Here is a 576,716-nt window from a genome sequence, read left to right as displayed (position 1 = left end):
CGATGACCTCTGGCGAGCCCGGGATAGGGGTCATTCCTCTATCTTGGTGCTTCTTGACCTCTCAGCGGCTTTCGATACCATCGACCATGGTATCCTTCTGCGTTGTCTCAGAGAGGTGGGGGTGGGTGGCACCATATTGCAGTGGTTCTCCTCCTACCTCTCTGACAGGTCGCAGTCGGTGTTGGCGGGCAGACAGAGATCGACCCCTAGGCACCTCGATTATGGGGTGCCTCAGGGCTTGGTCCTGTCCCCCCTCCTTTTTAACATCTACATGAAACCTCTGGGTGAGATTTGGCGACACGGGGTGAGGTATCATCAGTATGCGGATGATACCCAATTGTATATCTCCACCCCGTGTCCTTTCAGTGAAGCAGTCGGTGTGATGTGCCAGTACCTGGAAGATGTGAGGGTCTGGATGGGGGTGAACAGGCTTAGACTCAACCCTGACAAGACCGAGTGGCTCTGGGTCTTGCCCCCCCAAGGGTCATCCTGATGGTCCATCATTGGTCCTGGGGGGGGTAAACCTACCTCCCTCAGTGCAGGCACACAACTTGGGTGTCCTCCTGGACTCACAGCTAAATTTAGAACAACATCTATGGGCTGTGGCCAGGGAGACCTTTGCCCAGGTTTGCCTGGTGCACCAGTTGCGGCCTTATTTGGACTGGGAGGCTCTACTCATGGTTACTCATACCCTTGTCACCTCAAGACTGGATTACTGTAATGCGCTCTACATGAGGCTACCCTTGAAGAGCGTTCGGAGGCTGCAGTTGGTTCAGAATGCAGCCGCGAGAGCGATTGTGGGTGCACCAAGGTACACCCACGTGTCACCTATCCTCCGCGAGCTGCACTGGCTTCCTGTGGGTCTCTGGACGCAATTCAAGGTGTTGGTTATCACCTTTAAAGCCCTTCATGGCTTAGGACCAAGTTACTTACAGGACTGCATACTGCCGCATAGTTCCCAGAGACCGGTGAGGTCCCACAGATTGGGCCTCCTTCAGGTTCCATTGGCCAGACAATGTCAGCTGGCGGGCCCTCGGGGAAGGGCCTTTTCTGTGGTGGCTCCGACGTGGTGGAATCAACTTCCCCCCGAGATTTGAACTACTCCCACCTTGCCGGCCTTCAAGAAAGCCATTAAAACTTTCCTGTTCCGGCAGGCCTGGGGTTGATGTCCCCAGGGGGGGGGCGGGACACAATTGGGACATGTTGTATGAATGCACTCATTTTTATTGTTATATTTATTGTTTTAATTTTGTACGCTGCCCTGAGTCCCTAGGGATTGGGCGGCATATAAATTTTATTAATAAATAAATAAATAATAAACTTAATAGGAATAGAATAGAGCTGGAAGAGACGTTGGAGGCCTTCTAGTCCAGCCTCCTATTTCCTAGATAAGTTATGAACATTATAACAGTGTTCTCTTTGTGTCAGAATAACATAGATAATATTTTAGATAATGACTCCAATGTTTTTTAACTTAATTCTTACAACTGAAAGTTGCAACCATAGCATCTTCTATAAACAATAATTTTTTTCTGTTTAAGGAATTTAATTATTTTGATACTATATTTTTATTTTACAGAGTGAAACAAGCAGAAGGGAAATCTCCAAAGGGAGAGCTAAAGTATTTTAATGTTCGGTTATTTATATCAATGGCACTTGTCCATAATTTAAATTGGATTGTTCATGAGGTGATGAGTTTGTATTACTATAGATAATAAACAATTAATAAGAATTTGCAAATAATATATCTTATTTTTTGAATCTTAAATCTATTATCTAAGCATATAGCTGCTAAAAGAAATCTTATTAAGTGCCTCATTTGTATAACTGAAAATACAAAAAACTTAAGTCCTGCACTTTGTTATATATCACACTTTTGTACGCTGCCCTGAGTCCCTAGGGATTGGGCGGCATATACATTTTATTAATAATAATAATAATAATAATAATAATAATAATAATCCTGGGGGATGAGAGTTACAAGAGAAATCTGCACCCATTTGTTTTAGAATAGAATAGAATAGAATAGAATAGAATAGAATAGAATAGAATAGAATAGAATAGAATAGGACCTTGGAGGTCTTCTAGTCCATCCCCCTGCTCAAGCAGGAGAATCTATACTATTTCAGACAACTGACTGACTAGTCCCTTCTTAAAAACCTCCAGTGATGGACTTCTGGTTTCAGTACGTGGCGACGCTGGTCATGTCTGGGGACTCATCTCTAGTCCGGCCGGGTTTTCTTCGTTGGTAGACCCCTTAGTGGGTTGAAAGTCGCCTTGGAGGGGCAACCACCGTGGAGGAGGGTTGCTGGGGACTGCGGGAGAGCAGCAGCTTCTCCCGTGGCTCCAGCTATTTCCTTAGGACCAACGGAGCAACGATCATCCTGCAAGATGGCCGATTACTCTGCTGCACCAGCCGAAGTCACAATTACAACTAAGCATAATAGACCCACCGCGGAGGATCTGGGTGAGACCTTCTTTGCCCCTCTCTTTGCCCTAATTGGTTTTTTTTTAATTATATATTTATTAATTTTTTACATAAGCATAAGTCATTCAATAGTTGGTAAACAGTGTGATGTCTGGGTTACATTTGTTAAAAACAGTCCTTAACAATTAGTTTCTGTAGTCTGTATTCCATATATTAATTTTGTTTACTTTCCTCTTTCCCTGAAACATCCTTTTTTGCAAATATTGCGTTAATACAATTCTTGTTGTTTTAATAAATGACAATTTAGTATATATTTTTTCCGATATTCCTAAAAAATAGTCATCATATTAATACATTTCTTTTCTTTCCCTTCATTTGCATTACCTTATCATCAATCCTGTTACAGTCCTTATTTTAGTTTATTTCTCCCACCAAATTCTAAGTATTTTTACTGGTAAAAGTTTTCTCAGCGATTAGTTACATTTACATTGACAGACTTGACTCTATTTTTTCCATATAAGCCATCTCACATTTTTACGTTTCTTAAGTATTAAATATAAGAGTAAAAAGAAAGGGGGGAAAAAGAATGAAAGAAAAAAAATAAATAAAAAATAAAAAAGAATGAAAGAAAGCTGTAATAATGGAACATAGAAAATAACATAGTACTTAAAATATATATCCTTCCTAGATTAATAGTATTTATTTTCTCAAATTTCTTATTCTTTTTAATCATAGCTAAGAATATATTTAATCCCTAAACATTCCATTCCACAAATCCACTCATTCAATCCCTTAACTCTAATTCAAAGCATTATACACACACACACACACACACACACACACACTTGAGTTCAGTCACCTTTAAACATCCAAAACATTTCACCTTTCTTAAAGTGTTCCAATATTCCTAAACAATAATCATCATATTAATACATTTCTTTTCTTTTCAGTCATTTGTGTCTTATCATCAATCCTGTTACAATCCTTATTTTACTTTATTTCTCCCGCCAACTTCTGAATATTCTTACTAGTAAAGGTTTTCTCAGCGATTAGTTGCATGTATATAAGCCATCTCACATTTTTACATTTCTTAAGTAACAGAACATAGGAAATAATATAGTACTTACAATATATATCCCTCCTAGATAAATAGTATTTATTTTCTCAAATTTCTTATTCTTTTTAATCATAGTTAAGAATATATTTAATCTTTAGACATTCTATTCAATAAATCTAGTCATCTAATCCCTTAACTCTAATTCATATATATATATATATATATATATATATATATATATATATATATAGGTAGGTCTTTGGTTGTTCGGGTTTTCTCCCGCGTAAAATTGGAAGTGTCTTGGCGACGTTTCGACGAAGTCCCATTCGTCATCTTCAGGCTGGTGTTTTCAGCTTCGTGCTTCGAGCAGCAATTGCTGCTCGAAGCACAAAGCTGAAAACACCAGCCTGAAGATGACGAATGGGACTTCGTCGAAACGTCGCCAAGACACTTCCAATTTTACGCGGGAGAAAACCCGAACAACCAAAGACCTACATATAAACACCCGCGAAAACCTCAGAAAACATATATATATATATATATATATATATATACTTTTCTTGAATTCAGTCACGTTTAACTATCTAAAATATTTCATCCCTCTTAGAATGGTGTGTTTCAAATTTTTTCTATTTCTTTAACCATATTCAAACACATGTTTCTTTTTTAAATATTCTCTCTTGTATGTCCCATCATCTTTTTTCTTAATATCTTTTCTTTGCCCAGAATCTTTTTTGATCAATATACTTATCTGCATCCAAAGGTTTCCCATATGATCGTAAGTATTCCTGTAGATGTAGAGAGTAAATCAATATCTCTGTCCTGAGCACTTGCCCTCTTCTTTCCATTAAAATCCCTTCTCTTGCCTTCCAATTTGTTTTGTGATGTTAAAGTGTAAGTTATCTTTCCTTCCACTTGAATTAAATCATACTCTTCTATTTTGTGAAAGTCCATCTTTAAATCTTTTCCCTCTGATTTATATTCAATCATCTCTGTTGTGTTCTCCTGAGGATTTTTTTGAAGTGAACTTAAATTGGAGATAAGTTGACTTATACTTTCAAAGTTGTTTTGTATTTCTTTGTGGTTTAAAATCATTGTCCTTTGAATGGATTGCAGCGTATCGTATATTTCCTCTTGTAAAACATCCATTGTTTCTGTAAATATTACTTTCTCTGAGCAGCTGTGTTTACTAAGATTTTGAAGGTCACAAACAAAAGCTTTATAGCTCCTCATCCACCAGTAGGTGTCAGTGTTGGATCATTTTTCAGTTCTCTAATCTTTTTTTTCTTCTTAAAGAGTTAGGTTTGCCACTTCCAATAGCCGGGGGGGGGAGAATCCCTCCCTTTTTTCACTCTCGGAGGTATTTTTGCTTCTTGGGAGTTCTTTTTTTTTCAGGAAAATAAGTAGGATAGAGAAAAATAGTTCTTACCCAGCTTCAAACACACTGTTTACAATCAGTTTAGGTAGAGCTTCTTTGACTTCCGTTTGCTTGCAGCTAGGGCTAGACAATGGAGTTAGCTAGCCTTTCTTCTGTTGGTTTCTGGGAGGCTTCTCTTGGAACAATCGGAGAGACCGCTGTCTCTCCTAGGTCCCTGGAAGTACCTTTCTTCATTGCCACCTCTCCAGGGCAGCTTCTGGCCCACTTAGGGTCTCCAAACAAGAAGAAACTCATCTGAAGAGATCAGCATCCCGAGTCTCTCAGCCTATGACACTGCTGGCTGAAACAGGAAGTCCCTAATTGGTTTTTTTTATTGCCTGTAAAAGCTTGTTTGGAATTACTTCCCTGTCTGGAAAAGCAGCTTCTGTATGTGTGGGAACAAAGGCGCTGAGAACAAAAATTTTAAAGACTACATTATATTTGCATTCAGTTTGGGATACAGAAAAAAACATTTTTTCGAATTGTATTATTATTTTACTTTGGAAGACTATTCCTTTTTCCACGTTTTCCTTTAAAAGATAGAAAAAATGAAAAAAATGGTGTCTGGAAAAGTTTTTTTATTTATTGAGGACATCTAGTGGTGAAAAGTTAATATTGCAACTGTGATCATTCTTTGGAGAAAAGGATCTGACCTTCAAACTATTCCTGGAAAAGATAAGCTGATGCAGTGTGGGAACTGAGGGGGTGGACACTGCTTAACTACAGTTTTGACTAAAAAGAATAAAGAAAGGATTTTCTTTAATTACTTTCAAAATGGAGAAATTTCACTCTCATTTAAATTGCAAGCTTATACCGGAAAAGATTTATGAGGCTACTGAAGAAATATGTGCCATAAGGAAAAGGATTACTACAGAAAGAGGAGCCAACTCTACCCCAAACTCTCAAATTGACTTTCAGATCACATCTGATTATTCTACAAACCAAAACATGCCAGAAGAGGAACTAAGGGAGATTAAAGAGGAAATTGCTACAATGAAAGAGATTTCCACAGATCTAAGAGCCAGAAACTCTCTTTAAATCTTAAAATTGACTCTCAGACTACATTTGACTATTCTACAAACCAAAATATATTAAAAAATTACCTCATTGAGAATACAGAGGAACTTATTTTACTTTATAAGCATCTTATCTATATTCCTGAGGATCAGAAAAAGGAAAGACTGAGATTTGAACCTTTAAAGCAGCGAGGCTTCAAGGATAAGAGAAATAGAGGTCCAATGCAGAGGACAGGAGGCCTCTTACTGTCTCAAATGGTATTACAAGTAACAAAGAGAGACCTATCAGTTGAAAGGGAAGCTTTGTTGTGGAAACCTTCTTGGCATAAAAAGAAGCCTAGAATAAGACTGAAAAGAAAAACTTAAAACTATATATACTGGATTTAAAGCATTTTAGAACTATGGATTGATTTAAGGACTAACCTTTTGAGTTACAAGTAAGAAAAATGGGTGACTATTAGAATATATACATTAAATAGAGTAAGAATGTATTTTTTGGAATAATAGGTTTATTTGTATGAAAATTACCATGTAATGGAATGAAAAAAACTGAAGAGATGTTTTAGATTGGAATTGAACTAATAATTAATTGATGTTATTTTAATAAGATGACGTGTTTGTTTGATAATATGAAGGTTATTAGGTTTGATAATTAATTGGATGAAATCAGTACCTTGTCTAATGAACTTAAAGGATTTAAGGTTGATATTACTTTGTTAGTTTAAAGAAATTGATTGATTGATGGATTAGATATGTATAGGATAGATCAAGATTTTATTTTAAGTGGGAGATATTAGTGGAAGATGAAAAAAATAAGATTTATGATAAAATTAAGGAATTAGGATATATTTGGAAGGGATACCTGAACTGGAAATGTGGTTATTTAAAATTAAATTTGATTATGGTATTGTAATTGCATAAAGCTCTAAAACAGGTTTAGGGTTAATAGAAATTTAAGTTAAAAATAGATTATTTTTTAATATATTAAGCTATTTGATGGAAATAGAGAAGGAATACTTAATGTACTGATTGAGTTATTTATATATGTTTTGTTTTTGGATTTTTGATTACCCCAGTACCATGGTGTGTCTCGAGCACTTTGTCTTAAGAATTAAAAAACCAATAAAATTTGGTTTTTTTTAAAAAAAACTCCAGTGATGGAGCATCCACAATTTCTGAAGGCAAGCTGTTCCACTGGTTAATTGTCCTCACTGTTAGGAAGTTTCTCCTTAATTCCAGGTTGCTTCTCTCTTTGGTCAGTTTCCAACCCATTTTTTCTTGTCCTACCCTCTGCTGCTTTGGAGAATAGATTGATGCCCTCATCTTTGTGGCAGCCCCTCAAATACTGGAATACTGCTATCGTGTCACCCCTATTTCTTCTTTTCTTTAGACTATCCAAACCCAAGTCCTGCAGCCCTTCTTCATATGTTTTAGTCTCCAGGCCTTGGATCATTTTAGTTGCTCTTCTCTGAACTTTTTCCAAAGCTTCAACATCTTTTTTGTAGTATGGTGACCAAAATTGGTTGCAGTATTCCAGGTGTGGTCTTACTAGGGTTTTATAAAGCGGTACTAATACTTCGTGTGTCTTGATTTTATGCCTCTGTCTATACATCCCAGAATTGCATTAGCTTTTTTGATGGCTGCTGCACACTGCTAGCTCATAGTCAAGTGATCGTCCACTAGGACTCCAAGGTCCCTCTCACAGTTACTGTTTTTGAGCCAGGTCTCACCTAATCTGTATTTATGCCTTTGATTTTTCCTGCCTAAATGTGGTTTTTTCCTCATTAAAATTTATTTTGTTAGATAGGACCCATTGTTCAAGTTTGTCAAAATCTTTTTGAATCCTAAGCTTGTCTTCTGGGATGTTGGCTATTCCTGCCAGTTTAGTATCATCTACAAATTTTATGAGTTCCTCTTCTATTCCCTCATCTAAGTTATTTATGAAAATATTAAAGAGTACTGAGCCTAAGATGGAACCTTGTGATACCCCACTGCTTACTTCTCTCCATGTGGATGTAGTACCATTGTGGACTCCTTGCTAAGTACGGTTTTTCAGCCAGCTATAGATCCATCTGGTGGTAATGTTGTCTATCCCATCTTTTTCTAGCTTACTAAGCAGCAGGTTGTGGTCTACTTTGTCAAATGCCTTACTGAAATACTATGTCCACAGCATTTTGCTGGTCTACTAATTTAGTCACTTTATCAAAGAATGAAATAAGATTGATTTGGCATGATCTATTTTTAACAAACCCATTCTGGCTACCAGTTATAACTTTATTTGCTTCTAGTTGTTTGCAGATCTGTTTTTTGATTATCTTTTCCAGGATCTTCCCAGGTATTGATGTTAGACTGATTGGTCTGTAGTTTCCTGGGTCTATTTCTTTTTCTTTCTTGAAGATAGAAACTACATCAGCCCTTTTCCAATCATCAGGTACTTCCCCAGCACTCTAGGGTTTTTGAAAGATATGGTGCAATGGTTCTGAGATAACATCTTCTAGTTCAATGTTTCTCAACCTTGACAATTTTAAGGCATTGCTGACTGTGGAATTCTGAGAGTTGAAGTCCACATGCCTTAAAATTGTCAAGGTTGAGAAACACTGTTCTAGTTGCTTCAGAACTCTGGGATGTAATCTGTCAGGTCCTGGTGATATGAAAGCTTTTGTAAGGTCCTGCCTCAGCTAGTGCTCCCAAGAAAGCAGAACTCTTGAAACAGGCATTGTTTCAAACAGGAACTTTTATTGAGAGTCTATGAAAGTATAATAGCAAGGCAAGATCTAAAGAATTCTCACACAAAGCACTACATTAAAACATCCCTTTTCAAACCCCTCCCTAGAGCCCAACTGACTGCTCATTTCCAGCCAGTCCACAGGTGCGAAATTGTTATGGGAACCTGAGTGATAAGGGATGGTTCCCAGGTATAGCCTCATCTTTACAATGGAGAGAAGATAAGGCAGATGGCCCCTGGCACATTCCTCCCCCTTCTTCACACTAAAAGGATACATTAAAGATGGAGAGAACAAAATAAAGGAAATCCACTACTAGCCGCCTCCCAAATGAGTGAAACCTCCGCCTTCCCACTAAAGTGGCAGAGTCCCGAAAAGGTGAAATAGAGGGGATCTGACAGCTTTATACATAATCCATACAGGATTATGACAGGATTATGTAACCTGATTTTCTTGATATGTTCACTAAATTGCAGACTTCCCAAACATTCCTACCTATATTTGGGGCTGCCTTTATCTATAGTATTCAAACACTTTTCAAGTGGTGGCATCAATCATCAAAAGTCACATCCAAGACTCATCTGGACTGTTCAATTTTTAAATATAAAATAAAGATTTGAATATTCTCCTTGTTCCTGTAGATATTAGCATAGTACCAAGGAACCCCCATGATGAAAGGAAAAATATCAATTCTCTTTTGAGGTAAGCAATCATTGCTTTTTAAAGCTTTTGTGGTGGCATAATTTATCCCCATGAATCCAGGGTTGCTAAGAGTGCATTATGGACAACTGCCATAAGAGAATTAGAGATAGAAGAGTTTCATTTGAATCCCTAGACTAAATCTCCAATCTGTTAACAAGCTGTGGAATAGAATATCTGGACTCTAAATTCTCCTTCTGAGTTTCTTGGCATAGTTCCATGCCATTACTAATTTCACTCCTTTAAAATTCTAGCTTGCAGCACAGGATGTGCAGTCAGTCAAAAAAGATACCATCCCTCAAGAGTTGTCTGGCATTTTTAGGGAAATTGTTACATGATTTTCAAGGTTCTGCCCCTGATGTGCTTTTCTTCCTGCAATTTCCAGGGAAGCCAGACCTGTAAGGCAAACTCTTTTCTGTATTAACCACCAGGCCACTGGCTCTCCTCCCCTCTTTGTCAGCCGAGTCAAGGGAGATGATAATATTATTCTAAAATTGGCCTATCTGAACTACGGACACAAATACTGACTTTCAAAACTATTTTCCTGTAGAAGAAACACACAATACTGCCTAACATGATGAAACACTTTGGATTATAAATCTTGACTGTTAAACAACTTTTAATTGTTCTTTTTACTCCCTGGACAGAAAGGATATTTTTCTCATTGGACAGAAAAAATGAACTTTACTTATATCTGTTTAGGGGAGGTTTAAGAATGGCTAGTTGGTTGAATAAATTTATAAAGACTACTAAAAAAAAAATAAAGTGGATGTTTCATACTTAGCTCTAAATAGTAAAAAACCATCCTCAACATCTGTCTCCAGAAGTTTCAGTGTGCCATATTACCAAGAAAATACTGATGAACCTGAGAAAGAAATTCTCTCCATGTTGAAATTAATACAAGAAACAATCGCTTTAGTTCATGATGAGATTAAAAATAACACAAAGGATTTAAATCTACAAACTCAGAAAATAGCTACAGAGAAGGAACCAGCAACCCAGAAAACAGAAGGAAAACCAGACAACGCTGACACAAATATTGAGGATCTAAAGGAAAAAACCAGTGACTAGACTCAGATAAATGAAGACTTAGAACACACAATAACATTAGAAATGGAAAAGATATTTTACAAACCAAGGTTTCAGAACATACTGGAGGATAAGGAAGGAGAGCTGATAGAATGGAAGATAAAGCTGTTAATGGAACTGTGGGGAACTGGAGAAGGAGGGAGGCTGTTTAATGAATATCAACAGGCTGGTTCTTCCAAAAATACTTTAACTAAATTGTTTCTCTTAACCAAGGGTTAAATTTAAGATATTACAGGATGCTCGAGAAAGAGGGGGACTTAAGGCACCCAATTTGAAATTATATTATGATGCAGCCGCCCTAACTTGGTTAAGTGATTGGCTTAATTTAACAAATATGGATATTCTTTTTTTGGAAGGTTGGGATTTAATATATGGTTGGCATGCATATTTAATTTTTAATAAGAAAGTTGATCGGACTTTTAAATCACATATTTTGAGGAATGCCTTACTTCGTGTTTGGAAGAAGTATTATTATAGATTAAATTATAAAATACCTATCTGGGGGATTCCCAGACATGCAATTGAGGGAACCTCTAAGGGGACAAATTTTGATAAAATTTCATATAAAGAATTGTTAATTTGTTCTGGTTCGAATTGGCATTTGAAATCTCTAGATGTATTAAGGCAGCAAAATATTCTACAGTCATGGTTTCAATATTTACAAATAATGGATAGATGGACTGTAGACAAGAAAGAGGGAATAACACTAGAAGATAGACAATTGGTTATTCAGATTAAAAACCAAGGTCCGGCTCATATAAAAAGAATATATAATGTTTTATTAGAGTTAGATTCGGAAACAGAATTGGTTAAAGATTGTATGATTAAATGGGCTCAGAATATACAGGAGCCGATCTCATTGGATTTATGGGAGATAATTTGGATAAGAAATGTTAAATTTACACAAGCTCAAAATTTGAGAGAAAATTTTTATAAAATGTTTTATAGATGGCATTTAGATCCTAAAAAATTATCTTGTATGTATTCCAACATACAGCCCAAATGTTGGAGATGTGGCAATAATGATGCGACATACTTTCATATTTGGTGGAATTGTAAAAAAGTAAAGGCTTTTTGGATTATGATTTGGTGGAACATTCAAAAGATTTTTAGAAAGAAGATAAAGTTTACTCCTCAACTATTTTTACTTGGTATTTTTGTTGACTTAAATGAAAAAGAAACTACTTTGATGTTGAATTTATTAACTGCAGCAAGGTTACTAGTAGGTCTATATTGGAAGAAAGATTCTTTGCCTACTTTAGAAGAATGGATATTTAAAGTATCTAGTTTTGCAGAAATGGCAAAAATTTCTGCTTATTTAAAGGATCATACACAAGAAAGATATATTACTGTATGGGGAAGGTGGATAGATTATATTCAGAAAAAATATGGAATTAAAAAGTTTTATTTATTTTATGAATGAATATCAAATATTATAGAGAATTGTTTTATAAGTTATGGAGTTAAAGGTTAATTATGATATTTTTTTTTCTTTCTCTTTTTTTTTCTTTTTTCTTAATTATTATAATTTTCTTTTTCTTTTTTTTTCTTAACCCTGTATTCTGCTCTGGGAAGTGAAGGGAGGGGGGGTGGGGGTGGGAGGGAGGGTAAGGGGGGGTTCTCTATTTTAAAATTTTATTGTATTTTTATAAATGATTGTATGTTTTAAAAAAATAAAAATTTTCAATAAAAAAAAAGAAAAGCAAAAAAAAATTGTTTCTCTTGTCTCAAATAATATACACAAAAATAGAGGAAGAAAGAGGCATTATTTCATCCATTTAAACAAATAGTTCTTTGTTTATTTGTCCATGTAAAGCCTTTTTATCCTACCTCTCAGCCAAAAAGGCTGATAGAGCATTTGAACACAATCAGTGAAGGAAAAAGTATCAAAATAGCAGGATACAGAAGAGAAAGATATGGGGAAGGAAGAGACTGAATGTAAATGTCTTCTTCTGGCAGATTTCTAATCAAACAATTTCCTAGGTGATTGATATTTGGCAACTGCTTTTACTAGGACTCTTGCTCTCTTAGTGAAAATATTTTTTATTAATACTTTTTGCTAATGTAATTGCTAATGCTATTAATACTGGATGAGTGAGATGAAGGGACACAAAAGCAGAGGTAGCGGCACATTAATTAATTTTTTAAATTTATATTATCCTTGTTTTATCTGGCTCTTTTAATTTATAATATTTCATATGGTTTTTATGTTTTTAATTGTACACTCAGAGTCACTCTGCAAGTGAGATGGAGCCTCTAAATGTAATAAATAAATAAAATTAAGAGTATTAAATTTCACAATTCTGTTGTAAGTATTGTGAACTTTATGGTCCTCATTCCCAATGCTGTTATTATTCTATGACCCTTTTAATGTTAAAAAAAGAAAAAGTAGTCCAAATGCCTTTGCTTGATAACAGCCATTCAAAATGTTGTTGTCACTTTTACAACCCAAGATAACTGTTGGGTGTAAATGACTGTTGTTCCTATGTGTTCCGGAACAGTGATCCTCAGAAAAATTGTCAGACTACTCTGCAAAACAGATGATCATTATAAGGTGTGGAGGAACATGGCATATTCTGAAGTTTTCCAGAAGATTTCATCTCCAAAGATGGAACTTTTTGCTCATTCCTAGTATAATTGTGTTTTTTTTAACTGTGGATTTAAATGTTTGTTGTATTAATAATTGTATCTAATCTCGTTGTTAGCTTGAGTGCCTTTTAATAAGAAATGTTAAATAATGAAGTGAAAGCTGGCCTACAGCAAAGTGCCAACTTTTAGTGTCATTTTTGTTTTAAAAAGTATACATCACACAGCCATCTTCTTAAAACTGAAACTACTGGACAGTTGCTGCCCAGAGCTTTACTGGAAGCATGCACAGCAAGCTTCAGGTAGCAAAAAATATCCTCAGGGGATAAAGATGGTGGCAAGATACACCTCACTGGCTGCCTTTCATTAAATTTTACAACTACATGAGCATCCATTACAGCCATTTGGTAAGAACATCCAATGTTCTCAAAGAATTGGAAAAAAAATCTTGTTGATTCCTGGGATAGTCATATATTTGGGATGCATTCTTAAACTGTTTTTTTTTTTTTTTTTTGGAAGATCTGGATATAGCATGAGTATGATTAGTATGTACTAATACTAATCGTACCCACATTAATCTTATCTCATTGTAATAGATATTACAACCTTTAGTCTACAGAGGTAAATGTCCCTAAGTTTCCTAGACTTGAGCTAATGAGAATGGAATGAAATATATTATTGAAATCTGAATTTCTGTTTTCACTAATAGGTTTTCCTACAGAAGTTTCATTTTTCCAGCTATGCCCTTTTGCATGACACAAGAGGCATATGTTTCTTATAGGAAACAACTGTTAGAGGCCATATGAAATTATGAAGCTTGTTGGCTCACCAGTGTTACTAATCAACTGCATCTAGAAAGTAGACCATCTATATCTTTCTAATCCTCTAATCTTGAGAGCATGTGCTTCTGTTTATTGTGTTGGTCTCAGCCTTTGATTTGACATCTTAACTATAGATTTGCTTGAAAATTCCAGTCCTGCCTTCCCTAGAATCTTCAAAATGCATGCTATTTGGGGAATTTGGGGAGAACAAGCCCGCATATAATGAGTGTGGTATTGTGAAAAGTTGTTCTATTTACAACTTTTTTTTCTGGATCCTTGAACTATTCAGATGTGCTCTTTCTTAGGCTTTCCATTTGTTTCCAGCCCAGATATAGGTCACTTTCTAGCATTCCATATACAATATGAAGCAAATTTCAGTGGTACTTTTACTTTTTAAGAACTCTGAACTTTTTACAAACCACACATGAAGGTGTTTTTTTTAGGGTATAAGGGTACTGTATTATTAATTCTCACAACTTCAGAGAAAAAGATCTGATTATTATTATTATTATTATTATTATTATTATTTCACAACAAGCTGTCAAGTAGCTTTTAAATTCCTTCTGGATGCAGGTTGCAAAAAATAGAATTGATTGAGAATTCTTTTTTCATATTTCCCCTCCTCCTTTAGAAAACATGATCACATTTAATAGCACATTAACCATGGGTATTCTCATCCAAATACTAAGTGGACCTAAGCTGAAGAACGGCACTGAATTTCCAGCAGGACTTTAACATCCAGTCTGAAATAAATTTTCTTGGCAGAAGCAGAGGGAGAAGCAAAGGTGTTTTTGTTTTAGATTTTACACAGGGAGCTCCTGACTGTTGAATTGTTACCTTGGGAAATGTGAGTCTATTTGCCACTCTTAGAATATACCATCAGGGGGTCCAAAAGGTATTGTTCCCTCATACTACACCCTAGTAAGGGTGATGTATGAGGGAAGAAAACCACTAAAACTGAGCATGCCGTATCAAATGTGCTTGTAGTTATCTCTTTCTTGCGAATAGAAGAGACAGAGATAGAATGCTGACTTTTGCAAAGCTCATTTGTCTCCAAGTAACATACTTCATTTCTTTCCTTCTATTATTCATTGCTAAGACACAAATCTTCTAATGAATAAAGGTGTAAGGACCCACTTCAATCCACATTTTAAGAAAGCAGAACTCTTGGAAACAATTTCTTCCAACAGGAACTTTTATTAAGAGTAGTTGATAGCAGGCATAATAGACAGGATCTGAGGGATTCCCTTACAGATCAATATTTTAAAGTGTCCCTAAGCAAACCCCACCCCACAGTTCATCTGGGCGGTTCAGACCAGCAAATCCCCAGGTGTTAAATCCATCGATGGGAAAGGAAAGATAACATCAGTCCAGCTCCATGTGCACGATCATTCCACAGCTCTTCACACCTCATTTTGAAGATGGAGAAATAAACCAGGTCCCAGAGGTTTGTACCTCTCTCCCCCTTTTCCTAGCTGCCTAGTAAGGGGGAGAAGAGGGATGAATAGTATAGGAGGCAATTTGTTATATTGTGATGGGTAGCAGACATGAAGGCAAATAAACAAAATGTTACATTGTAGTGAATGGAGGAAGTGAAAGTAATAAACCTGCATGTATATCCCCCCTCCCCCTTGGGAGTATGGCAGAATCCAGGGAAAGGGTTTAGATCAGTGGAGATAGATAGAAAGAAAATATAACTGGATTCTGACAAAAGGTCTTAGTCTTCTAAGTCCACTATACCCATTAAAGACTTTGTCAGGAGTCTACTTTAATTGACCTTAAAAGACAAATTCAGTATGATTGTATTGCTTTCACCAATCTCTGGTGAAAGACTGAGGCTGATGAAGCTTATAAATTAGAATCTAATCTCTTATGGAGTGATGCTAATTTTCTTGTCCTCTGTGTTTGTTTTTGGTCTTCTATTTGCATTTTATTTTAGGAAAAATGTTGCTAACTATGCCTGCATTTACAGCAAAACATGGATACACTTTGCAAAATGCTGCTATGATTAAACAAATCAAAAGAGAACATTATTTTATGAAAAGTTCCTGTGGTGTTATTTGTTTTTTTATATATTTAAACTATTTGATTTTTATTGCTGTAATAATATATTTAGTGTCACACGGCAACACTATAGCTCCTTCTTAGAATCTAATAAAAAACTGAAAATTACAAATGGTCTATAATTTACAAGGTAGCATGAAATATATGAGGTAGCCAAAACTCTATTGTACTATATATATGCAAAGTCTCAGAACATCCCGGCATTCGGAACGGGTGAAAAAGCCACCAATGTATTTAAGGGAAGATGTTCAATATTTGTCCTTACTAACTATCTTGGGGGAAAGGGTGTAATGTATTCATGTGAATTGCTTGGAACTGTTCAAAAAACAGTCATAAGACTAAGTCAGTTAAGGGCCAGACTTTCTGTCTATATGCTCATTAACTTGTGTTAAAAGTGGGAACTAATACTTGAATCCTATTGGCTGCCGCCTAGTTGCTGAGTGTATAAATAGGGGTGGAGCAGCAGTTATCCAGGCTTCTGTTTTAAACCTTAATAAAGAGTTGTTGTTGCACTTGTTGCCTCATCGATGCCTCACCGATCACCAAACATAACAGTGGCGATGAAGGTAGGATCTGCTGCCAACCTCGAAGAGCTGAATCGTTAAGGGGGTAAGCCAAGCAACAACACCTTGGTTGGACCACGTTCCCCCCCTATTCCTGACAGTACGAAAATGTTGGAGAAAGAGTGCTCCCAAGAAATTGTTCCTGGGAGATTAAAAGAAGCCTAGGCAGCCTTGCGAGGCCAAAAACACCGAAAACAATTCACCATGGCCAAACTCGGAAAACTCTCAGAATTCGACGTTGCACATCCAGAGAGGTGGAGCTCATACATCGTAAAGATGGCTTGAAGGCCGCAAAGCTGCAGTGCGTTTATGGCCAGGTGATGTTCGAAATCGCCGAAAACGTAGTCGCTCCAGCTCCGCTTGAGTCTGTTGCTTATTCTGAACTTTAAAAAATGCTCAAAGAAGCTATCGGTCATCGCCTGGAGGCACGCCTTCGAACAAAGAGACCAACGACCAGGCAAGTTGGCTGCTGAGTTCATAGCCACCCTTCATCAAGCGGCTTGACCCTGCGAATTCAAAGACCTCGAAGAAAGACTGTGAGACTGCTTAGTGTGCAGGTTGAGAAGCAGGGAACTCCGACAGAAATTGTTCGTGAAAGAGACTATTTCATTCCAAGACGGCCTAAGGGAGATCACAGCCAAAGAAGCTGCCGGGGGAGCCATCAAGGCCTTATGGCTCTCCAGGAGCACTCTCTGTGTAGAGGCCATCCACCAGGAGGGCGCTGAGAGGGTCGAAGACTCCAAATTGGATCAAGAGGTCAATCGATTACAGCAGCTACCAGAAAGAAGGCCACAACAACCAGTTGACAAGGCAGTTTTCTTCTCTCGATGTGCGGGGTGTGGAGGCCGACACAAATGTGCAGAATGTAGGTTCCGCACAGCAACGTGCCAGGCATGTGGCAAACAAGGTCACATTGCCACTGTCTGTCAGGGTTGTTGGAGAGAAAACACACCAGAAGAGTTTCCTAGAAAGGTACCAGAGCCCTGGGGCAACAGAAGATTGGCTGTTGCACCAGTAGAAGGAGCATGCATAGAACAGGTGCCCATCGCCTACTTAGGGAGAAGTTGCAGCTCAAAGTCAAGCTGCACGGAGTTCCATGCAACATGGAACTAGATATGGGGTCAGCATTATCGATAATTTTACAGGGAACCTTCAAACACATTTGTAGTCACAGCGGCAAAAGAGTTAAGCTCAAGCCATCAGACCTCATGTTAACAGATTTCCAAAACTCTCGAGTAACAGAGGGGAAGCTACACTCAGGGTACAATTCAAGGGATTTGAGGGCTCCCTGGAAGTCGTAGTAGTTGAGGGCAACCGCACAAGCCTCATTGGGCTTGATTGTTTTGATGCATTGGGAATCAATGTGACTGGAATAAACAGCACACATGCAGTGGACTTATCGGCAGTTTGCCAAGAGTTTGCTGATGCTTTTAGCCCCAACTTAGGGAAATATAAGGGACCTCCCATAGCCTTTCGGCTTGATCCTGCCATAACTCCAATAAGGATCAAGCTGCGCAGAGTGCCTTTCGCCCTCAAGCAGAAGATCGATGCAGAGCTGGATAAGCTAGTGAAGCAAGGCATCCTGCAGCCGGTTGATAGCAGTCAGTGGGAAACCCCCATAGTTACGCCACTTAAGACCAACGGAGAGGTGTGCATATGTGCGGATTACAAGTGCACTATTAATAGAGCACTCCAACAACATGCATATTGGTGCCTGTAGTCAGCCACATTTTGGCGTCACTACAGGGAGGTTGCATCTTTGCCAAGTTAGATTTAGCTCAAGCCTACCAGCAACTGCTGGTGGACAAGGCCACATCGGAAGCTCAGATCATAGTTACCCACAGGGGAGCTTTCAAGTTTAAGTGCCTACAATTTGGGATCAGTGTCGCCCCAGGGCTTTTCCAGGGAATGATGGAGTGCACGCTCAAGGGTATTCCAGGAGTGTGCCCATATTTCGATGATGCCCTCATAGCTGGGAAATCAGTCGAGAAATTGGCAGAATGGCTCAAGGCCATTCTTCAGCGTTTCTGAGAAGCGGGGCTGAAGCTGAAATGGGAAAAATGCAGAATTGGGGTAGCTTCAACTGAGTTCCTTGGATTCCGCAGTGATGCCGAAGGCATTCATCCTGCTGAATCCAAGCTCAAAGCAATTCAGCAGGCCCAAAGTCCTAAATCTAAAGGGGGGCTTCAAGCTTTTTTAGGATTGCTCAATTTTTATCATGGCTTTCTACCAAACAAGGCCGCAGTGGCAGAGCCGTTACACTGGCTCTTGGACAAACATTCACAGTGGAAATGGACCAGCATCCACGAGAGGAGCTTTTCAGCAGTCAAATAACTGCTGTCTTCAAACTCAGTTTTGATGCATTTTAATGAAAAGCTGTCTGTCTGCATCGCTTGTGATGCATCACCATATGGGGGTTGGGGCTGTGCTGAGTCATTTAATGGCTGATGGAAGGCAAATTCCAATAGCCTATTACTCAAGGACCTTGTCCTCTGCAGAGCATAACTTTGCCCAAATAGATAAAGAGGCCTTAGCCATAGTGGCAGGGATCAAGAAGTTTCATGACTATTTGTATGGTAGGCTCTTCACGGTCTTCACAGATCACAAGCCACTCCTGGGTTTGTTCACAACGAACAAACAAACACCCCAGATGATATCTCCTAAGATGTTGAGGTGGTCAATATTCCTGTCAGCATATAATTACAGTCTGATTCATAAACCAGGAAGGGAAATGGGCCACACAGATGGCCTTAGCAGATTGCCCCTGCCACAGTTAGAGCCTGACCCCGCTCCAGCCACTCACATCTGGCTACCCAGGATCTGCCTGAGTCTCCCTTTAATGCAGGGGATGTGGCTGCCGAGATAGCTTCAGACACAACGCTGTCTGTGTGTTGAACTGGGTGCTCACAGGATGGCCGGAAACTAGTCCCGGGCCTAACTTTCAGAGTTTCAGTAGGAGGAAGAAGGAGTTGTCAGCTCACAGGGGGTGTGTCTTGTGGGGTAGTCGGGTTGTAGTTCTGAACTCACTGAGGGCTAGAGTCTTAAAGCCTCTGCATGAGGAACATCCGGGAATAGTCTGGATGAAGGCACTTGCACGAAGCTACCTTTGGTGGCCTGGGCTAGATAAAGATATTGAGGCTCAGGTACACAGTTGCCACATTTGCCAGCAATCTAGACCAAAGATGCCCCACGCATCGATGGGAAACCACACAAGCCCCGTGGCCAGAATCCACATCAATTTCACAGGCCCTTTTCAGGGACAACTCTTCCTCATAGTAGTGGACAGTCACTCCAAGTGGTTAGAGGTTGCACCTATCCCTACTATGACTACTGCCAGGACCATCCAGGAGCTGTGCAGAATCTTTGTCATGCACAGGTTACCCAACGTGATTGACTCAATGGGGCTCAATTTACTGCTTCAGAATTCCAGTTCTTTTTGAGGGCTAATATGATCAGGCACACCACATCAGCCCCTTTTCACCCGGCCTCAAGGGGCCAAGCGGAGCGCATGGTCCGAACAACTAAAGAATCCTTGAAGAGAATAGTAACCGGCAACTGGCAACATAGACTGGCAGATTTTCTACTCTGCTAATGCACAACCCCATGCACTTCCATGGGCAGAAGCCCAGCAGAATTAAGATGGGGCCAGCATTTGATCACAAAGCTGGATCGCCTACATCCAGATAGAGTTGCCTCACAACCAATGCAGCCAAAGGCACCACGGCAATTGCAAGTTGGCGACCTGGTTTGGGCACAGAACTATGGACAAGGGACACTGTGGGTGGTAGTTGTGATTTGTAAGGTGACTGGGCCACTTTCTTACGAAGTGGTCCTGGAAGACGGTCGCATGCTACACAGGCACATCGACCAAATGCGACAGAGGTTAGCAAACCAGCCAATAGCTCATGACTCTTGTGACAGTCAAACTCAGGAACAGTATGATTGCACTCATGCATTAGAATCTGTCAGCGACAGTGGAACTCTCCGACTAAGGGACGAGACTCTAGCATCTGGTGAGTCAGTCCCAAATGCTGATACTTCAACCAATGGGCAATGCCAGCAGACAGCTCCATTTTCTGGACTGGTGGACTCTGTTCCACCTGTGGACACTGACTCAGGTCTACCAGGACAAACCAGCCACAGAGATTCGATTCTACCCATAACGGACGGGCCTCACAGCCCCAGTCTACCATGCCTAGCAGGCGAGCTGACAGACTGGGGGCCTCCAGCAGTTCTGAGGCATTCAGAATGGGTGAAAAAGCCACCAATGTATTTAAGGGAAGATGTTCAATATTTGTCCTTATAAACTATCTTGGGGGAAGAGGTGTAATGTATTCATGTGAATTGCTTGGAACTGTTCAAAAAATGGTCATAAGACTAAGTCAGTTAAATGCCAGACTTTCTGTCTACATTAACTTGTGTTAAAAGTGGGAGCTAATATTTGAATCCTATTGGTCGTCGCCTAGTTGCTGAGTGTGTAAATAGTGGTGGAGCGGCAGTTATCCAGGCATCTGTTTAAAACCTTAATAAAGAGTTGTTGTTGCACCTGCTGCCTCATCAATGCCTCACTGATCACCAAACATAACAATATGTATGTACAGTTATATCACATCAAATTTTTATTATGGTCAAAGATCAGCATAAGGGGAAAGGGATACAATCAAAAAGAATAGAAAGTACATCAAACATTAAAAATAGTAAAAATAAAAATATATAAAACAAAATTATATATAAAAACCAACTCCAAAGTGTTCTAATAAAATGGGGGTGGGAGCATTAGATTAATGTAGCAGAGCATAAAGTTATTATATGGCAGACTAAATCTATCATAACAGAATGACGTACTAGATGCTCATAAGACTACTTCATGAAACAGGTCTCATCTGATGGATTTTAAATGCTTCTGTGCAGAACCAGGCAACATTATATTTTGGAGCAAGGTTAGTATTTGAGAGCAGCAGGGAAGTGTAGAATTGTCCTGTGCATCCTAAGTATTTATGCAACAACAGTGAGATGAGGCCTTAGAATGTGTCTATAATACAGGCCCTGGAGCAGCACATGCTTTGTTTTTTTCTGTGTGTCCAGAGTAATGGGCATTGTCTCTCTGAGTAAGAAATCTTCTTGGCCCTTCAAGAACAGCTGAGAGGAAGGTATGACATTGTGCCAGAGGAAAGACTCTCAAATGGTTACTGATTTCAATGTTACCATGTTTCCCGAAAATAAGAGTAGGTCTTATTTTTTGCCTCCAAACAGGCACCAGGTCTTATTTTTGAGGAATATCTTAGTCACCGACAGCACCAACAGCACCGCCCAACAGGTCCACTTCTTCTGGGGCCAAAGGAGCAGCTGCATTGTGCAGCTGCATTCCAGCCTGCATTTTGCAGTCAGGCTGCATAGGACTTGCAGAACTGAGCTATGGATTGAATCCATAACTTGGTTCTCAGCTGCACAGGCCTTCTGGAAAGGCCTGTGACTGAGAAATGCAGCCTGACTGCAGAAGACGCCACAGAAGTGGGCCGGCAAGGAGAGGCCTGGCTGCAAGGTAAGTAGGTGCGAGGTGCATGGGGCAGATCCACACCCTCACCCCCACCCTAGTTTGATTTTTAAGTATGTGCCTTGCCCCAAAAATAGGGCTTATATTTGGGGTAGGGCTTATATTAGACCCACCCCCAAAAATCAAGCTAGAGCTTATTTTCGGGGTACGCCTTACTTTTGGGAAAACATGATAGTTACACCTGCCATACAGGAGGCAGAATGTCTATTAGATTCATGTTAGATTCAATAAGCGTTGGAGACCTGGCTATATCTAACTGGCACCCTGAGTCTGCTACAAAATATTTAATGAGTGTTCTGGCCTAATCAGATCCCATGCTGAGTAGAAGACATGGAGAGAAGCCCAAGGATGAGATTTTAGTTACCACTGCCTTTTTCCATATGAACCAAAAGCTATTACCTTCTCTAATAGCTACTTCAGAGAAATCCATTTTAGCTTCCTTCAATTTTCAAGCTGTCTCCATTTTCAAGCTTCTTTTTTTCCAGAAACTTCCCAGACTTCCTCTTTTGATATTTCTACCATTTAACTGACAAGTCTCCTTCTTCTATGATAACTATTTTGTATTTGAATCTAAACCAATACTTACTCATATCCTTTATATGCAAAATGAGCACAAGCTGTTCTGTTTGTGTATTTGCTTGGATAACTAAACTGCAGTTGAAAGCCAGACAATACCAGGACTATGAATTAGACTGGGAAGTCAAACAATAAGAAAAAAGCAGTAGAAAACTATTTATCTATTGCAGCTAAGAAAACCACAAGGATATTTTAAGAAATAATTCAGTTCAAGGTAAAGAAGATTTTATGATATAGGGACAAATAATAATTATTTGGGATTTTCTGCACTACAGCCTTAAGTAGTTTCCATGGATAAACCAACCTGGATAAAATGGGCTTAAGAATACCCATTCCAACTTCAGCCACTGGAATCACATACATGGTTTTGAGAAAATACTTTCTTCAATGTAAAAATAAAGTATAGAAGAAATATATTAGCAAACTACAATAGCCCATTATTGTTACTTGCCAAAAAATAGTAATCAAGATAGGCTTTACATGGCTGGCAGAAGTGGAATAGGAGACCCAAGAGTATCAGATAGAAACAATGGCATGGTTATGATCAAATGAAGCTTGGGAAAAGAATGCCAATCCTTCCCTCCTTCACAGCACAAATTACCAGCTTGCTTCAACTTAGAAGTTTTTAGCAGGAGTACTAATTGGTAGGGTGTCTAGTGGTTTTCCCCACCTTCACAAAAGTGTTAAATTTCTTTACACCAAAAAGTACAATTAATAGAACCGCACTCTTACTTTAATACCTCCAAAGTAGAAGATTTTAAAATCTGAGCTGTAACTTTTTTTCCCCTCAGTTAAAGGAACTAAAGAAAACATTTTTTATAATACAATAGACTTGTTTTGTTACATCATATGCAGTCTCTCAAAAAGAACATACCTCTGTTTTTCAAAATCAGCAAAACCAAAATTAAATACTGAGGTTTCCCTGGAGTCCCTGGAGTTTCCTGGGACTTAAAAGCTTTTTAGAGCCCTGCATCTAGCCATTGGATATTATGATCTCTACACATTCTTTTTTCTTCACTGCTTTCACCTAACACAGGATTAGAGACATGCATGTTTGTACATCAGTATTTACAAATATCAAGCTCACTGTGAGCATGAACATTAGACTAGTAGGATTACTCATGAGAAAAAAAACAACTTTCGACATCTCAGATGAATAGTCTTCTATCACGTGTATGCAGTTATCCTAGATAATACATCAAATAGGACTATCCTCTCAACCATCTGTAATTTTCAACATTTCATTTTCTTTACTGTATTGCAAATGTTTATACCAGCAATTGATTTCAGTTTTCAGCACTTGTTGCTAGGATACAGAAGCTTTATTCACTTCTGAGGAAAATATTTCTCAATACACTCTCAAGATTGTGTTACAATTTTATTTACCCAGAAATCAGGATACAGCAAGTAAATAATTTCGTCATTGTTATCTATCACTAGCATCAATAAAGAACTAAAATGTAAATTGATATTACTGGATTCACATAAATAATTATTGGGTATGTAATATAGTTAAAATTATCCTTTTAATTTTTATTTGTAAACCATATTGTAGTATGAATAGTGATAATATGTTAAAGAGTAGTGAACTTCAGTAACCCTATGGTATCTGAGCTGTAAAAATTCAGAAAATCAATAGATGCTGCCATCTAGTGGTCTAGATTTTTGCAGTCCAGATATGGTAGGCCTAGTTTATAGTCCAAACACTGAAAATTGTAATTGTTACTTCTGCAAGAACATAGTAGACCAAGGGCAGGCTTCAGTTATACAATGTTGTCCTTTATAATGGTTTAGTTTTAATATATGAATAAAATATTTAGCTTCTGGGATCTTCATATTCTATTCTGCCTTATATAGATTTGAGACCACTGAAATTTTCTTGAGATTGGTTTCCAGAATACCAATTGTCAAGATGGAATATAAGGCCATGCTCCTGGCCTCACCCACATATTTCCTCTTTCTGAAACTCATTCCTCTGCATCTTATTTGAAATACCTCTTTCTGAATTGCTGATTATGCCAAATAAATCCATGATACAGTTCCTTCTGCCTTTATCCATCAAATATTTGTTCCACTGTGGAGGATTATATTAATCTGCAAAGGATTAGACAACTTTTTTGAGATTATATTCACCTTCAGTCCTGTTAGGAGTGTCAAGAACTGTGTTAAAAAATTGGGAGAAGTTCAAAAAGGGAAACTCAAACAGGTGGTAAAATAAAAATAAAACATTGTCTATGTAAATTAGTATTTCATTGATAAATTAAATCAGTTATATTACATTTCAGGTGGTTGTTGTTAATTGTGAAGTCGTGTCCAACCCATCGTGAGCCCTTGGACAACGTTCCTCCAGGTCTTCCTGTCTTCTACCATCTTCTGGAGTCCATTTAAACTCATGCCTACTGCTTCAGTGACTCCATCTAGCCACCTCATTCTCTGTCGTCCCCTTCTTCTATTGCCCTCAATCTTTCCCAGCATTAGGCCCTTCTCCAGTGAGTCCTTCCTTCTCATTAGGTGGCCAAAGTATTTGAGTTTCAACTTCAGGATCTAGCCTTCTAAAGAGCAGTCGGGGTTGATCTCTTCTAGGACTGACCGGTTTGAACGCCTTGCAGTCCAAGGGACTCGCAGAGTCTTTTCCAGCACCATAGTTCAAAGGCCTCAATTTTTTGTCGCTCAACCTTTCTTATGGTCCAACTTTTACATCCATACATTGCAACTGGGAAAACCATGGCCTTGACTATACGCACTTTTGTTGGCAGGGTGATGTCTCTGCTTTTTAGTATGCTGTCTAGATTTACCATAGCTTTCCTCCCCAAGAGCAAGCGTCTTTTAATTTCTTGGCTGCGGTCCCCATCTGAGGTGATGTTGGAGCCCAGGAAAATAAAATCTGTCACTACCTCCATTTCTTCCCCATCTGTTTGCCAGGAATTGAGAGGGCTGGATGCCATGATTTTGGTTTTCTTAATGTTGAGTTTCAAGCCAACTTTTGCACTCTCCTTCTTCACCCGCATCAAGAGGCTCTTTAGTTCCTCTTCACTTTCTGCCATTAGAGTGGTATCATCTGCATATCTTAGGTTGTTGATATACATTTCAGGTAATGTCTACTAAACACTTCCAAATCTATAAAAGGGAGTAAGATAGCACAGACTCATGTATATTTGGTTGTTTTTGTTTGTTATGTAGTTACAGTGCACTCAGAAAGTATTCAGTTTTGTTATGCTGCAACCTGATTCTACAGCTGTTGAAATTCATTTTTTTCTCATTTATCCACACTTAGTACCCCATAATGACAAAGTGAAAAAAGAATTTTATAAATTTTAGAAATGTCTAAATACTTTCTATATATTATTTAAAATACAGTTAAATGTGTTATTTAAAGTCAATATTTCTGGAATTAATTTTGGTTTAAATTTATCTATAAATCTTAAATGTAGAACATTCTGTGTATTCTGTGTAATAAGATCCAATTATTATAGAGGCTATTGAAAGGCTTTCTTCTCTTCAAGACTTTTTTTTTAAACAGGGATGAGTATTTTCTTCAAAGCTAGTTAATTGAAAGGTTTTTCTTAAGTGATTTGCTTTTGTGGAAGGCTCCACAATTCAAAAACATTCCTCTCTTTCTCTTTCCCTCTTTGGCCCATCTCTGAATGTTTGTGAGTTTATTACCTATCCCTATTTGCCCTCTCTTTCCAATCTAACACTCTCCCATGTATTAATTACCCTTTTGCTAAGTTCATATTCATCTGTTTTGGTCTTAAACTTTCAAGTAGCAGATAAACACATGTTCCTTTTGTCTCTGTGTTGGTCTGTATCTATGTGTGTGTCCTTATTTTTCTGCCTGGGTCTGGGTGTGCATGGGTGAGTAAGTGTGTATATTTTCTCTATTTCCATACCTTCCTAAATCTCTTTCTGCTAGCTCCCTTTTTCCTACTTATTTGTTTCTTTGTATTTTCCCCTTTAAGAGAAAGAAGGGCAGAGATTGTTTCTTTATAATTGTTCTTTAAATTCTATTGCTTTTTCTCTATGGCTACATCCATGTCCCTTGCCCCATGATAAACATACTGCACCATCCATGCAGCTTCCATGTCTGAACTATATCAAGGGCAATTTTTAGCTGGGGTACCTTTGGTGTTCTACTCGGAAGTGGTGTTTTCTCCCTTAACCAAGTTCAAGTTGATCCATGTAGACAATGTTGAGCATGTTGATGATATTTATTCTATCTGGTGGCTACTTCTGGTTTTGCCTGTGTGACACAGACCTGCCCTTTTGGGTCCATCCCTTTAGTTCTTCTTCCCTTAATCCCTCTCTGGGTGCAATGGAGATGCAAACACCTGCTCCTGTGGTCTTGTATTCTCTGCCAACTGGCCGCATCTTGGTCAATTGCACTGTTAAAAATGGATCCCATAGCCACCAACAAAATTTGGAAAATCATCACTTCATTCCTTCAACCCTTTATTTTCATAACTCTTTAAATTGTTTTTATTTGTACCAAGGGATCATTATCCAATATTACTGCTTTCCCATTTGATATGGCATAGAGCTTTAATAAGAAAAACAAAGAGCTACCACCATCATTTCTGCCAGTGACTGATAAATCTTTTTTTCCCCTTTGGCACCAGAAAAAAAGAGGAGGGGTGAGAAATTCTAAATAACATCAGCAGCCACTTCTTCTGCTACTATGACACAATGGAGCTGTGGGAAGTCAGCCCCCCCCCCCAGGGAAGGAAATATTAAAAGGGCAGAATATTATATTTCCTCAAAAAGATCTTAAAGAGGCAGAAAAGCATGCCCAGTTTTTCTTAATAGCCCCAAGTCTCCCTCCCCCAAGCAGAAACCAGCTCTGTTGAAATGCAGATGTAAATAATCCATTCAGGAAGGTTGTAGCCCTCCAGCTAGAAACTTAGGAAGACAAAGAACTTTAAAATCTACATACCCCACCCAAACTCTAGGACAGGACATAATAGGATTAACCCACAGATGCCAAATGGGCACACTCAGACTCAGGTCAAAGTACATGACACAGGAAATACAAAGCCTCAAACAGGAACAGGAAACAACTCCAAACAAAAGCCCAAGAGGGTATAAAACCCACTCCCTATTACATGTGGTCTGTTTTTTATTCCAGAGACATCTTTCTGTCTAGCTCTCTCTTCAATAAACTACAACCTTCTTTCTAAAGCAGTCACCATGTTGTTTATTCCCAGCTTGGACTGGACCCTGATGAAGACTTATCTTTCAACAGAGCCATAACTGAGGAGAGGACCAGTAGAGAAATTATGGAGGAAGCCTCTGAATGAAACTTGTTTGCACAGATATTCTTAAATTTTGTGGTGTCCCTAAATTGCTGCAAAGCCAAAGGCCAGATTCCAACATAATCTTTATTTCAAAAATTAATTTTAAGACTTCTTAAAGCTTTTTAAAGTAAACATTAAAAAATGGTAGGTGTTAAACATTCCATTCGCTTGCGAATGATGAATAAACATGGCAAAGTTCAACAGTTCTTTATTCCTCTGTAATCAACTCCGAACTAACAGCAACAGGCTCACAGGCCTCTTTATGTGTCTGGAGACCCAGACAATGGCAAACAAAGTATCAGGGCGTTTTCATGCCTTGCGCATGCACACAAGGCCAGTGCCACACAGTCTGGTCCCAGGCAGCTTTTGGAATGCCAGGGACCAATGCAACGTCCCGAGCCTGCTTTTGCAGGCTCAGGACATAGCAGTAGTGCCTTATTTGAAAGTAGCTCAGTGCCTTATTTGAAAGTAGAACCAGGTACTAGTGACAGGATACAAGCAAGGATAATAGAAAGTATCTGGCAACAGGTAATCTTATGGTGCTTTATTTAGTTATGTTCCCATATCATCCATTTATAAATATGCAAGGTCACAATACCCACCATATGTTTTCAAAATTCCAATATGTCCATCAATGGAAAAAGTAAGTAGAGACTTACTTGGGTAAGGAAACAGCCATATGGTGCCATCCTTACTCTGGAAATGCTAGCTTTCAAAGAACATAATGAAGTGTGTTGTTAGGGCAGTATGTTGTATCTGAAGAGTCCAATACCTAAGCTGTTTCTCCCTTGCATACTAAATATTTGGATAAATTTTGTTGTTTACAGTAATGCTGTCTCAAAATACTGATGTCATTATTTAATGATGTTGACCTGCTAGTATTCCAAACATTTCTTCTATCACCCTCCCTTTCTCTCTTACAACACACAATATTAGAAGGCTTATTTCCATATATTTCTACATCCAGCCAAATTAACCTGTGTAAATGTAGAAAGTTGGCTTTCATTTCATTGTTATTATCCCACTAAGAGTCTTTTTTATTTTTGATTTAGTGTAAATGGAAAAACAGTCTCTCTTTGTAGGGTGATAAAACTGGATGACTCATTTCCTTTGGTGTCAAGGAAATGACATTGCCCCCCCCCCCTTCACCACACTTCAAATGAATAATAGACATTTTTGGAAGTGTTCAATTTCATCAGCTTTCAGTTCTTTCCTCTTCTGCACAGGAGTAGATTCCAATGTTGTTCTGTCAATTCCATTTTAAAAAATGCTTTTGTGGCTTTTACAAAAATGTTGTGTCTCCAGTGCAGAGGGGAAGAGGAATCGAATTTCATTACAGCTAAGTGCTTACCTTCTGTGAAAGCCAACAGGGTGTATTATGGAATGTTAATAAAATAGGAAGAATGGAGGTAGAAGCACATTTCAGGAAGCCAAATTACTTTGGGCCACTACTGACTTCTTATTTCATACTTACCGCTGCCTTTCCTACAGCTTAATTGCAATATTTCTGTGGACTTCTGGTTGGCTTGGACTTTGTGACCCAGAATAGCAGGAGCTTTGCACTTCTTCCCTGATGCGCCATAATAGATTCTGACAGTTGTATTAATCCCTAGAGGCTTCAGCCTAAATTAAATATTAGTATTTATATTTTAGTCACCAATCTTCCTGCCCATCCCCAGCTGAACTGGTGTGACCAAGTGGGAAAGGAGTGACCCAATTGCATGCCCGATCAAAGGAACAATATTCACCTGCTCTCTGCTGCACGGCAGATCACAGGCTATATCATTAATGGTATGTCTCATCCACTTAGCAAAGTGTTAGGCCCTTGTCAGCTTGAATCAATGTCAGTATGTACAGGTTGAGGGGGGCCTGCAAATTCTGGCTCACTAAGAATATGGGCCATGCAACCAATTCAATCCTCTCATGGAGGAAAAGAAAAAAAAAATCAACTTTTTGTGTATTGTAATCAGATGCATCTAGGAGAAAGAAAGAATAAAATATGTTTCTGACTGAAGACTGTTTTATTAGTTATGGCTACTCTCCTCTAACTCTTTGCTGAAAAGAAAAAAATTGAAATAAATTCAAACAGAAATCAGAAATATTTTCTAAGATACTAGTTACAATCAACAGCCAAGTTATGATGGGAAGGAAATATAGAATTTGTAAGCAAGTAGATGGAAATAATATTCTAGTGATTTTAACTCTTATATTTTTAATGCATTTTTCTCTTTTTCTCTTCTATATTAATAGTAATTTGTTTTCCTTTTTAAAAAATTATTACAATTTTTAATTTCATAATTTTAATAAATGATCCCCTGTATGGATTACTGCCTTGTCGTGGCAAAGGGGCTTGTGTAACTCAATGAAGCTATAAGCTATGCCGTGCAGGGCCACCCAAGACAGACAGGTCATAGCAGAGAGTTCTGACAAAATGTGATCCACTGGAGAAGGAAATGGCAAACCACTCCAGTATCTTTGCCATGAAAACCCCATGGACAGTACTAAAAGGAAAAAAGATATGACGCTGGAAGATGAGCCCCTCAGGTCGGAAGGTGTCCAATATGCTACTGGGGAAGAGCAGAGGGCTAGTACTAGTAGCGCCAGAAAGAATGAAGCGACTGGGCCAAAGCCGAAAGGACGCTCAGCTGTGGATATATCTGGTGGTGAAAGGAAAGTCCGATGCTGTAAAGATTTTTTCTCCATAGGAACCTGGAATGTAAGATCCATGAATCAAGGCAAGCTAGACGTAGTCAAAAAAGAGATGACAAGACTGAACATCGACATCTTAGGAATCAGCGAACTAAAATGGACAGGAATGGGTGAATTTAACTCAGATGATCATCAGGTATACTACTGTGGGCAAGAATCCCTCAGAAGAAATGGAATAGCCTTCATAGTCAATAAAAGAATAGGAAAAGCAATACTGGGATACAATCCCCAAAATGACAGAATGATCTCAATTCGAATCCAAGGCAAACCATTCAATATCACAATAGTCCAAATCTATGCCCCAACCACTGGTGCTGAAGAGGATGAAATTGACCGGTTCTATGAAGCCCTACAGCACCTTATAGAATTAACACCAAAAAATGATGTCCTTATCATCATGGGGGATTGGAATGCTAAGGTAGGAAGCCAAAAGATAACCGGAATAACAGGCAAGTTTGGCCTTGGAGTACAAAATGAAGCAGGGCACAGGCTAATAGAATTTTGTCAAGAGAATACGATGGTCATAACAAACACTCTTTTCCAACAACCCAAGAGACGGCTCTACACATGGACATCACCAGACGGTCAACATAGAAATCAGATTGACTATGTGCTCTGCAGCCAAAGATGGAGAAGCTCTATACAGTCAGTAAAAACAAGACCAGGAGCTGACTGTGGCTCAGATCATGAGCTTCTCGTTGCAAAATTTAGGCTTAAATTGAAAAAAGTAGGGAAAAGCACTAGGCCACTCAGGTATGAACTAAATCATATTCCTGATGAATATACAGTAGAGGTGACAAATAGATTTAAGGAATTAGATCTGATAGACAGAGTGCCTGAAGAACTATGGATGGAAGTTCGCAACATTGTACAAGAGGTAGCAACTAAAACCATCCCAAAGAAAAAGAAATGCAAGAAAGCAAAATGGCTGTCTGAGGAAGCTTTGCAAATAGCTGAGGAAAGAAGGGAAGCGAAAGGCAAAGGAGAAAGAGAAAGATACACCCAATTGAATGCAGAATTCCAGAGAATAGCTAGAAGAGATAAGAATGCCTTCTTAAATGAACAGTGCAAAGAAATAGAAGAAAACAACAGAATAGGGAGGACCAGAGATCTCTTCAAGAAAATTGGAGATATGAAGGGAACGTTTCATGCAAAGATGGGCATGATAAAGGACCAAAATGGCAGAGACCTAACAGAGGCAGAAGAGATTAAGAAGAGATGGCAAAACTACACAGAAGAACTATACAAGAATGAGCTTAACGTCCCAGATAACCACAATGAGATGGTCACTGACCTCGAACCAGACATCCTAGAATGTGAAGTGAAATGGGCCTTAGAAAATCTGAGCAACAACAAAGCTAGTGGAGGTGACAGTATTCCAGCTGAGCTATTCAAAATCTTAAAAGACGATGCAGTAAAAGTGCTACACTCAATTTGCCAGCAAATTTGGAAAACTCAACAGTGGCCACAGGATTGGAAAAGGTCAGTTTACATTCCAATTCCAAAGAAAGGCAATGCCAAAGAATGTTCAAACTATCGCACCATTGCACTCATTTCACATGCTAGTAAAGTTATGCTTAAAATCCTACAAGCTAGACTCCAGCAGTATGTGGATTGAGAACTACCAGAAGTACAGGCAGGATTTCGAAGAGGCAGAGGAACTAGAGATCAAATTGCCAACATACGCTGGATCATGGAGAAAGCTAGGGAGTTCCAGAAAAACATTTACTTCTGCTTCATTGACTATGCTAAAGCCTTTGATTGTGTGGATCACAACAAATTGTGGCAAGTTCTTAAAGAGATGGGAGTACCAGACCATCTTATTTGTCTCTTGAGAAACCTATATGCGGGTCAAGAAGCAACAGTGAGAACTGGACACGGAACCACTGATTGGTTCAAAATTGGAAAAGGAGTCCGGCAAGGCTGTATACTGTCGCCCTGCCTATTTAACTTATATGCAGAGCACATCATGAGAAAGGCAGGGCTAGATGAATCAAAAGTTGGAATTAAGATTGCCGGGAGAAATATCAACAACCTAAGATATGCAGATGATACCACTCTAATGGCAGAAAGTGAAGAGGAACTAAAGAGCCTCTTGATGCGGGTGAAGAAGGAGAGTGCAAAAGTTGGCTTGAAACTCAACATTAAGAAAACCAAAATCATGGCATCCGGCCCTCTCAATTCCTGGCAAATAGATGGGGAAGAAATGGAGGTAGTGACAGATTTTATTTTTCTGGGCTCCAAGATCACCTCAGATGGGGACTGCAGCCAAGAAATTAAAAGACGCTTGCTCCTGGGGAGGAAAGCTATGGCAAATCTAGACAGCATACTAAAAAGCAGAGACATCACCCTGCCAACAAAAGTGCGTATAGTCCAGGCCATGGTTTTCCCAGTTGCAATGTATGGCTGTGAAAGTTGGACCATAAGAAAGGCTGAGCGCCAAAGAATTGAGGCCTTTGAACTATGGTGCTGGAGAAGACTCCTGCGAGTCCCTTGGACTGCAAGGCGTTCAAACCGGTCAGTCCTAGAAGAGATCAACCCCGACTGCTCTTTAGAAGGCCAGATCCTGAAGTTGAAACTCAAATACTTTGGCCACCTAATGAGAAGGAAGGACTCACTGGAGAAGGGCCTAATGCTGGGAAAGATTGAGGGCAATAGAAGAAGGGGACGACAGAGAATGAGATGGCTGGATGGAGTCACTGAAGCAGTAGGTGTGAACTTAAATGGACTCCAGAAGATGGTAGAGGACAGGAAGACCTGGAGGAACATTGTCCATGGGGTCGCGATGGGTAGGACACGACTTCACAATTAACAACAACAACAACAACAATAAATGATCTATATTATATTACTTGTTATTCCTGATTTTTGTACTCTGTGTAGAGTTTAAAAGTGATTTGGGGATCTAAGATAGTCATTTTCTAACATACACACATATATAGTACACTGCACAGAGGCACATATATATTGGAGAGGGGAGAGAGAAAAAGAAGCTTTTTTCCTCTTCTGAATTCTTTCGTTAAGAAAGGGATACATTTTTAACTTGTGATTAATTCAGTATGACTTCCTTTTTATGACAGATAGAAGGTTCAATACCCTTGGTTAAGTTTGATGTGTGGGTCTATAGAAGAATGGACCTTTAAGGTTTCAAATTTAGCAGAAATGGCAAAAATCTTGGCTTATTTGAAGGATCATTCACAAGAGAGATATATTTTGGTTTGGAGAAGAAGGATAGACTATATTCAGAATAAATATGGGACTAAAAAGTTCCATTTATTTTATGAACAAATTTTAGAATTATTAGTTATTATTATTATTGTTTATTATAGTGAAATTTTTATTATATTGTATTGTTTATGAATTAGGATTTTAATTTGTTCATATGATTAAGTTTATTTGTAAATTGTTTACTCTGTGTTAAAGAGGAGTTAAAGCGCATTATAGTTGTTTATCTATATAGTTGGTTAATGTTAGTTAGATTATGATTATTATATTTGTTACCCTGTATTCAGCTCTGGGAAGTGGGGGAGGGGGAGGGTAGGGAGGGTAGGGTGGGTGGGTTTGGGGGTATATTTTGTAATTCTTGTAAAAGTTTTAATAATAATAAAAAAGGTTTGATGTGTGGGTGAGTGTCTATATCTAAAACTGAAGGTTTACTTCCATTGCCTTTAAAAAGAATTCCATTTGAGTGGAAAAGATACCTGTATATTGATGTACAGTACTTTCAGCAAAGCATGCTCAGCAGAGGCTTTGGCATGCTGAAGCATTGCTCATAAAATTCTAATCAACCACTTGTAATCCTAAACAAAACGTAACAAAACCTCTGGGCCAGCCAGATAGGCATTTGAAATATTCACTTCCTGTCTTCAGTGAGAGATAATATTGTTCTAATTGGATATTAATCCTTCTGAAATGCAGACTTTCTATTCTAATTTCATTGTCTTAAAATGGGATTTGCTGTGTTATCATCTTTTTTAGGATTGCAAGTTAAGAGGTGGAGTTGTTATTTTGCTCTAGTTCATGGGTGTCAAACTTGCAATGTCATGTGACATGTCGCAACGTATCGTGACTTTTTTTCCATTGCTGGCAATGGGGTGGGTGCAGTTTCGGCATGATGCTTCCGGCCCCTGGGCCGGCAGTTTGACACCCCTGCTCTAGTTAAAATAGATTATCTGGTTGGAAAATAGTTGGCCCTGCTTTTATTTGTGTGAGTAGGACTTGTACTGGTGTGATGGAAACAAAGTGACTTATAGGCTTGCTTATTAGCTTAAATATCTTGTTTGTTCCTTTATAAAACTCAGATTCACAGAGCATTACACTTCCAATGCTATGGTATAATTCTTGCCTACTTTTTCAGTTTGCTCAAAAGCAGTAGAATTGAAGATCTGACCTTCCCCATGTTCTAACTGGATTTTTAGTACAGAAGATAAGTAAGGCTGTGCTTTTGAAAGCCTATAACTCAGTGTGTTTGTAAAGTTGCAATTTATTTCATCATCTTTCTGAGGATCTGGATGTGACTTATATAATTATCCCATTTCTCCTGCTGTTTTATCTTCACAGGGACTATTCTGCAAGGTATATTAGACTTAGAGATATTGATTGACCCAAGATCACCCAGCAAACTCAGTGGCTGAATGAGAATTTGAAACTAAATTTCACCAGTCCTAGTTTAATATGCTTTGCATAGACATAAGCATTTGTGGAATATATTCTGCTAATATTTGTGAGTTATATTTCCAATAGATTCCATGAAGCTCAGTTAACTTCAAAGAACATTTTATGAAGTATTGCATGACTTATCCAAAAGAGTATGAGAAGAGTTCAGGGCCATGTATTCTCTGAAAGTCACCATGGAATATGAATCTAAAACTTTATACCAATTCAGATGATTTATTCATCTTAGGTAAAGGTTGAGCAGTGCACTTTATCTAAGCATTAAACTCAGCTTGGGAAAGTTGGTATGTTTGACTAGGCTTTCTGCTTTAAAAATCATCCTCATCACCTCTACTCAATCTATCATCCAACAAGTTCTGTGGGTATTTAGGTAATTTATTGTAAAACAAATATCTTCACTTAGCTTAAAGTATCAGTTTTAATTCTAATTTGATGCCATTCATTTTATGCATTAATAAAATAGAACATGCCAGAATAACAAATTCTGTAAATGTGATAAATATTACAAATAATTTTTAAAATTCCATGTTTTGGATGGCTACATACATATCTTTCCTCTCTCTGCATTTAAAAATTATGGTAACATAACACACAAAAAAGCAGAATAGCATGAAAATAGCACATAATGATTTATATTGCAAAAACGCTACATTAGAAATAACTAATAAAATGTCTTGAAGCATAAAGTTTATCATCCTTCCAAACAAGATGGTGTTCTTTGGCTATTATCTAAAGGTAGAGGTTTCCCCTGTCCAAAGGTGTCCAATTCTAGAGGGCAGTGCTCATCGCTGTTTCTTAGCTAGGTGAACCAGCATTGTCCAAAGACACTTTGTATGGTCATATAGCCAGCATGAGTATACACTAAAGCACACAGAATACTATTACCTTCCCTGAAGTAGTACTTATTTATCTACTTGCATTTGCATGCTTTTGAACTGCTAGGTGGATAGGAATTGAGGTAAGCAATGGGAGCTTATCCCGTTGGGTGGCACTTGGGTCTCAACTGGGCTGTCTGCTTTCCAGATGACAAGCTCAGCATCTTTAACTGCTGAGCCATTATGTCCCCTGGCTTTAATGTGGCAGAATGAATATTGAAATAAAGTCTTTAGCTTCTTCCATTATTCTTTTCTGGCTTACTGAGTTTAAATTTTAGATCACTTATATGTATTTACTGTGCACTTATAAATTATTTGGAATGAACAGAAGAAAGTCTGACCAGTACTATTCTGATATATACATATATGTACATGTCAAATGCTATTTTATACCTTTATAGATATGCCTGTTGCGGTTTTCTGTACCAAGAATCTCTGAAATCATGAACGGGGGCATGGAACCTTGCCTCTTAATATTGTGAAAACTGAAATACACATTGAGCTTATGTATTATGTGCCATTGCTTGCAATGAAATGAACTTCTTTTAGCAGAAAGAAATACCATTTACACTTTGGTCTGTTGCCAGCCAATATTTGGCTAGGTTTTTATTTGTTTAACATATATGCTGGGTGTCAACAACTTTTTTGTTCATGGGAGGGGGGGATGTTTCAAACTATTCCTTTCATTTCATCATTTTCTCCAAGATACATTTACCAGCAACTGATTCAGCTCCTTAACTGGTAAGATGAAGATAAGCACTAGTATCTGGTGTACTGAAACTATGCAAAGATACTTTTAGACACCATGGTGACTAAAGTGAAATGCAAACATAGAAGCTATTTTGTGATAGCTCAGTTTGAAAATAAAATTGCTGTCTTTTTTGTATATTTTTTTTATCAAACCTTCCTGAAATGTACAAGTGTTATACCATGTTGGAAGCAAAAGCATACATAAAAAATAAAATGAAATGACAGTTCTGAAATAGGAAAAATGTGATAAATCATATTATTTATTCTTTGATTCTGTTACGTCAAAGTCTAAATCTAGTTGATGTTAATATGTCATATCTTCAACTATTTAACTCAATTCTCTATATTTTAATGAATCCCCCAAACTGAATCTGTTATTGCATATGTAATATAAATGAAATAGGAAGGGCAGTCACTGAAAACCAAGATCAATTATTCCATATTCTATGGAACTGTATCAAATCTGTATATTTGTTGGCATGCAAATATTGTTTTCCAGTACTTTGATTGAATGAAACTTCTTATAATTTATATATTTACATATATATTTATTTCAATATATTTTCAGTGAATCCTAATTTTGAATTATGTAGTCATAGACCAATGGTGTCAATTTTAGCAAACATGTCTTTGCTGTAGCAATATTTATTTATGCCTCTAGTTGATAGTTAGATAGTTAGGTAATTAGTTTTATGTCCCATCTTTCCTTCAGAAATTCAAGGGTAGCATAAGTAGCAGTGTTTTTGTGAATTTTTCTTTGCAAACACAAACCTGTGAGATATATTGTCTAATAGATAGTGAACTGGTCATATTATACTGCAAAGTTAAACTTATAACTCTTATAACTTATAACTCTTATAATTCTATAATGTTCTTAAATTTTCCGAACTAAGAAATCTTAAAATAAAATGCTTCATAGGCTCATTTTATTCTAAAATATTTGTCTATACAAAGGTTGAATAGATATGAATATTGCTGTAGAGAAGTAAACGCTATGGGTGTTTTAAATATAGCATTTAGATATAGCATTTACTGTATTTTGATGAGCTGAAAATTACAAGATGTAGCTATTCCAGTTTTTGTAGTTAAATACATTCACTAAAATATTCTATCAAAAATTTTCTTGTCTCAGCATGTGGAAAGGGAGACTACAAAATAAAGAAAAGGTGTACTAATGTACACACTGTATGCATAATGGTGTCCACATTAGAGAAAGCATAGCTCCGTGTTAAGATTACTACCATGAATAGTTTAGTTTCATATCCTGGATTTTCTTCTAGGAGTTCAAGGTGGCATACCCAACATTCCTTCCTATGACTTTTATCAGAACAAATCTGTGAAGTAGGTTGAGTCTTCCCAATTCTCTCCATCATCCAAACCACTATATGAAACTAGCTCTCATTTACAATGTAGTTCAATCATCCTTTCTTAGAAATTATTGGGATTAGGAGGGACCAGACATTGCTGTCTTTCATTTATTTATCTCCTTATTTTTCCACCCCTATCCTTTGCTAGAACTTGTTGTAATTTTTTCTTTATTGCAGGAGATCTATGCAGAACAGAAAAATGAAACAACTTTGCAATATCCTCAGTATACTGAAAACTGTACCTAGCATTTGAACTACCCATATCTGACTGTAATACTATAATGCTTACAGAAGCTAAACTGTGTAACTCTCTTACAGATAGTGCAATCTTCATAATCATGTGTATGTATGGCATCCTTGCTCAACCTAAACCATAATCTCAACTGTCGTGAGATTTCGAGGTGGCAACTGAGCAACTATCTATATATCTTATCACTTAGTAGCAAAAATGTTGATATTAAAGTAGGGAATTATTTTATGGAAAAGATTCTAAGAATACTGTATATATAGCCTGCAATAGGTTTCTCCCAGTCTGATACCTTCCAGATATGTTGAAACTGTAATTCTCAGGATTCCTAGCTAGTAGCTGACTGGGAATTATGCAAGATGAAATCTAACCCATATGGTGGATAAAAACCTCCATATATGTGTGTGATATTGTAAAAATGGCAAGTATCAGCATCTGTGATGGATTAATAGGTTTTCTATCATGCCATGATAAAATGCATCACTCATGTTTTTTTTTTTTTTTAGATCTCCTGTTATGGCTGGAGGCCTCTTTGCTGTTAATAGAAAGTGGTTTTGGGATCTTGGTGGCTATGACCCTGGATTAGAAATCTGGGGAGGAGAACAGTATGAAATATCATTCAAAGTAAGCATTTATGGTACACACTTCTTTTCTATTATAATGACATATGTGCTGAAGAGCAAATTAAAAATGCAGCATAATAAATTTTGCTATACATTCTTTCTTCTCTTTTTTAAAAAATTAAAATGGTCACAGGAAGTTAGAGTGCAGTACTGCAGGCCACTTTAGCTGACTGTGTTCAGCAGGTCAGCAGTTCAAATCTCACCGGCTCAAGGTTGACTCAGCCTTCCATCCTTTCGAGGTAGGTAAAATGAGGACCCAGATTGTTGGGGGCAATGTAAATATATATATATATATTGCTTACTGGTGTACACCGCTTAGAGAGTGCTTGCACTTAAAGCGGTATATAAGTCTCATAAATAAATAAATAAATAAAAACCTCTTTGTCCCTTTTCCTTCTCACAATTTTTTTTCTGCTTTGTGTTCTCCCTATAATGATCTAGTCGGTTGGATAAAAGACTAAATAGATTTTTGGTATGATTCAACAGGTTCAGATGTTCCTTATGCATGTCTAGACATATTCTTATCTCACTTTCTTCTGAGCAAAGTAATCTATAACATCTCATAACAGTCATAAACATCAGTGCTTTAAATATCACACAAGATGTTGTACACCACAGAGTTAGTTTCTTCTTGTTACAGAATTCTTGCACTGATTCAGGAAAAAATAGAAGGCAATAAGGTCTGGAAACTGAAAACAAGATTGCACACACCCAAATATTAACGGCAAAAGTAGCATTCTGTGTGCGTGTTGAAGGGTGTCTCAAATTCTGCAACATTGTCAATTGCATTTGACTTCTCTCCCTCTGGTATGTGCCACCAAACGTACAAACAAAAGGGGTAGAATTTCTATACTGATACTTCATCCACCAACTTGTAGATTTTAGCCCCTATGAGCCAGTGTCACATGCCAGGCCAGATTCTTATTTGATAATCTACAATTTGATAGTATATAATTTCATAAAGTATATATTTTTTAAAAATGTAAAGAAAATAGTTCCCGTTTGTGGGGTTTTTTTCATATGACAGATTTGGACTACAATACTTATCTTAAACAAAAGTTTGTATTTAGCTTCAATATGTTCCCAGTCCAATTTAATCTACCATAATGCTTATCTTGTGTTTTAATGCAAATTTAGAATATCCAGTGTTAACAATTGTGCAATTCTTGTTGCTTCTCTAAACATCATTGGAACATGAAACAAAGCCATCTGTATTAGTTATGTATTCAAGATGGTCAGTGATTAATATTTATATGTTAATTATATATAGGGGTGTAGGGCTATATATATGTTGTTTATAGTATGTTTAAATGTGTTATGTATGTGTACACTTTGAAAGCAAGCAACTAATTTCATTTTTAATATGTGCCATTGTGCCCACAGTAAAAAAAATGATAATAGTTATCTATCTATCTATCTATCTATCTATCTATCTATCTATCTATCTATCTATCTATCTATCTATCTATCTATCTATCTAGTAATTCACTATAGAAGATTCACAGAATGGACTCACAAATGATGGCATGGGATGTCTGAACTCCAAACTATATAGCGAGGGAGATTTCAGCAGAATCAAAATGAGCTGGGTGAATTGAGTTCATGACATGTAATTTTCAATTGAGTCTTTTCCAAACAAAACAAACCCAAAGACATAAAAGTCCATAAGCCAAATCGATGACAGTTGTTTTAGAGTACATCATGTAACACTCTCTATAGTTAAGGTATTTCATACTGTAGCTAAGTGCACATTGGTCTTGCATCTCACAATTCTGGCAGAAGACAAAACTTATTATTCTACTTCCTATGTTCCTATGTTTCTTTTATTTGTCATTGAAAGAAAAATAATTGCAAGGCAGCCCATTTCTCACTACACAGAAACCATGGTAACCATACTAGAAGTTTGGATACTAAACTGTCTCTGCCCTGTTTTGTTCTTTGATATATCCTTTGGAGAAGAATAAGTTACACCAACGCTCATTTTATATATACCTGCTCATTCATTTTATTACTGTGAGTTGACCCTAAGGGTACATGCCTTTCCCCATGGATATAATTTTAAATGACTTTCAATAGCATTTTGTACTATTCATATAAAAGCTATTCTCTGCCTCTCTCAGACCTCAGTTGGAAATAAGAAGAAACCATATATAGAATGCATTGGATTTTTTGGGTAGAGTATTGGGGGCCAGGAAATAAGTAGTCAAAAAAGCTTTCTGCTAAGGTAAAGGTAGTAATTTAAGTTGCAATTTAGTTCAAAAGCCCATGGTGCCAGGTAATTAGAAATTCAGTATCTGTTTCTGGAATTTAGTTAGTGCTACAACAGGTCATCTCCAGCATTAAAGCCTGGCTTATACCTCCTAAATCAGGATGCTTAACTTTAATGCTCCTCAGCCCCATTGTTCACCCCCTCTAAAACCCCAAATGTCATATCACTAAGAACCAATATAATGCTAAATTCATTGAATCAAAGAAACCTATACTGAAAATATACATCCAGGCTCAGAGCTCAGTAAGTGACTTGGAGCTATTTTGGCAGTCTATCCCATGGATCTGTTTTGAAGACAAGCCACCTTCCCTATCCCACCAAAAACCCCTAGGGCCAGGGCAGACATTGTCATCTGCTGACCAGTACTATCATTTTATCATTCATGTGTGTGGATGGATGGATGGATGGATGGATGGATGGATGGATGGATGGATGGATGGATAGTATAATGTATTGGCCATAACTGTTTTAAATCATTTGCTTAATGTCTGACCTACATTGCTGTATTGTTTAACAGTTGCTGTTACTGAAAGCCAGACTGGCTGTCTCCAAGCTGATAATGAGGTTTGGGGCAGGAAACTGTTACTTTAAACCTATTGGTTGCCACCTAGAAGCTAACTGTATAAATAGCTGTTCAGCAGCCTTTAGGGTGCTTCTGTTCTGAGTTAATAAACGTGTTGCTGTTTGAACACTCTGCCTCATTCAATGTCTAAAGAACCGAAGATATAACAGTGGCGATGAGGACGGGATGTGCTGCTTCATTAAGAGAGCTTGAAGTCACTAGAGGGTGAGGTCAGCACAGAGCCTGACAGGAACTACGTTCCCCCCCTCCATCTCCCAGCAAGCCATGCTGGAGACCACCATGTCCTAAGGATCTAGCCTACACAGAAGCCATCAGCACAAGGCATTGAACGAAGAAACAAACCACCATGGTGAAGGTCAGGAAGCTTGAAGAATTTGAAGTAACTCATCTGGAGAGATGGGTGTCCTACATCTCCCACATTGAAAATTACCTCCGCGCCAACCAGGTTGCCAAAAATGGATTGAAGTCCACGACACTCCTGCATGTGCGGCCCCGCCAACTTCGACACTGCAGAGAACCTGGTCGCCCCAGCGCAGCTCAAGTCGGTCACCTACGTGGACTTGAAAAAAAAGCTCTGAGACCACTTCGAACCCAAATTATCTGTTATAGCGTGGAGGCATGCTTTTGAGCAGCAGGAGCAACAATCTGGCGAGTCTGCAACAGAATTCATTGCGACTCTTTGTCAAGTGTCCCAACTCTGCAATTTCGTGGATTTGGAGGAGAGACTACAAGACTTCTTAGTCTGCAGGCTCCAGAATTGAGAGCTCCAACAAAAACTGTTCGCTAAGGAGACTCTCTCCTTACAAGAGGCCTTGAAGGAGGTCATGGTGGATGAAGCTGCTGGAGGGGCCATTAAAGCACTGCAGCCCTCCAAAAGTGCGCCAAGCACCAAAGCCGTCCACCACGAGGACGCCAAGCAGATGGAAGACACCGACTCAGACTACGAAGTCGACCACCTACAAAAGCACCCAGAGAAGGGACCACAGCCAACTGGGAAGGCAGTTCTGTTCCTTAGATGCATGGGCTGCAGAGGCCGGCATCAACGTGTGGATTGCCGATTCCAAACTGCAACGTGCAGGGCCTGTGGCAAACCCGGCCACATAGCCACCATCTACCGAGGTTGTCAGAGAGACCGCCTGAAAGAAGACTCATTCAGGAGAGGTACCGGGGGCCCGGGTCAACACCAAGTAGAATTTTGCTCCAGCCGAAGGAGCATATTCCGCACTGGTGCCCATCACCCCTTAAAGCAGAAGCTTAGACTAGAGGTCAAGCTACAGGGAGTTCCATGCAAGATGGAACTGGACATGGGCTCAGCCATGTCCATCATTTCACAAGGAACATTCAGGCATCTATGCCATTGTAACAACAGAAGGGCCAAGCTCTGGCTGTCTAATCTACTACTCACAGACTTCCAAAACTCCCGAGTGGCGGTCAAAGGTGAAGCCACACTTCTGGTGGAATTCAAGGTGTTCAAGGGACCACTAGATGTCATAGTGCATGAGCCTCATAGAGCTCGATTAGTTTGATGCATTTGGGCATTCAAGTAACCGACATTCACCAAACACAAGCGGCAGATCTGTCTGCAGTCTGCCAAGAGTTCACAGATGTTTTCAGTTCTAGTCTAGGGGACTACAAGGGTCCTCCGATCGCCCTCAAGCTTGATCCTATGGTAACTCCAATATGGATCAAGCCTTGTAGAGTGCCTTTCACGTTAAAACCCAAAATCGATGCAGAGCTGGATAAGCTAGTGGAACAAGGGATATTGAAGCCCATAGACAGTGGGGTGTGGGAGACCCCCATAGTAATGCCATTAAAGGCCAATGGGGAAGTACGAATATGCGCTGACTATAAGTGCACCCTCAACAGGGCACTTCAACAGCACGTTACCCTGTGCCATTTGTCAGCCATATTTTGGTGTCATTGCAAGGAGGCTGCATGTTTGCCAAATTAGATTTGGCACAGGCCTATCAACTGCCCATGGACGAGGCCACAGTGGTAGCCCAGACCATTGTCACCCATAGGGGGGCTTTTAAGGTTAAGTGCCCACAGTTGAGTGTAGCCCCAGGGCTGTTCCAGGGAGTTATGGAGTGCACACTCAAGGGAATTCCAGGGGTTTGCCCCTACTTCAATGATTGCTGGGGAATCGGTTGAGAATCGGTTGAGAATCGGTTGAGATTCTGGCTGAATGGCTTAAGGCTGTCCTTCAGCGGTTCCGCGACCCGGGACTTAAACTAAAAAAAGAAAAGTGCAAGATTGGGATAGAGTCAACCAAGTTCCTTGGTTTCTGCATCGATGCCGAAGGCATTCATCCAGCGGAATCCAAATTAAAAGCAATCCAGCAAGCCCCAAGGCTGGAGTCAAAGGGAGAGTTCAGGCTTTCCTAAGCCTTTTGAATTTTTACCATGCCTTCCTCTCAAACAAAGCCGCAGTGGCAGAGCCATTACACTGGCTCTTGGATAGACAAACTCAATGGCAGTGGATCAGTGTCCATGAGTAGCTTCCAAGCATCAAATCACTGCTGTCGTTGAACTCAGTTCTCACTCATTTCAACAAGCAGCTGCCTGTCTGCATTGCGTGTGATGCATCCCCATATGGGTTTGGGGCTGTGTTAAGCCACTTAATGGCTGATGGGAGGCAGAAGCCCATCGCATATTACTCTAGGACCCTATCATCCGCAGAGCGCAACTGTGTGCAAAGTAACATGTAGTAACACGAGGCTCTGGCCATTGTGGCCAGAGTTAAAAAATTCCATGACTATTTATATGGCCGCCAGTTCACGGTCTTCATGGACCACAAGCTACTCCTAGGGTTGTTCACCACAAACAAACAGACACCTCCAATTCTGTCTCCTCGAATGCTGAGGTGGTCTATCTTCCTGTCAGCCTACAGCTATAGGATGATTCACAAACTGAGCAAGGAAATGGGCCATGCAGACAGCCTGAGCAGGTTGCCCCTGCTACATGTGGAGCCAGATCCAGCTCTGGCTGCACAATTGGATTTTGGTTTGGGCCAACCGGCACTGGCCAGCCAAAGGGACCCGAGTCAACCTGACTTCACTGGACCTCAGAGTCCTGGTCTACCCAGCCAGGCAGGCGAGCAGGTAGACCAGGAGACCCCTGCAACCCCTAGACATTCAGAACAGTCAAGAAGGCCACCTAAATATCTGCAGGACTGTGTCCAGCAATTGAGATTTTGAGCCATCTAGGGGGAAGGGGTGTAATATATTGGACATAACTGTTTTAAATCACTTGCTTAATGTCTGACTTACATTGCTGTATGTTTAACAGTTGCTGTTACTGAAAGCCAGACTGGCTGTCTCCAAGCTGATAGTGAGGTTTGGGGTGGGAAACTGTTACTTTAAACCTATTGGTTGCCACCTAGAGGCTAACTGTATAAATAGCTGTTCAGCAGGCTTTAGGGTGCTTCTGTTCTGAGTTAATAAACTTGTTGCTGTTTGAACACTCTGCCTCATTCAATGCCTAAAGAACTGAAGATATAACAAATGGATAGATGGATAGATGGACAGACAAATAGCTATGACTTCCAATCTTCAATCTTTAATGCATTCCAATCAGATACTGTGGTTTAGAGATAATGGGTTGAGCTTTCATGGTCACCAATGCTGTTGCTATGCAGTCTTTGCTCTTGAATGTTCAGATAATAGCCTGAATAAGACTGAAATGAAATAAGTATTTATGTATTATGCCTCATATTTATATAGCTACCCATTTTACAAAAATATGATTCTGGGCAGTATACAATAATGAATTAAGAAGAAAAATAATTAACTATATAAAAACAATTGCCATTAAAACTATTTTAAAAACTATAAAAACCACATAAGCAGAGAGGATGATGTTAGCTGTAGAAAGGGTTGCATTGCTTAATTTAATTAGTCTAATTGTTAAATAAAAACAAAGTGATTAAAAAGAGTAGTATACTAAAATACCATGTTAAATATGTTCAAAATGGAACTAACATAGAAAAATTCACGTTCATTGCTTTGGGTTTGTTTTGAGTTTTTAAAGCAGGATTGTTTCAGAATTGTGTCTTTGGCTTAAAATGTGCTTTACAATTGTGTCATTACTTTACAAATAATATTTTTTTCAGAATATAAATAATGTATTAAAATTTAGTATAATTAATTTATGTTATTACATTTCTGGGGATTTCATCTCCAGCTAATATTAAACACTGTCACAATTTAAAAGCAACTTTTGACGTAATTAAAAATTAACAGAATTCTTAGTTTCTGACCATTTATTTCCTTATAAATTTTGCACCTAATTTAAGGACGTCTGGATCAAAGAAGAACTAGGCTATTAACTTGGGTGGAAAGGCTTAGTATGGAGCATTCTTGAATAGAAAAGAATTCCAAATAGGAATGCAAGAATCTATCACATTTTTCATTTTGGTTTTTTAAATGATTGTTTTAAAAATCCAGCATTACACAGTTATATTTAAAAAGTATAGCAGGCAGATTTTATTATATATATTAGTAATAAAATGAAAGAGAGAAAGAGATGATGATGATGAAGAAGAAGAAGAAGAAGAAGAAGAAGAAGAAGAAGAAGAAGAAGAAGAAGAAGAAGAAGAAGAAGAAGAAGAAGAAGAAGAAGAAGAAGAAGAAGAAGAAGAAGAAGAAGATTGGAACCTGTATTTACTCTGGAAATTCAAGAGTGAGAAGAAGAAGAAGAAGAAGAAGAAGAAGATTGGAACCTGTATTTACTCTGGAAATTCAAGAGTGAGTCTGAAACTCAATCTTACACAATTGTGGGGGGGTTTTTTCCAGTACAAATCTCATTGGTTTGAATCACATTAGACAGTTAATGACTCTGTGTCTTTGTCTTTGTGTCTTTAGCGATATGCATGTTTTTGTTGCTTTGCCAAATCATATAATAAAGTAAGTTAGTTGAATAGTAAAAAAAAGATTATTGGGGGGACGGAGAGATGGGAAGAAATCAGCCAAATTCCTAGTGTCCTAACATTCACAACTGAAGAATTAAATCTAAGAATACACTTAAGATATTTAACCATTTCTTTCAGACTTTACAAAATTCCTTCAGGTATTACTGCTCTGTTTTCTCCATATTAGCAAATATATACAAACCATTCTAAATATATATATATAGAGAGAGAGAGAAAAGGAGAGTACAGATTTATTAAATATAGATTAGATACTGCATAAATGTTGATGGAAAAAATGTCCATATAACTTTGTAATCCTGCAAAATATCTAATAGTAATATAATTGAAAATTGAACTAAAAATTAATTTTATTGTTTACAGTGAAGGTAGCATCAAAAGGTGACTTATGTGCATGGCTAAGATAGCATTATTCAGGCATGATTTTACTATCTTCTGACATAATCTCAGAGTTATATTTGTTTTAATGAAGTCATTGAAAGCTATTAAATTATGAAAATTCAAGTAGTGACAATCAAATTACACAGATGCATCCTGATCACCAGGGACCTATACTTTATTCTGTTCTAATACTGGTTTCAGTAGATTTCAAAGATCTTTCAAAATGCAAAGATTTTCAACTTTCTGAATATATTCACCTTCACTGAAGCCCATGTTTTAGGTCCATGGTACAACATATTGTGGAATAAAGATCCAGTAGAATATTGATTGGCCATTTTCTGTTATTTTAGAAAATATCAGGTAAATGTTCTTCAGTCTCTTTATTTTGCACACACACACTCAAACACAAACACAGACATTTTTACTTTAACTTTGTTTTGTTTCTGTATTTCTTTTTTTTTCTGTTAGTTAACCTGGATCTTTTATAATTAATAACAACAATAATAATGGTGATGTGTAGAAATAATTTTCCATCAGCATTCTCCACTAAGATTTACAGTTTAGCTTCTCTTCAAAATGAGCTCATAAACTTCAAGGAAGAGTGTAAGTTTTCCTCCATTACACTTTGGAGAGACAAAAAAGCAGCACATATTTTGATAATTATGCACTGTCAAATGAAAGCCTAGATCAGCTAGTAGAAGGTTGCTACATGTTTCTTACGTGTGCACTGAAGTGTTCTATATCTTTTTATTAAACAGAGGAACTTACACAGTATGATTGTGCAAATCTAAACAGTGGTACTTCAGAATACATGAGAGCATATAACTAAGTAATTTTTCAGATTATTTTAGTGGCCACATCTTTTTCCAATCAATCCAGTAAATGCACCTGGTTTGAAAGATGTTCAAGTGGCTATATATGTGGACACAGTAAGAAGCTGCTTCTGAAGAATGGCTGGAAAAGATGCTGCTACTTTTACAATCTGAAATAAAGTGCTTTATATCCACTCCTGTGTATTCTAAAAAAATCAGTATGAAGATTTGCATAACTACTGTATATAGCAAATGATATTTCTTGTGTTTCAATAATCAATATCCTTTTAAAAGGTCTATAGCACATATGGAAAATGTTTTATTCAATTTAATTGTGGGATTAAGAAAATAATTTTGTTGTTTATGTTAACTGGAGATTCACTGCTATAAACAAAAATCATTTGGATTTTACATCTTTATCTGGATTTTACAGATTTATCTAAATCTGTTTTGCAGTTTGAATCTGAAACTTCACACAATGTAATTCTCTTTACATTGTGATTATTTATGTGAGGGAAGAGAAAATGTGCTTGTTTTTACATTTTAGTATTATTGTTTAATACTAAATCAGAAAATATTATAATATTGTTAGGATAGTTGATCTTTGAAAAAAACAGTTTGTAGTCATTTAGAAAGTAACAAACAGGAATAGCTATAAAAATGTATTTTAAACGGGCTCATAGTGCATTTAAGTTACCTACCAAAACTCCCTAAATTATGTATTATTCTGTTTTCCCTTTTATATTTAGTAATTATGTTCCAAATTGTTTTTATTTTTATTGTTTTTAGCATTTTTAGTTTTTCTATGCTTACTTCTGGTTATTCATTAATAAGAATAGTAAAATCAAGATGTAAATGTAGATAGCTCTAGATATGCTGGGGAGTTGAGATACATATATACACTTATATACTGATATACTATATTCACAACTTTATAAAATAAGTTCTTTGCAACATTTCTTTTATCTGCCATTACAGAGTTTGGACTCTTCTTATGTTATGGAATTCTGACTAAAATTCACCAAATGGATCACTATCCTTTCTGTTTGAAAGGAATGTGTCACATTTCTCTTGAGTAGTTAAGCAAGAAACTATGTAGAATATATAGTACAAGGACACTAAAGATAAGGAGATTTATTGTGGAAAAGATAAGGAAATCATTAATGAAAGATTTCAGTGACTGTTATTCATCAGATGCAAGAAATATTTACAGTAAAAAAATTACAGATTTAAATTCTTGTATCTCTCCTGGCTGTAGCAAGAGGCTTGAGGCTATTTTCTTATTAGTTTAAAAAGATAGTTTTGTTTTAATATTTGCTTAGAACCATGTCAGTATTGGCTTTTTCAGAATTTATAACTGGCACAGGTTTCATTAGGGCTGATACAATTAAATACACATATGTTTTGTCTTAAATATATTTATTATGTTTATTCACAAAGTGTTATGTGAAAACCTCAGCTGATGTTAACTTATATGAGGTTATCTGATAAGAACCTGGCATAGGGAAGATTGTGACATGGAATATCAATGATAAAAAGCATTCTTTCATTAATTCAAGAAAAGGAAAATATGTTAATAAGTTGGCTGCATATGGTCTAACTCTAAGAGAAGTGAGATGTAAATGAAGATAGTCTGAATGGAATTGATTAATATATGGACAGACACACAAGGGTAAGTTTAATTATAAATGAAAGAGCTAAGATATTTGAAAGGATGATTTGATGACATCTAGTTTGTTATAGGTATATATAAAAAAAGGAATCCATATTTTGGTAATAAATGCATGTTATGCTCTAATAAGTGGTAATAATGGAAGTCTCAGCTATGAGTTTATGGAAAAATGAAAAAATGTGCAACATTCTGAATGTGATTTTAGAATGGGAGAAAATATGTTTTTAGATGACATAAATCAATGCTAACAAGAAAATGTAGAACAGTTATTGGACCATTTGTAAATTCAAGTCTGAACTGATTACTGTTTGCTTAGTAAAAGGACTGTTAGCTTTGTTTTTGCCATGAATATATTCATATGTATATTTAGCAAAGGAATGAAAATATCCCTGAATGTGTTGGGTGTATACGTAGGTGTGTGTGTGTGTGTGTGTGTGTATGTGTGAATGATAGATCACATTTTTCATAGTTTCAAAGATACATCTTGAGGAAAATAGAGAGGGAAGAAAAGAAGTGTAAAATAAGTCTAAGAAAATAGATTAATCTTCCAATATAATGGAAAATAGAAATTAGATGGTTAGAGCATTTTTGCAGATCAGATATTCCTTTTGCCTCTGGCCATGTTAGCAGTTGGATGTTCCTTCAACTTTAATTCAATTATATCATAAGCAACAGTACTACTTGTATTCACCCCAGATCTTCTGAATGGCTCATTTTACCATAGCAGATTATCATTATCTTAATTATGAATATCAGTTTGACTTTCTTGGCATAAACCTGGTATAGGTTGCCATTTCCTTCTCTGAGAATAGCAATAGTGCTAGCACTTAGACTTAGATACCACTTCATAGTGCTTTACAGCCCTCTCTAAGTGGCTCAGCATATTGCCCCAATAATCTGGGTCCTCGTTTTACCAATCCAGAAGGATGGAAGGCTGAGTCAACATTGAGTCAGTGAGAATTGAACTGTTGTCAGTAGACATAATTAGTCTGCAATACTGCATTCTAAGTACTGTGCCATCATGGCTCTTTCATGTATGCCCCAGTATAACTCAAAAATAACTAATGAAAAAGTACAAACCCCTTAACCCTATATGGTAAGGATCTATGCAGGGATGTTTATTTTTAAAAAAGTGAGTGGATAGATATTCCATCAAATGATAGCACCAGGCTGATGTTTTTGGATCTAGAAGGTAGACAAATTCAGACCTGGTTAGCATTTAGATGGTAAGCCAGGAAGTAAAGGATCAATAGTTAAACAGGGAATATGCAAAAAACCCAAAATAAGGACATTGGCAAACCATTTCTGAATAGTTTCCAAAAATACTTCATGGCTATATGCAACAAGTTATTAAAAGTGAATTTCAGCTCCATAAAGACATTATTATATACATATAGATCCTAGTTCAATTTTTGCTACACATAATACTTTTTTTCTATTTCCAGAGAAACAAATGATTATAACCAGAATAAATCTCAAAGATTTTAAATATTGTATCTGCTTTTATTCTTAGTGGCTGTTTAATTGTTATGATCGCATTTTAACCTCTGTTTCTCTCACAGGTCTGGATGTGTGGAGGTGGCATGTTTGACGTTCCATGTTCTAGAGTTGGGCACATCTATAGGAAATATGTTCCCTATAAAGTCCCATCTGGCACCAGTTTAGCAAGGGTAAGTTCCTGGACTTTAATAACCCCTGACTGTTAAATCTACATTACTTTTTTGCTTTATGTTAAGTTATAGTCAAATATCACATTCCCAACTTCCAATATTATCTTGAAGAATTAGGAATAAGAAATCACTTTTAAGGAGTATTTTAGAAATACAAACACAGGCACAGCTTAATAGGAGTGACCAGTCACAAAAAAACACATTTATTAGAAGGAAAGCTGGTAATTGCTATCTTTTCACCCATTATATCAGTTTGCCTTTTTTATTTTCTGGGCAAGTGGAAGCAATTCTGTGACCAGGAGTGCCTGTTGTCAGCTTTAATCTGAATATCAGCTATATGCCCTTTAATGGATCAGGCTAGTCTAATACATCATATACTAATACATCATGTTTACATTTAATTTTTATTTAAAAGCTTTCACAGAAATAAAAGAGAAATGTGAAATAATATATCATAAGTGTAAGGAAAAGAAAAAAGAAATGTAAAGTAAGAAAATAAAATATAGACTTCCAGTTCCAGATTGCAGTGTGTGCAGTCATGCAAAGAGCTCCGTCTCTTCTCCAGCTGCTTTCCCTCCACTGGTAGACCCTTAATCGGGTCGAAAAGTCGCCCTGAAGGGGCAACCACTGTCGAGAAGGCCCTCGTTGACTGCGGAAGGGTGGCAGCTCCTTCCACGGTCCAAGCTAGCTCCTTAGGGCCGTCGTAGAAAAGATTGGCCAGTAAAATGGCTGATTACCCAGCTGCAGCAGCCGAAAGTCAGAAGAACAGCTAAGCGTGAAGAACCACCATGGAGAAATCCGGGTGAGACCTTTCCTTCCCTCTCTTAGCCCCAACTATTTTCCTGTTAAAAGCCTCTGAACGACTTCCCTGCCTTAAGAGAGCGGCATTTGTCTACTTGGGAAAAAAAGCTTTGAACAAAACTATAAAACAGTAAATTTTTATTGGATATTTAATTTTGGGGATATTTTGGGGCCCTGAAACAATCCTTATCATAGAACATTATTATTATTTTATCTACTATGCTGGAGATATTTGCTTTTTTTTCCTCTATTTTCCTAATGAGATAAAAAAAATTAATTCGGAAAAAAAGATTTTACATACTACTGAGGACATCTTGTGGTGAAAAGCATTACTGCAATTGTACTTTCTCTTGGTATTTGAAGATGGATTTGACCTTCAAATGATAATAAAAGGGAAAAGATAAAGGCCTTGAAACAGCTGTGGGCTGAATTTGCTTATTAGAAATTGTGGAGGTGGATATTTGTTGACTTCTAATAAATATAGCTTCTACTAAAAGACTAAAAGACTATTTTATCATGGAAATGGAGTAATCTTACCCACAGCTTGATTATAAGCTTATATTGGAAAAAATCCTGGAAGCTACAGAGTACATGAAATCTTGGAGAAAAATTAAAGATCACTTTGCAGAACCACAAACTGAAATTCAAATCTTAATGGACCAACCTATAGGCCAAGGAACAATAAAGGAGGAACAGACTAGCTTTAAAGAGGTCGATATGCAACAGTGTACACAACTTAAAGAGATGAAGGAAGAAGCTACTGATCAATTGAGCGTTAGAAAAACTCTTAACTTAAAATCTCAAACTGAGATTCTAATTGAACATTCCACAAGTCAACTAAACACTACAGAAGAGGATATTTCACAAGCCTACGTACAAATTATGGAGAACCCTGATGATCAAAGAATGACTTCAACTGAAATACTTGCATTCTTAAAAGCAACAGGAACTGACTTTCAGATGCGATCTATTGAAAGCTGTGATAACCTGGATAATCAACTAATAACTACAACATGGAACAAAATTGACTATACTATCCAGATGATACTGGAAGAAAGGGAAGAGAACTTAGACCAGATTGATGTGTCGATAAATACCCATACTCAAATACTGAGATGCGGTATTATGGAAACTGACCTGGCACAGAAAGAAAGCCAGAGTTAGATTTAAAAATGTGATTTAAAATTTTACTTAATGGGTTAAAAAGGCTTTAGAGATCTGGACTGATTTAACAATTAACTGAGTATGTGAAGTTAGCAAGATGATATTTTGCATAACAATATACTTGTTTTAAACATGATAATTATTTGGACGAGAATTAAATCTTACCTAATGGGCTGAAATGATTTTTTCTATAGAAATAGATTGACTGATAGATTATATAGCTAAAATAGAGTGGAGTAATATTTTTATTTTAAGTAGGATAACTATTTTGTTGTGGAAGAAGAAATAATTTGAGGCGTAGATATTTAGTTAACAGATAGACCTTTTCCCCAACTTGGAATGTTCTTTGGGGAGCCCTCTTTTTATCAGCCTGCTTTTTATAGCTCTCAAAAGTCTTTTTAAAGCAGTTTTTGTGTTTTTCCAAACTTCTTCCCACCCCCTCACCCACTGATCAAGTGTCTGGGAAGTGGAGGGCAATTGAGGATATTCAGATATTGGGTTGAACTCTTTTCCTGTGGCCACTCTGAAAGGTGTGTAGCCGGTGCTGCTGTGCACAGAATTATTGTATGCCACCTCCGCAAAAGGGAGGAGATCAGTCTAGTTTGTCTGTTGGTAGGAAACGTAGCATCTAAGATATTGCTCCACCATTTTGTTAGCGGCTTCTGTGGCCCCATTGGTGGCCGGATGGAAAGCAGATGTTAAACCTTGAGATGATCCAATTAATTTAAGAAAACTTCTCCAAAACTTTGCTGTGAACTGCACCCCCCTGTCCGAGATTATTCGCTTAGGGGCACCATGCAGCTGGTAGATATGTTTCTGGAACAATTTGGTCAGTTGTTGGGCAGATGGGAGTCCTTTGCAGGTGATAAAATGAGCCTGCTTCGAGAACAGGTCTATTACAATCCAGATGACAGTATTTCCACTACTTTCAGGTAGGTCTACTATAAAGTCCATAGCTATTTCTTCCCATGGTTGAGAAGGGTTTGTCACGGGTTGCAGTAATCCAGGGGTTTTCCCCAGGATTCTTTTCATTGTGGCACATACAGTACAACTTTTTACATAGTTTTCCACATCCTTTTTCAGCCCCGGCTACCAGAATTGCCGACGGGTGAGGTGTAGGGTTTTCAAATATTCAAACTGTCCAGCCTGTTTTACATCGTGGCTGTGTTTGAGAGCATTAAGATGGAGTGCTTCTGGCAAATATAACTTCCCCCCCTTTGTAAGCCAAGCCATCCCTGCATGTTAGGGAAGCTTGATTATCTTTGAACCATTGGTCGGTGAGGAGCTCTTGTTTTATTTTCTTTACTCCAGGGTCATCAGGATTGGGGACCCTGCGAGGTGTAAGTTGTGCGGCAGTTTGTGGATTGGGAATAATTGCCTTGTTACCCTCCTCTCGTTCACTTTTGTATTGGGGTAACTGGGATAGCGCATCAGCTAGGAAGTTCTTTCCTCCTGGTATGTACTTTAGAGGGAAGTTGAAGCGGTTAAAGTACTGTGTCCATTGCACTTGCTTTGGGGACAATTTGTGGGGAGTTTTCAGTGCTTCTAGATTTTTGTGATCTGTCCATACCTCAAATGGCACCTTGCTCCCTTCTAGATAGTGACGCCAGTTTAATAGTGCCCATCTAATCACGAAGGCCTCTTTCTCCCAGATTGCCCATCTCCGCTTGCTCTCAGTAAATTTCTTAGAGGTGTAGGCGCAGGGTTGCAGGACCCCATTTTTGTTCTTTTGCAGTAACACAGCTCCAACTGCCACATCGCTGGCATCAGCTTGAATCACAAAGAGTTCCCCTGGGCAGGGGTGCTTTAGAGCCGGTTCAGCGGCAAATAGTCTCTTTAAATTCTCAAAAGCTGTTTGACAGCTCATTGTCCATGCTAGTGGTTGGCCCGGTCGTGGCTTCCCTCCTCCTGTGCCGGTTTTGAGTAGTTCTGTAAGAGGTAGGGCAATCTCGGCAAAGGAGGGGATGAATTGACAATAAAAGTTGGCAAAACCCAGAAAGCTCTGGAGCTGTTTGCGAGTCCTTGGGGGCTGCCATTCGATTATAGTTTTCACCTTGGCTGGATCGATTTCAATACCCTCATTGGAAATTCATTAGCCAAGATAGTCTAATCAGGTTTGGTGAAATTCACATTTCGACAATTTGACATAAAGCTTGACATTCAATAGTTTCTTTAACACTTCTCTCACTAGCTTTATGTGATCAGTCATATTCGTGCAGTATATCAGGATATCATCAAGATACACCAAAACCCCTTTGTACAAGTGATCATGTAGAACCTCATTAATCAACTGCGTAAATACAGCTGGGGCCCCCTGTAGTCCAAATGGCATGACTTTGAACTGATAGCTCCCCATAGGACAGTTGAAGGCAGTTTTCCACTCATCTCCCTCTTTTATTCTCACCCGGTAGTATGCCTCTCTCAGGTCTAACTTAGTGAAGACACTCCCCTTAGCCAGATAATAAATCCTTTAGGAGAGGGAGGGGATATTTATTTTCCACACTCACAGCGTTGAGTCCCTTATAGTCTACGCAGAGACAAAGAGACCCATCTTTTTTCTCTTTGAACAGCACAGGGGCTCCCATGGAAGATTTGGCCCATTCAATAACACCCCTCGCTAGGTTTTTGTTCATGTATTGCTGCATCTCCTCCATTTTGAGGGGGGACATAGCATACATCCTCGATCGTGGGAGTTTGGCTCCGGACACCAGTTCAATGGAGCAATCATTGGGTCAGTGAGGGGATAGGGTATCACATTCTTTTTCACTGAACGCCTCCACCAGGTCCCGGTATTCCTTGGGGATTACTGGTTTGCCTGGAGGCAGTGAGGCGGCCATGTGCGCTCACTCATTGGGTGGCCTAAGATGCCCAGTAACATCTGTTGAATTAATGGGGGAATCAGGCCCTATAGGTAGTCTCACAGTTCTCGTTCCTTTCTCCCACCAGATAAACGGCTTCCATTTGTCTAACCAGGCTAGTCCTAGGATCATCGCCATTTTTGGAGCCACCAGAAAGCGAATAAACTCCCAGTGTACACCTATTTCTAGGCGTAAAGGCTGGGTTAATTGTGTGATAAGAGTCTCTCCTATCAGGGAGACATCGGCTTGCTCAAACCTCACCGGTTTGGAAAGCTGTTTTAACCGTATGCCCATTTTCATGGCAAATGCCAGACTAATAATGCAGTGGGTGCATCCCGAATCAATTAGTATGTTCAAATCCATTTGTGCCCCAGACTTAAGGATTATAAGTTTGGCGGCCAGTGAAAAAGGTGGGATTTGTCGATTCACCATTGGGTCGTTTTCTCCTTCATTGTCGCTCTCAAAGAAGGGTAGAGCAGGGGTGGGTCCATCTGGAGTCCCAGTGTCCCTCTGTATGGGGGGTATAACCTGGGTGACAGGTTCCTACATGAGTCAGTTAGATTTTTCTCTCGTTAACCGCTGAGCAGGTTTCTTTCGCATTGCTGGTTCTGGTCTGCTCTGCAGTCGGGGGTAGGGGACTGGACAGGTGGCCACTCGATGTCCTCCTTGTTCACGCCGGAAACACTTGAAAGAAGGGCGTGTAGGTGGCCTGGGTCTCTCAGCTCTTGCAGTAGTTGAAGGCTTTCGTGGGGGTGATTGTTGTCCGGGTAGCTCTGGTTGCTGCTCTGGTTAATGTGGGGGAGGCTTCTTATAGTGAGAGAGCTTAACATCTAGCTTCACGGCTGTCTGGTACCAGTCCTGTAGCCGATCAGATACTTCTCGATAGATGCAGGCCTGAGAGAGGTGATCGTCTAATCCCTCGATGAAGTAATGGATGAGGGACTGCTCAGGCCACCCCTCTATTCGACCTGCTATCTTGAAGAATTCTCGCACATACTCCAGGGCAGGCCTCCCGGCTTGTTTTATTTTGTGAATTTGTCCTGCTGCTTTGAGGCCAATGGATGGGTCCTCAAATCGTTCTCTCAGACTTAAGAGAAAGAGGTGGGGGCTTGCTCGCTATATAAATTGTTCAGCCATTCAGATGCTTCTCCCTCTAGGTTGGACGCAATGACATCGACCAAGGCCCCTGGTTCCGGGTACAGATAGGCCCAGCATTTCAAGTGAGAACGCACTTGGTTGGAGAAAAAAAATCAGCTTCTCTGGGTCCCCATCGAAGGTTGCATTGAAAGATGGTGTGAACACAGACTGCTGTGGCCCCCACTGGGGCTGGTTCCACGGCTGCTGGGCTCTCTGCTGCTGGCCAGTGGGGTCTGATGGTGCCCCCTGCTGCTGTAGGCCTCCCAATAGTGGCTGAACAAGTGGGGGTTGTAGTGGTCTTCTCTGCTGTTGGATTGCAGGGGGTGGTGATGCCCTCTGCTGCTGATCATTCATCTGCTGGGGAAACCCATCTACCCATTGCTGCAGATGCTTCAGACTGGAACTCCCCCTCTCTTCAGGGTTGGGGTCCCTGGACGGTGAAGGCAGGATCTGACAGGCTTCCTGCTGGGCTCCCCACTGCTCTTGTGGCCCCCCCAGTTGCTGTAGGCCCCAACCTGGCTGCAGATTTATGCCCAGGGGTTGCACGTTTGGGGGCTGTGGCCAACCTCCTTGCTGTGGCTGTTCTCCCAACAGCTACTGATCGCCTGGCTTCTATACTACCCCAAGGCATTACCTCTATTAGCTGTGGTAAGTTCAGAGGACATGGATCAGCCACCTGCTGGGAAACCCAATCTCCCTATTGTTGCAGAGGATTCAGACTGGGATTCTCTCTCTCTTTAGGGCTGGAGTCCCTGGCAGGAACATATGCAATGGAAGGGCTGTAGGTATCACTTTGTAGGAACTGATTTCTGATTTTCATTTCTGAGTTTTGAAATCTTTCCAATGACTCACCCATAACTGTGTTATCTGTCCATTCTGCTTTTGAAGTCTTCGCTCTCAGCTGGGAAATCTGCCAAATTCCTCTCTCCCCCGGCTTGCTGGCTGTCGCTTCCCCCCCCCCCCCAGGGAAACTGTTGCAGCCACGGGGCTGGCCTCAGGCAATCTTTCTTTCTCCATAATGAGATCTTCTCTGAATCTTTACCAGCTCCTCTCAAGCATAGAGACAGTGGATGGAGTTCGGGACCCCAGGTCATTTGAAAAGAATGTTGGATCCTAACATGTTGTTATGGTTCCAGCTAATGAAACATTTCAAAGGACTTCCAGGCATTATTTTCCTAAAAGTCTTTTATTGTTACAAAATGTCGGCACAGGCACAATGGAGGGATGCCAGGATCTAAGTTCTTTTCCTCTGAGCAGTTAAATTATCAGCATGTTCCCTCCCTAAATCACCGTCATATCTCACATTATCCAATTAGTGTGAAGGTCAAATGTTTTCTTCCTTGTACTTTCCTGGGCTTTTCCCCCAACCCCCCTTCTGCTCTGTATTAACTCCATAATTACCAGACAATTCTGCATATTTTCAAAAGAAAGAATATACAATATTTGCATCATTGACATTGGGTCTGGTGTCATTCTTTCTGTTAGGGACTTGTTTGTCAATAAGGGCGGGTTTCCAAATGGCTGGAAAGCGGGAGGTATCATCTCGTTTATTCATGCTATGTGGGCGTTTTTCTATCTCGATGGCTTCTCTGATTATTCTGTTATTAAAGTGTTCAGTTTTGGCAATAGTTCTGGCCTTTTTAAAGTTAATTTCATGTCCTGTGGCTTTAAGGTGTTGGACCAGGGAAGAAGTTGGTGTTGACTGAGTTCTTGTGTTCTTCGGTGCGTGCACTTATTCTTTTGTTGGTTTGTCTGATGTATGTGGTGGGACAAGCGGTGCATGGGATTTCATAAACTCCTTGATTTTCTAATTCAATTTTGTCTTTGGGGTTTCTTAGGATGGTGGATATCCCACTTAGACCCATAGTCAGCTCCATAGGCTCACCTCTACAAAACCTAGCCAAATTTCTTGCCAAACAACTACAGCCCTATGCAGAATCCATCACCTCACACGTAAAAAACTCATTCCAGTTCATAGAGATCATAAAGAAACAAAACTTACAGCCCAGTGACCTACTTGTGAGCTTCAATGTCATATACCTCTTCACCCAAGTGCCAATCAAAGAAGCCTTGACAGCTATCCAAAACAAATATAACCCCCCCCAACACATCCTAGATCTGACCAACCACTGCCTATCCAACACATACTTCATCTATAATGGACAAAAATACAAACAAATAGAAGGAGCACCCATGGGATCACCCCTCTCACCTGTCATTGCAAACCTCTACATGGAATACTTTGAAATCCAAGCTCTAGCAAAATCTGATCACAAACCCAAACTCTGGCTCAGATACGTAGACAACACCTTCATAATCTGGCCACGTGGGAAAGAAAAACTGGACAACTTCCTCACACACCTCAGCAGCCTACACCACAAAATACAGTTCACCATGGAAACAGAAGCTAATAACCAACTTCCCTTCCTGGATGTCTTAGTCTACAAGAAATCCAGTGGCTCCCTAGGACATACCATCTATCAGAAGAAAACACACACAAACTGCTATCTGCACACTCTCTCACACCACCACTCAGCACAGATCAACTCCATAGCCAAGACACTCATCTCTAGAACAAAACGCTTAGCTGATGAATAACACCTAAAAACCAAACTACACACTCTCACTAATGTACTAACATCCAATGGATTCCAAAGAAATAAGATTACCAAACTAATCCAAAAAGAAACCCCCACTAAAATCCAAGACAGAGAAGAAGAAAACGGCAAAGCCCTCCTCCCATACATAAAAGGCACCACAGACAGAATCAGCAAGATCCTCAACAAACACAACATCAAGACAGCATTCTGCACAAACAGAAAAATATCCACCATCCTAAGAAACCCCAAAGACAAAATTGAGTTAGAAAATCAAGGAGTATATGAAATCCCATGCACCGCTTGTCCCAACACATACATCGGACAAACCAACAGAAGAATAAATGCACGCATTGAAGAACATAAGAACTCAGTCAAAAAAGAGGAACCAACATCTTCCCTGGTCCAACACCTTAAAGCCACAGGACATGAAATTGACTTTAAAAAGACCAGAACTATCGCCAAAACTGAACACTTTAATAACAGAATAATCAGAGAAGCCATCAAGATAGAAAAACGCCCACGCAGCATGAATAAACCTCCCACCTACCAGCCATTTGGAAACCTGCCTTTATTGACAAACGAGTCCCTAACACAAAGAATGACACCAGACCCACACTCACAAAAACCACACAGGATGTCACCACCACACATCCATGCAAAAAGCAAACCCAAACCCACACCGATGATGAAGCACGACCACAAACCAGAAGCCAGACAACAGCTGCATCATTAGCCACTTTAAACCACTCCAATCCATACATGAAGCAAACTGACACCCACCATGAAGATGAGGCACGACCATGAACGCAAAGCTAAACAACAGCAATGCAGCTCACCATCTGAAAACCCCCTGCAACTCAGACTAACCTGAGCACAACAAATCCCCCACCCAAACAGAACACTCCCCCATCCAATCAGAGCACAGCCAACCCCCCATCCAATCAGAGCACAGCCAAGCTCCTAACCAATCAGAACACACCTCCACCCAATCAGAACACAGCCAAGCTCTCACCCAATCAGTTCATACCCCCACTGGCAGTTAAAAGGAAGAAACAGCTACGATCACACATTGCTCTTAGAAGCACGAAGCCAAAGACACCAGCCTGAAGATGATGAATGAGACTTCGTCGAAACGTCGCCAAGACACTTCCAATTTGACGCGGGAGAAAACCCGAATAACCAAAGACCTACATACAAACACCCGCGAAAACCTCAGAAGACACACACACACACACACACACATACACGCACATGCACACACACACACACACACACACACACACACACACACACACATATATATATATATATATAAATCAATATGGGGAAAATATAAACAGTTTCCAGTCTTCTTTACAGCAGGTACAAACAATCTTATCCTCATTTTTCCCCTCAATAAAATTACATCCTATTTCTCTTGTTTTGCATATTCAATCTTTTCCAACCAGCAAATCCATAAATCACCAGTTCAGTACTCATTGTCGTATGAGACCAAATAAGTCAATTTTCCCATTTCAGCCAATTCTGTAATCTTTACAATTCAATCTTCTGTTGTGGATATTTTCATTTTTTTTCACTTTTGTGCTTATAATAAACTTACCATATGTTTAGATTCTATAATACACTCCACATGAGGTTGCCCATGTACATAGCCTAGAATTGCCCTAGTACAGAATAACCCAGTATAATAAATAGGATACTGTACCTAGTACTTGTTGAAAAAACTACACCAAGTTGCTATTGATTAACAAGCCATGTCCAAGATTTTGATTTTGGCATCTAAGGCAGGTTGTTCCACTGGTTAATTGTTCTAACTGTCAGGAAGTTTCTCCTTAGTTCTAGGTTGCTTCTCTCCTTGATTAGTTTCCATCCGTTGCTTCTTGTCCTGCCTTCTGGCACTTTGGAGAATAGCTTGACTCCCTCTTCTTTGTGGCAGCCCCTGAGATATTGGAACACTGCTATCATATCCCCCCTCGTCCTTCTCTTCATTAAACTAGACATACCCAATTCCAGCAACTGTTCCTTATATGCTTTAGCCTCCAGACCTCTAATCATCTTTGTTGCTTTTCTCTGTACTCTTTCTAGAGTATCAACATCTTTTTTATATCGTAGTGACCAAAACTGGATGCAGTATTCCAAGTGTGGCCTTACCAAGGCATTGTAAAGTGGTATTAATACTTCATGTGATCTTGATTCTATCTTTCTGTTAATGCAGCCTAACACTGTGTTGGCTTTTTTGGCAGCTGCAGCACACTGCTGGCTCATATCTAAGTGATTGTCTGACAGATTATGTCCTGGAATTCTGTTATATTATGCTTGTTTCCTTGTTTATTCTTCCTCTTTTAGAAATTTGTGAACTGCTTATAATTACAGCTGCTAGATCTGGATGACCTCTAGATGGGAGCAATGAATTCATTGCATTGAATTGATATCATCTAGTGATCAGCCAGAATTCCGAAGATCAGATCTGGTAGCCCTACTTGGAGGCATCCATTGAAAATATACATATAAATTTCACCCAGAACCTCTCAACATAAAATATAATAAAATGAAATAAAACAAAACAATAAAAAGACAGGTAGATACAAAGAGGTTGAAATGAAATAAAGCCAAGGCTACAATTAAGATCTTAAATATTTATTTTTAGTTTAAATAATAACAAAGAAAAAGTAGCAACCTGATTATTTACATTTGAAAACATGTGGAAGAAGATAATTCAATTGCTCAGTTTCTGAACCCCTAAATTTACCTACCATAAACAGTTTGGCCCTGATTTCTTCATAAATGGGGCAGTGAGAGACATGATGAATGATGTCGTCCACTTGACCAATACTGCAGACTAAAGATGCTTTTGAATATGCTATAACATTATAAAGATACTTATAAAATCTCTCTTAAAGACAAACTAACAGAAGTAATAAACGTTCTTAGGGGGAACTTGTAATATTAACTAGAAACTGAAAGAGCATTATTTTCTTATTATGATGAGATGTTTTTTATAATGATGAAATCAAGATGAAAATGTGGATGACTGTACCACAACAGTACTTTTATTGGCATTCCTTTCAAAACTCCTGTACAAAATATTTTCTCCAGTTCAAGAACTAAGTTCTGTAAATGTAGTATGGAATACCTTTGGAATACACACACAAACAAAGATTAGTCCATTGATTCCCAACTATGCAATGTAAAAAAACAAACTTTGGCAAGATGAGATTTTGGAAGGCTTTCTGGTTTCTTATAATGGCCCAACAATGCAAGATTTACCTCACTGGCAATGGAAGGTAGGCCAGTCTCCATTCTTAGATAAGAAACACCCTGGCAACTCCCCAAAATCTTCTTTATGGATTTATTTTGATGACTTCCAATTGGGCAAGAACCTTTTCATCCCATATCCAGATTGCAGCCTGATCCCACATATAGGTTATAACCTTGTCTTGGAATATTTTAAGTGTATGATCTACTAGCTGCCCCTTAATAACCTGTGACCTAAGGAAATGAGGAAGGCTTCTATTATGTCACATGCAAAAGAAGATGTTGTTTAGTCCACATATTGAGACAATTCCTTCCTTCCTTCCTTCCTTCCTTCCTTCCTTCCTTCCTTCCTTCCTTCCTTCCTTCCTTCCTTCCTTCCTTTTCTTATTGATGGTTGCAGTCCAGCAGCAGGAAGGGAAATGTTAAAATAATGAAATTGAAGGCTTTAGGTTTTAATGAAAATAGAAGGAAATACTTTTAAAGTACAAAAAATATCACATTTTTAAAATTTCAGCTAGGCAAAGGAGGTACGAATACAATTAATGGGCTATAGCATAATTATCTTTGCTTTAAGAGATTTTTGAATAAAGATTTAGATAAGAAAAGAGCCTCCAAATTCTGAATATTCAATATTTTAACAGAGGGTTTGTAAAAGATAGAAATGCCTGATTGTCATTGTCATCTAGTACAAGTTAAAAGGATATCACATGCTCATATCATCAAACAAATGAGGCAAATTTTGCAATTAAATTCAATTTACCTAATTGGAGACTTTTTGAATGATAATATCATGATTCAAATAATGTCACATTGCCCTCCTGTCCATACAGTATGATCTCTATTTAAAAGATTAAACCTGCCATAAATGTTTAATAGAATATATCAAAGTTGCTTTTTCAAAAGGCAATTGGACTTTGTTTTTCCTTGAAGATGTTTTGCTTCTCATCCAAGAAACATCTTCAGTTCTGACTGAATGGTGAAGGATGGAAGGATGTATATTCTTTGCAGTCATCTGGTTGCTAACACTCTTTGGGAGTCATTGATGCCACTTGGAAGTTTATCTGTGCCCTCTAGGTCACCTGAATAGTGCAAATGTGTATGGAACCTTCTTGAACTGCTGAAAGGACTGTGTTGTAAACAAGAGATAGGTGATGTCATATGCCCCCCTTCTGTTGAGAGAGGGCTATACAGTCTTAATGTAGATGGCCTTTTTGACCCCTCTTTCAAATCAGCAGTTGTCTGTCCAGAATGTAGACTTTGCTGTCTTCAAAAGAGTGACCTTTGTCTTTCAAATGCAGATGGGTGATGGATAAGAAGCAAAACATCTTCAAGGAAAAACAAAGTCCAGTTGCCTTTTGAAAAAGCACATTTGGGACAACCATGACTTGGATGACTGAGAATCTCCATAGATGTTTAACAGGATAGGACAGGGCTTTTCAACCAGTGGTACATTGGCACCTGGCAGATGGTACGCGACTCTCCTAAAAAAAGTGGTAGCGGGGGAGGGGAATGAGCTGAACTGGTGGGAGTGAGAGATGGCTGGAGCTGCAGGGCTGTCAGGGCTCAGCAGAAGTGCCAGGATCAGTGCCGCTTTCCAGTTGATCGGGGTTGTCAGGGCTCAGCGGAAGTGCCAGGATCAGCGCCAGGCTCCAGCTGGAGCTCGGCGCTGATCCTGGCGCTTCTGTTGAGCCCTGAAGAAGCACCAATCAGCTGGAAAGCAGCACTGATCCTGGCGCTTCTGCTGAAGCCAGAAGAAGCGCCAATCAGCTGGGATGTTACAGCATCTCCAGGGTCTTGTGATTTACATTCAGATGCTTGGCAACTGATTCATATTTATGATGGTCACAGTGTTCCAGGGTCATGTGAAGTGACCAAAACCTGTTGCAACTACCCAGCAGACAGGGGAATAAAAACCAAATACCCGCCACCCCACCCCCACTGCCAATCCTCAACAGAAATGCTCACAACAATGAAAACCTCGGACAGGAGGAAGAGCGCCACCGGGCGGGCCGTCAGGTGTCTTGCTCGGCTGTGGCTTGGGGGGCACTTTTTTCAATGCTATTGTAACTTCAAACAGTCACTAAGCAAGCTGTTGTAAGTCGAGGACTACCTGTACTTTATCACTTTTGGGGGGGGTCATTAAGTTTTTGATACCTTGCTGGGCGACTGGTGGTACTCAGATATTGCCATATCCTAAAAGTGGTACAATTGGTGAAAAGGTTGAAAAGCCCTGGGATAGAAAATGTATTTATTTATGCATCTATTTATTTACAGCATTTTGCTGACTTTTCTTATAGCAGCTCCATACATTTGTTGCCTAAAAGCTATCAGTGTAATTAATAATTTGTTTTACTTTAAGCTTTAAAGCCACAAAATGAGTCTATCAAAGTGCTATTAGGAGAAAAGTTACAGCAAATATGCTCTTTGAAATGGACCAGTGTTTTGACATTAAAGAGTAAAAGAAGCATTCATGAAATTCTATTGTACATTAAGAGTTGTTTCCAACAGTACAATGATCAGTGATGGAAATGAATTGGCAGGTCAATCCCTGGTTGAAAATAAGCTTAACAGATTGTTTCAATTTGTGCAAAGTATGATAAATCAACAAGACTGGTAGCCTTTTGCCATAATTCAGTTGTCCTGTTTCAATTCAAACACCTAAAATTTCACCTACTGTCCAATCAGTTTCTACATGCCCCATTTCCTGACTATTTTTCAGTTGCTGAACAGAAGCTCACTAACATTAAGTAATCTCATAAAGTTGCTTTATCAAATCAATAATTATAAGCTGACCAATCAATATGCTTTTGAATCATTCATGTCCAAAAGGAAAGATGCAATTTTACACTAAGTTTTCAAAAAACATGTTCCCTTGTTATTATTTGAAATTTAATGCTGTAGTTGATATCAGGAATATCCACAACAGAATGTGATGGCATGAAAATGACATCTTGAAACTGCTACAATTATGTATGAGGGTGAAAGTTCATTCTCTGAGCTTGTGGGTTGGTTTCTGAACATTTCATTACCAGGCTAGGTAATATCTTCAGCAGAGTATAGGGGATATCAGTGTCAATGTTCTTCTATTTATAAGGGCTTCATGTGGTCAGTAGGTCTTGTGATGGGTCAGGTGTGAATCATCAGTAAGAATCTTGTGATGGGTCTTGTGATCAGGTGAGGGTCATTGGGAGGTGAAGTGCTGGTTGGGAGGCTTGGGTTGGTTGACAGTCAGTGCTGTCTCTGTTGGCTATGCGGTAGATCATCCATATCAGGCCTACAGTAATAGCAGAAGCAGTTATACAATGACTCAATCCATAGCTCTACATCCAAACACAGTACCAACCCTCAACCAAACCACACAAGCCCCGCCCCCCCAACCAGCACTTCACCTTCCAATGACTCTCACCTGATGTAACCTCCCCATATCAAGACCTATCATAAGACTCTCACTAATGACTCACACCTGACCCATCACAAGACCCATTACAAGACCCTCACTTGACACAAGACCTATTGATCACAGAAAGCCCTTATAAACAGAAGAACATTCACACTGACATCACTTAAAGTTTAAATTCCATTGAACATGTTACCTAGCCTGATAACGAAACCAACCCATGAGCTTGAAGAATGAACCTTCACCCTCATCCTACACCTGAGCTACATATAATGCCACTATTGCAAACAAGTATGTATTTCCATCCTAGGTCTCACACAATTATATAAGTTGTAGCAGTTGTATGTGATGTATGTTATCATTCCTCTCCTGGAGTCATTGCAAAGCCACCACCATTTGACAGCTAATAAACATCATTGCAGGTTCTCTATTATATAATATTTGTATGTACATTTCCACCAAAGGCTTTGCTGAGTTTTGAAATAAATTAATGACTATTTCAACCTAGTGATTAAGTAAGTTTTTCATTGCAACTTGTGCAGCACATAATTTTACACACTTATAAATATTCTGCACTTCACAATTTCCATTATGAGATTGACTGCAGAACTCATGGCTTAAAATCCTGGCCTAATTTTTGAACTTCTTGCTTTTTGCCCATCATTCCTTGCTTGGGAAAGAACTGTTGAAAACACTAAAACCTGAAAACTTGTGCTTTTTTGGCTGTTCCTTATAAAAGTCTTAGATTTGGATTATATGTTTTAAAATGCCCTTGACTTGAATAATCATATTGTGAAGTATAGGAAAAGTAACTGGGGCAATTCGATCTGTATTAAAATATAAGGTACTTTACCTCCTTAACTTTGCATTTTGAACCAGGAAGCACTTAGGAGTTAGTTCATTGGATTTGTTGTTCTTCCTGCCAAGAACTGTTTTCATTCAATTCTCCAAAGCATATATTAGAATCCCCAGTACAAAAATTAGATATTATATAATGCTCTTAATAATACTGATCTTTGGTTGAGTCAAACACTTTTCTTTTCATGTTCCACTTTCTGAGAACAATGACTTTTCAAATTAAACCCTTTCCCTCTTTTTGCTGTTGGTGTCCAACCTGTCCTTTGCTCTCTCTTTTCTGATCTACCATAGCCTCTTTAGGCAGCAACAGTTTGACTCCTAGAGTCATCTGCACAGCATCACTCCTATGGCAAACTGTTATGACCCAGGTTGCCTAGGCAGAGGCAGGCATTGATAGAGTCTTTTATTGCTCTGATTAAATGCCACAACAACCAGACCTATAATGACAGTAAAGCTACACCCCACACTACTGAGAAAGCAGCCACCTTCAGTACCCCAAACAAAAGTCAGTAAACAACAAAGAAAATCCAACAGTCAGATGGTCCTTGTCAGATGGTCCCAGTTTCAACTCTTTCTTCTCCTCCTCCAAACTGGGCTCCGATGGGACCAAGACACAAACACTATAAAGCATGTCCTAGTTTGTCTTTCTAAATCAGTGGTTCTCAACCTTTTTAATGCTGCGACCCCCAACCGGTCATAAGTCGAGGACTACCCAACTTTCCCTGCCCGGGAGCGGCGCGCATGTGTGGTGCCGCCCCCTGCACTGGCCGAGGCGTAGCTGGCAAGGGGCAGCGACGGCGCAGGGTGACCACCGGCTGGGCACCCGCTGGCCCAGCCCAAGGGAGGTAAGGCACCAGCCAGGCCCCATGCACACCAGCAACCCTCCCTGCACCCGCCGGCCTCCCATCTCCCACCCCTGGCCCCCTTTTACTTACATTTTTAGTAGTTGCTCAGCAGGGAGGGGTGGAAACTTCCAGACAGCTCACCTTCGCTGCAGACAACTCGCAGCACCGTTTGCAGAATGGGACTTTTGGAGGGCTCAGCAGGGCAGAGACAGCCTGGACAATTCTTATTGGCCTTTGAAAGCCAATAGAATAAAAGGGAGTAGCACAGCTAAGGAAAAGGGGGGAAAATGGCTGACTGCGTTGTTTGGCGACCCCGTGAAATGGGGTCGTGACCCACAGGTTGAGAACCGCTGTTCTAAATGGTCTCAAAAGTCCAGCTATTGTAAACCTACTACTTCAAACAGGGCCCAGTAGAATTGTTGTATGGTTTCAATAGTTCTGCATTACAATAATGTAGAAGAGGTGGGGGAGGTGGATGTCATGTGCATTTCTTATCTTTTGTCCCCCTAGCCTTCTGTGGACCCAATATTTAAGTCTACTAGCATAGAAATGTATTTTGTTTGTGTAAAATAGTTAGGAAAGGCAGTCTAATGTGAAGCATCAAGTCATTTAGGAAAAGGCATTTACAGAAGATGGATTCTTAAGCTGCTTTATGTGCCCTTGTGCAATTCCAGTTGTTTTTTCTATTATTGAGACAAAGCAACTGAAAGAACTGAAATGTTCTTTGTTCTGTCTCTCCCTCTTTTTCTATCAAATCAGTCTTATTGTTTGGAGATTTCTAGCTTGATTTATATATTTGAAACAGAGCAGATTACTAAAATCCAGGGAATTTGCTTTGAAACAAACCCAGAAACCAACCCTAGTACAGTTAGAAGAACTATTCTAACCAGAAGTGTTATCTAAGCCACATTTTTTAAAAATTGTCTATTCGGAACTTATTTCACTGACTTCTCCATTGAAGAGCTAACAGAACAAATATTGCAAATAGTAGTTTTGAAGTGGAGCTGGATAATTCATTTACTTTCAAAATGTCCTCAGGAAAAAAATCCTTTAATCTAAGTCTAGTGAAGCAACAGCTGCAGTAACTTTGAAAGTGAAACTTATTTAATGGGAAGTAAGACAAGGAAAGGGAAAAATCCCCAGTAGCTATTACATTTAGATTCTGTTTTTAGAATTGGTTCCTTCAGTTTACTATTGAAGTCTACATTAGATAAATTATTTAACCATGGCCAATTCCTTCATTTGACAGAATGAGGTAATGATCTCAGATGTTAGGTGAAAGAATCCCAATATATGAACTGTTTCTTGTAGCAACAGAAGCTTAATTCAACTATGTAGGGTGGGCCGCTTACTATGAAACAGAAAGCCTAGCATTCATCTGAGCACATTTGAGACACAATCCATACAACTTAGCTTCTCACTCTCTTCATCTCCCCTGTGCTGGAAGGGAATTCTGAGAGGTGCAAAAGTTTTGAGGATGCCATAGAAGTAAGGCTGCACAAACAAAGTGTCAGAGCATGCACAGTCTTATTGTGCGAGATAACCCAGGAGTAAACACAGTAAACAGTGGGCTATAGTAAATGGTGGTTTATCCTACACTATCTACAATATCATACACCAGGAACAATATACATACACAAGCTAATACAGCAGGATCCAACAAACCATAGTTACAGCAGGAAACGGAAGAAGAAAGATAAGAAGACACATCAGCAGAGCCTTTCCTTTATACTTTATGGCCATATCTTTGCGCTACAGTTCACCCATTGCTTGAAGTGTTGTAGAACTCCTCTTTTGCTCTTTAATAAATAGCAAAACCTATATCTGGTGGATAAGACTAGTATGTACCTAGCCCCTCCTAGAGAGGGCACCATAGGACCAATTAAATCAGCCTGCACTAACTGCAAAACTCTGTTTGCCTTGCCTTGCCTTGGCCTTTTCTTACTTACAGGATACACTCTGGACCTTGACTCCTTACAAATAGTGCAATCTAAATATGTGTTGCATTGCTTAATGTGTAGTCCTTCAGCTAGGTCTGGCATCCTTTGCAGCACTCTAAAACGTGCATGACCTAACCTCCTGTGTAATAAATGCACACAATTATCATGCATGGGAGTGTTTGTAAGTGTTCGTGCACAACCATCCTGCTCTTTCCTAACACGTATAAATTATCCAGCTTAACATCTTGTGTACAAATTCTCCCACCTTTCCTGATGGTGTATTGACCATTTGCAAACAATACTTCATACCTCATATTATCTAAGCTCGAAATACTGAGTAAATTATGGTCTACCTCTGGTACATATAATACATTATCCAATGTTTCTCCAATACCAGGTACCGTATTTTCCGGCGTATAAGACGACTTTCTAAGCCACAAAAACCTTCTTAAAAGTTGGGGGTCGTCTTATACGCCGAGTCGTCTTATATGCCGGAAAATACGGGTATTCTATTTTATTCCTTTACACATGTGGTTTGGTATATTACTCATCAAGTTTTCTCTCCCCCCTCACTCAAAAAGAGTCCTTGATTGGTAGAGTGGCAGTGGGAAGAGCAATTAAACTCTAAGCTGTTTGTTTCAGCAATCCGTCCCCGCGGCTCACCTCTAGCAGGCGTGTGGTTTGCAGCTGCTTTTTGCTAACTTGAAGTCACAGGCTGGTAAATGCCTGGGGGTCTCAATCTGTCTCCTCGCTGCTTCGCACTTTCTGAGCTGGAGATCAGGGTGGGAGGGAAGGATTGGAGGGAGAGGGAGGAGGGAAAGGAGGTGTGTGTGTGTGTGTGTGTGTGTGTGTTTGTGTGTGTGTGCGCGCGCGCGCTTCTCCTCGCTGCTTTCTGAGCTGGGAAGGATTGGAGGGAGAGGGAAGAGGGAAAGGAGGCCATGCCCAGGCACACACACACACACACGCTTTGCATTTTCCGAGCTGGAAATCGGGGTGGGAAGGAAGGATTGGAGGGAGAAAAGAGGTGTGCGTGCGTGCGTGCTTACTGGAAATCAATAGCCATTTTTACAGTACTGCACAAAAATTACTTGTTCCTTATCTCACTCCTTAATTTTCATTAATGTGCCATGAATAGCCAATGCAGATATGCATGCTTCAGCAGGTGAATCATTTTGTACAGAAATCAGCAAGGTTTAAATAAGTTAAAAATTACAACAAGCAACTACTGAAATATCTGTCAGCGCGTCCTCTTCGGTGCCCAGAAAAGAGCCGACAAACAGGAACGAATGACAAGCGAATGGCCTTTAATCAATACAGCAACAAAGTTAGCACTGGGAGTGAGTTGCTCCCAGTGCTTTACATAGGCTCCCGCTTGCTGTTCCCACCCCCCCGCCCGGCAAACCAGCATCCGGCCTGTGGTGAATAAAAGCAATTAGCAGAGGTGTCACCCCCCCCCGCTCCACTTGACGTGCCATTCTCTCCATGGCGTTCCAGGAAACAGAGTAAGGCAAGTTCCTCTTTCCCTTGCTGTCTCTCATTGTGCTCCCTGTCCCTAAGTGTCTCTGGCAGTCTGGTTGCTTGGACTGGCAAGGCGCTAGTCCATAGGCTGACCCTGCTGTGAACCCAGTAGCCCGAGAAACCAAAGGCATCAGTCACGATAGCCAGCCAGCAGCCTGCAAAGTCCCCCCGGCGCCAGTAAGTGCGTCACAGCAACCTCCGGCATCCGTTGGCCACGTGTCTTTCTGGCTTGCGCCTACCAGCTGGGAGAAGGTTTGACGGGACAGGCCCCTGCCAGTATGTGTCGACCCCACGGGGTATCAGGAGCCAGTCAGCCGGGTGGCAGCTGGGCGACGGGTCCAGTTTGCCAAGTGGCAGCTGGGCGGCGGCAATACCACAGCCGGCCTCGCATCTGCCCATACAGGTTAGCCCCGCGGGGCTCGACAATATCATTAAACTATGCCTAGCTGCTTTCTGCTGAAAGTGAATAGTGTTATATATACTCAATGTTTTTACAAGCTACATATCTAAAGGCATACAGACACATTTAAAAATACTCCTAGAGAAGTCTATTGAAGGATAATCAAAATTATTGCATTCTTGTCCAAGGATCAGAATAAAGTGATACAACTAAAAATATTTTTGGCAGCTAAGGAACTTTCCCTTTTATATGGATATAACTATGAAGTAAAAAAGAGATATTGGTCTAGTTTTAGAGAAAAATCATACTTAAAATGTCAAATTTCAGGCAATATTACACAATAAAATAGTACAGCACATCTGAAGTTCTAACATGGTTGGCCTAATTTAATAGCAGATTGAAGAAAAAGCATTTTCCAGGGCATTCATAAACAATATCTGTTCTAAGTCTGTCAACATCCTACAACAGTGATGGCGAACCATTCAGAGACCGAGTGCCCAAACTGCAACCCACTTATTTATTACCGGGTGCCAGGTGGGCATGGCCCACTGGATGCGCATGGCTGTGGTGGTCATGGCAGATTGGGTGGTCATGATCACCAAGGTGGGTGTGATCACCTCAATGTTGCTCATGGGGAGGGATGCAGAAACAGTAATCAAGTCTTTCAAGAAGTGTGGCATATCAAATTCATTAGATGGTATGGAGGATGACTACTTGTGGCAAGATGAAGAGGAAGCTGAAGCTGAGACCACACCATCTGATACGGAATTCAATCCATATGATGACTGCCTTACAAATGTACCACAAGATGTCATTGATATTTTTATGATATCAGATGATGAACAGGATGATTTTGAAGGCTTTTAAAGGGAAACTGTCACGCAAGCAAAACCTGTAAAAATAGCTTGCAGTTATGATGGGCGTTGCTGACTCGCCAGGGACTTGCCCGGCACTTGCTCTTTCTATTGTTTTTTATCTTCCTCCTATCATCATCAGTTTAGTTTGGTTGACAGCTTAGAAAACAAACAGCATGGCAGCTCCCATGGGTTTATTGTCTTATCCTTCCTTTCAGATTTAGAGTGAATTAGGAAAAGTTTAATCCACTTGCACTGTTTTATGTTTATATGTTTGATGACAGCCTTATGTTTATAAATGACAGTTTTTCTGCTAAGTACTGCATGTCATAAGCATTTGAATTAAAATTACCATATTGAAATCAAATCTGATGTTTTTTAATTTTTATTTGGTGTGCGTTGGAAGAGGGGTAGTCTTATACGGTGAGTATAGCCCAAACTCTATATTTTAACTGGAAAAGTTGGGGGTCGTCTTATACGCCCAGTCGTCTTATACGCCGGAAAATACGGTACATAAACTTTACCTTCTCCTTTAACAGCAGACTGTTGTCCATTAGCCAAGCTAACAAATGTTTGTTTAGCTGGTCTTAGGTTTGAAAACATTTGTAGGTCATTTGCAATATGCTGACTCACCCCACTGTTCAACAGCCAAATGTTTTTTTCAGTTAATGTTGCTGTCAGGGAGAATGACAGTTGTGTAGCTCTATGACCCTGTTTCGCTGCTACTCTCTTTCTCCTCTCAGGGAGCGCCTCTGGAGATGCTCTGTAAAACCACAAGTGAAGCAGCATTTCACCATGCAAACGTTCTCAGCTACTGGCATCTTTGGATGTTACAGTTTTAGGCCTGGTCTGTGTGTTGTCTCCCCCTCTCTGCTGCATTTCTAGCCGTTTCTGTTCCTCCTCCAGCAACCGGTCAGTCAAATAACTTATGGTTAAGTCCCTCTCTTGCATGGACTCTAAACTGGTCACTAGTACATCCCATGAAATGTCCAATGAACTGAGCACCACATACACCTTGTGTGCCTCAGTAAAAGTCATTCCTCTTTCTTCTAACTATAGGAATGTCCTTCTCATGGACTGCAAATGAGTAGACATGCTCTCTCCCGGTTTCAGCTGGGCCTTATATAGCTTTCTTGTGAGCATTACTCTCTCATGCACACACTGCGCAAAGCTTCCCAGCACTCTTTAGCAGACTGGAGATCCCTCACATGTATAAGCTGGCTATCCTCCAAACTCAGGATTATGCTGGCCAATGCTTTCTCATTCTTTCTCCAATCCCCATCATCCAGGGCTGCAGGTAGTTCATCAACTATCATCCACAACTCCTCCCTTTGCAGGTAAATATCCATTTTCAAACTCCAGGAGAGGTAGTTTGTCTCATTCAGATGAGATACTGTGAAACCTCCTCCCATTATGCTGACAGAATTCATGTTGTCTGCTACCCCACAAACCACCACAAACCACAAGCCCTAACTCCTCTGGCTCTGGGTCAAACTCTCACTGGGTTTCTCCTCTCTCTGGGCCCATAACCTGTCAGAGAGTGCAGTCTTATTGCACAAGATAACCCAGGAGTAAACACAGTAAACAGTGGTCTATAGTAAATGGTGGTTTATCTTACACTATCTATAATATCATACACCAGGAACAATATACATATATGAGCTAATACAGCAGGATCCAACAAACCACAGTTACAGCAGGAAACGGAAGAAGAAGACACATCAGCAGAACCTTCCCTTTATACAAAGGCTCTTAAAGAGACACAGACCATGTTGAGTCATTCCCATCATTACATATAGCACATTACATAAGCTGGTTAGCTGTTAAAGCAATACCTTGACACAAAGAATGGGAAATCCATATGTATATGTGTTTCTAGAGTATAACTAAAGCTAAAATGAAATTGCAATGTCTAACCCTTCACAGTTGTATGTCTAACAATTTTTTCCATGTACAAATATCTTTATATACATAGGTTAAGTATATTATTCTTTTATTCAAAATATGTTAGGGGCATATATGTCATCCATGTAAAAGAGGTGGTTGATGGTAATTCCAAACTTGTACTGACAGGATGAAGATATGAGACATATAACACAGGCATTACCTGCATTGCTTAAAAAATAAGCTTACTCAGATAAGTGGCTGCGGAGCTGTTGGTGGGGGTGGTGAAATGCTGCAGCACAGTAGACCAGGTGCTACGGACAGCAGTAGACCGGGGCCTACAGATGGCAGCAGACCAGGTGCTATGGACAGGAGTAGACCAGGGCCTATAGATGGCAGCAGACAAGGTGCTATGGACAGCAGTAGACCAGGACCTACAAACAGCACCAGACCATTCTAAATTCTAAATTGGATTAAATGGAATAGAATAGAGCTGGAGATTTCCGGTTTTGGTAGCCAGCAGGATGGGTGGAAGAAGCTGGGGCTCCAGCTTCCCAGGCCAATTTTGCTTTGCCCAGTGACCTAAACAGGGTTGGAAAGTTACCCTGCAGGGGCAATAAAGAAGGAGTGACACTTCAGGAGCCCAGATCAGATGGCAGTCGATCGGAGCAGACTGAAGAAACCATCTGAAAGGATGGAGGAAAGGCTGCCGGGAGAGCCAAGGCAGCCTAAGTCGTCGCCAGCCAGAAGGAAAGTGAGGAGCTGCAGCGCTCCACCAAACAGCTGACTGTCAATAGCATGCTGAGACTGGGTGAGCCAGTGCCTTTTTCCTTCTCCTTGTGGATTATAAATTTTTGAACCCCTGATGGGGAAGAGCTAAAGCAAAGACCCCCAGAAGGATTAATTTAAAAGCGGCAAGCAACTACAAAAGGGAAAAACTCTTAAAAAATATCAGACATTGATAAATGAGTGTATGAGGACATCTAGTAGTGAAGAAAGAAACGACAGTACAAACAAACACTAGAAAAACTCTTTTGGAAATATACGATCTTGAACAATAACACCTGTAGAAAACAAAGTGCCTTGGTGAGAGATTACAAGGGAAAAGACTTCTCATAGTTACATTTGTTGACTTTGGCTATAACTAAACAGAAATTATTTGGAGAAAGTGAACGCTTTGTATTGGAGACTTGACTGGAGGAGGTGGATTTGGCTGAAAACAGCTGGCTTCCTTTTACATTCTGGACTTTATTCTAAGATTGTTGGCTGTAAAAATGAGTACATGTAACATTACTAGACTTATGAAGAAGACCTCTTCTGCACTCTCTGTTGGACAAGCTAGTCCAACAACTCAGGAATCTATTGAAACAATGTTGCAGCATGAGAAAATAAGCACTGCCCAAAATGAAATGCAGGCTTCATTAAAATTGATTCAAGAGATGATGCAAAAACACAATGAAGAGACACAAAGTAATTTTGAGAAATTAAATGAAGAAATCCTGGATATAAAGACACAATTTGAAGCTCAACATCAAATTATTATTAAAAACGAACAAAGAATTCAGAAACTGGAAAATAAATCAGAGGATATTGATAAAAATGGAAAGGTTATTACAAGAAAATGAAAAATTAGAACAAGCCAATCAAAATTTAGAGGGAGTAGTTTCAATGCTGGAAATAGAAAAGGCGGAACACTATTTGAGATTTCAAAATATCCCTGAAGACAGAGAAGAAAACATAGCAGTTGTGATCATTGAGCTTTTGGAAGAAGCTTTGAAAGCAAATAGAGCAGAGATGCAAATGGAGATAGATGAAATATTTTGAATGAACTCAAACTATGCAAGGAAAAAAAACTACCAAGAGAAGTACATGTAAGATTTATAAAGAAAGCAAGAGATGAAGTACTGAGAAAAGTGAGAAATGAGCCATTACAATATAAAAACAACGAAATCGTGTTTTTAAAACAGGTACCTAAAAGAGTAAGAGATACTCAAAGACACTACCATTTTTTAACTACAAAGCTGATTGCAAAAGGCATGAACTTTAGATGGTTAATGCTGGAAGGCATCTTAATAAACTGGAATAACACAAGACATCGACTGGATTCAATCTGGAAAGCCGAGGACTTCGAAGCAAGAAATCGAGCAATGCTAGATGAAGGAGTGCAACAGTGACAAGAGGAGAACAAGAAGCAGGAGCAAACAGAAGAGACAGTCCAAGGAGCAACTATACAAATAGGAGAACAGAAAGAGAGAGATGAACAAGAAGGTGAACTTGAAGGAACTGTCAGAGAACAGAGAATTACGAGAGCGACTAGATCTAAATATAAATAAATGGAAATAGGAATGGAGAAGCAAAATGGAATTTTTTCAGTGAATGTAAATGGACTAGACTCCTCATCAAAAAGAAGCAAAATTTTTAAGAAACTACAGAAATTGAATATAGATATAATCTGTTTGCAGGTGACACATATAAAAAAGAACATCATAAATTATTGGAATATTCAAAAATTGGGAAACTTTATTATGCATCAGCACATCAGGAAAAGAGATGTGTTGCTGTTTATATCAAAGAGAAATAGATTCCAAAATGGTGTACTCAGATGAAGAAGGAAGAATTGTAATGGTAGAAATATATTTATACCAAAAAGAAATATTATTAGCAATTTATGCACCAAACAATAACCAAGAAGAAGTCTATCAAAATGTACACAGAAAAATAATAGAAATGGAATATCAAAATATTTGTCTAGTAGGAGACTTTAATGCAATAGTAGATGGAACAATTGATTATAAAAGCAGTAAAATAGGAAAAACCAGAAGAAGAAGATTACCTAGGACATTTTTTGAGATGACAGATGAAATTGAAATACAAGATGTCTGGAGGGAAATTAATCCAGAAAAAATACAATACACCTTTTATTCAAACAGCCAAAAATCTTGGTCAAGAATTGATATGATTTGGATGACGCCTGAATTGAGGATGAATGTACAGGAAATTGAGATAGAAATAGATACATGGACAGATCGTGATCTGTTAAAAGTGACATGGAGAGGAATACAAAAAAGACCAAGATGGACTTTAAACCAATCTATTTTAAAAGGAAAAGAATTTATAGAATTAGCAAAAAAAGAAATGGAGCTCTTCTTTAAAGAAAATAAAGAAGATACATTACAAAATGTATGGGATATAGCTAAAGCATACTTTCTTTGCTGTAACATATACAGCAAAGAAAAATAAACAGAGAAGACAGCAATACGTACCATATATGCCAGCGTACAAGGCGACCCGGCGTATAAGACGATCCCCGTCTTTGGCGCCGAGTCGCATTCCTAGAACGTCGTCTTATACACGGGAAACTACCAGTATTTCCGGCGTATAAGACGACTCGGCGTATAAGACGACCCCATCTTTGGCGCCGATTTTAACGCTTGCGGAAGTCACCATATACGCTGGCATATACGGTACTATTAAAAGAAAAATTCGGAAAATTAGAATCAGAATTACAGAAAAACCCGCAGAAAAAGACTTTGAAAAGAGAAATGGAAATAATAAAACATAAACAAACTTGTTGGACTCAGAAAAAGTGGCAGAGCAGATAAAGAGAACAAAACAGAATTTTTTTTGAAAATGCAAACAAACCAGGAAGATGGTTAACTTATAAACTTAAAAAACAGAAAAAGAAGAAAATGATACACAACTTGATAAACGGAAAAGGCTGTCTACAATTTAAAAATGAAGAAATAAAAAAGATAATCAAGGAATATTACATGAGTTGTATGATAAAGAGGAAACTTCAAGAGAGAGAACCATTCATTATTTAGAAGGAAATAATCTTCCAAAAATCCCAGAGACATTTAAAATCATGTTAGAGGAAAGAATTACAATGATGGAAATATCAGAGGCCATAAAAAGACAAAAAAATGGAAAAACACCGGGTCCAAATGGGCTACCAACGGAGCTATATAAAAATTTACAAGATATACTAAGTGAATTGTTGAAAGATGTTTGTAATAGACTTTTGTTAAAGGCTAAGCTTCCAACTACATGGATGGAAGCAAATATTACTTTAATACCAAAAGAAGATTCAGATTTGACACAGATTAAAAATTATAAACCGATTTCGCTGCTTAATGTGGATTATAAAATTTTCACTTCAATAATGGCAGAAAGACTAAAAAAATACATAGTTGAAATCATACATCCAGACCAAAATGGTTTTTTACCAAAGAGACAAATCAAAAATAACTTCAGAGTGATAATGAATGTATTAGAATATTATGAATTACATGTGAAACTCGAAAAATTAGAATATTGTGCAAAAGTTCATTTATTTCAGTAATGCAACTTAAAAGGTGAACCTAATATATGAGATAGACTCATTACATGCAAAGTAAGATAGTTCAAGCCGTGATGTGTCATAAGTGAGATGATTATGGCTTACAGCTCATGAAAACCCCAAATCCACAATCTCAGAAAATTAGAATATTACATGCAATCAATAAAACAAGGATTGTACATAAAACAATATCGGACCTCTGAAAAATATAAGCATGCATATGTACTCAGTACTTGGTTTGGGCCCCTTTTGCAGCAATTACTGCCTAAATGCGGCGTAGCATGGAAGCTATTAGCCTGTGGCACTGCTGAGGTGTTATGGAAGACCAGGATGCTTCAATAGCAGCCTTCAGCTCTTCTGCATTGTTCGGTCTGATGTCTCTCGTCTTTCTCTTGGCAATGCCCCATAGATTCTCTATGGGGTTCAGGTCAGGCAAGTTTGATGGCCAAACAAGCACAGTAATCCCACGGTCATTGAACCAGGTTTTGGTGCTTTTGGCAGTGTGTGCCTCTCCATTCTTCCTCCAGACTCTGGGTCCTTGGTTCCCAAATGAGATGCAAAAGTGGCTCTCATCAGAAAAGAGGACTTTGGACCACTGAGCAACAGATCAGTTCTGTTTTTCTTTAGCCCAGGTAAGACACTTCTAATGTTGTTTGTTGTTCAGGAGTGGTCTGACAAGAGGAATACGACATTTGAAGCCCATGTCTAGGATCATCTCTGTGTGGTGGCTCTTGATGCACTGACTCCAGCCTCAGTCCACTCCTTGTGAAAGTCCCCAACACTTCTGAATGGCCTTTTCCTGACAATCGTCTCCAGGCTGCGGTCATCCCTGCTGCTTGTGCACCTTTTTCTTCCACACTTTTCCCTTCCACATAACTTTCTATTAATGTGCTTTGATACAGCACTTTGGGAACATCCAAAACCTCTTTTGCAATTACCTTTTGAGGCTTTCCCTCCTTATGGAGGGTGTCAATGATGGTTTTCTGCACAACTGTCAGGTCAGCAGTCTTTCCCATGATTGTGATTCCTACTGAACCAGACTGAGAGACCATTTAAAGGCTCAGGAACCCTTTGCAAGTGTTAGCTGATTAAAGTGGGACACTTTGAGCCTAGAATATTGAACCTTTTCATAATATTCTAATTTTCTGAGATTGTGGATTTGGGGTTTTCATGAGCTATAAGCCATAATCATCTCACTTATGACCCATCACGGCTTGAACTATCTTGCTTTGCATGTAATGAGTCTATCTCAGTGGTTCTCAACCTGTGGGTCGGGACCCCATTTGGGATCCAACGACCATTTCACGGGGGTCGCCAAACAACGCAGTCCGCCATTTTTTTCCCCTTTTCCTTAGCTGTGCTACTCCCTTTTATTCTATTGGCTTTTGAAAGCCAATAGAATAGACTCTCTTGAATAGAGTCTAATTCTATTGGCTTTCAAAAGCCAATAGGAATTGTCCAGGCTATCTCTGCCCTGCTGAGCCCGCCAAAAGTCCCATTCTGCAAACGGTGCTGCACCAGTTGAGTAGTCCTAGACTTACGACCGGTTGAGTAGTCCTCGACTTACAACCGGTTGGGGGTCGCGGCATTAAAAAGGTTGAGAACCACTGGTCTATCTCATATATTAGGCTCACATTTTAAGTTGCATTACTGAAATAAATGAACTTTTGCACGATATTCTAATTTTTCGAGTTTCACCTATACATCCAGGGAAATAATTTGCACTAATATTTCTAGATGCCGAAAAGGCATTTGATAACGTTTCCTGGCAATTTATGATTCAGCAATTACAAATAATGGACTTTGGACAGGACTTTATGAATATGATAAAAACAATGTATAACAAACAGACAGCCAAAGTGATCGTGAATGGAGATTGTACTAAGAGTTTTGAGATAAGAAAAGGCACAAAGCAAGCATGTCCATTATCCCCATTGTTATTCGTTTTCACTCTGGAAGGTTTAAACAGAAATATCAGACAAGATACAGAAATTAAAGGACTGGAGATAAAAGGCGAAAAATATAAACTATAAGCATTTGCTGATGATTTAGTATTTATCTTAGAAGAACCTTTGGAGATGATTCCTAAACTACTGGGAAAGATAGAACAGTATGGAGAAATGGCAGGATTAAAAATAAATAAAGAAAAAACTAAAGTAATAGTCAAGAATCTCACAGATAAACAAAAAAAAGCAAATGTCAGAAAAAACAGAGTTACAGATAGTGAAAAAGGTCACACATCTATTGGCAAGATGTTCAACAATAAAAGAAGATAACTATATAAACTTATTGAATCAAATAAAATTGGACTTGGAAAGTTGGAAAAATTTGCAACTGTCAATACTAGGAAGAATTGCTACAGTGAAAATGAATGTATTGCTGAAAATTCTATTTTTATTTCAAACAATTCCAATAAAACTTGAGATAAAATTCTTTCAAAATTTAAATTCATTAATTTTGAAATTTATTTTGTAAGGTTTTCCACTTTGCCTCACAATTGCCCCAGCATTACTCAGGAATTTAAAAGAGCCAAAGAAACTCCTGAGCTGAGGTTTCAGCAAGCAAACACCTTTTATTTTTATCAAAATCGAGTTGGGTGACCCTATCTCTCTTCGTGGCTGGTAGAGAGATGAAGGCAACAATCAGAAAAGATGTCTTCTACCTTTTTTACCTTTTCAGAACAAAAAGATCAGGTCTTGGTACCAGGCATAAGATGGCACAAAAAAATAATTCTTAGATGATGACTCATATACAGCAACCCAGGCTCCATCCGTAACTCCTTTCCTCCCTCCCCTTACTGTGCTCTTTTCATATAAGCAATCACTTGTACCTAAAGCATGAAGCCCTTACTTTTCCAATATATATATAAAGCATCTGATCAAGCAATTAACTACAAAATAATGATTACAAAATAACAAAACAATGATTATATGATAACACTATAAATATCAATATAAAATGGTTACTATATATAAAATAAATGCTAATGTCAAACTTAAACATACTAAAATCATAAACACAATAAAATCCCTTCAATTTGGCAAGGAAAAAAAGCTAGAATTAATATGAAAACATTACAAGATGCTAAGGAAAATGGAAGGCTTGGGCTACCGGAGTGGGCTGTGTATTTTTTTTTTTTTTATTAAAAGTTTTATAAATTTTACAAAAAAACAAAAACAATACAAAACAAAAAGCAACATATACAAAAAAGAAACTAAACATTACATATATATAAACCCCCCCCATCCCCCACCCCTCACAAAAACCCTCCCTACATGGGCTGTGTATTATCAAGCATCTGTTTTAACATGGGTGAAAGAATGGATAACTCTTAGAAACAAAAGGTTCTTATATTTGGGGGCGCATGATTTACAATTTGGGTGGCACGCTTTCTTATGGTATGGGAAAAACAAAGTTCGTAAGTATTTCCAAAATCACTATATAAGGAATGCATAGTTAATAGTATGAGAAAAAATTAAAAATAAAATATACCTGAAAATTCCAGGGTGTTGTCAACTATGGAAGCATTTGTATATCCAAACTTGGTAGACTTTGAAAAAATTTGGACATATATAATCTAAATTCTGAAGGGAATTTAAAAACTAAACAAGAATTGGAAAATCAGGGTAGCAACTTGTCATGGTGGGCACATTTACAAATGCAAAATAGATATGAAAAAGACATTAAACTATATGGTTTTTATAAAGAACAAACTGTATTTGATAAGATTTTGTTAACTTCAGATGAGAAACTAATCAAGAAATGTATAATTTTTTGTTAATTATGGAAATGGAAAGTGAACAAGTTAAAGAAACAAAGATAAGATGGGCAAAAAAATTAATTTACAATGTCAACTTCATATAAAGAAAATTTATATAAAATGTTTTATAGATGGCACTTGCCACCAGCAAGATTAGCAAAAATATTTAAAAACGTGTCAGATAGATGCTGGAAATGTAAACATAATTCAGGCACGTATTATCATGTTTGGTGGACATGTGACAAAGCAAAGGGCTATTGGAGAAAGATACATACTTGGTTAGAAAAGATATTGGGAGAACATCTAGACTTTAAACCTGAATTTTTCTTACTAGGTATAATGCCAGAAAAGATTAACAAACAAGGTCTATATTTGATTTTACATGTCACAACAGCTGCAAAAATAATATTTGCACAATATTGGAAAAATGAAGGAACACCACCAGAGGAAGAAATAATTAAAAAATACTGGAATGCACAGAGATGGACAGATTGACTATGAGATTGAAAGAAAAAGAAGAAACAGAATATTACCAAACTTGGGACTTATTCTGTCAATGGCTAGAGGAAAGAATGAAGGATTAGGAATTAAATATGTATTAGCATTTTCAAACCCAGAGAGCACGTTGGTTGGAAAATTATTATATGTATGTAAGAAAAAAATCAATAAAATCTTATTTAGAAAAAGAATAGATCTGGAAGAGACCTTGGAGGTCTAATCCTGCTGAAGCAGGAGAACCTATACTATTTCAGATAAATGACTGTCTAGTCCAGTGGTTCTCAACCTGTGGGTCGGGACCCCATTTGGGGTCAAACAACCATTTCACGGGGTCGCCAAACAACACAGTCCGCCATTTTTTCCCCTTTTCCTTAGCTGTGCTACTCCCTTTTAGTTTATTGGCTTTTGAAAGCCAATAGAATAGACTCTCTTGAATAGAATCTAATTCTATTGGCTTTCAAAAGCCAATAGGAATTGTCCAGGCTGTTTCTGCCCTGCTGAGCCTGCCAAAAGTCCCATTCTGCAAACGGTGCTGCACCAGTTGAGTAGTCCTTGACTTACGACTGGTTGAATAGTCCTCTACTTACGACCGGTTGGGGGTCGTGGCAGTAAAAAGGTTGAGAACCACTGGTCTAGTCTCTTCTTAAAAACCTCCAGTGATGGAGTGCCCATGATTTCTGAAGGCAAGCTGTTCTAGCTGTACTTTATTTTAAACAATTTCCATCTGGCCAAATGTTCAAACTGAAGAAATAAAATCTCATTGCTTATAAATCAGCGGTTCTCAACCTATGGGTCGCGACCCCATTTGGGGTCGATCGACCATTTCACAGGGGTCGCCAAACCACGCTGTCCGCCATTTTTTTCCCTTTTCCCTAGCTGTTCTACTCCCTCTTATTGGCTTTCAAAAGTGCCGTTCCTGCCTCCCTCCTCTTTGCACATGCGCAGCTTTTTTCTATATAAAGTTAGGAAGTTTCAGTTTCAGAGCACGTGGCGGAAAGCGAGAGAGAAACAACCAAAAGCGGTAAGTTTCCTCTCTGGGGGAAAGGGGTTAGCAAAAGGGTGCCACGAGCTTAAAAGAAATTGCAATAAAGAGGACGGCGAGCATGCATACCGTCCACCCAAACACACACCAAGTCTTGTTGCAGCAACGTTAAGCCACGACTTACACGCCTTCCTTTAGTCTGCTTGTTCAAATGCTTTCGCGATAAGCCAGCAGAATCAAAACTCCCTCTCTCTCTGGCGGCATTGAACCCACAGCAATGGTGTGTGTGTGTGTGTGTGTGTGTGTGTTTGTTTGTTTAAACAGCAGCAACAAACAATAAAAAGTATGTGTGTGTGGGGAGAGGAGAGATAATGATAAAGGTGACAGACCGGGTTTTCAAGCCGATCTCTTTCGCGGTGTATCCAGCCTGACCCCATTCAGAAGAAAGGCAGGCTGCACCTTTTGTTACACTCCCCGAACGCCCCCTCCCATTTCTGAGTGGCCTCTCGCGATCTGGTCAGGGAGCCACACAATTCCGGGAGGCGAAAAGGTGCAGGGATATTTCCAGAAACGAGCAAATCCAGTACACACAGCGACGCCCATATTCTCCCCGGCAGATTCTACCTCTCGCTGCAAGAAAACGCATTTATAGTTTCTCTGCCCCTTTAAACCCAAGACCTGCCTCGTTTGCATACTAGAGCGCTTCCTTGATTAGCCCAGCTTAAAACCTTAAAGCTCCGGCATCCCTCAAAAGCCGCTTCTCCTGACGCCAGGATCAAAGAGAAAGCTGTTTAAACTTCACCTATTATTTTCCCCCACCTCGGAAGGTAACTTAGGTTCCTCCATATTGCGTTCACCCAAGCCAAGCCACCATCTGAAAATGGGCCTCGGGTTGGGCATTGATTGCGCCTGCAGTGAGGGGGGGGAAGCAGGGACCGCCTTTCCTAAAAAGCCCTGCGCGCCCCCACTTTCTTTGCCGGTTTTTTTCTCCCCCCCCCAATCCACCAGCTCGAGTACGTTCGCATTCCCTGAACCAAAAAAGCCGCACTCAATATATTCAGCCGAGCGGGAGGTCTGGGATCAGCGACGGGGCTGCGAGGCTGGCCATTCCCTTCTTTTCCATGCTTCCCTTTTGGTGATTTGCACAGCAGGAAATATTATCTTTCTAATTTTATTTAGGGTAAGTTTCCAGAATCTGGCATCTGCTTTTCTGATTTAATTGCATAGTGGCTCTTTCTGTGCACGTTGTTGACTGAGTCCTAGGCCCACTCCACTTGGGGCTTTATAAATAAGAGCCCTTGATCCTTTTTACCCGTCACTAATGTTTGGATCTCATCTTCAAAATGTCTTTCCCTGCAGCGAATGAAATTGATTAGCATGATGTCCTTGCTGTGATTATAGCATGGATATATGAATTTTCAGAGGTAACCAATCAACTGTGTGTAAACTTCCTCTTCATGGTCTGGATCAGGGAAAAATGGAGTTTTCCTTTGGGGAACATTATGGTGGCTAAATGAATGAAAACGGAGAAATATCTTCTACTCAACTTTGCATAAAAAGTTAAATAATCTTATGCTTGTAATATTGATGTCCTAAATGGCAATTACACTGATAGAATGATTTATTTTCAACACTTTTTTAAAAATGTTAACAATTTTAATCATATTGTTAAACATTACTTCACTGAAATCTGCATTGAAATAATATATTGTATCAATAATTATGATAAAAGGGGGAGGAGCAAAAAATTACCATCCCATACATTCAGTGAGAAGAAGTGTTCCCCTGCAGTGGCTAAAGAGCCTGGGGTATTATGATTTGATTCACCCAGCATCCAAAGCAAACCAACAAATCTTATCTTGGTTTTGTGGTTGTTAAACCATGATTTACTGTGGAAGCTGCTGTTATGGTTTATTCAGCTAATAGAGTTCATCAGGTGCCTGGTTCGGCATAAAGGGGAGCCCTTTGCAAGCAGCAGTGATATAGTATTACTAATGGATTTTTGTTTTTTAAGCATAGTGATAAAATCCTTTCTGGTCTGAAGGCTTGTTTTAAAGGGCTTTCTTTTTTTTTTTTTGACTTTGTTCTCTTCCAAAAGAAGCTTGTGGTGCATGGTTTACACTTGGCAACTTTTTCATCTTGGCTTAGGTTGAAACTCTTTTGACTATTTTGAAAGTAATTCCAGTCACCTTTGTAGTTTTCCTAGAAACATCCAGAGAAATGGGTTTTTTTTTAATTACAACCTGTGTCATTTGGGGGTGGCCATGTCCACCAGATACAGAGCTGCAGATGCCCAGAATTGGTCCTGCAACCGTCCATTGTCTCCCACTGACTCAGATCCACTTAAAAAATATTCCTCTACTCTGCTTTTTTCCAAGTACAAACAAATGCTCAAAGAAATTAGCTTGGACTTTGGAAGGAGGTAGCATCAGTATGTTGATGGCATTTTGCTTGCCTTGTGTTTGGCCCAGAATCGGTGTCTGAGATTAGTAAGGGGTTGGGAGGGAGCTAGTCAACTACTGAGCTGATTGTGCAGTCAAATGGTGTCAGTCTGCTTTCCTTTCCTCCTGAATGAATCTTCTTCACCTGGATGCCCTCTTGATGTGTGGATTAGAATTTGCCTCAACTGATGCTATCAACTGGTGATCTGGAGATACAGATCTTTGATACAGTTTTGGTAACTTCTGCAATGTATTGCCTATGACTTCTGGTTTGTGATTTGGTGATCTCTGTGTTTTCTTGCAGATGTTTCATTACCAAACTAGGTAACATCAAACTAGGAAATACCGTATTTTCCGGCCTATAAGACGACCTCCAACTTTTGAGAAGATTTTCAGGGTTTAGAATCCTAAACCCTGAAAATCTTCTCAAAAGTTGGGGGTCATCTTATATGCCGGAAAATACGGTATTCCATTTCTAGTTTAAGTTTCTGTTACTACTAAACCTGTTTTAAGACTTTATCAATTTACAATTTCCATAATCAAATATTGTTTTACTTCAACAGATTATCACTTCAATTATCTCTTCCAGATATGTTCAAGTTCTTAATCTCTCTCATCCCTCTTTTAATCATCAGTCTCATTTATATCTTCTTCCAATAATAACTAACTTAGTTAAAAAAAAGGAAACAAGGTTAAACCTTACTTCATTTCAATTCATTACACAAACTTCAAATCACATCCAAATAATTATTTACATTGCCATTCAGAACAGTAGCAAAATTACAGTTATGAAATAGAAACTAAAATAATTTTATGGTTGGGGGTCACCACAATATGGTGGCCACGCCCACTTGGTGGCCACACCCACTTGGCCACGCCCCTGGGGGTCACCACAACATGGGGAACTGTATTATGGGGTCACGGCATTAGAAAGGTTGAGAACCACTGTTATAAATTATACCCTTTGTCTGCCTTCACATCTATAAAAAATATTGGTTTATTGCATTAAGAATGAGCTAGAGTAAACTCTGAGTTTTAACATGCTTTCCCTCTTTCATGTGTCCAAAGAACAAAATAAATGTTTCCATTTTAGTTTAAACTAACCAGGATTATCCATGTATCTGCACTCAAATTTGATCAATAAGAAAAACCATAGTAAAACAATAGTACCAAATCTTTGCTTGTTCTCAAGACATGTTTTAACAACCTATAATTCTCCAAATTTAAATAGCTTAAGGAATAACTTCCCATTGCAAGTAAATAATACATAAGACCACCACATACTTAGGATTCTTACTAGCATAGTTCTTTAATATATACCTTAATGAATGGTTTAACTCTATCTGCCTAAGTAGATAAAAGAATTCCCATTATCCCTAAATTCTTATATGCATGTTTAGTAAAGAAGATTGAAAAATGTGTGCTTGATTCTTCAAAAAGTTGTGAGGTATTCCTACTCTGCTAAATACATTAACTGAAACTGTAACAATTATTTCTATAATTATATTCCTTTAAAGCAGACATACGTGATGTCGTGCAACGTATCAGGAGAGTTTTGCCATTGCCGGCAATGAGGTGGGCGCGGCTTCTGCATGATGCGTCCAACCCACGGGCCGACAGTTTGACACCCCTGCTTTAAAGGCACTGTTTCTACATAATGTGTTTCATAATCACAGATGATTACAATATTGCCCCTTGTAGTTTTAGGTAATCGACCTATAATACCATCAGCAATATTTGAAAATAGAATTGGATTCTTTTCCATTGGAACCCTCATTCCCTTTTGTCTTACTACTTTCACTTTAGATGTCATGAACGGTATTCTTTTACTTATGCTGTCATCTTAGGCTAACGGTTGACCTGACATTCAATCACAACCATATTTATTGCCCAAAGTTTTCTTCAGTATATTTCCAGTATTAGCATTCTATTCTGCAAACCAAAGCCTCTTGTATGTAAATTCTGTCAATTTCAGATTGAAATTGACCAGAAAACCCGTCAACTTTCTTCTATTCTCATTTGTCGGACCATGAACTTGAATAACTATCATATCCAAAGGTTGTCCATGAAATCTAAGATCAGATATTATTTGGATATGGACTTCACTGTATGTGAATACTATCTTTGCTATTTCTACTCTAATTATGAAAGCAGCTCTGTTTCTTCTTTGTTTTTCATATCCATAGTAGTAAACAATATACTTTTCTGACTAAATATGTTCAATTCTAGTCCATTTCAATTTTATTGATGCTTTAGATCAATTTATAGTTGATTTATTTCATCTTCACTCTGCTGAATTGTTTCATGTTTATTCTTATGTTCCATGTTTTCACTGGAACCTCACTGTTTTTGCAGAAGAAACTTATGTACGTTTTATTTGTCAGCATCACAGATGTCAAGTAGCCTGTCATAAACCCCATTAGTACTCTTAAAGTTCCATAACTTTTGCACAGTAGCATGTTGAGTACCATCTGAACCCAGCGTACCATCATACTACGTTGTCAGTCATTTTCTTTGCTCTATCTACATGGTTTTCTTGGTGGAATGCAGAAGTGATTTATCATCACCTTCTCCCTCACAATGTGAAATTATGTATTTCTGATTGTCATTAAAGTGATCATCCACCTCCAGCACCTTCCTGAGTCACTGCCTGCTTGCCTTTTCTGGTCAGCTGGGTTGCCTTGTGTTGCGTCCTTGGCGGGAAAGCAGACACGAGAAGCAGCTGGAGTTCTCAGTTTCTTTTATTCAGCGTTCAGCTTACAGGAAGATGGCTTCAGCCTCGCCCAAACGCCTCGCAGCCTCTTATATAGGCAACTCCCGGGTAAAAGGGTTACTTTTCCCGCGCCAGCACCCGCGCATGCGCACGGCGCTGGCGACAGCCTGTCTGGTCCCGGGCAGCTTTGCACCTGCCCGGGACTGCCTGCAAACGCCCGAGCCGTTTGCAAAGGCTCGGGACATAACACCCCTTTCCCCCGGGCTAAAACTACTACCAACATACAACATTTATTTTATATGACATTTTGCTCCCCAGTGCTCCCACTGTTTACTGGCTTTTGCCTTGCCAGCAATGTTATGTAGTCTTCTAGGTACTTGGGAGATTTCTTTGCTCTCTGTGACCTTCTTAGCTCTGGATTACTGGCATAAGTCCCCTGACTGGAGGGAGGCGTGAGCCTTTTCTCTCTATTGTGCCCTGGTGTCTTCCAAGGACTGTGCCCCAATGCCTGGCCTGCTCGCTTGCCCACCGGGCTCGTCAGGCCAGGGCTTCTGTTGCTTTGTGACCTGGTTGACCTGCCTAGCTGTAGACCCTCGGGCCCCTTGAAGTGATAGCCGCTGCTGGGCGTCTCTGTAGGACCTCCTAGGTCAGTCCAAGACCTGTCAGGAGGCTGTCCATTCCCTGAACCCCATTCTGTGTTCGGGCTCGTGTGGGTTTCTGTACTTTCCCAAAACTCAGGTGTTCCCTGATTTGTGCTAGGGTTGTTGTAGTCGGGACTTGGTTCCTCGACTAACTCTGTGTATGTTTGACCCCCTGTAGGATTTGGGGTAAGGTCAGGCCAACCTTGGGAATTGTGTGCCAGCTCTCTTGCGGGGAATGATTTGTTGGGATGCCCCCGGGTATCCTCCGTTGCTGGAGTGCTGTGTGATGTGTGTGGAAAGTGAGTATGCCCCCGGGGTGACTCCCTGGCTGGAGTAGGCGTGAGTGCCTGTTGTGTGGGTAAGCTCCATGACTTCCTTTTCGGAGCAATTGCGGAATCTTGGGACGGGCCGTCTGTGGCTCCCTCAGTGGAGATGGGCAGTAACTCTTGCCCTTCCCTTTGCTCCAAAGGGTCCCCCTCCCCCCCTGGAAAAGACCCAGGAGTCTCAGCAGAAAAGTCCCGCCTAGAGCGAAGTTGGTCGATGTGCCGACGCAGGACACGACCGTTGTCCAGGGCAACCTCGTAGGAGAGAGGACCTGTGATCCTGGACACAGAAGCGGGGACCCATGTATGACCAGGCCCGTAATTGCGAGCCCAAACCGGGGCACCCACAAGTAGTTGTCTAGGTGCCCTAGGATGTGAGGTAGATGAAGGCAGTCTGTCCGGATGCAACCGGTCAAGTCTAGTAGTAAGTTGGCGCCCCCAACGAAGTTCAGGGGTTGTGCCTTTCGTCGGCTCAGACACACAGCTGCAATGTGCCCTTGTTTGCCGCATGTCCGGCAGGTAGCGGAGCGGAACTTGCAGTCGGTTCTTCTGTGGCGACCTCCACAGCCGATGCACTTGAGCGGAGCCGAAGAGCTTCCCTTCTGGTTCTCTTCCTTCGCGGGGTGTAGACGGTCGACTTCCTCGTCCGGATCCTCCTCGGAGTTTCGTCGGACGTCTTCCTGGTGCACGGACGCACCCTCTGCACTGTTTCTGATCGGCCGCATGTTTTTGATGGCGCCGCCTACTGCTTCTTCTGCGGTGACTTCCCTTAAGGCGTCTTGGAAGGATAATTCTTCCTTTGCGAAAAGTCTCTGTTGTAGCTCGCGATGCCTTAACCCGCACACGAATCGGTCCCTCAGTCGTTCCTCGAGGTCCTTGAACTCGCAGGGCTTGGCGGCCTTCCGTAGCGCGGCGATGTATTCCTTGGCTGTTTCACCGGACCGTTGATCCCTCTGCTCGAAGGTGTGGCGCCATGAGATAACGGACACCTTGGGGTGGAAGTGCTCTTTCAGCAGCTTCTTCAGGTCTGCGTAGCTTACAGACTCTACTGGAACAGGTGCTACAAGATTTTCTGCGATTTCGAAGGCGTCTTGGCCGCAAACGCAAAGCAGGGTGGCGGCCTTCAAGCTATCTTCCCTCACTTGGTTTGCCTTGAAGTAGTTCTCCATTCTGGATACGTAGGACTCCCACCGCTCTGGATGTGAGACGTCGAATTCCGAAAGCCTTCCGATTTTCGCCATCTTCGGATCTTCAGGAGACGGGTCTATCAGCCAGCCTACCCCCGAATGCGCACCGGATTGGCGGGCAGCTGCCGAGTCGACGCCGTTCCTCTTTCGCCGCTCAGGACTCCTTGGGTAAGCTTACACTTCTTCCTTTCCAGGTAGTGCAAGGCATCCCATCCTCGTCGCCAGTGTTGCGTCCTTGGCGGGAAAGCAGACACGAGAAGCAGCTGGAGTTCTCAGTTTCTTTTATTCAGCGTTCAGCTTACAGGAAGATGGCTTCAGCCTCGCCCAAACGCCTCGCAGCCTCTTATATAGGCAACTCCCGGGTAAAAGGGTTACTTTTCCCGCGCCAGCACCCGCGCATGCGCACGGCGCTGGCGACAGCCTGTCTGGTCCCGGGCAGCTTTGCACCTGCCCGGGACTGCCTGCAAACGCCCGAGCCGTTTGCAAAGGCTCGGGACATAACACCTTGGATAATCTTACTAGAAATATGTTACAATACACTCTTGGTATTCTTTGCTCGTTCCTTCCTGGAATCCACCATGATGAGGTAGCCTAGCAGAACTTACAGGTGTCTCTGTGCTTGGAATGTTTAAAACTAAAAGTAACATTAGCAGAAAACAATGCCTTGTCTCTGAAAACAGGAGCTTGGGTTATTGAAAGCAGTGATCAAACTACTGTCTCTTTGTACACAGACTTTTCATCTGCTTCCTTTTTCAAATATATCTTTGAAGCTCTTCATTCAATTGTAGTTGGCAATTTTAAAAGCACTATACTTATTAAAAACCTGTCATCTCTGCTGGCTTCTCTGCCACTGCAGACATCAACAACATGCTTCATGTTGAATGGCCTCTGTTGTTCCTTTGTTTCTGCTTCCTCATCAGGTCCTCTGGTCTTAGTCAGAGGCATTTTCCCCTCTCTTGATTTTGCTAGTTGCTCTCCTCCTTATCCCATTTGATAGTCTTAGTCCCTTGTGATCTTCGGTACAGTTCTTCCCTCTCTTTGAACTATGAGGAGAATTCTGCTGAGCAAGAAGAATACCTCTGTTTCTATTCTTTTATTCTTTGCTTGTTCTTGAAACAGCCATCAATACTGCCGCTGTATTTCTATTGTTTCATTTAAGTTCTTTTTTACTCTTTATTTTTTCCTAAGCTTCCTTTTCTCGGTTTCTTCTTTGTCATGGTACTATTAGCATGGCTAACTAATTCTAACTAATCACAATCCTCCACTTTCTCTTCCTCATGCACACACCATTCATCCCCTTTGTTCTTGCATTTGTATCTTGAAAGAAAAGCTCCTTCCTTGAGAGATCTCTAAGTCTAATGTCATCCTAAGCCATAAGAAGAAGGCAATGGTAAAATTTCAAAATCTTTTGTCAGGGGACTAATTGCAGGGACTAATTCTGGCAGCTGTCAAGAGTCAATTGACTTAAATACATGCATGTGGTGTATAAATAAACAAATAAATCCTTACGTCTCCTGTCTCTTCCCTTAATGTCTACCACTTGTTTGCTTTGGCCCATCCCTGGAGGTCCTATTCAGTTTCTTTAATAAATGCATCTATCTGGCAAGCTCTTGTTACATACCCTTTGCCTCAATGATTTTAATTATTTCAAAACTCTAACCGCAGCCCAAGTTTGCAGGAACAGGAATATTCAAATATCAGCTTGTTTAATGAAACTCATTTGGCATAATATAAGCCACCAAGGTATCCTTATGGATACCACACAATGCACAATACCCATTGGTCAAAACTAAAACCAGAAAAAGAAAGATGGAAGTGAGGGTTTAATTAATTGGGTCTCTGGAAAGGCAAAAAAAAAAAAAATAGATTTGATTCAGAAGATTTGTATTAAATGCCAGGTAAATGAGGCTTTAAAGAAAAAATATTGAGGATCAGTTTGAATTCTAAATAATCTAAAGTTTAATAATTTTTCTGCCTGCAAATAATACATAAAATCAACTACATTTTTCTTTTATTAAGTAACAAGTGAAGGTAGAATTGGTAGCAGCATTCTATTGAAACCATTAATTGAGATTTTGCTGTTATTCAGTTCATTAAGCCCCTTTCAGTACTAGCAGTAAGGGGAAGAGTGTTGTTACTGATGTTGTTTAAGAAGCTATCATTCTTTGCTTAAAAGCTATTTCTAATGCATAACCATCTGTATCTGGTTAAGAGAATAATAACGATCGGTTGAAAGAAAGATTTTTCTGCCTGCAAATAATGCAGAAAATCAACTAGGCCTCTTGCTTTTCATTGTTCAGAACCTGAAACGTGTGGCAGAAACTTGGATGGATGAGTTTGCTGAATATGTTTATCAGCGGCGTCCTGAATATAGGCATCTTTCCACTGGCGATATTTCAGCCCAGAAGGAGCTTCGCAAGCATCTCAAGTGCAAGGATTTCAAGTGGTTCATGGCTGCAGTGGCTTGGGATGTCCCCAAGTATTTTCCACCAGTGGAGCCACAACCTGCTTCTTGGGGAGAGGTGAGAAACATACTTAAATCCAGGATTCAACCTAATCCTATCTTTATTCAAAATAGTCAAATACAGCTATTTATTTTTAGCAAACCTATTATTACCATGATACAGATTTCACAAAATCAGCTTTAAAGTTCACGGTGAGTGACTAGGCCACTAGAACTACCTAAGAATCAATTGCTGACTGGTAAAACTGTTTCATTTGATCCATCTTCATTTATCTGTACATACACAAAAATGTGCTGCCATCATTATTATTTTTTTGCCCTCTTTGACATTTTAAGAAAAACATCTTTACAAAATACAAGCATAATATTCATCTTTAAAATGAATAAATTGTACCCAACTCTTCTTTAGAATATAGTGCAGTGGAAATAGTGATATGTCAGTCTACTTTTCTCTTCTGAAGATTAAGCATAATCTTAAATTCAGATTTGCCTTCTTTTTGGGTAAATATACTTGTGTGTGCATAGTAACTTGATACAGCAGTTTCCTGTTACTGCTTTTGTTCACATTGAGACAAAATTACAATTGCTTGGGTCAAGTAATGTTTTGAAATATTCGATCTTCCTGGTCTACTTGCTGTTATGCTTTGTTGCTAATTTGCTGTTAGGTTTCATTCAATAACTGGAATAATTCCAATTAGATTGTCAACAGGAGGTCTATTTGTGAGTGTTGCTATAACTTTTCTTTTCATGCTTTCTCCCAAACATGCCTAGATAAACCTATGGCCAAAATTAAGCCCAATACTTTCTAAGCACAATCCAACTGAACAGAATTTATGACTTTAAAAAGTGAATATAAAAGATGCACCGCTTTCAGTATTGACTAACCTGTGCATTGTACCAACATAGCACATACTGTATATAAGGGATAATACAGCAGGTAAATTGTCTCAATTGCCTTATCCCAGCATAGCCAGAGGCCCTCCAGATATCATATTGCTGTATTTTCTCTCTAGCACTTCTGAAAGTGGAATATTAAATGTAAGTATTATGGACATTTTCCTTTGTCAAACATAAAAAATATTTTAAAAATAATTAGGATTTTAAAAAAAGGACTGTTCCATAGATCTGCATTATATTTCTCCATTTTTCTGCAATTTTGAAACAATGACACTTCATTGGATCTTTCCTGAAGCTTTTTTTGTTTGCTTGTTTTGAGGGCCATTGTCACTGATTGGACTGGGCGACAACAATAAGCTAAATCCATAATTACACCTTTTTTCCCATGAGGAGAAATACTTATCAACAGAGAGAGATTGGGGTAGAGTTGTACCCAAAATAGTTTTGGCCAGTATTTTACACTATTTTTGTAAGAAAAGTACAATATATCTAAAAGGTTCCAGAGGTTTTTGAACAAATTCTGCTCTATTGCTGTTCACTTTTACCCAATATCACTGTTAAGTCATGATAGTATATCATAACATAATAGCATAAAGTCAAGAGTTTGGTGTAGTAATTAAGGTGCTAGACTAGAAACCAGGAAACTCTAAATTCCAGTCTTCCCTTAGGCTTGAAATCCAGTTGGGTGACTTGGAACCAGTCACTTGCTCTCAGCCTATCTCCCCAACAGCATTATTGTGAAGAAAATACGAGGTGGAAGCATTATGCACGTTGCCTTGAGTCATTGTTGAGTTGAATAAAATAAAGGATATAAATATAGCAATAATAAAGTGTAGAAGTTTCAATGAAGTTTCAAGTATTGTACAGATGTACAAGTAAGTCTAATTTTGATGTGAATATGGTCTTTAACCTTTTCTATTGTAAATCTCTCGATGTGCAGTTCTTTATTTGTTCCATCTGGACATATTATAGAGAAATAACAGTTCAATATTATCTTTCCTGTACATACTATGTATGTCACTTCTATAATAATTACAAATGCCAAAGCATTCAAGCTGCTTTATATAAACCCTACTTCAATTCACAGGACCACAGAATTAATTTGAAACTCCTCAGTTTTGACTCAGATTAAAACTAATTTCAAGCACCTCTTTAAAGAGCTATCATTGGGATTTCATCTTCCCTGAAAATGTGTGATGTAGTTTGTGGCTAAGAAAAGTATTGACATAATTTTAAATGTTTAATTTGAAATAAAATATATAGAGGTATGTACACTTAAGTCTAAATCATACTTATCAACATTAGATACTTAACTACATAATTATGAATTTATGAACAATGAATACACTAATTAATGGAAAGATAAAAGATGGACAGAGTGACATTCATCTCTTGTGAGAATTTTATAGAATTCTTTGGCTATACTGCAGGATGGTAATTGTTGTGCAGACACCTTTCTTTCAATTGCTCCTTCAATCTCCCCCTTCTTGGAGAGAAGCATGGGAAAGTGGTTTTTTTTGCCATATGAATAGAGATGGTCATTCATCCTTCAAGGATCCTAATAGTTGTTTCTGGGAGGGAGAATAGAACATATCTCCAACTAGAGCTATTCACTGCATGGAATGTAGGTAGACTTGTGCTGGAATCTTTTCAACAATTTCTGCTCTCCAATATCAGGATATATTAGGGGAAAAATTGTATTCCAGTGTGTCAGGAAAAGAGCAATCTCAATGAAAAGAAGTTCAAACACATAAACCAAATCTTTTCAGGGGACTTAACAATTTTAAGTGTGTGGGGTAAGTACATGTGTGCATGCGCACACATATGTATATGTGTTTCTGGAAAAAAATCTATGTGGTCACTGAGAATCAACAAAAACAAGGAGTTGCTCACTGTTAGCTGGACAACTGGGACATTATCCAGCCTGCGATGAGCAAATCCTTGTTCTCCTAGCAACCTCTGGTGTTATATAAATGCAACCAGTGGCACAAATTCTAAAGAGTAACAAAGTCATGAAGAAAGAGGCTAGCACTGTAACAACAACAACAACAATAATAATAACCCCCAGTGAGGCACTACCTTGACGTGGTTGTGGGGCTTGTGTACTCTGAGGAAGATGAGAGCTATGCCAGAGGTTCAGCCATACTGGACAGGTCTCATCAGAGGAGTCAGACAAAGAGTGTCTCTCCCATAAAAAATATGGTGAGACGTAAATTTCAGAATGCCATACCGGCTCGGATGTTACCCAGGTTAACAAGGTCCACGCTAGATATTGGAGTTCCTGGATATCTGGTGAAAAATGGGTTACAGGACTCAGGACTGTTAGCTGAGCAACCAGGGCCAGCAGCTGCAGAACTACTGGAAGAAAAGGTGTCTACCCATCGCAGATACACAGTGATTGAAAACAAAGAAATATGATCTGTTACTACAGATCAAGTCCAACAAGAAGAGGATATCTAAAATGAATGCACCAGTTCTGGAAAGAACAACATCCAGAATCAGAAATAACAGAACAGACACTAGCAGATCAATGCCGATTTATAATACGAAATAAAGTATTCACAGAAACAGAATTGGACGAACTGCAAAGGTTTACCCAGGGCAAAGAAATCAAAGCCTTACCAGAAGTAATTCAGAATGTAGAGGCAAACCAGGGGGAGTTGGCAGTGAAGGAATCCAGCAGAGATATACAACTGTTCTCATTTGGAAACCAGGCACGTCTTCCTCAGGAAGAACAAAACCCTCTAACTAAAGAAATAAAAGAATTGAAACAAAGAATAACTGAGCATCTAGAACAGCACAAAAACAACAGAATAAGGCTACCTGCATTGAAGCTTGTTCCAAAGAAACAGCTAGCACAAGCATTAAAAGATGCAAATACTGCAATATCAAGTATAAGCACCAATTCACTGCAAGAAACAAACCAACTAATGTACAGCATAGCTGCAGTTATAACTGAATACCTGGGATGCAAAATCAACAAAGAAGAAAAACAAACAAACAGTGCACCACAAAAATGGAAGGTTAGACTAGAAAATAAGATCAGCAAGTTAAGATCACATGCAAGCAAGCTAGAACAGATGAAAGAAAAGAAGCTGAAGAACAAGAAGACCAAAGAATACCTAATCAAGAAATACCACTTAGAAACAAGGAAGATCAAGGAAGCACTGGAAATAATAAAGCAACAAATAACAGCTATAGCCAGGAAAATCAGTGGCTCGAATTGCAAACTATAGGCAGAACCTCCAATTTCAATCCAATCAGAAACGTTGTGATCTACAGAAGGACCCACAAAATAAAAAGATAAAAGAAAAATGGAATATTATAAAACACAAGATTAACCTGACAACACAAAAAGAATGGCACAGAAAATCAGGATGGCAAAACAAAATTACTTTGAAAATGCGAATAAAACTGGTCGATGGTTGGCTTATAAATTAAAAAAAGAAAAAGGCAAAAGAACAATACACCAATTACAAGATGAAAGTGGAACAGTACAATATAGACGGGGAAAAAAAAGAAAATAATACAAAATTTCTTTTCAAAGCTATACCATCAGGAAGATATATCAGATGATAAAGTCAAACAATATATTGAGGCAGCAAAAATGGGTAAAATTACTGAAGAACAAAAGAAAATGTTGAATAGACCAATAACTGCAATAGAATTAGAAATAGCATTGAAAAAAACAAAAAAAAACAACAAATCACCAGGCCCAGATGGAATTCCGGTCGAGTTTTATAAAAATACACAAGAGTGACTACAATGGATAATGTTGGAGATTTACAATGAGGTGTTGGAAGAGGCGAAGATACCGACAACTTGGACTGAAGCAATCATCACCCTCATTCCTAAGGAAGACTCAGACTTACAACAAATTCAAATTATAGACCGATTTCTTTACTGAATACAGATTATAAGACATTTACAACAATAATAGCAGAAAGGATAAAGAAAATTTTAAATAATTATATTCACCCAGATCAAAATGGATTTTTACCAGGACGACAAATAAAAATAACATGAGGATAATACTGAATACTTTAGAATTTTACGAAGTTCATCCTGAAAGACAAGCTACTCTGGTTTTTCTTGATGCCCAGAAGGCATTTGATAATTTGAATTGGAATTTTATTATAACACAATTGTACTATATGGATTTTGGACAAAATTTGGAAAGATGGTTGAGAAAATATATACTAAACAAACAGCTAGGGTAATTATAAATGAGGAAATGACAGAAAAAATTGATATAACCAAAGGAGTAAGACAAGGATGCCCACTTTCTCCTCTTCTATTTATTTTATCATTAGAAATACTTCTTACAAAAATCAGAGAGGACCAAGAAATAAAGGGTTTAAAAATTAAAAAGGAAGAATATAAGGTCCAGGCCTTTGCTGATGACTTGGTATTTATTTTGGAAGATCCATTAGAAACCGGCTTTAAATTGATTCAAAAAATAGAAGAATTTGGTGAGGTAGCCGGACTTAAGATTAATAGGAATAAATCCAAATTAATAACAAAAAAATCTTACAAAGGCACAAGAAAGGGAATTGGAAGATAAAACAAAGATAAGTATAACCAAGAAAATAAAATATTTAGGGATCTGGCTTACAGCGAAATGCTCCTCGATTAAGGAAGACAATTATGATAAAATACTACACCAGGTTTTTTTTTTTTTTTTTTTTTTTTTTTTGCTTGTGTGGAGAGGGAAAGTAAAATGGTGATTTGAAAGTGTTTTTTTTCCGGGGAAAAAAAAGTGAGTCAAACGGAATGTTATGGACTATATAGCTTTTTCTTTTTAAACCTTTTAAACTTTCCCTCTTTTTCTGAAGGTGGTTTTGTGTTTTTGAAATATCTTTTAAACTCTCCTTTGTTTTTTATTCTTTGAGGATTTTTTTATTGTTTTTTTTAAGAAGGAAGAAAGAGGAAATAAGAATTCTTTTTTAAAAATGGCTTCAAAGAGGCAAGCAGCTTCTACAGTTCCTAAGGTGGCTTCTTCTCCTGCGATTTTACCGGTACAACAACCTAAAGCTACACCACCATCTTCTCCTCCTCTGCCAGTAATATCTGTACAAGATATGAAAGATATAATGGGAAATGCTGTAACTCAAATCAGAGGGGAAATGAAGGAGCTTCTAGATCAGAATAAAACTGAAATTAGAGGGGAAGTGAAGAACCTGTTAGAGCAGAATAATATTATTTTGAGGCAAGATATAGTTATGGCTCTATCAGGACTTGCTTCTGTGGTTGAGAAGCTTGACTCTAGGGTCGAAGAGGTTGAAGATAAGGTTGACATCCTGGAAGATAAGTTTGAAGGCATGGAAAAAAAGATGGAAATTTCACAAGATGACATTGTTATGTCTCAGTATAGGGAAATGGAATATGCTTTAAGAATCAGAGGTCTGAAAGAGGATATGCATCAAGATTTGACAGAGATTGTGGTGAATGATTTTGCTCTCATTTTGAAGAGGGAGAAAGAGGGAATACTTAGAGAAGTGGAAAAAGAATACAGAGTTAACTCTTGGATCGCAAAACAGAAAAACTTACCAAGAGATGTGGTGATTTATTTTGCAAAGAGATCTCTGCGTAATGAAATTATACAAGCTTTCTATAACAAGAGGTTTCAGATTGCTGCTCAAGATGTCATTATTTTAAAGGAGATCCCATCTAAAATTCTAAGAAAGAGAAAAGATTTTGCTTTTTTAGCTAATGAACTTAAAAAAAGAATGATGCCATTCAGATGGGAGATTCCGATGGGTATTGTTTTGAGCCATGGGGGGACGCGTTATAGACTTAATACAGTCACTAAAGCAAAGGAGTTTTACAGTTTGGTCCTCATCATCATCTATGATGCAGAAAGTTCTGGATGGTAAAGAGGTGGAACAGCAGTCTGAAGGACCAGGCGTGATGGTGTTTGAAGAGTTACAGTCAGAGTGGTCGCGACAAGCAGAGATTAAAGAGCAAAGAATGACCCGTGCAGTGCATAGACGCAAGGAAAAGGAACAACAGAGGAAAGAAGTCAAAGAATCTCTTCAAGAAAGTGCTTCGTTGCCGGTGGGAGGAGCAAGACCCAAGAGTTCTGCAGCACATTCTTCAATGGCAGATCTTCAAGCAGTCTTCTCCAGGCTTCTGGTTAAGGGAGATGGTAAAGCTCCTGACTTGGAATGCTAATGGCCTTAATTCCCCTCAGAAGAGAAAGAAAATCTTTCATTATTTAAAGCAACATAATAATGATATTATTTGTTTGCAGGAAACACATATTATAGCTAAAGATCAAAAATATTTAGTCAATGCTCGTTTGGGATCTCATTTTGTATCTTTTGCTCCTGGGAAAAAAGGGGGCGTAGTTATTTATGTTAAGCAAAACTTATCAGCCTGTTTGGTAGAATCTGATCTTCAAGGGAGATATGTTATGATTGAAGTTGGCTTATATGGTAAGAAAATACTTATAGTGGGACTCTACGCACCAAACCAACAACAGGAACAATTTTACAGATTGTTACATCAGAAATTAACTTTGTTGGATTATAGATCCGTGATATTAATGGGCGACTGGAATGGTGTGTTAGATACACAAAGAGACAAAAAAGGATCTTCTATTTCTTTTAAACAGGCTAAATTACCCAAAGCTTTTTTTGATTTGAAAGAGGACTGGGAGCTACGAGACTACTGGCGTGAATGCAATCAGGAGGAGAGAGACTTTACTTTCTTTTCAGATAGACACCAATCCTTCTCAAGAATTTTTTTTTATTACAACTGACTTATATTTTAGGGTAAAGAATGTTAAAATTTTTCCTAGGACATTGACGGATCATAGTCCAGTTTGGATGCAGTTGGTTGATGAAAGAGAGGAGAGGAGATCGTGGAGGATGAATGAAAATCTATTTAGACAAGAAAAGAATGTTCAAAAATTAAAGGAGCACTTAAAGGATTATTTTGTTTTAAATATGCATAAGGGAACTTCAATGTCAATGGTATGGGATGCAGGTAAAGCCTTTATGCGTGGGATTTTGATACAAATGAATAATGCTCATAGACAAAAGTAGATTCAGAAACGTAAGGAATTGGAAGATGAGATTAAATCAAAAGAAAAAATTTTGATTTCAAATCCTACAGATGAAAAGATTAAAGAATCTATAAAATTGCTTAAAACACAATTTAATATGTTGATGGCTGATCAAACTGCAACTAACTTACTGTATATGAAACAAAATACATTTTGTAATGCTAATAAACCAGGGAGATGGTTGGCTTATCAATTAAGAAAGAAACAGAGACAGAGAATTATAGATAAAATAAATTATAATGGTAAATTGGTATACCATAAGGATTTGATTAAGAAATCTTTTTTAGATTATTATCAAAAATTATACAAGAGTACTAAAATACAGGTTTTAGATATAGATAATTATTTAAATGAAGCCAACTTCCCTAAATTAACAGAAGATCAGAAACAAGAAATTAATGGTTTAATTACTAGTGAGGAAATTGAGATAGTGATTAAAGAATTAAAATTAGGTAAAGCACCGGGTACGGATGGTCTGACATCTATTTATTATAAAACTTTGGTACAAGAGATGATTCGACCTTTAAGAGAGCTTTTTAACAATATACTACAGGGTTTAGAGATTCCCCCGTCATGGGGCAGAGCTTTTATATCTTTAATCCCAAAAGAAGATCAAGATCTTACTTTACCAAAGAATTATAGACCTATATCTCTTTTAAATGTAGATTATAAGATTTTTGCAAATCAGGTTATACATAAGGATCAAACGGGTTTCATAACTGGAAGGTACATGAAGAATAATGTCAGACAAATTATTAATTTATTAGAATATTTAGCTAAAAATAATCAAGTTTCTGCAGGATTGATATTTCTAGATGCTGAAAAAGCTTTTGACCAACTGAACTGGCAATTTATGTTAAGATTAATTGAGAAAATGAATTTTGGAGAAAAAATTTTACAAGCTCTTGGTGTTATTTATCAAAAACAAACGGCACAACTTATTGTTAATGGGGGTTTATCAGAGATTTTTACAATAGAAAAGGGGACTAGACAGGGATGTCCATTGTCACCATTGCTGTTTGTTTTAATTTTGGAAATATTGCTGATTAAAATTCGAGAATCACAGGAAATAAAAGGAATAGAAGTTAATAAAAAAGAATATAATTTAAGAGCTTTCGCAGATGACTTGGTGGTTACCCTGTCCCAACCTACTTATTCTGTAGTAGAGTTATTACAATTGATATACCAATATGGACGGGTTTCGGGTTTTAAAATTAATAACAACAAGACTAAAATATTACCCAAAAATATGACCAATTTGGACAAGCAGACTTTGGTTAAGTTGACAGATTTTGAGGTTGTTGATAAGGTAAAATATTTGGGGGTTACTTTATCTGTTTCTAATGTAAAATTGTATAAAAATAATTATGAAAGGTTGTGGGTCAGGATACAAAGAGACTTGAAAAATTGGGAGAAATTGCAGTTATCTCTTTTGGGAAGAATTGCGGTGATCAAAATGAATGTTCTGCCAAAGTTCCTTTTTTTATTTCAAATGATACCTATCTTAAAGAATGAGATTAATTTAAATGAATGGCAGAAAGATATCAATAAATTTATTTGGGTGGGGAAAAAACCAAGAGTAAAGCTTAAAATAATACAAGATATTCGTGAAAGAGGCGGACTCAAGGTACCGAATTTGAAATTGTACTATGATGCGGTGGTTTTAACATTAATTAGTGATTGGGTTAATTTAACAAATGTAGAAATACTCCTCTTGGAGGGTTGGGATTTACTTTTTGGATGGCATGCCTATTTAATTTTTAATAAAAAAGTAGATAGGGTTTTTAAATCTCATATTATAAGGATTTCTTTATTTCGGGTTTGGAGGAAATATTATAGAAGTGATTTTAAAATCCCATTATGGGCTATACCTTGGCATGCGATAGAGGGGATAAGGAGAGGAGTCAAGATGGATGGTGTTTCTTACGCACAATTACTTAGATGGGTTGGTAAAAATTGGCAGTTAAAATCTTTGGAAGATCTAGCTCAAGAAAATATTATATACTCATGGTTTCAGTATAGACAAATAGTGGATAGATGGAAGTTAGATCGTAATGTGGGTTTACTTAGAGAAGATGAAAATTTTCTTAAACAAGTAAAAGATCAAACAAGTAAAAGACGAACTCATATTAAGAGAATTTATGGGGTGCTAGTAGAATTGGACTCAGAGGCAGAATTAATTAAAGAATGCATGATTAAATGGGCACAAAATTTTGGTGAACCAGTTCTACTAGATACCTGGGAAATTATTTGGGTGAGGAATGTCAAATTTCCACAAGCCCAGAACTTAAGGGAGAATTTTTATAAAATGTTTTATAGATGGCACCTTGATCCACAAAAAATGTCTCGTATGTATCCTGACTTACAGCCCAAATGTTGGAGATGTGGTTGTTTGGATGCTACTTACTATCATATTTGGTGGTCGTGTAAAACTATGAAAGCCTTTTGGATTAAGATATGGTGGAATATTCAAAGAATTTTTAGAAGGAGGGTAAAATTTACCCCACAATTGTTTTTGTTAGGTATTGTTACTGATTGTGATACTAAAGAGACTACATTGATGTTAAATTTAATTACAGCTGCTATGTTGTTAGTAGGGCAATGTTGGAAGAAGGAATCTTTGCCTACTTTGCAAGAATGGTTTTTTAAAGTCTCTTATTTGGTGGAAATGGCAAAGATTTCGGCTTTCTTGAAGGATCAATCGCAAGAGAAGTATTTTGCGGTATGGAAAAAATGGATAGATTTTATACAATGTAAGTTGGATATTAAAATATATTATTTAGTTTTTCAATAACTTATATTTAAAATTTAAAACATCTTATAGATTTTACTCCTTTTTATTTTTATTTTTTATTTTTATTATAATTTCTTTTATCTTTTTCTTTTTTCCTTTTCTTTATTCTTTTTCCTCTCAAGTATTATTCTTTTGGTATTTATGTTTTTATATATATATATCATTGTTAATTATCTTATAATTTGTTTAATTAATGTATTTAATATTTAGATTTATTCATGGTTTATATCTTTCTTTAAGACTTTTTGAGAAATTTCAATTAAGCCTATGTTCAGCTCTGGGAAGGTTGGGGGAGGGAATGGGAGGGTTGGGGAGGTTTGGGGATGGGTTGTTTTGTTTTTGTAAAATTTTAAAAATTCAATATAATAATAATAATAAAAAATACTACACCAGATAAAAAAAGATTTAGAAAATTGGGAAAATTTGCAAATTTCATATTTAGGGAGGACCGCTACGGTCAAAATGAATGTATTGCCAAAAATATTATTTCTGTTCCAGGTTATTTCAATAAAATTAGGGAAAACATTCTTTCAAGAATTAAATAAATTGATCACTAAATTTATATGGCAAAGGAAAAAACCCAGGATTAAATTAAAACTCTTGCAAGATATGAAAGATAAAGGGGGATTGGCGTTACCAGAGTGGGAAATATACTATCAAGCATCAAGCTTAACTTGGCTAAAAGGTTGGATGGATTTGAAAAATACTAGAGTTTTAACAATAGAAGGACATGATTTGCAAGCAGGGTGGCATGCATTCCTATGGGACGAAAAACATAAAATACACAGATATTTTCAAAGACACATAATTAGGAATGCATTGCTACAGACTTGGGAAAAAATAAAACAAAAACATTATACAAGAATTCCAATGTGGTTATCCCCAACAGAAGCTCTGAAATACCCAAACCTATTGGATATAAATAAGATAATTAGATACAAGGAATTAGTAAATGAACAGGGAAATTTGAAAACAAAACAAGAATTGGAACAAGACATTGGCAGAGAGATTGATTGATGGACATTTACACAAATTCAATCTAAATATACAGAGGACAAAAAATTATATGAAATCCAAAAAGAGCCGCAAGAATTGGATAAAATTATACATGGAACAGAAATAAAATTAATTAGCAATTTATACAAATACCTATTGAGATATAAAATGGAAGACGAGGTTGTCAAAGACACAATGATTAGATGGGCAAAAAAATTCGGATATAATATAGAATTGGAGAAATGGGAAAAAATATGGGAAATAAATATAAAATTGACTATGTCGGCAGCATTCAAGAAAAACCAGTTGAAAATGTTTTACAGATGGCATCTTCCACCTGCAAAGCTTGCCAAGATGTTCCAGAATAATTCGCCAACATGTTGTAAATGTAAAAAAGTACATGGAACATATTATCATCTATGGTGGACATGCCCAGTTGCAAAAAAATACTGGTCTACAATAAGAAAATGGATCCAAGAAATAATAGACCAACCTGTAGACTGGAAACCAGAGATCTTTTTGTTGGGTATTTTAAATAGAAAATATAGTAAAGAAATATGGTACTTAATTTTACATATAATAACGGCGGCAAGAATAGCATATGCACAGTGCTGGAAAAATGAGAATATACCATCAGAGGAAGAAGTAATAAGAAAAATCCTGGACTGTGCTAAGATGGACAAATTAACAAAAGAGATAAAAGAAAAGGAAGACACAGAGTATTATATAGTATGGAACAAGGTGTATGTCTGGTTGGAGACTAGAAATAATAGAGGAGAATAAATATGGAAAGGTCAAAAGTGAAAATATGTGTATAATAATGTATAATAATAATAATATGAATTATTCTTAGTAAGAAGTAGAACATGAAGGAAGAAAAATGTAAATAAGAAATAATGGGGCTATAAGAACAAATATTTAAAGAAAAATAAGGGGGAAATGTAAATATTAGATTACTGTTATGTAATTGCTGTAAAAAAAGGAGTATATATTGTGCGTGTATGTGTGTTATGTTTTGCTTTGTTCTGTTTTGTCTTGTTGGTTAAAAATAAAAAAAAAATTAAAAAAAGAAAAGAAACATTTCTAGCAATCCATCAATGGAGAAACTGCAATGAATCAGTCAGTACCTGACAAGAAAGAAACAGTGTAGTTCTGGAAGCAGATATGGGATAACCCAAAGAAATACAACAAGGATGTGGCTTGGTTAAAAGAGGTGGATGCAAATAAAACAGAAGTTGAAATGAAAGAACTACTAATAACAACAAAAATGGTAGAAAAAAGAGCAAGGAAAATCAAAAATTGGTCAGCACCAGGTGAAGATGAACTGCATGGGTTTTGGTTGAAACATCTAACTGTTATACACCCACTCATTGCCAAGCAGTTCAACAATATACTACAAGGAGGAGAAATTGAAAAGTGGCTAACAACTGGGAAAACCTACCTAATAATGAAAAATCCAGCAAAAGGGGCAACACCAGGTAACTACAGGCCAATTACCTGCTTACCAACAACTTTCAAATTACTAACTGGTGTGGTAGCTGATGCAGTACAACAGCATCTAGTTGAAAACAATCTCTTTCCACCTGAGCAGAAAGGAAACCGCCCCAATAGCAGAGGAACAAAAGATCAACTCCTAATAGACAAAATGATCTTGGAAAACTGCAAGAGAAGGAAGACCAACCTGAATGTGGCATGGATTGACTACAAAAAGGCATTTGACTCTCTGCCACATGATTGGATAATCAAGTGCCTAGAAATAACAGGAGTCAGTAGAAACATCAGAAAATTTGTGCAAAGATCGATGGCACAATGGAAGACACAGTTGCAGATCAATGGTGAGAGGCTGGGAGAGGTTAATATCAAGAGAGGAATATTTCAAGGAGATTCATTATCACCATTACTATTTGTTATTGCACTGTTTCCTCTGTCAACAATACTGAATAACTCAGGACATGGCTATCAAACATCAAAAACATCTACCAGACTATCCCATCTCCTTTACATGGATGATCTGAAGCTGTATGGAAAAACATCATCTGAAATAGAATCGCTGCTCAACACTGTCCTGTATATATAGCCAAGATATTGTTATGGAGTTTGGCTTGGACAAATGTGCCACACTTACTATCAAACAAGGAAAATAGTGAAAACTGAAGGAATCAAGATGCCCCACGAAAATAACATTAAGAGTCTGGATGAGGAAGATTACTACAAATACTTGGGTATCCTTCAAGCTGACAACATCAAGCACACTGAAGTCAAGAAAAAGATTAGAGGTGAATACATCAAGAGAGTGAAGAAGATCTTAAAGTCCAAACTCAATGGAGGAAATACCATAAAGGCAATCAACACCTGGGCAATCCCAGTCATTAGGTACACAGCTGGAATAGTGGACTGGACTCAAGCAGAACTAAAAGCAATGGATAGGCAGACCAGAAAAATAATGACAATGAATCATGCCCTTCATCCACGCAGTGACATTGACAGACTTTATCTACCAAGGCAAATAGGTGGGCATGGAATGCTACAAGTACATCAGATGGTTGAAGAAGAAAAAATGGCTTTGGAAGAATATCTGAAGAACAATGATGAAGATGCACTGAAATTAGTATATCAGGAAGGCTTACTGACTACTGGAGAGACCAAACTGGCCTACAAGAAAGACCAAATGAAGAACAGAATAGAGGCATGGGAAGACAAAGCACTACATGGCCAATACATTAAAAAAATAGCTGGGAAAGCAGATAATAACAAGACCTGGCAATGGCTAAGAGCAGGAAAATTGAAGAAAGAGACCGAGGGACTAATTCTGGCTGCACAAGACCAAGCCTTAAGGACAAATGCATATAAAGTCAAAATTGAGAAGACAGCAACAGACAGTAAGTGCCGCCTATGCAAAGAAGCTGAAGAAACAGTGGACCACCTGATAAGCTGTTGCAAGAAGATTGCACAGACTGACTACAAGCAGCGGCATGACAAAGTAGCAATAATGGTGCATTGGAAGATCTGCAAAAAGTATCATTTGCCTGTAAGCAAAAACTGGTGGGATCATAAAATAGAGAAAGTCATAGAAAATGATAAAATTAAACTGCTCTGGGACTTCAGAATTCAAACAGACAAGCACCTGCAACATAACACCCCAGACTTAACAATTGTCGATAAGAAAGACAAAAAAGTCTGGATAGTGGACGTGGCAGTGCCTGGAGACAGCAGAATAGAAGAGAAAGAACTGGAGAAGATAACAAAATACAAAGACCTACAAATAGAAATAGAAAGACTGTGGCAAAAGCAAGCAAGGGTAGTACCAATAGTGATAGGCTCCTTGGGTGCAATCCCAAAACAACTGGAGCACCACTTGAACACCATTGGCATTGACAAATTGCTATTAGTCAATTGCAAAAGGCGGCCTTACTAGGAACTGCTTCCATCCTGCGACGATACCTGTAATACAATCAAACATCCACATCTGCCTATCCCAGGTCCTGGGTAAGGACTCGATAGGTAGACAAAATGCCAAATCTGGCTGACTGTGCGATGATCCATAATAATAATAATAATAATAATACAAAAAAGTGTGGATAGTGGATGTGGCAGTGTCTGGAGACAGCAGAATAGAAGAGAAAGAACTGGAGAAAATAACAAAATACAAAGACTTACAAATAGAAATAGAATAACTGTGGCAAAGGCAAGCAAAGGTAGTACTAATAGTAATAGGCACCTTGGGTGCAATCCCAAAACAACTGGAGCACCACTTGGACACCATTGGCATTGATAAATTCATCATCTGTCAATTGCAAAAGCAGCCTTACTAGAACAGCTTCCATTCTGTGACGATATCTGTAATACCATCAGTTCAAACATCCACATCTGCCTATCCCAGGTCCTTGGTAAGGACTCGATAGGTAGATAAAAATGCCAAATCCAGTCTGAACATATGCCTGACTGTGCGATGATCAATAATAACAACAACAACAACAACAACAACAACAACAATAATAATAATAATAATAATAATAATAAAGTTGGAAGCGACCTTGGAGGTCATCTAGTCCAATCCCCTGCTCAGGCAGGAAACCTTATACCATTTCAGACAAATGGCTGTCCAGTCTCTTCTTAAAAACTTCAAGTGTTGTAGCATTCACAACTTCTGGAGGCAGGTTGTTCCACTGATTAATTGTTCTAACTGTCAGGAAATTTATCCTTAATTCTAGGCTTCTTCTCTCTTTGATTATTTTCCATTGCTTCTTGTCCTGCCTTTAGGTGCTTTGGAGAATAGCTTGACTCCCTCTTCTTTGTGGCAGCCCCTGAGATATTGGAACACTGCTATGATGTAACCCCTAGTCTTCTCTTCATTAAACTAGACATATCCAGTTCCAGCAACCGTTCCTTATATGTTTTAGCCTCCAGCCCCTAATCATCTTTGTTGCTCTTCTCTGTACTCTTTCTAGAGTCTCAACAGCTTTTTTACATTGTGATGACCAAAACTGGATGCAGTATTCCAAGTGGGCCTTAACAAGGCATTGTAAAGTGGTATTAACACTTCATGTGATCTTGTTCTATCCCTCTGTTAATGCAGCCTAGCACTGTGTTAGCTTTTTTGGCAGCTGAAGCACACTGCTGGCTCATATTTAAGTGATTGTTCACTAGACTCCAAGTTCCCTCTCACAGTTACTACTATTGAGCACCTATACTGTGCCTGTGCATTTGGTTTTTCTTGCCTAAATGTAGAACCTTACTTTTTCACTACTGAATTTCATTTTGTTAGATAGCACCCAATGTTCAAGTTTGTCAAGATCCTTCTGCATCTTAAGCCTGTCTTCTGGAGTGTTGGTATTCTGACTCAAATCTAAAGTGCTTTCTTTTAAATCCAGTCAGACAGTTAACTCAAAAGAAACGATCTTGTAATAAACAAAATATATTTTAATGAGAAAGATTACTTGCATTCACGCTGTGGTTGACACTCCGGAAAATACATCTTTGTCCACCTTTTAGATCATCCCTTTAGGTAAGAAGATATTACTCTCCATACCATCTTTATAACGACTCAGGCTCATTGTGTGACCTTCCATGGCCCATGCTTCTTACAGACAAAGAGATTCCCATGTGGCTTGTGTCCAGGAAGTCTCCCAATGACCTTTGGAACTCCTCCCACTGACCCATCCACATACCTAGCATTTAACCCAATAAGTGCCAGACACTCTGACACACTGATACCTGCTCTCTAGTTGGGATTACACAGATCTATACGTTCCAGAATACTCCCTGCTTGGAAATTTATATTTCCACTACTAAAATAGTAAAAACATAGCATCAAGGCATGCAATACTCACAGTTAACTAACTTGTGACTAAATAGGTAAAACTTGGTATCAAACATGCATAACTATAAGGTAAATATAAAACATGCACAATTATGAAAAAAGGCAAGTGTTACATCAAACAATGCATAAGACAATACATAACTTGAGGTCTGATCTTCTGGTTCAGCCTTCATCAGCAACGGGACCAAATCGGTGATCAGCCTGGTACAAGTGTCTTTGAGTCACAACCTGACTCACGTGGCTTCACAATCTGGACCTCAGCTGAGCAAACTAGTTCATCAAGTGGGTGGGCCCAGTGCGCAAGTCCCATGGGCCAATAGTTCTGGTATGCAGTCTTGTCTCCCAGTGAGACAAGGTCTTCTTCCTGCGAAGGAAACTGGAACCAAATCTGGAATAGAAAACCTTGAACTGAAAGTTTCTCAGGAACAAAGGGAACTGGATTCACAGGATACTCAGGAACTGAAGAATCTGGAAAACATAAACAGCTGGATCTGGAAACACAGGAACAGCTGGAGCTGAAGAATCAGGATCAGGAATATCTGGAAACTCAGGAACAGCTGGAGCTGAAAAATCAGGAACAACAGCTGGAACTGAAGAGGTTCAATTTTCTAAGTTGGTCTTCTTTAGCAACAGAACTAGGTCTGTGATTAGTCTGGTGTAGAGCTAGTTGCTTGTCGTGACTCCTTAGACAGTGTCTTAGGTTCTAGGTGTAAGGCTGCTGGGTGCCTGTTGCTGTTGCACAGGTGGCATTTCACCTTAACTGTGCAGTCCTTGGCCGTGTGATCCATAGAGTCACAGCATTTGAAACATATCCTATTCTCTTTGAGTAGGGTGTTTCGGTCATCTAGGGATTTTTTCCTAAATTCTCTGCAATCATTTGGAGAGTGAGAAGACTTGTGCATTGGGCAAGTCAGGCCTTTTGTAGTTGGATGCGGATTCGAAGGAACGCTTCTCGGTATTCATTCGTCTGGAGCCTTCTTTGGGGGAGGCGTGATGTCTGCTTTATATACTGAAGGGGTGGTTCTGTCCGTAGCTTGGCCAGATCCCTTGGTTACATCAGGGCTGTGACTGTTTCGCCCAGTCGTCGCATAGTGTGCTTCTCTGACGGGAAGGTACCAGGGGTCATTGTGGAGTTTAACCTTCTTGCTGATAAATTTAGCGAGAACCGCGAAGGGGGGAATTTTGTTTTGATTGTCTTCCCCGTAAGTTTGAGAAAACTCGATCCATTGTTCACATATCAACTGTGGTAGTTTTGGGATGATAGAAGTTTGTATTCTAAGCAGGTCGAGGCAAGCTAATCCCGGCAAGGTAGGGTCCTGTTGTGCTGACCATAGTTGAGTAATGAGTGACAAGAAAGTCTTCAGCTATTGGTGGTCGTTGATTCTTATGTCGGGGAAATTGAGAACGGGGTCCAGAAGCAAGGACTCCGTCACTGAGGGATCACCATAGTCCTCATCAAGTGCGGCCCAAGCCTCTGTAAGGCCGATGTTGGGGTCGCCCAAATGGGATGCAAAGATGTCGTTCACAGTGTTTACAGATTCTGGGCCTAACCATGCTGTCAGCTGAACAAGTTCCTCATCTGGCCCAGCCTTTTCTTTGTTGATGGCGGGCTTGAAGATATGTTTCCACAACAAGTAGTCTCTTCCAGCTTTGTCAGAGAATTTCCGTACCACTCTGGCTGCCAAGTCCAACCTTCTTCCAATATACATTAGGGGATACATCAATCCCGTGTGTGGGCTGTAGCTTGGTGGAGTTGGTGGATCCCTTCCGTGAGTGGGGGCGTACACCATGGCTGGCTGGTAACTTCCTTCGGCGTATTGTTGGCTGAGGGTATTTTGCCATGTCACGTGCGAGGGACCTTGTTGGCTTGATCTGAACTCCTCTGCTGTGGCGTTGAGGGAGGGAGGAGGCTCCTGCTTGCTTACATGTTGGAGGGTCTGTGTTTCTGGTAGAGTGTAGTTAGCTCCCTGATAGGCTGGCAGAGCTGATGCTCGAGGCTGTCCTCTGTAGTCAGGACTGGTGGCAGTTCCTTGGGACGCTGCCTCCTGTTGGTGCAGCAGGGGCTCTAGTGACTCTAGTTTGGCTCTAACTCTTTCAATCTCGTCCCTGAGCAACGGCTGGTTCTGCTGTAGGGCCGTTGGTGCTACAGGTGGATCCATTCGATTGCCATTAGTGGTATGGTTTGGTGTGACCTGTGGGGTAATTATGATGGAAAGATCTTGTGGCACTCCCCGCTGTGCAGTCATTGCCATTGCTGGGGTAATAATGGTGGAAAGATCTTGTGGCACTCCCCGCTGTGCAGTCATTGCCGTTGCTGGTAATCCCATCAGGTTGTCATCAAGGGTGTGAATCGGTGGGTTCGATGGGGCAGCAACAACGGGAGGATCTCGTGACCTAGGTGTCGTGACATCAGCTCTGTGGTTGACCGGCGAATCAGGTCATTGAGATTCCTCTGTTCGTCTACTCGGTCTTGGGGGACTTGTGACTGGCTGTGGCGCTCTCACCTGCGCATTCTGGAATGCACTTTGGTTGTCCACGTAGGTCTGTACACGGCTGCAACGCTCTTCGTTTTACAGTTGTTGCCTGTCTGGCAAGAAAGTGGTGTGCTGGAGTATTTTCTGAAGGCCTTCTGCTCTAGCCATTTTGTCTTCCATAACTCTTTGGCTTTGAGTAAGTTCAAGTTCTTCTTGGGCGCCTTTTCTTTTGGCTTTCATTTTAGCTGCTATAGCCTTTTGTTTGGCTTCCATTTGAGCTGCTTCATTTTCTTGATCAGCCTTCAACCTGGCAGCTTCAGCTTCTCGATCGGCCTTCACTCTGGCAGCTTCAGCTTCTCGATCGGCCTTCACTCTGGCAGCTTCAGCTTCTCGATCAGCCTTCACTCTGGCAGCTTCAGCTTCTCAATCGTTCTTCATTTTGATTGCTTCAGCTTCCAGCTTGGCCTCTATTTCAGCTTCCTCAAGTTCTATAGCTGCCAATTTCTTCTTTTTCTGCCGCTCCTCCTGTATTACGCAGAAGACAGCTTCAGCAGCTTTAGCATCTATGATTATTTGCTCTTCCTATGAAATTCTGGATGCTCAGCTATGATGGGAGGATGCCTTCGAAAGGCGGGAGGTGCCTGTGACATGCGATTGTTGGGACACGCTGGAATATGCCCTGGATGTGTGGCGAGAGGATGAGGCTGTTCCAGACGCATGGGATGGAGCCGCATGCAACCGTTGGGAGGGTGCATGTGAGGAGCGGGAAACTTCGGACTCGGCCCTGTCGACCAGTCTACCTCTCTGGCGAGGCTCGGGCTGTGGGGAACCCTGTGAGCTCTCTAGAAACTTCTTACGTTCCTTGTTTAGTAGCTTGAGGCTTTGCATCTCGCTATCAACAGTTGAGTCTCTTAATTGTTCTTGAATGTCCTCAAGTTGCCGTTCAGACCTCCTCCATTGTTCAAGGGCATCTTCTTTATCTTCTTCCAATTCACTCGCCTGTACAGGGAAAAGCTCCTCCTGAGGCTCTTGGTAGAGTTGGAGTAGTTTCCTCCAGTGTCTTTCATGGTGCTTGTAGTTTGACTCCCATCTTTCCATCAGATGTGAGTGCATGGCTGCTATGGGCTTTCTTTGTTGTCTTAGATCATATTGACCCTGAGACGTTTTTGGCTTTGTTGAGGCTTGAGCTTCAACCTCTGCATACTGGTCAAGGTTGGCTGTTTGCAGCATCTCTCCTTGACTGGCTGGTTGGGGTGTTTCAACTAGGCTGGTTAATTGAACCCCTTTGCCCAATCAATAAGATACTCCTCCATGGTTAGGGTAGGTTCAGTGTTCTTCTCAGAGATTTTTGAAGAAAATTTGAAGAACTTCTCCCTTTGACCACTAGGGGTCGCTACTTGTAGATCAGCTTCTGAGGTGCTATCTGTGGGTGGAGATGCCACTGGGTGCGTTCTCCTGTGTTTGTGGGTACTTCAGTGCAGTTCGCCCCTTCATCACTAAGGGTCACTTGCTGTGGGTCAGCTACCAGGGTGCTCTGGCTTCGAGGTTCACCCTTTCTCCACTAGAGGGCCTTCTCTGGGCATGGTTAAAGGCTTGCGTGTAGTGCCTCCTTTAACCACTAGGGGGCATCTGAAGAAAGGCTAGCCAAATTCTTCTTATTACCATGTTATTGCTAGTGGCCACTGAGAGAATGTAGAGGTACAAACTCCCACCTGGCACTGTTGAGCTTGTGGTAATAGCCAAAGAGACTTGGCTTTGATTTCTTCTGCCTAAGTTCCCTCAAGCTGGAACAGCTTGGTGCTCAGCTTGAGTGAGTGAGTGAATGCTTCTGGTAAGTTCACTCTGTGCCCTCTAGGGGGTGTTGGTAGCTTGGGATAACTTTAAGTAGGTTGCACTTTAACTAACAGATTTGCTCTGCGTAGTGCAGTGAAGTACTTTGTTTCCCTCTGTTGTGTGCTGAATTAATTGTGGCTGTTGTAACTCAGCTAAAAAAAAAATTGCATGACCACCAGGGGGTGCTTCTGCGATGCTATGTGGGGTTGGTTCTGCCTCTGTAACTAGATTCCTCCTTATCCCATAACATTGGCTGGAATTCCAAGCATTCCTAGGGGCTGTGTCACTATAGCAACAAATGAGTTTATTGAAGGGTAATCAGCCTTCCTTGGCTAGCAAACTCGTGGAGAAGAAACAAATTTGTTGTCAGTTCTTTGTTTCAGGCTGTGTACTTCACTGGCAAAGAGAGGAGGGGGATAAAGCCCAAGCTCTTTTGGTGTTAAAATTCAAACTTTTCATGCAAGGAACAAAAGTGTAGATTTTTCTTTTCTCTTTGCTATAAACATTACCTTGTGAACAGATCCAAAGGTAATTTTAAATCAGATACAAGGCACTTTTTACTTTGAAGCGTTGGCTAGCAAGCGGAGTTACTAGCGAATTAGCAAGACAATGCCTCTGAATCACTCCTTGAAAGCTGTCTTTTACACAGACACGCTGGCTTTGCTTTGCAGGCTTTTAAAGGCATCAAGAGAATCTTTACTTTACTTCCTTGAGGGTTAATGTAGAGAAATAGGCTAACAAATTTGATTCTCTTTCTTTAAACTGTTGCAGCTTTGAGAGGAAAATTAATCTTTAACAATTTACTATTTGCTTTCAAAAGATGGCATGAATTATGAGTATCTTCTTACTATTCTGACTCAAATCTAAAGTGCTTTCTTTTAAATCCAGTCAGACAGTTAACTCAAAAGAAACGATCTTATAATAAACAAAATATATTTTAATGAGAAAGATTACTTGCATTCACGCTGTGGTTGACACCCCGGAAAATACATCTTTGTCCACCTTTTAGATCTCCCTTTAGGTAAGAAGATATTACTCTCCATACCATCTTTATAACGACTCAGGCTCATTGTGTGACCTTCCATGGCCCATGCTTCTTACAGATAAAGAGATTCCCATGTGGCTTGTGTCCAGGAAGTCTCCCAATGACCTTTGGAACTCCTCCCACTGACCCATCCACATACCTAGCATTTAACCCAAAAACTGCCAGACACTCTGACACACTGATACCTGCTCTCTAGTTGGGATTACATAGATCTATACGTTCCAGAATAGTTGGCTATTCCTGCCAGCTTGGTGTCATCTGCAAATTTTATGAGTTCCCCATCTATCTCCTTATCCAAATCATTGATCAAGTGACCTGCAAGATGTGTGCTATGTTTGTATTCCTGCCTGTGGAAGACTCAAATTATACCTGCAACAAGTGAAAACTGATCAGATTGCTAGAAAATAAAGTGGGAGATCTAAAGGCATGTCTAGCCACTCTGAGTCTCATCCATGAAAATGAGAAATACCTCAGAAAGGCTAAAAGTACAAGGAAGAAACAACTTCTAGGAAATACGAAGCCTTAGAACAGGGGTCCCCAAGCCCTGGAATGCGAACTGGCACTGAGCTGCAGTGTGCCAGAAACAAGGCTGCCCAAGCAAGCAAAGCCCCATCTGCACCCGCGTGGGATGCAAGCAGCATGTGAAACCATACTCTCACCCATCCACGGAAAAACCTCTCTCCACAGAACCGGTCCTTGATGCCCAAAAAAGTTGGGAGCTGCTAAAGGAAAATCAATGGCAACGTATCAATCAGAAGACAAAAAAAAAACCAAGAAAAGTGTCCCTGCCATTGGAGTTGAATAATTGATTTCATGTCCTCCCCCTAAAAGAAAACACACAAGCTTCTGAAGTAAGGAGAAAGCATGAAAAGAAAAGTTATAGCAACACTCACAAATAGACCTCCAGTGACAGGAAGAAAAGTAGTTCAGATGATCAAAAAGAGAAAAGGGTGTGTAGTGGTAATTGTGACAACTTTATCTCCCAAAAGGTGGAGGAAGGAACTAGAGGGTTAATTATACTAGATTAATTCTTATTAATAGAGATGAAATGGTTGAGGAAATGTTAGTTATAGGAACTTTGGAGCATAGTGATCATATCATACTAGAATTCACCATAATACAGACACAGGTGGCTAAACAAAGTCAGAGTAGCATTTTAGACTTTAAGAAAGCTGATTTCAACAAACTAAGGGAAAGAATAGGAAGGATTTCATGGGTATATTAGAAGTAAAAACAGTATAGGGTGGTTGAGATACTCTAAAAATGAGATAACAAAGATAAAAATAACATTTTTAATATGAGATTTATTCTGTAAATCTGTGGGATTTGAAAGCTTTTATCTTATAAATGGCATGGCAGTGACCCTGACAAGAATGTGAAGGCACTAACTTTGATAGTCAAGGACAATACACTATCTGAACAGTTTATTCAATTGAGCAGCTTTTCTGACTTCATTTGCCATATATTCCAGACTCTGCAGATTGCTTTATTTAAAACTCTTCTTTGCCACCTCCAGCGTTTGTCCTGTTGCTGAAGTGGCACTTGTTATTTTTCTAATCCATGCAAGCCTAGTTTTCAACAGGCAGATGAAACTTGTAGAGTCATTCTCCAAGCTTGTGGATTGATTTCCGAATATTTCATTATCATCTTCAGCAGAATTTAGGGGATGTCGGTGTCAGTGTTTTTCTGTATATAAGGGCTTTATGTGGTCAGTAGGTCTTGTGATGGGTCAGGTGTGGATGTGTCAAGTGAGGGTCTTGTGATGAGTCTTGTGATGGGTCAGGTGTGAGTCATCAGTGAGAGTCTTGTGATGGGGAGGTTACATCAAGTGAGAGTCATTGGGAGGTTTGCTGATGGGGGGGCTTGCATGGGTTGGTTGAAGGTTGTCCTGTCTGTGGTTGATTTGGATTCTGAGGGGTTCATAGGTTGGTTGTAGGTCAATGTGTCTGTTGATGGAATTGATTATAGAATGCCAGGCTTTGATGAACTCACAAGTGTGGTGGGCAGTAACATGGCCAATGATTTTTGTGTTGTTCCAATTGAATTGGTGCTGTTTGGTGACAGTGTGGGTAGGGATTAAGGATTTGAGATTGTGGCATTTGACTGCCAGCCGACGTTCGTCCTAGTTTTTAATTGACATGATGTTTGTCCCACATAGAATTGATTGCAATTGTTACAATTGATTTTGTAGATTACATTGTTTCTTTCATCCTTCTGTATCTTGTCTTTGGTTCTGGATAACTCCTGGCAGAGTGTGGCTGTGGTTTGTGGGCTATTGCTATTCCTACAGGTTGGAAAACTCTGGCTGTCATTTCTGACACTCCTTTTGTGTATGGTAGGGTTAGTTTTTGCATGTAGTTGACTATGTGGTGTGTTGTGGTTTGGGTACTGTGTGTTAGAATACAAAGTTTTTTGGATAGCCATTATGGAGAAAGAAGTCAAACAGCCGTTTCTCTTCCACTTTTCTTAGTGCAGTGTGTCCTGGCTCTTCTGAAGAAGGTCTGGACACAGCTTCTTTTGTGTGTATTGGGTGGTTGCTAGTGAAGCATTGCTAGCCTGTGCACGTGGGTTCATGGTAGATGTGGGTTTCCAGTTCTCTATTGTCTAGTCTCCTTACGTCAATGTTGAGGAATGGGAGTCTGTTGTCTGTTTCCTTTTTGTGTGTGAATTTGATCCCAGGGAAAATGTTATTCAGATGGTGTGTTTCTTCAGTTTGGGAGCATTTGATGATGACAGAGGTGTCATCAACATAACTTGTCCAGAATTTTGGTTGGATGCTGGATAGAGCAATGGATTTGAATTGTTGCATGACTGCTTCTGCTATTAGGCCTGAAATGGGTGACCCTCATTGGGGTACCTTGTACTTGCTTATAGATTTTCCCATTGAACTTGAACTATGTGTTGTGGCATAGATCCAGGAGTTTCATGATGGTTTCTGTGGACATGGAGTGTTCTGTAGTGGCATCATCTTTGTGGGTATGGTGTTTAGTGAGTGGGTGATGTATGGTTTGTTTAGCCAGGTTGATGTCAATCAAGGTGAAGAGAGCAATGACATCGAAGAAAACCATGGTTTCTTCTTTGTTGACCTAGGTATGTTTGATGCATTGGAAAAATTGTTCTGGGGAATTTATTGAGTGAGTTGAGTTGTTGACAAGGTGTCTGAGTTTTCTCTGCAGGGTTTTTGTTAGTTTGTACATCAGTGTTCCAGGAAGAGACACAATTGGGCGTAAGGGGATCCCATTCTTGTGTATTTTGGGGAGTCCGTAGAACCTGGGTATGGAGGAGTCTTGTGGTTGCATGAGCTTTCTCTTAGTGGTGTTAGCTGTTTTTGTTTTTGTTTTTTCATTTTTCTTAGGGTGTCTTTTATTTTGTTCTCTAGCTGTTAGATTGGATCATTGTGGATTATTTGGTAGGTGTTGATGTTGTTTAGAATGTTTTCGGCTTTGCTGATGTAGTCAGTTTTGTCCATTACTATTGTCAATCTGCCTTTGTCTGCTGGTTGGATCATGATGCTTTCCTCTTGTTTCAATGTCTTTAGTGCTGTCTTTTCCTTTTGGCTCAGTGTTTCATTTGGCTCAGTGTTTCATTTTATCTGTTGCACTGCACGTTGGGGATGATTCTTTGTCTGATGTATTCTTGTGTCTCTTGTCCAAGTGGTGCATTTTAGAATTCAACAAACATCCACAGCTTGACCCATCACAAGACTTACTGATCACACGAAGCTCTTATAAACACTGACACGACATCCCCTAAACTCCACTAAAGATGTTACCTAGGCTGGTAATGAAACATTTGGAAACCAACCTTCACCTTCATCCTACACCCAAGCTACAGATATTCAACACTATTGCAAACATATAAATTGCCCAGCTAATTGCTTACTTTGGATTTGTGTGGGAGCTGAATAACTTCTCTTGATCCCTTTTCTCTTGGTATTCTTTGCTAATTTCAGGACTTGCTTCAGCCCTAAACATCTATATGTATATCACTCTATTTTGCCTGAAATATCTTTGATTCCATCAATACCTCCTACTGTACTAAAGCTTTAAATTATAATTTATCTTTCTTTTCAACAACAGGAGCTGGACCTTCTCCTTTACTAGTCTGATATATAATTTGTTCACCCCATCCCTCATCATGAGGAAAACAAATCCTAGGTTTTTGTGTATTATTGCTTAACCCTAATCCTAACCTTTATAGCCAAACTGTTCAAAAATACCCTCTCTTTTGAGTCACAAAATCCCATTAAGATGCATATATTCCTTTATATTTCTGTGACAAAACAACCAACATTAAGTGCAACATGCTACTCCTTAAATTGTTGCAGCTCATGGATGGTTCAGAAGGATACTATAGTTGAAAGCTCCTGAGAGATCAAGGAGATCAGAGAGATTGCACTACTCTTATTACAGTTTCACCACAGATCATCAAACATGATCAATGCCTTTTCAGTACTATTCCTGATCTGAAATCTCACTGTAAAGAATCCAGAACATCAAATTCTGAAGCTGTAACCTTCCCACCTTCTTAATAACCTTCTCTAAAAATAGAAGGTCAGAGAATGGACGATAGATATCACACAACTATTGAGTACAGTAATTGTGTGCAATTTGGAGTGTCCTTTTAGACTCCCAACTCCTGTTCAAAAGTAAGTGGTAGCCAAGGCTCAGAGACCTTTGCTTAGATTCATCTTATGCTTCTGTTGCTCCTAGACCAAGAGAGTCTGCACCCAATCGCTCATGCTTTAATCACTTTATCTCTTGATAACTGCAATACACACCTCTACAGAAATGCATAAAACCAAGGGTGAAAGGCTTTTTGAATTCATATGGGTTAAAATTAAAGGAAAAAAGAATGATATCGCCATAGGTGTATACTACTGGCCACCCAACCAGCAGAAGAAATAGATGAACATTTTGCTAATCAGTTAATTAATATATATAGCAAACACCACAGAAGTAATGGGGAACTTTAACTACCCTGACATCAACTGGGGGACAAACTCTGCATTAAGTTGGAGATCAAACAGGTTCCTTACAAATCTAGCTGACAACTTTGTTATCCAAAAGGTATAGGAGGGAACTAGAGGATCAGTTATACTGAAACTTAATTCTTACTAACAGAGATGAAATGATAGAGGGGATTGAAGTTGCAGGAACTTTGGCAGAGAGTGACCATGTCATATTGGAATTCAATATAATGCAAAAGAACAATAGAATGTAATCAAACCTGTGTCATAGAGTTTAAAAGAACTGCTTTCAACGAACTTAGAGAGAGCTTGAGAAGAAGTTTAAATCTTAATCTTAAATCTTAAAATGGGGAAACAACTCAAAAAGCTTGGGAAACTCTGAAAAATATGATTATAAAAGCCCAGTTCACCACTATACCACTTAAAAAGAAAAATAAATCCAAGAAGAAACCTGCATGTTTGCAAAAAGAACTCTGTGATAAACTGAAAGACAAAAAGGATAAGAATAAAAAATGGAAAGAGAGACACACAACCAAGGCAGAATACCAGCATATAGCCTGAATTTGCAAGATAAAGTCAGGAAGCTAAGGCTCAGAATGTACTAAGACTTGCAACAAATGTAAAATGTAATAAAAATGTTTCTTTCAACATATAAAAAACAAGAAAAAAAGTCAAGGAAACAATCGGTCCACTAATGGAAAAAGATAGCAAGAAAGTGATGGGCTGCAGGGAGAAAGCAGAGTTGCTTAATTCTTTCTTTGCATCTGTCCTGGATAGGACTGGACAGCCACTTGTCTGAAATGGTATAGGGTCTCCTGCTTGAACAGGGGGTTGAACTAGAAGATCTCCAAGAGTCCTGCCAACTCTATTATTCTGTCCTTGGGGCTTTCCATAAAAAGCGTGTGGAAGCTTCAGCTGTTTCAGAATAGAATAACACATGTGGCATTGAGTGCACTGAGGTTTGTCAGCTTAACTGGCTCCCATTATGCTTGCAAGGGCAATTACAGATGCTGGTTATGATCTTTAAAGCTTGACATGGCACAGGAGCAAGTTACTTGCAGGACTACCTGTCTTCAATTCTGTCTGAAAACCTGGCAGGGTGAGCATGTTCTGGGTCCTCTCAGTGAAATAGTGCAATCTTGCATAGTCCAGGTGTGCCTTCTTTATTGAGGCATCTGCCCTGTGGAGCAACGTCACTCTGAGAATCCAGACAGCATGTTGACTTTCCAGAAGACTGTTAAAAATTGATATTTCTTACAAGCATTGCTCAAATGTTGATATTGTGAAGTTGTGATTGAGGATAAGATAATTAAAGTGTCTTAATTTTTGTATTTTTCATTTTAGTATGTTGCTTTTATTGTTTTATAAGTTGCTCAGAATTATTTATGTAAATGGCTGATCATATAAATTTCATAAATGAATTTAAAAAGTCCCCTTGATAGGACTTGCCAACTCAGAAACTAACTCTACATGAATACAAGTGTCTTTATACCTCATAGTGGCCCTAAAGATGGTCCTGTAAAGAATGAATCACTTTGAAAAGGGTCTCTGTGTAGTTAACTGTGGATGTATTAAAAGTGGAAAAATAGTTATGTGTTGCTGCTCATATTGCCATGATGTAATCACTAGTAAGGGCTGTTTCTTGTGCTTCATCAGCTCTATTTCTCATTTTTCCCAACAGTATTCAAAGTGTCTTTTCTAGCATTTTACCTCAATTTGCTGAAAAAAATCAAGAAGCACCTCAATTTGATGCCCAGCAGGCGGCTACAATCCATTCAAAGATCTTTGCCACAAGCCTAATTCAGACTCTGTGCAGGGTCCTGGAGAAAAACTTCAAGATCCCCCTGGAACCCAACATCTGGAATAAATTGATAATAGGTTCTACCTGGAATAGGTAGAACCTATTATCTCTGAATCCATGTTGAATGCAGACAACCTTTGTGCTATGTTGAGGTGAGAATAGGAAATAATTAGGTTCTCACCATAATGCTCAAAGGGGAAGGGAGACACAATAGATAGAGGTTTGGCAGAAGGGGTGAATTTACATTATCTGGGATGACACATTTCCAAGTTCTTGGAAATGAAGGAAAGTCTGAATATTAAAATGGCTGTTGAATATAGACTGCTTCTCAACTGTGTGAAATCTATTAAGCTTTTGAGCATGAGATATGAAGGAAAACTTACCAAAGAAGAAAAGCATTACCTTCTGTACTAGTAAGTTAGACCAGTACAGGTGATATGATGTGTTAAAATAAAGATGGAAAATATATGGAAGAAAATTTAAATATTACTGGTCAACAGGTCAGCAGCTAGATCCACACCAACTGATAATTTGAATGAATAATCTTTGTGAATCATTTCTTTAAATTTCTATGGAGGTAATTCTAGTATTTTGTAACAAAGAGAGGTACACACATATTAAGTACATATATATGTAAAGCATATATCATAATTGACTAAGATATGCTTCAAGTTATTATGAGTCTGAAAGTGAGAGCTTAAAATGCTTGGTTGGTACTTCTGCATCAGACTGGGTTAGGCTGTTAGCAGGGAGAACTGTTCTCAAAAGAATCCAAAATAATTCAGTGAAGTTTAAAGCCTGGGAAGTAAAACTGTTCTGATGAAGCATGGTTGAAATTGTATTTACTGCCTTTTTAAATTAATAAAAACGGGGATGGGGACTGGAAATCTGTACAGTTCTGATTTATCCCTCGAACTCATAAACCTTCTTAATAAAGTGATGACTTGCAAGATCCCACTTAATGCAATTGTATGCCTTCTTAGCTTGCAGTGAGTTTTACCACCTACAACAGGAGGAGAAACCCCATACTTATCACTTTATTAGCCTGGACCAATGAAATTTCAGAAGTAAAAAATACTGAGTTAACTTTATTCTCACAGGAAGGAGAAGTTGCCATTAAAGCAAAAACCATATCATATTCCAGAAAGAGTTAAAAATGTAGAAAGAAAGTAAGTCCCTTAGGAAAGAAAGACCCTCAACTCCATTTGGTTGAAGTGATAGGTTTTTTTACTAAAGGTTATTGGTTGCAGCAAAGTTAGGCTTCTGAACTAAGTTTCCCACATGAAAAAGATATGAAATGTTTCCCCTTATCCCAGCCCTCTCCCCATGACCAGTCAGTCTGTCTTCAGCCAATGAAGATTCACCTACGTGTTTTGAGAACACTGAGATGTTTGGGGTAATCCACATTCTTTTTCAGCATGCATGACCTTGTGTGCTGGTGCAAACTGGTTCTGAGTGTCTCTGTTCTTTATCAACCTGTCATTCCCCCCTCCCCATTTCCCATCACTACCCATACAGGTTTATTGCCCATTTGTTTCTCCCTTGCCCATTCCTGTCAGGAAGTTTCTCCTTAGTTCTAGGTTGCTTCTCTCTTTGGTTAGTTTCCACCCGTTGCTTCTTGTCCTTCCTTCAGGCGCTTTGGAGAATAGCTTGACTCCCTCTTCTTTGTGGCAGCCCCTGAGATATTGGAACACAGATATCATGTCCCCTCTCGTCCTTCTCTTCGTTAAACTAGACATACCCAATTCCAGCAACAGTTCCTTATATGTTTTAGCCTCCAGTCCCCTAATCATCTTTGTTGCTCTTCTCTGTACTCTTTCTAGAGTCTCAACATCTTTTTTACATCGTGGTGACCAAAACTGGATGCAGTATTCCAAGTGTGGCCTTACCAAGACATTGTAAAGTGGTATTAATACTTCACGTGATCTTGATTCTATCCCTCTGTTAATGCAGACTAGCACTGTGTTGGCTTTTTTGGCAGCTGCAGCACACTGCTGGCTCATATTTAAATGATTGTCCACTAGGACTCCGAGATCCCTCTCACAGTTACTACTATTGAGCAAGGTACCCCCTATAATATACCTGTACATTTGTTTTTTCTTGCCTAAATGTAGAACCTTACTTTTTTCACCATTGAATTTCCTTTTGTTAGATAGCGCCCAGTGTTCAAGTCTGTCCAGATCCTCCTGTATCCTAAGCCTGTCTTCTGGAGTGTTGGCTATGGTTTCCTGTCGTCTGCAAATTTGATGAGTTCCCCATCTATCACCTCATCCAGATCATTGATGAAGATGTTGAAGAGCACTGGGCCCAGAACAGAGCCCTGGGGCACCCCACTATACACTTCCCTCCATGTAGATGCGGTTCCATTGAGGACCACACGCTGAGTATGGCCGGTCAGCCAGCTATGGATCCATCTGGTGGTGATGCTGTCTAACCCGCATTTTTCTATCTTATCAAGTAGTAGGTTGTGGTCAAATGCCTTACTGAAGTCTAAGTAAATTATATCCACAGCATTCCTCTAATTTTGTCACTTGATCAAAGAATGCAATAAGATTTGTCTGGCATGATCTGATTTTGACAAACCCATATTGGCTTTTAGTAATGACTTCCTTTGCCTGTAAGTATTCGCTGATTCATTGTTTGATTATCTTTTCCAGAATCTTCCCAGGTATTGAGGTCAGGCTGATAGGTCTGTAATTTCCTGGGTCCTTTTTTGAAGATGGGAACTACATCAGCTCTTTTCCAGTCCTCTGGTAGTTCCCCAGTGCTCCAGGATCTTTGAAAAATATAGTTCAGTGGTTCTGAGATCAAATCTGCCGGTTCCTTAAGAACCTTGGAGTGTAATCCATCTGGTCCTGGTGCTTTGAACTTGTCTAGGCTGGACAGGTGTTCACTTACCATTTTCTTGCCTATTTCTATTTTGTTTTTTATGGCACTATTTTTGATAGGTTGGTCTATTTTTTTCCCTTTGTGTAAAGAGAGATGCAAAAAAGGAATTAAATAGTTCTGCTTTCTCCCTGTTGCTTGTCACCTTCTTGCTACTTTCACCCACTAATGGACCAATCGTTTCCTTCACTTTTTTCTTATTCTTTACATGTTGAAAGAAGCTTTTTTTTGTTATTTTTGACTTTGGTTGCAAGCCTTAGTTCATTTTGAGCCTTAGCTTTCCTCACCTCGTCTTTGCAGGCTCGGGCTATTTGCTGATATTCTGACTTAGTTAAGTGTCCCTCTTTCCACTTTCTATACTTGTCCTTTTTATCTTTCAATTGATCAGAGAGTTCTTTATGCAGCCATGCTGGTTTCTTTTGAGAACTATTATTTTTCCTCTTTGTTGGTATTGTGCTAGACTGGGCCTTTATTATCTCACTTTTCAAAATTTCCCAAGCCTCTTGAGTTGTTTTCCCCTGGAGGATTCTCATCCATGGAATCCTTCCCAAACCCTCTCTAAGTTTATTGAAATTAGCTCTCTTGAAGTCCAAGACTCTAGTTTGACTGTGTTCTATTGCTTGTGCTTCCATAATCAACTAGTTCAATTGAAAAGAGTAAAATACTTAAGCCAGACTTAGAAAGATCTATAGGCAAATTTGTCTCCAGGCAACCTCCAGAGAAATCAGTTTTGATTACAATTCAGAGGCCATTCTAATTTCAAATATGCCTTTTGGTTGTAAGAGACCTCCTGTTGGGGAGATACTATGAAGCATATCTGGAAAATGTCATTATTTACAACTCTGTTTGGAAGAATACTTGCAGCAGTTGAAGAATTTATTTCCAGTCTTGAAGCAGCAGGCTTAACTATCTATCTAGCCAAAGGTTACCTGGGGTTTTCTGAACTGCATAACTAAGGTTACATAGTGGATTAGCAAGGAATTAACCCAACAGTAAAGAAGGAAGAACTACCAGGAGTAGCCAACACCCCAGAAGACAAACTCAGGATCCAAAAAGATGTTGACAAACCTGAACAATAGGCCCTATCCAACAAAATGAGTTTCAATGTGGAGAAAAGCAAAGTTTTACATTTAGGTAGGAAAAATCAAAGGTACAAGTACAGATTGGGCAAGACCTAGCTTAAAAACAGTAACTGTGAGAGGGACCTTGGAATCCTAGTGGACAATCACTTGACTATCAGCCAGCAGTGTGCAGCAGCAGCCAAAAAGGCTAATACAATCCTGGGTTGTATAAACAGAGGCATAGAATCAAGATCATGTGAGGTATTAGTACCATTTTATAAAACCCTAGTAAGACCACACCTGGAATACTGCAGCCAATTTTGGTCACCATATCACAAAAAAGATGTTGAGAGTTAGGAAAAAATTCAGAGAAGAGCAACAAAGATGATCAAAGGCCTAGAGACTAAAATATACAAAGAATGGCTGCACGACTTGGGATTGGCTCGCTTAAAGAAAAGAAGAAATATGGGAGATAAACTAAAATGATCAAAGGCCTGGAGACTAAAAGAAGAAACGGGTGACATGATAGCAGTATTCCAGTATTTGAGGGGCTGCCACAAAGAAGAGGGAGTCACATTATTCCCCAAAGCACCAGAGGGCAGGAAAAGAAACAATGGTTGGAAACTGATCAAATAGAGAAGCAACCTGGAATTTAGAAGAAACTTGCTGACAGTGAGGATAATTAATCAGTGGAATAGCTGGCCCCGAGAAATCGTGGGTGCTCCATCACTGGAGTTTTTTAAAAAGAGGCTAAACAGTCACTTGTCTGAGATGGTATAGGTTCTTCTGCTTGAGCAGGAGGCTGGACTAGAAAACCTCCAAGGTCCCTTCCAGCTCTATTCTATTCTATTCTATTCTATTCTATTCTATTCTATTCTATTCTATTCTATTCTATTCTATTCTATTCTATTCCATTCCATTCCATTCCATTCCATTCCATTCTATTCTATTCTATTCTATTCTATTCTATTCTATTCTATTCTATTCTATTCTGGAATTAGTGTAATACTGTGGATGGCTTGTTCCTTGCTTTTCTACCAAGGCAGAAGTTCTCATAGATTTAAGTAGAAAGAAGTAAACGGATAAAGTTGCCTGTTCTCCTTTGTTATTAAAACATATTAAGATTGCAAATGCTCACAGATTTTAAGGTTATGGAGAATCAATAATATTTGTTTTTTCACAAAATTAATATGTGCAGTTTCTTGAAATTTTCTTCAGAAAATAGGTTTCTCCTATCCTACCTTCTGTCCTTTTTTTTTTTTTTTGCTTTATTTAGCATGCAATATTTGTTTTATTTGTGGATGGATGTACTTACATATACACAGGGCTTTTTTTTCTCACAGAACACCCAGAACGGAGTTCCGGCACCTTTTTTGGATGGAACCTTGTAGGGTAGGCAAGGCAAGGGTTGTATGACGTGTGAGTTCCGGCACCTTTTTTTTTTTTTTTTTAGAAAAAAAGCACTGCATATACACATTTTTAATGCTAGCTGATAACAGGTTATGAATACATAGTTTTTCACTCAAAAGTACTGTATGATACTATAATCCTTTATTTGCTTTTCTGGTGAAAAAGTATATCATAGGATGTTGGAGTGTGTGTTTTCTATGCATGTTCTTGAAAGATTATGTTGTTGTGTTGTCTTGACTTAGAGCTGATCTGAAAAGTTGACAAATTGCATTTCATGAGCCTGATAACTTGTTTTCCAAAAAATAATTACATAAATTACAGCAATTTCTAAACTTTGAATTATAAAATAAATACTGCTCTTCTTGACATTGGCACTCTATATATGGGTACTTTTGAACAATTCCTCCTTTAAGAACAGTTCTGCTAACTTTAACAGCTCATACGAAACCAAGCAGCCTGTTTAGTTAGCTATGTCAATTTATAATTTCAGGGGTGTCAAACTGCCAGCCCATGGGCAGAATGCATCACGCCAAAACTGCACCCACCCCTTTGCCAGCAATAGGAAAAAAGTCACAATACGTAATGACACATCACATGACATTGCGAGTTTGACACTCATGATTTATATGGTTACCTACTTACAAGATACTCTAGATATTTAACATTAATATCAGCAAAAAATACAAATAAAGAACATTCAAGAAAAGAAATAACTTTATAAACATTAAAAAACACACACACATTTTAGCTAGGATACTTTAGCTACGTTTTGCTCTGTTCCAGTGATATCTCCTTGGAGGCCTGATCTAGGTTCACAGTTGTCCTTTTTATTTAGCAGTAGTGCATACCAAAGGAGATATTTCCATTTTAAATGCTGTTCTGTGAACCTTATGGGGAAGGCCATTCTCCCTGCATCTCATATTTTAGCTAGCAAAGGACATGCTAAGACAAAGTTGTGAACTTCTTGGTGCATCCTGAACTTGGTTGTTCACTTGCAGACATTTCATTATCCAACTGGGTAACATTATCAGTGTAAATGAGTGTGGGCTTTGCTATCTTTTTATATGCTAGTTTTGATGGAGGTGTAGCTTTCTCCTTAGTTTTTTGATTAGAGTATTGATTACAAATATTCCCTTCTATTGAGACAGTATTATTTTAATGGGTGTTCTAAATGCAGATGAGGGAAATTGGCTCAAAATTGCACACAAAATGAATTTTAAATTTGGATAACAAAGGCACAGTAACTTTATTTACACTCCTTTAATTATCAGGTCAGTTGAAGAGTGCACTTAACTACAAGGCCAGCAACAGAGAAGATTTTCACTGATCACCAACCAGCTGCTTTTGAGAGATTGGCCAATAGAAACATTAGTCCAGAATATTCATACACTAGTATGAATGTGTTAAAGAGTTGTGTAAACCTCAGTGTTTCTCTGTAACATCCAGTTCCTGAGCAACATACAATTGATATCAATACAAGTTAATAATCAGTTGAGCTCAAGTGCCAACATTTCAAGTGCCAAGAAATTTTGATGTTTTGATTCAACTCATATAAATACAATAGGAATGAATGTAAATTAAATGCATTCACTGGGATACACAAAATGCAAGGCTTCGCTGTGTATCTCTTGTACAAAACTGTTGAAAACTAAGCAGATACAATACAAATGTAAGGCAAAACATATTACTTCCTTCTTGAGCAGACTTCCTCCCCACCTCAGAATGGCTTGTCACCTTGATTTGGCAAGTCTTTTTTTGAAGTTATGATAAAACTCTTTCTTTTTTATTTAATTAGCTTCTGTCCATTTACAGTGACAAAAGATAAAAACTTACTCAAATCCAATGGCAGTATTGAACTGGAAGATACTGTAATATTAAAAGAATAGGTATTGCATCCTATCATACAGATAAATCTTTACAAATAAGAAATTACAAATAAATTTGCATAAAAGTTCTTTATAGTTATTTTAAAGTCTAATAGGCAATATGGACTTTGATTCTCCAGATACTCCTCCTTTACTCTTCCATGTTCAGTTAACAGATATCTTCCTCATAAATCGCCTTATATTCAATGACAAATCTTATAGACTAAAACTAAGCAAAATGCAGCTGATTTTTAACTCTTTAGCCAAAAGTAAAACTTCTTGTCAATATTGTACTGAATTGAATTGGCAAAAAACAAAAGTTTCTTCTCTTCTTTTTCAGACAAATCAGCATTATCCAAATTCTGTTGTGATGCTTAAAATAGATTTGTTAATTTTACAGATTCGGAATGTGGCATCTAATCTCTGTATGGACAGTAAGCATGGTGGAACAGGCACTGAACTTAGACTAGATATATGTGTGAAGGATGGTTCTGAACGGACATGGTCACATGAGCAGGTATGTTGAGACAGCAAGTATATTTTAGGGTTGTTTTACTTTTTTCATGCATTGATCACACTAGATGCTCATAGAATTATAGGGCTTGGAAGGAACCTTGGAGATATTCTAGTCTAAGCCCCTGCCCAAATCAGGAGGCCTTATGCTATCCTTGATAAATGGCTGTCCAATCTTTTCTCGAAAAATTCCAGCAATGGAGCAACCACAACCCTAGGAGGCAAGCTGTTCCATTGTTCCCACTGTCAGGAAAATTCTCCTTAGTTCCAGATAGGATCACTCTTTAATGAGCTTACACTAATCGCTTTTTGTCCTGCCCTCAGATGTTTTGGAGAATAACTCTCTCTTCTGTAAGTCAAAGCAGTCCTAGGCTGCATTAACAGAGGGATAGAATTAAGATCACATGAAATGTTAATGCACTTTACAATGCCTTGGTAAGGCCACATTTGGAATATTGCATCCAGTTTTGGTCACCACGATGTAAAAAAGATGTTGAGACTCTAGAAAAACTACAGAGAAGAGCAACAAAGATGATTAGCTGACTGGAGGCTAAAACATATAAGGAACGGTTGTTGGAATTGGGTATGCCTAGTTTAGAATAGAATAACTTTATTGTCACTTTGAATGTACACTAATCGGCATACATTAAAATGAAATTTTATTGAATTCAGCTCTCAAAAGGATCATCACTTCTGATATACACTGCATAAATATGACAAAAATAAATAAATAAATAAATACAGAATTATGCATACATTTAATATATTATATGACACTGAGAAACAACAGTCTAGTTCGGTTATGTATACATGTGCATGGCAAGAAAAATGAATCTTGCGGGTTTACCAGACGGATGGCATAGGGAACAAAGCTATTACAGAATTGGGTAGTCCTGCTAGAAATACTTTGAAACCTCCTCCCAGAGGGGAGCAACAGAAATAGACCATAAAGTGGCTGTGTGAGGTCTCTAACAATGCTTTGAGCTCTGGCACTTATAAACAGCATCCTGAATACCAGGGAGTGAGCTTCCTATGATCTTCTCGGCTGTCCTTACCATTCTCTGTATGGACTTTCTATCTGAAGCACTTCTGCCACCAAACCAAACAGTGATGCAATTTGTTAAAATGCTTTCAATTGTGCCTCTGTAAAAAGTGGCCAGGACAGAAGGAGAAAGATGTGCTCTCCTCATCCGACGCAGGAAATGTAGACGCTGGTTTGCATGCTTCACTAAGGATGACATGTGGAGAGACCAATTCAGATTATCTGCACCTCCAGATACTTAATACTGTTGACCATCTGTACAGCTGCATCCTTGATACTGAGTAAAGTATGCTAAGCCAGCTCTTTCTGAAATCTACAATGATCTCCTTGTTTCATCAACATTTAGAACCAGGTTACTTTTATTGCACCAGTCCACCAAAACCTTCACCTCTTCCCTGTAAGCATCTTCATTGTCATCTGGATAAGACCCACCACTGCTGTGTTGTCTGCATACTTCACTATAGGATTCATAGCAGATTTGGCACAGCAGTCATGGGTCATCAAGGTAAATAATAGTGGACTCAGGACACAGCCCTGTGGAGAACCTGTACTCAAGGAGGTGGAATTGGAAAGTTTCTTTCCAACTCGCACAACCTGGGGCCTATCAATAAGGAAATCAAGTATCCAAATGCATAAAGGAGTATTAAAACCTAATAGGCCCAGTTTGTTCACCAGATGCTGAGGGATGATTGTGTTGAATGCTGAACTAAAACCCACAAACAGCATTCACACATGAATATTCTTCCCCTCCAGGTGCACCAAGCTAAGATGAAGCACGCAGGAAACTGCATCTTCTACAGAGTAGTTCTTCCGATAGGCAAACTGTAATGAGTCAAATGTAGGGGGAAGGCATGAAATCATGTAGTCTTTTATTAATCTTTCAAAACACTTCATCATAATGGAAGTGAGTGCAACTGAACTGTAATCATTAAGGCATGTGATTTTAGTTTTTTGGGGCACTGGTACAATGATTGCAGTCTTAAAACATGATGGAATCACGGAGATTAAAGATGTCTGTTAGAACAGTGGCCAGTGGTCAGCACACTTCTTAAATACTCACCCAGGGATATTATCAGGACCCGCAGCTTTCCAAGTGTTGACTTTCCTTCTGAACAATAGTTGTATCAAATCTGAGTACCTGCTCATCAGGAAGGGGAACAGCCTTTCTTGTTGGAACATTGTTTGTGGTCTCAAACCATCCAAAAAACATATTTAAGTTGTTTAGAGAGTCTGTGTCGCCCTCACATGTCAGTGAAGCTGCCTTATAATCAGTAATTACCTAAGTACCTTACCACTTACGTCTCGGGTCCATAGAATCTTGAAAGAAATTCTGCACTTTCTGACTATAGGCCCACTTTGCTGATTTTATAGCACGCCTCAACTCAGTTCCTGCTATTCTAAATCAGTGGTTCTCAACCTGTGGGTCGGGACCCCATTTGGGGTCAAACGACCATTTCACGGGGGTTGCCAAACAACGCAGTCCGCCATTTTTTCCCCTTTTCCTTAGCTGTGCTTTTGAAAGCCAATAGAATAGACTCTCTTGAATAAAGTCTAATTCTATTGGCTTTCAAAAGCCAATAGGAATTGTCCAGGCTGTCTCTGCCCTGCTGAGCCCGCCAAAAGTCCCATTCTGCAAATGGTGCTGCACCAGTTGAGTAGTCCTCGACTTACGACCAGTTGGGGGTTGCGGCATTAAAAAGGTTGAGAACCACTGTTCTAAATGCTGCCGCATCACCTGATTTGAAAGCTGTGTTTCTCACCTTCAACAGTGTGCAGACCTTCTGTGACATCCAGGGTTTCTCATTTGCTTGCATTATAATAAACTTAAGAACACTGACATCCTCCATACACTTTTGAATATAAGCAGACACAGTAGAAGCATACTTGTTCACATCAGTATGTTGTCCATTCATTGCAGCCTCTTTAAATATGTTCCAGTTTGTGTACCCAAAACAGTCTTGTAGAGCTTCCATAGCTCCTGCAGGCCACACTCTCACTTGTTTTCTAATTGGTATCTTTCTAATTAACAAAGGCTTATGTGCTGGCATAAGCATCACAGAGAGATGATCTGAGGAGCCAAAATGAGGGTGAGGAGCAGCCTTAAATGCTTTCTCAATGTTAGAGTAAGCTAAATCCAGAGAATTCGCACCTCTGGTAGGAAAATCCAGGTAATGATGGAAATTAGGGAAGGCTGCTTTCAAGTCAATCTGATTGAAATCCCCTACCACAATGAAAACCCGCTCTTGGTGGATAGTTTGCAAATCACTGATAGTGCAATAAAGAGCATTCTTGTTGACACTGGGGAGAATATATACAGCTATGATTAAGATGACAATAAAATCTCTTGGCAAATAAAAGGGTCTGCATTTCACAGCCAAACACTCAACATCAGGAGAGCACTGGCTGGAGACTACCTTAGCATTGGTGCACCACCTCTCATGAATACAAATACATACCTCCCCCACCACAGGATTTTCCACTCAAATCACTACTCCTGTCCAGCCGAAATGTTGAAAAGCTCATCATACTGATAGCATTGTCTGGAATAGACGACTTTAACCATGTCTCTGTCAGGAATATAGAACAGCAGTCTCTCACCTCCTTGTTCGCGGCCAGCTCAAGTTTCAGATCGTCCATTTTAGTCTCTGGGGAACAAATGTTGGCAAACAGGACAGACGGAAATGGAGCTCCATGTTGGATTAGCCTTCAATTTAGCTTCGATTCCTGCACGACAACCTCGCCTCCTTTGCTTTTTCTGATCCTGTCTCTTCCACCTTTTTCTTAAAGGGGCCTTGCTCCTTTTTGCCCCTGGGGCTTGCTGCTGCTGCCACTGCCTCCAATTCCTTCAAAAGCCTCTCTTCCTTCCTCTGGGCCTGCCGACATCTCATCCAGCTCCTTCACTCCATAAGCCCCAGGTCCTCTTTTCCTCTGTCTCCTTTAGAAACAGCCCTGATTTGCAATAGAATCTGTTGCTGTGTCGGCAGTCGGATCTTGCTGCCAGCAGAACAATTTCAAACAGCGCAAATAACATTTAACGGTCTCACCAACAATTCCAAAACAGCTAAAAACTTGTCATGCCAGCAAAGATTATCAATCTTATATTAGCTTAGTCCAGTGCTTCTCAAATAGTGGGGCGCGCCCCCCAGGGGGGGCGCGAGGCTCCGTAAAGGGGGGCTCGTTTGACCTCGGCAAATGCTGTCATATTGGATTTCTAGATCGGATCATCCGACTCACTCGCAAGCGGCAGCCCGACGCGGAGGACAACATGACCGCCAACGCACGTGACACATGCAAAGGACCCGATTGGATAGACATGATGCTCTATCCTGATTGGCCAAACCCGCCCGTGTGACTTTTAGACCCGGAAATCGGTCCTCTGTACAGAAAAAAAAATTTTACAGTCGCGCGGAGGGGCGCAAAATGTTTTCTTCTTCCTAGGGGGGCATGACAGAAAATAATTGAGAAGCACTGGCTTAGTCCCACTACATTGCTCAAACACATTAAAACCTTCCCGATCATGTGGCCTACATCCCTCCAAAAACTTTTCACCTTTGAGAACCAATGCAGCTGCAGCCAATCCAGGCACCGCCATCTTGAAAGTTGAAAGTTTAATGAAGAGGAGGACTAGGGCTGATATGAAAACAGTGTTCCAATATCTAAGGGTCTGCCATAAAGAAGAGGGGGTCAACCTATTCTCCAAAGCACCAGGCAAGACAGGAAACAATGGATGGAAACTAATCAAGGAGAGAAGCAACTATTGAACTGCATCTTATTGGATAGGGCCCAATACTCAAGTTTGTCAAGACCTTTCTGAATCTTGAGTCTATCTTCCAAAGTATTGGCAATTCTCCCCAATGTCATCTGCAAATTTGACAAGTTTCCCCTTATATCCCCTGATTTAGATCATTTATGAAGATGTTGAAGAGTATTGGGCCTAAGACACAACATTGAGGTACCCCACTGCATGATTCCTCCCATATAGATGTAGTTTTATTGAGGACTACATGCTGAATGCAGTTGGTCAGACTATTTCTGAGCATTGGTTTAACATACTTTAGAAATAGTACAGGACCTCTTTGTTTAACTGCATATCTAGTGCTCTTTAGAAGAGAATCCATATCTAGAAAGTAGTCCAATATGTAGATATTAAGTACAGGAGAAGGGTTGAGAGGAGCCTTGGGAAAAACTGATTTCATTTCAGTCAGTGCTCCATGTGATCCATCAGTCAAGCATAGACTTGAAATTGAAGGGAACTATCAGCAAGTGTTGCAAGGGACTAACAGTGAATGAATGTAGCCAGAATTATCCAATATATTATACATCCCTGTGATACTTTTTTGTCCTTTAGGCTTACAAGATAAATAAGCAAAACTCCTATGAGTTTAGTTTCCATATCAATGCTGTGGAAGAATGGCAGTGCTGGACAGTTTATTGTCATAGCTGGCAATACCTATAAACAGATATGGGCTTTATAAAACAATGTTAGAATAGACAAATGAAATAAGAAATAAAGTCAATAGAAAATATGCCGAGGTAAAAACTTTTGGGGGGTTTTGCAAGAGTAGCAAAAAAAAAAAGCCTGTAATGCACTTATTTGGAATTGCCAACAAACAGCTAACAGAATATGACTCTTTCCCAGTTTAAATTTGCTGAAATACCTTTTAAGGTCATTATATACCTCTTTTAAAAGCCCATTAAACACATGTTTAAAAACAGTCATAACTCTGTGCTAATCTGTGTTCATAGGATGTCTGGCAGATGCATCTGTGGAATTTGGGTATTTGAACTTGATGGAAACTCAAGCCAAAATGGAAATGGAGGGCAGTCCTCAATGACCAACAGGGTTGGGGTATGTCTGCAATAGCGTCAAGAGGCCAAGACAAACTGAATGGCTCTCTGGCCTTGATTATATTGTTGCTATCACTGATATTCACATACCAAGTCTTTTGTCAAAAGGAGGAGGAAAATACTACTTTAAAATTGGAGCAGCTAAAGACAAATTTAAACTGCCTCTGTAGTGAATTTGAAAAGAAACAAAGACAGCATCATGAGGATAGGTCTTCTAAAAAGTATTAATGAGACTTCTTTGTGAAGGTATATAAAGATTAGCCATCGCTAAAACATGTATATCCTATCCATAGAATTATATATTGAAGAGTTGTGTTTTGTTATGAAAATGGTCTACAGCAATGGTGGGATTCAAATATGTGAACAACCAGTTCTCTGTGTGGATGCCATTTCCGGAAGTCCATTCTGGATCTGGGCAACAAAAAATTAGCTACCGGTTCTGCCGAACTGGTACAAACTGGCTGAATCCCACCAGTGCTCTAGAGAAACAAAATGTATACAGTAATTCTATAGTTAAGGTGCCATTTGCGAACTGATACTATAAAATGTGTGTACCATATTAAGTTCTCAGGAGGAGACATTAATGAAAAGAGATAAATATGAAACTGAACGAAAAGATTTGTGTCTTTTTAACTATAGACAAACATTTGGTAAACATTGGACAAACTCTTCCCTTTTTTATTTCATGAACATGAAATATTAGTCTTACTAATTGCAAGTATTTTTTCTTTTTTATTTATCATATTTAGAAACCATCCCTCTCCATCACAGAAATATTTTATATTACTATAATTTTTCTATTGTATTGCATTATTGCAACACTGATGCAGGTTGCATCTGATAACTGTTTAGAAGACTATATCTTCACTAGTGATTTATACCATTTTATAGAATTAGACAGCCATTCTGTTTGCCAATGTAATAATAACCCAATTTAATATTATCACAAAAATTATTGGGTGATTATGTAAAACACTTTAAATTTCTTCTAAGGAAATGGCATACAGCAACATTAGTGTAAAATGTTTTGGTTAACAAGACGTACTAAAATATCAGAATTGTGAGCAAATTTTTAATTCTGTAAGGAACATATTATGCTATTTAAGCTATTCCTGTATGCTGTAGTTAGGGTATTGAATAGAACTGGGAAGATCCAGGTTCCAGTTGATGTTGAACCATGGAAATTCATATAATGACTTTCATATTGAGACTGGAAAAAGTTCAGAAAAGAGCAATTAACATAATTAAGGGCCTGGAGATTAAAACATATGAAGAATGATTGCAGGAATTGGATATGGCTAGTTTAGAGAAAAGACAGACTAGGAATAACATGACAGTAGTATTTCAGTATTTGAGGTGCTACCACAAAGAAGAGAGGATCAATCTATGTTCCAAAGAACCAGAAGGCAAGACAAGCAACAATGGATGGAAACAAATCAAGGAGAGAAGCAACCTGGAATTAAGGAGAAACTTCCTAACAGCAAGGACAATTAACCAGTGGAACAGCTTGTCTTCAGACGTTGTAGGTGCTTCATCACTAGAGATCTTTAAGAAGAGACTGGACAGCCATTTGTCTGAAATGGTATAGAGTCTTCTGCTTGAGCAGAGGGCTGGACTAGAAAACCTCCAAGGTCCCTTCCACCTCTATTTTGATTGATTGATTGAACAATCACTATCTTTCAGCCAATAAGTGTCATAGGCTATTGATTGGGAGATAGATTAAGACTGTGGTGTATATTAGCCAATTCCTGATTTTATTTTATTTTTTACTTTTCCTGCACATTGATTTTGATTTGCTCAATATATAGATTAAGGCCCAATAGATATCCCATACCAGTAACTTTTTTTTCTAATAGGCCTACCTTTTTAATTCAAAATCTGTAATTCCCCAAAACATCAGCAGAGAGCAGTGCTAGACAAGTGAACCAAGTAGGAAACAAACAAACAAAAAAGATTTTGAGAGTCCAAAAGCATTAAGATAGAGAGCTTATTAAAAATTAAAGTAAATTGAGAAAGAATGATGATGTGAATAAAATCATTTTTCAATTTTACAATGCAGTTTACATTTAAATTCATATCAAATTATTATTCAAGTATATGGAATTCTTTATTTTTCAGCAAAGAGATTCTGCAACTATATGCAGAACTATATTTATTATTCCTGATTTAAAGTAATGCATAATAAATATAACAATTTTCTCATTGTTCAAAAGATCAAAGAGATATAGATTAAATATATAACTTCGTTTATAAAGTGTATTAACTACCTGAATCCAAAGAGCTCTTTTGGAGCTGAGCTGCTGGTTGCATCTGCATTGCATTTGAATTTCCCAAAGGCTGCTGTGAAGAGCTGCTAGCTGTTCATATAACTGAAAATCTAAAACAGCAGTAGTACATCCTTGGTAAGTGTGTCTGTGATTGCAATTTTATTTTAGAATGTCTGGCTTAGCTCAGTGCAATACTTATTTTGCAGCTTTCTTTCATGGTACTCTTTTCAAATTTGGATACTGTCCTATTTCCAAGTTACTAATCTATGAGGACAGATTGCTTATCTAGAGTATCTACTCTGTGCTCTTCAGGCAGAAATTAGGTGTCAGCTTGCCATTCTGTTCTATTGAGCTGCCCCGCTATCAGCCCCCTCTACCACAAAGATCCTGCAGGAGAATGGAAGTATGGACAACTGTGGGATCTGGCAGGGTGAGAGCCATGAACCTGTAAGAGGTCTTCCGAAAGTCAATGCTCCTTCCTGCTGCATCAATGTCTCCAGTGGGATCTCCCGGGCTTTTGTTCTTGCTCTGGCTGCAGGGGCTGTACTTTCCATCTGGGCTGTAGCCTACCAAAATCCACCACCTCTGCGCCGAGGCTAGTGGCCAATTCCCCATTTTTTTCCATCTCGGTGTCTTCTCTGAGTCTTTGTCATCCTCTCAAAGGTTTAGGTAGGTGACTGGGGCTCAGGACCCCATGTTTTAAAATAAATTGGAGCCTTGGTTTAATGTCATGGTTCCGATTGATGAGACAAGTAAAAACAACTCTAAGGCAAGAAGTTTCCTTAAAGAACATATTTATTGGCTACAAAGTATCAGCATGATCATAAGTGAAACCAAGACTGAAGTTCCCTCCCAAAGGTTACAATGTTACAAAGTTGAATTTCCCACCCCAGTAACATGTCATAAATCACATTTCCCAATAAACTATTTTGGCGGTCTTTCTAATGTAAGCTTCCGCCCATCAAAATTCAGGCAGCAATGAACAGGACAATTTATTGTTTACTCTAAAGTTAAAAGCACACATCCCCCCTCCCACCACTGTGGCAACTGAAAACGAAGTGAAAATATCTTCAGCTAATTTCATTACAACGTTGACAATTGGATCCCCTAAAGAAAGGAAGAACCCTGTAGATGAAGAAGAGTTAGAGTTAATAATCTACCCGAGGTTTGTTAGGGTGCTTATCAGAAAATCTATGTATCAGTTTTTACATAAGTACTTTTAACCTCAGTGGTCTCTGATAATGGATATCCCTTCCACTATACTAAATACTGCAATTTTCCTTTGTACAACCTAGAATCAAGAATTTGTTTTATTTCATAATGAGTCTCCCCCTCTACTATGAGGGGAGCAGGTGCTTGTTTTGGAGGAGGTCTTAAAGAGGACTCTCTGAAAGGTTTTAATAGACTTCAGTGGAAAACAGGATGGATTTTTCCCAAAACGTGAGGGAGTTTTAATTCCATTGTGACTGGGTTTATAATTTGAACTATGGGGAAAGGTCCAAGAAATTTTGGTCCCAATTTTTCACTAGGCAATTTGAGTCTCAAATACTTTGTAGAGAGATAGACTTTTCCCCCCACACGAAACAGCTTCTGAGGAGTCCTTTTCTTGCTCTTTGTAAATTTTTGAAGCTTTTGCTAAGGCCTTTTTTGTATTGTCCAAAACAGTTTTCCAGGAAGTCACCCACTGATCTAAGGTTTGAGAAGCAGGAGGGTCCTACTGGTATTCAGGCATAGGAATGAATTCTCTACCAGTAGCTATCTTAAAAGGAGTGAGTCCAGTGCTGCTATGTACTGTGTTATTATAAGCCACCTCAGCAAAAGGGAGGAGGTCAGCCCAGGTTGTCTGCTGATAATCAACATAATATCTGATGTATTGTTCTACCATTGCATTCGCTTTTTCAGCCACTCCATTCATAGATGGATGAAAAGCCAATGATAATCCTTGCATGGATCCGATCAGTTTAAGGAAGTCCCCCCAAAATCTAGCAGTAAATTGGACTCCCCTATCAGAAATAATCTATTTTGGTGCTCCATGGAGCTGGTAGATATGTTTGACAATCATTTTGGCTAACTTTTTTGCGGCGGGGAAACTGGAACAGGCTATGAAATGAGTCTGCTTTGAAAAAAGGTCAATAACAGTCCATATTGTCATATTTCTCCTACTTTCTAGTAATTCCACAATAAAGTCGATAGCAATCTCTTCCCAGGGTTGGGAAGGGTCTGCAACTTGTTGCAATAATCCAGGGGGCTTACCAAGATGTTTTTTCATTGTTGCACATGCTGCACAGCTTTTTACATAGTTTTCAACATCTTTTTTTAAACCCAGCCACCAAAATTGCCTCCGGACTAAATGTAAAATCTTTAGGTATGGGATGGCCAGCTTGCTTGGCATTGTGACTGTGCTGAAGTGCTTGAACTCTAAGTGTTTCTGGCAAATACAGTTTTGACCCCTTCCAGGCTAACCCATCTTGATAAGTCAGTAGGGCTTTGTTTTCCTGGAACCAGGAATCAGCTTTCAACTCCTCCTTTAGCTTTTTCATTAATGGGCTATCTGGTTCAGGTGGGTTTACTTGCAATTGCTTCCCTGGGGTTATCTGAGATATTGACTGTGGTTGCGGAATGATGGAGTTTACAATCTCCTCACGGCAACTTTTATACTAGGGCATTCTGGATAGGGCGTCAGCCAAGACGTTTTTTCCCCCCTGGGATGTACTTTAGGGTAAAATTGAAACAGTTAAAATACTGCTCCCATCGAACTTATTTGGGAGATAACCTATGGGGGGGTTTCAGCACCTCTAAACTTTATGATCAGTCCATACTTCAAAAGACACCTTGCTCCCTTCAAGGAAATGACGCCAAGTTAGTAGGGCCCACCTTACTACAAAAGCTTCCTTATCCCAAACAGCCCACCTCCACTCAGTGTCTGTTAATTTTTTGAAGGTGTAGGTGCAGGGTTGCAAATCTCCCTTTTTGTTCCTTTGTAAAAGGACTGCCCCCATAGTTACATTTCTAGTGTCGGCTTGGATGGTAATTTGTTCCTCAGGTTTGGGATGTTTGAGAACAGGCTCAGCTGCAAACAGTCTCTTTAAGTTCTCAAAAGCAGTTTGGCATTCGATAGACCATAGCAAGGGCTAATAGGGTCATGGCTTACCTCCATTTTTCCCAGTTTTCAACTGTTCGGTAATTGGCAAAGCAATCTCAACAAAAGAGAAGATAAATTGCCAGTAGAAATTTGCAAATCCCAAAAAACTTTGGGTTGTTTACAGGTCTGTAGGGGCTGCCATTCTATAATAGCTTTAACCTTGGCTGGGTCTATTTCAATGCCTTCACTGGAAATTCTATATCCTAGATGGTCCAGGCATGTTTGATGGAATTCACATTTTGAGAGCTTTGCGTAAAGTTTAGCGTTCAGTAGTTTTTGAATACTTCACCTACTAATTTTATATGTTCTGCCATGATCTCTGTGTAAATGATGATGTCATCAAGGTAGACTAAAACCCTCTTGTACAGGTGATCACACAGCAATTGATTGATCAATTGCATGAATACAGCAGGGACCCCCTGCAGACCAAACGGCATAACATTGAACTAAAATTTCTGAGGGGCCTGTTAAAAACCATCTTCCACTCGTCTCCTCTTTTGACTCTCACTCAATGGTATGCTTCCCTTAAGTCCAACTTGGTAAAAAAACTTTCCTTTTGCCAAATGGCTAACATGTCTTTCATTAAAGGGAGGTGGTACATATTCTCCATGCTGACCACATTTAATCCTTTAAAATCCATGCACAGCCTCAGCAACCCATCTTTCTTCTCTTTAAAAAGAACAGGGGCAGCTACTCAGGATTTTGCTGGCTGAATGAACCCTCTAGTCAAATTCTTATCAATGTACTCCCTCAGCTCTCTCAATTCACGGGGGGGGGGATTGAGTACATTTTTGGCTTGGGCAATTTGGCTCCCCGCAAAATCTCAATAGCACAGTCAGTCATTCTGTGGGGGAGGTAGGCTGTCACACTCCATCTCACTGAATGCCTCAGCTAAGTCTTGATATTCACTTGGGATGAGTGGCATTCCAGGAGGGGAGTTTACAACAGATTTCAGTGTCTCAAGGGATTGGCTTTCACTTGTGCTGCTGGCAGGGGTGGGAGGTGAAGGTCCCATTGCTAACCTTAAAGTCCTCACTCTGTTTTCCCACCAGATCATGGGCTGCCACTTATCAAGCCAGGTCATTCCAAGATTACTGCCTCAGTCTTTTTTGGGATCACCACGAACCAGATAAGTTCCCAAAGCTCCCCCACCTCTAGGCATACTGGTTTGGTCAAGTGTGTGGCCAGAGCCCCTCCTATAAGGGATCCATCTGCCTGCTCGAACCTCATAGATATGGGCAATAATTTGGCACGAATACCTGATTTAAGCACCGTGGGGAGGCTGATCAAGCATCGGGTGCAGCCTGAGTCAATTAAAATGTGTAAATCCATTTGGGGTCCCATCTTAGGGACCAAGAGCTTTGCAGAGAAGGCAAAAGGTGGGACAGGCTGACTCATCATCAGGTCGTCTTCTCCTTCATCATCACTATCACAAGGGGCAGGAATAGGCAACCGTTTGGCCAGAGCCTCAAGTTCCCCTTGGGGAGGAGAGCTAACTTGTGCTGCTTGCTCCTGGCTGGCCCAATCTGATTTCTCTTGCACTGGCCAAGGTCTTCTCTTTGGGTTTGTAGAAGCAGTGGGTGCACTCTTAGTTGGAGGGAAAGGGCCTGGACAGTCGGCTGCCTGGTACCCTAGTTAACCACATTTGAAGCACTTGATCGGGGTCCAGCAGGTAGTCTAGGGGACACAGCGGCCATGGCAGGTGGGATCACTGAGGTATCTGACATCTCACTTGGTCTTGCCTTGGTCTAGATCCTGATGCTGCAGGTTTTTTATTAGGAATTCCCCTATAAGTGCGCATTTGGAACAAATCATGGTCCAAACTGGCCTTGAAGTAGTGAATCAGTGATCGCTCAGGCCACTGCATGATCCATCCAACCACTCATCAAAACTCCCTTACATATTCTTTTGCTGATCGACCCCTCTGCTTCAAATCATGGATGTCTTTTTCAGCATGTATTGCTTTGGGATTCATCTTCAAATCTGGCTTTCAGCCCGTCCATAAACAGATTGAAATCCCATAGCTCGTTGTGCAGGCCAGTCATCCACTCTGCTGCTTACCCTTCTAAATTTGCTATCACAGCATCAACATTCCAGCCTGATTTAGGTAAACACAGGCATAATGATTCATGTGAGCCCACACCTGATTCAGGAAGAAGGAAAGCTTCTCAGGATCTCTGTCAAAAGTGGACTTGATTGGAGGTGGGTCCACAGGTCACTAATCTCAGAGAGCTTGCAGTATGCCAGGCACCTGGCGTTGGGATCGCTGAAAGCCCGTCCTTGGAAAACCCTTGGCTGGGTTCCTGGACTGGCATGGCGTCGATAGTGGTCAAGGCTGATATGATGTTGGTAACGGTCAGGACTAACATGGTGTTGGTGATGGTCAGGGCTTGCATGGTGTCAGTAATGGTCAGGGCTGGCAGGACATTGATAGCGGTCAGGGCTGGCATAGTGTCAGTGATGGTCAGGGTTGGCAGGACATCAGTGACAGTCAGGGCTGGCATGGCGCCAATAACGGTCTAGACTGGCAAGGCATCGATAACAGTCAGGACTCCGCCAGCACACTGGGCTTGATGTTAAAGCTGGTCTAAGTAGCAGGGAGGTGGCACAAACCATCACTATGGGACTGGGGCTTCGCCAAGGTGGTCACGGGGATGCCTGTCCTCTTGCCCACTGGAGATCACCTGGCAGGTGATTCGGTCCCCTTCTCCCATCTCAAGTCAATCAAACTTCTCTCTCAAGCATTCAACAGAATGACTGTGGATGGCGGTCAGGTACCTCCATTCCCCTGATTCGTCCCAAGCAACTGGCCGCTTCGCCTTTCTCAGCACTGGCAAATGAGATCCGTGGGATGGGATCAATGGGAATTCAGCTTCCGCAGCTTCACAGTGCTTTTCCATGACAGAGCAGTATCTTACCGCCAGGTCTCTCTGAGAGTCAATGCTTCTTCCTGCTGCATCAATGTCTCCAGTGGGATTTCCCGGGCTTTTGTCATCCTCCCAAAGGTTTAGGTAGGTGACCGGGGCTCAGGACCCCATGTTTTAAAATAAATTGGAGTCTTGGTTTAATGTCATGATTCCAGTTGATGAGACCAGTAAAAGCAGAACTCCAAGGCAAGAGGTTTCCTTAAAGAACATATTTATTGGCTACAAAGTATCAGCATGATCATAAGTGAAACCAAGAATGAAGTTCCCTTCCAAAAGTTACAATGTTACAAAGTTGAATTTCCTACCCCAGTAACATGTCATAAATCACATTCCCCAATAAACTACTTTGACGGGCTTTCTAATGGAAGCCTCAGCCACCAAAATTCAGGTAGCAATGACCTTGGATCCCACCGGACAATTTATTGTTTAGCCTAAACTTAAAAGCACACATTCCCTCTTCCACCACTGTGGCAACTGAAAACGAAGTGAAAATAGCTTCAGCTAATTTTGTTGCAGCTAATTTTGTTGACATAGAGAAGGGAACTAGGGGATTAGCTATATTGGACTTCTCACTGACAGAGATTAAATGATAGAAGGTATTAAAGCTACAAGAACCTGGGGTGAAGTAATCATGCAATATTGGAATTCAACATTATGCAAGCACAAGCAAAAAAACAAAGTTAAACTAGCGTCTTGGACTTTAAGAAAGCTAATTTCCTGCCTGAGCAGGGAGTTGGACTAGAAAACCTCCAAAGTCCCTTTCAATTCTGTTATTCTGTTCTATTCTGTTCTGTTCTATTCTTGGCAGTATATAGAAATAAAACAAAATAAATATCTTAATTATATAATAATATCAACACAAAAAAGCAAAATTATTCTGGTTTTGACAATGCTACACAATCAGTTTTGAAAGATCTTCCAAAAGAGCCAATTTCTCATGAAAGACCACTAGTGGAGAAGCCACCTTGCCTCCTACTTTTTCCATAAGATTGGAAATACAAAAACACAAATAATGGCCATTGTCAAACATCCTTCCATTATATCTCATAACAGGTGTGGATATTCAGCAGCTGTCCTTTGAACTAAGTGGAAAAATTACAACTATGTAGGGCTTTATAGATATTTATTAACATCATGAATTACACTCAAAGCCCAATAGCAACCAGAGCATGTGTGTAACATGGCAGTACTAACTCTGTTTTGTATTACATAGGCCATTATATTTTTTGAATCAACTGAATTTTCCAGATGACTTTCAAGGGAGCCCTATGTAGAGCTAATAGTAATAATCCAGTTGTAAGATAATAAGGGTGTAAGTGATTGTCCTTAGTGCATCCAATTCCAAGCATTGGTGCAATTAGTGTAATGAACTAAAATCAGACAGATGCTCTTGACCTCCTACTCTTGCAGCAAGAACTGTGAGCCCAGAATTCAAGTTGCAGTCTATTTTCCCTGGAGAAAAACAGCACAATAATCAAAGTGGATTTATCCTGGAAGCATTGCTTCTGTATTAAATGCATTCCATCTTGTCTGAGTTAATTCTAGTCTATTTTTTCCATCCATGCCCTGAGAACTTCCAGGCACTAAATCGGGACTTTTGAATCCACCATTTGACTCAGGTAGACATATAAATTCAATATCAAGACCCATGGTGGTGCAGTGATTAGAATGCAGTATTGCAAGCTAACTCTGCTGACTGCCAGAAGTTTGATTCTCACAAATGGCTCAAGATCGACTTAGCCTTCTATTCTTCCAAGGTCAGTAAAATGAGGACCCTGGTTGTTGGGGGCAATATTCTGACTCTGTAAACCATTTAGAGAGGGCTGTAAAGCACTATGAAGTGGTATATACTGTAAGTCTAAATGCTATTGCTATCACCTGCATGTTGATACCTCGCTCCAAACCAATGGATGATCTTTTCCAATGACAAGGTAGCTGTTAAAAAAGCAGAGAAGGACTGAACTCTATAGCACTCTTTAATGGCGATTCTTAGTTCTGACGTATTTCACCCTATGTCTACCAGCTGGATCTACCTACTCAGGAGCAAAACCACTATAAAACAGTGTCTCCCATGCCCAAATTCCATAGACATTTCAAAAGGATAGCATGGTTAATAATATCAAAGGCTGTTGGACAAGAATGGTTATATTCCCTATCCAAATCCTACTACCAATCACCTATTAAAGCAACCAATACAATTTCCACCCCATGCTCAGGTTTGAATCAAGATTGCCATAGGTCCAAATTGTCCTCCAGAGTTCTTTGTAATTGCCATACCACTATTTTCTCAACAACTTTCTTCAAAACAAAGGGCTGATTTATGAAGATGAATGATATATGTCCATTAAAAGTGGATCCAATACTGGTTTCTTAAGCAGAAGAAAGACCAGTGTTCCAAAGCAGCTGGAACCTTCCAAACTCTCTAAAACAGTGGTTCTCAACCTTTTTAATGCCGCGACCCCCAACCGATCGTAATTCGAGGACTACTCAACCGGTCGTAAGTCAAGGACTACTCAACTGGTGCAGCACCGTTTGCAGAATGGGACTTTTGGCGGGCTCAACAGGGCAGAGACAGCCTGGACAATTCCTATTGGCTTTTGAAAGCCAATAGAATTAGACTCTATTCAAGAGAGTCTATTCTATTGGCTTTCAAACACCAATAGAATAAAAGGGAGTAGCACAGCTAAGGAAAAGGGAGAAAAAATGGCAGACTGCGTTGTTTGGCGACTCCCGTGAAATGGACGTTCAACCCCAAATGGGGTCCCGACCCACAGGTTGAGAACCACTGCTCTAAAAGGTGTTGAAAATCTCCTTAATCATTTTAATCAGTCAGTTGAATAATGGGACCAATCCATTAATGCAGGCCTGACTTCATTAAAAAATCTGTGTTATTTGCTGAAATCTACAGTATAAAGTAAAAAAACCTTTAACAATATTGGCAAGCCATCATTTCTTCAGTTTTCATCCACTCTAGCTTCCAAGCCAGTATTTATACAAGTGAATTTATCCATGAAGTGTTTAATCTTCCAGCCTGTCCTTCCTTAAAAATACTTAGAATACTCAAAATGGTACTATTGTTTGAGTAAAAATGTTGGAAAGTAATCCTCCATTGTTACCCTTGTTGTCATAGAGTGGACATAACTTTGAACCTATATGCATGTGTGAATGTATTCGCTTCTCATTTTCTGCTAGCATTGTTCCACGTATGAGATTTAGTATGAAGCTGACCTTGGTCTTATTTGTTGCTGTCCTGTGATAGACCTGGATTGGGGGTGCAACATCAGTCTCAGCAGTTTCCAATATCTTTGACCACAGTATCCTTTTGGATCAATTTTGGGGGTTTGTGATAAAAGGCATGGTAGCTAGTTTCAATCCATGATGATACACAGGGGGAGTGGGGCCATGGCCCCTTACTTATTGGATGCCACAATGGTCATAGCTCTCTCCTCTCATATTTATATTCAAATGAAACTACTGGGTGAGCTTATCTGCTGTTCGAGCCATCAATATACTGATTATACCCAGTTATATATCTATAACTATGAATAGTTAAGTGCTGCTATCAAAGTCCTAATCCAATGCCTAGGTACTATGTAAATTTGGAAAAGTAGAATCCCATCCTGATGAACCAAGGGTTGTGTTTATTTGGGTTCCCAGATGGTGGAGGTGATTCATTGTTGACTCTCAGTGAGTTGCACTTGGACTCTCAGTTCCTGCTTGAAGTTCAGGTGGAAGTGGGGGCCAAGAAACCTTTCAAAAGTACATCAGTGCACCAGTTGTATCCTTTCCTGGATGAGGAGGTCCTTTAAATAGTAGCTCATGCCATAATCATATCATGCTGTGATTACTATATGCATTGTACATAGAGTTGTCCTTGAAGCCATTTGGAAATTGTATCCAGTCCAGAATGCAGCAGTATGGTTAATGATGGGGGTACCATAATAAGTACATGTGACTCTACAGTTTTAATGAGCTCATCTATCTGACAATTGGCACAATTCAAGATCCTGGTTATGAATTTAAAATCCTTCATGGCATAAAGCTTCGCTACCTGAAGAACTATCTTAAGCCATCTTTTCCCAACTGGTCCCACCCAGCACTTCTGGTTTTCTTGATTAAACTGCCTAAACTATTGCAGTTGTTGCCATCCAGAATATTTTCCCCCTAGAGATTTTTATGGTTCCCAACTTTATGTTGTATAGGAAATCATTAAATATTTATTGTTCACCCAGTCTGTCACAGTGTTCATTTATATGTTGGGTTTTTAATTTTAAGCTACATAGAGTCATCTAAGATTCAGGTGTACTTGAAATTTAACAAATTTAATTTTTCTATGCCATTTTCAATGACTTTATCTATAATTTTATGTATCTATTATTGACTGTGAATCTGATTTATTTACATAAATAATAGAACAATATCTTTCCAGTTGTCTCTGTGATTTTGTTGCATCCAGGTATTATATGATCAAGTACTTCAGTTTTAACCACATTTAGTAGCCAAGATGGTCTTTTCTATTTTTTGCCTTCATGCCATTTGCTTGTTCTCACAGAGCAAAAAGCATTATGTGTATTTTGTGATTTCCCTTCAGTATCCTTCTCAAAAATGCCCATGGAATGTTTTGATTTTCTAATCTCACTTTAAGCTGTTGCCTTTTATAGTTATGTTTAGACTCCATTTATGCAAAGAACCCTTCTGAGTTTCTTTTAATACAGTTTTTTTTATTGAACTTTATCATAAAGCCCTTCTTTATATCTAGTTTGTTTTTACTGAAAAAGTCCTTGGAAAATACAATCTGTTGACATCATTACAAGGATGCAGGAGATTATTTAGAATCATTCATTTCTGGTTTGCTAGTCAAAATTTTCAGTGTACACCTGAGTTCATTTGACTATTATTGTAGTGTACTAAATTATCAGCATGGTCCATAAGTTGATGGTTGTGACTGTATTTTCACTGCGTAGACTAGATTTTAGGGTTTTTTAAAAAAAATTGTTTGCAATATTTTTCTTTCTTTTTTGGTTGTGCAAAATATCTAAAGTTTCCAAGATTACCAAATGTTATGCTATACCTTTGATGGCTTTGTTTATTTATTGAATATCTTCTTGGAAGTTTGTTAATTTCCCTTTTGCATATTTAGCAAGTACAAATTACACAAAATATGCTTGCCTCCTTTCCTTCCTCCTCATTCCAGTCCAAGGCAGATCTGAAGCCTACTCAAAGCATCTTCTCTCCTGGACAGTACTGTATATGGTGGCCAGGGCTTGGGTAACATTTTTGCAAGACTGATAGCTACATCAAGGCAGAATAATGATACTTATCAGAATTGATCACATTGCCTATGTCCTATTCAAGTGGGAGTTAGAAGTGTTTCTAATGGCAATATTGTGTTATAACACAGGCTTCAGATTTGTGATTTATTTGTCTTTTCATAAAGGAAAACTGCTGCCAATTTTTGATCATCATCATAAAAAAAGATGTGGGTGGCTCTGGGTTACAATCCTGTTTTAGCTGCAGGAAGCTAGCCATTTAGATACATGTTGCATCCTGACACATAAGCCTGTTTTGTGTCAGCACCAGAATTTCCTTTGATGGCAGTCATCATTGTTTTAGTCTTGCATTGTCAATGAAACCTGCTTTGGCTTTTGTTCTTCCCAGGGAGGAAAGGTGACAACTCATACCAGCTTTATCTTTAGTGCTAAATAAATCATGCAGGAACTGAACAGGAACTGAAAAAGACTGGTAGCTTTATACAGGATTACACATTGTTGTTTTCCTTGCTATAGACATGACAAACTATCCCAGCAAGATGTGGTGAGCTAACTTCTTAAATGCCAGTGTGAGAAGAAGAGAAAATAGCCACAGCATTTGCAAAAATTAAAGAATCAGTTCAACTTATTTTTCACATTTACTATAGAGCAATACATTGCCAGAAGGAAAAATAGTCATCTTTTTAATGTATCTATTTTAGTGACATAGTGAAGATGGGAGGGAATTAAAATAAATTACCATACCACAAACATTGCTTCTGTTGATAGCTGTTAATTCTTACAGGTCAGTAAGAATTGCATTTTGCAACCCTTCAACTGCAACAACGTGATATCCCATCAACAGAAATACTATTCAAAACATTGCAGTGGCCAAGTACTATCTGTGGATTATAAATGATAGCCTAAAAAAATCCATAATTGTTAAAGTTGACAATCATAACGATTATTAGAATAGAATAGAGCTGGAAGGGACCTTGGAGGTCTTCTAGTCCAGCCCCCCCCCCTCCTCAAGCAGGAGAACCTATACTATTTCAGACAATTGACTATCTAACCTCTTCTTAAAAACCCCCAGTGATGGAGCATCCACAATTTCTGAAGGCAAGCTGTTCCACTGGTTAATTACATTCGCTGTTAGGAAGTTTCTCCTTAATTCCAGGTTGCTTCTCTCTTTGGTCAGTTTCCAACCATTGTTTCTTGTCCTTCCCTCTGGTGTTTTGGAGAATAGATTGATGCCCTCATCTTTGTGGCAGCCTCTCAAATACTGGAATATGCTATCATTTCACCCCTATTTCTTCTTTTAGTCTCAGGCCCTTGATCATTTTAGTTGCTTTTCTCTGAACTTTTTCCAAAGTCTCATCTTTTTTGTAGTATGGTGACCAAAATTGGTTGCGGTATTCCAGGTATTACTAGGGTTTTATAAAGTGGTACTAATACTTCATGTGATCTTGATTATATGCCTCTGTTTATACAACCCAGGATTGTATTAGTTTTTTTGGCTACAGTTGCACACTGCTGGCTCATAGTCAAGTGATTGTCCACTAGAATTCCAAGGTCCCTCTTACAGTTAGTGTTTTTGAGCCAGGTCTCACCTAATCTGTGCTTAAACCTTTGATTTCTCCTGTTTAAATGTAAAACTTTGCTTTTCTCCACATTAAAACTCATTTTGTTAGATAGGGCCTATTGTTCAAGTTTGTCCAGATATTTTTATATCCTGAGCTTGTCTTCTGGGTGTTGGCTATTCCTGCCAGTTTAGTGTCATCTACAAATTTGATAAATTCCCCTTCTATTCCCTCATTTAAGTCATTTATGAAAATATTAAAGAGTACTGGGCCTAAGACAGAGCCTTGTGATACCCCACTGCTTACCTCTCTCCATGTGGATGTAGTACCATTGAGGACTACTCGCTGAGTACATTTTGTCAGCCAGCTACAGAGCCATCTGGTGGTAATGTTGTCTATCACACCTTTTTCTAGCTTACTAAGCAGCAGGTTGTGATCTATTTTGTCAAATGCCTTAGTGAAATCTAAGTATACTATGTCCACTGCATTTCTCTGATCTACTTATTTAGTCACTTTATCAAAGAATGAAATAAAATTGGTTTGGCATGATTTGTTTTTAACAATCCCATTCTGGCTACCAGTTATAACTTTGTTTGCTTCTAGTTGTTCACAGATCTGTTTTTTGATTATCTTTTCCAGGATCTTCCCACGTATTGATGTTAGGCTGATTGGTCTATAGTTTCCTGGGTCTGGTTTTTTTTTTCCCCTTTCTTGTAGATGGGAACCACAACAGCCCTTTTCCAATCCTCAGGTACTTTCCTGGTGCTCCAGGATTTTTGAAAGATATGGTGCAATGGTTCTGAGATAACATCTGCCAGGTCCTTCAGAACTCTGGGATGTAATCTGTTGGGTCCCGATGATTTATATTTGTCAAGATTGGATAGGTCAGACATGTCAAACACAAGGTCGCGGGCTGGATGCAGCCCAATATGTGGTTCCGTCCGGCCCGGGGACCTGCTCTGGAAACAGTGAAGGACCGGCCTGATGCACCTTGACCCAGCCCAGGCCGACTGGGCATTGATCTACAACCTGGTTGCATCTATCAAAGCCAGAATGCGCTCAGCATTAAATCCATGGGACAGCTCCACCCGGCCCCTAGGTGCATGCACAAGCGGAGTCCGATGTCCCTGTGGGCTGTCATGTCCTGCAAGCTGACTTCACCAGGATGCCAGCATTGACCATCTCCTGTGCACACACCTGGGGGGCAGAACATAGGCAGCAGGGCAGCTCCTTGTTGGTTCCAGTGGATCTTAGGCTGAGCACATTCTGTCTTTGATGGATGCAACCAGGTTGTATATCAGTACCCCCACCAGCACCTCCAGCCTCACAGCCATGAGGCATCCCTTTCAATGGGACTGCCCCCACCTGCCCACATGGTATAGGAATGGCCAGCAGCAGTATATTAGTGCTGGCAATCTCTCCCCTTCCCATCGCCCCTTCCTGAGCACAGGGGAAGGAAAAGATGAGAAGGCAAAGGAAGGAATGAGGGAGGAAGGAAGGGAGGGTGGAAAGAAGGGAGGGAGGGAGGGAGGGAGGGAGGGAAAGAAAAAGAGAGGGAGGAAGGGAGGGAAAGAAAAAGGGAGGGAGGAAGGAAGGAACAGAGGAAGGAACAGGGGGAAAGGAATGGAGAGTGAGAGGAAGGAAGGAAGAAATGGAGGGAGAAAGGAAGGGAGAGTGGGAGAGAGGGATAGAAAAAGGGAGGAAGGAAGGAAGGAACAGAGGAAGGAAGGGAGGGTGGGAGGAACCATGTCCCAGCGCTCACCCCAGTCCCATGCTCCTCTGCCAGAGACCCTCAGATCTGCCCCAGTCCTGCCCAAGCACCCCTGAAGCGAGTGATGTTGAGCTGGCCATGCCCACCCCGTAGACCATGCCCATCCCAGCCACACCCACCCACATCCACCCTGGCCACACCCACCCAGCCCCCCAAGGGCAACCACAGTGCTCAATGAAATTGAGTTTGACACCCCTGGGATAGGTGTTCTCTTACCATTTTCTTGCTTATTTTAATTTTTGTTTCTAGTTTGTCTTTTGCAGTAGTTTTTTTTGGTATGTTGGGCTATAATTTCTTTTTGTGTGAAGACTGATGCAAAGAATGAGTTATGCAGCTCTGCTTTCTATCTGTTACTTCCTTGCCATCTTGTCTCTTTAGTGGACCTACAGTTTCCTTGAATTTTTTCTTGTTATTAATATTTTGAAAGAAACTTTTTTTATTATCTTTGACTTTTGTTGCAAGTCTTTGTTCATTCTGAGCCTTTGCTTTCCTGACTTCATCTTTGCATGTTCTAGCTGTCTACTGATAATCAGCCTTAATTTCCATTTTTTGTACTCGTCCTTTTTGTCTTTCAGTTTGTCAGAGAGATCTTTGTGCAGCCATACTGGTTTCTTCTTGAATTCCTTGTTTTTTTCTTTTTCAGTGGTATTGTGTTGGACTGGGCTTTTATGATCACATTTTTCAAAGTTTCCAATGCTTCCTGAGTTGTTTTCCCCTTTAGGATTTTCCTCCATGGAATCTTTCCTAGGTTCTTTCAGAGTTTGTTAAAATCAGTTCTTTTGAAGTTTAAGACACTGGTTGGATTGTTTTCTATTGTTTGTATTTGCATTATATTGAATTCCAGTATGATGTGGTCACTTTTATCCAAGGTTCCCACAACTTCAACTTCCTCTATTATTTCTTCTCTATTAGTAAGAATTAGGTCCAGTATAGGGTTACTTCTAGTTCCCTCCTCCACCTTTTGGATGACAAAATTGTCGGCTAGGTTGGTTAAGAATCTGTTTGATCTCCCGCTCACTGCAGTTTGTCTCCCAACTGATATCTGGGTAGTTGAAATCTCCCATTACTATTGTGTATGTTTCATACATATATTTGTTAACTGGTTGGCAAAGATTCATCTATTTCTTCTGATTGGTTGGGTGGTCTGTAATATCCAACTATGGCAATACTTTTTTTTTCCTTTTATATTGACCCATATACATTCTGGAGGGATTTTGTCTTTGATCATGTGTATTTCTGTAGATATGTAGTATTCTTTTACATATAGTGCAACTCCCCCTCCTCTTTTTGTAGATCTGTTTCTTGTAAACAACTTGTATCCATCCATCAGTACATTCCAGTCATGGGTTTCATCCCATGAGGTTTCTGTAATGACAACTATGTCATACCTACCCTCATGTACTATTGCTTCTAGTTCACCCTGTTTATTCCCCAAGCTTTGAGCATTTGTATATAAATATTTAAAACTTTTATGTCTGTTTATGAGTATGTTTCCTGGATCTCCTAATTGTTGTTTGAGTTTTTCTTTTTTCTCATGACTTCCTACCTCATTGTTTGATTTATTTTCTTGGGATTTGTGATTGTTTTTGTATTCTAGAGATTCTAAAGATTGGTCACCCTTCCTCCTCAATTTTAGTTTAAAGCCCTTTTAATGAGTTGGGCCAGTCTTTTTCTGAGTACATGAGGTGCAGCCCATCCCTTGCCAAGAGTCCTTCATATAGGAAATGCAGTCTATGGTCCAAGAAATTAAAGTTTTCTTGGTGATATCAACTCTTTAGCCAGGATTTATTTCTAGAATTCTTTTTTCCCTCAATGGGTGTTGGCCTTTTGTTGGGAGTACTGATGAGAATACTACTTGTGCTCCTAGATCCTTAACTTTATTGCCTAGTTCCTTATATTCTCTCGGTATTGTGCTCAGGTTCTTTGTTGTGTCATTTGTCCCAATGTGAAAGAGTGGGAAAGGGTACTAATCTGTGGGCCTAATTATTTTGTTTAAGTTCTCAGCCACATCCTTGATTTTTTCTCCAGGGAGACCACATACCTCCCTGGATTGTATGTCCAGTCTACAGATGGTTGATTCTGTTTCTTTGAGGATATAATCTCCTATTACCAACACTCGCTTTCCTTTTTTAGGGGGTGCAGTCTGGGTGCTTTTCTGTTTATCTCAGGTGTGTTTGTTGATGTGAGTCTTTTAGGGATGTTTGGTATTGTTTCTTTGCTACCTGTCTGCATGTTTTCTTTGTGTGGGAGATTGTGGGTCTGCATATTTCCATCTGGGGGAAAAATCAATTGCTCACTTTTAATGGAGCTGTTCTGGTTGGGTTAGATTGGGCAGTAGGATTTGTTAGATGTCTGCTGCTTCTTTCTTTAATTATTGTGTTTCTTTCTATGTGAGACATACCTCCATTTGTCTTCTTTAAGGATTTGTCAGTAGGGTCAAATCCTCTGGGAGTTATTTATTCATTGTTTGGTTTGGTTTGGGTGTAGCTTTCTTGCGTAGGTTGGGTTTGGCTAGAGTTGCCTCTAAGTCCCTTACTTTTTCCTCTAGTAGTTCACATAGTTTACATTTAATGCATTTATAATTTGGGTGTTCTTTGGGCATAAGCACATACATGGAACATTTATTGCATACCACAATAGTATCAGTCACTTGTTCCACGAGTTTGTTGCTTGAAAATCCCTCTTTTTTGGTTGGTGGATGTGCTTTGCTGTTAGCGTTGTTTCTACCTTCTCTTTTCTAGGTAAGTATGCCTATTTTTTTTCTATCCTTTTTTATGCCTGTTTGTGCTCATTTTCTACCTTGTTATTTATTTAGCTTTCTTATTCTTATGTTAGTTTTATTTATCCTTTTCTTTCCTCTATTTTTTTTTTAAGTTTTTGAGCTCCAATTCCTCCCTACCTTATTATTTAAGATTTGCCTTATTGAGATTTGCCTCTTTATTAATCCCATTCTTCCTTGATTTCTAATGTTCCACTCTTGTTCTTATTATTTGCCTGTTTATTTGTTTTTTATTTTCTATCCTATTTTTATTTTTATTCTCTACTGGGGTCTTCCCTCCCTTCCTATTGGGACCTCAAACTTAATTGTTGCCTTCACTTCTGTTATTCGCTGCTCTGGCCCATTAGTCTAAACATAATACATATAAATGAAAAGAAAGGGGTCTAGTTTGATGAGGGCTTTTTTAAAGCATCTAGGCTTTTGCCTCATTTTTTAAAAAAATCCTGTGAGGTTTGTGAAGCATCGGACCAAACTGTCTGATACAATAGTTTACACTTTCCCCAATAAAATTCTGTGGATCACTCAGACTATCACATGAAAAGTTCTAATCACCTGTAATGGGCTCAATAGCTATGGAAGAGGGTATACCAAGTGAGTTTTATAGCCATGGTTTTCAAAAGAAGTGACAAAAGAGAAAATTAAACTGGCAATTCATAGCTTTGTTTAATTGAAAGAAAAAGGTTGAGTGCAGCACCTTCTGAATCAAGATAATTGTAGCTTACATAATGAAACCCATCTCTTTAATGGAAATGGAAGACAGTGGAGAAGGGGGAAGAAATTAACATACCACTTGAAGGGACTAATTAGTTCATAAAACCCATTCCTTTGCAGACACCTATTCCATGCACCATTAGAGACAGTTGAATCCAAAGAAAGTTTAGATGGCTTTTCAAAAAACACATTTCTAAACATTAGTTAAAATCAGATTTTTTCCCCCCCTATAGTCCTCCATATGTGTTGGAAACACTCATATAGCCTTGTGTCTGAACATTATGAGAACCAAAATTCTAACTATTTGTAAGATACCAAGTTGAAGAAGAACAAAAAATACACTACTTGGGGCATTACTAAATGTCCCCATGGACACTCAAGCCTTGGTTACTTCTTGAATGGACTACTGCAATGCACTGCATGTGAAGCTGCATTTGAAATACATCTAATAAATAGTGTTGTTTCCTTTAGAGTTCCTCAATTTCAGCCAGGAGACAAGGAGATGGAGAAGGGGGGGGGGAAATGTCAGCAGCCTTTTTAACAAATGTCATTAAATTTTACCATTATTTTATGAACATAAGTCTTAATGTAATATCCAGTAATTATAGGTATCAATTGGGGTAATCAGTTGGGGTAATCAGTGCCCTGGGATGAAGCACATATAAAACATGCAGGTCCAAGGTTTGTTTGCAACAATTAAATAATATTTTTAAGACTATATTCAAGAAGTGTTTTCAGGAAAAGTCAAACAAATTAAACAAACAAACAAATTAAAATGGCAGCCATGACAATGCAATCCAAGCCCCATTCTGTTTGAACATGTATTGATGTCACATAAAGGCTAAGTTATTCTGGAATCAAACTTGGCATCCAATCCTGCCAAGTGAGAATTAATTAGCAGCAGAAGATGACAAGTAGGCCTGGATATTGTTTAATTAAAGGTAGTATCCATCCTCATTACCTTTGCTGATCATTCTAATAAATTCATGTGATGGTGGTGGAGGTACAGAATGGAGCTATATGCCCTGCAGTATAAAAGGCAAAGTGGAACAGAAATTTCCCAATACAATCCTTTATCTATTCTCAAGGTAGTGTTTTGCTCCAGCTGCAATTTACTCAGCTAGTGCAAAAATACAATGATTAGTGTGAATAGAATGATATTCGGGAACACTAATTAATCATCATACAGTAGTTAGGGGTTTTTAATCTTTTTCTGAATCTAATAGTTATCTGAATTTATCCATTACCCATTTGATATTACTTGTACATTTCTGTCTTTTCTGAAACATGCCTATTTATTTAACATTTCTTTCTTCTTCTTTACTGTTTTTTCTTACCAATATTCAAAACGAAATTTGCTTGTATGTAAGAAATTACTGCAGTGGTCTGATAATTTACATATTCTCTTGAGTTTTCATTAGTATCCTATAACTAAATTTTTACACTTTCTAGCCCACAGGTTTTGTTCCATATTTGCTGTTGTACAGCTAATAGCATTTTAACAGGCATTTCTACCGTACTTTAAAGAAGCCTAATGGGTAGTCTAATGGGTGTTTCATCTGCATAAGGAGCTTTCCTGTCTGACCATTTATTGCCTGTCATAGCTCCTTTTTAGCGGAGGTTTCAAATAGCTGCTTGATATAAAACTCAAATAGGAACCTTATATTACCTTGCAAAAGAGCTAAGCAATATTGAATTGAAATTAGTAATGTAATTCAAAAAAATCCTGAAAATTAATCTAGAATTTAAACCAGAAACTTTTTTGTTAGGGTTTATGGATAAAACATTGGGGGGAAATCATATCTTTTTTAAAAAAAAAAATGTTCACCTTTCTTTTGAGAAGGGAATGGGAATGGATATTATATTACAGTTGTAAACTATAAGTTGAGTGTAAGCATTCTTTATATCCTTGGAAGTTATTCTTCGTATATATTTTGTTTTCCTTTCTTTTTCTTTATGCCTCATTGCACCTCTATTCCTATTCTCTGTTTATATATTTTTTTTCTTGATTGTTATTTATGTAATTTTTATGGGTACATTTTGTAAAATTTAATACAATAGTGACTCAGATAAAAGCACAGTATAAAACAATTTAGAAACAGTAAAAATGTTAAGCATTTTCAGACCTTTCAGAAGGCCAAGGGGATGGAGGCAGATCTCACCTCAAGGGACATGTGTTATGGTTCCGGCTAATGAAACACTTCAAAGAACTTCCAGGCATTGATTTCCCTAAAAGTCTTTTATTGATTCAAAATGTCGGCACAGGCATAATGAATTCTATGCTAAGATCTAAGTTCTCTTCCTCTGAGCAGTTAAATTATCAGCAAGTTCCCTCCCTAAATTAGCTATCATATATCACATTATCCAATTAGTGTGAAGGTCAAAGGTTTCCTTCCTCTTTCTTTCCCAGGCTTTACCCCCACCCTCTTCTGCTCTGTATTAACCCCAAAAATACCAGACAGTTCTGCATATTGTCAAAGCAAGAATATACAGTATTTGCAGTGTTGACAACATGATATCCAAAAAGTAAGAGACATGGCAGAAAAGGTTCTTCTCCTGAACCCACCAGTCAAAATTCCTTGGCCAATAGGATCCATAGCATGCCCCTTCTGCCAGCGCAAGTGGGACAAGCTAATTCTCAGGTGGCCTGGATCATGCCATAACAGTCTTTAAAAGCAATAACCAAACCTTGAATTAAACCCAGAAGCAAACCAGCAATGAGTACAATTTATGCAATTGTGCTGTTACATGGCCCACCTGAAAATTATCTAGAATTGTCCAGACTGCTGATTCTGTGCCAGTTGTAGCTTTTGAATATTCTTCAAGTGTAAACACATGTAGAGTGCATTGCAGTAGTCCAAATGTGAGATCACCAGGTTATGAGTAATTGAGTGCAGAGCCTCGCGATACAGGAAAGGATGCAGTTGGCTCACAACACAAAGTCTCTCCTAACCATTACTGTCCCCTGTTCTTCAAGCAGAAGTTGTGAGTCTAGGAGACACCCCACCCCCAGGTTGCTCATGTCTGGGTAGTGCAACTAATTAATTGACAGGCCTTCCTACTTCATTTATGAAAAGAAAAGCAAGTACATTTTTACCATTAGACACACATAGCCCATTAATTTGTTCACATATATTTGGGTAAATCTTCTTGATGGTTTGAAATCTTGTTAGGACACTATGGGACCAGTTGCAAGAAGTTATTTTTGAAACTATTAATAAATTCAGTCAGAAACTTCAAAAGCCTTATGTTCACCATGGTGTCAAATCAGCTTTACAGAGTAAACACAAACTGTCCCAGAAAATTCTGAAGTAAAGTCAACTTTGTCAGTAGTACCCCAATAAAATTGTATTCAAGGACTTTTGCCTTAGATTGATTGAATTAAATAGTAAGAACTGGAAAGGTGCAGACAAAGTAAGCTGCCTTTCCAATGGGCAAAATTATACCCCTATCTTATACCTATAAGATAAAGTTTTTGGAATGTAAACTCCACACTTATCTTAAATGAGGAAAATAATATGTACATTTCCTAACAGTGGTGATATGTTGAAAGTTTTGGAAATTTGTATTGCATTTGAACTATTTTGCAAAGTGATATCACGTGTTGTTTGCAACTCAAAAAGTAGAGAAAATTAATGTTTGAAGTGCTTATCTGTGAAAACTTTTAGAAAATATTGACTTGTTCAGATTCTTAAACTGATTCCTAATGCTTGCTGAATTTTGCATACATCTTAACTTCAAATAGTAATCTAATGTGATGCTTCAGTGTAACACTTCAAGTGGAAATACTGTAAGACAATTTAAACCAAAATCTGTCTTCTTGACTGCTATTTTTTTTCATTGAAAGCTACTCAGTATAGCCTAGACATACATTTTCTACCTTATTCTTAATGAACTTTCAATTATTCTTGTCAATGAATATCTCATAGCTTTGATATTCTGTGGCTTCCTCATACCATCCATTTTCCTGTAAATATTAATATTAGTTCCATAGAAATGTGGTCAAGTTTTAATTTCTTAGCTCATGGAGTATGAATTTTGTTTGGGTGCATTGTGAATTTTTTTATATTTAAAGTATTTTTTTCTTTTAAACTAATCTGATCCTTTAAATAAATCTAACCTTAATTTTTAGCAGTTTATAGACCTATTATTACACTAATGCTAAACTACTTCAACTTAATGATTAGTTCAGGTGCACCAAAATAGATTCAGATCTGACTGGAAGGACATCCTACTGCCATGTGTTTCTTTCAAAGGTCATATTCTATCATTGTTTTCCTTCACTGTTTTTTTAGCTGTTCACCTTTGGTTGGAGAGAAGACATCCGTCCAGGAGAACCTCTTCACAGCCGAAAATTCTGCTTCGATGCAATTTCACACAGTAGTCCTGTCACACTTTATGACTGTCATGGTATGAAAGGCAACCAGCATTGGAACTATAGGAAGGTTGGTCTTGCTTTGTGATACTTTAAAGGCATGTGGTGATCCAGATGACTATGAAGAAATTCCAACATTCATGTTAGTAGAATCAATAGTGAAATACTTTATTTTTAACAGTTTATTTAAAAAATGCTATTTGGTATACAAAGAGCAATAGTGACAAGCCAGTGTGGACAATAAGCAGACAAAATACATTAGATCCAACCATGTGAAATCAAATCCCAATTACACACTTACACAATTACCCAGATACATGAATAAATTTACTGTGTGGGTTACATATTTTGTAACATTTCCAATAATACCAATAACACTAAGACTTGAATATGACTTCATAGTGCTTTACAGCCTTCTCTAAGCAATTTACAATCTGGGTCTTCATTTTACCAACCTCAGAAAGATAGAAGGCTGAGTCCACCTTGAGCTGGTCAGGAATGAACTCCTGGCAGTAGACAGAGTTAACTACAATACTGCATTCTAACCACTTTGCCTCACAACTCGTGTAAACATTTCTTACTATGATCAGGATGAAGTTAGAATAACGTTTATATATGGGATAAAGATGGGGTTAGAGTTAGATCACCCTGGGGTTCACAGAAAATGTAGTATGTTAATTTAAATATGATTTTGTATCATTAGTAAAAGTGTTAGGTTTATAGTATAGTGGCAATTGTCTTTTCTTATAACATTGTGGCAGTGAGGATGAAGTGGTACATAATCTTAAATTTCTTTCAAATCTGTTGTTCAATTGAGTTTAGTAGTAGCTTTACTGTGAATGTTTATGACCAGGTGCAGGTTAACAATTTCATTAAATTGTGGACTATTTCAAGTAAAAAGTTATATTGGCTAGAGGGTGAACTTGGGCTTACGCTTCTTTGAATGTTAATCTAGGATGCATTTTACAGTAGATGCTTGCTTGCTTGCTTACTTGCTTACTTGCTTGCTTGCTTGCTTGCTTGCAGGACTAGAAATTATGGTCTCCTGCTTTCTAACCTGGTGCCTTGACCACTAGACCAGGGCTTTTCAACTAGTGGTACGCATACCACTGGTGGTACTTCAGCACCGGGCAGGTGATAACGTGTACAATGGGTTGAAAAGCACTGTAAAAAAAGTGTAAAAAAATGTGTAAAAGTGGATGAAGTGAAGCGGCAGCAATGCCGAACAGGCCTATGGGAGAGTCAGCTGGAGCTGCATGAGGTATCACCAGGACTGTGCTGAGAGCCCAGGATTGGTGTGTGCTGCTCCAACTGATCGGTAGCAGCCTTGGGAGTGGCAGGCAGCTGCATGCAGTCTTAGGACTGCAGCTACAGCTGATCGGCAGCAGGTCTAGGATCTTTTGCCTCCTACCCTTAGCCACACCTCCTTCTTCTTGAGCCTCCCACCTCCTCCCATTTGCCTCCAGCGTTCTTCCTCAGAGCAGCATGCGATTGCCAATAGGTGATTGCAGCGGCTTGGGGGGGATGCGGCTTCTGCTGTTGAACTGGGGGCATGGGGGACATTTTGGGGTGCTAGTTGGTTATTCCCCCAAAGATTCCCTAACCTTAAAACAGTTCTTGGATGGCAACAATTACCCAGCATGGGGAGCCCCGGAGAAAGAGATGCCATCAGTACTAACTCCCAAGAATGAGGGGCTCAGAGGCAGCTACAAGCAGGGGAGGCAGGGAGGGAGGGGGGACATGGAAAGGAAATCAAACCTGATTGACAGGGAGCATAGTAGCCCTGCCGTACTCTGCAGAGGACAGATCCCCATCATCCCCAGCCCTGCAGGAGTCTTCTTGTCCCACTGTTGCAGACAAAAGGGGGCTCTGGTTAGTAGTAGTAGTAGGAGGAGGAGGAGGAGGGTTTAAGCAAGCTTAGCAACCAGAGTGGGGACCCCCCAAAAAACAAACATTCTTCATGGGTAACCTCCCAGCATGAAAGAAGTGACCAAAACCTGCTGCATCCATCCCACAGATGGGGGTGGGGGAATAAAAACCAAACAGCCCCCCCCCCCGCTGTCAATCCTCAACAGAAATGCTTATGACAATGAAAACCTTGGATAAGAGGAAGTGCGTGGCCGGGCAGACAGGTGGGTGTCTTGCTCGGCTATGGGTTGGGGGAGCAAAGGGGGCAGCTTCACCCCCCAAACACTGTCTTCTCATGAAAGCAGGATAAAAACTCTTAAAAATGACAAGGAAAAAAAAGTTAAAACAGAAAAGTGTCTTGCAATGGTTTTCTTCCCCACTTCCTTCTATCAGTTTAAATAAATAAAGATCACAAACTGGCTTTCTTTCATTTTAATTCAGAAGGGAGGATTGGAAAGATTCGTAGGGAGGGTTGTTTGTTTCAAAGCAAGGGAAAGAAGGTATTTGGGTCTGTGGGGGCCCCATCAGGTGAATGGTGAGGGCGTGCAGCTTCTGGGGAAGGCAGTCTTTTTAAAAGAGCAAAACAAGGCAAAAAATAAAAATCCCCCAGTCCACCCCCAAGACCTGGATGCAGATGTGATCTTTTTTTTTCTTGTTCAGAAGAGATACTCTTCTATTTTAACTTTTTTTCTTTGTCATTTTTTGGAGTTTTCATCCTGCTTTCATGAGAGCACAGCATTTGGAGATGGTGAAGCTGCTCCTCCCCCCCCCCAAGCCACAGCCAAGCAAGACACCTACCTGCCCAGGTTTACTATGCTCCCTGTCAATCAGTTTGATTTCTTTTCTTTGCCCCCTCCCCCCTGCCTCCCCTGCTTGTAGCTGCCTCTCAGCCTGTGATGACCCAGGGCACAGCACAGAGGCAATGCAGTCAGCTGGCAATTCAAACCGCCCTTTATTTGCTCCAAATTTTCCCCAAATGTTCCCATGTTTCTGGCAAGCCTCCAAGCAAAGGAATACACACACACCTTTGGCTGCAAGTAGTTTCACATACAATCTGAGTAGGAGAGGATTTTACTCAAGGCCACGGAGATCAGAAAGAATGACACATACATCATAAACCTAACGAGTCTGTGTGAATACATGCTTGCCTCAGCAGTCTCAGAAGGAAAGCCAAAATACAGTCTGAGTTCTTTAAACATCCAAGCAACGTTATCAGTCAGTCCAATGTCAGCGCTTCCGGGTTTCCAAGCAGAAGTCACAGAATAAGAGATCAGCAACACCACACACAAAACTCTAAGGAATCAGCGTTTGTTCCCAACAAATACCTCTCCCCACAGTGTCTCCTTAAATCTAATTCTCCAGGTGTGCCTTGTGGAGAGGGGTGGGATGCTCTCCTCCCAAATAGTTGAACCTGCCTGTGTTGTTCCCTCCTTCTCTCCACTCTCCGGCTCTAGGATCAGGTGGAAGTGGCCCTTGCTCATCGCCTGAACTCTGTCTCTCCTGTTCCTTCTGTCCCACTCCTGAAAGGCTCTAGCCTGCCTCTCCTGCTCTTCCCCACATTCCTCTGAAGCCACAGACACCTCTCCCTCGACCTCCATAGGGTCCCGTTCCAGCTCATTTTCCTCCATAGATTCAGGCTCCTCATTCTTCAGCATTGCCGGCATCTCTTTCTCCTGAGCCCCTGTTGGGTAACTGTTGCCACCCAAGAGCTGTTTTAAAGTTAGGGAATCTTTGGGAGATAGCCAGCTGGCACCCTGACATGCCTCCCATACCTCCACTTCAACGGTAGAAATTGCACACACACCCAAGCTCCAGCAATCACCTATCGGCTTCTTTGAGTCAACCAGAAGGAGAGAAGGGGATAGAATAGTGCAAAGATTAATGTCAGAGAAACAGGCACAAGATTCCCATTAAAAGTGTGGTAAGTGGGTGTACAGACAGTCATCAACCTACAACCACAACTGAGCCCAAAATTTATGTTGCTAAGTGAGAAATGTGTTAAATGAGTTTTGTCCCATTTTATGACTTTTCTTGCCACATTTGTTAAGTGAATAACTGCAGTTGTTAAATTAGTAACGCAGTTCTTAAATGAATCTGGTTCCCCCATTGACTTTGCTTGTCAGAAGGTTGCAAAAGGGGATAACTTGACTCTGGGACACTGTGACCATCATAAATATGAATCAGTTGCCAAGCATCTGAATGTAAATCACAGGACTCTGGGAATGCTGCAACGGTCTTAACTCACTTTTTTCAATGCCATTGTAACTTCGAACAGTCACTAAGCAAACTGTTGTAAGTCAGGGACTACCTGTATTTTATCAGTTTTTTTCTTCTTTTTTTTTTTGGTCATCAAGTTTTTAACACCTTGCTAGGTGACTTGTGGTACTCGAATATTGCTATATCCTAAAAGTGGCACATTCTGTGAAAAGGTTGAAAAGCCTTGCACTAGACCAAACTGGCTTGAATGCTTAGGAAAATTCTGGATAAAAAAATTATTTTGTAATTACAGTAAAGTTAGGGTTAGGTTTCATTAGTTAATGGTTAATTTTATCATAATGGTTAAAAGAAATTTCATATTTTGCAATAATTGGGATTACAACTACAACATTGAGCTACATGGTATCAGGATTAGTTTTGGGGAGAGTAACAATAAGGATTATTGTTACTTTTAGGTTTCTGTTATAATAAACATTTTATCCTTTGAATTAAAAAATCCTATTGGCATTTAGTAGGCAAACTCTTCCTCCAGATATTCAATGTAATAATTTTAAATTTAGTTATAGTCTTACAGTTTATCCATATAAATACGAAAATATTTCTATGGCCATCAGGTTGAAGCCTGGATTAGCATTTGACTTCCTCTAGGCCTATCAATAATTTGATTTTAAGAATTACTGTTAAGGTAGCTTTTTTGTTTAATGGTAGATTGTGATTCCTTTGAATTGGGATTACCTATGTTGGTGACACTCAATAGAGTAACTCTACTAATCAAGGCAAAATTTTCTCACAGAATATGCATATAGTACTTTTCATCTTCCTTGAGATCTGCCATAAATTAATATTTCAGATTTCATATTTCCATAATTAACAGTTGATTGTGGTTTTGCATTCATTGTGCATGAGGAATGCATTTGTTTGTATGTTTATTTGATTTTTATCCCTTTATTTCTTTATTGAAGTTGCAATTTCAATTCTATGTTTCAGTAACATATAAGATAAAAATTACAATTCTCTTTAAGTTGAAGCAAGGCAGCTCTGAAAATATTCTAAGTTACAGACATGAGAAGTATCTATGAATTTACTATAGATCAACTTTTCATGATTTAGGATTATAATTACCATATATCTAAATTGCTGCAACACTTATCCTTATATCTAATAAAACAATATATTTTATAATTCAGAAGTCCTAGATACCATCTGCATTTATAAAACATTTTTATAAATCCCTACAAATAGATGGGTTTGTGACTGAAATTGTGTATGATCTTTTAATATTAACATGTACTATTTAACCATATCAAAGATTTGGAAAACTATATTTATTTCATTGGAAATGGGCATCTAGCAAGTGATCTTGATTACATTTTTAGTGAATGACAGTGGATGGACATAATCTGTTAAATTATAATGCTCCATTCTCACTTTTCACCATTACATTACACTTTTTAACATCCATCTCTTCAAATTATTAAAACTATAAACCTATTCACACTTACAAAACCTGGTAGAATGAAACTCATGACTGGAATGTACTGATCAAAGGATATAAAAGAAAGATCTAACAAAAGAAGAGATGAAATTGCATTATATATAATAGATCACTACATCTCTACAGAAATGCATAAAACCAAAGTCGAAAGTCTCCTAGAATACATATGGGCTAATATAAAAGGAAAAAAGAATGACTTTGCCTTAGGTGTATATCACAGGCCACTCAAGCAGAAGAAATAGATGAAGATTTTGCTAATCAGTTAACATATGTATATAAGAAACACCACCACAGTTAACTTTAACTATTCTGACATCAACTGGGAGACAAATTCTCGTCAAGTGGGAGATTGAACAAGTTCCTGATCAACCTAGCTGACAACTTTGTCATCCAAAAGGTAGAGCAGGGAACTTGAGGGCCAACTATACCAGACCTAATTCTTACTAACAAAGAAAAAATAATAGAGGGGATTAAAGTTGCAGGAAATTTGGGGGAGAGTGATCATATTATATTAGAATTCAACTGAATATAGACACAAGCAATAGAACATAATTAAACTAGTGTGTTAGACTTTAAAAGAGCTGTTTTCAACAAACTTAGAGAGAGTTTGGGAATAAGCTTAAATTTTAAATCTTAAAAGAGGAAAACAATTCAAGAAGCTTGGGAAACTCTGAAAAATATGATTATAAAAGCCCAGTTCAGCACTATACCACTGAAAAAGAAAAATAAGAAATCCAAAAAGAAACCAGCATTGTTGCATAAAGAACTCTCTGATAAACTGAAAGACAAAAAAGATTAGTATAAAAAATGAAAAGAGGGACATTTAACTAAAGCAGAATTCCAGCACATAGCACAAACCTGCAAAGATGAAGTCAAGAAAGCTAAGTTTCAGAATGAACTAAGACTTGAAACAAATGTCAAAAATAAAATGGATAATGCAGAACTGCTTAATTCTTTTTTTGTATCTGCATTCACACAAAAAGAAAAAATAGCCCAACCAAAAACAGAACAGACCAGGAATTCAAATTAAAATAGGCAAGAAAATGGTAAAAGAACATCTGTCCACTCAAGATGAGTTCAAATCACTATGATTTTATGGATTACCACAGAGTTCTGAAGGGGCTGGCAAATGTGATCTCAGAACCATTGAACCATATCTTTCAAAGATCCTGGAGCACTGTGGAACTACCAGAAGATTGGAAAAGACCTGATGTGGTTCCCATCTTCAAAAAAGGGGAAATAAACAGATCTAGTAAACTGCAGACCAATCAGCCTGACTTCAATACCTGAAAAAATCCTGGAAAAGATAATCGAGTAACAGATCTGCAAACACCTAGAATCAAGCAAAGTTATAACAGAAGCCACATACCGACAGATCATGCCAAACAAATTTTATTTCATTCCTTGACAAAGTGACTAAATTAGTGGACTGACAAAATGCGGTGGATATAGTATACTTGTAAGAGCCGAGGTGGCGCAGCAGTTAGAGTGCAGTACTGCAGGCCACTTTAGCTGACTATGTTCAGCAGGTCAGCAGTTCAAATCTCACTGGCTCAAGGTTGACTCAGCCTTCCATCCTTCCGGGGTAGGTAAAATGAGGACCCAGATTGTTGGGGGCAATGTAAATATATATATATATATACATTGCTTACTGGTGTACACGGCTTAGAGAGTGCTTGCACTTAAAGCGGTATATAAGTCTCATAAATAAATAAATAAATAAATTTCAGGAATTTGATAAATTAGATCACAACCTATGTCTTGGCAAGCTAGAAAAATGTGGTAAAGACAGCACTGCCACCAGATAAGTTTATAACTGTCTGAAAAATGGTACTCTATGTGTAGTCCTCAATGGAACTACATCCGTATGGAGGGAAGTAAGCAGTCAGGTACCCCAAGGTTCCATTTTAGGTCCAGTACTCTTTAATATCTTCATAAACAATCTAAACAAGGGAATAGAAAGGGAAGTCATTGAATTTGCAAGTGACACTAAGCTGGCAGGAATAGCCAACACCCCAGAAGACAAGCTCAAGATCCCAAAAGATCTTGACAGATTTGAACACTGGGTCCTGTCAAACAAAATGAAATTCAGAGTGAGAAAAGAAAGGTTTTACACTTAGGCAACAAAAACCAAATGTACAGGTACAGATTAGATGAAACTTGGCTCAATTGCAGTAACTGAGAGGGATTTTGGGGACCTAGTGGACCATTGCTTAAATATGAGCCAGCAATGTGCTGCAGCCATCAAAAAGTCACTGCAATCTTAGGCTGCATTAATAGAGGAATAATATTCAAGATCACATGAAGTGTTAGTACCACTTTATAAAGACCACACTTGGAATACTGCATCCAGTTTTGGTTACCACAATATAAAAAAGATGTTGAGACTCTGAAAAGTGTGCAGAAAAGAGCAACAAAGATTATTAAGGAGGGCTGCACTAGTTCTAGTGAAAAGAATGACTAGGGGCAACATGATAGCAGTGTTCCAAATTTGAGGGGTGGCCACAAAGAAGAGAGGGTCAACCAATTTTCCAAAGCACAAAAAGGCAGGACAAGAAGCAATGGATGGAAACTAATCAAGGAGAGAAGTAACCTAGAACTAGGGAGAAATTTACTAACAGTACGAACAATAATGGCTTGACTTCAGAAGTTGTGGATTTTCCATCAATGGAGGTTTTTAAAAAGAGACTTGGCAGTATTGAATTTACACTTTTAAGCAATCATTCATGGGATTACACAATATAGGTGTTGTTTAGCCCTAGTCCTAAATGTGAAGGATTGTCAAACTTAATAGATTCCTTAGGCACCATATAATTTTAATTTTTCTCCATACTTCTTGTATATGAATGAGGCACAAATGCATTCATTCCCTTGTGTTGTTACACAGGACATAATCTTGGTCATATCTTCAGTATGATTTATTATAATCTTGTGATAGATTTTTTGAATAGAATGCTCAACAATTCATCGTCTTAGAAATTACAAGATTCTTCTAAGCCATCGCAATGTGATAAAAAACATCTATTATTCTGTTGGATGGAGAAAGCAGAATAAGTAATTTGAGAGTATGGATCGAGTCACTGGAGGAAAGACATATGGAATTTATAATTAGTAAAGGGAGGAGATATAGCTCAGGAAGGAAAGAAACAGCAGATGGCAGATTTTCCCAAATTTATATTCTCTGAAATTTTGATTTGAGGTTTTTATCTGAAAATATAACATTGTTAAAATTTTGTGATGGGAAGTCTATTGACATTCATGGGTGCTCAGTTATTCAGCCTGTTTACTGTTTATGCTGTAGTAAAAGAAGATCAGTTTTCATAGGTGAATTGATTTCTCATCCAAACTGTGTAATCCCATGAGTGCTGGGCTCAAATTATGCAAGCTGGCATCATTTCTTTGAAGTCAGGGGCAAAAGTTCCATTTACATCAGAGAGGAATCTACTTTATACTGTAATTGAAGTTTTTTATTCAGAAACACAGCCAATTTCTTTCTTGCTTTCTCACGCTGGGGGAAAAAACTTGATGACATGGAAGTCTTCATTAATATCTAATGCTCCAGGTGTGACTGTGAAAGAGAACACATATCAAAGTGTTTTCCTTTGATTTGAGCCATTGTATTTTAATTTGAAGCCCAGTGGATACCAATGAAATGAGTATTTTGAAGCATATGTCATAAAAAACAGTCATGATTTACTTTTATTATGTGGGGTTGTGACAGAGCACAACATTTCTTCTTTCAAGCTAAAAATCTGTGTTTCTGAGTAAGGAATTCCTTAAAACTGATATAAATGCAGTGTTTAGAGATACATACTGCTAATCCAATAGCAGTAAATTTTGACAGTTCACACAAATAGATGAACACTTATAAGTAGCTATAAATGATCTTGGTAAGGTGCCACAACCATTGAAAACAATAATGCTGAATCAATTACAGTGTTTGATCAATTGTCTCAGCACATCTCATATTATTATTAAAACTTTCCCCTGATTTTTCTTACTGCTAATATTTATTTGTTTCTAGTAGGGATTATTTTTTTTCTGGAAGTTAAAAATATTATTTCTGGAAGATAATAATATTTCTTTTAGAACCTTTTGAATATCTATAGAATTTTTGGTAATTCACACAGCATCCCTTTAAGGTAGGCCATTATTGTTCCATGTTACAAGCAGGATGCTGAGATTGGCTAGATAGTAAGTCTTTGATTGGACTGAAATATGAGCTGGTGAAGTTTGAGCTTAGACAGTTACAGATTACATATACATGCCAAACCCAGCAGTATGCAATTAGTAGAAAGGGATATATAGGTTCTATTCCATATAAGCAGGTTCCAATGTGCAGAAAACTGAAGATACTGTGACTAAGAAGTCAAATGTCATTAATTTGTGCATTACATATACTTATGTTTATGGATCTTTATTCATCCATTCATTTATTTCATTTTTTGTCCTCCAAAGAACTGAGAATATTATTTGCCTCAGGAATAGTTTCAATTTATACATCTAATTAAGCACATATATTCCAACTGTATAGTCTGTCATGGTTCCAAGAAATGAAACTCTTCAAAGTACTTCAAGGTATTGTTTACCTTAAAGAATCTTTATTTGAGTAGCATAGCTTTGGCACATACATGGTCAAAGCCAAAATCTGAATTCCCCTCCCCTAAACACATAGTATCAAAGCACAATTCCCTCCTCTGATTAATAGTCATAAATCACTTCTCCAATTAGTTTGAAATGCAAGCTTTCCCTCCTGTTTTCCAACCCGCCATTTCTTTATCATCTGTTTTTTCAAAAGCCCCTGAATTGTTATGTCTAACTAACTCCCATTACATTTCTCCTCCTACCCCCAGTATCATCTAATTCTTAGAATAAAGCATAGGGGAGAAAAAGGCTGCATCTCCCTATGTTATCAAAGCAAGAACATCCGATGTTAGCAGCATTGACATAGTCATTCATTTATTTATCGGAACCCATAGAATCATAGGTGTGAATTTTGGAAAAGATTTAGAGAACATCTAGCCCAATGCACTGCCCAATGAAATATCTCCAACTGTAGCTATCTGGCCTTCCTCAAACATCTCTGACAATGAGAATCTGCCATTTTCCAAGGCCCTCTGTTCCAGCTTTGAACAAGTCTTATTGTCAGAAAATTTTTCCTGCTATTCAATCAGATATAAACCCATTCCTTTTTGTCCTGTCCTTTGGAACACCTCAGCCCCATTTCTAACTGGACAATCACCTGTCTGAGATGGTATAGGTCCTCCTGCTTGAGCAGGGGGCTGAACTAGAAGACCTCCAAGGTCCCTTCCAACTGTATTCTGTTCTATTCTGTTCTGTTCTAAACAGTTCTCAACAGTGTTTTTTTCTCCAGTTTAAACATATCCAACACATCTCCAAATGTTCTTTCTAAGTTTTTCTTTCCAGGCATTTTATCATTTGATTGCTTAGGAATACATTATAGTTGCATTTTGATCCTCAGAAATAGAGATCACACATGTAAATTTGCAAGATGCTTTCTCTTATATCCAATACACTTCTTTAAAAAATAGGGAATAAAAAAAACTTGATCACAACTATCTGCCATCAAGAGAAAGAAGCCACTGCTGGTAGCTTCATTATGTGATTTAAAGCATTTTTTGGAATGTGCCAGTCTTCTGTACTAAATATTTATTTTTAAGTTTAAGAGATCAATAGACTAGAGTGGAATATTTTTTTTAATAAAGATTGTCTGTTTTTCATGGACCTTATCTTACAATTTCTTTTTCTGGCAGCAACTTCATTGTCCTTTTTCAAGTGACTTTATATAACAAAAATATTATCAGAACTGAGCTGTATTGAGGCATTTGATAGCGTTTGTTGAACCTGGACTGATAGTTTCTTTAGTCTCTCTATCTCATATATTTTTATAGATATTTTATTAATTTTTTATAGTTACAAATCTTTAGTGCTTAATAAACAATGTGCTGTCTGGGTCCACATATTTGATATTAATAATAATACAATTTCCATTCCTACTCTCTACTCCATTTTTCTAGCCATTTGTAAAAGTTATCCCATGTTCAAAAATATTCTGTGTCTTCTTTCCCTTTTATTTTCAATGTAAACCTATCCATTTCTGCATAGTCCAAAATTTTCCTAATTATGTCTTCTTCCGTTGGTGTTTCTTCATTTTTCCAAAACTGTGCAAATGTAATTCTCACTGCTGTTAGTACATGCAATATTAAATATATACATTTTTGTCATTGTTTTCTGTAATTATACATGAAAGAAATAGTTCTGGCTTGAAACAATATGTTTTCTTAGCATTTTCTCTAACCACATACGTATTTTTGACCAGAATTTTTTTGCTTTAGGGATGTCCACCAGAGGTGATAGTACGTTCCTGGCTTTTGTCTACATTTCCAACAGTTACTAAACATTGTTTTAAAACATTTTTGCTAATCTTGCAGTGGTAAATGCCATCTATAAAACATTTTATATAAATTTTCTTTATAAGTAGCTGTCCTTGTTATTTTATAATTTCTTTCCCACAAGTTTTGCCATTTTTCTAATTCTACATTGTGCCCAAAGTTTTTTGTCCAAGTTATCATTGTTTCTTTAACTTGTTCATCTTCCATCTTCAAGTTTAACAAAAATTTATAGAGTTTCTTAATCTGTTTTTCATCTGATGACAATAGTATTGGGTCAAACACTATTTGGTCTTTATAAAAGCCATATTCTTTGGCATCTTTTTCGTATCTCATTTGTGTTTGTAAGTGTAGCCACCATGATAGCTCAATACCCTGTTCTTCCAATTCTTCTTTAGTTTGCAATTTCCCTTCAGTATTCAAAATGTCTCTATAGGTCACAAATTTGTCATAGCTGATTAAATTTGGGTGCGCAAACACTTCCATTGTCGAGATCCATCCTGGTATTTTCATATAAATTTTCATTTTTATCTTTTCCCATGTTAAAAGCAAGGCATTTCTTACATAGTGATTTTGAAAGTATTTATGGATATTTGATTTGCCCATCATAGATTCTTTCCACTGTACCATGAGGTAGGTCTTAGGGTCTTCACCAGTCCCCTCAATTCCAAATCCATATACCTTCAATGATGGGTGAGTTCTTCTGATTTCCAGTTTTACCCAATTACTATTTAGAACCTGTTGAGTCCTTGGCGGGAAGCAGACACGAGAAGCAGTTGAAGTTCTCAGTTTCCTTTATTCTGCGTTCAGCTTACAAGTAGATGGCTTCAGCAGCTCCCAAAACCTCCCAGCTTCTTATATAGACATTTCCCGGGTAAATGCGATACTTTTCCCGCGCCAGCACCCGTGCATGCGCACGGCGCTGGCGACAGCCTGTCTGGTCCCGGGCAGCTTTGCACCTGCCCGGGACTGCCTGCAAACGCCCGAGCCATTTGCAAGGCTCGGGACATAACACCCCTTTCCCCCGGGCTAAAACTACTACCAACATATAATCATTTATTTTATGCAGTGTTCTGCTTCTCAGTGCTCCTATCGTTACCTGGCTTTTGTTTAGCCAGCAATGTTATGTAATCCTCTAAGTATTTAGGAGACTTCTTTGCTCTCTGTGACCTTCTCAGCTCTGGGTTACTAGCATGAGTTCCCTGACTGGAGGGAGATGTGAGCCTGTTCTCCTTATTTTGCCTTGGTGCCTTCCAAGGACTGTGCCCCGCTGCCTGGCCTGCTTGCTCGCCCACCGGGCTCGTCAGGCCAGGGCTTCTGTCACTTTGTGACCTGGTTGACCTGCCTAGCTGTAGACCCTCGGGCCCCTTGAAGTGATAGCCACTGCTGGGCGTCTCTGTTGAACCTCCTAGGTCCATCCAAGACCTGTCAGGAGGCTGTCCATTCCCTGAACCCCGTTCTGTGTCCGGGCTTGTGTGGGTTTCTGTACTTTCCCAAAACTCAGTTACTCCCTGATTTGGGCTAGAGGTGTTGTAGTTGGGACTTGGTTCCTCGACCACCTCCCTGTATGTTTGACCCCCTGTAGGATTTGGGGTAAGGTCAGGCCAACCTTGGGGATTGTGTGCCAGCTCTCTTGCGGGGAATGATTTGTTGGGATGCCCCCGGGTATCCTCCGTGACTGGAGTGCTGTGTGATGTGTGTGGAAAGTGAGTATGCCCCCGGGGTGACTCCCTGGCTGGAGTAGGCGTGGATGCCTGGTAATTAGGTAGGCTCATAGAATTCTTGTTCGGAGCTCTCGCGGAACCCTGGGATGGGCCGTTTGTAGCTCCATCAGTGGAGATGGGCAGCAGCTCGTGCCCTTCCCTTTGCTCCAAAGGGTCCCCCTCCCCCCCTGGAAAAGACCCAGGAGTCTCATCTGAAAAGTCCCGCTGAGGGCGGAGTTAGTCGATGTGCCGACGCAGGACACGACTGTTGTCCAGGGCTACCTCATAGGAGAGAGGACCTGTGACCCTGGAAATAGAAGCGGGGACCCATGTATGACCAGGCCCGTAATTGCGAGCCCAAACCGGGGCACCCACAAGTAGTTGTCTAGGTGCCCTAGGATGTGAGGTAGATGAAGGCAGTCTGTCCGGATGCAACCGGTCAAGTTTAGTAGTAAGTTGACGCCCCCAACGAAGTTCAGCTGGGCTTCTCCCTGTAGAAGTGGATGGTGTGGTGCGATAAGAAAGGAGAAAGTCAGCCAACCTGTGATGCCAGTCCCCGTAGGTGAGTCTTTTCAATGCGTCCTTTGTGATGCACACCATACGTTCAGCCATACCGTTGGTGGACGGGTGGAAGGGTACAGACGTGGCATGACGAATCATGTTTGCCTGTAAGAAAGCTTGGAATTCGGAGGAAGTGAATTGAGGGCCGTTGTCGGACACAATGACATCTGGCAGCTCGTGTGCAGCAAAAATCCCCCTCAGTACCTGAATAGTCTTTGCAGTGGTGGTGGATGAGACAGGTACAACCTCAAGCCATTTCGAATGGCTGTCAACAAGGACCAAGAAGAACTGGCCCTGAAAGGGTCCAGCGTAGTCAATGTGCACCTAGACCATGGGGACTGTGTTTCCTCCCATCTATGCACGGGAGCTTGGGGCATCTCTGGGCAAGATCGTTGGCACAGGTGGCATGCATGCACCTTAGCCTCAATATCTTTATCTAAACCAGGCCACCACAAGTGGCTGCGCGCAAGAGCCTTCATACGAACAATGCCAGGATGACCCTCGTGGAGGGATTCTAAGACCCTAGTCCTCATGGAGGTGGGAATGACAACTCTGTTTCCCCAAAGCAGACAACCCTGAGAAAGGGACAGTTCGTTCCTTTTGGACCAGAAACTCTGAAACTCAGGACTAAGGCAGTGCTCAGGCCACCCGGACAGGACCCAGGAGCGGACACGTGAAAGTGTGTGATCTGTACCTGTTTCAGCGGTAACATCCCTGGCACTAAGAGGGAGCTCGGGCAAGGCTTGGAGTGATAGAATGTTGACAGCTGGCGCGGGGTCAGCTTCTACTACTGGCAGAGGCAATCTACTGAGGCCATCAGCATGGCCCATTTCTTTTCCAGGCTTGTGGAGTAAAGAAAAATCATATGCAGACAAAAAAAATAGACCACCTAAGCATTCTAGGGGAAATGATTTGGGGAGTCTGCTTATGTGTGGTAAACAGTCCCAGCAGAGGCTTATGGTCAGTGAAGACCGTGAAATGCCTGCCATACAAGAAATCATGGAATTTTTTAATTCCAGCAACAACAGCCAGAGCCTCCCTGTCTATCTGAGGGTAGTTGCGCTCAGCAGAAGACAGTGTTCTGGAGTAATATGCAACAGGAACCTGAGTTCCATCAGACCTGAGGTGGCTCAGGACAGCTCCAACCCCGTAAGGGGACACATCACAAGCGATGCACACAGGAAGGGACTCGTTGAAATGTGCAAGTACACTGTTAGAAGTGAGCAAAGCCTTGATTTTGTTAAAACAACCCTCATGCGTTTGTGACCACTGCCACACTGCTTGCTTGTCTAGTAGCCTGTGAAGAGGCTCAGCTACACTAGCTTTTTGTGGAAGAAAAGAATTGTAGAAATTCAGGAGGCCCAGGAAGGCCTGAAGTTCAGCCTTGGACTTTGGCCTAGGTGCTTCTAAAATAGCAGTCAGTTTGGATTCAGCAGGGTGAATCCCAGCAGCATCAATTTTGAACCCCAGAAATTCAGTAGAAGGCACCGCAATCTTGCATTTGTCTTTTTTGAGCTTGAGGCCTGATTTCCTGAATCTTAACAGAACAGCTCTTAGCCTTTCAGCTAGAATGTGTGTGGAGTCTCCTGCAATTAAGACATCATCAAAGTAGGGGCAAACCCCCGGTATGCCCCGCAGTGTGTTTTCCATTACGCTTTGGAAAATCCCAGGAGCGACATTCACTCCAAACTGCAGCCTTTTTACCTTAAAGGCTCCCCTGTGGGTCACAATAGTCTGAGCTATAGCAGCATCATCATCAACAGGCAGCTGTTGATACGCTTGAGCTAGGTCAAGCTTTGCAAAAACGCGCCCCCCTTGAGGGAGGCCAGAATATGACTGACCACAGGAACAGGATAGGCATGTTGCTGCAATGCCTTATTAAGAGTGCATTTGTAGTCAGCACAAATGCGAATGTCCCCATTTGCCTTTAGAGGCGTGACAATGGGGGTCTCCCAAGGACTGGAATCAACAGGTTCTAGGATTCCCTGTTGAATCAGTTTGTCTAACTCAGTGTCAATTTTACTCTTTAAAGCAAAAGGGACCCTTCTTGCTTTAATTCTAATGGGAGTGACAGTACGGTCTAGCTTTAAGGACACAGGGGGTCCTTTGAATGTGCCCAGCTGGGGGCTGAAAACATCTGCAAATTCTTTGCAGACTTCCTGTAGGTCGAGTGTTTGTAAACTGTTGAGTCCTGTGACATGTATCCCCAGGGCCTCAAACCAATCGAGTCCTATGAGACTCGTTCAATCACCCCCTACTACTAATAAGTTTAGTGGACCTTCAAAACTCTTGTATTGCACGTTAAGGGTGGCCTCCTCCTTAACACACACTCTTGAATTTTGAAAATCTGTTAACACAATGTCAGAAGGCCTTAACTTGGCCTGAGTTCCACTACCGGAACAAATCTTCCTAAATGTATGCAAGGAGATAATTGAAAAGGCAGACCCTGTGTCTAGTTCCATAGATAATGGAACCCCTTGTAGCTTCACCTTGAGTGACAGCTTTTTCTTAATGGGCTTGTGTGTGCCTGTCCTAAGGATGCTTCTTCGCGAAGCGCAAAACCCTACCCTATTCTGGCTGGGGAATCTGGTACCTTTCAGGCGCAGTTCTTCCTGAGGTTGTACCTTTCGTCGGCCCAGACACACAGCTGCAATGTGTCCTTGTTTGCCGCATGCCCGGCAGGTAGCGGAGCGGAACTTGCAGTCGGTTCTCCTGTGGCGACCTCCACAGCCGATGCACTTGAGCGGAGCTGAAGAGCTTCCCTTCTGTTTTTCTTCCTTCGTGGGGTGGAGACGGTCGACTTCCTCGTCCGGATCCTCCTCGGAGTTTCTTTGGACGTCTTCCTGGTGCACGGATGCAACCTCTGGACTGTTTCTGATCGGCCGCATGTTCTTGACAGCGCCGCCTGCTGCTTCTTCTGCGGTGACTTCCCTTAAGGCATCTTGGTAGGACAATTCTTCTTTAGCGAAAAGTCTCTGTTGTAGATCTCGATGCCTTAACCCGCACACGAATCGGTCCCTCAGTCGTTCTTCGAGGTCTTTGAACTCGCAATGCTTGGCGGCCTTCCGTAATGCGGCGATGAATTCTTTGGCCGACTCACCGGGCCGTTGATCCCTCTGCTCGAAGGTGTGGCGCCATGCGATGACGGACATCTTGGGGTGGAAGTGCTCCTTCAGTAGCTTCTTCAGATCTGCGTAGCTTACAGACTCTACTGGAACAGGTGCTGCAAGGTTTTCTGCGATGTCGAAGGCATCTTGGCCGCAAACACAAAGCAGGGTGGCAGCCTTCAAGCTCTCTTCCCTCACTTGGTTTGCCTTGAAGTAGTTCTCCACCCTGGCTACGTATGTCTCCCACCGCTCTGGATGTGAGACGTCGAATTCCGAAAGCCTTCCGATTTTCGCCATCTTCAGGAGACGGGTCTATCAGCCAGCCTACCCCCGAATGCGCACTGGATTGGCAGGTAGCTGCCGAGTCGACGCCGTTCCGCCGCTCAGGACTCACTTGGGTAAGCTTACACATCTTCCTTTCCAGGCGGTGTAAGGCGATCCCACCTTTGTCGCCAGTGTTGAGTCCTTGGTGGGAAGCAGACACGAGAAGCAGTTGAAGTTCTCAGTTTCCTTTATTCTGCGTTCAGCTTACAAGTAGATGGCTTCAGCAGCTCCCAAAACCTCCCAGCTTCTTATATAGACATTTCCCGGGTAAATGCGATACTTTTCCCGCGTCAGCACCCACGCATGCGCACGGCGCTGGCGACAGCCTGTCTGGTCCCGGGCAGCTTTGCACCTGCCCGGGACTGCCTGCAAACGCCCGAGCCGTTTGCAAGGCTCGGGACATAACAGAACCCGTGTGAGATCACCCAATCCTGAACAACCCTTATATCCACCTCCTGTATAAGCGCACACACATTCTCACCCTGAGTATTTTACTGAGCCAGCACACGGCAGCCAATTATGGGCAGCGGTGATCCAGGTAGTGTCTGTAGTGCACAAATACTTATGGTTACTTTTATAGGAATGTTTCCAGGCCTCAGATCCACATCCCACTGTCCCATATTTTCCTGACTTATCTATTGCATTGCAGGCATCAAATTCCAGAAACACCTTCTCCTGCCCTTTTTTAAGGATGGTGGTGTGATTAACATAGGCATATAGGCCAATCACCCTTCCATTATGCCATTGTCCAAACCCTGTATACAAGGTAATATTTAACTTTTCTGGGGTTTGGGGGCGATAACAGACATCTTTTTCTCCCAAAGTGCACAAGATATACATTGTGCCATTATTCAGACAAGTTTTTCCTGTCTGTTTACATCCTACTGGTATTTGGGTGTGATAGACTAAGGTAGTTATGGTGGCTGCACCTTGAGTTGCCTTTGTTATGCATTGGTGACAGTTATCTGATTCCTCTGGGGCCCTTTGGATGTGATGGGTAGAGAGAGGTGGGTTCTCTCGGTAGCAAAGAACCTCCTCTGTTCCATTGCATCTTTTATAAGTGGTTACCCATCGCCGGCCATGAACACAGGAAGGCAGATCAAACTGGTGACAAGTTTCAGGCCTACCAATCCTCCTTCACACCGCCCTATAGTGTTTGAGACATTGAGTACAGGGCTCCTTCCCTGGTCTCACCTGGTGATTGTCCCTTACTGAGCGGCGGGGTATATGGTGGGGCATGTGGATTTGTACAGGAGGGATCCATGGAACACATAGGCTATGGCACCTGATAGTGCAATTAAGAACACAACGCCAATATCGGTGCCCTTCATTTTCACAGGGCAGGTGATTGAAAACAGAACAGTTAGGAGGTTGTGTGATGGAATAAACAAAGTGTCTCCCTGTAGGAAGGTCTACAAAACATTCATCACAAGGAGGGACGTGGTCTGAAGGGTAAGGGTGTGGGTCCCCCAAGAGATATTCATCACCACTTACTCCCTTATGATCTCCCTCCCTTGTGGAAAGACCCTGTCCCACAGAGGTTGATACAGGTTCTGGAGATTTTAAAGTGGGGGATGGGGTGACAGCCTTACTGATATTCAGATCATCGGGTTCAATTAGCCAGTCCTCAGGCACACCCTCAACCCCCTTTTCTTTGACTGTGATCCCTCTATACAGAAACAGAGAATTAATTATAACAGTGATTAACAACAACATTACCACCACCCAAATTGTTGGGATGAGCCCTTTCCTAATACAGGCAGTTTCCCTCATTCTCTGGGTGGAATCCATAACCAATTAAAAAAACTTTTAAGACTAATGATGTGAACGCAGTTTCCAAGGTAGGGACCTTGTGTTGCTAGTGCGATGGGTGTTAGCTTCCGGAGTAACACCTGCAGGGGTTTGCTTCACCTCTCCTGTTCGCAGGGGTGCAGCTTCCGGGGTGTCACCAGAAGGAGAGAGGCTCCTTCTCCTACGATGCAGGGTGAGTTTAAGGGGTTGATTTGGATCACTCTGTACTTTCCACTGGGTGGGGGCGGCCAATTTAACCCTGGACCAATGGATCCACGACTTGATCTCAGCCACCTTAACAGCAAGGGGAGAACACATAACAACAGTATACGGCCCTTTCCACTTTGGGCTTAAGACTTCCCTCTTCCAGTCCTTTACCCAAACCTCCTGTCCAGGCTGTATATTATGTGTCGGCGTAACCAGGACATTGGGGTCTTTGGGTTAGAACATATTGTTGTAGCCGCTGGACTATAGTGTTAAGAGCCTGCAGCTGTTTTAGCTTGACAGTGTCTGCCACCTGCCCAGTGTTCTGAACATCTGGTCTGAGCAGGTTGGGCACTCTGCCAAACAGCAATTCAAAGGGAGATACAAGCAACCCCCTTTGTGGAGCACACCTTACTGCCATCAGAGCCATATTCAAAGCATCTGGCCATTTAAGCTGAGTTTCCTGACATATTTTTGCCAATTTATCCTTAATGGTCCTATTCATCCTTTCCACCCGCCCCCCAGATTGAGCATGGAAACTACAGTGAAGCTTCCAAGTTATCCCTAACATAGCTGCTATCTTTTGGGTGGCTTTATGGATGAATTCAGGGCCATTATCTGAAGAGATTCTAGATGGCAACCCATACCGAGGAATAATAATGTGAAGCAAGGCTTTCGCAACCTCAGTCGCCTTCTTTGTCCTTGTTGGGATGCATTCTGGCCATCCAGTATATGTGCAGACTATAACTAACATTGCTCTATATGGACCTGAACAGGGCATGTCAGTGAAATCAATCATCAAGGAATCAAAGGGATAATTTCCTCTGGGCTGATGTCCTTGAGGCAGTTGGGGTCCTTGCCTTGGGTTGTTGGCAGCACAGGTCTCACACCTAGCACAGACATTTGCTGCAATACTGTGCACTTTATCAATATAAACCTCTCTCTTCAAGGCATTTGCCAGTGCCCCTTTTCCCAGGTGCAATTGCTTATGAACCTGTTGCACTGAATCCCATGCCATATATCCTGGGATAAAGACTCGCTGGTCTGGCAAAATCCACCAACCATCTTCCTGCCTTGCTTCCAACACCTCAATTTGTTTCAAGTCTTCCTGAGAGTAATTGGGTTTCACCCGCTCTTGTTCTTTAGGGGTCCATAAAGCTAGACAATTTGTATGTTCAGTAGGTGCCTTTAGAGCAGCAATGCGAGCTTCCCTGTCTGCTTTATTATTTCCTATTTGAATCTCTGATGCTCCCTTCTGATGGCCTCTGCAATGCATTACAGCTACTTCCTTAGGCTCCCACACACTATTCAGCAGACGCAATATCTGGGGTCCATATTTAATGTCTTTCCCCCCTGAGGTTATGAGTCCTCTTTCTTTGTACAAGGCTCCATGGACTTGCACTGTTAGAAATGCATATTTAGAGTCTGTGTAAATATTAATACGCTTCCCTTTTGCCAACTCCAGAGCTCTAGTTAATGCATGCAGTTCAGCTAGTTGAGCACTCGTACCGGGTGGAAGAGGCTCGGCTTCCCATATTTCCTCCAAAGTCACCACAGCATATCCTGCCTTTCGAATTCCTTCCTGCATAAAACTAGTTCCATCGGTGTATAGGGTAGAGTCTGGATCCAGCAGGGGAACATCTTTCATGTCTGGGTGACTAGCGTAAGTTTCTTCAATTACTTGTATGCAGCTGTGTGTGGTTTCCAAGTCTGGTTCAGGCAGCAGCGTGGCTGGATTCAGTGAGTTATATTGAATTAATGTGACTGTTGGGTTATGGGTTATTAAGGCTTGATATTTTAACATGCGTGGGTTGGTCAGCCACAAGCGTCCTTTTGCTTCTAAAACAGCTTTAAGAGCATGGGGTGTGTAGATATCTAACTTCTGCCCAAAAGTCAATTTGTTGGCTTCCTGTGTTAGTAACGCCACTCCTGCAATTGCTTTGAGGCAAGCCGGCCACCCTCTGGCTACATTATCATGCTGTTTAGACAGATAAGCAACAGGGCGATGCCAGGCCCCCATTTTCTGAGTGAGAACTCCTACAGCCACATTTTGTTTTGTATCTACAAACAACTGAAAGGGTTTTTCCAAATTCGGTAGCCCTAGACTCGGAGCACACATTAAAGCTTCTTTGAGAGCTGTAAAGCTGTTATCTTCCTGCTTCTCCCATTGCAAAGGTTCTTTATCACCTCCCTTGGTTGCATCATACAGGGGTTTTGCTATCAGGCTAAAGTTGGGGATCCATATTCTGCAAAAGCCAGCAGCCCCTAGAAAACCTCTTAACTCTTTTCTGTTTTTTGGGACAGGCAGCTGACAGATGGCTCCTTTTCTTTCATGTCCGAGTGTTCTCTTTCCCTCCTCTATGTCATATCCCAGATATCTAACTCTTGTGGCTACCAATTGGGCTTTCTTTCTGGATGCCTTGTAGCCTCGGTCTTGCAGGAGCTGAAGCAATTCATAAGTATTCTGCCAACAGTCCTCTTCTGTCTGACCAGTGACTAATAGGTCATCAACATATTGCAGCACCACGTCTGGGTGGGGGATGTCTAAGTCCTCTAAGTCCTTTCCTAATGCAGCTCCAAAGAGAGTGGGGGAGTTCTTAAAACCTTGAGGTAGCCTTGTCCAAGCATATTGGTGTTTTCTTCCAGATATGGGGTTCTCCCACTCTTGTGTATAGGTATTGTGAAAAAGGCATCCTTTAGGTCAATTACTGAGAACCACTTGGCCGTGGGGGGAATTAGCCCTAAAATGACATAAGGATTTGGGACCACTGGGTGGATAGTGACTGTAGCCTCATTGACAACACGCAAATCTTGGGCTGGCCGAAACTTCCCTTCCCCCTTAGGTATTGGCAGAATTGGGGTGTTCCATTTTGATTCTATAGGGACTAGAATGTGATGAGCTAGATAGAGGTTTATTACCTCCTGGATAGCTTGGGCTACCACCCTGGGATATGAACGGATTTAGGTTACATTATTACATTATTATTTAGGTTACATTACACAGCCAAGCTTAATATTATCTATTAACTATTATCAGCATCCAGCATTCCTATTAAGATATAGATATATTTTGATGAACCTTTCCTGCCCACCTCATTATGGTAATAAATATGAACCAGCGAGGCAGTCTTTATACTATGCCTAGAAACATACTATAGAAAAACAGATTGATAAATATGTGACAGATGTCTTAGTTGGCATTTTATGAAAAGTTAATCATACTTAAGTCCAATTGAAATTAATGCTCTATATTTAGAGGTTTCTTGAGTTCTATCCATACTGGCATCTGCTATGTTTTTATGTAATAAATAATACTGTCTCTCCAATAAAAAAACTATTACTGACTACATTTCTTCGCTTGGGAGATATCCCACCATATGCATGTATCATTGTGAAGGGAAAAAGAAAAGAAAAAGAAACTTCTGACTTCCACTGTTGCAGTAGAATGAAGCATTAACATCGAACCTCACATTTTTACTTTTATAATACCGTATTTCCCTGAAAGTAAGATCTACCCCCAAAATAAGCCCTAGCTTGATTTTGGGGGGTGGTGAGCCTAATATAAGCCCTACCCCAAAAATAAGCCCTAGTTTTTGGGGTGAGGCACACACCTAAAAATCAAGCTAGGTGGGGGTGGGGGGTGGAACTGCTCCATGCACCCCACACCCACTTACCTTGCAGCCAGGCTTCTCCTTGCCAGCCCACTTCTTCTGTGGTGTCTTCTGCAGCCAGGCCTGCATTTCTCAATCACAGGCCTTTGCAGAAGGCCTATGCAGCCGAGAACCGAGCTGTGGATTGAATCCATAGATCTCTGCAGCTGAAGACCAAGCTATGGATTAAATCCATTGCTTGATACTTGGCTGCAGGAAATGCAGGCTGGACTGCAGCTGCAGAATAAAGTTGTTCCTTCGGCCCCAGAAGAAGAGGATCTGCTGGGCGGGCTGTTGGTGCCAGAGGTGAGTAAGATATCCCCCGAAAATAAGATCTGGTGCCTCTTTTGGAGGCAAAAAAAAAAAAGACTCAATCTTATTTTCAGGGAAACATGGTAGCATAAACTATCCCTATCTGTAACAACAAATCAATCTAATCAGTAAAACCCAAAATCCCCCCCCCCTCTTTTTTATATCATCAAGTTTTTGACACCTTACTAAGCACTGGTGGTGCTCGAATATTGTCATGTCCTAAAAGTGGTACAATCTGGGAAAAGGTTGAAAAGCCCTGTCTAGGCAATAGATTTCCTAAATATAGGCCATCTTGCCTCTAAAGATGCTAATAACAGTTGCTGGTGAAACATCAGGATATCTGTTGTCTAGGGCCTCTAGGCCATGATCACCTGAAGCCCAATGCTGTATAACAGGTACAATCTGTAAAAGCCTACACCACTATATTATCCTCATAGAAGGATTTTCAGCTACTTCTCAAATGCCATTAGAGAGAGGCTCTTTCTCACATCAGATTGTTAAACTGTGATGGCTCAGTGGTTAAGATGCTAGCTTTAAGAAAGCACGACCTAGCATTGCAAAATGAGGTGAGCTCTCACTGCTTGCCCCAGCTCCTGCCCACCTAGGAATTCAAAAGCATGAAGTAGATAAATAGGTGCCACTCAGTGGGAAGGTAATAGGGTTCTGTGCACCTTGGCGTATAGTTATGCTGGGCACATGACCATAGAAATGTCTTTGGACAATGCTGGCTCCCTCAGCTAAGAAACAGAGATGAGGACTGTCTGCTAGAGTCAGATACAACTGGATAGGGGAAACCTTTACTTTTACCTTTCTCTGGAGAACAAATCATAAAAACTAAGGACTTGAGCCATATTCAATTTTATAGGAAATAATCAACTTTGATATGTACCAGAAATCTAGTGGTGACTATGTGGGTACTGTGATGGTCATAAATGTGAGTTCTGGCCCTAAGTTACTTTTTTTTTCAGTGCCAGTGTAACTTTTAATGATTGATAAACAAGTGGTTGTAAGTCAAGGACTAATACAGTAAATTCTTTTTTATTTATTTTTCTTCCTTTCAATTAATAACAGAAAAGAAAAAAAAGAAATGCATCAAATAATAGCAATGCATGCATTGTCGAAGAAAATAAAAACTGCTATAACGAAAAACAGTGCTATACAGAAACAGTCAAATCAAAGTTAGATTTGGCTTTCCAAAATGAAGCTGCCTTACCATTTTGGCAATCAGCAGTTAGGACTAGAAAATCTTGAGTTGGCTTTGGAGGAATATGGATGCTTAAAACAAGGAACTGGACTGACTGTGATTATATTGTAGGGTGTGAAAATGAATATCTGTCTCTGAGAGCTGCTCCATGTCACTACAATACGCATAATTTCCTTTTTGAGTACAATGTCTTTAAGGCTATATCTCATTAAAATATTTACTCATCATATCAGTTACCAATTTGGCTCCAATTTTACAATTTAGCAGTTGGATCTCATATGGAATTGGGAATGGCATTAACAAAAGCCAAACTCTGTTTGTTTGTTTGTTCATTTACTTATTACATATTTTCCACATTGATTGGCAGCCGTTCTCCATGACATCAGTCAGATTAGTAACAGCATGCAACAAAAGGAAAGTTATCTACAGCATTACTTTGCCAATCCCATGAGATTTCAGGATTGTCACCTAAATACAGTCTGTGAGTTTCCTAGTTTGATTTAACATTGTAGACAGGGTTTATGCTATAGCAATCCCTGCAATCTTATAGTGAATGCAGAATTCAGTCACTATGTTCATCAATAACTGGACATGAGGCCTTTGTCATGTAAATGCAGTGCTTCACTACTAAGCTATTGATGTGCCATGGTGTTTTTGGCAAGCCATTTCCCACAAGATAGGACTAAAAAAAAATGGCAGAATGGTTCAGTGTGTTGGCTTGATATTAAAATCCTTGAAAGCAAGGAGATTGTCTCTATAAATATTGGACAGTCTTTCTTATTTTATTCATTGCTTGTGTTTAGATCACTGCATGCAGAGATAGAGATAGATAGATAGATAGATAGATAGATAGATAGATAGATAGATAGATAGATAGATAGATAGATAGATAGATAGACAGACAGACAGACAGACAGACAGACAGACAGACAGACAGACAGACAGACAAGGGATGGGGAGAAGCATTTATCTTGGCATTAGAGAGAAAAGTAGTTTGTCATTTACCTTCTTCTGGGACGTGTTTCTTCCCAATCTACTGTACAGCCCTAAATTTCCCAGACATTAACTAAGCTGGATCCTTTTACCTTTCTGCATCTGCTAAGATCAGCTAAGGTCTGCCATCTGCTGAAAGTCATATGTAAAAACAAAATTATTCTATTCTGTTCTATTATCATATTCTATTCTTTCCACTCCATTCTAGATCAATGTTTCTTAAACTTGGCAACCTTTAAGATGTGTGAACTTCAACTCTCAGAATACCATTCTGTGAGTTGAGGTTCATACATTTTAAGAGTTGTAAAGTTTGAGAAACTCTGCTATAAATAACAACATATAATTCATTGAAAATAATTTCAGAGAATATTTTCCAATATTAAATTACATTGTAGAATTGCTACATAAATTTCAAAGAAACCAGACTTGGATGTTTCAAAGTATGTTCTGGAAAATATGTCCATTTTTAATCATCTGGCACTTGGTTCTTCATTAATTTTTTTATTATTATTTTCATCCCGCAGGACAAAACTTTATTCCATGCTGTGAGCGGCAGCTGCATTGATTGCAATCCAGCAGAGAAGAAGATTTTCATGAATAGATGTGATCCTTTATCTGAAACTCAACAGTGGATTTTTGAGCATATTAATATGACTGTTATAGAAAAAATTATCAGCAAAGAAACCAGCTCTTAGCAAGGAACAGAAAACAAACTGCTCTGTATAGATTGAAAACAACATTTTGGCCAGCATCTGAATTAGAGGAATCAGAAATTAAGTTTTCCTAGAGCAAGGAAATCTGTCCTGAAGATTAAGCAAATGCCAGGGCAGAAGCCAGCCACATATCACTGCAGATGGACAATATCTCAAGAACTTGGCTAAGAACATTACCAGCTGCTGCTGAGGTTTAAACTCTGCTGACAATTCCCTTGCTGGTCAAGGGAGAACTTTATTTAAAATAATGAAATGATTCAAATGCTTAGTGTTAATAAAGTTAAGCAAAAGTTTTAGAGTTTCTCAGGTTAAACCCTGCTATAGTGAGTAGGTACAATTAGTTGTTGTCATTTATGGATAACTAATGGAGTGCATGACTGCTAGGGGGGATGTTTGAATTGGCATTGAACTAGCAACATGTATGAAATGTTGCCAAAATTGTGAAGGAGATATGTTCTAATGCCATTTCATTCCCTCAGCAAATGTTTGAGTCGCGAGGTTATCTAAATAAAGGGTCACAGCAGAGAATATTGACAGCCTCCTTGTTATGTTCTTTTCAGTGTTGAATAGGAAATGGATTTTTTAAAAAGTAATTTTAGAGTTGCATTTTTGAATGAAGCATGAAAATGATTCTTAAAGTTTTGAGGTTCCATTTTTTTGCAGTTCAACAAATAATAAATTCCATCAAAGAATTAAATAAAATTTCCATCATTTTAAACAGTATTACCAAACAATTACCTGAAGTCATTTTTATCTAAGCCATCATTTATAAGATAAATAAAAAAGGATACAGAGGACTCATTTTTCATCATCATTAGCAGCAGAATCTTATATCAGCAGCATGTTGCAAATTTTTCAGAAAGAATTTATTTTTGGAAATCTTAATTCTGTGTCTGTCATCTACAGTATTAAGCAAATTCTTATAACTATTTTTAAATTTATAGAAAATGCATCATGAGTCTGTCAAGGAAAGCTATATATCACCTAAAACTAAGAGATGCTGCTTCACCAATATTAACCGAGTTAATAGAGTTGTAGAAATAACTATTATCCAAAGTGATACTTGCAGTCCTTTGTAAGAATTGAGATTCCTAGAGCCACATGTGTTAGATGGGTGATTATATAAATTTGATAAATAAAATAAATAAGTCCATTGAAGTACACTATTGCAGGAATCATATGGTGTATCTCTTGCTTAAATCCATCAATATAGAACAAACACATCAGACAGAAGATTTGACCAATTTCACGATGTTACCATGAGCAGGAACAGTTGTGTTTGCAATCCTAGTTGATACTGAATTTATAAAACATTGATTTTGCTGGATGAGTAGTCTAGCTGTTGCCTGCAACTGTGAGTGAGCATTGAAATCTGCCATCTAAAATGTTAGTAAACACTTATATGTGGCTTTATTCTTAAGCATGATTATAAAGGCATTGCCTTTGAATGTGTACTTAACTATGGGGACAAAAATGTTAGGGCAGAACTGTCATAGCAGAATAAAAATACTGTCAAGGTTCCAATGATGAACAAACCAAGCAAGCACCTTTGAGACATTCCAATCTCTTTATGTAAAACTGTACACGTATGAAAACAAAACCAGCTCTGACAAAACCCCACCCGAGCCCTACATAGTGAAAGAATAGAATTTTCTCTCCTCCCTCTGGATCAAGTCACGATGGCCAATTAAATACAGAAATATTATGAGAATGTATCTCTGGGTCTGTCCAGAAACCTGGTAAATGTCCTTGGTTCCCATAGTCTGCTTCCTTAATCTTTGAAGTCTGTATTGGCAAGCTGAGAATGATAACTGTTGCAGTAGAAAAAATATCCATGCTTTGAAACTTGACAGGCAGACCCTCCTAAAAATTGGAAGGACCCTGGAAATCAGCAAACACATATTAATATATATATTAATTACATTTTATTAAATTATAGAGTAAAATACAAAATTCAAAGCAAATAGTAGGACACAAAGTGGAGGGAAAAGGAAAAGAAAAGTGAGGGAAAGAAGGGAAAAAGAAAAAGAAAAAAAGGCATTAACTTCCAGCATCCTCTGTTGCAGTAGAATAAAGCATTAACACTGAACCTCAACTTTTACTTTTTCATAATAGTATAAAGTAGCCATTTCTGTAACAACAAATCAATCTTATAGTAAAACCCAAAATCAAAGTTTCATTTTAGCAAACACATATTAAAGCATTTCTTTTTTCTCAATTTCTCACTTAAGAAGCCCCTGGCTTTTGGGGATACTTTGAATGGAAGTATGAATGTTCTAATTTTATGAGATTTGATCCAACTCGCCTCCTCTATTGGATAACCTCTCCACTGTACTAGATACTGTAGTTTCCCCTTATAGATTCTAGAGTCTAAGATTCACTTAACCATGTAATGTCTTTCCCCTGCCCCACCACCACCACCATTATTGGACCAGGTGCTTCTTTTCCAATTGGTCTCAGTTTAGATTCCTGAGCTGGCCTCAGCAGGCTGCAGTGAAATACTGGGTGCACTTTACCCAGTATTCTGGGCAGTTTCAGTTCTATAGTCACTGGTTAATAACTTTCATGATCGGGAAAGGCCCTATATACTTAGACCTAGTTTTTTACAGAGAATCCTCAACTTTAGGTACTTGGTGGATAGGTACATTTTATTTCCTACATGGAACATTCCCTGGAGAGCTCACCTCTTATCTGCTTGTTTCTTTTGATTCTCTGTTGCTTTGGTAATGCTTTCCTCACATTTCCCCATGTGACTTTTAGGGAGTCTTCCCAATCAATGTCACTGATGAGGGAGTTTCTCTTGGGCATTCTGGTATCAGCACAAACTCCACTCCTATAGTTATCTTAAAGGGGGTAAGCCCTGTGCTACTATGCACCACATTGTTGTATGCCACTTCAGCAATTGGCAGGAGTTCTGCCCAATTAGATTGTTGATAGTTGACATAACAGCACAGATATTGTTCATCATTGCATTGGCTCATTCTGCAGCCCCCTTTGTACTTGGATGAAAAGCTGAACTAGGAGCTTGGGAGGACCTTATCAGCTTTACAAATTCATGCCAAAATTTGGCAGTAAATTGGACCCATCAGTCTGAAATTATGCATTTAAGCACTCTGTGCAGCTGTTAAATATTTTGCAGGAACATCCTAGTCAGTCTCTGGGCTGATGGGAGACTGCAGCATACTATGAACTGGGCCTGCTTTGAAAATACATCCTTCACTGTCCATATCACTTATTTCCTCCACTCTCTGGAAGCTCGATTATAAAGTTAATGGCTATCTCTTCCCAAAGCTGAGTCAGGTCTGCCACTTGCTGCAGTAATCCCGGACTCTTCCTGGTCTGCACTTCATGGCCATACACACAGCACAGCTTTTCACATAACTTTCTATGTCCTTCTTCATCCTGGGCCCCAGAATTGCCATTTAGTCAAATGCAAAGTTTTTAAGAATCCAAAGTGGCCAGCTTGCTTAGCATCGTGGCTTCTCTGTAGAACTTGTAGTTGTGGGCTGTCAGGGACATATAGTTTGCTCCCCTTACAGGCCAGCTCTTCCCTCAGTGTTAGCTCTCCTTAGTGGGTTCTGAACCATGCATTAGTTTGCAGTTCTTGCTTCATCTGTTGCGTGAAAATGTCACTAGGTGGTCACTTGCACTGCCAACTGCCACATGAGGATAATAGAGTTCACTATTTCTTCTCAGGTACTTTGGGACAGGTGGGACAGTGCATCAGCTAGGAAATTCCACCCCCTCCTGGATGTATTTTAAAACAAACCTATTTTAAGTCAAACCTATTGAATTGAGCCCACCGAACTTGCTTAGGGGAGAGTTTTCAGGAAGTCCTCAATGCCTCTAGATTTTTGTGATCAGTCCAGACTTCAAAGGGGATTTTACTTGCCTCTAGGAATTATTTCCATGTCAGTAGTGCCCATCGTATGGCAAAGGCTTCTTTTTACCATACTGTGCATTGTCTCTCAGTTTCGTTTAGCTTCAGGAAGTGTAAATGCATAGCTGCAGATGTCCCTCTCTGTTCTTTTGAAGCAGCATCCCACCACTACAATGACATCACTGGCATATTCTTGAATCATGAACAGCTCCTTGGAGTTAGGGGGCTTTAGGACAAGCTTCACCGCAAACAGTCTTTTAAGCTTTTCAAATGCTGTTTGACATTCCATTGTCCAATTCAATGGCTAGCTGGGTTGGGGTTTCCCTCCCCCTGGACCCATTTTTAAAACTCCATGATTGGCAAGCAATTTTGCCAAGTATGGGATAAACTACTGGTAGAAATTTGCAAACCCTAGAAAACTTTGCAACTGTTTGCAGGTCTAGGGAGCTTGCCATTCCAAAATGGACTTCACTTTTCACAGGTCCATCTCCATTCACAAGACACCCTATAGCACCATAGATAGTCCAAGTTGGTCTTATGAAATTAGCATTTTGACAACTTGGTGTATAGCTTAGTCCAGGGTTTTTTCAACACCTGCTGCACTAACTTCATGTGCTTTTCCATCATCTCAGAATAGATAAGGATGTCTTCTAAATACACTAGGATCCCTTTTTATAGGTCTTCAGCTGCATAAACATAGCATGGGCATCACTTTAAACTGGTAGCAACCTAGTGGACAGTTAAAGGTTGTCTTCCACTCATCACCTTTCTTGATCCTTGCTAGTAATATGCCTCCCTCAAGTCCAACTTAGTAAACACCTTTCCCTTTGCTAGATGGCCCAGCATGTCTTTAATGAGGAGGAGGGGATGCATATTTTCCACACATATGCCATTTATCCCACAGAAATCAATGCACAATCTCAGTGAGCCATCTTTCTTTTCTTTAAACAGCATTGGAGCAGCTACTCTGGATTTAGCGACCTGGATGAACCCCCTAGCTAGGTTCTTGTCAATATAGTCTCTTAGCTCATCCATCTCTTTTGGAGTCATCAAATACATTTTTGGCTTGGGGAGTTTCACTCTAGGCAAGATCTCAGTTGTGCAGTCCATAGGATGATGGGGGGGAGGCATTGCATTCCTTTTTACTGAACACCTCCACTAAGTCCTAGTATTCTTTGGGAATGACTGGACTCTCTTATGTTCATTCTGATGCCCCTTTTGTGTTCTCAGGCATCTTTTGTTACCTCTTCTTGACATTTAGCTTTGTGGTGCTATTCTCCCAAGGGAGTGGGACTAACCTTTGCCATCACTACACCTCTCTTGTACCTCCCCAATGCAAAGTATGGTGCCACTTTGCTAGCCAGGCTAGCCCCAATATTATGGCCTCAGCCATCTTCGGTGCCACCACGAATTGAATGGTTTCTTCATGGTCATCTAACTTCAGGATTACCAACTCAGTTAGATAGGAGGCAAGCAATCCCCCTACATGCCATCGACTTGCTCGAACTTCAAAGGCTGGCAGAGCTTCCACACCCACTACCCCAGGTTGCATACTGGCTGCAAGCTGACCAAGCATCTGGTGCAGCCGGAGTCTACCAAGGGCTTCACCGTGCTCCTGAGCTAGGCACTACAATTTCCACCTGGGCTGATAAGTTTCACTTCCCATCCTCTCCCTTGCTTTCACTCTCATAAAGGTTCAGCTGTAGTTCATCTCCAGGCAGAGTTGTCTACCCTTCACTGTTCAGGGTTCAGACCTCAATGACCTGGCGTACCACTCAAATTTCTCCTTCCCCTTTTGGGTGGATGCTTCATATTTTGGGAAGTTAGGATTCTTGGAGTCTCCCTAGGAGCTGGCACTGGGCAATCCGCTGCTTGGTGGCACTTCTGGCTGCATTGAAAACAGGGGCCAGGTGGGTGCCTCAGAGGCTCAGTGGGGTCAGGGCCAAGTGTGGCAGGGGGCTTCTCAGAAGTAGTGGACCAAAAGCTGCTCCAGCCATTGCCTCAACCTCCCCAGCAATTTCTGGAATTCTCAAATATATTCCGTCACTGATTTGTTTTTTCGTCTGATGGCACAAATTTGTCTCCAAAGTGGGCCCTGAGTTCTCCCAGGAGACCGTCGGGGTCCCCTAACTTGGGGGCTCCCATATCATGAAGCACTGTCACCCCCTCTGCCGCTTCTCCCTCCACGTTGGCCACAATGGCTTCCACACAAGCCATGTCATCGATGTACATCAGCCCATAGCAATCCAGGTGTGCCCACACCTGGTTCAGGAAAAAGGTCAGCTTTTCCAGGCTGCTATCAAATGTGACTTTGATCCAGGGTCAGCCCAGTATGGCAACAACTAACCCCCTAGGGGAAAAAGGCCAAGGCTGGATACCAGCAACTGTTGCTGGGTGGTTGCTGGCAGAGGTCTGGTGGCTCCTTGCACCAGAACCAAGTCAGACTGAGGGATGGTGGTTCTCCATAGGCTGGCTGCTCCTACCACTGCCATGGTCTCATCCTCTGTCAAGGTCGAGGCAACATCCCTGAAATGGCCACTGCAGGTTAGCTGGATCCTACTCTGGGAAGCAGCTTTAGTCTCCATGCTGGCTCTCCCCCTCACAGTTCCAGGCTGATGAACCTCTCCCTCAGCTGTTCAACTGATGGGCTGCCATCAGATACCTCCATTGCACCAACTCTTCCCACTCAGTGGCTCACTTCTCTTTTCATCTCAGGACCTGGGCAAGCTCCATCCCAGGGGTAATTAATGGAAACTTGGCTTTGCCCACCTTTGGCATCATGACCTTTCATATCTTTTCTTCCCCTGGCATTGGCTCCACATCATTGAGACCCTGTCTCATGTAGCCAGTGGCTCCTCTGGGTGGGTCACCATCATGTGAGCTCCGAAGTCCATTTGGCCCGTGGCTTGGCGTTCTTCGCCGGACCCATTCTAACCATCTTCCCCCGAGTCTTTGTATCTCTTCTGGAAGCTACCGGGACCCCATGAAAAAATTCTTCTTAAAGGAAAGCTGGTTTAATGTCAAAGTTCTGACTGACAAACCCAAGCAAACACCTTTGAGACATTCCTATCTCTTTATGTAAAACTTTATTGAGTATATCATTTTGGCATAGTGAAAGCATAGAATTCTCTCTCCTTCCTCTGGATCAGGTCACAATGGCCAATTAAATGCAGCAATATTGTTATGAGAATGTATCTCTGGGTCTGGCCAAATACCTGGTAAATGTCCTTGGTTCCCATGGTCTGCTTCCGTAATCTTTGAAGTCTGCATTCCAATCCGATTCCTTCCCCTCTGAGTTCGTTGGCAAGCTGAGAAGCAATAACTGTTACAGTAGGGAAAAAAACATACTTTGAAACTTGACAGATACTACTGAATCTACCTCACAGTTCTAAGGAAAATGAAAAACTAAAGGAACTAAAAAACAATACTGTATTTAAAATGTATTGTATTGTTATACAGTATTGTAAAATACTGTAAAAGCAATACTATCACTTAAAAGTACTTTTAGCTTTTGCCACTTCAAAAACGAACGTTATTATTTTAATAGCCCTTTGATTTGAAGGTTATTTTGTGGAAACCTCATATAGATCAAGTGAGAAAAATAGTTTAAAAAGCTTCTTCCTTGGAAGGATAGTAAAATATACACTTCATTTCACTGTAACTGAAAACAGAAATTTAAAGAAACCAAGAATGTGGATAATACTTTTAAGAGATCATAGATAAAATAGGAAGTATATCAGGTTAACTGAAAATATTTAATTCCCTTGGTTTTGTGATGTACTTAACTTCTGCTGCTTAGTATTGGAATTTTATTTGTGTGTGTGTGTGAATGGCTATGCATATACACATAGGTATTTTCAAATTGAAGAGATTGATTTATATAAATTGCAGATCTGGGCATCCCAAAAAGTAGTTGTGGGTGCCTCTTCAATCCTACGCTGTGGGTTGCCCAACTTGATATTATTCTAACAAAAATGGGACATGCAAATAGTAGGGACATAAGAGACATTTCATGGAATTCAGTGAAATTAAGCACATCCCTGTCCATATGACTGGTATGTGCTTCATAAACCTTGGAAGATAGGTATGAAATTGTGTTTTTGTGCAGATCCTTAAGAGAATGGCAGTTTTAAAAGCATGATAAATGTTGTCAAGCTTTCCAGCAGTGGACTGAGATGTATTTTAGAGAGATGTTTATTCAGTAGCATTTATAATAGGAGTTACACAGATAATATCAAATAAATATTGATACCTGCCTTACCAGTAGAGGTTTTTTGGCAAAACCCGTCTAATGTTTTACCTATCTATTTCACATATGAAAGTAATATGAATAAGAAAACATGCTGGCTTGGATGTTGCCTGGATTAGTACGGACCGCCCTAGATATTTGGGAACCAGGGCAATCTACCAGTAAGTGACCTACCACAATAAACCATACACAGATGAGACAAGAAAACCTGGAATCAATGAAATACTACTACAATAGTAAACCTAATGAGAGAGGATATATGAAATATAAGAAGGAACTATGGATGTACATAAGACCTATATCCACAGTAACTGAGCAACAGTTAGGCTAAATCCAAGGATGAAGAGACTAAATCCTTATTGATCTGACCCTAATGGATATAAACAGTAAGATTCTATGGAGCAATTGTCCTTACTCTCTTCCTCTGTTTTCTATCTTTCTCTAGGCTCTTGTCTGTCCCTCTTTCTGTCTTCTTTTCATCCTGGGAAACTGCTGGTTCACTGAAGTCCATCATACCAGCTTCCTGTCTATGGGCACCATCTCTCACAAAAACAGCCAGTCACATAGTATTTGAACTTAATGAAGAGGAAGCTGTTCTCACAATCTGAAATACACAAATTACACATTGTATTCCAGACTGAAGAAGATGTGGAAAAACAACTAGGTGTGCAGTAAACACCTGAAGTTGGAACATCATTGCCATTCTGTCCATTACAGAACACAGCAGCTGATTAAGGTATAAAACTAGGTACAGTCAACCTTTAAGCTCATTTACATAGGCTTGGTGGAGAATTACTATCAGTATGCTAGAAAATGCTAGTAGAGTTCTCATGACAATCTCTAAAACCACCATAACTCAAATGAATGAACTGATACACCCTACAACTTTGGTAATAATGGAGATGCTTGGGTACACATCAAGAAGAGAAACAGTACATGCCACCAACACCAGACCTTAGAAAATGAGGTTGGAGGCTAAGATTAAAGCAACTAGGACAGAAGTTAGTCAGCAGGTAAAACTATAAAAGGGGTGGGGATTAAGAATAAGATTGGCTACTGAAAAAAATACAGGGGCTTGATTCCATATGAAGCTTGATAAACAGCAAACAAAGGCTCACAGCACTGGTTACCAGACAAAAGAGATACACTAAGGAAGCAAAGGACAAGAAGATAAATGCTCTGTTCTCTAAAGAATCATCCAAGGTGTAATCCCAGTTGCAGTGCAATAACAAAGTAACAGCAGAGCCACCAACAGTTTTTACTGAATAGTACTGAAAGAACATATAGGAGAAAGAGAAGGCACATCACCAGTGCAAAGAAACTGCAGAACCTGAGATCAAATCACAGCTTCCTCGCAGAACAAGTATCAGGTATTATCATAGTAATAGTAATCCAACAGAGAATTAAAAACATGAAAAGTTAGACTAATCTCATACAAAACTGGCTTTTTAATGTTAGAAAGTTAGATGATATTTTAAGACAATCTTTTCAGCTTGGATGCTTGAATAGTAAATAATAATTCATGTGCATCAGTGTGTGCATAAAATTATTTTAAAATACGTTGTTCTTAGTTGTGAAGTCGTGTCTGACCCATCATGACCCCATAGACCAGACATGTCAAACACAAGGCCCGGGGGCTGGATGCGGCCTGCGAAGCAGTTTCATGTGGCCCGTGAAGCCATCCTGGAAACAGTGAGGGAACAGCCCCCACTGCCTTGGCCCTGTCCCAGGCCAGCCAAGAGCCAATGTACAATTTTATGGTGGCCATCTTGGCACTTGCCCTGATGGACCATGCCTTGGCACTTGCCCCGGTCCCACCCCCTTCTGCCAGAGACCCTCAGATCTGTCCCACTCCTGCCCTGGCCCCCACAGGCACCATTGATGCGAACAATGTAGAACTGGCCACGCCCATCCAGTAGGCCACACCCACTCCATCCATGCCCACCCAGTAGGCTTTACCCACTCTGGCCACACCCACTTGCCCCCCCAGGGCAACCGCAATGCTGATGCGGCCCTCAGTGAAATTGAGTTTGACACCCCTGCCATAGACAATATTCCTCCAGGTCTTCCTGTCCTCTACCATCTTCTGGAGTCCATTTAAGCTCACGCCTACTGCTTCAGTGACTCCATCCAGCCACCTCATTCTCTGTCATCCCCTTCTTCTATTGCCCTCAATCTTTCCTAGCATTAGGCCCTTCTCCAGTAAGTCCTACTGCTTCAGTGACTCCATCCAGCCACCTCATTCTCTGTCATCCCCTTCTTCTATTGCCCTCAATCTTTCCTAGCATTAGGCCCTTCTCCAGTAAGTCCTTCTTCTCATTAGGTGTCCAAAGTATTTGAGTTTCAATTTCAGGATCTGGCCTTCTAAGAGCAGTTGGGGTTGATCTCTTCTAGGACTGACCGGTTTGAACACCTTGCAGTCCAAGGGACTTGCAGAGTCTTCTCCAGCACCATAATTCAAAGGCCTCAATTCTTTGTTGCTCAGCCTTTTTTATGGTCCAACATTCACAGCCATACATTGCAATTGGGAAAACCATGGCCTTGACTATATGCAGTTTTGTTGGCAGGGTGATGTCTCTACTTTTTAGAATGCTGTCTAGATTTGCCATAGCTTTCCTTGCCAGGAGCAAGCATCTTCTAATTTCTTGGCTGCAGTCCCCATCTGCAGTGATCTTGGAGCCCAGAAAAATAAAATCTGTCACTACCTCCATTTCTTCCCCATCTATTTGCCAGGAATTGAGAGGGCCAGATGCCATGATCTTGGTTTTCTTAATGTTGAGTTTCAAGCCACCTTTTGCACTCTCCTTCTTCACCCGCATCAAGAGGCTCTTTAGTTCCTCTTCACTTTCTACAATTAGGTTGTTGATATTTCTCCCGGCAATCTTAATTCCAACTTTTGATTCATCTAGCCCTGCCTTTCTCATGATGTGCTCTGCATAAAAGTTAAATAGGCAGGGTGACAGAATACAGCCTTGCTGGACTCCTTTCCCAATTTTGAACCAATTAGTGGTTCTGTGTCCAGTTCTAACTGTTGCTTCTTGACCCACATATAGGTTTCTCAAGAGACAAATAAGATGGTCTGGTACTCCCATCTTTTTAAGAACTTGCCACAATTTGTTGTGATCCACACAATCAAAGGCTTTAGCATAGTCAATGAAGCAGAAGTAGATGTTTTTCTGGAACTCGCTACCTTTCTCCATGATCCAGCGTATATTGGCAATTTGATCTCTAGTTCCTCTGCCTCTTTGAAATCCTGCTTGTACTTCTGGAGTCTAGCTTGTAGGATTTTAAACATAACTTTACTAGCATGTGAAATGAGTGCAATGGTGCAATAGTTTGAACATTCTTTGGCATTGCCTTTCTTCGGAATTGGAATGTAAACTGACCTTTTCCAATCCTGTGGCCACTGTTGAGTTTTCCAAATTTGCTGGCAGATTGAATGTAGCACTTTTACTGCATCGTCTTTTAAGATTTTGAATAGCTCAGCTGGAATACTGTCACCTCCACTAACTACCACATGTTTTCCCAGCAAATTCCTCAACCCATAGCATCTCCTTAAATCCTAATCCCCAGGTGTGGCTTGTGGAGTGGGGCGGGACACTCTCTTGCTGAGCAATTGAGCCTGCCTCCGTTGTTCTCTCCTCCTCTCTGCTCTCCTTGCTCTAGGATCAGGTGGGACAGGGCTTGCTCCTTGCCTGAACTCTGCCTTCCCTGTTCCAAACCTGAAGGGCCCTGGCCTGCCTCAGCCTGCTTCTCCCTACAGTCCTCCGAAGCCACAGACACCCCCTCTTGGGCCTCAACAGAAAATTCCATATCTTCCTTGGATTCAGGCTCTGACAGATGCATGACAGCATGTCTATGCATTTGCAGTCCATGAGAAAGATATTCCTAGAATTAGAAGAAAGAGGGATGACTTTTACTGAGTCACATAAGGTGCATGTGGTGCTCAGTTCATTGGACAATTCATGGGATGTTCTAGTGACCAGTTTAGACCATGCAGGAGAAGGACTTAACCATGAGTTATTTGACTGGCAGGTTGCTGGAGGAGAAACAGAAATGTCTGGAAAAGTAGCAGAGAGGGGGTGACAACAACGCACAGCCCAAGCCTAGAACTGCTATGTTCCAGGGTGCTGGAAAAGCAACTGAGAAAGTTTGTACAATGAAACACTGCTTCAAGTGTGGTTCTATAGAGCATCTCCAGAGACGTTGCCCTGAGAGGAGAAACAGAATAGCAGTGAGACAAGATCGTAGAACTACACAACCTACAGTTTCCCTGGCAGTGACATTAACTGAGGAAAAACACTTGGCTGTTGGACAATGGGGCAAGTTGCCCTACTGCAAATGACCAGCAAATGTTTTCAAATTTGAGACCAGGTAAGCAAGCATTTGTTAGCTTGGCAAATGGACAACAGCCTGCTGTAAAAGCGGAAGATAAAATTTATGTACCTGGTATTGGGGAATCACTGGATGTGTTATATGTACCAGAGTTAGACCATAATTTACTCAGTATTTTAAACTTGGATAATGTGAGGTATGAAGTACTGTTTGCAAAGGGTCAATACACCATAAGGAAAGGTGGGAGGATTTGTGCACAAGGTGTTAAACAGGATAATTTGTATGTACCAAAGAAGCAGCAGGAAGGTTGTGCATGAACATTCACAAACACTCCCAAGCATGATAACTGTATACATTTATTACAAAGAAGGTTAGGATGTGCAAGTTTTAAAGTGTTGCAAAGGATGCCAGACCTAGCTGAAGGATTACAAATTAAGCAATGCAACACATATTTAGATTGTGCTATTTTTAAGGAGTCACAACAGGGTTTTGTAGTTAGTGCACGCTGATTTAATTGGTCCTATGGCAACCTCTCTTGGAGGATCTAGGTACATACTAGTCTTAGTAGATGACTACACCAGGTATGGGTTCTGCTATTTATTAAAGAACAAAACAGAAGTTCTACAATAGTTTAAGCAATTGGTGAACTTTTTAGAGAGAAGGTATGGCCACAAGGTATGCCAGCTGCAAACAGGCAGGGGAACAGAGTTCATGTCTAATAATTTCCAAAGGTGGCTGTGAAATGTAGGCATAAAGCATAGACGCACAAACCCATACACACCAGCAGAAAATGGGGTGGCTGAAAGGAGAAATAGTATATTGCAGACCATGAAGGATTCACTGCTGGCAGATGCAGGAATGAGTAACATGTACTGGGGAGAAGCCATAAAAAAGCCAACTATTTAGTAAACAGGGTATGGAGTGTTACTATCAATGAAACTCCATATTACATGTTATATGGAAGGAAACCTACATTAGCTCACATTAGCTCACTTAAGGACATTTGGCAATTATGCCTGGGTGCATATTCCCAAAGGCACCAGAAGGAAAGAAGAGAAAAAGGCCAGGAAACTTAATAATATGAACCACTATTTAATATAGACCACTGTTTACTTTGTTTACTCCTGGGTTATCTCAGCACAATAAGACTGCATGCTCTGACAAATACATCTTTGTTTATTTTTAGTAGTCAATTTGGTGATGGGAGATACCAGAGAAGTATTTTGGGTTCTTTAGCTTGTATTCCTCTTGTTCCCAATATGTCCATCTGAATATCTAAGTTAATCTTGTCCCACTTTTAAAGATAAGTAATTCCTGTAGTGATCTTTTTAAACAGCAAGATAAGAACTAAATAACACTTGAGTTGCTTTGCAGCCGTTCCTAGTATTTTATTATTCTAACTAGTTTTATCATTTATGGGAGGATGGGGCAGGAGACAGATATATTCTATAACTGCATAATCTTAATTTCATTTTGTGGGAAATAAATTGTTAGGTATTATACTTTCTTCCCCAAGACTTAATCCAGAAGTACTTGTCTGGAAATGATGCTTACAGTATCATTCTTTTCTAGAAAGAATACATTTTGATTGTTTTTACACAAATCTCTATTAAGAAAGAATTAGAGATGTTTTCAATTGATTTTTTTAATAGCAGTAAGGCTTAAACATGTGGAAGTAGCAGTCTATGCCTGAAAATAGCTCTGCTGAAAATTTCAGCATATTCCAAAGTAGAAATGGAGAAAAATTTCATGAAAGATATATAAAGGCATCTGGACTGTGTTTGCAATCTGATGAATGTGAATGCCTCTTCACAGAGGTATTTCCAGTTACACACACAGAGAGAGAGCCTGGACAACTTTCATTCAGTCTCCCATCTTCTCTTTTTGGGGAAGGTGGTTGGAAAGGAAGTTGCTCAGCACTTTCAGGAGCTCCTGGATGAAATGGATTTCCTGGATCGCCTTCAGTCAGGATTCAGGCCTGGCAATGGAACAGAGAAAGCTTTTGTTGCACTCATGGGTGATCTTTGATGGGAGCAGGATTGGACTAATGCAACCATTCTCACTCTCCTTGACCTCTCAGGGACTTTCAGTACTATCAACCATGGTATCCTTTTGGGCCATCTACGTGAGTTGGGGCTGGGTAACACGGTTTTGCACTGGTTTAGTTCCTTCTTCCAAGGTCAGTCCCAATTAGTGTTGATAGAGAATGAGAGATCCAGCCCCTGACCACTCACTTTCAGGGTCCCACAGGGCTCAGTATTCTATCCTTTCTTGTTTAATTTCTACATGAAGCCTTTGGATGAGATTGCTCCTCACCATGGTTTGAGATATCATCAATACACTGATGGTACTCAGCTCTGCAGACATGGCGGCCCTAATGATTCTGTCTCTGTGTTCTCATGATGCCTAAAAGCTATAGAGATCTGGATGAGGGACAATAGATAATGAACCCTGGCAATACTGAATGGCTTTGGGTGCATGGATCCTCAGGATACGAGTGTCATCGTTAGTTGTGGATGGGATTGCCTGACAACATTTAGATACAGTTCACAACCTAGAAGTTCTCCTGGACCTATGTCTCCTGCTTGAACAGCAGGTAGCAGGCCTGACCAGGAAACTTGCACAGCTGCAGTTTGTACACCAATTGTGACCTTTCCTGAATCATGATACCCTGTACTCAGTGATTCAAGCCCTGGTCATCTCTCATTTGGATTATTGCAATGTGCTCTATATAGGACTACCCCTGAAGTAATTTGGAAGCTTTACCTGGTGCAAAGTGCAGCAGCGAAAGCAGTCCTTGGAGCCCATAGGAGCTCTTAGAGCCCCTATTACACCTCTGCTGTGTGAATTTCACTGGCTACTGGTCTGCTTCTGAGAAAGTTCAAAGTGCTGGTTATGACCTTTAAAGCCCTTAATGGCATGGGTCCAGGCTATCTGATGAACTGCCCTGCCCCACTAGACAAGCCTGTACTACCTATCCCAGCACTTTGGATCAAAACGGTTAAAGCTTAGCAAGTAGGCTTAAATGTAAATATGAAGAACCTTAGCCAAATCATGAATATTGCCCTAAAAATAACATAATCCAAAGATTAGAACATTAGCCAATGGCTTTTACATCTGTGCTTCAAAAAATCAGTATGAGCACTATAGGGCAATAAAGCTGTGGAATTAGCCAAGAGAATATTTCTTTATTAAATTCAGTTAAAGACACTGTAGGACAAGAAGTGTGTTAGTCTATTATCCAAATATCTGAGAAAATCTAAAAGCCCCTTTTCACCCTAAGACATTTCATTAAAGGCATACACTTTAATGAGCTGCAGTTTCATTTCATCAGATATCAGGGGTGACTGAAATGATGTAGGATTTACTTGATAAAATACTTGTAACTAGTTTCAATTTAAGTCCTGCATCAATGCTACCAGAGTTTTCTTGATTTTAAAACTTAATTTAAATCATTCTTAATCCTATCTACTCATTCCTGGATGTTGAATGGTTCGGAGGGAAGCAACAGGTCTTATATTGTTTTAGATATAAATAAAATATTAAATATCAAACTTTCACATGAGGAATAAACATATTCCTCTTCTTTTTGGCTTACTATATAAATATATTTAGACATATAGATTATTTAGGAAAATGAATATAACTGTTCTTGCACAGTTCATAAGATCTGGTATTACTAAACACTTCTATACCATGTATTCTTTCAGTTTAAAATTTTATTCACACTGAAATAGAATACCTATTCAGACCAATCATTTCAAAAATATATCATTTTCTTCTCACTGTGATATAACTGGTACTCCTACTTTTTATTGCCTTCTCTCTTCTCTTGTAACTATTTGCTCAAAATGAGTTTCTGTTTCTGATTCAAAGTATACTGAGTGTTGAATTCCCTACGGCCACCTAGATGCATGTCATGTACACAGTATATGCAATGACATATTCTTGACAATGTTATATATTAGTAATAAATCCATAAATCTGTCTTGCTCATTTAGTCATTTGTATAACAATTATATGTTCTTTATAAAATGTTTATAATTTGTTTATAACCAATAGGTGCTTTTATTCCTAATTATATTTAATAGAGGGGATAATAAATGAATATATGACAAATAAAAAGGGCTCAGTGGTTAAAAATGTTGAGCTTGTCACTTGGAAACCTGAAAGCCCAGGTTTGAGACCCAAGCACCATGCAACAGGGTGAGCTCCCATTCTTTGCCCCAGGACCTGTCCACCTAGTAGTTTGAAAGCATATAAAGTATGAATAGACAAATAGGAACCACTTCGATGGGAAGGTAACAGCATTCTGTGTGCCTTTGGTGTATAGTCATGCTGACCACATGACCACAGAAAATGACACCATTGGCTCCCTTGGCCAAGAAATGGAGATGAGCACCATGCCCTAGAATCAGATACGACTGGATAGGGAAATCTTTACTTTTACTTTTTATAACAAATGAATAAATAAATCTCAAACAATAAAGTCCTTTACAGACTATGTACCAAAAATACATGGGTTAAGTCTATGGGCTGGTTGCAATCACTGAATGATCATTTGTAGCTCCTTAGAAAGAAATAGAAGTCTCAATAAGTGTGGAGGAGGCTTTATTTAAAAGTTATATGTACTTTAGTTACCATACTGGTTTTGTTCCCATAACACATTTAACTGGGTCAGTAAGCACTGTTAATAGTTTGAGCAGACATCAAGAAAGAGTTGGTAGACCCAATCAATTAATCAGCAAAATTAGTTCAAATTAACTTCAAAAAGATCCACTTATCCATAAATTCATGCTATCTATCCTGTGGCTGTATCATAAGACCATCAAAAGCCAGTTAAAACCACCTAAAACCAGATTTTTCTTGTCTATACCAAGAAAAAGAACAGCTGAAAATCTAAGACTTTTCATTTTGGAGTTTATTGCAAAATCCTACCAAGTATAAGTGAACTGCAGCAACCAATTCATTCCTACTACTGCTTTAAAAGGAAAAGGCACAGTGATATAATCAATTGTTTTCCGTTCTTCCCTAGTAGAAATGTTGTAAAATGTTACAGAGTTCTTGTAGAAATTTAGAGTTCCTAGAGTGTATTTCCCTAGATCAGGGGTAGGCAACCTTGGCTCTTTTATGACTCGTGGACTTCAACTCCCAGAATTCCTGAGCCAGCCATGCTGGCTTAGGAATTCTGGGATTTGAAATCCACGAATCATAAAAGAGCCAAGGTTGCCTACCCCTGCCCTAGATTATGTTATCTAACCCAGCTATGTGAGCATGTACCAGAATCATTAGTAAAGATATTTGCTGACTAGTAGCTGATTACATTAAGTATGCTGTGAAATAAAGCCATTGATTTCTGTTGTATGGCAAAAACCAGCAAGAAGCATTTATGTACTATTCTAAGTACAGTGGCTGAACCCAACCATTGTGGCTTATTGAGTAAGCCATGATAAAATAAGCTGGTGCTAATGATGCGTGAAACCAGCCATAATATCAAGATACATGTAAGAGCAAGCTATAATTGTACTGTTAAAGGAGAAATTCTATGCCTTAGTTTTGTATGCTAAGAAAGGCCTAGTTTTATAACTGGCAGTGTTATGTCCCGAGCCTTGCAAACGGGCTCGGGGCGTTTGCAGGCAGTCCCGGGCAGGTGCAAGCTGCCCGGGACCAGACAGGCTGTCGCCAGCGCCTGTGCGCATGCGCGGGTGCTGGCGCGGGAAAAGTAACACATTGACCTGGGAATTGCCTATATAAGAGGCTGGGAGCTTTTGGGCTTGCTGAAGCCTTCACCTGTAAGCTGAACACAGAATAAAAGAAAACCTGAGAACTACAACTGCTTCTCGTGTCTGCTTTTCGCCAAGGACTCAACACTGGCGACGAAGGTGGGATGCCTTACATCGCCTGGAAAGGAAGAGGTGTAAGCTTACCCAAGTGAGTCCTGAGCGGCGGAACGGCGTTGACTCGGCAGCTACCCGCCAATCCAGTGCGCATTCGGGGGTAGGCTGGCTGATAGACCCGTCTCCTGAAAATGGCAAAAGTTGGAAGGCTTTCGGAATTCGACGTCTCACATCCAGAGCGGTGGGAGTCCTACGTAGCCAGGGTGGAAAATTACCTCAAGGTAAACCAAGTGAGGGAAGATAGCTTGAAGGCTGCCACCCTGCTTTGTGTCTGCGGTCAAGACGCCTTCGAAATCGCAGAGAACCTTGCAGCACCTGTCCCATTAGAGTCTGTCAGCTACGCAGATCTAAAGAAGCTATTGAAGGAGCACTTCCAGCCCAAGATGTCCGTCATCGCATGGCGCCACACCTTCTAGCAGAGGGATCAACGATCCGGAGAGTCGGCCAAAGAATACATCGCCGCATTGAGGAAGCCGCCAAGCACTGCGAGTTCAAGGACCTCGAAGAACGACTGAGGGACCGATTCGTGTGCGGCTTAAGGCATCGAGATCTACAACAGAGGCTTTTCGCCAAAGAAGACTTGTCCTTCCAAGATGCCTTAAGAGAGGTCACCGCAGAAGAAGCAGCAGGCGGCGCCGTCAAAAACATGCGGCCGATCAGGAACAGTCCAGATGTTGCATCCGTGCACCAAGAGGACGTCCAAGGGAACTCCGAGGAGGATCCGGACGAGGAAGTCGACCGTCTCCACCCCACAAAGGAAGGGAATCAGAAAGGAAGCTCTGCAGCTCCCCTCAAGTGCATCGGCTATGGAGGTCGCCACAGGAGAACCGACTGCAAGTTCCGCTCCGCTATCTGCCGGGCGTGCGGGAAACAAGGACATATTGCAGCTGTGTGTCTGGGCCAACGAAAGGTACAACCTCAGGAAGAACTGCACCTGAAAGGTACCAGGGTCCCCAGCCAGAATAGGGTAGGTTTTTGCGCTTCGCGAAGAAGCATCTTCAGGACTGGCACACACAAGCCCATCAAGAAAAAGCTGTCACTCAAGGTGAAGCTACAAGGGGTTCCATTAACTATGGAACTAGACGCGGGGTCTGCCCTTTCAATCATATCCTTACATACATTTAGGAAGATTTGTTCCAGCAGTGGAACTCAGGCTAAATTAAGGCCTTCTGACATTGTGTTAATAGACTTTCAAAATTCGAGAGTGTGTGTTAAGGGGGAGGCCACCCTTAGTGTACAGTATAAGAATTTTGAAGGTCCACTAGACCTATTAGTAGTAGGGGGTGAACGAACGAGTCTCATAGGACTCGATTGGTTTGAAGCCTTGGGGATACACATCACGGGGCTCAACAGCTTACAAACACTCGACCTACAGGAAGTCTGCAAGGAATTTGCAGATGTCTTCAGCCCCCAGCTGGGCACATTCAAGGGACCCCCTGTGTCCTTAAAACTAGACCCCACTGTCACTCCCATTAGAATTAAAGCAAGAAGGGTCCCTTTTGCTTTAAAGAGTAAAATTGACACTGAGTTAGACAAACTGATCCAACAAGGAATCCTAGAACCTGTTGATTCCAGCCCTTGGGAGACCCCCATTGTCACGCCTCTAAAGGCAAATGGGGACATTCGCATTTGTGCTGACTACAAATGCACTCTTAATAAGGCATTGCAGCAACATGCCTATCCTGTTCCTGTGGTCAGTCATATTCTGGCCTCCCTCAAGGGGGGGCGCGTTTTTGCAAAGCTTGACCTAGCTCAAGCATATCAACAGCTGCCTGTTGATGATGATGATGCTATAGCTCAGACTATTGTGACCCACAGGGGAGCCTTTAAGGTAAAAAGGCTACAGTTTGGAGTGAATGTCGCTCCTGGGATTTTCCAAAGCGTAATGGAAAACACACTACGGGGCATACCGGGGGTTTGCCCCTACTTTGATGATGTCTTAATTGCAGGAGACTCCACACACATTCTAGCTGAAAGGCTAAGGGCTGTTCTGTTAAGGTTCAGGAAAACAGGCCTCAAGCTCAAAAAAGACAAATGCAAAATTGGGGTGCCTTCTACTGAATTTCTGGGATTCAAAATTGATGCTGCTGGGATTCACCCTGCTGAATCCAAACTAACTGCCATTTTAGAAGCACCTAGGCCAAAGTCTAAGGCCGAACTTCAGGCCTTTCTGGGCCTCCTGAATTTCTACAATTCCTTTCTTCCACATAAAGCTAGTGTAGCTGAGCCTCTTCACAGGCTATTAGACAAACAAGCAGTGTGGCAGTGGTCACAAACACATGAGGCTAGTTTCACTGAGGTCAAGGCCTTACTCACTTCTAACAGTGTACTTGCACTCTTCAATGAGTCCCTTCCTGTGTGCATCGCTTGTGATGCTTCCCCTTACGGGGTAGGAGCCGTCCTGAGCCACCTCAGGTCTGATGGAACTCAGGTTCCTGTTGCATATTACTCCAGAACACTGTCTTCTGCTGAGCGCAACTACGCTCAGATAGACAGGGAGGCTCTGGCTGTTGTTGCTGGAATTAAAAAATTCCATGATTTCTTGTATGGCAGGCATTTCACGGTCTTCACTGACCATTAGCCTCTGCTGGGACTGTTTACCGCACGTAAACAAACTCCCAAATCATTTCCCCTAGAATGCTTAGGTGGTCTATTTTTCTGTCTGCATATGATTTTTCCTTACTCCACAAGCCTGGGAAAGAAATGGGCCATGCTGATGGCCTCAGTAGATTGCCCCTGCCAGTAGTAGAAGCTGACCCTGCGCCAGCTGTCAACATTCTATCCATCCAAGCCTTGCCCGAGTCCCCTCTGAATGCCAGGGATGTCGCCGCTGAAACAGGCACAGATCACACACTTTCACGTGTCCTTTCTTGGGTTTTGTCTGGATGGCCTGAGCACTGCCCTAGTCCTGAGTTTCAGAGTTTCTGGTCCAAAAGGAACGAGTTGTCCACTTCTCAGGGTTGTCTGCTTTGGGGAAACAGAGTTGTCATTCCCACCTCAATGAGGACTAGGATCTTAGAGTCCCTCCACGAGGGTCATCCTGGCATTGTTCGCATGAAGGCCCTTGCGCGCAGCCACTTGTGGTGGCCTGGTTTAGATAAGGACATTGAGGCTAAGGTGCATGCATGCCACCTGTGCCAGCGCTCTCGCCCAGAGATGCCCCAAGCTCCTGTGCATAGATGGGAGGATACACAGTCCCCATGGTCTAGGGTGCACATTGACTACGCTGGGCCCTTTCAGGGCCAGTTCTTCTTGGTCCTCGTTGACAGTCATTCAAAATGGCTTGAGGTTGTACCTGTCTCATCCACCACCACTGCAAAGACTATTCAGGTACTGAGGGGGATTTTTGCTGCACACGGGCTCCCAGATGTCATCGTGTCTGACAACGGCCCTCAATTTACTTCCTCCGAATTCCAAGCTTTCTTACAGGCTAACATGATTCGTCATGCCACGTCTGCACCCTTCCACCCGTCCACCAACGGTATGGCTGAACGCATGGTCCGCATCACAAAGGACGCCTTGAAAAGACTCACCTATGGGGACTGGCATCACAGGTTGGCTGACTTTCTCCTTTCTTACCGCACCACACCGTCCACTTCTACAGGGAGAAGCCCAGCTGAACTTCGCTGGGGGCGCAAACTTACTACGAAGCTTGACCGGTTGCATCCGGACAGACTGCCTTCATCTACCTCACATCCTAGGGCACCTAGACAACTACTTGTGGGTGCCCCGGTTTGGACTCGCAATTACGGGCCTGGTCATACATGGGTCCCCGCTTCTATTTCTAGGGTCACAGGTCCTCTATCCTACGAGGTAGCCCTGGACAACGGTCGTGTCCTGCGTCGGCACATCGACCAACTCCGCCCTAGGCGGGATCTTTCAGATGAGACTCCTGCGTCTTTTCCAGGGGGGAGGGGGACCCTTTAGAGCAAAGGGAGGGGCACGAGCTGCTGCCCACCTCCAATGATGGAGCCACAAATGGCCCATTCCAAGATTCCGCGAGTGCCCCAAACAGGAATTCTAAGAGCCTATCCAACTACCAGGCATTCACGCCTACTCCAGCCAGGGAGTCACCCCGGGGGTACAATCACTATTCACCTGCACAGCACAGTACTCCAGTCAGGGAGGATACCCGGGAGCATCCCAATAAATCATACCCCGCAAGAGAGCTGGCACATAATCCCCAGAGTTGGCCTGACCTTACCCCAAGTCCTACAGGGGGTCAAACATACAGGGAGGTGGTCGAGGAACCAAGTCCCGACCGCAACACCTCTAGCCCAAATCAGGGAGTAACTGAGTTTTGGGAAGGTACAGAAACCCACACGAGCCCGGACACAGAACGGGGTTTAGGGAATGGACAGCCTCCTGACAGGTCTTGGACGGACCTAGGAGGTTCTACAGAGATGCCCAGCAGTGGCTATCACTTCAAGGGGCCCGAGGGCCTACAGCTAGGCAGGTCAACCAGGTCACAAAGTGACAGAAGCCCTGGCCTGACGAGCCCGGTGGGCGAGCGAGCAGGCCAGGCATTGGGGCACAGTCCTTGGAAGGCACCAAGGCATGATAAGGAGAACAGGCTCACGTCTCCCCTCAGTCAGGGAACACCTGTCAGAAACCCAGAGCTGAGAAGGTCACAGAGAGCAAGGAAATCTCCTAAATACTTAGAGGATTACATAACATTGCTGGCCAAACAAAAGCCAGTAAACAGTAGAAGCACTGGGGAGTAGAACATTGCATCAAGAAATAATTGTATGTTGGTAGTAGTCTTAGCCCGGGGGAAAGGGGTGTTATGTCCCGAGCCTTGCAAACGGGCTCGGGGCGTTTGCAGGCAGTCCCGGGCAGGTGCAAGCTGCCCGGGACCAGACAGGCTGTCGCCAGCGCCTGTGCGCATGCGCGGGTGCTGGCGCGGGAAAAGTAACACATTGACCCGGGAATTGCCTATATAAGAGGCTGGGAGCTTTTGGGCTTGCTGAAGCCTTCACCTGTAAGCTGAACACAGAATAAAAGAAAACCTGAGAACTACAACTGCTTCTCGTGTCTGCTTTTCGCCAAGGACTCAACAGGCAGGTACATGAAAAATAATGTTAGACAAATTATTAATATATTAGAATATTTAGATAAGAACAACCAAGTCCCTGCAGGGCTGATATTTTTAGATGCTGAAAAAGCTTTTGATCAATTGAACTGGCATTTTATGTTAAGAGCAATTGAGGAGATGAATTTTGGAGAAAAAATATTACAAGCTCTTACTGCTATATATCAAAAACAAACGGCACAATTTATTATTAATGGGGGTTTGTCAGAGGTTTTTACAATAGAAAAAGGTACTAGACAGGGATGTCCTTTGTCACCGTTGCTGTTTGTTTTAACATTGGAAATTTTGTTGATTAAAATCCGAGAATCGCAGGAAATAAGAGGAATAGAAGTTAACAAAAAAGAATATAAGTTAAGAGCTTTTGCAGATGACTTGATGGTTACTTTGCCTCAACCAACTTATTCTGTAGTGAAGTTATTACAGTTGATATATCAATATGGATTAGTTTCGGGTTTCAAAATTAATAATAATAAGACTAAAATATTATCTAAAAATATGACTACTTGTGATAAACAGATTTTGGCTAATTTGACTGGTTTTGAAATTGTTGATAAGATAAAATATCTGGGGGTTATTTTATCTGTTTCTAATGTAAAATTGTTTAAGAATAACTATGAAAGGTTGTGGGTCAGGGTACAAAAAGACTTGAAAAATTGGGAGAACTTACAGTTATCTCTCATGGGAAGAATTGCAGTGATTAAAATGAATGTCCTGCCAAAATTTCTCTTTTTATTTCAAATGTTACCTATTTTAAAGAATGAGGTTAATTTAAATGAATGGCAGAAAGGCATTAATAAATTTATTTGGGCAGGGAAAAAACCAAGGGTAAAGTTTAAAATTATGCAGGACTTCCGTGAGAGAGGTGGACTCAAGGTACCGAATTTGAAATTATATTATGATGCTGTGGTTTTAACATTAATTAGTGATTGGGTAAATTTAAAAACTTAGAGATACTCCATTTGGAGGGATGGGATTTACTTTTTGGTTGGCATGCCTATTTAATATTTAATAAAAAAGTGGATTGGGCCTTTAAATCTCATATTATAAGGATTTTTTTACTTAGGGTTTGGAGGAAATATTATAAAAGTGATTTTAAAATACCATTATGGGCTATACCTTGGCATGCAATAGAGGGGATAAAGAGAGGTGTTAAAATGGATACGGTGTCTTATACACAATTACTTAGATGGGATGGTCAAAATTGGCAGTTAAAATCTTTGGAAGATCTAGTACATGAAAATATTACCTATTCTTGGTTTCAATATAGACAATTAGTAGATAGATGGAAGATGGACCGTAATCTAGGCCTGCTTAGAGAAGATGAAAATCTTTTTAAGCAAGTAAAGGATCAAAGACAAACTCACATTAAGAGAATTTATGGGGTGCTAGTGGAACTGGATTCAGAATCAGAATTAATTAAAGACTGTATGATTAAATGGGCGCAGAATTTTGGTGAACCAGTTCTACTGGATACCTGGGAAACTATCTGGGTGAGAAATGTTAAGTTTACACAAGCCCAGAATTTAAGGGAGAATTTTTATAAAATGTTTTACAGATGGCACCTTGATCCACAAAAGATGTCTCTCATGTATCCTGACTTACAGCCTAAATGTTGGAGATGTGGCTGCCTGGATGCCACTTATTATCATATTTGGTGGTCGTGTAAAAATATAAAAGCTTTTTGGATTAAGATATGGTGGAACATTCAGAGAATTTTTAGAAAGAGGGTAAAATTTACTCCACAATTGTTTTTGCTTGGTATTGTTACTGATTGTGATGCTAAGGAGGTTATATTGATGTTGAATTTGATTACAGCCGCAAGGCTGTTAGTAGGTCAATACTGGAAGAAGGAATCTTTGCCTACTTTGCAAGAGTGGTTTTTTAAAGTATCTTACTTGGTGGAAATGGCAAAGATTTCGGCTTTCTTAAAAGAGCAAACGCAAGAGAATTTTTTTGCTGTATGGGAAAAATGGATAAATTTTATACAATTTAAATTGGATATGAAAAAATATCATTTAGCTTTTTTATAACTTGTATAAAAACTCTACTTTTTCTTTTTATTTTCTTTGCTTTTCTTTTTTAAATACTTTTTCTTTTTAAGGTTTATAATTCTTTTTTCATATATATTTTATTCTTAATTATCTTATAATTTTGTTAATTTCTTTTAATTAAGCCTATATTCTGCTCTGGGAAGCTCCGGGGGGGGAGGGAGGGGGTGGTTTGGGAGGGGTTGGGGGAGGGTTGTATTGTTTTGTGTTTTTTTGTTGTTGTTATTATTGTTTTTTTTCTTTCTTTGTAAAAGTTTTTAAAAATTTTCAATAAAAAAAAAAAAAAAGAAAGAAAGGCCTAGACAATTCAAACCAGGCCTCATGGAACAATACTGAACCAAACATTGTGCTATAGTCAGTGGTGGTATTCAAATATGTGAACAACCGGTTCTCTATGTGGATGCCACTTCCGGAAGTCTATTCTGGGCCTGGGCAACAAAAGATTAGCTACCGATTCTGTTGAAGTGGTGCAAACTGGCTGAATCCCACCACTGGCTATAGTCAGTTTCACAATTCCAAAGAAATATTTGTAATCTAAACTGTAACTGTGCCTTGCTCAAGAGGATTTTGCAGAGTTGCCTGTTATATATATAACATAAGAGTTGGAGCTATGGGAAATAAGGAACTTAAAGTAACAGATGGTTGCAAGTTGCATATGTACACATGAAAGAACAGTTATGTGGAAAGTTGTGGTCAGCAGAAAGTACAAGGAACTGATTCCTTGTTATTGCAAGTTTAAGCATCCATCTGTTTGTAGTTTTGGGGACAATTAAAGTATAAAAGATTGAGGGTGGATCCAGTTCGAGGCCACTTGGCCACTAGCTGTCACTGTTATGACTGCTGGTCCAAAGCTTGTCCTTATTGCAATGGGTTATTGAATGTAAGTATTTAATGCATGTTCTAAATTTCAATAAAGCAAACCTCTGAATTCTAAAGTGAGATGTTTGTGATGTGCTGTCTTTTGCCTTTATTGGATTTTTCACCTGACAGTTTGATGCACTGGCCAGGAAAAGTCAAAAACTGAAAGAAACTTAATGTCTAGCTGGAGCTCCTGACCATCTCCAGATTTGGACCATAGGCAATCAGCTTGCTCTTTCTACATGTACCCATATTTCCAGTTTGAATAAGAGGTAAGAGGGACCCCACTCTTTGGGGACCCCTGGTAATTCATCCCATTTTGGCAGCATGAGAAGGGCCACAACCGGACATGCTTGAGGGGTTGAAGTAGTAGTATGTAGGTTATCATTGGGGCGCTCCAAGAAGCAGAGTCAGCCTGTGGCTAGAACCTGACAGGAAGCTGGCATTTCTGGGGGCTGATCACCCCTTGCATTTGTTCGGGTCGCAACCCAGGTAAGGGTTGTGCTCTCATGAATGTCCTCACACCTCGTTCTTGATGGTGTTCTCACCCTCTCGCCAATGACATGTGATAAGGTAAGATTTATTTGAGCTATTTTATTTTCTTGTTAAAGGCTATTATCTTTCCCCCAATTATTTTTACCTTTTTCTTATCCACCCTAGCACGTGTATTCATTGTGACTGTGTATGTTATTTTTTTTCTAATTTGTAGAATTTTTTGTAGATGATGTATTTGCCTTTCTGGATCCTGCAAAGGATATATTGATTCATTCATAATATTGTCTTTATTATTGTTGTTGTTGTTGTTGTTATCTCAAAAATTCCATTTCTGTATTGAACAGTGTGTTGTTTAGGTATATGTATTAGAATATAATAATAATCACATTCATAATAATCTTATCAAAATACAATCATATACTCCGAAGTAGCAATCATATTATTAAAAATAGTATTTCCTACATTAACATTAATTGTATAATGATCAAAATATTTACTAATCCATTATAAGCCTCACATAATCCATATTTTCTCATATTTCCAACCTCTTCTAACCTCTGTTTTTATCAGCTAACCATTGGTAAAATAAGTCCTATGTCATATAGTATTCAGTTTCTTCTTTTTCTTTAATCTTTAACATTAATCTATCTATTTCTGCACATTCCAGTATTTTTTTAATTATATTCTCCTCTGTAGGGGTTTTTTCATTTTTCCAAAATTGTGCATATACTATCCTAGCTGCTGTTAATATATGTAAAACTAAGTAAGTATTGCCTTTATTATAGTTTCCTGGTAAAATGCCCAATAAAAATATCTCTGGTTTTAAATCCATATATTATTTTATCATACCTTTCAACTATAGGTTTATTTTCTTCCAATTTTTTTTTGCTTTGGGACATGTCCTCTCTTTCTTACCCTGCTGATACATCCACTGTTCTTGCCTTCCCCTCACTATCCTTCTGGGCCCTATTTCTTCCGATCCTTCTCCATGCTTGCGTATGCAAGCACACTGCTACCCCCTATCCTCCTGCCTCCTCCACCTATGCCCCCCCTCTGCTTCACTCACTCTCCTTCCTGGTGCCATTGTCATTGATGTGCCCCCTGTCCCTCCCCCCATGAGCATTTTGGTTCGTACAGCCAGGTCTGATATCCTCGCTGCCTTTTCCTTGCCATTTACCTCCTGTTTGTGTGGCTCCACCCATTTACCTGACCTACCCTCATCTATCCCTGTTGGCCCTGTTTCTTCTGATTTCCCTATATGGCAGGCCATATCACCACCTAGTCCCATCCTATTCCTCCCTCTCGTCTGACTGTGGTCGGCTGGGCTGCCTGCTGACTCGGTCCCAGATTCACTCCCTCTCCTCGTCAGTTCTATTATTCCTAATGCTGTTCTCATTGATACGTCCCTCAGCTGTCTCCTCATGATCCTCCCGGGCCGTCCATTCGGTCCCGGCATCATCACGGCCTTTTTGTAGTCCCCCACCCCCTTTTTATCCCAGTCCTCCATCTGTTGTTCCGCCCCCCTGCTGCCTGTCCTTGTTAGCCCTATTTCCTTCACCTCTCCTTCCCATGTGGTCATACATATGTTAGGACGCATCCCATCCCTCCATCTCATCAGCACTCATTCGGCCAAACTGATTGCTGCCCTACTCTCAGCTTTTCCCTGTCATCCGTATTCTGAGGAACGGGTGTGTCCTGTCTGCACTTCACTTGATCTGCTGGCATGGCTGTCAGCTTGCTCCCCACCTACCCCCATCCATGTCTCATCAGTCATTCCTCATCTGCAAGCATGCGCACATTTCTCTCCCCTCGATCACACCAGGTGGGCAGTTGCTCCTCTCTGTTCTCCTCCTCTTCGCAGACCGTGCTGTTTTTCTCCAGTTCTTGTTCTTCCTCCCCCCTGGCTCCAGTAACTCGTCGTGGGTCTGATCCTCCCTTCATAGGGTCATTGCTCTTCTCAGTCCTCCTCCTTGAGAGCGCTATCCGCATCCTGACCCATTCCTCATGCGTTTTTAATGCTGGGGGCAATTCTATATGTCGATTAATTGAAACTGCATTTGAGAGCCAGGCCGCCTTGAGTAGGCACCCTCTTTTGGTGGTGTCTCGGGCAATGGCCTCTGCTCCCATAAAGTCAAATGTGTGCTCCTTGCTAACCATTTGAGAAGACATTTAACTCTTTCTTGGCAGGATTGGGGCGGTAGAATGATGGATGAGACGGGCACGATCTCTAAGGAAGACAATGACAGCATTTTGCACAATTGGGACGATGACTCTATAGGTGAGATGACCACGACTCCCATGGACTGAGATGATGGACCAAATGGCCCTAAGCCAGGGACGGATGCACTGAGGCAATCTGGAAGGAGGGGGAGGGAGGGGGAAGACAGAGAGCAGGAATGCCAGAACAGCTGCTTGTTGCAGGACTGGAGCGGAGGAATTACGACAATGGCCTTGGGGGTGGGGGAGGATAATTGCCCTGGGAAGAAGGGAGTCTGGGTGCAGGGATGGATTGACAGCCGCCCTCCAAGTGCTTGCACATGCTCTAAAAGAGCACTTGAGGATCGTAAAAAAAACAGTGGAGCCAAGAACAGTTTGCCTGATGCGGAACAACTCTGCACGATACGGATTAATACAATCAACGGGCCGATGATGTGTTCAAGGAGCCGGGCACAGAGGCAGGAGGCTTATGAGCTGTCTTCCCAATCTCCTTCTATTCTAACTCTGATGACGCTGGCAGTTTTTGGCCGGATGAAAGCTTAGTGACTCTTCTTAACCACAGGCTTGATTATATTAAACAGGCTGGTTTATTATATCCTGGTGTTTGTTTTTTCTTTTATTTGTTAACATAATGCCAAGGATTCACATTTTTAGTATTTTAATACATACATACATACATACATACATACATACATACATACATATTAAAGGTAAAAAAGGATATATGCAGTGTTATCTTCATTTTAGATGTCAAAAGGGGTTTGCGGCTCCTAGTGTTTTCTTTCCTGTGGGAAATGGGTCCAAGTGGCTCTTTGAGTGTTAAGGTTGCCTACCCCTGTGCTAGGGAAGCATATAATTTCCCAATTTTGGGATTTTCCAGTGGTTTATACTGTTCGTCTTTAATATGTATTTCTTGAAGGCAAATCAAATCTAAATTCAATTTTTTAATTTATTAAAGATTTTTTTCTTTTTCACTACAGAGTTCAGTGCATTAACATTCACTGATAGTAAAGTAATTTCTTCTTCCATCATTTCACTTCTAAATAGGTCTAGTCATCCTGGTGGTTCTTATTTCTCTCTGTTCCTTTGCTCTGGTTCCTTTCCATTCTGCTCTTTATTTTTGTTCCACTTCACTTTCTTTTAGTTGCAGAGTTCCCTTTCCAAATGATTCCTCTTGTCCCTTATCATCCATTTTCTCTCTTTTCTCCTTTTCTTCCTCCATACCAAAATGATGGTCATAAAATTCTATTGCCTTGTCTATTGAATCTAGCCTATATCTTTTCTTGTGCCATTTCACCAATAATCCTTCAGGTATCACCATCTAAAGTTTATATCATATTTGATCAATTTTCTTGCCAAAAATTGATATTGTCTCCTTATATCTCTCACTCTTCTAGGTATCTGTTTTAAGATAACTATTTCTTTCTTTTTGTAAACTATTGGCTTTCCTTTTACTCTTTGAAGTATTTCCATTCTAGTCGTCTTCTTCAAAAATCTAACATGTACTTCTCTGAGGAGTTTGTTCTTTCTTGCATAACTTGTGTGAACTCAAAAAGTTTCATCCATCTCAGATAACTCCTTCTGTTTGCTCACCACCAACACTTCAGCCAGCAACCCTCCCATTTTATCAACAAGTTCTTCCCCTTTCTCGTCTTCTATATTTTGAAATCTCAGGAAGTATTCAGCCTTCTCCATTTCTGTTCCCTCAAGGCTCTTATCTGCCTGGGTCAGTCTCAGATCCATTTCTTCCACCTTTTTCTCAGTTTGTTCTGATTTTTCTTCTATCTTCTTGATTCTTTCCTCATTTTTAATCATTATTTGTTGAATATTTTCTACTTTGTCATCCATTTTTTGTATTCTTTCCTTCATCTCTTCATGTAGTTTGGTTATTGATTCCTTGTAAAAAAAATTTTATTTTCAATTTTACAATACATAATGATCTTACAAATACTTCAAATAAAAAACAAAACAAATTGATACACACCACATTCAGTCTTGCCCGCCCATTTCCCCCCAAACCGCATCCCACCTCAAACCAACTTACTTCTTTCCCTCTTTTTCTTCACTCACCCCCTCTCCTCCTTCACCTCCACGTTCCTACTTACTTCTCACCTTCTTCTTCTCCCTCTTGATGCGATCCAGGGGAAATGCCCGAGCAGTTCCTCTCTCAAAATTAAAACATTAATATTATATACAATAAAACTATTTCTACTTTATCTGAACTACTTAAACTTCAACCCATCCACCCCCCACCCCCCTCCCCCACCCCCCCTCCCCCCGACTTCCCAGAGCAAAATACAGGATTATACAAACATATTAAACATAATCTATTTAAGTTTACTAATTATACAATAAACAAAATCATAAAAACCCTTAACTCTCTTCAAACTTTAACATCATAAATTTATAAACAAAATCATTACTCATAGAATAAGTGAAACTTTATAGTTCCATATTTCTTTGAACATATTCTATCCATCTTCTCCATGCGTTAAAATATCTCTCTTGTGAATGATCCTTTAAATAAGCAGAAATTTTAGCCATTTCTGCTAAATTAGAAAGCTTAAATACCCATTCTTCTAGTATCCTTCTTCCAATATTGACCCACCAGTAATCTTGCTGCTGTTATTAAATTCAACATTAAAATAGTTTCTTTAACATTAAAATCCACAAAAATTCCCAAAAGAAACAGTTGGGGAGTAAACTTAATCTTCCTTTTAAAAACCGTTTGAATGTTCCACCAAATCATAATCCAGAAGGCTTTAATAACTTTACAAGTCCACCAAACATGAAAATAGGTTGCATCCAAGCAACCACATCTCCAACATTTAGGTTGCAGGTTCGGGTACATACAGGACAGCTTTTTAGGATCCAGATGCCATCTATAAAACATTTTATAAAAAATTTCCCTCAAGTTCTGGGCCTGCGTAAATTTAACATTCTAGTCCAAATTACCTCCCATAAGTCCAACGAGATCGGTTCTTGAATATCCTGTGCCCATTTAATCATACAATCTTTAACTAACTCTGTTTCTGAATCCAATTTTATTAACTCATTATAAATTCTTTTAATATGGGCACATTTCTGATCCTTGATCTGAACTACCAAATTTTCATCTACTAAAGTAATTCCCATTTTCTTATCCAAAATCCATTTCTGCATGATTTGCAAATATTGAAACCATGATTGTAAAATGTTTTCTTGCCTTAACACATCAGAAGACTTTAATTGCCAATCAGTGCCCAACCAAATAAGTAACTCTTTATACGAAATGTTGTCAAAATACACCCCCTTAGAAATCCCCTGGATTGCTTGTCCAGGGATCCCCCAAATAGGTATTTTATAATTTAACTTATAATAATATTTTTTCCAAACTCGAAGTAAAACATATCTTAAAATATGTGACTTAAAGACCAAATCTATTTTCTTATCAAAAATTAAATATGCATGCCAACCATATAATAAATCCCTCCCTTCAAGAACAAGAATATCTCTATTTGTTAAATTAAGCCAGTCACTTACTAAAGTTAAAGTGGCCGCATCATAATATAATTTCAAATTAGGTGCTTTAAGTCCACCTCTCTCTCGAGCATCTTGTAAAATCTTAAACTTTACCCTTGATTTCTTCCCGCCCCAAATAAATTTATTAATACCCTTCTGCCACTCATCCAAATTAGCATCCTTCTTTAAAATGGGTATCATCTCAAACAAAAAAAGAAACTTTGGTAGAACATTCATCTTCACTACTGAAATTCTCCTCAATAACGATAGTTGTAGCTTTTGCCAATCATTTAAATCTTTTTGAACTTTAACACACAAGTGTTCATAATTATTCTTATACAATTAGCTAACGAACTTAAAAAAAGATTGATGCCATTCAGATGGGAGATTCCGATGGGTATGGTCATGAGCCATGCGGGGACACGTTATAGACTTAATACAGTTTCTAAAGCAAAGGAGTTCTACAACTCGGTCCTGGGAGCAGGCTCACCATTACCTATGATGCAGAAAGTTTTGGATGGCAAAGAGGTGGAACAGCAGTCTGAAGGAGTAGGAGTGATGGTTGCTGGAAAGTTACAGGCGGAGTGGTCGCAACAAACAGAGATCAAAGAGCAAAGAATGACTCGTGCAGCACATAGACGCAAGGAAAAGGAACAACAGAAGAAGGAAGTTAAAGAATCTCTTCAAGAAATTGTTTCACTGCCGGTGGGAGGAGCAAGACCCAAGAGTTCTGCAGTGCATTCTTCAATGGCAGATCTTCAAGCAGTCTTCTCCAGGCTTCTGGTTAAGGGAGATGGTAAAGCTCCTGACTTGGAATGTTAATGGCCTTAATTCCCCCCAAAAGAGAAAGAAAATCTTTCATTATTTAAAGCAACATAATAATGATATTATTTGCTTGCAGGAAACACATATTATATCTAAAGATCAAAAATATTTAGTTAATGCTCGTTTGGGATCTCATTTTGTATCTTCTGCCCCTGGGAAAAAAGGGGGAGTAGTTATTTATGTTAAGCAAAATCTATCAGCCTGTTTGGTAGAATCTGATCTTCAAGGGAGATATGTTATGATTGAAGTTGGTTTGTATGGTAAGAAAGTACTTATAGTGGGACTGTACGCACCAAATCAACAACAGGAACAATTTTATAGATTGTTACACCAAAAATTAACCTTGTTGGATTACAGATCTGTTATACTAATGGGAGACTGGAATGGTGTTTAGATACACAAAGAGATAAAAAAGGATCTTCTATTTCTTTTAAACAGACTAAATTACCTAAAGCTTTTTTTGATCTGAAAGAGGACTGGGAGTTGCGAGATTATTGGCGTGAACACAATCAGGAGGACAGAGATTTCACTTTCTTTTCAGATAGACATCAATCTTTTTCAAGAATTGACTTTTTCTTGATTACAACTGACTTATATTTTAGGGTAAAGAATGTTAAAATTTTTCCTAGGATACTGACGGATCATAGTCCAGTTTGGATGGAATTGGTCAATGAAAAAGAGGAGAGGAGATCGTGGAGGATGAGTGAAAATTTATTTAGACAAGAAAAGAATGTTCAAAAATTAAAGGAGCATTTAAAGGATTATTTTGTTTTAAACATGCATAAGGGAACTTCAATGTCAATGGTCTGGGATGCAGGCAAAGCCTTCATGTAAGGGATTTTGATACAAATGAATAATGTTCATAGACAGAAGCAGATTCAGAAACGTAAGGAATTGGAAGATGAGATTAAATTAAAAGAAAAAACTTTGATTTTAAATCCTACAGATGAGAAGATTAAAGAATCAATAAAACTGCTTAAATCACAATTTAATATGTTGATGGCTGATCAAACTGCAATTAATTTATTGTATATGAAACAAAATACATTTTGTAATGCTAATAAACCAGGGAGATGGTTGGCTTACCAACTGAGAAAGAAACAGAGACAGAGAATTATAGATAAAATAAATTATAATGGTAAACTGGTATACCAGAAGGAGTTGATTAAGAAATCTTTTTTAGATTACTATCAAAAATTATATAAGAGTATTAAAGTACAGGTTTTAGATATAGATAATTATCTAAATGAAGCCAACTTCCCTAAATTAACAGAAGATCAGAAACAAGAAATTAATGGTTTGATTACTAATGAGGAAATTGAGACGGTGATCAAAGAATTAAAACCAGGTAAAGCACTGGGTATGGATGGTTTGACATCTATTTATTATAAAACTTTGGTACAAGAGATGATTCAACCTTTAAGTGAGCTTTTTAATAACATATTACAGGGTTTAGAGATCCCTCTGTCATGGGGTAGAGCCTTTATATCTCTAATTCCAAAAGAAGATCAAGACCTTACTTTACCAAAGAATTATAGACCTATATCTCTCCTAAATGTAGATTATAAGATTTTTGCAAAAATTTTAGCTAATAGGCTTATGAGAGTTTTGCATCATGTTATATATACAGACCAAACGGGTTTTATAACTGGAAGGTATATGAAGAATAATGTCAGACAAATTATTAATTTATTAGAATACTTAGATAAAAATAATCAAGTCTCTGCAGGATTGATATTTTTAGATGCTGAAAAAGCTTTTGACCAATTGAATTGGCAATTTATGTTAAGACTAATTGAGAAAATGAATTTTGGAGAAAAATTTTTACAAGCTCTTGGTGTTATTTACCAAAAACAAACGGCACAACTTATAGTTAATAGAGGTTTGTCAGAGGTGTTTACAATAGAGAAGGGGACTAGACAGGGTTGTCCTCTGTCACCCCTGCTGTTTGTTTTAACTTTGGAAATATTGTTGATTAAAATTCGAGAATCACAGCAAATAAAAGGGATAGAAGTTAATAAAAAAGAATATAAACTAAGGGCTTTCGCAGATGACTTGGTGGTTACCTTATCTCAACCTACTTATTCTGTAATAGAGTTATTACAATTGATACATCATTATGGACAGGTTTCGGGTTTTAAAATTAATAACAACAAGACTAAAATATTGCCTAAAAATATGACTAATTTGGATAAGCAGACTTTGGTTAAGCTGACAGATTTTGAGGTTGTTAATAAGGTAAAATATTTGGGGGTTATTTTATCTATTTCTAATGCAAAATTGTATAAAAATAATTATGAAAGGCTGTGGGTCAATATACAAAGAGATTTGAAAAATTGGGAGAAGTTGCAATTATCTCTTTTGGGAAGAATTGTGGCGATCAAAATGAATGTTTTGCCAAAGTTTCTTTTTTTATTTCAAATGATACCTATTTTAAAGAATGAGGTTAATTTAAATGAATGGCAGAAAGGTATTAATAAATTTATCTGGGCAGGGAAAAAACCAAGAGTAAAACTTAAAATTATACAGGACATTCGTGAGAGGGGTGGACTCAAGGTACCGAATTTGAAATTGTATTATGATGCTGTGGTTCTAACATTAATAAGTGATTGGGTTAACTTAACAAATGTAGAAATACTCCTCTTGGAGGGTTAGGATTTACTTTTTGGATGGCATGCCTATTTAATTTTTAATAAAAAGGTTGATAGGGTCTTTAAATCCCATATTATAAGGATTTCTTTACTTTGGGTTTGGAGGAAATATTATAGAAGTGATTTTAAAATCCCATTATGGGCTATACCATGGCATGCGATAGAAGGGATAAGGAGAGGAGTTAAGATGGATAGTGTCTCTTATACACAATTACTTAGATGGGATGGTAAAAATTGGCAATTAAAATCTTTGGAAGATTTAACACAAGAAAATATTATTTATTCATGGTTTCAGTATAGACAAATAGTGGATAGGTGGAAGATAGATCGTAATGTGGGTTTGCTTAGAGAAGATGAAAACTTGTTAAAACAAATAAAAGATCAAAGACGAACTCACATTAAGAGAATTTATGGGGTGTTAGTAGAATTGGATTCAGAAGTAGAATTAGTCAAAGAATGTATGATTAAATGGGCACAAAATTTTGGTGAACCAGTTCTACTAGATACCTGGGAAATTATTTGGGTGAGGAATGTCAAATTTACACAAGCCCAAAATTTAAGGGAGAATTTTTACAAAATGTTTTATAGATGGCACCTTGATCCACAAAAAATGTCTCGCATGTATCCTGACTTACACCCTAAATGTTGGAGATGTGGATGTTTGGATGCTACTTACTATCATATCTGGTGGTCGTGTAAAAATATAAAAGCTTTTTGAATTAAGATATGGTGGAATATTCAAAGAATTTTTAGAAGGAGGGTAAAATTTACCCCACAATTGTTTTTGTTAGGTATTGTTACTGATTGTGATACTAAAGAGACCACATTGATGTTAAATTTAATTACAGCTGCAAGGTTGTTAGTAGGGCAATGTTGGAAGAAGGAATCTTTGCCTACTTTGCAAGAATGGTTTTTTAAAGTTTCTTATTTGGCGGAAATGGCAAAGATTTCGGCTTTTTTGAAGGATCAATCGCAAGAGAAGTATTTTGCGGTATGGAAAAAATGGATAGATTTTATACAATATAAGTTGGATATAAAAAAATATTATTTAGTTTTTTAATAACTTATACTTAAAATTTAAAATATCTTATAGACTTTACTTTTTTATTTTTACTTTTATTATACTTTCTTTTATCTTTTTCTTTTTTTTTCCTCTTTATTCTTTTTCCTTTTAAGTATTTTTCTCTTGGTACTTATGTTTTTCTATATATATATTATTGTTAATTATTTTATAATTTGTTTAATTAATGTATTTAGATTTATTCATGGTTTATATCTTTTTTAAGATTTTTTGAAGAAATTTTAATTAAGCCTATATTCAGCTCTGGGAAGGTCAGGGGAGGGAATGGGAGGTTTGGGGAGGTTTGGAGAAGGGTAAAAATTTTAAAAAATTTTTCAATAAAAATGTATTTATATAAAAAAATATTCTTATACAATTTTCCATTAGATGTTGTAATATAAACTCCTAAATACTTAACCTTATTAACTATTTCATAACCGGTTGTTTCAGCTATAAAATCTTTTCCCTTCCTAGACATATTTTTCAATAATATTTTAGTTTTATTCTTATTAACCTTAAAACCAGAAACCTGTCCATACTGTGCTAAAATTTCAACCAAATCTTTGACCAAATCTGTTGGATGGGATAATGTCACAACCAAATCATCAGCAAAAGCTCTCAGCTTATAATCAATCTTACTTATTTTTATTCCTTTTAATCTAGATGAGTCTCGAATTTTAATAAGTAAAATCTCCATTGTTAGTACAAATAGCAAGGGGGATAAAGGACAACCCTGTCTTGTACCTTTTCCTATTTTAAATACGTCTGTTAATCCCCCATTAACTATAATTTGTGCCGATTGTTGTTGATAAATGGCCTTGAGAGCAGACAAGAATTTATCTCCAAAATTCATTTCCTCTACAACTTTCAATAGAAAATTCCAATCTAATTGATCAAAAGCTTTCTCAGTGTCTATAAATATTAAAGCAGCAGGGATTTGGTTGTTCTTATCCAAATACTCTATTAAATTAACAATTTGTCTTACATTGTTTTTCATATATCTCCCCATTATAAATCCAGATTGGTCAGTATGAATCAATTGTTTCAAAACCTGCATTAATCTATTTGCTAGTATCTTTGCAAAAATCTTATAATCTGTATTTAAAAAAGATATAGGCCTATAATTTCTAGGTTGGGACAGAACCTGGTCATCCTTTGGAATTAATGATATGAAGGCCGTTCTCCAGGATGGAGGTAATTCTTCTCCAGATAAAATATCATTTAAAAGTACTTTAATGGTTCTATCATTTCTTCAGATAACATCTTGTAATAAATCGCTGTTAACCCATCAGTACCTGGGGTCTTACCAACCTTCAATTGTTTAATTGCAAAAATAATCTCTTCAGAAGTAATTAAACCATTAATCCCATCACATTGATCACTCGTGAGTCTAGGAAGATGTGCTCCCTGTAAATATTTTTCTATATCTAAAGTTTGTGTACTTTCACTAGCATATAATTTAGAATAAAAATCTAAAAAAGACTTTTTAATCAAATTTTGTTGGTAGACTTCTTTATCTTTATAAATTATTTTATCTATAATCCTCGATTTCTGTTTCTTACGTAGTTGATAAGCCAACCATTTACCAGGTTTATTTGCATTACAAAATGTATTATGTCTCACATACCTCAAATTAGTTGCCATTTGATCTGCTAATAACATATTAAATTGCTCCTTCAGCAAAGTAATAGAAACTTTTAACTTATTGTCCATTGGATTTGATATTAAAATCTTTTCCTTACATTTAATCTCATCTTCAAGGTCTTTACGTTTCTGGGTCTGTTTACATCTGTGAGCATTGTTCATAGAAATCAAAACCCCTCTCATATATGCTTTACAAGAATCCCATACCATTGGCATCGAAGTACCCTTATTCATATTCCAAGCAAAAAATTCCTTTAAATAACCTTTACATCCCTGTATATTCTCTTCATATCTAAATAAATTCTCATTCAACCTCCAAGACCTTCTAGTTCTTTCTTCCAATGAAATTTCCAACCATACCGGACTATGGTCTGAAATTATTCTAGGAAATATCTTGATATTCTTCACCCTAGAAAGGAAATCACTAGTAACCAAGAAAAAATCAATTCTAGAATAAGATTGGTGTCTATCCGGAAAAAAAAGTAAAGTCTTTTTCCTCAGTATTCCATTCTCTCTAAATATCTCTAAGTTCCAAATCATCCTTTAAATCAAAAAAAAAACTTTAGGAAGTCTTGCATGTTTAGAAACTTTAAAGGGACCCTTCTTATCTTTACTTGAGTCTAAAACACCATTCCAATCTCCCATCATAATAACTGACTTATAATCCAAAGAAGTTAATTTCTGATGAATCAACTTATAAAAATGTTTTTGTTGTTGATTGGGAGCATATAAACCAACAAGAAGGGTTCTCTTATCATTTATTAGTAAATCAATAATAACATATCTTCCTTGTAAGTCAAAATCAATTAACTTCTGTGAAAGCTCCTTTCTCACATAGATAACTACTCCTCCTTTTTTCTGCAAAGCAGGAGCTATAAAATGTATCCCCAACCGGGGATTAAACAAATATTTTTGATCTTTAGAAATAATATGAGTCTCTTGTAAACAAATAATATCATTTCTGTGTTGTTTCAAATAATGAAAGATTTTCTTTCTCTTCTGTGGTGAGTTAAGCCCATTAACATTCCAGGTTAGAAGCTTTGCCATCCTTGGCAGGATGAAGCCTTTGGAACAAAGCATCTAGATTTACAGTCGATGATCTCTTTGGCCTTGCTCCTCCCACCGGCTCTGAAATAAACTGTAGTAAACTTTCATCATCTGCCTTTTGTTTTTGTTGTTGCTGTTGTTGTTGTTGTTGTCTTTCTCTACGTTTATAAGCAGCGCGTGTAATTCTCTGTTCCCTTGGGTCTTCTGTTATTTGCAAATTCTGTTGCATAACTTCAACCAACAATTCTTCTCCCAAAGATGGCATTGAGCCTACAGACAACTGCACTTCTGCCTTGCTCTCATCTTTCTTTGATCTTGAAGATGGTGGTGGACTTGCTTTTAAAATAGTAACATAAAAATCTCTTGCTTTTGAAATTGTATTAAGACGATATTATGTACCAGCGTAAGTCACCACTATCCCCACAGGTATATCCCATCTAAATTGAATTTGTCACTTCTTAAGTTCTTCAGCCCAAAAAGAAAAGTCTTTCCTTTTTCTAAGAATTTTAGAAGGTATTTCCTTTAAAACTATCACATCCTGAGCTGCAATCTGAAATCTTTGTTTATCGAAGGCCTGTATAATTTCATTACAAAGTGATTTTCTCGCAAAATAGACCACCACATCTCTTGGTAATTTTCTCTGTTTTGCAACCCACGAATTAACTCTAAAAATCTTTTCTACATCTTTCAACATTTGTTCAGGATCAATTTCCAAAATAGAGGCCAATTCTACTGCAATTTCTTCTCTCAAATTCTCCTTAATATTTTCCTTCAGGCCCCTTATTCTCAAAGCATATTCCATTTCTCTGTATTGTGACATTATAATTTCATTCTGTGTAACATCCACATTTTCTTCTATTTTTTCAACTCTATCTTGTAATATTTCAACATTACCGACCACTTCATCCACCCTATCGTCAATCTTTTCCACAAGACCAGCAAGCCCTTTGAGTGCCAAAACAATATCTTTCCTGAGCTCATTACTTTCTTGAGCCAGAAGCTCTGCTGTTTTCCAAAGTCTTATCTAAGGCATCTTGTGAATCCTGAAGTGTAAGTGCCTGAGGTGGGGGCGAAGGTGGAGAAGGTTTAAGTTTGGGTTGTTGTACAGTCTGAGTTACTGGAGAGGCAGTTGAAGTTTTAGAAAGAAAAGGAAGTCCAGGACGTTTTGAAGCCATTTTTTTTAAAAGGGAGGGGTTCCCCCCCCTTCCCTTTTCCAAAAAATAGTAATATAAGAACAAAGGAGAAGAAAAAGCAATTCCCCCTTTAAAAAAGGGAATAAGAATTTTTCCCCCCTTTAAAATGAACCAATTCTATTACATTGTTAAAACTTTGCTGCCAGTTTAAAGATAGTAAGTAAAAAATAGAAAGTGAAAGTTCTCAAACAAAGAAAGTGACAAAGAAGGAGGATTCCTCCGCCATATTTCTTCACTCCAATTAGAATAGTAACAGGAGTAGATGTTAATTCAAATGAGTTAGGTTTAAAGTAAAATCATCAATTCTTCTCTTCCTGACCACTCTGTCTGCTTTTGAGTTAACTTACTGTTCCCATCAGATAGCAGCAGTGGAGGCAGTGTCTAGCTTCGTTCTCTTCGGAGAACAAAAGCATCCAAGGAAACGGAGCAACACCCAGACTCCGAGGGAGCTCTCATTTTATCTCCCAGAAAAAAAAACTGGGAAAGTTGTGAGATTCTACCTCTATCTAGGCGTGCTCACCTCCCTCCCTTCGCCCGGGAGGAAAGTTTCAAGCCACAAAACAGCTGATTGTTGCTGTTTTTGCCAGCTTTTACGATTTCCCGGGACGGGCAGCTGTTAAACAGCAACCATCGGCACGACTCAGCCACAGGAAGCCGGTTATTGATTCCTGAATCGATTGGAACATCATTTTTCTTTCCGTTTGCATCACGTTTATTCTTTCCTGTTGCAACATACTATCCAAAGATCTTTGACTCGCCGGACTCGAAGCTGCTGCCTATACTGCTGAGGAGGGGGCTGAAGTAGTTTTCTTCATCTTTGAATATTAACAAGTAGAATAACCAATAGTTTCACAACACACTCCCAGCTATTCAACAGTTTCCCCCCCCCAATTGCCTCTCAGGTTCAATAAATTCAATAGATTCAATAAATTCCTTATGTCCACAATCTCACTATCAGATCCTTCTTTCACTTTTATTACAACCTCTGTCCAGAGAAACTATAGTATATTAATCCAAAAGTTCTATTTAATATAGTTCTACACCTTTCTTATCTTCTTCTGTATGATATTTGTAGTCCACAAACTATGTCTCTAAATATCTTTTATAAAATAGACCAAAGTGTCTTTCATGAACTGTCTTCAATTCTTCTTCTCTTCTTCTTTAACGAATATTATATCAAAGTTTATTTGTAATCCACAATGGCCCAGCTGTATCCCCAACAGTCTTTCACAAAATAATCCAAGAGTTTTTCTATGACTGTTCTAGTCTCTTCTTCTCTTCTTCTTTAATGGATATCACATCAAAAGTTACTTGTAAACCATCAAAGTTATTTATAATCCAGCTAAGTCTGGCAAGGGAATTCTTCTATTCAAACTGGAAGTAAATTCCTGCTATTTGTCAGCTAAAACCTGCTTAGTTGTTTATTATCTGTTAAAGCCCAAAAGCTGCTAGGTTTACACAATCATATTACTTTCACTCTCTAGTTCCAACTTTCCAGACTAAGCAATTTACAGGTGCCAAGGCTAATTATTGTTTCAGCTTCTACAGTCCACACTTCATGTACAAGGGCAGCCATTTCCACCTCTTCTTATTTTTCTCTGCCAATAATAGCCAATAGATGGCAAACTTCTTCTATTTTCCTCTATTTTAGTCTCTTATTTAATTTTGAAGTTTTAAACTTTTTCCAACTTGTTAATGACTTCACAGCCTAATCACCACCATGTCCAGAGGTGAAAGATTTAAAATCCCACCTCTTTCTTTTTTAGTTCCACTCTCAGCCAGGTCCAATGTTAAGGGAGAACAGAATCTTTTCTTAACAGAGATCAGAAAAATCTCACCCAGAGCAAACACACCATTCTTCAATCTCCTTGATTCTTTCCAGTTGGGCTGCCACAGCTTCTGACAGGCACACAATGGCCGTCTATCACTCCTTGCCAGTCTGAGAGCTTCTCCACCACTTCTTCTCCGCTCCCATAGGAAATTGCCATGTTTCTGCGGTTCGCAGAGTGTCCTTTTTTCTTCACCAACCCCTACAGGATTGGCTAGGGTCTCTCCAGACCTCCAGGCAAGGGGATTTCAGCGCTTTTCACAGAGCCCCGTGAGAAATTGTCATGTCACCGTGCTAGCCATGCACCTTCCCATAAAGTTGTCCTTGTTCGGAGAGTTTTAAGCATTGCTATCACCCTGAGCTTTGTATTTCAGTGTGCTGGCTATGCTTGAACCCACTCTGGACAGTCACCATTTACCCCCCCCCCTTCTCTTTGTTTAATCTTTCTTACTCCTTCCTTCAGAGTTTGGGGAGTAGATTGAATGCCGAGTATTCCCTGCTATAGCCATTTAGGCTGGAATTGCTTGTTGTTCGCCTTGCCCCTTGACAATACCTGTTTGGTAAGCCAGTATGTGTAGGTTTTGTGACTGTGAATGTCGGGTTGAGTGTTGTTGTTGTTATCATTGCATACATTGTTGTATAGACCACGTTGAATGTGTTTATTTTAATGGGTCTTGTGATAAAACATATTCTAATTCCGAATTTACAGCATTAGCCGATGCCATGCTTGCCTTGATTCTTTCTCTTTAGAAGGGCTATGAGTCCCAGTAATGAAACTATGGACATTTCAGAGTCTCTTTTTCTTGTATTAATAGTTTGTAGGTTAACCACTGAACTGACTGTACTGCTTTTCCTGTTTGGGGCACTGCGTTCCCCGCATGCACCTTTTGACCCTTTTCTTCTTCCCAGAAACATCAACTTATTTGTGTACAATTGCTTGATTTTGTACTCTCTGCTTAATCTTTTGCATTGGGCTATTTTTGGCCTTATCACCTTCACTTGGCCCACCCCTCCGTAAAATCATATTTTTCTCGCACTTTCATATTTTGCAACATGCTTCTCCTTTACCTTTATTCCCTGTGACTATTTTTTTCTCTAACTTAGCCTACATCTGTGCAATCACCTCAGCCTTTCAGCTACCTCATTTACACTATGCCTGTTTGCCTATACATATCATCCTTTTATAGGACTAATGTAATACTTTTGTTAATATTAATATTTGTTAATACTCAGTGTGTGTGTGTGTGTGTGTGAGAGAGAGAGAGAGAGAGAGTGTGTGTGTGTGTGAGAGAGAGAGAGGCACTTGTGCTTCCCTTCTCTCTCTCTCTCTCTCTCTCTCTCTCTCTCTCTCTCTCTCTCCCCCCCTGCTTCTCTCCTGCCCTTGTTGCGTCTCCACAGAGGAAAGCAAGCTGAATAAGAATGTATGCAGTGTGTCAGTTTGCTGGAGAATAAGTGGGCCGGCTGGCCAGGTGAGGAGAGAGAGAGAGAACAAAAGGTAGATGGGGAGGGCTCCTCCCTTCCTCTCCAAGGCAAGCTGCCCTCCTGTCTATCCTGCGCCCCCTCCCCCGAAGAGATTGGCTGGCAGAATTTGTCAATCGCCGCTCTTCCTCCTCTTCCTCCTCCTCCCCCCATTCTGGCTTGAGTGCAGAGTTTGCACCAGAAGAAGAAATGGGGCGCTTCCCCCCACCTGCTGATTCTCTTCCTCTCTTCCTTCTCCCATCACTTCTTCAGCGTGCATTTGCTGGGAGCCCATCCAGATTTGAGCATCTTGGATTCCAACTCTTCCTCCCACACACCTGCCCCATGCATCCCTTCTTCCTCCCCCAACTCTCTCCCCCACCCCAATACCAGCACTGCCCACCCCTTTTTCTATCCTTCCCATGAGAACTTAAACATTCACACGTTAACCCCAGCCATGCTTGATGAGACATGTCATCAATATGAAGCAATTGTGGTAGTCCGGATTTGCATTTCCATTATCCAATGAGGGAAATTGCCAGAGAAGAATGAAGCATTTGTGTGTGCATGTGTGAATGCTTGGTGATTAGTGAATGCTTGAGACATGTTGCAGACATGAAGCGATTGTGGTAGTCCAGATTTGAGTTTTCATTCTCCCATGAGGGAAGTGGCCAGAGAAGGATGAAGCACTTGGAAAGGAAGTGTGTATGAAAGATAGGTTGGGAGAGTACATTTTGTAATCACACACATTTATATACGCCATGATTTATTAAGGCATATACTTGTTACTTTTTAAAGTACTGCACTTCTAGCCTACTTGTTCATCTTTTACCCTGCTCTTGCTTGCTCCTTCACACGCACCTCCTCCTTTTGCTGTTTTAAAATGAGAACAGTCTGATTCCTGGAAGACACTGCACAATGGGAAATTCCTCCTCTAAAACCAATGACATTCCTGAAAAAGGTATCCCAGCATGATACATACACTCCCACAAAGGGCCCAGGTTCTGCCAATACCTATCAGAGTGGCACACTTTCACTAGTCAAGACCTAAGTGCCAGTTTCCTCTTTCTGGCACTTTTGATAGGGACAAACTCAACTTCTTTCATTGCCAATTGGACATTGCTGTTGCCTCTTTGAAACCAGGCAACTGGTCTACATTTTTGTCTGGTATGCTGAAATGGAAAAACACTGCCACATACACCATCTCCAATCCTTAAACATACTAAAGAGATACTAGAAAAATCAGTTACAGACCTCTATTGCTGTTATTCGGAAGGATGCCATGGTGGATGCTGCAAAAAGATCGCAACTGCCTGCTACCCAGATATGCCCTTTGACCCTTACTTCCCTAGCTCCAAAGAAGACCATGCCCCAGACTTGCTGCTCGAGTATCCCAGAGGCCCCTCCTCTTGATCTCCTCCCTCTTATTCCTGCCACCTCTATCTCATTCCCCCTCCCTCTTTCCTCCATGCACCCCTCTTTCTCCTCGCTCACTTCCCTCTACCTCCACATACCCCTTGCTAGCCCCGCCTTACCCACAACCCCTCCCAATACCCCAATGTCCTAACACCAATGACCTTTCTGAACAACTGTAGGTCAACTCTCCCTCCGCATAATGCCCAGTTCTTCAGAAAATGTCAGTGGTGTCCCTGTCCCTAAGCTTGTTCAAGTTCACGTCCCCTGGTCTCAGGCAGAGATTCCAAATATGGTGGCTACTTTCTCAAACATTTGATACAAGCCTGCAAAATTTAAAGAAAAATTAGAAACTATAATTGAGGCTTATAACACCACATGGACTGACCTTAATCAACTCATTCATGCAATTTGTCCCAAGGGAATCTAGGAAAGACTTAAGGAAAAGGCTGCCTGGCCACCCCAAGCACCTGAACCAACAGCTCTTGTCAATGCCCATTTGCAATTACTTACCAATATTATTGAGGTGTGCCCTATTAAAACTAATTGGAGTAAAATAAAAGCCTGTAAGCAGCAGGATTGTGAGTCCCCTGCTGAGTTTATGGAATGTCTTATGCTGGCCTTTGAACAACATTCTGGCATAAAGGATCCATGCACCAATGCTCGAGAAGGTATGCTGTCCTTTTTTGTTGATAGGCTGCACCCTCAGATCTCTGAGGCCATCCGAACCAGTGTTATAGGATGGGAAGCCAAGATACTTTGCTGACCATTATTCTTCCTTTTAACAAAAGAAGGAGGAGAAAGAAACCAAACTAATGGCTTTTCAACTTAATGCTCTTGAAAATCTGTCACCCACTCTGCCTCCTCACACAAGACCTGTTATGTCCTGAGCCTGCTGAAGCATTCAGCAGGCTCAGAAATGTTGCAAAGGGTCCCGGGCAGACCCAAAGCTGCCAGGGACCAGATTGGCTGTCTCCCGCCTTGTGCGCATGCGCAAGGCGGGAGACAGTCTCTGCAATCATTGGTTGACATTGTTCGGGTCTGGGATATTATAAAAGGCCTTCATGCCATTTTGGTTGTTGTTGGTAGTAAGAAGAGAGTAATAAAGGAAGCTTGTTTACACAATGTGTCTCCGCTTAATGCCTCAACCCTGCAAACATAAAACTGGCGACGAAGGTGGGATCGCTGCAGGCAAGAGGAAGATCTACCAAAGAATTTAGGACTCACAGAAGGTCCTGAAGTCTGGGAAGTTGGCATCCAGCATAGCAACTCAGCCTGCCAGTACAGCATTGCTGGACGTGAGCTCAGCAAACGGACCCCTTCCCCCAAGACAAGACTTGCAGCAAAGGCATTAACGAGACTGTAAGACTTAAGATGTCTAAGATTGGCCGGTTATCTGATTTTGATGTGTCCCACCCGGAGCGCTGGAACTCGTACATGGCTCAGGTGGAAAACTATTTCAGGGTCAATCAGATAAGGGAAGACGGCCTTAAAGCGACAACTCTGCTATGTGTCTGTGGACAGGAAACATTTGACATAGCGGAGAATCTGGTGGGCCCTACGATTTGGAGTCAGTAACTTACGCTGACTTAAAGAAAATGCTTAAAGATCATTTCCAGCCTAAACTTTCTGTAATCGCTTGGAGGCATGCGTTCGAGCAGATGGACCAGAGGCTGGGTGAGTCTGTCGTGGACTTTATTGCTGCCTTAAGACAAGTGGCCAGGCCTTGTGAATTCAAGGGCCTGGAGGAGAGGCTGCAGGATCATTTTGTGTGTGGCTTAAGGAGTAGGGAGCTGCAACAAAAGATCTTCACCAAGGAAGAAGTTTCATTCCAAGATTCCTTACGAGAAGTTGCAGCTGAAGAAGCAGCGGGCGGCGCTGTGATTTCTGCGGTTCACCAGAAATCCTCCAGCCACCGTGACCATTCATCAACAGGTCACGTGAAAAGATCCAGAACTGGATCCTGAAGAGGAGGTGGACAGGCTATACCAGCCAGCAGAGAGAAGGCTGAAGGAGCGTCCAGACAAGGCCCCAGCATCTCCTCAGTGCTTCGGGTGTGGAGGACGCCACAAGCATGCCGACTGCAGATTCTGCTCCGCCATTTGCTAGGCATGTGGCAGGCAAGGCCACATCGCCTCTGTCTGTTTGGGTCGCCAGAAGGTCCAACCTTGGGAAGAATTGCTTCAGAAAGGTACCAGGGTCCCCAGCCAACACAGGGTGGGTTTCTGTGCATTGCGTAGGAGTATTCTGAGACAGGGACACACAAGCACCTTAAGAAAAAGCTTCGCATTGACATGAAGTTGCAAGAGGTTCCGTTGTCAATGGAGTTGGACACAGGGTCCACTCTATTGATCATTTCATGTGACACCTTCAAAAGGATTTGCAGCAGTAGTGGCCTTCGAGTCAAACCCAGGCCATCAAACTTAATTCTCACTGACTTCCAGAATTCCAGAGTCAGCGTGAAGGGGGAGGCTACACTCAAAGTGCAGCATAAGGCTTTTGAAGGCCTACTAGACATGGTGGTAGTTGGAGGTGATCGTATGAGTCTCATTGGGCTCGATTGGTTCGAGGCCCTTGGAATCCAAGTAACTGGGCTTCACAGCTTGCAAACATTAGGCCTTGCAGAAGTCTGCAAGGAGTTTGCTGATGTGTTTAGCTCAAAGCTTGTAAAGCTTAAAAACAGGATTTGGATTTATATAAATGTAATCTAGAAATGGACCACTTTAAATATGCTGTACTATTTGAGGGAAATAGAGAGGGAACATTTAATGTATTAATGTGAGTTATATATACAGGACTTTGTTTTTTGATGATTGATTACCCCATCACCATGGTGTTCCTAGAGCACCTTGTTGTAAAACTTTAAAAAACCAATAAAACTTGTTTAATAAAAAAAGCAAATGGAGATAATAAAACATAAACTAAACCTAGTAGAGGCAGAAATAATGGCTCAACAGATTAAAAGGGCCAAACAGAACGTTTTTGAAAATGCCAATAAGCCGGGGAGATGGTTAGCATATAGACTGAAAAAAGAAAAAGAGAAAAAACTGATAAACAAGCTGCAAGATCCAAAAGGTGAATTACAGTTTCAGAATGATACAGAAAATATTCAAAATATACTAAATGGAAAAATATCAGTGATGGAGATTATACAGGCTATAAAAAGGCAAAAAATGATAAGACTTCAGATCCAGATGGATTACCTGCAGAGTTTTATAAATCATTACAAGATGTATTAAGTCCTACTTTGAAAGAATTGTGTAATGAAATACTCCTGGAGGCTAAAATACCAAATACATGGACTGAGGCCAACATTACTTTAATACCCAAAGAAGAGTCTGATCTAATGCAAATAAAAAATTATAGATCAATATCGCTATTAAATGTAGACTATAAAATTTTCGCCTCAATAATAGCAGAATGACTAAAGAAATTTTTGATCAAATTTATACATACAGACCAAAATGATTTTCTACCTAAAAGACAAATAAAAAATAATTTAAGAATGATTCTTGATGTGTTAGAATACTATGAAATTCATCCAGGGAAACAGATGGCTTTAATATTCCTTGATGCACAGAAAGAGTTTGACAATGTAAACTGGGAATTTATGTTTCAGCAACTTGCAGAAATGGACTTTAGAGAAAACTTTATAAGTGTAATTAAAACAATTTATCATAAACAGCCAAAATAATTGTAAATGGAGATTTTACAGAAAACTTTAACATTAAAAAAGACACAAGACAAGAATGCCCACTATCTCCATTACTATTTATACTAATATTGGAAGTATTGAATAGAAACATCAGACAAGATATAGAAATTAAAGGTCTGGAGACAAAAGATGAAAAATATAAACTACAAGCATTTGCAGGTGGCTTGGTTTTTATATTGGAAGATCCATTGCAAACAAGTACTAAACTTATGGAGAAAATAGAAAAATTTGGAGAAGTGGCAGGACTGAAAATAAACAGAGAAAGGGGCGTTGTCTTACCTGAACGCCTTTTCTCAGCATGATGATGGAGAATCCACGGATGGGTTGTCTTAATCTATCTGCTCCAATTGGACTAAGTCTGAAATTGGTAATGCCCCCTCTGTGCCAAGTGCACCCCAGTTTTAGACTAAGGCAGGGGTAGGCAACCCAAAACACTTAAAGAGCCACTTGGACCCGTTTCCCACCGAAAACAAAACACTGGGCGCCGCAAAACCATTTTGATATCTAAAATGAAGATAACACTGCATATATCCTTTTTTACCTTTATTATAGGTGTGTGTGTGTTTGTGTGTGTGTGTTTGTGTGTGTGTATATATATGTATATGTATATGTATGTATGTATATATATATACATACACACACACACACACACACACACAGGTAAAAAAAGGATATATGCAGTGTTATCTTCATTTTAGATGTCAAAAGGGTCTCTCTCTCTCTCTCTCTCCCTCTCTATCTGCCCTTGGTCTGCCACTCCTCTTCCCCCACTCTCTTTCTTTCTCTCTCTCTCTTTCTCTCTCTCTCTCCCTCTCTCTCTTTCTCTCTCTCTCTTTCTCCCCCCCCCTCTCCTATCTGCTGCTCACCTGACAAGCTTCAGGCTGTTGTCCAACAAGATCAGGGGTAGTCAACCTCGTCTCTTTTATGACTCATGGACTTCAACTCCCAGAATTCCTGAGTCAGCCTAGCTGGGCTAGCTAGCTCTCTCCTGCCCTTCCTGCTTCCTGCAGAGATGCAGCAAAGGGGGGAGCTCCACCCAGTAAGCTTTTCAGCTCCTCGGAGAACACTGTGAGTGCACTCTCTTTTTTTATACACACACTCACACACACACAAAAACACAGAGAGAGAGAGAGAGAGAGAGAGAGAGAGAGAGGCAGGGAAGCGCAATTCCTCTCTCTGTCTCTGTCTCTCTCTGCAAAGGCAGAGGAGGCTGGGAGCCGCAGGGGAAGGCTCAAAGAACCGCATGCGGCTCCGGAGCCACAGGTTGCCGACCTGTGGACTAAGGCAATACCCAGACTTTAGTCCGACGCGTCTGAACAAGTGGGAACCAGGCCAACTGACCTAATGGGAGGGAGTGGATTCTCCATCATCATGCTGAGAAAAGGCGTTCAGGTAAGACAACGCCCCTTTCTCCAGCATGATTGGATGGAGAACCCACGGATGGGACATACCAAAGCCCTGTGTCCCTAGGGTGGGAAATTAGATTGGGCCTGGGTCCCATCCGATGTTAATGCGTGTTCTAGTACCCTGCGGCCGAATGAAGCCGTAGAAGATGCGTATACATCCATCTTGTAGTGACGGACAAAGGAGGAGGGCGATGCCCATGTTGCTGCCCTACAAACTTCCTCTATGGACACCTGGGTAGACCAGGCTGCTGTAGTGGCTGCGCCCCTGGTGGAATGGGCCGTGATATGGCTGGGAGCTTGAAGTGACTGAGTTTGGTATGCCAGAGAAATACAAGCTCTAATCCACCTGCCTATAGTGGGTGAGGAAACCATTTGTCCTAATGATGATGGGTGAAATGACACAAACAGAGCCTCCGTCTTGCGGAAAGATGAGGTTCTCTGTATATAGCAATATAAGGCCCTGCGAACATCCAATCCGTTCCACTGAGCCTCTGTGTTATTAGATGGGTTCGGACAGAAGTCCGGCAACACTATGTCCTGGGACCTATGATATAAGGAGTTGACCTTGGGCACAAAGGAGGGATATAACCTGAGAGTAACCCTGTCCTTATGGAAAATACACAGGTCCTTTCTTACTGACAGGGCAGCCAGCTCAGAGATCCTTCTGGCTGAAGTTATAGCAACCAGAAATGCCACCTTCATTGATAATTGTTTGAGCAAACAAGTGTCAATAGGCTCAAAGAGTGGTGAGACGAGAGCCTGTAGAACCTGATGAAGGTCCCAGGAGGGATATCTATGTACCGTTGGTGGCCTGGCATTGTTAGCTCCCTTTAGGAAGGAGCGTATCATAGGGTGTTGTGTTAAGGGCTCCTTGCCATAGGAAATAACCGTGGCAAGTGCTGCTACCTGCCTACGGATGGTACTCGTGGAAAAACCTTTGTCCAGACCATCCATCAGGAACTCCAGGATAACTGGCACTGTAGCCTGTAAGGGCTCAATATTGTGCGCTAAACACCAATTACAGAAGCTTTTCCACGTGGCATCATATATTCTATTCGTCGAGGGTCGCCTGGATTGCTGGATCATGGCTATGACCCTTGACGAATATGAGTCTAGGCCTAAGGCCTGCCTCTCAAGTGCCAGACGGTTAACTGGAGCCATTGAGGGTCTGGATGATGTAACTCTCCCTGAATGAGGGAGATCCGATTGGCTGGAATCCTCCATGGAGTGGATGCGGAGAGCTCCATCAGGTCGGCGAACCAAGGTCGTCTCGGCCAATGTGGGGCGACCAGGAGAACCTCTGCTTGTTCGCGAAGGATCTTCCTGATCGTGGCAGGTAGGAGAGGTAGTGGAGGAAAGGCGTAGAGCAGTTCCCTGGGCCAGGGACTGCGGAGTGCATCTGTTCCTTCCGCTGATGGGGACGGGAACCTGGAAAGGAATCTGGGAAGCTGTGAGTTGGCTGGGGAGGCAAACAGATCTAGGGTTGGGGAACCAAACCTGTCCATGATCTCTCTGAAGATCTCCGGATTCAGCTGCCATTCGGAATGGTCCACGGTGGCTCTGCTCAGTGAGTCCGCCTGCTGGTTGGCCACTCCGGATATGTGCTCCGCCCTGATGGAGGCAAGATTCAGTTCCGCCCAAGACCCCAGCAATCTGGCCTCCTGCATGAGAGGCTTGGACCTCGTTCCCCCCTGTCTGTTGATATGGGCCTTGGCTGTGATGTTGTCGGTTAAGACCAGGACGTGCTGGCCCTGTACTAAGCTGCTGAATCTCTCTAGGGCCATGTGTATGGCTCTTAGTTCCAGCCAGTTTATATTGTTCTTTAGATCCTGCCTGGACCATTGCCCTTGGGCCCAGTGTGTGTGGAGGTGTGCCCCCCACCCAAATAGGCTTGCGTCTGTGGTGATGGTGATCCTGTCTGGTTCTTTGAATTCTGCTCCCCGTGACAGTGCCGGAGAGTCCCACCAACGAAGGGAGTTCAACACCGCCTGTGGAACTCGGACCTTCTGGTGGGATGTGCTGGTATGAAGTCTCTGAAATGGAAGGAGAAGCCACTGTAATTCCCTGGCATGGAGACGTGCCCATGGCACAATTTGCATGCAGGACACCATCTTCCCTAGTAGCTGTGAAAGGGATGCCAATGTGACTACTGTGTCCCTTCGGATCCGACGTACAAGAGTCTGGATAGAGTTCCGTCGGTCCTGAGATAGGTAGACCGTGCAGTTGTCTGTGTCTATAACTGCGCCCAAATGGAGGAGCCGACTTGATGGTACAGTCTGACTTTTCTGGAAATTAACGGAAAAACCGTGCTTCTGCAAAACTTTGATGGCTAGGGCGAGGTCTGCTTGGGCCCTCTGCCATGATGATGACTGAATTAGAATGTCATCTAAATAACATTGAATTCTGATGGGAATTAGTCTAAGGTGGGCTGCAATCACTGCCAGTACCTTCGTAAATACTCTCGGTGCAGATGAGAGGCCAAATGGAAGGGCTCTGTACTGGTAGTGGCGTCGGGCATAATTAAATCTGAGGAATTTGCGGTGTCCAGGAAAAATGGGAATGTGCAAATATGCCTCAGTCAGGTCTATGGAGGTAAGAAAGTCACCTTGCCTGACGCTAGCCAGGATTGATTGAAGTGATTGCATCTTAAATTTCTTATACCTCAGGTAGAGGTTTAGACCTTTTAAGTTCAAGATCACCCTCCAGCCCCCTGAAGCCTTGGAAATGACGAAGAGGTTTGAGTAAAACCCTCGCCCTTCTTGTTCTTGTGGAACTGGTTCAATTGCTTGTATTTGCAATAAATGAGTTATTGCTTCTGACATAAGTTCAGCTTTGGCCCTGTTCGTTGAAATAGGACAAGAGCGGAACCTGTCAGGTGGATGGGAACAAAACTCTAATCTCAGGCCTTGGGAGACGGTGTCTAACACCCATGCATCCGTAGTAGTGGCCGCCCAAATGCTGGAATAGAGGCCAGCCGGCCTCCTATGGGAGGTGAGGCTGCAGGCTCACTTGCCTCGCTTGAAGGAACGGTTCCCCGTGCCTCGAAAGGACCGCTTAGTCTGGAACTGTGATCTGCCTCTGTATGCTGAATGATCTTGTTGTCGTTCCTGCCTCTGAAAGGAGGGGCGAGAAGCCTGGGCCCAGTCCCAGGATGGCGCTGGCCGAAAGGGCTGCCTTCTGTAGTTACTCTGCGACAAGTTCCCCCAGTGCCTATCTCCCCTCCTTGATGTATTGACCAAGATCTTGCGTTTATCCTTACCTTCGGTTAGGTATGGCTCTAGCGCCTTACCAAAGAGTTGTCCACCTGTGTAAGGCTTGGAGGCCAGACGCCACTTGGCCTTGGTGTCTGCTCGCCAGTTTCTGAGCCAGAGGAGCCTTCGTGCTGAAATATCTGCCGCGATGGTCCGGGCAGTGTATCTGGCCGTGTGTAAGGAGGCATCGGCCAGATACTGGGACGTGGCCACCAACTTACCCAGATTCTGGTGGGCTCTGAGCTGGTCCGGAGGAATCATGTCCTGGAGCTCCCGTAACCACAGGACCGAAGCACTGGCAAAGAAGGCCATGGAGGTTGCCGCCCTCGTTGCCCAGGCTGACGCTTGGTGGGCTCTGCGTAGGGCAGACTCGATCTTCTTGTCCTCTGCTCTTAGTGCCTCATTTATGTCCCCAGGAATATTGGACTTGGGAAACAATGAGTTCAAGGGCTCATCAATTTCGGGTATCTCCAAAAGGGAGGTCAGGGAAGGAGCGACATTGAACAATTGTCTTTCTACTGCACCAGGGTTCAAGGGGGATCCTAGGTTCTCCCATTGTTTCTGGACCATCTTTAGAAAAAGGGGAGGGCAGGGAATATGATTCTGTGAGACAGAGGGTTCAGTGTATATGGCATGGGGACCCTGGGATGTTGGTGGGGTCTCCTGTTGTTGGGTGAGGTTTGCAGTAGTACAGGCTTTGAGTAGGAGGGAGTTAAAGAAGGAATGGTCAAAGAGACCAACAGGAGGGGTGGGCTCGGATGGGGCGATGCCCTCGTCATCAGACAAGATCAGGTCAGGTTGTTCAGCTCCTGTAGATTCCAGGTCCGATGTGGGGTCATCCATCCAGTCCGGAGATTGTGAGTGATGTGTGGTCTGGGGGGGTGGCTGTGGAGTATTGGATGCCATAAACTGAGCCACAGCCTAGGCTATCATGGACTGGAGCAAGTTCGGGTTCAGGGCTTGGTTCTCAGGGAGGCGAAGCCCTGCTGCAGTGGGTGTAAATGTGGCCTGGGGCCCTGAGGTGTCCTGACCAGTCATGCCTCTCCCTGAGGCCACAGCTATGCTCGAATCTGACTCGGTAATTCCTCTGGGGGGAGACCAAGCCCCTGGGGCTGAGGCACTATGAGAAGAAAGGGGCTCAAAAATAGACCTCCCCCTCGTGCCTGCCAGATCTGGGGATACCGTTCTCGGTCCTTGGCCCCCTTCCTCCCTCTGTGGCTCCCTGCTTAGTCGGGCTCGCTTGGTGGTACCCTTTCCACTTGCCTCTGATTGACGACTTCTCTTGGCTGGCTCGCTGCCTCTCTCTGCCATGACGGTTGCTCTGGTCTCAACCTTGGCAAAACGCCCCCTCAGCGCTGTAGTTCACCAAGGGAGTCTACAGAGATAATTCAGCCCTAGAGGGGAAGGGCGGGGAACTGATGTGGGCACCCCGATCACTTAGGATCGATCAGGCCCTCCCCGGTCGACGCTGCTCTCCTGAAGAGTTGGCCACCGATGATCTAATGCTGCCTTCAGAAGAAGGTTCCAGGCAGCCTGTACTCCGGCCACACCCAAAGGGCCTCTGGTGGCTTTAGCCACGCACAAAATGGCCGCCGATGACTTCAGTAACAAACAAAATGGCCGCCGAGGCTTCAGCCCCACTCAAAATGGCCACCGAGGGCTTCAGCCACAAACAAAATGGCCGCCGAGGCTTCAGCCCCACTCAAAATGGCCACCAGTGACTTTCGCCACTCCCAAAATGGCCGCCACTGGCCTCAACCACCTACAAAATGGCCGTCAGGGCTGAGCCACACCCAAAATGGCCGCCGGAGGCAATTCAAAATGGCGGCCGCCAATTTGGCGCCTTAAAAAGGCCCGGAAAAAACGGCTGTTGGAAGGAGGCCTTGAGGCCCCGAGTCTAAACTGCGACGAGCCCTCGTTCGGATGAATCGCCTGGGCTCCTAAGCAGCTGGTGGCATACGATTAGGCCGGCTGGGAAAGATGTCATCCAAGGCCTGACGGGCCCTCCCGGCTCCGAAAATTGGGCCGCGCCCAATTTCTCACCTGTTCCTGTCGGCTGGGACCGAGGGACCTGGGAAGGCTCCCTGCCGGCCTGACGAGGCTCGACGTCGTTGCGGAGCCCTCAGCGCGATCTGCAGCTTTGTTGAGGTGCCGGTCGTCCTCCGACGATCAGCTGGCAGTCGGAGGATCGTCAGAGCAGCTCCGGATGAAAGCGAGTGAAATCGAAGGTTTGAACTGCTGTCCCTAACTGAGGGAAACAAACAGGGGAAAAGCTTCCCTCCCCCCAGAGGGAGAGGGTTGTGAGTCTGTCAGCCTAAATAGGCCTCAGACTGGTCTAATTGATCCTTTTTCTTAGAGAAATAATCGATTCTGAATCAATAATAAATAATAATTAATAATAATAATAACAGCCTGAGCTAAGTAATTAAATGGAATTTAACAGTCTTCTGCTCCAGGAGCGAAGACAAAACGCGTCTAGAGCAAATAGGACTAAGTCTAAAAACTGGGGTGCACTTGGCACAGAGGGGGCGTTACCAATTTCAGACTTAGTCCAATTGGAGCAGATAGATTAAGACAACCCATCCATGGGTTCTCCATCCAATCATGCTGGAGAATAGACTAAAGTGCTAACAAATAATCTAATAGAAAAACAAAAAAATCATTTAACAAAAAAACAAATCTTCAAATAGTTAAAAAAGCCAAATATTTGTTATCTAACAGCAAGATGTGTAACAATAAAAGAAGATAACTATATAAGACTGCTAAAACAAATAAAATTGGATCTGGAAAAGTGGGAAAACTTACAACTTTCAATGCTGGGGAGAATAGCAACAGTGAAAATGAATATCTTACTAAAAATACTCTTTTTATTTCAAACGATTCCTGGGAAAAGCGTTTTTTGATGAACTGAATACAACAATACTAAAATGTATCTGTCAAGGAAAAAAAGCTAGAATTAAAGTGAAAATGCTAGAAGAAGCGAAATAAAGTGAAGGATTTAGACTGCCAGACTGGACGTTATACCACCAAGCAACTATTTTAACATGGCTTAAAGAATGGATAATGCTTAGAGACAAAAGACTATTATACCTAGAGGGACATGACCTACAAACGGTTGGCATGCCTTTCTGTGGTATGGGAAGAATAAAACACATAGATACTTTCAAAACCACTTTATAAGAAATGCACTTCTTTCAGAATGGGAAAAAATAAAAGCAAAAAATTATATTAAGACAGGGCTTTTCAGCCTTTTCACTCATTGTACCACTTTTAGGATATAGCAATATCCGAGTACCACCATTCACCCAGCAATGTGACCCCCCCCCCAAAAAAAGGAAAAAAGTGATAAAGTACAGGTAGTCCTCGACTTACAACAGTTTCCTTAGTGACTATTTGAAGTTACAATGGCACTGAAAAAAGTGCCCTCCCAAGGCACAGCCGAGCAAGACACCTGCCTACCCACCCAGTGGCGCTCTTCCTCCTGTCCGAGGTTTTCATTGTTGTGAGCAATTCTTTTGAGGATTGGCAGTGGGTGTGGGGTGTGGGGTGTTTGGTTTTTATTCCTCCTGTCTGCTGGGTACTTGCAGCAGGTTTTGGTCACTTCACATGACCTTGGAACACTGTGACTGTCATAAATATGAATCAGTTGCCAAGCATCTGAATGTAAATCACAAGACCCTGGAGATGTTTCAACATTCCAGCTGATCAGTGCTTTTTCAGAGCTCAGCAGAAGCACAAGGATCAGCACCAAGCTCCAGCTGGATCCTGGCACTGATCCTGGCACTTCCCCTGAGCCCTGACAGTCCCAAAGAAGCGCCGATCAGCTGAAAAGCGGCACTGATCCTGGTGCTTCCGCTGAGCCCTGCAGCTCCAGCCATCTCTCGCTCAGGCTTGTGCAGTGCAGTTCAGCTCATTCCCCTCCCCTGCTACCACTTTTCTAGGATGGCCGCGTACATCTGCCAGGTGCCAATGTACCACAGTGGTACCCGTATCACTGGTTGAAAAGCTCTGTATTAAGATATCTGGATGGCTTTCAACAATGGAAACTTTCGCTTACCCAAATTTAATTAATTACAACAAAGTTGTGACTTATAAAGATATTTTGGACAATGAAGGAAAATTGTAAGACAGACAAGATTTCTAAGAACAAGGTATTGATCTATCATGGTGGCCATATCTGCAAATTCAAACAAGATATGAAAAAGATGTTAAAACAATGGGATTCTATAAGGAACAGACAGAATTTGTCCGGATACTGTTAAAAACAGATGAAAAGTTGATTAGAAACTCTATAAATTTTTGTTAAACTTAAAGATGGGATTTGGGTTAGGGTTAAAGAAATGATGATAATATGGGCAAAGAACTTTGGATATAATATAGAATTAGAAGACTGGCAAAAGTTATGGGAAAGAAATGTTAAATTAACTAAAGCAGTGGCATATAAAGAAAACTTATATAAAATGTTTTACAGATGGCATATGACACCAGTGCAATTAGCAAAAATGTTTAAAAATACTTCAAACAAGTGTTGGAAATGCAAACAAAGACCAGGTACTTACTATCATTTCTGGTGGACATGCCCATAAGCAAAAAGATTTTGGGTAAAAATACATTTGTGGTTGGAGAAAATGACTAAAAAACAAATAGACTTTAAGCCAGAATTATTTTTGTTAGGAATAATAGGAGCAAATTATGAGAAAGATTGTATATATTTAATTCTACATGTACTAACTGCTGCAAGAATTGTATTTGCCCAACATTGGAAAAATGAAAATTTACCAACTGAAGAAGTATTAATTAAGAAAATGTTAGAGTGTGCAGAAATGGACAGATTGACTTTAAAGATAAAAGAGAAAGAAGACTCAGTGTATTTTAAAATATGGGATAATTTTTATCAATGCCTAGAAATATGAGTTAGAGAGAAAGGAATGTGATATGTAACTATGAATATATATTAGTAAGAGTGATTAATTAACATATTGTTTATGATAATTAACTATTATATATTATTTCTTGTTAAACACATGAACCCAGACATTATGCTGTTTGCTAAATATTGAGAATGTTATTTGGAAAAACCCTAACCCCAACCCTAATCCCAACCCTAACCCAAATCCCAACTCCAATCCCAATCCCACCTCATACCTAACCCTATAAAAACTAATAAAATTTATACCAAAAAAATTAGAGGCTGAGGCTTAACCAAGCGATGGTAGAGTCAATACTTCCTAAATCTGTTTTTTTTTTTTTTTAATTTCAGATATTATTCCTTTTTTTGGTCCCTTTTTTTCTTGACATTTCTCTCCTTCCCTTCCCATGAACCCAAGGTAGTCAGATTGTATATGTCAATGGTCCTGACTGATTCAACCAATCAAGGACTCTTCAAATTTGGTAAAATTAGAGAATATCATATGGCCAATGATCACAGTTTGCCCTGGTCTGAACTTGATCCTAACTGCTGATTCTGATAAACATGGCTACTTCTTTTTCATAGTATTGTTTGTCAAATATCTCAGGCAAGGTGCAAAAGTAAAATATAATATAAACATACACGTGAGGCTGAAAAAGTTTTCCTTACTCCTAAATAGACTAAAGTGAGGAAGTGAAGTATATAATATAAAGAAAGCAATAACACTGGCTTAGGTTCTCAAAGGGATTGTGGAATTATGGATTGTGGATCCTGGAAATATGATAGACTAGTCCATAAAAATTCCTGCCAGTATGTTCTATACATTTTCTAGAGTTTGACAGTTTTTCAAGAGACATAAGAAAACAATTCTTATGCAGTTAAGAGGAACCAATCTATCGATCTTCTAGCTAGAAAAACAGACACAGCTCATTTTCATTGAAGCTTGTTACAAGGAAAAGGAATGTGGCAGCAGTAGTAATTCACCTTTTAGTTTTGAGAGGTTATAGATCCAGATGCAATTAGGAAATTAAGTTTGGACTTGGCAGCTTACAGAAAATTAAGAAAGAAAAAAAGGCTGAAATTTGCCTGCCTGTATTTTCTAATTTCTTAGGGTATTAGTTTTATTGAGATTATAATCTTAGGTTAGTAGAGTCACATCTTATCTCACTACTGTTTTCCTACACATAATTTCACAATGATGGCCTTTCAGCTATTCCTTAATGCTGCCACATAATTTATTGCAAGCACAGAGGCCCTTAAAGGCTATTCTCCAGCTGTCTTCAATAGATAGCTTTTACCCACCTTCATTTTAATGGCATGTCTTCCAATTTATCAGATGAAACAGCTGGTCCAATTGGCATTATCTTTCAGTATCCTGAACTCAGATTTCTCTATATAGAACTTCTTTGGGTGTAATTATAGTTTCAATTAACTGCTTTTATCTTCCTTTTAACAAATGGGGGGTTGATCTAAGATCTAGCTTAAAAATATTATAATTTATCCTGTTAATCAAGTGGAAAAGCAACTTAGAATTTCCATCTTCAGCACAACACCACAATACTATTATTTCTGCAATAAAGGTCACAGGTCAATTGTTTGAAAGATACTGACTTCCACTCAGAAACCATCCTTTCCTATTCCATGTATTTGGTGGAATGACTTTACATACAGCAGCTCAAATGTCAGTTCCAAAGTTCTATTTGCTTCCTTGTCTGCCTGAACAATTAAGTTGGCAAACTGCAGAGGAGGCAGTTTATTTCTATCTTTGGCTCTTTTCCTGAAAGGTCCAAAGTTCTTCAAGTAAATATGTATGGTATAGATTCCTGTATAACTAGTATTAGTTTATTTTAATTCCTTACTATTGTTTATGGGATGAAAGTTGTTTGTGAGTAGTTTTATATAAATTCTTACTAACAGTTATGTTGTCTACCAGTTTAGAATGATTATATATTGTGCATTTGTATACTGAAAGCAGCCTATGAAAGATTTGACCATAAAAGTCCATTTATAAATGATTAAACAAACTTCTAAAGAAAGCATGTAGTGCGAAATTCTTGTTGATATTTGCTTTGAAACAAACAATAAAAATATTTGTCCAAACTTGTCAAAAGCATTTAATAATACCAGTTAATAAAAAATTAAATAGTTATTTTAATAACCATAGTCCAATAAAGCATGTAGGTATACATAGAGAGATGCAAATTGAATATACTCAGTTAGGAATAAAAAGATACAATAAAATAAAATAAAAAATGGTATTCAAGTGAATAGTAGAAGTGACAAGTAGAGGTCTGGAAATTTCACTAGGATGAAATGGTTGAAAATAATCTAAGATTCCTCTAAAAAGCACAGAAAAGAAACATTTAGCTCACTGATGCTATTGAACCATTTCTACAATGCTAATATAAATGGGGTTTTTTTACTCATGCCCCAGCAAAACAACCTATCCAAAGTATAGACTGATCAAAATTTCAAAACAATAATGCAAGAAAAGTAGGAAATTGGTGCCAACACTGATTTTAAATAAAAATCCCATAAGCTATAAGATAAGGAAACAGGCTTCAATTGATTTGAATATCAATAATTGTGCTATTTTAGAACTTTTCTATTACTTTCAACAAGAGACCTAGAAAATGGAGCTATAAGGTTTTTTAACCAGGTTAACTTTAAAGAGTCTCAAAGAAGAGTAAACCCACTAGGAGAAAAGTAGCTTTAAAAAGAAATCAAGAAGTATATATCAAGCTCTAGCATTTACAGAGACCGACATCTTTGAATAAAGACTGTATTTTAAATATATTTTGGGACTGCCTCAACAGCTCTAACATACTTGAAGGATGTTAAGCTTGGTAAAAGTACCGATTTGGGTACTACATTTGGACTTAGCTGAGAGATACTTTAGCTAAAAAGATTTTGCTGGCAGATCTTTCAGCACATTGCTGAAATGTGCTCCATTTGTGTGGAAAAATTACAAGATATCTAAAAAAATATTTCCTCCAGGGCAGTGAAGGCTGTAAGAGTACTTCATATTATTTATAGCAGAGGTGGGAACAATGGCCCCTTTATGACTTGTGAATTTCAGCTCCCAGAATTTCTGAGCCAGTATGGCTCAGGAATTCTGGGAGTTGAAGTCCACAAGTCATAAAAGGGCCATAATTCCCCGCCCCTGATTTATAGGTATGGACCTGCTTGATAAAATTTCTATTAATTTGTCAGTTATGATTTTTGTAAAAAAATCCATGCAACTATTAAAACTTTGTTTCTGATGATTCATACCAAGCTTTACCAAGGCAAAAATAAGCCAGTTTCTTCAGCAGTCTTATTTTAACCTGGGAAATATGTTTATAATATCATATCCAGGCAAAAGAGCTGGAAACACTCTATCTGCTAATATAGGAGGTGCATAATCAGAACCAAGAGGATCTAGATTGTTGCATGTATGTATGTATGTATGTATGTATGTATGTATGTATGTATGTAACAGAATCCTTGTGTGGGGATTTTAATTGGTCACCAGATGACATTGAATCCAAACCTGCTCAGAGTTTGTGGCCTCCTTGGTAGTCATGAACTTGACCCAAAACATTAATATATGTCAGGAGCGACACATGGAATCTGTTTTTTTGTCTCAAGCACTTGAACTGTGATCTAACAGTAGAGGACATAGACCTAAGTCTGTTGCCATGTACAGATGTCTGTCTGGTTGTCTTTCAACTCACTGGAGACATATGTCTATGTAACATCTCTGATTTGCAAGTTGCTCTGGCTCTTAGTTTACTTCTGGGTGCAATTCCCGATTCCCTGTGCTAATTGTTGCCTATAAAGCCATACATAGCATAGGGCCTGGTTACTTGCGGGACTGCCTATCTCTCATAATATCTGCCTGACCATTTTAATCTGACAGAATTGATCTGCTGTGGATTACTTCAATTAAATAATGCCATCTATTGGTACCCCAGAAGTGTGCCATTTCAATTGCAGTGTCTGCCCTCAGGAATGTGAATTCCCCAAGATCTGGATAGCCTCCACTTTGCTGATATTTTAAAAGACTTGAAGACCTGGCTGTTCACCCAGATCTGGCTTTTTACCATAGGAAAAATAACCCCTATGGGAACCAGATTGATAAGCATAGTTCCCAGGCACCATTCTCAGGGTTTCAATTTCCTCTCAGGCTCTCAATCTCCTCCCCACCAGTGCAGAGATAAGACAGGCACATTCTTTCTTCTGTTGACACCTGTACCAGCCTCCCCCCTCCCAACAACAGAACAGCAAAGCCTCTTCCTCCCCACTCCCAGCAGAATGGCAGACCAGAACATAGAAGTAAAATCCATATATTAAATGAGGGTCTGACATGGTGCCCCCCTAAAAAATGGAAGATCCACCTGCAAGAGAGAGAAAATAAGAAAATGGGAAAAGAAAAATAAACAGTTAGGAGGGTTTATCAGGATAGTGTTCATGAAAGCGTTTAAGTAGCTTTGGGGCCCTAACATGTTTTTTGTGAACACATTCCTTCTGGGAAGCTGGAAAATCTTTCCAGGCTATCAAATATTGGACAACTCCATGATCTTTATGTGAGTCCAAGATTTCTTTAATCTCAAAGTGTTGTTCACCTTCCATCATAATGGGCTGTGGTGTAAGAGGTACTGTTGGCCTTAAAGATGAGGTTATCTCGGGCTTCAGCAAGCTAGAATGAAACACTGGATGAATCTGTCTTAAAATCTTAGGAAGTTCCAGTTCCACAGTAACTGGATTGATGATGTGTTTGATTGGGAAGGGACCTACAAATTTGGGTCCTAACTTCTTGGAAGATTGCAGTGATTGCAAAAACCTAGTTGATAAATAGATTTTGTCCCCAATATTAAAAGGTTTGGGTTCCCTTCTCTTTTTATCTGCTTGAGCTTTATAAGCATTCCTGGCTTCGTCTAGGGCTTTTCTGACTATTGGCCAGGTATTTTGCAACTGATTCATCCATTCCTTAAGGGAAAGGATGGGGGGCTCACTGGTAGGTAGTTGGGCATAGGGTTGAATACCTGTCCCATGAAAGGGGCTGTACCTTGTGCTGGAGTGAACAGCATTGTAATATGCCACTTTAGCAAAGGGCAAGAGATCAGCCCAATTGTCCTGCTGGTGATTGATAAAGCACCTAAGATACTGCTCTAGAACTGAGTTCCTTCATTCTGTCCACCCATTTATTTGAATCTATGACTAGAGCTCAAGCCTTGTTCTGTACCCAATAGGTCCAAAAAGGCCTTCCAGAACTTTGAAGTAAACTGTATACCCCTCTCTGAAATTATGTGCTCAGGGGCTTCATACAATCGGTAAATGTGTTGGGGAACATTTAAGTTAAGATTTTAGCAGTTGGGATCTTTTGGCGTGGAATGAAATGGACTTACTTGGAGAATAAGTCAGTTACAACCCGGATGACTGTATTTCCCGAACTCTCTGGCAGTTCCACAATAAAATCCATAGAAATCTCTCTCTCTGAAGGGCTCGCTGCAAAAGATCAGGGATTTTCCCTTGCCTCTGCTTCGCTGCAGCGCAAATCAGGCAGCTGGCCACATAACTTTCAATGTCTTTTTTCAAGTAAGAAGCCTAGTTGCTGGAGGTCTTCATCAAACTTCACCCCTAGAGGGACAGCTTTGCTTCCTCTGGTGGAGCTCTTCCTCTGGGGGCTGGTGGAGCATTCCCATGGGGGTCTCTGCAGCTGTTTCTATAGATCCTGCTGTGCCCACCACCGGTTCAGTTGTCTCTGACTCACCACCTATGCACTTGGGTTCCTCCAGCTGATCCTCCTTTTTGCTCCTGGATTTTGCCTGGATTTTATTTTAGGTCTTTTTTTAGTTTATATTTTATTAATTTTTATAGGGTTAGGGTTAGGGTTAGGGTTAGGGTTAGGGTTAGGGTTAGGGTTAGAGTAAGGGTTAGGGTTAGGGTTAGGGTTAGGGTTAGGGTTAGGGTTAGGGTTGGGGTAAGGGTTGCGGTTAGTTAAGGTTTTTTAAAATAACATTTTTAATATTTAGCAAACAGCATGTTGTCTGGGTTCATGTATTTAAAAAACAATAAGTAATAATTAATTTCTATATTATCATAATCAATATGTTAGTTAATCACTCAGAAGTCTTCTTCCTACTAGTATATATTCAGTGTTACATAGTACATATCATGTTCCTTTCTCTCTAACTCGTTTTTCTAGCCATTGATAAAAATTATCCCATGTTCTAAAGTATACTGAGTCTTTTTTCTCTTTTATCTTTAATGTCAATCTGTCCATTTCTGCACAATCTAAAATTTTCTTAATTAGTTCTTCTGTTGGTAAATTTTAATTTTTCCAATATTGGGCAAATACGATTCTTACTGCTGATAATACATGTAGAATTAAGTATATACAATCTTTCTCATAGTTTCCTCTTATTATGCCCAACAGAAATATTTCTGGCTTAAAATCTATATATTTTTAAGTCATTTTCTCCAACCAGATATGTATTTTTGACCATAGCTTTTAGCTTTAGGGCATAACCACCAGATATGGTAATAAGTACCTGGTTTTTGTTTACATTTCCAACACTTCTTTGATCTATTTTTAAACATTTTCGCTAATCTCACTGGTGTTAAATGCCATCTGTAAAATATTTTATATAAGTTTTCTTTTTAAGCCACCGCTTTCGTTAATTTAGCGTTTCTTTCCCAGCGTTTCTTTGCCAGTTTTCTAATTCTATATTATGTCCAAAGTTCTTTGCCCATATTATCATTATTTCTTTTACTTTTTCCTCTTCCATCTTTAAGCTTAACAAATATGTGTAGAGGTTCTTAATCAATTTTTCATCTGTTTTTAACAGTATCTGGTCAAACTCTGTTCTTTATAAAATCCCATTGTTTTAGCATCTTTTTCATATCTCGTTTAAATTTGCAGGTATGGCCACCATGATAAATCAATACCTTGTTCTTGTAAATCTTGTCTATCTTTCAGTTTCACTTCATTGTCCAAAATATCTTTATAGGTCACACCTTTCTCGTAGTTAATTAAATTTGGGTAAGTGAATTCTTTCATTGTTGAAAGCCATCCAAGTATTTTAATATAGAGTTTCGCTTTTATTTTTTCCCATTCTAAAAGAAGTGCATTTCTTATACAGTGATTTTGAAAGTATCTATGTATTTTATTCTTCCCATATCACAGAAAGGCATGCCATCCAAGTTGTAGGTCATGCCCCTCTAGGTATAATAGTCTTATGTCTAGCATTATCCACTCTTTTAGCCATGTTAGTATAGTTGCTTGGTAGTATAATGTCCAGTCCGGCAGTCCAAACCCTCCACTTTCTTTCACTTCTTGTAACATTTTCAGTCTAATTCTGGCTTTTTTTCCTTGCCAGATAAATTTCAGTATTGTTGTATTTAGTTCATCCCAAAAAAATTTCCCAGTATTATAAAAAGAGTATTTTTGGTAAGATATTCATTTTCACTGTTGCTATTCTGTTGTATTTTACCAAAAACTATATAAAAATATTAGAATTGGACTATCAAAATCTTTGTGTAATGGGAGACTTCAATGCAATAATAGATAGAACTTTGGACTATAAAAGCAATAAACAAGAGAAGAAAGGAAGAAATTTATTACCTAAAGCATTTTTGAAAATGGCAGAATTCTGTATTCAAGACTTACGGAGAGAAAAAAAAGTCCCAAAAACCTGCAATATACATTTTATTCAAATAGACATAAATCATGGTCTAGAATTGATATGATATAGACATCCTCAGAACGTCGCACAATGATAAAAGATATAGAGATAGAAACTAATATTTGGGCAGATCATAATCCAATAAAGGTGATTTGGAGAGCAAGAAAAAATTAAGATGGTCCTTGAACAAATCTATATTGAAAGAAAAAGAATTTATATAACTAGCGACAAAGGAAATGAACTTTTTTTTCAAAATAAATAAATGAATAAGAAAGAAAAGACATTGCTTCAAAATCTGTTGGACACAGCTAAAATATATTTCAGAGGGTTGGCTATAACCTACACAGCTAAAAAGAATAAAGAAATAAAACAACAGTTAAAGTTGAAGGAAGAATTTAGAAAATTAGAATTAGAACTACAAAAAGATCTACAAAAGAAAATACTTAAAAAGCAAATGGAAACTTCCGGTTCCGGTTCGCCGCGTCTGCGGTCCTCTTCACTGACCGATTTTCCTTCGCCGGTAGACCCCAAACGGGGTTAAAAGTTGCCCTGGAGGGGCAATTACTGATGAGGGAGCTTGCTGGTGACTGCGGGAGGGCGGCATCATCTCCTGCGGCTCCAGCTGACTCCTTAGGGCCAACGGAGTAAAGATCGTCCTGTAAGATGGCCGATCCTCTAGCTACACCAGATGAAAGTCACAAGAACATCTAAGCGTTAAGAACCACCGCGGATGATCCAGGTGAGACCCTTCCTTTTCCTCTCTTCACCCTATTTTTTCCTCTTTTTTTACCTGTAAAAAGCCTTCTTGGAACTACTTCCCTGCCCTAAGAGAGCGGCATTTGTCTGAATGGGAAGAAAAGTGTTGAACAAAAGAATAGAATAATTAACTTTATTGCCTATATTTTACTTTTAACTGGGGTCCTGAAAAAACCCTTTTATAGAGCTTTTTTCTATATATATATTAAAAAAGGAAAAATTGTTTTCTTGAAAGAATCTAACCCACTGAAGACATCTTTTTTTAACCAACAAGACAAAACAAAACAAAGCAAAACATAACACACATACACACACAATATATACTCCTGCTTTTTTTTACAGCAATTGCGTAACAGTAATCTATTATTTACATTTCCCCCCTTATTCTTCTTTAGAATATTTGTCCTTATAGCCCTGTTATTTCTTATTTACATTTTTCTTCCTTCATGTTCTACTTCTTACTAAGAATAATTCATATTATTATTATTATACATTATTATACACATATTTTCACTTTTGACCTTTCCATAGTTATTCTCCTCTATTATTTCTAGTCTCCAACCAGACATACAACTTGTTCCATGTTATATAATACTCTGTGTCTTCCTTTTCTTTTATCTCTTTTGTTAATTTGTCCATCTCAGCACAGTCCAGGATTTTTCTTATTACTCCACTGAAGACACCTTGTGGTGAAACTTAAATACTGCAATTGCCTGCATTTACTTGGAGATGAGGTTGGTCTGACCTTCAAACTGTTGTAAAAGGGAAAAGATTAAGAAGTTTGCAGCTGTTAGAAATTGTAGGGGTGGACATCAGTTAACCCTGATTAAATATAGCCTCATTAAAAGATAAAAGGACTGCTTCTAACTATTATTGAAATGGAAAAACCTTACTTACAACTAAACTGTAAACTTATATTGGAAAAAAATCATGAAGCCACTGAGCAAGTATGTGCCAAAATAAAAGAGATTACTACAGAAATAAGAGTCAGAATCCTCATTATAAATCTTCAAACTGACTTTCAGACTTTAACTGACTACCCTATAAGCCAAAATACATCAGAAGAGGAATTAACCTATATTAATGAGGAATCTATATTACTTATAAGCATCCTATTGAGACTTCTGAGGACCAAAAGGTAACTTCAACCAAAATATACACAACTCCAAAAACAACAGGAATTGATGTACAAACACGACTTATTGAGAACGATAATAACTTCAATAACCAACCATTAACCATAAAACTGGATACAACTGAATATTTTATCCAACTGAACCAAACATTGGATGAACTTTTAAAGCAACAAGGATCTATCTACAATGGATTTAGGTGTCTAAAACAGAGGATGGGATGTTTTCCATTGACCCAAATGACATCACAAGGAATAAAGGGAGATCTATCTGCTGAAATAGACGCTCTGTTATGGAAGCCGGTTTGGCACAAAAAGAAAACTAGAATAAGACTGAAAAAAGAGATTTAAAACTACATGTAATGGGTCAAAAAGGTTTTGTAGACACGGATTGATTCAAGTTTTAAGATTTAGAATTAGAAGTGAGAGAATTTGTAACTAGTAGAATATATATTTGAAATAGAATAAGAATGTACTTTCTGAAATAAGATGTTTATTTTACTTATGAAAACTATTTTATAATGGAACAAGAATAAGAAATTGGAAGAGGCTTTAGAGAGTTGGATTGATTTAACAACTAATTGAGTATGTCAAGGTAGTAAGATGATACTTTGTGTAATATTATGTATCTTTTAGATATGATAATTATTTGGATGAGAGTTAAATTCTATTTAATGGACACAAAGGATTTTGTGTTTTGTTTTGTTTTGTTTTGATATAGAAATAGATTGATAGATAGATTATATATAGAGAGAGTAATGTTTTTCTATTTTAACCAGGATAATTATTATGTACTGGAAGAAGATATAAGAGAGATTTGTGATAAAATTAATGATTCATTAGAATAAAAATCAGAATACATTTGGAAATATTTGAATGCTATTGCTATTTTAGAAGGGATACCCGAAGTGTTATCGATATGTTTAATTAAGATTAAATTGGATTATGGTAATTGTAAATTTGTAAAGCTTAAAAACAGGATTTGGATTTATATAAACGTAATCTAGAAATGGACCACTTTAAATATGCTGTACTATTTGAGGGAAATAGAGAGGGAACGTTTAATGTATTAATGTGAGTTATATATACATGACATTGTTTTTTGATGATTGATTACCCCATCACCATGGTGTTCCTAGAGCACCTTGTTGTAAAACTTAAAAAAACCAATAAAACTTGTTTAATAAAAAAAAAGCAAATGGAGATAATAAAACATAAACTAAACCTAGTAGAGGCAGAAATAATGGCTCAACAGATTAAAAGGGCCAAACAGAACTTTTTTGCAAATGCCAATAAGCCGGGGAGATGGTTAACATATAGACTGAAAAAAGAAAAAGAGAAAAAACTGATAAATAAGTTGCAAGATCCAAAAGATGAATTACAGTTTCAAAATGACACAATTAAAAAAAACTGTTAAAAGACTTTTACAAGATACCTTACAACACAGAAGAAATTTCAAAGGAAAAACACAGCAGTACTTAAAAAAAACAGAGTTACCAAAAATTCCAGAGAATATTCAAAACATATTAAATGGAAAAATATCAATGATGGAGATAACAGAGGCCATAAAAAGGTAAAAAATGACAAGACCCTAGGCCCAGATGGATTACCTGCAGAGCTCTACAAATCATTACAAGATATACTAAGCCCAATATTGTAAGGACTGTGTAATGAAATACTTTTGGAGGCTAAAATACCAAATACATGGACTGAAGCTAACATCACTTTAATACTCAAAGAAGATTCTGATTTGACACAAATAAAAAATTACAGACCAATATCATTATTAAATGTAGATTATAAAATTTTTGCCTCAATAACAGCAGAAAGACTAAATAAATTTCTGACCAAATTTATACATACAGACCAAAATGGTTTTCTACCTAAAAAACAGATTAAAAAATAACTTAAGAATGATCCTATTCATCCAGGGAAACAGATGGCTCTAATGCAGTGGTTCTCAACCTTTCTAATGCCACGACCCCTTAATACAGTTCCTCATGTTGTAGTGACACCCAACCACAAAATTATTTTCGTTGTTATTTCATAACTGTAATTTTGCTAATTTTATGAATCGTAATGTAAATATCTGATATGCAGGGTGTATTTTCATTGTTACAAACTGAACATAATTAAAGCATAGTGACTAATCACAAAAACAATATAGCAATGCTCAATGGAGAAGCTTACTCTTCCTTGCTCAAAAATGTTGGGAGGGAGGGAAGGGGAAGGAAGGAAGGAAGATTGAAGGGGAAAGGAAGGAGATGGAGAAGGAAGGAGATTGAAGGGGGAAGGAAAGAAGGAAGGAAGGAAAGAAGGAAGGAAGGAAGGAAGGAAGGAAGGAAGGAAGGAAGGAAGGAAGGAAGGAAGGAAGGAGAGAGAGATTGAAGGGGAAGGGATGGAGATGGAGGTAGAAGAAAGGAAGGAAGGAAGATTGAAGGGGAAAGGAAGGACATGGAGAAGAAAGGAGATTGAAGGGGGAAGGAAGGAAGGAAGGAAGGAAGGAAGGAAGGAAGGAAGGAAGGAAGGAAGGAAGGAAGGAAGGAGAGACTGAAGGGGAAGGGATGGAGATGGAAGAAAGGAAAGAAGGAAGATTGAAGGGGAAAGGAAGGAGATGTAGAAGGAAGGCGATTGAAGGGGAAAGGAAGGAGATGGAGAAGGAAGGAGATTGAAGGGGGGAGGCGCTGCCAAGGATGCACAAGCAGCTCCGCACAATTGCCCGGGGAGAGCAATTGGTGGAGAGCCAAGTGGCGGCACCTTTGGAGCCTTGGAAGTCGCGTGGAGGATCTACGTGCCTTGGAGCCACTGGCCGCCCTCTCACACCTGCCAACCTGGAGCCCCAATCCTCATCCCAGCACCTCTTGCCCTCTCCCAGCCACCCCCCCGGGACCTCCAGCCATCGCAGCCCATCGCACGCTAGAGGAATGCAGCTGGAACACCAGCTCCCGCTCGGAAGGCACCGCTTCTCCCCTCCTGGCTGGCCTCTGACGCACATGCAGGCATCGCTGCCGCCTCGCCCTCTTTCCTGCCCCCTGGCTGCTTCTGAGGCCTGGAGCCTGGCAAGCTGGGAAGGAGCCGCTTCTGCCCGGCAGCCTCATGGCCACGCCAGGCACCAAAGGGCCAAGGCGGCCTTCGTCAGTGAGGGAGGCGGGCTGGGTAGCACAGGGGAGATGGCGCGGTGTGGAGGGCGGCTGGGGGCAGAGCGCAGCCGGGCAACCAGGAGGCATGGAGACTGGCTCGGTGCCGCAGCTCAGCTCAGCTGGCAGCGGCAGCAGCGGTTTTCTCGCCCTTCTTCTCTCCTTCCTGAAGGAGCGGGAGCCCGGAGGATGAGGGGTGCCTGGGGGGAGCAGCTGGGCTGGTGGAGGGGCTGGCGGGCCACATGGCACCAGCCCCCACCGTGGTTCCATTGATGGACGGAGGACCAGGCTGTACAGCGCAGAGCGGCTGAGACGGCAGCAGCGGCGGCCACTGCTGCATCATTAGGGGTCCCCGCCACCCCCACGCTGCCCTGCCTGGTCCTCCATCCATCAATGGTGCCATGATGGGGGCTGTGGCCCACCAGCCTGGCTGCTCCCCCCCAGGCACCCCTCTTCCTCCCAGGGCCCGCCCGAGCTGCCTTAGAGGCAGCAGGAGGAAGAAGTAGAGGAGAAGAGCAAGAAAACCACTGCCACTGTCCCTGCCACCCCCCCGCTGCCCGGCCTCGCTCTCCGCCTATCCGATAAAGCCGTGGTGGGGGCTCATCCAGCCTCGTCCAGCCTGGCTGCTCCCCCCCCAGGCACCCCTCTTGCCCCGGTGCCTGCCCAAGCTGCCTTGAGGGCAGTAGCAGGAAGAAGAGGAGGAGGAAGAGGATGGCAAGGAAGCTGCCGCCAGCACTGGGCCCCAGAAGGCGGCTCTCCTCTCCTACCTTTGCTGAATCTCCTTCTTCCTTCCCGGCAGCCTGGACTCCGGCGCGCCTTCCTGGCCAGCGGGTCCAATGGTCAGGCTGGTAGGGATTACAGGGACTGGTCTCCCTTGGGCCGCAGCTTTCAGGAGGGCTGGCCCGCTCAGCAGAGCCTCCAGCAGGCTGCTCCCAACCGGGATCCCAGGATATCCCCCGGGCAGCTCCAAGGCCACGAGGCTCTGACTGTGCTTCTCCCAGGGGGTGGGGCACCTGGGCGCAGGGCCAATCAGGAGCCCTGCAGGAGGTAAGTCCGCCTGAGAGAGAGAGAGAAGGGTAGCGAAAGTGCCTCTCTGTCTCTCTGTCTCTGCAAATGGTGGAGGAGGCCATGCGGAGACAGATGTGAAGCGGTGTCTCAGTTCCTAAGACCATCGGAAATACGTGTTTTCTGATGGTCTTAGGTGACCCTTGTGAAATGGTTGTTTGACCCCAAAAGGGGTCGCAACCCACAGGTTGACAACCGCTGCTCTAATGTTTCTAGATGCACAGAAAGCATTTGACAACGTAAACTAGAAATTTATGTTCCAGCAATTAGAGGAAATGGATTTTGGAAAACACTTTATAAATGTAATTTAAACAATTTATCATAAACAAACAGCCAAAGTAATTGTAAATGGAGATTTTACAGAAAACTTTGACATTAAAAAAGGCACAAGACAGGGATGTCCACTATCTCCACCATTATTTATATTAACACTGGAAGTATTGAATAGAAACTCTCTGACTGTGAAAGAGGCTTTTCATTAAGAACAGGGTTACTTATTGTAATGTGGAAATTCTCCCTTTCCTGACTCTCCTGAGTTATCCCATCTGGATTACAAAATTCTGTGACAACTAGAGAGAGGTATGAGCAGAGAGATATAGAAGATTCAAACTCTTTATGTTTGCTGGAGTTTGGCAGCTTAGATTGCGTTGCCCAAATGTACATTGCACATACATCTTTTATTATTCTAGGTTATCCTGTCATAGAAAATAGAAGTTAGAAGTGCAAACCTAAGACATTAGCCCTTACATACATCTTAATCCTTAGCAGCTGTAGCTAAGGGTAGTTTACCAGGATTGTACAGAAGGACCTGAATGCTTCAAACTGAAAACAATGACTAGTAGCCTATTAGCTGTAACCCACAATCTCATGCAAGCCACAGCTCCATTTTTGCAGTTCTTGAACTTTTCAAGACTATATCAGCAAAATTCATCAAGAGATTGTCAATGTTTAGTGATACTTTTGTTGTTATTGCTAAGTTTTTTGTAAAAGTAAAGCTTCTTATATAAAAGATCAAAACTCCCAAAATACCATCTAAGAAGCACTGAATTTTCTTTCTTTTCCTGGCCAGTGGTATTATTTATCACTGCCATGCCTCCTGCAGACTTACAAAATAATATTTAATAATGCATCCCCTAGCCACAAAAAACTTGCCTGTCTCTATTTTATATCATCAAATCTCAGGGACAATAAATACAATTCACTTAGGAAACCTAGTAAGATAGTTGGTCATTCGAAATTGATTTATGTACTATTCTACAAATATGGTGAGATTGAATCTCCCATGAAAGCCACATATTTTAAAGGCAACTTCTATTTATAATGGGGAAAGAAAAAAAACATCAGGAAAAGTCCTGCCAACCTTTCAATTACTTTTAACTACTCCTTCACAGTAAGAGGACAAAGGTAAAGGTAAGAAGAACTATTATTCTCCTAGTATCAAACACACCTTTGCTTACTGATTCCTAACACGGAAGTTTTACCAGGAACAGGATCCTACTTCTTTTTTCATGCCACCTGAGCTGAGTGACTGCCAATTACAGTATAAGCAGTGAAGTCTATTGCAACACAGAAGTCTTGGAGGCTGTTTCAGAAGTACTGAATATCTTTTATAAAGGTTCATGTCCAACCACAAAATATTCCTTTGTGTTCACAAGCATTCCCATTTCAGCTTTACTAACTGATGCTGATCCACAGGCAATCAATATAATAAATTTTCCTCACTTGGTGTTTTGCAGATACAATATACTGAGCTACCATATAGGGTAGAAGTGATAGAAGTTGTCATCCACAGCCACGAAAGACTTCAGATTGGGGAAAGCTATATTAAAACTTTTCTTCTTCTTCTTCTTCTTCTTCTTCTTCTTCTTCTTCTTCTTCTTCTTCTTCTTCTTCTTCTTCTTCTTCTTCTTCTTCTTCTTCTTCTTCTTCTTCTTCTTCTTCTTCTTCTTCTTCTTCTTCTTCTTCTTCTTCTTCTTCTTCTTCTTCTGCCATATCCGTTATCGGACGTTGGCAATCATGTTGGCGATCCTGTTTTTATCAGCAGCCGCACAAAAAAGTGCTGCTGAGTTTTGTCCAAAACAGTCCCTTAGATTTTGAAGCCACAATATTCTTCTTCTGCCTGGACCTTGTTTGCCTTCAATCTTTCCCTGGAGGATTAAATGGAGTATGCAGTGTTTTATTGGGTGTCGCATCACATGTCTGAAATATTCTAATTTTTGTTTTTTAATTGTTTTGATGATTTCCTTTGGCTTTCCAAGGCAGCTTATCATCTCATTTCTGATCTTGTCAACCCAGTTTATATGCAACAGCCTGTAAATCCACATTTCAGATGCTTCTAGTCTCTTCAGGTGGCCTTCTGTCAGAGACCAACTCTCTAATCCATAGAGCAGGATAGAAAAAATATAGCATCTGACAAGCCTGATTTTCAGTCTTAGGCTTATGTCGTGACTGCAGAAGACCTTTTTCATTTTGAAGAATGCTGTTCAAGCTTTTTCTATCGTTGTCTTTACTTCAAAGGTCATGTCCCAGCTTTTATGTAAATTGGAACCGAGGTGTATGATCCTTTCAACTTTTTCTAGTGGTATTCCTTCTGAATTTATTGGTGGTAAATTAATAGATTGTTTGCTGATGACCATGATCTTGGTTTTTGAAAACTAGTTTTTAAAACTAGCAGGAATATTTTGAGATGGGTGTAGGGGAGGAAAGGTAAGTGAGTGAGTTCCTTCAGTAGAACTCTGAGACCTAGAAGAAGCAGGGCAGGTCACAAATTTTTTCAGAAGGAGAGAAAATGAATTCTGAGTAATGATTATGAACAAACTTTGGGAGTGAAGATTATAAATTAAATGGTATTCAAATTGCTAGAAAAAGATGAAGAAGAAAATTGCTTTCATGATCTGCTTATGGGTTACCAATGGCACCAACTTGATTGCGATAGAAAAAAAATTGAATGTTCAATTTAAAGTTTAACATGACAGAAAAAATTATTATGCATGAAGACTCATCACATTCATTAATTTGATTTATGATCATTTTAAATTAATTTTGCCTTGGCCCTATTCATTTCTTTGCGTTATTCTTTTCTTTTCAGAAAGAAAATCTGTTTAATTAATGTGGCTTTTAACCTGAAACTTGTTTCTGTCTCTAAGTTTAAATAAATCTACAGTGAGTGGCTTTTGATACCATATTTGCATTGCAAAAACAGGGCAGTTACAAGATGATAACAAGGAGTTGTCTTTATGGCCATGTCTTGTCATCTGCATTTTTCATGCCAAGTCTGTTAGCCCTATGATTTATAGAGAAGTATATCTGTAGGTCTAGGGTTGCCTATACAGTAGATTGATCTACCAGGATATTTCTATATTTAACTAAGATCTAATAGGATATTCTGATAGTTCAGATTTAGGACTATTAAGGTCATTTCACTGTAAGTTTAAAGCAACTTTATCCAGTCTGGTGCCTTCCAGTGCTTCTGAGACAGATTAACTTAGAATTTTAGGAATTGTTCAATATTTCTGGAGGAATACTGAAAAGGCAGTTTTAAAGAAGTAAAAGAATATAAAATAGGTTAATGCACAACTAGCTGTATTTGACATACCCACAAGGAAACAAATGAAGGTAGCCATTAAATGGAAGTTCTAGCATTTTAGATAAAAGAAAGTCCTAGTGCAATGATGGCGAACCTTTTAGAGGCCGAGTGCCCAAAAACCACCCTACCCCCTGCCGCCCCCACTCACACCCCGCCTGCCTGCAGGGCCACCCACCACCTCCACTGCTTGCCACAGCAGATCGCCCAGATGACCCTGCAGTGCCATGGGGGCTACGCCCTCTGCCCGCGCCCTGCAGCAGCATCTGCACATGAAGGGCATGAAGGCAGAGTCTTATCCCTGCTGCCTGGCTGCCATGTTCTTGGCTGCACTACTCCAGGCAGGCTGAGCCTGGTGTGACTCTCCTCCAGGGCGCTGCTGGTGAGGAGGGGGCTGTGGGAGGAGGCGGGGCTGGGGCAATGACGCACATGCCCACAGAGAGGGCTCCGAGTGCCATCTCTGGCACGCATGCCATAGATTTGCCACTACTGTCCTAGTGGTTACTGGGATCCATGAAATTGTAACAATTTCCTGTGCAAATTATGGGGAAAGGAAATGAGTTACCAGGCTTTCATATTTTTTGAAGTTCAGCAGGAAAAACATATTATATTATTAAAATATCAGCAGGCAACTCTTGATGTTGAACAAGAGAAGTTACAAGTGCTGAATGAAAAGAAAGCACTACCAGGAAGAAAAATAAAATGGACAGTGGCTGCTGAAGTTACCTTAAATTATGTCTCACAGAGGCTTCCACTGGTATCTCTTTTTGTCCCTGTCTTCTTTGTGGAAGATTATTTTTGGAGAAGAGAATATTGCAGATATTTTCAGAACAGAAATATATTGCCATGGTTGTGCCATCATTATTTACACATTTCTTAGCACAGTCTTCCTAAGAAAGATAGTCAATACAATATATCTGCAGGAAGTTCAGGAAGAAGACCTTTTTCTTCACAGCTTAGAAGCAGTAATCAGAAATTTATACAAAATAGCACCAGTATAAAATCTATTTTTGTTTATGCTAGCTTGCTAAAAAAAGAATGTATGAGAAAAATTCTGAATGATCAAAAGTGCTGTACAAATGCAACAATAGTAATCAGAAACAATAGAAAAGAATATTTGTAGCTTAGGCTTAAACTGTAGAGTTCAAACTGATGCACAGATGATGCAAGTAATGAAATGTCTGCAAGCAAACAACCAAGCTCAGAGAATACCTAGGACTTCGCAATAATCGGTAAATAGGATCCAGCTATCTTGAGGCTCAAATTGTTGAGCATAAGGAAAAGAAAATAATTGTTGTAAGTTATATGCCATGCTAATCAAAGCTAATCAAACCAAGCTTGAAGAACCTTGTTTACCATGTCATCAATAGCACTCTGGCAAATACATAGTTACAACTAGCTTTTTCCATAATTTATTGAAATACTTGATATATATTGCATCAGTTATCTTTACACCATTTTCTAAGGTAGTAATTATATTTTGGGTTGTGGGGATCATGAGCAAATGGAGGGAAGTGGCAAGGATCACACTTGCTTCCATTCTATCTAAATGTGGACTATATTCATCAAGCAGCTGTTTGCTGGTTCCGATAGATGAAACCATTCAAAGGAACTTCAAGGCAAAGATTTTTTCTTTAAAGAACATTTTATCAGGAAACAAAATATCGGCACTTACATAGTTGAACCCAAGACTAAAGTTCCCTTCCCTCTGATACAATGTAACAAGTTGCAATTCCCACCCAGAAAGGCTGTCATAAATCACATTCACCAATTAATCTAAAAGGAGGGCTCTCCTCCCAACTTTTCAGCCCACCAAAACTTTATCTAGAATTGACCTTGAAGCTCACCCAGCTGCAATTATTTAGGCTAACTGAAAATGCTCAAGCATTCCTCCCTTCCCCCCTTCTACATCTGAGAATCCCAAACAACAGAAAAAGCACAAGGAAAACAAAAGGTAAAATGGCTGCAATTTCTTAATTGTCCCAGCGTTGACATCCAGCCCCCCTTAACAGAAAGGAGAAGTCCTGCAAATGTGATGTTGTTAAGTGCAAGGACTGGTTGTAGGTTACTTTTTTCACTGCTATTGTGGTTTCAAACAGTGGCTAAATGAATGGTTGTAAATCAAGGACAACCTGTAATAGTTTATCTTTTTGTAAGTTGAGGAAAGGGCATACATGCTTTATTTTAAAAAAAACCTCCCAAAAAAGATATTTTCCACTGCCTAATATTAAGTGAATATCATTTTCAAAGAACCATGTTGTATTTGAAACCACAAAATAGTTCAGAATCAGAATCAGAATTGAGCTGGAAAGGACCTTAGAGTTCTTCTAGTCCAGCCCCCTGCTTAAGCAAGAGATCTTATACAGTCTCTTCTTTAAAACCTCCAGTGATGAAGCATCCACAACTTCTGATGGCAAGCTGTTCCAATTAGTTAATTGTCCTCACTGTTAGGAAGTTTCTCCTTAATTCCAGGTTGCTTCTCTCTTTGTTTAGTTTCCAACCATTGTTTCTTGTCCTTCCCTCTAGTGCTTTAGAAAATAAGTTGACCATCCTCCTCTTTGTGGCATCCTCTCAAATACTGGAACACTGCTATCATGTCCCCCCCTAGTCCTTCTTTTCTCTAGACTGGCCATACCCAAATCCTGCAACTGTTCTTCATATGTTTTAGTCTCCAGGACTTTAATCATCTTAGTTGCTCTTCTTTTTAGTTTGGTCTTTTCTCTATTTATTTTCAGACCTGTCACTTCTCCAAATTCTTCTATCTTTTTCATAAGCTTAAGGCTTGTCTCAAGCGGTTCTTCTAGTATAAAGACCAGATCATCGGCAAATGCTTGTAATTTGTATTTTTTATCTTTTATCTCCAATCCTTTAATTTCTGTGTCTTGACTAATGTTTCTGTTTAATACCTCCAGTGTTAGTATAAATAATAATGGGGATAATGGACATCCTTGTCTCGTGCCTTTTTTAATATTGAAGTTTTCTGTAAAATCTCTATTTAGAATTACTTTAGCTATTTGTCTATAATAAATTGTTTTGATTATATTTATGAAGTTTTCTCCAAAATCCATTTAATCTAATTGTTGAATCATAAATTGCCAATTTATGTTGTCAAAAGCCTTCTGTGCATCTAGAAATATTAACGCCATCTGCTTCCCTGGGTGGATTTCATAGTATTCCAAAATGTCTAAGATCATTCTTAAGTTATTTTTTGTTTGTCTTTTAGGTAGGATTCCGTTTTGGTCTGTATGTATAAATTCAAAAATTTCTTTAATCTTTCTGCTATTATTGAGGCAAAAAATTTGTAATCCACATTTAATAGAGATATTGGTCTATAATTCTTTATTTGTGTCAGGTCTGAGTCTTCTTTAGGTATTAAAGTGATGTTAGATTCTGTCCATGTATTTGGTATTTTAGCCTCTAAAAATACTTCATTACACAGTTCTTTCATTATTGGACTTAGTGTGTCTTGTAGACATTTATAAAGCTCAGCAGGTAACCTGTCTGGACCTGGAATCTTATTAATTTTTTTTGTCTTTTTATAGCCTCTGTCACCTCCATCGCTGATATTTTTTCATTTAAAATGTTCTGTATATTTTCTGGGTTTTTTGGTAAATCCACTCTTTTATATATATTGCTTTCTTGAGAAGTTTCCTCTGTATCATAAAGTATCTCATAAAAGTCTTTGATTATTTTTTTAATTATATCATTTTGGAACTGTAAATTTTGAATCTTGCAGTTTATTTATCAATTTTTTTTCTCTCTTTCTTTTTTCAGTTTGTATGCTAGTCACCTCCCTGGTTTATTAGCATTTTCAAAAAATTCTGTTTGACCCTTTTAATTTGTTGCACCATTTTTTGGTCTCTGCTAGGTTTATTTTATGTTTTATTATTTCCATTTGTTTTTTAAGTATTTTCTTTTGTGGATCTATTTGTAGTTCTGATTCTAATTTCATAAATTCTTCCTTTAACTTTAATTGTTGTTGTTTTTTTTGTTTATTCTTTTTTGCCATGTAGATTGTAGTCAACCCTCTGAAATATGCTTTAGGTGTGTCCCATACATTTTGAAGCGATGTCTCTTTTTAAAATTTATTTTTAAAAAAGAATTCCATTTCCTTTGTTGCTATTTGTATAAATTCTTTCTCTTTCAATAAGGATTTGTTCTTATTGAATTTTCATCTTTGTTTGTTTGTTCATCTTAATTTTTTTCTTGGTTCCTCTCCAAGTCATCTTTATTGGGTTGTGATCTGCCCATATATTTGGTTCTATCTCGATCTCTTGTATAATCATGCTTATTTCAGGAGATAGCCATATCATATCAGTTCTGGACCATGATTTGTGTCGGTTTGAATAAAATGTATATTGTGTTTTTTGGGGGGGTTCTTTTCTCTCCATATGTCCTGAATACAGATTTCTTCTGCCATTTTAAAGAAAGTTTTAGGTAGTATATTCTTTCCTTTTTTCCTTATTTTACTACTTTTGTAGTCCAGTGTTCCGTCTACTATTGCATTAAAGTCTTCCATTAGACAAATGTTTTGTTATTCCAGTTCCACTATTTTTATGTTGTTTTTGATAGAATTCTTTTCTTAATATGTGTTTCTTGGAGACAGATTATGTCCATTTTTAATCTTTGTAATTGTGTAAAAAAAAATTATTTTTGTAGGGGAGTTCAATCCATTTATATTTATTGAAAGAATCCCATTTTCCTTCTCCATTTCCTTCAATTATATTAGGTCTTAATCTTCTAGTTGTTCTTATCTGTTCTTTTGCTCTTACCCCTTTTTAAGTATTTTTATTTTCAGTTTTTTCTTCCTCCCTTGGCTTGGCTGCTCCTTCTGTTACTGTTTCTTCCTATCTCTTGTTTCTCTCTGTGTATGAAATTCCAGACTTTCCCCTTCCATAAACACTTTATGGTCATCATAAAACTCCAGTGCCTTAAGTGGTATGTCCAGTCTGTATCTTTTCACATCCCAGTTAATTAGGATCCCTTCTGGAATCAGCCATCTAAAATTCACTCCTTTTTAAATTAATTTTCTAATTAAATGTTGATATTCTCTTCATGTGTCTCTTATTCTCCTGGGAATCTGCTTCAGGACTACAATTTCTTTTTTTATATATATATATTGCAGAGAGTCATCTCTCACTCTTCTCAGAATCTCATCCATTATAGATCTTTTAATGAATCTAACATGTACTTCTCTAGGGACTTTATTTCTTCGCACATAGCTTGAATTGACTAAAAATATCTAGTCTAACTTTCCTTCCATTTCCTGTTTCCCAATTTCCAGTGCTTCAGCCAATAGCTCCGTTATCAGATCTGTGAGAGCCTCTTCCTTATCCTCTATTAAGTTTTGGAATCTTAGGAAGTAAGACGCCTTTTCCATTTCCATGACTGCCATTGAATCGTCCAATTCTCTGTTGATCTGCATCAGCTTCTGGTTGTCATCTTTTAGTTCTTCCAACTTTTGGTCAGTCTCTACTGACTTGTCTTCTACTTTTTGAATTCTTTATTCATTTTTTGTGACCATCTGTTTAAAGTTTTCTCACTTTATCAAGGTTATCTTTCGTCTTCTAATGATTTTTCCTTGTTATCTTCCTTATGGGAGGAAATTGAATCGCTTGCATCTCCTTATGGAACTTATTATCTTTTTCTTGTTGAAGCATTGCTTCAATTGATCTCTGATACACTGGGCTTGCAGAGGTGGAAGATGGAGCTGAGGATGCTTTCTTACTAATTTTGATTAAATTTGGAACACTCATTTTATTTCTACTCCCTAAATCTTTTATCAAAATCTAATGCTTTTTCCCAATACCTGCCTTAAACCAAACCATTAGTATTATGTTCAACACAATATATCTTTTAAAATTATCTTAAACAACTCTTGTAGTTCTTATCTGTAGTCTCTAACCCAATAGGCTCAGCAAAAAAGGTAAGAGCAAAAAAAAGGAAAACAATTAATTAAAAAAAGTTTATAATCCACTTCTGTAGGTAGGACTCACTTCCAAGGATGATTGTTCAGAGTCCAAAATTGTCCCTCAGTCAAAATTTGTAATCCACCAAGACCTACCATTTGAAGTTGATAGTCCATAGGCCTTCTCCAAGGAGTATTTCCACTATTTCAGTTTCCACTTTTTTCCTTTTTTGAAGATGGCAATTTCATCAGCTCTTTTCCAGTCCTCTGGTAGTTCCCCAGTGCTCCAGGATCATTGAAAGATATAGTTCAGTGCTTCTGAGATCATATCTGCAAGTTCCTTCAGCACCTTAGGATGTAATCCATATGGTCCTACTGATTTGAACTCATCTAGGGTGGACAGGTGCTCACTTACCATTTTCTTGCCCATCTTAACTTGTGTTTCTAATCCGTTTTTTATGGTACTGTTTTTGATAGGTTGGACTGTTTTTTCCCTTTCTGTAAAGACGGATGCAAAAAACAAGTTATGTAGTTCTGCTTTCTCCCTGTTACTTGTCATCTTCTTGCCACTTTTTCCCACTAATGAACCAATCATTTCCTTAACTTTTTTCTTGTTTTTTACATATTGAAAGAAGCTTTTTTATTATTTTTAATTTTTATCGCAAGCCTTAGTTCATTTTGAGCCTTAGCTTTCCTCACTTCATCTTTGCAGGCTGGGGCTATTTGCTGATATTCTGTATTAGTTATGTGCCCCTCTTTCCACTTGTTATACTTGTCCTTTTTATCTTTCAATTTATCAGAGAGTTCTTTATGCAGCCATGCTGGTTTCTTTTGAGTGCAGTTATTTTTCTTCTTTGTTGGTATTGTGCTAGACTGGGCTTTTATAATCACACTTTTCAAAATCTCCCAAGCTTCTTCTCTTTTTTTATTGAAAAGTTTTATACATGTTTTTAACAATATCCCCCCCTAAAATAACCCCCTCCCTCCCCCCCTCACTTCCCAGAGTTGATTACAGGGTTACAAATAAACAAACAAATTCTAAATAAACTTATCCAACTATACAAATAACAAAATCAATAATGTACTTTAACTCGAATACAAAACAAATTTAAGCAAATAAAATATTAAAAAAGAAAAATAACAATATAAGCAATTCCAAATTAAAAACTAAAAATTATTCATAATCTAAATAATATTTTTTAATCCCACATCAACTCTATTTATTCTACATGTAATTTATCCATCTTCTCCTTGCTGAGGTGTATATTTCTTTTAAACAACCATTCATCCATAATAAACACAAAATTTTCCTTCCAATATAACCCAACCAACAAAATTACATTCGATAAACCTGGCTATTTGCTTTTTTTCCCACCCCTAAGTAAATCTATTAATACCCTCCTGCTTAAGAAGTTTCAACAAACCATTCATCTTAATCACTAAAATTCTCACCAACAGAGATTATTAGAATTTAAATTCTTTTACACATTTACCCATAATATCTCATAATTATTTTTATACACTTTAAATTAAAAATTTTATAATATATATACTCCCAAATATTTAAACTTTTCCACTAAATCGTCACCTTCTATTATTCTTTTTCTTTACATCTACATACTACACAAGTAATTCGCTATTCCTTTAAAACATACTATTTATTGTTCTTTTTCTTTACATCCACATATTACACAAATCATTCACTATTCCTTTAAAACATCTTCTATCTCAAAAAACTACTACAAAAGTTCATCATTTCCTTTTCTTTATTCCAACATCCGCTTTCTGCTGTTCTTTTACTTTACGTCTATAGGCTGCACGAGTCATTCTCGGTTTCTTTAAAAAATCTTCTGTCACAAGAGACTGATGCAGAGGTTCAGCCTGTACGTCTCCTACATCCAATAACATAGCACCTTCAACCGGCTGCCCTTCTGACTTTTCTTCTATAATCTCTGGCCATAAAGATGATGGAGAGCCCACCTTCAAAACAGAATGAAAAAATCTTTCACCTTTGAAATTGTGTTAAGTCTATGATATATCCCCACATAATTCACTGCTATTCCAGCCGGTATCTCCCATCTGAACTGGACCTGTCATTTTTTTGAGCTCATCAGCCAAAAAAGCAAAATCCTTTCTTTTTCTAAGAATTTTTGAAGGTATTTCTTTTAAAATTATAACATCTTGAGTTGCAATTTGAAATCTCTGCTTATAAAAAGCCTGTAAAATTTCATTACGAAGTGGTCTCCTAGAAAAATAAATAACCACATCTCGTGGCAAATTCCTCTGCCTCGCAACCCTTGAATTAACCCTAAAAACTTTTTCCATCTCTCTCAGTATTTCTTCAGGCTCAGCTCCCAAAATGAAAGCTATATCTTTTACCACCACTTGTCTCAAATCCTTTTGCATGTTTTCCTTCATTCCCCTTATTCTTAAAGCAAATTCCATGTCTCTATATTGTAACATAGTAATTTCATTCAGTATTATTTCTGCCTTATTTTCTACTTTATCAATTCGATCTTCCAGTTTTTCAAAATTTTCCACAACATCATCAATATGATCATCCAGACGATCTATATGACCAACAAACGTTTGAAACGCAGACGCAATGTCCTCTCTCAGTTGCCTAATTTTATTTTCAAGAAATTCCTCCATCTCTTCTTTAATCTGTCTTGCCTTATTTCCCAAGGCATCCTGTAAATCTTTAAGTATAGATGCTGGTAACGATGGAGAAGGTGGTGGTAACTTAAACTTAGCTTGCTGAGCTGTCTGCATTACTGGGAAGATCGAGGCTTTAGGAACAATAGAAGCTCCGAGACGCTTTGAAGCCATTTTATTTTTAAGACCACTTGTTAAAAAGTCTGCTAAAATCTTATAAAATCAACAAATACCAAAAATAAGGGGGAGAAAAAAAGACAAAAGCCCCCTTAAAAGAAAAACAAAGATTCTTGCATTTTATATAAATACAAAATCTGTTACATTGTTTCAAATAGAAGTTCCGGTCCTTTCACTCAAAGAATCAACATCTCAGTGCATTTTTCACCACTCTTAATTGAAAAAAAAGGAAAAGATAAATTCTTTTCCAGAGTTAAAGTCTCGAAATAATCACCATTTTAATCTCTCCTGGTCAGCTCTGTCTGCTTTAAATTTTACTCACAAATTCATTTTAAGTGCAGATGTGGAAGCAGTGTCTAGCTTTGCCCTGGATAAAAATCAGGGCAAAGGCATCCTGGAATGTGGAGGACACCTCAGAGTCCGTGGGAGCTCTCACCCTCCGACCACCAAAAAGAAAGCTTTGGGGTTCAAGGAGCTCTACCACTATCTGAGGAAAGCTCACCTCCTCCCCTTCACCTGGGGAGAGAGGTTCCAAGCTGCGAGACAGCTGTTGCTCGCTGTCTCAGCTGACTTTGACACATCCCAGGGCGGACGGCTGAAAAAAGCCACTATCGGCGCGGCCGTCGCCATCGGAAGTCAATCTCCCAAGCTTCTTGAGTTGTTTTCCCCTTGAGGATTCTCTTGTATGGAATCCTTCCCAAGCTCTCTCTAAGTTTGTTGAAATTAGCTCTCTTAAAGTCCAAGTTTCTAGTTTGCCTATGTTTTATTGCTTGAGCTTGCATAATGTTGAATTCCAATATTGCATGATCACTCCCCCTCCAAGGTTCCTGTGGCTTCAATACTATAATTTCATCTCTGTTATAATTTATATTTTGAAATAAACTTTTTTTAAATTATCTTTCACTTTTGTTGTAAGACTTTGTTCATTCTGAATCTTTGCTTTCCTGACCTCATCTTTGCAGATTTGGGCTATCTGCTGATATTCTGCCTTATGTGTCCCTCTTTACATTTTTTTGTACTTGTCCTTTTTGTCTTTCAGTTTATCAGAGAAATCTTTGTGTAACCATGCTGGTTTCTTCTTGGATTTCTTGTTTTTTCTTTTTTAGTGGTATTGTGTTGGACTGGGCTTTTATAATAATATTTTTCAGTGTTTCCTACACTTCTTGAATTGTTTTCCTCTTTAGAATTTTTATCCATGAAATTTTGCTTACATTCTCTCTGAGTTTGTTAAAAATAGCTCTTTTAAAGTTTAAGACACTGGTTGGATTATATTCTATTGCTCGTGTTTGCATTATATTGAATTCCAGTATGACATGATCATTCTCATCCAAGGTTCCAGCAACTTCAATTCCATCACTTCTTCTCTATTAGTGAGAATTAGTCCTGTATAATTTTTCATCTAGTTCCCTCCTCTACCTTTTAGATGACAAAGTTGTCAGGTAAGTTGGTTAGGAATCTCTTCTATCTCCCATTTGCTGCAGAGTTTGTCCCCAAGTGGATATCAGGGTAGCTAAAGTCTCCCATTACTACCATGGTTTGTTTCCTACATATATTTGTTACTTGATTAGTAAAAAAATTCATCTATTTCTTCTGCTTTGACTTGTAATATACACCTATAACAATGTTATTTTTCCCCTTTTATATTGACCCATATGAATTCTAGGAGACTTTCATCCTTGGTTTTGTGGATTTCTGTAGAGATATAATGATCTTTTATATATAATGGAGCTCCACCTTCTCTTTTGTTAGGTCTGTTTCTTTTGAATAGTTTGTATCCTTCCATCATGAATTTCATCCCACTAAGTCTCAGCAATACTTCAAGTTCACCTTGTTTTTTCCCTGAACTTTGAGCCTCACTGTATAGGCATTTGAGTTCTTTATTGGTCTTGGGTATGTTTCTTATATATCCTGCTTTGTAACTGGGATTTACAGCCTTTCCATCACTCTCTATTTCATTATGTTTTTCTTTTATTTCTTTTTTCTCTTTAGTCCCTTCCTTTTTATGTGATTGGTTATCTAATGGTTTTTGCTTGGAATTAGATTCTATAGGTTGTAAAAATTGCCCCGCTTATCCCTCATTTTTAGTTTAAAGCCCTTTTGATAAGATGAGCCAGTCATTTTCCGAATATATTGTTTCCAGTTGTTGTGAACTGCAGTCCATTCCATGCTAGTAGCTCTCATGTAGGTAATGCAGACCATAGTCTAGGATTAACCATTGCCTGTGGAGCTAGATCTACTCAATGCTAAATTTCATATTTTCAATCAACAGCAATCTTTAGTGGAAATAAATATACAGCTGCTATGGCAAATCTATACAATTGTAAACCACAGATGGTCACACCAGAGAGAGTTAATAAAGGTAACTTGATTGCCAAATCACCAGCTGGAAGAATCAAACAACAACAGCAGGAAAAATGTTTGGTATTATAAGCCAGACAGTTCTGCTGACTTTTTTAAAAGTGAGGAACAAACCCTACCTATTTAAATGCACAGGAATGGCTGATTAAGCAAATAAATTTCATGCAATAAATATTTCATGAATACCATTGGAATGAAGATTGATAACACTGTTAAAAAATCATTAAATATGAAACCAGGAATATTGGTATAGGGATTGTCAGTTTCCCAACTGAGATAAATCTAGATGGAAAATTCTGCTTTATTCATTTTGCTCTTTCAAACAATTTCCCCTACCCCCATGGTTTCACCCACTCAATGATGCCACTGCACCACGAGCCACTCCCTTCAGTTCTTGGATGCTGAAAAAAAATGTAAGGGAAGCCCCCAGGCTGAAAATTATCATTAGAATGATAATTAAAATAGAAAGGTAAGGATTATAGATGAGTGACTCCTTGTGTACATATCTTTAGGTCAGCTGGGATTCAGAAGATAAGTCAGAATATATTTCCAAGAAGACAACCCATATAGCATATAAGGTTAGGCTACCTCTGAACTTTTTTTCACCAACATATCACAGTCTATATTATGGCTGTATTATTTAGTTTGGGTTGCAAAATCCAGGCTACTTGAAAACAACATCTTATTTCAAAGATCATCTAGCCCAGTGGTTCTCAACCTGTGGGTCGGGACCCCATTTGGGGTCAAATGACCATTTCACGGGGGTCGCCAAACAACACAGTCCGCCATTTTTTTCCCCTTTTCCTTAGCTGTGCTACTCCCTTTTATTCTATTGGCTTTTGAAAGCTAATAGAATAGACTCTCCTGAATAGAGTCTAATTCTATTGGCTTTCAAAAGCCAATAGGAATTGTCCAGGCTGTCTCTGCCCTGCTGAGCCCGCCAAAAGTCCCATTCTGCAAATGGTGCTGCACCAGTTGAGTAGTCCTCGACTTACAACCGGTTGAGTAGTCCTCGACTTATGATCAGTTGGGGATCGCGGCATTTAAAAGGTTGAGAACCACTGATCTAGCCAAAATGCCTTCTAGAACCAAGTATTGCTCTGGTTTTCTACTTTCTTTCTTTCCATAGAAGCCGCTGAATCTCCAAAAACAAAATCAGGCCCAAAGCAGCATGAATTTTTCCTACAGTTAGTTTTTCTCTATTTATCTAGTATATATCTCATTTTCTCCTTCTCCATACATGACTTATAAATTCTGGTCATGACTCACGGACTAGGAGTTCCAGAACGTACTTGAAAGAAACCAAATAACCATTACAGATGTAGAAAAAGTTATATCTAGGCCTTTTTTGCAACACATGACTATAGGAAGTATGAATTTAGATGAATTTAGATGTATTTACTGTAGATGGTGGAGCTAACCACATTCTGAGCCACTACTCAGGTGTTTCTCTATTTGGGATATACTGGAGAATACTTTCTAAAAAAAATTCCTTGCAATTTCCAATGATATATGGCTCATTTTCATCTATAATACATTTGTTGGGTTCCACCACACCAAAGGAAGTATTTTTTACTCAGTGCACTGATAGCTAGGATGACTTTAAAGGTATATTAGACAAATTTATGAAGGCTAATATGATAAATGGCACATTGGCTGCCAGCCATGATGGTAAAATCAGAAAGAAACAGAATCCAGAAACGTAAGCTTATTATTAACAATGAATTAAAAATTTAGAGCGTTGTCTTTACAATTCAATGCCAGCCAAGGCCAGATGCAGTTCTAGAAGGATTTGATGCAAGATAAGGCTCCCCTCTATATGTTATAGACACATAGGTTTCTGACAGTAGGGTCATCTTCAGTAAAGATTCTTTGGCCTTTAATTGTTTTAATAAAATTAACCTTAATAAAATTAACCATAACACTGATGGTACCTCAGATAATCAAATTCTAAAACTTCAATCAATACAAACCCTGAAAGTTTGTCAGGTGAGTAATTGGTAACCCATATAGATTGTTTGGTACATTCATCATGTGATCTCACATTGCACACTTTCCAAGAATAGCTCAATGCACAATATGTTATAATAGTCAAGCTTCTGCTAGTTTTCATTCATTGGAAAAAAATGTTGTGTAGTATCCTGGCCATTAACATGCTTCCTATGTATTTATAAGTTGGATGACAATTTCTGCTTATCTGGGAGGAGGATACTCAGAATGGAATGAGACCTTTAGGCTCCCACCATTGGCTGCGCCCATTTTGTCTCCAGCCACCCACCTCAACCCATTCACAGCCAGCTTTCTTCTTCCACTGGCCCTCCCCCAGTCATTCTCCCTGGGCAATGGGCCCCTGGTCCTCCACCTCTCACCCTTCAGCCTGGCTCATTCACCCGACAGCATTTTTCCCAGGTGTATCACTCCATGGAACAAGAAGCCACCAGCCAATCGGGTGCAGGCAACAACAATGGTGCTGGGAATGGAGAGTGAGGCGGCCATGAGGGGGGCTGTGATTGGTGACAGGTTATGGGAACAGCAAATGCCTTCAGGGGAGGGCAAATGCTGCTTGTGCACTGCTTCTGGGAGTACCTAGGGTACCTGGGGGGGTCGAATGGTGCTGGCACACAGTGGGGACAGCAGCCAAACTGCCAGTTTGGCATCAGGCTGGCAGTATCCTGTGTGGGGTGGGAGGGGGCAGCAGCCAAACTGCCATTTCGATTTTACGCTAGAGTCCAGGGGCAGAGGCAATGGCAGTGCAGAGAGGTCAAAATGGGAAGCCCACACCCAATGCTGCCTGCCCATTGTCCATAGCAGATTCCCATTTTCACCCCCCCCCTCCCTGTTGCCTCTGCATCTGGACTTCAGCCTAATGCCTAATGGGCAGTTTGACTGCCACCCCATACCTGATTTTGCCAGTCTGATGCCGAATGCCCCCCCCCATGCATCACCAATGATTGACCTCCCCAGGCAGCCCCAGCAGCTGCAATTACATCCAATGATCTGCCACCCTCCCTGAAGATCTTGTTCTCTCCCATAATCTGTCACTAATCACATCCCCTCATAGTACCCTTGCTTGCTCTTCCCAGCACATCAATGCCACCCGCCACCCGATTGGCTGGCAGCTTCTTGTCCTGTCGAGTGAAACATCCAGGACAAACGGTGTCTGGGTGAATGGGCTAGGCCAAAGGGCAAAGTGTGGAGGGCCAGGGGCCCAGTGCCCAGGGAGAATGGCCAGGGAAGGGCCAGGGGAGGAGGAAAGCTGGCTGTGAATGGGCTGAGGAGGGTGGCTGGAGGTGACGTGGGTGCGGCCAATGATGGGAGCCTAAAGGTCCTAGATTCTACTCAGAATGCTTCTAAAAATAATTGTCATGGTTCCAACTAATGAACTGAAACAAATCAGAACTTTGAGGCTTGAAGGTTCCTTAAAGAACATGTTTATTGGATACGTAATATCGGCACAATCAAAAGTGAAATGAACTCTAAAATTCTCACATGGATTCAATGTAGCTAAATGTAATGCTTCCCTCCTCCCTATCATGCCAATGATCCCGCTATCCAATGAGAGCAATTGGCAGGCTACATGACACTCCTTCTCTCTGATTTCCAACACCTGTGAGGATGACCATGGTTCCCATGGGATTGCTCTATGTTATGTCTAGAAATACCTTCACTTTCTTTTCCCCCCCCTCTCCCAGCCTATGTGGCAACTGACAAAGATGGCTTCATTTCAAAAGTTGACAGTCAAACTCCCCTAGAGCAGTGGTTCTCAACCTTCCTAATGCCGCGACCCTTTAATACAGTTCCTCATGTTGTGGTGACCCCCAACCATAAAATTATTTTTGTTGCTACTTCATAACTGTAATTTTGCTACTGTTATGAATCGTAATGTAAATATCTGATATGCAGGGTGTATTTTCATTGTTATGAATTGAACATAATTAAAGCATAGTGATTAATCACAAAAACAATATAGCAATGCTCGCTGGAGAAGCTTGCTCTTCCTTGCTCAAAAATGTTGGGAGGGAGGGAAGGGGAAGGAAGGAAAGAAGATTGAAGGGGAAAGGAAGGAGATGGAGAAGGAAGGAGATTGAAGGGGAAAGGAAGGAAGGAAGGAGAAAGAGATTGAAGGGGAAGGGATGGAGATGGAGATGGAAGGAAGGAAGATTGAAGGGGAAAGGAAGGAGATTGAAGGGGGAAGGAGGGAAGGAAGGAAGGAAGGAAGGAAGGAAGGAAGGAAGGAAGGAAGGAAGGAAGGAAGGAAGATTGAAGGGGAAAGGAAGGAGATGGAGAAGGAAGGAGATTGAAAGGGGAAGGAAGGAAGGAAGGAAAGAAGGAAGGAAGGAAGGAAGAAAGGAAGATTGAAGGGGAAAGGAAGGAGATGGAGAAGGAAGGAGATTGAAGGGGGAAGGAATGGAGTTGGAGATGGAAGGAAGAAAGATTGAAGAGGAAAGGAAGGAGATGGAGAAGGAAGGAGATTGAAGGGGGGAGGCGCTGCCAAGGACGCACAAGCAGCTCCGCACAATTGCCCGGGGAGGGGGAGAGACTCTGGTGGAGAGCCTGGTGGAGAGCCAAGCGGCGGCACATCTGGGGCCTCGGAAGCCAAGTGGAGGATCCGTGTGCCTCGGAGCCACCGGCTGCCCTCTCATACCCGCCAACCTGGAGCCCCTATCCTCATCCCAGCACCTCTTGCCCTCTCCCAGCCGCCCCCCCAGGACCTGCCCACCCCTCCAGCCTCTTGAGCACCATCGCAGCAGTGGGGTCATGGGAGCCCCTTTCCACATCGTGCAGCTCATTGCACGCGAGAGCGCAGTTCCCACTCGGAAGGCGCCGCTTCTCTCCTCCCGACCCGGCCGGCTGGCCTCCAATGCACATGCAGGCATCGCTGCCACCTTGCCCTCTTCCCCGCCCCCTGGCCGCCTCCGAGGCCTGGAGCCCGGTGAGCCGGGAAAGAGCCATTCCTGCCCGGCAGCCCCATGGCCACACCGGGCACCAGAGGGCTGAGGCGGCCTCCGACGGCGAGGGAGGCTGGCTGGGCAGCATGGGGGAGGCTCCCGCACGGCGTGGAGGGCAGCCGGGGGTGGAGCGCAGCCGGGCAACCAGGAGGTGTGGAGACCGGCTCGGCGCTGCAGTTCAGCTCAGCCGGCAGTGGTGGCAGTGGTGGAGCAGCCCAGCAGCAGTGCCAGCAGCGGCCCAGACCCGGCTCGGCTCAGACTGGCCGCTGAGCCAGCCCAGGGTAGCATCAGGGGCATGTGTGATGGCACTGCAGCGGCAGGAGCAGGCGCTGTCAGAGGAGAAGGGCGCCCTGGAGGCGGAGGAGCCAGCAGAGGAGGAGGAGGAGGGTGGCAGCAGTGGCCGGATAGAGGAGTGGTGTCTCGGTTTCTAAGACCATCGGAAATATGTGTTTTCCGATGGTCTTAGGCAACCCCTGTGAAAGCGTCGTTCGACCCCCAAAAGAGTCGTGACCCACAGGTTGAGAACCGCTGATCTACATGTTTTCTCAACATCTTTTCTAGCCAAGTATGTATTTTTGACCAATATTTCTTTTCTTTAGCACATGTCCACCATATATGTTTACATTTCCAACATCTATCTTACATATTTTTTAAAGATTTTTTCTAGTCTTGCTGGTGGCAAGTGCCATCTATAAAACATTTTATATACATTTTCTTTGTAAGAGGTCGACATTGTCATATTGGAATATTATGAAATGCAGCCATAGTCATGGAAGTTTTAGCTCCACAGTAATGGGGTTTATGATCTTTGTTATGGGGAAAGGACCAATAAATTCAGGTCCCAGGTAGTTTTAATTTTAGGTATTTGTTTGAGAGATAGACTTTCTCCCCTACATGAAATGGTTTCTGGGAGGACCACCTTTTATCTGCTTGCTTCTTTTGAATCTTTGTGGCTTTGGCTAAGACATGTTTTTCTCAGATGAATAGCCAAGCTGAACCCCTGGATGGATCCGATCAGTTTTGGGTTTTTTAAAATAATATTTTATTAATTTTTCAATTTTACATTTAAGTATTTATAAAGCATCGTGGTGGCTGGGTTAATCAATAGTTCAATAACATACAAAAATCTTTAGTACAAATCTCAAGTTACAACATCAAATATTTTCTCTCTTTTTCCCTTAATATCTACTCTACTATGTCATATTTAAGCTAATACAGTTCTTATTATATCAACTAAGTAAAAACATCATTTTTACATTTATCAATAAATTTTTAGCTTATACATATCTTAATTACTTTTACATTCAATCTTTATAGACAATCAATGTCCTGTTATTGATTTTTTCCCAATTTTTAGTTTCCCATCAACATTCAAATTTAACATTTGATATTTATAATTTCCAGGCTTTAGGTAACCAAAGTTTCTCTTATCTCCATAACAGAATCTAATATTCAAAATACACATCTTATCTATTTGAATATAGTCTTGTTCAATTTTCTAAAAGTTATCTATTTCCCACCATATTAAATCATCTAATTAATAATACAGTATACCCTTTAATAAATCAAAACCATTACATATATTATCTGGGTTAATCAATAAATCAAACATTCATATTTTTTGGGGGGGTATAATTTTTAAATATTAAATAAATAAAATCCTTATTTTCAACTAATTTCCAAATATTTTAAATTTAATGAGCAAAATTCCCCTTATCTCAACTTCTCCCTTTAACCCTCTAATTAGTAATATGAAATCCCCTTAATAAATCAAAACCCCAATTTTCTTCAGCCTTATTCTGGCTTTCTTCCTTTGCCAACTAGCCTTCCATGTCAATGCTTTTAGATCATCAAATAGATCTCCCTCTATTACTATATATTATTTGAAATAAGAGAGACCATTTATTTGCCATTTTTTTGGGAAGGGCTAGCCCATTTGTATTCATTAAATCGTCTCCCTATTATTCCAATTCCCCATGGTTGTCCTGAAATATTTATCTTCCATTCAAGCTGTTCTTCTTTCTCAAATTTCTTCTGATTTATATAGAAAGTCTTTTCCATTTTCAGTGTTGTCACTCCCTTTTCTGGATTTTCCATTAACTGTATTTGTTGGTCAAGTGAGTCCTCTGTCTTAGTATTTGATTGTTCCACTTCTTCTGTTATCTTCTGTGTTGTTAGTTCTTTGGTTGTAGTCAAAATTTGGGTTTGTTTATCTAAGCTGGCATCTTGTTCTTTTATGTTGGGTCTTATTTTGTCACAAGCTGAAAGAATGGTTTCATGTATTGTTTTCAACATGAAAAGGATCTTTTCCTGGTCTTCATCGATATTGTCTTAATAATGTGTTAAGTTAAAATCAGATGTTAAAAATAATTTTATAAATAGAGGTATAGGACCTCTATTTCACGTGTTTATAGATACTCTTTATAGTAGAAGTTGTTTGTCAAGTAAGATTTTATAGTCCAAGGTATTTCATCATCTCATATAATAACCAATGTTCCTCAAATAAAGAGATAGGAAAGCAATTCCCACATATAACTCTGAAAGTCAGTAAAGGTTTACATTCATAGTTCAAGCAGGCCAGTTATGCCATCCAGAAGTTCTCTTTACAGCTGAGTTTCTCACAGGTGGTATCTATCAAGGTCGAAAGAGGTTTATCTGAAGTCTGGGCTTCAAGCCAAGTCTCCTTTAGGCAATAACAAGTTGTAATACCAAACTTTGCCACAAGATGTCACCGATGTCATTTAAAATTTTTAAGTCCCTCATTTCTATAATAAGTTTTTCAAAATTTATTTCTTTTCTTTTTAGATAAAAATCAGTGTATCCAGTAGAAATAGGAATAATAAAACTTTTAGGAAAACCCTTTAGTCCCCAAATTTCAAAAGTATATGCATCCAATTAGATTAAAGTTGTTTTTATAATTGCTTTGTTTCCCTTGGGTAGTCAGTCGCCACTGTTCTTAAAAGGTGGGGCAGGAATTCCCTTCTCTCTCTCCTCACAGGGAGAAAAATACTTAGGGCAGCTTTTGCAGGAAAGATATTTAGAGTCTTAAAGAGAAGATCAGATCTTACCCAGTTTCATCCATGTCGCTTTAAAGGTGCTTGGTAGTAATTTTGACTTCAGCTGTTAGCAGCTTAATGACGAGCCATATGAGCTGCCCCAGATCAAGCGGAAGGGCTGCCACCCTCCCGCAATCAAGCAGGGATCCCCTCCTTGCTCCTCACTCCTACAGGGCAACTTTCAACCCTTTCCAGGGTCCTCCAGTGGGATGAAATTGGACGCTGAAAACGGAGTTCATCTCCATGCATCCTCAAGTGCCGATGGCAAACCGGAAATCTGTATCTGATCAGTTTTACAAACTCCTTCCAGAATTTAGCTGTGAATTGGGCCCCCTGTCTGACATGGTGCTCCATGGAGTCGGTAGATGTGTTTTTAAAATAGTTTGGCCAGTGTCTGGGCAGAGTGAAGACCAACGCAGGCTACAAAGTGAGCTTGCTTAGAGAAAAGGTCAATAACACTCCAGATTACAGTATTTCTGCCATTTTCAGGAAGCAGTATGATAAAGTCCATTATGATCTCCTCCCAGGGTTAGGATGGCTCTGCTACCTGTTACAACAGTCCAGGGGTTTTTCCCAGTCTTTTTTTTCATAGCGGTACAGATCACACAGCTCTTTAGATAGCTCTCAATGTCTTTTTTCATTCCTGGCCACCAGAACTGCCTTCTTAGTAGGTGTAAAGTCTTTAGGAACCCAAAGTGACCAGCTTGCTTGCCATCATGGCTTTGTTGCAGGTCTTGGATCCTGAGGGTTCTAGGAAGGTACAGTTTGGAACCTTTCCATGCTAATTCATCTCTATATGTCAACAGATGCCTGTTGTCTCTGAACCAGGTATTGGATTTCAGTTCAGTTCTAAATTTCTGGGTCAAGCCTCTGTCAGGATCTGCAGATTGCTTTTGAGCTTGATGTCTAGTGGTCACTTGAAATGAGGGGATGATAGCATTGACTACTTTCTCATGATTGCTCTTGTATTGTGGTATTCTGGGCAAGGCATCAGCTAGGAAGTTCTTCCCTCCAGGAATGTACTTTAGAGTGAAGTTAAAGCGATTGAAATATTGTGCCCATTGCACCTGCTTAGAGGATAATTTCCAAGGGATTCTAAGTGCCTCAGGGCTTTTATGGTCAGTCCACATTTCAAATGGTATTTTACTCCCCTCTAGAAAATGGTGCCAGGTTAGTAATGCCCAATGAATGGCAAACACTTTTTTCTCCCATACAGCCCACTGCCTCTTTGTGTCAGTGAGTTTTCTGGAGGTGTGTGTGCATGGTTGTAGGTCTCCTTGCTGTTTTTCTAGAAAAGAACTGCACTCACTGCAACATCACTGACATTCGCTTGTATGGTAAACTGTTCCTCAGGGTTAGGGTGTTTGAGGACTGGTTCTCCTGCAAACAATCTTTAGAGGTGTTCAAATGCTGCTTGGCATTCCATAGTCCATTTTAGAGGTTGATTGGACAGGGCTTTGCTCTTCCTTTTCCCATTTTTAACAGTTCAGTGATCAGTAGGGCTATTTCAGCAAAGAAGGGAATGAACTGCCAGTAAAAGTTCACAAACTCCAAAAAGCTCTGCAATTGCTTGCAAATTCAAGAGGATTGCCATTCCAGGATGGCTTTATCTTTCTCAGGGTCCACCTCTATCCCCTCATTTGAAATTCAATGCCCTAGGTAGTCAAGGCGGGTTCAGTGGAATTCACATTTGGATAGTTTGGTGTAAAGGTTTTCCTTTAATAATTTTTTGAGCACTTCACGAACTAATCTGACATGTTCCTCCATCATTTCTGTAAAGGTAAACTAGAACCTTTACGTGTGGTCAAGGTAAACTAGAACCCCTTCATATAGATGGTCATGCAGCACCTCATTTATCAACTGCATAAACAAAGCAAGAGCCTCCTGGAGTCCAAAGGGCATCACTTTGAATTGGAAACTCCCCAATGGGCAATTGAAGGTGGTTTTCCATTCATTTCCATCCTTAATTCTTACTCTGTAGTAAGCTTCCTGCAGGTCTAGTTTAGTGAAAACTTTTCCCTTAGCCAGGTGAGCTTGCATGTCTTCATAAGGGAGAGTGGATACATATTTTCCCCGCACACCACATTTAATCCCTTGAAATCCACGCATAATCTCAGCATCCCATCTTTTTTTTCTTTGAATAATACAGGGGCAGCCACGCGTGATTTGGCCAGCTGGATAAAAGGCTTTGTATTTTTAAAAAAGTCCATACAACTTTCTATTGCATTAAAAAAAAAAGATACACCTTAACCAAAGTATTTTGTCATTATGAGTTTTTCATAAAGAGGTTGCTTTTTCACCAACATTTGAAAATTCAAGAAGATATCAAATCTTCTGTAACCCATATACCATGTGATGATGATGGGAGTAATCCATAAAAAGTACTGCATCCAATTTATATGCCTAATATGTTATAGTAAAAAAATAGATTATGGCTAAAACTATTTAAATAGCTTTTCTAATAACTGGGTTGCTTAAATTGCAACAGAAAACTTTAAAAATTATCTCTGAGGTTTCCCTCTTTAATTTCTAAAAGGATGTACTGAGGAAGTATAAAAATGACACATGCTACAAAAATGTTTGAATTGTTATTTTGATATGTATTAATAAAGTATAAAACATTAAGGTTTTTTCTCTTATGGGAAAAGATGGCACATTTTAAAATAAAATGTACCAATAAAAAGCAACCTAAGAACTGCACATGTAATAATTACCATCTGATATGTTTTATTTCAATACAGTGTATTTGTCATTGAACAGTCTTTGGACTATTCTTCATCTGTCTTTGTTAAAGAAATAAACTATTGTAAATGTTTAGATGCTATATAGGTGAAAGTCACTGATCATTGAGAGGCGACATAAAAATAGCTTGCTGTGCATAATTGATAGTGAATACAAATCAATAGCTGTCATAAATTGTTAATCTGTGCTTTGAAATATGTTCAAAACAGAATCTGCTCTCAAGTGTCCCATCTGGATATCAGCCAAGGCGCTAATAAAGAACTAAAGGCACCAAACAAGCCATTCATGATGGTGACATCTAATTCCTTCCCATTTAAAAATTGTCAAGGCCCACATCTAACAGCCCTTCTGTGGGGAAAAAAAGCATGCGCAGCAAACTGCCATGCTTTCCCCCCCACAAACCTCATAACCTTTTGATACCCTTTGTCCCAATGAAGCAGCCAGAAGGTCGTCCCCTTTTGACTTAATATCTCACCTACCTAAATAAATAATATGCTTAAGTTCCCTCTTATTTCTTCCTGTCTTTGTTATTTCCTTCTGCTTTTCATCTCCCTGTATTTGTTTTTACCTGGTCTCTGAACAGGTAATATGTTACTAGAAAATAGTTGCTTATACAAAGGAATTTTCCAATGAAGAAACTTTATGTTAGCATTTAAAGGTTAAACTTATGAATGTAAAATGTCAGCATTTAATGGTAAAGCCTATGCGTGTAAAAAGTATATAAAAACCAATAAACACACAGAGACTCTCAAGCTGTCTCAAGCTGTGACAAATAGTTCTGCAGCAGCTTCACATCTCTGCTCAAGACATGCCTGAGTCTTTTTCTTAGCATCTTTACACCCTTCCGCCTGATATGTTCCCAACGGCCACAATAGGTATGTTGGATAAACTGTAATAATCATACAGCATCCTGCTGTCAGAAAGAAACAGCCTACATCTGCACATTTCCAGGACTTAACAGAATTAGTTTTGGAGTTGACATTATTGCAGTCAAGAGATAACTGATTTCCTTCTAACTTTTTATTCAGAAAAGTAAAAGCCACTATTTGTCTAATTATTTGTAGGAAAATATGCATTATGCATAAGAATGAGGCCTGATATTACAATCTTATACATGTTTACTCAGAAGAAAATTGTCTTATGTTTCAGGGGAAAATAGATAGATAGATAGATAGATAGATAGATAGATAGATAGATAGATAGATAGATAGATAGATAAATAGATAGATAGATAGATAGATAGATAGATAGATAGATAGATTGATAGATAGATAGATAGATAGATAGATACAGTGCTTTTTTGTAAAAAAAAAAAAAAGTGCCTGAACTCACACACGTCATACAACCTGCCTTGGCTGCCCTACAAGGTTCCATCCAAAAAAGGTGCCGGAACTCTATTCCGGACGTTCTATGACAAAAAAAAGCCCTGGATAGACCGACAGACAGACAGACAGACAGACAGACAAATAATAATAATAATAATAATAATAATAATAATAATAATAATAATAATAATAATAATCCCCCAGTGAGGCACTACCTTGACGTGGTTGTGGGGCTTGTGTACTCTGAGGAAGATGAGAGCTATGCCAGAGGTTCAAACATACTGGACAGGTCTCATCAGAGGAGTCAGACAAAGAGTGTCTCTCCCATAAAAATATGGTGAGACGTAAATTCAGAATGCCATACCGGCTCGGACGTCGCCCGGGTTAACAAGGTCCGCGCTAGATATTGGAGTTCCTGGATATCTGGTGAAAAATGGGTTACAGGACTCAGGACTGTTGGCTGAGCAACCAGGGCCAGCAGCTGCAGAACTACTGGAAGAAAAGGTGTTTACCCGTCGCAGATACACAGTGATGGAAAACAAAGAAATAATGATCTGTTACTACAGATCAAGTCCAACAAGAGAGGATATCTAAAACGAATGCACCAGTTCTGGAAAGAACAACATCCAGAATCAGAAATAACAGAACAGAGACTAGCAGATCAACGCCGATTTATAACACGAAATAAAGTATTTTACAGAAACAGAATTGGACGAACTGCAAAGGTTTACCCAGGGCAAAGAAATCAAAGCCTTACAAGAAGTAATTCAGAATGTAGAGGCAAACCAGGGGGAGTTGGCAGTGAAGGAATCCAGCAGAGATATACAACTGTTCTCATTTGGAAACCAGGCACCTCTTCCTCAGGAAGAACAAAACCCTCTAACTAAAGAAATAAAAGAATTGAAACAAAGAATAACTGAGCATCTAGAACAGCACAAAAACAACAGAATAAGGCTGCCTGCATTGAAGCTTGTTCCAAAGAAACAGCTAGCACAAGCATTAAAAGATGCAAATACTGCAATATCAAGTATAAGCACCAATTCACTGCAAGAAACAAACCAACTAATGTACAGCACAGCTGCAGTTATAACAGAATACCTGGGATGCAAAATCAACAAAGAAGAAAAACAAACAAACAGTGCACCACAAAAATGGAAGGTTAGACTAGAAAATAAGATCAGCAAGTTAAGATCACATGCAAGCAAGCTAGAACAGATGAAAGAAAAGAAGCTGAAGAACAAGAAGACCAAAGAATACCTAATCAAGAAATACCACTTAGAAACAAGGAAGATCAAGGAAGCACTGGAAATAATAAAGCAACAAATAACAGCTATAGCCAGGAAAATCAGTAGATATGAAGCTCGAATTGCAAACTATAGGCAGAACCTCCAATTTCAATCCAATCAGAAACGTTTCTACCAATCCATCAATGGAGAAACTGCAAGGAATCAGTCAGTACCTGACAAGGAAGAAACAGTGCAGTTCTGGAAGCAGATATGGGATAACCCAAAGAAATACAACAAGGATGCGGCTTGGTTAAAAGAGGTGGATGCAAATAAAACAGAAGTTGAAATGAAAGAACTAGTAATAACAACAAAAATGGTAGAAAAAAGAGCAAAGAAAATCAAAAATTGGTCAGCACCAGGTGAAGATGAACTGCATGGGTTTTGGTTGAAACATCTAACTGTTATACACCCACTCATTGCCAAGCAGTTCAACAATATACTACAAGGGGAGAAATTGAAAAGTGGCTAACAACTGGGAAAACCTACCTAATAATGAAAAATCCAGCAAAAGGGGCAACACCAGGTAACTACAGGCCAATTACCTGCTTACCAACAACTTTCAAATTACTAACTGGTGTGGTAGCTGATGCAGTACAACAGCATCTAGTTGAAAACAATCTCTTTCCACCTGAGCAGAAAGGAAACCGCCCCAATAGCAGAGGAACAAAAGATCAACTCCTAATAGACAAAATGATCTTGGAAAACTGCAAGAGAAGGAAGACCAACCTGAATGTGGCATGGATTGACTACAAAAAGGCATTTGACTCTCTGCCACATGATTGGATAATCAAGTGCCTAGAAATAACAGGAGTCAGTAGAAACATCAGAAAATTTGTGCAAAGATCGATGGCACAATGGAAGACACAGTTGCAGATCAATGGTGAGAAGCTGGGAGAGGTTAATATCAAGAGAGGATATTTCAAGGAGATTCATTATCACCATTACTATTTGTTATTGCACTGTTTCCTCTGTCAACAATACTGAATAACTCAGGACATGGCTATCAAACATCAAAAACATCTGCCAGACTATCCCACCTCCTTTACATGGATGATCTGAAGCTGTATGGAAAAACATCATCTGAAATAGAATCGCTGCTCAACACTGTCCGTATATATAGCCAAGATATTGTAATGGAGTTTGGCTTGGACAAATGTGCCACACTTACTATCAAACAAGGAAAAATAGTGAAAACTGAAGGAATCAAGATGCCCCACGAAAATAACATTAAGAGTCTGGATGAGGAAGAGTACTACAAATACTTGGGTATCCTTCAAGCTGACAACATCAAGCACACTGAAGTCAAGAAAAAGATTAGAGGTGAATACATCAAGAGAGTGAAGAAGATCTTAAAGTCCAAACTCAATGGAGGAAATACCATAAAGGCAATCAACACCTGGGCAATCCCAGTCATTAGGTACACAGCTGGAATAGTGGACTGGACTCAAGCAGAACTAAAAGCAATGGATAGGCAGACCAGAAAAATAATGACAATGAATCATGCCCTTCATCCACGCAGTGACATTGATAGACTTTATCTACCAAGGCAAATAGGTGGGCGTGGAATGCTACAAGTACATCAGATGGTTGAAGAAGAAAAAATGGCTTTGGAAGAATATCTGAAGAACAATGATGAAGATGCACTGAAATTAGTATATCAGGAAGGCTTACTAACTACTGGAGAGACCAAACTGGCCTACAAGAAAGACCAAATGAAGAACAGAATAGAGGCATGGGAAGACAAAGCACTACATGGCCAATACATTAAAAAAATAGCTGGGAAAGCAGATAATAATAAAACCTGGCAATGGCTAAGAGCAGGAAAATTGAAGAAAGAGACCGAGGGACTAATTCTGGCTGCACAAGACCAAGCCTTAAGGACAAATGCATACAAAGTCAAAATTGAGAAGACAGCAACAGACAGTAAGTGCCGCCTATGCAAAGAAGCTGAAGAAACAGTGGACCACTTGGTAAGCTGTTGCAAGAAGATTGCACAGACTGATTACAAGCAGCGGCATGACAAAGTAGCAACAATGGTGCATTGGAAGATCTGCAAAAAATATCATTTGCCTGTAAGCAAAAACTGGTGGGATCATAAAATAGAGAAAGTCATAGAAAATGATAAAATTAAACTGCTCTGGGACTTCAGAATTCAAACAGACAAGCACCTGCAACATAACACCCCAGACTTAACAATTGTCGATAAGAAAGACAAAAAAGTCTGGATAGTGGACGTGGCAGTGCCTGGAGATAGCAGAATAGAAGAAAAAGAACTGGAGAAGATAACAAAATACAAAGACCTACAAATAGAAATAGAAAGACTGTGGCAAAAGCAAGCAAGGGTAGTACCAATAGTCATAGGCTCCTTGGGTGCAATCCCAAAACAACTGGAGCACCACTTGAACACAATTGGCATTGACAAATTCGCTATTAGTCAATTGCAAAAGGCGGCCTTATTAGGAACTGCTTCCATCCTGCGACAATATCTGTAATACCATCAAACATCCACATCTGCCTATCCCAGGTCCTGGGTAAGGACTCGATAGGTAGACAAAATGCCAAATCCAGTATGAACATCTGGCTGACTGTGCGATGATCGATAGTAATAGTAATAGTAATAATAATAATAATAATAATAATAATAATAACCCCCAATGAGGCACTACCTTGACGTGGTTGTGGGGCTTGTGTACTCTGAGAAAGATGAGAGCTATGCCAGAGGTTCAACCATACTGGACAGATCTCATCAGAGGAGTCAGACAAAGAGTGTCTCTCCCATAGAAAATATGGTTAGACGTAAATTTCAGAATGCCATACCAGCTCGGATGTCGCCCGGGTTAACAAGGTCCACGCTAGATATTGGAGTTCCTGGATATCTGGTGAAAAATGGGTTACAGGACTCAGGACTGTTGGCTGAGCAACCAGGGCCAGCAGCTGCAGAACTACTGGAAGAAAAGGTGTTTACCCGTCGCAGATACACAGTGATGGAAAACAAAGAAATAATGATCTGTTACTACAGATCAAGTCCAACAAGAAGAGGATATCTAAAACGAATGCACCAGTTCTGGAAAGAACAACATCCAGAATCAGAAATAACAGAACAGAGACTAGCAGATCAACGCCGATTTATAACACGAAATAAAGTATTCACAGAAACAGAATTGGACGAACTGCAAAGGTTTACCCAGGGCAAAGAAATCAAAGCCTTACCAGAAGTAATTCAGAATGTAGAGGCAAACCAGGGGGAGTTGGCAGTGAAGGAATCCAGCAGAGATATACAACTGTTCTCATTTGGAAACCAGGCACCTCTTCCTCAGGAAGAACAAAACCCTCTAACTAAAGAAATAAAAGAATTGAAACAAAGAATAATTGAGCATCTAGAACAGCACAAAAACAACAGAATAAGGCTGCCGGCATTGAAGCTTGTTCCAAAGAAACAGCTAGCACAAGCATTAAAAGATGCAAATACTGCAATAGCAAGTATAAGCACCAATTCACTGCAAGAAACAAACCAACTAATGTACAGCACAGCTGCAGTTATAACTGAATACCTGGGATGCAAAATCAACAAAAGAAGAAAAACAAACAAACAGTGAACCACAAAAATGGAAGGTTAGACTAGAAAATAAGATCAGCAAGTTAAGATCACATGCAAGCAAGCTAGAACAGATGAAAGAAAAAAAAGCTGAAGAACAAGAAGACCAAAGAATACCTAATCAAGAAATACCACTTAGAAACAAGGAAGATCAAGGAAGCACTGGAAGAATAAAGCAATACTAAATAATACAGCTATAGCCAGGATAATCCAGATGATATGCAGCTCGGAATTGCAAACTATAGGCTAGAATCTCCAATTTCAATACAATCAGAAACGTTTTCCCAATCCATCAATGGAGAAAAACTGCAAGGAACAGCAGGTTCAGTACCTGACAAAGGAAGATAACACAGCTGCAATTCTGGAAGCAGAGTATGGGATTAACCCAAAGAAATACACAAGGATGCACCAGCTTGGTTTTTTAGAAAGACAGGTGATTGCAATATTAAAATCAGAAGTTGAATGATAAGAACTAGTAAGTAACACGCCAAAAATGGTTTTATTAGTAATATTAATAAGAGCCATAAGGAAATCAAAATATTGGCTCAGCACAGGTGTGAAAGATGAACTGTCATGGGTTTTGGTTGAAACATCTAACTGTTATACACCCACTCATTTCCAAGCAGTTCAACAATATACTACAAGGAGGAGAAATTGAAAAGTGGCTAACAACTGGGAAAAACCTACCTAATAATGAAAAATCCAGCAAAAGGGGCAACACCAGGTAACTAGAGGCCAATTACCTGCTTACCAACAACATTCAAATTACTAACTGGTGTGGTAGCTGATGCAGTACAACAGCATCTAGTTGAAAACAATCTCTTTCCACCTGAGCATAAAGGAAACCGCCCCAATAGCAGAGGAACAAAAGATCAACTCCTAATAGACAAAATGATCTTGGAAAACTGCAAGAGAAGGAAGACCAACCTGAATGTGGCATGGATTGACTACAAAAAAGGCATTTGACTCTCTGCCACATGATTGGATAATAAAGTGCCTAGAAATAACAGGAGTAAGTAAGAAACATCAGAAAATTTGTGCAAAGAGCGAGGCCACAATGGAAGACACAGTTGGCAGGGGGGATCAATGGTGAAAAGCTGGGAGAGGTTAATATCAAGAGAGGAATATTTCAAGGGATTCAATCACCATTACTATTTGTTTATGGGCCCACCCTTGTTTCCTCTAGTCAACAATACTGAGAATAACTAGGACATGGTTATCAAACATCAAACACATCTGCCAGACTATCCCACCTCCTTTATATGGATGATCTGAAGCTGTATGGAAAAACATCAGCTGAAATAGAATCGCTGCTCAACACTGTCCGTATATATAGCCAAGATATTGTAATGGAGTTTGGCTTGGACAAATGTGCCACACTTACTATCAAACAAGGAAAAATAATGAAAACTGAAGGAATCAAGATGCCCCACGAAAATAACATTAAGAGTCTGGATGAGGAAGAGTACTACAAATACTTGGGTATCCTTCAAGCTGACAACATCAAGCACACTGAAGTCAAGAAAAGATTAGAGGTGAATACATCAAGAGAGTGAAGAAGATCTTAAAATCCAAACTCAATGGAGGAAATACCATAAAGGCAATCAACACCTGGGCAATCCCCGTCATTAGGTACACAGCTGGAATAGTGGACTGGACTCAAGCAGAACTAAAAGCAATGGATAGGCAGACCAGAAAAATAATGACAATGAATCATGCCCTTCATCCACGCAGTGACATTGATAGACTTTATCTACCAAGCAAATAGGTGGGCGTGGAATGCTACAAGTACATCAGATGGTTGAAGAAGAAAAAATGGCTTTGGAAGAATATATGAAGAACAATGATGAAGATGCACTGAAATTAGTATATCAGGCAGGCTTACTAACTACTGGAGAGACCAAACTGGCCTACAAGAAAGACCAAATGAAGAACAGAGTAGAGGCATGGGAAGACAAAGCACTACATGGCCAATACATTAAAAAAATAGCTGGGAAAGCAGATAATATAATAAAACCTGGCAATGGCTAAGAGCAGGAAAATTGAAGAAAGAGACCGAGGGACTAATTCTGGCTGCACAAGACCAAGCCTTAAGGACAAATGCATACAAAGTCAAAATTGAGAAGACAGCAACAGACCGTAAGTGCCGCCTATGCAAAGAAGCTGAAGAAACAGTGGACCACCTGGTAAGCTGTTGCAAGAAGATTGCACAGACTGACTACAAGCAGCGGCATGACAAAGTAGCAACAATGGTGCATTGGAAGATCTGCAAAAAATATCATTTGCCTGTAAGCAAAAACTGGTGGGATCATAAAATAGAGAAAGTCATAGAAAATGATAAAATTAAACTGCTCTGGGACTTCAGAATTCAAACAACAAGCACCTGCAACATAACACCCCAGACTTAACAACTGTCGATAAGAAAGACAAAAAATTCTGGATAGTGGATGTGGCAGTGCCTGGAGATAGCAGAATAGACGAGAAAGAACTGGAGAAGATAACAAAATACAAAGACCTACAAATAGAAATAGAAAGACTGTGGCAAAAGCAAGCAAGGGTAGTACCAATAGTAATAGGCTCCTTGGGTGCAATCCCAAAACAACTGGAGCACCACTTGAACACCATTGGCATTGACAAATTCGCTATTAGTCAATTGCAAAAGGCGGCCTTACTAGGAACTGCTTCCATCCTGCGACGATATCTGTAATACCATCAAACATCCACATCTGCCTATCAGGTCCTGGGTAAGGACTCGATAGGTAGACAAAATGCCAAATCCAGTCTGAACATCTGGCTGACTGTGCGATGAATAATAATGATAATGATAATAAATAATAATAAATGTTGGAAGGACCTTGGAGGTCATCGAGTCCAACCCCCTGCTCAGACAGGAAACCCTATACCATTTCAGACAAAAAGGCTGTCCAGTCTCTTCTTAAAAACTCCAGTGTTGGAGCATTCACCACTTCTGGAGGCAGGTTGTTCCACTGGTTAATTGTTCTAACTGTCAGGAAGTTTCTCCTTAGTTCTAGATTGCTTCTCTCCTTGATTAGTTACCATCCATTGCTTCTTGTCCTGCCTTCAGGTGCCTTGGAAAATAGCTTGACTCCCTCTTCTTTGTGGCAGCCCGAAATATTGGAATACTGCTATCATGTCCCCCCTCGTCCTTCTCTTCATTAAACTAGACATACCCAATTCCATCAACCTTTCCTTATATGCTTTAGCCTCCAGTCCCCTAATCTTCTTTGTTGCTCTTCTCTGTACTATTTCTGGAGTCTCAAAATCTTTTTTACATCGTGGTGACCAAAACTGGATCCAGTATTCCAAGTGTGGCCTTACCAAGTCATTGTAAAGTGGTATTAATACTTGACGTGATCTTGATTCTATCCCTCTGTTAATGCAGCCCAGCACTGTGTTGGCTTTTTTTGGCAGCTGCAGCACACTGCTTGCACATACTTAAGTGATTGTCCACTAGGACTCTGAGGTTCCTCTCACAGTTACTACTATTGAGCAAGGTACCCCCTATACTATACCTGTACATTTTGTTTTTCTTGCCTAAACATAGAACCTTACTTTTTTCCACCACTCAATTTCATTTTGTTAGATAGTGCCCAGTGATTCTCCTGTATCCTAAGCCTGTCTTCCAGAGTGTTGGCTATTCCTGCCAGCTTAGTGTCGTCTGCAAATTTGATGATTTCCCCATCTATCCCTTCGTCCAAATTGTTGATGAAGATGTTGAAGAGCACTGGGCACAGAACAGAGCCCTGGGGCACCCCACTACACACTTCCCTCCATGTAGATGTGGTTCCATTGAGGACCACATGCTGAGTATGGCCGGTCAGCCAGCTACGGATCCATCTGGTGGTGATGCTGTCCAACCCATACTTTTCTATCTTATCAAGTAATAGGTTGTGATCTACTTTATCAAATGCCTTACTGAAGTCCAAGTAAATTATGTCCACAGCATTCCTCTGATCCACTAATTTTGTCACTTGGTCAAAGAATGCAATAAGATTTGTCTGGCATGATCTGTTTTTGACAAACCCATGTTGGCTTTTAATAATGGCTTTGTTTGCCTCTAGGTGTTCGTTGATTCGTTGTTTGATTATCTTTTCCAGAATCTTCCCAGGTCATGCTGATAGGTCAGTAATTTCCTGGGTCAATTTTTTTTTCCTTTTTTGTAGATGGGAACTACATCAGCTCTTTTCCAGTCCTCTGGTAGTTCCCCAGTGCTCCAGGATCTTTGAAAAATATAGTTCAGTGGTTCTGAGATCACATCTGCCAGTTCCTTGAGAACCCTGGGGTGTAATCCATCTGGTCCTGGTGATTTGAACTCGTCTAGGCTGGACAGGTGCTCACTTATCGTTTTCTTGCCTATCTTAATTTGCGTTTCTATTCTGTTTTTTATGGCACTATTTTTGGTAGGTTGGTCTGTTTTTACCTTTTATGTAAAGACAGATGCAAAAAATGAGTTAAATAGTTCTGCTTTCTCCCTGTTGCTTGTCACCTTCTTGCCACTTTCCCCCACTAATGGACCAATCATTTCCTTCACTTTTTTCTTGTTTTTTACATGTTGAAAGAAGCTTTTTTTGTTATTTTTGACTTTGGTTGCAAGCCTTAGTTCATTTTGAGCCTTAGCTTTCTTCACTTCAACTTTACAGGCTCGGGCTATTTGTTGATATTCTGATTTAGTTATGCACTTTGCACTTTCTATACTTGTCCTTTTTATCTTTCAATTTATCAGAGAATTCTTTATGCAGCCATACTCGTTTCTTTTGAGAGCTGTTATTTTTCCTCTTTGTTGGTATTATGCTGGACTGGGCTTTTATTATCTCACTTTTCAAAATTTCCCAAGCTTCTTGAGTTGTTTTCCCCTTGAGGATTCTCATCCATGGAATCCTTCCCAAGCCCTCTTTAAGTTTATTGAAATTAGCTCTCTTAAAGTCCAAGACTCTAGTTTAACTGTGTTCTATTGCTTGTGCTTCCATAATGTTGAATTCCAATATTGCATGATCACTTCCTCCCAAGGTTCCTGTGGCTTCAACACCTGCTAGGTTTGCAAGGAATCTGTTTGATCTTCCACTTGGTGCAGAGTTTGTCTCCCAGTTGATGTCAGGATAGTTAAAGTCTCCCTTTACTATTGTGATATGCTTCCTACATACCTTAATTAGCTGATTAGCAAAAAGTTCATCTATTTCCTCTGTTTGGTTGGGTGGCCTGTAGTATACACCTATGGTAATGTCATTTCCCCCCTCTTTTATATTGACCCAAATGCATTCAAGACAGTTTTCATCATTGTTGTGCTCTATTTCTGTAGAGATGTAGTTATTTCTTATATAGGGAGCAACTCTGCCTCCTCTTTTATTTGGTCTGTTTCTTTTAAATAATTTAAATCTCTCTAGCTGTGTGTTCCATTTGTGGGTTTCATCCCACCATGTTTCCATAATGGCAACAATATCATATCTGCCCTCATTAACCTGAATTTCTAGTTCACCCTGTTTGGTGTTCATACTCTGTGCATTGGTGTATAGACATTTGAGTCCTTTATGACTGACCCTGTGTTTACTTTCTACATAACCTGTGTGGTGCCTGAGTTCCCCTATTGTCTTACTACCTATTTGGTTAGTGCACTTTGTGTGACACTTGCTATTAGAAGCTTGATTTTGCTTGACAGCAAGGTTGATATTCTTGTCCGCACACACATCTATGTTACATGTACTGATAGCCCTATAGTTTTTAGATTGCCGGGGACATGGATGTTCTGTATCAATTAACTCACTGTCCCCACTGTTTAGTTTAAATATTCCTCCAGAAAATCTGTGAATTTATAGCCAAGTAACTCAGTCCCTTTCTGAGATGGATAAGCAGGCTAACTATAGTTAAATACTATCTAAATGTTTTATCCTATTTTGATTATTCCATGTCCAAAATCTTAAGAAATTCAGAATAATTGTATTTTCTTCAAAAACGCCACTATCCACAAGCAGATATACACAAAACCAGGTTTTTTTTCATGCCTATATTGTGAATATAACTAACATGCCATTTTAATAGAAATACAAAGTAATGTTAATTCAAAGCTAGTAGAATCATGAAAGATACTGCATAGCCATATATTCAGGTGAGAACTATAAAAAATCAAATCACAATAGCTTTATAATTATTTTAATTCATGGCATATCAAATAGGCCCTAATGACAAGGCTTGCCTGCTGTATTAATACAGATAGATGCACAAAGTGTGGACATAATTGTTCCTCCTTTCCTGGACTTTTTCAGCATTTGGAAGATATTTGCCTCTGCTGTGTGATTCATGAAAGAAGGCTAAGTTCTTTGATATAGGTTGCTTATTTTGTCTTTAGAACTGCATGTATTGCTCAGGTATAATTTCTTTAAATTTAAGATGAGGCACAGTAATTCAATAGTCTGAAATAAAAATAATTCAACTTGGAGTAACCTGGAAAGTAATTTATAGGGAGCTTACAGAGGTTCTCGACTAGTTTAGACCTTGTTCCAGTCACTCTTCTTCAACCTGGCAACCTTTATATCTCAATTAATGTCGGCTAAGGGATTATAACCATCAGTTTATTTAAATCCAATATCACTTAACTTGCTTTATAAGGTCAATTCAAACACAGTAAAATCTTGCACTGTTCTCAAAATATATTTAAATAAATAAGTTTTATCCCCCTACTATATTTGCTTTCAATGATCCAAGATTACTATGAATCATTAAAGCTATGAAAGTGCATGGGAAACATTTGGTTTTTTTGCACTTTGTAAAGCCTGAAAGGAAAATGGAAAATCCAATGTCAGTTCAGAAAATAGGGTTTTCAAGTTATGCAAAATAACTAGAAAGCTTTAAACTACAACTTCTGACTCAATATTCAGCAGAAAAAATATTCCTACTGCAAACTATGTGTATCAGTTTAATTGTTACTAAACAACAATTTATTGCTAAGACTACTTTACCTTCAATGTACTTCTCATTGTGAAATAAGTTCAGCTGTAAAATGGTTAAAAAGACCTAACCTATAAATATACCATTGGAAACTGACATACAAGCTTACATTAACATACATGTTAATGTATATTAATGTTAATATGTGTTATTCACTTGACACACATCCTTAGAAAAATAATCTACTGGTATTTTTACCCAATAAGTTATAAGAGACTAGTTTGCACATAAAACTAAGTCATAATGAATGGGCTCACATATCATGCTATGTTAAAAACAAACAAATGAAATGATGCGTAGCATTACTCACAAAACAACACAATTCTCTGGTGTTTTGAGTTATGCTATATGGATAAGAGATAGGTGAGAGCTATAGCAGCAAAACATTTAAATTTAACATTGTTTGATCAAACTGCAGTTTGATACACTGCAGTGGTTTCCCAAAAGGCCCCATATTCAAAGTTCAAAGTGTGTATAGGATGTGTGAGTATATGTGTTGCCAGCTTATGGAGGAAATAAAAAGAAAGATGACAAAATAAAATGTAATCCTTCCCTTCCTTCTCTATTATACCTATGGAAAAATTATGTATTTAATGAAATATCAAAAACTCTGTTGGGCTGTTGAGTCCCAAAACCAGATTTCATATAGCATGTTTTTAAATAGTAGCTATTCATTGGTTTGTTGACATTCCTATCCCTGCAAGCAGAGCTCTTAGAAGCTACATAAGAAAGTATGTTGTCTCTCTCTCATTTGTGGGGGAAGATGTTTTAAGTCATGAAAACACTGAAAACAAGATTCACATTTAAGAACTTTGAAAAATATCAATGAAATTCTTCAATATTTGAAGGCCTATAAGAATGTATAGAAGTACTTTTCCCTAACAGATGAACAAAAGAGGAAGAATTAGCCTCATAATTCTTTTATAAATTCTGAAATGAGGGCACCTCTGAAATTTTAGTGATAATCTTTCACCAAAGACTTTTTGCCGTATGAACAAACTTAAAAATAAATTTTAAAAAAGGAAACAAAATATGCAAAATTTTGAAACTCTTTGCCTTAAGAAGCAAAGGTAAGGTAAATAGCAATATTCTAAATCAAACTTGAAACATAATTAGGGATATTTTAATAGTAAGTGAGAAATGGTACCAGTTCATAGTCCCTGATAACAGCCTATTTTGAATTAATTGAAATGTCCAGATTATTTCCAAAGACAATCCTACATTACAGCTCATTACAATACTTAACAATTAGACATCACATAATGGATAGGATGAATACAAAGCTCTTCCAGATGGGCCCATTGATGATTATTATGAACATTTCATCACTCTAATCAGCCCATTTTAAATTTCTCTTTTGTTTGGTATTCCTGAGTGACATAATAGGGAGAAAAAGATCAGTAATTCAGCAAAAATGTAGATAACATACAATGATGCAAACACATTATTGAAAGCAAGTATCCAACAATATTCTATAGTTAAACATTGTTTAAAATGCTGTCCTCTGCCTATCTGCTCATGTTTTCCATCTGGAATAGAAGAAAGATTTTCCTTGGTATGTAGTATGTAACGTTCTGCAAACATATATTTTACTCTAACTATTTCTCTAGTTCACATCACTATTCTGAGAAAGAAAAAGAGCCTCATGAAACAATTGGCAGCTTGCTTGCAGATAATGTCCAAACAATTACTTTGTAGGCGTAGTAATTCCTTTACACATTAATCTGCTTTAACTGTCCTTATGAATCAAGCTATAACAGTTTTTAATTGTAAATTACAGTGACAAGTGCCTTACAAGGGAGCAAACCTCACACAGACTTTCTTTCATGAGTTTAATGACAAGAACTAGGGGTGAAAAACAGAATCTTGAGAGTTGAAATCAAACCCTCCAGTTGTACTTTATTAGTGAGCTCATTAGAGCAAGGCCTCTTCTGAAGCTTCTGAATTTCTTTCTCCCAGTCTGCTGGCCCAAGGGGCTATAAGTCTATTACTTTTATAAACCAGCAATGATTTCTTCTATTAATTGTTTGAGTCCAGATATACTCCTCCTTCTCTCAATTTCAGCACAATATTTATAGAATTTCTGATTGCAGTTCTGAACAAAGTCAATGAATAGGAACATTCTGGTGTTTCTGAATTTCAAATCTAATTCTGTCTTTAAAGGGACATGTCTAAGTGTACAAAATCCTCATGGCCATGCTTGCAATAATATGTTTAGAAAACTGAATGCTGGCAATGGAAGGGAAATTGAGAAAGGTAGGACAAATTAAAGGGGATGCTGAGTAAATGCTAAAGAGAATGCTACAAGATGAGAGGAACTTTATGTTTGAATGTAGCCTAAGTTATCAGAAATTAGATAAAAAGCTAAATAAAGTTAGCTCGCACTAAAATTCAATGAGGTTCAACTAGCTATATCAGGATCCAACTACCATGCTAAATTACTTGTTCATAAAACCTACAAGTCCATGGATTTTATGTAAGGCAATGATAATACAAAATGTGATTTAATTTTCTGTGAACATAATTTAATGTACAGCTGTGATCACTTGATTCAGGTGTTTTAACTCCTTTGACAAATAAAGCTTGCCTACAGTTATGAATAAATCTTTCAGACAAAGAATATACCATACTGAGAGTAATTTGCATGTTCAAGTGCTCAATCTATTTCTTTCATTAAACCCAGACTGCATAAATGTTATCAAACTTAATAGACAATAACAGTTTGTCAGCATGCATTTATTAAAACAGGAAAATAAAAATACTTTTAATTAGATATTGCTAACAGCAAAGAAGATATGAAAGAAAATGATAAGGACTTACATACCCGGAATACAGAGACATTTATAACTTGTTCCAACACTGCGACAACTGCCATGAGCACAAGGATTCAGAGCACAGAAGTCAATCAGGTGGGCACAGGTAGGTCCTGTAAAACCTGGACTGCAGCTGCAAGAATAGGAGAATCGATCTGGATAACAGGTCCCATTGTTCTGACAAGGAAATGAAGCACAATAATCGACTTTTTCTGCACAAGTTGGTCCCAGGAATCCTAAAAAGATACAAATGGACCTGATTTGTAGACTGTCTCCAAATTCCAAGCAATTATTTGTCAGGTGCAAATAACCAGGAACAGCAGTTGAGTTCAAAGTACTAAAAGTTTATTCTTGCCATCTATACACAAGAACCTGAGCAACAAACAGCCCAAGCTAAATTACTGTTAGATAAAAGTCAATAGAATTCACATGTGCATGGGAGGGATTCAGAACTCTTGTGGCTATGCAATGATGCCAAACTAATTACATGTTTAACCCCACCCTCCAGCTAAACCTGTTCATCTCCTATGTCATTTGTCTTATTTAAGCAGAATGTTCTGAATAAAATTATCTTAAAACACAAACTGATACACACTGAGATACTAATATTTAGCAGTATGAATTGATATTATATTGCTGAACACCCAAGATATTTTGTACCTCTGGTATTATTCTATGGTCATAAGAAATACATACATGAAAGCAACAATCAGTTAAATTCATACCATTCCACTGTTTCTTAATGTTATAAAATAAGTTTACCATTTCATATCAAGACAAGCTAAGAATAGTTGACACAAATTATAATAGAAATGGTAACGAATACTTTTTCATTTAAAACAGATGCTAGTTGTTTGAAATGATGAGATGGTTAAATAGTAATAAGGGATGGCAAAGTAAAAAGAATTGTAATTTTCAGCTGCCCTAGCAGGTTGTAAATTCGTAGTTACTACATCATCTAAATGGAATATCTTTTACATATTTAATTCCTGCAGGAAATTCTGAGAAATTTTTGGACCTGGTTTGGTTAAGCACCAGAGGATTTTAGCAGTTAGGGAAATGTGAGGTGGATGATTAGCCATCAACCATTAATTGACATTAATGGAACTTGAGTCTTGACATGGGAGAATAGATTAAAAGGACTGGAGTGAAATGAAGAATAACATGCACATAGGTAGAACACATCCCCACCACCTCTATATAAAAGTATATAGGAGTATTATAAATTCTAGGAAAATACTCAAGTTATCCTTTATAGCAGCATAATGTCTGCTACCACAAACAACATTCTTCAAAGAATCAAAACCAGTGATTGTCCCAGATAGGTTTCTTCCTTCTAACTCCCTTTTAATCTATTAATTGTTCCATACAGTGCCTCAACCATATTTATTATGGTTTATGCCATCAGTTGTATGATAGACCGAAAACAATTTTAAAACATAAGTTAGGTTCAAAGCCTCAGTCTCAGTCAGCTGGAAAGTGACACAGAATGATGGAAATCAAAAAAGAAAGCTAAATGAAATTCAGCTATTCTCATCAATATGTTATACAGTTGAAAAAGGTACTCAACAGGAATTATAGAAATCTGTAAGCAGGAGTTGCTTAATATGAAACATTATGGATTATTTATCATACTATTTTTAGTATCCCTCTGTATCTTCTCTAATTTAATTGCTTCAAAATTTTACTTTCCACTTTTCCTCTGGCTCAAAATAGTGGCTTATAACCTAGTGATCTTAGATTTATGATATACATTTTTCATGTTCTAAGAATGCTCTTATTTATTATTGTTTCTGGTCATGAATTTTTTGTTCCAATTAAGCAATTGGTCAGCAAGGACTGTGATGTGGAGGCTATTGTACATCTTGGCACTAACGATCTGTCCCAAAAAGATGTACTCTCTGTGCAGAATGATTTCCAGAGCTTGGGGCAGGAACTTAGCAGAACAGACTGTAGGCTTACTTTTTCAGAGGTTTTACTAGTGTATAAGGAGCAAAATGGAAAAGGCCAGCATATAGCACAATTCAATATGTGGCTAAAGGAGTGGTGTAAAGGGGAAGGCTTTGGATATATTAGTCATGATATCAGTAGCTGGTCCAATGAAAAAATGTACAAAAGAGATGGTTTGCATCCATCAAAAAAGGGACTGAGTTACTCGGCTATAAATTCACAGATTTTCTGGAGGAATATTTAAACTAAACAGTAGGGACAGTGAGTTAATTGATACAGAACATCCCTGTCCCCGGCAATCTAAAAACTATAGGGCTATCAGTGCATGTAACATAGATGTATGTGTGGACAAGAATATCAACCTTGCTGTCAAGCAAAATCAAACTTTCAATAGGGAGTGCCACACAAAGTGCACTAACCAATAGATGGTAAGACAATAGGGGAACTCAGGCACCACACAGATTATGTAGAAAGTAAACACAGGATCAGTCATAAAGGACTCAAATGTCTATACACCAATGCACAGAGTATGAACACCAAACAGGGTAAACTAGAAATTCAGGTTAATGAGGGCAGATATGATATTGTTGCCATTATGGAAACATGGTGGGATGAAACCCACAAATGGAACACACAGCTAGAGGGATTTAAATTATTTTAAAAAAACAGACCAAATAAAAGAAGAGGTGGAGTTGCTCTCTATATAAGAAATAACTACATTTCTACAGAAATAGAGCACAACAATGATGAAAACTGTCTTGAATGCATTTGGGTCAATATAAAAGGGGGCGAAATGACATTACCATAGGTGTATACTATAGGCCACCCAACCAAACAGAGGAAATAGATAACTTTTTGCTAATCAGCTAATTAAGGTATGTAGGAAGCATATCACAATAGTAATGGGGTACTTTAACTACCCTGACATCAACTGGGAGACAAACTCTGCACCAAGTGGAAGATCAAACAGATTCCTGACAAACCTAGCAGACAATTTTGTCTCCCAAAAAGTAGAGAAGGGAACTAGGGGATTAGCCATTTTGGATTTAATTCTCATTAACAGAGATGAAATGATAGAAGGTGTCATCTACTTCAACTTTGGCTAAGTACGAAGATATTTAATGTCTAAATATCATATCATATCACTTATCAAATCTAGGATAAAAATCCCAACTCATTATGAAAACTCATCCATCATTTTGTTCATATATTTTAGACACAGATTTTGATAGGATACTTTAAGAAAGCCAGTTAGTTTAAGTTCAGTTTTAGTGTCTCACTATTCATTGTTACTGTTTATATATCTCTTGGGAAGAGCTAAAAAATATCTAAAATTTTCTATTTAAATTACTGGGGTTGTTCCATTCACAAGCTGTAGCACAATTGGTAAACGGGTTACTGATTATAATATAGAGGTTCAGTCAGTGATAGGATTTAGCCAGTTCGCATTAGTTTGGCAGAACCAGTAGCTAATTTTTTGTTGCCCAGGCCCAGAATGGACATTCAGAGGCGGCATCCACACAGAGAACTGGTTGTTCTCATATTTGAATTCCACCACTGGGTTCAGTCTAAAGACAGGTAGAACACTAATGTATGCTATTGCAAATATACTTTAATTGTCAGCATTCAGCAGTTTTCCTCAACAAGACCTTTTTAGATATGCTGGATTTCAACTTCCAGAATTCTCAGCCTGCAGAATCCTAATATAAAATTGTTATTTAGTAGATGTATCTATATTTAGGAGTAAATCAATTTATATAAAAGCTATTTCAAACCAGATGCAAGCTACAACAAATAAAAATCAATTCACAATGTTATCTGAAACATTGATAGCTCTATAAACAAAAGTCAACAGAAGAATTTTAATAAATATGCTTATACAGTCCCTTTTAGCCATGAGAACACTCACTCATTATTTATTGCAGCACACTACCTAAATAACTGCTTACACAGCAACACACAAAGAACATGTATGTATGTGCACATATACTTCACTTTTATTCATCAAAGGCCAAATTAGCTCCCATGATAGTCCCATAGCTACATAATAATAAGAGCTGTGCTGTGTTTGCCTCTGCCTAACGACTTTTTCTCTGCAGATGAAACCAGTGGTGAAATTTAAATAATTTAACAACCAGTTCTCTCTGAAATCACAGAACCCTTTAAGAGGTACATGTGTAAAAACCAAGCTAGGGAGAGGGAGAATTGCCCCACGTGTCCCGCACCTGCTTACTTCAGGGCCCCCGCATCCAGACCACTCCCCACTCAGTGATCTCCCCCTACCGATTCAATAAACTAGCTGCCCACCCGCTTCTTCCCTTTCACTCTCCTCCTAAGCTGGACAGCCATACTACAGAGGATGGACCTTAACCAGTCTCCCTCCATTGTTTTGATACCAGAGGCGAGTGACAGCAAAAGGCTCTACCACTGCTGTGCATCAGCCACATCTGCTGCTGGAGGGGTTTTCTTCAGTTCCCACCACCCCTGTCGCCTCTGCTTTGCTCCACAGATCACCTACCTGGTGGCAGCTGCCACCTCCTTCTCCTCCAATTCTCCCATGGCTTGCACTGTGACTGGGAGGCGCAAGCCTCCCCTGCCGGCTCCCTCCACCATCCCTGGTATCCCTCTGCCAAGCTCTCCATCACCGCCAACATGCACCTGCTTGCATGAAGCAGCAGCCCATATGGGCTGCCTTCTTCTCAGCCAAGAAAGGGACAAAGGAAGAAAGGTGCCTTACAGTAGCTTCCTTTGCCTCCCTGGGTGTCCTTAAGTCTTCCTTCCTTCCTTCCTTCCTTCCTTCCTTCCTTCCTTCCTTCCTTCCTTCCTTCCTTCCTTCCTTCCTTCCTTCCGCTGGTCTACACTTTCTTGCTACCCTGCATTGGCCAGGCTCTCCCTTCTCTCTTCTGGAAATGACAGCCCTGTTTTCTGCCACTTTCCTCCCAGTAGAAGTGAGGAAAGGAAGACGCTTTGTTTGGAAGGATGCTAAGTTCCAGGAAAACTACTCCAGCTGGTGAGAAAGCCAGCTTTCCCTAATGGTTCAGCAAAGCCCTTGAGAAGTGGATCCGCTTCCCGTATGGTTGGCCTCAGCACGCACTTTGGATGGCAAATAGAAGAGCTTTGCTCTTTTCCTCCAGGCCCTTTGAAATTGCCCCCATCCCACCCCTTCACTTTTCTGCCTTAAAATCCAGAGTAGACAAAAATCATGCCGGTAACTACTGTATGCTCAGATGATCAGGAAGAAAACATGTCTGCTCTGGATTTTAAGGCAGAAAAATGAAGGGGGGGAAGACAATTTCAAAGGGCCTCCTGGAGAAAAAGGGCAAAGCTCTTCTGTTTGCCATCCAAAGTGGGTGCTGAGGCCAATCCTGCGGGAAGCAGATCCACTTCTCAAGGGCTTTGCAGAACCATTGGGGAAGGGGAGTCTGACCTTTCTCGCCCAGCTCTAGCTGGTGTAGTTTTCCCAGAGCTTAGCATCCTTCCATACGAAGCATCCTTCCTTTCCTCCCTTCTGCCAGCATAAAAGCAGCAGAAAACAGGGCTGCCATCTCCAGAACGGAGAAGGGAGACGACAGCCAATGTAGGGCGGCAAGAAAGTGTGTGCAAAAAAAGTGTGGTGGCGGCAAAGGAGGGCTGGTGGAGGGATACAGGGTGGTAGAGGGAGGCAGCAGGGGCGGCTTGCGCAGATTAATCATAACCGGTTCACTGAACTGAACATAAAATTAGGTATTGGTTCTGCCGAACCAGTGCGAACCAGCTGAATCCACCACTGGATGAAACTGTGAAGTGATGATTCTCACAATGTTCCCACTTGGTAATTGAGAGTATCTTCTTTTGTGCAAGAAAAAGGAATGCCTTTCTCCATACTGAAGGCGACATAAAGATTTTTGCCAAATGATCCACGAGCTGGGTCATCAGCAAGATGACAAGAATTCCTTATAATTGGGGAGAAGATTCTGATTTGTATTCACACATATGCATATACAGTATATGAGCCAGGGTGATGCAATCATTAGAATGCAGTACGGCAGGCTACTTCTGCTGATTGTTGGCTGCCTGGAGTTTAGCAGTTCAGTTCTTACCGGCTCAAGGTTGACCCAGCCTTCCATCTTTCCAAAGTCGGTAAAATGAGGACCCAGATTGTTGGGGCAATATGCTGATTTTGTAAACCACTTTGAGAGGGCTGTAAAGCACTGTGAAGTGGTATACAAGTCGAAGTGCTATTGCTATATCTACTTATCTTGGCAAGAGAGAAACAACATCCTTATAAAAATAAGTAGTTTCTTAAGTATTACTGAAACTTACTGCTTACCTGCTGAACATTGGCAATTGAATCCACTGCTACTGGAATAGCAAGTCCCTCCATTCTGGCAAGGCTGCTGAGTGCAATAGTCAATCTCTGACTGACACATTCCCCCAGTATATCCTTCAGCATAATAAAATCATTTTAAAGAAAGAAAATACATTGTATTAATAGATGGGTCATTTGCATATTATAATAGCATCCAAAACAATGTTCCTATATTAAAGAGTTTGTTGTAATCACAAAGAATTGACCATACTCCCATTCAAATTAAAAGTAAGTTAATATGCAACTATAATATGTAGTGCATATTTGAAGTATGCATTACTCAGAAATGCATACTTGCATGTGACAATTGCTAACGTAAAAATATTATACGTTAGTAGATTATCTATCTAATCTTAAATTGAAGCATTTACCTTGATACTAAAGTCTGTACAAATACAATTCCTAATCAGTGAAAACGTAAATAACACAGTGAATAATAATGGTAATGGTTTAGAAAGTGCCAACTAATTAAATTTCCTAACATATACGTTGCCACTTCATTTTCATAGTTCTTCACTTTCAAATCAAGTCTAATTTACTCTAAAGCAGTGTTTCTCAACCTTGACAATTTTAAGCCATGTGGACTTCAACTCCCAGAATTCCACAGCCAGCAATGCTGGCTGTGGAATTCTGGGAGTTGAAGTCCACATGCCTTAAAATTGTCAAGGTTGAGAAACACTGCCCTAAAGTCTAGTTCTTTTCTTCTAGTTATTAAATTCTGTGCATGTGTGTCTATTTGTGTGTGGGTGTGTATGCAAGTATTTCTCTATTTCTTGATAAGAATATTTCTAAATGTTGTATTTATACTAAATACAAGAAATATGTATACATTAAAAGATAACATCTTCCTGTTTGCAGTACTTAAACAGAATTCAGATTTGAAAAGTTAATATGTTTTGTAAAAAAAGAAGAGGGTACTGTACTATGCAGTTTTCAACTTAAGCAGACCAATTTATTCCAATTTATTCATCAAATATATAAAAACACAATTCGATACTTCTAGCATAACAGAAGAATTGGGGTATTAAAGGGAAAAGACATGGGAGTTTCTTCAATTATTTTCATATAGGGATATAAAATTGTGAACCTCAGTATGTTGATGGACTTCAAAATTCATCATTCCTGCCAAGTAATTATACTGGCCAGAGTGTCAGAAATTATATACCACTGAAAGTCACAGTTTGCTATATAACTCAATGTTGCTATAAGTGGGCAAATCTGAAGTCCCTTTCTCTGTCTTTAAAAAGAAAAGAGGAGAGACTGAGACAGACACGAACTGAACTGAATAGATCATCGGTTTTACAGTATCTATGCAGTTCCACCTGACCCCATTTTCCTGTCTGCTGATCTCATTCTGTTATGTAGGCTAATGCAGATATAATACACATTCAAACTTTTGTAAGGAAACTGTGCTACTTATTTTCCCAGGAAAGTAGGAATTAATTGCAACTGCTAAACAAAAAATGCATCAGTGATATGTACTGTATCTGTTACTTCCTATTCTGGTAATTACAATGTTGTATGTGATTTAATTATAAACCTTCCCTCCCCAAATAGTAGCAAACAATGTACAATTGTTATTAAACACATAATAAACATAATCATAATAAACATAAAATATAGAATAAAACACTCAAAGATGTGTTGTGTAATGTCTCATCAATGACAGCTTACACAATCCTACTATTTGGCCCTGCAGGTCATGTTTTGTGTAGCTCCATCAAACACTCTTGCAGTTTTTCTAACACTTGAACCAAAACATGTTAAAATACTCTGAAGAGGCTGGAATCTATTGCCTTGAAATCACCCTTCCAGCTATTCAAAGCATCTGCATGCCCCATCCAGCACTGTATTATCGTATATTGCATAGATGTAAACTATCGTAGTTGACACTTGCTATGGATAGAGGAACTAAGCGAACTTGTACACATGAAGTACTTTTATTACTTTTTTCACAAAAACTTTTAGTTGAATGGCACATCCAGACCTGTCATAGAGATATACTATTGCATGAAACAGTGCATAAATTACACCAAGACTAACATATAGTCTTCTTATCAAGCTTGGATAAGACTTGCAAGTACCCCCACTCTTAAGATTATTACCAAATAACTAATTTAATGTCACTTTTCCTTTTGTAATATATTAAATGGATAAAATGTCTATTTCTTCCTATCTATAGAAAATAAGCAGGATATGACTGACAAATAATTAGGGTATAACAGGAGAAAGTGTGCAGAACCCACTGGTTCCTATAATGACATCATGCATCAAACATTTGCAATTCTAGCAGGAACAGACTCCAAGAGAATCCATAACTCCTTCTTCAGTGGAAGTGCCTCCCTTGTGCCAGAGAGCCTCTGTATAAACAGTAATGCTTGAAAAAGCATCTTTGAGACTGACTTGCCAGGATTCAATATGTCATGTGCACATATACAAGGTAAATCAGTTTCCAAGATTAGTTTATTTGGAGTTGGCCCCTAGGTTAAAAATGTGGACAAGCTGGGTTTTGACAGGATTTTGTGTGTTTTGTGTGTATGTATATGTATATACACACACACATGCACACACACACGCACACACACATTTGTCGTTTTTTTGTATCAGGGATCCTCATATAAATTTATATCTAGTTCTTCTGTTAGCTTCCTTACCCCTTCAGTATCAAGAGATGCTCTGCTCTCCTAAGCACTGTACAAATGAAATGTGATTCAAAACATACCAGGAAGACAAGTACAGGAGAAATTTTTTCCAACATGTTTTTCTGCCATATCCATGCAAGTTCCATTATTCTGACAAGAGTTGCTTTGACAGGCATTAAATTCTTCACAGAAAACACCCAGGTATTCATTGTCACAGTCACAGAAAAATGTTGCCTAGAACAAAAAAATCCATACTACTTTACAATGAAATCTCCAAGCTTCTTTTTAAAGCATGTTCCTGATTATGTAAAATATTCTTAAAGTAAAGCTTAATTATGGCAAACAACCAAACAAGACCGAGAAGGGTAAGGACAAGAAATAAAGGACACACATTTTTGCAAGAAAAGACAGTTGTTTACATATACAGTCAGCACCCCTTTGAGAGTCAGACAATTTTTATCCCTCCTCTGACTGGAACATTCGTCTCAATTTGCTTTTTTAAAATATGAATTTGCAACCATAGAGCACAAGTATTATTGTAGATATAGCGTAAACATTTAGGTAGCATACAGTATTTTATGTTATAATCAGTACAGTTTTAACAAAGTGACATGCATTTTTTCTTTATAAATTTCTGAACGCATCTGCATTTCACTTGAACACGTGTGAATATATATGCTGAATTCGTTTATGTATATATGCATTGTGTACAGTATCGTCTATCTATCTATCTATCTATCATCTATCTTTCTTTCTTTCTATCTATCTATCTATCTATCTATCTAACATCTATCTATCTATCTATCTATCTATCTATCTATCTATCTATCTATCTTTGATCTAATTCCTTACACTTATATCCAGAGAGCTTTCTAATAAATAGATTTCATGTGTGGAGAGTCCCACTGGAGTAGCTTTGGAAACAGCATGTTTGAAAAATAAGTAGCTGCTTAAATTGAACAGAGAGGTGGCTATTTGTACTCCCACATATTGCATCTTTCTTGAAAATTTGTAGAATCCTGGTAATAATTACAGCATATAACTACTGTAATCCAAACTAATGAAATTGTGAATGCCTTCATTATATGCACTGATAGGCAGACAAGTAGTAAGAACTAGCAAATTCTACTATTACAAAATCATTTCATTTCATTTCATCATTTTCTTATTCATTTTTGTCCCTTCAAGTCAATGTTGACTCCTGGCGACTCACTGGAGAAGTCCCTGGCAAGGTTTTTTTGGCAAGATTTCAGAAATAGTTTGCCCTTTTCTGATTCCCAGGGCTGAGACACAGTGACTGACTGGTATTGATATAATAACCCAATCCACAAGAACAGAGTCCATTACCTCAGAAAATCTGATCACATCTTTCCTAGTTCTTATTCCCCCCAAGAAAAGTATACGTCAGGTGCATATGCATTTTTAAAAGCATGCATGAAGCATAACAATTATGAAATCATGTATATTTTAGCAAGTTATAAGTGATAACGAATACAGAGCATGTTTTTAAAAGACAAAAACGATAGAAAATAGTAATTAAAAAGTAATGTAGATCTCTGAGCAACTATTAATTGGACTAATCCTGAATTTAACCTCTTAAAATTGTACTGTAACTTCTGCATATTTACATAGGGTTATCATCTATTGAGATCTTCACCATATAAATTTTCAAAGATTCCACTGTAAGAAATTATTATTGTTTATACCACAGAGTGGGATTTTTTTTATTTGAATTCTAACCAGAGGCCAAGGAATTATCATTGTGGTATGTTGGAATGTTCTTGCAAAAAATTGGTTTTTGAAAAGTTGGTGGTGGAAGATACAATACATTAAAAACATCCAAATATTCATCAATACCTTTAGCATGGCTCCAATGGCTCCATCTACTATTACTATTATAGTTCACTTTTTCTTCCAAAATCTTTCAACTCCAGTTTGTAAATCACAATATTTTGTTATGATTTTGTTATATGTTTTTCAAATATTATCTCCTGGTATTTCTATATCTATTAACCTCATTTTTCTTTCTGTAATTATAAATCATCATTATCATCATATGGTGTGTTCTTATTACTTTTTATTTTACAGTCCCACAGGATCTTGACCTCTTCATTTTCAAGTGTATGTTTCCAGTAGTTTTTGTTAATAGTAAACAAAATGTTCTACATAAACACCGTATATTCTGGTTTTTATTTAGATCATATAAATAATAATTATTTTTCTTAAGATATCATTGTTATCCCAATAATACAAATAAAATATGTAGTGTATGTGGGGTTCATACTTAAAAACACCAAGTAATTATAGCCCAGAACAGGAACTAATTCCATTCCTGTATACTCAAAGATAAGATTTACTGTTTGATGGCACATAAGTGTTATAAATGTACACAAAATAGCTCAGATAGATACTAAACTCTACTGTTTATCCACTGTCTAATTATTTTAACTGCACCGCATCATGGTCAGTGACTAAGTAAACATTAGTTCATCTTCTGGTCTTATATGCTTAGAATGAAAGCTTATCCTAAATAAGAATAAATATACCCAAAAGGACTTATTTATGACTAAACTATATTTTGCTACTGTTTCCTTGCTACTGTTATTATATTATAGAAATGGCATCCATTAAAGTGTCATAAATATCAAAGAACAGCAATAAAGAAATTAAAGTTCAATCATTTCTTTTGGCTTGCAGTTCTATAGTTATACCAGTAGCAGTACTTCAGAAGCTACCAATCTTCTACTGTTTAGGAACTGTTTTGCTTAATATTTGCATTCTGTTCCTTCCAGGAATAGCAGACAAAAGAAATTGTCCAACACTGCTCTCTCTATTTTTTTTATTTGCAACTATAAAAAAAGGAGTCCCTCCACTTGTCGTTGCCGACTATAGGGGGCAGTGCTCATCTTCGTTTCAAGGCCATTGAACCAGTGCTATCTAAAGACATTTCTGCAGTCATGTGGCCAGCCTGAAGACACAGAGTAGTGTTACCTTCCCACAGAAATGGTATCTATTTATCTACTCACATTTGCATGCTTTCGAACCACAGGTTTTAGAAAAAATCAAATAAAATTATAACAATCCATATCAGTTCAATACATCCCCTCTAATATTAACAGCATTAAATTACAAACAATAAATTTGCTTTGTGCCATGTTCATCTACATCAGATAAGGAAAAGATTTTTTTTAATTCTAAAGTAGACTGATTCAATTGGATAAACAAACTTCCAAGGAATTTAGATCTAGGTTCCTGATATAGTTTACATTATAATATTATAATAATAGGTCAAATCTTCTGCCTTTCCATTCTATAGGCCGTTGTATTGTTTGAAAACAAAGTTTTCAGGGAATGGGATGTAAAAGACTTTAAGTAATATGACATTCTTTATGCCTCTTTAAAACAATCAGTATCACTTAGCCAACTTAAGCTATTATCCATCTTGTCTAAAATCTTTAAAGAAACATGCAGTCCCTCAATAGTGTATGATAACTTATGTCATTCAGCAGTTCATGGTATAGCGATAATTGTGAGAATGGTTTTAGAAACAAATTTACCCATCTATTACTGTTAAATTGTTCACGGAGGCATTGTTTTGCCAAATAAGTCTCCTATAATACAAAATTATTGTTTTACCCTTATTGATGGAAGGTCCACATCTAATCTCAACATTGCTGCTGTATGCGTGAGGGGATGCTAAGATTGATCTCATTAATTTATTTAGGAACACTTCTAATTCTTCTAGTTTACTGAAATCAGAAATTTGGAGGCTTTTAAAAAGGGATTGAACAAGCATTTATCTAAAATGATATAGGGTCTCCTGTTTAAGCAGTTGGAAGGAACCTTGCAGATCTTCTGGTCCAGTCCCCTGTTTAAGCAGGAGACCCTATACATTTTAAATTAGAAGTGTTCCTAAATAAATTAATGAGATTAGTCTTAGCATTTCCTCATGTATACAGCAGCAATTTTGAGATTAGATGTTGACCTTCCATCAATAAAGGTAAAACAATAATCTTACATTATAGGAAACTAGTCTTCACACACAACATTTATTTGGGTATCTGGTTTACTGAAACACTGTCGTGGGAAATATAGCATCAACAAAAACAATGACCATGAGATCAATGAAAGTACAGAATGGCCATTGTTTTTGTTGATGCTATATTTTTCACGATAAGTGTTTCAGTAAACTGGATACTCAAATATTTCAATGACCTCAGTTGTTCAATCTCCTTATCATCTTGTGTCCATTATGTCTCTTGGATCTTTTAGTAAATACTACTACCTTGGTTTTAGAATAATTTATCTGTTAAGCATTCTTTCCTAAAAATAAATTTGAAATTCTTCCAGGATTCTTCTCATTCCAATTAATGTTGTTGATATGAGTACCATGTCATCTGTATACAGTAATATATGGACCTTTCTGAAGCCTGCTGTTCCTCTCTTCTAATTTATCTTGTATCTGCTCAATCAATTTGTTTAAAATATTTGTTGTATATAGCTTACACTCTATTTCAGTGATACTTTTGGAGTGAAAGTTAGCAGGCTTTGTGAAATCTCCCTTTTTAATATTGGAATTACTACACTGTTTTTCCAAGGGATTTGCCCAGGAGCATTGATATAAATAAACAAGGAAGCATGCATAGGAGCCCGTCAATCAGGGAATACCTTTAAAAAAAATGGTGATAACATATAGTCTCCTGGGCCTTTGCCAACTGTCTGTTGTGAAATTATTCTCTTAATTTCTGTAGCAGTTACTTGGGGACATCTTAATGACAATTGTAATAAATTGTACTCATTAATTATTATTTTAATATCCTCAAATTTCTTTTTAAAATAAGCTATCCAAATCTCAGGTGAAATATGTGTTTCTATTACTAGCTTATAAAATTTTATAACATTATTTTGTAAACATGACAGTCTTAATTCTCACCGCTGGCTTTTATAGTTATCTTATTTGTTCCTACTTTTTAGTGCTTGATATTTTCAGAGTTTATCTGTCATTGCCTGTACCTTGTCAAATGATTTATATTTCTTTGTTTGTCTTAATAGTTTAGCCAGTTCCTTTTGTCTTCACATCTACATTTGTGGTTAAACCACCAGATTCTGGTTTCAGTCATTACCACCCACATCCTTGTAAATGATATTTGGATTTTCTGGTTTTTGAATAAGTGTAACCATGTGCTATAGTGCTTTTGGACTGTACAGCATTGATCTGTCAGCTTCTGCCAAGGGAATTGTCCACTTTAATTGTTTCTGATTCTTTGTTATGCTTTCTATATTACAACTCTCTTGTGCTACATTATTTTCACATATACACATAAGTCCAAGACAAGTGATAATTTAACACTCTCTAGTCTATCTATAATATTATCTATCTATAATAACACTACACTAATGGGACCAATGTGTGAATATATATGAATATATAATCAACAACACTCTATCTCCATGGCTGATTGATATATAAGAACCCACAGATTGATCCCATTGTGATCTATGTAAACTGACATTTGTAATTGGTACATTAATTTAAGTACTTCTAGTGTGCACTTATTCTGGATCTTATCATGAGATATATGTCCCAAAAGGAAAATGACATCCATTAAAAAAAAGTTTTTATCCTTTAAGTTCAATAGTTCCAACCATGGGCTGATTCTAGCATTAAAATTCCCACAAATAATTCAATGTATATCTTGTGGGCTGATGTACCTAAGCTATACATGTAATCAGTTAAAAAACTGTCAAGTTATCCCAATTGTCCTGTTGTCAGAATGACACATAAATGTTAACACATATTAACATTCTCCCTTTATACTTCAGCCTCAATATTTGAATTTCATTTATATCATAATATCCCTGATTAATTTCTTCTCTTCTGAAATCAAGATGTTCTGTGATTAGGCTCATTAGGCCTCCTTTAGCATGTCCAACATTGCTCTACATTACTCATGCCAGTCATTTGAAACATTCACCTTTCCATTTTTCTGTTCTCTAATGCTTCCTGTAAAACTGTCTGATACTGAAGAAATTCAGCAATTCAAGATCCTGAAAAGGAACTGTCAGATTAAAAGCTTTGTCAAGTTCAAGCCCTTATGATATTGTTACTTATTCTAGGGTCCGCTAGGTGTGCAAAGAAAGTATGTAACTTCCTAATGGAGAAAGTTGCCTTAACATTCAGTTCAACTGATGTCTTTCTGTTAAAAATAACCATAATGAGAGCTGGAGTGTTCAGGCATCTTGAGCACATTAGCCAAAATGCTTAATTATGCTAACCTTTATTTCTCGGGAATTTCATGTTATATTAAATGCACATCTGCTACATCACTGTTGCAAACATGCAAGCAAAATAGTTTTCCAAAAAGTGGGAATCAATCTAATGAGTAGTATATTAAGAGATATTTATAACAAGCCATAAGTAATGTTCAATATTAAATATATTTCTTGCAACTTTTAAGGGCATTCTGGAAAGCAGCACCATTTTCTTTTAGAGGTTACAAACCAAGCAGTATAATACACGTGACTTCCTCGATAATGCAACTTTGATTAAAGAAAATAAGGTTTAACTCTTCTTTGCTTTACTATTTTCAACTCTTTATTAACTCAGAATGCCCAATTATTTATATTGAATGATTAATTTGTATGACAAAATATATGACTATATATTCAAAATACCTTGAGCTGCATCATCATTATCCTTGTCCTGACACACTTTTGTTTAAACTTTTATGCCTATTTATCGCAAAATGTCTTCTAAATTATCCTTTTTAATAATGTGCTTTGCAAACTAAACATATGTGTTATAAGCAGAGACATTTATGAACAACCTAAGGAAAACTTCAAAGACCACACTGTTAAAGAATTATCTAAAAAGAACTGGAAAAAGGAATCCTAATCCTAATAGCTAATTAGATAAGATATTCAATATTGCTAACTGATTATGAGTAGGAAAATTACCGAGTCATTGTGGGCCTGTCTCATTGTTGGTGAAAAAAAAATGTCAAAAAGCATCTCATATCTAATTAAGCTAACTGATTAAATTACTATTCATTCTGGCTTTGAATCAAATTTTCTTGGTTTAAATTCCAATTGGTCATTTAAGGAATATGAAAAAATAAACTTTTGCAGGAAAAAAATACAAAAGTACAAAACTCAAAATGATAGTCTCATTTTAATAAACATTCAGCAGAAGCTTTTGATGAGCTAGTCTAGTGAAAGACTAGATCATCTGTAAACACATATGCTTATTTGCAAGCTCAAACTGTTGATCGAAAACAGTTGCATGGAATTTCCAAGTGCATATTTATAATAGCTTTTGCTAATAATACCTTGGCTGATCTATTTTTAGGATGTAAGTTTGGTAAGAACAGGCTTTAGGAGACATTTGCAATGTATATTTTAAAGAGTATAGATATTTGCTAGAGACAAAACAGCGTATACAAGTCCAGAAGAACGCACACTGTCACTTTCTCTTAAAACATTCTCCTGACAAATTATCAATTGATTTTTGAATTCAGGTTATCTTAGATCAATAATTAGACTGCTATCTAGGAAAAACATATAGGAAAAACATAGCATCCTATACATTCACATAACTTCTTACTTTTTATTATAAATATTTCAGAAAAACAAGACGCACTAAAAGATAAAATAAGAGGCACTACCTTGACATGGTTATGGGGCTTGTGTGTTTTGAGGAAGATGAGAACTATGTCAGAGGTTCAACCATATTGGACAGGCCTCACCAGAGAAATCAGACAAAGAGTGTCTCTCCCATAAAAAGTATGGTCAGATGTAAATTACAGAAACCCATTCTGGCTCAGTTATCGCCTGGGTCAATAAGGACTGCACTAAGTGTTTGAATTCCTGGACATCTAATGAAAAATGGGCAACAAAACTCAGGACTATTGGCTGAGCAACCAGGGCCAGAAGCTGCAGAAACTACTGGAAGGAAGGGTGTTTTACTTGTGGCAAGTGTGCAGAGATTGAAGACAAAAAAAATAATGATCTGTTATTACAGATCAAGTCCAACAAGAACAGGATATTTGAAACAAATGCTGTTCTCTGGAGAGAACAACATGCAGAATCACAAATAACAGAACAGAGGCTAGCAGATCAACACTGATTTATAATATGAAATAAAGTATTCACAGAAAGGGAACTGGAAGAATAGCAAAGGTCCATCCAGGACCCAAAAAAAAAAAAAAAAAAAATCAAAGGCTTACCAGAAGTAACTCAGTCTGTAGAGGCAGATTGTAAGGGGTGCTGGCAGTAAAGGAAGCCAGTACAACTACAGATTTTTTTTTACTTGCTATCCCAGGTCTGCCTAACCCTCATTTGCTTATTCCAGGGCCTTGGGAAGGACTCAATGGGTGGATAAAAAGGCCAAATACAGTTGGAACATCTGGCTGACTATGCAATGAGCCATAAAAATATAAAAATATGACTAAAAGAAAAGGAATTTGAAAAAATTACAAAGGAAAATTGAAGCTCAAATATTATGACATAAAGCTACCATGGTGGACCCACTTTTTATTGTCACACTGGATGCCATTTCAAAAAAAAATCTTGGACAGCACTTAGAAAAACTGAGCACTGACAAAATTTCCATCTGTCAATTACAGTGCTTGGATCCATACATATACTAGTTGATGCATTGCAAAATCCTAGGTTCTTGGGAAGGACTCAATGCATATGAATTAAAGAACTGGTAGCTATGATTTTGCATTATTGTATATATTCATAAACATATATGATATTCCAAAACATATCCAGTTATTCTGCTTGATTCTTCAAGATCAAACAAAATTCCAAGTTTCTTATCTAAAATTTTTATTTTCTTCTCCTGCTGGTGATTTTTATGAGAATATTAGTAAAATTCAAAGTGTTTATAAAACATCATGAAAATACCATATATGCCATACAATGAATCTGGCACTATCTTCTGCACTTACTACTCAACTGTTGCAGTTTTCATAGATTTGGAGCTCCTCTATATATGTTGACATTAAAAGCTAAGCAATTGCTGAATATCTCATTTCAAAATTGATAAGGTCATTGCAAGGACCTCAAAAACTGTATTCTCTTTCTGTGTTAGGAATTCTAACTGAAGCAAACTAACTCACAATTAAGAAAAACTGATGGTACATAAAACTCTCAGACTTTACTACACTCTCTTTCCCAATTCAGTGCCTCAAGCTGTCTGGGAGATTAAATGTATTTGGCTGAAACATGCCAATAATAATAGCATCACGTCACACATAAAACACCTTCCAAGAATCAAAATAGTACATGTCCTAAAGTAGAAAGATTCATTATTCTTCTTGAACACATAATTATTTCTTTTGTTGATTGCTGTTTGGCAAATCAAATGCTATGATTTCTTCTGGCAACCGCTTTCATTTTCTAAGGGTATAGACAGTTTCTACATCAGTATGGATAATATCGTATAAGGCATATACTGTATTTAATTATTTCTGCTTCATGGAAATATATTATTAAATAATAATTTGCAATGTAATCTGAATAGAATTGGGAGGGCTGCAAAGCAACAACTAATCAGCCACTTCCAAAGCTCATGCAAATCAGAAGGGAAAATATTGGAAAGCAGTTGTGAGAAATTTCATGCAACAACTTGGCATGCAGAATTTACTAAGGTGAGAGCTGATTCGCCAAGAATCCTGCTCTAAAGAATAATGGATAGAGCCAGGACAAATACTATGTCTGATTTGATTTATATTTATTCTTTAATACAACTTTTGGACACCTCTGGTACCATACTGGTGTTTTCAGGGATCTGAATTGGATGCCAGAATATCTGTAAAAAGCTGCAGAGCGTTAATCAAATGCTGACTTTGAAGATAGAGCAAAGCTCTTCTAATGATCCACTTCCCACAGAGGAGATATGCAGCTTTTCAGCACATCATGCAATGTCTCATGAATGTGTCATGTTTCTTACCAACTATCAGTTTTCTCATACACCTACCCTTAACGCTTGTCCTTCACTGATTTCTCCCAAATCATGCTTCTTCTCTGGCAATTGATCCTTGCAATTCTTTGTTTTGTCTCAATCAGTCTTAGATGAACAAGTCAAGACTGGGATATTGATATCCCTCTACCCTTTCTCCACGTTCCTTCTGCTGTTACTATCTTTTTTCTTACCTCAGATGCTCTTGTAATACATTTGCCTTTCCCAGAACACTGAAAGCCATCAGACTGGATTCCTCCAGGCAAACACATGCTGACTTTTACTATGACTGTCAAGCGTAATGCCACGATGCATTTGGAAATAGAATCATTCACAAAACCTGGAAAAAGAGAACATATATATATTACTGTTAAAAATATAATATAGTGCCTTAAAAGGGAATTTAAAATATATAGAGACTATGGCAGAGATGGGGAATGAGTTAATACTTCTCACCTAAACCCATTAAACTACTACTGGTCATAGATAGGGGTATATGAAAATCAGTCATATTATAAAGGTTGTTTTTTAATTTTTTTTGCTTATATTGCCTTTAATTCACAACAGCTTTAGGAGAGAAAAGGACAGGAAAAATTGGACAAGAGGGTCATCCAGAGTTGGAATCCTTGTGTATTTGTATATGTCTCTATGTGTATCTGTGTTAATTTTACTAGAAGCACAGATAAAATGTGGTTCAAATGCACTTACAATTAATCCAAATGAACCATATCAAAGCAAAAATAAATCCCTTATGAGAAGTTGAAAAGCGGAGAAATACTATTTCTTTGTAAATTTTCATTTATCTATGAAAACTATGGATAGACCACATTAACTATACCATCTGGAAAAAGTGGGTATCTGGCTTTATGTGATTCAAAGATTGTTTTCTTACTTCCTGTGCATCCCTCAGCAGCACTAGGCAGACTATAAGCTAAGCAAGTTCAAGTTTGATAAGTTATGGAAAGGAATATTACAAGAATATAAGAAATGCAGGCTACAGTGAGAAACTGGAAAACATCCTGGAATAAGGAAATAGCAAACTACCCAGTACAGAAATAACAGATACATCCACAGAGTCACCAAGAACTTGTCTGGACTCAAAAGAAACTCAACTTTGACATACTCTACAATCAGATGCTTTTGAAAAATGAACAGAGATTCAAAGCAGCTTGAGATATAGGACAAAGATATATAATTAATCTGCACATCACTGAAGATAAAATGTACAGTTATGTGCAAAGGCCCTTATAATTTAAAGTAGTTCCAGCATCCATATCTATACTCACTTTGATCATATATCAAGGTCAGAGCATTAGAACAGTTACAAATGACTGCATTACAATTTTGTTTCACTTAATTTTGATGCTCTCTCTCTTAACCTCTTATGCCAGCAAGTAAATGTTTAGAGAAACTCATTATTAGTAAATTGAGTTGATTAATGTGTAATTACCATACAGGAGGATACTCAGAAACCAAATGAAGATACCATCATTCTCATGCAAAATTTATTTTAAGAATGATCATGAAATAGAACACTTTGAAGAAGAAAGACGCAGCGATGAATTTGTAGTCATTACTATCTAGAGTAGTTAGCAAGATAGCCCTCTCTAATAACAGAATTACTTAAGACCATTCTTATCTAATAACATTTACTAAAAATACTTTTGAACTCCATGCTAAGTAAAATGACAAGAAGTAAATAGTGTAAGTCCTATTTTAAGGATGAGTGTTGTACTCTAATGACTGGAAAATCTCTAACACACTGAAATAATGGTGGATTTTTGGATCCATCAACCTAATATTTCTAAATTATGTATGCAAAAACACTTTCTATCATATACTGGGAGAGGTTTTAAAATGTATAATTGCAATACATTAATATTTAAGGTGGAGAAGATATCTTGGATAATAAGTAAAAACAAATCAAATTATCCTTCATCGTAGAGAGAATAAATTAAATACGATTATTCCAAAACTGGCAGGACCCAAATGAGAATGATCTTTTCTTTATTGGTTTCCTGAGCTTAATTGTTATTATTCCTAAAAATTATGCTACAACAATAAATAGCAACCTCAATAGTTTATTCCTTCTAGTTAGTAAGGATCTAAAGTGGAGGCAGATGGACTAACTTTCAAACTTACATTCCAACTCAGAACTAAAAGAAGAGGATGCTTTATACTGAAATATCTGCCATTTTAACACTACAGTTTGAAATTGCTAAGAATTCAGTACATCAATTACTGCAGCAGCATAACTCTAAAAATGGACAAAGATATTGCTGTCCATTGCTGTCCATATTGCTGATGCTAGTGAGCATGCCAAAAAAAGCAAAAAAATACTGCTAATAAGAACTATATTTACTTCCCTGTCTCAATTATTTAATGCATATAAACACAACAAAACAAATGCCATTTTCTGTTCCTCACATGTTTTGTTACACTCACCAGAAGTCATAAAGTCTTATGTCTTTAATCCAGGGTTTCATAAATGTATTGGATTTTCATTTACCATAATCCTATAACCAGTATAATAATGTATGTCTACCACATCTCAAGAATATCAGACTGGGAAGCCAACTAAGCTATCCACAGCATTTGGCATCACTGAATATAATTGATATACTTATCAGATAATGTTTTCAATCATAACGAACAGCCAAGGTTTTAGAAAACAGATGCAATTTTTATGTAAATTATTTCTGTTATAGAGAAGAATGAGATTATGAAGACAGAAAATTACATCAACTGATCTCTTTTTCTCATGAAGCAATAGACTAAGGTGAAGAAACTTAATATTGCTTTCTAAACTTTAATCCTAATGTCATTTTCATCAAAGATGAAATATTCTTATAGTAAAGGAGATAGTGAAAATCTGAAGTTCCTGGACCCTGCAAAAGGAAAAGTGTGTTTTTAGTTTCATGATCTCTTGTTCTTTGAAGCCTCCTAGAAGTCAATGTAATGCCCAAAGAATCAAGATCATATCTTGCTGATGGTTGTTACCTATCAGCATTTTACATTTTCCTAGATAATCTTTAAAGGAAGCATTATAGACATATTCCATTACAAAAAACAAATCATATCTCACAGTAATCTTATCCATAGTGCATTACTATAATAAAAAGACAAATTATCAGATTTTCTATTCCTATTCCTATTATGACTTGTTATAGCAACTCTGATTTAATATAAACTATACATTTATGATTTGTTCAATACATTCGAAAAATACTTTATGAATATAAAAATCAACAGCATTAGTAAACCTCACCAATGAAATAATTGTTTCCCAATTCCAGCATCTCCTCTGCTAGGACAAGTCCACCCATTGCTTGGAGAAGAGTAATGCTTGTGGCATCTATAAGTGAGCATTGTTTAAATCTTTCTGTGGTCACCTTCCATAGTAGGATAAGGGAAGCAGTGGCATCGTGCCTTATACTAAAGACAAAAATAAAAATATTAAGCAGATCATGATGAAAACAAGTATTTTAAACATTTTCTATGAGAATGTAACAGTCATGACATTAAAAACATATTTCTATAACGTAATTGATACAAACTTTCTCATTAATTCCAACGCTTGTGAGAGATGTCAAAAGTGAGGACATGTTAATTCTACAATATTAGACTTACCAGAAAATATTGTTGTGCTGTTGTTATCAAATTGTTATCAACAATTGGCTTTCATTCACATTGAGTTCTTCTCAAGAACCTAGAATTTTGTAATGTATTGATGTAGTATATGTGTGGATGCAAGCAATGTGGTATTTTGTAACTGAAAGATGGAAATGTACAGGTTTCCTAAGTGCCATCAAAGATTTTTTTATATGGCACCACAGCTGGTTTATGCTATAATCTTTCAAATTCAAATTTCAGATCTTGATCTTTGCGATCTTCACTAATTCTTTGTCTTCTATTCTATTTCTTTTATCAGTTTTTACTAGGAAATTCCTCAATATTTTAATCTGCTCATTTTATACTCCTTTTCAATGTTATGTTCCCATTAATTTTTCATTATTGACACATCATAATTTTAAAATATGTTTCAATGAGTAATCAAAGTGACTATGTTATGTCATCATTTATAAACAGTTTGTTTGACCTTGAATGAGTTGAGTGTATGATCTACTGTTTCTTTTGCTTCTTTAAACAATCTACACTTTGAATCATCTGATTTTTCAACTCTGGCCTTGATTGTATTTGTTCAAACAACTTTCTCTTGAGCAGCCAAAATCAAGCTTCAGGATTTTTTTAAAAAAAATATTCCAGTTGTAATGCATTGACAGGTTTTATCTTTATTCACTTTTTCCTGATCTTTAGCAGAAATTGATCATTAATGCTTTTCCTTGCCAGCATTTGGTTCATATTTCTATTACACTATTTCAGTATTCATGTTTTGTTCCCTGTGCATTTAGCAAGTTCTATTTTTTAACTGGCATCAATTCTTGTTCTTAGAAGTCTTTTACATAATCAGCCATCACATGCTTTTCTTTTTGACAGTTTATTTGACTTGAAGTAAATCTCTGCCTTCATTTTCATAAGGTAGATATAGTCCATCACTCTATCGCTATAGAGATATAATGCATAGTGAATCATCATCAATTTTCTGACATTTTGGTCAGTGGTGGGATTCAAATATGTGAACAACTGGTTCTCTGTGTGGATGTTGCTTCCAGAAGTCCATTCTGGGCCTGAGTAACAAAAAATTAGCTACCGGTTCTGCCGAAGTAGTGCAAACCAGCTGAATCCCACCACTGATTTTTAGTCAACTTGTTGTTGATTGGTCACACAGTCAGACAGATGTTCAGACTGGATTTGGCATTTTTTCCTACCTGTAGAACCCTTCTCAACGACCTGAGATAGGCAGATGTTGTTTGAAGGTGTTAAAAATACCATCATAGGATGTATGCTGCACCAAATAAAGCTATCTTTTGTAATTGACTCATGATGATTTTGTCAATGCCAATGGTGTTCACATGGTGTTCCAGTTGTTTTGGGATTGCACCCAAGGCACCATTAATTATTATCTTTGCTTTCTTTTGTCATAGTTATTACCGTAAATGCCGGCATATAAGGCGACTTCCGCGAACGCTGAAATCGGCGCCAAAGACGGGAGTTGTCTTATACGCCGAGTCGTCTTATACGCCGGAAATACTGGTAGTTTCCGGCGTATAAGATGACGTTCTAGAAATGCGGCCCGGCTATAAAGATGGGGGTCATCTTATATGCCGGGTCGCCTTGTACGCTGGCATTTACGGTATATCTCTATTTGTAGGTTTTTGTATTTTGTGTTTTTCTCTAGTTTTTTTTCTCTTCTATTCTGCTGTCTTCAGGTACTGAAACATCCATTATACAGGTTTTTTTTTTTTTTTGTCTTTCTTATTGACAGTTGTTAAGTCTGGGGTTTTACATGAAAAGTGCTTGTCTTTTGAATTCTAAAGCACTTCAGTTTTTTCATTTTCTATTACTTTGTCTATTCTGTGGTTCCACCAGTTCTTGCTTATAGGAAAATGGTATTTCTTGCAGATCTTTTAGTGCACCATTGTTGCTACTTTGTCATGCCATTGTTTGGAGTCAGTTTGTGCAATCTTCTTGGATCAGCTAACCTGGTGATCCATTGTTTCTTCAGCTTCTTTGCAGAAGTGCCACTTGCCGTTTGCTGCTGTCTTCTCAATTCTGGCTTTGTTCTTAAAGCTTGGTCTTGTGCAGCCAGAATTCAGCCCTCTGTCTCTTTCTTCAACTTTTTTGCTCTTCGCCATTGATAGATATTGTTATCTGCTTTGCCTGCTATTTTCTTTTAATGTACTGGCCATGTAATACTTTGTATTGCCATGTCTCTTTTAATAATAATGATATTGGCTATTAATATTTTAATGATAATGATATTACATTGTTGTGTCAATTTATTATCATTATTATAAGTGTATTATAGCTGGCGCTTTTCATAGGCTCTGGGCAGCTTGGAAATACAAAATAATAAAAACAGTTAAAATATGCATATAAGCAACATTGCATTGATAATGGGACCTACTTGGACTAGGGAGTTCCTAGAACTTATTAACTAGGGAAGAAGTTAACTATATGGAGAAGAGAATTGTAGCCAACACACAGTTTTAAATCAGTAGCATTATATGTACAAATATTCCTCTTCAGTAGGTATCCTCAATTTCCATACATGTTGGGAAAGCTGCCATTGCCCATATTGGGATAGGAATTCTTGCAACACTAGGATGGGGAAGGCCAATCTATTCCTACCTATAAATATCATCTAATAAACAACAAAGTTTAACACACAATGGATGGAAAAGCTCTGGCAAAGGAGTCAGGGACACATAAGTTAACAATGAGCTCAAGAATATGACAATTATAGAAGAAACAATCAAAACTTGGCTAAGAACCAGAGAGCCATCTTGAATATTTTTAAAATATAGACCAAGAAGAGACTAGAAACTCAGGAAATGGAAAGAAAGAAGGAGGAAAAGTCAGGCTGAAAAACATGGGTGAAGAGGCAACTGGTAGCTGAGTAAATATAAATACTGGTGGGGCAGGGGAAGAGGGAAGACATGTCAAGCTCAGACAAAGATATATATTTCATCAGTAAGTAATTTTGAAGACACTAACTCCAAGGGAAAAAGATTAGAAATCTTACAAATGTCTGCATACACATCCAATCCCTTAACTGCTTTCTCAGCAGCAAAAATTTAATAGTCCCACATTTCTAGAGCAGTAACCTTGGAAGGCACCTCCAGTCAATCAGTCACAGTAGATTAAAATTGCAGCTCTAATTAATCACATTATTTTGGCTCAAGTACAACTATTAAATATTTAGCATTTATATGGTTCTAAAAAGGCAATTATGAGTTGGCTTTGTTTCTCTATGTTGTAAATATTAATTTTGCCAAGGTCAAAGCATATTTCTACTAATGACACCGGGTTTGGGTTTCACTTCACTTCCCAAATAATTATTGGGAAGAATTAGCTTTTTTATCCTAAAAGAACCATTGTAAATGAAGAATAGTTCTTTCTAATGAATATTTCTTTCCTTATTCTTTCACTGCATCTTCAGCTGAATAGCCAAATATTTTTAAATACTGTGTTCCAAATGTGGGACTACTATATACAAGAGTTGGGAGCTCAAAACAAGAATTTAATTGTCTTAAATATATTATGTCCATTTTATGTTAGATACCAATGTTCAAGTTGAGGTCAACATTATGTCCACTTCCACCATACTTTCTAAGATAAGTTGCCTCTTCCAAAGTTCGCGGAACTTGACTTCTACTTCTTTTGCTTGAAAACTCTAGGATTCCTAACAATAAATATCTGCAGATGAGGGAAAGCTCTATATTTAATCTATTATAATATTTCCCACTCTAATGCACTCTCTTTGTGTTGGATATAAATTATTATCTTTCCAATTAATTAAGAAGCACTGATATCTAAAAGGCTAATCCATTCTTAGAAAAGCATCTGCTGCCTGTTGACTTTTCTGTTTAGGATTGTGGGAAACAAAGCAAAAAAGTTGTATATGCATTTGCATTCAGAGACTGCAGAGTCAACACTGAAAGCAGCCATGTGAACTTGGGGAAAAAAGCACAACTGCTTTAATGATCGGGGGAGGATTCATATGGGCCCTTGCATGCTCCAAAGCATCTCTTTCAAAGACCTTGCATTATCCTATTTCCATGAATGAGAAAACAATGGCAAATATAAGCTTTTCATATATCCCAATGAATCAATAAAAATTCAAACATTTGGACAGCACAACTGGAAAACTGACAAGCTATTTTATGGGAACAGGAAATCAGTGAAGCAATTGTGACATGAGATATCATAAGGTTTTTACATCATATTCCTGCCATCTTCTTTCCATTTATACACAAGATTTCAAATGATGGATTCAATAACCAACATTATCTAAAACCTTTCTGTAATAATGCAAAACAGCAGTTTCTTACTTTATTGAAGTATTTTGTGGAACTTCAAAAGATATTAGGCGACCCCCACCAGAATTATTAGAGCTGGCATTTCCACAGGCTACATCAGGGATTATCTAAAAAGAGTGTGCATAAATATGAGACATCCTAAATAACTAATAGTTTTTAAACATAACAAAAAACTGGTTTAAAAATGTGCTAAAACTGAAATGTATGTGATGGATATATTTTGAAAAATTACTTTCTACACCTTTATTGAGCAACAGATGCACAAATGAAAAGCTCACCTTGAAAAGGTATTGGTTTGGATTTGGTTTTCTTAAAAAAAACACAGAGCTTTTCATATTGTAGCAACCTAGATTCCTAATAAATTGCAACACAATTCTTTAAAAAAGCAGGTAATGAAAATTCATTGGCTTTCAGGAACACACAGCAAGATAGCTGATAGCATCTCTCAGCATCTTACTGTTGTATAGTGTAGAATATAAACAAATCATAGGTAGCAGTGCTTTGCCACCTGATCCCAGCAAGAAGAACATTTTTTTTTTTTTCCTCTGAGGAAGGACTTTTCAGAATATAAACTAGGGTCATTATTACTTGCCAAGAAGAAAAAAAATACTAGAAGGTGTTTATTTTTGTGGATAAAATCTTTCATTTTCAGGCAGTGCTTCTTTAAAAAGCATTAACAAAGTATGTATTAATATGTCTTCTGCATTGATTTAGATTCCAAATTCAGCAGTACCTCAGTGAGATGTGTGAGCTACTACCTAAGTTATCCTTGGGAATGTTTCCTGCCTATTTTACAAATGCTCTCAACATTTTTTTCTTTTCTTTTTGACTCCCAGATTTTAGGCTGTTCAGCCCAATTCTCTTATTACAAAAAAATACAAAACATTCACATGTTCTCCTAGAAATCTTTTTACATACAAATGGATAATACAAAGCAAATTCTTAGAAATGGAAGGAAATATTTGAAATACTAAAATTACCCTTTCTTAATATAAAATATAATTTTCTTTTCTCTCAGCGTAGGACATAAGAAATAAAACAGCATCAGTTAATTAATATTTTCAATAGATTTTAAAGAGTGTAAAAATCAATCTATCTTACAATCTATTTCTATGATGAAATTAAAGTATTTTTCCTTAATGTAATGCTTTTAAGATCAGTTATAGGGTATCTAAATTTTAAAAAAATCAGTTTACTTTTGAAAACTCCCTTAAACTCTTAAACTGAAATCTGATGAAGATCCAGTACCGTATTTTACCATTCAATGAAATCAAATCATGAACTGAATATAGTGCTACATATTATAATGCATACAAAAAGTAGTAATTATGCAGGCAGTATGCATTTAAAACTTACTTAACTCCAAGCCTATTTTCTTCTTTGATATTTTATCGAAAAAAACAAATATCAAGAGAAAACTTTAAAAATTGCAGAACTAAAAGAGGAAAATAAACAAAAAATGGTTCTTTTAATATTCCAAAGAATATTTCTCTATACCCCAAATGTTCATTTGGTAGTATTAAATAGTTTATGTATTTAGTAATAAATATAATCTGAGATCAACAACAATGCTGGTGGCATTCATTAAAATTAATAATTTCTCAGAAAAATATTACAAATTTAAAAATTTACATCAAGTTCTAAGACAATTTTGTAATTAACACTTTCCAGCTATAAATTTTACAAACAGAAGTTGTAGTTTTTTTTTTTTTTTTATCCTTCCAGCTTTCCACACAAGGTCACATACAGTACAGACAATCTCTTCCTAAAGCTTCTACTGGATTTCGTTCAGAAATAATTTGTGGTACATATTTTTTTTAAAAAAGAAACCCCTTACTTCTACTTCATCCCATTTCAGATCCACAAGTTTCTGGCCCTCCTTGGGCTCCCATGTTGGTAGTGTCACTGTTGCTTGGGCTCGTGGGAGGATAATGTCTGGTTCCATGGTGGCTGCTCCTGGCCTATTTTCACTTGGCAACTCTGATTCCGTCCACCCAGACACTGGGGAACCATAAAATGAATATTCACAGTTTGTACCTTCATAGCCAGTATTACAAACACAGAGATATCCATCCCCATTACTAGTGCAGTTGCCATGGTGACAAGGGTTGCTGGCACATGGATCTGAAACAAACTGAAACACAGACAATAACAGACTTCTTAGTACCACAGAATAAGATGTATCAGTCTTGTCACAAATGTTAATCTGCTAAAATATTTGGGTGGCATTCACCTGACTACTAAAGCTTTACTTAGAATGTCGTTTCCCAACCAAGCATCTTTCAAGTGTGCTGGATCTCTATGGTCAACACGTGATTATAATAACTTAACAATGAAAGCTGAGAAGGAACATAGCTGGAAGGCAGCCAGGTGAAGAAGGAGATACATTATTCACATTTCAAAAAAAAACATGCTGGAGAAATAGAAAAAAAATAGCAAACAAAACTGGTGGTGTTGACAAAGTTGAATGGCTTAGAAATATTGGAACAGTTTCCAGAGGAATAATAATTAGTCTTTTGTAGCAAATAGAACAAAGCACACATAGGTATGAAATAGAACAATTATTATTATTATGCTATTTATATTGAGGAACGTTGGTGTACTGAAGACAGCAGGAAGATACCAATTATATGTACTATCTGTAATCATCATCTAAATTATGGTAAAAGTCTTTACATTCTAAAATCAATCTTGAACAATGACCAAAAATATTTTTGTGTGTATATGCAACGTATGTATATGCATCCAGGAAATCAGACTCATGTTGGACTAAGCTCTTTGTCTAATAGACTACAACCCCCCAAATCTTAATGCAATAATGAGTTTGTTTTTAACACATCCCAAAATCAGTTTAATAGACTAGCAATATATTAAAAACGAGCACATTTTTAACATAAGCCGTATAATAAAACAGCCTTTTTCAAAAAAGTTCATCTAGACTCTTTACTATTGTGTTAATTTTTCAGCCAATGCTATTTCCAATTCTTTCCTGCACTATACTGTAGGTAGTCTTCACTTTCCTGCATTACAGGCAGTCTTCACAACTAAGCCCCAAATTTCCCTTGCTAAGCAAGACATTGTTAAGTGAGTTTTGCCCAATTATATGTGAATCACTGCAGTTGTTAAGTTAGTAACATGGCTGTTATGTGAATCTAACTTTCCAATTGACTTTGCTTGTCAGAAGGTTGCAAAAGGTGATCACATGACCCCGGGACACTGCAACCATCATAAATATAAGCCAGTTGTCAAGCTTCTGAATTTTGATCACAAGACCACGGGGATGTGGCAAGGTCGTAAGTGTCACAAGTCACTTTTTTCAGTTCTGTTGTAACTTTGAATGGTTACTAAATGAATGGTTATAAGTTGAAGACTACTTGTAATGATCCAAAGAAAGATGTGTTCCAGCTTTTAATTTTAATGCCAATAATAAACAAAAGATTAGTTAATGTTGCATGAGAGAAAGAGAGAGGGAGGAGGGGAACTTGGTTAAGTAATCAAGAAGAGAAGACAGGAGATAGAAGCTATTTTCATCTTTTCAAAACTTAACATACTAGTTTTCAGTTTAGATTTCATATTAGATACTAATTTTCTAGTATAAGGACAAATAAAATTGATGAATCAGGCTGAGAATATTCTTCCTATCTCCACTATACTTCTTTTGAGTTGGATTAATAGTTTTAACTAAAAAGCATCAAAGTATTTCAGATTTTTTATATCTAAGTATATTTAACCCTCCATCATGGTTTTGTTTACTTTTATGGTTTTGGCAATACTAGTTGTTTTTTAAATAATTATTTATAAATAACTAAAGAATTTTTGCCCATGAATGAAACCAAATAGTGAAAATGGAAGCTTTTGTTACAAAAACAGATTTTAAGAAATAACTATTATTTTCCTTATAGGTATAATAATAAATTACAGTAAAGTCTTCATACTTGAGTTTTGTTTTGATCTTTCATGAGAGGATTGTAATTATGTTTATTTAACTTTAAAGAGAGCCAATTTGGTATTGTGGTTAAGACATAAGGCTAGAACCGGGAGACCATGACTTCTAATACACAGAACCAACTGGGTCACTATGGCCAGTCACTTTCTCTCAGTCCTAGGAAGCATGTAACGGCAAACCACTTCTGAAAAAAATCATGTTAAGAAAACTGCAGGAACTAGTCCAGACAGCTACTACGAGTCACAAAATGACTCAAAGCAAGCACATGCCTTTGGAAAGACAAAGTGAAAACACAAGGCTTATGGAATCAATACTATAAAATAAGAAATGTCTATATCTAAATACTGTTAGGACAATGACTATAGAATAAAAAAGAGAAATATAAATAATATAAGCCTGGTTTTTAAAAAAGCAAATCTATGCTACACAAAAGCTAAAGGAGTAAGTTGAAGCAATAAAATTCCCCAAATGAAATAGTTACCAATTAGAAATAGCAATAGTTTGATGTGACCTGGGCTAAGCTTGATCAGTTTTAACTAGTAGTCAAAATCTGGCAACATGTGCAGTCTGCTGTACAGAATTTGGCAACATTATATATTATGGAAATATATGAGTTAGAAGTAGGAAAATGTAAAATTGGTATCTATGCTCTGATGAATAAAGATAAAAGTAAAGGAGTCCCTGCGAATTTTACTCCACTAGTCATTGCCAACTATACGGGGCGGTGCTCATCTCCATTTTAAGGCCATTGAGCCAGCATGATATTTCCAAGGTCATGTGGCCAGCATGGCATCATAGAGTATTCTTACCTTCCCATAGAAATGGTACATTTTTATCAACTCACATCTGCATGCTTTCAAACTGCTAGATTAGCAGGAACTAGAACAAGGACAGGAACTCACCATGTCGCGTGGTGCTTGGGTGTCAAACCTGGACTGCTGCCTTTCCAGCCCACAAGCCCAGTATCTTAACCACTGAGCCACCGTGCTGCCCTTGGCGAATAGTTGGAGAATAAGAATACTGCAGATATCTCTAAAAATGAGCAGAAGGGCATGTGCTCAATGGCTTCAAGTTATGTAGAATTGCAGTGACATAGGTAACCTGGGTGAATCTTGCTACTCCTTCATTTTAACAAAGCCAAAGAGGGAATGTTACAGTGAACCACAATGAAGGCATTTTTGTACTTAAGGCTGTTTGGCTGTTTAAGATATAAAATAAGTTATATTACTATATTCCTCAGATTTTCAAGGAAGCTAAGATATAGTTTTGTCTAGATTGGCTTGGCACTCTGCACCTATTGTACATTGTTTAAGATGTCATCTAGCATGCCAAGAAGCTAACAATTGGGAAGATTATTGTATGGGTTTTTAAAATAAATTATCAGACCACTTAGATTGCATTATATATACTTTTATGAGAATACCCCACAAAGAACAATAGGGAGATCATCTCTGAATCCTAAGAGAGCAAGATTTGTGTTAGTTCTCTTATGGACTGTCTTTAAAAATACAAAAAAAAATCTCTTTCTGCTACTCTCTATTATGATTTTAATGTTTTTAATAATTGACAAATAATTATAATTGAAGTTATGCATGGAACGCACAAGAACATAACTGTGTCTTTGGTGTGCTGAAAATAGATTGCTTATTCATTAGGGACAATACATTTTACTAAGTTCTTCCCAGAGACATTTTATCCTATATTACAAGTAGCAGAATAATGACTGTTCTCAGAATATAGGACACAATGCCATAAGGAAGAATTCTTTAAAAATATTAAACTATTTATTATATAGTTTTTTTATATTTTCATTGGTTTTACCTGTCAGTGCATTCTTTTTTCCCTGTATATTCTGACCATTAGGAAACCTGGAGGCACAGTTTGTTAGAATGCAGTACTGCAGGCAAACTCTGTCTATAGCCAGGAGTTCGTCCCTGATGAGGCTCAAGATTGAATCAGCCTTCCATCCTTCTGAGGTCAGTAAAATGAGGAGCCAGATTATTGGAGGATTATCTGACATTGTAAACCAGCCATAGAATACTGTAAAACACTATGGGGTGGTATATAATTCTAAGTGCTATTGCTATTGCTACTGCTATTCTCTTTTAAGCAATATCTATAAAACTTTTTTTCTTTTAGATGTGCTACAGTCATTACAACTGTTCAGAAGGCTAATGGGTTTTTTTCTATCTGCCCAAACATACATTTATCAACCCAATATATGAATATTCTGGAGAACGGCAATACAGGAATAGGATTGCATTGCAATGGCATAGATCCGTGGGATCAAATAAACTAGCTTACTGTTTATTTATTTTTCTAGATGCTATCTATCAACTAAAGTTGCTGGTTTAAAGCCCTTCATGACTTTAAGCCAGGTTACCTAAGGAACTGTATTCTCCCAATTGTTTCTACCTGTCCAATTTGGACACACAGGCAGGTTGGGCATTGTGTGGATCAGTCAAGGAATGTCAGTTGATGGAAACCAGGAGATGTACTTTCCCTGCTGTAGCCCCAGGATCATGAATAGATATTCTTTTATGACTTGTCTATCTATTCTATCTCCCTTGGTGCTGCTTTTGTTAGGTTGGGCTGTTTCTTCCTTTTGCATACAAACTAGATACAAAGAAGGAATTAAGCAGTCCTTCTTTCTGCCTGCTGCCTGTCACCTTCTTGCCATCTTCTCCCATTAGTGGACCTATCATTTCATTGAGTTTCTTCTTGTTCCTTATATATTGAAATAAACACTTTTATTATCATTCTTGGCATCAGTTGCCAGTCTTAGATCATTGTGGGCCTTAGTTTTCCTTACTCCCTCCTTGTAGATTCAGGCTATTTGCTGGTATTTTGCTTTAGTTATGTGCCCCTTTCCATTTTTTTATATTTGACTTTGTGTCCCCCAGTTTGTCAGAGAGCCCTTTGTGCAACTATGCTGGTCTCATCTGTAGACTTGTTTTTCTTTCTCTGTAGATGTGAAGGAGACAATGTGAGACAGAGGGGCATGAAGTGTGCTGACTCACAGAGTGGCTGCAGGTTGGACATGATTGAATGGCTGACAATAATGGCAGTATTATTTTTGCTTGGGCTTTCATTAACTAATTTTTCAAGCATCTTGAACTATTTTACCTTTTTGGATTTCTATCCCTAAAATCCTTCCTAATCTCTCTCTAAATTTATCTGAAGTCAGTTCCTCTTAAACTCTAAAATACCAGTCTGACTTGGTTATCTGTGGTTCCACTATGGGAAATTCAAGTATGACATGGTCACTTTCCCCCACAGTTCTTATAGCCAACCTAACTACTCATAATGTTCCCTCCCCAAGAAAACTGCCAAATTTCATCTTCTTTCAATTGCCTGTTGTTGCATTTTTTTCAACCACATGAAATGTCCAAAATGCTATCACGCTTTTATTTTTGGTATTGACACCTGTTTTAACACCATAAAAATGTTAAAATATTAGCCCACAAGAACTCATTACTTTGCATACAGGTGTGTTAAGAATAATGGGGCAAGCAAAGAAGCCACTTACACTACAATATAACTTGGTTCTCATTTTGTGTTGGTACCAGGTGGCTAATCAGGAGCCAATAGGTTCTTTAGAATTTGAAGACAAAAGGCTCAAAGCAAGGTATAATGGCTAAAAAAGATTGTATTTAATAAAACTAAAAGGGTTAGCAGGGGAAAATATACCAAGAGGGTTATTAGGCAAAAATATACTTCAACATGCCATGAACCCCAGAAATGGCAGCAAGTGGACCTATTAATGGTACTTGTGCAATATCCTCCTGAGATTTTGGGGCTGAGCTAAGTTTCAAAGTGTCTGATTCTTTTCACATTTTTTTATACTTTTCCTAACACAGAGAGAGTATAAATAATAACACCCAGAGATGATTTATCACAGTGGTTCTCAACCTTTCTAATGCCGTGACCCCATAATACAGTTCCCCATGTTGTGGTGACCCCCAAGTGGGTGTGGCCACCAATAAGAGGGAGTAGGACAGCTAGGGAAAAGGGAAAAAAATGGCGGACAGCGTGGTTTGGCGACCCCTGTGAAATGGTCATTCGACCCCAAATGGGGTCCCGACCCACAGGTTGAGAACCACTGGTTTATCAGGAACATGATCATAACCTTAGACAGTGGAAGTTCTGCCAAGGGTATTTTTAGGACAATCCTGGTCTCTCACAGGCAGCACTGCAAATAGTCTGACAATATAACTAGGCAATACCTTGGGAACCCAGATAAGTGACTGTTCATTAGAACTAGCAATATAAGAGTAGGGAGATAAAATGTCCTCTTTATCTTAAAGGTTAAAGTAGGAACACAGAGAAAAGGCAGACAATATTGATTAAACAATAACAATGATACAATCCACAAATCCTAGATGCATGCATGGAAAAATTTGCAATGCAAAGCTTGCCAAATTTGCTATGACACAAATTGCTTCAACTAGCTACATTTCTGTCCCAAAGGTGCCATTAGCCTCCTGAAAAAGCACGTTTTGGACAACCATGACGTGGATGACTGAGCATCTCCATAGACATTTAGCTACATTTCTGTACAAGTATTTCTTGTCTATGCAAAGAGAAAAAGAGGTCATACAGTACTTCACCAATCATCTGCAGTGTCATCATCCACTTAGAGATTAAAGATCTCATCAAGTCTACAATTCAATCCCTAGCGCCCCGTCAAATTATAGGTAGGCTGGAGACTTTTTCTGGCTGTGGCTATTACAATAGTAAGTTATTTACTATTTATGTCCAGTCATGCTACTTTAGCAACCATGAACGGAGAAAATTTTCTTCATGGATTAATGATTGAGATAATAAGTCATATGCAAAATGTTCTAAATTCAAAGAACAGCTACCTATTTTTAGAACAACTGAGAAATTACAAGTGTACATAAATATAGGTAACCTACTTAAATGGTTGGTTTGGACTTTTAACAGTGGCATCCACAAAAGGGGAGAACAGAATGACAAAAGCAGCATTGCATTATTGTGATTGCCTTTTGTGGGACAACAATGCATCTCACCCATATGAAAAGGACAGGAATTGTATCATGTGGCATGATGCTCCTTTCATCATTTTTAGAATAGCTGCAAGATCCTGTAAATGCTTATGGCTTTAATATATTTGGATTTAATTATAATCTTCAACAGTCTCATTCCTAACTTTCAAAAATCGGCAATGCCCTTTGGATTTAGCATTATAATAATCAATTATTATCAATTTTTGGTGGAGCATAAATATTGTAAGAACTGAGGTACAGAACTTTCAAACATAAATTAATATAACATGTACTCCATTTTTATCTAATACTGTATTTTGAATAATTTTGAGTTTCAGTTTGTTACTCCACAGAAACATTGGTACAAGACAGTAGCTGCAAAATCTAGCTACAAGAATTGGTGGAAATCACATGCATCACCTCAATTAGCATGAAATTTGAAAACAGATGTTTAACATTTTTCTCCTCACAACACAGAAAGAATGCAAAGAAGATATATGTCTATAGCAGTTTTCTATAACTACTCCCACCAGGTTCTTACAAAATTGCCTTTCTATTTCAAAGGGCAACCCCTTCCATAATCAGAATGGAAGAGGGTATGATAATTTTTCCAATCCTCACTTGCTGGTTTCATTCTATTTTCCAACCTATTCAAAACACTCAGGTTAGCTGTTGGGGACATGCAGGAGCTGCACATGTAAAGTACAATAATATTCCTTCCATTATATTTTTTTTTTACAAACTAAATTTAATACTAGTGACTCTGAAGAGAAGACATTTTGGAATCCAGGAATAGGAAGAAATACTCCTTTGACTATGAAAATCTACCATCTGACTCAAGAATGTTGAAGCAGAAGAAACATAAGCTCAGCCAAGTCCCTTAAAAAGAGCAATCCTTGACTTCCGGTTCCGGTACGCAGCGATGCCAGACGTGCTTGGAGACTGCTCTCCGGAGTGTCCGGAGTTTCCTTCGGCAGTAGACCCCCTAGGGGGTCAAAAGTCGCCCTGAAGGGGCAATCACTGAGGAGGAGGCCGGCTGATAGATAGGGCAGGGCAGCAGCTTCCCCTGTGTCTCCAGTTATCTCCTTAGGGCCAACGGAGCAAAGATCGGCCTGCAAGATGGCGGAATACCCTGCTGCACCAGCCGAAAGTCACACTTACACCTAAGCACAATAGACCCACCGTGGATGATCTGGGTAAGACCCTTTTTGTTCCTCTCTTCACCCTATGTTCTTTTTTTTTTTGCCTGCAAAAACTTTGTTGGAATTATTTCCCCATCTGGAAAAAGCGGCTTTTGTATGTGTGGGAACAAAGGCATTTTACAAAGGGACAGATTAAAACCTGCTTAAAGACTATATTTTATCTCCTTTCACTTTGAGGTACAGAAAAAAATGTTTATTGTTTATTGTTTTTCTTTTTGGAGCAGTATTATGTGGGTAGAGTATTTCTTTTTCCATTCTTTCCTTAAAAAATAAAAAACGGAAAAAAATGGCGTTTGAAAAAGTTTTTTTAGCTTACTGAGGACATCTACTGGTCAAAAGTTAATATTGGAATTGTTGACAATTTGGAGATGATATGATTTCGGCCTTCAAACTATTTTTTCAAGAGAAAAGATAATCTGAGCCAGCTGTGGGATTTGTGGGAGTGGATACTTTTCAACTGTAACCTCCACTAAAAAAGAAAAAAAAGAAAAAAGGATTTTTCTTCAACTATTGTTAAAATGGAGAAGCCTCAATCACATTTAAACTGTAAAATTATACTGGAAAAGATCTATGAGGCCAAAGAAGAAATATGTACTACAATAAAAGAGTTTACTACAGAATTAAGAGCCAGAATTCCTACTTTAAACTTTAAAACTGACTTTCAGATTACACCTGAATACTCTACAAAACAGATTATACAAGATGAGGACTTAACTGATAATAAAGAGAATTCTATCTTGCCCTATAAGCAATTACCTATGGTTTTGAGGACCAGGAAAAGCAAAGACTGTGTTTTGAACTTCTGAAGTAACGTCGCCTTATGGACAAGAGAAACAGAGAGCCAATGCAGAGACCAAGATGGTTTTTATTGAATCAAAAGACACTACAAGCAACAAAAAGAGATTCATCAACTGGAAGGGAAGCTTTGCTACGGAAACCTGCCTGGCAGAAGAGGAAAGCTAGAATAAGATTGAAAAATGAAATTGAAATTTCAGGCATTGGTTTAAAGGCAACCTAGAATTATGGACTGATGTAAGGATTAAGATTACGAGTTTGAAGTAAAGAGATGTTTCAGACTTGGATTGAATTAATAATTAATTGAATGTTAATCAAATAAGATGACTTGTTTGTTTTATAATAGGGATGTTCTGAGCTATGATAACTAACTGGATGAAATTTGAATTCTGTTCAATGGATTGAAATGATTTAAGGTTGGACACTATTCGGTTAGCTTAAAGAGACTGATTAATTGATGGATTAGACATGTATAGGATAGATAGATATATACATTTAGATATGTCTAGGATAGATCAATATTTTTATATAATGGATTAAAGGTAATCTAGAATATTAAAAATGTATTTTTTTAGAATGTTACATTCTTTCAAATGAAAATTATTAGGTAATGGAATGAAGAAAATTGAATAAATGTTTTAGAGTTGAACTGAATTATTAATTAATTGAAATCTAATAAGATGATGTGATTCTTTGATGACATGGATGTTATTAGTAATTAACTGGATGGGATTTGAATTCTGTTTAATGAATTGAAATGATTTAAGATCTAATATTATCTTGTCATCTTAAAGAGATTGATTAATAGAGGGATTAGATAGGTATAGGATAGATTAATATTTTATTTTAAATAGGGGAGATTAGTGGAAGAAGAAATAAATAAGAATTTGATAAAATTGAGAAAGTAGAACATATTTGGAAGGGATATCTGAATTGAAAATGTTTTTATTTAAAGTTAATTTGATTGCGGTATTGTAAATTTATAAAGCTTTAAAACAGGCTCAGGTTGAATAAATTTAAGCTAGAATTGGATATTTTAAATATACTATGCTATTAGAGGGGAAAAGAGAGGGAATACTTGATGTATTGATTTTACTATGTATATATGTTTTGTTCTAGGACAGTGGTGGCGAACCTATGGCACAGGTGCCAGAGGCGGCACTCAGAGCCCTCTCTGTGGGCACGTGCACCATCATCCCAGTCCTAGGCCTTCAGCTGGGTTTTATAAAACCTTTTCGCTTTAGGCCTCTTCCGCCATATGCAAAAAAAAAAAGTTCAATCAATCAATTTCAACTTATCAGGGAAAAAAAAGATCTCGCAGAGTTGGAATTGATTGATTGAACTTTTTAGTCCCATCCAGTCTGCCATTACCACTGCAGCCACGCCCACCCAATGGGCCACACCCACCCAATGGGCCACACCCACCCGGCACCCGACAAGGCATAAGTGGGTTTTGGGTTGCAGTTTGGGCACTCGGTCTCTAAAAGGTTCGCCATCACTGTTCTAGGATGTTTGATTACCCCAGCACCACGGTGTGTCCTGAATACTTTGTTTTAAAAAATTTAAAAAAAAAACAATAAAATTTGTTTTTAAAAAAAGAGCAATCCTTCATAAAATCCTCCTTGTGAACAGAAAGAGAGAAGTGGGATACACCATTATTTTTTATTTGTTTTTATTAGCTTAAGTTTCTTTATTGAAAGAAATAAATTAAGAGAGAATAGAAATCATATTATATTAATATGGTTTATTTTATTTTTATAAAAACTACATTTTTCAAAAATAAAACCATGTCTCATTTAAAAAAATGGTTTAGCACAATGGTTAGAATGCAGTAGTGTAGGCTAACTCTGCTCACAGTCTGGAGTTCGATCCTGAAAGGGCTCAAGATTGACTCAGCCTTTCATCTTTCCAAGGTCAGTAAAATGAGGACCCAGATTGTTGGGGGCAATGCGTTGTAAATTGCTCTTCTTCCTTTTGAAGGACCACAAGTATACGGTAAGGATCAGCAGAGTAAAGCTATCATTGTAGTGAGCTTGACTTCTGGCAACAATATCGACACATCCTGGCAATTTTCATGTCAGGAGCATGAAACTAACTATCACTGTCTTCTTTCAGAACAGTAAACTTTTTCCAATAACATTTCAGTTGCCAATTGTTCATATCTGTTATTCCACTGTCATTCTAAACCAGGCATGTCAAACTCGCGACAAATAGGAGTTTTTTCACCATTGCAGGCAATGGGGTGGGCGCGGCTCTGGTATGATGAAACTGGCCCGCGGGCCGGCAGTTTGACACCCCTGTTCTAAACAATCTCCTCTGTTGTATAAGCAAGCATTTCTTTAAATTGACCCACAGCATGTGACCAACACTGTGCTAATATAGGATGAACTAGATCTGGAGGAAGTTTGGGAGAAGTCCTTTGTTTTTCATTGCCTATTCAGCCTGTACAGTACAGTTTTCTTCTATGTCTCACCTCAAAATGGAAGGAAATGTCTCATTAATTTTCAACAGTTATAATCAAAGGAACACTTGGCATCAAAATAATCATGAGCCAGCATACATTCCTTTCTCTCCTCTGCTTTCCATCTTAAAAATGTTTTTCTAAATATATTTTGAAGTCACCTCTTATTTTATTTTAATGATCAAATTCTAATAATAAAGGAATACTATTGAAAGAATCCTCCTTTCTTTTCTTGGCATTATCTCTCCTCTGGAGAGCTTTCAGGGCATTCAGTTTCATCAGACAGCTAAGTAGAAAAGTTTTTATTCTCATCATTTGTTTCAAACTGCTCTTTAGATTAACATTTTTCTCTCACTCTTTATTTTCTCTAATACTTTAAAGCAGCACTTGCATGCAAAACATAAAGACCTCTCTGTATGTTACACTCTGTTTTTATCATCTGTAGTTTTTTACACACAGTAAGATTGCTAAATTACTAGTTTTCTCTGCAGGCAACACTACAGTTGGCTCTTCTATCAGGCTGTACTCTACAATCCTGCTAAGCTAGTTTTTTCTGCTTTGCCATCCGACCTTGCCAATTACTTTGCCCAAATCTGAAATAATCCTTGGCTTTAAAAAATGGCTAGATTTTCTTATCATGGTACATTGACTGAGAATTCCCAGGTGAGGAAAGCTAGAGTAGAGCCAAGGTTAGAGAACTACTCCAATTATATGATACATGGTCTCATATCCAACCAGAACTTTGAAAGAAAACTAATTATGGAACATGGCATACAAATACTTCAAGTCATTCTCTTTACCCCACCAGGAAAAAAAAGCAAGTTTTGTACAGTGGTTAAGGTGCTGTCCTAGAAACCAGCATATTGTGAGTTCTAGCCCCACTTTAGGCATGAAAGCTGGCTAAGCTCTCTTTTCCAGCCCAATCCAATTCACAGGGTCGTTGTTATGGGGAAAACAGGAGGAAGAAAGAGTATTATGTATATTCACTGCCTTGAACTACTTTTTAGACAAAAATAATAAGGCAGGATAAAAAACATATATAAATTAAGTAATAAGTAAACTTTAGTAGATATTTGAATGCAGCAGCAATTTGTCAAAACACTTGTATACTCACAATCTCAAAGATTGGTCAAAATGTCTGATCCCTAGATGTATTTAAAAAAGAAATACATAAATTCTTATTGAAGCTCATAATCAAGTTCAGTTAAATTCAAAAACATGCAACACAAGATGCAAAATGCAATAGATTTTTATTCATTTATTTACTAAATGTCTACACCAGGGATGTCAAACTGCTTGTCCATGGGCCGGATGTGTCATGCTAAAACTACGCCCACCCCATTGCCAGCAATAGAAAAAAAGTTGCGATACGTCACGATACCGCACGTGACTTGCGAGTTTTTCACTCCTGGTTTACATCATCCAACTCACCTAAGTAACAAAACAAGATTTGACATGTGCTCTACTTCCAGGGTTCACTTGAAAGGGCAAATGTCACTGTAATCCATGGGAAGGGGCCCAAGCTCAGGGCAATTATCACTGAAAGGAACAGTTTTGCTTAGTTTAATTTAGTGTTATTGAACCAGCTTGCACCAGAATATAAAACTAAAGCAAGAGAAAAGGCAAAGAGTAAAATCTATTTTAAAAAATGAATCACTAAGTTTTTTTAAATATAGAAGTTTGCCTATAAACAAGAAAACTTGCTAATTTTATATTGTCTAAAACAAAGAGGCAAGTGTAAATGATTAATATTTGAACAGTTGCCTCCCCATAGCAACAACTGCACAAACTTTATCTATTCTCTAGATTATTCAGCCGAAAGGAAGCAAGGTTTCTCCACATCCAACCAGCCAAGATAGTTTAACAGCAAGGGGGATATTAAGTTTGAGCACCAAGCTGTGTAAATTGGTAGAGCAATAAGACATGCAAAACAGATTCAATATCTTTCAACTAGCAAGGACATAATCTCTCTTGGATTGGAAAATTGTTATATCTTCCTTCTACTAATATATATGGCTATATATTAAATTTCACCAAGAGTGGAGGAAGTACTTAGTGCAACAGATATTTGATCATATAATTAGGGGAAATGAACAGTATTTTACCCAAACTGTCCTCAAAATACAAAGAGATTGTGATCAAGTTCGTGTGAAGGTCACCTCAAGGACTATTGTTTCAAGTAAATTGGCTCTCTCAGACTCCAGTCTATTGGAAGATATCTCACTTATCTAGCATCATGCTCAATGCTTTATTTCCAAGAGGAAGACAAAATATCCAAAGTAGTCAGGGAGGTCAAAAAATCCTCATCAAATTTCACTTTTGCCACAAACATTTGCCATATAGTATGCCCTATTTTCAGTCATAACATAGAATTGGATATAACCCAAGGAATTCAGGATATATATTGTTTATTTTTTAAAAAAATTGATTGGACTGCTTCAAGGGATCTTGGGCTTTTATAAAAGCAAACCTGGGAACCATAAAACACTTTGGATATATATGTTTATAGCAATAGGGATATTGCTATTATCTCTACTGCCTGGAAAATACACAATTCTGTCAATAATCCTATGAGCCTTATACTTTTGATTGTTCTGTCCAGAAACAAATGGCTGAAAGATACAATAATTCCTAAATATTTAAAGGCTTTGGTTTGATCTGTTCTGATATTATTTATGTAATAGTGATAAGTATAACTGGAAATCCTTTTGATGAAGATTATCAACGTCTCTTAGAAGAGTTCATAATCATCTCATATGTTTTTGTAATAAACTTGCAAAGACCTGAAGGCTGCAGCTGAAACCCACTTGATTTTTGGAGAGAGGGGTTATGCTATCAGCATAAAGCAAAACTGAAATGAATTTGTTAGGGGAGGCCTGCTAAGCTAAATATGTCTCTAGAAGAGTGAAGACAATAATCGCAGCAATTTTGTAGAATCAGTGAGTAAACCGATGAGTCAACTGGATCTTCAGAACTTCTCCACAGATTGCCCACATGTATTCACAGGATAACAGTCTCCCATGGGTTTGATGAAGGGATGAAGAGATCAGTTATTAAGCTCATAAACGCAGCCAAGCCATATAAAGCAGAGGTCTCCAACCTTTCTTGGTTGGCGGACTGGAGAGAAAGGGATGGGGAAGCATTTTACACACATGTGCGCGCACACACAAACAGGGATGCAAGCATGCAGAACGTAAACTCACTAGCACTGCCCCATTTTTGCTACGCGGGCACTAGCGCCGCCTCATTTTCACCACACAGCACTCTGTTTCACCACATAGTGCCCTGTTTTCACTACGCGGCTGTTTTGCCACACAGTGCCCCATTTGCACAGCGGCGGTGCTGCTAGTGCAAGTAGGGATGAGTGTGAGCACATGCACATACTAGCCAATCTGTCCTGTGGCCGGTGGCCAGGAGGCCATGGCCCAGTAGTAGGCCATGGCCCACAGGTTAGGGACCCCTGATTTAAAGGACACTAGGTTTGCTAATCTCTCTTTCTAACCTAACTTTCTGAAATTGTTTATGTAACCAACTTAAAACTATTAGAGATCTTTGGAACAGTGAAGATTGAAAAGCCACCTGTTGAGTCTATCTTCATTTCTAACAAAAGAAAAATTAATTACAAGTTTAAGAAATAAAAAAACTGAAATAAATGGCAAAAAGCTAAATATGGTTTTGAACTTAAAAAGTTATAAATTAATTAAGGGTCCAAATTTATAACACTGAGACTTTTACTACAAGCTTTTGGAACTAACTATATAAAATAAGTAGCTTTTTGTGCGAACAAAAAAATATTTTGTATATTGTAAATCATAACAGAGGTTAGACACTTTATCATTTAAATTTCACAATTCACAGGACTACAGATTCTAGGCAAAAAGAAAAAAAATGCAAATCTGGTTTTTGTTTCAGTTAGTATTGGAATTTACAAAATGACATAAATGCTATAACATTTGAAATATTAAAGGAGATCTTCAAAAAATGCATCAGAAATTAGTAACCACAATATTAACAATATCAAGAATGGACAAACTATGTTCAAAATATGTTAATGAAGAAATGACAGATGTGAAAGAATGATGCAGAAGCACTATAATCAAAAACACTGAATAAAAAGTTGGAATTATGAGATAGATAAGGCATTTAAAGTAGAAATATAAGTGACAGACTAAGAATGATCTAAATAAGGACTGTTTACTGGATACGCAAAAGAAGCTGCCCGAAGTTTTAAAGATTAAAGGGGAAATACAAATGATAAACCAAGAGAGTAACCTGGATGATGTCTTTTTACTGAAATTACAGTAAAGTTTGTTAAAGCCTCAAAAAAGCTTTTAGGATGGGACAAAGAAGAATTGGAGAAAAATAAAATCCTAGAATAATATTTAAATGGATTAAAGATTAAGATTTTCAGAAGTAAAAGAAAGGGAATGTAAAGTTGGCTTATTTGATCAAGACTAAAATAAGACATGTTTTTATAAAGTTCTGGCAACTTTTATGTATTGGGGAAGGAGAACAGTCTGTTCTACTCCTCAGCATCCCTGCAGGTTTACATGGCGCAATCCCAGAATTCATTTTAACTACTCTAAAAATAGCATCTGCTTCCCTATTGGTCACATGGGATCAGTTCTGGGATGGAACCATGCAACCTATAGATGGCAAGGAATGGAGTGGCTTACTCTCCTTCCCCAGCACAAGCTCTGAAACTCCAGAGATCTCCAGAAGATAAGTGTGCAAATAATGATGAGGGGTGGGAAGTAAGATGAGGTACCCATGAGGAAGCAGGCCCAAGGCCTATGGGAACCCAATGGGGAAGCAGGCCCAAGGACTTCAGGGATCCAGGGGGTGATATGGGGAATAAATAAATGGGGAGAGGGCACTGCAGCATTCCTACAGCTGTAAGGGCAAATTTACACAAATTTTGTTCACATGATCAGGGGGCACTGCAGTTTCAAAATCGAAGGTCTGTTGTAACTTTGACCAGTTGTAAGTCAAGAACTACCTATACTTGAGAGCTAATTCCCACAGTTGCAGACCACTATTAGCTATGTAAACCTTATAAACTTTAACCAATTTAGTTTCTTTGATTAAACCGGGGTTTGACTTGAGCCTGAATCTGGAATTTGTCATGGATTCCCCCAAAACAAGCTTAGCTAATGAGAAAGAGTCTGCTTCAGGAATTTGGGAGTGGAGCATGGCATGGAGTGGGGGATGGGAAGAAGAGGAGGAAAGACCAGGAACTTCAGACGGGCTGGAGAAGAGATCAGACGAGTGGCTAGTTGACAACAGGAAAGAAGAAATGCAGCTGTAGCCAAAAAGCTCTGAAAGCCAGCCAGAAACAGACAGGGGAAAAGGGCATAGCTGCAACCAATGAGCAGGGATCAGGCCTCCTCCACCAGGTCCTAAGGTGCACAGGACTGAAAGGAGAGAAGTGACAAGGCTACTTGCGAGGTGGCAGCCTCACCCCTCCTAATGAGTTGCATCAGTCATCAGTTATTTATTCCTGCAACTGGAACAGAACTACACTGAGAACAACTCTTTCATTTCAGATCATGCATTTGTTCAGCCATCATTTATCTTGCCTTGGAACTTCACCTTTGATTCTGTTTCTGGACTTTGCCTTGTGGACCTTGGAATTGGATTTTGATTTGTGGGGTTTGTGTTTTGGACTGTGAATTTGTCTTTGTTGGACTTGCTCTGTAGTTTTTCTGACTTGGAAAACTGGATTCATTGGGTCTTGCCCTGATTTCTGTGTGGGGAATTCTGGGGAATGCTATTCGAGGCTGGTAAAGCTTCAGTAAAGATTTCAAACCCTTGTGATGTGTGCATGTCTGAGCAGGACAGAACAGAATTCTTCAATGATATATTAGTTTCTAATATCTCCTGGATCATAGTGATTATCTACTGGAAAATATTTAATACTTCATGCACATCTTTCCCAGCACAGATGGCCTGGTGCAGATTGGTATTTCCAGGAAAGCTGAAAAATTTAAAGAACTACACTTTCCAACTCACCAGACCATCTAATCTTTGAACACTAATTTTTGGTATAAATAATTACTTTAATTACCATCAGATAATTTCATGTTTAACAGAAAATAGTCATTACCAAACACATTTATATGTTAAAATGAGTCACCAGAACAGTATAGCATAGTCCACAAAATTGGTCCCATTTCCAGTTGTGTTAGAATCACCACACTCTTTAGTATAAATAAATTCAGTTTAAGATTTATTTGTATCATCTGCCAGCTTAATCCCCTCAAGTTTCAATTGGCAGTGTTTCCTGTATTCTTAGTGTTTTATAGATTTTCCTTTAAAAAGTAATATATTACTTTTGTAACTTCATAAATAATTCATGATATAGTGAAATACTGCAATTACCACAAAATTTTAGATCCCAGGCTTACTTATTTGTATCTTTTTACTTTTTTATTCTTTTTAATCTCTTTTACCTTTCTTGATTTATATTATTTCCATATGTTTAACTTTTTAAAAAGATAAAATAAGAGAAATAAAACAAAATAGAATAAAATACACACTGAACACAACTAGCACAGGTGAAACCTTTTTCATTTACATAAAGCACTTTGAATACTGAGCCACAAAGCTTTCAGTGAAAATACACTACCATTGTAAATATAGCTAGAAATGGATAAATGTAAGAGTTAACCATTTATCTTCCAAGTCTTTTTTTTCCATTTTGAGATATAGGGATCAGCTAACACATATGGAGAGTCTATGGGAAAATAACAAGGTTTGACTAACATTAAAAAAAGAATCATCCATAAATGCCAAGTTATCCTCCATGAAGGAACTGTCCACAAGCCTTTGCTGAAAAGCATCTTATTGTAGCAGGTATGAACTGAGCACTATCCAATAAAATCCTGGATAGTTGATGTGACTTTAGATACATTTTCTGTCACATAATCTCTACAGATATTGTGTTTTTCAAGCTTGGCAACTTGAACATGTATGGATTTCAGCTATGCTGGTTGAGGAATTCTGGGAGTTGAAATACACACACCTTAAATCTGCCAAGGTTGACAAACACTGTTATAGACTCACATTCCTCCAAGGAATATAAAGCAATTTATTTATTGTAGGTCATGGGTGCCAAACTCAATTGTGTCACATGATGTATCGCAAAGTTTTTTGCCTTTGCAGAACCAGGGTGGGCATGGCCTGCACATGATGCATCCAACCCCCAGGCCGCCAGTTTGACACCCCTGTTTTAGACTTTGCCTACTTAGTGACCAATTTAGTATGCTCAGCCTTTTATTGAACATAATTATTTTGGTTTTGTCATAATTAATCTCTAAACATTGGTTCTCATAATAGCAAGGAAGAGAATACAATGCTCTTCTTAAACCCAACGGGTTTTGAGAGAAAATTATCACCCCATCTATGCAAAGAAGTACCCCAAGATACGTATTTGTCTGTTTTAATGGGCAATAAATTATCTAAATGAGTAATGCATAAGTAATACAATAACAGAGCCTAGATGCAACCTTGCCTAACTTTCCTAAAAATTGGGATTTCTTTTGTGATATACCTTTACATTCCGAAATCATTTCTGTTCTATGTAGCACTTTTTTCATGGTTTCATTCTTAATTGAAAATAACTGGGTTACCTTCTGCTTAGAAGCAAGCACTCAATATGATATGCAACAGGATTAAAAACAAATATAAATGCAAATTAAAAGCAAGGCTACAGGAAAACAAACTACATAGCTGCCTGGTAGTAAAGCAATAATCAAACAAGTATAATTTGTCTTTATTAGAAAATGGTTTAAGACAGAGAAAACAATTTAGTGGAAAAGTAAGAACCTAAACCATTTTTCACCGGGGGCACTGATGCAATGCCACAGGCAGCTTTACTCTGCACACTCTCCTGTCATAGAATAGTGAATGAAGGAATAGTAAACAGGCTTGTTAAAAAAAATCCCTCAGCCCTATGGATGGTATGTATGTTTCTCAATCTCATATCCTCTGTCAGAAGCTTGGGAGTCTGAGGTTCTGCACAATATCTTAGCACTGCACTCTTCTGGAAAGAGAACTCTAATGTCGTTCCTGAGTCTGTTGGAGTCACTCTCGCAGATTAGGAATGCTCCTATCTCTACTGGTATCACTTTGGCCTTTATTTTCTACATCCTCTCTAATTATTACTTCAGGCCCTGGTACTTTTCCAGTTTTTCATACTTCTTGATGTTCTTGTTACTTAACACTGCTACATCTATCACCACTGCTATCTTCTGGGTTTTGTTTACTATCACGATATCTGGTTGATTGGCCAGTACCTGCCTATCTGTCAGGATATGGAAGTTCCACAGGACTTTAGTCCAGTTATTCTTCACAACCTTCCATAGAATCTCCCATTTGGATTTGGGAGATTCTAGCTCACATGCCATACAGATGTTCCTGTATACAATTCCAGCTACTTTGGTTGAGCTGTTAAGTGTATGCTGTTCCTGCCTGAATCTTAAATGCTGCGACTATGTATTGGATTGTCTCAAAGGTCTCTCGGTATATTCTGTACATCAGGTCTTACCTACTGCGGTAAACCATTGCTTCTATGGATCTGGTGCCTCCATATTGAGTAATGTCAAATATTCAACTTTGTGCATATAGTAATCTCACTGCAGTAATCATATATTGAAACAACCTTCTATAGATTTTTCATCCACTAACTCTAAAAGCAAAAGTTCTGGCTTCAACTGAATATTGATTTTTAAAATCCTCTGTATCAAAGTATGTACTGAATAGTGAAGAGACTTATAAGGATCATGTCTGTAAGCAAAGAGAAACAGATGGGGAAGGGACAGTAGTGGTTGAGGTAGATTTTTTTGAGGCAAGTAGGACCCAAAACAAGAAGCAGCAAACTACTGTTCACAATCAGCAGCCAGAGAGGTTACCATATACCAGTGATGGCGAACCTTTTAGAGACCGAGTGCCCAAACTGCAACCCAAAACCCACTTATGTATCGTCGGGTGCCGGGTGGGTGTGGCCCATTGGGTGGGTGTGGCCCATTGGGTGGGCATGGCCCATTGGGTGGGCATGGCCAATTGGGTGGGCATGGCCAATTGGGTGGGCGTGGTTGCAGTGGTAACGGCAGACTGGGTGGGACTAAAAAGTTCAATCAATCAATTCCAACTTTGCAAGATCTTTTTTTCCCCCGTGAGAAATTGACTGAACCCCCCCTTTTTTTTGCACACAGCGGAGGCCGAAAGTGAAAAGGTTTTATAAAACCCAGCTGAAAGCCTAGGACTGGGGTGAGGGCTCTGTGTGCCACCTGTGGCACGCATGCCATAGGTTCGTCCCCACGGCCATATACAGTACTTTATATTTCATGCAGAGGTTGCTGAATTAAACTCCTAGCTTTTCTCCAAACTGGCTGTTAAATGAAGTTGCTGGGAGTGGCAGTTCAATAACAGGCATCCCACCACTGATCAAAAGTTTGAATCAGGTCAAATGAAAACAAACAAACAAAAATTCTGCATTGAACCATTTTCAAAGACGTTATCATAAAGATAGCATTCTTTACAAGCTCAGGGATAAAGAATTGGTGGAATCTTCAGAGATGGGAAACATACAGATTTCTAGATGTTGTTGAAGTATAATTCCCAACAACCCCAGCTAGTGTGGCCAAATTCTGGAGATCTATAGATTTTCCACATATCCAATATTCTGAACAAAGACTTGAATTGGAGCTTATATCTATGTCCAGTCATATGTCTCACCTTCTTCCATCATCAACTCAGCTATCCTTTCATCCACTTCATTTCCTGGAGTTTGTCAAATGGTAGACATGAAGAAACAACTCAGGAGCAATTCTGTTGAATACCTGCACATCTCCATGTTCCAGAGGCCAACTGAACTGCTCTCCATGGAAAATTCCCAAGCATATCTAGAGACTTTCTGGATCAATTTAATCCCCTGGGGCAGGCATTTAAATTGGCCCATCCTCCCTGCAGAGACTAGTACCTTCACAATCATAAGAAAGTGATCTGAAGGATGATGCAAAGATCCTCCAGCATGACATTATCAGACCTTTTCCATGGTAAAAGCTAGATTTAACATGGGTCAGATCTGTTATGACTAGGAAAAAGTCCGCAATTGTCATGGCAACTATAAAATTCCTGAGCTACACACAATCTCAGAGACAGGAGGTTAAAATTGCCTAAAATTTTTAATCTAGGCAGACTAGTACCATTTCCCAATGAGAACAAGTAGCTCAGGAAAGAATTCTTATCATGTCTGTATCTTTTCAGTTTTTAATAAGAAAACTGAATATTAATATATATATTCCTTTTTAAATAGACATCAACAATTTTGGTTCATCTGGATTGAATTACAAATTACAATTTGTTAGAAATTATTATTCACCAATAACAGAGTTCAAATATTTTCCTTAGCAAAAGAAAAGATCCATCACACTGCAAAACTAAGGATAATTGCCGCATATGTATAATCATATGTATGTGTATGTATAATCGTGTTTATAATCATATCTATGATTATAAAATGATAGGAAAAGAGAATGTCTTGCAGAATCCTCATATGATAAATTAACACTTATAATAGTCAAATAAATGGGAGAAAAAGAATGCAATATAGTATCCTTCAAACCAACACAAAAGGAGATTTAGATGTATACAAACTGTATAAAATTGCATTAGGAAAGGTAGAGACAGATTAAGCCATAGGACTACAAAAACCATTTCTGAGACAGATTAACCCACAGCACTACAAAACCATTTCTGAGCAAAACCCTGATAGATATAATTTCCCAACATTTATATAACCACAATTCATAACTCTTCAATGATAATAACATTGATTCAGGAAACGTAGATGTGCAAATGCTAATGATTTCTAAACTAAGTGGAGAGTGTAATGCTGAGAAATGATTATTTCCTAGTATCTAGACTACAGATTAATTATTTCTGTTAATGATAAACATTTAAAAAGTGCTCACTTCAAATTGCCTTCTAAAGGTAGCCTTAAAGAAACTGAGGAAAACACAAAGTATTGTAGAAGCCACTAAGGAAAGCTTTGGGAAACACACATACAGTAGAAGATATACAGTTTTGTGACAAGTTTAAACCTGAATACTAAATCCGGTATTTCAGGATAAATCTTAACTGATTTTTCATTAGTAATCTTTAATTTGAAATAGGAAAAAACACAGAAGTCTTGTCTATGGAGATTCTCAGTCATCCAGGTCATGGTTGTCCCAAAGGTGCTTTTCCAAGAGGCAACCGGACTTTCTTGTTTTTCTTTGTAGATGTTTCACTTCTCATCCAAGAATCTTCTTCAGCTCTGACTGGATAGTGGGGAATGGAAGGATTCATATTCCTTGCAGACAGCTGGTCATTTCCATTCTCCACATCCAGTCAGAGCTAAAGAAACTTCTTGGATGAGAAGCGAAACATCTTCAAAGAAAAACAAGAAAGTCCAGTTGCCTCTTGAAAAAGTATCTTTGGGACAGAAGTCTTGTACAGCAGGCTGTTTTAAAACATTGCAGTACACACTGCAGTTCAAACTACTGCATATGTCAATCCATCCTACATCTTATAGGAGATTAATCCATGTTTAAGTTTTAATAAACCAAATAAAACTGAGTGACAGTAAAATTCTCCAAAATGAGGATGGTATACTCATCCAACCATACTGTAATTCATAATTCAGTGTCTAAGCCTTCAACTGAGAAATATGCATACATTAAATTCACATTTAAATCTAATTCTACACTCATTTTCACAGTAAACAGCTTTAATATGACGCACCAGAAGCCCAAAATATTATTCTTTAGCTTGCAATATTTTGTGCTGATCAGCTGCTTTTCTCTGCCAATTGAGTACCATTTCTTTGTTTTGTTACAAAACAGTTTGGAGATTATATTAGTCAATTAAATATGTCTGTAATTTTATTTGTATCCATATGCTAAATTACCTTATTTGCTAATTCATAACATCCTGATTGGATAAGCAACTGTGACCAAAATGAACATTAAAATATAGGCAATTGCCTTATAGAGTCAGGGCTCACAATCTGTATTAAGCTTAAGAAGGCCTACCAGTTTGGTCTGAAGAAATATGTACAAGAATTAAAAGCAGGAAAAAGGCATAGAACACGATCTTTACTGTTCTCTTATAGACATCAGGATTTTTGCTAGTTAAATTGTTAGCCTGAGATCTAAATGTTAGAAGAATCCAACCGTTTGGTTTATAAACCATGCTACAAAAGTTAGCACAATGTGTGAAATCAACCAATAGGCCATTGGTCCAGCAACTCTAATTTTGTTTAAGCAAGCAGAAGCATTCCAGAGTTTCAGGCAGTTTTTCCAACTTATGAAGTGCCTAGAATTGAACCTGGAATCTTCTCACCGCAAAATGATTGCTCAAACAGAGAAAGATGGGCCGTATAACCTGGGTCTAACTACTGCTCCACAATTACTTAAAAATTTAATCTACAACATCAGTGTGATCTTCTTATTAGTGTGGTTTGGCTGACTAACTGCTATCCCATATTCTGACTGTTGACTTTGAATTAGACTCTCTGGCCTTGCTTCTGCCTTTTCTAATCTCTAACTCAGAACAGAATATCATGGGTCCCAAAATAACCCAAATATACAATATACTGTAGTCATTAAGTGCACTTCCCATTTCAGCTCCACATAATTGCACAATCTTCCTTTTATCTAACTTTTATTGCTTGCCTTATATAAAATGAGCGAGGTCAAAGCAGGCAAAATGTTATGATGACTCCTCATAATCAGAGACTGCAGTGGCGATCTGAGAAGGAGTCAAGCTTGGAAACAGAGAGACAAACAAATGACCTGAAACAGGACCAGGTGAGGGCAGACTCAGATACTGTCAAGCCAAATCCTGGCAGGACACCTAAACTTAGGATGTGCCAACAACTTCAAAGAACAGAACAAAGGTGTCCCCTCAGTTATTTGGGAAACAAATAAGATAACAAATTGAGGTATGCTCAAAGTGAATCTATTTAGAGCAGCCTCTAGAGTCTTGCTTTGTCAGAAACCAGTCTCCAACATCAGATCTTCATATCCATATTTTTGCTCTGTCCTCAGACTTTAGGCTTACATCTGCACCAGCTTGTGGAACTTTCTGGAAGGGAATCCTACATTGGCAGTTCAGTCTTATCTCTCTACCATTGCCTAGCTCCATTTTCCTGGGAAATGCTTTTTTAATGCAAGAAGAGAGATCAGTCAGGAACTCCTCCTTGAAATTTTTCAGTCTAGGAAGTGAGGTAGCCAGATGATCAACAAACATGAAGTGAAGGACATTGATAGTAATAACTTTTATTATCTCCAAAAAATAAAAAAATAAAATTAAAAAAAGATGATGGGACTTTCACTTTACATAGGGATATGTGAGTTAAGGAAAAATCTCCCTATCTTTTGACTATTTTATTGTGTAGCTGGTAAGGAGAAAAATATTGCTCAGCAACATCTTATATCTCTGTGCCATCTTCCCTCTTCAATTTTTCCTCATGGATTTTTCCTTCCAGGCTTATTATCTTGGCTAATATGATATCTTTCTAAAATGTGGTACCTGAAACTAATACAGCATTAACTCAAATATATTCTTTGCCAGTTAAATGTCTCCCAATCAAAGCCAGGTGTATGACCACAAGATTACAATGAAAACTTAATCTTTATGTTACTCTGTATTTTTATATTCCTGGAGTTGTAATTCAACAATATCTGAAAAGCCAATGTTCTCAAACCCTATTTTAGAATGTGAAATGTTAAATATCCATATATCATCTTTATTAATTTCATCTGATTTTTTCTCAAGTAAAATTTGAAATAAAAGAAATGGAAACGATCATCAGGCAACTTTTATATATTTCCAGTTTTAGCATCTAGCCGTTCTTCACTACATTAATTTCTTGCAAAGTTAACCTTTTTTCAAGCAGGAATAGTGTTTGTGTTAAGTAATGTTATGTATAACCTTGAGGAACAATAAGGAGAGCATGCAGCTATTTTTCAAACCAGAAATACTATTGTCAGTATAAAGACTGTCATGTGGCTCCCTTTCCAAATAAAGAAACAAAACTATCCATGCAAAGCCTTCAAGTCTCCACTCTCCAAAGATAAATAAGCACAAAATCCCAAAATATTAATTACCTTTGCATTATTATTATTATTATTATTATCGATCATCGCACAGTCAGCCAGATGTTCAGACTGGATTTGGCATTTTGTCTACCTATCGAGTCCTTACCCAGGACCTGGGATAGGCAGATGTGGATGTTTGATGGTATTACAGATATCGTCGCAGGATGGAAGCAGTTCCTAATAAGGCCGCCTTTTGCAATTGACTAATAGCGAATTTGTCAATGCCAATGGTGTTCAAGTGGTGCTCCAGTTGTTTTGGGATTGCACCCAAGGAGCCTATGACTATTGGTACTACCCTTGCTTGCTTTTGCCACAGTCTTTCTATTTCTATTTGTAGGTCTTTGTATTTTGTTATCTTCTCCAGTTCTTTCTCTTCTATTCTGCTATCTCCAGGCACTGCCACGTCCACTATCCAGACTTTTTTGTCTTTCTTATCGACAATTGTTAAGTCTGGGGTGTTATGTTGCAGGTGCTTGTCTGTTTGAATTCTGAAGTCCCAGAGCAGTTTAATTTTATCATTTTCTATGACTTTCTCTATTTTATGATCCCACCAGTTTTTGCTTACAGGCAAATGATATTTTTTGCAGATCTTCCAATGCACCATTGTTGCTACTTTGTCATGCCGCTGCTTGTAATCAGTCTGTGCAATCTTCTTGCAACAGCTTACCAAGTGGTCCACTGTTTCTTCAGCTTCTTTGCATAGGCGGCACTTACTGTCTGTTGCTGTCTTCTCAATTTTGACTTTGTATGCATTTGTCCTTAAGGCTTGGTCTTGTGCAGCCAGAATTAGTCCCTCGGTCTCTTTCTTCAATTTTCCTGCTCTTAGCCATTGCCAGGTTTTATTATTATCTGCTTTCCCAGCTATTTTTTTCATGTATTGGCCATGTAGTGCTTTGTCTTCCCATGCCTCTATTCTGTTCTTCATTTGGTCTTTCTTGTAGGCCAGTTTGGTCTCTCCAGTAGTTAGTAAGCCTTCCTGATATACTAATTTCAGTGCATCTTCATCATTGTTCTTCAGATATTCTTCCAAAGCCATTTTTTCTTCTTCAACCATCTGATGTACTTGTAGCATTCCACGCCCACCTATTTGCCTTGGTAGATAAAGTCTATCAATGTCACTGCGTGGATGAAGGGCATGATTCATTGTCATTATTTTTCTGGTCTGCCTATCCATTGCTTTTAGTTCTGCTTGAGTCCAGTCCACTATTCCAGCTGTGTACCTAATGACTGGGATTGCCCAGGTGTTGATTGCCTTTATGGTATTTCCTCCATTGAGTTTGGACTTTAAGATCTTCTTCACTCTCTTGATGTATTCACCTCTAATCTTTTTCTTGACTTCAGTGTGCTTGATGTTGTCAGCTTGAAGGATACCCAAGTATTTGTAGTACTCTTCCTCATCCAGACTCTTAATGTTATTTTCGTGGGGCATCTTGATTCCTTCAGTTTTCATTATTTTTCCTTGTTTGATAGTAAGCGTGGCACATTTGTCCAAGCCAAACTCCATTACAATATCTTGGCTATATATACGGACAGTGTTGAGCAGCGATTCTATTTCAGATGATGTTTTTCCATACAGCTTCAGATCATCCATGTAAAGGAGGTGGGATAGTCTGGCAGATGTTTTTGATGTTTGATAGCCATGTCCTGAGTTATTCAGTATTGTTGACAGAGGAAACAGTGCAATAACAAATAGTAATGGTGATAATGAATCTCCTTGAAATATTCCTCTCTTGATATTAACCTCTCCCAGCCTCTCACCATTGATCTGCAACTGTGTCTTCCATTGTGCCATCGATCTTTGCACAAATTTTCTGATGTTTCTACTGACTCCTGTTATTTCTAGGCACTTTATTATCCAATCATGTGGCAGAGAGTCAAATGCCTTTTTGTAATCAATCCATGCCACATTCAGGTTGGTCTTCCTTCTCTTGCAGTTTTCCAAGATCATTTTGTCTATTAGGAGTTGATCTTTTGTTCCTCTGCTATTGGGGCGGTTTCCTTTCTGCTCAGGTGGAAAGAGATTGTTTTCAACTAGATGCTGTTGTACTGCATCAGCTACTACACCAGTTAGTAATTTGAAAGTTGTTGGTAAGCAGGTAATTGGCCTGTAGTTACCTGGTGTTGCCCCTTTTGCTGGATTTTTCATTATTAGGTAGGTTTTCCCAGTTGTTAGCCACTTTTCAATTTCTCCTCCTTGTAGTATATTGTTGAACTGCTTGGCAATGAGTGGGTGTATAACAGTTAGATGTTTCAACCAAAACCCATGCAGTTCATCTTCACCTGGTGCTGACCAATTTTTGATTTTCTTTGCTCTTTTTTCTACCATTTTTGTTGTTGTGTTGTTGTTGTTGTTGTTGTTATTATTATTATTATTATTATTATTATATTATTATTATTATTATTGATCATCGCACAGTCAGCCAGATGTTCAGACTGGATTTGGCATTTTGTCCACCTATCGAGTCCTTACCCAGGACCTGGGATAGGCAGATGTGGATGTTTGATGGTATTACAGATATCGTCGCAGGATGGAAGCAGTTCCTAGTAAGGCCGCCTTTTGCAATTGACTAATAGCGAATTTGTCAATGCCAATGGTGTTCAAGTGGTGCTCCAGTTGTTTTGGGATTGCACCCAAGGCGCCTATGACTATTGGTACTACCCTTGCTTGCTTTTGCCACAGTCTTTCTATTTCTATTTGTAGGTCTTTGTATTTTGTTATCTTCTCCAGTTCTTTCTCTTCTATTCTGCTGTCTCCAGGCACTGCCACGTCCACTATCCAGACTTTTTTGTCTTTCTTATCGACAATTGTTAAGTCTGGGGTGTTATGTTGCAGGTGCTTGTCTGTTTGAATTCTGAAGTCCCAGAGCAGTTTAATTTTATCATTTTCTATGACTTTCTCTATTTTATGATCCCACCAGTTTTTGCTTACAGGCAAATGATATGTTTTGCAGATCTTCCAATGCACCATTGTTGCTACTTTGTCATGCCGCTGCTTGTAGTCAGTCTGTGCAATCTTCTTTAACAGCTTACCAGGTGTTCCACTGTTTCTTCAGCTTCTTTGCATAGTTTACTGTTATTGCTGTCTTCTCAATTTTGACTTTATATGCATTTGTCCTTAAGGCTTGGTCTTGTGCAACCAGAATTAGTCCCTCAGTCTCTTTCTTCAATTTTCCTGCTCTTAGCCATTGCCAGGTCTTGTTAATATCTGCTTTCCCAGCTATTGTTTTAATGTATTGGCCATGTAGTGCTTTGTCTTCCCATGCCTCTATTCTGTTCTTCATTTGGTCTTTCTTGTAGGCCAGTTTGGTCTCTCCAGTAGTCAGTAAGCCTTTCTGATATACTAATTTCAGTGCATCTTCATTATTATTATTATTATTATTATTATTATTATTATTATTATTATTATTATTATTATTATTTAGAATTGTGATATTAGCCAGGAGAACACAATGCTATTGAGTTTGGCTGTCAATTTACCAGCTCTGTTGAAGAACACACTTGCACTCTTCCCACAGTATGCCACAGAAGGATGAGCTTGCTTTGCATCCAGAAAAAAAGATTAGCAGCTCTTCCTACAGCGTCATCCTGGCCCCCTTCTCTGAAGTTGCCTTGTAAACAAGCACTGCAACTGGTTTAGAGCCAGCAGGAATCTGACTGCCGATACAGAGCACCAACTTGTCTCCCCACAGATATGGTATCTTTTTATCTACTCATATAGAACATGCTATTGAACTGTTGAGTGGACAGTAGCTGAAGTGAGTGATAGCAGCTCATCCTGCCACACAATACTAAGACTTGAACCACTGGAGCAGAGACCACCTCCAGCACCATTGTGCCGCTCTGCACACAAAGAGGGATTTCTAATGTTTCACTTCTAAGTAAGTATGAATCTGTATAAGTGCAGAAATATAAAAGTGCCCAGATTGTTCAATGACTTAGAACTGCTTTGTATAATAATTCTACTCTCTACAAGGTTTAGGTAGGAGGAAGCAATTTGTTCAGCAAGTTCTGTCCAGATCCCATATGGCAGTGATGGCAAACCTTTTAAAGACTGAGTGCCCAAAAATCGCCCCCTGTCCCCACTCCGCCTCCCACCCTGCCTGCTCCGCCCCGCCTGTGCCCTGCCCCACCCACCCACAGGGCCACGCACTGCCTCCATGGCCCGCAGATCACCCAGGCAGCCCTGCAGTGCCATGGCAGCCATGCCCTCCACCCACACCCCACAGCATCATCTGCACGCTATGGGGCATGAGGGCAGAGTCTTGTCCCTGCTGCCCAGCTATGTCCTTGGCTGCGCTGCTCCATGGGGGCTGTGCCTGGGGGTGACTCTCCTCCAGGGGGGAGCTGCTAGTGACAAGGGGGCCACTGGGGGAGGCGGGGCTAGGGCAATGGCATATGTGCCCACAGCGAGAGCTCTGAGTGCCACCTCTGACACACGTGCCACAGGTTCGCCACCACTGCCATATGGTCTGCATTGGAATCAATGTGGGTCTCCACATCTTGGATGTGTTAAATTCAAAATGCCTTGATAATTAAGTGGAGGGTAATTCATAAAATCACATTGGAAGGGGGGGCAAAAGAGCCAACAGTTCCCCCCAACCTTGGTCTCAAAATGAAGTCAGAATAGAGATTTCAAGTCCTTTCCTAAAAGTAGACGGTTAGGAAAAGTTAAAGATAATGCAATACAAAGATTAATGGAAGGCAGCAATACATTTATTGTTAAACCTCTGGATAATCATGTATTTAGAGCCACAGAGTCTGGTTTTTGCCAAGCTTAGCACTCTCCAACTATGTAGACTAATTCCCATAATTCTCAGCAATGGACATGCTGGGTAGACAATTCCAACAGTTGAAGTCAACAAATCTGGAGAGCAGTCAGTTTGGGGGAGGTTGTCTATTTTAGTGTGGGAACCCAAGATTTTTTCCAGTGTAAATACTAATGTAATGCACACGATGAGGAAATGCAATATATATATTGCTTTTCAAAACCAAGATGAAGACAGGAAACAGTCATTGGGTGATACTGAAATTCCTAGGTACATTTGATTTGGGCAATCAACCCCTTCATCAGGAATGAATGAAAATGAGATTCTTCTTATGTTATGATTTGATAATATCTGAACTGAGTCTTTAATAAACCTCCTATCCACCACATCAAGGTGAATGGGAATCACAGTTTAAAAAACAGATACTAGAGTAGTAAATATTAACTTTTATATCACCAAGGATGTGGTTTTGTTGTTTTCATTTTGTATTAGCTGAAAGGTAGATCCAGTTACACTCCTGAGGGTATCTTTTTCATCATTGGGTATTCAGAATCCAAACACAGTATGACTTCTGAGCCAGCAATGATGTGTATAATCATATCAAAATAGCACAAAACAGAAAATAAACAATAAATAAATTGAGCAATGTTTCATACGGGAGAAAAAGGTATATAGCTCTCAAAAGAATTTATGAAAGCAGCAGGAGATCTACAGAAAACGGCCAAGGTTTAATCCTAAGAGTTTCTAACTTGGCCTCTGCATATTTCTAACATATTTCCCCTTTGGGGGAACATTGAATTTAAACAAAACATGCAATAAAGAAATATTAACCTAGACAGAAAATCAACTGTTGTCCTACATGTACAGTTGTGGTGATCATATTTGGGAATGAAAAACTAGAATGGGAAAATGGAGAAATTAGATAAAACAACACAACTAAAATATATATTAAAAATATGTAGAAACAAATTCAAATAAAATGGGAACGCAAGCAGCTCTCTGAATTTTTTTCTTTTTCTTTAAATACTATTTAAGAGGCCCATAAGTTAGATAGCTATCTTCTGTATAACCAAGAAAAAATATTACTTGAATTGTACAAAGCCTTATAGTTGCATAAGCAGTAAAATTTTCTGTATGATTTGAAGTGAATAGGGCAAAAAATAATGTTTTCTAACTAGCTAAGAAGCCATTACAAACATGTGGCATTAATTCTTTCCTGCAAAGATTATATATTCACATTGTAAAAAGTGACAGCATACCCAGATTTTCCTGAGATTATGTTAATATAATCTTAATAGTATCAAGAAGCATCTATCCCATGTATTACAACATATACTGTGTGTCTATCATGTCAGGTGTAGACCAGTCTTGACACTACATGCAAATTATAAGCCACAGAATTCAGCTGCAACTGGAATGTCCCTGTACTCATAGCCAAAGTTTAAGAGTAATGTTTAAAATGCTATCATTGCCCCATTCCTCCAATTTAACTAGTTAGGCATCACTAACCAATTTGGCAGCTATTTCCAAGCCAACCCAAGCCTATCAGAAATTAAATTTTGTTGACTTTAAAGAAAGAATACTAACAATTTAACTAGCTAAAACCAATTACTTGTTTGAAAGGTAAAGTGCTAAGATTAAAGATCCTAACTCAAAATAAACACTCTGTCTTTATAGTATCAGCTCCCTCCAGTATTTGCATAATTGCTCTATATTCCCAAGAGGTAAGTTTTGATCAGTATTGAATAGAAAAATGTGTACAAACACCTTTTTTTTTAAAAAAAAAAATCCCTTACTGAATTAGCTGCCACTGAATGTATATTTCAGAATGATCAATGTTGCCATAGTCATATATATTTAGCTAAAGAAAACCACAATATTTGCAAGTCAATCCAATAAAAATTAACTCAAACCTTAACAGCAGCCCAGTGAGCAAATATTAATACTAAAATGACCACTACAAATCAGTAGATTTTAAAATATATCCAGCATATATCATTTCTTGTGTTAACTTAAAACTGCAGCTGAGTAAAAATCAGATAAAACAGACAGATTATCCCACTAATCAAACAAAAAAGGGTTTAGATCCTTTAAAGACCATTACACTTCCAGAAAGATGGAAGGAGGAAGAGAAATAATTTCAGAATGTGATACTACAATAGGCCTTTAAGGATCCAGAATCTGGATAATACTACACTACTAGAATCTGGAATACATTACAACAGGGGTGTCAAACTGGCAGCCTGCAGGCCGTATGCGTCACACACAGGCCACGCCCATCCCAGCTCCACAAAGGCAAAAAGCGTTACGATACGTCACGATACGTCTCGTGACATGATTGAGTTTGACAACTATGCACTACAAGAACAAAAAAGGCCTTGCTCAGAAAAACATAAAGAGTAAACTGGATTGTAGGGAGAAATAAGAAAAGCAGATACTACAGAATTTGTAATTAGAATGCTCTAGGCATACTCACCAATAATGCATGATGGATTAGTTATGCTGTTAGTTATTAGTTATGAAATATCCAACAGTGCTGACTTGCTTTCAAATTTTGGAAACAACTTGAATCAAACTATTTGAGATTGGTTTTTTCCCCATGGGTGTGAAGCATGAATTACTTCAACAAGGATTCCATCCTCACAGAACAAAATAAATGACCTAATACCATCTAACTTGAGAAATAATAGCATCTAATGTTTCCAAGCTGGATACAAAAAATAAACATTTGCCAATTATTTTTCCTTTACTGGAAAAAATTGTATTGGAATCTTTGTGATATGTAATCCATGTTTCTTATCTTAGTTCTAGTTTTTATTCTTAAGGTTATGTTGACCTATATAAAAGGGTATCTTCTCATTATCTAAATTCTGCAGCACTCAGAGTTGACAGTGATTGATAGACAGAAAACACAACTGCAGCAGTAACCTTCAGATTCAAAAATGTGGTCTCTGTGCTATGACAAGACTGAGATGTCCTTTCTAAGGCTTTGAAATGACTATTTGGTAAAAACATGAAATCCTGATAGATAGCCCTGAACAAAACTGGTAAAATTCAAAACTACAACTGGTTGACAGTTTCAAGGATTATTTTTTTAATGTTTGATTAGTTGATAGTGCCACAGGAAAAAAAGGGGGGAGGAAAATGTCGTGCGTATGGAGTAACCAATACATTGTGCATCCAGTTAGAACAAGATTCTCATGTGATGGATGAATTTGGGCAGGACTGGAATTTCAACCAATGCTACCACTAAGTATGGTCCTTGAAACAACAGCATGGCACCGAACTATTCCAAATGTGTGGTAAAGACACTATAGGGTCAGCAAGATTTAGGGCAGCTTAATTTCTTGCCAGTTCCAGAATAGGAGGGAAGCACAATAAAACTGCTATGTAGTGCAATATATAAAAATATAAAGTTAGCTTTAGAATTTATTCAAGAGTGTCCCTAGTCGTGTATCCATTGAATCCCTACCTGGTACCTGTTCTTAAGCTAAGCTAACCCACTTTTTATGTCTAGTCAGCAGGATTTCATTAGGTATGACAGAAAATAATGCTGCATCTTAAGGTTATATAACTCCTCTATAAAAATTATATTAAAGGAGGAATTCTTCTGCTGGCAAAGCCTACCTGAAAAAGATAAAATCACTGATGCTCACATTCACAAACTAATAAAGGAACAGGATATTTATAAAATAAGAATGGATGTTAGAAAAACCAAAGGTCAGAATAATAATCATTGTGCCCCAGGGGATAATACACAGCATTATTTTTTAAAAAATCTAAGTTGTAATGAAAACATAATTTCATTATTGCAAACATACATAACTGCCCTCAAAATAAGCAAGCTTTTGTGCAATATTTCCCAAAATGCAATCAGATAAATAGGGATGGGAAATTATGTTCTAAATATTCTGGGCTGTAGGGACATACTCACTGATTGAATACGTTTTTAATTAAAATTGGACAGAAATCAAGTTGACTTCTATGTTCAACTAATCCCTTTTCTATCTCTTACAGAGGTCCCACTACAAAGAAATAAGTGATGTGATGTGTAAAGAAAAGAAGAAGAAAGAAGACAGAGGATGGGGTGGAATTACCATATATTGTGAATGCTCATGCAAAAATACTGATACCTTTTGACCTTCCTGACATTAAATGCAATGAAAAGATCATTTGCCAGAAATGAATGAATCAATGAATAATTTTTCTCCAGAATGCTGGTCTATCCCTTGGGTTAGTATTGAGTTAATATTGAATTAATATTGCAGTAGATGTCAACTGTCCCATTTGGCACATTCAACAAAAGAAACTCCCAGCTCTTTAAATTGACCAAGAGTGTAACTTTATTGAAAGATCCATCTAGGAACAGCAGAAACAAAGTCAGTTCTGCGATTTTCCCACAAAAACTCACATAGGTAAAACCCCTTTTCCCTCTCCGGGCCATCCACAGTTCATAGTTCACCAACTGGATTCAGTTTTTTTGTTTTGGAAAAAGACTATCTTTTTCAAAAACATTTTGAACTATGTCCAAACATTTTATAACTTAACCTTGGTGGCTAAAATCTTGCTGGCAATAGAAGGCATTCTTGCATTCCACAACTTCCCTCTGAACTGCGAGCGACAGCAAGTACAACTATGGTGTCCAGTCAAAAGTGTCAGTAGGCACTTTTGAACAAGTGAAAGCAGACTTTTTTATCATGAATTCCTCAGCCACTTTCTTTCTTCAACTTCCTGGTAGCTTTTTGTGTTGCTGCTGTCTAAATCCAACCTTATTAACCCCCTTGCTGAGAGGCTAGATGTTAAGTGTATGTACAGAACAGCTGCTGACATATTATAAACACCAACTGAAAATCACATACAATTAAGGATGGAACAAGCAATAAGCTGGTCACTACTATATATGAATAGGAGCTACATACACCAAAGAGGTTACCAGACCCAAGTGAAGCAATATTCAGTGATAGTTTCAAACTCAAGAGTTTTAATGTCCTTTCAGAGGGAGTTTTCTTCATTCATTTTCTAAAATGTATTTATTTACACAGATATTTCCCCATGCAACAGTATCTGCAGCTTCTATGTCCTTACTTCTACTCTGTTTGCTTCTACCTTCTGCTTCACCACAACTTCAAGATCATCCAATTGCCCTCTAGAAAATTTATATGAAAATATCTCTTATTTTCAAGCCTAGTCATGGGTGAAATTCATATTTGAGTCATCTATGATTCAGCATACACATTCAAGAATATAATCAAATGGAACAGATTCTTTAAAAATAGTTCCATTTTACTGTGCCAAAAATTACAGGCTTGGTTATCAAACACAATTTGCTCACTCATTCACATAGTTCAAGTTCATCTGCCCCAAAATGAGATGGCATTTCACAGCTATGTGATTAGACTCAATTACAATCAGAGGATTTATTTTTCTACAACATGAGCCAATATTTCACACTTTTTTAAAATAGAAATTTAAAAAAAAACCTATGATACCAACAAGAAACAAATAAATGATTATATATAAAAAACCCTAGATAATGCTATGGTGATTAAGATAAATTTAACATGAGCAAAAAAAAGAAGGAAAAAAGCTAATTAACTAAAAGAGAGAGAGATCCATACAATATCCATAATAATCTTATACTGCTAAAACTCTGTCTGTTTGATATTTTGTAACCTTCAATTGAACAAAATGCTACATCATTTAGCTGACTGTGTTCAGCAGGTCAGTGGTTCAAATCTCACCGGCTCAAGGTTGACTCAGCCTTCCATCCTTCCGAGGTAGGTAAAATGAGGACCCAGATTGTTGGGCGCAATGTAAATATATATATACATTGCTTACTGGTGTACACCGCTTAGAGAGTGCTTGCACTTAAAGCGGTATATAAGTCAAATAAATAAATAAATAGGGTAAGACTTTGTCAGAAAATGTATTTCAGATGAGTTAACTTACAGAATGCTAGGGCCCATTACTCCCACGGGAATGAATTCTGAGAAATATTTTGTTGCTTTAGCACCACTTCACTCTTGCTGTTCATCTTACTGCTTGTTCCAGCCTTAACTGTAGTGTTATTTTCAGCTTCAGTTACATGAATGTCATTTTCAATGTTCCCTGGCAGCTTCCTACAAGTCAATAGAAAACCTGAAATGAACTGGTGTGATTGCTTTCATATGCTCCTTGTCACCTCCCCTCTAGCAAGGTCTTTGCTCATAGAAAGCTTCAGGAAGAAAGTCAATAGAGAAATGGTTCTGTCCCATTGTGTTGCACTGTGCCAGCCACTCACACACAGCCTCACTCCTTCTCCCACCTGGCTGTAGCCACTTACTTGTCTGCTGGGTAGGGGAGGAAGGAAAGAGGAAGAAAGGAAAGAAGGAAGATTTCCAGCACTCACTGCCAGCTTTCCACAAGGAAACTCAATCTGGAAGCCAACAGGAAGTTGGAAGCTCGCATTCCCTGTGCTTTTTTGCCTGTTCATAGTTCTGTCTCTCTGTTTAAGTAAGGAAATATCTCTGAAATGAGGGTTCATGAATCATTTAGTATATATATATATAATTATTTCAATCCTTATTAATAAACCTACACCATACAGAAAAAATATTGCTTCATCTTCTCATTTTTTATAACACAGATTTAAGAACCAACAGTGCAGAAATACTTTACAAGGTAAGGGGTGTCTTTTGCTACTCAATTGCTAAATTAATGCTGGAGTATTTGGTGTTTATCTTTGGTTCTAGAATGCTGTCCTTGGTACTGAAACTATAGCTGATTGCTCTAAATTATTGTAGTATACTCTTAAATGTTGACTAACATCTTGGCTAAAAGATTTAAGTGTTTACTAGTATATTTTTACTGAACTCACATGAAATGATTGTGTAATAAATAAATATACTTATTTGGTGTTAGAATATTGTGGAAGCAACTAGCAAGAGAATGTTAACTCTAAACTTTTCAACACTTATGAAAACCAACTACATGGAGTCATAATTCTTTCTATAATTAGGAGAAAACTGCTTACAGAGCTGGTCAACTGTTTTGTAATATTTTCTCACCAACTACACAATTAGCTGACTGGAAAAATGTTACATTAAATATAGTAGTAGTAATAGTAGTAGTAGTAGTAGTAGTAGTAGTAGTAGTAGTAGTAGTAGTAGTAGTAATAGATGAACTAAAGCAATAGATAGTGGACCAAAAAAATAATGACAGTGAATCATGCTCTTCATCCACGCAGTGATATTGACAGACTTTATCTACCAAGGGAAATAGGTGGGCGTGGAATGTTGCAAGTACATCAGATGGTTGAAGAAGAAAAAATGGCTTTGGAACAATATCTATGATGAAGATGCACTAAGCTAGTATATCAGGAAGGCTTATTGACTACTGGAGAGACCAAACTGGCCTACAAGAAAGACCAAATGAAGAGCAGAATGGAGACATGGGAAGACAAAGCATTACATGGCCAGTATATTAAAAAAAAAATAGCTGGGAAAGCAGATAATGACAAGACCTGGTAATGGCTAAGAGAAGGAAAGTTGAAGAAAGAGATCAAGGGACTAATTCTCGCTGGATAAGACCAAGCCTTAAAGACAAATGCATACAAAGCCAGAATTGAGAAGACAGCAATAGACAGTAAGTGACATCTATGCAAAGAAGCTGAAAAAACAGTGGACCGCCTGGTAAGTTGCTGCAAGAAGATCGCACAGACTGACTACAAGCAGTGGCAGGACAAAGTAGCAGCAATGGTGCATTGGAAGATCTGCAAGAAATATCACTTACCTGTAAGCAAGAACTGCTGGGACCATAAAATAGAGAAAGTCATAGAAAATGAAAAAGTTAAATTGATCTGGGACTTTAGAATTCAAACAGACAAACACCTGTCAAATAACACCCCAGACTTAACTGTCGATAAGAAAGAGAAATAAGTTTGGATAGTGGACATAGCAGTGCCTGGAGACAGCAGAATAGAAGAGAAAGAAATGGGGAAGTTAACAAAATACAAAGACCTACAAACATAAATAGAACTACTGTGGCAAAGGCAAGTAATAGTAATAGGCACCTTGGGTGCAATCCCAAAACAACTGGAGTACTACTTGGACACCATTGGCATTGACAAATTTGTGATCAATCAATGCAAAAGGCAGCTTTACTGGGAACAGCTTCCATCCTGCAACGATATCTGTAATACCATAAAACATCCACATTACTTATCCCAGGTCCTTGGTAAGGACTCGATAGGTAAACAAAAATGCCAAGTCTGAACATCTGGCTGACTGTGCAATGATCAATAATAATAATTTAAATAATAGACCTCTTTCATCAGCATATTTCTGGTATATAGTCTCTTTACATAAAATGTTTTCTTCAAAAATAAACAAACAAATAAAGAAAGAAACATATTTTGTGAAACATGCACTCTGTCTGCTAAGAATTCCAGAATTTGTATTAAAAGGCAATATGCAACATCCAACCTTCCTTTTCAGAAACTGCTTTAGTTTTGACAATGTTGCCATAAGCAAATAATCCAAATGACACTTTATGGAGTTTTCATAAAATTCCGAAGTTTGCATTTATTATAAATAATCCAGAAACTGCTGTACGCCTATTTCTCAAACAGCTGCTTCCATCTAATCAAGGAGCTAGTAGGCAAAGCATGAAACAGATTTCATTTTAAGGCAGAGAAGAGCCCTCAATGAATTAATGGTCAGAGACGGAAACCTATAAAGGACACACACACAAACACACACACACACACACACACACACACACACACACACACGGATCAAGCAGTTAAAAGCAGCAGTGAGGATTTGGTACCTCAGATTTGCAACATTCTATTAATGTAGCCTTACAATAAAGTACTTAAATTTAGCTCATCTAGTTGTGTTTTCTGTCTGGTTTACCTGGGAAGGCTGACACTATTTCCCTGCTTAGTGGGGAATTGCATTTTCTAAAGAAATACCTTAATAACTACTGTGAAATCTGCCATACAGGTGAAACTCGAAAAATTAGAATATTGTGCAAAAAGCCATAATCATCTCACTTATGACCCATCACGGCTTGAACTATCTTGCTTTGCATGTAATGAGTCTATCTCATATATTAGGTTCACCTTTTAAGTTGCATTACTGAAATAAATGAACTTTTGCACGATATTCTAATTTTTCAAGTTTCACCTGTATACCTGGATTCTTAACTTATCTTTAAACTGATGCAGTCTATCAAATTAAATTTGTTTTCCCAAAGTACCTGAAGTTGTTAGAATCCAGATGTGAAGAAATATATTTATGTTTAATCTGTTGCATAAAATAATAAAATCTCACGTTTCTGTTCATTTGGAAACCTTCTGACCCCAGATGAAATACAACTTTAAATAAGGTTTTCTCCCTTGTATAAAGAGGTTTACAATCTGTGATTCTTCTAGACTCATTCTTCCAGCAGGTGGAACTATTTCCAGGAGAACATCTCACAAATCTGTGTACCAGTAGCAGCTTTTTCTGCACTGGGAAGCTTTATTGGGGGTCACTCATGCTCTTGGCACTTCTCTGCTGTGATACACGCCACATGGGGCTGCTTTTGGAAGATTATTTTGAAGGTACAGCCAGTTCAGAATGCATCTGTTCACAATTTACCCATATGACATTGTTAACTGTGTTACTCTTCCCTATCCTGAGCCTGCCACAGATCATCTCCTTATTGTAGAGAAAGATCTGGGCTCATTCTCATGACCCCCAACCACTTCTCTGCTCTCATCCAACACACTGGAAGAAATCTCTAATACACACTCTTCCAAATCAGATAGAAATGCTCTAGGGTCTCCCATTACATAGCTCTGACCCTCATTCTTTCCTCCCAAATCACCTGACATCACCATTATCACTCTCACCAGCCCAAATACAAATCTTTACTAAGTCCTCAAGCACACAGATTATATAAAACTGCTACAAATCATCAACCTAGTGTTAATTGCAAACCCCTATCCACCACTTCAAATCCAGAAAACAGGGCAACAAAAAAGATGACAAAAAGGACTAAAACTGCTGTTATTTCATGTGATTTATCACACAGCAGCTGTAGGTAACATAGTTACCTCCTTCCCACAACAAGAAACCTGTTCCAAAACCATTGCTGTCCCAAAAATCTCCATTGCAACAAAATGAGCACTCCCCAACTGGCTGGCTCAAACAGTCTACATCTTTCAGTCAGGCATGACCAATTCCTCTGCAAAATGACATCTACATCTCCAACCAGCTGATCAAAGATGAATCTTGTTTTACTACTTGAGAATTCAGATATACAGAAAGATTGAATAATCTCTTTGATTACAGTAGTAACATCACTCATATCCCTAAGAAACTAGGAAAGTAAAGACTGAGATACTGAATAAACTGCAAGAAAAAGAAACCTAAAAAGGAAAATGCATTAAATGATAAAAGAATTCTACTGTTTTTTTCAAAATACATAATGCCATAATGCCGTAATTCAGAAATATTTTAAAAGACATTAGTTTATTTTTAATTCTTTTAAAACCAGCAGTAAGTTGAGAGCTTCTTCTATAGGAGATGCTATTGCCCATTCCACAGCCACATACCTGGCATTGAGCCATCTGGTAAAAACTGCAATAATGAAAAAAAAAATGACAAGCCTTTTTTTTAATAAAGATTTTATTGGTTTTTTTTCATCAACATATGTTAATTTTTCCAATCAACAAGTTGTCTGGAGTTTGCTATGTTAATACATGTTCAAATCCTAATCCTTCATTCTTTCCTCTAGCCAAGAATAAAATAGGTTCCAAATTTGATAGTAGTCTGTATCTTCTTTATCTTACATCCTCATAGTTAATCTGTCCATCTCTGCACATTCCAATATTTTCCTGATTATTTCTTCTTCTGATGGCAATCCTTCATTCTTCCAGTATTGTGCAAAAATTATTCTCGCTGCTGTAGTGATGTGTAAGATTAAATATAATTTCTGCTTATTAGTCTTTTCAGGCATAATACCTAGTAAAAAAAGTCCAGGTTTAAAATCCACTTGTTCACCCAATATTTTTTCTAACCACATATGTATCTTTCTCCAATAGGCCTTTGCCTTACCACATGTCCACCAAATGTGATAATATGTGCCTATGTTATGTTTACATTTCCAACATCTATCTGACATATTTTTAAACATTTTTGCTAATCTTGCTGGCAGCAGGTGCCATCTATAAAACATTTTATACAGATTTTCTTTGTATGAAGTTGACATTGTTAATTTGTAGTTTCTCTCCCATAACATTTGCCATTTTTCTAATTCTATATTATAGCCAAAAAAATTTGCCCATCTTGTCATTGTTTCTTTCACTTGTTCACTTTCCATATCCAAAATTAACAAAAAGTTATACATTTTCTTAATTAATTTCTCATCTGAGGTTAACAAAATCTTATCAAACAGTTTGATCCTTATAAAATCCATACATTTTTACATCTTTTTCATATCTACTTTGTATCTGTAAATGTGCCCACCAGGACAAGTTAATTCCCTGATTTTCCAGTTCTTGTTTAGATTTTAATTTCCCATCAATATCTAGAATATCTTTATATGTCCATATTTTTTCAAAGTCTACCAAGTTCAGATGTATAAATGCCTCCATCGCTGATAACCACCCTGGAATTTTTAAATATATTTTAGCTTTAATTTTTTCCCATACTGTTGATAAGGCATTTCTTATAAAATGATTTTGAAAGTACTTATGAACTCTGTTTTTCCCATACCATAAGAAAGCGTGCCACCCCAATTGTAAATCATGTCCCTCTAGATACAATAACCTTTTATTTCTAAGTGTTATCCGCTCTTTCACCCATGTTAACACAGATGCTTGGTAATACAACGTCAATTCCGGCAACCCAAAACCTCCATTTTCCTTAGCATCTTGTAATGTTTTCATCTTATTTCTAGCTTTTTTCCCCTACCAAATAAAGTTCAAAACCAATGAATTTAAATCTTGAAAGAATTTTCTCTCAAGTTTTATCGGAATCATTTGAAATAGAAATAAAATCTTCGGCAACACATTCATTTTTACTGTAGCAATTTTTCCTAATATTGACAGCTGCAGATTTTTCCATCTTTCCAAGTCTAGCTTTATTTGCTTCAATAATTTTGTATAATTGTCTTCCAGTGTTCCAATATCTCAGGGGCTGCCACAAAGAAGAGGGAGTCAAGCTATTCTCCAAGGCGCCTGAAGGCAGGACGAGAAGCAATGGATGGAAACTAACCAAAGAGAGAAGCAATTTAGAACTAAGGAGAAACTTCCTGACAGTTAGAACAATTAACCAATGGAACAACCTGCCTCCAGAAGCGGTGAATGCTCCAACACTGGAAGTTTTTAAGAAGAGACTGGACAGCCATTTGTCTGAAATGGTGTAGGGTTCCTGCCTGAGCAGGGGGTTGGACTCATTGACTTCCAAGGTCCCTTCCAACTTTATTATTATTATTATTATTATTATTATTATTATTATTATTAACGAACACTTAGCTGAAAGATGAATACCTAAATATTTAACTTTTTTCACTAATTGTGAAAAATACTGTTTTCTCTAGTATTTGCCTTTTTTGTTTATCTGTGAGGTTCTTTACTATTACTTTAGTTTTTTCTTTATTTATTTTTAGTCCTGCCATTTCTCCATACTCTTCTATCTTTCCCCATAGTTTAGGAATCATCTCTAAAGGTTCTTCCAAGATAAACACTAAATCATCAGCAAATGCTTATAACTTATATGTTTCATCTTTTATTTTCAATCCTTTAATTTATGTGTCCTGTCTTATCCTTCTATTTAGTACTTCCAAAGTAAAGATAAATAATAATGGAGACAGTGGACACCCTTGTCTCATACCTTTTCTTATCTCAGAGCTCTCAGTATAATCTCCATTCACTATCACTTTTGCTATCTGGTTGCTATATATTGTTTTTATCATATTTATAAAATTCTTTCCAAAATCCATTATTTGTAATTGCTGAACCATAAATTGCCAGGAAACATTATCAAACGCCTTTTGGGTGTCTAAAAACACTAATGCTAATTGTTTCCCTGGATGTAATTCATAATATTCTAATACATCCATTATCACCTTTAAATTGTTTTGAATTTGTCTCTTTGGTAAAAAGCCATTTTGATCTGGATGTATAAATTCAACTAAGTATTTTTTTCAATCTCTCTGCCATTACTGAAGTAAAAATTTTATAATCCACATTGAGTAATGAAATCGGTCTATAATTCTTAATATACGTCAAGTCTGAATCTTCTTTTGGTATCAAAATAATATTTGCTTCTATCCGTGTATTTGGAAGTTTGGCCTCTAACAATAGTCCATTACAAACATCTTTCAATGGTTTGCTTAATGTATCTTGTAGATTTTTATAAAGTTTCACCGATAGCCCATCTGGGCCTTGCGTTTTCCCATTTTTTTGTCATTTTATAGCCTCTAATATCTCCATCATTATTATTCTTTCTTCTAACATAGTTTTGAATGTATCTGGAATTTTGGGCAATTTACTTTCTTCTAGATATTGAGCAATTCTCTCTCTTGCAGCCTCCTCTTTACCATACAATTCCTTATAATATTTCTTAATTATCTTTTTTATTTCTTCCTTTTTAAATTGTAAACAACCTTTTACCTTCCCATCTACTGAATTATGTATTATTTTCTTCGCTTTGTTTTTTGAGTTTATAAGTTAGCCATCTTTCTGGCTTATTGGCATTTTCGAAGAAATTTTGTTTTGCTCTCTTTATTTGTTCCACCAATTTTTCTGAGTCCAACAAATTCAGCTTATGTTTTATTATTTCCATTTTTCTTTTCAAAGTCTTTTTCTGTGGATTTTGTTGTAATTCTGTCTCTAACTTTCTAAATTTTTCTTTTAATAATAAATATTGCTGTCTTTTCTGTTTATTTTTCTTTGCCATATACGTTATAGCTATACCTCTAAAATACGCTTTAGCTGTATCCCATACGTTTTGTAGTGATGTATCTTCTTCTTTATTTTCTTCAAAGAAAAATTTCATTTCTCTTTTCGCCAACTCTATGAATTCTTTATCTTTTAGAATAGATTGATTTAAAAATCCATCTTGGTTTTTTTTTTTATTCCTTTCCATGTCGCTTTTAAAGGGTTATGATCTGCCCATGTGCCTGTTTCTATCTCAATTTCCTGTATATCCATCTTTAATTCAGGAGTCATCCAAATCATGTCAATTCTTGACCAAGATTTATGGCTATTTGAGTAAAAAGTATATTGTCGATTTTGAGGATTGGTTTCTCTCCAGACATCTTGTATTCCAATTTCTTCTGCCATATCAAAGAATGTCTTGGGTAGTCTTCTTCTTACAGATTTTCCTGTTTTGCTACTTTTATAATCTATTGTTCCATCTACTATCGCATTAAAGTCTCCTATTAAACAAATATTTTGGTATTCCATTTCTATTAATTTCCTGTGTGATCTTTGATAAAATTGTATTTGATTATCATTTGGGGCATAAATTGTCACTAACATTATTTGTTTTTGATGTAAATATATTTCAACCATTACAATTCTTCCTTCTTCATCTGAATATATTAATTTAGAATCTATTGTCTCTTTAACATATACTGCCATCCCTCATTTCTTTTGTTGTGCTGATGTATAATGAAGCTTCCCCATTTTCGGATATTCCAACAGTTTATAATGTTGTTTTTTTTATGTGTGTCTTTTGTAAACAGATTATATCTATATTTAATTTCTGAAGTTTCCTAAAAATTTTATTTCTTTTTATTGGGGAGTTTAGTCCATTTACGTTTACCGAAAAAAAAATCATTTTTTTTCTCCATTTTCTCTTTCATTACTTATATTTTGATCTAGTCGATCTTGTAGTCCTTTGTTCTCTGGCAATTCCTTCTCCTTCACCTATTTGTTTACGTTTCTCCTTCTCTTCTGCTTGTGCCGTTGATCCTTAGGCCATCTCTCCCATCTGCTTATCCTCTTGTTGTTGATGTAATCCTTCATCCAAAATTACTCTATTTCTTACTTCAAAGTCCTCTGCTTTCCATATTGAGTCCAGTCGATATCTTGTATTATTCCAGTTTATTAAAATGCCTTCTGGCATTAACCATCTGAAATTTATGCCTTTGGCAATCAATTTTGTAGTTAGAAAATGATAGTATCTCCGGGTATCCCTTACTCTCTTGGGTATCTGTTTTAGGACCACAATTTCTTTATTTTTATATTGTAAGGGTTCCTCTCTCACTCTTCTCAGTACTTCATCTCTTGTTGATTTCTTCATGAACCTCACATGCACTTCTCTTGGTAATCTGTTTTTTCTTGCATAGCTTGAATTCATACGGAATATTTGATCCGTCTCATTCTGAATGTCTGCTCAGTCTGTGTTTAAAAGTTCTGCCAACAACTCAATAATCACCATTTCTATATTTTCTTCACTATCTTCAGGAATATTTTGAAACCTCAAATAATGTTCCACTTCTCTCATTTCTACCATTGCCATAGCCCGTTCTAGCTCTTGATTAGTTTGTTCCAGTCCTTCATTCTTTTGCAATAACATTTCCACCTTTTTGTCAATATCTTCAGTTTTATTTTCCACTTCCTGGATTTTCTGTTCATTTTTAATGATCTTTTGATTGTGAGCTTCAAATTGTGCCTTTATATCCAGAATTTCTTCGCTTACCCTCTCCAGTTTACTTTGTGTTTCCTCATGGTTCCTCTGCAAGATTTCTTGAATTAATTTTAAAGAGGCCTATGTTTCATCTTGGGCCGTGCTAAATGACAAGCCTTTACGGCAGCATTACAAACAATATCCAGCCTTCTGTACTTGTGTCCCAACATCAGATGCAAGTCATGAGGCTTTGCTACTTGTCTCTTCTCCCTCATGGACTCCTATGTATATGACTCTATTAGAGCTATCAGCTGGAATCAAACCTGCCTACTGGTAGCAGCGTTGTGTTCTCAATTTTTCTTTGGCTATATTTGGTGAAGGCTGTTAATAAAAAGTTTAAGAGCTACTGAGGGAGGAAGCACCAAGTGAATTGGATGAATGGAAGACTGATTCAAATATATAAAGTAATATGACAGGTTTAATAGATTTTCATCAAGGACTGGAGCAAAGAGGAAAATATGTAAGTAACTTAATTAGGACAAAAGTAAGAGGTAGACCAGTGAAAACAGGTCAGTTTGGATATTAAACTTTTAAATAGAGCAAAACAGGATGGGGACCACTATATAAATGAATATAGATAATAATGAATCACCAACTAAATCATTTTCGTGCTCTCATAGACATCTTTATCCAGTGATGTTCATTCTCATGTGAACACAGAATTGCAGCCTTATATACAATGCTTTAAATACTAGATTTTTTTTAATTTACAAGTACAGAGATTATTGAGCAATGACATTAAAATCTCTTGAGTTTATGTTACCATTTATATTATGTAAAATAATATTGCTACCCAGCACATATGACACTAGAAATTTCTAAAGGCATGATAAAATTTATGTTAATTATGTCCAGTTTTCTCTTTGATGTTTTTTATGCTCCCATGGAAAAGTTACAGTAGAATGAAAGGAAAAGACGTTAAAGAAGACAGTCTTTCTGTTTCCTAGCAACTAGCAATAGATCAAAATAAAATAAAGAGCTACTATAAAAGGAATCAATATTTATGCACAGCTCAAATTCCATAATTATAATCTGCTAAAGTGTTTTGGAATAACTTAATTAACGATAGAGTAGCCATGACAAAATGGAACTGGATTGAGAAAATTCATAGAATTTTGTCAGTTACAAAACTATCAAAGGGATGGATTCTTGCTACAGGGAGAAAAATGGAATCATCTGGATGCCTTAAATAAGGCATAGTTAAATTTAATTCAAATTTTGATTAATGCCTTTAATAATATTTTAACTCTAGGCTAGTTTGTGAAAGCATCTTGTGTCCACATTCACAGAAATAATCCATCAAACAAAGTAATTTAATTGGAATTCAATAAAAGGAAATATATGTTAAATATGGCAATATGGCTAATTAATTATACTCAGAGTCTCAATGCCAATACAGTACATGTTCTAGAATCACCAGCAGTTTAATATGAACTGGTATTTAATGGTAATTGTGTCATTCATGCAGTAGCAAATAAAAATTTACACAAATTGACTGTGTGCAAAGGAGACCTCAAATACTGTCCTGTCTTATTGTCCTTAATGGGTCATGCATTATGAAATAAGACTGACAAACACTGCCTGGGAAGACTGGAAAATACTTTTAAGAAACTGCTAATAAGATGGTTTGTTATGAAAGTCAATGTGAATTAATTATTTTGGATCATCAAAAGGTTACACTAGGACAGGGGTGTCAAGCTGCCGGCCCGCGGGCCGATTGCATCATACAGAGGCTGAGCCCACCCCAGCTCCAGCAATGCAAAAAAAATACATCATGACACATCATGTGACGCAGCGAGTTTGACACTCGTGCACTAGGATAAGAAGACATGATGTAATAAGAAGCTTTGGAAAAATCTTGGAAAGTCAAGAGATAACCAAGGGTTAAACCTTAAAGCAGTTTCAGATATTTAAAGAAACATACATTTAGAAGAATTCCAGAAAATTATAGCCAGCTGTACAGAAAATTTAGATGCAAGCATAACACAGTCCAGAGATCATTTTGAAAATACCAGATCACGAACTGACTCATTTCTCTCCCTCTCTTCTCTCTCTGCACACAAACACACTGAAGTAAAAATGGTTCAGAAAAATATTTTTAAGATTTGAAAAAGATAATGTTATCTCAGTTTATCTATATCCATCTTTCAAACATTTTCAAATAAAAAATTAGATCACGCACAAAAAGAGACTTTATGCATAACTATTTTTAGCTGTCTGAAAGGAATGTTTACTTTCCTTCTTGCCTATTTGCCTCATTATACCAATAAGCAGCTATTATATCAGTGAAGCCTTAGTATATTGGTGTGTCTGTGCATAATTACTATATTTATGGGATTCACAATATAACTAGTAAGATAATGACTTAATTAGATCACACTGAGAGCACAGGCAACATCACTCATTTCAGTTGCCTCAGTTTATCCTCCTTCAGAAGCCCAGGAATAAGAAATGTTTTAAATATAGAGCACGAGTTTACAATTGGACTAAGTTTACCATCTGATCATACATGCATGAATAGGGCTAATGCTCACTGGCTGCTACCAATACCAAAATCCTGCACGAATCACTTCCTCTAGCATCTGGAAGCAACGCATGCTGCTTAGTCAGGATACAAAATATATTCTCAGCGTGTGTGTCCTCTATATCTAAATATGAATATGTGAGTTATACTTCATTTGAGTTGTACAGCAAATGCAAATCCTAGAAAAGGTGACAACTGTAGCTTTACTTTTCAGAGGCAATTATAGTTTTGTTTCACCTTAAGTGGTTGTCTTATCATTTTCCAGTCCCCAAATGTCAAATTATATCTATTTACTAAAATAATTTAGCAGAGGGCTAGTACTAGTAGCGCCAGAAAGAATGAAGCGACTGGGCCAAAGCCGAAAGGACGCTCAGCTGTGGATATATCTGGTGGTGAAAGGAAAGTCCGATGCTGTAAAGATTTTTTCTCCATAGGAACCTGGAACGTAAGATCCATGAATCAAGGCAAGCTAGACGTAGTCAAAAAAGAGATGACAAGACTGAACATTGACATCTTAGGAATCAGCGAACTAAAATGGACAGGAATAGGTGAATTTAACTCAGATGACCATCAGGTATACTACTGTGGGCAAGAATCCCTCAGAAGAAATGGAGTAGCCTTCATAGTCAATAAAAGAATAGGAAAAGCAATACTGGGATACAATCCTCAAAATGACAGAATGATCTCAATTCGAATCCAAGGCAAACCATTCAATATCACAGTAGTCCAAATCTATGCCCCAACCACTGGTGCTGAAGAGGATGAAATTGACCGGTTCTATGAAGCCCTACAGCACCTTATAGAATTAACACCAAAAAATGATGTCCTTATCATCATGGGGGATTGGAATGCTAAGGTAGGAAGCCAAAAGATAACCAGAATAACAGGCAAGTTTGGCCTTGGAGTACAAAATGAAGCAGGGCACAGGCTAATAGAATTTTGTCAAGAGAATACGATGGTCATAACAAACACTCTTTTCCAACAACCCAAGAGACGGCTCTACACATGGACATCACCAGACGGTCAACATAGAAATCAGATTGACTATGTGCTCTGCAGCCAAAGATGGAGAAGCTCTATACAGTCAGTAAAAACAAGACCAGGAGCTGACTGTGGCTCAGATCATGAGCTTCTCGTTGCAAAATTTAGGCTTAAATTGAAAAAAGTAGGGAAAAGCACTAGGCCACTCAGGTATGAACTAAATCATATTCCTGATGAATATACAGTAGAGGTGACAAATAGATTTAAGGAACTGGATCTGATAGACAGAGTGCCTGAAGAACTATGGATGGAAGTTCGCAACATTGTACAAGAGGTAGCAACTAAAACCATCCCAAAGAAAAAGAAATGCAAGAAAGCAAAATGGCTGTCTGAGGAAGCTTTGCAAATAGCTGAGGAAAGAAGGGAAGCGAAAGGCAAAGGAGAAAGAGAAAGATACACCCAACTGAATGCAGAATTCCAGAGAATAGCTAGAAGAGATAAGAATGCCTTCTTAAATGAACAGTGCAAAGAAATAGAAGAAAACAACAGAATAGGGAGGACCAGAGATCTCTTCAAGAAAATTGGAGATATGAAGGGAACGTTTCATGCAAAGATGAGCATGATAAAGGACCAAAATGGCAGAGACCTAACAGAGGCAGAAGAGATTAAGAAGAGATGGCAAAACTACACAGAAGAACTATACAAGAATGAGCTTAACATCCCAGATAACCACAATGAGATAGTCATTGACCTCGAACCAGACATCCTAGAATGTGAAGTGAAATGGGCCTTAGAAAATCTGAGCAACAACAAAGCTAGTGGAGGTGACAGTATTCCAGCTGAGCTATTCAAAATCTTAAAAGACGATGCAGTAAAAGTGCTACACTCAATTTGCCAGCAAATTTGGAAAACTCAACAGTGGCCACAGGATTGGAAAAGGTCAGTTTACATTCCAATTCCAAAGAAAGGCAATGCCAAAGAATGTTCAAACTATCGCACCATTGCACTCATTTCACATGCTAGTAAAGTTATGCTTAAAATCCTACAAGCTAGACTCCAGCAGTATGTGGATCGAGAACTACCAGAAGTACAGGCAGGATTTCGAAGAGGCAGAGGAACTAGAGATCAAATTGCCAACATACGCTGGATCATGGAGAAAGCTAGGGAGTTCCAGAAAAACATCTACTTCTGCTTCATTGACTATGCAAAAGCCTTTGATTGTGTGGATCACAACAAATTGTGGCAAGTTCTTAAAGAGATGGGAGTACCAGACCATCTCATTTGTCTCTTGAGAAACCTATATGCGGGTCAAGAAGCAACAGTGAGAACCGAACACGGAACCACTGATTGGTTCAAAATTGGAAAAGGAGTCCGGCAAGGCTGTATACTGTCGCCCTGCCTATTTAACTTATATGCAGAGCACATCATGAGAAAGGCAGGGCTAGATGAATCAAAAGTTGGAATTAAGATTGCCGGGAGAAATATCAACAACCTAAGATATGCAGATGATACCACTCTAATGGCAGAAAGTGAAGAGGAACTAAAGAGCCTCTTGATGCGGGTGAAGAAGGAGAGTGCAAAAGTTGGCTTGAAACTCAACATTAAGAAAACCAAAATCATGGCATCCGGCCCTCTCAATTCCTGGCAAATAGATGGGGAAGAAATGGAGGTAGTGACAGATTTTATTTTTCTGGGCTCAAGATCACCTCAGATGGGGACTGCAGCCAAGAAATTAAAAGACGCTTGCTCCTGGGGAGGAAAGCTATGGCAAATCTAGACAGCATACTAAAAAGCAGAGACATCACCCTGCCAACAAAAGTGCGTATAGTCCAGGCCATGGTTTTCCCAGTTGCAATGTATGGCTGTGAAAGTTGGACCATAAGAAAGGCTGAGCGCCAAAGAATTGAGGCCTTTGAACTATGGTGCTGGAGAAGACTCCTGCGAGTCCCTTGGACTGCAAGGCGTTCAAACCGGTCAGTCCTAGAAGAGATCAACCCCGACTGCTCTTTAGAAGGCCAGATCCTGAAGTTGAAACTCAAGTACTTTGGCCACCTAATGAGAAGGAAGGATTCACTGGAGAAGAGCCTAATGCTGGGAAAGATTGAGGGCAATAGAAGAAGGAGACAACAGAGAATGAGATGGCTGTATGGAGTCACTGAAGCAGTAGGTGTGAATTTAAATGGACTCCAGAAGATGGTAGAGGAAGACCTGGAGGAACGTTGTCCATGGGGTCGCGATGGGTCGGACACGACTTCGCAATTAACAACAACATAACAACACTAAAATAATTTAATAAGCCCTCTTTTATTTCACTTATATTAATCTGCTTTCAACAATTATCTCTAAACAGTTGTAAAATACATCCTGAACAAGAATTAGATTCTAGCTTTCCTTTTTGAAGCAACACAACCTCTTTGAAGCAATATATACTGCTCACAAAAATAAAGGGAACACAAACATATAGGATCCTATACGTTTGTGTTTCCTTTATTTTTTTGAGCAGTATAGTTAGGTAGAATAAATAATCACGGGTAAGAAATGTACCAGCCACATCCCAGATTGTAACTTATGACCAATGGAATACCCCAACATTTAGCAATGCTAAGTGTCATCTGATCACACAGGCATGAATAGTGGTAAATGTGGGGTATTCCAAGGACGAGTCCATGAAGCAAGTAGAACAGACAAGACGCATTCCAAATCCTATTTATATTTTTGATTACCACACAAAGCTTACCTTATAAAAAGGATTGATGTCAGTAAATTGTAACAATTTAGTTGCAGAGATGTTACTTATAGCTTAAGTATATGTACACTTATAACATATCTGTGCAAAGGAAATTATTTAGGAACGTTCTCTTTTGAAAACCCTGCAAGTATTAGGATACATAAAGACTAAAAATGTTTCTGTTTTACATAATTACTAAAGACCCTTAATTCTGAAATAATGGCCATCTTAAAACTGTAGGATTCCTTTTCTACTAAACAAAGAAAAAATAAAGGAGCTATTGAGTCGCAAAACTAGCAATTTCCCAAAGAAACATGAAAAAGAACAATGAAAGGTATCTATTATTCATCTGACATATTAAGTAGAAAAATGGGAATTGTACAAAGAAACCCAATTGTTTTCATTAAGTTTATGGCCACAATGATTAATCTGAGACAAAGAGATAAATAACCTGCTTTCGCAACTATAAATGTTGTTGAAAATCATGAAAGCAATACTTGTGGCAGGATTAACAGTAATACCCAATTTTAAGGGGCATTTGATCATTAAAATTAATAAACAACTAAAGAGTGGTTTTCATTTTCAACACATTGATTTTATTGCATATTTTATTTACCAGTTAGAAGCTACGTATGTCAAATTTAGTTACAAATTCAACAAATTATTAAAATTATTCAATTGGTAGGCTGAATGGTTGAAGAAATTTGTAGGAAAATATATAACTTGCCTTGATAGGACACACATAATAGCATTTTATTAAACAAACATATATAGTTGCTTTGACATTATTAAACTCAAATAACTAACTGCTTGAGCCAATACATTCCTGACATTACAAAACAGTTAGCTTGCCTTTGCTTTGCATAGCATTTGCTGATATCACCTAAAAACTCTTCCTTCCAGAATGAAACAAACTTTCCAACTGCTCTTGGGTCAGGACCAAGAATTGGATGTTAGTAAATATCCAGCAGATGGAAGCAGCTGCCTTGGCCAACATTCACTGCCTGTGATGTTTAGGTCCATTTGATTTGGCAAGAGAAGTTGTTAGCAGCAGGAGGTCACCTCCAGCTCATGCTTTTGCTGCTCTATTTGCCTAGTTTATGCATATTTCCCTCTTGCCTCATTAGGTTTCTGCATGAACAGCTACATGTTTATTTTGTTAGGTGTCATTTACATACACAGATATCCAGTATCCTTTTAACTTTCACGAACACCCTCACTCCTCCCACCACCTGGCTGCAGCCACTTACCCTGTGGGATGGGTTGGGATGGAAAGGGAAAAAACTCTAGTATCTGGAGATCTGAAGAAAAAAAAGAGGAGCAAAGAATCTGGTAGATGAATGAAGTATAAGTAATTTGCACAACATGCAACATAAAACATCTGGATTATACTTACCTACCACTATTGCCTGAATCAGGAAACAGGAAAAATAATGAAATTCTGGAAAATGTTTTATTCAGTTGTCTAATATTAGACCTGTTAGTCTTAATAAATTAAGAATAAAACAACTTATGACATTGCAACGATTATATTATTCCTGACCTTCATCTAAACCCTACTGATATGACTGGAAATCAATGAACTTCAAATTACTATATTTGATAGGTTTAGAAATAAAGGGTCATGAATTAATAAGAACCTAAAGAAATTGCCTCACTGATTGGAAGAGAATCCAAGAAAGTACAGGCAACGTCTTCAAGGGGCAGGAAAAAGTAAAAGATAAACAGCATGAGCATCCAAGGTCACATAAACTGCTCCCCCCCCCATTAAGCTAAAAAAAAATAAGTTACATTATACATAATTGCATTTTCTCCTATTAAATTACCACTGTTAATGAGAAATGGGGGGAAATCTCATGGCGTCTTCCTCATTCCTTTCCAAATTAACAAGTACTTGGTATGGCCCATGATACTTTGAAGCTGAGTACCTATGATACATTTATGCAGTGGTCATCACTGTGTGCCTGGGAACAGCTGGTTCTCACCTCAGCTTCCTCCATAAATGATTTATTTATGACTGCTGAGTACATTAAAATCATATGCGTATTTAAAATATACAGGAAACTAATAAGAAACACACTGCAATTACATTTGGGGATTTTAACATATATTTTCACTACACTTTTCTAAAAGATTAGAGAGTAGCCACAATGATAAAAACTTAGCACCACATTTTCAATGGCACTTTTGGTTTCAAATAGTTCTATTTTATACTATGAATTCACTATATAGTAGTTTCCTATAGCAATGTGTGGTGAGGTAAATACTGCAGGATGCTTCAGGGAATGAGAGAGGTCCAGCATAGGCCATGTGCAAGTGTTTTTGCGCTAAGGGGTTGAAAGTCCTGCTTGAATGTTAAAGGGAGGATTTTCAGCTTCTGAAGGAAGCCTCCAGACTCCCTGAGGCACTCCATCCGCTAAATGACCCACAAAAGCACTTAACCTCAATCAGGGGCACAGTGATTATGCTCACTGAGTGAAGCATCTTGCGCATCTTGCTTAATGACTGCTTAATGACTGCTTCACTCAATGACTGAGATTCTGGTCTCAGTTGTGGCTGTAAGTTGAGAACTACTATAGTGCATACATGTAATAAAAGATTTAATAAAAATCATTCAATTGATTGATTAAAAAATATAAATGAAATATAAAGGCATTGGTCCCAATAATCTCTTAACCTAGCTCTGGCCATATTTAAAAGTGCAATTTATATTTTCTGAAGGAGAATGAAGTCTTCAGCCCCCAAATATTTCTCTACTTCTGCTTTATCTAATTTAAATATTAAACGATTAAATTGCCAAGAGTAGAATATCCTAATCAATCCCATTTACTAGAAAGGATGTGTGCATTAAGATATTATTTTTACCGGTAATAAAAATCACACATTTAGTAACAAGTAAAAACAATCATAAAGCAAGCTTAGGTACTTAATATAAACATTTTATACATAAATATCTTATAACCCTTGGCTGCCATGCCAAGTTAATATGTTACACATCTGCAGAAATGGAAGGGATAGAAAAATAGGAAAGACGTTTGCTCAGCAATTAAAGCTTAGAACAGTTTTCTGTTCTAATCTACACTATCCTGGACATATGCTAAGAGCAACAATACAGAGTTACAAAACCTGATCTTAGATATCACAAACGGACGAACTACATATTAATTTGCGGGCAAAATATAAATGACATTAAATGGACATTAGGCAGCCTGAATACATAGGCCCAGCAGTAATTAATATTAACATGGATAATGAGTCATAACAAGGTAGCAAGTCAAGGCCTCCAAGACCAGACACATCTTGACATTTGTAATAAATGGTATAAATGATTTAGGGAAGTATACAAGCAATTTAGAACTCTTCAGATCTCATATATCTCCCATATAAATCACCTTGAGTTCTCAGATAAACAGATAATAAAGGGGGTAATAATATTGCCTGTGTAAAGTTTGCTTAGAGTAAGTTCCATTAAACACGAAGACCCATACATTGTATGTAATATGCTTTGATTTGGCTTAGCATCATGCTGATTATTGTTTATAAAATAGGCAGTAATATGAGAGGCCTAATGTGGTATACTCAATATTTTACCAAAATTTAATGAGGTTTATATTCTTATTCATTGTTGTATTGTATTGTATTTCTAATTAACCCAATAATCAAAGCAAATTATAAAATAACAAATAGTAATTTCATTAATAAGTTTTAAAATAATTCATGTTATTAAGCAATACACAAAGCAAAAGAACACTATAATGAAATTATGTAAAAGGCATTATTTCATTATACAGACAACTACATTATAAATAACTCTTCTAATTTTTTCGTGGACTTTAACTTCCATAAGGTCTAATACAGTGATGGTGAACCTTTTAGAGACCAAGTGCCCAAACTGCAACCCAAGACCCATTTATGCATCGTCAGGTGCCAAGTGGGTGTGGTCATTGGCTGGGTGTGGCCCATTGGCTGGGCGTGGCTGCGGTGGTAACGGCAGACTGGGTGGGACTAAAAAATTCAATCAATCAATTTCAACTTTGCAAGATCTTTTTTTTCCCCGCAAGAAGTTAAAATTGACTGATTGATTGAACTTTTTTTTTTTTGCACACGGCGGTCGAGGCCTAAAGCGAAAAGGTTTTATAAAACCCAGATGAAGGCCTAGGACTGGGGCGACGGCGCGCATGCCCACAGAGAGGGCTCTGAGTGCCGCCTCTGGCACCCGTGCCATAGGTTCGCCACCACTGGTCTAATACATTCCATATATAAAAAAACCGCAGATTCAAGAAGACTATAAATATTCCCGCATATATAAGATACTTTAGGATTTCTAAAACAAAGAACAATTCTTGTTCTTGCTTATGCCTCTTAATATTTCCTTATAGTTGCTATGCAATTCTCATTAAAACAATAATACCTGTTATGGGCACAAAACTGTTGTGCCCATTTTTGACACTAGAAATCAGATAATTTAGTTTTTCTCTAGCATCTGCAACTGAAACAAATCTTACACTTTAAAGGAGAGGTGTCAAACTCAATTTCATTGAGGGCCACATCAGCATTGCAGTTGCCCTTGGGGGGCTGTGTGGGTGTGGCCAGGGTGGGTGTGGCCTACTGTGTGGGCATGGATGGAGTGGGTATGGCCTACTGGGTGGGCATGGCATCGTTCACGTCAAGGGTGCCTGTGGGGTCCTGGCAGGAGTGGGACAGATCTGAGGGTCTCTGGCAAAAGGGGGTGGGACCGGGGCAAGTGCCAAGGCATGGTGCATTTCTTCATTCCTCACAAAGGATGACACCTCCCCAGCATGCACCCAGGGGGCGGGCCCAATGTGGCAGGGACTGGTTCCTCGCTGCTTCTGGACGGCCTTGTGGAGCTAAGACTGAATGCATTTCAGCATAGATGGCCACCATAAAATTGTATATTGGCTCCCGGTTGGCCTGGGCCAGGGCCAAGGCAGCAGGGGCAGTTCCCTCAGTTTCCAGGATGGTTTCGCGGGCCACATGAAACCACTTCATGGGCTGCATCCGGCCCCCGGGCCTTGTGTTTGACATGTCTGCTTTAAAGCAATTTTAATATTTAACACTCAGGGAATATAAAATGCATATATAAGAAGCATTTCAAATTGTCTGAAATATTAGACATGTGTTCCCATAGTATTCTATATAGTTGGCATGTCCTGCTTTTGTTCAGATTCTATTCAGTTTGTTCATGTTCACCTAATATGCTTTTACATACAGACTTTTTGGAAATAGCAGGCATAAATTAGATGAAAAATCTATTTCATGCACAATTATCAATTGTCACAAAGCTAAACTCAAGAAACCTTGCTGCTTTACTTCAAAAGAAATATAGTTTTCAAATCTTGTTCATTTATCTTTTGTCTTGGGATCTCATTAAATAATTTATTTCATTTTTGACAATTAAATAATCATTAGAGTATTCTAAAGTTTGCTTTGAAGCTACTTTTTGTTCAGTTCTTTTATTTTTATATCCTGCTGTGCTTAGAGAATATCATTACTTATGTTTGTTAGAAAATTATAGGCTATTTTTAGTTTTATTAGCAAAGAGGTTTCTTTTTTTAGCTCCTATAGTGGCTTTCTGGCACACAGAACCAATATAAATGTTAAGGGATTTGGTATTAATTTTTTCCTGGATGAGATTTAATTTCTGTGAACTACTACAATGGTATTTCTTACAAGCTCCTATATTTCTGTTTGGAACTGACACTGATTTTACTTGTTATAGTTCAGGAAATATTTTCCTGATACCTGAAGGATGGTAATTATTTCCTGTTTCTATTTCATTTTTAATGTCCACGTAACGGGATGACATCTGCCTGAATCTGCATTGTGGGAAGGCATCTCTCTTGGTCTTGTTAGATCTCTCAGCACCTTTTTATATCTTTGAGCATGATATCCTCAAGCACTCCTTACAAGGTTCAGAAGTTAGAAAAAGAATCTTAAATCTAAAGCCTTTATTTTAAAAACCTGTTTATGGCATCAAATAGAAAGTTGCACAAAAACAAAAGGACACACTGATAAATTAATTGAAGCAATTAGAAGATATAAGCAGAACTTAAACTTGGATTTAGAACAAAAGATTAAACCAATTTGTAATCAATTGGACTTAATGGAACTACACAACATTGAATTTTACTAAAGGGAGTATTTTGAGAAATGTAGTAAACCACTTGGCATATTCAAATATGAAAAGAACAAGAGAAAATAATGATTATTATTTCTATTTGAGATGTGAAGTATATGTTTCAACCGCAGAGGAAATTATAAATCAATTCTTTATAATATGCAGGCATTAAATCTGGAGAAGAGTACTTAAAAACAACATAGACCGGGAAATTTTCAGATCAACAAAAGAAGTAACACAGAAATTGAAATTGAACAAATCCCCAGGACCAGATGGCTTTTCTATAATATATTATAAGACCTTCCAAGAAATCTTGTTCAAACCATTAACCCAGGTAATGAATGAGATACAACAAGGTCAAGTACTCTATTTTCCTCATGAAAGAGGCTTTCATTTATTTAATTTACAGAAAGGGTAATATTCCAATTCATCGGGAGTCATGTAGGCCTATCTCTTTATTGAATGTAGATTATAAACTTTTTACAACAACTCTTACACAACAACTCTTAAATAGTATTTTAAGCAATCTAATATATCCTAATTAAAGTGGATTTGTCCCAAAGAGATGTCTCAGGAATATCCCATATATTTTGAAAGCCATTGACAATATGAAATAGAAAAACATGAACATGGCTATGATTCTGTTTTCATATTCACAACTTTGAAGAGGATGAACTAAAGTTCAAGTATTCTCACAGAACTTTTATAAAGAACAAGAGATTAAGATAATAATAAATTAACCTGGATCCCAAAATAGTATTGTAATAAAGGGGAGAATTAAAATTCTTTTTAATTTTTTGGCATCAGAACCACAGACAGGGAAGATACGACAGGAAAATGAAATTTCAAAAATTAAACTGGCAAATTAAGAACAGAAATAAAACTTGTATGTTGATTATTATTACTCACCCAAGAGATTCCTGAGAATTTATATATATAGCAGTACAGTACAGTATCATGATAATAAATTAATAAGATTCAGATGATCACATAGTATTTATCTGAAATAAAAGCCAATACAGTATATTCTGAAAAAGTATGTTGTGGTCTACTTTCTCAAGTGATTTACTGAATTCTAAGTACACTATGTCCACATCATTTTCTTGGTCCACTAATTTATCACTTTATTAAAGAAGACAATAAGGTTTGTTTAGCATGACCTGTTTTTAACAAATCCAAGCTAGCTTCTAGTAATCACCTTCTCTATTTCTAGATGTTCATAAATCCTCTGCTTGATTATCTTTTCCAGGATTTTACCAGAGCTTGATGTCAAGCTGATTGGTCCGTAGTTTCCTGGACTTTTTTTCTCTTTTTGAAAATTGGAACTATATCAGATAACCAATGGAGAGAGATTAACCTGTACAGATTCTAAGACTTAATTCTTAATAAACAAAGATGAAATCTTTCAAGACTTTGTTCAAAACAGTCACAATTACCCAAGGGTTTCAATATCTTCAAATAAATAGCACAATCCAAAAGGAATTACAAAAAAAGGAAGAATATTTCTTTATATATAGATATATATATATGGTTGTCCCTCTGACTTAAAGCAACTCTGGGTGGTAAAATTTAAGTTTAAAAATAAAAATCACAATATATTAATAAAACATACAACATACACCCTAAAAAATATGGCAGCTGAAAATAAGAAACCTGAAATTAATACTAAATCACTTTGACTTCACTAACTTCCTGTCCTCCATACAGGCTCAAGACAGCCTGGTCTTCAGCATCTTCCAGAACAGGAATTCCCAACCCCCAGGTCCGCGGCCTGGTACCAGTCTCTGGGTCATTGGGAACCAGGTTGCACAAGTGGTGGGCAAGTGCACAAGTATACGAAGTTCCATTTGTGCAAGCAACAGGCGCACACACGAACCCATTCTCTCCCCCCCCCCACTGCTGCCACTGCTGCTGCCAGTTTGTGGAGCTGGAAAGGTTGGGAATGGCTATTCCAGAACACAAGAAGGGTTGCAGCCAATCTGATCTTACATAATAAGGTGTCTCAGAGGGCAGACACCATGACTAAAAAGATCCACTTCCTGGATCCTGCAAAAGGGCATTCTATAACTCATGGGACTTGAAACCTTCCCCTCTACCTACCCCTGGCGCTAATAAGGTGGATAGCGTAGAGCCAGGAAGAATGCCTTGAGAGACAGGAGGAAGAACTGTTACCAAGACAATGATCAGATCAAAGTACTTGAATCTAGGGCAGGGGTAGGCAACCTTGGCTCTTTTATGACTCGTGGACTTCAACTCCCAGCTGGCTCAGGAATTCTGGGAGTTGAAGTCCATGAGTCATAAAAGAGCCAAGGTTGCCTACCCCTGATCTAGGGCAAGAATGTAACATGAATAAACATCTCAACAAGCCCTCCCTAATTCACACGAAGATAAAGGGAAAGATAAAGTATATTCAGAATTGCATGATTCTTTTACTGTAGCTTTAGAATAGTAGCATTGGTTCATATGGTTTCCTAGTCTGATTTACCTTGAGGAACTCCAGTAGAGACGTGACTGAATTTGAAAAATATATATAACAAAACTCAGAACATCCCATCCCTTACAAATGGTTACTGAAATACAACTGAAAAATTAACTAAGCTAAAGGCTGCATGACTAAATGGATGCAGGGTCTAAATAAGATAACTGATATGAAATAATAAAAAGATCAATGGAAAGCAAATATTCCTAAGTATCATACTTAGGAAAAGAGCACAAAATGTTTTATTGTTACTCCAGTGCCGAGTGTCAAAATAGGTAATTCATTCTTTAAAAATAGTTGGATATGCAATAAATTGGATTGTTTCTTCATATTTGATGCAACATACAAAAAAGAAATTCTGCAAGAAAATTTATTAAAGAATGAAATAAACCTTAAAGATTAATTATCTTTCCTCCCAGCTGTTTTTCTGATAAATGTCATCAAACCTTATATTCCTACATTGGCTCTGTATATGATAATAGCTGCCAAGATACTTTATGCCTCTTCTTGGAAATCACATATCATACTCTGTTTAGAAAAATGGCAACATAAAATGTTCCAAATGTCATTTTTTTAAGAAATTTGAAGAATAAATCTGATATATAATTTAATTCAACTTGGAAACCACTCATGGGTTCACTGCACCTGAAGTTTGTCTTTTTCATCACATAAGTCTTTAATACATTAGCTCCAGGGGAGGTCAACCTGCAGCTTTTAAGCTTTTTGAAGCCAAGTCTCTAGCACAATGATTATATTATTCACAGCTGAGACTACCTTCCAACCTTGCATCACTGAAACTTGTCCAATCTAAACTTCTAAGAGCAATTTTTCAAATCCCCCATTGCGTTACTAATACAATATTACACATGGAAGCTGGAACTGCATGAGTAGATACCTGAATATGGCAGGGTATATTAAATTATTGGCTGAGATTGACATTTCTTTTTCAGGGTTATTCTTCCTGGTGTTAGCAGATAGATTCCAACTAGGTGAAAGTGGGAAGTTAACAACAAGCTTTTGTTCCTATGGCTTTTGCTTTTTCTCTGTTTGGGTTATAAGCAAATAACAATGGCAATTAAACAGGACCTGTTCCACATAGCCTATCACACTGGTGCAGACTATACTTCATAGTTTCGCACAGCCACCAGCATTGCAGGAAGCAAGTGTTGTTGGTTTTTTTTTCCAAAAAGAAATTACTGCACTAATTTTACTTTAAATATATAGAGCCAATTTGGTAGTGGTTGAGGCATTAGGCTAGTAACCAGAGACTGTGATTTCTAGTCCTGCCTTAGGCACAAAACCAGTCTGTCTTTTTCGTCCCTGAGAAGGAGACAATGGCAAAACTGTTCCAAAAAACTGTTATCTCTTTGAGGTAAATCAGACAAGAAGCACAACCATGAGTATTAACTCTACATTTATTGCAAGATTACATGAATAGTATCTTGCAAGACTGAAAGTATTTCACCCTGCTTTAGTTATTCTCCAGAAAACTAGGGCAAGTGCTTTCTGATATGCTTCCAATAACTCCTCTCTTTAGCCTCCTTATAGGTTGAGAAATCATGTCAGTTGTCCAGCTCATGTCTCCCAAGGTCATTCCTGGATACCTTTATAAAAACCTTACAAAGAAAACTGCAGAGACTAATCCAGGCAGTCACTGGGAGACAAAGACCAACCCGAAGGCACTCCTTTCCCCATTACTAAAACGTAATGTAAGTTATATTTTACGGATTTTAAGAATTGGAAAAATTATACCTGTGTGAACATAATTTGCCCAAGCTTGATTAAAATATGAAACCATGTTTTTTTTTTACTAGCAGTATAAGAAGATACCACACCCACTATGAATATGCGCCTATTCAATATAAGAGAGTATTTGTGGCTCAGAGTTGAATTATGGTGTCCTTGGTGCTTTCTAAGGTTGGTGAGTAATGAAACATTTGCAAGAAAACTCACCAAGCTCACAGAGCACCAGGGACCGCTATATATTCTCTTTTATTGTGATTTACGTATAGAACCTTGCAGCACTCTAATTACTTCATTTTTGAAAAGTATAACAGGATTTACTAGCTAATAATATGTACAATTCCTGCTCAATGACATAAATCCCAAGTTTAAATGCAATACAACCTTATTTGATACTATTTTGATACAGCTGCATATAAAACATATGATAAATAAGAGCAGCTGAATCTGATTGATCATAGTTATGGCTTATTCCTGATATTAAATCTAACCTTGTTTGGTTTAATTATATTTCCTATTAGACTATTAGGTTATATTTGTGCTTTGTTTCTTACTTATCCTATTAGTTATTACATTATATTCTGTGGAGTTTGTCAGAGGTTTATTCATAAGTGAAATCTACAATCCTTAAATCTTTTTAGGTAATTTTACTGCTTTATTTAGTGGCACTTACCTTAATCTTTTACTTTCATTTTTATTATATTATTCTAACTTGCTACTCTTAATGTTTTTTATTCCTTTATAGGTAAAATTCCTTGTGTGTACCCTTTTTATTTTAATCCTACTAGCCTTGCCGTATAGATAAATTTGCCTCAGGAATTGCTTTCTAATAATTATCATAATATTGATTTATGAGGATCATTAATTATTATATTAGTTCTTAGCTAATACTTAAATACTTAGCTGATATTTAATAAAGATAGAACTTTTTAACAGATAGAAATTTTGTTGCTTATTCTGACTTGGAATTATTATTAAACTGACTATCTTTGTTAATTATTGAATATAAACTTGATTTTAATAATGGTTTTGATTACTTTTATATACTGGAGTAATCTAAAATTTTACATTGAAATTTGTATTCAATTACATTCAAATTTGTTTTGAATTTTTATATCATATATTTTTTTCTTTTTCTGATTCCTATTCTTGGTTTTTTGGGAGGTTCCGCTTTTAAATATTAAAAGCAAATATTTTCTGAGTCATGCTTTTCAAATATTTTAAGAAATAGATAGATAGATAGATAGATAGATAGATAGATAGATAGATAGATAGATAGATAGATAGATAGCCAGACACAGACAGACAGACAGACAGACAGACAATAGAGATGATTTATTGTTTTTAATGTTTTTAATTATTTTTGTTATGTTTTTGGTTATTTTATTGTATTTTTATGTTTTTAACTTAGCTAACTGTGTTAGTTTAACTAACATAGACTGTTTAGAGTCACATATTTGAAATGGACAGCTGCATAAATTTACAAAATAAATAAATAAATTTATGCAGACAGAACTCTTCCCATTCACCATTTGGGCAAACTGCAAATAGGAGAATGGGAAGAAACCAATTACAACAACAACAACAATAATAAAGTTGGAAGGTACCTTGGAGGTCATCTAGTCCAACCCTATACCATTTCAGACAAATGGCTGTCTAGTCCTTTCTTAAAAACTTCCAGTGTTGGAGCATTCACCACTTCTGAAGGTAGGTTGTTCCACTGGTTAATTGTTCTGTCAGGAAGTTTCTTCTTAGTTCTAGGTTGCTTCTCTCCTTGATTAGTTTCAATCCGTTGCTTCTTGTCCTGCCTTCAGGAGCCTTGGAAAGTAGCTTGACTCCCTCTTCTTTGTGGCAGCCCCTGAGGTATTGGAATACTGCTATCATGTCCCCCCTCATCCTTCTTTTCATTAAACTAGACATACCCAATTCCAGCAACCTTTCCTTATATGCTTTAGCCTCCAGTCCCCTAATCATCTTTGTTGCTCTTCTCTGTACTCTTTCTAGAGTCTCAGCATCTTTTTTACATCATGATGACCAAAACTGGATGCAGTATTCCAACTGTGGCCTTACCAAGGCATTGTAAAGTGGTATTAATACTTCATGTGATCTTGATTCTATCCCTCTGTTAATGCAGCCTAGCACTGTGTTGGCCTTTTTGGCAGCTGCAGCACATTGCTGGCTCATATTTAAGTGATTGTCCACTAGGACTCCAAGGCACGTCTCACAATTACTACTATTGAGCAAGGTACCCCCTATACTATACCTATACATTTGGTTTTTCTTGCCTAAATGTAGAACCTTACTTTTTTCCCCACTGAATTTCATTTTGTTAGATAGCGCCCAGTGTTCAAGTCTGTCCAGATCCTCCTGTATCCTAAGCCTGTCTTCTGCAGTGTTGGCTATTCCTGCCAGCTTGGTGTCATCTGCAAATTTGATGATTTCCCCATCTATCCCCTCATCCAAATCGTTGATGAAGATGTTGAAGAGCACTGGGCCCAGAACAGAACCCTGGGGCACCCCACTACACACTTCCCTCCATGTAGATGTGGTTCCATTGAGGACCACATGCTGAGTACAGCCGTCAGCCAGCTACGGATCCATCTGGTGGTGATGCTGTCTAACCCACATTTTTCTATCTTATCAAGTAGTAGGTTTAATCTACTTTATCAAATACCTTACTGAAGTCCAAGTAAATTATATCAACGGCCTTCCTCTGATCCACTAATTTTGTCACTTGGTCAAAGAATGCAATAAGATTTGTGTGGCATGATCTGTTTTTGACAAACCCATGTTGGCTTTTAGTAATGACTTTTTTGCCTCTAGGTGTTCACTGATTCGTTGTTGATTATCTTTTCCAGAATCTTCCCAGGTATCGAGGTCAGGTTGATAGGTCTGTAACTTCCTGGGTCAATTTTTTTTCCTTTTTTGAGGATGGGAACTACATCAGCTCTTTTCCAGTCTTCTGGTAGTTCCCCAGTGCTCCAGGATCTTTGAAAAATATAGTTCAATGGTTCTGAGATCACATCTGCCAGTTCCTTGATAACCCTGGGGTGTAATCCATCTGGTTCTGGTGATTTGAACTCATCTAGGCTGGACAGGTGCTCACTTACTGTTTTCTTGCCTATCTTAGCTTGCGTTTCTATTCTGTTTTTTATGGCACTATTTTGGTAGGTTGGTCTGTTTTTTCCCTTTGTGTAAAGACCGATGCAAAAAATGAGTTAAATAGTTCTGCTTTCTCCCTGTTGCTTGTCACCTTCTTGCCACTTTCACCCACTAATGGGCCAATCATTTCCTTCACTTTTTTTTTTTTTTACATGTTGAAAGAAGCTTTTTTTGTTATTGTTGACTTTGTTCGAAGCCTTAGTTCATTTTGAGCCTTAGCTTTCCTCACTTCATCTTTGCAGGCTTGGGCTATTTGCTGATATTCTGACTTAGTTATGTTATATTTGTTTGAATGATGTTGAATTAAACACATTTGTAATACAAATTTAAGAAAGGACTTTCCCATCAGATTCCTGAGTTAATTAAAATCAATATTTTACATCAATTAATTATTTATTCTCTTGGAGGGAAGAATCAGAAAAATCTATGTTTAAATGAATCACTATTGAGCCAACTGATTAATTTAGTCATTAGTTTCTGTAATTCACCATATAAAGCGTTTATTGTAATAATCAGTCAATTATCTTTGATTTCCCAATCTATAAAATCACGTACCATTTCCAATTCAAAAACAAAACTTCAACCTTCAATATTCAGAATTATCAAATAATAAAATATCTTAGATGCTCTATGCATGTGCAATGCCCAGTAAGAACTTCTGCTTTTCCTTGCAAAGTAACTTTGTACATTGCATCAAAAATATTTTTTTAAACTGCAAGTCATCCCATGGGGTCAATTACATGATCCTCTGAATTATAGCCAAGGACTTCCAATAAGGGGAACTGAATCCTTCCCACTCTTGTTCTGTTTTAAGAAATATGCTATGTTCAACAGTAAAAGGCAACCAGGTGTACTTTCCATAAGTTTTTGTTCTACGCTAAAAACAAGATTAGCTTTTTTAATATTAGCCTTTAGTTGGAGAAGTTTCTTCTTGGATATCAAAATGCTGTAAATACCGAATAGAGTCTGACCTTGAAAGATCAAAATTAAATCTGTTATCTACCAAAACCTGAATATTGAAGGAGCCATTTCTATATGCCGAAGGGATAGAATGAGAAAGTAAAAAAAAAAACATACTTTTTAAAAAATGCATTAAAAGACTTTTATTTCAGGCTTAACATTAACAAAGCAGCCAGTACCTCGGCAACCTTTAGTAACAGATTTCTAAAGATTTATCTAGAATTAGAAAGATTAATAGAAATAAAGATATGCAGTATCTTGTGGCACAGAAGGACAGAATAACGGAATTACAGCCTCTCTCTCTATTTCTCTCCCTCTCTGCCCCTCCACCCACATAAAACTATCTTTTATGAAATCTTTAATCATCTGTGTTTTATAATTTAGTAATGTTATCTATTTGGTTTTTGTAATGTTATATTTTTACATTAATGAAACTTTGAAGGAACAGCAGTCGAAACATGAAATAAAAAAATTATATCTGTCTGAACCATTACTTGTAATTTGGGCAAAGGTAATTGTGTCCAAGGTAAGTATAAAGTGAATGAGAAGAGTATCAGTGCTACTAACAATTTTTATAAGATCATGAATAATAATGGAAGTTGAATAATGGACTGGAAAATCTGACATACAATTTTCATTGTTCAGAAAGTAAAAAACAATAAACTTAGTGGTTCAACACAGGAGGAAAAAAACAGCCCCCCCCCCCCAAAAAAAGACTAGAAAAAGAGGAGGGTAATGTGAACAACAAGAACTGAAAGAGTCAGACAACAAGAAATAGAATGTCACGAACCAATGATATTGTAAGGTTATTTAGTACAGAAGTTATGAACCCTTGACTGCTGAAGAAACATGAGAACCCACAGACTTAAAGTCCACTTTACCATGTATACAAATAAATGCAGAAATAAACATTGCCACCTTTAATATTACCACTCCACAAAATCATTATAATCAAGCTCCTGAAATGACCTAACTGCAGTAAAGAAATAAACATATAAAATATTAGTTATATAAGAGATTAAAAGAGGACATTAAACATTCTGTTACAGTAAATGGCAAGATATCTGTAATGCAAGAACAGAAAACATGGAAAATATTAATTGGTTTAATAAAGCAAACTAAGTAAATAACATTTAGGAAAATCTTCTTAAGAATCAATAAGGAGAGAAAATAGTATGCTTTATTTAAGATAAGACATGAAAATTGAAACCTATACAGTACTAAAACTGTAATGATCTTGAATTGGGCAAAATGGGACATTATAGAACAACAATTTTCAAGCCAAGATACTTTTAAGTGGCCTACAGAATGTGTCCAAAATCCAGGATGACTGCTGAGGAAATGAAACTTGGGAAAGATGTGGCTGCTTGAATATCAGTGGCTGCTGCTACTCTGCTGACTGCCACTGCAGTCATGTGATCTTCATTTTCAACATCCCATGACAGTTTCCCAGCCAGTCTCACAATCCCTCACTCCTTCCCACTCAGCAGTAACCACTTGCCTGACTGCTGGAAAAGGAAGGGGCAGGAGGGGAGGGGATTTCCAATGCTCCCTACCAGATTCCTACAAGAAAACTCAATGGGGAAGCCAGCAGGAAGTTGAAAATTGCTCTTGCTCCCACTGATTTTTTGGTCCACCTAGATCATCCTGTTTCTCTGTTTAAGAAATGTCTCTGAAACGATGACCCAATGGGACATGAGCTGTCTAGTATAATCTACTAATGAACTTATAAACAACAAAATAGGTTTGAGCCAAAGTCCAGAAACAACATATCAAGCATAAATATAAATGTTTACTTCAAGTCAAACTCAACTTTGATAAATTTATGGACAAAGCCATAACAGTATGAAAATGGTTACTGCTGGCTTCTGAATTATTTTTTAATCTTTCCTAGAGCTCTGGTTATCTCTGGTAATCTCTTATCCAAATATTAAACAGGCCAAATTTTGCTCATCTCCTGCTATCAGGCATGAAAGATCCAAATCCACTCATGATGATCCAATTAATTTTGCCATCACTGCATATTGTCCAAGTTTCAATTCCTATTCTGAGCTCTTTAGTAATGTATATCTTTTCTAATGCTGTGCTAAATTTATCCTTGATACCATATATATGTATCTTAATAAAGTGATATGTTTTATTAATATGTTTTGGAATTATGCTTACTAAGAAGAATTTTGGTTTCATTTCAAATTTGATATCAAAATTTCTCTGGATAGTCTGTAAATTCCTTTATAGTACTTTTGAGATTTTATTTACATGTTCACTGCATAAAATAAAATGTTCCTTGTGTCTTATGACATTTCCAACATGCCTTTCCTGGTGATTATTAATAGAATTATATAACAATTATAACAATTTTATATCAGTTTTCCCTAATATTATAATTTAGAGCAAATTTTATACAATTGTTCCATAATTGCCTTCATTATCGTGATGTTACTGTTTATTTACACTTTTGCATCCATTTTATCATGCAATTTTTTTATTTGTTCTGGCCCATAATTGATTAGCAATTTATGCATCCTAATAAGTGTTCTGGTTCTCTATTGGCATTTCAAAAAATTTTAGAAGCCTTCCCTCGTTTTTGAGGTCCATTTTTATTTTTTCTACAATTAGTAGATCACCAATCATAATATATTCCACTCTGCAAGATAGAATTCTTACCTGTTCAAAAATCTGCTTTATCTATTAGTTTAAAGAAAATAATTTGTGTATTAAAGCAGCCTCTTTAAACTTCATGTTTTATGTGACCAATATCCATTCTAAAAATTCTGAATGAATTGGTGAAGTGCATAATAAGAATGATTCACATGATAGCTGTATAAGCAGTATTGATTACTCGATATATAGTACTGTAATAGATCTACTGTAGAAGTCTATGACACATTGTAAAGCATGTATTTTGTTATGCTACTGATATGATAGCAGGCGTAATAGAAAAAGGGAAATTATTTCTTAGAGAAAAATAAATAAGAAAATAGAACATTAAAACACTTGGATGTATTGAATTCATTTTTTTTTGTTAATAATTTCATCACAAAGCTTTTCTCAAGGCCTTTCAACAACTACAAACACAGGAAGGCAAATCATAGTGTTTGAAACTCTTGAAGTATTTCTTGAAGCAAACAATTTACAGAGTAATGACCTGTAAATTATGCAAAGCAGCCTTTTCAATGGATTCAATAGATTTTTTGAGTACCTTTAAAAAGAAAGAACCTTTTCTAAGCATTTATATAATTCATGATGCATAAACAGAAGGACACTTTATTTGCCATAAAGACAATCTGAACTGCTTAGTTTTACACCTAACCCTTAAGGGCAGCCTTTCAAAATCATGTTCAGAAGTTAATTAACATTGCCAAGACATAGAAAACATAGTAAACATTCTGTTCTACAAGTTCAAATATTAAGTTACGATTTAAAGGAAAGATAGGAAGATGGGAACGTATATTTTAAAAACACAAAATAATTCAAATGTATTTAATATTTTTATAATCAAACTATCGAGAGTGGAAAATAAATCTTTCTTCCTTAGCATTTCACTGAAAAACAAAAATTAGTTTATAACCAATTTGATCCACCTTTGTTAGAAAGTTAGTTTGTCATCCATGATTATTTCTTCTTGGTGTTGATTCAATATGGTGGTTTTCAATCCTTTCTCAAAATCACAAGCCTAGGTGTAAATATTGGGGAGAAGGAGGGGGAGTGCAACAAAAAGCATTTCTGATGATGCTTACAATTGTATTATATAATCTAAAATCATATACATTTTAAATTTCATGGAGTGACTAGCAGGAGGAAATGCTTTTAGAAGTACTTCCAAATCTAGCAAGAAAGCTTCCACCATCTGAAGACTGTCTCCACACATCAAGATGGAGGAAACTCATCACATTACTTTGGAGATAGTCCCTCTCCCAGCCCAACCAAACTCACAGGGTTGTTATGAAGAAAATGAAAGAGGGAACTCTGTATATATTGTCATGACCTACAGTAGGATAAATAAATAAAATTGTAATTGTGTCTTTGTTGGGAAATAAGAAACTACAAAGACCAAAAGCAATAAAAAGGCTGAAATCATGGATGACAAAAAGTTCTAGGAAGACCTATAGTTATGTTGGTTGCTCTGTGGTGTTTCCAAAGGCCTCACATACCGTATCTCCTTCATTTCACCACCTGATCAAGGTGACAGGAATGTTTCACTGGGAAAATCAGGCTTTGTGTTTTGCTGGAAAGTTTGATAATTCAATTTTCCAACAGTACAGAAAATCAATCCAATTTGATCAAATCAGACATAATCTTAATTCTTGCACAAAACAATTTAAATATACTTATTAGTGTTTTGCAGTTTTTAATTATTTCATGCAATAACATTTAGAATTAATTATATAAAAGTATACAATAATGAAAATTGAACAAAGTGGAAATAAATGGCTAAAATGTATCTCCAGTTGCAGTTCTCTCTTTTCTAGACATTACACTTTACTGGTGTTTAAAATAGCAATTTACCTTTGTTAACTTGCAGAAGGCAGCATAATTCATACAACACTCTCTTTCTTCCAGCACAGAAGGAAACCTAGGAACAGTCAACACCTAATTTACAAGATTCACTTGGTTAAAAGAGTTTCCTTTATTTCTCCTCAGTTTGATCCAGCCTCCCATAAACTTGCACTACAGAAAGAGGGGCACTGTGACATAAAATGCAGAACTTTTTTTCCCAAGTTCTTTCATAGAGTCTTTAATTTTCAGTATTTCACACTGTAACCTTTTGTTCTTTTCTCATCTCTGTATTCATATTTGCAACATCTTATGTAATATTGGAGGAAGGGGGAAAGAGAACAATTACAAACCTTTTTGCCATGTTAAAAATATTCAGTAAATTTAGTGTGGTAAAATTAGCGTCACTGATTAGCAACCTATGCCTATGCATAATTACGCAGAAATAAAAGCTATTAGTTTTATGAAATTATTTCCAAATAAACATGCACAGGAATGTAGTCCATTACAGCCTTATTTTATAACCAAATGCATCATCATCACCACCATCATCATTCTGTTCATCATCATCATCTTTTTTCCTCAGAAAGAATGAAAGACAAATATCAATGCACCATTTTAAAGACCACAAACAAATGAGCTGTTTTCTTTCCCAGACCAAACTGGATTGACGGAACATTTCATAACAGTTGTTAGCAACAGTTGTATTCTTCATACTAAAATACAGATTTGATTTTACTTACCTATTTTAATTCCAATAAAAATGGGAAATTATATGATTACCCAAAGTCTGTGAACAAGTCCTCATCTGGCTATTAGTGACAAAAATCACTAGTATATTCATCACTAGAAAAAAAAATCCATATATGAAAGTACCAAGACTGTGTTGGAAAACATCATTAAGCTTTAAAATACTTTTAACCTTGAGCAGAACAGAATCCTGTCAACCAACAATTTGCAATAGGTATCCTGGAAGGCACTTCTGTAACTGTCATTTTAACAACCCCAGTTCAAAAAGAGCTCAAATTAGCATCTTCAACGGCATCTCTTAGAAATACACGGCTGCCTTCACACAAAATGTTTAACCTGATTAACTTAATTAACCCATTTTCTGATTCACACAGCACAATGAATCATAAAGTGAGTCCAGGGTTTGCATAATATGAAAAGCCATAAAAAATAACCAAGGTTACATTAATCACATTTAGAACGGTTTTCTTATCTGTTGCAAAATAATTTACATAGGAAGGGTGGTAATGGAAAGCTTTTTCATGAATGCACAGAATACGCCCTTCAAGTTCAGCACTCAAGCATTTGCCCTTGTTAGTGCTTATGTGTGAAGGCCATGGGACTTGGTTCCACATAGAGGTCTGCTCGGTGTGGTTAACAGATGAGTGATCCCTCACAAGAAAGGGGCCACTGTAGATGATTGCACAAAAGAGTCGTGTGCCCGAATCGGAGGTAGAAACCGAAATGAGAGCGGTCAGATAAGGATTCTACATCAAGGAACTCAAATCACACTTAGGGACCAGTGCAAAGCAGTGCAGAGCCACCGCCTGGAGGGCGACTGCCAAGGAAGATCACCGTTGCGGAGCGAACCAAAATCACTACGCGATCTACGGGGTGGGGGGGGGGGTTGATAGGAGGGGTGGAAAGAGGAAGAATCCGCGAAAGCACGGGCCGATGGAGTCCGAGGCGTGGAGGCAGGAGATGGACCGAAAAGACGTCCGAGAGACAAACGGAAGAAGGCGGAGATGAATAAGGACAGGCGAGCGCTCGCAAGGCTCGGACCGATGGACCACAAGATCCCCCAAGGAAAGGCGCCTGACTCCCCGGTTTACCTGGCATTCGGTGCCGGTGACCCCCGGGCGACAGAGGCAGCTATAAGCAGGCTGAGGCGAAAGAAAAAGCAACGGCAGGCGGTGGGGCGCGGCGGGCAGTTTGGCTAAGACCGGCGAGCAGGTGCCGTTGTTCTTGCAGGGCTGGCTGAGGCAGGGGTCCGCCGCGGTCTCCAGGGACGAAGCGGTGGGCCCGGCGAGGGAGACGCGGCGCTGGGCCAAGCAGAGCAGCAGCAAGAGGAGCGGGACGGCACCAGACATAATGGCGCGGGCCGCCCCGGACAGCAAGGCAAGGAGCGCGCCCGGCTCGTGCTCTAGTTACCGGCAAGAAGCAAAGGCTGAGGAGACGGCAGCGCTACGGCGGCTTCCCGGCTCTGACAACGTGCGGGCGGAGACTGGGGAGGGAGTGGTCGGCATGGCCACACGTCAGCGCCAGCGATCGGCAGAGGGCGCTGCCAGGACCTTGGCGCTGGGAGCCCGCGGACGGGGAGAGGGGCGCAGCTGCCCGGGCAAGGACAGGGTGGCGGACGCCCGGGGCGAGGAGAGGGCGAGAGCAAGAGCAAGAAATGGCAGCGCGTGCGCGCTGGGCAACCTGCGGAAAACGGGACAGGTGTAATGGAGAGGTCGCAGCCGGAGGGGCGAGGACAGAAAAGTGGAGGGTCGGGAACAGCGCAGTAGACCAGCATCTTCACAAGAGGCGCTCATTTGGTGACCATAGGCCTCCTTACTGCCTGGGGTCTTAGCCAACCTTGCAAATTAAATCACCTAAACTGCCCTGAGCTTCTTGGATGGACCCCGGGCAAAATTAATAGCTATCATACCTTCAAAAAAATTTGTCATAACCTGTGGTTGAGGCATGCTAAAAATAAAATTGCCTATATATATGGCGGTTCTTGAAACATTAAGATGCATAGTTAATCAATGTAATGAATACCTTTTTAGAATTGATATCATACAGAAATAATAAAACGTTGGCATAAAAGGGCAGAATCACACAACCAGTAATAATAGATAACCCATTTATTTGTTGTTATTTGTTGTTTTTAAAATTCATTATTAAACCTTGATCTCACATATTATATTACATTGATAACAGATAGACACATATTGTTTGAGGTAAGTTTATTTACTTTTTTATTAAACTTATATACTGCTCATCTCATCTAAGTGCAGTGGTGGGATTCAAATATGTAAACAACCAGTTCTCTGTGTGGATGTTGCTTCCGGAAGTCCATTCTGGGCCTGGGCAACAAAAAATTAGCTACCGGTTCTGCCGAAGTGGTGCGAACTGGCTGAATCCCACCACTAACTAGGTTGCTGTACAGCATGGTAATACTGTCCATATTGAAAATATGCTATGCCTATACTTAGAAAATCTATAGTTCATTGTATGATGACAAAAATCTAAAATTTTGGGCTATAACAACATATTTCTGGATACTAAGTCAAAATCCAGCAATGGTGAGAAAAACTTGTTATCATTTTCATAAATCATGGCCATCATTTTACATTTCTAGCATATAAAATTAACCCTCAGACATTTTTAAACATTCTATGAGATGTCTAATGAGGGAGGAATTTCTCTTGAATCAATCTCTATGAGATCATTCAAACCTTTAATTTTTGTTTTGTTTTCACAGGTTTTTCCAAGTCTTTATTCCAAAGTTTTTCTAAATAAATGAATGGACATATTAAGTAATAGAAGAGAATATAATAGGTATATAATATAATAGGTAGCTCAGAGTTCAAATGTAAAATCCTTGTGTTCTCTGAGCTTGGTTGCTTGCTTGCAGACATTTTATTACCCAATTAGGTAACATCAGTGCACAGCATCAGCTCACAGATACATTAACTGTACATTCAATTGTCTACTTAAAATAGTACAAATTTCAACACACACAAAATGCATTTTTGTGCAGAAATAATTCAAGAGTTTTAGATGTATCTGAACTAAACTATGAAATCAGTTGAACTTTGAATATAATCAGTGGATTCCTCAGTTTTAAGCATCCCAGATTCTTCATAATTATTTAAAAAACTGGAATTAAGCGCCTTTCATGATGTCAAAGGGATGATATAGTAACTATCTCATTGTATCCATGATGGTTTTGGAGTGTGATTACAGTACTTGAATCCCAGTCATGTCTGTTTTCAGGACTGTGTGCTGCTTTGGAAGCTACCCTTGGTCATTTCCACTTGGATGTGCATACCATCCACTTTGTCCAACTAGCTATCTACTGCTGCCAAATAGTAGGGCTATTGGCAGGAACCAATGTAGCATAAAACTTCATGTTGTTTCACTTGAGAAAGTAGCCTCAGTAATGGATAGATAGACAGCAGAACGTTTGTCCACACAACACACACATATCTTCTGATCTGTCACTTATTCTGTTTTGAAAAGATGTAAGCATATTTCTGCAGAAGAAATCCAGTCCAGGAGGGTTTTTTATTTGCATTAATTGACAAAATGAGGGTGGGGCAGGGAGTACCCAATTGAAACAATCTCAGTGAAACGGGAAAAGGTGGGAAAAGGGAGCTTTTCTTGAAATCAGCTTCAAGGTATGGCATTTATCTTTCTGAAGGGAGGATCTACAAGCCAGCAGTACAGCATGTATCCTACATATGGGAAGTAGCATATTCAATCATTTAGATTTTGGTGACATATGTTCTCCATAAGACAGAATTGAGCAACCAAACCAAACCAAACCCCAAATGATCACATAGCTCATGTCACATTTTCATTGATTCCAAAGCTGCTTTAAATACTCAGCTGCAAATTTTGAGCTAGATTCTGGAGAAGATAATAAGGTCCATTTCAGAACAGTTTAGGGCCTGGGTTTAGCATCAAATGTCCTGACCGATTAAACTTCTCAGGAGGGAGACATGGAAAATTCTAACATATTGAGTTTCCTTGTTTTTATATCACTGATTATGTCATCTAAAGGCATCAAATCAAAGGCGGGGGGGGTTCCTCTCTGCAGTCCTACCAACAAAAAAAAATGGCAGCTGGAGGTTTTTAATCTAATCTAGACCTATGATCCTTGAGCTTTGGCGGTATCACAAATTTTATTCTTCACTACTGTTAAAAGTCTACCTATGTACATGAAGATCAAGAAATCTGGAGTTCATCAGTATTGCCATCAGTAACATTCAGCTCTATTTTTTCATGTGAATCAGGAAAGGAAAATTATGGGGAGGCTGAGAAAGGAATGCAAAAGAGAATAGACCTAATCAACAAGAGAAAGAGCACAAATTAGTTGATATTTGTATGATGCATTGTCATTCAGCCCAGATGAAAAAAAGCCTCAGAAGAAGTATTTCAAATCACTCAAAAAGATCCTACCTTAATTAATTCACTGTATGGAGGGGTAGATAATTCCTCTGAAAGTTTCCAAAAATTTATCCCAATCTACCAGTGAAAATACCTTACTGAAATTTGTATAGTTCTTGCATTCTTGACCATGCCTAGCTGCATAAAGCTTGATATCAGTCTTAGAAACCCCTTATCCTTTTATAAGAGACAATAGTTGTTTTTGTGTTCTGGTTCTATTCCATGACCATAGATCCACGACAAAGTCCATTGACAGCAGCATACGTTCCTGAAGCTGTCTTCCAGAGCGAGTACTGGTATGTGGCTTAGCCAATTCTCTTGATTCTCATCTGTCAATAGAGACACAGCTAGCCTAAATAGCAAAAAACTTCCATGCAAAGATTGGTTCTTACACCAACTAACATCCTACACAATCTAGCCTGACTGATTTATGATGTAATCATTGCTTGATTTGATTACTGCAGTACATTTACTTGAGGCTAGAGATGATCTAGAAGCTGCCATTAGTACAGAATGCTTTAGTTGCATTATCCCTGCTAGTGGAGTGGCTGAATAGAACCACAAAACATCAATCCTACAAGCACCGCACTGGTTGCCAATAGGCCTAACTTAAGGTGTTATATTAATCTGTAAGGTACCTTGCAGTCTAAATGCTCATCATCTCTCTCATTTAGTTTGTTGTCCCATTAGCAAGTTTGATTCACAGTATAATAGCTTAAAGTAGGACTTTCTATTGGCAATGCCTTGATTATAGAAGCCTCCAAGAGATACTCAACTAATCCCTATGCTTATGCATTTATGGGGTATAGTACTTCAGAATCAGGTTACTTTATGTTTGCTGGTGGAGATGTGAAAAAGAGAAGGAAGAATATTACATTCTTAGACACTGTAGATTTTACATAAGATTTCCCCCTCCTTTTCTAAAAGGGGGTTCTCTGGGAAGAAGGATAATATAGAAATTATATAATGTTACTGAAATCATCAATTTAGTTTTTTACCATTGAGGGCCAGAAAATACACATAATTTTATATATGTCTTAAGCTTAGCATAGTTTTCAAATCAATACATTTTTCAAACACTTTTCAAATCCAGGGAAAAAATGGAAAATCCTGGCCTAATCGGTTAAAGATACTACATAGTTTACCTTGATCATTGTCAAATCTGCTGTGGCCATTGGTCCTTCCTAAAATGTTACCTGTTGCACCAGCCACCAAGAATGCCCAGATATATGCATATATACCCACATACACACACACACACCAGTTTCTGTGTTTGATGGCAAACTGAGAATGTCCTGACAATATGGGGAAAGCAATGAATTTTCCCTTCCCCAACTGGCTGCATCTTTTTATCTGCTGAATTTTAATATTACATAAAGTGCCACACTTACTCCCTCTGGTGGTCCATTGTTCCTGAACTTAGACTCTTGTGCCTGCTGCTTTGCATTACAGCTTCTGTGCAACATCCGTGTTGGTATGATATTCAAGGAATTGTAATGAGAAACACCTGGTGGGCAATTAAAGTGAGGGCTGCTATATTAGATAATGTATTTCCTTTGACCCCCAAGTGTTCCTTCATAGCATTTTTATAATCTCTCTGTTCGGTGCTGACTCCTTTTAAATGTAGAATGAACTAAATGAAACTAATCTGATAATGTCCAGCCAGCAGTATATGAAGGTATTAACATGAGTACAGTTTATTACAGTTTTTTTGTAATAGGTTGCCACTTTTGATTTGCAGAAGTGATTCTCATGGCTTTTACAACTTGCTTCCATCAGCAATCAATTGATTAAAGAAGCCAAGAGAGACTTGCCAAAGTCTTTGGCAGAAAAGAAAATTGAATCCAGCTCAGCTCTCTAGAGCAGTGTTTCTCAACTTTGGCAACTTTTAAGACGTGTGTGCTTCAGCTCCCAGAATTCCACACATTTTGAAGTTGCTGAGATTGAGAAATGCTACACCAGAAGAATATCTATTCTTTTGTCTTTTCTAAAACCTAATATACTTGCTTTAGTTCTAAAGAAGAAAGAAAGTACAAATCCATGTACACAGTGGAATTTTGGGCTGACTGGTAACACTTTGCCTAGGGACCTGCTCAGTGGCTAAAATCAACTGTAAACCAGCTCCAAGTCCCATTATCATACACTAGATATGGTTAGTAAGGGGGCATGTTTATCAGTAGACCTGTTCATATAGTACAGATTGAAGAACTGGCAATATTGTAGCCTTATTTCAAAGGATTTTCACATCCTGCTAGCAAAAAGGATTTGCAAAAAACAATCATTATACTTGGAATAGATTATAATCAATATTTTAAAATTCTTCTAATTTCTTCATGTGTACAAATCATATGTTGCTTACTGTATTTCAATAACTCTATGTTAGGACTCTGCAGTTAGACTTGGGAAAGCCAAGGGAAATCATCAAAACAATTAAAAAACGAAAATTAGAATATTTCCGACATGTGATGCGACACCCAGAAAAATACGGCATACTCCATTTAATCCTCCAGGGAAAGATTGAAGGCAAACAAGGTCCATGCAGAAAAAGAACATCTTGGCTTCAAAACTAAGGGACTGGTTTGGACAAAACTCAGCAGCAGTTTTTCGTGCGACTGCTGATAAAAACAGGATCGCCAACATGATCGCCAATGTCCGATAACGGATATGGCACAAGAAGAAGAAGAAGAAGAAGCTTCAACATGGATTTTAAATAGCAGAAAATAGGTATTGAACCAGAATAGACTGTTATCTCCAAAAAGTTATAACTATAAATAACTATAAATTATAAATAGCACCATTTGCAAATCATTTCAACGTTAATTCTTTTCAGAAGTATATATCATATAGACATTTATAGTGCAAATGGAACAATTATCTTTGGTAGGGAAAGTGCTTACTTTCAGTTAAGACCACTGTTATTAGGCCATGCTTGTTAACCGTTTGGTCAATTGCATTTAAAATATTTAAAACCTCATTTGCGTCCAGCTCTTTATCTGAGCAGAATGTGCTGATGTAAAATGTTTGTGAGTCTATGAAAACAATAGGAGAAAATTCCTTCAAACTGTTCCCTAAGGGAAGGAGTCACATATACATGTATTAAATGTACATGTACTTTGCTCAACTATTCAGAGCTTTGCATAATAAAAACATAAACCCTCTGCTTCAAATTAGGTACAATTGTTTCACTACCTAATGTATAAACTTTGATGCCTTGATGCCCTGCTGTGTCACTTATGACCTTGTAAGCTGGGTAGAACCACAGGAGTAGAAAGGAATGCATGGGAGAAGGGTGGGAAGGACAGGATCACAGGAAGATGATTCCCAGCAAGCAAAAAGCCTGTCTAGTTGGTTTTTACAGTAAATAGCTTTCTTTGCCTCTGGCAGAATGCACTTTCCGACTGTGAAGGGAACTGACGTTACAGGAGGCATGAGTTTATTTTTCAATTTTAAGCATCTGGGAGAATTTTTTTTTTTTTCCACCATCTAGTTATGGTGGCCCCAGTCCACATAAGCATGCTGACTTGGCTGCCATATCATCCTAAACTAAGAGCAGAAAATGAAAAGTATCTAAGGCAGTATTTTTCAAACTTGGCAACTTTAAGATATGTGGGCTTCAACTCCAAGAATTTCCCTAGCCAATATATGAAGGCTGCAGTATTTTTTCCTTTATCAGTAAAGGGAGGAAAAAAAAACTTAAAATAAAAAGACTAAAAAAGCACCCATTTTGGTGTCATAGCACCCTCTAGTGATAAAGAATAAAAAAAACAGTGCATGGGGGGTTCAAGAGGATGGAATTTCTGTTACCCAAAATAAAGTTGTATTTTAAAATAATAAAATAAAAATATTACTTTTTTCACTGACAATAAAATATTTGAGAAAAAATAAATTTAAAAAGTGTGCAGACTTCGTTGTGCTATGCAACCCTTGTATAGCATTCAAGCTAAAATAAGGTACAAATCCCTGCCTAAATCATAATGTGGTTTGATTAGCTTTGGATTACATTCTATTCATGTTCTATTGTAAGACTAGCCAATTACAAATTGATTCACTAAACCACAGTTAAGCAAGCCCTGTTTTAACATATACAAATTAGATTGTTCCATACCTAATTAAAAGAGTCAGCTGCACCCTTAATAAATGTGATGGTGCCTAACTTCATTTTAAACAAGTAAAGTCTCCATGAACTTGACTCCTGGTGTCTTTCTGACAACATTGCATTCCAGGCTGATTTTTTTATTCACCAGTCTAGCCTGCAGCCCTTGTACTCCCTTATCTCTGTCCACCCAGATTCTCAACTATTCTGACCTTCCCAACCAACAGGGTAAACATGTGGGATCCTAGCTAGCTGAGCCCTAAGCAGGTAGCTTCAATGAAATAAAGAAATAGCATTACAGCATTACAAAGTTTATATAATCTATGTGTTGGCTTTTTTTCTCACACTGAATGTATTTGCAGGTAGGAGACATTAAGCAAGAAGATCTACTAAGATGTTGATTTCTAAAGCTGTGACTTTATTTGTAGGTAGATGGATTCTGAGCTGTCTGTGAAACCAGGAAAAAGAGATCATGGCGGGTATCTCAAGGAGAATATTGGCTCAGCATGCAAGAAATCTGAAAAGAGTAAATCTCATGCCAGAGATAATTAAGAAAGGGATTGAAAATAAAAGTGCCAACATTGTTTGAATACTGTTTATAATGCTGGTTGCTACACTTTAATAAAAGACATAATAAAGCTACAAAAATGGCAGATGACATCAAATAAGATGATTACAGGATCAAACATATTATTTATGAGAAAAGGCTTTGAAGTTTGGGACTCTTATTTAGATTTTTAAAAAAGACTCAGAGGAGATATGATTGAAATTTATAAAATCATACTTGGTATGCAGAAAGTGAACAGGAAATATTTTCTTTCCCCCTATCACTTTGTAAAAACATCAGGGTTATCCAATGAAACTGATTAGGACATGTAAAAGAAAGAAAATAAGGCACTTCTTCACCCAGCCCATAATTAATCCATGGGATTCATTAACCTAAAACCATGATGATAGGCATTTACATGGACAGTTTTAAAAAGCAACTGGATTTTTAAAAAGGGATTGATTAAATTCTTGGATGACAGGTATATCAAAGATTATGGATCTTGCAAACAGATATTTCCAGACTGGAGACAATATGCCTCCAAATACTAATTTGAGGAGAACAAGAGTGACATTTAATGTTTCTTTTTCATATTTACAGCCATCTCAAAGGAATTGAGTTGGTCCCTTGCAAAACAAAATGTTAGTTTAAGATGGGCCTTGGCCTGATCCAGGAAGGGTATTCTTATATCTCTATTTTGCAATTTGCTTACAAAATAATTTCATTTACTATTCCTTTATCTTTGTTTTATTTTTAGTATTTCCTTTATCATTTCTTCCTTTACCATTTAGCAATAATTTCCTTTATCATTAACAAAATGGCATTTTGTTCACCATTCCCAAACTATTAAAAGTATTCTGATAAACAGAATAACTAGCATGTCTTTTATCTGGTGCATTGCCAGTATAAGATTTGTTTTACACAAATTGTCTAATGTTTTAATGAAAAAAATATAGATTAACATTGTTTATTTATCTTATACTCTACTACAATCCAACAACACTAAGCAACTTCCCTAGTATCAATATATCAAACAAAAAAAAAAAAGATCCATGGTATGGCTAAAAGAGAACTCTGGAAATGAAAACAAAAATAATGTTTTTTAATGAAGCGGTTCTTAACTAGAGTAGGAGACTGTCCTCTGAAATAAATAACAGTGGTATCAAATGCCACAGACAGATCTATCAGATCCATGTAGGGCAGACTGCCCCTCATCCAGGTCTTGGCATAGGTCAGAGATGGCAAATGTTGGGTTCAGCATGTCAAAAATTAGGAAAATGCCTAACATGATTCTGATGGGGTGTTACACCCACAACTCCCAAGCAAACAAGAAACAATTCTTTACATATTCATTTATTTTTTAAAAAAATACAGTCCAATCATAAGTCTGATCCCCAAGATATTCCATGTACCGCTTATCCTTCAGGTGGCATTTTGTTTCTGTTTATAGGCCCTTGCAACCAATTTAAGGCTGTCTTTTCAAAAAGGGGCAATTCAGTCTCCTTCAAAGCTGGTAGTAGCTACTCTTCTGCAAGGAGGCGCTTACAATCTCCCAGACCCAAACAATTAACTTTCCCCCTGCTTCTAAAGAACAGGTGATAGGAAACAACCTAAACAGTATTCCCTCTATTTCTTCAGAGTTCCCAGGCTGAAAGGAATCCCGATACAGTAATAATGCAAGACAGTTCGCCAATCACTATGAAGTCAGCCCATATGGGCTCAAACTATGTTAAATCTGAGCAATTTGACCTACTGAGATTTGTATTTAATATCTCCCTATTAGGAAGTTGGTTGTTGTAAACAAGACTGCCTGCTAATACATACAATAAGGGAGAAGAAACAAGACAAGCTTTGCCTTTCTAATTGCCACAAAGTAGGCCCAAACATGGGCATGCATTTATTCAATTAATTCAACTTTAGTGCCACCTAATTGCTCAGTTAGATTTGCTTTTCATCTTTTTCCACTGGCTCTCTAGACACTGTTTCTCAGCTTCCTGTCCTGAAGACCCCCCTAAATCAAGATCCAGGCTGGGGATTGCTTCCCAAAGAGGCTACTCAAGAAGCAATACTGTTCATGGCCTGATTTGCCTCACATTGCCAGTTACTCCACAGCATTGCACAGAATTGCTTACTGAATGTTTGGGAAATTATTTACAGAATAACAAAATAAGAGAACAACAGAGTTGGAAGGGATTTGGAGGTCTTCTAGTTCAATCCCCTGATCAGACAGGAAACCCTATACCATTTCAGACACAGTTGTCTACTCTCTTCGTAAAAACTTCCAGTACTGGAGCATTCACAATTTCTGGAGGCAAGTTGTTCCACTGATTATTTCTTCTAACTGTCAGGAAGTTTCTCCTTAGTTCTAGGTTGCTTCTCTCCTTGATTAGTTTCCATCCATTGCTTCTTGTCCTGCCTTCAGGTGCTGTGGAGAATAACTTGACTCTTTCTTCTTTGTGTCAATCCCTAAAGTATTGGAATATTGCTATTATGTCACCCCTAGTCCTTCTTTTTATTAAATGAGACATACCCAATTGCAGCAATCGTTCTTTATGTTTTAGCCTCCAGTTCCTTAATCATCTTTGTTGCTCTTTTCTGCACCTTTTTAAAGAGTCTCAACATCTTGCTTTAGGTTGATTAGACATCTTGGGAAGCACTTAAATCATTCTTATGTACATATTCACAGAGAGAGGTAGATTATAATCACTCTGTTAAATCATCAGAATGTAAGCATTCAGGTCTTTCCCAAGCACTTTCTCAATAATTCCAAAACCCTACAGCTTCTTACTTCAAGCAAAGCCAGATCCTTTGATTCATGTCTGCTCAGAACTATGTAGGCTTGGTTCAAATGGAATTTACTTCCCCAGAAAACTACCTAAGATTGTTCTCTCATGTATGTATAAAGTTATGTAAGTATATAGAATTTATAGATTGATATCTGAATTTGTCTTTCATTGCAGGTGTCCAGTTCTTAGCAAGAGATGGAAGGGGAAGGGGATTTGTCCTTCACCAGATGCTCCATCATTCCCAGACAGTTCAGCTGATAGCTACAGTCCAGAAATTGAATTGTTACAGTTCTTTTGTACATATGGTTAGTCATATACATTTGTTTTAATAAGTAAATAAAACATAAACAGTCATGTTATTGCCAAGCACATTTAGCATGTTTTGTGAAAATAGCAAAATAACTTTGCTTTTCCTTTCCATTTTATCATAGGGAATAGTAATTCAGAAGCTAAATGATATTCATATATCAATCTTACGTGTAACATCATTTATTTGGCCCATGTTCAAGGAAAAGTGGTTAATACATTCTCATATTTTAGGATTCATATATGCAGCTATATTACTGAAGAAACTTAATTATTGTTGAAAAGCCTATAGCAATAAAAGTGTAAACAAGAATCAGTGGATGGAAACTAATCAAGAAGAAAAGCAACATGGAAATAAGGAGTAACTTCCTAACAGTGAGAACTAGGGCTTTTTTTCTCATAGAACGCCCAGAATGGAGTTCCGGCACCTTTTTTGGATGGAACCTTGTAGGATTAGGCAAGGCAGATTGTATGACGTGTGTGAGTTCCAGCATCCTTTAAAAAAAAAAAAAAAAAGCACTGGTGAGAACAATTAACCAATGGAACATTTTGCCTTCACAGGTTGTAGGTGCTTCATCACTGGAGGTTTTTAAGAAAAAACTGGACAGCCATCTGTCTGAAATGGTATAGGGTCTCTTGCTTGAGCCGGAGATTGGACTAGAAGACCTCCAAAGTTATTTTCAGCTCTATTCTGATTATTTTGAATGGGATTTAAAATTATTAAGAGAATATGAGAAAAAGTGCTGTATAATTAAAAGTTTTTAACTTAGAAGGGAAAATAGGACAACTGCTAAATTTTCATTACCATGGTGTAAAACATTTTGGGGGACCACACATTAGCTCATGCTTTTGCTGACCCTTGAACAGTAGAAGATGCCTTAATGAAATCTATTTGTATACAGTAGTCCTTGATTTACAAACAGAATTTCCATTGCTAAGCAAAGCAGTTGGGTGAGTCACACCTGATTTTTATGAGCTTTTTGCCACAGTTGTTAAACAAATCACTGTAGTTATTAAATGAATCAGGTGGTTGTTAAGCAAATCCAGCTTCTTCCATTGACTTTGTCAGAAGACAGATAGGAAGGACAAAAATGTTAATCATGTAACTCCACTATGCTGTAACTGTCCTAAATACATGCCAGTTGCCAAGTGGCTGAATTTTGATCCAGTGATCATGGGGATGCTGCCACAATCATAACTGTGAAGACTAGTCATAAATCTAGTCAGTGCCGCTATAACTTCAAATGGTTATAAGTCAAAGACTATCTGTATCCAACCCAATATTGTTGGCTCTGGCAAAGTTAGTAAATACCATATACCAGAACACAGAAAATGTACCTTCTTTGCCGCAACATCTACTCTCTGGAATGACATCCCCCAAAATCCATGTTGTTCCCACCCTGATAAAAACCTGGCAGTATTCCCAGGCCCTGTGATAGAATATTTGTGGAGCCCCTATCAGTTGTGGTACATACTATATAGAATGTGGTTTGTTCAGACACATTTTTCTTTTTAAGTGTAAACTGACAAGTGTCATTCTGGAGCCAACAGGCCTCTAAATTTAATGAACAAACACTATCAGAGAAAAAACACTGCTGAACGTGCTGTTGTAGATGAAGATCCACACCTCATCTTTAGAAAATTTAACTTAGCTTCTAAGACATATTAGCCAAAAACATTTCAATTAATCAGATTACACTAAGAATAAACAAAAGCACTTTACTAGTTGTGATTTTTATATGTACATAAAACATATGTATAGATGTTATATCCATTCCGTAGTAGCTAAAGCAACTAGCAGAAATGAGATTTATTCGTCTTGTCTTAAAATGTTCTTTGTAAAAATTGTCATAGTGGGGCTTTAAAAGCATTTAGAAAGCAGATGATAAAAATGACACCTAAATTTTATCTTCAAAAGGAAGATGCTTCTGACATTTATAAAATTCCCATTCATTTAAGGCTCATCTTAAAAAAAGTAAAATTGCATGCAACACTTTCACTGTGTTTGCACAACATAATACCCATGGTTGGCTAACCATTATTTACTGATTTAAGTCATTGTCTCAGACTGCTTATCATACTGAATAATAAATTAACATAAATTCAGAGTTCAAACAAGCCAATTATATATTTTTATATTTATAAATCTAGGCTTTATGAGCGTTATGCTTAATGGTTAGTTTTAGCTTGGTTTTTGGATCTTAAAGTCAAATTGGAACAAATATCCTCTTGTGACTGGGTATTTCTGCAACAGTGTTTAAAATGATATGGTTTACACAATTAACAGCCTAGTATGCTGTCTGTCTCCATTGACGGTGACTTATTCAATAAACCATGGTTAGGTAAAGCTATGAACAATGCATGTATTCAATAAGTGACATTTTCCAAGTGTTCTGCCACCTGATTTAAGAAGAAATACTCATGGCACTAATTTATCTATCTAGCTCAATTATCTATCTGGCTTTTATATCTTTCTACCAACATCTCATCAACTCTAACCAATACATCTTTAGAATTTAGAATTCTAAGGTATCGAAGAGATGCTCAAGATACTAGCTTATTCTAAGGATACTACAAATCAATGTAACTTTGCCTGAAGATCATTTTAAAAGAAAATATTGCAATTCTTTTTGTACATGGAATATGTTTCCATAGCATAAATCAAAGGCAATTACATTGCAGGAAGTGGCATAGATACTTTAGTATCTGAAAATTAAGCAGCTATGTTCTTCCATAATTGCTTTAATGCAGTCAAAACTGTGCCTTATGATAGAGCTAAGAACTGTTCCTATATTAGGAATAAAATTCAGAGATGTAAAAGCAATTTTAAGACACTTAAACATGAATACATTTAGGAATACTAAGTGAAGTTCTTTTTAGAAGAGTCACAGAAAGAGATGTCGTTCATTGTGACAACTGTATATTAAAGTAATGGTTCATTTTCACTTTCTACTTTTGTCTGATTTTTAAGTAATTATGAAAAGGCATGAATGAATAAGCAGAAAAAAATGGAATGAAAAATAGTGTTCTTATGAACTATTATAAAAATTAAAATAGCAACAAGTAATATCTAGAAATGTGTATTTAGGCTAAATTAAGGACCCAGTACTGGAAAGCAACAGTAGACCAAAGACAGGAAATTACAAATGAAAAGTTGTTGCACCTTCATAGATATTAAACTACAGGGTTATATAGTGTTTCCAATAGTGATGTGTGTCTATAAAGCTGGTATGCTAGGTTTCCAGTGAATGAAGTTAATAATAGAGTAAAAACAATTAGAAAAAATTACAAAATCCCAGAAATGGCAGATCGAAGTTGAATGCTTATAGAGAAAAAATCTTATTGTTACAATTGTGATTGAAGCCCCCATAGCAATAACTAAAGGATACCCTTGATATATGAAATATCAGTATTGGACCAGAACACTTTACAAAAACCCACCCTATTTGGAACTACCTATATCCTTGGACACCCCCTCAATTCTTAGATCCTTTGTTAGGACTTTAATTCAGTTTCCACCAGTTTAAACTACCTACATATGATAATAATATGGCACAATACTAACTATAAATTTTCAGTTTGGAAGTAAGTTGGGCCATGATAGCTACGGGCAATGTAATGCACTGCAATAATAGAAGAGTTTCAGACTACTATTAGGAGTCCTGAAAGCATAACTTAAGAAAGAATAGCTTTGTCCACGCTATTGTTAGCACACTTTACCCATGCTAAGTTGTTGGACTACAATTCCCACAATCTTTTATAATGTTTGCTAAAGGAGTGTTTCCTGTTCTGGTTTGAAGAGTGTTATTCAGCAAAACAAATAAGATTATTGTAAAGTCTTCAGGAAGCAGTATTTTATGTTGTCACTTCTTACTGTGAATATAACAATTATATATTAAACCTAATTCTTAAAATTTAGCAATGCATATAAACTGCATGCATTAAGCAAGGAAAACTTAACAAAATGTGTATCCGCTTAATTTGCTCAGTAATTCATTTTGCTTGAACAGAATTCGAAGTCCATCTTACAAAGTAAACAGCTGGAGGCATCCGACAGTCTACTAAACTACTGAAGACAATCAATCTACATTTTGTTAGCTGCTTTAAAGCACTATACATCATATGTTAAACGAGATTACAATGCCACTGTGTCTGCTAGCAGCAGCAAAAATATATCCAAAATTAGCGATATGACAATAGTGATGAATTATGTCAGTATCACCAATCAGATCTTATTGGTCAATTTTTAATTAACAAAAGATATATATTATTCAGGAAACCACGATGCAGTTTTCTCTATGTCACTTCATTTTCGCATACCAAAGTTTGCTATGATAAAATAGTCAGACTTCCTCATGTGTTATTCTATATCACAGGTCGGCAACCTGCGGCTCCGGAGCCGCATGCGGCTCTTTGAGCCTTCCCCTGTGGCTCCCAGCCTCCTCTGCCTTTGCAGAGAGAGACAGAGACAGAGAGAGGCAATTGCGCTTCCCTGCTTCTCTCTCTCTCTCTCTCTCTCTCTCTCTGTGTTTTGTGTGTGTGTGTGTGTGTGTGTGTGTAAAAGAGAGTGCACTCACATTGTTCTCCGAGGAGCTGAAAAGCTTTCAGGGCGGAGCTCCTCCCTTTGCTGCGTCTCAGCAGGAAGCAGGAAGGGCAGGAGAGAGCTAGCTAGCCCAGCTAGGCTGACTCAGGAATTCTGGGAGTTGAAGTCCATGAGTCATAAAAGAGACGAGGTTGCCTACCCCTGAGATTATTGGAGAACAACTTGAAGCTTGCCAGGTGAGCAGCAGATGGGGGGGGAGAAAGAGAGAGACAGAAAGAGAGAGGGGGGGAGGGGGAGAGAGAGGAAAGAGAGAGAAAGAAAGAGAGTGGGGGAAGAGGAGTGGCAGACCAAGGGCAGAGAGGGAGGGAGGGGGAGAGACAGAGAGAGACCCTTTTGACATCTAAAATGAAGATAACACTGCATATATCCTTTTTTTACCTGTGTGTGTATGTAATTTTATTCTCTTAAAGCATTCTCTCGGTGATCATTGTTTTAATAGTATGGATATTCCCAAGAGTCATATTTTTACTTTTATTTTTAATGTGTGTGTGTGTGTATACACACACACATACACAAACTCTCTCTCTCTCTCTCTCTCTCTCTCTCTCACACACACACACACACACACACACACACACCTATAATAAAGATAAAAAAGGATATATGCAGTGTTATCTTCATTTTAGATATCAAAAGGGTTTTGCGGCTCCCGGTGTTTTGTTTTTGGTGGGAAACGGGTTCAAGTGGCTCTTTGAGTGTTTTGGGTTGCCTACCCCTGTTCTATATGATTCCTGTGCTTGCTGAATGAGCGTATTCTGTTTAAACCCTTCCCATTTCCAGATTAGGCATAAAACTTGCCTGTAGCATGGATCCAGTGGGGCAATAGCTCAGTTTTTCTCAAACAATACCCACCCCACCCCAAAGCTACGTGGGCTTTCAGAAATCAGAGGACTATTTGAATTGAAGAACTGCCATTCAACGAAACCCAGATTCTGTAGGGAGACAACATGGGTAAAAAAAAATATCAATACAGATGATATTTTAATACAAAATATTTTTACATAAGTCAATTTTTTTAAAATATAGAACCTTAAAAAAGAACAAATTGCTATCAATATACTATAAACACGAGTCTTTGTGCCATGTTTGATAGCATTATCTGAACAATTTTAAATACCAGTCCATATTTTTAACACTGCCTTTCGGTTTTTAAGAAATACTAGCCATGGTCTGTTATGTCCACTGTGAAGTACTTCCATTCAGTTCTAATCTGACAGACTGCTCAATGTCTTTGCATAATGATTTTCACGTTCAGCTTCTCATCACAGTTCAGTGGTGCACAATGTGGCCAGTCCCATTATCTTAAAAGAATATCAGTTACATGTACTTGAGTACATTATGTAGTTACAAGTTCTTCATCTGAAAAGCAATTTTGCTGAGGTTTAATAGATGCTCTACCCTGATCATCCAACCAAATTTAACAGCACTTCAATGTTTATTTTGATTTCTCAAAGTCGAATAAAGTCATATGTCAGTTTTTCATTAAGAGATGAACTACATAGCATGTACATCTCAGGAATGTTTTGGAATATTCTATTTTTGAACTCATGAAAATAAAAGAAAACTATATCTTGCAAACTCTTGTTTAATGGTAAATCATCCATGACAAGATGGCAACTTAGCCAATGAAATTTAAGATGATTTACTTGCATTGGAATAATTTACAGGTTTGAACTTATGCATACAGTACAGAACTATGAACAAAAAGGTGAAGCAAACTTTATTTATATTCAGGTAAAAACATTAACCTGATGAAGTAAATTATTGCAGATTTGAGAAATCAGCACATAAAACAGTAGGACAGCATTTCTTACAGGTGCATTATCTGTGTCAAAAATGGGTGAATTGTCTTGATCCATACCAGTATTATGGGCAAATGGGGAAGGGGGGGAGATGCTAGCTGACAGCAGGGGCAAGTAATAAAGAAAAAACTGTGAACTTAATATAAAGGAAACAGGATTGAATAGGGAAGAAAAAATATTAATTTGACTTTATAAAAAACTTTACATCAATTCAAAATGTTCTGGCCACATCATAAATATTGGCCAGACCAATCAATTGTTGAGTTTTTCAACTACACAAAAAGCATTAATTCCTCCTAGCCCCTGGTAAGAGTTGATTTGCCTAAATCAGTGTGTAAACAGCTCTAGAGTTTCTTCTGTAAGTAGCCAATATACTCTACTACATTAAAACTAAGCTATAGGAAACATCCTACCTACTTACAAAGATGGAATTATTGACAATATATTTAATAAAATTAAATTATGTTTTAATTTGAGAAAACATGGAACAGTAAATGTCCATGTCCAAAAATGTAACAATTGTGAGTGATGCACAAATAGAGCCATATGGATTGCATATCAGACAATACATGAGGGAGGTAAGGGTAAGGGAAGCAAATCATGGTATACAGAACTAGTCTACTTAGCTGGAGGGTCCAATACTTCTTTCAATTTCTGTACTTATGTACAAAGTTGTCTTTGGGAGGAAAAAACTGCAGACTTGGCTAGATGGATACACACAGCCCAGTATTAAACTGCACAGCAACATTTATTGTTCCAGCCTGAAAAAACATCCCTTTTTAAATTTCACACAGCAAAGCAAGTTAAACTTCACTCATTGATAAATGATAATTTAAAACAAGAACTTGCTAAAGAAACCTTGTCACAACAACTTTAGGGCCTGATCACTTTAAAGTCCAAGGGGCCTTTAATGAATATCAACCTAGTGTCTTTGCTTATAATCTGCAAGCCGTTTCCTCGACTCAGATGATACATTTAGAAAAGAATCATGATTCTCTTTTTGCTGTAACAGGTAGACATTGCATTATTCTTTGTGATCAGGAAAGGTGGAATGACTGCTGCCCTTCTTTTGCAGCTATCAAAAGTTTTTCACGCATTATCTCAATACTTGAATAGTCTGGCAACTTGAGATAGTTTACACAGGTCATTACTGAGGGTAAGAAGTCATCTGGATTTTCTGTAGATTCAAATGTCTTCCGTACAATCGTAAGAGGAGGATTCAAACTTCGAAAGCCTAAGAAGAAAGGGAGGTAAAAAGCCAATCTTCACTACAAATTTATATATAAAGCTATCAGGCTAGAATACAGCATGCTTTACATTGTTATTGTATCATTGAAGTGGATCCACATGAAATCAAACCATCTTTCAGCTCACATTTGCCAAAGCAATGTCTCTTGTCTTTTCTTCCATTATAGAATTCACCATTACAAAAGATACATGTGTGCAGATTTCCACAACCTTGTCATTTTTGTTGTATGGTTGGTATGATGCTCTTTTTCTAACAAAGAATTGTAATATTTAAAATGCAAGTCTTTATATTTTCCCTGGAAGCTGCCTCAGATAGTAAATCATTTTTTAAAAAAATAGGAAGAAAAGATAGAGTATTTGAAGCTATGATGTTTCTTCAAAAATCTCTTGCCAACTTGTTCCTTCCTCAGCAGGCTAGAACTCAAAGAGTTTTAAATGAGTGATTGCCATAAAAAGCCTAGTTATTTAGAGCTTTCTATATGCATTTCCCCCTTCCTCCACTGGAACAAGATAAGCTTGTTAAATATTGACTCCTTATTCAAGGCAAGTAAATGGTGCTGTGATGAAATTATACATTTTTTGATCATGTGTATTTGTTAGATCCAGTTTTCTCCTCTCAGGAACTCAAAAAGCATCTTTCCCCACAATAAGCCAGTAAGTAACCTGACTGAGAGACAGTGACTGGTCCAAAGATACAAAGAGTTTGCCCATACAATTAAACAAACCAGAGGCCAAATCTACTTTTATTATAACTTCTTATGTACTAGGATAATGTTGCAGTCAATATATACTTATCTAGAAGTTTATTATACTTGACAGACTTTATTTACTGGTATGATCCAAGCAGGATCAGGCCATAACTGATTTCATTTTAAAGCATAACTCTGAAGATTATTACAAATTAAGAATTATATAAGTACACCCTTTGGAGCTGAAGCTGTGTTATGATTAAAGGGAACAAAAATGGCTTTCAAGACAAATAAATCATTATCATTTGTTTTTATTAAGATGCCAAACCAAACACCTACCTCCTACTGGCAGTCTAGGGCTACCAGTCACAAACTGAAGAAATAATCTCTGCTGTTCACTATCAAAACTACTAAGAATTTCAAACAGGAATTTCACAGCACGACTAAAATAATAAAAAGAGAAATACTTCAGTTAATAGCCTTATAGAATACAGTTATTATCCTTAAATAGATACAATATAAAAAGCTATTTGATACATAAATGAATTATTGCCAGTTATCAAGAAATTCATGTTACCTGTCATGTGTATATCCATGATCTGGCCTACAACATTCCATTAGTGTCTTTGCATCCCAAGTATCTGTTTTGCTACCACACAGCAACTGATCCAGCTATAACAGTGTTTTAGACCAGGATGAAATATGAGAAATGCAAAGAGAGAAAAGTAGAAAAGCCAAGTCAACTTATTACTGCAGAACTATTACATGATTAACAGAATGCCTTGGGCAGAGTTGCAAGCACCACCACTTATCCAAATCTTGCAGAAATTGAGCTTGGTATTTTTCGTATTTTTTTTTCCTTTTTCATCTAGTTTTTATTCCTTATAAAGAAAACCACATATCATGGAAGACTATCAGGTAGAAACACTAGAAAAATAAATGGCCACTTCAAAACTATGTCAAGAAATCAGGATAATTTAGTTTTATGAAGCTAAATATTTTCCATTAGAGATTTCCATTACCAAATAAGTTATATAAATCTACATATTTATACTAAGAAAATACAACTTAGGAGTACAAAGTTATTTCTCTAGATTCGGACATAAAATGTACTAACCTCCTCAGGATAGAAGTACTGAAGATGACTAAGGGGAAAAACAGATTCAAATCCATCTCTGAATGAGTCAAATTGTCTAGAAACACCTTCATTTAGTGCCCAGAATATAACTAGCTATAAGAAAACATTGACAAGATAGTAACATTACTATGCTAGTCAAGAATATATTATTAATAATGGGTAACAATATTTTCAAGAAAACTAATTACAGCTACCATCCAAATCTAGCTATGTAAGATAAAACAGTTCTAAAGTTGATAGTTTCCTTTTAGTTATTAATTAAATAATAAAGCAGAAAAACTCAGCAATATTTATGATAGAAATTTTCCAACTATGAAATTTATTCTGTATTCAGTTATTGGTATCAGCTCGATATCTGCTCATGCAGCATGGTTAACTGGCAAAACTACACATTTCTATCTAAATAATATTGATGTCCTGTGCTGACAACGCATGATTTTAAACATATATGTAAAGATTTCCACTGATTTGTTTTTATTTTTAAGTGTAACTTTTAACTTTAAAAAATGATTAAGATATATTCCTTCTCTGAAATAGTTTAAAACACAATGGAAGCATAGAATATCAGTGTAACAAACACATTTATAAATAAGCATATCCAGGAACAAGTGATTCACTAAACTTTTATCAAGTATTTTAATTAAAAATAATTACAGTTGAAGTTTCATCACCAGCATCATGGAACACATCAGCTAACATTCATTATTAGTATTAGTAATAAGATCTTAATGCCAGTCAAATTCTTTAAGAACTCTAATGCTACTTACTCTGAGATATTCTTCTAAATTGTGAATAGTGACAGGTATGTCTTTCCCTCCTTTTTTCAGTTCTATATTTGGAAACCCTGGCAATGTGAAATCCAATCCTAGATCTTCTACTGAACAGCCATTCATTGTAAGGGTCTCCAGTGCATATTGTAGACTTTCTTTGGTCTAAAGGTATAAGCATAAACAGAAATTACAATCTGGTAAAAATGTTTTAGCTTTCTATATTTTAAGTATATAGTTAAATATCTTCTCTGAAGAATTAATTTAAATGGGGGAAGAAGTGAAATATTCCTTTTAAGGAGAATTGCTCAGTCATTCACAGTCCTGTGACTTCCCATCTGGATTACTACAATGCACTCTACATGGAGCTGCCCTTGTAGAGCATTTGGAAGCTGCAACTAGTTGCAGAATGCAGCTGCATGGGTAGTAAATGATTTTAGATACTCAACACATGCTACAACACAGCTTCATGAGCTGTACTGGTTTACAGTGTGTTTCCAGATACAATTCAAGGTGCTGGTTTCACCTTAAAAGTCCTTCATGGCTTGGGATTGGGTTGCCTGAGGACCATCTTTTCCAAGTTGTTTTGCAAGTCCAATCTGATCCAGCAGGATAGGCATACTCTGGGTCCTGTCAGCCAAGGAATGTCAGCTGGCAGAAACTCAGAAGCATGTCATCTCTGCTGTAGCCCTGGCTCTCTGGAACATTCTTGCTTCAGACATTAGGATGACCCCAGTCCTGTTGGCCTTTTTAAGTCCTGAAGACCTGCTTATGTGCCACATTTCCTGGTTATATTAATATCTATGGCCTATAATTTTTCTCAGCGTTTGTATATATTTGTTTGACTGTATTTGTAATTAGTTTTAATTGATTTTATACTTACTCATCACCCAAAGTCACTTGTTTCAGATGGCTAGTTATAAAAATTGAATGAATGAATGAATGAATGAATGAATGAATGAATGAATGAGGATGGAACCTTTCATTTCTCTAATCTCAAATGTGAAAAATAAAGCATTCAAGAAACTAAGGATAAGTATTAATTTATTCATTCCATACAATTTGGAAGTTAGCAACTGACTAGAAACTACATCCATCTGTTGCCATTTTTTTTTACAAAATACTGCCTTCAAGTATATAATAGTTAAGTTTGTGTAAAAGTATAACTTAGTTACAACTTGAATTAATGCATCATGAGCAACCAAATAAAGCCTTTTCTATCTAATAAGCATGGATACCTGTGATTTATCTTGTTCAAGTCTTCTCTTCTGTCTCACAATTTCTTCAAGATGATACACAGATTTGGCTACTACAGAGTCAATATTGAACAAGTCATGAGATGTTAGAGATGTTTCTTGTCGCAGCATCCATTTGTAAAAGGGAAGGCCAAGTGGAAGGTCAACCTAAAAGCAAAAGGTAAAAAAATTCAATAGCTAAACCAAACCAAACATATATACATATACGTGTGTTTTTGTGTATATTTATGTGTATGTGTATGTATACACACACACACACACACACACACGTGTGTATGTACACACATACATATCTCCTAAATAATCTGCATTTTATTCTATAACAATTATTTTACTATGTTAAACAATATGGTATATGATCATCTCAAGGATTTTTATGAAATACAGCACTTGACCATATTCAGATCAAATAGGCACAATATATTTTTCATCTCAAGCTGCAGGCCACATAGCTATATTAAGAAAGCTATCCATACCAATAGTTTAAATGGAGAATAATTAGAATCAGGAGGAAGGAGGAATTATTGACAAACATTATGAATGAAATTAAACACAAAGGAAATACCACAAACATGGAAAGAAGCACATGCATCTTTGATTTATTTACAAAGAAGAGAAACCACAATTATACAGACCAATCTTTTTATTGAATGTAGACTATAAAATTTTGACAATGTTAGCTGAATATCAAAAGGTAAATCATATCCAGCAAATTCTGAATATTTTTTCCCCAAAATTAAAAGATGTACTGCTTAGTTTGCAATTTCACATATGAAATTGACATATGTGACATCTGACATAATAAAAGTTACTTCAAAGATAGTAAAAGTTACATCAAGCTCAACCCAGTTATGCTCTTACCAGTCTAAAATCCATGATTGCTTTTGCCATTAATTTCCCCAGAAAACGGAACTTCATTTTAACTTTAGCAATATGGGCAGGCTTAGCAGTTCTACCAAATGGAAGTGCAAAGAGTCCTTGAATATTATGAATATATTTGGTCCCTTCTTGGCTTCCTGTTTAAAACAAAAAGCAGTCTTATGTACAAATCAAACGACAAGATTAAAATAGTAACATCTTAAAGCTAACCACGCCAGTTTAAAAGTATTTACTGTAGTGTATGTTTAACAACATGGAGAGTTTCAAGAAAAATTAACAATATCAAGCAATATAATATTTTTATGCTGCTCCAAACTGAGCAAAAAGTCAAGCAATTATGATTTAAACTTTTACAAACTGTAAACTATATTTACAGTTCTACACCAGGTTTAGGGAATTTCTCCAAAGCTTTTGTCTTATTTACAGTATCAAATCTTCCAAAGTTTTCAGTATCAGTCTTGAATTTCCATTTTCTAAAAAAGTATCACACAGAGCAATCCTGATCCAGCATCCACCAGCTAATAAAAGTTGGGAATAAGCAAGCAAATCCTTGAGTTGCTTCTATTGAGGAAATGTAGAAGACAGTTTTTCAGTTCAAGATGCCAATCATACTTGTAGCTCATTCTGCAAGTCTACCATTAATTATAGTATATTCCTACTAATTTTAGAAGTGAAGTAGGACAGATATATGGCAGAAGTTACCCTACATTTACTGTATTCTAAATTCCTCAGTCTCTGAAGAGATCCTCAACAAACTAACTTCCACAGTGTTCCCTTCTACCCTCACTGGCAGATAAATTTCCACTGGCAAATACCATTGAGTCAATGATGGAATACAATTTGATTTGATCCTTATTTACCTTTAGGATTGGCAAGAGTAACTTCTTCACCTCTCCACAGGCCCAAGTCTGCTCTTTGTAATTCCTGAGATACAAGTGCATAAAACTCCAGTGTGGGGCCTAAACCTGTGCCAACCTTTTGAAGAAAAAAAAAATCTCTATTTAACATTTTATGATCTTTGAAGGGAAAAACCAACAATAGCCCTGCAACAGGAAATACTGGTTGTTAAAATTCAGCAAACCATATAGGACTCATTCTTGAAAAGAAGAGCAAACATTAAAAACCAGCCATTGAAAACATTGCAGTGGAAGACTTAATTTAATTATAAGTCAGTCACAATGGAAAAATAATCAAAATATTTTTTACTTCAAATACCTTTACTTTAATCATTTTGTGATAATTCTGGACAAATAATCTTAAACTCCTATGTCAGAGATAACAATTCTGGGGAATGAATTCCTTCCAGAATTTTCCAGAAGATGTGAAATATCACAAGATTTCAGTCAAGAACAATGGCATTAGATTTCATGGCAAGTTTAAACTTTAAAGTATTTTTAAAAGTAATTTTCAAATATGGTAGCTGCAATATTGCCAATCCATGTGATTATAGGGGTTGGCAGTAGACAAAAAAAAGGGAAAACAGATTTAGAGCACAGAACCTGTTTTATCGTTTTACTCACTCACAGAGGAAGATAAACATTACCACTATTTGTAGAAACAAGTAGCCATAATCTTTGCTTACTTCATTTTCATATTGGATTTCCAACATAGCTCTTGAACTGCCAAGATCTTGCATCACCGATTCTGCTTGTTTTAACAATTCCTCTCTATTCACTGTGCGCTGGTGTCAAAGAAAATGACAATTTATTTTTTCTGCATTTCTGCATTTATTGTCTAGCTTTTTCATTTATTGTACAACTTTAATATCATCATAATCATATATGAGAATATAAGTTCACTAAGATAAGCATGACATTTTTAGATTTTTTTTAGATCCTGCCTTTATTATTTTTCTAAATAACTCAAACATATCTAATTCTCCTTTCTCCTATTTTCCCCATAACAATAACTCTATGAGATTAGTTTGGCTGAGAGAGAGTAATTGACCCAGTCACCCAGCCAGATTTCATGCCTAACACAGAACTAGAATTCTGTCTCCTGATTTTTAGTATGGCACCTTAGCCACAAAACTGTCTCTCTAGTCATGTAAATTACATTTAATTTAATATAATTCATTTAAATTACATATAATGGTAATTTGACATAGATTCACATATCATCTTAAGCTTTGAGTTGCTTTAGCTATTGTTTGTTGAAATAACCTAATATTGCAGATGAGCAATCCTGATATTTATTTCCTTCCTAGTTTTCTCACCTTATAGGGAAGATGGGCAGCATAAAAATTAATTAAATTAATTATTCAAAATCCAACGGCTTAAGAAAGACAATTTTCCTATAATAATTTACCTTCTTCCGATCCAGCCGGGGTGCTACTCTGCTATCCTGAGAATCAGACTGATTGATTTCTGGATTAGTGTCCAGCAGTCTCTGCATGGCTCGATCACGATCAAACGCAGTTACATAGAACAGCATTTGCCGAGTGTCAAATGGAAAGAAAAAAGGACTAGAAAAAGAGAAATAATGATTACATTACAAGTTTATTATTTTGGAATTAAATGCCATTACAAAGCTGTAATCATGAGCCTGAAAACATTTTATTTTTTAAAAAAATATGTTTTATTAATTTTTTAACATAACCACCTTAATAATCGGTAAACAGTGTGTTGTCTGGGTTTACATTTAAGAAACATTCACTAACAGTTGATTTTTATAATCTATAGTCCATATAATAACTTTACTTGATTTCCTCTTTTTCCCATGTTCTCTTTTACCAACCTTAAGTTAATACAATTCTTGTTGTTTTAATGAATGATGATTGAGTATAAAAGTTTTCTAATATTTCTACAGATAATAATCACATCAATATAATATTCCTTTTTTTATCTAGTCATTCTGGTTGTCTCATCATAGATCCTGTTTACAGTTCTTGTTTACATTTGTTTTTCCCACAATGTTCAAAACATTCTTACTGGATAAGATTTTCTCAAAGTTAATTACATTTAAATATTTAAGTCTATTTTTTCTCATGTAAGCCAACCCAATACTTTTACCTTTCTTAAGGAATAAATAAGACTAAAAAAAGAAAAAAGAAGAATAAGAATAAAATAAAAATAAAAAGATAGTATGCTACTTAAAATCCCTATTTCCTATAAGCTAATACATATTTATTTCCAAAAAATTCTCATTCTTTTTACCATAATTAAAAATATATTTAATCTTTAAATATTCATTTAATAAATCTAGTCCTCTAGTCTTTTAACTCTTATTCAAAACATTTTAATCCATTGTAATTTTCTTAAAGTCAATCACCTTTAGATATATAAAACATTTCCTTTATAAAAGCCATTCCAATTCTTTTATATTACTCATATCAAGAAATAAAATAAAAAAGAAGAAAAAGTACTATGTTACTTGAGGGGTTCTTCCCTCTTAAAACCAAATTCACATCCAAAGTTTTTCTATCTCTTTAACCATATTCAAACAGGTATTTATTTTTTAAATATTCTCTCTGATAGGCCCCATCATCTATTTTCTTAATTTTCACTTTAGCCTTTTTCTTTTGCCCAGTATCTTTCTTAATCAATGCGTTTTGCTGAGTCAAGGAATCTTTCCATATTCTTGTGTAACTGTAGATATTAAAGGTAAGTCAAGTACAATATCTTTGTGAGAGGCATTTGCCCGTTCATTTTTGTTGAAAATCTTTTTCTTTCTTTTTCTCTCTGCTTCTCTTATCATTTTTCGTCTCTACAGTTCTAGTGCTTTTCCTGGCATCTCTGCAGTCCATTTTGTCCAATCTTTTTCCTTATCCTCAAATTTGTTTTGGGGGGTTAAAGTATAAGTTGTCTTTTCCAAATCCAGTATTTCTTGTAAATTTTTCCACTCAGGTTAAATCATACTTCTTTGTTTTGTTAGGTTTCATCTTTAAATCTCTAGCCTCAAATTTGTATTCAGTTGTCTGTTTTTATCTGTTCCTTCTCTGTTGTTTCCTGGGATTTTTTTTTTTTATAAAGTTACATTGGAGATGAATTGGTTTATATTTTCAAAATTATTTTAGATTTCTTTGTGGTTTGAAATCATTGTTATTTGAATTAGTTGCAACATATCATACGTCTCTTCTTGAAAAGTATTTATTTTTTCTTGGTAGGTTCTTTCTATAAATATCTGGTTTTCCATGATGACCAAGAATCCAAATTTTCTTTTTTCTGCAAATAGCTTTGGGGTCAGAATTAAATAGATACTTTTAATCTAGAAAGTTCAAAAAAAAAAATTTTTTTTGGTTCCCTGAAGTTTGTAGTCTCACTTTGTCTGCAGCCCAGATTGTTTTCTTTTTTGTCACAGCTGTTCTCTATTATTAGAGCTCTGAAGGTCACAAGTAGAGATTAGTTTTTTCAGATTTTGCCAAGTCCTGCATGAAAGCCATAGCTGTCGTAGTCTTCATCCATCACTAGATGTCAGCACTGGTTTATTTTTCAAATTTTCAAAATGAACAAATTGCCTTTAAAATGAGAATCTTAACCATTCAGTAATTTCAAACTTATCCAAATTTAGGTTTTATAGTCATTTCATTTCAATACGTTTTGGTCCTCCATAAAATGTTTAATTCACCGCTTCTGTTAGTAAAAGAGTAGGGCAAAAATCCCCCTCCTTCACTTTCGGAGGTTTTTTGCTTCTTGGGATTATTTTTTCCTTCAGGAAAGTTGATGAGGATAAAGAAAATCAATGTTCTTACCAAGATTCACAAATACTGTTTACAATCATCTTAAAATAGTGCTTTTGACTTTGGTTGCTTGCAGCTTGGGCTAGACTCTGAAGTTAGGCTAGCCTTTTTCCTGTTGGTTTCTGGAAAACTTCTCCTGGACCGATTGGGTCGACCGCCGTCTCTCTGAGGTCCCCGGGACTTCCTTCCTTCTTTCCCACCTCTACGGGGCAGTTTCTGGCCCATTTAGGGTCCCTTAACAGGAAGAAGCTCAGCCGAAGGACATGGAGTCCTGAACCCCTTGACTGCTGCGCTGCTGAGTAGGACCGGAAGTCTGAAAACACTTTCATTATCCAGTTCTCACTGTCCAATTTAAATTTTAAAATAACATACCAAACAAGTTAATGAAAAAATATTAACTACAGTAAAATATTTAAAGTACACTACTAGACAATACTGAAGGTGCAACTCAACACAAGCATTTAAACCTGGCAACCAAATGCCTACTGAAACAGATTTCAAGTAAATACTCTTAGGAAAAAAAGATTCATGTGATTTTCTTGGAAGCTACAAAACATATCTCTGAAGTTCATGATGTTCTCAAACAAGCTGACATTACGTTAGTTAGCCCTTCAAATAAATCCATTCAGAACTTTTATATGTTAAAACCAGTATAAAGTGAATTAATGAAGTGATTTAAGTATTGGCAAGATAAAGCTGGATTTTCAACCAATGACACTTTTAATTTCCAAAATTCAGCCTCATGTAATGTAATTCTATCTAAAAAATCTGGGACATGAATAAAAGAAGCCAGATCTCCTAACTGATTAAAGTTACTATGTTACATAAGTAATACTTGTGCACTCATTTGAAGAGCCGGTTTTAATAGAACAACTTTTGGGAACAGGGATACAACCTAGTGTCATGACTTGGAAAACTGTCACCAGGAAACAATACCTCTCTTTTCATTATTTTCTTTCATCTCCCAACCTCTAAGTATCTATGCAAACTGTAAATACCGCATAAACATTAAAAAGACAAGCCCACTCAAAACTTTATGCAAATAATTGCTTATTACTCTTATTGGTATTATGAATTTCAGTAACCTGAAATGCATAAGTGCTTCTTATTAAACCAAGCAGTCTTATATGTTTCATAAAGTCATCCATCTACCTACTCCATATTAAAATTTGGTATTTTGTATTTACTTTATTTTTTATTCCTTTATAATAAAGAAATCCTTATGCAATAGGAAATAACATATTAAAATAGTGATTAATCTATAGTGATTAACAAACTTCATACCATGATTTTCCAAGCTCTGTCAGCCATGTTGGTATGTTTCCTGTCATTATTACCAAAGGATCTTGAAGCTGTCTGTTAGCTTTTGCTGTTAGCTTACTGTTGATAAATTCAGATGTTGAAATAATTTCTTTACAGCTTGCATTCTGCAGTAACAAAAAGAAAGTTGTTTCTATTTGGCACTTAAATGTATTAGGACTATTATGAAGACAGAGATTGTGACATGCCTTCTGAATCTGCTTTGCCTCTTTATAAATCATAGTATGCCATCAAAAGTTACGTGCAAAAACTCTCCCACTTCCTTTCTGTATAAAATTTCCTATTCCCATTAACCATGCCATATATAACATAAAGAGCTACCACAATACATGGAGAACAAAAATTATGAGCCCTTCCCAAACCTACTCAGCTAGCAGTAGCTTAAATTTCCTGCAAAGCATTTTGAAGTACACTTCCAAAGAGTCATTTGATAAATGATCATGTAAATGATTCTCTGTATTTAACAATTTCACAGGATATGTGCATTTATTAATACACTGAATAGATTGTATTTGCTGTGATCCAAGGCAGTTCTTATATTCTCAGAAGTGTTAAGTAATCAACATTTGATATAGTTTTTAAAGTGTAACATCTACATGAATGGATAACCAAGCAGTACATTAATCAGGTCCACTATAAATTTCTATTGATATACATGGATAAGTTAGTTTTTTGGTGAAACAATGCTATTGCCATTAGGGCAATAATCAATAATTTCATATATTGTTAATTAACATTCTTCTGCTGTTCTTAAATGGACAATTAAAGAATTAAAATTTATTTAAATTATACTTAAGAAAAATTGAAGAAGCTCAACACAGATTTAATGCAAATGTACCATGAGTACTTACATCATATAGGTAATACCAATAGCGACTGATGGCATGTAAAACTCTTAAAAGTATAACAACATCTAATGAAGGATCTTCAAAAGTTATACTTTCAGGAGGGGAAGATATGAGATAAACTTCCAAAGGATTTGAGACAGAAGGACATATACCATCTACAAGAAAATACATTCTATTAGAGAAGGAGTTATATAAGATATTTTCATTAGTCATTTTACATAATACAAGTGTAGAAATACAATGTCAATTAAATTGCAGTTGAAACAATATAATTCAAAACTTATACAACCTTTAGTCTACATTAGCAAATGAACAAATTACGTACCATGCCACAATTCATCATGTTTTTTTGCATTTCTGGGAGATGTTTTTGTAGGAGCAGTTTGTGCTCTTCCTCTCTTACCACCAACACAATCTTTATTACTGTCTTCATCTTCTCGTACTGGCTTGTACCTAAAAGAAATACACTCTAATAAATAATTGACCAAACAACTGAGAAGCATGAGGAATAGCTTTTTTCCTTGGATCAATTTAAACAGAAAAAAAATAAAGTTATACCTATAAAATCAAATTATTAATTTACAATTTATCTCCCAATCTCTCCCTATTTATGTCACCTGATGGGCCCCTCACAGCACATTCTTTTTGTTTTTCTTGATCTGAAATCTGCATTCAACTCTATACTTAGGATAGGCACTGGTGGGAATTGATCCTCTCCTTCACGAATGAGAAATGTATACTGTTAATTAAGAAAACATAAAAATATCCCATGCAAGTTAGATTTGATAATTATATTTATCTCTGCCAATATCCTAATGCTGAAAGGGGTGAAGTAGAATAGCATTTTGCCTCTTCTCTTACTTGATATTTATTTCAATTCTATAGCTTTAACTAAAAGCAACTCATAACCTTTCACTATAAGGAATATACAGATCACTGTTTCCTTATGTTGATGCTGCTACTATCATTTTTACTACACAGATTAGACACAGCAGAAGACTGAGCTCTAGCAAGCTACTGTGATAAGGAAAAGCTATCAGTTACTCTAAAACTTTTTTTAAAAGGAATTCTGCTGTCATAAATATCATTGGCAAATAAATGAAAACTCAATGGTATAATTCATATCCATTAAATACTTTCGACTGATATTTCATCCTTCCTGGAAAGAACAAAGTATGTCAGTTATCAAAAAAATTAAGAGAGATGCAAAGATTATATGAGTTTCTTTAACTCACGAAGAGGCTATTGTACGTTAATGGCCATTAATATCTTTAAATACCAATCTTTCAAATTCCTTATGGTTCCCACGTGTGTACCTATGTTAAATCCAATGAAAATCATTCAGTCCAAATTTTTGAGTCTTGCAGTTTTAAATGGACTTCCTTGTGGCAAGGGCCTCTTGTTTGTTTACTTAACTAATGGATTTAACATTAGCTGGGAACCATAGTCTACTACACAAAGATATCTAAGCTGTTTTTATGAAAACGATACAGAAGTGATTCTGCACTATCTTCTATGATTATTTTTAACTGTCCTAGTCTAGTCTACAGCCCTAGAACTGCTGGTGATCTCCCATCCAGGTCAAGTCCTGTTTTACTTCAGAATCCAGACAAAACTGGTCAGGTGGCTGTTATCTGTTGCCACATATATAAGTCAAATAAAACAGTTATGCAGTTGAGGAAGTGCTATTTTCCATGAAATATTATGGCTTAATAAATTAACTCCAAAGTGCCAAAGATATTTTCATCAAAAAGTCTACTGAAGGGTAAAAATCCTATCTATCCTTCAGTTTAAAAAGCTTAGGAGTTCAACCACCAAAGAAGCCCACAGTGTCCATTTCCAATTCCCTTCCAGATGTGAAGATACATACTAACTTCTAGATACAATGCTTTAGCCAAAGTATCAGCCACTGAAAGAGACAGGAACAATTAAAAGCTGGACTGGTCCTTAGGAGATCCAGATTCAAATCCATCTGAATTGGATTGAAACTTACTGGGGGATTTGAGACAGTAAATTCAACTTATCTGAAAATGTAAAGTGTACAAGAAAAATTGGAACTGGGAGTGCTATACATGCCACCCTGAACTCCTGGTGGAAGGTGGAATAGAAATAAAACTTATAAATAAACATACTTCTACAGTAATTATAAATCAATAAAAATAGCATGTTACAGGAAATGAGTGTCATACTTCACCTCACTGAAGAGTCACTAGTACTCATGTAAAACATTCAATCTTATTATTCAAACAAAATGCAGTAAAAGGTCTCCCAATTTCTTTTCACCAGGAGACAAATATGTAATTTTAGTGTCTATTCTTCATTCAGGATTGATAATGCCAAACAATGATGCCTTAATATTTTTCCCCGGTTTGGAATGGATGAAATAAACTGAAGCTAATGCCTATACTCACAGGGATGCTTTTTTCATTTCCAGATTTTTACACTAAATTAAACCATTCAGAAAGTTTTAAAGTCTTCCCCAACCTATTTCTCTCTAAAAATTAAGAGTAATTAAAATTAGTTCAAATATCTTAATATATATATTTTCATCAGATTTACATAAGAATTGTCACTGATCCTTTGTTTTGACTCACCAAATGGTATGAGTTTTGGTCCATATGCCAGCTCTTCCCAATGGATTGCTTTCATCATCTGTAGATTCCCTCTCTTCTTCAGCTTGCAAACTAAATTGTCTAACTGCTTGATAAACTGTCATATTGTATGGCAAGAGATGATCTCCAATATAGAATTGAAGCCGGTGCCTCACGTTTCCTGAATTTAGAAACTGAGCAGCCTATTAAAAAAGCAGAAGTGGCCAGGGGGCAGGAGAGGGAGAAAAAAAACTTTAAAAACAACTTTTGAAAATGCAAAGCAGAATTATGCACTGAACAGTGCCTTACCAGAGATTCATCTATTTCCTCATCTGATCCATCATCATCACTATCTTCATCATCTTCTCTCACTCTGCCATAACCTAAAACAAATAAATAGAATGTGCCACTGGATCTTCAAAAAAGGAAGGCTTTTAAAATAATTACAGAAGCTGTAGAGTATATTTTATGCTCTTATATTTATAAAAAAAAATTCTCCAATGGAGGAAGCAAAGAAAGGGAAAACTGCCTTGGCTTTTTAAAATTATTATTAAATGCTAAATCACAGTTTAATATTATATCTCAAGTAACCCATTGCAGAAAGAATAACTTAACATGGGAGTTCCAAGAAGCTTACCAAGAAGCTTCTACAAAGTAACTGATCTAAGAAAGGACAATTAAAACAGTCTGCTCTAGGCATGGGAAGAGTTACTAGCATGCTTCTTCTGGGATAAGTGATATGTTGGTGTTATGATTTTTAAATTATTTTGTATGAGTAATCTAAAGTTAGATTTACAGTCTAGGTCTGGTGGAAACTTAATAATTCAAGTCCTAACCAAGTACCTGAAATGGTACTAAGGTTCCATCTAACAATATAGGCAGTTCCAAGCAGAGTGATTTCTTACGGTGTTCAATTAAATTCAATATTTTGAGATATTGAGGAAGTTCTTTATGTATTCTTTTGAGGGCTCCAATCAGGATTGGTATAACAATGGACATATTTTTCATGGGTGTACAACTTCGATCTGTAATTCCCAGTATTTCGGTATTTCATAGTTTTTTCCCCCAATTGTTTTTCCTCAATCAATTATTATGGTTGGTCGCACATTCAGCCAGATGTTTAAACTGGGTTTGGCATTTTTGTGCACCTATCAAGCACTTCCTATGGACCTGGAATGATGAAGACTATATGGTTTTTGGTTAACTTTATCATTTTTGCTTATACTACAGAAGTAATAATATATATGTACATATATACATATGTATATGTGCATGCATGCATAAAAACCTTCCAATCACCTTTACTTTACTTATTAAGATATGGGCTTGCACAAACTAATGGATATATCTGTATTTTGAATCTATATATTACTAAATCTCATATGTCTGTAACCTTCAATTGGGATAAAACAGTGCATCATAGGGCAAAACATTTTCCGTCAAGGGACTTCAATTGGGCTAAATTACAGAATGTGTCCATGAACTCCCATGGAATTGAAATTTGACAAATCTTATATAACATTTTATAACAAAAAACTATTATAAAACATTTATTATATAATAAGAAATGTCATAAAACATTTCCTGTGGTCAACTCCTCATGTTTGATTGTACTATATAGTTTAACATGGGCTATTTTTAAGGTAAATACAACTCTGAATCTATTCCTGAATATTTAAGAATTTTTCAAATATATTAGAAGCTATGCCAATGACCCAAAGAGTAACAGGATGTCTAGTTTCTATCAGAAGTGCAAGAAAGATAGCAACTGTCACAGAGGGAGCAATTATCATTCAGAGTCATCAGCTGTGTATCCCAGCAGCATGGAAGAATTTGGGCAGGGAAAATTGTCATATCACACTGGAAATGTTCCTTGCCTTATTTAATACATGCAATCCTTGACAATCCAACAAAAAACTGTTACTGATCTATGAAGGAAAAATGTATATGCATATACTGTGTTTTCCCCAAAATAAGACCCAACTGGAAAATAAGCCCTAGCATGATTTTTCAGGACATTTGTAATATAAGCCCCACCCCCAAAATAAGCCCCAGTTAAAATTGTCAGCCAGATGTATTATAGAAATTGACATTTTGTGATACTACTCTGAGTTTCCATCGGGGTGGGCAGTTATTCATGCCTTAATTTATATCTGTTGATGGCTTTTAGGTCAGAAAGTAATATACCGTATTTCCCCGAATATAACTGGAAAATAAGCCCTAATGCGTCTTTTGGAGCAAAAATTAATATAAAACCCGGTCTTATTTTCAGAGAAACACGGTACGTTACTTTCTGAACTAAAAGCCATCAACAAATATAAATTAAGGGATGAATAACTGCCCACCCCTGATGGAAACTCAGAGTGGTATCACAAAATGTCAATTTCTAAGCAATAGGTATTTTACTCACTAATCCATGAACATAGAAAAATTGAGTTTATAGCAATGGACTTGTCAGCAGGAAATTGTGGGCAAAGCATTTAGCCACAGTAACCTACCCTTAAACATGATACCTTGTTGAGATTTTACTTGGATAAAAATTTTTAACTTGAGTTATAACAACATTCAATGAGACATATCTTTCAATTAGTTATATGTCCATATTAGCTGGTTAATATATTCCTGATTCTGGACTATATATGAAACGATCATTTGGAATGGGCAGACCAAACTGTTCTTAAAAGTATTATTCATTCATATATATATGTAGGTCTTTGGTTATTCGGGTTTTCTCCCGCGTAAAATTGGAAGTGTCTTGGCGACGTTTCGACGAAGTCCCATTCGTCATCTTCAGGCTGGTGTTTTCAGCTTCGTGCTTCGAGGAGCAATGTGTGGTCTTAGCTGTTTCTTCCTTTTAACTGCCAGTGGGGGTATGAACTGATTGGGTGGGAGCTTGGCTGTGTTCTGATTGGGTGGAGGTGTGTTCTGATTGGTTAGGGGTTTGGCTGTGCTCTGATTGGCTGGGGGGTTGGCTGTGCTCTGATTGGCTGGGGGGTTGGCTGTGCTCTGATTGGCTGGGGGAGTGTTCTGTTTGGGTGGGGGCTTTGTTGTGCTCAGGTTAGTCTGAGTTGCAGGGAGATTTAAGATGGTGGGCTGCCTTGCTATTTTTTGGCTTCGCGTTCGTGGTTGTGCCTCATCTTCATGGTGGGTGTCAGTTTGCTTCATGTATGGTTTGGAGGGGTTTAAAGTGGCTAATGATGAGCTGTGGTCTGGCTTCTGGTTTGTGGTTGTGCCTCATCATCGGTGTGGCTTTGGGTTTGCTTTTTGCGTGGATGTGTGGTGGTGACATCCTGTGTGGTTTTAGTGAGTGTGGGTCTGGTGTCATTCTTTGTGTTAGGGAGTCATTTGTCAATAAGGGCAGGTTATTATTGAGCACAACAAAGCCCCCACCCAAACAGAACACTCCCCCACCCAATCAGAGCACAGCCAACCCCCCATCCAATCAGAACACAGCAAAACCCCTAACCAATCAGAACACACCTCCACCCAATCAGAACACAGCCAAGCTCCCACCCAATCAGTTCATACCCCCACTGGCAGTTAAAAGGAAGAAACAGTTAAGACCACACATTGCTCCTTGAAGCACGAAGTTGAAAACACCAGCCTGAAGATGACAAATGGAACTTCATCGAAACGTCACCAAGACACTTCCAATTTTACGCAGGAGAAAACCCGAATAACCAAAGACCTACATACAAACATTCGTGAAAACCTCAGAAAACATACATACATACATACATACATACATACATACATACATAAACCATTGAGCACTAATGCAACAGGGACTAGAATGTGGTTGCAAAAAAAAAAAATCGTGGCTAGGCTGTTTCAAACTCTTAACTCAGTGGATTATAATACAGTACATAAAAGCTGAACTCTTAAAACACAATTAGAAATAACATACAATTGTGACTATACAGAGGTAGTAACTCATTAACAAGAATAAAATACCTCTAACTACAAGGTATCTTTCAATGGCTTGTACCAACGCTAGAGGATCTATCTTCACAGGTCCTCCTTTCCACTGTTTCACATTAGCACAATCTGGATGTCTTTGCAGCTGGCATTTTAACTGATGCGTGTTGAAAAATTTTAAAGCTTGTGATCCTCTGTTAAGAGAAAAACTCAAGATAATTTATGAAAAACGTTGCTACAGTTATTCTATTTTCAGTTTCATACAATCAAATCATTACAAATAAATAATTCATCTTTTGCATTGGTTATATAGATTACATTGGTAAGATTACAGGTATTTTAATTTGTCTTTCTAATTCAGAACCTTCATAACACATGATATCTTTCATTTGATTTCAATCTATTATAGTTAGGTGCTGCTCAAGACAGTTTAAACTGATAAAAGTAGCACCTTCATACAATCTTACCCAGGGCAAGACCCATTTAAAAGAGTTACCTCCTTTTGAATAAATATGTAGAATAATGCACTAGTAAAAGAAAATAATTAGATATTACTTCATTAGATGGCCCATCTTGTTAGCTTTAAACTATCAATGTTTAAGCATACAAATGTGTTAGGTAATTGTTTAACCTATTGTTTAACAATAACATATGTTAACAATATGTTAATTCTAATTACAGAAATAATTCTGTAGATTTTTATCAACTAGTCTAAAAATAACATAGACTTCCACTTTCCCATAATTCCTACAGACACCATAGTATGATGGAAGATACAAGAACATTTCAGTGAAGCTGATACCCACATCATTTAGGAGCTAGCACTTCCCAACAGTTACTTTGGTGTATTTTTAATTAAGTGAATTCCTCAAAGAGTAGCAGTTTTTTTTAAGGAATTTAGTATATCAGTTAAAAAAATTATGATGGATACCAGCATCAAAAATGATTTATCAATTGACAGAAACTTTTATGTTAGATATCAGAATTTTATTTTGGAAAGCTAGAGTTTTCTTATCTTAAAACAAAAACAAAGGAAAGCATTTGGATTATAATTTCAATGACAGTCTAATTTAAGAAATTTAGTCTGAGATTTATATGGTACCTCCTGCATCTTTTTCTCATAATCCATGTGGATTTTCATACATCAGTTATTCTAGCAGTTTTTATACTATACGTTTCCTCTTATAAAAATAAAGGCAGAATAGTCAGAAAGACAGGTTGCTTATTTATAACTATAGATCTTTTGGCTGACATCTGCACATTCACATATGCAGGTTTTACACCTGCATTAAAGCCTATCAAAAACCATCTATAGCTAAGGGTTTTGGTAGTCAAGAACCTTCTATAACTGAGATTTGTGGTGGAAAACATGTCAGTATTGTCCAGGAAAGTTTCCTGTTTCCTTCCCAGTTCCTAAGGATTAGCAAAAAAAAAAAAAAAAAATACTTGAACTAGAATCACCCAGGAAGATAGACCTAAAAGAGGAAGGCAAGTGGTTTGTGCAAATGAACAGATGATAAAGAACCACAGTTGCAAGTAAACAATCTGTTTTTCTTTATTGTGGCCTCAGTGCAACACACATTTGGGGGAAGTTTACGGGACAGTGGTCGCCTGGTTCTCCTATTTGATCAAAACAAGTAAGAGAAATACCCTACCAAATAAAGAATTTCCCTCTGACTGAGTTGGGAACATACGAAAAACACAAAGGCATTAACCGGATGCTTCTTTGTAGATATCTGACAAAAATATACCCTTAAATAACAATATTGATATTGAAAGGGGCCACGTGGAGTAAAAACACAATTCCTAATTCATTCAGAATCTACTGTAAAAAAATGGACAGAAACCTGCAGTAAGGCTTCTCACAGTCCCTCAAGTGAATATTAAGGGCAACAGAACAATTGTATCTGAGAGCTATATTGTGGGATGAAGATGGATTGATAACTACTGAAACCTGTTCTAAAAATCACATCTGGATAAAATATTCTCAGGGGCAAACCCACAGCGGAGAATAAAACCAGTGCTGTTTGTACTAAGGTACTAACAGAGCCATTGTACTAAGGTACTAACATTGATTATTTTGATCCACAAGCTACAAACTGCAGTTCAACAGGCTAAAGCTACCAATTAGAGACCAATAATTCTATTGTACCCTGCCTTTGAAAACAAAATCAATGAGTGAATTTCTTGGCTATAGAGGCGATTAAAGAAAAAAAGGAATATCCTCAACAATTAACCAACTGCTAAGTGGCAGAAAGGAATGAAGAAGAAAGGAAGAGACTGTTTCCATGCATGCCAATATTGGCATAGTTCCCCAGGAAAAATTTCTTCAGTGATAGACGATTCACAAAGCCCACATAATTGATGCACAGAGATCACATATGAAGAACCAGAGACACCTTTGCAATTATTCCACAAAGGAATGATTCAAACCATGAATAACAGCAAAGAGGTTTGTTCTCAGAGTATCAAGAGGAAGAGACCTACTATATGTAATAATATTATAGATCAATCTATTTGAACTAAATTCAAACCAAGAGTTATTTTCTCTAAATACAAAGTACAATCTCTAGTAGTTAATGAACATCAACACCTAAGAAAATTAAACAATTAGAACATGCCTTGATTAAAATACCGGAGGTACAATACAACTTGAAATTGCAATAATGATACTGCATTAGTCTCGTAGAAAAGTTTTTCACTACTAGAAAACGCTTTACTACAGATTAATAAAAATGGCATGACTGTTGGTTTAAAATATCATTCTTTCCTACTTCAAAGGATTTGAAACCAGAAAAATCTTGAATGTCTACCTACTATATATATATAATAGATTATGAAAATCTATTCTTTCATAAATCAACACAGATAAGGCATGATTACATGTTATAATAATGTTCTGCACTTATCTTAAATTTTCCTACCATATTTGGTGAATAGAGTTTAGTTATAGATCAATCTGATAATATCTCCGCCATTGCAAATTATATCAAATTCACTTTTTGCTGCTAATGACAGAAAGTGTCATTTTCCTTCTCTTTTATGTGGGTAGACACAGACTCAAACATTTCTTCACTAGGTTGAGGAAGACAATTTTAGAGGCAAAAGTGAAGTGCGGGTAGATGAAATGGGCAAATCATATTCAGACATCTGAAGTTCATGCATCATGCCAGATTAGGAAGCTGGAGTTTTATAAATATTAAATTCTTGCAACTTCTACACAGAACAATTTAAGGTTTTCCACTATTCGTATAGTTTGGAAATACCTATTTAGTAGTTAAAGAAAAGAAACAATAAACACCATACGGCATTTCATTTTATCTGTGCAGAACTCATAATACAACGGGCATGCTACAAAGAATACAAATAAGTTTACCTGAGCATTAATCCTTACCTACTCCCTGTTCCATTTCCACTTGGAAAGTCATGGACTTTAACTGGAAATTGCTCCATTTGACTGAGACAATTATTCATTTTATGGACCAATGCTAACAAAGGTGCGTTTTCTAGAGGTTCCAATCTTCCAAGGGGTTCTTCTCCAGGAAGCTGTAAACGTTAAGTTTTCCCATTATGTAAAATCACAAAGTTTGGACAAGTCAACATTTAGATAATCCAAACCAACAAACAGAAATGGAACAGAATTATATATTTGGAAGGAAGCAGTGAATTCATACAACTCTTAATGTAGAAACTGAAATTAAAGAATCTCCTATGGATGGCTACCTAATACATTTTATTTCTTTGGGCAGTACAGAAGCTATATTCCAAATGTTCAGGACAATACAACTCTGATAGACTATAGTTCACCAGGAACAGTATAATTATTTTATTTAATTTGTTAACAGTCTGGATCATTAAACTGAAGAATTTATATATCAAATAGAAAACAAGACATTTGTCTTTGTATGGGGTTAGCATCAAATCATATTTCATAATTTGTCTGTCAAGCATTTACTGGGGTAAAATAACCAGCATATATTTGCCTCCCAGAAATGTCTTTAATATCATCTTCAAAAGATTTGTTACAGAGTAGATAATGTACACTGGAATGAAAAGACCCCTATAATTCTGAATAATACATGAATACTTACAGGAGAAGAAAAAAATACATGAAGGAACCTTTTCAATCTGACATCTCGGCTTACAGCATCTTTTTCACCCTTTGACGTCAAGTAAAGCAGCAGCTGTTTCATAAAACCACTGTGCTGGATCTCAAATGAAGAGACATCAGACTCAGAGACTATACTACGGATTTCTACAAGGCACTCAACTCCACCATCCACCTGAAATAAATAGTTTCTATATAAGAACAAGGCTTAGTAGTGTTGGAACTATTCCATAAATGGAACAGAACCAAGTAGTTAAAAACAGAAATGAAAGACGTACTGCAAAATATTCACAGATTTGACTTTTACTGACCTGTTTTGTCGTATCTGAGTATTTACAGAATGCACACTATAAGTAAACAGATAGACCACAATATGCTCATGCAATGCATGACCCACACACATATGTTGCTTTAAATATTGATGTTCAAAACACTTCCTCAGAGCCATCCAAGTGAAACTTTGACACACATACAAAAATGGACATTTTCTTCTGACTGATTAAGGCAACAAACAATAAAGACCAAACTATGCATTTCTTCTTTCCCTCTTATTTTCATAACAGTTTTAATGTTTCCACCATGGCTTATTAAATTCATCAATACCCATTATTTGTAAACTCTGAATTTTTCATTCATTCACTGCTCACTAATTAGTATACAATCAGTTATACCTATCTCTATACCAATATCTACTATTACAAATTAGTGAGTAAAAATACAAAGAACACTTAAAACAGCTGGATGAGAATATTAAGAGCCACTCTTACAAAATTATGAGATGATTTTTATTAACCAAGTACTGAATTAAATAGAGATACCAGATCTATTGAATTAAATACCAAGACTACGCAAAGCATCTGAACAAGGTTTTTTGCAATGCATGGGGCATTGAATGAAACATCTCTCTTTAACAAATCATTAAAGCAGCTTCATATTTAGTGGAAAGCAAAACAACAAGACTATGTATACAGAAACATCTGAAAACAATTTCTCAAGTAAATGTCTTTCTAAAGAAGCTTGCACAAGCCAGAAGCCCATCACCCTTTGTATTAGCTTGAATACATCCTATTATCAGAAGTCCTCATTTAGCAACCACAATGGGGATTGGCAATTTGGCTGTAAAGCAAAGTGATCACTAACTGCAACTGTGCTTACATTCTTACTTTGCTTTGCAGACCTGCAACTGTCATTCTATCAGTGATAGAATGTAATAAATAAATGTGAGAATTTGTTGCAAAGTTACTTTCTCATTAGTGTTGCAACTGCAAACAGCTGCTATACAAAGCGATACATACCTGTACCATGAAAACAGCGCAACTATTTTTGAAGTGTTTAAATTAAAGTAGCAGTTGCTTGTATGGTTAGTGTCAAAGCTCAATTCTCCCAACGTTTGACCTTTTTCATATTTAGTTATTTTAAAATACATATTGCTATGGAAAATAATATTTAACTGGTTGCAGATTAAATCCAAAATCTACTCAGATGCAAATTTTTAGTGTATTTCAAACATAAAATGTGGCTATCCTTCTATATTTTTCTGAAGAGAAAGCTTGGCCTTTCGTGGACATGCACATCTTCATACTGGATCATTAATTGGAATGAGAATTCCGTAACGATCTAGCCCTGGTCAGCCCAAGTTACTTCTGTTTGCAATATTAAATTCACACATTCACAGATTGAGCTTAGGCACTAGTTTTACTCTATGTTCAACTGTGCTTAGTAATATCATTACAAAATTACATCTTAGAATTAAAAAAGCTGGCACAGTTCTAATTATATCCTTAAAAAATTATTTGAATAAAAACTGATAAGTGACATCATATCACCATGTTTCTTTCGGAAAAAAAAAACTACAAATTAGAAAAACTCATAATTCTTGAGCACCGCCAAGTCTTTTCCAAAGCAAAGCTATATACATTAAACATTTTTTTACTTAAAGGAGAAGAGATGTATAGTTTAAGCAGCAAAGTGCTTAACTGCCCTCCCACAAAAGTCACCCTTTTATTCAAAGGCAAATGAAAAAGATATCCTAACCTGAAGGTTGAGTTGTTCAGTTGCAGTGCAAAGTCTCTGTAACACATTTAGTGCAGGGTTACTTCCATCCATATTCTCCGAACTAAAATAACGGTCCACAAATTTGTGAGCCTGCTCTTTAATCCAACCCTTAATTTTCTCTCTACAAGAAATGCACAATTTAATACATTACCATCTGTGTACTACATACATTCTAAGGACTTTTTGAATATATATTTATAATGTAAACAAATCACATAATTTCAAAAGAGTGAAAACTAAAAGCCAAAAATTTTTCTTCCACTAGTAATCTCCGCTTATTTCAGATTGACTAGTTTCTTCAACAGTCCTTTTCTTTTTACAAAAACATAATAGTCTTGTCCTACTTATTTATCTTAGTTTTAGCTTGAATGATTTTTCTTTGATTTTTCACACATATACTCCCATTCTTGATAATGTTCATCATCTAACTACTGGATGACATTTTTGACCCAACATGCTCTTTAGGATCTTCTATCATTAGAGAAGTTATTAGCTTAGTTGCTATAGACTGGGGTGGGGAATGGTGGCCCTTTTATGACTTGTAGATTTCAATTCCCAGAATTCCTCAACCAGTCATAAAGGGGCCATTGTTCCTCACCTCTGCTATAGACAAATCAATACATTAAAAAATAAAAGTAAAAAGTCACGTTGGACATTGAACAGAAAGGTGTTTTACATAATAAAGTTGAATTCCATTTTTTCTGTACCTGTTGTTGGATATTGTATCTTTTGAAGCAGCTCTTGCCAGGCCACTCACACCAGCTGTACGTGCTGGTTCAATGTTGTTGCTGTTTGACTGTGTGCTTAATCTTCCCCACGTTTTAGGATTCAAACTTGCCAAGAAGGAAGATTTGGGAGATTGCGTAGCAGTAGGGCTTTTTGCTTTTAGGGAAGAATGGAAAACAGTAACAGAATTTAAGTTGAAGGGAACTTACATAGGATGAATACATCTATCAATTATCTTAAGACTGTTCTAGATTTGTGTTTGTTAATACTCTGTATGTGATTCAACCCACAGCAAGCTATAAGCAGTTGCGGCTGCCAAGTGAATTAAAAATAGTATTATATTACCAAATACACTTTCAAAATGAAGATATGTATTCTTCATGCTTTGCATACCCATATTGCTGCCACTGTTTGGTTTATATATACATATAAGCTGCCACTGCAGGCACATACCACTGTAACAGTTCTTTGGTATATATAACAACTCTCAAGATCATCAAGATGCCGAGGAGCCTGATGTTTGGGTACCTGTCTGCTGACTTCTGGTACTAACAGTCAAGCATCAGACCCCTCAGCATCAATTACCTGGGGCAAGAAATCCCCAGGAGGAAAGGAGGAGCTAGGTGATAGCTAGGGGTCAGATTCTGGCAGCGCATCCAACTCCAGAATCTATCTGTACTGCTCAGCTCCAGAAGAAACAAAGACACAAATGTTTATAATTGAGCTACCATGCCAACTGGCCTATTTAAGAATAGCTGCCAGTAATTGCCCCTCTGCTGGAAACAACTCATCCCGTAGGATCTGCATTCCTATATTCCTGCTCTGTTTTATAGCTCTGCCTAGCTGACTATCTCTCTAATGTTTGATTTCAGGGCTGCAGTGAACATTTGCCTCTCTGTCTCTGCTGTTGCAGCTTCTTTTCCCAAACTTATACAAGTATTCCTTGACTTAATGAATCACAATTGAGCCCACAATTTATGTTGCCAAGTGAGACCGTTGTTAAGTGAATTTTGCCTCATTTTACAATCTTTCTTGCCACAGTTAAGTGAATCACTGCATCATTGTTTAGTTAGTAACACAGCTGTTAAGTGAACTGTTAAGTGAACTGGCTGATTTTGCTTGTCAGAAGGTTGCAAAAGGGGATCACATGACTCTTGAACACTGCAATGGTCATAAATGAGTCAGCTGCCAAGGATCTGAATTTTGATCACATGACCAAGGGGACACTGCAACTGTCGTAAGACTGATAAACACTAATAAGTCAGTTTTCAGAGCTGTTGTAACTTCAAACAGCCACTAAATGAGCTGCTGTAAGTTGAGGACTACCTGTATTCTGTCAGTGCCCTATGGTTTGACGCTGGACTTAGCTCTTAACCATCTGCGCTATGCCTAGCTATCAAGCAAGACTTTTACTTTTTGTAATTCCCTACAATATTATTCATCATTAAATCTGTTCTAAATCAAGCTGGTGTGGATGCTCAGCCTGAAGCAAGACATCAACCTAGTTTTTGAAAACTATTGTGTGTGTTTTCATTTAGAAAGGTTTTTTTTAATGTTACAAAATTTTGCTGTTGTTTTGTTTTTCCCTATTAATACTTTGGGTTACTCAAATGCCACAATCACTATTTTTTCCTCCCAAGCAAATCAAAGTAACTGCAAATAAATAATAACTAACATAAAGATAAATAAGCCAGGATGTTTCAGATTCCAGCTTCTTATTTCATGTTATGTAACCAATATTTAACTGCTTGCTTGTTCATTCATTTCACATATATACTGTTGGTTTCAATGAAGGGACTCACACAGCAATTTACAGCAAAAGCAAAAGGTATCTGTTACAACAAATAATAAAACACCCATGGTAACAGGACTTAAATGCAGGATTAGAATATCCATGACATATTTAAAATTTAAATATTTCAAAAAGTTTAGATATGAAAAAACCCTGATGGCATCTGTACATTTAAAAGAAGCCCTACGAAAGAGGGCTTGTATTGTCAAGAAGGGGGCAACTTTGATGTCATTGAGAGGCTTTTCTAGAAGATGGTATTTCAGCAGAAAAGCAGCAGCACCAGGCAACAGCCCAGAAATTTCTCAGAAGTGGGCTATTCCAGCAATTTCACTGAGATGGTTTTGTTGGCTGGGACAATACTACCTGAACAATGTGGCCTTGAAGAAACCTAGATGTGAATTTATTTTAATAATTTACAATACCTGTTTTTGACAAAACTTACCTTGATTGTCTACTTTGTCCTCATCTCTGGGAGGTGAATATTTTGGTCTTCTGGGCCCACGTTTTGGCAATCTTTTTCTCTTCAAAACATCACTTAATCGGCTATTGAACCAAAAACACATTATATATCAGGCTTATTAATGTGGCTTCACATTTTAGTAAGTATCATTTTTAAAGACATATGGATTTTAAATGATCTTACTAGATATATTTGTCAGCAGCTATTGCCAATACAGTGAGCACCTGACAGCAATCAGCATGGACCACCAGTCTACTTATTGCCTCTTGGACAGGTGGGGAGAAAAACATGGGAACAAGAGCCTTATCTCTAGTTTCCACAGTCTGTTATGGTTGGCAAACTGAAAACATTTCAAATTTTCTTTTGTTGAAATGCAATGAAGGACATTTCAAGTATGGCTATTTTGTTTCAAGCCAAAATAAACCACATTTCCTATTTTTTGCAAAGCCATATCTTTAAAAACTCTTTAACATTTAAGCATTGTGTATTATCTGTTTAGAAGATAAATATTTGCCTTGAGACAGGTTGGCAAATAGTTCATTGAATATCAACTACTGGTGTATATTTTAAAAGACCAAAGACAGCTAGAACAAAAAATGCAGACTTTTTTAAAAAACAAATTCATGTAGGAAGAAGTCCAAAATTATTACAACAGTACTACCATCCAATTATGCTGACTTCTTTTTAAAACTCATTAGTGACTTCCGGTGGTTAGCATCGATGATGGAGGCTACATTGTAGCCGTCCTCCTGGGACAGCGTGAGAACCGCAGAGTACACCAGCTGTCCCGCGGCTCGAAATCTCCCTCCCGGGTGAAGGGAGGGGGGAGAGAACCACCCGAATAGAGGTAGAGCATCTCAACCCCCCAGGGATTTTGGGGGGGGGTGGAAAGAGAGCTCCCTCGGAGTTCGGGTTGCCTCCGCCTCCCAGCTGTCTTTGTTTCCTCTGGGAACAAAGTGAAACGCCGCTACCATCTCCGCGTTTAAAGGAATAGGGTGAGTGATTTTTTTTATATATAAAGCGGACAGAGCTGGATAAAGGATTTGACTTATTGAGTTTTATTTGCTTTTTAGTTTAGGTTGATCTTTTTCTTTTTCTTTTTTGTTTGTGTGGAGAGTGAAAGTAAAATGGCGATTTGAAAGTTTTTTTCGGGGAAAAAGAAAGTGAGTCAAACGGAAGTTATGGACTATATAGCTTTTTCTTTTTAAACTTTTTCCTCTTTTTCTGAAGGTGGTTTTGTGTTTTTGAAATATCTTTTAAACTCTCCTTTGTTTTTTTAATTTTTTGAGGATTTTTTTTATAAAGTGGAAATAAGAAGAAAAAAAAATTTTTTTAAAAAAAAATGGCTTCAAAAAGGCAAGTAGCTTCTACAGTTCCTAAGGTGGCTTCTTCTCCTGCGATTTTACCGGTACAACAACCTAAAGCTACACCACCATCTTCTCCTCCTCTGCCAGCAATATCTGTACAAGATATGAAAGATATAATGGGAAATGCAGTAACTCAAATCAGAGGGGAAATGAAGGAGCTTCTAGATCAGAATAAAACTGAAATTAGAGGGGAAGTGAAGAATCTGTTGGAGCAGAATAACACTATTTTGAGGCAAGATATAGTTATGGCTTTATCAGGACTTGCTTCTGTGGTTGAGAAGCTTGACTCTAGAGTTGAAGAGGTTGCAGATAAGGTTGACATCTTAGAAGATAAGTTTGAAGGCATGGAAAAAAAGATGGAAATTTCACAGGATGACATTGTTATGTCTCAGTACAGAGAGATGGAATATGCTTTAAGAATTAGGGGTCTGAAGGAAGATATGCAGCAAGATCTGAGAGAGATTGTGGTAAATGACTTTGCTGTTATTTTGAATAGGGAGAAAGATGAAATACGTAGAGAGGTTGAAAAATTATTTAGAGTTAATTCCTGGATTGCAAAACAGAGAAATTTACCAAGAGATGTGGTGATTTATTTTGGAAAGAGATTTCTGCGCAATGAAATCATACAAGCCTTTTATAATAAGAGATTCCAGATTGCTACTCAAGATGTTATTATTTTAAAGGCGATCCCATCTAAAATTCTAAGAAAGAGAAAAGATTTTGCTTTCTTATCTAATGAACTTAAAAAAAGAATGATGCCATTCAGATGGGAGATTCCGATGGGTATTGTTCTGAGCCATGCGGGGACGCGTTATAGACTTAATACAGTCACTAAAGCAAAGGAGTTTTACAGTTCGGTCCTGGGAGCAGGCTCACCATCATCTATGATGCAGAAAGTTCTGGATGGTAAAGAGGTTGAACAGCAGTCTGAAGGACCAGGTGTGATGGCGCTTGGAGAGTTACAGTCGGAGTGGTCCCGACAAGCAGAAATTAAAGAGCAAAGAATGACCTGTGCAGCGCATAGACGCAAGGAAAAGGAACAACAGAGAAAAAAGGTTAAAGAATCTCTTCAAGAAAGTGCTTCGTTGCTGGTGGGAGGAGCAAGACCTAAGAGTTCTGCGGCACATTCTTCAATGGCAGATCTCCAAGCAGTCTTCTCCAGGCTTCTGGTTAAGGGAGATGGTAAAGCTCCTGACTTGGAATGTTAACGGCCTTAATTCCCCTCAGAAGAGAAAGAAAATCTTTTATTATTTAAAGCAACATAATAATGATATTATTTGTTTCCAAGAAACACATATTATAGCTAAAGATCAAAAATATTTAGTCAATGCTCGTTTGGGATCTCATTTTGTATCTTCTGCTCCTGGGAAAAAAGGGGGCATAGTTATTTATGTCAAGCAAAACTTATCAGCCTGTTTGGTAGAATCTGATCTTCAAGGAAGATATGTTATGATTGAAGTTGGTTTATATGGTAAGCAAATACTTATAGTGGGATTGTATGCACCAAACCAACAACAGGAACAATTTTATAGATTGTTACATCAGAAATTAACTTTGTTGGACTATAGATCCGTGATATTAATGGGTGATTGGAATGGTGTGTCAGATACACAAAGAGACAAAAAAGTATCTTCTACTTTTTTTAAACAGGCTAAATTACCTAAAGCTTTTTTTGATTTGAAAGAGGACTGGGAACTACGAGACTACTGGCGTGAACGCAATCAGGAGGAGAAAGACTTTACTTTCTTTTCAGATAGATATCAATCCTTTTCAAGAATTGACTTTTTTTTATTACAACTGATTTATATTCTAGGGTAAAGAATGTTAAAAAATTTTCCTAGGACATTGACGGATCATAGTCCAGTCTGGATGGAGTTGGTTGATGAAAGAGAGGAGAGGAGATCGTGGAGGATGAATGAAAATTTATTTAGACAAGAAAAGAATGTTCAAAAATTAAAGGAGCACTTAAAGGATTATTTTGTTTTAAATATGTACAAGGGAACTTCAATGTCAATGGTATGGGATGTAGGTAACGCCTTTATGCGTGGGATTTTGATACAAATGAATAATGCTCATAGACAAAAGCAGATTCAGAAACGTAAGGAATTGGAAGATGAGATTAAATCAAAAGAAAAAAATTTGATCTCAAATCCCACAGATGAAAAGGTTAAAGAATCTATAAAATTGCTTAAAACACAATTTAATATGTTGATGGCTGATCAAACTGCAACTAACTTATTGTATATGAAACAAAATACATTTTGCGATGCGAATAAACCAGGGAGATGGTTGGCTTATCAATTAAGAAAGAAACAGAGACAGAGAATTATAGATAAAATAAATTATAATGGTAAATTAGTATATCATAAGGACTTGATTAAGAAATCTTTTTTAGATTATTATCAAAAATTATATAAGAGTACTAAAATACAGGCTTTAGATATAGATAATTATTTAAATGAAGCCAACTTCCCTAATTTAACAGAAGATCAGAAACAAGAAATCAATGGATTAGTTACTAGTGAGGAAATTGAGACAATGATTAAAGAATTAAAATTAGGTAAAGCACCAGGTACGGATGGTTTGACATCTATTTATTATAAAACTTTGGTACAAGAGATGATTCAACCTTAAAGAGAGCTTTTTAACAATATATTACAGGGTTTAGAGATTCCCCCGTCATGGGGTAGAGCTTTTATATCTTTAATCCCAAAAGAAGATCAAGATCTTACTTTACCAAAGAATTACAGACCTATATCTCTTTTAAATGTAGATTATAAGATTTTTGCAAAAATTTTGGCTAATAGGCTTATGAGGGTTTTGCATCAGGTTATACATAAGGATCAAACGGGTTTTATAACTGGAAGGTACATGAAGAATAATGTCAGACAAATTATTAATTTATTAGAATACTTAGACAAAAATAATCAAGTTCCTGCAGGATTGATATTTCTAGATGCTGAAAAAGCTTTTGATCAACTGAATTGGCAATTTATGTTAAGATTAATTGAGAAAATGAATTTTGGAGAAAAAATTTTACAAGCTCTTGGTCTTATTTATCAAAAACAAACGGCACAACTTATTGTTAATGGGGGTTTATCAGAGGTTTTTACAATAGAAAAGGGGACTAGACAGGGATGTCCATTGTCACCATTGCTGTTTGTTTTAACTTTGGAAATATTGTTGATTAAAATTCGAGAATCACAGAAAATAAAAGGAATAGAAGTTAATAAAAAAGAATATAAATTAAGAGCTTTTGCAGATGACTTGGTGGTCACCCTGTCCCAACCTACTTATTCTGTAGTAGAGCTATTACAATTGATATACCAATATGGACGGGTTTCGGGTTTTAAAATTAACAACAATAAGACTAAAATATTACCTAAAAATATGACCAATTTGGATAAGCAGACTTTGGTTAAGTTGACAGACTTTGAGGTTGTTGATAAGGTAAAATATTTGGGGGTTATCCCTTTTGGGAAGAATTGCGGTGATTAAAATGAATGTTCTGCCAAAGTTCCTTTTTTTGTTTCAAATGATACCTATCTTAAAGAATGAGACTAATTTAAATGAATGGCAGAAAGGTATCAATAAGTTTATTTGGGCGGGCAAAAAACCAAGAGTAAAGCTTAAAATAATACAAGACATTCGTGAGAGAGGTGGACTCAAGGTACCGAATTTGAAATTGTACTATGATGCGGTAGTTTTAACATTAATTAGTGATTGGGTTAATCTAACAAATGTAGAAATACTCCTCTTGGAGGGTTGGGATTTACTTTTTGGATGGCATGCCTATTTAATTTTTAACAAAAAAGTTGATAGGGTTTTTAAATCTCATATTATAAGGATTTCTCTATTTCGGGTTTGGAGGAAATATTACAGAAGTGATTTTAAAATCCCATTATGGGCTGTACCTTGGCATGCGATAGAGGGGATAAGGAGAGGAGTTAAGATGGGTGGTGTTTCTTACGCACAATTACTTAGATGGGATGGTAAAAACTGGCAGTTAAAATCTTTGGAAAACCTAGCACAAGAAAATATTATATATTCATGGTTTCAGTATAGACAAATAGTGGATAGATGGAAGTTAGATTGTAATGTGGGTTTACTTAGAGAAGATGAAAATTTTCTTAAACAAGTAAAAGATCAAAGACGAACTCATATTAAGAGAATTTATGGGGTGCTAGTAGAATTGGATTCAGAGGCAGAATTAATTAAAGAATGTATGATCAAATGGGCACAAAATTTTGGTGAACCAGTTCTACTAGATACCTGGGAAATTATTTGGGTGAGGAATGTCAAATTTACACAAGCCCAGAATTTAAGGGAGAATTTTTATAAAATGTTTTACAGATGGCACCTTGATCCACAAAAAATGTCTCGTATGTATCCTGACTTACAGCCTAAATGTTGGAGATGTGGTTGTTTGGATGCTACCTACTATCGTATTTGGTGGTCGTGTAAAAATATAAAAGCCTTTTGGATTAAGATATGGTGGAATATTCAAAGAATTTTTAGAAGGAGGGTAAAATTTACCCCACAATTGTTTTTATTAGGTATTGTTACTGACTGTGATATTAAAGAGACTATATTGATGTTAAATTTAATTACAGCCGCAAGGCTGCTAGTAGGGCAATGTTGGAAGAAGGAATCTCTGCCTACTTTGCAAGAGTGGTTTTTTAAAGTCTCTTACTTGGCGGAAATGGCAAAGATTTCGGCTTTCTTGAAGGATCAATCGCAGGAGAAGTATTTTGCGGTATGGAAAAAGTGGATAGATTTTATACAATATAAGTTGGATATTAAAAAATACTATTTAGCTTTTCAATAACTTATATTTAAAATTTAAAATATTTTATAGATTTTATTCTTTTTTATTATTTTTATTTTTTATTTTTATTATACTTTCTTTTATCTTTTTTTCTTATTCTTTATTCTTTTTTCTTTTAAGTAATTCTTTTTTGGTAGTTATGTTTTCTTATATATATATTATTGTTACTTATCTTATAATTTGTTTAATTAATGTATTTAGTATTTAGATTTATTTATGGTTTATACTTTCTTTTAGATTATTTGAAGAAATTTTAATTAAGCCTATGTTCAGCTCTGGGAAGGTCGGGGGAGGGAATGGGAGGGTTGGGGAGGTTTGGGGATGGGTTGTTTTGTTTTTGTAAAATTTTAAAAACTTAATAAATATTTACAATAAAAAAAAACTCATTGGCATATTAAATACTGAATTCAGAGACCCAGTCAAGTGAACTCACCCCTGTGGACTCAGGTCCAAAGAGTCTTCCCTACTGTGCTGTAAGCTTGGAGAACCTAAGTCTGAAACAGCATTGCTAGCAGAAGTGGCTGTTCCAGTGCTTACTGTTGTAGTAGCACTAAGTGTTCCTGAGCCATTAGTGCAAACTTTGGGGGGACTTGTCAGTAAAGTCTCTGATTCTGCTAAATTCTTCACCTGGTGCATCACACCTGAAAAAAGTAACAGAATTTATAGTTCATTAGATGAAAAAATTAGTTTTAAGATAAATACAACATGGTTTAATTATTACTTTAAAAAATAGTAATAGTAATAGTAGTAAAGTTGGAAGGGACCTTGGAGGTCATCTAGTCCAACCCCCTGCTCGGGCAGGAAACCCTACACCATTTCGGACAAATGGCTGTCCAGTCTCTTCTTAAAAACTTCCAGTGTTGGAGCATTTACTGCTTCTGGAGGCAAGCTGTTCCACTGATTAATTGTTCTCACTGTCAGGAAGTTTCTCCTTAGTTCTAGGTTGCTTCTCTCCTTGATAGTTTCCACCCGTTGCTTCTTGTCCTGCCTTCAGGTGCTTTGGAAAATAGCTTAATTCCCTCTTCTTTATGGCAGCCCCTGAGATATTGGAATACTGCTATCATGTCCCCCCTTGTCCTTCTCTTCGTTAAACTAGACATACCCAATTCTCGCAACCGTTCCTTATATGTTTTAGCCTCCAGTCCCCTAATCATCTTTTGTTGCTCTTCTCTGTACTCTTTCTAGAGTCTCAACATCTTTTTTACATCGTGGTGACCAAAACTGGATGCAGTATTCCAAGTGTGGCCTTACCAAGGCATTGTAAGAGTGGTATTAATACTTCACGTGATCTTGATTCTATCCCTCTGTTAATGCAGCCTAGCACTGTGTTGGCCTTTTTGGCAGCTGCAGCACACTGCTGGCTCATATTTAAGTGATTGTCTACTAGGACTCCGAGGTCCCTCTCACAGTTACTACTATTGAGCATGGTGCCACCTATGCTGTACTTGTGCATTTGGTTTTTCTTGCCTAAATGTAGAACCTTGCTTTTTTCACCATTGAATTTCATTTTGTTAGTTAGTGCCCAGTGTTCAAGTCTGTCCAGATCCTTCTGTATCTGAAGCCTGTCTTCTGGAGTGTTGGCTATTCCTGCCAGCTTGGTGTCATCTGCAAATTTGATGAGTTCCCCATCTATCCCTTCATCCAAATCGTTGATGAAGATGTTGAAGAGTACTGGGCCCAGAACAGAGCCCTGGGGCACCCCACTACACACTTCCCTCCATATAGATGCAGTTCCATTGAGGACCACTCGCTGAGTACGGCCGGTCAGCCAGCTACGGATCCATCTGGTGGTGGTTCTGTCTACCCCACATTTTTCTATCTTGTCAAGTAGTAGGTTGTGATCTACTTTATCAAATGCCTTACTGAAGTCCAAGTAAATTATGTCCACAGCATTCCTCTGATCCACTAATTTTGTCACTTGGTCAAAGAATGCAATAAGATTTGTCTGGCATGATCTATTTTTGACAAACCCATGTTGGCTTTTAGTAATGACTTTGTTTGCCTCTAGGTGTTCGTTGATTCGTTGTTTGATTATCTTTTCCAGGATCTTCCCAGGTATTGAGGTCAGGCTGATAGGTCTGTAATTTCCTGGATCCATTTTTTTTCCTTTTTTGAGGATGGGAACTACATCAGCTCTTTTCCAGTCCTCTGGTAGTTCCCCTGTGTTCCAGGATCTTTGAAAAATATAGTTCAGTGGCTCCGATATCACATCTGCCAGTTCCTTGAGAACTCTGGGGTGTAATCCGTCTGGTCCTGGCGATTTGAACTCATCTAGGCTGGACAGGTGCTCACTAACCATTTTCTTGCCTATCTTAACTTGTGTTTCTGTTTTGTTTTTTATGGCACTATTTTTGATAGGTTGGTCTGTTTTTTCCCTTTGTGTAAAGACAGATGCAAAAAATGAGTTAAATAGTTCTGCTTTCTCCCTGTTGCTTGTCACCTTCTTGCCACTTCCACCCACTAATGGACCAATCATTTCCTTCACTTTTTTCTTGTTTTTTACATGTTGAAAGAAGCTTTTTTTGTTATTTTTGACTTTGGTCGCAAGCCTCAGTTCATTTTGAGCCTTGGCTTTCTTCACTTCATCTTTGCAGGCTCGGGCTATTTGCTGATATTCTGACTTAGTTATGTTCCCCTCTTTCCACTTTCTATACTTGTCCTTTTTATCTTTCAATTTGTCAGAGAGTTCTTTATGCAGCCATGCTGGTTTCTTTTGAGAGCTGTTATTTTTCCTCTTTGTTGGTATTGTGCTAGACTGTGCTTTTATTATCTCATTTTTCAAAATTTCCCAAGCTTCTTGAGTTGTTTTCCCCTTGAGGATTCTCATCCATGGAATCCTTCCCAAGCCCTCTCTAAGTTTATTGAAATTAGCTCTCTTGAAGTCCAAGACTCTAGTTTGACTGTGTTCTATTGGTTGTGCTTCTATAATGTTGAATTCTAATATTGCATGATCACTTCCTCCCAGGGTTCCTATGGCTCCAACACCGTCTATCATTTCATCTCTGTTAGTGAGAATTAGATCCAAAATGGCTAATCCCCTAGTTCCATTCTCTACTTTTTGGGAGACAAAGTTGTCTGCTAGGTTTGCCAGGAACCTGTTTGATCTTCCACTTGGTGCGGAGTTTGTCTCCCAGTTGATGTCAGGGTAGTTAAAGTCCCCCATTACTATTGTGATGTGCTTCCTACATACCTTAGTTAGCTGACTAGCAAAAAGTTCATCTATTTCCTCTGTTTGGTTGGGTGGTCTGTAGTATACACCTATGGCAATGTCATTCCCCCCCCTTTTATATTGACCCAAATGCATTCAAGACAGTTTTTATCATTGTTGTACTCTATTTCTGTGAAGATGTAGTTATTTCTTATATAGAGAGCAACTCCACCTCCTCTTTTATTTGGTCTGTTTCTTTTAAATAATTTAAATCCCTCTAGCTGTGTGTTCCATGTGTGAGTTTCATCCCACCATGTTTCCGTAATGGCAACAATATCGTATCTGCCCTCATTAACCTGAATTTCTAGTTCACCCTGTTTGCTGTTCATACTTTGTGCATTGGTGTATAAACATTTGAGTCCTTTGTGGGTGGCCCTGTGTTTCCTTTCTACATAACCTGTGTGGTGCCTGAGTTCCCCTATTGTCTTACCACCTATTTGGTTAGTGCACTTTATATGGCACTCGCTATTAGAGGCTTCATTTTGATTGGTAGCAAGGTTGGTATTCTTGTCCACACACACATCTGTGCTACATGGCACTGATAGCCCTATAGTTTTTAAATTGCCGGGGACAGGGTTGTTCCGTATCAATTAACTCCCTGTCCCCGCTGTTTAGTTTAAATTTCCCTCCAGAAAATCTGTGAATTTATAGCCGAGTAACTCAGTCCCTTTTTTTGATGGATGCAAACCATCTCTTTTGTACATCTTTTGATTGGACCAGCTACTGACATCGTGACTAATATATCCAAAGCCTTCCCCTTTACACCATTCCTTTAGCCACATATTGAATTGTGCTATGCGCTGGCCTTTTCCGTTTTGCTCCTTATACACTGGTAAAACCTCTGAGAAAGTAAGCCTACAGCCTATTCTGCTAAGTTCCTTCCCCAAGCTCTGGAAATCATTCTGCACAGAGAGTACATCTTTTTGGGACAGATCATTAGTGCCAAGGTGTACAATAGCCTCCACATCACAGTCCTTGCTGCCATTCTTGATTATTTTAGAAATACGCTTCTTGTCCCTACTGGCAGTAGCACCTGGAAGACACCTGACCTCTTTCAAAGCCTCTGTGTCCTTTCCTAAATTTACATCCCTTATAATTGAATCACCTACCAGAAGGTAGCTTCTCTTTTTGGGAGCCTTTCTATTCTTGCATGACTGATGTGCAATACCAATAAATGTTGCATATACATTCAAAGATCATGATGCCCAGTCTTTGTATAGGCTAATGATTACATCACTCTTTAAGAAATAATGCAATGTTATCCTACTTTCAAAAAATTGGTAGGATAAAGATAAAATACTTAAATCAAGTAAATTTACCCTCCCCCCCAAAATAAACAAGTAAACAGAAAAAATGAACTTATTTCTTTCTCTTCAACCATTCTTTGACAGTTTCTAACCAAAAAGAGAAAGCAATTTCCTCTTATAAATGTACAGATGTTTCTTGCTGTCTTCAGAACTCGGAAGCAAATGTTCCCCAAACCATTTTTCCATATTAAAAGTCTACATTTCATATTCACTCAGATGAAGTAGGAAGAAGAAAGAGAAGGTATAGTAGGGGAGTGCAGAGTAAAGGCATGTCAATGAATGGAGACAAGAATATCCAAAATGGTTGGAATTCAAGCTATTTCAAATTTAAAATATCCTGTTTGGACCAATAGCTGGGTTGAGTGTAAGCACAGACTGTCTTGTTCCTTTTGGTTCAAACTCCAAACACAATCAAGATGACTGAAACATTGTTTTGCATTCAAAATAAATAATTATGGATTCAAAACAGGAAAATTCATTTTTGAAATTAATTTTAAAACATTTTTCACAATCTTAAATATATGATGAGAGGCAGAATGGTATCATGGTTAATGTGCCAGACTGAAACTGAAGAAACCCAAGTTCTAGTTCTCCTTTAGGCATGGAAGGCAACTGGGTGACTTTGGACCATTCTTTGTCAGTCCTAGACAAAAATTATCCCCAAAGAAGTAATGGCAAACCACCTAAGAAAACTGCACACATCTATCCAAGTAGTCATCAGAATCATAACTAATTCAAGAGCACTCAAGAGAAAATGATAGCAACTTTTCTTCAGGTTGCCCCTGTTGTATGCAACAGCTCCCTCTTGAAACTGCTCCTGCAGCTAATACTAGATATGCACTCAGAAGAATGAGCAGCTCACTCAACCCCCAAACCTTTGTGTGGCCAGAATAGTTGCACTAAATTTTAGTGATAGAAATGGTGTACAACTAAAGTTCATTAGAAGGATTAATGGGGCATCAACCTTGTAAAGTAGTCCAGACAAGAACCACACCTTACCTGGTTGAACTAATCCCACTTAATTATTGTAAAGTTACATTAATAGAATCTTGTTAGAATGAAAGTATTTCTCCCTTCCTCTCTTTTTAGTCCCTAGGAAACTAGGGAGAGTGTGGGCTGAATTGCCTTTTATCAGACCATTGTCTATGATGTGGGTTTTCTTCCGGTCTCCACAGGTCATTCCCACATAGCATTATAGGGAGCTCCATCGGGTCCTTATAGCCTAAGAATCACAGAGCATTAAGTTTAATTTTCATAGTTCTACAAATACTGAATGTTTAACTAGTTGATTTTATATATATATATGTATGTATAATCATATTATCAAAACTGTACGTAGGATACCAAACACCAGAATCCAGTCAAAAGTTAGCATTACCTTCTCTCCTGAAGTAAACACTGAAAATGTCAGGTAATTTTTGCATTAAGATTTCTGCCATCTGAAGGGCTCCAACAACTATCTTAAGATCTTGACTTGACAGCATAGAGGCAATATGACTGTAACAATCAAACAAAAAAGTATTATGGAAAATGCAATTTAATCTGATAAATTATTATATTTTCACTATTGAGCATGATGCAGAAGATGGGCAGGAAAGGAATTAAAATAAAATCAGCAATACACTTTACATTTCTATTGCATACCTAATATGCTAATATGCAAGCAACAATGGAATATGGATTTGTTTGTTTGTTTGCCAGACTATATATTTTTCCAAATTGAAAATAACTATACATTACTAAATATTTTGTTTTTATTTCTGTTATCTTTATTGCTGAATATTATTTGAGTCAGTTCTCACTGAGAAATAATATGAATGTGAGAAAGGAAATTTACTATACTTTACTTGTTCAAAACATAAGATATAGAATTGGGTTATGTTTTGCACAAATATGTAGTTGAGTATTAGTGGCTGGATTCAGCAGGTGGAGTGGTACATGATGGAATGTTATAAAAGTAAATGGAAAGTATAGGGCATGTATAACCAGATGGACACACATACACTATACCAGGGGTGTCAAACTCAATTTCACTGAGGGCCGCATCAGCATTGTGGTTGCCCTGGGGGGGCCAGGTGGGTGTGGCCAGAGTGGGTGCAGCCTACTGGGTGGGCGTGGATGGAGTGGCTGTGGCCTACTGAGTGGGCATGGCCAATTCTACATCATTCCGCATCAAGGGTGCCTATGGGGGCCTGGGCAGGAGTGGGACAGATCTGAGGGTCTGAAGGGGGCAGAAGGGGGTGGGACTGGGGCAAGTGCCAAGATGGCCACCACAAAATTGTACATTGGCTCCCGGCCAGCCAGGGCCAAGGCAGTGGAGGCCGTTCCTTCACTGTTTCCAGGATGGCTTCATGGGCCACATTGAAACCACTTCGCGGGCCACATCCGGCCCCTGGGGCTTGTGTTTGACATGTCTGCACTATACACACATAATATTGCAGAGATCTCCTAGATACCTTATGTAGAATTTGGGATGCAATAAGGTGTACAGACATGAAAATTAGCATATCAAAAACTACTTTAGTTATCGTGACAGAGAAATAGAAGTAAGTAGATGAGATTTGGCAAAATGTTTTGAACAGAAGGGAAAATTGAGAAATTTTAAGAAATGCAAATGCTGGTAGAAAGCTGGTTAGTAGTATGTGGTCTATTACAAGGAATGAATATTTATCAAAATAAGTTGAATTGGGTACGAAGGAGATCCTGTTTTTGCCTGCTTGGGTATGTAGAAGTGAAAACTGGGAATGTCAGGAAACATAAAAGTTATATTGAATGCAATGAATTAAGGAAGAAGTGTAGACATTATAACATGAAGGAATGGGGCAAAAATGAATGAATGCTAAATGAGAATGGGAACTGAATGCAAAAAAACTAGCCAATAAAAAACAAGTACTGTGAAGTGGTTTGGTGATTCACAGGGAATAAGTGAAGAATTTGTAATCAACAAATAGAGAAAGGAAGAATGAATGGGTCAAAGAGGAAGAGACAACTGACTTGTGGTTGGATGGATATGAACTTCAAAAAGAACTTATAAGTTAAAGAATAAAGGCAATAAAAAAGAACCATATAAATATGGTAAGAGAAACAAAGGTGGTTTGCAAGGACAGATAATAGTGATGTGAACTATTCTTTACATTTCTTTTTCCTGTCTCACACTTTGAATTTCTTTATCTTATTATTTCTTACTCTTTTTGCATATTTTGCATAATGTTTCTCATTATCTCTTTACTTCCTTTGTATCATAGGTCACACTAACATTTTCCTAAAGGCAATTTGTCAGCAATATGATAGAAAAAGATATTCCTTAATATCCCCATTGGTGAAATAAGATTAATTTTGAGACTGGCATTTTTCTGGTATATTAAACTTTGTTAAAGTACACATCTGAACTCCATAAACAAGCTAAGAAAAAAATCTTAGCAAGACCTGCAATAATAAAATTTTGAATGGAAAATTTAAATAAGACCCAATAAAAGAAATAAGTGCTCTACGATAATCCAGCTTCATCTCAAGATATTTATACTTACTATTTATGCATCCTACAATATGTAATGCAGAAGCTAATACTAGTTTTTTGATAATTTATTCCAAGTAATATTTAGGCAAAAAGAAACCAATCCCTCAATGCCTTTCTCATTCCCACTTGGGAGAAAGAAAAAATTACATCAACTACAAAGTTGAAAGTGCAATTTCCTAACATTATAGGATAATGAACAGAAAATGTAAGAGCCTCAATTATTAATAAATTAAAGGGGAAAGGGGATAAAATGCACCCTTGCCTTATTCATCTCTAAGTAGTAATATTTCCATCATTAAAATCTGTCTCTCAACATGGGGTTAAAATAAAGAGTCTGAATAAGAAAAAACAATGTTTTATCCACTGTGTTTTCTGTCATAGCGCAAAATGAAGGTAACCTTTTGGCAGTGAAATATAATTTTTGGCTAAATGGGCAGTCCAAGGTTGAACAGTCCACTCTGAATCCTGCCTAGTCCTCAGCAAAAATATTTTTACTTGGACTCAATCCAATAATTTTAAATAAATATTTGCATATAGCTTTCTTACTGTATTAAACAGGGATGATAATGGCCTGATTCTACTCAGATAGGAAACATGCTGTATTAATATCAATAAATGATATCAGCTGGAACTTAACAATATTAAATAATAAACATCTAATGTTGATTAGTTAACATTCCCAACAGTTCTCATTATAGCTATAATTGCCAAATACAGAAACCTTAAACAATTAAATATCTTAATTAAATTAAATTAAATTATTAAAATTTCAGGATACTGGTTTCAGCAAAAATCAAGTATTTTTATAGTATCATTCACAACAAAGATATGAATTAATACATACCTTGACACAGCATGATTTTTCAGTACATCTTTCAGAAGTTCAGCATCAGCAAAATAAATTATTCTAAGAATTGCTCTAAGGCACTTGTGTCTAACAGCAGGTCCAGCTGAAGAACTATACACTTCATAGAGAACACCAAATAAGGTTTTAATAAAAGATTTAGCTAGTTCTGGATCTTCTTTCATTAGCTGTGCTCGAGCATCATCTTTCTTTGATTCTGGATGTCCGCCTATAAAAGGATAAATAGATGGTTAATTATTTATATTGCACTAAATGTACACATAGCATTCAATTTGATTTGATTTGATTCCATTTATATATTATAGTATTTTTAGAAAACATTTCACTCCTATATTTACAAAAAATATTATACATTTTCCAATACCTAACTAAATTTCAAACTAAGCACTAAGAAATAATCTTCCTTAAAGTTTTGTTGAATGTTTATTCATTTTGTATTTTGTCTTTATTACTTTATAACTCAAGGCAGTGAACATACGTAATACTTCTTCCTCCTCCAATTTCCCCCCCCCCCCAGTAATTATCCTGAATGACTTGAAGTTACTCAGCCAGCTGTCAATGCTCCAACTCATAGTCTCCTGGTTTCTAGACCAGCATCTTAACTATTATACCAAGCTAACTCTCAATGTTTTAAAAAAGAATATGGATCCTGAAAAATGAAGGACATATTTAAAATATAAATAAAACAGTCAAATACAAGTAACGTTCAAGTAAACATGGGATCTAAAACGCCCTTGAGTTTTGCAATATATCCTTAATTACTTACAAAGTTTAGACATATATCACTTTGGTAGTCTGTAAGCAAGCACTGGCAACTTCACTTATCTCTCATTCCACACTGAAAGAAATATTCTCCCTTGGGATTTTAAGCATAGCACTCTACCACCAATGAGTGAGATCCAACAGAATAGCATAAATCTCACTATAACTTAATATACTACTCTATCAGACCTGCATCATGAAAAAGCTACCCGTATAAAGCCATGCTAGGATATGTAATTTATGAACCCAGAAAATAGGATATAGAGCATACATGTGAAACACAAGGTCCATCCCAAATCTGACCCTGGAGATGGCGGGGGACAGGTTCCTGCTACCCCAGCCTGCCCGAGCCCAGCCGGGCACCTTCCCAGTACACACACAGGACGCGGCGAGCCTGCGGGGGCTGACAGTGTCCAGCAGTAGCCGCAGCCTGCTGGCCAGCGCACTCTGTGGTTCTGCAGCCTGCGCAGCGCAGGCGGGTGCAGGCCAGCCCTCCACACTGCAGGTGGAAGCAGAAATGTGGGGGAAAGGACCATCTGTCTTTGCTAGCCCACAGCCACTGTGGCTGGAACAGGGCAGGTGGCCGCCCAGCCGCCCGGCATGTTCAGATCACATGACTCCCCCCCACCTCTGCCTCCGCCAGCTACAGCCACTGCAGGGCAAGCAAGGCGAGTCAGATGGTGGGGCGGAGGTGGTGCCACGCCATTGCCCTTGTGCACTGGGCCCCTGCCATCCAACCTCATCCTCCAGTTCTGCCACACAGCAGGACAAGCCTCCCACCTGCTGCCCCATCTGCGATAGCTCTGGTGAACGGGAAGGGCGGGGAACACCTGTCCCCAAGAGGCAGTCAGGACTCTGCAGCCCACACAGTGCAGGTGGGGCCAAGCACCACGACTGAGCCGGCCCTCCAAGCAGCAAGCGGAGGCAGAGGCGAGGGGGGGAGCCATGGCGGCTGTAGGTAAGCAAAGACAGACGGTGTGGTTAACTGTCAGAGCAGTTCAACAGTAGATGCAATCCTTGATGAAGTTGGTAAGCTTCCTTTCTGGGCATACTTTAATTTGGAGTTCTGCAGTCAGAAGAAGTAGAGTTAATGACTTAAGAAGATTCCTAAATCTCTATGATTCTAGAAGAAGCAGACTATGTGGCCAGATCTGCTCATTGAAACCATGGGATATATGCAGTTCAATAATTTATTAGCATGCTTTCTAGAAGACATTTGTAACCCAAAGTGGGATCTGCTTTTTGGATTATGAATATATAAAACTGGTGGATTTACTCAAGGTAGATTAACAGCCTGGGCCACCAACAGGGATACCACTGTCTAATTACATCTCCCTTGGAGCAAGAGAATCTGGCAATTTCATTGTGACCATCCTCAGATATGAAATTGTACATAGAAAACTAGCAATAAATAAATGTATGAAAAAATAAACTGTAAGACTATAGAGGAAGCACTCTTCAGTGACAAAAATAAAATAGTGCTTACTAGTACTGGTATTGGCTAGAGGATTAGGTTTTCTCTGAATGGCACGAGCTGTTCCAGTATCCTCATTGATCTGCTGCATAGAATTAAAGTCAATTGTATAAACACGTCCCAATGTAGATAGACTTATTTCATCTTCACCAACCTGATGAGCTGCCTGAGAACAAATAAATAAGTTTAAATACAAGTACAAACTATTTTAGGACAACTACCTCTTCTTCCTATCCAGCAACACACTTCTGAGTAATCAAAGAATGCTTTAAATGGCTTACTTCACACACAATATTAAACCATAGTGGGTGGATTGCTTTGCTTCTGCATGATTTTTTTACCCACCATTTTGGCTTAATGTTATATGGAAATCAGGTCTATGAGTTCATCTAATTTTATATGTGACTAATGTCAGAATAATACTTTTAAAGTTTATTGGCTTTTTTCTGTTTGATTGTTTAACAATCTTGATTTTATTTAATCTACCCTGTGAGCCTGCTGAATGACAGTAGAGACATCTTTTCAATAGCAATATATACAATATTAGAAAGAAATATATTTTAATCATTCAGATAAAAAAGACAAATGGTTCAGCAATTTATGAAAATTGAATTCATAAGTATCACATCTTGCCTACTAGTGCTAATTCCAAAGATCTACCTGCAATTCATAGTTGAAATTTGATTAGAAGTTGTTACATTTATGACAGTGTCTGATAGGTGATGTCCAACCCCCTATATAAAATGCAGATGTTTATATGCTGATATTACTACCTCAATTATCCGGCTATCAATTCTGTTATAGGGATGCCAGAGACCCCTGTCATCTCGCCACTGCCATATTGCACCATCTGTGTTTTGCGCATTTCCTTTCTTTAGCATAGTGTCAACAGCAAAAATTCCTTCTTTAGGTAAGCATGGCATCAATTCACTAAAAAGAATAAGTCAACATTTTAACAGTAAATGTGTGTTTTAGCAACAGTATTCATCTCATTTTAGGTATTATGAAATATGAGCCTGGACAAAAACTGAATAATAATTTCAGAAAAAACCTACCAGATAAGTGAAGTAAGTTCATACAGTTCTTGAGGACTTCTTGGAACAAGATCAATTTGTTCCTGACAACTCCCATTTGAGGCTCCACAAAGAAGAAAGTGAAGAGTTTCTGCAATATCTTTAATAAAAAACACACAATTAGAATATTAGTTTCTGCTATAATGTATAATCAACGTTGCTTTGAAAACATATTATGCAGATTTACATGATGTAACTTAATCAGATTTATGAAAAAAATGTTTATATATGCTAGTTTTACATATAGGGTAGGGGTTTTTTGGTGGCTATACAAATCAGATTATTTGATGATGATTCGAGAAATTCACTTGTAAACTGCCATGAATTTGTTGGAATCAATAGTCGTGTTTCATAAAATAAAGAAATGCAATCAGAACATCCAAAAAATGAAATAAATTGAATATGCTATGCAAATCCAATTTTCAGTTACATGAATTAAGTACCCAGACACAACAATTATAAAAAAGCCAAACCACAACTTCACATGCCCTTGAAGGCAGAAAGATATGACACACTGCAAGATAGGCATTATTTTCTTTCAGTACAAGTCTGTTTGGGCAAGCGTCATGACATACAACAACTGAAAGATATATTGTGGCCTTCTCAAGATGTTTGCAATGATCATTTTTAGAATGAGGCTTTTCTGTACAAATATATATGTGTGTTTTTCTTGGGAATGTCAACATTTACAGAATGGAAGAAAGAGAAGAAGAGGAAGGAAGCATTTTTATAAAAGCAATTATGTCAATAGCTACCTTAAACCACAGTTCATTCTACTCTCCATCAATTTTTTTTTAAAAACTGTTTTGCAAAATAGAGTTTAGTGCAGTAAAAGCTGTTGAATTTTGATTATGTCAAAACTACACCAAAACTACAACATTAGAACAATGTTTTCCCCGTTACATTTTCTGTAGCTAATAGTATATAGACATCCAGTGCTAGCTCATACTTAAAAAGTTCATATTTTTAAGTTCATATTTTTTTCAGTCAAATATTAGATTGGGATTTTGACAAAGAAATTGCTTTTATGGTCTGTCAGATGTCACTGAGAGACAATAAAGATCCTGATAATCTTCTTTAACACCTCAAGTGATTTGCTGTGGTATTCTTTTGAAGAGACTTGGTATTAGGGTCCTGTTTTGTTTTTGGTTTTTTTTTAGTTCCCCCAATCTTTTGACACCTGATTCTTAATTAATTTTGTGTCCCAATTCAAACAAATAGTTTGTACTTTGAACACCTTCATTACTTGGCTCGGCACCGATATCTATCACCACAGATCTTTGGAGTCTCTTTTCTAAGGCTACCCACTAAATAAAGCATGGTATGATATATGTGGAGTGCTTAGTGCTCTCTGAGCTTTGTTATTTTCTTGCAGAGATTTTATTACCTGGCTAGATAACATCTTCAGTGCTGGAAGGGAATGGAAATTGCTCTCTATTCATATACAGTAACTTGGCCTGTCAGTATTGATGGAGGTGTTGTTTTCTCCTCGATAAGTTACTTGATTAGACTATTGCTCTGAGTTGGTAGTTCCTTTATTAGGGTATTGTTTACTGCTCGTCTGTCTTATGTTGAGCCTGGTATTAATCCTTACTTATCTGAGTATTGTTACTGGCAAGGAGTGTTCTGATAATTTTTGTTTGTTTTTTAGCTTTTTTATTGACTGTTTTGAAAGGTATGTAAATATGGTTTATGTCCCTGCTGATTTGCCTGAATGCCAAGCTTACAGGATTCCCTACTGTTTTTGGATTTAACTTGGTCTAGCATCTTCACAGATTCCCAGTTGAAACTACGGCTAAGTCTGTCCATATGTTCTGAAATTTACTAATTTTCATTGTATATTCTGTCTGTCCTACATAGTGGCTATTATAGTTCTTACACGCTGTACCCGATTTCTGTTTTTTCTTCTTTGGTTACTGGATAATTTGGTTTATATAAGATGATTTGGAGGCCTTTCATTAGTTTGTATACTATGGTAGTGGCGTGTGGTTGTACTAGTCTGTGTTGCTTGTGCAATGTGTTTGATGTACACTAATGTTATCCTTTTCATAGTTTGTGTTGGTTATAGTGTAGTGGATTGAATGGTAAGGCATTTTCTGATATAGTTGTGTGGGTATCTGTCTTGTTGGAAGGTGCTGTATAGGCGGTCTGCTTCCTTCTTTTGGCATTCTGAGTTGCTGCAGTATGCTTCTGATAATGTTTTTACTTAGCTCCTTCAGTGGAAAGTGAGGTTATTTTGGTAGTGGAGCACTTGGTTAGCGTAGATGGTTCTTCAATATATTGCTTCTAATTTGCCACCATTTTGTTTGCTGATAAGAATATCCAGGAAGACTATTGGTAGTCTTCGACTTATAACCATTAGTTTAACAATGGTCTGGAATTATGGCAGCCCATAAAGGACTCCCAGCCGTTGCAAAGCATTGCAGTCACGATTGCAATATGGGTGCTTGGCAACCTGTTTGCCCTTACAACAGGTTGCCAATCACCCTTTGATCATGTGATCCCCATTTGCAATCTGCTCTGCCAGTGTCCCCAGAAGGTCAATGTGTAAACTGTCAGGGAAGGTGGCAAGCTGTTGCCACCTGCTGTGAAGACTCACTCTTGTCTCTGAGGGCTAGCTAAAAGGGAGCTGAACTCCCATGGCAGGCAGCTCTTTTAGCCAATCTCCAGAAATGAGAGGGAGCCAAAATCCAAGCAGAAAGACAGCATGTAAATGTGAGGTACAGGGGAGGCCCAGGGAGACCTGACAAAGGCCATGCTTATCTCTTCACTCAGGGGCTGAAAATCCTGCTTGGATTTTGGCAGGGAGGATTTTCAGCTCCTGAGTGAAGCCTCCAGGATCCCCCCTATCCCGAGTCACCCACACAGCTTACCTGGCACCTAATAATCATAATCAGGAGTGCCGGGATTGTAGTGGTTGAGAGGAGTAGTCATGTGAACATCTTGTTTAATGACTGCTTTATTTACTGACCAAGATTCTGGTCCTAACTGTGGTCTTACATTGAGGACTACCTGTTCTGTGGTGTGTGTTTTTCTTCTCTTGTGAATTTTATTCCTTTGAAGATGTTGATTGTTTCATCTATCTTCTGTTGATGTTGTTTCATGTGTTCCGTTTGTGTTTGTGTGTCTCAGCCATTAAATGTCATTGCCAGGGGAGTTCATAGCAACCAGTATGATAACATTCCAGAGCCAAAGTTTTTTAAAAATATTACTCATTTCTCTTTGTCTCTCTTTCATCTAACTTGCTTTTATCCTATTGTTTTCAGCTTTTACAGTTATGTTACTATCTTTCTATACTGCTAGAATGGTATTGCTATGTAGCGGCCTACAAGATTTTATTCCCAGCTAAGGTTGATAAATTTTTCCTCAAGAAATGTGCTGCAGTATCCTTGTCAGATTATTAAAAATAATTTCTATTGCTACCCTATGCATCACCCTTTCACCAGCTTTGCACTTACCGATTTGTTGGACTTCATCTATAAAAACTACCAGCTAGAAAACAAAAATAATTGACACAAGAACTTACTTTGCTTCATAAGCTGAACTGCTAGCATAGGACAGTTGGAACACATTAGGGAAAACATGCGCACCACCATGATGAACATCCCTGAGCTCAAAATTGGAGGAGTCACTACTAGAAGTTGTTGAATATTTGTAAGCAAATCCTTAGAAGCAACCTGCTGCAGCAGATTCTTTGAGAAAAGATAGAGAAATTATTAATACTCCATATAATCACACCTTTTTAAGATTATACTGAAGAAAAAAAAGACTCTACCTCTTCATGTTGGAAGTTGTCCACCAAACGTGCAAAACAAAGGCAAGTGCTTTCTACTGATTTTTTATCCTATATGGTTTGAATACAAATATTATGTTTTAATATACAAATATACAATGTCAGGCATATCAAGAACCAGAACTTAAAGACAGTGACCAAGAAATAAGCAAAAGTATTAAACTCAGCTCCAGTATTTGACAGGAACTGAATCTATTGCTTTTTTTTACTTTGGCTATAAAGCTAGGTTAATATCAAGTATCTTCTCCCATAATGGATCTCACTATCATTTAGAATTATAGGGAATTCTTCATGAAATACCTTGAACCATACAACACGAAAGCCTTAAACCATACAACAGTTCAAAAGATTTTCCAACCTGGTGGGTTAGCCTTTGGGTAAGCAGTGGAAGAGAATCTGCAACAAAGTGAAACTCATCAGGAGTGATGCTTTGGCAGCAATTGGCAGCAATAGCTAATGCATTCCTCTGAGCATTTATGCTGAAAAACTCCAGGTACAGCAAACAGTCTGCTAAGCCCCCCTATAAAAACAAAAGTTAAAAAAAATGTTTGAGTCATAAGAGAGAGGGAGAGGGGAGGCAGGCATTTCTGGGAGTCTTTATTTGCTTGAACAGAAAACTATAGTAATGATCACTATAAAATAACTATTTTTTTAATTGGAAGCAATACTTACTGCCTGCAAAATAGCTTTACTATGTCTGCGTGATAACATTTCCAAGGCAGTCAGTGCTTGCTCTGCCACATCAATACACTGAATAACTTGAAGCTAGGACAAATGAAAATTATATAACAAATCATTTACATTTTCAATTGATATTTCTCCTCTCATTCATTTTAGCAGTTTTAAAAAAACATTTCAAAATACAGAGAAGCCTAAAGTATATAAGGACCAGAAATTCTAAAAGAAAACTAAAAGTACTTCCTGAACTGAACTTATTATCAAAGACACCCTATTAGTTATTCTAAGTGTGTATTATTTATTAGCTGCCATTTTCTCTGACACACATGGATAATTTCAAAATCTAGAAAAAATCTAGAACAGTCCTTCCCAAACTTGGATAAATTACCCAAATTAGGTAAAAGTGGTTTCTCTTTGGGTAACAACACATAAACCCATTACCCAATCACAAGAGGAAAATTTAAATTGACTTTTACTTATATTGGGCAACAAGGACTTTCTAATAAATAGTTTTGAGTAAAGAACAAAAAAGTTTGGGAAGCATTATCTAGAAGATCTAAAAAGTTGATCTACTAGAATTTATACTAAATTCAGGGAGAGGAGATTAACTCATAAATAAACATTAACATTATAAGAATATGTTTGGCTACAAATCGGGGGAAAATATAAGCAAAACAATTAAATAAGCCAAAGATGCCAATTAATCCCCGGGATTAAAACAAACAAAAAAAAGTATTTTGTACAAAGGACACAAGGAACATATTTCAAGTTTCCTTTAGGCCTAGATAAACAATGCTTAGATAACTGCTACATGTAGAAAGATTACTAGGCAAAAATAATCTCAATTTTACAATTTATCTGATCAATATTAGATAGAGTTCACATTTCTATATTTAAACTTTTTCAAAACTCTTTTTCTATTCTCAAATGCACTAGTTCTATATTTTATAGTGCTCCTGCTCTTTCTCTACTGTACATGTACATGTCATTAATGTTTAAATAATAGTAGACATGAAATAATAATTAAGAATATTCAGGTATAAATTATAAAATTATTTACTTCTTAAAAGAACTTATAGGAAATTCTGAATTCCTGTACCACAGTTAGTATTAAGTATAGCCAATGAACAATGACTTTGAGAACATTAATTGACAATGTCTTTTATTGCAATTCTTGATTGATCAGTTTTACCTTCTCCAAAAAAACAGGAATTGCATCCACCACAACCGCAGATGATCTGGGAAGTGCTTCCATCATATAGGTTAAGGCTCGACAAGCATGATTCATCTGTGAAAGCAATCAAATTCAAAAGCACTCCTGCTAGGTCACACCAAAAGCTTACTTATTTTGACACAGCATTTTCTTTCATACTATAGCTAACTAGAAATCCAAAGAAGCTCAGAAGCAGAACATTAAATCAATATTTACCCTTCCTACTGCTAGTTCCTATAGATATTACTTTAGAGACAAAATGTTTCTAGTCTTGAATCTAACTCTGAAGATGGGTAGCTCATTTAGACATTTGTCATCAAAATGTAGGTATACACAAACTATCTTTAAGATGAAATACTCACAATGTCGAAGTTGTGCTCCATCTGTAGCAAAGTTATCTGTAAATAATAAAAAAAGAATCTTCTTTACTTATTGATTTATATTCCCCCTTTCCTTCAGAAGCTTAAGGCAGCAGATTTATTGTATTTATGTCTATTTCTTTATAGTTTATACAATCTTCCTTATTAGCAGTCTCAGTAATAAGTTAATGAAGTGTGCCTTGTACTATATTGAGTAGACAACAATCAGATCACACAAAAATTACAACTGTTGGCAAGTAAAAAATGTTTCTAAAATTTAGCATCTCCCCATCCCTAAAGAATTTATGTTACTATTTTAGGTACAGTGTTACATTATTTTAAGACAGTTTGAAAACTACTGTAACAGTTCATAATTTTTTATGCTATGGACCCCTTCAAATAAGTAACAATATGGTGGAAAACTTACATCCAGTTATCTACATGTTTCAATTGATCCATTTGGTCTTTTATGAAATCATAATGAACCAAAGGTAAAAGCTGATATGAATTAATGAATATGCTTACCAGAGCTGGAACAACACTCTTGACTGGAAAACCTCCTAAAGTTTCTTCATTACCCATGACCAATAACTGACACATTTCTATCACTGACTGTAACTGCTGGCTTTCATCTGTGGCTTGAAGCCCTTGTAGAAGTTGCTGAGCTTTAGAACCTAAAAAGGAAAAGGAATTCAAAGCATATTTGTTCACATTTTTACAACAGGTATTTGATTATAGTAGACAATAACTTCATTAGTTCCTTATTTAAAAATGGTGTATGATTTTTATATATTGATGGTGTTTAAAAGTTTTCCTTTCAGTCACAAATATATATATTTCACATAGATATTACAAATACTTTCTAGACTGAGAAGCAGGAAAAGTATAATTTAAAAGTGTGACTTCAATTAGCAAAGCTTGAACATTCTTACAGCACATAACTGGTTTTAGCATCACTTTAACTTCTTGTACTTTCACTCTTGATCATAGTACTGAATACTAATATTCTATACTTTTCTGATGATTTATATCTGCAAAGTAAAAGTCGCCAGTCTTTATTACTTTACTACTGTCTTGAAAGTTAATAAGGTGAAGTCCATGGATATCTCCAACTGTTCCATTAGGCAGGTGCCTAATGAAGACTTACTATCCTAAAATATTGTAAAATATGCAAATTAGTCTACTTACTAGCTCCACTTCCAATTGTTCGGTGGAATAGCTGAGACATTCGAGGACCAAGAGGACCAAATAGATGTGGAGGGAGTCCTCTAGCTTCTAACAGAGCTAGAAATATATAAAAAAATGTAAATCTGCATTAAACTCTTTGTATTAAATTACAAGCTGTGATTTACATAATATAAATTTTCATTTCATAGCATTTAAATGATTGAAACTTCTGCATTTTTATTTTACAAGATTAATTATTATTAAGCAGTTAGATATTTCACTTTTATAGAATCCTAGACATAAAACTACACAGAAGAACTATACAAGAATGAGCTTAACATCCCAGATAACCACAATGAGATGGTCATTGACCTCAAACCAGACATCCTAGAATGTGAAGTGAAATGGGCCTTAGAAAATCTGAGCAACAACAAAGCTAGTGGAGGTGACAGTATTCCAGCTGAGCTATTTAAAATCTTAAAAGACGATGCAGTAAAAGTGCTACACTCAATTTGCCAGCAAATTTGGAAAACTCAAAGTGGCCACAGGATTGGAAAAGGTCAGTTTACATTCCAATTCCAAAGAAAGGCAATGCCAAAGAATGTTCAAACTATCGCACCATTGCACTCATTTCACATGCTAGTAAAGTTATGCTTAAAATCCTACAAGCGAGACTCCAGCAGTATGTGGATCGAGAACTACCAGAAGTACAGGCAGGATTTCGAAGAGGCAGAGGAACCAGAGATCAAATTGCCAACATACGCTGGATCATGGAGAAAGCTAGGGAGTTCCAGAAAAACATCTACTTCTGCTTCATTGACTATGCAAAAGCCTTTGATTGTGTGGATCACAACAAGTTCTTAAAGAGATGGGAGTACCAGATCATCTCATTTGTCTCTTGAGAAACCTATATGCGGGTCAAGAAGCAACAGTGAGAACCAAACACGGAACCACTGATTGGTTCAAAATTGGAAAAGGAGTCCGGCAAGGCTGTATACTGTCGCCCTGCCTATTTAACTTATATGCAGAGCACATCATGAGAAAGGCAGGGCTAGATGAATCAAAGTTGGAATTAAGATTGCCGGGAGAAATATCAACAACCTAAGATATGCAGATGATACCACTCTAATGGCAGAAAGTGAAGAGGAACTAAAGAGCCTCTTGATGCGGGTGAAGAAGGAGAGTGGAAAAGTTGGCTTGAAACTCAACATTAAGAAAACCAAAATCATGGCATCCGGCCCTCTCAATTCCTGGCAAATATATGGGGAAGAAATGGAGGTAGTGACAGATTTTATTTTTCTGGGCTCAAAGATCACCTCAGATGGGGACTGCAGCCAAGAAATTAAAAGACGCTTGCTCCTGGGGAGGAAAGCTATGGCAAATCTAGACAGCATACTAAAAAGCAGAGACATCACCCTGCCAACAAAAGTGCGTATAGTCCAGGCCATGTTTTCCCAGTTGCAATGTATGGCTGTGAAAGTTGGACCATAAGAAAGGCTGAGCGCCAAAGAATTGAGGCCTTTGAACTATGGTGCTGGAGAAGACTCCTGCGAGTCCCTTGGACTGCAAGGCGTTCAAACCGGTCAGTCCTAGAAGAGATCAACCCCGACTGCTCTTTAGAAGGCCAGATCCTGAAGTTGAAACTCAAGTCCTTTGGCCACCTAATGAGAAGGAAGGATTCACTGGAGAAGAGCCTAATGCTGGGAAAGATTGAGGGCAATAGAAGAAGGGGACGACAGAGAATGAGATGGCTGGATGGAGTCACTGAAGTAGTAGGTGTGAATTTAAATGGACTCCAGAAGATGGTAGAGGACAGGAAGACCTGGAGGAACGTTGTCCATGGGGTCGCGATGGGTCGGACACGACTTCGCAGTTAACAACAACAACAAGACATAAAACAATTTCTTCTTGAATGCCACTAACGTTCAAATTTATCATTATGCAGTTTTAATGGCCAGATATATTTTTGTTTCTGCACAAAGTTTTAAATTTTGTAAAGTTTTGAAAAGTCATGTTAGATACATGCTACTTTAGCTTTACCTCTCTAAGCCAAAATCAAGGAAACCTGCTCTTCTTTCATATTAAAAATACAAAATTTGCATCCCTACAAATAATAATGGATTTTGATTTCCAACAGCTTAATAGGCATGACAATAGTCAAGAATGTTAAGAGCAGGAGTACAAACAAAATTTAGAGGTCACAGGCTCCCTTGTGTACTTTGCTTAGATGAACTAAAAATATCTTTAAGAATAAAAGGGGTCTGAATTCTAAATAAAAGTATATATCTACATAGATTGCAGGAGTTTCTCTAGTAATAAATGCCTTTGAATACTAAGGAGAAAAAACCAGATGTTAAAAAGTAAACCAGTTTCTAAAAACCAGTTTCCCTAAATAAAATAGATTTTACAACTTATTACAATTCTTTAAATCATAATAATAATTCCAATGTACTCATTTATGCCAAAGATGATTGATATGCCACTGTGCTTTAGCAGACCTTTAATTACTTGGTCAAAAAGACCAAGCATTTTGTTCAAGTTATAGAAAAAAAATTGAAGTGAACATCAGAAAAGGGTTCTAAGAAAGGCTACAACTGTTTAAAACAGGCATGTCAAACTGCCAGCCTATGGGTCAGATGCGTCACACCAAAACCACGCCCACCCCATTGCCAGCACTGGGGAAAAAGTCATGATACGTCGCGTGACGTCACATGACATCGTGAGTTTGACACGCTTGGTTTAAAAGAAATTTAGAGAGTTGTAACCTTAAAATTGTTATTTATATAATGTAAGCTTAGTATGTACCTTGTAATCTTCCCATCTCAGAATCATCTGATTCACTTTCACCAGAGGTGGTCATGCCCACAGCCCCAGCAACAGAACTAGAAGCTAATGAAGAACACAAAATAAATGACATTAATAAATCATGCAGCTTACGTACTTACAAACTCAGAAATCTTCCTTCCAAAGTTGTCAAAGAAAATCTTTAACAACCTCAGTAGGAATTGGAATGAGCAAACGAAACAGCAGGTTTATTTTTCGTTTTGACTTACACAGTATAGAAAGACTGCACTTGAACAGTCAATTTAGGCTTTCAACCATGCATATGATTGAAACCTTCTGAATTTTTACTCATTTTTCTGATTTTTATTTGAAATAAGGAAAAATAATTAAACACAAATCTGATAACTCTATAAAATATGATCAAGGTTAAAGGTTCCTCACAAGAGCTTGACAGATCTGAAATTATAGTACACAGATCTGAAATGTATACCAAAAAGTATTGGTATAACATCTTCACAAACCCCAAAAAAGAATGAAAATTACTATTGTAAAGAAATATTTCCCACAAAAATCAAGGAACATGTTCACATCTCTAAGAAATTTTTCCAAAGGAAGCACTAACACCTTAACCAAAAATATAATAATACAATGTTAATTGTTATTCTGTTTAAATCAGAAAATAAGAAAAATAAGCCTATTGATCACCACACATTGATAACAATTTCATTTCTTTAATTGCATTTAATAATATTTTTATCAAAACATATTGAATATATCAGGTAAAAATGTATTTAACTGGATCGCTACAGGAAAAACCCTGGCTCCTTTTAAACTATAGTAAAAACATTGTAAACCAGTTAAAAAAAAATTTGAGATTTTTTCCCGTTCTCAAATATTATATTTACTTAACAAGCAATAGCAACTCTCATCCCAAATTAATTAATAGTGATAAGGGCTTTTCCTTAACTTCAATTATAAAACCTTGAACAATTGTATGTTATTAGAAAGAGAATATGTCAGGAAGAAAAGATCAAGTCCAACATGAAGGTCCAATTAAACTAACTGTTAAATCATGACTATGCACAACAACCTGAGCTATCAGTAAACACCTGCTTGTGGTTGCATAAGCATCATAAAATTCATTGTTATATGCTATGGTTTGATGCCTTAGGATTTTAGAGTTAGTTTTCCTGTACCAGGCCATGTGTTCAATAAAACAGTAATCTTTTCAGAAATGAAAATGAGGCTGGACTTTTATTTGGATATTTGAGCTGCAGGTTGACACCTACAGATTACCAACCCACTTTGATTGGGTTAGTATGCCCTGTCCAGAGTTAAACATGAAGCATCTCTGGAACATACCCTCACAATCTCCCTATATTCTCAATAATGTCTCCTGACCAGCCCAGAATTAAGATACCAATCAGTATCGTCTGCTTACTGGTGATACCTGAATCTATCTTAGTAAAGACCAGCCTTAGCAGCTTCATTTACATTTTAAATAGGAAGAGGGAAAGTACTTATGTCTCTCCACAGTAAAAGGTCTTAAGGTCTGTCCTCTCACCTTTAATGACTGATTTGAATCAGTACTTAGAAAGAAAAACCACAATACAATGCCCCTAATATCAAATCTCACATATGGTTTAGAAGGATACTATGATTAATTATATTGAAAACCACTGAAAGATCAGGAGGTTCAAATTTATCCACCTTGTTCTTGAGAGACTAATGTGAATTCATTTTCTCTGTACCTGAGCCTAAACCTTGACTGCAAGGACTAATCTATTTTCTCCAGAATTCCATCCAACTTCAACAGCCACCAACCCTCAAACTTTCAATAATATTCTCCCAGAAGGAAAGATCATGGGCTGGTGAAAGCTAATCTAAATTGCTAGGTCAAGTGAAGGCCAAAAGTGAATAGCTAATCTAAAATACTGGGTCAAGTGAAGGCTGCTTGATAACAGAGCACACTATGTCTCCTTCAAGTCAGACAGCATCATCTTTTCCTTCAAAAATTATTAATCACCATCCAAACTCAGCATTCTGTCACACTTTTGGAGTTTTTCATCAGCCAGAAGGAAGATTCAAGATCAAGTGGCTATGCTAATTTAGCAGAAATCAGAACTAACTGACCCCTTTAAAGTAATCCCACATAATCTTGCAAAATTATCTTCATAGATCTGACCCATTAACAATCAATTAACATTCAAATTGAGAGTGAATCTAAGTGATTTTAGCCCACAAACTCTTCACAGTGACTCAAAACATGGTATTTTAGCCTATTTTCCTCCAAAGAGCCACAACACTTTAAACAGAACAACCAACCAGGACTACAAGGGCATAATAAAAGCATGAAAAATTATTCTTGCCATGCTTACTGCCATAGTACACTGTAGCCTCAAACTCAAGTTCACATCTGTATTCAGTCAAATACAGGTCTTTTCTCTGTTGCTTCATCTCCGATAACTCTCCACCCAGTAAACAAATAAATCTATTCTAGTAGAAATTAGCAATACTATCAATTACATAGCATCACAGTGTGCAGCTAGCGCTTTCTAAATGTAATTTTGCCTTTAAAAATGCAGAAACAAGACTTCAAAATGCTATTTTAACCATCTACAATATTTTAGAAATGGTATTAAGTTTTTAATTGTTTCTTTATTTAAATAAGCTCAGCTCATACCATACATTATTTTTAAAGTCTTAAATTTATCAGAACACATAAGAGGGTTTAAAATCTATTTCAGTATCCTCAACTTTCAACCATAATTGGGATCGGAATATCAGTCATCGATTGAAGCAAGATTAAGTGAGATGCCTACATGACTGCTTCATTCAATAACTCCATCCAGGCACTCCCATTAGTACTGGTTAAGCAATTTCCTGGGTTGTAAAGAAGATGGACTGAAAGAGCTGCCTGCCAAGTTCAGCTCCCCTGTATGTGAAAGAGAACTCTCCTTTGGCAGGCTGCAGGAAAGGAGATCTGAGCTCTGTTTCTTTATCCTGCCAGAGCAATTAAGCTCTCACAAGTTGCAGGAAGAGAACTTGAAATCTTTAGCATCTGAGCTCCATTCATCTGGCAACTCTCCCAGAGACAAGAGGGAGTCCTCTCAGCAGGCAACAGCAGCTTGTAACTTTCCCTGCCAGCTTCTCCACTGAGTTTCTGGGGAAACCAGCAGAGAAGGCTGCAAATAGGAATCATATAATTGCAGGAAGCTTGGCAATTGATTGTAAGTGCAAAGAGGTTGCCAAGCACCCAGATTGCAATCACATGACTGTAGGGATGGTAATACAATGGCCAGAAATGTTTTACAGTCCATACAGCACCATTTCCAAGACTGTTATAATTCCAAATCATCATTAAATGAACAGTCATAAGTTAAGGACTACCTGTAATTCAAATTTTAAAAATGCTTATAAACTTAACTTACTTTGTTAACAATAATTATAAAGTGTTCAAATCCTTGAGGACTGTAGGAAATTTACAACAGGAAAAGGAAAAAATACAATCACAGTAAAAAAAAAGATATATGCCTTTCATAATTGGGTAGGATAGAGGTTTACTGAAATAATATCTATGTAACTTGGTTAAAGAATGTAAACAATATGGGGATTTCTGTATTTCTGGAGGGATCCTATTCCATAAAAGAAGGCCTACTTTGGATAATGTCTGTCATCTTGTGCTCAACCTATGAACTTTACAAGGAGAAACTCTAGCAGGATTTCTCTACACATGACAAGCAAAATCAGTTCCAGCACAGTATTTCCTGTTAAACCCAGCACTGTATTAGAAGAAAGTACTATATAGTGAAAGTAACCTAAAACTTATAGGTATTGTTTTCCTTACCTGCAGCTCCTTGTGGAGCCTCATCAGCTCGTGCAGCTGAAGAATTAACACCATCCTGATTGTTATCAGGATCAGCCATTTTCTCCTGTCGGCGAGCCTCAGCTGCTCCTCTTTTGCCCAGGCCAGAGCCTCGCCGACTAAAAAAACAGGTACAATCAGAAACCTTCTAGATTATGTTTTTACTTTACAATGGATTCAAATGAAACCCTATACAGCCTATAGTAGTGCTTTTTTATATAAGAAGTACAGGTAGTCCTCGACTTACAATCGTTCATTTAGTGCAGCATTTCTCAACGTTTGTGTGACGGCGACCCCCGTCACACGGACGCACCGCGCATGCGCAGCACACATGCGCGGCGGCGCCCCCATGTGCGGCACCCATGCGTGGCGGCGCCCCCGTGCGCGGCGCGCATGTGCGGCCCCATGCACGGCGGCGCCCCGAGGGGGGGAAATGGCGGATCGCGTTGTTTGGCGAACCCCGTAAAATGGTCGTTCGACCCCAAATGGGGTCACGACCCATAGGTTGAGAACCGCTGATTTAGTGACTGTTTGAAGTTACAATGGCCCTGAAAAAAGTGACTTATGACCATTTTTCACAGTTATAACCTTTGCAGCATCCTCATGGTCATATGATCAAAATTCAGATACCTGGCAACTGTTTCATACTTATGACCACTGCTAATAAGCAAAGTCAATGGGAAGACTGGATTCACTTAACAACCAGATTACTATCAGTTGCAGTGATTCACTTAACAACTGTGACAAGAAAGGTTGTAAAATGGGGCAAAACTCACTTAACAAATGTCTCACTTAACAACAGAAATTTTAGGTTCAATTATGATCGTATGTCAAAGACTACCTGTATACCATCAATTTCACATCTTGGCTTAGCTGACTGTAATGACCTAATTCATGGAGAAATACTTCCATGTTAATGTCCATCTATTTTCAAAATCTATACAGCAAGCAAAAGATTTAGATTTCCTGTGGAAATATAGATACAATTTTTAAAACCCTCCCACTGAGCTAGGATCAACAAATATTTCAAATGCCATCCCAAAAATCTTTAATCTTCTGTTAAATTATATTTTGTTTATTTAAAACATTTATGTAACAATCCATCTTATAACCAACTCTGGGCAGCTCCCAATCAAAAGTAATTGATTATTTCACTTGCAAATCAACATGTAGTTTTCAGGTTATGACAGCATTTGGGACCAAAACATTTATTGCTAAGTGATATGGTCATAAAAGTGCAATGTTATGTGACCATGTCACTTAGCTGTCATAACCCCAGTATGGCACAAGTCATCAAGTGGGAAGAGACAGGAGTCCCAGGCTAGGTGCTTAAGAGGATATGTAAGTGCTGCTGGGATATCTGCAGCTATCACAGGCAGGAATTACAGAGCTCAGGGTATGTGGGTGGGATGATTGCTACAGATAGGTGCTACACAGTGCAAGTGGGTCAGGAAAGTCTGCAGGCCTGTCAGTGGAAGCCACATGCACTACAGCATGCAGGCACGTTGGCTGGGGCCATTGACAGGCCAGCGGGGGCTCAGTGGATACTATGGATTATGGGTGAGCCAGTAGGAGCAGGAGGTTTGCATGAGTTATGGAATGGGGGGATGCTACAGATGTTGTACTCTGCTGAAGATCTCCTTGGGAGAAAAAGTGGCAGGAGCAACTTGCAACCTCCTCTACAGCATCCTCACTGAATTTGCTTGTAGTACGCTAGCAGGGAACTTTACAAACACAATCACATAACTGTGGGATGCTGCAATTGTTATACGTATGAGGTTGCCAAGCATCTGAGTCATGAACAAGTGACTGGGGAATGCTGCAACAGCCAGAACTTTGAGGATTGGTCAAAATTACCACTTGTTCAAAGCCACTGTAACTTTGAATGGTTGCTGAACAAGTAGTCATAACTCGAGAGCTACTTGTACTTACTGCCAAGAACTATGGAATTTAAACCATAGAGAATCTATTAAGATTGATTCAAAATATTTCTTTTCAAAAATATTTTATTTTTATTCCTATGTCCCTTAGTAACATTTTCACTTATTTTCCAAATCCACATCATTTCACTACTTGTTCTGTTACATTTGTCCACCACTCAAGTATCCTCAAGTATATTATTTGTTTTATCAGCTTACCAAACATCACTTTTTCAATGTATAGACCTATGTATAATATTCTATTTTTTCTATATTGATTTCAAAGTCTTTCTACCTACTTGTTGAAATATTTAAATACTCCATCAGCCATATGACTTCTCTGACTAAAGAGTTTTAGACTGTTATCTTTTATATATTATCAATATTGTTTTATACTGAGAAAATTAGTACAGTCTTCTCATACGTTTCCCCCCACTACCTATATTTGAGTCATATTTAAATCCTATCCTCATGCAATCACCTCTACTAGTTTTTGAAGACTTTTTTATGTTCACAATTTTATGCTATTCAATGTATTTTAAATATGTAGCATGGTATTGCTTCTTCAAAGATTTGGCTAATTTGTTGTCTTATTAAATAACATTATCAAAGCACTTTGGGAAGCTGACAGTTACAAAAATCCCAATCACAACAATAAAAATTATATGGGACAAACAAAATTGCCACATTAAAAATTAATAAAAGAGCAGCAGCTGCAAATTCACCATCTACTTCTTAAAAGTTTATCAGAAAAATATATCCTTAACAAACTTCCAAAAGATTAAAAGAGAGAGACACCAATCTAGCTATTTCATAAAGATAGAGCAATTACTTAATTTATGGTTAAATATTATATAAAGTTCTGCACAACTGACCAGCATTTCAGGACTTTTACTTAAACTTTATGTTTCTAACAAACATGCTTGTACAATCTATAGTTACACAATATATAATTACTCCCTAGAAACCTGGTTTAAATGAACAGTTCTTACAGAACATATTTTTGAAAGAGAAATTCATAGAATTGTTGAATGGCCTAATTCAAATGCTTGTATGTCAGCAATATAAATTGAGTTATAACTTAACCTTATTACAACCTGCTTTCCTTCTTGATGTGTCTTGAATTAGGTATTATTTCCCTTATATCTCAAACTATGAAACTTTAAACTATAGTCTAAGATCCTGTTTTAATTAAAACCTGACAACCAGAGTTTCTGGTTAAATGTTAATAGGAACCAATAATTTAAGATGTGCTGTATCTCACAGTGTTCCAAAATGAGCATGGTGGGAACAATAAGAGGATGGCACAAATGGGAAATAAGTTTACATATATTTCAAATGATTAAGAAAGTTGTTTCAACTGGATATAGTTATCATATTTGGAATCCGCAAAATATTTAGTGTGGACCTGCTACTTCAGTACAATATTGAGAACAGATTGCTTATTTCAAACTGTGATTTAATATGTTATTCTATTTCTCATATCATTAAAGTTATCAAATTAAACATGCTATCAAGCACACAAATATAAACTGTCTGTTATGTTCATTTAAATTTTTATAAGCTTTTCCCAAATGCAATTTTTTCAACTATTTTAAAGTGTTCGTAATTTTATATCACATTATACCTGGTACTAGCACAGGAGCCCGTGGTCTTTTGCCGTGTGCTCCGCCTCAAACTGGGGAGCTCAGCAGGTGGTGATTCACTGCGCTTTTTTGTAGATTTTCTCAAGCCTAAACAAATAGAAGATGGGTAATAATGACAGCTTATATTTCTTCACGTTTCCCAACATGAAATGTTCCCTTTCATTACGCTCTTTACTCTTTTTACTCATTATCTTTACCCATCATGAAAGAGAACTTCTACGCAGAGATGATTTAAGAAAAATAAAAATATGGTAAGGTTAAAAATGTATTTATTTTATACACTACACATTATACTATTACTGTGTGCTATTAGGGAAGCATTTCAATATTCTCACCAGTAAAAAAAAAAATAACCTGGTATTTGTTAGATTTATATTTTCACTTTCCTCCAGGTACTCATTTGCTGAATATTATTCTGCTATTTTTTTTTCTACAAGTACAATTTTGTGAGATTGTTGGCCTAAGAATGTCTGACCCACTGAACTTCCATGACTGACTTGAACCTTATCAGTTCTTCCTTAAATTCTATCTCATGCAACTGCATGTCCCATAGCATGTCCAGTTCTATGCTATGATCTATGGAAGTCTATATCAGTTTCAATCTAATTTTATCTCAAAACAGTGCTGTTCTCTGCCCAGGACACTTTTGGAAACTAGTTCAATATCAGAATATCAAAACATTTGACAATACTATATAGAATATCTTGTATGAAATGAAACACCACAAAATAATCTCTCATATCAAAAAATACGTCCATATACCATATGAACATTTTGATATATCAACCTACCTAAAAGAAATTGCCTTCTAATGTCAACAACCTAATTATTCTGCAATGAAGAACTGATGTATAGGGAGAATCATCAAAATATGATGAGATACAAGAAATTCAAACAGGGATTAATTTTCAATCATTGTTGAAGCTAAAATAGACTTTTATATGAAATTAAAAAGCGGAGTAGTTTAATTTTCTTTTTTTAGAAAGTCATAAATACCTGCACAAAATGAAGGGAACCAAATCCTTTCTATCTCAATAAATGGCATGACTTAAGCTATAATTTCTTTCCAAAACATAACTGAAGGACATTTCTTGAAACTATGGAAAATAATAAGGTGCTGACACAGTTTAGGATGTTCCCATATGCATGATCATAGAAAGAAAAAAATTCTTCCCTTCTCCTGGAGAGAATAAGGGACATGAGCATTATCTTTTCTTTTACGAGTAGAAAGTGTAACATTAGAATTAAAAATAGTTTATACTAATGCTATCTCATCTTTTATTTTAATTTGCAGGGGGAAAAGGCAAAATACTGGAAAGGAGAAAGAATATTTGTACTATATGCTGGTATTATTTCTGTACAAGTTAAACATGTCAAATTATAAATTTTGAATACTGATCAAAGAAAAAAAGAAACTCCTCAAGGTCTTATTTATGGGTTTATTTAAATTTATTTAAATCACTGTAGTACTGTATGATTCACAGCTAGGGCTGTGCAATTCTTTGAATTCAATTTCTAAAGACTTGCTTCAAAATGCAATGGAGCACAAATGCAACGTTTATCTATAACTTTTTTTTGACATATGCATGGTTATACCCACGCAGCTATTACATAATCCCAAAGTCCTGATTCGTTTACAAATTATAGGATATGATATCATATTTGTTTCCTTGGATGTTCAGAAGTACCTTTTGTGGATTAAACTAAAGCGCTATACAACTCTATGTAAACTACTTACTATGGCTACTAATGAATCCATTTAAGTGATAACATCATTATATTGCTATTGTTGCTCCCTCTACTGGCTATCTATAGCAGTAATGGCAAACTCTTTAGAGACTGAGTGCCCAAACTACAACCCAAAACCCACTTATACATCATCGAGTGCCGGGTGGGTGTGGCCCATTGGCTGGGTGTGGCCAATTGGGTAGGTGTGGCCAATTGGGTAGGTGTGGCCAATTGGGTGGGCATGGCTGCGGCGGTAATGGGACTGAAAAGTGGGTGGGACTAAAATGTTCAATCAGTCAATTTCAACTTCGCAAGATCTTTTTTTTTCCTGTGAGAAGTTGAAATTGACTGAAACTTTTTTTTTTTTGCACACGGCGGTGGAGGCCTAAAGCGAAAAGGTTTTATAAAACCCAACTGAAGGCCTAGGACTGGGGCAACGGTGCGCGTGCTCACAGAGAGGGCTGAGTGCCGCCTCTGGCACCCGTGCCATAGGTTCGCCACCACTGATCTATAGTAAAACTATATTGTTGCCCTTGTAACAGAGGCAAGAGAAAGGGAGCTGAGTTAGTAGGCTGAAATCTGAGAAAAAACAAGGAAGCAACAGAATTTTCTAATATATTTTGAAGTACAATTTTAAATTAGCAAATATGTGAAACTATTACTACTATGTAGCAGGTTTCTTCCCCCTCCCACATCTTAATTCTAGAAAAACACTTCAGTTAGCATTCATCAAGTTTTTTACACAAATTCAGCACAATAGTACAATCTAATGAAATTACTAGGCCAAATCACTTCCTAATTGGAAATATAGATCATTAGCCACTATCTGTGACGAGGAATTTCAAAATGTAGAATGAAAGTTGTAATGACACGTACATAAATATTTAAAAGTTGTCTTTTTATTTAACAAATGTATTTTATTTATTAAGATCTACATGCTGCTCAAATTGGATGAAAGTCTGAAAGATATATTCCAAGATCTAGTAATCAGATATTAAAAAATAAATAGCAGTAACAAAGCAAAATCAGAGAATAAAAAGTGCAACCCAATGTAATATTTAACTATTCTAAACCTTAACAATTCCTGGCACATCATTTTCAGAAGTAATTCAATTATCCGTCTGATCCCACAAGCCACTTGGAAGAACCAGGCATTAACAGCCTCTAAAGTAATAGCAAGAAAATTATATATCTTTATATCCAGGGAGAGTGGTTCCTATTCCAAATGACTCACCCTCAGAGTCCTTGTTATCAACATTCCCTAGGATTTGGGATGCAAAACAAGTCCCAGTTGTGAGGTGCAGAGTAGTCATCAACAAAGTCTCTTAATATGGAACTAATGTACAAAATGGAGCTTTGCAAAGATTCTCCTGGCCATAGCCAGGGAATAAATCTGAAGTCTCTTTCTCTTTCCCCAACTCCAAAATGACCTCCAGATTATAAATACCTCTGCAAAAATCTGAATAATGGAACATCTTTGGTACAAACCAAAGCTAGAATCTTGTTAGAATCTGTCAGGTTTTGAAGCCACAGTTATTTTAGAGAAGGGGAGGTATCACCATCCCTTAAAGAGACAGTGATTTGTTCCTTCCTCCTACCATAAGAATCCATTCCTAGACTCAACTATTTCAGAAAAGTTTCACCCTGTCTCCAATCTTTCCTTACTAGGGAAGGTTGTTGACAAGATGGTTGCTTTACAACTTCAGAAAGTCCTGGATGAGCCAGATTATCTGGACCCCTTCCAGTTGGTTTTCAGGTTAGAGTATGGGACTGAAACAGCATTAGATGGTCGCTGGAAGGAGAATAGTGTGTCTATACTTATATTCTCCCTGATTTCTATTGGCAGCCTTCAATACCTTTCAACATGGTATTGAATAGGAGTTGGGGAGAAAACAGGAGTTGGGGAGAATAGGAGTTGGGGAGAGCTGACTTTCCTCCTTCCTCTGGGATCAGCTCCAACCAATGTAGATCGGGGACAGATATATCCTGCAGCCCTCTTATGTGGGATCCCCCAAGGCTCAACTCTCTCTGCCTTCCTATTTAACATATACATGAGGTCATTTGACAGCATGGGATTAGGTACCATCAATATTCTGAGGATATTCAGATGTTGCAATGGGCTGTGAGAACATGGGAGACAGAAAGAAGAGCCACAAACTAGACAATGGTCTGATAAATGAAATCTGAGCAGAATAGAGGAATGGGAGTGGAATAAGTATCTCAGAAGGGCCCTTCCCAAGTTCTCTAGAAATTAAAAGCAGGAGAGGGGGAAGCCTTTAGAGTGCTTCTTTTAAATGCCATCAGCTGTTGTGGTCAGATCACAGCTTGGTGAAGAAAACATGAGCTGTATCCGCTCTCCCTTGAGGACCTATTAAGCCGCTTCACTCCCAGCAACTAATGGGACTGGACGGATTTCAGAAAGAACTAGAGGTTATAACTGCAGATCTACTGCACAGTCCTGCCAAGCTCTTAGTTGCCACTTGAAATAGGAAGGTTACTGGGGCTCAGGATAGAATTGTGCCCACTCTCCTAATCCATAGACCTCTTCATCCCATAGTATATGGAACAATTGAGAGGGATGAAATGGATGAGATGTCTACTGTGCCACTGGCAAAAGAAAAAGAACAAACTCAACTGAACATACGTAAAAAAACAGAGTGCCAAGGCACAATTTCAACTAAAGTTAGAAATGAGTTTGCCCACATTTCAACTACTCTGATTTCTCCTTAATTTTTTTCTGAAGAAAATTAATAAACAAATATTAGAAATCGTTTTGAAGGAATATCTGTTGGTGCTAAAACCTTGAAGTTTCAGCCAGTGCCGTAGAAAAGAATTCTACTTTAACAGAAAATTTTGATTCTAAACTATAAGGTTGAACAGCAAAAAAGAAAAAGAAAAGGCTTAATTTTTAGACAAGCAAATCTTTTTCAAATCTGTGCACTAATATTTAGACTGTAAACATACTCAGGCATATTAGTAAAACATTTTTAAATAAAAAGTTATTCTTTTCTAAAAATTTAGTCTAAATGCTCTTTGATATTACCCCTCTTCAGATATTAAAATTCTTCTGATTGGGTAAAGGACTATGTCTTGCTCTGCTTCCTTCATCCCATCCTCCCTGTCAACACAGGACAGACTTGAATATCTGCTATTTAAGTAGTTCTTCACAATCCTTCCTCTAAAATTTGCTACAGAATGATGAACAATTTGGATTGTTATTAAAAAAAATAGAACATTTCATAAGGTTGAAGCTGTCAAAGGCTTTTAACTGTCAATATGTCTATTTATCACAAACAGTATCAAAAGGAACATACTTCTCAAGACTAATTTCTGGTAAACAGAAGTATTTGTTCATAGTCTATGATTTTCCTAGAGGCATCTGATTTTCTCAAAACAGTATGGACTAGGCAATTTTTGTTAAGAAAGGAACACGTAGAAATTGTTTTGTTTCGACTCAGAAGCAGCATTCTGGTATTTTGTAGTAGCCTTTCTAAACTCATTTGGAAATATTAGAAACGTAATAAATTTTATATGAATTAAACTGCACACAGATTTAATTTTAACTAATTCCAGGTTTTAAAAAACCTGTTTAGTTCAAACTATATCTAGACATGAAATGGCCCAGCAAATACATATATTAAAAATCAGCATCACACAGTAGTGCTCTAGATTTTCAATATTTACATAAAAAATATTCATGTTCTACACTAAATCCAATGAATATAGTTTCAGATAGCAAGAATTATAAATATGATACACTCTATCCTGAATTTTACAGAACAAATTATTTTTAGATATTATACATCACCAAACATGTACACAAACATATTGTCATGTGTCTGACTAATGAAACACTTCAAAGAATTTTCAGGCATAGTTTAACCTAAAAAAACCTTTATTAGTGTAGAGACGTGTCAGCACGGCATGATGGATGCCAAGATCTGAATTTCCCTTCCCTTTGCGCATAACATTCCAGGCTAATATTGAATATTCTTGCTTTGAACATATGGTAGTATAGACTACAGTGACAAAATAGGAGATTTTTTAATTTCAAAATTGTTCTCCTTAAACTAAATATTTACTGCAAAAGTATGCATTGTTTTCTTATAGCACATGGTAAATATGTATATTTATAAATGATATGGATTGCAAAGTTAGAAATCTACTGGAAAAACAGGATATGTTAGTTGATAATTGATAATTTAAGTATCAAAGAGAAACTCTGAACAGAATCCTTTCAGTCTCTAAGTTATGTTGCAGTAGAAAATGTTGCAAAAAATTTCATTATTTAGATCTGATCACCTTTTCTACACTTAGTAACCCTGGTGTTGATACCCTTCTCTCCTCTTTGCCACACAGGATTATGAATAAATAATTCCTATTCTTGGTTGGAAGATACAACTTAAGAAATAAGAAAAGTGGACTCATTCAACATAAAATATGCTAAAAAGTAGGATAGCTTGAAATGCAGGAAAAATATATAAAAACTAGAGGGCACTGAAAAGTTAAATCTTTCCTAGTCCATTATAAACAAAGAACTTAAGAGTAAAAAGACATACCATTGGAACAGAGATCAAGAGTAAGAACTAATGTTTCTTTGCACCTGAAATATACACTCCTTGCTTAGAGCCCCAATAGCCTTTTCTTGAACTTACTAATCATGCAGTGATTATATCAGGTAAGTTATCATTCATATGACTTAATGCAGATCTTACTAAATTATTACAATAGCTAATTTACAATAATAATAAATTTCTAAGATCTCAGAGAAATTAAAACATTTTCAACAACTCACTTGCTAGTTTAGCTTGTAATCCTGAAGGCCCAGGTTTTGATGCCTCTGGCTTAGAAGAGCCCGGTAGAGAAAGTTTTGTTTTAGGCAAACTAACTTTGGGGCTAAAACGAGCAGCCCAATCAAACTTTGAAGAGCCACCTATTTTATTTTGTTCTTTATCCCTGCTACTCCTCCGTGGGCTGGGACTGGATGCAGATCTGGAGCGCCTGGCCTTGCTCTGGTCTTTTCCCTGTTTGACTCTAGCACCTTGAGAAACAGCAGAAGATGCAGAAGCAACAACAGAGGAGGAGGAAGATGTAGAGGCTGAAGAGGAGGAATCTGTGATGGTACTGCACCCAGCTTTGGCTGAGCTCACTGATTTTGAAGCCAGCTTGGTGGGTTTTGCTGGTCTCTCTTCACTGCCAGTTGATTCAGTTGCTGAACGACTCTTTACAATAGTTAAGGTTTCGGTCCTTTTCCGTTTCTGGCTTCTGGAGCTAACAGTAGCTCCACCCTTTCTGGTGTGAGCTTTACTGGTTGATGGCAATTGTGAAGACTTTGACTCTTGCTCTTGATGCAAATGTCTTTTCTTAGACTTAGTCTGAGATTTATTTCTTTCCAAGTCCGAAGAAGAATCAGCGTGCTGAAGTGCTTTGGTTTTTTTGGCAGGGCTAGGAGAATTTGTCTGGTTGTAATCTGGGCTAGCACTGCGTTTCACTCCTTGAGAGCTGTCTCTTTTAGGCACCTGCCCAGTTTTTTGTTGCTCTAAAGTACTGTCTGTGTCCAGAGCCTCTTGTTGTGGAATTATAATAGCAGATGAGCTACAGCCTCTGAGAAGGTAAACATAAATTCAATATTACTACTCAGCAAAGAAAATGGTATTTTTAAAACCTGCAGAAATCATCTGGCTATTTAATTTGTACTTTTCAAGAAAATGTAGGTGAACAGTTACTATATTACCTCTGTATAAGAACACAGATTCAGAGCAAGGCTTTGAGCCAAATCATAATAATCAACTAAGTAGTTGTGCTACAAAGGTTTACAAATTCTCTTACTGCTGATAGATTTGTATCTTTCAAACATACTAAACAATTAATGCTGAAAACTCCCAAAGCATGAATTATATTTAAGTAATTTTTAAAGTTAATATTTAGTATAATTGTGCAACATTTTCAGCTGGGAGTTTATTTATAGCAGCGATGGCGAACCTTTTAGAGACCAAGTGCCCAAACTGCAACCCAAAACCCACTTATGTATCGCCGGGTGCCGGGTGGGCATGGCCCACTGGGTGAGCGTGTCTGCGGTGGTCAAAGCAGACTGGGTGGGTGTGTCCAAGGTGGGCATGGTCACCTCGCTGGTGGGGAGGAATGCCTGTGGGGACCGGGCAGGATTGGGGGAGATCCAGGGGGTCTCTGGCAGGTGGGACAGTGGGCAGGAGGGTCATCCTGCAGGGTGAGGCGAGGCAGGGTGGGGTGCCATTGTTGCAGGGCAAGGCGAGGCAGGGGCCGGGGCGGCTGCTGTCTGACACCATCGGCCCCCGCACGGAGGCCAGCGAGCGCATGGGGGCTGACAGTGTTCGTCAGCAGCCGCAGCCTGCCGGCCCCTCAACTGGTGCACTCTGGGGCTCTGCAGCCTACCACCAGCAGTTCAGAGAAGCTGCCTCTCATCTGGACAGACGGCCGACAGCTGAGGAGGCGATGCAGTGGGTCGTGTCCAGGCAAAGGAGAGCATGTGAGGTCAGGAGGGATGGGACGGGGGAGGGAAACCAGCTGTGCTGGGATGCATCCAGCCATGTTAGCGGGCGGCTGGTTGAAGAGGGATGGTTGCCATCTCCAGCACATGGCGCGCGTGCCGATAGAGAGGGCTCTGAGTGCCGCCTCTGGCATGTGTGCCATAGGTTCGCCACCACTGATTTATAGTAAATTATATGAAGGAACAGTAGCAAATATAATTCTGGAGTCTGACCATAGATAATTTCTTGGATATTTATTAGTTTTTTTGCCCAACTTGGCTTTAAAAAAAAAATTACAAAAAGAAATAGAAAGCTGGCACATTACAATATGACTATCTTTGGCTTCATATTTATTTTCAAAAATGACATAATCTCTAAACATCTTTTCAAAATAAAATTACTGGGTCGTGTGATCCAGTATTTGAAGAGTATAAAATCACCTGTTCTTTAGAAGTTATAAGTTATGAGGAAAGATGGGGAATGGAAATAAATGCAATCATATTTTGTGATCACAGATCACAGTTATTTTATAAAAATACCCAAAACATGCTCTTAACTTAAATATATTCATTAACCTAGAACAGGCATGTCAAACTTACAACGTCACGTGATGTTGTGCGACGTATTGCGTCTTTTTCCCCATTGCCTGCAATAGGGTGGGCGCGGTTTCGCCGTGGCGCATCCAGCCCATGGGCCAGCAGTTTGACATGCCTGCGACCTAGAACACTGTTTCTCAACCGGCTGGGGAATTCTGGGAATTGCTATCTATGCACCTTACAATTGCCAAGATTGAGAAACACTGGGCTAGAAAGTTAAGAATTTCTATGTAGTAAATACAGCAAATTTGAATGGGTTACAGGCCAAGGCACAAACTACATCTTGTATTAAGCTTCACTTTTGGGGGAGGGAGGGGGGAAAGCTTTAAATGCAAAAATAAACTACTTATATCACACCTGCAGGTTCAACATGGTTTCTTGCCAACTAGAGACAAACATATTCAATAATCAGTGTCAAATTCCACCAAAGAGATGCTATTGAGCACTTTCGAAATAAAGAATTTCTATATCTTTGCTATTTTGTTCCCAGAACTACCTTTATGAGAAATGGCAACAAACGAATTCTGATTGTCAACACAGTGAAGTTTCCTTGCTTCACATCTGATGTTCTTATATCAGAGCTTGTAATACTTCACTTGGGACTATACTGAGTTTCACAATGAAAAGTGCAAATACTGAACAAAATTAAAGATGGTAAAGTGTTCAATGAAACAATCTGATTCCATATTACTTGGACAATTGAACTGTTATTTCACTAGATAAAGAGGACTCCATTAAATTTCCCAAATAGGAAATTTAAAAAATCAAAATACCTATTCATCTTTTGAAATGAATAAACAGATTATGATTCAGACAGCCAGCTGAATTCAGAAAGGCTTCACAAACCTTGAAAATGAAAGAATGCTTTTGACTTTGCATGAGCACATCATTTTTCTATTATTAATTACAGGAAGCAATTTCACAAAGATATGTTGTTCCTTTAAGGAAAAAAATAATTAAAGCAGTGTCTCTTTAACATGACTCTTAAAGCTGTTTCATCTTTTTTTTACTTCCATGGAAGCTTTAAAAAAGACTTGCATACTTTAGCAAATAGCAGAGAAGTGCTATGTTTGCACAAGGCTAAAGCATTTCTCCCAAATTATTTCTGAGCAGGTTATATCTCTAATTTTCAATATCTACAAACAAGTTTATTAAAACACCAATCTGCCATAAATAATATTCATCTATTCTCTATCTTGCAGGTTAGAACAGATTTGCAAGTATACTGCTTTTTATTCTCAAACGGACACCTTTCATTCTGCTGACATCAGGCTTGTCAAATTTTCATCACCATGTACTTATATTTCAAATCTGAATGTCTGAAATTGAAATTTTTTCTGTTTACTCAAATCAGGTAAAAGTTATTTCAATGTTTATAATAAATCAGCATGTTTGCAGCATATTCCATTGAAGTTACATTAGTGAATTCAAAATATAAAGCTATTACCTTTTAGAAAAGTGTCCTTTGGACTGTTCAGTAGTAGTATTGGACTGCACTTTGGGTGCCTTTGAAATAGATTTTCTACTTTCAGAAGGGCTACGTGCCTTATGTTTTGCCTGCCCTAAATGTGACCTGTCAGCAGAAAGTTAAAAACAGAAACCTATGAAAAACACTGGGACACAAACACAAACATACATAAGGAGTATTTACACACTGAATTTATAACACAGTTTCTCATTAAGTTGCATAACATGTTTAGGGAACAGTGCTACTAAGCTATGAACTCCTATACCTGAAATTATGTTTAAAACATTAGATTTTCTTTTGATGTTTTGTTCTTCCTATTGTTCCAATAATTTACATTAAAGTTTTAGAAACTGTAAGCTGTTCGAAAACTTCTACTTTCTTTTATTGTTAATATATGCCTATTTTATTTAACGACTTATACTGAGTTACTTTGAAAAATATTCCTGAACATTTGTGCTTTCTTTCTCAACAGATTTAAACTACATTAAATTACTGTGATTTTGATTAAACAAGTCCCACCTGTACAAAAATAAAAATTAGCTGATTTTAGAGAAATTTGCAAGCCCTGCTGTAAAAATAAAAAGAAAGAAATTGCTTAAATGCAGCCTGGGTTAGTCAAAACTTATTTATTATTATTTATTAAATTTGTATGCAGCCCATTTATCTACCAAGCAATTCTGGGCAGCTTACATCATGAAGATGAAATGATGTAAATGATATTAACTACTCCAGAGATGTTTAATTTGACAATATGATCCTACAAATGATATTTCTATTTGAACATGAGCGCACAATTTAAGGATTTGATCAACCATAAAACCCATGGAATATGGATAGGCAAGTTTACTTGAAAATCCAGAAAAAGAATGAAAGATATAAATAATGAAAGCAAATGGAAGAAATGGAGATGGGGATAGGAAGTGCTATTGTCACTTCCAGGAAACAGATATCGTTGTAATTTTGAATGGTCATTAAACAGGACAGTTGCTAACTAAAGACTACCTGTATGTAGAGGATGAATGCAAGAAAGAGCATCTATTTCAGTAACCATGCATGTACTTTGTAACAGCTTTGTCCCCAAATGTCATTTACTTTTATTTATTCAAATCCATTCCTTATCAATTTCCTTTAAAAGAACACTTTACAATTTACTATTACAAATAAATCTAAATGAACATATTTATAAATACCATGCAAAAAACAAAATAAAGTAATAAGCAAAAAAATCAGAAAATAAAAGCAGTAATAGTTATATCAGAGCAGCATTTGAACATTATTAAGAGACCCGGAAGGCTAAAATTGTATTTACCCCTCTCTCTCTCTCTCTCTCTCTCTCTCTCTCTCTCTCTCTCTCTCTCTCTCTCTCTCACACACACACACACACACACACACACACACACACACACTCAAAAAGATACCTAGCATACTTCACTGAAGGAATCTCTCCTAAATAGGGGAGCAGAGAGTACTTTTGAAAAGGCCGATCCTCAGGTAGCTAACACACCTCAGGATGGGAGAGCACCTGGAACAAGATCTTCAGAAATCGTCTCAGGATTTGGTTTGAAAGAAATATTCCTTCAGATACTATAGCCCTAAACCATAAGAAAGCCCACAGGTTAAAACCACTGTCTGGACCCAGATAATGTATTTGATTGTGAATGAGCTTAGTTAAGGAAAACTATAATGGTAGCTCATGGACTTGAAAACATGTAACTTCCTGTAACATGTAAAAGAGTATATTTTAAGTAATGAATACATTTTGTTTCACTTTAATTATATCTTAGACTTTTCATAAGAAGTCAGGTGTCCACAGATATAGTCAAGAGAAGACCTTGAGGGCAAATAATAAGGAAACCATATAAAACATGCATGGCAAGGAATTTTCTTCCCTGCAAATCTTTCTTCTCACCTTCTCCCAGAGATGACCTTATTTCCTCTCCTTACACTGTTCTTAGGACAGTTTACAGCTCCCAAACCAACCTCTACATTTAAACTTTCTCAAATATCATCTTTTCAACAATACACCAAGAGATGGTATATCAACTACACAAATCTGGGTGACCACATGATAGCACTGAAGAGATATTTTTAAATCTCTTTTCATTGCTGCTACATAGTGGGCAGAATTACATATAACTAAAAATTCAATTAACTGGTAGTACAACAAAAAGAAAAAAACTGAAATACATGGAGCAACCAAAACATTGTACTTGCTAACTGAAGGAGAAATTTCAAATGGTGAGTCCTTAGACTGTTGTGCATTAAAGCTATATTAACAGTAGCACAGCATGGAATCATTCCAGCTAGGCTCTGGGTGCAGCAAGAGACAGAATTTCCTGCTGGTTTCAGAATGGGAGGAACATGGCAAAACAAGTGTATGGATGTGGCCTAAGACAGTAAATAATTGAGTAATCATTTGATTAAAAGATAAAGTATAATCTTTATAATCTTGAAAGGAACAAATCTGATATAGCATCAACTCAAGTTGACAAATGCTAAGCATGCTTACCATGATGTGGGATAAAGATGTTTCAAATATGCTTATTTATGTTTTTGTACATAGGCTGTACTACTAGAAATTACTACAAAAAACCCTGAACTTAATGTAATAACTTTCAAAAAATTATTTGGAGTCTATGTTATGGGAGACTGTTTCTCCTTCAAGAGGCTTTTGTCAGCCAAAGCACAAATATGCCTCTCTCATTGCACACATGTTGTATTTTGACAATAAAGGTTGATTTGATATTCTTCAGAATTATTTTCCATTTGAAATATTTTTACTTGTCCTCTTACTCATCCAATTTTATTCCAGCGCTTCATGAATGGAACTGTTTTGTTATACATTTGAAAAATTGTGGTGTGGTTAAATTAAAACATTGTAAAAGATGCATAAAATACTGTTCTATAATGCTCAAAAAGTCACCTTTAGACACACAAATCAATCAATCAATCAATCAATCAATCAAATACATACATACATACATACAAGTGATAATTTATTCTGGAGTTTAAGATGCCAAAAAAGATGTTATGAATTTCACAGAATCAAAGTCATATGAGGCAGTTAAGAAAGTTGTCCTACAACAATACAAATCTTACAGTTTTAGCTAATGTTCAGGAGAATTTTTTAAATACAATCCAAATTTAAGCTTAAAACAAGATATTCTGTTTTGTACAGGTAGTCCTCGACTTACAACCATTCATTTAGCAACTATTTGAATTTACAACAGCACAACACATTTACAACGGTGACTTACAAAGGTGACTGGTCCTTACACTTACGACTAGCACAGCATTCCCACGGTCATGTGATCAAAATTCTGGCACTTGGCAACTGGCGTATATTTATGAAGGCTGAAGCATCCTGGGTTATGTGATCTCCATGTGCTACCTTCCGAGTCGTCTTCTGACAAGCAAAGTACATGGAAATATCCCTTGTTGATACCCTCTAATAAATAGTCCAAGACCCTTGGGATGCTCACTTCCAAGAGACTCAAGTGGATCTTGTCACACCAGTGGCAGAAATTCTGCCAAGTGTGATCATAAATGCGGTTAGTCTCTAGTCTCCTGGATGCCTGAATCATGTCAATCACGCCTGACGAGTATGACTCCTGTATCAGGGTACGGCGCTCAAGCGCCAGGCGGCTAATTGGAGCCATTGGGGCTCTGGATGTTGCAGAGCCCCTTGTGTTAGAACTATGCGACTCTCTGGAATCCGCCATGGAGTCGTTGAAAGGCTCACGAGGTCTGCAAACCACGGTCGTCATGGCCAGTGTGGTGCAATGAATATTAATTCCGCCTGCTCCTGTAGTATCCTTCTGATAACTGCCGGAATCAGAGGGAGAGGAGGAAAGGCGTACAACAGACCCCATGGCCATGTACTGCAGAGGGCATCCGTTCCCTCCGCCCCCAGAAGGAAAATGGGAAAAGAATCTGGGAAGTTGTGCGTTCTCCGGCGAAGCGAACAGGTCCAGGAGTGGATGGCCAAACCTGTCTGTCATCTCTGTAAAGAGATCTGGGTGCAGCCGCCATTCTGAATGGTCCACTGTTGACCTGCTGGGGAAGTCCACTTGCCGATTCGCCTATCCCGAGATGTCTCAGCCCTGATGGAAAGAAGGTTGACCTTGCCTAGGAACCCAGCGACCAAGCCTCCTTCATGAGGGAACTGGAACGAGTGCCCCCTTGCCGGTTCACATGGGCCTTTGCAGCTATATTGTCCATGAGGACCAGCACATGTTGCTCCCCCCAATCTCGATGTGGAAGTGGCGGAGAGCCTGATGGATCGCCCTGAGCTCCAACCAATTGATGTTGTGCGTCAGGTCCAATTGCGACCATCGACCCTGAGCCATCTGAGATTGGAGGTGCGCCCCCCCAGCCAAATAGACTGCCATCCATGGTCACAATATGGTCACAAGAGTGACCCCCTGCTTATGGCCGAGGATGCCCACCAATTGAGAGATCGGAGGACCTGACATGGAACTGTTCCTTGTTGGTTGGAGGAGCTGGTGTCCAGTCTCTGAAATGATAGCAAGAACCACTAAAGGGTCCGGGAGTGTAGTCTGGCCCAGGGCACTAGTGCTATGCAAGATATTAACTTCCCCAGCAGCTGGGAGAGCAAAGCTAGTGTCACTACACGCTCCCTGCGGACCCTGAGGACCAGGTCTCGGATGCTGTTTTGACGGTCCTTTGACAGGTAAACATGACAAGAGTTTGTGTCCATTACCGCACCGAGAGGTAGGAGGCAGGTCGAGGGGACCGTCTGACTTTTCTGAAAGTTTATCAAGAGTCCTGATTGTTAGAGCCAGATCTGACTGGGCAGTCGGGATGGAGGATGATTGGATCAGGATGTCGTCCAGGTAACACTGGACGCGTACTGGTACCAACCTTAAGTGTGCCACGAGAACAGCCAGGATCTTGGTGAAGACCCTGGGGGCTGACGAGAGGCCGAACGGCAGGGCCCTGTATTGGAAGTGACGGTTGGCATAACAAAACCACAGAAATTGTTGATGATCCGGGAGGATGGGGATGTGTAAATATGCCTCTGTGAGATCGACGGATGTCATGAAATCCCCTCGCCTGACGCTGCCCAGGATGGAATGGAGCATCTGCATCTTGAACTTCCGATACTCGAGATGGTAGTTCAGACCCTTGAGGTCAAGGATTGCCCTCCATCCTCCAGAGAATTTTGGGACCACAAAAAGGATGGAGTAATATCCCTTTCCTACCTGGTCCGCTGGGACCTCCTCTATGGCCCCGATGTTTAATAAATGTCGAATGGCGTCTATCATGAGACCCCTTTGTTGGGTTCCTTAACATTGGACAAGAAATGAAATGATCTATAGGTCTGGTTACAAACTCCAGGGACAGACCCTCCCTTATGGTGCATAGTACCCAGGAGTCTGTGACTGTGTTTTCCCATTGGTGGATAAATAGAGCGAGTCTGCCACCAATGGGGAAGGATTCCCCTAAGTCACTTGGAGCGACGAAAGGTATGGCCTCCTCTGCCTTGAAAGGGTGCCTTACCCTGGGTTTGCTGTCGGGGTCAGTCCCTGTAACTCACCCTGTCGAATGAACGGTCTGTTTTGGGAACAAAGGGCCTGGATGTTTGTCCAGCCTCTGTGGTTGGTCCCATCCGAAAGGACTGAAGACCAGCCTAGGGAAAGAACCGCCTATTTGCTCTCCTAATCAGATGAGAGATCACCTTCTGTTTTTGTTTATTCTCCACTAAATAGGGCATTAGTGCCTCTCCAAATAGTCGTTCTCCCTTAAATGGAGCTGTGGCCACATGCCATTTGTTTTTACTCTCTGCTCTCCAGTTCTTGAGCCAAAGCAGTTGTCGCGCGACGACGCTGGAAGCCATCGCTCAGGCCGAATGTCTGGCAGTGTACAAGGATATGTCCACCATGTACTCTGAGCTGATCCTCACCTCCTCTAGGGGAATTGTCACCTGAAGTTGTCTGAGCCAGATGAGGAAAATTCTGGCAAAGAATGGCATGGTGGTTGCCGCTTTGCTGCCCATGCTGATGCCTGGTGTGCTTTACGCAAGGAGAGCTCTGATTTTTTTGTCCTCTGCTCTTAGGGCATCAGAGATATCTCCTGGCAACCTGGATGATGAGAATAGTGGGGCTAGGGAGTCGTCCACCATAGGCACCTCCAATAGATCTGTTAAGATCGGGGCCATATCCACTAACTTGCACTCTGCTCCCCCCTGGGAAGGTTGGGTGCCTGGGAATTCCCATTGTCCTTGAATGTTTTTGAGGAATAAAGGGGGACAGAGGATATGTTGACGCCTGACTACCAGTTCCGAAAATAACAGATCCATGTCCTGAGTAGAGGACAGTTCCGGGGTGGGAATAGGGTCTGGGTTGATCTTACCCGCTGCACATGCCCTGCGAAGTAGAGATGGAAAGAGCGCAGAGTTAAAGAGTTCTACCATGGGATGAGAATCTTGTGAAGGCTCCTCACAATCCAACCACTGATCTCCAGTGCAGTCATAATCAGCAGAGCTTATAGAGTCGCTTCCCAGGGAATGAGGAGGCGAGATTGAATCTGGACGGTCGATCACTATAGGTCGTGTCAAGATGGTTGGAGCTGATGAAGGTCTTGGAATGGATGAAGATTGTTGATGTCCAGAGGAAGCCATCGCTTGAAGGACTGCCTGAGATATCATGGCCTGCAGCTGATCAGCAAATGAAGGATCCTGTGAAGGGCGAAGCCCTGCTGCTGTCGGGGTAAATGTTGCTGCAGGTTCCGTAGAGGGACCCTGTGGTTCAAGTCCCTCCCCAAAAAGGGGTGGACATTCCTGACCAAAGGTCCATATAGTGACCTGCTCAGGCTCCCGGTCCGGGGACCATGCCTGTGCTGAAGCAATAAATTGTGAGCAGCCCCAAGTGGGAGAAGTGGTGGTTTGCCCACTTCCCCTGCCGCAAGTCATTGTGCCCGGGAGAACTGCTTCTCCAAGGCACGATGTGCGAGGCTGGCCTGCTTTTCAGCTGACTTACTTGCCCTTAGATTTAGATTTGGCCTTTACCTTAGCCGCGGCCTCTTGCAAGGGGACTTGTGTTTAGGTTGCCTGATCAAAACAGAAGCCTGTGGCTCAGTGTTTTCTGCCATGATGAAATGAGAAGGTTCCAGTTGACCACTGAAAACAATCTCTGTCTGCAAGAGAATCGTCAGTTGCCCACTGCGATGGGACTGACGTGCAGCATAGTCCGGCCCACCAGCAAAACCGGGTTCACGCTGAGCACATTAGAGCGCTCGTCACTGGGACAAGTCAGTGTTGTCCATAATGCAGTCTTATGTCCAGCTGAGTGACGAGATCTCAAGTGTCTCACTTAGTGGCGATGGTCAGGGCCTAGCGAGCAACCACTAGATGCAGAGTGGAAGATTGGCTAAGGTGAAGGAGTTCTAAGCGGTAAAGGCCTGTGATAATGAATTGCTTGTAAAGGTTATGAGAGAGAATTGGTGTTGGAGAGAAGCTGCCAGATAGTGATCTTGTAATCATGGATGGTGAAAGGCTGGCCCTCTGTGATTCAGGTGTTTGACAAGCAAATTTCAGAAGGGGGGAACCTGTCAATTGTGCTGCCCTTGAGCTAGATGTGAGCAAGTGAGGCTCAGTGGCTGTCGTGAGGCAACCAAAATGGCGCCCACAACAAGCAGGAAAAGGATAGAGCCATTCTGTGACGGTATTCAAAATGTCATCCGCAACTGGTAAGGCGAGGAAGCTGGCAAACGCTGACTGAGAAATATTGTCTAGTGGCCATTTAGACAGGCGCTGTGCGCACCGGACCTAGCCTCCTCCAAATTGCAAGCCTTCAAAGATAAATAATTGTTCATTTTTGTACAAGGAATGGTACATTCCTGGTGAGTTTGAATGTGAGGCGACAGAATCGCCACTCTAAAAGGCTGGGAGAAACGCCTGGAGCAGTCTCCCTCTCTTCCTGAGCAACTGGTTAAAAGCGGCAGATTGCCCAGGGAAAGCCTAGAATTCCGTGCCAAACAGTTGAGAGGCGCGGCAGTCGCAGCGCCTCCTAGCAGCAGCGGGGAGTTCGAGTCTGAAAAACAGCTGATAGCAGCAGTGGGCAGTCTGAGGACAAAAATAGTTGATAGTGACAAGGAACTGCCTAGCAAATCTGTTAATTGCTGAGGCAGCAGCAGCAAGAGTATAGCAATCGCGCTGAACTAATCCTCCCAGTTGTGGCTGAGTTCCTAGTAAATGATCCTTCAGAAATTTGACAGATTAGCGGCCACAAAATGGTGGCTGCAGTTCAAACCTAAGGAGCTGTCACTAAGAAAGGCTTCAGATGACAGAAGCCTGAAGTTTCTGAGAGGAGAGCTGGACAGAAGCTGAGTGACTTCTGACTGTCCTGCCAAGGAGAATCCACTAATAGGTTAAAAAGGGAAATTTTTCCATATGAGTCAAACCTGCCAGAACAAAGAATTTGGGAGTCAAAATTGTCACGTCCTTCTGGGCAAACAGACTAAGTCGAAACTGGGAGGTCCCAGACCAGGACAGGCGTGACAACTTTGACTGACATAGTCTGATTGGGCAGGAGGACTGAATTAACCCATTGTGGATTCTCCATCCATCATGCTGGAGAACTTATAAATTTATTCAAAATGTAAATGAATTTATAGAGCTGAGCTTCTTACGTTAACTATATATCAAATATAGAGCCGAGGTGGCGCAGCAGTTAGAGTGAAGTACTGCAGGCCACTTTAGCTGACTGTGTTCAGCAAGTCAGCGGTTCAAATCTCACCGGCTCAAGGTTGACTCAGCCTTCCATCCTTCCAGGGTAGGTAAAATGAGGACCCAGATTGTTGGGGGCAATGTAAATATATATATACATTGCTTACTGGTGTACACCGCTTAGAGAGTGCTTGCACTTAAGCGGTATATAAGTCTCATAAATAAATAAGTCTCATAAATAAATAAATAAATTTCACTTTGAAGTTAGAAATATTTTCTAGACTGCAGAAAGAAACAGTACTTGATTATTACCTCTTAATATTTCAATGTTAATAACTTATAGATTCAAAAAAGGGCAGGTATAGCATTCTGGAAACTGTACCCAAAAGAGATTGGTGCCAACATAAAAAATTTTATACAGCAGTTCAGTGACCTCTCATTCAGTGATCATTCAAAGTTATGATGGAGATGAATGAGAACCTATGATTGCTCCTCATAGTTGCAGCTATCACAGCATCCGCAAGATCACATAATAATGATTCGGGCTGAAAATCAGGTAATCATGATTTGGCAATTGACTCATAATTATGACAGTCTCAGTGTCCCACAATTGCTAATTGTAACCTCCATTGCAATATCCAACAAACAAAGTAGATACAGAAGCCATTAGGTGGTCACAAATGGTGATCCCCCAACCATGGTATATTGTAAATGCACAAGATTCGCCTATTGACAGCAACTGAGACTGCTGCAACTGCATTTTAAGTTAGTCTTCTGACATCACACAGTATGATCGCGTCACTTAGCAATGGATTTGCTGATTTCAATTACTGTTGTTCAGCAATGACTACCTGAACACAGCATTACTGTATAATGCATTAAAAAGAAAAATAGCCTGCAACTATAATGAATAAATACAGATTCATGTAGAAAATAACTACTTTAAATTGAAAACTAAGGATTATCAACTATCAGAAATCTACCTGTAATATGTAATCATTCAGCATCTACAAAAAGTATTTCCATGAAGCATCTGTATTCCCTAAAAAATTTAAAGGTGAGCTATTTCTACTCTGAAAGTAGCTATTACAAAATACTCAGAATTTTAGTGCATCTCATGAAACAATATTACTTTTTTTATAATTTAAACTATTTACTCTTAATCCTTTGATAATATTGCATTTCAACTCAGGATGTATTTCTTCAAACATGATCTTAGAGATTAGTTTGTTAGATATCCTTCAATTTCCCCAGGCAAACAAGTATCCTACCATTAGTAAAGAGGAAATTATTGGTGTAATGCTGAAACAACTGGGAGGAAAAAAAACATAAAAGTATTTTGCATGAAAATCCAGAAAACATGAATTTTTTCAGTGAAAAATTATTAAAAACCTACTGTTGTTCTTCAGTTATAAATTTTGAGAAAATAATTTTCAATATTTACTGAAACCAAAATCTTATTTAGAGTGAATGCTATATCAGTTTTAATTCTTTAATAAATCTTGCTCCAGACATTGACAGTGTTATTTCACAAGCACACACCTAAGTTATATTTCTGTTTAAGATACAGTTCTAGGGAGTAACCATTTTAAGCTTCTTTAAACTCAAAGTAAACTGACCACCAGAATGGCCACTTACAATAGATCAAATCTACAGTAGTTCAAATTCATCTTATCCCTACAGTTCTAATGATCTTAGCTACATAACTCCTTTTTAAAACACAACTTGCATACTATTTAAGCCCTTCAACACATTAACTAAATAGAATATCAGTAGAAATTGCTAAATATGTTATATAGATATTAACATTAAGTGGTATTTAAATAGTAAAAAAAGAGAAAAAGCTTTCAAGCTCATTATGAATTTCTGCTAGGTAAGAAAAAGATGCAGACACTGCCATTTTCTCACACCTAAATTAAAGATTGTCCATCTATCCTTCAGCCAGCAGAAAACTAAAGCAAAATAAATGTCCTGTCCCCAATGCTAAGTCATATCTTCCCACCATAGCCATTGTTCCACTTCAGGATAGTAGTATCCTGAAATCAGATATTTAGGGTTTATTAAACATTAAACACTGATTTTCCTTTCCCAACGTCATAACCTGGCAGAAAACTATCTGCCAATCACAACTCTTATCAGAAGTTTATCTAGAAGGGTGGGAGACTGTAATAGGTTCTTCAGTTTACTGGAAAAGTTTTCCAGCCCCCCAAACCAACTGTTCAATCAAAACCTGACTACGCTAACTAGTAGTATCAGTGGGGTCCTGATTTTTACACTGCTATTGGTTTCCGCTATCTTAATGGGAAAACATTATTTCACTCTGGTATGTATAACCATATTTGTACACTTCTCCCTTAAAATATAGTACATTGTTTAAAATTGTTCTTTGCAGTTGTTCTATGTGATTCGTATTTGCTGTTACTATATTCAATTCAGATAGCAATATCAATAATTAGCTCTTTTAGTTAGTGCTTAGGAGAAAGTTACGTAATTTCCTGTCATTTTAGTTAACAGTGTATTCAAAAATATCCAAAATATTAATTAGTACATTCAAGCCCCAGTTTATATTTAAAAGATATTGTAGCTTCTTTTGTACAATAAACTATGCTGACTTTTGATAAATTTGAAGAAATTAGCATACCTTCCTCCTACTGCGTCGTCTTGTGATTGGGCCCCGACTGTGTTCCTTTGTGAACGTCGCAGTGACCCCCCTGGACTGTTATTAGGCCGGTTGGACATTGGCACCTCTCTCCTGAAGGGACATACCCTTTCTAGACACTACCATTCACTGAAAAACAAAACAAACATTTTTATTTAATCAAAATATAGGACATTTACCAACAAAATTGTTTGTATGCGGGCTGACACGTACTACTGTACAGCAAAAAAACCTTGAATAGTATAACTATGAAACTTACAACATGTTGTTTTGCTCTTGCTCTTTCCATTTTATGTTAAAGGTTATTTTAACACTTCAGTTTTATAAAATAGAGAATCAAGCATTGTAACTGTTTCATTCAATAACCGATTTTATGAAATGTTTAAATTACCTCTCAATTACCTACTAGAATAATTTCTATTTTTTTCAAATTATTACGTTATATATTTCATTATGAAACATAATCCCAGAGTTTAAAAAAAATAGAACTCTATCAAATTTCATTCAGTTTTTAAGGATAGGGAAATGATATCTCACATCAATAGAAAATAATGCAATTGTTCAGCCTGGAAAAAAAATGAATAGACAATACTGGTGTTTTTTAAATGCACAAACTACATTGATCCAAAGTTAACACAATGAATAAACAGCTGGGATACAAAAAGAGTAGATAAAATTCAAGATTAAATATCAGTATTTTCTTATTTTGGCTCCAATATTTAAGCTACAAAAAACTACGCAGGATCACTATTTTCTTGCAATATTATCCAATGAAAGTTATATCATAAAAAATGGACCAATAGTCCATTTTAGTTCAATAATGGCCTATCACAATGCAGTGAAAAAAGAGAAGATATTTCATATACAGGAAGAGCAAGATAGATTTTAATCAAGAGGTAAGAATTATTTGCTGAAATACTCCCAATATCATAGTATAAACAGATCTGACAGGATATACCATATTAAAAGATTACTTTTAATTGGCTAACGAGGTCGATTAGTAGAAAATGCAAACTTCCCTACAACTGTCTACTATTAAAAGAAAAAAATGATAATAATGAACTCATATTTTTCTGATTTTACAAAGTAAGAGAATAAATTGACTAAGAAATTTGTAATCCTTTCCACTACCAACCTGCCAATTTTTTCAAGATTTCTTTAATAATGATGTTTATGGAATTTCAAAGCAAGGAATTTTTTCTGAACATTATGTTAATTATGCTATTTAATATTTAGACCTCTGTTGCATGTGAAACACAGTCACCTAGCCCATTTCGCCTATAAAAATAAAAAATATTCTTAAACAGAGTATAGAAGCACATAGACATGGTGTGTACAAAGCAAAAATGTTGTGAATCATAAACACATGATCACGAGATACTGGAAACAACCCTAAATGTGGGCCAGTTGCTGAGCACCCAAATTCCGGACACATGGATGCGGGAAGGGAGGAGGAGCAGCCATTGAAACTTCAGAACTAATGATAAGTACCTTTTGGGGAGTCCATTGTAATTTCATATGGTTGCTAAGCAACTGGTGTAAGTCAAGGACTCTCTACTTACTTGCAAATCAAATTCATCAACTCTCTTACAAACCATGTAGTTACCCATCTGGACTTTACGTGCTCCATTAAAAAAACAGTTAAAAATCAGCTATAATTTACATAGCAGACATGCCCCTGAAACTAGTCATTCTCTCTCATCTGGCCAGCTTTGAGAGTGAAACTGCTGCTTGATAGATTGATTTCACCTTGCACAATTCTTTTGCTCTCAAGGAGGCTAGGTGGAAAAAATCACCGCCAAAATCCAAGGAAGATTTACTGCTTGGATTTCATGACAGCCTTTTGCAGCCAGCCTTCAGGAGGGACTCCTCTGGTAGAAGGCTATGGCTTGCAACCTTCCCTAATGGCTTTCTCGTTAACTTTCTGCGGAAGCCTGCAGGAAAGATCGCACATGCTGACTGCCAAACAACCATCACAATCACGTGACTGTGGGGGCACTACAATGGCCATAACGTTCAGACATAGGCCATAAGTCCATTCATTCAGTGCCATAATTTTAACTATGTAACTGAATGGACATTAAGTGAGGACTACCTGTAGTAAATGTATTGGAATCTTGCCACAAAGAAAATAAGTCAGATGAAACTTGGATTCTTGCAATCCTACTCTGCTCTCAAACTATTTTCAAACATTTGAATGGGGTATTTTATTGTAATTTTATTTTTGTTTGGTTTTTAATCTAAAATGAGTCAGAAGTGCTGTACTTGTGGCTTCTAGAGCGAATTACCTGAGTGAGAGAATCCCATTTTCAATATGTCAAGTAAAAACAAACTAGCCATTGGGGGGGGGGAGTTGAAACAATCTATTATTCTAATCATAGCCAATGTTTTTTTTAAAGGTTTCACCCCTTTTGATGTATTACTGTCACTGTACCCTTCAGAAAATCAGAAGGCTGAGCTCAAGATTGTACATTTTCTAGATGAAATTTCAGCCCTCCCAAATAAACCAGACAGGAAGAGGAATTACATGAATCCTACATTATTGTAAGGCTACATTAACAAAATCTTGTAGATCTGAAGGTACAAACTTCCCACTGCCATTTTTAACTTACTGATCCATTAGAAGTTTCTCTTTCTGACCATTAAGCCATTGAGGGCTCCTGCCTCTCTTGTCTGTTTCCTAGGCAGAATTTCTTCTCTTCTTTCCCCAAGGTCATTCACATATCCCCATTACAGGAAATGACAGCATATAAGTAATCCTTAGGTTACAGTGATAATTGTGCCAGGAATTTCTGTAGGCAAGCAATGTAGTTGTAAAAACATGTCATATAAATGCATTGCTTAGCAATGCACAAACCCGCAGTTGATTGCTGTTTAACCCCAGGACTATATGGGTCATTAAGCATGAGGAGGCGGGAGTCCAAGACAAGGAAGCTGGTGGGTTCAAGTACTATGGAGCGTCATGGACAGGAGTTCCAGGGCACGTGCAGATGTGCAAGTGAGCAACTACAGGCAGGCACTTAAGAGCGGGTTATATGCAGAGATGCTACAGGCAAGTGCTAAGGAACATGGGCAAGTGGAAAAGGGAAGGGAGTGAAAGCAACTTACAACTTCCCACTGGCTTCTCCATTGGCTTCGCTCATAAGAAGCCAGCAGAAAATATTGGAAATAACTATCACATGATTGTGGCTAACTGCCTTGTCAGCACAAGCTGGGCACCAAGTGCCTGGGTCATGTACACATTACTGTGGGGGCGCTGCAATAATCACAAATTTGTGGACCAGTCAGAAGTGCTTCTTATTCAGGGCCACTGTATCTTTGAATGGTCATTAAATGAGTGGCTGCAATTTGAGGACCATTGTGTACATTTTAACTAACTACTAAGAAGTATAGTGATCAACTTTGCAATTCCTTTGAAATAGCTAGGGCTAACAGAGTCTGCAGCAAACCATAATTATAACAAAATGATAACACATACTTTGTGTCATCGTTACACAAATGTTGCTTTTATATTGTTGCATCAGAAATCAGAACAGAAATTGCAGGATTTTGGGGATGAAATTATCTTGCACATTTTGCCCTTTCTCCATCTGTGGATGACCACAACTAGTGCTCTACTATGCTGAATTCACAACACATGGCCCACTCCATTCATGTATATACAGGTAATCTTCAACTTATGACAATTGGGACAGAATTTCTGCTGCTAAGCACTCAATTTTATACCTTTTTTGGTTATTAAGCAAACCATTTAATTAACTTTGCTTGTCCCAGGCAGACTGGGAAGATCACAAATAGTAATCACAAAACTCCAGAAAAACTGCAACCATCGTAAATACATACTGGTTGCCAAGCATCCAACATCTGTTCACATGACCATGGAGAATGTTACAATGATTGTAAGTAGGATGTTGTTGTTAATTGCGAAGTCGTGTCCGACCCATCACAACCCCATGGACAACGTTCCTCCAGGTCTTCCTGTCCTCTACTATCTTCTGGAGTTCATTTAAGTTCACGCCTATTGCTTCAGTGACTCCATCCAGCCACCTCATTCTCTGTCGTCCCCTTCTTCTATTGCCCTCTATCTTTCCCAGCATTAGGCCCTTCTCCAGTGAGTCCTTCCTTCTCATTAGGTGGCCAAAGTATTTGAGTTTCATCTTCAGGATCTGGCCTTCTAAAGAGCAGTCAGGGTTGATCTCTTCTAGGACTGACTGGTTTGAATGCCTTGCAGTCCAAGGGACTCGCAGGAGTCTTCTCCAGCTCCATAGTTCAAAGGCCTCAATTCTTTGTCATTCAGCCTTTCTTATGGTCCAATTTTCACATCCATACATTGCAACTAGGAAAACCATGGCCTTGACTATACACACTTTTGTTGGCAGGGTGATGCCTCTGCTTTTTAGTAGGATTACCACTTGTAAATCACTTTTTTCAGTGATGCTGTAACTTTGAACATGTCATAAACAAATGGTTGTAAGGCAAAGACTACCTGTACTACACCCCTCTTAACAAATTGCAAAATATTTATTATGTGCTTAAAAACATGTGCAGTTACTACAAAAATGTGAAATCTATCCTTAAGACAAAGATTATTTACAAAAACTTTCTAATCTGCAAATGAAGCCCAAATCTAAACAGTGAAACATTTCAGAAGTGCTTCAATGATGGCTTAGTACAGTATGTGATTTCAAAACACTAAGCATACAACAATGGACTTTCCCTAGCGCAGTGGTTCTCAACCTGTGGGTCGGGACCCCAATTGGGGTCGAACGACCATTTCACGGGGGTCGCCAAACAAGGCTGTCCGCCATTTTTTTCCCTTTTTCTTTGGCCACGCCCCTGGCACCCAGTGATGTATAAGTGGTTGGGGGTCACCACAACATGGGGAACTGTATTATGGGGTCGCGGCATTAGAAATGTTGAGAACCACTGCCCTAGCGTATCACTAACTCTTTCATCAGCAGCATTTCACTTTAAACAATATACAACATGATTTTTAGTTTCCAGAAAATATTCACTTTTTGCCTAAGAGTCCAAGCACTATTGCCCATGGGCGACAATGTCCTACCTTAACACTTGCTAGTCCCTCGTCCTATTCTGAGATTTTGAAATATTTCAGTTTGGAATGAGATTAAAAAGATAGAAAATTGCTGATCAAAAAACACTAGCCTTATCTCTATTTACAATTACCTTGAATTCCATAGAAGCCCCATAACTATTCTTGTAAATAAAATAATAAGTGCTGGTGGCTCAGTGTTTTGTTTGGTTTTTAAATGGAAAGGATTGGGTGATAGGCTCTCAGCCAACCAGCCAGCATAAAGATAGGAAATGATAGCCAGCATAAGATTGCTAACATTATCAGCCAGACAAGAGGACTGGCAAATCACAACTAATCAGCTACTGTGTCTTCTGTCACATGTACAGTATTTTTCTCATAGGAAAACTAGGTTCATACATTATCTGCGCCATGATATAATCATGATTTATCTTCATTAATATTTTATTATTATGAAAATAATTCATTTTATTATGCTAAACCATAATGGTAAAGTATGCAAAAAGCAAGAGATTTTTTAAAAAATAAATCCTTAGGTTTTCTTAACTGCATTTAAAACTTCTTCAGTGCAACAGCATATAATAGCTATCTGTAATTTTTTTTCATAGCCTATCCTTTTTACATGTCTTAATTTTTCCAGAGTTTATAAACTCTCAGTCATGAAAGAGTTATAAATTATGGTTTTTAAAAAATATACATTTTTTTCCTTTTCCTTTTCCTTTGTTGGACACCAACAGGGCTCATCTAAATGAGCACATTTTATATGCAGAGAATCAAATAGTACTTATCAACATAAAGCTCACTCATTCAGAACAAGGAACATCTTTGTACATATTTTCCCCTTCCCCTATTGTTCTTCTGCATATGCATATCATTTATATGCATGTGCATATATACAATAATTTCAACAATCTTTCATAAAATTAAGGTAGATTCTAACACAATTTTATATCAAAGTCCATGTAGCTCATGTTTCAGAATTTAATCAAATGTACACACTCTAAATTAGCAAGCTTTCAGAGGATAATAAAGTCTTTCGTTTGGGAAAAGGAAAGTTATTTCAAGGGACTAATTCAGGGGTGTCAAGCTGCCAGCCCATGGGCCAGACGCATCATCTGGAAGCCGCACCCACCCCATTGCCGGCAATGGCAAAACCGGCCCGATACACTGCGCGACGTCATGTGATGTCGCGAGTTTGACATGTCTGGACTAGCTCTTCCCCTCTGTTTGAGTCTTCCTTCCATTCTGAACAATCAAAATACAGAAGAATATTATAGTATAAAATGCAATATGAAGATATCACCAATATGTCTCAGATATTTCAGGAGGTATCAGGATACGATCAAGTTCTCTAAATTAGATTAAATTAATACTTTACTCAGACCTCTGAAACATAAGGTATTTAAGAAAATATGCATACATGCCCATGTAATTTCAACTAAATATTTCAATTTTTATCTGAATTTATTTTCAACCTTTTTCCTGTTTTTAATTAGTGATACTATTAATACACACACAACACAGCCGAATACAGAGTTATATTTTAAATTCATTTGAACTCAGTTTAAAAAATTGATAAAAAACATCCAATTGTTTTCTTTCACTAACATACATTATCACTTTGCCTCTGAAGATGCCTACCACAGTTGTCAATGAAATGTCAGGAAATCTGCTCTCTAAACTACAGTCACTTAACCCTGAAGCCCAACTCTGCCCAAAAGAATTAATGTTTCCCAATTTAGGAAAAGAGTTATCAATATTGCAGAGGCACCCAGCATTCATCATTGTCTATATTAGCTATAACAACTTTCAGAGCAAAACACAAAATGCTCAAGAAATAAATATTTGCTAATGAGGTTTGAAATAAAATCACATGAGTAAGATGATGGAAAACATTTTAACACAAGGCTTCATAAATCACTGAAATAATCCCATTTTTAACAACAGTAGCTTCTTCTTTCTCTGAAATAATTAATTCAAAATTAGAAATAAGTTGAAAACCAAAAAAGGAAGAAAGTTTGTCTTCGTTTTCCAAATTTTAAATAAGAGAGATACCTGAGCGATGAATTGACCTCTTATGGAAGTCACCAGTTTAAATTCCTGGCATTACCTTTACCTTTAATTTTTTTTAAAAATGTGTATTTTTTTTGCTAGAATTATATCCAATTTATCATTTGTTAAAGCAAGCCAGATAGAACAAATTAGTACAATTTGAAACTAATGATGGCTATCCTGCCAGTACATAATGGCAAAAAGAACCTCACTCTTTTAAACATTTACAAGAATTAATTGAACTAAAACTGGTTCAGTTGTTAAGACTGAAGTTGTATATATCTGTTTGCATAGTGCTAAAAACAATATTCCATTTTTATTCTTTCGTCTCCTATGGAATTTTGGAAGGAAATTACATAAAGAGGCTTATAGCTCCATTTATTTGCCTGTCTGCCCATCAGCAGGATAACTGCCAAAATCATTATGGGACCAAATTTAGTATGGTGGGGAAAGTCCGTAAAATAAAGACTGAGTTTGAGGATAGGCTAGATATGCCCAATGGCTAGAAAGAAAAACATTTCAGACAAGATTTCTCCAAACAGACAAATAGATAAACACAAGTACAACATATATATGTCCAATTAGACCAGACATGTCAAACAGAAGGCCCGGTGGCTGGATGCGGCCCGTGAAGTGGTTTCATGTGGCCTGTGAAGCCATCCTGGAAACAGTGAGGGAACAGCCCCTGCTGCCTTGGCACTGGCCCAGGCCGGCCGGGAGCCAATGTACAATTTTGTGGTGGCCATCTATGCTGAAATGCATTCAGTCTTAGCTTCACAAGACCGTCTAGAAACAGCGAGGAACCAGCCCCTGCCGTGTCCATCCCACCCCCTGGGTGCATGCTGGGGAGGTTCACCCTTTGTGAGGAATGAAAAAATGGCCCTCGCCTACTTCACATATTCGGCTTGATGGGCTCCGGGGGAGGGGTTTTGGCAGGCAGCGGGGCACTCTCCTCACAGCGCCAAGAGCTGAGCCGGGTGGCGGGAATCTGATAAGTGCAATACTGCCTAGCCCCCAGCCTGCCCAGTTTCAGCAGGCAGCAAGGTGCAAAGCTGGCAAGCTTCGCACCGCCTGGCTCAACCTCTTGGCGCTGTGAGGAGAGCAAGGCGCTGCTTGCCGAAATCACACACACCTCACTCCATCCACACCCACCCAGTAGGCTGCACCCACTCTGGCCACACACACCCAGCCCCCCAAGGGAAACAACAATGCTGATGCAGCCCTCAATGAAATTGAGTTTGACACCCCTGAATTAGTCCCTCCCTAATGTTCAAAAAAACTTATGCTCACTGCTAAAACAGGCCAGAAAAAAATTCAGAAGCCATGCCCTACAAGTTATCCATATCTAATTTGATGAAAATTAATCTGAAAAAAGTATTGCTCAAAATTGATTTGTATGATATACAATCAGAACATATATTCAATTTACATCAAACAACAAGAATGTATTTTAATAAAACTAGGCAATGCTTTGGATCTGGACTGATAAAGTGTTTCGGAACACACACATTTTAGGACTTCACATCTTGTACAGTAGTTGCATAGTCCTAGAAAGGGCATGGCTATTTTAATAAGCCACAGATAGATGCTGCATTTGTGCAACTACTCATACTGAATCATCACTTCTAATCAAATAGGAAGCTATGCAGAGTTCTACTAAACCAGGAGTAGGCAACCTTGGCTCTTTTATGACTCGTGGACTTCAACTCTCAGAATTCCTGAGCCAGCCCTGCTGAGGGAAAGGGAGAGGTTTCCAAGCTGAGCCATGCTGGCTCAGGAATTCTGGGAGTTGAAGTCTATGAGTCATAAAAGAGCCAAGGTTGTCTACTCCTGTACTAAACCAAGCATTACCAAGGAACAATTCTGTCAAGAAGGTACCACAAATGGTACATTAATCTTCACCGATAAAAAGCATATTTTGTCATAAAATTCACACACACTGAATACCAGGAGTGACTCTAAGTAGTTCAGGCCACACAAGATGACTGAGTTTAATGTTTAGGACAAACAAGTCCTGAAAAACCTCAACTTACTTGTTTTTGTTACAAGTTACTGAAAAGAGTATGTATTTGATAATGGACAGAATCTGCATTATGGCCCCTTTACTGTTCTAAATTCTGCTACCTCCTTTTATCTGCAATTGTTTGAAAGCTTATCCCCCTATTCTTATATCACCATGAAAATGTATTGCACTACTGAAAGTTTATGGATAAACTATAGAAAAAGTAATCATATCATGCCATAACTTAGTTTTGAATTTTTACCAGTCCCAAACTATGAATTGAATTGAAGATTAACCAATAATAATAATAACAATAATAATAATAATTAGACTTGTATGCCACCAAACTTCACAGGCTCATAACAATTAAAAATCAATTACAATTTATAAATATTTACTTAATAAATTTATAAATTATAGCATGGTATCCTCCAATTTCAATAGAAATAGTGAAGCTCTGTATCTGAGGACTGGAGAATTCACTTTTATCTACTTCATTCAAAGATGTGTTCTTTCTAGTTTACAACTTTCTCTAGAGATCCAATGTTCTATTCATTCCAAATTTAAATCATATGGCTTAGCTTCCAGTACCTTTATCTTTGGATTCATATGTTCAGAAGGAAGTTTGAGAATACACAATTTTCATAATATCATTAATCAAACTTGTCATAGTCAGAATGTTATACCATATTAATAATACACATAATATATACTTTAATAAGAAAACCAAAATAGGAACTCTGCATTCCTCCATATAGCTCTCCTCCTTAAAATGACTATGAAAGTCACTATCAGATTTTTACAGGGATGCATTCATATGCTCTGATGTTCTAAATGGCATATTAACAAGCTCATCTGATGTAAAGATCAAGTTCTTCCCTTCAGTCCAGTGTCTATCTTCTGTATTACTTCACAACTGATTCAGTATCTGTGGAACAATTTTATACTAGCTAACAGGTTAGATATCCAACAATGGACAAGAGATTTCAATTTCTAGTCTAGACTACTGCAAAAGACTGTAAATGTCCTGTCTCCTGTAAATGTTCAGGTCATATAATCACTGTTGATAGTCTTCTTAAAAAGATTAAATACATATTTAGAAATCCTAGTTATCATGTACAGCATTTGATGTGATAAGGAAAGGGCTCTTCTCTAACAACTTTTGTAAACCTGTTAGCAGGACTGCCTCAAAAATATGTTTATCATGTATATTTAACTTTTAGTGGTTAACTAATCCAACTCTGCATGGGACAGATCCAGGTTATTTGAAGATCCGTCTCACCCCAATAAGATTGGCCCACCCCACTCTCACCAGCAGCATGCTGCAGACCCCATCAGTCAAGGAATTCTGGCTAGTGGGGTCCAGAACAAGAGCCTTTTCTTCCATAGCTCCTGTCCTCTGGAACATTATACTCCAAGGTTAGATACAAACCCACCCTTGTGGCCTTCCAAAAGAGCCTAGAGACCTGGCTCTGCCAATTGGCCTGGGACCTAAATGGGGTATGTCATTCTGAAGGTGGTTAATAAGCTAAGACTCCGTCTCCTCCCCATATGCATCATGTTCCCTTCTTTCCCATATTTGTTGATATTAAACCACATTTAATGTTACTATTTGTTTTAATGTTTCATATGGGGGGGTTATGATTGCAGGCTGCCTAGAGTTGCATCCAGGCAAGATGGGCAGTATATAGATGTAGTAAATAAATGATAACTAAACTGTAATAGGGAAGGAAATAAAACTAAGATTTCATCTGGAGTGATATATTTATCTCAGTAGAAAACTAATCAGTACAATGATTAAGAAAACTATAGTTTTCTACCAATCACAATCTTAAACGTCTCTCTCTTCCTAAGTGCTATTTGACCAATTCTAACCTCGTCTGCATACCCCTCCTAAGAGTTCATGCAGGATACTATAAAATATTAAGAAGTATTTGGATGAACTATAAGTACAAGTTTTTCATGAAACATTCCAGTGCCCTAAAAGACAGCACTGCTTCCCATTAAAGGAATCTGCTAATTTTTTATTTGTGGATTCTTGCTATTAAGGGTACTTCACAAACCAGAATATTTATGTTCAAATACTCAATTTATTCTGTATTATTTATTAAAACATCATACTTGGCTAAATTAAAACTAGCAACTATTATAGGGAGCAAGCTTAGAGTTGCACAAAAGTTATTTTTTATAAGATTACAGCCCCAGTAAATTAGTCAATAGTAATTGCACTGTTTAAGATAAATGGATAAAATCAAATAATGTAGTCCTCAGCAGACCAAACCAATATAAATAACTCATGCAATATGCTGCATCCACATGAATTCTAGGCTGGGAAATACTGAATGAAGAAATCTCAAGTTTTGCTAAAGGCAAACAAGTCCAAATACTTTTTGCATTGTTTAATTCTGTACCAATCCTGATAATTTTCTTGGTTATCATTGTATTAAATGTTTTCAAACAGAAGTCTCAAACTCAAGTCACAAGTGATTTATGAGGACTATAACATTAGCTTAATAGCCACAACACAGTACTCTTTTCAAACATTGATGCAAAACAATGTTGAGCTAACAATGAAAAAAAAAGCTCGCCATAACGTGCCATTAAACATACATGTATTAGTTTAAAATTTTTATTGTGAAACGCAGAAGAGACGTTTCATTAAATGGAATATCAATATTTGGTTTTAGTAGTCAGCATGTTGAGTTTTTTTTAATTTCAAATTAGTATGCCCTAATTTAGAAAACCCATTTAAAACTGCCCAAATCCAACTTTTCTAAGCAGAAAGGTCCCCTTTCTTTCAGTTTTTTTTCTCATTTACATTTTCTCTTCTTCTCTCCCTAGCCTGTCAGAGTCTGTTTTTTTCATTACCTGGCAGAGATATTTTGCTTGCTTGTTGTCTTTCTACTCCTTGTAAAGCAGAAAAATTTCATGGTAATGCAGCCAGATCCAGTCTTACTCCTCAACCATCTTTTTCATTCCTCCCCTTAGGAAGGCTTGGTCTCCTTGCCCAAGCGTTGTTCTACACTGCTCCTGCCAAGCAGCACAGGTGAAGATTCTAAAAAGGCCCTGATAATAGTATAAGAGTCAACTGTACAAGCCCACTATTGTTGGGACAAAGTGCCAGGTCATCACCAACATACCAATCCTCTCTTCTGGAAATGTTTCCTAGGATTAGTCTGCATATTTATCCAGCACAAAATATTCTCACATTGCTTCAGCAGCCTCAGCTTCCCCTAAGTATTATTTTAAACCACAGAAAATAACTTGGAGGACCACATATACCCCCCACAGGCCTCAGTTCTGCATTTTCTATACTAAAATAGAGCACTAATCATTATTTCTGATCAAATGTTAAATCATAGCTATATTATCACAAACACTAAGTATTGACATTCAGCCAATGTGAAGTCACTGAAAAGGGGTAGACAAAGGATAGAAGCAATGTAATGAGTGGATGACCTTGGGAAGCTAGGGGAGGAGATGCCACCTAGGAAACAATCAGACAAGAGAGGAAAGAACCTTCAGTGCCTCAGAGAAAGAAACTTAGGAAAGACCTGGCTCAATTGATCTGACAATTAAAAGTGATAGCCAGAAATTTGTACCTTCAGACTTGCAAGACTCTATTAATGTACCCTTACAATAAAGTAAAATTAGCTCATGTAGCTTTGCTTCCCGCCTGGTTTACCTGATAGGGTTGATAATTGTTTGATAATTAAACAATAATTGTTGCTAATATTCAGTAACATCAATATAACCTATAGATGCTACAATTTTCATACCTGATTCATTCACATTTAATTGAAAGTTTTGTGCCCTGGCTGAACCTGAATCCATTTTAAAATTTATGCCAAAGTTTCTTACCTAGTCATACATGCACTTCAATGGCTCACCAGTATATATGTAGAATATGAGTCCTCTCTCCAACCAGAAGGAAAACAAAGTGGCTATTCAAGGATGCTAAAAGTATAGGAACCCAGCATATCAAACTATTTCCTAGAAAGCATTGTTTCTCAACCTTGGCAACTTTACGATGTGTGGACTTCAACTCCCAAAATTCTCCAGCAAGCAATGTTGCCAAGGTTGAGAAACATGACCTAGAGCCTAGGACTGAAGCAGCCTTTGGAAATGTTGCTCTTATAAAGGCAAAATACTTCAATTAGAAAATTTAGAACTGAATTCCTGGTAATTCATGAACAAATCATGTGTAATTTTCTTGGAAACAATATGGAAGTTATTTGCCACTGCCCTCTTCTGGGATATTTTTTTAACTTCTCAAGCTCTATTTCCTAGTAGCCTCCCAACAAAATATTAACCTGATCTAATACAGCTTAATTTTCTGAAATCAGATAAAATTAGCTAGATATTTTACTCTTGGTGTTTTAATATATTATTTGAATTCAATTAGAAGATGCTAAAGTAGCAGATACTGTTCTATTAATTCTCACTCAAACTTATAGTTGTGGCTTCTAAACTATTTTAGAAACACAATTTCAAATTTTATGTAGTTAAGATTCAAAATTGATAAGAGAATGTATGCACGCATGCATAAATAAATCTATTTGTGAAACATGAGCCTCGGCTAGGGGAACCCATATTCTTTGAGTGATTGTAAGATTTAATATTAAGATATGAGAGATTTAGATCTATTAATATAAATAATTTATTTAAATATATGGCTATCTGCATATATTAATAATACTGAAGAAGTTTTAAATTAAGTCTATGACTTAGGCAAACTTTCTCCAATTTCACATATTCCATGTGTGTTGGGACTGCAGCCCCAGAATTTCTAACCAACAATTTCTAGGCTGATTCTGGGAACTAAAGTCCCAACACATATAAAAGCCACCAGCTCAAGGAAATCCAGCTGAGACATGTCTACTATACAACTGTTTGGGAGTTGTTGTTTTTACTGCAAAAACAGGAATAAAAGAAATAAAGATACCTGGCAGCAATAGTTTGGAAAGAACACCTCAAAGTGTCTAATATTACTAAAATCAACCATTTCATTCACAGAATTATTGTATGAAAATTTCACAGGAAGCAGAAATGATAAGTTTACCTGACCAGGAAAAGAATACATTGCGTACAATATAGCTAAAACTTTAAATAAAGTTGAAAATATTGTAATGCAGGCAAATACAATCTCAGGATGCTATTAAGTTTTTGTATTATGTAGGATGTTCTTACATCTTAAGTGCCCATAACTTTACATTATTCATTAAAAAATTTCAGCATCTCCATTTTAATAATTCTTTCAGTCAGGTATCTTCAAATCAGTTGAATGCTATGCTAAATACCTTCGGTTAACTGAAGAAACAGGAGGTTTTGTTTATGAGAATGATCTTTTCATTTATATTTTTGAACGCAAGGGCCTTAGTGGAAGTTTCAGAGTATTCTATTATTTCAAGTATAAAGAAAAAGAGAAATTACATATGTATATAAGTAACCTGTTTACACTGTCTTTTTTTCCCCTGACACAATCTGGTGTTCTCAGACATGTCTTTTAAACAGTACAAAGCATAAAGCAGATAAATATTCTCAACTGAAAAGTATTTTCAGTTCTTAGGTGCCAACATCATATCCATAAAGCAAGATAACAAAGCCTCCAAAATATTTCCATATATCCAAAATCAGAATCTACTATACTAAATCCATTTAATACTAAAAATACACACACAATTCACTACAAGTGTAACAAAATGTTACTAATCCTTTATACTTTTCAACTATCCTGTATCTAACACTGTTTCTATTAGGCTTTACCTTTCTTATCTCCATCTTTTCGACCACATCAGCATTCCCAATGCTTTGCTGATATCATACATTTACTGAAACTATTTTTATATTTCTTATTTGATCGTAAATGCAGTTCCTATAATTGGGAAGAGCCAGCCAGTCAACAGAAGTATAGCCTTTTGCCTAGGTACTATTCTTATTCAGTGTAGCCTCTATCCAATGTGTTTATCTGTCAACAATATAGAGGAAAAGAATAAGAATGTCAGCATGGAACATCCCCCTCTCTCCAAAAAAGTACAGGAAATTTTCAAACGTAACTAATAGTAAAACAGCACCTGTGAGTACAAGGCTATTGTATACTAAGTGGTTAGGATAAAGACCACCTTTTAATGCTTCAAACATACACTCCCTTTTATCTTTTAAACTTCTAATGCTTTTCTTTAAACTATTTGATGCAAGTGGGTTTATGATTTTAAAACTTTTATGAAAGAGAAGTTACAGCCCAAACCTAATTCAGTTTTAATACAGCATATTCTCAAATACATAAAATTCCAACCCTAATCAGTGTTCAGTAAGAATGACATCAATTAATATCAAGTTATTAATAAACTTGAATAGAAACTTATATTGATATATTGAATGCAATTTATGAAAACTTAATAGTTAACATTTAAAACTTCAAAAGTTTTGAAATTTGATTTTGCTGGACAATAAAACTTCACCTCCTTCACATTTCTGTTAACATACAGGCAGACTGTAAACATGTCATCAGTTGGTGAAGACCTTATTTATGGAATATAGGATCAGACAAAACAAACAACAAATTCTTTCATAATCTTTCACAGATCTAATACCAACTCTTGTAATAAAGTCATTGTAAAATAGGGAAATGACTTGGTCAAAAAAGTAATGGGATGTGGCTTTAAAGCTGTATCAATTCAATGCTTAGATTAATTAACTGGGCTAATGCAAAGCTTAAAAGTAAGGAATTCTCCGTGAAATTATTAGATCAGGGCTATACTGACAAAGCAATCCTGAAATTAAGTCTAACGAATTCTAGAAATATTTCTGAAATGTGTTCCAGACAGTGAACACATTTACTGTATCCAATGCCAAGCTCTCATTTCTTTTCTCGGTAAATGCGACATAGTCAGGCCTAGTTATGTAGGCCTCTGTAATACAGACAGAACCTTTGTTCCATACATCGATGTTTCTTTCGTAAAGCTCTTGACAAAACTTTCCACTCTCCCCGCCTTAATGTTTTCTTGTTCCTAATGTAAACTTTTTCAAATTCCTGATGTCTTTTAAACCCACTAGGAAGAACACCCCCACCGCGACAAGGCTGCCCATTAGGAGAAAGGAACAATAAAAGTTGTACAGCAGGCAGCCCGGCCTGCAAGGCTGGCAAACGCCTCGAGATCAGTTTGAATGTTAGCCCGGTACTAGTCGGCAGAAGCTCAAGTTGTTCGGCGGGCAGGAAGGGGGAGAAGAATGTGAATATCTAAATACGACGCGTTATGCAAACAAACCACAAGGTAGGCTAGTTTCTTCTCGAATATACCAGTAACACAAACCAGCTCTAAAATTACAGGGTGAAAACAATCTGCTCCAGTATTAGGATTCAACACCTAAGGGAATCTATTAACGATCATTTTCCCCCACCCCACAACTACACAATATGATTTCCCCTGTTTTCGGCCCCAACAATCCAGGTCAGCATTATATCAACTGATAATTTAGCTTTTTTATTTTTTAAACAAGGAAGTGTTATCGTCTGGTTGGGAAGGGTTGTTTTTCCCCTTGTTTCTCCTAAGTGTATTCAAGGGGGCTCAATAACAGCATCCAAGAAAAAATAAATAAGAGAGAAGCGGGGGGGGGGGAGGAGGGAGAATAGTGATTAGCCTGAGGAGAAAAGAGGCACAGCGAAATGCAAATCGGATTCAGGATAAACATTAAAGCTGTCCTTTTGTATCTAACAGCCACACAAAACCATAAAGACAATCTTTACTGAGGGGGGAGAGCAAAGTAGGCAAAGGGGTTAGGATAGACCCAAACCGCAGAAAAGAGCCCGAGTCAGTTTTCGGTACTGTTGGAACAGGGGCCTTCAAATTCACCCCTTTAATACATCAAAGCTAGCAGAAGAAAGACAGGAAAAGAAAGAAAGGGAACGGCTGAATCACGATAAGCTTCACTCTACCGCTTGGCCATTTTAGCAGCTCCATTTCTGCCACCCTGGCTTCCCTTTCGTCACTTCTTCGCTTTGGGGGAACCCCTTGACCCTGGGAGTTTTCCCCACCTCAGTATAAAAAGCACCTTCTTTCCGGGCGATCACTTCCTCATACCTCCGAAAGGCCTCGACCCATGAGACAGCCAACTCCCCCTCTGCCCGTCTTCCCCTCCCCGGCCCAGGACTCCCTCGCCCCAAGCCTCCTCCTCTGTCAAGCTCTGCAAACCAGGCCCTTCCTGCCACCCATCCCCCACTTCGGCCCTCAGTAAAAAGCAGGCAGGGAAACGAAGGAAAAGGAGGGACCTTCTACTCCCATAAAAAGCGTCACCTAGAAAAATAAGTCGCCCTCGCCCGTGTTGTCTTCTCCCCACTCCTCCCTCCTTCGCACAGTACCTAGTTTGTCCCGACGCGGCCTCCGCAAAAGCACTCCGTGCCTCCCCGGTAGCCCTGGCTCCTTTTCTGTCCTGCCCGGCGCCTCTTCCCTTCAATTATCAGCTGAAGCCGCAGCACCGATCAGTGCGCCGTCTGCCTCCGCTACCGTACCCCTCCAGCGGCGTAGGGGGAGGCCGGGGACTACTTCACCCCCAAAGGGGGCCGAGGGCCCCCGTCTTCCCCCCTCACAGCAGCGGGTGTTCTCCCTGCTTCAGCGCTCCCTGCCGCGGAGCCGGCAGCCCCCCTCCTTCTCTTTAAAGATCGGCAGCAGTTCTATCCTTCCTGTCCCCCTCCGCTTGTCTCAGACGTTCCTTGGCTGAAAAAGAGGTATCCCTCCGCTGGGGTCGTCACCTCCGGGGTACGTGCAAGCGTTATTGCTTCAGGGTCAGCGAGATCGCTCCAGTCGCTCTCATACGGTGTTTCCCCATCAACTGTGGCGATTCCGAGGCTCCTCTTTCCTTCCTTGGGGTGATAAAACCTCCGTGACTTCTAACACTAAAAACTGATCGTCTCCTTTAAGAGAGGGGGCTGGGCTTCCAGTGACCTTCCATTCGCCCGCCCCTTCCTGGTTGCCAGAGCGACTGGGAGTTGGCGTCCTAAAATGGCGTCCCTCCTGGACGATACTTTGTTCGAGACGCGCGGACAAGCCCCGGCACCTAGCAAAGACTTCTACCAAATCACCGTTACTAGGAAGGATGTGAGTATATTTGTTTTTTCTCCCTTTTGTCGTCCTTCAGAGATTTGTTTTTGGAATTTCTATTGGAGAGTGACTAAGTATTGAGAAAGAAAGAATAGTGCACGATACCCCGACGAAAGGAAAGGAGTGTTAATTACCTTTATGAAGATACGTTCATTGCAGGCAAAATAAATGAAGGAAAGCGGGGGCAGGGGGGAGAGAAATTCGCCGAGTGCTCATGTTTTTACGAACAGTTCCTAATTCAGGGCTGGAATGTAAGTCCATTAATAAGGATGGACTGCAGTGCTAATGCTAGCTTTGGCTAAAAAAAAAAATTGTCCAGATGTAGTTACAAGATGATTTTCGCGGATGGGGCCCTCAGCTCCTAATACTGAGATAGGCATAAACTACATCACTTCTAAATCCTAGTCGGCATGGCCATTGTCTGACATTCTGAAAGTGATAGTAATATTTGGAAAGCAATCATTTCTTTAAATTTGCCCTAATTTCTGATGCTTATTTGCCTCAAATAACAGGTATATATATGTTCAATAGTTAAAGCCATAATAAACCTTCTAATTTAGTCCTTTATAATTAGATTTATATTCATGTTTGATTCATAATAATTTGTATGCCTCCGAATAGAAGAGAGGCAGAAACTGACATGTATAACTCTCTCATTTTACTGTTAAATAAAATTCCTGTTTTTTACATTCATTCCCTATTATGTGAACAAGAAAAATAGTTCAAAAAATTGAATACCCTTGTTCAAGAACAGCTAGCTAGAGAAAGATAGGCAATAATTACACAATTTTGAAAAATGTTTATTATAAACACTTTACCTTTTACACTTCTACAACATTACATGAAAGTAAGATTCTTTGAAAGAGCAGTGTGTTTTATATTTCTTATTCCTAAATAAATATTTTTCAGTACTAGTGTTTTAGAAACTATGTGCTAAACAAATTAGTGTTATATCCTCCATCTGTTTTGGATTTTATTCCCATACTCAAACAGCCCAATTAGTAGCAAGGGATTATAGCTGGTACAATCTAAAATATCTGAAATACGTAGAAAAGATCAGTATGTAGTAAATGCAAGAACCTGAGCTGAATGTTTAAGCAGATAAATTAGGGCAAGGATTCAAAAACCAAATGATTAAGGTAAAATTTCCAGATTTCAATTAAGCTACTGCAGCTGTCACAATTGTAGTTCCTTACAGTTGCTTTTAAGTAAATGTAATAAGGGTTTTTTTTTTCTGGTAACTGAATTGTCACTTTAAAAAAACAATAAAATTGCTTAAAAAGTAATTCAACACTGGATCATATCTTAATGATTTCCTAATAGAAGACATGCCCCCTCAAATCCTTCTCTCCTACTTCAATGAGATGACAGAATGTTTCTAGGAGAGGTGAGCAAGAATGGCAGGAGTGTACATCATGATTATATAATTCCAGCACAGCTGTTTAGCTAAAGTGGACAGGCATTTTTATGGGACATCAGCAACATAGCAAGATACTGGAAGCAGAAAATTACTTTAATGGCAACAGCAAAGGCATCTTTTCATACCATGGAAGAGATGGCAGTGGCAAACCACTCCTATATTTAACAATGAATAGACAATATAAAATTGATAATATAATAATGGTTGATTGGCCTCTTAAGTCTGATGGCACTCAACATGTTATTGAGGAAGAGCTGAGTATCTTTTGGGATATTGGTGATGTTTAAAAAATGGCTAGATTAAAACCTTTTAGATATTTAGTTGCTGAGGTTGCCATACAAGAAAGGAAAATCTGAAGCTGCAAAGACAAATTACAATAGGAAATAAATATGAGATGCATATACATGAGAGAATCCATACAGTGAAAGACAAAATGAATTGACTATACATTGACCTTTCTGGCATCATTGCGTCAAAATTGACTGGAATTGGAAATTTTCAATCAAAAGGTGATTCTGTTTATTATTAGAAATATGAAAAACAAAGAGGAACCAGAGTTTCTTTCATAGCCAGGAAAGCTAAAACAAAGACTGTACTTGGGAACAATGCAATCAATGATTGAATAGTATCAATTATACTTCACAGGCAACCGTTTATTATGATGCTTATTCAAGTTTATAGTGCAACTACTGATGCAGAAGAGGGGGTTAATCTGAAGTTGACAAAATATGTAAGCAAGATGTGCTGCTTGTATTTGGAGACTGGAGTACCAACGTTGGAAATATTACAAAGAAAAATATAATTAAACTGTATGGCCTAAGAAACTGAAATGAAGCAAGAGTTCAACTTATCAATTTCTGCCAATACTGTCACTTCTTAATTACTTACACTATATTCCAACAATCATATCAATACCTATATATAGATATGTATATGGTGTACACAGAAATAAAACTGACTATATTATTAGCATAAGGAAGTGGAAGAGCTTAATTATAACAGCAAAGACTAGCTAGGGCTGACTGTGGAACAGATCATAAACAACTCACATGCAAATTCCAAGTCAAGCTAAAATGGAAGAAAAAAGCCAAACAGTTTCCCTGATATGATTTTGAGCATGTATCCATCATTTTTAATAAGAATATCATAAGTGATTGGCCAGATTTTATTGGACCAATGTACTTTTATTTCACAATTTTACACTCTGGCTAGGTTCACAAATGACACTAATCAATGGTTAGTTTAAACATTGTTGGGTTCCCATTAAATGCTGAATCTTATGATGATTTAAGATTCCCAAGTAAATCCACTTAGGTGTAGTACATATCTTTTTAAGATATTTGAATTAAATTATTATTTTTTCTTTAAAAACATTCTTCTAAGAAGGATCATCTTCTAAAAGATTCAAAGCTTCCTAATATAAATGTTTACTTTAAACTTCACATGCCTCAAAAACGTTTTGCAAAAACTAATGTTTTAAGCATTTCTATGTCTTTTCCAAGAAATATTGGGGGGGGAAATCTCTGGATTTTCAGCAATTACTTTAATGAGTATATTTATGTAAATCAGAATAGGAAGGGAATATTCCTTATAAAAGGAATAATGATAATAGAAAAAATAATTTCATATCAGCGTGTATATGATACAGCTATTCATGCTAAGATTTTAAAAACCTTACTAGTATTAAGTATGGCAAATTGATTAATGTTGTATTTATACATTTAATTGCATGTATCTGAATAATCAGATAGTTTCTCAAACTTTATATCCAGAAAGGTCTGCCTATATTTTGTTGTTTGTTTTTGCGGTGGATAACTATATAATAAATTAAGATTTTCTTTTTATTTCATCAAAAACAGTTCTTCTGTCACTCTCTTTTTTAATTAGTTACAATTATAGATGTGAAAAATTCTATTCAATACAAGCCAAGTAACTCCTCTTCCTGTTTCTCAAAACTGCCCTGTTTTGAAAGCATAGAAGAGGAAGTAAAGAGTGAAATTGCAATTCACCTTGCAGTCATTATGTACAGTTTCATGGAAAAATGCTTATTTCCTCTGTAAGAATCAGCGAGGCAATGTGTATGTAGTCAGTACTATATTTCATAACATGCTAAGGTTTAGGTCTCTTAGTTCCTGTTGTACCAAAATCTGGCACTGGCAAACTATTCACAGATTTTCTGTTGAAAGTACTTTCCTGAGACTAGGTAGTGCAGTAATGAGAGACAATTAGATTCTTACTTCATTTCCTGGGAAAAGAATAGCAAAGGAGCAAAGAAAAATCATTTGTGGGAATTGGAAATTGCTTTGTTGTAACAAAGCTGTTCCATGTTTTTTAGCTTAGGAATATATTTGGATTGTTAAGAAAGTATATACTTTCTTATATGCTGTATGTTCCCTTCCATGCACAGAGGCTCTGCTCTTGAATTCTACCAAATAAATTCCCTTTTGTGCAGGAGAAAAGCTGAACTCTTTCAGTAGGGTGCATAAATGGAGACAAGAGGGAGACAAAATCCAAGCATAGAGGAGCACAGGCTGCTTCAGGGGAGTAGAGGAGGCTTAGAAAAGGCATTTGCGGCACTTGTATTCCCAGTGTTGTTTTTTTTAAATGGATGTGTGAATAAAGACACAAAAACAAATTAAAATTGGACAATCCCAGGTCCACAACATGTATCAAATAGCTGTGGAATCTGGGCCTCCCAGGTATTCATCCTAACATAATAATAACATTGCACATAAACTTTTTTTACTGACAAGTCCATTTATCTTTGAAACAGCATCTCCGAACCATAAAATCTGATGCCTGACAAGACCAGTAGATTCAACTGCAAAGGAAAACAAGTTATATGAAGTGTTCTCTTTTTTGGTGCAGGCACCACCATGGCTAAATTAATCCTGTGTTATATTTCTGTGACTGGATCACAAATTACCCAATCATATTTTGGCTCAATGTAAATCCGTGGTTATTTTGTAGTTTACTGTATTGTGTGAATCTGCAAAATTGGACTGAGTAAATCATTAATAAACGAACCAGTGTTAAATGGATTTCTGCAAGATCATCTACGATTACTAGTAAAGAAGTTATGTGCTTTCTCAGAAGGAAGCCAGTTAGAGATTTTACATTCCAATATATTTATTAATATCCATCCTGAATTATTTTATATAAATATTAATGTTCTGAATGTCTCAATGTGCAGGGTCTGCTTCTTTCATAGGTTTGCCTTGTTTTTGCAGTGAAGCTTATCAATACATGATAACAGTGGAGCAGGAAATGTTCAGTAAGCTTGCCATAAAGCCTGATGCTGATTAGGACAGAGAAGTGACTAGCCCCAAGTCATCTTTGATTAATCTGAGCATCCCCATTTCTAATCCATCTCCTTAATCACTATACCAGCTATCTAAATAATTTCTCTAAATACTGCTCACTATTCTCCATTCATAGGTGATTTTCAGGTGGTGGAAAATTTCTCTTCGGAGTGAATTCCGTGAAGCAAGGCCTGGAGAACTCAAAGAATCTCATGAAGATTTCTTGGATGATCCCTCCCTCCAAAGTAGAATACTATGAATTTAGTCATAGCTCAATGAGTGTACTAGTCTTTGAAGAAGATGCATGTTTGAAGAAAATGTGATAAGTCCTACTTTTAACAATTTTGTATAAATTAGTCTTTCTGGTAGTAGAACGCTATTTTATTTTCATGACAAATGTGAAGGCATAACATAGTGCTAATAATCTGATGTCTTTTTTTAAAAAATGTTAAAATTTGAGATTAAATATCTGTTATTTGTGGCATAGGAAATAATCTATGGATTCCTATTCATCTATTTACAACAGATAAACTCTATATGAAAATGCAATAATATGCACCAACATGTGGAGGAACAAATCTACTTTTGAAGAATTTCGGTGTTCTTTAAAATTCTTATTTACTGATGGTGACAGTTCCCTTATGTCATTTAGGAAACTTAATGAAAAATATCATATTCTTCAAATGTTAATAGAATTGTAACATTCTACAGTATAATGCTTTGGATTTAATTCTAAAAGTTCCTTTAGTATGTTCTGTGTGCAAACATAGCACCTATCTGCAACTCTTTAAAACAATCCCATCTTTTTCAAGAATTGCAGTCCCAAGAAAAATCTCATCTGTTTGAGTTGCAATCTTGATCTCTCCATAGTCCAAAGCCATTTTTGTAATGAAAGCTGCTGCATAGTCCTCCTAATTTATCTCCCTCCAAAATATGAATTTGTATTCCCTAAAACAGAGGTCCCCAACCTTTTGGGTACAAGGGACTGGTTACATGGAGAGAGGTTTTTCCGCCAACTGGAGGGGGCGTGGTTTTGTGTGCTACCTGCATCCCTCAGATAGGGCTTTGCTTGTTTGTGCAGCCCGGTTGCTGCCTTGCCTCGGATTGGTACCAGTCCATGGCCCGGGGGTTGGGGACCCCTGCCCTAAAATACACTCGAATTGTCTTACATCTTGTTTACTTACAGTTGATAAAATTTGCATAAAATGTAGATGAATCAGATATGTTTTGGAAAGTTTAGATGATCTATTATTCAGGAAGCTAGGTGAATTTTTCCCAGTCATGAACTAAATAATAGGAGAGAAATACTATTTATTTATTTATTTATTTATTATAGCAGCCCAACTTAACAAGTGAGTTGGCTATCAACTCAAATAACTACAACTCTGGGCATTACTGTATACAATAAGCAAGCAACTAAATAAACAAAGCATAAATAATTACAATATAATAATATGAATATATTATTTCATATAATACTATTACAGTGTATATTTCAACACTATACTCTCAAAAAGTAACATACACAAAGAAAAAGTATACACTTCAAATCATTACACATTACATCCAGCAACTTACAGTATTCTGTTTTAAACAACAGCGTATGAGAAATATATAAACAGATATTAAGTCATTTTCTTGATTTTGGACAAAGTTAAGTTTCTTTTGGTCATATCTCAACCACACCCCAATTTTCATAATATCAATGTGGATTTCATAATAAAAAGGGATTTGTAATTTCATCCAATGAGTTACTGTATAATGAAAAGTTGGTTATGACGGGCAAAAATAAACTTTTCAAGCTTAGGCAGCAATATTGGAAATTCTGCAGACCTTATATTTAGACAAATATGTAGTGACAGAATTCAGTGAACAGCCTCAAGGCCTTTATTATTATTTTTTCCAAGAAGGCAGACACTACATAATTATAATTGGATTAAAGTAAAAGAAGATGTAGAGATATTTTGGCGGGATAGTACAACATTAGCCATTTTTAAGCAATCCTTGCTCAGTTCCACTGTAATATCAGGAGGCATTTACAGACATGCTATCATAAAATGTTTTTTTTAATCTCAAAATATAAAGTAAAATTAAATTTGTCAAACCATTCTATGTCAGTCATTATTTTTCCCTGAAAAACATTGTGTGAGGTATTGCTTATAGCAAAATGCTTATGGAATAAACATTTAAATAGTGAAGAACTGATAATAATGTTTAAATGTTTCTAATGATAAATGAACATCATATCATGAAAAATAAGTGTAATAATACTAATAATGCAGTTTTCCAATTTATGCATAGTGTTGCTATGCTATTTAAAATAATTTTATACAAGATATGATTTTGTGGAAATGCATGATTCTATACACATCGGAACTATAATATCTCTGTGTAAGCATGTGTGCAGGCACATGCTTCAAACTTGTTCATTCTGTATTGTCAATAAAAAATATTTAAGGGTTCCATCCTCACAGTAATGCTCTAGCACAATGTTTCTCAACCTTGACAATTTTAAGGCATGTGGACTTCAACTCCCAGAATTCCACAGCCAACTTCACATGCCTTAAAATTGTCAAGGTTGAGAAACACTGCATCTAGCAGCTTAATGAAGCTATTTTGATAGAAGTGCTTTGTTGGGAAGATTCCATTAGCAGAAAGACAATATCTGAATCCATGTCTATGTTGTATTTTATTATAGCTCATGAAATGGAATTCATCTCTTAGTTTTCTACAAAATGTATAAATACAATATCAGGGGTTTTTTGCATAATCATCTAGGAAAGTGTAATTATATAAACAAATGGAGTGTCATACATCTAAGAGAGTCAGTTTGGTGTAGTGGTTAAGACACCAGACTAAAATCAGAAGACTGTCTTCTAGTCCCAGCCCTGAAAGCCAGGTAAGTGACTTTGGGCCAGTCATACTCTCTCAGACCAACCTACCTCACAGGATTGTTGTTATGGAGAAAATAGCAATAGGGAGAATTATTAGCTAGGTTTTCTCCTTAAGTTATTTATAAAAACAATAAAGGAAGATTAAAAATGTAAAATAATTTTTTAAATGAAATTATAATCCTAATGTCAAGGTAACACAACGACAAAAGATGGTTTCAGCCAAGTTCATTTCAGAAGTTGACACCTAATCCTTTTTGGTAACTTTGTGAGGGAAATAGAACGGGGCAAAAATGTCCCTTTCCTGATAGTAAGAAATTTCACAGGAGGGACAAATCTGTTGGTCCCATAGGCCCCCACCAAGCTGTGTTGGCATAGATTTATATACAGCAGCATTCCTACTGGCAATACAACCTGAAAATCACTCACAGGGATCTCTAACCTCTTTAATAGTTCAAGTGTCTTTAGGATTGGGTTCATCAATAATTCCAACCTATTGTTATTGGACAGAGCAATCTTAAGTCAGTATGGGGGCTTGTTGGCACTACTACCCTCTATAAATGGAAGACACATTTGGATGCTACCCCAGATACCTTATGGATCTGAATAGATTCCTACAGGAAATCATTCAGATTCCTTGGAGATTTTCTCATTGAACTGGCAAATAGTTTAGTTACATACTTGGTCAGTCTCTGAAACTCAGAAGTGATAAACACACTAAATGCAATTGCTATCAAACAACTTCTGCCTGCCTGTCAACCCCAGGAAATTCCTTCATTCACGAAGGAGCTCTGTAATATAAAACAATTGAAGAGAAACCTGCAGCATCAGTGGTATAAAATAAGTAGTGACTAAAACTGAACATAAAGATGAGCTCAGGTTTGAATCTCCAATGTGACTATACAGCAGTAAAGAAATAGATTTTTCTGTGTTTATTGCATTGTAAAATATCATCTAGCAGCTCTGTTCAATGTGATATGCACCCTGTTGAGAATGGGCAAGCATCAAGACATAAACATAGTTTAAAAAAATCATTCCAAAACTTTCTGTTCCACTCAAAAGAATAGAAAAGCCTTTTACTCCATGATGCTAAGATCAGCCTCCAGAAGGTACACATCTCTATGTTGTCTTCTTTTACAGCCAATTAGCGTTCTTCATTATCTTTCATCCTTCACCCTCATTTTCGTTATTGTCACCATCCCGCAATTTCAAGATTTGCTTTTTCTGACAGTCCAATGGAAGCATTATCTCTATGCAGATACATAAAAAGCAACCACGGTTGGGCCTTGGGTCAAATCTTTCAAGGGAAAAGGCTGCTATAATGCTTCAAGGATAGATGTTTCACTTGTGAAATGCATATTATAATAGCTCCTTTTCAAATGCTTTGTACAGCTCTAGTAGAGAATAGTAAAGAAGAATCACTGTTATTATATGGTGGTGTTTTCCACCTTGCTGAGAATTATGGAATTTACCATTCCAGATCATTTCAGGATGAGGTTGAAATCTGTTATAATACTGATTCTCAAATGAGTTCAACAACTCAAGAATCAGCGGGTTTTAGCAATGATTCCTTAAGTACTGTCTAAATTGTAAGCAATAAACCTGTTTAATATGTATTGATTATACTTAAGTTTCTCTGACTTAGTTGTACTTTCTAAAATTGCAGTTCAAATAGCCATTGTGTTTGGAGCAAGCACTCTGGAGCATATCTTCAATCTGTGCAGAGGTGATTTTGATTACCTCGTGCGACTGCCTGATACTTTACTTCTGTACATCATGTCTTATTTGGATCTTGAAGACATTGCAAGGCTTTCCCAAGTATCACACAGATTTGAAACGGTAAAAATGAACTTGATATGTGTGAGCTTTTAGTTCTAGTTCTGCATAAATATCTCATTTCTAAAGATTTATGGTACTTTGATTTCTTTATTAAAGTCTTATAGTAAAACCTCAACTTGCTAAGCTAATTGTGGAAGGCTGTCCTCCATACAATATGTACAGTATCAATGTTCTTTTCCTTTTCATTTTTTTTTTGAATAGCTAATATTTCTATTTAGCAGCATAAGAGGCTTAAATGTGGGTAGCTGTACTATTCAAAATCCATGCAATAAACCAACTTCGTGTTTGGTTAGTATTTTGATAAAACACTAGCAGAAATGCCAGTGTTGCAGACTAGATTGGGAAATTGAATAGCATCCTGGAAGAGGAAACAGTAGTGCCCTTTTATAGGAAGGCACTAGAATTCAACTGCGATTCAAAGGAGACTGTATTTTTAAATTGGATTGCATAGCTCAGTGATTTCTTCCTTATGTTATATATAACCATTTGACTTGACAAATTTAACTTTGTTACACTGTCATAAGATACTATTATTGATAATATATTGTATATCTGCATTTCATCTGGCACGTTAACTAGGGATGATCTGCACCATTCGTTATTATAATAAAGTGCCTTGCCATTTCTATCGTCTCTAAATTTTGAAATCATTAAAATGCCAGTAGAGGGAGCTTAAACCTAATACAAAATAGAAAGTAATGGAGATGAATTTTTAACAGAGTTTAATTTTGATTATAATTATGGTTTATTAGTTCTTTTAGTAAAACATTCTAAAAAATTAAAATATTAAGAAGCTTCAAGAAAAAAAGGTTTTAGAAAGTAATCCTACATTTATCTATCAAACATAATTAAGATTTATCCCTAGGTAAATAGATTATTTGATTCACATAAATGATTACAGATCAGATATGTAGTATCAGAGTGTTGCAGCTCTGTTATGTGACATAAAGATAAATTTGATAAAGAATTTTATTTTTTAAAACATGTTATCTAAGGTTCGTTTTAAAAAGCAAATCAAAGTTATCTATGATACAAACAACCATACAAACCATTCTGCTTTTATTTCCTGCATTAAAAATATATACTTATGCTTGATGATCCAGTTTATTTACATTCAAATAAATTGTCAGATGTTTTATGTTTTAATTTCTGGTAGCATATATAGCTTCTTAATCACAGTTGGCCAAACTCCAAATTCAACTGTGAGGAATATTTGAATGTTATTGAACTTCCATTGTTTGTGACTATTGCCCATACTCAGTGGTGGGATTCAAATATATGAACAACCGGTTCTCTGTATGGATGCCACTTCAGGAAGTCCATTCTGGGCCTGGGCAACAAAAAATTAGCTACCGGTTCTGCCAAAGTGATGAGAACTGGCGAATCCCACTACTGCCCCATACTCCATGGGATAATAGCTAATATATCGAAGGCCATAAATTTCTGTTCTTGTCTACTTCCTGTTTTCTCTATAAGGGTAGCCCAGGTCAACCAGTTACTAGTGTTTTTATTATTAGCATAAAATCTTAAAATTAGGAAGAGTTCGAAAAATTTTTGTTTCAAGGTTGCTGGCACACACTTGCAAAGCTGAAATATGTACTTCAGTTAAAACAGATAACAACAAATAGGAATGTAGCTCAGATGCCTAGTAAAATGCATTTGCCTGGAAAATGCTGTTGCAGGCCAAGAAGCAAAAGCATCACCCAAATATGTTCCAAGAGCCACAGAATGTCAAATAAGGTAGTCAGCCAAAGAGTCACAAGTTAGAAAGCCAAATGGTTATCTCCAGCAAAAGTCTGCAAGGAAAGCAGCTACCTAAATCTGTCTGCTAATAGTTGGCTGCAACCACTCATGCCTCACAGTTTGTTTAGTGAGGAGTCTCATTGAGGAGAATTGCTCTGCTTGCCTCTGTAGATGTCTAAACCTGGGGCTTGGGGTTGTGTAATGTTATCAGACTGTTATACCAGAACAGAAGATACCTGTGGCTGATCAGGCTCAAATGACTCCGGACCTATTGGGTCCTGAGGCTGACAATCCTGAAGCACAGACTCAACTGGAGCAACATCATCAGATTCAAAATGAATGGTTGTAATAAGTAACTGAAATAAAGGATGGTTCCTAAGTAGTATTTGAATTATTTTTAAAATGTAGAGTTGATACTCATGGTGATAACAGGTACTATAAATGTGAACTCTCAAGCTTCCTCCTTTTGTTATATATTCAAGGTGGACAGTATTTAATATTTATTTGTTATGTATATGTAGGGGTATGGGTCTATACATATGTTGTGTGTGTCATGTATGTGTTTCACTTTGAGAGCGGGCAACTAAATTTCATTTTTGATGTGTGCCGTTGTGCCTACAGTAAAAAAATGACAATAAAGGTTATCTTATCTATCTTATCTTATCTAAATTATGGATATGAACATCATTGTGCAATTGTCTGTTTCATTTTTGAAAAAACTTGCAAATACTGGAACTCAAACAGCCCAATGGAATCAGATCCTAATATTTATTTACTTCTAATAAAATTAATTTATTTTTATCTGCTCATACTTTTTATTTCTTTACAAATAGTTATGCAACTCTGACAAACTATGGGAAATGATTGTGCAAGATTTATTGGGCACCATCACACCAGAAATGAAGTCCCTGGCACAAGAAATTGGGTGGAAGCAGTTCTTCTTCACTAACAAGCTTCAGCTGCAATTACAGCTCCGAAGAAGGAGAAATAAGTCAGCTGCTTCTTCTGAAAGTCTGACTGATTAGACAAGTATTTTTCCTAATTAAACATTTTGAAATGTGTGGATTTTTTTCTTTTTTTTTCTTTTTTTTTGGGGGGGGGGTAAGCTGAACATCTTGTTTAGCTTTTTAGAAAAAAAATCTGATCACAAGATTTGAATATATAGGCTGCCTTAAAATATGCTATTAGAGATGTCTGAGAAAATCTTTGTTATACTATACTATATTATTCCATACATTTTCATTTAATATTTCATTTAAATTGCATTTTGTTCTCCATTTGTTTTCAGTAAATTTAAATTATTCACATTTTATTGTCTTTTAATGTCTTTTTTTGCTTTATTGGGACTGTATTTGGTGCCCAGCAGGTAGCAGCCACCTTTTATTTTATACCACTATTATCAGCAGTGATTAATAATATGAATGTATGGATACATAGAGAAAGCTGTTGTTGTTCTTTTCATACAATACCTGAAATGACACAATATCTATAGAATTCTAAGAAAATAAAATGAGAACTTCCAGGAGATGGCAAATGTAATCAGCTACAATTATCAAGAAAAGTTAAAAATCCCCCAAATTAATCCAAATTAATGTCAAATAGTAAGACTGGGATAATGAAAACTCATTTGTTTTTTGGTTTCTTTTGCTATAAATCTGTTATGTATTCTTCCTTTAATTAAATTATTAACATTTCTATCCCACAATTTCATTGACAAAGCAAACATTTCTTTGTCAAGCTTTAATTCTAAAGTCCTCAGAAAATCTATCCCTAAAAAAAATTAGGGAGAGGAGTCTTACATCCTTTGCCTGTGAAACAATTTCTCCTGATAAGCATTTCTACAAAACTGAGTAGCATTGAATTTACCAAGAAATGTATTTGCCAGGCAAGAGTGTTAACTTCCAGACACATGAGAGTCATACTGTGAGTTATACATTTGCAGCATATTAAATCCCTTGTTCTTTCATAAATGTATAAAAATGTGTAATGCTTTTTCTGTAGTTTTAAAATGCTGATTCATCCTGAGTGGCTCAAAAATATCATAGACTGAATGATAAAGCAATATTGTTCATAAGGACCCTGATTATTTGCACTATAAAGGATCTTTTTGTTACCTAACATAATTCTTTATAAAATATTTATAAAGATGGGGCCATTAATCTTATAATAGGAAAATAGTGTTTCTACTTTAAAAAAATTTAAAATACAGCTAGATGATCTGAAACAATGCAGACATGACCATTTTCTACTTTAACTTAACAACTTCAAAAAACATTATACCTATTTTTTTCCTATTGATATAGGGTGCTTGGTGTTATAATTTTAAAATAATTATACTTTCAAGACTAGAATTATCTACTACAGAAACAAATGTGTGTGGGTTTCTTTCAGTATCTTTTTATTTGTTTTCTATTTCATTAATTACATATGCCAATATTTTAGTTAGCACATTTGCTACTAATATGTCTGTCCTTTAATAAAATATTCCATTTAGAAATTTCTAAATATTTGATTTTATATGTGGTAGAAAAAAAATTTGTCTTTTTATTATAAATATCTAGATAAAATCCTTATATTGAAAATTAAATAATACTGTGCAATATAGTTTAATGTTCAGTTTAATTATATAAAAACTTCGGCAGAATAATGGAGTTGGAAGGAGCCTTGAAAGTCTTCTAGTCCAGGGCTTTTCAACCAGTGGTATGGGTACCACCTGTGGTACATTGGCACCTGGCAGGTGGTACGCGACCATCCTAGAAAAGTGGTAGCGGGGGAGGGGAATGAGTTGAACTGGCGCAGCACCGCAGAAGCCTGAGCGAGAGACGGCTGGAGCTGCAGGGCTGTCAGGGCTCAGCAGAAGCACCAGGATCAGCGCTGCTTTCCAGCTAATTGGCACTTCTTCTGGGTGTCAGGACTCAGCAGAAGTACCAGAATCAGCACCGCTGGTTAGAGTTTTATTCCTTCCAGAAAGGCCTCCTTTATGGCAAAAACTCTTTATTAAAACTTAGTAATTCCTCTCAGCTGGCAAAAGTTATCCAGACAAAAATATGCAAAGAAACAGATTGCCTGCAGCATAGGCTGTAAAAGCATTGCTTACAGTAAAACTTGAGGCATCATTTTTAATAACAAAGGGAGGGAGAGATTTAGATGGCAGAAATGGGTTGGAAAGAAGGTTGAGTGCCAGGATCTCAGTTAAAAGTTTAGCAATTCTATGAGTGGCATAGCCTAAAATGGTAAAATGTAGAATAAACTTACAAAAGTTAGCAAGCACAGGAAACACTGGAAGTTGACAAAAGTGAAGATGGTGGTCCTGAGATAGGAGAGCCTTCACAAAAGGATTCATTTGCCTACCTTTTAAGGAAATACAATATCCAAAGAAGGCCAATTGATTTTTCTTTCAAGTAAACACTCAGATTGTTAGCAGTAACTTGAAGTCTGTGTGCAAAACACTCATCTTATTTTTCAGAATAAATTAACTGGTAAACTAGACAGGTATTTGTCCAAAGGGAAAAGTGTGATTAATAAATTAATGAAGACTGCAGGAAAATTGGCCAAATTGAGTTCCATTACAACATATTGAAACTTGTAACTGGTATCAAATACTGTTAAATATTTATGCCCCTTTCATATGGTTAGGATATAACGTCTCCCAAATAAAATTTGGTAAAAAATGTATGTTTTATCTATCTATTTTAAGTAGAAATAAGTGAAAGAAGGTAACAAGAGTTCCAGATCTAAAATTATGAACTACATTAAGAGATATTTCTTTTTTTCATAAAAAAGACAGAGTTCCAAGTAACATAGAAGACTGGTGAACAAAACCCATTTAATTGCTTATTCTACAATATTTACATTCAGACAAGTGAAAAAGAAAGAATAAAACAAATAATAGAATAATAAAAAGTAATGATATCCATTCATCCCATTTACAATTTGTCATTAATACATTCATTTAGGCACACCAATTGAGTTCCAGATACAAACATTTTGCTGAGATCTTAGTTCCAATGATAATTTTACAAAACCATTGGGTGAGTAAATTTTGTTTTTTCACTTCCCAAAATGTTTGTGTGGTCAACGTATCTGGCAGATAAAATAGCAGATGGAATCTAACTGATGGAGTGAGTTAGATCTTGAAATCTATTATTCTAGCATAACTAAATATCAAACATAATGGTTTCTTGGTCCCAATAAATACACACATTATGAATCTGAAGTTAAGCCATTGCCAAACAATAGGAAAATGCATCAGGATTTCAAATTAAGGTAAATAAGTTCTTGATAATGATATCAGGAATGACTCTGTGCATTCAGAAACTGAGCCAGATCTTAAGAGCTTGTCACTGATATTTTCATCCACATTGGGACTTTATTATGCTGAGAAGGCAAGGCATAGTAGTGCATGATTGCAGAGGTCATAAAATTGCCCATGTAGAATAGAATAGAATAGAATAGAATAGAATAGAATAGAATAGAATAGAATAGAATAGAATAGAATAGAATAGAATAGAATAGACCTTGTAGGTCACCTAGTCCAACCCCCTTCCCAAGCAGGAGTCCCTACATCATTTCTGACAGATGGCAGCCCAGTCTCTTCTTGAAAGCCTCCAGTGATGAAGCACTAACAACAGCTGAAGGCAGTCTGTTCCATTGGTTGATTGTTCTCACTGTCAGGAAATGTCTCATTTCCAAGTTGAATCTCTCTTTGATCAGTTTCCATCTGTTATTCCTTGTCTGGCCTTCAGTTACTTTGGAAAATAGGTTGAACCCCTCATCTCTGTGATAGCCCCTCAAATATTGGAACACTTCTATCATGTCTCCCCTGGTTGTTCTGTTCACTAGACTAGCCATGCCCAGTTCCTGTTTTAGCCTCCAGTCCCCTAATCATCTTTATTGCTCTTCTCTGCATTTTTCTAGTCTCAACATATTTTTTATATTGTTGAGACCAAAATTGATTGCAGTATTCTAGGTGTGGTCATATTAAGACTTTATAGAGTGGTATTAGTACCTCAAGTGATTTTGACTGAATCCCTCTGTTAATGCAATTTAGGATTGCATTGGATTTTTTTTAGCTGCTACCACACACTGTTGGCTCATATTGGAGAACATAGTTGTATTGCATACCATCTTAAATCTTAAGAGTAACACAAAGGACCGCATAGTCCCAAACGTGCTTTTCAAAAGGCAATTGGACTTTGTTGATTTTTTTTTCCCTTGAAGACGTTTCGCTTCTCATCCAAGAAGCTTCTTCAGACTGAAGAAGAGAGAACTGAATAAGTTTGTTGGATGAGAAGCTAAATGTCTTTAAGGAAAAAAACAAAGAAACTCTAGTTACGGTAGCTTTTGAAAAGCACCTTTGGGACAACCATGACCCAGATGATTAAGAATCTCCATAGAAACAAATGGTGCTATGTTGATATCTATGGTCAAAACCCTTGACCCTTCAAAATTTTTAGAAATCCTCAGCTCTGACAAAGTTGTTTTCTGGAGTGCATATCTGTTTGCAAAGTACCTCTTTTCTCCATAATTATAGAACTTAATTGTTACAACAGGAAGGAGAGACTAAGCAAGATGTTCCTGAGCAAAATGGCTCAATTCTTAACAATACAAGCAAAGTCTTCTGCACGTCAGTACTGTTTTTTCATTTACAGAAAGATTCTTCTAGCTTGCTTGCAACTGCCACTAGAATATTGTAATGAGCAAGAAGAGGAAAGAAGGCGAGAGAACCATGAGCTTTTCTTTTCTCACAGTAGCATTGTCATGATTCGAGTTTTCTGTTTTCAGATTCAAAATTAGATTGACACAGGTAGGATCGCTGAAATTCCCTCCCCAGTGAACTCATCCCATAGCTCATCAGCTAGGCCCTCTTTAAACTGGTGGTTTAATCCCTTTATAGTTCAGTTTAAATCTTGACCTAAATCTAAGTCTACCACATATGCACTCGTTAAGCATCTTGTCACAGGCAGTTGATTTCAGCAGAATTATCAAAAACACTCCTCAAACACATCACAAAATCATCATCATTATCCACATTTAGACTATTTTGAATTAGAAGGGATGGGAAGTTTTATACCACCGTCCATTATTCAATATTAATATGAATCTTATGAAGAACTGATCTGTAGTAAATTCTCCAGGTTTTTGAAAAGTGTACTTCACACCGAGTGTGAAAGATCATAATTTTGCCCACATTCCCATCATATTTGCCAGGCAAAATAGAGAACATGGGAGAACTGTAATTATAGCAGCTATTGCACCAATAGTTGCTAAGTCAATTGGAAACTGCAATAGGATTAGTGATGTGTTTGGCTATGGAAAATTCTGGTCCATTAGCAGAGCTAGATGATTCTTTGAATGGATTGATCTTTCTAGGTTGCTATTTGATACTGATTTTGGAGCAAAGCATTAAAATGTAACCCATGGTAAAGAGGATAACAAAAGGGGGTCAGTAACCATGGTCTTGGTCTAGAAAATCCGAACTTGTCTTTCAGTGGATCAGAAATAAGGAGAAATGTCAGGTATATCTGCTTTAGTCTCTTGCAATAACCTTCCTGCTGAACTTTGCAGTCTCAAAGGAATCTGTACTTGATATCCTATTATAGCAGCAAGCAATTGCAGAAAGATGAAAATCCATTCTACCAAACTAGGAACTTGACAGTATTTATATGCATGCCCCAAGATTTGAATCTTCTTTCTCCTACTTATTATTTTTGGCAAAGGGTGCAAAGGATTATTTGCAGACTTTTTCTCACACTGACCAATATTTGGCCTTTGATGGCAAATATTCACTTCATACCCAAGCTCTTTGTTTCCTGCCTTTTATCTCCAATTTCACAAACATTAATATTCAATTATCAATTGACATGCACCTCTGTATAAGGATTGAGATTTTCAGTTTTATTTAACACTGTTAGCAAAATCAGATATATAATTTGATACTTCCTTCAGAAATGCCAGTTTTCTTCCATAAAACATGAATGGTTCTAAACATTTTCATTTTCTATATTTTTTCCTGATGATGGCTTTTCCTTGTCCATATAAGGCTGAATGAGCAAAGTAAGTATTCCCACCATATAAAGGAAGCCACATATGTAGAAAGAAAAGTCATATTTTTGTGTGAGATCATAAATCCATCCTAGAAAATAAAAAGAAAGCAGTCAATGGAATCAATGACGTCAAGAAGCAAAGAACATTACTTTTTCTATTAATACAGTATTACTCGTTGACATGAATCTATGTCTAACTTCTTTTTTCATCTGTAACCAGATCATCATACATTACATTAATTTCCCCACTCTCTCAAATCAGTCCTTTCTCCCTTATTGTCTTAAGCCTGAAACACTAGCGGGATACTAATGTGTTTCTTCAAATGTATATTTAAATGCACCTTTTCTATAAAACGTCTGGAACATCCACTTAGATTGGCAACTTTGCTGTCACTGTGGTAGATGTGACACTGACCAATTCAGTTCCCATTCTTTCAAAGGTAATTTGGCTAAGGGATTCAGATGGAGTTTATTTTTATTTGCATAAAAGTAAACCAAATCATGCCACCCAAAAATAATGTTTGCCAATAAACATTCTGCAAAAATGGGTGGCATATTTTGCACAGTTTGCTGATCTAAGTCCTAAATCCTATTTTCACTAAACATAAGTGCATGTGATAAAAATACATGTATTCCTGTTTACTTCTCTTTTCAATTTCTTTGCCTTTCTCTACTTCATATTTATTAAAATTGTAGAATCCTGGTCAGAAAAAACAACAACATTTCAGCCATGCATTTCAAACTCCTGTTCCATAATGGCATCCAAATTAAAGTAATCCGAATAAACATCCAGCCTCATCAGGAATTTATCCCTCTATCCCTCAAGATAGTAGAGTCCGTTGTTAAAATGCTCTTAAGTATTAGAATTCCCTTTTCCAAAAAAATTCAGTAAGAATCTGACTTCCTGAAAGACCATTACTGTCATTCCTGCATTCTGAGATAACTATATCACACTAATTATTACAAATAAAAACAATAACAATAATGTAATGGTAGTACGGGATAATGAATAAGTATTTCTATAAAGGAAATAGCTAAAACCTGCCTCTCCTTGACATATTTTGCTGGTGTTTTGTAGAAAATGAACAATATCTGCTGATTTTCAAACTTTAGTATCAGAGCTATGCAAAATATTCAAATTAGGTTTTTATAATTGGCAGGCATGCCATCAAAGCAGTTGCTATGTCTTTTCTTCCTAGAGAAGTAAAGTAATTGAGCATGTAAATATAGGCAGAGATCAGTCATGATGGCAGTAGTTAGAATGCAGCATTTGCAGGCTGACTCTGCCTACAGTCAGGAGTTTGATCCTGACCGGCTCAAGGTTGACTCAGACTTTCATCCTTTCGAGATCAGTAAAATGAGGACCCAGATTGTTGGGACAATATGCTGACATTTGTAAACTGTGCAAAGAGGGCTGTAAAGCATTATGGTGTGGTATATAAGTCTAAGTGCTATTGCTAAATTAACATGAAAGTCCAATAAAATGTTACATTTACCTGCAAATGGTGGTCCCAAGAGTGCTGATATCCCATTGGCGCAAATGATGATTCCGTAGGCATTTGCAAGATGCTTAATCCCTACTAGATCTTCAGTGACAACAGGCATAAGTGAAAAATATCCACTAGAAAATCCTATTAGGGCACAAACCACTGCTAGGCTAGCAAATGTATGCATTAATGGCAAAATAAAAATGCAAGAGACAAGAGTAAAATTAGCTGCCATGAAGACATTCCAAGCACTGATGCAAGGCAAATCAGAGATTATGCCAAGGATGACCTTCCCCAAAATGTGAACAATTGCAATAATTGAGGTCAAAGGAAAGATGTCATTCTGTGCTGATAACCTGTACTGTTTCACTATTTCAGGAAGATGGATGAAAGGGATCACAAAAGTGCTATAGGCAAATAAAGCCCAAAATACAAAAGCTGCAAATGTTCTGTTGGTGAAGAGAGAAGCAGTTCCAAAGTAACTAGAATACCAGGTCCTGAAGCCTTTCTGGCTTGTGATCGTCAGCTGGCCTACTCGCTTCAGAATACCAAGAGTATAGATTTCCTTTTGGTCTCTGATTCCATCTTTATTTTCCAAGGCTGAAATTTTGACAGTCTTTTCTTTTGCACCCTGTCCTCCCTTTGCCTCTTTCTCTGCTTCCCTTAAAACACAATTGGATGTTAGCACTTCGGCAGAGCAGGACAGAATTTTTGTTGGACTATTGCTTTGACTCTTGTTTCCATCCTTGCTTTGCTCAGTAGTTTCCTTCTTGTGATGAATTGGTCTCAGAAGTGCTCCACAAACACACAAGTTTAGACAGACTGCACCATGAATGAACACAGCATTCCTCCAGCCAAACTCCAAACAAAGATATTTCAACAAAGCTGTCATCAGGAACGCACCAAAGCCTGTTCCAGTTGTGCTGAGTCCCTGGGCAAGAGCTCTTCTCTTTTGAAAATATTCTCCCACCGTGACTACAGCAGGCAGGTATACCATCCCACTTCCAATACCTGAAACATGAAACATTTTAGACTCATCCAGGAACCCTCCAAGATTGTACTAATAGATGAAGATTAACTGCCAGAAAATCCTAAAACAGCTATGAAAGGCTAGGTTAAATATCTAGATTTTTACAAACAGAGACATATGGTTTTAGGTTTTGGCCCTCGGGACTAGAAATGGGACATAAATCATTCTAGGATCTTTTCAAACTTTTTGTGTTGAAAGTAGTATTTCATCCTAAACTCATTGTCGATGGTCACATTCCAAAGCCATGTCTCCTAGAACAAATCTACACTTCAACTTTTAAATATCAACTAAGTTATTAAATTTGGGTTACAACAAGGTGTAGGGTTAGAAGGCTCTCTCTTGATTTATTTTGAAAGAGGGTATCTACTTTTTTTAATGTAGACTTAAATTCATAATAAATACATATTTGTGGTTCGTATCGGTCAGGCTTTAGGTCAATGAACTGTTACTATTTTGCAGCTGTTTTACTCCTTCCTTCTGGGCTAGTTCTAGGAGAGACCTGACCTAAGACCCTTCATTTTCAGAATGCCAGAGGATTCAATATTCCTTCCACTTATTCAGTTTACAGTATATCTGACACTGCTAGGCTAGGTCATCAACTGTCAAGTATTATTAGTGTGCAGATGATTGCATATAGATCCCTAGCTAGGCAAACAATGCTGTAGAAGATGTTCCAGTGGCTGGAGGCTGTGAGAGTACGGATGAGGAGGAACATCGTAGGCTCAAAACTAGCAAAACTTAGTGGCATTGGTTTCAAGGACCTGCCAATCACAATGATTTACATTCTACAGTTCTGGACTAAATATCACTTCTCCGGGTAGAACTAAATACATAATTTGGGAGTTCCTTTGGATTCTTGCTTCCTACTCAGGGAATAGGTGAGAGTAGAATCCAGAGTTTTTGAAGTCCCATCATGTGCCATCCTGAATCAGATGGGCCTTCTCTCTGTCACTCATGTCCTAGCAGCTCCAATTTGGACAATTGCAATGCCCTCTAGGGTTACTCTTCAAGACTATTCTAAAATTCCAGCTGGTCCAAAATGCAGCTCCATGAATAGTTATGATTGAATACATGCTGTGTTATATATGCAACTTAACCCCTTAATCAAATTTATATAGCCTGAAGCTACAGACTATGTGTTCACAGAGAAGATGAACTCATTTGCTGCCAGATTTAGGCTTGTTTGTGTTAGCATATCTATGTTCTTCAGAAAAGTAGATTTCCTAATGTATATCCAATATTTATGCTTACCAGCTATAATTCCAAATGTAATAAAGAGGTAATGTACATTTGAAGCATAGGAACTTAATATCCATCCCAGGGCATTTAAGATTCCTCCAGTTATTGCTGTCTTCCGACATCCACAGGTGTTAATAAACAAACCGATAAAGGGACCTGTGACGGAACATGTGAAATAAGATTGCTTTCATGAACTCTAATTATTTTCTCCTTAAATATGAGACTTGGAAGCATTTGACTACAATTTGCCAAATCATTATACATTGCATAAGCATTAATTGGTAAAGGTCTACACCCAAAGATTTGTCCAATTATTTCTTATCGATAAATGAATTTTGGACACTAGATTACAGCAATAAGACCTTACACAAATGCAATGTGATTCAAAAAGCTAAATGTTAGTGGTACAAAATTATATAGCATCTAAGGTCCTATACAGGTAGTCCTCAATTTATGATCACAGTTCAGACTGGAACTTCCATTGTTAAACAATATGGTTGTTAAGTGAATTGCATGCAATTTTATGACCTCTTTTGCCATAATTGAACTAGCTATAAATTAGAAATTGGAAAGAAATCAGTTTACCATCATCCTATATTCCAGCCTATTGGAAGAACTGGCCTATTTAATCAATGTAAACTTGGCCTGATATAATCTTTGGCATAAATGGCTGAGGATGAATGCTTTCAACTTCCAAGCTATCATACTGTAACCCAATCAGCTATGATTACAGTGTTTGTCTTAATATTTTTATCTGGAGAATAGTGCTATGGACATTTAACTGACTAGTATTTGTAACATCACTTTCAGCAATAAGGAAATAAGCTGTATGCTTTGCCCCAAAAATATGCAAGCTTTTGAAATCTATTAGGAACAAACAAACAGAAATAATAAAAGACACTAGAAAGTCTATCCCACAACAAAATTCCAGCCATTCTGAAATTTATTTCTATGTTCTAATTTTATTTTATGTTATTTACATGGACGCACATTTCTCTCCTTTTAAATTAAGTCTCTTTATTTTAAGTAATCCTGGGGACTGATTTGAGCGAACTCTACCATAATTCTTAACATAAATATATTTCTCCTGCTGTTTGAAAAGGTCCTCTTCAATAGCCCAAAGGAAGTAGAAAGTGCTTGCCAAAATTGTATTCACTTTTTATGAACTATCTTTCTTGTTAATGATTAATAGAGCAAAAATGCTGATGTCTCAGTTACAATCTGCAAAGCATTCATCTGTTTTCCTCCAGATTATGTAATCCTGTTCAGAATACTAAAAAATAGGATAAAATAATTTCTTAGCACTTAATGCAAAACAGAATTATTTCTCAGTGCCAGACTTGAGGGGTTTCTTTAAATTATTCCAAAACAAGATTTTTTTTATATAATTTTGGAATTATTTTATGAGATGAACAGAACTGCCAGTTTTTCGAGTTTGAATCAGTGATAGAATAATTTACCATAAACCATTTACAAGCAACTGTAGCATTTCTGTCCCATACTTATTATCTGAAAAGCTGCTAAAAATTAATTCAGAAATCCTCAGATGACCAGCTGAAAACTCCTTAAGAACGTATGCATTTTGCTGTTCTCAGCAAGTTAAAGTTTGTCCAAGGTTTCAAAGCATTCACATTTAAGAATACAGTACATCTTTAGGTGTTCATGACAGATTAGTACATAAAACTGATAAAGGGCTGAGCCTGAATCAAGACAAGGCAGTAGAGCAGAGTAATTCAGGATATATTGTAATTTATATGAAATTGAATAGATGCCTCTAATAAACCATTTCCAGACTCAATTTGCTACTAAACATTAGCTTCAAACTCTTCTGAACTTTGTCATGCTGCAAATGGCAGCATTGTAGTAGCTGTGCCATGAAGAAGAAAAAATTCTGCGGTTGTATAAATCACCACATTGAGAAGGAGAGAAAGGGGGATTCAATGATGTATTTAATGTAGAGGATTTATATAGTTACTCTTTTTACAGTATATATCATAACCCTCAGATCCCCTGATTTCAGAACTATAATCAGATCTCTGCCAATTGAACCAAACACAATATTTAGGATGGGTGGAAAAAATCATTAAAGTGGCTAGGCAAAATACTTGCAGGTCTACCAGAAAAATGGGCAGGGTAGGCAGGCAGGGCAGGGCAGGAATTTGTTTTTCCCAAACTGTGGGACTGCCTCTGTCTCACTGTTGCTGCTTAGTCCAACAGATACAGCAAAGGAGGCACATCCTGGGTTTCGTCTATTAAGCAATGTCATGTTGTTGAATCCCTGTGTTGTGCCTTTTTTGGGCAAGGCCTGCCTATGAAACAGCATCCTGCTGGAGATCTGGATAACTCTCTGCCCAGCTAGCCTTTCAAACAGTCCTAAAGATTTTTCCACAGTGATTTGGCTCAAGGAAGTTAGATGTGCCTCTGCTATTGTTGATGCATTGTTTGTGACTGGAATTATTGTGTTTTATACTTGAGCACCAGAGATTGTATGCTGTTCATGTTCATATTTTAATCCTTGTAAGCTGCCCACAATATTATTCTGAGATGGTTAGTCACACAAACAATTTAAATAAATAATTGCATTCAGAGTTTGGGAAATTCTATGGAAATCATCTGAATAAGGTATAATTTGGACACGAAGGGCTCGTGAAGAGAGCCTCCTGATCCCTGGTCCAAGATGGCCTGCTTACTGCTTGTTGAAGACCCTATTTTCACAATGGAGTCTGCATCTCATTGCCAGACTGTTCTGAGGGAGACTGAAGTCAGATCAAGGTGACCTAGGAGGAAAGTTGTTTTCCATCAGAAGTGCAATAATGCCTTCTAGGCAAACATTCTGAACTGCATCAAAAAGGAATCTAAAGGTGGTTGGCAATCTGCACAGCTCCAATTAGCTCACAGCAGCACTTCCCTATCTGACTGTGAGGCTTTGTTCCTCCCTGTTTCCTTTCCGACTGCTGAAGAGAATAGAGCCTTGCTGCAAAGCCACAAGAATTTCTTCCACAACATTTTGCAAACATTCATTCTTGTTCTCTGGCTCAGAGAATTGCATCATGAATGAATGCATAAACACCACATTTTCGGCTATCCTGTATTTTAAACATGTTATATGGTCAAGTCTAATTGGCTTCGCTAACTATGAAACAAAAATAAAAAAGAATATATGTTATTGTCACATTTTCCAGAAAATTTTCCACAGTCAAAAAAATGCTAGTCTGAACATGCTATCTTAAGGAGATTGCCATATGTAAAGTCTAAGGAATATTATATTTATTAATAAGGTAAGACTGAGCAAATATGTTCAATATTACATATGGGAATCCCCATGTTAGGAGTATTTCTTATCCCATTTATATAGGCTTTTTCCACTGAGATAATGGATTACCCCATATTCATGCAGAGGACCAGTTTCGATACATCAATATTTAATCAAGATGGCCACTGGTATATAATAGCAACATTATGGGATCCTACCTACAATCAGAGTAATACCCATATTGAGGGAGCTGACCCAGGCTGTCAGCCCTCGACTTTGACTGAACTCTTCAAGCCATTCCATGTTGAGAATTCCAAGAGCCATTTGTGATCCCATGATGAGTATATGCACCAGGAAAGAAGAAAAGACTATCATCCAAGCCCATCCTCTATCAATATCTGGATTTGACTTCAGCTTCTGCTCCCTCTCTTTAGAGTTATTTTCAGAATCATAATCAACATCTTCGTGACTGTCGTACATTTTCGGTCAAGTACCTTGAAAAAGATCAAATAATATTTAGTAGTTCCAGATAAAAGTTGCATTTCATTTACTTACTGTTATATTTTTAATAAGATGAAACACATACTTGCCAATTTGCCATTTCAATGGGACTTGAAATGGCTACCTTTCAGGATAAATCAGGATAAAATCTTTGGGGGAATTGTCCCCATAGAAGAGCAGGCTACTTTAAAAAAAATGCAGGCACCTGTGCTTCCCTTCTTGTCTGAGCCTTCCTCACCCCTCATCAGCACAGTAGGGCTGCTATTCAAGCTGCAACCTTGAAACAGGTGTGGGAGAAGATGGGAGTTTTGGAAGCTCTGGGGTCACTAGCAAATAGGGTGAAGCAACCAAACCAAAGAAGATATGTTTCTTTCAAAAGGAGTAAATTGTCCAAAGAAAAAGGAGGCACAGCAAGAAAAAGTGCAACCATATTATGACACAATGTGGAAAGTTGCAAGTATTCTACATGCAGGTCAGTAATAGAAGAAAAAAGCAGAAGAAATGGTATAAGAAAAAAATAGCATTACTATAGAATTTAGTATTGTAATAGTAATTGAATAATAAAAGTATTGTAGATTTAATTATAGTAATAGTAACTTGTGTAACAATATAGAAATAATAGCAATAGGACAGAACATAGAATAGAGACTTATATATAGACTTGTATTTTTTACATTTTACTTGTATATATTGGTTTTTATCAAAATAAAACATCTTCCCAACCTTTATAAGGAAATATTAAACATCTGTCCTGGCTCCAAGGTTTTTGTGGCTCTTCTGAATCTGGGTTAATCTAATTGGGTTTAATTTTTAAAAATATCTGAGATTCACCAAGCTAAAAATGTAGGACACTTCAGGGTTAAAGTGCTTTCCTGTTTTCTAGAAGTACAGTCAATAGTTTAAAAAATGGTTATATTGCATCTTTAGCCAATGTAATTTTAATTGTGCCATACTTACCAGCAGTCATGTTGAAGCACCTGTAAAACTAAAACTGATTAAAGAACAATATGAGGGAAAAAGACAACACATGGATTTTCATTTTCAAATACCTCTTCCAGTGGTACAATGACACATAAATATTGTATATCTGGTAAAGTTTTGTTTTACTTACTTCTGCAGCTGACCTAAGGGAAACAATGGGGGCCACAATCTAACCTAAAATTAACCCATCTGCTGCTTTCTATTGTATACCAACTGCACTATTGATTTTGCATAATTATACCATCTGTTGCTTATCTCAAGATCTTAAAAGCTGCTTTCTGAGCTCTGCCCCTTCTGACCTACAGTCTTAAAAAAAACATGTTGTGTTTGCACTATCATGTGTTCCCGCTAAAATGCATTTACTAGTAAATTTTGTTCACATCTGCAAAAAAAATCTCTGCCTTTGGAAGAGAGGAGATAACATGCTCTTAACACTAGGAAAATAAAGCAAAGAACAGTGGCAATTCTCTATGTGGGTCATTTTCTGCAAGAATAATATCATGAGAAAATATAGGTCTATTCAACTAAAGCAGTGGTTCCCAACCTTTTCTATATTCTGCACCCCTAGAATGTTTCTGATATATTCTCGCACCCCTTACAAAAGTTCAAAATAATGGCAATGAATTATGCATATACTCTATAATTTTGAAAACCCAAGTTTTCGCACATCCTGGAATATCATTTCACACCCCCAGGGGGTACAAGCACCTCAGTTGGGAAGCCCTGAACTAAAGAGGTCAAATTATGAGAAAACCAAAAGCCTTTCTCCAGCAATCTCACTAGATTGAATTTTAAAATCTGGCCTTCTAAAATATAACTGGGTCCTTACTGGTGGGTGACAGAAATGGACAAACTCACTCTTCATAGGCTCATTTCACCATATCATTTCACTGTTGCCTGAACGATCAGAAGAGCAGAAACCATGTGAGCCACTTTGGTCTACTGGTACCAAACTAGAAAACTGGGAATTGTTAAGTTCTAGTCCAGTGATGGCGAACCTTTTAGAGACTGAGTGCTCAAAAACTGGCCCCAACCCTGCTCCACTCTCTGCTCTGCCCTGCCCCTGCTCTACCCCCCATCCCCCATCCCACCTGCCCGCAGGGCCACTCACTGCTTTCAGGGCCCGCCGCAGATCGCCTAGGCAGCCCAGCAGTGCTATGGTGGTCACGCCCTCTGCCCGCGCCCTGTAGCATCAACTGTGCACAATGGGGTGTGAAGGCAGAGTCTTGTCTACGCTGCCTGGCTGCCATGTCCTTGGCTGCGCTGCTCCATGTGGGCCACGCTCAGGGGTGACTCTCCTTCAGAGGGGCTGCTGGAGAGGAGGGGTCGCAGGGGGAGGCGAGGCTGGGGCAACGGCACATGTGCCCACAGAGAGGGCTCCGGGTGCCACCTCTGGCACCCGTGCCATAGGTTCGCCACCACTGTTCTAGTCCTTCCTTAGGCATTAAAGCCGGCTTGGGGAATTTGAGCCAGTCTCTCTTTCTCAGCCCTACCCAGCTCACCAGGTGGTTGCAGTGGGGAAAATAGGAAGAAAGTGTATTAGCTACGTTTGTTGTCTTCAGTTATTTTAAAAAAGAGAGAGATAAAAATACATAAAAATGTGGGATATCTAGACTTTACATGTTAAAAGTCTGTGGGATAAAACTACAAAAGAGCAAGTCCCACAAAATATACAGCAAAAAACAAACTTGGATGCCTTAACCTATAATTAAATGATGGTGTTGCATTAATAATTGATTTTTTAATTTTATTAAAAATATTTACATTGTAGTGTATTTTATTAAAACAATAGCTATGTTGCAGAGCCAACTCATTCACACTGTAGCTTTATTGAAAGATGAAAAAAAATTTGGTAATTGAAAAAACATTTGCTCCCCAGCAAAGCATTTCTAAGCTGACTATTTCTGCCATTTGCTGCATTTACAGAGAAACATAACCAAAGTATACGGTTTTGATATTTCAACATCTAGCAATAGGGAAGGGTATCAAACTGTTTACTTTTGTAGGACAGAATTTTGGCAGAAGGTGCTCTTTTTTAATATACACTCTATCTCTGGATATCTAAAGTGTAAATATACTCTGAAGCAGGAAAGATCATTGTTTTTTCTAACAAATTATGCCCACGCCCCATCAGCTGGACAGCATTATGATAGGACACAAGCTCTCACCTCACAAATGAGTCAGAGTAGCGTTGACCTTCTACCATAACTTCCATTCATTCCCTTGCATGACCAGGTTACTGTTCCACAATTAAATACCATGAAAAAAAGTTTTTAGAAACATCAGGTTATTAAAAAAAGAGCAGGAAACTCTTTAGAGAAGCAATGGCAAACACTGTTATTTGTTCTTAATCAAACAAGATAAGCAATATGCAATGAAATATTAATCAACACTCATACCCTTTTGTCAGAAGCTTGATATTTAGGATTTTTATTATTATTTCTATGTTTGTCATGACCAAGGGCAATACTTAATATAATGAGGGAAAGCTGGTGTGGAAGATTTTGAAAGTCTTGCAGGAATTTTAGCAATCACTTTCCTGTTTTGGTATGAAGGTGACAAATTATTTTTATTCAGGTAGAGTAATTTTGTTGTGAAGATTATATCTATCCTTCTGACATTTCAGGATAAAGACTACACTACATTTTACATCACAAATAAACAGATATCCTGAGTAAGTTGTCAGTACATTGCATATAATTTTAATTTGCAGGATGCAGGAGGCAATAGTATGTTAGCTTGCAAGGTATTTTCTATAACAGGGCTTTTCAACTTTTCCACCAATTGTACCACTTTTAGGATATGGCAACATCCGAGTACCACCAGTCGTCTAGCAAGGTGTCAAAAACTTGTTGACCAAAAAAAAAAAAAAGAAAAAATGAAAAAAGTGATAAAATATAGGTAGTCCTCGACTTACAACAGTTCGCTTAGCGACTGTTCGAAGTTACAATGGCATTGAAAAAAGTGCCCCCTAGAGACCTGCCTGCCTACCCGACAGTGCTCTTCCTCCTGTTTCATTGCTGTGAACATTTCTGTTGAGGATTGGCAGTGAGGGTGGGGTGGGGGGGTTGTTTGGTTTTTATTCCCCCCATCTGGGGGGAGCAGGTTTTGGTCACTTCACATGACCCTGGGACACTGTGACCGTCATAAATATGAATCAATTGCCAAGCAACTGAATGTAAATCACAAGGCCCTGGAGAGGCTGCAACATTCCAGCTCATCAGCGCTTCTTCTGGGCTCAGAAGCATCAGGATCAGCACTGAGCTCCAGCTGGAATCTGGCACTGATCCTAGTGCTTCCGCTGAGCCCTGACAGCCCTGCAGCTCCAGCCATCTCTCGTTCAGACTTGTGCAGTGCTGCCACCGGTACAGCTCATTCCCCTCCCCCGCTACCACTTTTCTAGGATGGTCGCGTACCATCTGCCAGGTGCCAATGTACCACAGGTGGTACCCGTACCACTGGTTGAAAAACCCTGCTCTATAGTAGAGATCTTATATTAACTTAATATTGGATGTGCCTGTAGCATCCAAAATATGTCACACTGACTGTTTCTATCCATACTAATGGTATGGAATGCTACTGTAGAGTTTACACCTTTTATATTGTAATATAAAATCTTCAGTTGACCATAGCTATTATTAAGTCCCACACAAGATCAAGGGAGCTAGAACTACTCAGATTTCAGAAAAGTATATTTAATAGTGTTCTGGAGTAAGTACAAAATCTTGGAAACTAGGCAAAAATTCCCACTTTTATTTGCAGTGAGTTAATTAAATCAAATTCTCTTTGAATGATTTGAAACAGTTCTTCCCAAATTATTTTTACATGAGGTTACATTTACATCTATTAGATAAACTATCAATCTGTCAACTATTTGATTGTTTATGCCTACTTTTTCTTCCTTCTCAGCCTCCCCCAAACTCTTCCAGCCATGACAAGTGGCAGAGGTCATTAAGTGCAGGCTGAACTGGTGAATAACGTGATATATACAACATACACACATTTTCTGCATGAAGTGGTCTGGCCTTATAGATTTGAGTTGATAAATAACTACAGGGAAATAAAGCTATAAATTTAATTATAAATGAAAAGGAGAAATATATGTCAGAATTGATTTCATCAAGATTGCATAAGAAAGTAGAAATATACAGGTTGATGATAGTTGCAAGTCACATTCCAATGAATGGTTACAATAGAAAAAAACAGATGAGTTTTGGAGAAATTTCCACAACTTTTAGAGTGAGATCTGGGGATGAATGGGTGGCAATTATGCTGCTTATGTGACATAAATAGACAGATGAAACTGAAATGAGTACAAAGAAAGTATGATTGGACTACTCTTAAGTCACAAAAATGAATCAAAATGGTGACTATGTGTATATCTGCTTAGAAAAAAGGTCCCTTTTGAACACATATTTACATGTAAATCTATAGCACATAAACATATTATAAATCTAAAAGCTTTATTGATTTGATTGTACTGAAATATAGAGAGGAATAGTGGGAGTACATGGTTAATTAGAGATTCTGAATGTGAGATAGAACATTTTGGGGGTAAAATCAAGAATAGATGGAAAAAAGAAATACAGAACAAAAGGAAACAAGTGAAAATACTAGAATAAAAGTATAATGACTGCACAAAGACAAAATACAACTTCTGTATGAAAATATATTAAAAATAGACTAATCTTCAACAGAATCAATAAAAAATAAATGCAGGGATAAGATGTGAGCTGTCTGAAACAGAATAAGAATTATAGTAATGAACAGAATGTGATTATTGGTTAATCTTCTTTGATTATTGGCCATTTTCAGTTACATAAAATTATTTTAATGTACAACACAATTGTAAATGTATAAAATACATCATTTTGACAATAAACCAATTGTCATCAAACAACACAAATAAATTCAATTAAATATAGGCAGATCATGATTTCAGCTTCGTCACATGGTCTAAAGAATCCAGTGTTTCATTCTCTCCTAAGTTCAATGCTTTTGTTCCCCAAATATTTTTGTGCTGACTATTCCATTTCAGTTCTTCCTCTTATATCTCTTGGCTTCAAATACTATGATTTTCATATTTTCCTAGAGTAGTCTGTTACAGTGCCTTATCCAATGCTCAGCAACTCAATTCCACATGTTTTGATCATTTGGTATTTTGGTGGTGTCCGATGTTCTTCCTATCTGTTCTTCAGTGCCTACCCTGTTTCTCCTATGTATATTTTCTTGTGGAGTGACATGTGTTTCCAAAAATGGTTCCTTTCTGCAGGTTTTGGGGGAATTTTTTTATGCAGTCATTTTTGTCCTATTGTTTTGAATTCTCCTGTTCTTTTCGTTGTACTTATTGATTTATTGCATTTATGGTATATCCTTATATCATTAATACTATTCATTTGTATGTGCACATATGTGTTTGTTATTAAACATTATTAAAATGAAATTATGAACTATAGTACAATAAATTCTGTTCACTAAGAGTGAATTCCAGATTAAAAGTTTGACCACTGACTTGTTCAATTTTGACTCACATTTCACTGCAATTTTAATAAGACCCAATAATAAGATGCTCTGGGTTATGTACTACGGTATAAGATTTTCAAATTTAATTAAGTGTCTCAGTATTCTCCATTCTTTTGGCAAATCTTTTGATACTGATCTAGTTATCTGAAGGTGTTGAAACTAGTCAGATGGACTAAGCTATCACAGTGAATAGATAGATAGATAGATAGATAGATAGATAGATAGATAGTATATTCACAGTATAGCTTTCAGTGCTATACAAGACAAAATAACTGAAACATTTCACAGTATGTTTAAAATGCAAATCAGTAATTTGCTTTCCAGAAAAGCATAGCTTTCTATCATTGTATACCCCACTAAATACTATATCAATTGTTGCAATATATCTTCGTTTGCTGTTTTTGGAATTTTGTGTTTTCATTCTCTATTTAATTGTCCTTGATGAGTAGTTATTTTTTTAAGACTTCTTTTGTATTCTTACATTCCCATGTCTTATCTTCCATGTTAGTACATATTGTAACTGAGCTTCATGCTTCTTATTTTTTTTTTCCTTCTGGATAATTTGACTGTTAGTTGAGGTACAGTATTTATCAGTGCGGCTTGGCTGACCAATTACTAATGATTATCGTGCTTTGTATGAGAACATCCAGGGACACAGCACATTTTTTGTTCTTTTTTTACTGCAAATATTATTGCTGGGTTTTGTTGATTAAAATGATGTTGGAATTTTTCTAAATCTTATTCACCATGATCCCAAAATATGTTATGTGTCATCAGTGTATCTTATCCACATATTTAGCTTCTTTGTATTTAATAATCCAAAATGATTGGCAGAAACAGTTGGGAATAGATGGTGAGAATGACAGTAAAGTTAGATGATAGGGCTATCTGTTTTAAATCTTATTAGTAAAATCAGATAGTGAGGTGTTAAATTACAAGTATAAGATTTTCTATAAAACATTACAAAGTCAATATACATCACATTACAATAACTATAAAAATAATATAGTTATTGGTAATGTAATGTAATGTATATTGATTTTTTAATGTTTTTATTTAGTGTTTTAGCTTAAGGTTCATTTTAATTGTAGTTAGACTGAATCATGGAAGGGGGTACTTCAAATATATATATATTTCTTGTGTTAAGGCGTTTGTTTCCAAGTTGCTGCATATTTTAGCCATTTTGGCCATATTTTTCATTTCTGAAAAAATGGAAATACATATATGATCATTTTTGAGATATCTATGTAACTTGTTTCACAAGTGTGTGAGGATTACATCTGTGTTTAATAACGATATATTGATTGAGGATGTGAAAGAGTGTGTGTGTGTTTGTGTATGGGTATTCAGATAATGTGTTTTTGGTTGAGAATCTAAATGATTTGCAATGAACCTTAGACATGCTACAAACTGTAACAAGGAATATGGATCTGAAAATTAATGTATCAAGGACAAAAGCAGTTTTGTTTAACAGAAAACACAAAATTAAAACTGCAAGTTATACAAAAATTTTGAAACAGATGAGGAAGTGAATAATATGTATCCCTTGCTAGAATGCTCTCTAAAGACAGGAAATTGGACAGTGAAATATTAAGAGATGCAAATCCTATTTGAAAGGGAATGGCTACCATGTAATTTGTTTACAAGAATGTAACAACTGTTAGAAGAAGCAAAAATGTTGGTATGTAAGAAAATTCTTCTGACAATTTTGGGAGTGGGAGTTGGCATTGTCAAAAGTAGCATTAACATTAATTGGATACTGTAGAAATGGGCATTTAAGAATAAGCAGCAGAAAGTCAAAAAAGGGAAAAAAGTTGATTGAATACAAAAGTTTGTTTATTTATATATATACATACACACACACACACACACACATATATATATATACACACATATACATATACATATACATACACATAAACTTTTGTATTCAAGCAACTTTTTTTCTTTTTTCCTTTTTTGATATATACATATACATATATATATAAAGTCCTCCTATTTTTCCACAACAACAATCCTGTGTAAGCTGGGAGAGAGTGACTGACATAGTCACTCAAATGGTTTTCATGCCTAAAGCGGAACTAGAACTCATGGTCTCCCAGTTTCTCACCTGGTATCTTAATCATTATATCAAACTGGCTCTCAATTTGTATACAATGAATTATCCAAACACATATCTTTCATAGCTATTAATCAGAGAACAAACTAATCAGCAACAACTGAAAAGGGATTTTTCATTACAATTCAGGGGAAGATGTAGGAAGCATGGTTTTACGGCAGTTTGGCTCTTGAATTTTAGGTATCAACAAGGAGCAATTACAGCACATTTAACAAGCTTCACTTGCAATGGCATTATCCCAGCAAAATACATCACACTAAGCTGCTTCTTAAATAGAAACAATATCTGCCTCCCCCATGTGTACAATTGCCTCTGGCCCTCTATGTGCTGGCCAACTGAAACAAGTGGGCAATAAGACTATCAATCAGAGCATACACATGCAGAGCAATTCCCCCAATTGATATTCTACAGGAGAGGGTGGAACTGAGGATAGTGAGATTTAGGAGGCATGGGCTAGAAGGGTCTGAAGGAAGCTTAGAGATTTAGCACCAGATAAACCTCTATTGGTAACAGGCACACTTATGAATATAAGTTTAGTGCCAGGAAAGACAACAAGCCAATAGATAACACTATGCTATTAAGGGAATCTGTTTACATCCTATTTTAAGTTAATTAATGCAGGTGGTCCCCAACAAATGGAGTCCTGAATTTCCACTGTAAGTCATGACAGTGGTAAGTTGAGGTACCCATGTGACCGGACCCAATTTTACAGCTTTTTTTTGTGGTGATTATTAAGCAAACACAACAGTAATTAAGTAAATTAAAATATTTCTATGTGGGTTTTTTGCAGGAAACCAGCTGAAAAGACCAGAAACCAGCAAAAAAAAATGTTTATAAATTGTAGTCACATGATTGTGGAACACCGCAATTGGCCCCGAGGGTGAGCTGGTTGCCAAGTCCCCAGAATGCAGTTATATGATTATGGAGGTGGGTATAGCTGTCAGAACTTCGGAATTGGCTTTTGGAGGGTGCATTATAACTTCAATTGCTAAGCAACTGCTAGTTAAGTGAGGACTACCTGTAAAAGTTCATAAAGACCTTGTTTAACATTGAGGAAGTAATTTTGCTCTTTTATATCATGCCACAGCATACCTACTCAAATATATGTAAAGAAATAGAGAGACAAACAAAAGCATTTGCAAGTGTTGTAAGCTGCCTGGAGTCACTGTGTATGAGTTGAACAGCCTTATAAATGTGTTTAATAAATAAACCCTGGAGAAGGTTTAGCGATGGCAGCAGAACTAATACTGTACATCCTTTAGAACAGTGTTTTTCAAACATGGCAACTTGAAGATGTGGGGACTTTAATTCTAAGAATTCCCTTTCTGGGAGTTGAAGTCCACACATCTTCAATTTGCCAAGTCTGAAAAACACTGCTTTGGAGGTATCCTGGATTAATGGAATTATTCTTTCATTTTGAAGGAAGAAAGGAAAATAAGAAGAGAACACATACACCAGAATTCCCTCTTTACAGAGTAGTCTCACTAGGTCTGACTGAAATGATTTAGCCTAGCATTCCTTGGCAACTTTGTCATTTGTTTAAACACAAATGTCTTCTTCTGACCCTCATCATCATCATCTGAGAGCTTATGAGGCAAGGAATACAGGCTAGATTGGGAATGGTCTGCCAATGACAAACCACTTCCCTGCTGTTACCAAGAAATCTACACTGATGTGCTTGTGATGTCACCCAGAATCAAAATCAGCTTGATTCTTGGTGATATCAAGAGCCCTTTGAACTCTATCACTACATGTGGGACTACTGAACACTAGTGTCAACTTTTGACTAAAATCAAGAGATCCAGACAGTTCAAATGGGTATAAAGATTTATTGTAAGCTTGAGCTCTCTACAAGAATCTGAACTATAGATAGTCCTCAACTTACATCCACAATTGAGCCCAAAATTTATGTTTCTAAGTGAGTTTTGCCCCATTTTATGACTTTTCTTGCCACATTTGCTAAGTGAATCACTGCAGTTGTTAAATTAATAACACAATTATTAAGTGAATCTGGCTTCCCATTGATTTTGCTTGCCAGGTCACAAAAGGGAATTACATAGCTCCAGGACATGCAACTGTCATAAACGTGAGTCAGTTTTCAAGCATCCACATGTAAATCATGCGCCCATGGGGATGCTACAATGGTCATAAATGTGAAAAATGGTCTTAAGTCACTTTTTTCAGTACTATTATAGCTTCAAATGGTCACTAAACAAACTGTTGTGAGGACTACCTGTATTAGAGGCAAGGGAAATTAGCAGGAGATAAGAATAGAAGGAATTCAAGGTGGGTTGACTTAGATCTCTTGTGGGTGCGAAGGTATTCATGACTGATGACATATTTGACCCTTCCCTGGGACTCAGCCTGGTTATCTCCCACATCATTCACATTAAATATATTGAGGAGAATGGTGGGAATGACAATTATGAAAAATAGGCAACCACATTTACCCATTGAAGGCATTGGAATTTTCCTGATTTTGGAGAGAGTTTTAAGTATTTCTCTGTAATTTTCATCCATTTCATATTTTGTGGGAATATGCCAATGTTTGGCATTCAACTAATTGAACTTCATTAATAGAGGGAGTTCTGAGAATCATTAAAAAAGGTCTTTAGAGGCCAGATGTAATACAGAGGCTTCAAGGCGCCTAATCCTGATGGAAAAATTAAGTAGCCTTTAAGAGTCATGTTCTATTCCGATTATGGGGGAGAAAATGCTACTTTCTTTGCTCCTTTCATAATTTTAATGGGTGCACAGCTAACATCTACAGTACATATTATAATACCATCGCACCACTTCCCCATTAAATTATCTAAAAGATAATATGTATGAGAGTCCAGCTTTATCCAGTCTGGCATCCTTTAGGTGCTCCAACACTGGAAGTTTTTAAGAAGAGACTGGACAGCCACTTGTCCGAAATGGTGTAGGGTTTCCTGCCCGAGCAGGGGGTTGGACTAGATGACCTCCAAGGTCCCTTCCAACTTTACTACTATTACTAGGTAAGTAGGCGTACAACACAGAACAGGTTTATTAGGCTGAAGAGGAACTAGCACTTGGTCCAACATTGCTGAAAAGCACAGGTTGAGAAAAATGAATATTAACTCTTACAATTCTACTATAAATAAATTATGAAGAAATAATTTTGCATTTAGAAATAAAGTTATTTGGAAATAGACTGAAAAAGTAAGTACAATCCTAAATAATTCTGTGTACTATGAGGGCCTGTTGCACAATTCTTGTTTCATTTGCCTTACCAAGAAAACTAAATGCTTATCTTGCAAAACCTCTCCAAATATTACTGTAAAATTTTTAAGAAAGCAGCATAGGGTTGCCGGGTACATGGGTTTAAAATCATCAATGGAGTGATGTGTCTTAAAACCAAATAGGACACAAATGGCAAACTTTTTTTAAAAAAATATTTCAACACATTCAGCGTTGCATTTTATTAAAAGCTATTGGTCAACTTTTAATTTTGGGATACTAATTTGTTTAGGAAGAACCATCTTGGAAAAGATTACCATGTTAATACCTACAAAAGAATTTGGCCCTGCTTCTGCAACATAGATTCTTAACAATATTTTAACTTTGTGTTGTTTTAATCTTTTAATTATTTTGTACTTATTTTATAATGTGTAAGCTGCTCAGAATCACCTTGTAGGGGATATGGGTGGTGTAAAAAGGTTTAATAAATAAAATAGATTATAAAGCACATTGAGTAGTACTTGTTACTATTATTACTTGTTTAAATAAAAAGAGTAGTAATATTATTATTATTATTATTATGGCAGGCTTACTATAGAAATAAGTATGCCTATTTAGCAATCTTTCCCAACCTGTTGTCCTTGAAATATATTGAAATACTCTTCATACTCAGCCAACATTAGCCATAAATTGTAATCCAACAGATCTGGCAGATGCTAGATTGGGAAGGCTATTCTTTGAAACTGCACTGATGTTACTGCACTTATGTACATGAATATTCATTTGTTGCACATATATTATTTTACATGATCTCACAAGAGCATAAACAGTAACACACACACACTCATTTGTATCTTCGCAATAAAATTTTGAGGTAGATGAAGCTGAAAAACAGTAATTCAGTAGCTCCATAGTTAAGCTAAGGCCACCTCTTTATCTCACAAACCAGTGTTCCCGATAAGAACAACTTTGGGCTTGGATCCTACAGGAGTAATGAAATCTATTAAAACCATTTTCTGCTTTTTAAAATTAATATAAATGATATCACAACATAAATTATATGAATTACATAAAAGCCCACCCCCTAAAGACAGGATCTGTCTCTGCGCGTCTAAGGACCAGGGATCAGCGCACCGAGGAGCAACCCCCGCCGGACACCAGGTCGCCAGCCAAGTGCGGGCCAGAGTATTCGGGAAGCGCGGCTCAAAAGGCGCTTTCCGGGGAGAATCCAGCGCCGCAAAGAACCTCCGGCTATAGCAGCCTCCGGAGACGAGAGGCGAGTGACCGCCAGTTACCTCTCTGCAGCAGCCAATCTTTATCGCCGCCAGCAGACAAAGCTGCGCCGCTGCTACCTATCTGGGCTTTCTACCTGGGCGACCGCATCCTTCCTCGCCGAAGTGCCCCTAGCCAAACCTAAGCCAGCCCGGCCTGGAACGAGAGGGGGGGGGGAGAGACCCGGATAGGCCGAGTACCCCTCACCAACTCACCTCGAAATGGGACCGTTTTACTCCAGAATGCCTCCCGAGAATTGGGAAGAAACAGCCGTTGGTGTTTTCCACCGATTCCCTGGAAGTGCTGCAAGAGGCATCTTTCATTCAGCGTCCGGCGCCTTTCCCGGTTCGCGCAAAAGAGGAGAGGGAGGCAAGAGGGGCTGGGGCTGGGTTGGGGTTTATATCCTCCATTCTCCCCTCCCGATCGTTGTCCTTTTGTCCCCAGAAGAGCTCGCCTCGACGTGAACCTTCTCCTCCCTCTCCCCCCACCCCCGCCACCAGCCCATCTCTTGTCATTTGCGCGGTCTTCCAGGCGTGCGACACACCGGCTCGCGCTGGTTTGGCGGAAACTTGGAAGCCCCGCGCATGCTCTCGCGCTCGCTCCCGCCCGGTGACTGAAATCTCTGATTTTGGAGGGTTGAACCTGCCTGGTCCGCGGATAACCGGTTCCGCTAAGCGGGACTGGCAAATCGCTTCTCCAGGCGAGTTAATGGCGTGAGCTTGCGTTTGTGTGTTGTGCGTGTGTGCGTGTGTGTGTTTGGGGGGAAAATAATACTCGGAGCGATCAAGAACCACCTTCTTAATTATGAGGAAGTGGAGGAAGTTTGGGAAAGTGGACGAAGCCTTGGGGGGGGGGAATACTCGAACGACTGACGATTTTGCATTCCAGAATAGCTTTCACTCTTAATCTCTTTTTCAAACAGTGTCTTTCTCACCAGAGACCGATTGCTTTATTTTCTGAATAGCATCCAAAAGATGACTGCGGAGAACTATGGTGAAACTATGGAAGTGTTGCGAAGTTTTTTCACAATTAAAAAATGGAGGATTTTCTTGCATCTCCAAGGCTGACATGCAGTCCTATATAGCAGTGATGGCAAACCTTTTAGAGACCAAGTGCCTAAAAACTGGCCCCGCCCCACTCCACCTCCTGTCCTGCCCCCACCCAGCCTGCCCACAGGGCCACTCACCGCCCTCAGCCATGCCCTCTGCCCACATCCCACAGCATCAACTGTGTGCGATGGGGCATGAGGGCAGAGTCTTGTCTACGCTGCCTGGTTGCCATGTCCTTGGCTGCACTGCTCCATGTGGGCCACGCTTGGGGGCGACTCTTCTCCAGGAGGGCTGCTGGTGAGGAGGGGGGGAGGCAAGGCATGTGCCCACAGAGAGGAGTCACTGCTATATAGTGTATATTGTATTCCTTAGTGGACAGATATACAATTATTCAGGAACTATTGTAGAACATGGAGTCTTTGATGCTGCGTGATGATATGGCACTACCCAATTCGTTGGGTAATGAAATATCTATAGGCAAACGACCAAAGTTAGAGAACACCAAGGACCCACAGTTCAATCCTGAGCTACATTTATTCCCTTCTAGTAGAACCTTTCCCATAAATTCCACTGTGAGGTGTTTAAAATGGGCTTTTTCTTTCATATACTCGTTGCAAAAGTGTGACAACCCTGCACCTAGTTTCAAAAGCCCTGCACAAGTGATCATTTGACAGTTCTGGCTTGGGTGATCTGCTCCTGTGCCAGCTGGGCAGAGGACAGATGAAAGATAGATGAATTACAAAGAATGTGAAAACACTCTATCTGATTCTGTCGCAAGCTCATTTTTGGCCTTGGCTCCAATCTACCACTGAGAGGCAGTCCTCAAAAAACTACCCATGAGATAATTTTTGTTACCATGGAGTACCATGTAATAATTTGCCTCTCTCTCTGTTTTGTAGTAATTTCATTAAACATTAAAATTAAAAAGATAACTTTAAAGACTAAAATATTTAAAAATTAGACAGTGAGGAAAGGAAAAAGAAAAATAGAAAAAATAAATATAGGGAAGAAAAAGAAGAGCTATATAAAGAAATTACCTACCCTTTCATCACAAGCATAAAACATTTTACTCTCTTTTAAAATACAATAAATGTCCTCTTCTTCCCATATCCCATCTCTTATTTATAAACAAATCCTTAAGGCCTTGTCATTCAGCCCTGATCAGCAAAAGTCCATTAAGGGACTCTCATAAGAAATATAAAATTATCTATTTTAACTTTGATCAAATAAATCAACTTTATATTCTTCCATTTTGCTTTTAACAATATTGATCTTTAATCCCTTTAACTAATGACTTAGAACTTGATTTCATTTTTTTCTCTGTCCCTTCTCACAAAATTCTTCAAGGCTTCAAAAAGCTCTTTGTAAATCCAATATTTATTTATTTATGATGAAATTTATATGTCACTCATTGCACCAAGAGGCAATTCTAGGTGGCTTACAATAATTAAAAGCAACAGAATAAATCTTTAAAATATTACAATAATAAATATTAGTATTAAAATTAACCTTAAATTGGCAAAGATGTGAGAAAGGGAGCAAGGTACACAAGGGGTGGAGGTAGAATCTTCTTAATTATTAATTAAGACATCATCAAGTTTCAATTGTATATCCAGTGAATCATCTTTTTCCATGTCATTCTCATAGCCTGTTGTTTTTAAATCCACTTTCAGATTATTCTCAGTCTTGGGCCAGTAAAACGTGTTCCACTTCCATAATTTCTTTTTAAAAAAATTCCATCTGTATTGGTCTACTGTTAAAATTGATGTCTGAGTCCATTGTTCACGAATATCCTTCAGTTTATCCAATGTTAAACTATATTGCTCCATTCTGTAATATCGAATTTAAATGTTCTTCTCATTTAATTGTAATTTTTAGTCCCTTCTGGTTTCATTTAGTGTCAAACTTTCAAAGTCCCAATCAATCATGTTTTCTTAAAGAATTCAAAACAAAAACATTTTCCCATGGGAAGGATGCTTATAATTGATTTCAAACTCTTATTTCAAATTCATCTGGACCTTTGGTCAGCAATGAAGACATCATGTTGCCATATGCTAAGGCACTCCTTGAACCATGTGGAAGATTCAAATGGGCAGAAGGAATAACCTTGAGGAACAGGAGGAAAAACTGCAACCAAGAGAATGGTCAGATAAAAGAAATCTGAATCTGGGGCAGAAATATAATTTGAGAAACCATTTCAGACAGGATCTTGCCTCACAGGAGGAAAGCATAATCAGACTTGCAAGATTCTGTTACTGTAACTTTATAATAAAAATAGTACTAGGGGACTTCCGGTTTGGTGTTCGATGAGACGGGTGGAAGAATCTGGGGCTCCGACTTCTTAGCCCGATTTTGTTCTGCCCGGTGACCCCAAGGGGTCAGAAAGTTGCCCTGGAGGGGCAACAAAGAAGGAGGGATGCCTCAGGAGTCCGGACCAGATGGCAGTCAGTCCAGATGGACTGAAAAAACCCTCTAAAAGGATGGAGGAAAGGTTGCCTGGTAAGCCCAGACAGCCCAAGTCATCACCAACCAGAAGAAAAGTGAGGAGCTACAGTGGTCTGCTTAACAGCTGACTGTCAACAGCGTGCTGAAACTGGATGAGCCTTTTTCCTTTTCCTTTTGGACCTAAAAATGTTGATCCCCTGATTGGAAAGAGCTATAAAGTAAAGACCCCAGAAGGACTAGGGGAGAAGAGAATTAAAAGCGGTGAGCAACTACAGAAAGGGGAAGGAGTTTAAGGAATATAAAAGAACTCTTTAAAAATCAACTTAGACTGACTCAAAGAAAGACTACTTAACCTATAGGATGTGAAAAAAAATTTTAGATATAATTCCTAGGGTAAATAACCTATAAAGAACTTTAAAAGAAAAACTTTGTAATAATCTTTTAAAACCAGATATTGACAAACCAGTGTATAAGGACATCTAGTGGTGAAAGAAGATACTACAGTAACACTAAATAATAAAAGAATCTGAAAGTGTTTGACCTTGAAACAACACCTGGTGTAAACAAAGTGCCTTTGTGTGAGTTTATAAGTGAAAAGACTTTCTACAATTATATTTGTTGACACTGGATATAACCAAAACAGGAATTACTTGGAGACAGCGGGTGTTTTACATCTGAGACTCGACTGGAGGATTTGGATTTGGCCTAAAGCTGTTGACTTATACTTTTTGGCTGGATTTTAGCTTAAGATAATTGGCTCTTTTTTTGCTTGTTTTATTTTGTTTTCTCTCCTTGAGATACTGTATTTAGCCTAAAGTAGTTGGCTTCTTTTACGGTTTGGATTTTAGTCTAAGATAGTTGGCTAAATCTCACCAGACTTATGAAAAAGACTTCCTCTGCACCCTCTATTGGAACATCTAGCCCAACAACCCAGGGATCTATTAAAACAATGTTGCAGCATGAGAAAATAAGCACCGCTCAAAATGAGATGCAAACTACATTAAAATTAATTCAAGAATAATACAAAAGAATCATGAAGAGACAAAAAGTAACTTTGATAAATTAAATGAACAAATCTCGGACATAAAGACACAATTTGAAGTCCACCATCAAATGATTATTAAAAATGAACTAAGAATTCAGAAAATGGAAAATAAATCAGATGATATTGACAAAAAAATGGAAATACTAATACAAGAAAATGACAAATTAGAACAAGCAAACCAAAATCTAGAAGGAGTGGTGGTGATCTTAGAAATGGAGAAAGCGGAACACTATTTAAGATTTCAAAATATTCCTGAAGACAGAGAAGAAAATATAGCAGTTGTGATTATTGATCTCCTAGCAGAGGCTTTGAAAGCAGACAGAGCAGAGATGCAAATGGAGATAGATGAAATATTTTGAATGAATTCAAGCTACACAAGGAAATGCAAACTACCAGAGAAATGCATGTAAGATTTATAAAGAAAACAATAAGAGATGAAATACTGAGAAAAGTTAGAGATGAGCCATTACAATACAAAAATAAAGAAATTGTGGTCTTAAAGCAGATACCCAAGAAAGTAAGAGATACTCGAAGACAATATCATTTCTTAACTACAAAGCTGATTGCAAAAGGCATAAATTTCAGCTAGTTAATGCCAAAAGGGATTTTAATCAACTGGAATAATACAAGATACCAATTGGATTCAGTTTGGAAAGCAGAAGATTTTGATGAAAGAAATCGAGCATTCTTAGATGAGGGAGTGCAACATCAACAAGAGGAGAGAAAAGATCAGAAACAAATAGAAAAAGCAACTGAAGAAGTAATTATACAAATGGGAGAACAGAAAGAGAAATCTGATCAAGAGAGTGAAGGAACTGCCAGAGAACAGAGGATCACAAAATCAACTAGACCTAAATATAAATAATTGAAATGGAGAAAGAAAACAGATTTTTTTCAGTGAATATAAATGGATTAAACTCCCCATCAAAAAGAAACAAAAATTTTAGAAAACTACAGAAATTAAATATAGATATAATTTCTTTGCAAGAGACACATATAAAAAAACAATATTATAAGCTGTTGGAATACCCCAAAATTGGGAAACTTTATCATGCCTCAGCACAACAGAAAAAAGAGGTGTTGCTGTATATATTAAAGAGACAATAGATTCTAAAATGATTTATTCAGATGAAGAAGGAAGAATTGTGATGGTAGAAATATACTTACCTTAAAAACAAACATTGTTAGTAGTAATCTATGCACCAAATAATAACCAGGAAGAATGCTATCAAAATCTCCATAGAAAAATAGTAAAAATGGAGTACCAAAATATTTGTTTAGTAGGAGACTTTAATGCGATAGTGGATGGGACCTTAGACTATAAAAGTAGTAAAACAGGAAAAACTGGAAGAAGATTACCTAAGACCTTTTTTAATATGATAGAAGAAATTGGAGTATAAAGACATTTGGTGGGAAATTAATCCTGGAAAATTACAATATACATTTTATTCAAACCATCAAAATTCCTGGTCCAGAATCGATATGATCTGGACATTTAAACTGAGGATAAATATGTAGGAAATCGAGATAGAACCAGGTACATGGGCAAATCACAACCCTTTAAAAGTGACGTGGAGAGGAATACAAAAAAATTCAAGATGGACTTTGAACCAATCTATACTAAAAGAAAGAGAATTTATAGAACTAGCAAAAAAGAAATGGAGTTTTTCTTTAAAGAAAACAAAAAAAAGATACAACATTACAAAATATATGGGATAAAGCCAAAGCATATTTTAGAGGTATAGCTATAATATACATGGCAAAAAAAACCCCAGAAAAGACAGCAATATGTACTATTAAAAGAAAAATTTGAAAAACTAGAATCTGAACTGCAAATGAATCTGCAAAAAAAAAAAATTCTGAAAAGAGAAATGGAAACAATAAAACACAAACTAAATCTGCTGGATTCAGAAAAATTGACACAGCAAATAAAAAGAGCAAAACATTTTTTTTAAATGCAAATAAACCAGGAAGATGGTTAATTTATAAACTTAAAAAACAGAAGAAGAAAATGATAAACAATTTAATAGATGAAAAAGGTTGCCTACAATTTAAAAACAAAGAAATAAAAAAGATAATTAAAGAATATTACAAGAAACAGTATGACATAGAAGAAATTCCAAGAGAAAGAATGATCCAATATCTGGAAGAAAATAACCTTCCAAAAATTTCAGAAACTTGTAAGATTATGTTAGAGGAAAAAAATAACAATGATGGAAATAACAGAGGCCATAAGAAGACAAAAAAATGAGAAAACACCGGGGCCAGATGGACTACCGGCAGAGTTATACAAAGCTTTACAAGATATACTAAGTGAACCACTGAAAGACGTTTGCAATGAACTTTTGCTGGAGGCTAAACTGCCAAATACATGGATAGAAGCAAATACTACCTTAATACCAAAAGAAGACTCAGATTTGACACATAAAAAATTATAGACCAATATCGTTACTGAATGGGGATTATAAAATTTTTACTTCAATAATGGCAGAGAGACTGAAAAGATTCTTAACTGAATTTATACATTCAGACCAAAATGTTTTTTTTACCAAAGAGACAAAAATAATTTAAGAGTGATAATAGATGTATTGGAATATTTCTAGATGCCCAAAAGGCATTTGATAATGTTCCCTGGCAATTTATGATTCAGCAATTACAAATAATGGACTTTGGACAGAACTTTATAAACATGATAAAAACAATATACAATAAACAAATAGCAAAAGTGATTATGAATGGAGACTATACTGAGAACCTTGAGATAAGAAAAGGCACAAGGCAAGATGTCCATTATCTCCATTGTTATTTATTTTCACTCTGGAAGTTTTAAATAGAAATATTAGACAAGATATAGAAATTAAAGGACTAGAAATAAAAGGCAAAACATATAAATTACAAGGATTTGCTGATGATTTGGTATTTATTTTAGAAGAACCTTTGGAAATGATTCCTAAATTATTGGGAAAGATAGAACAATACGGAGAAATGGCAGGACTGAAAATAAAAAGAGAAAAAACCAAAGTAATGGTTAAAAACTTTACAGATAAACAAAAAAAAAATGTTGGAAAAAAAAGAATTGCAGACAGTTAAAAAGGTCAAATATCTGGGAATATATTTAACGGTAAGATGTTCAACGATAAAAGAAGATAATTATACAAAATTATTGAATCAAATAAGAGTGGATTTGGAAAAATGGAAAAACTTGCAATTGTCAATATTAGGAAAAATTGCTACAGTGAAAATGAACATATTACCGAAAATCTTATTCCAAACACCTATAAAACTTGAGAAAAAATTCTTTGAAGACTTACATTTACTGATCTTGAAATTTATTTGGCAAGGAAAGAAAGCTAGAATTAAGCCGAAAATGTTACAAGATACCCAGGAAAATGGAGGTCTTGGTCTACCAAAGTGGATTTTATATTACCAAGCATCTGTATTAACATGAGTAAAAGAATGGGTAACTCTTAGAAATAAAAGGCTGTTATACTGTATCTGGAGGGGCATGATTTACAATTGGGGTGGTACTTTTTTTTATGGTACAGGAAAAATAAAGTCCATAAATATTTCCAAAATCATTATATAAGAAATGCATTATTAACAACATGGGAAAAAATAAAATGTAAAATATATTTGAATATTCCAGGGTGGTTAACAACAATGGAAGCATTTGTACACCCAAATTTAGTGAACTTTGAAAAAATCTGGACATATAGAGATACTCTAAACTCTGAAGGGATTTTAAAATCTAAACAAGAAATGGAAAATCAGGGTATCAATCTATCATGGTGGGTACATTTACAAATGCAAGCTAGATATGATAAAAATGTTAAACTGTATGGATTTTATAAGGAACAAACTGTTTGATAAGACATTGTTAACTTCTAATGAGAAACTAAATTAAGAAAATGTATAATTTTCTATTAACTTTGAAAATGGAAAGCAAACAAGTTAAAGAAACAATGATAAGATGGGCGAAAAATTTTGGATATAATATAGAATTAGAAAAATGGCAAAATTTATGGAAAAGAAATTACAAACTGACAATGTCAACTTCCTACAAATAAAATTTATATAAAATGTTCTATAGATGGAACTTGCCACCAGCAAGACTAGCAAAAATGTTTAAAAACATGTCAGATAGATGTTGGAAATGTAAACATAAGTCAGGCACTTATTACCATGTTTGGTGGACATGTGACAAAGTAAAGAGTTATTGGAAAAAGATACATACAATACCTGGCTAGAAAAGATATTGGGAGAACATGTAGATTTTAAACCTGAACTTTTTTTTATTAGGTATAATGCCAGAAAAGACTAACAAACAAAGCTTATATTTGATTTTGCATGTCATAACAGTGGCAAGAATTATATTTGCGCAATACTGGAAAAATGAAGGAATATCATTAGATGAAGAAATAATTAAAAAAATACTAGAATGCGCAGAGATGGATAGACTGACTATGAGACTGAAAGAAAAAGAAGAAATGGAATATCATCAAACTTGCGAATTATTTTATTGATGGCTAGAGGAAAGAATAAAGGATTAGGAATTAAATGTGTATTAGCGAATGTAAACTCAGACAGCACGCTTGTTGAAAAATTATTACTGAATGTATGGGAAAAAAACAAATAAAAACTCTTACAAAAAAAAATAGTACTAGCATCCATAACTTTGGCTTTCTAACTTACAACTATATAAAATAATGGATCTTGTCTACTTAATGTTTCCATTAATACAATATTTTGAAAAAGGGAGCAAAATAAGTGATTTTATCACAACTGGAAATAAAGGATTTAAAAAACAAGTCCTCAACATAAAGGGGCAGCTTTCTTTTAGGTCAGTGAGCACATCTGGCATTTTAATACAAGTCAGGGAAGAAGGGGCATTCAGAAAAGTTGGCTTGTACAATTGGCTGTATAATCAGCTGTGTTCACCTGATTTACCTAATATGAGAACTCACATGACATACAGAACATCAACTAGTCTTGTGAGGGTGGGTTTGCCTAAAATGTAGGCTGAAAGGTGGTTAGCTTGTCTGTTTTAATGGCATAATACACAATCAAATGGCTGTGGTGTTAATGTTTTTCTGTTCAGCAAATGGTGGCCATGAAGGACTTGCCGTAAAACATTAATACGAAAGGCAAATACTGATGAGGTATCTTACCTCCACCCCACCAGTCCTGCAGGATAATTATATCATTGACATCATTGTATTATACTCATTTATCTATACTGGAGCACCAATAAAGCACTGGCTGGCATAATCTATCATTTTCTAAAAGTGTCTCTAGGATTAGGGAGTTCCCAGGGAAGAAGTCCAAAAATTCAAGATGGCACCTGCAGCCATGTATCCAGAACTACCATCTTAATTTTTTTGCACTAGTCTTACCCCTATTGCCACCACCCCCACACAGCCCAGGGGTTTGTGATCTGTGAGGCCAAGGAGGTTTCTTGGTCAAGATGTTGGAAACCAATGGCTAGCATAGCAAACCATAACAAAGCCAGAATTATATGAATATATCATGAAATAAATGCTACAATTATATACTTGTATCTTAACATGAGGATATAAGCTGCAGCATTTGCATAATGATATCATCACATACCTTGTCCCCATTCCCAATGAACATCCATGCTGGAGTCGGGTTCTTTGCAACATGCCAGTTTTGCAATTGTTACTTTTTGATTGTTAAAATAAATGTTTAAAAAATTTTAAGAGAGACACCTCATCTCTTGTTCCTGGTTAGCAATTCCAGACCTGTAACATCTTCATTTCCTGTGGCTTCTATTTAAAATGCAGCACACAAAGTACATGGTTCAAGTTGTTTCCTAGCACCCATTAATTTGAGATCTGTTAACTGAAGATATGGGGATCAATCTGCTGATTAAATGAATTCATTTGTATTCACGTGCCAAGCTATAACTTTGCCCTCCTTTAGGTCCTGTTGTAGGTGAACATGTTCCTAGGACTGAGTTTGAAATGGTTCCTTTTGGTTTTGCAAGCATTTACAGGGAATGTCGGGCAGAGCACAAGTGTATACAAGCACACATACAGAACAAACTTGTTAGCAAAAGAACTTAACTGAGAAAGAAGCCAAAGAAGCTATGACATATTTTGGTCAGAGGTCCTGATTCAGACATCACAAAAAGGTGATCAACTGCTCCAGGGTTAGAAACCCAAAACTTGAGGATATATATGTGATTCAAGGCATAAAGGCACAGCATCGAGGTTGGAATATTTTCCAATAAATGACTAGAAGTTAGCAGTTGTAGGCCAGCCCATAGGTCACAGCCAATTAAGGACATTGCCATCCTTGTTTTGTAAGGATCCAATTGAGTGCCTCTGATTTAGCATGATCCAAACATTGACATCACTGTTTAGAGACAGATCAGGTGAATGACCAATGTAAGAGCTACCTATATACAGCATTATCTGTGTAGGAAGATTGAAAGAACTGAATAGTAAATTCATGCCATGTTTTTATTCTTCAGAATACTGAAGACTAGTATCACTGCTGTTGCTTTTTTTCAATTTCCTGGTTGTCTAGAATATCAGTACATGTTGAAAGAGGCAAAGCAAACAGCCATCTGAATACAGACATTTGTGCTGTTTTGTTTTCTCAATAATTAATATGTCAATAATCAAGTGGGAAAGATCTGGTTAAGCAGCTAGAAAGCTGATAGTCGCTTGATTTTTCCATACATAGATGATGGTCTAGCTGCCTTCGGAGGTACTCTGTTTCTTCTAACAGACAAAGTAAGTAAAAAAAATCAGCTGTCACTCTCATCCTTATTAACCTCTGCATAAATATTTCTGTGTCTAAAGATCTTTTATGGTTTTAATATCTTCTTTAATATTTACATTTTAATACCTTGTTTTCATTTTATGTTTTTAATCATATATTTGCTCTATTTTGGAATTTTGATTGTGGAACAAAAATTATTAAATATTGAAAGCCGTGAACAATATACAGTATAAATATCTCAAAATCAACAGCCTTTTAAATTGTGTTAGTTTTAAAAGGAAAAGGATTATTGGTTTATAAGTTTTATTTTTAAAAAAATTAACATTTTATTTTAATAGTATATAGTACATTTTATAGAACAGAATCCACTACAGATGAAAGTTACACATCTAATAAAATGGATTCTAATATA

At 37.9% G+C, this 576,716-nt stretch overlaps 5 protein-coding genes across 13 annotated transcripts in view; 2 read left to right on the top strand and 3 right to left on the bottom strand.

Annotated features, from left to right (window-relative positions):
* LOC120314397 (polypeptide N-acetylgalactosaminyltransferase-like 6) overlaps positions 1 to 189,116 on the top strand; it is a 210,895-nt gene extending 21,779 nt beyond the window's left edge. The window contains exons 3-8 of the mRNA XM_039357445.1: positions 39,013 to 39,130; positions 51,335 to 51,442; positions 94,138 to 94,359; positions 131,122 to 131,238; positions 161,846 to 161,995; positions 188,329 to 189,116. Of these exons, the coding sequence (XP_039213379.1) occupies positions 39,013 to 39,130; positions 51,335 to 51,442; positions 94,138 to 94,359; positions 131,122 to 131,238; positions 161,846 to 161,995; positions 188,329 to 188,499 (886 nt within the window). The 3' untranslated portion in view covers positions 188,500 to 189,116. The remainder of the gene's footprint in view (positions 1 to 39,012; positions 39,131 to 51,334; positions 51,443 to 94,137; positions 94,360 to 131,121; positions 131,239 to 161,845; positions 161,996 to 188,328) is intronic.
* Positions 189,117 to 251,914: 62,798 nt separating this feature from the next.
* On the bottom strand, positions 251,915 to 405,360 carry LOC120314411 (delta and Notch-like epidermal growth factor-related receptor). Its single transcript, XM_039357474.1, has 11 exons — positions 404,555 to 405,360; positions 331,344 to 331,640; positions 329,519 to 329,613; positions 324,832 to 324,998; positions 321,758 to 321,903; positions 311,677 to 311,830; positions 308,916 to 309,029; positions 302,668 to 302,892; positions 255,725 to 255,838; positions 254,423 to 254,590; positions 251,915 to 252,573 (listed from the first exon to the last, which is right to left on the bottom strand). Exons 1-11 carry the CDS (start codon positions 404,810 to 404,812, stop codon positions 251,915 to 251,917), a joined length of 2,397 nt encoding a protein of 798 aa, XP_039213408.1. The 5' UTR covers positions 404,813 to 405,360.
* A 15,819-nt stretch (positions 405,361 to 421,179) lies between these two features.
* On the bottom strand, positions 421,180 to 525,956 carry TRIP12 (thyroid hormone receptor interactor 12). 6 transcript variants are annotated; one of them, XM_039357440.1, is made up of 42 exons: positions 525,430 to 525,657; positions 507,946 to 508,092; positions 496,595 to 496,720; positions 492,841 to 493,649; positions 486,299 to 486,404; positions 482,735 to 482,871; positions 478,909 to 478,992; positions 476,125 to 476,220; positions 475,462 to 475,610; positions 474,940 to 474,975; positions 474,557 to 474,652; positions 473,359 to 473,451; positions 473,045 to 473,206; positions 472,669 to 472,737; positions 472,420 to 472,585; positions 468,876 to 468,993; positions 468,594 to 468,750; positions 467,833 to 467,986; positions 465,564 to 465,792; positions 462,581 to 462,699; positions 457,121 to 457,328; positions 450,475 to 450,575; positions 448,222 to 448,396; positions 447,494 to 447,635; positions 445,443 to 445,634; positions 444,746 to 444,897; positions 441,388 to 441,560; positions 437,743 to 437,816; positions 437,437 to 437,636; positions 435,168 to 435,295; positions 434,846 to 434,997; positions 433,959 to 434,101; positions 430,304 to 430,460; positions 429,579 to 429,677; positions 428,857 to 428,971; positions 427,979 to 428,133; positions 427,100 to 427,264; positions 425,862 to 426,026; positions 425,074 to 425,187; positions 424,534 to 424,628; positions 424,296 to 424,399; positions 421,180 to 423,253 (listed from the first exon to the last, which is right to left on the bottom strand). In XM_039357440.1, exons 2-42 carry the CDS (start codon positions 508,041 to 508,043, stop codon positions 423,057 to 423,059), a joined length of 6,210 nt encoding a protein of 2,069 aa, XP_039213374.1. In that variant the 5' UTR covers positions 508,044 to 508,092; positions 525,430 to 525,657; the 3' UTR covers positions 421,180 to 423,056. The 6 variants fall into 6 exon arrangements, with proteins under 6 accessions (XP_039213374.1, XP_039213373.1, XP_039213375.1 ...); XM_039357439.1 differs by lacking the exon at positions 525,430 to 525,657 and adding an exon at positions 525,820 to 525,956 and having other exon boundaries at positions 423,057 to 423,253; XM_039357441.1 differs by having other exon boundaries at positions 423,057 to 423,253; positions 441,388 to 441,545.
* Positions 525,957 to 526,035: 79 nt separating this feature from the next.
* FBXO36 (F-box protein 36) lies at positions 526,036 to 539,814 on the top strand. The gene is made up of 4 exons (XM_039357443.1): positions 526,036 to 526,165; positions 531,027 to 531,135; positions 535,448 to 535,620; positions 538,197 to 539,814. The coding sequence occupies exons 1-4, from the start codon at positions 526,070 to 526,072 to the stop codon at positions 538,386 to 538,388; spliced, it is 570 nt and encodes a 189-aa protein (XP_039213377.1). The 5' UTR covers positions 526,036 to 526,069; the 3' UTR covers positions 538,389 to 539,814.
* Positions 539,815 to 542,340: 2,526 nt separating this feature from the next.
* On the bottom strand, positions 542,341 to 565,471 carry SLC16A14 (solute carrier family 16 member 14). 4 transcript variants are annotated; one of them, XM_039357428.1, is made up of 6 exons: positions 565,231 to 565,469; positions 555,069 to 555,139; positions 551,637 to 551,912; positions 548,178 to 548,321; positions 545,906 to 546,907; positions 542,341 to 544,498 (listed from the first exon to the last, which is right to left on the bottom strand). In XM_039357428.1, exons 3-6 carry the CDS (start codon positions 551,896 to 551,898, stop codon positions 544,347 to 544,349), a joined length of 1,560 nt encoding a protein of 519 aa, XP_039213362.1. In that variant the 5' UTR covers positions 551,899 to 551,912; positions 555,069 to 555,139; positions 565,231 to 565,469; the 3' UTR covers positions 542,341 to 544,346. The 4 variants fall into 4 exon arrangements, with proteins under 4 accessions (XP_039213362.1, XP_039213361.1, XP_039213364.1 ...); XM_039357427.1 differs by lacking the exon at positions 555,069 to 555,139; XM_039357430.1 differs by lacking the exons at positions 548,178 to 548,321; positions 555,069 to 555,139 and having other exon boundaries at positions 565,231 to 565,471.
* Positions 565,472 to 576,716: the final 11,245 nt, after the last annotated feature.

Source organism: Crotalus tigris, unplaced genomic scaffold (genome assembly GCF_016545835.1).
Source record: "Crotalus tigris isolate CLP2741 ecotype Arizona unplaced genomic scaffold, ASM1654583v1 scf7180000018923.2277400, whole genome shotgun sequence".
NCBI lineage: Eukaryota > Metazoa > Chordata > Lepidosauria > Squamata > Viperidae > Crotalus > Crotalus tigris.
This window is presented reverse-complemented; position numbering and strand designations above follow the sequence as displayed.

Bases quoted from the DNA above. Each gene is read 5' to 3' on its own strand.
- TRIP12 (XM_039357439.1), bottom strand. From the start codon at position 508,043: ATGTCCAACCGGCCTAATAACAGTCCAGGGGGGTCACTGCGACGTTCA. The intron at 473,207-473,358 runs GTAAGTATTGCT...TTGTTTTTATAG, and splicing joins GTAAAGCTATTTTGCAGGCA to GGGGGCTTAGCAGACTGTTT. The intron at 472,586-472,668 runs GTAGAGTCTTTT...CTTTTCTCAAAG, and splicing joins ACAACTTCCAACATGAAGAG to AATCTGCTGCAGCAGGTTGC.
- SLC16A14 (XM_039357428.1), bottom strand. From the start codon at position 551,898: ATGTACGACAGTCACGAAGATGTTGATTATGATTCTGAAAATAACTCT. The intron at 546,908-548,177 runs GTAAGCATAAAT...TTCATGTTTCAG, and splicing joins TACATTTGGAATTATAGCTG to GTATTGGAAGTGGGATGGTA. The intron at 544,499-545,905 runs GTAAATGTAACA...TTTATTTTCTAG, and splicing joins CTTGGGACCACCATTTGCAG to GATGGATTTATGATCTCACA.
- LOC120314411 (XM_039357474.1), bottom strand. From the start codon at position 404,812: ATGTCTGGTGCCGTCCCGCTCCTCTTGCTGCTGCTCTGCTTGGCCCAG. The intron at 331,641-404,554 runs GTAAACCGGGGA...TCTGTGTTTCAG, and splicing joins TCACCGGCACCGAATGCCAG to TTTGTTTCAGATCCATGTGC. The intron at 309,030-311,676 runs GTATGTTTTGAA...ATTATGCTGAAG, and splicing joins CTCCTGTACTTGTCTTCCTG to GATATACTGGGGGAATGTGT.
- FBXO36 (XM_039357443.1), top strand. From the start codon at position 526,070: ATGGCGTCCCTCCTGGACGATACTTTGTTCGAGACGCGCGGACAAGCC. The intron at 531,136-535,447 runs GTAGAATACTAT...CTAAAATTGCAG, and splicing joins GGATGATCCCTCCCTCCAAA to TTCAAATAGCCATTGTGTTT. The intron at 535,621-538,196 runs GTAAAAATGAAC...CTTTACAAATAG, and splicing joins TATCACACAGATTTGAAACG to TTATGCAACTCTGACAAACT.